This window comes from Sturnus vulgaris, chromosome 23, assembly GCF_052056855.1.
Source record: "Sturnus vulgaris isolate bStuVul1 chromosome 23, bStuVul1.hap1, whole genome shotgun sequence".
In the NCBI taxonomy this organism is placed as follows: domain Eukaryota; kingdom Metazoa; phylum Chordata; class Aves; order Passeriformes; family Sturnidae; genus Sturnus; species Sturnus vulgaris.
Genome location: NC_142265.1, coordinates 8,682,248 through 9,236,813, shown reverse-complemented (window position 1 = coordinate 9,236,813; position 554,566 = coordinate 8,682,248). Strand labels below are relative to the sequence as shown.

At 50.4% G+C, this 554,566-nt stretch overlaps 34 protein-coding genes and 2 long non-coding RNA genes across 90 annotated transcripts; 10 read left to right on the top strand and 26 right to left on the bottom strand.

The window, feature by feature from the left end:
* Window positions 1–8,419: 8,419 nt before the first annotated feature.
* LOC148221386 (nucleolar pre-ribosomal-associated protein 1-like) lies at window positions 8,420–13,742 on the bottom strand. Of its 2 annotated transcripts, XM_088178040.1 has the most exons (5): window positions 13,356–13,687; window positions 11,365–11,471; window positions 11,155–11,271; window positions 9,478–10,516; window positions 8,420–9,249 (listed from the first exon to the last, which is right to left on the bottom strand). In XM_088178040.1, the coding sequence occupies exons 2-4, from the start codon at window positions 11,368–11,370 to the stop codon at window positions 10,367–10,369; spliced, it is 273 nt and encodes a 90-aa protein (XP_088034166.1). In that variant the 5' UTR covers window positions 11,371–11,471; window positions 13,356–13,687; the 3' UTR covers window positions 8,420–9,249; window positions 9,478–10,366. The 2 variants fall into 2 exon arrangements, 1 of the variants encoding a protein (XP_088034166.1); XR_015808221.1 differs by lacking the exon at window positions 11,365–11,471 and having other exon boundaries at window positions 13,356–13,742.
* Window positions 13,743–31,204: 17,462 nt separating this feature from the next.
* Window positions 31,205–36,527, bottom strand: LOC148221385 (nucleolar pre-ribosomal-associated protein 1-like). Of its 3 annotated transcripts, XM_088178039.1 has the most exons (5): window positions 36,141–36,471; window positions 34,150–34,256; window positions 33,940–34,056; window positions 32,263–33,301; window positions 31,205–32,034 (listed from the first exon to the last, which is right to left on the bottom strand). In XM_088178039.1, exons 2-4 carry the CDS (start codon window positions 34,153–34,155, stop codon window positions 33,152–33,154), a joined length of 273 nt encoding a protein of 90 aa, XP_088034165.1. In that variant the 5' UTR covers window positions 34,156–34,256; window positions 36,141–36,471; the 3' UTR covers window positions 31,205–32,034; window positions 32,263–33,151. The 3 variants fall into 3 exon arrangements, 2 of the variants coding, with proteins under 2 accessions (XP_088034165.1, XP_088034164.1); XR_015808220.1 differs by lacking the exon at window positions 34,150–34,256 and having other exon boundaries at window positions 36,141–36,527; XM_088178038.1 differs by having other exon boundaries at window positions 34,150–36,476.
* Window positions 36,528–52,764: 16,237 nt separating this feature from the next.
* LOC148221384 (nucleolar pre-ribosomal-associated protein 1-like) lies at window positions 52,765–58,083 on the bottom strand. Of its 2 annotated transcripts, XM_088178037.1 has the most exons (5): window positions 57,697–58,027; window positions 55,704–55,812; window positions 55,494–55,610; window positions 53,823–54,855; window positions 52,765–53,594 (listed from the first exon to the last, which is right to left on the bottom strand). In XM_088178037.1, exons 2-4 carry the CDS (start codon window positions 55,707–55,709, stop codon window positions 54,706–54,708), a joined length of 273 nt encoding a protein of 90 aa, XP_088034163.1. In that variant the 5' UTR covers window positions 55,710–55,812; window positions 57,697–58,027; the 3' UTR covers window positions 52,765–53,594; window positions 53,823–54,705. The 2 variants fall into 2 exon arrangements, 1 of the variants encoding a protein (XP_088034163.1); XR_015808219.1 differs by lacking the exon at window positions 55,704–55,812 and having other exon boundaries at window positions 57,697–58,083.
* A 16,082-nt stretch (window positions 58,084–74,165) lies between these two features.
* On the bottom strand, window positions 74,166–79,484 carry LOC148221383 (nucleolar pre-ribosomal-associated protein 1-like). 2 transcript variants are annotated; one of them, XM_088178036.1, is made up of 5 exons: window positions 79,098–79,428; window positions 77,105–77,213; window positions 76,895–77,011; window positions 75,224–76,256; window positions 74,166–74,995 (listed from the first exon to the last, which is right to left on the bottom strand). In XM_088178036.1, the coding sequence occupies exons 2-4, from the start codon at window positions 77,108–77,110 to the stop codon at window positions 76,107–76,109; spliced, it is 273 nt and encodes a 90-aa protein (XP_088034162.1). In that variant the 5' UTR covers window positions 77,111–77,213; window positions 79,098–79,428; the 3' UTR covers window positions 74,166–74,995; window positions 75,224–76,106. The 2 variants fall into 2 exon arrangements, 1 of the variants encoding a protein (XP_088034162.1); XR_015808218.1 differs by lacking the exon at window positions 77,105–77,213 and having other exon boundaries at window positions 79,098–79,484.
* Window positions 79,485–95,566: 16,082 nt separating this feature from the next.
* LOC148221382 (nucleolar pre-ribosomal-associated protein 1-like) lies at window positions 95,567–100,891 on the bottom strand. 2 transcript variants are annotated; one of them, XM_088178035.1, is made up of 5 exons: window positions 100,505–100,835; window positions 98,512–98,620; window positions 98,302–98,418; window positions 96,625–97,663; window positions 95,567–96,396 (listed from the first exon to the last, which is right to left on the bottom strand). In XM_088178035.1, exons 2-4 carry the CDS (start codon window positions 98,515–98,517, stop codon window positions 97,514–97,516), a joined length of 273 nt encoding a protein of 90 aa, XP_088034161.1. In that variant the 5' UTR covers window positions 98,518–98,620; window positions 100,505–100,835; the 3' UTR covers window positions 95,567–96,396; window positions 96,625–97,513. The 2 variants fall into 2 exon arrangements, 1 of the variants encoding a protein (XP_088034161.1); XR_015808217.1 differs by lacking the exon at window positions 98,512–98,620 and having other exon boundaries at window positions 100,505–100,891.
* Window positions 100,892–116,619: 15,728 nt separating this feature from the next.
* Window positions 116,620–117,850, bottom strand: LOC148221381 (uncharacterized). The gene is made up of 2 exons (XR_015808216.1): window positions 117,729–117,850; window positions 116,620–116,820 (listed from the first exon to the last, which is right to left on the bottom strand). It is a non-coding gene; the product is annotated as an uncharacterized LOC148221381 (long non-coding RNA).
* A 1,907-nt stretch (window positions 117,851–119,757) lies between these two features.
* LOC148221380 (nucleolar pre-ribosomal-associated protein 1-like) lies at window positions 119,758–123,278 on the bottom strand. Of its 2 annotated transcripts, XM_088178034.1 has the most exons (4): window positions 122,899–123,229; window positions 120,906–121,014; window positions 120,696–120,812; window positions 119,758–120,057 (listed from the first exon to the last, which is right to left on the bottom strand). In XM_088178034.1, exons 2-4 carry the CDS (start codon window positions 120,909–120,911, stop codon window positions 119,908–119,910), a joined length of 273 nt encoding a protein of 90 aa, XP_088034160.1. In that variant the 5' UTR covers window positions 120,912–121,014; window positions 122,899–123,229; the 3' UTR covers window positions 119,758–119,907. The 2 variants fall into 2 exon arrangements, 1 of the variants encoding a protein (XP_088034160.1); XR_015808215.1 differs by lacking the exon at window positions 120,906–121,014 and having other exon boundaries at window positions 119,912–120,057; window positions 122,899–123,278.
* A 2,751-nt stretch (window positions 123,279–126,029) lies between these two features.
* Window positions 126,030–146,699, bottom strand: C2CD2L (C2CD2 like). 8 transcript variants are annotated; one of them, XM_088178027.1, is made up of 14 exons: window positions 146,475–146,699; window positions 142,321–142,416; window positions 141,829–141,948; window positions 139,861–139,971; window positions 138,888–139,004; window positions 138,150–138,267; window positions 137,861–137,984; window positions 137,281–137,345; window positions 136,566–136,693; window positions 136,059–136,263; window positions 134,628–134,729; window positions 133,854–133,987; window positions 133,100–133,382; window positions 126,030–131,646 (listed from the first exon to the last, which is right to left on the bottom strand). In XM_088178027.1, the coding sequence occupies exons 1-14, from the start codon at window positions 146,490–146,492 to the stop codon at window positions 131,426–131,428; spliced, it is 1,842 nt and encodes a 613-aa protein (XP_088034153.1). In that variant the 5' UTR covers window positions 146,493–146,699; the 3' UTR covers window positions 126,030–131,425. The 8 variants fall into 8 exon arrangements, with proteins under 8 accessions (XP_088034153.1, XP_088034154.1, XP_088034148.1 ...); XM_088178028.1 differs by lacking the exon at window positions 146,475–146,699 and adding an exon at window positions 145,739–146,291; XM_088178022.1 differs by lacking the exon at window positions 146,475–146,699 and adding an exon at window positions 145,146–145,406.
* Window position 146,700: 1 nt separating this feature from the next.
* On the top strand, window positions 146,701–155,590 carry DPAGT1 (dolichyl-phosphate N-acetylglucosaminephosphotransferase 1). The gene is made up of 9 exons (XM_014893540.2): window positions 146,701–147,204; window positions 149,979–150,099; window positions 150,184–150,397; window positions 150,928–151,074; window positions 151,188–151,272; window positions 152,032–152,220; window positions 153,265–153,352; window positions 153,707–153,862; window positions 155,024–155,590. The coding sequence occupies exons 1-9, from the start codon at window positions 147,050–147,052 to the stop codon at window positions 155,087–155,089; spliced, it is 1,221 nt and encodes a 406-aa protein (XP_014749026.1). The 5' UTR covers window positions 146,701–147,049; the 3' UTR covers window positions 155,090–155,590.
* Window positions 155,591–157,446: 1,856 nt separating this feature from the next.
* Window positions 157,447–157,842, top strand: H2AX (H2A.X variant histone). The gene has a single exon (XM_014893533.2). The coding sequence runs from the start codon at window positions 157,447–157,449 to the stop codon at window positions 157,840–157,842; it is 396 nt and encodes a 131-aa protein (XP_014749019.1).
* Window positions 157,843–158,942: 1,100 nt separating this feature from the next.
* On the bottom strand, window positions 158,943–169,110 carry HMBS (hydroxymethylbilane synthase). Of its 3 annotated transcripts, XM_088178031.1 has the most exons (13): window positions 168,860–169,110; window positions 167,248–167,320; window positions 166,537–166,586; window positions 166,382–166,437; window positions 165,209–165,286; window positions 164,807–164,884; window positions 163,325–163,400; window positions 162,531–162,644; window positions 161,983–162,021; window positions 160,968–161,087; window positions 160,680–160,733; window positions 159,654–159,740; window positions 158,943–159,436 (listed from the first exon to the last, which is right to left on the bottom strand). In XM_088178031.1, the coding sequence occupies exons 1-13, from the start codon at window positions 169,004–169,006 to the stop codon at window positions 159,263–159,265; spliced, it is 1,146 nt and encodes a 381-aa protein (XP_088034157.1). In that variant the 5' UTR covers window positions 169,007–169,110; the 3' UTR covers window positions 158,943–159,262. The 3 variants fall into 3 exon arrangements, with proteins under 3 accessions (XP_088034157.1, XP_088034158.1, XP_088034159.1); XM_088178032.1 differs by lacking the exon at window positions 164,807–164,884 and having other exon boundaries at window positions 168,860–169,108; XM_088178033.1 differs by lacking the exon at window positions 168,860–169,110 and having other exon boundaries at window positions 166,537–166,652; window positions 167,248–168,788.
* A 58-nt stretch (window positions 169,111–169,168) lies between these two features.
* Window positions 169,169–180,315, bottom strand: VPS11 (VPS11 core subunit of CORVET and HOPS complexes). Its single transcript, XM_014893536.2, has 16 exons — window positions 180,147–180,315; window positions 179,663–179,811; window positions 179,340–179,475; window positions 178,108–178,271; window positions 177,756–178,003; window positions 177,150–177,351; window positions 176,731–176,882; window positions 175,568–175,754; window positions 175,005–175,148; window positions 174,338–174,526; window positions 173,303–173,464; window positions 172,699–172,838; window positions 171,300–171,502; window positions 170,542–170,713; window positions 170,204–170,426; window positions 169,169–169,468 (listed from the first exon to the last, which is right to left on the bottom strand). The coding sequence occupies exons 1-16, from the start codon at window positions 180,298–180,300 to the stop codon at window positions 169,304–169,306; spliced, it is 2,790 nt and encodes a 929-aa protein (XP_014749022.1). The 5' UTR covers window positions 180,301–180,315; the 3' UTR covers window positions 169,169–169,303.
* Window positions 180,316–183,140: 2,825 nt separating this feature from the next.
* Window positions 183,141–200,244, bottom strand: DDX6 (DEAD-box helicase 6). Of its 3 annotated transcripts, none has more exons than XM_014893539.2 (14): window positions 200,100–200,244; window positions 197,681–198,145; window positions 196,202–196,265; window positions 195,633–195,737; window positions 194,289–194,418; window positions 193,650–193,796; window positions 193,285–193,379; window positions 192,637–192,759; window positions 192,013–192,141; window positions 191,570–191,686; window positions 190,746–190,809; window positions 189,783–189,884; window positions 188,879–189,062; window positions 183,141–187,423 (listed from the first exon to the last, which is right to left on the bottom strand). In XM_014893539.2, exons 2-13 carry the CDS (start codon window positions 197,878–197,880, stop codon window positions 188,887–188,889), a joined length of 1,452 nt encoding a protein of 483 aa, XP_014749025.1. In that variant the 5' UTR covers window positions 197,881–198,145; window positions 200,100–200,244; the 3' UTR covers window positions 183,141–187,423; window positions 188,879–188,886. The 3 variants fall into 3 exon arrangements, with proteins under 3 accessions (XP_014749025.1, XP_088034155.1, XP_088034156.1); XM_088178029.1 differs by having other exon boundaries at window positions 188,883–189,062; XM_088178030.1 differs by lacking the exon at window positions 197,681–198,145 and having other exon boundaries at window positions 200,100–200,179.
* Window positions 200,245–201,818: 1,574 nt separating this feature from the next.
* Window positions 201,819–210,410, top strand: CXCR5 (C-X-C motif chemokine receptor 5). The gene is made up of 2 exons (XM_014893534.2): window positions 201,819–202,136; window positions 207,223–210,410. Exons 1-2 carry the CDS (start codon window positions 202,098–202,100, stop codon window positions 208,297–208,299), a joined length of 1,116 nt encoding a protein of 371 aa, XP_014749020.2. The 5' UTR covers window positions 201,819–202,097; the 3' UTR covers window positions 208,300–210,410.
* Window positions 210,411–211,556: 1,146 nt separating this feature from the next.
* Window positions 211,557–276,566, bottom strand: BCL9L (BCL9 like). 2 transcript variants are annotated; one of them, XM_014893544.2, is made up of 9 exons: window positions 276,446–276,566; window positions 275,525–275,684; window positions 224,922–225,285; window positions 223,144–223,266; window positions 221,804–222,014; window positions 220,951–221,035; window positions 218,129–220,526; window positions 217,439–217,699; window positions 211,557–216,188 (listed from the first exon to the last, which is right to left on the bottom strand). In XM_014893544.2, exons 3-9 carry the CDS (start codon window positions 225,220–225,222, stop codon window positions 215,029–215,031), a joined length of 4,539 nt encoding a protein of 1,512 aa, XP_014749030.2. In that variant the 5' UTR covers window positions 225,223–225,285; window positions 275,525–275,684; window positions 276,446–276,566; the 3' UTR covers window positions 211,557–215,028. The 2 variants fall into 2 exon arrangements, with proteins under 2 accessions (XP_014749030.2, XP_014749029.2); XM_014893543.2 differs by lacking the exons at window positions 275,525–275,684; window positions 276,446–276,566 and adding an exon at window positions 258,852–258,939.
* A 1,032-nt stretch (window positions 276,567–277,598) lies between these two features.
* On the top strand, window positions 277,599–280,800 carry CENATAC (centrosomal AT-AC splicing factor). Its single transcript, XM_088178094.1, has 9 exons — window positions 277,599–277,924; window positions 278,027–278,192; window positions 278,272–278,334; window positions 278,502–278,566; window positions 278,707–278,812; window positions 279,151–279,181; window positions 279,567–279,650; window positions 279,867–279,999; window positions 280,473–280,800. The coding sequence occupies exons 1-9, from the start codon at window positions 277,629–277,631 to the stop codon at window positions 280,516–280,518; spliced, it is 990 nt and encodes a 329-aa protein (XP_088034220.1). The 5' UTR covers window positions 277,599–277,628; the 3' UTR covers window positions 280,519–280,800.
* A 306-nt stretch (window positions 280,801–281,106) lies between these two features.
* On the bottom strand, window positions 281,107–282,855 carry RPS25 (ribosomal protein S25; the record flags this gene model as incomplete). Its single annotated transcript, XM_014893548.2, is given in 6 exon segments — window positions 281,107–281,174; window positions 281,576–281,674; window positions 281,987–282,170; window positions 282,561–282,656; window positions 282,815–282,849; window positions 282,852–282,855. Coding segments are annotated over 5 exon segments (414 nt in total), but the record flags the coding sequence as incomplete, so codon positions are not given.
* Window positions 282,856–282,897: 42 nt separating this feature from the next.
* TRAPPC4 (trafficking protein particle complex subunit 4) lies at window positions 282,898–284,711 on the top strand. 2 transcript variants are annotated; one of them, XM_088178095.1, is made up of 5 exons: window positions 282,898–283,140; window positions 283,227–283,401; window positions 283,481–283,584; window positions 283,718–283,805; window positions 284,232–284,711. In XM_088178095.1, the coding sequence occupies exons 1-5, from the start codon at window positions 282,966–282,968 to the stop codon at window positions 284,308–284,310; spliced, it is 621 nt and encodes a 206-aa protein (XP_088034221.1). In that variant the 5' UTR covers window positions 282,898–282,965; the 3' UTR covers window positions 284,311–284,711. The 2 variants fall into 2 exon arrangements, with proteins under 2 accessions (XP_088034221.1, XP_014740184.1); XM_014884698.2 differs by having other exon boundaries at window positions 283,679–283,805.
* A 111-nt stretch (window positions 284,712–284,822) lies between these two features.
* SLC37A4 (solute carrier family 37 member 4) lies at window positions 284,823–292,714 on the bottom strand. Of its 2 annotated transcripts, XM_088178093.1 has the most exons (9): window positions 292,529–292,714; window positions 292,208–292,440; window positions 290,647–290,890; window positions 289,226–289,384; window positions 288,781–288,866; window positions 288,103–288,216; window positions 287,751–287,816; window positions 286,553–286,691; window positions 284,823–286,290 (listed from the first exon to the last, which is right to left on the bottom strand). In XM_088178093.1, exons 1-9 carry the CDS (start codon window positions 292,674–292,676, stop codon window positions 286,124–286,126), a joined length of 1,356 nt encoding a protein of 451 aa, XP_088034219.1. In that variant the 5' UTR covers window positions 292,677–292,714; the 3' UTR covers window positions 284,823–286,123. The 2 variants fall into 2 exon arrangements, with proteins under 2 accessions (XP_088034219.1, XP_014740183.1); XM_014884697.2 differs by lacking the exon at window positions 287,751–287,816 and having other exon boundaries at window positions 292,529–292,713.
* Window positions 292,715–292,888: 174 nt separating this feature from the next.
* On the bottom strand, window positions 292,889–305,962 carry HYOU1 (hypoxia up-regulated 1). Its single transcript, XM_014884695.2, has 24 exons — window positions 305,799–305,962; window positions 305,516–305,609; window positions 304,631–304,709; window positions 304,278–304,432; window positions 304,108–304,184; window positions 303,068–303,249; window positions 302,399–302,514; window positions 301,453–301,636; window positions 300,913–301,047; window positions 299,946–300,028; window positions 299,715–299,847; window positions 299,219–299,406; window positions 298,935–299,073; window positions 298,772–298,832; window positions 298,404–298,486; window positions 298,067–298,255; window positions 297,714–297,910; window positions 297,457–297,544; window positions 296,805–296,927; window positions 296,362–296,495; window positions 295,974–296,058; window positions 295,267–295,519; window positions 294,378–294,461; window positions 292,889–293,903 (listed from the first exon to the last, which is right to left on the bottom strand). Exons 1-24 carry the CDS (start codon window positions 305,872–305,874, stop codon window positions 293,845–293,847), a joined length of 2,997 nt encoding a protein of 998 aa, XP_014740181.2. The 5' UTR covers window positions 305,875–305,962; the 3' UTR covers window positions 292,889–293,844.
* Window positions 305,963–306,668: 706 nt separating this feature from the next.
* On the bottom strand, window positions 306,669–327,723 carry PHLDB1 (pleckstrin homology like domain family B member 1). Of its 16 annotated transcripts, none has more exons than XM_088177943.1 (26): window positions 327,655–327,723; window positions 323,164–323,262; window positions 322,701–322,815; window positions 322,462–322,632; window positions 320,518–320,643; window positions 318,092–319,176; window positions 317,105–317,347; window positions 316,894–317,031; window positions 316,630–316,767; window positions 314,650–314,778; window positions 313,278–313,433; window positions 313,048–313,158; window positions 312,800–312,889; window positions 312,176–312,298; window positions 311,293–311,430; window positions 310,647–310,802; window positions 310,017–310,184; window positions 309,602–309,718; window positions 309,404–309,521; window positions 309,150–309,194; window positions 308,472–308,763; window positions 308,276–308,366; window positions 308,048–308,194; window positions 307,693–307,912; window positions 307,531–307,616; window positions 306,669–307,282 (listed from the first exon to the last, which is right to left on the bottom strand). In XM_088177943.1, the coding sequence occupies exons 2-26, from the start codon at window positions 323,221–323,223 to the stop codon at window positions 307,142–307,144; spliced, it is 4,404 nt and encodes a 1,467-aa protein (XP_088034069.1). In that variant the 5' UTR covers window positions 323,224–323,262; window positions 327,655–327,723; the 3' UTR covers window positions 306,669–307,141. The 16 variants fall into 16 exon arrangements, 15 of the variants coding, with proteins under 15 accessions (XP_088034069.1, XP_088034067.1, XP_088034060.1 ...); XM_088177941.1 differs by lacking the exon at window positions 327,655–327,723 and adding an exon at window positions 324,948–325,081; XM_088177934.1 differs by lacking the exon at window positions 327,655–327,723 and adding an exon at window positions 324,475–324,583.
* A 97-nt stretch (window positions 327,724–327,820) lies between these two features.
* ARCN1 (archain 1 coat protein complex I subunit delta) lies at window positions 327,821–335,996 on the bottom strand. Its single transcript, XM_014884701.2, has 10 exons — window positions 335,895–335,996; window positions 334,557–334,820; window positions 333,767–333,946; window positions 333,313–333,515; window positions 332,747–332,908; window positions 332,048–332,213; window positions 330,676–330,823; window positions 330,255–330,363; window positions 329,903–330,107; window positions 327,821–329,347 (listed from the first exon to the last, which is right to left on the bottom strand). Exons 1-10 carry the CDS (start codon window positions 335,895–335,897, stop codon window positions 329,258–329,260), a joined length of 1,530 nt encoding a protein of 509 aa, XP_014740187.2. The 5' UTR covers window positions 335,898–335,996; the 3' UTR covers window positions 327,821–329,257.
* A 99-nt stretch (window positions 335,997–336,095) lies between these two features.
* IFT46 (intraflagellar transport 46) lies at window positions 336,096–340,024 on the top strand. Of its 5 annotated transcripts, none has more exons than XM_088177930.1 (11): window positions 336,096–336,168; window positions 336,294–336,467; window positions 336,542–336,669; window positions 337,333–337,407; window positions 337,506–337,599; window positions 337,940–338,068; window positions 338,450–338,571; window positions 338,642–338,708; window positions 338,956–339,016; window positions 339,280–339,365; window positions 339,690–340,024. In XM_088177930.1, exons 1-11 carry the CDS (start codon window positions 336,118–336,120, stop codon window positions 339,792–339,794), a joined length of 1,092 nt encoding a protein of 363 aa, XP_088034056.1. In that variant the 5' UTR covers window positions 336,096–336,117; the 3' UTR covers window positions 339,795–340,024. The 5 variants fall into 5 exon arrangements, with proteins under 5 accessions (XP_088034056.1, XP_088034054.1, XP_088034053.1 ...); XM_088177928.1 differs by having other exon boundaries at window positions 336,542–336,678; window positions 338,453–338,571; XM_088177927.1 differs by having other exon boundaries at window positions 336,542–336,678.
* A 238-nt stretch (window positions 340,025–340,262) lies between these two features.
* On the bottom strand, window positions 340,263–342,854 carry TMEM25 (transmembrane protein 25). 5 transcript variants are annotated; one of them, XM_088177926.1, is made up of 7 exons: window positions 342,509–342,854; window positions 342,296–342,402; window positions 341,928–342,212; window positions 341,400–341,690; window positions 341,042–341,326; window positions 340,856–340,942; window positions 340,263–340,758 (listed from the first exon to the last, which is right to left on the bottom strand). In XM_088177926.1, the coding sequence occupies exons 2-7, from the start codon at window positions 342,378–342,380 to the stop codon at window positions 340,685–340,687; spliced, it is 1,107 nt and encodes a 368-aa protein (XP_088034052.1). In that variant the 5' UTR covers window positions 342,381–342,402; window positions 342,509–342,854; the 3' UTR covers window positions 340,263–340,684. The 5 variants fall into 5 exon arrangements, with proteins under 5 accessions (XP_088034052.1, XP_088034051.1, XP_088034049.1 ...); XM_088177925.1 differs by having other exon boundaries at window positions 342,296–342,417; window positions 342,509–342,752; XM_088177923.1 differs by having other exon boundaries at window positions 341,400–342,212.
* A 29-nt stretch (window positions 342,855–342,883) lies between these two features.
* Window positions 342,884–344,176, bottom strand: TTC36 (tetratricopeptide repeat domain 36). Its single transcript, XM_014884711.2, has 3 exons — window positions 343,878–344,176; window positions 343,445–343,633; window positions 342,884–343,374 (listed from the first exon to the last, which is right to left on the bottom strand). Exons 1-3 carry the CDS (start codon window positions 343,984–343,986, stop codon window positions 343,106–343,108), a joined length of 567 nt encoding a protein of 188 aa, XP_014740197.2. The 5' UTR covers window positions 343,987–344,176; the 3' UTR covers window positions 342,884–343,105.
* Window positions 344,177–344,292: 116 nt separating this feature from the next.
* Window positions 344,293–386,276, bottom strand: KMT2A (lysine methyltransferase 2A). The gene is made up of 36 exons (XM_088177922.1): window positions 385,938–386,276; window positions 377,806–377,875; window positions 374,089–376,754; window positions 372,659–372,836; window positions 372,062–372,296; window positions 371,014–371,078; window positions 370,124–370,492; window positions 369,434–369,507; window positions 368,697–368,825; window positions 367,731–367,844; window positions 366,465–366,611; window positions 366,117–366,212; window positions 365,224–365,344; window positions 364,351–364,464; window positions 363,820–364,004; window positions 363,063–363,236; window positions 362,153–362,263; window positions 361,835–361,908; window positions 361,133–361,326; window positions 360,713–360,819; window positions 360,431–360,568; window positions 359,758–359,916; window positions 359,356–359,473; window positions 359,198–359,276; window positions 358,793–358,953; window positions 357,933–358,118; window positions 353,020–357,316; window positions 352,629–352,709; window positions 352,057–352,121; window positions 351,501–351,671; window positions 350,883–350,957; window positions 350,434–350,608; window positions 349,940–350,047; window positions 349,423–349,506; window positions 348,925–349,054; window positions 344,293–348,568 (listed from the first exon to the last, which is right to left on the bottom strand). The coding sequence occupies exons 1-36, from the start codon at window positions 386,274–386,276 to the stop codon at window positions 348,293–348,295; spliced, it is 11,865 nt and encodes a 3,954-aa protein (XP_088034048.1). The 3' UTR covers window positions 344,293–348,292.
* A 2,728-nt stretch (window positions 386,277–389,004) lies between these two features.
* Window positions 389,005–390,199, bottom strand: ATP5MG (ATP synthase membrane subunit g). Its single transcript, XM_014884746.2, has 3 exons — window positions 390,121–390,199; window positions 389,766–389,926; window positions 389,005–389,187 (listed from the first exon to the last, which is right to left on the bottom strand). The coding sequence occupies exons 1-3, from the start codon at window positions 390,182–390,184 to the stop codon at window positions 389,089–389,091; spliced, it is 324 nt and encodes a 107-aa protein (XP_014740232.1). The 5' UTR covers window positions 390,185–390,199; the 3' UTR covers window positions 389,005–389,088.
* A 204-nt stretch (window positions 390,200–390,403) lies between these two features.
* Window positions 390,404–400,824, bottom strand: UBE4A (ubiquitination factor E4A). The gene is made up of 20 exons (XM_014884717.2): window positions 400,771–400,824; window positions 400,488–400,652; window positions 400,200–400,376; window positions 399,913–400,025; window positions 399,182–399,334; window positions 398,912–399,071; window positions 398,543–398,745; window positions 398,148–398,339; window positions 396,995–397,328; window positions 396,598–396,724; window positions 395,348–395,655; window positions 394,641–394,773; window positions 393,573–393,760; window positions 393,386–393,486; window positions 393,147–393,260; window positions 392,282–392,456; window positions 391,961–392,141; window positions 391,612–391,759; window positions 391,220–391,377; window positions 390,404–391,072 (listed from the first exon to the last, which is right to left on the bottom strand). Exons 2-20 carry the CDS (start codon window positions 400,609–400,611, stop codon window positions 390,931–390,933), a joined length of 3,231 nt encoding a protein of 1,076 aa, XP_014740203.1. The 5' UTR covers window positions 400,612–400,652; window positions 400,771–400,824; the 3' UTR covers window positions 390,404–390,930.
* A 1,275-nt stretch (window positions 400,825–402,099) lies between these two features.
* Window positions 402,100–404,379, bottom strand: LOC106858140 (G protein-activated inward rectifier potassium channel 4-like). The gene is made up of 3 exons (XM_014884640.2): window positions 404,188–404,379; window positions 402,890–404,075; window positions 402,100–402,668 (listed from the first exon to the last, which is right to left on the bottom strand). Exons 1-3 carry the CDS (start codon window positions 404,362–404,364, stop codon window positions 402,328–402,330), a joined length of 1,704 nt encoding a protein of 567 aa, XP_014740126.2. The 5' UTR covers window positions 404,365–404,379; the 3' UTR covers window positions 402,100–402,327.
* A 2,104-nt stretch (window positions 404,380–406,483) lies between these two features.
* USP28 (ubiquitin specific peptidase 28) lies at window positions 406,484–431,502 on the bottom strand. Of its 8 annotated transcripts, XR_015808229.1 has the most exons (27): window positions 431,434–431,502; window positions 428,105–428,182; window positions 427,745–427,859; window positions 427,142–427,253; window positions 426,788–426,950; window positions 425,758–425,844; window positions 425,186–425,323; window positions 424,690–424,763; window positions 424,130–424,206; window positions 423,863–424,011; window positions 421,782–421,909; window positions 421,513–421,608; window positions 420,965–421,144; window positions 420,054–420,268; window positions 419,743–419,813; window positions 419,202–419,430; window positions 417,708–417,911; window positions 417,060–417,199; window positions 416,689–416,874; window positions 415,688–415,783; window positions 414,699–414,877; window positions 414,527–414,605; window positions 414,125–414,204; window positions 412,381–412,504; window positions 411,683–411,881; window positions 408,060–410,870; window positions 406,484–407,964 (listed from the first exon to the last, which is right to left on the bottom strand). XR_015808229.1 is itself a non-coding variant. In XM_088178088.1 (26 exons), exons 1-26 carry the CDS (start codon window positions 431,470–431,472, stop codon window positions 410,695–410,697), a joined length of 3,414 nt encoding a protein of 1,137 aa, XP_088034214.1. In that variant the 5' UTR covers window positions 431,473–431,502; the 3' UTR covers window positions 406,484–410,694. The 8 variants fall into 8 exon arrangements, 7 of the variants coding, with proteins under 7 accessions (XP_088034214.1, XP_088034216.1, XP_088034215.1 ...); XM_088178088.1 differs by having other exon boundaries at window positions 406,484–410,870; XM_088178090.1 differs by having other exon boundaries at window positions 406,484–410,870; window positions 427,142–427,323; window positions 431,434–431,496.
* Window positions 406,584–407,652, top strand: CLDN25 (claudin 25). Its single transcript, XM_014884645.2, has one exon. It carries the CDS (start codon window positions 406,584–406,586, stop codon window positions 407,256–407,258), a length of 675 nt encoding a protein of 224 aa, XP_014740131.2. The 3' UTR covers window positions 407,259–407,652.
* Window positions 431,503–435,456: 3,954 nt separating the features above from the next.
* LOC106858134 (5-hydroxytryptamine receptor 3A-like) lies at window positions 435,457–440,772 on the top strand. The gene is made up of 9 exons (XM_088177873.1): window positions 435,457–435,523; window positions 437,434–437,597; window positions 437,734–437,778; window positions 438,092–438,201; window positions 438,768–438,937; window positions 439,159–439,319; window positions 439,538–439,748; window positions 439,892–440,125; window positions 440,299–440,772. Exons 1-9 carry the CDS (start codon window positions 435,457–435,459, stop codon window positions 440,595–440,597), a joined length of 1,461 nt encoding a protein of 486 aa, XP_088033999.1. The 3' UTR covers window positions 440,598–440,772.
* Window positions 437,107–439,254, bottom strand: LOC148221379 (uncharacterized). The gene is made up of 3 exons (XR_015808198.1): window positions 439,140–439,254; window positions 437,647–437,765; window positions 437,107–437,223 (listed from the first exon to the last, which is right to left on the bottom strand). It is a non-coding gene; the product is annotated as an uncharacterized LOC148221379 (long non-coding RNA).
* Window positions 440,773–443,171: 2,399 nt separating the features above from the next.
* ZBTB16 (zinc finger and BTB domain containing 16) lies at window positions 443,172–497,899 on the bottom strand. 4 transcript variants are annotated; one of them, XM_088178009.1, is made up of 7 exons: window positions 497,836–497,899; window positions 495,761–497,102; window positions 470,869–470,966; window positions 462,533–462,619; window positions 448,687–448,857; window positions 446,371–446,538; window positions 443,172–446,095 (listed from the first exon to the last, which is right to left on the bottom strand). In XM_088178009.1, the coding sequence occupies exons 2-7, from the start codon at window positions 497,026–497,028 to the stop codon at window positions 445,866–445,868; spliced, it is 2,022 nt and encodes a 673-aa protein (XP_088034135.1). In that variant the 5' UTR covers window positions 497,029–497,102; window positions 497,836–497,899; the 3' UTR covers window positions 443,172–445,865. The 4 variants fall into 4 exon arrangements, with proteins under 4 accessions (XP_088034135.1, XP_088034132.1, XP_088034134.1 ...); XM_088178006.1 differs by lacking the exon at window positions 497,836–497,899 and adding an exon at window positions 497,595–497,676 and having other exon boundaries at window positions 495,761–497,098; XM_088178008.1 differs by lacking the exon at window positions 497,836–497,899 and adding an exon at window positions 497,595–497,661.
* A 16,736-nt stretch (window positions 497,900–514,635) lies between these two features.
* On the top strand, window positions 514,636–517,322 carry RBM7 (RNA binding motif protein 7). The gene is made up of 5 exons (XM_014884729.2): window positions 514,636–514,798; window positions 514,968–515,130; window positions 515,631–515,733; window positions 515,924–515,990; window positions 516,247–517,322. The coding sequence occupies exons 1-5, from the start codon at window positions 514,703–514,705 to the stop codon at window positions 516,634–516,636; spliced, it is 819 nt and encodes a 272-aa protein (XP_014740215.1). The 5' UTR covers window positions 514,636–514,702; the 3' UTR covers window positions 516,637–517,322.
* Window positions 517,323–517,475: 153 nt separating this feature from the next.
* REXO2 (RNA exonuclease 2) lies at window positions 517,476–522,369 on the top strand. Its single transcript, XM_014884730.2, has 7 exons — window positions 517,476–517,622; window positions 517,727–517,810; window positions 518,084–518,161; window positions 520,016–520,127; window positions 520,661–520,769; window positions 520,990–521,043; window positions 521,945–522,369. The coding sequence occupies exons 1-7, from the start codon at window positions 517,491–517,493 to the stop codon at window positions 522,072–522,074; spliced, it is 699 nt and encodes a 232-aa protein (XP_014740216.1). The 5' UTR covers window positions 517,476–517,490; the 3' UTR covers window positions 522,075–522,369.
* The last annotated feature ends 32,197 nt before the right edge of the window (window positions 522,370–554,566 follow it).

Genomic DNA, 554,566 nt, shown 5'->3' with positions numbered 1-554,566 from the left:
CGGGAAATCCGGGGGGATTTTCCCCGCGATTCCAGGGGGATTTTCCAGGGGATGCCGGGCATATTTTCTCGGGGATTCCTGGGGGATTTTCCAAGGGATTCCATGGGGATTTTCCAGGGGATTCCTGGGGGATTTTCCCGAGGATTCCGGGGGGATTTTCACGGGGATTCCGGGGGGATTTTCACTGGGATTCCGGGGCGATTTTCTCAGGGAATTCCGGGGGATTTTCTCGGGAATTCCGGGAGGATTTTCAGGAGTATTCCGGGGGGATTTTCCCGAGTATTCCGGGGGGATTTTTTCGGGGGATTCCGGAGGGATTTTCCCGGGGTATCCGGGGTGATTTTACGAGGAATTCCGGGGGGATTTTCCCGAGTGTTCCGGGGGGATTTCCTCGGGGATTACGGGATGATTTTCTCGGGCAATTCCGGGGGATGTTCTCGGGTATTCCGGGGCCATTATCTCGGTGATTCCGGGGAGATTTTCTCGGGGATTCCGAGATTATTTTCCCGGGGAAGTCATGGGGATTTTCCCGGGGATTCCGGGGGGATATTCGCGGGGATACCGGGGGATTCTCTCGGAGATTCCGGGGGGATTTTCATGGGGATTCCGGGGTATTTTCTCCTGGATTCCGGGGAATTTTCCGTGGATTCCTGGGGGATTTTGCCGAGTATTTCGGGAGAATTTTCTCGGGGATTCCGGGGTGATTTTCCCGGGAAATTCCATGGGGATTTTCTCGGGGATTCCCGGGGGATTTTCCCGAGTATTCCGGGGGATTTTTTCGGGGAGTCCGGAGGGATTTTCCCGGGGATTCCAGGGGGATTTTACGAGGAATTCCGGGGGATTTTCTCGGGGATTCCGGGGGGATTTTCCCGGGAATTCCGGGGGGATTTTCCAGGGGATTTCGTGGGGATTATGCCGGGGAGTCTGGGGCTATTTTCGCGGGGATTCCGGGAGGTTTTTCTCGGGGATTCCGGGGGGATTTTCCCGCGGAATTCCGGGGGGATTTTCTGGGGGATTCCGGGGGGATTTTATCGGCGATTCCTGGGGGATATTCCCGGGGATTCCGGGGGGATTTTATCGGGGATTCTGGGCATATTTTCTCGCGGATTCCGGGGGGATTTTCTCAGGGATTCCGGGGAGATTTTATCGGGGATTCCGGGGGGATTTTTCCCGGGAAATCCGGGGGGATTTTCCCCGCGATTCCAGGGGGATTTTCCAGGGGATTCCGGGCATATTTTCTCGGGGATTCCTGGGGGATTTTCCAAGGGATTCCATGGGGATTATCCAGGGGATTCCAGGGGGATTTTCTCGGGGATACCTGGGGGATTTTCCCGGGGATTCCTGGGGGATTTTCCGGGGATTCCGGGGGAATTTTCCAGGGGATTCGGGGCCGATTTTCGCGGGGATTCTGGGGGGATTTTCCCTGGGATTGCGGGGGGATTTTCCCTGGTAATTCCAGGGGATTTTCCCGGGGATCTCGGGGTGAGTATCCCGGGGATTCGGGGGGCATTTTCCGGGGATTCCGGGGGGATTTTGTCGGGGATTCCGGGGGGATTTTCCAGGGGATTCCGGGGGGATTTTCCAGGGGATTCCGGGCATATTTTCCCGAGTATTACGGGCGAATTTTCTCGGGGATTCCGGGGAGATTTTCTTGGGGATTCCGGGGGGGCTTTCACGGGGATTTCTGGGGGATTTTCGCCTGGATTCCGGGGGGATTTTCCCGGGGATTCCGGGAGGAATTTCTCGGGGAGTCCGGGGGAATTTTCCAGGGGAATTCCGGGGGATTTTCTCGGGGATTCCGGGGGGATTTTCCATCGGACTCCGGGTTGATTTTCCCGGGGACTCCGGGGGATTTTCTCGGGGATTTCTGGAGGATTTTCCCGGGAATTCCGGGCGGATTTTCTCGTGGATTCCGGGAGGATTTCCCCGGGGAATTCCGAGGGATTTTCAGGGGAATCCGGGGGGATTTTCTCGGGGATTCCGGGGGGATTATCCAGGGGATTCCGGGGGGTTTTTCCAGGGGATTCCGGGGGGATTTTCCCGAGTATTCCGGGGGGAATTTTTCGGGGGATTCCGGAGGGATTTTCCCGGGGTATCCGGGGTGATTTTACGAGGAATTCCGGGGGGATTTTCCCGAGTGTTCCGGGGGGATTTCCTCGGGGATTACGGGATGATTTTCTCGGGCAATTCCGGGGGATGTTCTCGGGTATTCCGGGGCCATTATCTCGGTGATTCCGGGGAGATTTCCTCGGGGATTCCGAGATTATTTTCCCGGGGAATTCATGGGGATTTTCCCGGGGATTCCGGGGGGATATTCGCGGGGATTCCGGGGGATTTTCATGGGGATTCCGGAGGGATTTTCCCAGGGAATTCCTGGAAGAATTTCTCGGGTTTTCCGGGGCGATTTTCCCGGGGAATCCGGGGGGATTTTCTCGGGGATTCCGGGGGGATTTTGCCGAGTATTCCGGGGGGATTTTCACGTGGATTCCGGGGGGATTTTCTCGAGGATTTCGGGAGGATTTTCCCGGAGATACCGGGTGGATTTTCTCGGGGATTCCGGGAGGATTTTCCCGAATATTCCGGGGGGATATTCTCGGGGATTCCGGGGGGATTTTCCCGAGTATTTCGGGGGGGTTTTCTCGGGGATTCCGTGGGGATTTCCCCGGGGATTCCGGGGGGATTTTCCCGAGTATTCCGGGGCGATTTTCCCGAGGAATTCCGGGGGGATTTTCTCGGGGATTCCGGGGGGATTTTCTCGGGGATTCCCGGGGGATTTTCCCGGGGAATTCCGGGGGGATTTTCCCGGGGAATTCCGGGGGGATTTTCTCGGGGATTCCGGGGGGATTATCCAGGGGATTCCGGGGGGATATTGCAGAGTATTCCGGGGGGATTTTCCGGGGAATCTGGGGGGATTTTCTCGGGGATTCCGGGGGAATCTTCCAGGGGATTCGGGGCGGATTTTCTCGGGGATTCCGGGGAGATTATCCCGGGGATTTCGGGGAGATTTTCTGGGGGATTCCTGGGGGATTTTCTCGGGGATAGCGGACGGATTATCACGGGGATTCCGGGATGAGTTTCTCGGGGAATTCAGGGGGATTTTCCCGGGGAATTCCGGGGGATTTTCTCGGGGATTCCGGGGGGATTTTCCCGGGGATTCCCGGGGATTTTCTCTCGGATTTTTTTCCCCAATTTTTCAAGCATTTTTTCCCGCAATTTTCGTGGATTTTTCCCAAATTTTCCCCATTTCTCACTGATTTTTTTCCCCATTTCTCAATGATTTTTGCCCCAATTTATCAAAGATTTTTTTCCCCATTTCTCACTGATGTTTTTCCCCATTTCCCCCCCATTTCTCACTGATTTTTATCCCCCATTTTTCAATGATTTTTCCCCATTTCTCTCTGATTTTTTCCCCATTTCACCATGATGTTTTCCCCATTTCTCACTGATTTTTCCGTTGATTTTTCATGGATTTTTCCCCCCATTTTTCGTGGATTTTTTCCCCATTTTTCCCCATTTCTCACTGATTTTTTTCCCCCGTTTATCACTCCTTTTTCCCCATTTTTCCCCATTTCTCACTGATTTTTTCCGCCATTTTTCATGGATGTTTCCCCCAATTTTCATGGATATTTCCTGATTTTCCCCCCCATTTGTCACTGATATTTGCCCCCATTTCTCTCGGAATTATTCCCCCCATTTTTCATGCATTTTCCCGCCCATTAATCACTGATTTTTTTCCCCATTTCTCACTGATTTTTATCCCCCACTTCTGACTGATTTTTCCCAATTTTTCGTTGATCTTTTTCCCCATTCCTCACCGATTTTTCCCCCATTTCTCTCTGATTTTTCCATCATTTTTCATGGGTTTTCCCCCCCATTTCTCACTGATTTTACCCCATTTCTCACTGATTTTATTAATGTTTGTATTTCTATTTCTAATTATGTTTATATTTATATTTATTATTATTGTTTTGCATGTTTATGATTATGTTTATGATTATGTTTATGTTTATGTTTATATCTATGCAGGTTAACGTTTGTGCATGTTTATATTTATGCATATTTATTTTTATGCCGGCGAACGCGGGCAGGCGTTTTATGTAGACGCCTATCCGCCGGGGTCCTAGAGAGGCCGCCATCTTGAGCGTGTCGGGACTCTCAAAATGGCGCCTCGGGCGGCACCCCGCCTGACCTTCCCAAAATGGCGGCAGAAAGGGCGGGAAAAAATCAGGACCCCGGTGTGTAGGCATAAGATGCCTGATTACATCGCCGACGCCGATCCGCTCGCCGACAATTTTCCCGGACGTTTCAGAGCGTGCCGACAACGGCCGCGCGGTCCGCGGTGCCGCGGGCGTGAGGGCGCCGGCGGGCGCGGGCAGGCGTTTTATGTAAACGCCTATCCGCCGGGGTCCTAGAGAGGCCGCCATCTTGAGAGTGTCCGCACTCTCAAAATGGCGGCTCGGGCGGCACCCCGCCTGACCTTCCCAAAATGGCGGCAGAAAGGGCGGGAAAAAATCAGGACCCCGGTGTGTAGGCATAAGATGCCTGATTACATCGCCGACGCCGATCCGCTCGCCGACAATTTTCCCGGACGTATCAGAGCGTGCCGACAACGGCCGCGCGGTCCGCGGTGCCGCGGGCGTGAGGGCGCGGCGGGCGCGGGCAGGCGTTTTACGTAGACGCCTATCCGCCGGGGTCCTAGAGAGGCCGCCATCTTGAGTGTGTCCGCACTCTCAAAATGGCGCCTCGGGCGGCACCCCGCCTGACCTTCCCAAAATGGCGGCAGAAAGGGCGGGAAAAAATCAGGACCCCGGTGTGTAGGCATAAGATGCCTGATTACATCGCCGACGCCGATCCGCTCGTCGCCAATTTTCCCGGACGTTTCAGAGCGTGCCGACAACGGCCGCGCGGTCCGCGGTGCCGCGGGCGTGAAGGCGCGGCGGGCGCGGGCAGGCGTTTTATGTAAACGCCTATCCGCCGGGGTCCTAGAGTGGCCGCCATCTTGAGTGTGTCCGCACTCTCAAAATGGCGCCTCGGGCGGCACCCCGCCTGACCTTCCCAAAATGGCGGCAGAAAGGGCGGGAAAAAATCAGGACCCCGGTGTGTAGGCATAAGATGCCTGATTACATCGCCGACGCCGATCCGCTCGCCGACAATTTTCCCGGACGTATCAGAGCGTGCCGACAACGGCCGCGCGGTCCGCGGTGCCGCGGGCGTGAGGGCGCCGGCGGGCGCGGGCAGGCGTTTTACGTAGACGCCTATCCGCCGGGGTCCTAGAGAGGCCGCCATCTTGAGCGCTGCCGCAGGGCTGGGTCCCGGCCCGCGGGCCCTTCCGCCATCCTGAGAGGGGCACGGTGCAGTACCCGCCTGTGTCCACACGGCGGCAGCACTGCCGCCCAACTCAGCCCGGCACTGCCGCCCTGTCAGGGACAGACAGAGAAGGGAGAGAGTTCCAAGCACCAGAGTCCCCACCCGTCATAAAATCCTCTCAATGAACGCCCCAAAAAAACCCCGACCCAAACTAAAAATGCCCTGCCTCTGACCAAATGAAAAAAAAACCCTTTTATATATAGAAATCATCTATTTTTTAATATTTAATTTATAGTCATAATCTAGACATATTTCATATATTCAATTTAATTGCTATTCTATTTATCATATATACAATATTATTTTATTATTCATTATATACATAGATTTATATTACTAATGTTATTTCTATTTTATCTATATCCATCTATATTTGTAGGTTCATAGTTTTTAATATTATTTATTTAAAAGCTCTGCCTCTAACCAAATAGAAACAAAAAACTCCATTATTTTAAATTCTATTTGAATATATTTTTCTATTTAGTTTTCATATTTATATCTGTAGATTTATATGTCTATATTGTGTATTCTATATTTATATACTATTTAATGTAGTTTTTACTAGTATATTAATATACTAGATGCTATTTACATTCTATTATAACATACTATTTAATATAACATATTAAAATCGATAAATTATTTATATTACATACTACATACATGTATTTTATATTTATATTTATTTCTATAGATTTATACTTACATATATATATGCATATATAGTTATAATAATTTTATGTCAGTATCTATTTTTGCATATTTGTATATTTTTGCCAATATTATTTATATTATTTATTAAAAACCCTCCTCTAACCAAATAAAAAACAATAAAACATTCCTTTTAAAGTCTAAATATTTATATATTTCTATTTTCATAACAAAATATAATGTAATGTAATATATTTATATATTGGTTTCTTATATTTGCTTATATATTTTTATTCTTTATCTTTTATATTTACAGTATCTATAAAAAAACCCTACCTCTATCCAAACACAAACCAATAAAACATTCCTTTTAGACTATATTTAGCTGTTTTTTAAGGTTCTGTTTTTCATGCATTCTACACCCACCCCTCCCTCTCAATGTTCTGGCACCCACCATGACCCCCCCCATGCCCGACTCACCTGCTCCTCCAGCGCAGCCCGGCTCCCTCTCCCAGGGACCTTGGGGTGCCCCAAACCACGTCGGAGCCCCCCTCAGCCTTTTTTCCTCACCCCAAAGAAGGCACAGAACGACTCCAACTGCCCTGGACAGCAGCAGGGCACTTGACTGCAACCCCTCCCATGTGTCCATCCCACAGAAAGTGACTCTGCTGACACCAGAAAAGGGAGGGCAACCCCCACAAGGGCTGAAGTTCCTCCCCAGCCCTGCAGACACAGGGGACAAGGGGCAGAAAGGAGGAGGGGCAGCAGAGAGGACACGGGAAGAAAATCAACATCAAGGTGCACGATGAAATGGAACCCCCACCAAAAAAAAAGAAGAAGAAAAATGAAAACGAAAAATAACCAAAAAACGAAAAGAAACCCCTGGCATGCTGGATGGGCAGCACAAGAGGGAGGGATTAAAAATGAACAGGGACAGTGTCCTGGTTTTGGGCAAATTTGGGGGAAAACCTCCAGAAGGAGCCCCCAGACAGCAAACCCCACGACTCCTCCCCCCCACCCCATCGGGTTCGGGAAGAATTTCCTCGGAGAAGAGTGGGAGAAAAAAACCTCTTTATTTAACAAGCAAGACACTCCCCAGCACAGGGAAAAAAGACAACACCAGCTGACAAAAAACTCTTTCACCGTTCTGAAGGGATGACGAGTTCAGTCTCTCTGGCGAGTGGTCGCCCAGTTATCAGTCTCTGGCGCTTGGGAATGGCTGCTGCAGGTGACAGAGTGTAGACTCCCGGTGTTTCTTGGGGTTTCCCAGGTCCCCGTCCGGAACAGGTTCAGATGGTATCCAGGAGAGGGAGGGGACGGGGTGGAAGAGAAAACAGTCCAGGGAAAAAGTTGGACTGCCTAGCTGAACTAACTAATAAGAAAAAAGCAAGGGCAAAGCGAAGGAAAGAAAAAGAGGCAGAAGCGAGCAAGCAGGCAAGCAAGCAGGCAAGCAAGCAAGCAAGCAAGCAAGCAGGCAAGCAAGCAAGCAAGCAAACCGAGCTAAAACCTCTCCTAAAACCTCTCCTAAACATAGACCATGGGGGAGGTGAGCCGGCTGATAACAAGACAAAACAAAGCTTCACTCTCAGAGTCAGTCCTGGAAGCACAGGACATAATACCAAACATAATCAGGACACATGATTGGAGATAGAAACACCATAACATCACCCTAGGACAGACAGTGACCGGGACACAAGGATCCCACGGGAAACAACGGCACAGGGAGCACCACAGAGGCACAGAGAAGGACGGAGAAAAGACAGAGAGTGCCAAACACACAGCAAGGACTGAGGGGTACCATGACAAAGAGGGAACCCAGGAGCCAGAGAGGAAGCGAGCACAGCCCGTGCGGGGCGGGCAAAGACGGGCAAGGAGCAGCACAGGCACGGAGACAGAGAGGCACGGCCAGCAGGACAGAGGCTCACCAGGAGAGGGGCACAGGAAGGGAGGAGCACCGGGCAGCGCTCCTTTAGGACAAGAATATTCACACACACAAGCAATTCCCTCATTTGCACCTCATTCTTATTTCACACACCGCCCCCCCCCCCCCCCCCCCCAATAAAAAATTCAGCTCATAGCACAGGCAGCTCTGGCTTTTCCCTGCACAGTATTTCTACTAAGGACCTGGGCACAGCACGCGGTCGCGAGTCACCTGAATCAATCCTGATTTACATTTCAAAGCTTCTCCTTCTGGCACTGCACCTTCTCAGACCCGGGCTGCCATGTTCCACTCCCCTCATGGCCAAATTCAAGAACAACTGTTGCCATTCTGCAGAGAATTCCCAATATGACTCACATATTATCAGTGGGCAGAAAACTCTTTGGGCTTCAGTTCCACCTCTCACCTGTTCCACGTGGAGGGAGGACAGGCATTTGTCACACATCACAGCAGCAGTGATGGATCAAGGCTTTTTTTTTTTTTTTTTTTTTTTGATTGAATAAAAGGGTAAGAAAAAACAAACCAGGTCTCATACAAATGTCTTGAAACACCATTAAAGCTTTTTAAACCCAAGGAGACCATCGTGATTCCCGACTTCAGTCTTCTATCCATACTGGTTTTGGCATCATGAAATCAATCAGAGTCTTTTAAGAAATACTAAATCATCATGACTAAACCCCGGGCTCCTGGTCATTTGCACTTACAGCCCCTTGTAGGAAGCTCTCCAGCCTTTTTTTCCCATCCTACGTTGGACAGAGGATGGCTGTGAACCGCACGCCTCCGCACAAACAGTCCTGCCGGTTCCTCAAAAAGTTTAAAATGCCTGTGATAAAAATGATAGAAAGTAATACTGCCTCTCAGACTGTGCAAGAAATGGGAAGTTGGACTTTCAATGTCCCACTGAGAGATGCCGAATAAAAGCTTCCCCATGAGCTCGCACAGAGTAGTAACTTTTCTTGGACGAAACTAAACTAAGATTTTTTTTTTGACCAAACAAGATAGGTCTGTATGAGAACAGCTCAGGAGGCTTTCAGGGCTCGCAGTGATGCTGGCAGAGCACAGAACGTTAAAGATGAAGTCTTAACTCCCTGAATTAATGCCCTGTGGTAGCCAAATCTTTTTGCAAAGACACATAAGACTTGCTTCTCCTTGTTTCCGAGTTCCCAAGCCGTCCTGTAATTCCTCACCTGCACTAGTGCAGACCAATCTGCCGTGGGCAAGGAACAGATCCGGCTCCTGAGCTCCAAGCCACGTGTCCCCGATGGAAACCCAAGTCAGGAATACAAAAACACCTGTGGAAGAAAGACGAGAGAAAAATCAGAAGACACAGATATTCTTCTATTCCCACACAGAAATACCGAGCCAAGCTGTTTACCTCTGGGACTCTGTTTTAAAACAGCTCCCCAGCTCTGTTCCTAGATGGAAAACGTGGAGTGGCTTTGCCCATGCAAAGCCAATGAGCCTCCTCACAAGAAGGAACAAACCAGTTTCCTGCTAAATCAGACACCTGGAAATCTCACCTGTCACATGCTGTCATGGACCAGCAAGAGGGATCAGCATCCAGGCCCACGTGGACTTGTTCATTCCTGGCTTCTAATGCAGCAGGGACAACAGCACTGAAGGGAAATGATCACGTCTTCATTTAAAGAGAACCCAACTTCTTCATCAAAGCCATCACTGTCCTCGAGCAGGACATCCACCATATCCAGGACATCTAATAAGTGAAGAAAAACATCAAAGCAAGAATCCAGACTAACAGGAAAAACAACAGACGTAGAATGCAACACTCCAGGAATACAAGGCATCTTTTTAATTCTTTTTAATTAAAAAAAAAAAAATTTAAAAAAAGGATGAAAGCCACATTTGTCACACAATACAACGTTAAGTGCAACCCCTAAATTACAGCTGAACCTTCACTCTGCCTTTCAATGCTGCTGTCCAGCACGGAGCAGCTGCGGCTGCTCCTGGATCCCTGGATGTGTCCAAAGCCAGGCAGGACACTGGGGCTTGGAGCAGCCCGGGCTACTGAAAGGTGTCCCTGTTCATGGCAGGGCTGGAACTGGATGAGATTTAAGGAGCCTTGCCGGCCAAACCACTCTGGGATTCCATGACTCTGTCAACAGTCCCAGGCAGAAGGGCTAGATTTCCATTTGAGTTCAAAAACGCTGCTGCAAGAGCATGAAGAGAGATTTCAAATACCGTTCAAGTGGCACAGCCACGGCAGAAATTACTTTCAGAGGTAAAGCGGCAACTTGGCAATTCCACTTCGACTTCTGATACCAAGAACACGTGGAGAGCTGAATCCTGGAGGGCCCTTACTTAACAGGATTGCCAGAGTTATCCATCCCCAGTTTGCTGATTAGGGCTAGAAAGTGTATCCCCAAGTCATGGAGTTGGGATGTTGACAGGTTACCACATACCATCAATGTGAGAGACGGGGATGCTGATGTTATCAGAGTCCTGTTTAAACAGAGCCACCTGGAGCGTGCTGGCTGCCTGAACCAGGTCTGCTGCCTTGTCAGTGTAGGGACAGGGGTTGGTCACCAGCTTCAGCAGGATCTGTCAGCAAAGGTGGGGAGAAAGGTAAGTGCACCTGCTGGCTGGCAAGTGCAGGGGAACCACACGGTACTGAGAACGACCACGTGCTGAAAGCTGGGCAGCTTTTATGAGGACAACTTCCATAGCACTTCTGCAGGATTCTGTCTACAGTTCCTGCTCTACAGGCCACACTGATGGAAAAACAAAAACCCACCACAACTTGGCACCTAGACTGCGACCACACACCGAGTACCTGGGCAGACCACAGTGGAGGCAAAGCACTGGGCATTCAACATCCTGAAGAGTAAACAGCAAGTGTCACCTTTCCTTGTCAAGGACCACCATCTACTGAGCTCTGATAATGTTGGCACCTAAAGAGGAGATCAAAGCTACCCACACCTACACCACTCTACCCTTACACCGACAATGCTGTAATAACAGCTGATCTTTTTGGATTTCATTTTCCTACAAATCATTTGGCTGCCCTCCCACTGAACACAAGAAGGATGCCACCTCCGTATAAAGAATCCCAAACAAGGCTTTTCTCAGAATTCATTCGCTGGTCTTTGACAGGTTTCTCAACAATAGCAACAAGACCTCCAGTTTCCACTAACACTATTCTTTGCATTTTTTTATCCAGCTGATTTGAACACCGTTACCTTTTCCAAAAACTGAATCACTGCTTCCTTCTGGTCTTCTTTTGTATTATCCAAGTGCTCCAGCCAAATTGAAAGCTCCTTCCACGTGTACTCAAACGCTCCACTGTCACGTAAAACCTGTCCAGGAAACAAAGGAGAAGGTGTGTAAATAAACCTCAAAACACCTAAAATACAAAACCCCGAGGGATGCAGATCTTTTTCTATAGTTACCTTCATGCTTCCTTCTTTTAGGAACGAAAAGAAGAGCAGGTTGATGAGGAGTCGTATCTGCCGCTCTCCTCACCCTCAGTTCAAGAGGCTCACTAGGGGGACTTCAGCTGCATAGTGGACAATAAAAATCCTACTTCTGTAATTTCTGGAAAGCAGGTTATACTGCTTTCAGAGGGCCGTACAGCTTTCTATCATCACAGGCAGTTAAAAAAAAAAAAAGCACCTTCAAAATAGCCTGTAGGGGAGTTTTAGAAAACTACCGATGAAACAGAGGAAAATCATTGCTAAATTAAACCTGAATCAGGCTACTTGTACTTAAAGCAATCAGGCAGACGGATGAACAGTCACATAAATGAGCAGTGGGCTGTGACCACAGCAAGGTCCAGAGAGAAGTGCAAGTTGCTGGGGGTGGTGAGGAAGACCAACAAGTCCCACACCCTAGAGACAGGCTTTGACGTGCCTAGAAACTTCCCCCCGCTTTCCTGCTCTCCAAATTCAGGCTCTGACTGCGAGCACCCAAACTCGGTGACCCCGAGCTCCAGCTCTACAAGCAAGAAAGGAGGAGGGAGAAGAGGAAGGAATCCGAGTGACACCATGGTTCAGCTCCCTCCCCCTAAGGCCCAGCAAGAGAGGAAACCTTGCCCAGCTTCCCGACCCTGGCACCTACGTTGGACGACTGCAATTACACAGGATGAATCTGTGCCTTTGCTCCTCTCCACACATCAAATACAAGGAAGCCATCACAACTCATTTGTTCTACAGTTACTCCGTGTACAACACCAGCAGCTCTAAAAATAACTGCTGCTCACATCAGTCTGACAGGGGAATTCATTTCAAGCAAGAAAACATGAAGGAAAAAGGATTCATTATAATATAAGCGACTATTTTTGGCAGGGTCTGGAAACAGAAATGCACCTGCAGCTCTCACAAAACCGGGCAGGAACAGAATGTGAAATCCAAAAACGAGCCTTCAGTTACATGGCACTGTGCAGAAAAGTAAGTCCTTACCATCTATTCTTAGCAGCCTTTCTGCTGACGGAACTGCCCCAACTTCCCTGTTCCTGCTTTCCCTTCAGAGAAAATGCAAAGGACTGAAGTGGAAAGTGGACACAGGAACAAGTCAAGCAGTCCATGTTCCCACCTGGCAAAAGAATCCAAAACCATCAGAAAAACGGCACATTTTGAGCAGCTTTCGGTTGAGACATTCATTGCTGGGAGACCAAGTGAACCTGCCTTTAATCCCTTGCAAGGATCAAGGGCAACTAAACCCGAATTCAGTCACTGTAACTGGATTTTTTTCTTGGCAGGACAGTCTGCTTGCATTTATTCCTTATTCCTAGGGGTAAATCTCTACCCCTCCTTAGGTAACTAAAGGATGTCCTCTTTGAATAAGGTGCTAAAAACAGCAGCCTCTGGTGTCTGGTGGACTTCGAGCTGACCAGCTTTTTCTCAAAAGTCAAATAACTAATTTAAATATGCGGAGGGGGATGCTAATTTTCAAGACAAAAAGTCCTCCTTGCATCAAAGCTGGGATCAGACAATAACAGAGAGGACTACTCTGCAGGGCCAGAGGAAACCGGAGAAGACTTATGAAAGGCTAGAGTGCTGAAGTACAGATTAAAGAAACGCTGATAAAAAGTAAAAATCCAAAGTAATATCTTCTTGATCAATGTCAAGACCTTTGCAGGCACCAACTGCACTGATTTATTACAGTATCAGAATTCATTCAGCCTCGGGGGGGTGCGTAAACACGACAGACATTTTCTTTGCTCTTTCATCAACTGCTGCAGTGAAGTCCGTTCACAGCATTGATTTCTGTCAAATATTTCGTTACTAGCCGGTTATCTGACAGCAAATTTCAACAAGAGTCACAGGAAAGGAGACTGGTGACCACACAGTCCTGCAGCAAAGGCAACTGCTTCAAGAAAAAATCGTACAATCCTGAAATTTCAGGCCAGTGAATATCCTGATATTTCAATTCCAAAGCTTACCTTAATGGTCTCGAGCTCCGGGGCTTGGAGGGGGGGTCGGTTCGGAAGGGCCGCCTCCGGAGGAGGGGATCCCGGGGGGAGTCAGGGGCCCGGGGAGGGGGGCGAGGCGGAGGGAGAGGAAAAAGGGGAAGATGAGGAGGAGGAAGAAGGGGGAGAGGGTTTGAGAGGAGGGGAAGCCCAAATCCGTGCTGTGTGCGGAGCTCCGACAGCACGCTGCAGCCCGCAGCTCAGTGTGAGCACGGGGCAGAGGAGGCGATTTCTGGGCATTCAATCACCCTGAGGCGGGCCCGGCACCGCCCCTGCAGCACCGTCCCCAGCACAGCTCGGTACCGCTCCGGGATCACCCGGCCCCGCCCCCGGTGCCGCCTGGGACCACTGGGGACCGCCCCTAAAGCACCGCCCCGGCCCCGCCCGGTCCCGTCCCCGGGACCTCCGTGCCCCGCCTCGCCAAGCCCCGGCTCCGCCCCGAGCCTGCCCGGGCTGCGCCGGCACCATCGCTGGCGGCCCCGCCCCTCTTCCCCGGGCCGAAGCGGGCTGAAGGAGATGTCCGCACGATTGGAAACGCCGCCGAAAATCGCACCCGTGGGATCGGTGTCGGCGTCGTGCGCAGGCATCCCACTAGAGCGAGCGGGCTCCTTGCTGTGCCACCCTCCTTTTGCAGCCAGAGTTAGAAGGTCGGGGGCGCGACACCCGAGCCGCCATCTTGGGAGAGGCAGGCGCGCAGTACCGCGCTCTGCCCACAGGGTGGCGCTTGGGAGACAGGCAAGGGATGGAATCAAGGCGTGTCCCAATCCTTGAGGAAATCCCCCGGAATGAACGCCCCAAAAAACCCCGACCAGAACTGAGAAACCTCCTGCCTCTGTATGAGTGCAAAGGGTGTGCAAGGAGTGTGCAAATAGTGTGCATTAGCAATCGATCGGCTGGCATGAGCAATCGATCGCCGATCTAATCGATCGGCAGGCATTGGCAATCGATCGCCGATCTAATCGATCGGCAGGCGCGATCAATCGATCGCCGATCTAATCGATCCGCAGGCATTAGCAATCGATCGCCGATCTAATCGATCGGCAGGCATTAGCAATCGATCGCCGATCTAATCGATCGGCAGGCGCGATCAATCGATCGCCGATCTAATCGATCCGCAGGCATTAGCAATCGATCGCCGATCGAATCGATCGGCAGGCATTAGCAATCGATCGCCGATCTAATCGATCGGCAGGCATTAGCAATCGATCGCCGATCTAATCGATCGGCAGGCGCGATCAATCGATCGCCGATCTAATCGATCCGCAGGCATTAGCAATCGATCGCCGATCTAATCGATCGGCAGGCATTGGCAATCGATCGCCGATCGAATCGATCGGCAGGCATTAGCAATCGATCGCCGATATAATCGATCGGCAGGCATTAGCAATCGATCGCCGATCTAATCGATCGGCAGGCATTAGCAATCGAGCGCCGATCTAATCGATCGGCAGGCGCGATCAATCGATCGCCGATCTAATCGATCGGCAGGCGCGATCAATCGATCGCCGATCTAATCGATCGGCAGGCATTAGCAATCGATCGCCGATCTAATCGATCGGCAGGCGCGATCAATCGATCGCCGATCTAATCGATCGGCAGGCATTAGCAATCGATCGCCGATATAATCGATCGGTAGTCGTGATCAATCGATCGCCGATCTAATCCATAGGCACGCATTAGCTATCGATCGCCGATCTGATTTTTCCCGCCATTTTTCATGGATTTTTTCCCCCATTTCTTACTGATTTTTCCCCAATTTTTCATGCATTTTTTCCCGCAATTTTCGTGGATTTTTTCCCATATTTTCCCCATTTCTCACTGATTTTTTTCCCCCATTTCTCAATGATTTGTTTCCCCAATTTATCAAAGATTTTTTTTCCCCATTTCACCATGATGTTTCCCCCATTTCTCACTGATTTTTTCCCCCATTTCTCACTGATTTTTTCCCCCCATTTTTCCATGGATATTTCCCGATTTTCCCCCCCATTGCTCACTGATTTTTGCCCCCATTTCTCTCTGAATTTTCCCCCCATTTTCCATTCATTTTTCCCCCCATTAATCACTGATTTTTTTCCCCATTTATCACTGATATTTGCCCCCATTTCTCTCTGAATTTTTCCTTCCATTTTTCATGCATTTTTCCGCCCATTAATCACTGATTTTCTCCCCATTTATCACTGATTATTGCCCCCATTTTTCACTTATTTTTTCCCCACAGCATCGGCCACCACAGCACGAGCGACAACAGCTCGCTCTGTTCCCGCCATTGCCCATGGATTGTTTCCCTGTTTTCCATGGATTTTTTCCCCATTTCTCACTGATTTCCCCCCCCCCCCATTTCTCACTGAATATTCCCCCATTTTTCATCGACTTTTCCCCCATTTACCACTGATTTTTCCCCCATTTCTCGCTGATTTTGTCCCAAATTTTCCCCCATTTCTCATTGATTTTTTTCCCTGTTTCTCACTGATTTTTCCCCCATTTCTTAATGACTTTTCCCGCCATTCGTCACGGATTTTTTCCCCCATTTCTCACTGATTTTTTCCCCATTTCTCAATTATTTTTTCCCCCACTTTTCCCCGTTTCTCACTGATTTATTCCCCCATTTTTCATGGATTTTTTTTCCCCCATTTCTCACTGATTTTTTCCCCATTTTTCAAAGATTCCCCCCCCGTTTTTCACTGATTTTTCTCCATTTCTCACTGATTTTCCCACCATTTTTCATGTGGTTTTTTTCCATTTCTCACTGATGTTTTACCCCATTCTTATTCCCATTCTCATAGCTCTATTTTATATTTATACATATTCTTATATTTGCATTATTTCTGTTATACACTAGATTTTTCATAGATATTTGCTACTTATATTTCATTATATTTTACATGTATACCAATCTATTTCTATTCTTTATATTTTATTTTTATATTAGCTATAAAAACCGTGCCTCTACCCAAATAAAAAGCATTTAAACATTCCTTTTAGACTATATTTAGCTATTTTTTATGGTTCTGTTTTTCATGCATTCTACACCCACCCCTCCCTGTCAATGTTCTGGCACCCAGCATGACCCCCCCCCCCCCATGCCCGACTCACCTGCTCCTCCAGCGCAGCCCGGCTCCCTTTCCCAGGGACCTTGGGGTGCCCCAAACCACGTCGGAGCCCCCAGTCTCCACACCCTCCCCCTCCGTAGGGAACGGGAATGGGATGGGGAGCACACAGGACAAGAAAGGAACACAAAAGACACACTGGACAGAGAGAAGAAAAGGGCTGGAAGCTGGATATGAGGATGAAAGTGGAGCAGCAACAAACCTCAGGACTCTTGACTAGAGAGTGTGGCTGCTGAACGTCTCAAAAAAAACCCCCAGCTCCAACACAACATGCTGTGCTCACGGCTCGGCCTGGGACTCATCAGTGAACATCTCTCTCTTGCCAGGGCCATAAAGCCCCCGAGAAAACACGAGGTGAGGTTGATGTGCTCCGGCTTTGCTCCTGCTCAGCCCTAACCCCAGCCCCTGCTGCCAGTGAGCACCCTGATCTCTGAACCTCTTCTCAGCTTGTTTGTACGCTTCCAAATTCCTTCCTCTTTCTTCAAGCTTCATCTGTTTCCTGGCATTGGGAGAATGACAAGTGTTTAGCACAGCGCAATGAATACAACAGTCTCATTTTCAGAAGACACAACTGAACGAGAACCGACAGCAGCACTGCTTCGAGACAATCTGGGCACACGTTTCCCTTCCAGCAATCTGAGTGTTCTTTTGTGTCACGCCTGAAATTCTGAAAATGGTTTTTTGAGAAAAATTATCCATAACTAGAAAACAATCCAACCAAAGAAATAGAACCCCTAGGATATAATAACAGCCCATATACTACAACACTCCAATTCTAATATTAATAAGAAAACAGAAATTAGCTACACAGCATTACCTCAAACAAACACTACATACTGGCAAGAATCAAAGCCACCACAAAATAATTCAAAAACTACCCTATGCCTTATGCTACAGGCTAGAACGCCATCGGCAAACCTTATCAAGGTATCCTTTAAAAACAACGCCCCACCAAAAACAAAAACAACACAAAACGCCATTCAAGAACTCCCTTATCAACACCTGAATGAAAAAACATGGCATTAGATAAATAGACCATAGCCCTTATCATACACCATCTACAAACAAAATAAAGCTATACCATACATCCTCGAAAACCACCTTCAAAGCACGACATTAGAAAAAAAAACTTTCCAGAATTAAAAGCTGTATCTAACAAAAGCCGTCTGATAAAATTAACAACCAAGCCCCCACCATCAGAGCTGCCCCTACTAAACTCCCCATCGTACATATGAAAAATCAGTTTTAAAAACCTACTTCAATTCATTCTGCCTCAAATACAAAACCATCCAGAAAGTTACCTTCACTCAAAAACAAAAGCGCACGTAGTAAATAACATTAAAAAATAAATCAGCACACTACACACCACAAGCATAAAATATTGAATTAAAACCAAAAATACCCCTAGTCATTAAAGAGCCCAGCCGCAAGCTATATTTAACTATAACTTCGTGCAAACGTACACATATCATTAAAATAGATTTCTTTCAGAATACAACTGATGATCTAAAATAGTAAAATGTCCGAGAACGATATTATAATAGGATATCCTCGATCATCCTCCCGCAAATTCTCTCCACTGTATTGTCCGACACACACCAGAAAAAAAATCCACTTTTTACTTTTTTCAGCTAACTTCTCATTTATTAGCTGAGAGGAATGTTGAATTTGTCTTTACAAATGAGCTGTGGATCAGCCTGTAGATAAGGCTAGCACTGAGAGATAAAAGAAACAATGGGATGGATTCCACTGATTGATGAATGAAAAGAGATATTTGCCTTTACAAACAAACTGCGGGGCTGCTGATAAATGAAATTGGATATCGAAAGATGAAAGAAGCAACGGGGGGAAACTATGAATTCTATAAGAATTAAAAATTAAAAGGGAGGGTTCTACATTAGAGGGGAATTTCAGGTATCAGGCGTTCCGGGAAGTCTGTGCCTCTCAAGTACCTCAGCCAATGGGAAAAGAGAGAGGGAAATGCGGCCGGGAAAATAGGATAAAAAGGAGGCTGCGTCCTCCAAAAATTTGAGAGATCCCAGGGGAATGTCCCATGGCCTCTCCCTTTATTCGAATAAAGCAAAAAGGACTCCTCTGTTTCCTTTTTGGACATAAACCGCTGGTGTTTGTGGATTAATTTTCCTGACATTTAGCAACATATTGTTAAAAAAAAAAAAAAAAAAAAAAAAAAAAAAAAAAAAAAAAAAAAAAAAGTGATCCAGAAGAGGGCAACATTGACAGCCATTCCAAGACAGGATGAACAAATGCTTTCACATTGACAGAGGATGCTGCGATGTTCTGAGAACAGAAGATAGAATAAAATAAAGGAAGGTGATGTTACAAGACAGAAAAGGGTAAAATAAAAGGAGTACCTGAGACTGGGGGGCGGGGGGGAAGAAAATGGGGAAATATTAATTGCTACACACTAGGTACAAATGCTTTTTACAAGTAATTTATGAGAAGCAAGCTAAAAGCGTCTTACTGCTGCTAGTGATATCATGCTCCAAGCTCTGCTAATAATTCCTATTTCTAGCAGTAGTTAAATTGAACTCACTACATTCCAACTATTTTTCTGCTTGTTTAGATGGCAGATCCGTTTGGAACACACCTTAGTATAGCAAATTCTATGCCCAGGTAGGGACCTCTCAGTTCTTCCATAAAACATTTTCTTCTGCATTATGGCAAGCCTTTGTTTTAGCTTGACAGCTTTCTTGAAACTTAAATTTACGCATGTGTCCAAAGACATTTGCAATTCCAGAAATTGGTAGGCACATCATATGGAAAGTAAATAACATTCTCGAGAGGGAGTTGCTTTGTTACTGAGGGGATGAAAAGCAAGGCTAGAGGTAGTAGAACTACCCAAGAAATTGGACTTAACGCAGCTTTTACAAGGCTCAAAGTAGCCATACCGAGATGTTTGAGCTAAAAGCCCCAGTTACCAGACTTACAGGCCTAATAGTTATCACCACACCACATTCCCTGGTTGCAGTATTTTTAACAGCAGTGCAGAACGCTACTGAAAATTATTTTTAGGTTGAATTGTTCTCTCCCCTCACTGCCTGTGTAGCTGTTAGAGGCTTCCAGGAGGCTGGGGAAGCAGACTGCTGGTTTCACTTCCAGACAGGTCACTTCCGTGGTCTGCTGGAGGGCACTTTGAAGCCCGTGTCCTTTTCTTGCTCTATTGTATCTGACAACTTTCCTCCCCCACGTCTGTTTTTTAGCGGGCAGCATTTTTGGAGGGCCAGTCAAAGACCTCAGGCTCCGAGAGAATTCGTCTGCTTTGCTCTGTTTATGTGTGCAACAGATGGGAGCAGCAACTAAGTCAAGTAGTAACTTCTGAGCTGCCCAGTTATCAGTAAACCAAAATATTCTTTTGTGACTCTCGCCAGACGAACATATCATCCTATCCGAGTCACACACTGCCCCTCTGGCATTTTCCAGTCAGACAAAGAATTCCTGGCCCCTTGCATGAACCTCAGCTCTCCACCTTGTTCCAGAAAGAGTTCTAGATCCAAGGCCCAGTGAGCCAGCTACCCTTTGCTGCCCTGAGCAGTATGGAAACAGCCAAGCCCCAGCCCTGCAGCCCTGCCTAACTCGCCTTTGCCTCCCAAACCTGAACCTTTTCCTTGGCTGTGGCATCCTCACTCATGCAATCCTGAAGACAAAAATCTGATTTGGCAGGTGAGGCCGTTTCTAACGCAAAAGCTTCACCAAGGTTTCTCTTCCAACTTCAGCCTTAAACAGTCCTGTCCTCCTCAGACAGCCCCCACCTCCAGCCTTTAGCTGTAAATACTTACTGGTTTATAGCTAATGCTTGCCACCCCTCAAAATTAAGTCTTTTGATATGCATTTACATCCCTCCCTAACCATGTCCTCATCACCCTTCCCAAACTCAGCCTCATCTCCAGGCCTAGAACCTCTCCCTAGGTGAGGGACTGTCCTCGGGTAGGAGTGCTGACAGACCTGTGCATGAGCCCAGCTGCATAGCCCGTGCTAATCCCAGCCCAGCTCTAGCCTTTAAACCCACTGGGGCTTTGGTACTGGAGGCCCAGTTACAGTAACCCCTGTGGCCGTTCCGCTTCCAGGCCATCTGTGAGTTGTGATCCCCCACCCTACACCACTTTGGTGAGAAATGCATTCCTTTCTTATAATAAAGTTTTCATTTTATGTCTAAATTCAAGCATTCCGAGAAAACGTGTAGCAATTATATCAAGACAGACATGACAGGCACCAACATTAGTCTTTCATTACACACTTTTCATGCCTTCTCTCCACAGATTTCTTTGAGGCAACTCTGACTCCTTTTCTCACAGGCAGCTCCACACAGCCCCGACTCCTCCTCTCCTCTGTACGACTGGCTAAACCCCAGCCTGTCCCTTCCCCAGCCACCTGAGCCTGTCTGTCCCACACACAGCATCCTCTCACCTTGTCCATCCCTTGCACGGCCACGTGTCCCTTCCTCCTCGCAGCACAGCCAGCAGGCTCCAGCCCACACTGCAGCAGGCTCTGCACCTCCAGCTGGAGCTGTGCTTAGTGAAACTGGCAGCCAGCTGACCCACGCTTTTATAACAACCAGCCTCACTGGGCAGGCAAGGCTGTTTCCACTCCTTGCTAGTCAGTACAGCTGTAACTCGTTGGCAACTAGTGCCTTCTGCACTATCCTTACAAACTATTCTCCTACAGAAATGGACCGGAATTCCGCGGGGATTTTCCGGGGATTCCGGGGGGATTTTCTCGGGAATTCCGGGGGGATTTTCCAGGGGATTCCGGGGGGATTTTCTGGGGGATTCCGGGGGGATTTTATCGGGGGTTCCTGGGGGATATTCCCGGGGATTCCGGGGGGATTTTATCGGGGATTCTGGGCATATTTTCTCGCGGATTCCGGGGAGATTTTCTGGGGGATTCCGGGGGGATTTTTCCCGGGAAATCCGGGGGGATTTTCCCCGCGATTCCAGGGGGATTTTCCAGGGGATGCCGGGCATATTTTCTCGGGGATTCCTGGGGGATTTTCCAAGGGATTCCATGGGGATTTTCCAGGGGATTCCTGGGGGATTTTCCCGAGGATTCCGGGGGGATTTTCACGGGGATTCCGGGGGGATTTTCACTGGGATTCCGGGGCGATTTTCTCAGGGAATTCCGGGGGATTTTCTCGGGAATTCCGGGAGGATTTTCAGGAGTATTCCGGGGGGATTTTCCCGAGTATTCCGGGGGGATTTTTTCGGGGGATTCCGGAGGGATTTTCCCGGGGTATCCGGGGTGATTTTACGAGGAATTCCGGGGGGATTTTCCCGAGTGTTCCGGGGGGATTTCCTCGGGGATTACGGGATGATTTTCTCGGGCAATTCCGGGGGATGTTCTCGGGTATTCCGGGGCCATTATCTCGGTGATTCCGGGGAGATTTTCTCGGGGATTCCGAGATTATTTTCCCGGGGAAGTCATGGGGATTTTCCCGGGGATTCCGGGGGGATATTCGCGGGGATACCGGGGGATTCTCTCGGAGATTCCGGGGGGATTTTCATGGGGATTCCGGGGTATTTTCTCCTGGATTCCGGGGAATTTTCCGTGGATTCCTGGGGGATTTTGCCGAGTATTTCGGGAGAATTTTCTCGGGGATTCCGGGGTGATTTTCCCGGGAAATTCCATGGGGATTTTCTCGGGGATTCCCGGGGGATTTTCCCGAGTATTCCGGGGGATTTTTTCGGGGAGTCCGGAGGGATTTTCCCGGGGATTCCAGGGGGATTTTACGAGGAATTCCGGGGGATTTTCTCGGGGATTCCGGGGGGATTTTCCCGGGAATTCCGGGGGGATTTTCCAGGGGATTTCGTGGGGATTATGCCGGGGAGTCTGGGGCTATTTTCGCGGGGATTCCGGGAGGTTTTTCTCGGGGATTCCGGGGGGATTTTCCCGCGGAATTCCGGGGGGATTTTCTGGGGGATTCCGGGGGGATTTTATCGGCGATTCCTGGGGGATATTCCCGGGGATTCCGGGGGGATTTTATCGGGGATTCTGGGCATATTTTCTCGCGGATTCCGGGGGGATTTTCTCAGGGATTCCGGGGAGATTTTATCGGGGATTCCGGGGGGATTTTTCCCGGGAAATCCGGGGGGATTTTCCCCGCGATTCCAGGGGGATTTTCCAGGGGATTCCGGGCATATTTTCGCGGGGATTCCTGGGGGATTTTCCAAGGGATTCCATGGGGATTATCCAGGGGATTCCAGGGGGATTTTCTCGGGGATACCTGGGGGATTTTCCCGGGGATTCCTGGGGGATTTTCCGGGGATTCCGGGGGAATTTTCCAGGGGATTCGGGGCCGATTTTCGCGGGGATTCTGGGGGGATTTTCCCTGGGATTGCGGGGGGATTTTCCCTGGTAATTCCAGGGGATTTTCCCGGGGATCTCGGGGTGAGTATCCCGGGGATTCGGGGGGCATTTTCCGAGGATTCCGGGGGGATTTTCACGGGGATTCCGGGGGGATTTTCACTGGGATTCCGGGGCGATTTTCTCAGGGAATTCCGGGGGATTTTCTCGGGAATTCCGGGAGGATTTTCAGGAGTATTCCGGGGGGATTTTCCCGAGTATTCCGGGGGGATTTTTTCGGGGGATTCCGGAGGGATTTTCCCGGGGTATCCGGGGTGATTTTACGAGGAATTCCGGGGGGATTTTCCCGAGTGTTCCGGGGGGATTTCCTCGGGGATTACGGGATGATTTTCTCGGGCAATTCCGGGGGATGTTCTCGGGTATTCCGGGGCCATTATCTCGGTGATTCCGGGGAGATTTTCTCGGGGATTCCGAGATTATTTTCCCGGGGAAGTCATGGGGATTTTCCCGGGGATTCCGGGGGGATATTCGCGGGGATACCGGGGGATTCTCTCGGAGATTCCGGGGGGATTTTCATGGGGATTCCGGGGTATTTTCTCCTGGATTCCGGGGAATTTTCCGTGGATTCCTGGGGGATTTTGCCGAGTATTTCGGGAGAATTTTCTCGGGGATTCCGGGGTGATTTTCCCGGGAAATTCCATGGGGATTTTCTCGGGGATTCCCGGGGGATTTTCCCGAGTATTCCGGGGGATTTTTTCGGGGAGTCCGGAGGGATTTTCCCGGGGATTCCAGGGGGATTTTACGAGGAATTCCGGGGGATTTTCTCGGGGATTCCGGGGGGATTTTCCCGGGAATTCCGGGGGGATTTTCCAGGGGATTTCGTGGGGATTATGCCGGGGAGTCTGGGGCTATTTTCGCGGGGATTCCGGGAGGTTTTTCTCGGGGATTCCGGGGGGATTTTCCCGCGGAATTCCGGGGGGATTTTCTGGGGGATTCCGGGGGGATTTTATCGGCGATTCCTGGGGGATATTCCCGGGGATTCCGGGGGGATTTTATCGGGGATTCTGGGCATATTTTCTCGCGGATTCCGGGGGGATTTTCTCAGGGATTCCGGGGAGATTTTATCGGGGATTCCGGGGGGATTTTTCCCGGGAAATCCGGGGGGATTTTCCCCGCGATTCCAGGGGGATTTTCCAGGGGATTCCGGGCATATTTTCTCGGGGATTCCTGGGGGATTTTCCAAGGGATTCCATGGGGATTATCCAGGGGATTCCAGGGGGATTTTCTCGGGGATACCTGGGGGATTTTCCCGGGGATTCCTGGGGGATTTTCCGGGGATTCCGGGGGAATTTTCCAGGGGATTCGGGGCCGATTTTCGCGGGGATTCTGGGGGGATTTTCCCTGGGATTGCGGGGGGATTTTCCCTGGTAATTCCAGGGGATTTTCCCGGGGATCTCGGGGTGAGTATCCCGGGGATTCGGGGGGCATTTTCCGGGGATTCCGGGGGGATTTTGTCGGGGATTCCGGGGGGATTTTCCAGGGGATTCCGGGGGGATTTTCCAGGGGATTCCGGGCATATTTTCCCGAGTATTACGGGCGAATTTTCTCGGGGATTCCGGGGAGATTTTCTTGGGGATTCCGGGGGGGCTTTCACGGGGATTTCTGGGGGATTTTCGCCTGGATTCCGGGGGGATTTTCCCGGGGATTCCGGGAGGAATTTCTCGGGGAGTCCGGGGGAATTTTCCAGGGGAATTCCGGGGGATTTTCTCGGGGATTCCGGGGGGATTTTCCATCGGACTCCGGGTTGATTTTCCCGGGGACTCCGGGGGATTTTCTCGGGGATTTCTGGAGGATTTTCCCGGGAATTCCGGGCGGATTTTCTCGTGGATTCCGGGAGGATTTCCCCGGGGAATTCCGAGGGATTTTCAGGGGAATCCGGGGGGATTTTCTCGGGGATTCCGGGGGGATTATCCAGGGGATTCCGGGGGGTTTTTCCAGGGGATTCCGGGGGGATTTTCCCGAGTATTCCGGGGGGAATTTTTCGGGGGATTCCGGAGGGATTTTCCCGGGGTATCCGGGGTGATTTTACGAGGAATTCCGGGGGGATTTTCCCGAGTGTTCCGGGGGGATTTCCTCGGGGATTACGGGATGATTTTCTCGGGCAATTCCGGGGGATGTTCTCGGGTATTCCGGGGCCATTATCTCGGTGATTCCGGGGAGATTTCCTCGGGGATTCCGAGATTATTTTCCCGGGGAATTCATGGGGATTTTCCCGGGGATTCCGGGGGGATATTCGCGGGGATTCCGGGGGATTTTCATGGGGATTCCGGAGGGATTTTCCCAGGGAATTCCTGGAAGAATTTCTCGGGTTTTCCGGGGCGATTTTCCCGGGGAATCCGGGGGGATTTTCTCGGGGATTCCGGGGGGATTTTGCCGAGTATTCCGGGGGGATTTTCACGTGGATTCCGGGGGGATTTTCTCGAGGATTTCGGGAGGATTTTCCCGGAGATACCGGGTGGATTTTCTCGGGGATTCCGGGAGGATTTTCCCGAATATTCCGGGGGGATATTCTCGGGGATTCCGGGGGGATTTTCCCGAGTATTTCGGGGGGGTTTTCTCGGGGATTCCGTGGGGATTTCCCCGGGGATTCCGGGGGGATTTTCCCGAGTATTCCGGGGCGATTTTCCCGAGGAATTCCGGGGGGATTTTCTCGGGGATTCCGGGGGGATTTTCTCGGGGATTCCCGGGGGATTTTCCCGGGGAATTCCGGGGGGATTTTCCCGGGGAATTCCGGGGGGATTTTCTCGGGGATTCCGGGGGGATTATCCAGGGGATTCCGGGGGGATATTGCAGAGTATTCCGGGGGGATTTTCCGGGGAATCTGGGGGGATTTTCTCGGGGATTCCGGGGGAATCTTCCAGGGGATTCGGGGCGGATTTTCTCGGGGATTCCGGGGAGATTATCCCGGGGATTTCGGGGAGATTTTCTGGGGGATTCCTGGGGGATTTTCTCGGGGATAGCGGACGGATTATCACGGGGATTCCGGGATGAGTTTCTCGGGGAATTCAGGGGGATTTTCCCGGGGAATTCCGGGGGATTTTCTCGGGGATTCCGGGGGGATTTTCCCGGGGATTCCCGGGGATTTTCTCTCGGATTTTTTTCCCCAATTTTTCAAGCATTTTTTCCCGCAATTTTCGTGGATTTTTCCCAAATTTTCCCCATTTCTCACTGATTTTTTTCCCCATTTCTCAATGATTTTTGCCCCAATTTATCAAAGATTTTTTTCCCCATTTCTCACTGATGTTTTTCCCCATTTCCCCCCCATTTCTCACTGATTTTTATCCCCCATTTTTCAATGATTTTTCCCCATTTCTCTCTGATTTTTTCCCCATTTCACCATGATGTTTTCCCCATTTCTCACTGATTTTTCCGTTGATTTTTCATGGATTTTTCCCCCCATTTTTCGTGGATTTTTTCCCCATTTTTCCCCATTTCTCACTGATTTTTTTCCCCCGTTTATCACTCCTTTTTCCCCATTTTTCCCCATTTCTCACTGATTTTTTCCGCCATTTTTCATGGATGTTTCCCCCAATTTTCATGGATATTTCCTGATTTTCCCCCCCATTTGTCACTGATATTTGCCCCCATTTCTCTCGGAATTATTCCCCCCATTTTTCATGCATTTTCCCGCCCATTAATCACTGATTTTTTTCCCCATTTCTCACTGATTTTTATCCCCCACTTCTGACTGATTTTTCCCAATTTTTCGTTGATCTTTTTCCCCATTCCTCACCGATTTTTCCCCCATTTCTCTCTGATTTTTCCATCATTTTTCATGGGTTTTCCCCCCCATTTCTCACTGATTTTACCCCATTTCTCACTGATTTTATTAATGTTTGTATTTCTATTTCTAATTATGTTTATATTTATATTTATTATTATTGTTTTGCATGTTTATGATTATGTTTATGATTATGTTTATGTTTATGTTTATATCTATGCAGGTTAACGTTTGTGCATGTTTATATTTATGCATATTTATTTTTATGCCGGCGAACGCGGGCAGGCGTTTTATGTAGACGCCTATCCGCCGGGGTCCTAGAGAGGCCGCCATCTTGAGCGTGTCGGGACTCTCAAAATGGCGCCTCGGGCGGCACCCCGCCTGACCTTCCAAAATGGCGGCAGAAAGGGCGGGAAAAAATCAGGACCCGGTGTGTAGGCATAAGATGCCTGATTACATCGCCGACGCCGATCCGCTCGCCGACAATTTTCCCGGACGTTTCAGAGCGTGCCGACAACGGCCGCGCGGTCCGCGGTGCCGCGGGCGTGAGGGCGCCGGCGGGCGCGGGCAGGCGTTTTATGTAAACGCCTATCCGCCGGGGTCCTAGAGAGGCCGCCATCTTGAGAGTGTCCGCACTCTCAAAATGGCGGCTCGGGCGGCACCCCGCCTGACCTTCCCAAAATGGCGGCAGAAAGGGCGGGAAAAAATCAGGACCCCGGTGTGTAGGCATAAGATGCCTGATTACATCGCCGACGCCGATCCGCTCGCCGACAATTTTCCCGGACGTATCAGAGCGTGCCGACAACGGCCGCGCGGTCCGCGGTGCCGCGGGGCGTGAGGGCGCGGCGGGCGCGGGCAGGCGTTTTACGTAGACGCCTATCCGCCGGGGTCCTAGAGAGGCCGCCATCTTGAGTGTGTCCGCACTCTCAAAATGGCGCCTCGGGCGGCACCCGCCTGACCTTCCCAAAATGGCGGCAGAAAGGGCGGGAAAAAATCAGGACCCCCGGTGTGTAGGCATAAGATGCCTGATTACATCGCCGACGCCGATCCGCTCGTCGCCAATTTTCCCCGGACGTTTCAGAGCGTGCCGACAACGGCCGCGCGGTCCGCGGTGCCGCGGGCGTGAAGGCGCGGCGGGCGCGGGCAGGCGTTTTATGTAAACGCCTATCCGCCGGGGTCCTAGAGTGGCCGCCATCTTGAGTGTGTCCGCACTCTCAAAATGGCGCCTCGGGCGGCACCCCGCCTGACCTTCCCAAAATGGCGGCAGAAAGGGCGGGAAAAAATCAGGACCCCGGTGTGTAGGCATAAGATGCCTGATTACATCGCCGACGCCGATCCGCTCGCCGACAATTTTCCCGGACGTATCAGAGCGGTGCCGACAACGGCCGCGCGGTCCGCGGTGCCGCGGGCGTGAGGGCGCCGGCGGGGTCGCGGGCAGGCGTTTTACGTAGACGCCTATCCGCCGGGGTCCTAGAGAGGCCGCCATCTTGAGCGCTGCCGCAGGGCTGGGTCCCGGCCCGCGGGCCCTTCCGCCATCCTGAGAGGGGCACGGTGCAGTACCCGCCTGTGTCCACACGGCGGCAGCACTGCCGCCCCAACTCAGCCCGGCACTGCCGCCCTGTCAGGGACAGACAGAGAAGGGAGAGAGTTCCAAGCACCAGAGTCCCCACCCGTCATAAAATCCTATGAACGCCCCAAAAAAACCCCGACCCAAACTAAAAATGCCCTGCCTCTGACCAAATGAAAAAAAAACCCTTTTATATATAGAAATCATCTATTTTTTAATATTTAATTTATAGTCATAATCTAGACATATTTCATATATTCAATTTAATTGCTATTCTATTTATCATATATACAATATTATTTTATTATTCATTATATACATAGATTTATATTACTAATGTTATTTCTATTTTATCTATATCCATCTATATTTGTAGGTTCATAGTTTTTAATATTATTTATTTAAAAGCTCTGCCTCTAACCAAATAGAAACAAAAAACTCCATTATTTTAAATTCTATTTGAATATATTTTTCTATTTAGTTTTCATATTTATATCTGTAGATTTATATGTCTATATTGTGTATTCTATATTTATATACTATTTAATGTAGTTTTTACTAGTATATTAATATACTAGATGCTATTTACATTCTATTATAACATACTATTTAATATAACATATTAAAATCGATAAATTATTTATATTACATACTACATACATGTATTTTATATTTATATTTATTTCTATAGATTTATACTTACATATATATATGCATATATAGTTATAATAATTTTATGTCAGTATCTATTTTTGCATATTTGTATATTTTTGCCAATATTATTTATATTATTTATTAAAAACCCTCCTCTAACCAAATAAAAAACAATAAAACATTCCTTTTAAAGTCTAAATATTTATATATTTCTATTTTCATAACAAAATATAATGTAATGTAATATATTTATATATTGGTTTCTTATATTTGCTTATATATTTTTATTCTTTATCTTTTATATTTACAGTATCTATAAAAAAACCCTACCTCTATCCAAACACAAACCAATAAAACATTCCTTTTAGACTATATTTAGCTGTTTTTTAAGGTTCTGTTTTTCATGCATTCTACACCCACCCCTCCCTCTCAATGTTCTGGCACCCACCATGACCCCCCCCATGCCCGACTCACCTGCTCCTCCAGCGCAGCCCGGCTCCCTCTCCCAGGGACCTTGGGGTGCCCCAAACCACGTCGGAGCCCCCCTCAGCCTTTTTTCCTCACCCCAAAGAAGGCACAGAACGACTCCAACTGCCCTGGACAGCAGCAGGGCACTTGACTGCAACCCCTCCCATGTGTCCATCCCACAGAAAGTGACTCTGCTGACACCAGAAAAGGGAGGGCAACCCCCACAAGGGCTGAAGTTCCTCCCCAGCCCTGCAGACACAGGGGACAAGGGGCAGAAAGGAGGAGGGGCAGCAGAGAGGACACGGGAAGAAAATCAACATCAAGGTGCACGATGAAATGGAACCCCCACCAAAAAAAAAGAAGAAGAAAAATGAAAACGAAAAATAACCAAAAAACGAAAAGAAACCCCTGGCATGCTGGATGGGCAGCACAAGAGGGAGGGATTAAAAATGAACAGGGACAGTGTCCTGGTTTTGGGCAAATTTGGGGGAAAACCTCCAGAAGGAGCCCCCAGACAGCAAACCCCACGACTCCTCCCCCCCACCCCACCGGGTTCGGGAAGAATTTCCTCGGAGAAGAGTGGGAGAAAAAAACCTCTTTATTTAACAAGCAAGACACTCCCCAGCACAGGGAAAAAAGACAACACCAGCTGACAAAAAACTCTTTCACCGTTCTGAAGGGATGACGAGTTCAGTCTCTCTGGCGAGTGGTCGCCCAGTTATCAGTCTCTGGCGCTTGGGAATGGCTGCTGCAGGTGACAGAGTGTAGACTCCCGGTGTTTCTTGGGGTTTCCCAGGTCCCCGTCCGGAACAGGTTCAGATGGTATCCAGGAGAGGGAGGGGACGGGGTGGAAGAGAAAACAGTCCAGGGAAAAAGTTGGACTGCCTAGCTGAACTAACTAATAAGAAAAAAGCAAGGGCAAAGCGAAGGAAAGAAAAAGAGGCAGAAGCGAGCAAGCAGGCAAGCAAGCAGGCAAGCAAGCAAGCAAGCAAGCAAGCAGGCAAGCAAGCAAGCAAGCAAACCGAGCTAAAACCTCTCCTAAAACCTCTCCTAAACATAGACCATGGGGGAGGTGAGCCGGCTGATAACAAGACAAAACAAAGCTTCACTCTCAGAGTCAGTCCTGGAAGCACAGGACATAATACCAAACATAATCAGGACACATGATTGGAGATAGAAACACCATAACATCACCCTAGGACAGACAGTGACCGGGACACAAGGATCCCACGGGAAACAACGGCACAGGGAGCACCACAGAGGCACAGAGAAGGACGGAGAAAAGACAGAGAGTGCCAAACACACAGCAAGGACTGAGGGGTACCATGACAAAGAGGGAACCCAGGAGCCAGAGAGGAAGCGAGCACAGCCCGTGCGGGGCGGGCAAAGACGGGCAAGGAGCAGCACAGGCACGGAGACAGAGAGGCACGGCCAGCAGGACAGAGGCTCACCAGGAGAGGGGCACAGGAAGGGAGGAGCACCGGGCAGCGCTCCTTTAGGACAAGAATATTCACACACACAAGCAATTCCCTCATTTGCACCTCATTCTTATTTCACACACCGCCCCCCCCCCCCCCCCCCCCAATAAAAAATTCAGCTCATAGCACAGGCAGCTCTGGCTTTTCCCTGCACAGTATTTCTACTAAGGACCTGGGCACAGCACGCGGTCGCGAGTCACCTGAATCAATCCTGATTTACATTTCAAAGCTTCTCCTTCTGGCACTGCACCTTCTCAGACCCGGGCTGCCATGTTCCACTCCCCTCATGGCCAAATTCAAGAACAACTGTTGCCATTCTGCAGAGAATTCCCAATATGACTCACATATTATCAGTGGGCAGAAAACTCTTTGGGCTTCAGTTCCACCTCTCACCTGTTCCACGTGGAGGGAGGACAGGCATTTGTCACACATCACAGCAGCAGTGATGGATCAAGGCTTTTTTTTTTTTTTTTTTTTTTTGATTGAATAAAAGGGTAAGAAAAAACAAACCAGGTCTCATACAAATGTCTTGAAACACCATTAAAGCTTTTTAAACCCAAGGAGACCATCGTGATTCCCGACTTCAGTCTTCTATCCATACTGGTTTTGGCATCATGAAATCAATCAGAGTCTTTTAAGAAATACTAAATCATCATGACTAAACCCCGGGCTCCTGGTCATTTGCACTTACAGCCCCTTGTAGGAAGCTCTCCAGCCTTTTTTTCCCATCCTACGTTGGACAGAGGATGGCTGTGAACCGCACGCCTCCGCACAAACAGTCCTGCCGGTTCCTCAAAAAGTTTAAAATGCCTGTGATAAAAATGATAGAAAGTAATACTGCCTCTCAGACTGTGCAAGAAATGGGAAGTTGGACTTTCAATGTCCCACTGAGAGATGCCGAATAAAAGCTTCCCCATGAGCTCGCACAGAGTAGTAACTTTTCTTGGACGAAACTAAACTAAGATTTTTTTTTTGACCAAACAAGATAGGTCTGTATGAGAACAGCTCAGGAGGCTTTCAGGGCTCGCAGTGATGCTGGCAGAGCACAGAACGTTAAAGATGAAGTCTTAACTCCCTGAATTAATGCCCTGTGGTAGCCAAATCTTTTTGCAAAGACACATAAGACTTGCTTCTCCTTGTTTCCGAGTTCCCAAGCCGTCCTGTAATTCCTCACCTGCACTAGTGCAGACCAATCTGCCGTGGGCAAGGAACAGATCCGGCTCCTGAGCTCCAAGCCACGTGTCCCCGATGGAAACCCAAGTCAGGAATACAAAAACACCTGTGGAAGAAAGACGAGAGAAAAATCAGAAGACACAGATATTCTTCTATTCCCACACAGAAATACCGAGCCAAGCTGTTTACCTCTGGGACTCTGTTTTAAAACAGCTCCCCAGCTCTGTTCCTAGATGGAAAACGTGGAGTGGCTTTGCCCATGCAAAGCCAATGAGCCTCCTCACAAGAAGGAACAAACCAGTTTCCTGCTAAATCAGACACCTGGAAATCTCACCTGTCACATGCTGTCATGGACCAGCAAGAGGGATCAGCATCCAGGCCCACGTGGACTTGTTCATTCCTGGCTTCTAATGCAGCAGGGACAACAGCACTGAAGGGAAATGATCACGTCTTCATTTAAAGAGAACCCAACTTCTTCATCAAAGCCATCACTGTCCTCGAGCAGGACATCCACCATATCCAGGACATCTAATAAGTGAAGAAAAACATCAAAGCAAGAATCCAGACTAACAGGAAAAACAACAGACGTAGAATGCAACACTCCAGGAATACAAGGCATCTTTTTAATTCTTTTTAATTAAAAAAAAAAAAATTTAAAAAAAGGATGAAAGCCACATTTGTCACACAATACAACGTTAAGTGCAACCCCTAAATTACAGCTGAACCTTCACTCTGCCTTTCAATGCTGCTGTCCAGCACGGAGCAGCTGCGGCTGCTCCTGGATCCCTGGATGTGTCCAAAGCCAGGCAGGACACTGGGGCTTGGAGCAGCCCGGGCTACTGAAAGGTGTCCCTGTTCATGGCAGGGCTGGAACTGGATGAGATTTAAGGAGCCTTGCCGGCCAAACCACTCTGGGATTCCATGACTCTGTCAACAGTCCCAGGCAGAAGGGCTAGATTTCCATTTGAGTTCAAAAACGCTGCTGCAAGAGCATGAAGAGAGATTTCAAATACCGTTCAAGTGGCACAGCCACGGCAGAAATTACTTTCAGAGGTAAAGCGGCAACTTGGCAATTCCACTTCGACTTCTGATACCAAGAACACGTGGAGAGCTGAATCCTGGAGGGCCCTTACTTAACAGGATTGCCAGAGTTATCCATCCCCAGTTTGCTGATTAGGGCTAGAAAGTGTATCCCCAAGTCATGGAGTTGGGATGTTGACAGGTTACCACATACCATCAATGTGAGAGACGGGGATGCTGATGTTATCAGAGTCCTGTTTAAACAGAGCCACCTGGAGCGTGCTGGCTGCCTGAACCAGGTCTGCTGCCTTGTCAGTGTAGGGACAGGGGTTGGTCACCAGCTTCAGCAGGATCTGTCAGCAAAGGTGGGGAGAAAGGTAAGTGCACCTGCTGGCTGGCAAGTGCAGGGGAACCACACGGTACTGAGAACGACCACGTGCTGAAAGCTGGGCAGCTTTTATGAGGACAACTTCCATAGCACTTCTGCAGGATTCTGTCTACAGTTCCTGCTCTACAGGCCACACTGATGGAAAAACAAAAACCCACCACAACTTGGCACCTAGACTGCGACCACACACCGAGTACCTGGGCAGACCACAGTGGAGGCAAAGCACTGGGCATTCAACATCCTGAAGAGTAAACAGCAAGTGTCACCTTTCCTTGTCAAGGACCACCATCTACTGAGCTCTGATAATGTTGGCACCTAAAGAGGAGATCAAAGCTACCCACACCTACACCACTCTACCCTTACACCGACAATGCTGTAATAACAGCTGATCTTTTTGGATTTCATTTTCCTACAAATCATTTGGCTGCCCTCCCACTGAACACAAGAAGGATGCCACCTCCGTATAAAGAATCCCAAACAAGGCTTTTCTCAGAATTCATTCGCTGGTCTTTGACAGGTTTCTCAACAATAGCAACAAGACCTCCAGTTTCCACTAACACTATTCTTTGCATTTTTTTATCCAGCTGATTTGAACACCGTTACCTTTTCCAAAAACTGAATCACTGCTTCCTTCTGGTCTTCTTTTGTATTATCCAAGTGCTCCAGCCAAATTGAAAGCTCCTTCCACGTGTACTCAAACGCTCCACTGTCACGTAAAACCTGTCCAGGAAACAAAGGAGAAGGTGTGTAAATAAACCTCAAAACACCTAAAATACAAAACCCCGAGGGATGCAGATCTTTTTCTATAGTTACCTTCATGCTTCCTTCTTTTAGGAACGAAAAGAAGAGCAGGTTGATGAGGAGTCGTATCTGCCGCTCTCCTCACCCTCAGTTCAAGAGGCTCACTAGGGGGACTTCAGCTGCATAGTGGACAATAAAAATCCTACTTCTGTAATTTCTGGAAAGCAGGTTATACTGCTTTCAGAGGGCCGTACAGCTTTCTATCATCACAGGCAGTTAAAAAAAAAAAAAGCACCTTCAAAATAGCCTGTAGGGGAGTTTTAGAAAACTACCGATGAAACAGAGGAAAATCATTGCTAAATTAAACCTGAATCAGGCTACTTGTACTTAAAGCAATCAGGCAGACGGATGAACAGTCACATAAATGAGCAGTGGGCTGTGACCACAGCAAGGTCCAGAGAGAAGTGCAAGTTGCTGGGGGTGGTGAGGAAGACCAACAAGTCCCACACCCTAGAGACAGGCTTTGACGTGCCTAGAAACTTCCCCCCGCTTTCCTGCTCTCCAAATTCAGGCTCTGACTGCGAGCACCCAAACTCGGTGACCCCGAGCTCCAGCTCTACAAGCAAGAAAGGAGGAGGGAGAAGAGGAAGGAATCCGAGTGACACCATGGTTCAGCTCCCTCCCCCTAAGGCCCAGCAAGAGAGGAAACCTTGCCCAGCTTCCCGACCCTGGCACCTACGTTGGACGACTGCAATTACACAGGATGAATCTGTGCCTTTGCTCCTCTCCACACATCAAATACAAGGAAGCCATCACAACTCATTTGTTCTACAGTTACTCCGTGTACAACACCAGCAGCTCTAAAAATAACTGCTGCTCACATCAGTCTGACAGGGGAATTCATTTCAAGCAAGAAAACATGAAGGAAAAAGGATTCATTATAATATAAGCGACTATTTTTGGCAGGGTCTGGAAACAGAAATGCACCTGCAGCTCTCACAAAACCGGGCAGGAACAGAATGTGAAATCCAAAAACGAGCCTTCAGTTACATGGCACTGTGCAGAAAAGTAAGTCCTTACCATCTATTCTTAGCAGCCTTTCTGCTGACGGAACTGCCCCAACTTCCCTGTTCCTGCTTTCCCTTCAGAGAAAATGCAAAGGACTGAAGTGGAAAGTGGACACAGGAACAAGTCAAGCAGTCCATGTTCCCACCTGGCAAAAGAATCCAAAACCATCAGAAAAACGGCACATTTTGAGCAGCTTTCGGTTGAGACATTCATTGCTGGGAGACCAAGTGAACCTGCCTTTAATCCCTTGCAAGGATCAAGGGCAACTAAACCCGAATTCAGTCACTGTAACTGGATTTTTTTCTTGGCAGGACAGTCTGCTTGCATTTATTCCTTATTCCTAGGGGTAAATCTCTACCCCTCCTTAGGTAACTAAAGGATGTCCTCTTTGAATAAGGTGCTAAAAACAGCAGCCTCTGGTGTCTGGTGGACTTCGAGCTGACCAGCTTTTTCTCAAAAGTCAAATAACTAATTTAAATATGCGGAGGGGGATGCTAATTTTCAAGACAAAAAGTCCTCCTTGCATCAAAGCTGGGATCAGACAATAACAGAGAGGACTACTCTGCAGGGCCAGAGGAAACCGGAGAAGACTTATGAAAGGCTAGAGTGCTGAAGTACAGATTAAAGAAACGCTGATAAAAAGTAAAAATCCAAAGTAATATCTTCTTGATCAATGTCAAGACCTTTGCAGGCACCAACTGCACTGATTTATTACAGTATCAGAATTCATTCAGCCTCGGGGGGGTGCGTAAACACGACAGACATTTTCTTTGCTCTTTCATCAACTGCTGCAGTGAAGTCCGTTCACAGCATTGATTTCTGTCAAATATTTCGTTACTAGCCGGTTATCTGACAGCAAATTTCAACAAGAGTCACAGGAAAGGAGACTGGTGACCACACAATCCTGCAGCAAAGGCAACTGCTTCAAGAAAAAATCGTACAATCCTGAAATTTCAGGCCAGTGAATATCCTGATATTTCAATTCCAAAGCTTACCTTAATGGTCTCGAGCTCCGGGGCTTGGAGGGGGGGTCGGTTCGGAAGGGCCGCCTCCGGAGGAGGGGATCCCGGGGGGAGTCAGGGGCCCGGGGAGGGGGGCGAGGCGGAGGGAGAGGAAAAAGGGGAAGATGAGGAGGAGGAAGAAGGGGGAGAGGGTTTGAGAGGAGGGGAAGCCCAAATCCGTGCTGTGTGCGGAGCTCCGACAGCACGCTGCAGCCCGCAGCTCAGTGTGAGCACGGGGCAGAGGAGGCGATTTCTGGGCATTCAATCACCCTGAGGCGGGCCCGGCACCGCCCCTGCAGCACCGTCCCCAGCACAGCTCGGTACCGCTCCGGGATCACCCGGCCCCGCCCCCGGTGCCGCCTGGGACCACTGGGGACCGCCCCTAAAGCACCGCCCCGGCCCCGCCCGGTCCCGTCCCCGGGACCTCCGTGCCCCGCCTCGCCAAGCCCCGGCTCCGCCCCGAGCCTGCCCGGGCTGCGCCGGCACCATCGCTGGCGGCCCCGCCCCTCTTCCCCGGGCCGAAGCGGGCTGAAGGAGATGTCCGCACGATTGGAAACGCCGCCGAAAATCGCACCCGTGGGATCGGTGTCGGCGTCGTGCGCAGGCATCCCACTAGAGCGAGCGGGCTCCTTGCTGTGCCACCCTCCTTTTGCAGCCAGAGTTAGAAGGTCGGGGGCGCGACACCCGAGCCGCCATCTTGGGAGAGGCAGGCGCGCAGTACCGCGCTCTGCCCACAGGGTGGCGCTTGGGAGACAGGCAAGGGATGGAATCAAGGCGTGTCCCAATCCTTGAGGAAATCCCCCGGAATGAACGCCCCAAAAAACCCCGACCAGAACTGAGAAACCTCCTGCCTCTGTATGAGTGCAAAGGGTGTGCAAGGAGTGTGCAAATAGTGTGCATTAGCAATCGATCGGCTGGCATGAGCAATCGATCGCCGATCTAATCGATCGGCAGGCATTGGCAATCGATCGCCGATCTAATCGATCGGCAGGCGCGATCAATCGATCGCCGATCTAATCGATCCGCAGGCATTAGCAATCGATCGCCGATCTAATCGATCGGCAGGCATTAGCAATCGATCGCCGATCTAATCGATCGGCAGGCGCGATCAATCGATCGCCGATCTAATCGATCCGCAGGCATTAGCAATCGATCGCCGATCGAATCGATCGGCAGGCATTAGCAATCGATCGCCGATCTAATCGATCGGCAGGCATTAGCAATCGATCGCCGATCTAATCGATCGGCAGGCGCGATCAATCGATCGCCGATCTAATCGATCCGCAGGCATTAGCAATCGATCGCCGATCTAATCGATCGGCAGGCATTGGCAATCGATCGCCGATCGAATCGATCGGCAGGCATTAGCAATCGATCGCCGATATAATCGATCGGCAGGCATTAGCAATCGATCGCCGATCTAATCGATCGGCAGGCATTAGCAATCGAGCGCCGATCTAATCGATCGGCAGGCGCGATCAATCGATCGCCGATCTAATCGATCGGCAGGCGCGATCAATCGATCGCCGATCTAATCGATCGGCAGGCATTAGCAATCGATCGCCGATCTAATCGATCGGCAGGCGCGATCAATCGATCGCCGATCTAATCGATCGGCAGGCATTAGCAATCGATCGCCGATATAATCGATCGGTAGTCGTGATCAATCGATCGCCGATCTAATCCATAGGCACGCATTAGCTATCGATCGCCGATCTGATTTTTCCCGCCATTTTTCATGGATTTTTTCCCCCATTTCTTACTGATTTTTCCCCAATTTTTCATGCATTTTTTCCCGCAATTTTCGTGGATTTTTTCCCATATTTTCCCCATTTCTCACTGATTTTTTTCCCCCATTTCTCAATGATTTGTTTCCCCAATTTATCAAAGATTTTTTTTCCCCATTTCACCATGATGTTTCCCCCATTTCTCACTGATTTTTTCCCCCATTTCTCACTGATTTTTTCCCCCCATTTTTCCATGGATATTTCCCGATTTTCCCCCCCATTGCTCACTGATTTTTGCCCCCATTTCTCTCTGAATTTTCCCCCCATTTTCCATTCATTTTTCCCCCCATTAATCACTGATTTTTTTCCCCATTTATCACTGATATTTGCCCCCATTTCTCTCTGAATTTTTCCTTCCATTTTTCATGCATTTTTCCGCCCATTAATCACTGATTTTCTCCCCATTTATCACTGATTATTGCCCCCATTTTTCACTTATTTTTTCCCCACAGCATCGGCCACCACAGCACGAGCGACAACAGCTCGCTCTGTTCCCGCCATTGCCCATGGATTGTTTCCCTGTTTTCCATGGATTTTTTCCCCATTTCTCACTGATTTCCCCCCCCCCCCATTTCTCACTGAATATTCCCCCATTTTTCATCGACTTTTCCCCCATTTACCACTGATTTTTCCCCCATTTCTCGCTGATTTTGTCCCAAATTTTCCCCCATTTCTCATTGATTTTTTTCCCTGTTTCTCACTGATTTTTCCCCCATTTCTTAATGACTTTTCCCGCCATTCGTCACGGATTTTTTCCCCCATTTCTCACTGATTTTTTCCCCATTTCTCAATTATTTTTTCCCCCACTTTTCCCCGTTTCTCACTGATTTATTCCCCCATTTTTCATGGATTTTTTTTCCCCCATTTCTCACTGATTTTTTTCCCCATTTTTCAAAGATTCCCCCCCCGTTTTTCACTGATTTTTCTCCATTTCTCACTGATTTTCCCACCATTTTTCATGTGGTTTTTTTCCATTTCTCACTGATGTTTTACCCCATTCTTATTCCCATTCTCATAGCTCTATTTTATATTTATACATATTCTTATATTTGCATTATTTCTGTTATACACTAGATTTTTCATAGATATTTGCTACTTATATTTCATTATATTTTACATGTATACCAATCTATTTCTATTCTTTATATTTTATTTTTATATTAGCTATAAAAACCGTGCCTCTACCCAAATAAAAAGCATTTAAACATTCCTTTTAGACTATATTTAGCTATTTTTTATGGTTCTGTTTTTCATGCATTCTACACCCACCCCTCCCTGTCAATGTTCTGGCACCCAGCATGACCCCCCCCCCCCCATGCCCGACTCACCTGCTCCTCCAGCGCAGCCCGGCTCCCTTTCCCAGGGACCTTGGGGTGCCCCAAACCACGTCGGAGCCCCCAGTCTCCACACCCTCCCCCTCCGTAGGGAACGGGAATGGGATGGGGAGCACACAGGACAAGAAAGGAACACAAAAGACACACTGGACAGAGAGAAGAAAAGGGCTGGAAGCTGGATATGAGGATGAAAGTGGAGCAGCAACAAACCTCAGGACTCTTGACTAGAGAGTGTGGCTGCTGAACGTCTCAAAAAAAACCCCCAGCTCCAACACAACATGCTGTGCTCACGGCTCGGCCTGGGACTCATCAGTGAACATCTCTCTCTTGCCAGGGCCATAAAGCCCCCGAGAAAACACGAGGTGAGGTTGATGTGCTCCGGCTTTGCTCCTGCTCAGCCCTAACCCCAGCCCCTGCTGCCAGTGAGCACCCTGATCTCTGAACCTCTTCTCAGCTTGTTTGTACGCTTCCAAATTCCTTCCTCTTTCTTCAAGCTTCATCTGTTTCCTGGCATTGGGAGAATGACAAGTGTTTAGCACAGCGCAATGAATACAACAGTCTCATTTTCAGAAGACACAACTGAACGAGAACCGACAGCAGCACTGCTTCGAGACAATCTGGGCACACGTTTCCCTTCCAGCAATCTGAGTGTTCTTTTGTGTCACGCCTGAAATTCTGAAAATGGTTTTTTGAGAAAAATTATCCATAACTAGAAAACAATCCAACCAAAGAAATAGAACCCCTAGGATATAATAACAGCCCATATACTACAACACTCCAATTCTAATATTAATAAGAAAACAGAAATTAGCTACACAGCATTACCTCAAACAAACACTACATACTGGCAAGAATCAAAGCCACCACAAAATAATTCAAAAACTACCCTATGCCTTATGCTACAGGCTAGAACGCCATCGGCAAACCTTATCAAGGTATCCTTTAAAAACAACGCCCCACCAAAAACAAAAACAACACAAAACGCCATTCAAGAACTCCCTTATCAACACCTGAATGAAAAAACATGGCATTAGATAAATAGACCATAGCCCTTATCATACACCATCTACAAACAAAATAAAGCTATACCATACATCCTCGAAAACCACCTTCAAAGCACGACATTAGAAAAAAAAACTTTCCAGAATTAAAAGCTGTATCTAACAAAAGCCGTCTGATAAAATTAACAACCAAGCCCCCACCATCAGAGCTGCCCCTACTAAACTCCCCATCGTACATATGAAAAATCAGTTTTAAAAACCTACTTCAATTCATTCTGCCTCAAATACAAAACCATCCAGAAAGTTACCTTCACTCAAAAACAAAAGCGCACGTAGTAAATAACATTAAAAAATAAATCAGCACACTACACACCACAAGCATAAAATATTGAATTAAAACCAAAAATACCCCTAGTCATTAAAGAGCCCAGCCGCAAGCTATATTTAACTATAACTTCGTGCAAACGTACACATATCATTAAAATAGATTTCTTTCAGAATACAACTGATGATCTAAAATAGTAAAATGTCCGAGAACGATATTATAATAGGATATCCTCGATCATCCTCCCGCAAATTCTCTCCACTGTATTGTCCGACACACACCAGAAAAAAAATCCACTTTTTACTTTTTTCAGCTAACTTCTCATTTATTAGCTGAGAGGAATGTTGAATTTGTCTTTACAAATGAGCTGTGGATCAGCCTGTAGATAAGGCTAGCACTGAGAGATAAAAGAAACAATGGGATGGATTCCACTGATTGATGAATGAAAAGAGATATTTGCCTTTACAAACAAACTGCGGGGCTGCTGATAAATGAAATTGGATATCGAAAGATGAAAGAAGCAACGGGGGGAAACTATGAATTCTATAAGAATTAAAAATTAAAAGGGAGGGTTCTACATTAGAGGGGAATTTCAGGTATCAGGCGTTCCGGGAAGTCTGTGCCTCTCAAGTACCTCAGCCAATGGGAAAAGAGAGAGGGAAATGCGGCCGGGAAAATAGGATAAAAAGGAGGCTGCGTCCTCCAAAAATTTGAGAGATCCCAGGGGAATGTCCCATGGCCTCTCCCTTTATTCGAATAAAGCAAAAAGGACTCCTCTGTTTCCTTTTTGGACATAAACCGCTGGTGTTTGTGGATTAATTTTCCTGACATTTAGCAACATATTGTTAAAAAAAAAAAAAAAAAAAAAAAAAAAAAAAAAAAAAAAAAAAAAAAAAAAAAAAAAAAAGTGATCCAGAAGAGGGCAACATTGACAGCCATTCCAAGACAGGATGAACAAATGCTTTCACATTGACAGAGGATGCTGCGATGTTCTGAGAACAGAAGATAGAATAAAATAAAGGAAGGTGATGTTACAAGACAGAAAAGGGTAAAATAAAAGGAGTACCTGAGACTGGGGGGCGGGGGGGAAGAAAATGGGGAAATATTAATTGCTACACACTAGGTACAAATGCTTTTTACAAGTAATTTATGAGAAGCAAGCTAAAAGCGTCTTACTGCTGCTAGTGATATCATGCTCCAAGCTCTGCTAATAATTCCTATTTCTAGCAGTAGTTAAATTGAACTCACTACATTCCAACTATTTTTCTGCTTGTTTAGATGGCAGATCCGTTTGGAACACACCTTAGTATAGCAAATTCTATGCCCAGGTAGGGACCTCTCAGTTCTTCCATAAAACATTTTCTTCTGCATTATGGCAAGCCTTTGTTTTAGCTTGACAGCTTTCTTGAAACTTAAATTTACGCATGTGTCCAAAGACATTTGCAATTCCAGAAATTGGTAGGCACATCATATGGAAAGTAAATAACATTCTCGAGAGGGAGTTGCTTTGTTACTGAGGGGATGAAAAGCAAGGCTAGAGGTAGTAGAACTACCCAAGAAATTGGACTTAACGCAGCTTTTACAAGGCTCAAAGTAGCCATACCGAGATGTTTGAGCTAAAAGCCCCAGTTACCAGACTTACAGGCCTAATAGTTATCACCACACCACATTCCCTGGTTGCAGTATTTTTAACAGCAGTGCAGAACGCTACTGAAAATTATTTTTAGGTTGAATTGTTCTCTCCCCTCACTGCCTGTGTAGCTGTTAGAGGCTTCCAGGAGGCTGGGGAAGCAGACTGCTGGTTTCACTTCCAGACAGGTCACTTCCGTGGTCTGCTGGAGGGCACTTTGAAGCCCGTGTCCTTTTCTTGCTCTATTGTATCTGACAACTTTCCTCCCCCACGTCTGTTTTTTAGCGGGCAGCATTTTTGGAGGGCCAGTCAAAGACCTCAGGCTCCGAGAGAATTCGTCTGCTTTGCTCTGTTTATGTGTGCAACAGATGGGAGCAGCAACTAAGTCAAGTAGTAACTTCTGAGCTGCCCAGTTATCAGTAAACCAAAATATTCTTTTGTGACTCTCGCCAGACGAACATATCATCCTATCCGAGTCACACACTGCCCCTCTGGCATTTTCCAGTCAGACAAAGAATTCCTGGCCCCTTGCATGAACCTCAGCTCTCCACCTTGTTCCAGAAAGAGTTCTAGATCCAAGGCCCAGTGAGCCAGCTACCCTTTGCTGCCCTGAGCAGTATGGAAACAGCCAAGCCCCAGCCCTGCAGCCCTGCCTAACTCGCCTTTGCCTCCCAAACCTGAACCTTTTCCTTGGCTGTGGCATCCTCACTCATGCAATCCTGAAGACAAAAATCTGATTTGGCAGGTGAGGCCGTTTCTAACGCAAAAGCTTCACCAAGGTTTCTCTTCCAACTTCAGCCTTAAACAGTCCTGTCCTCCTCAGACAGCCCCCACCTCCAGCCTTTAGCTGTAAATACTTACTGGTTTATAGCTAATGCTTGCCACCCCTCAAAATTAAGTCTTTTGATATGCATTTACATCCCTCCCTAACCATGTCCTCATCACCCTTCCCAAACTCAGCCTCATCTCCAGGCCTAGAACCTCTCCCTAGGTGAGGGACTGTCCTCGGGTAGGAGTGCTGACAGACCTGTGCATGAGCCCAGCTGCATAGCCCGTGCTAATCCCAGCCCAGCTCTAGCCTTTAAACCCACTGGGGCTTTGGTACTGGAGGCCCAGTTACAGTAACCCCTGTGGCCGTTCCGCTTCCAGGCCATCTGTGAGTTGTGATCCCCCACCCTACACCACTTTGGTGAGAAATGCATTCCTTTCTTATAATAAAGTTTTCATTTTATGTCTAAATTCAAGCATTCCGAGAAAACGTGTAGCAATTATATCAAGACAGACATGACAGGCACCAACATTAGTCTTTCATTACACACTTTTCATGCCTTCTCTCCACAGATTTCTTTGAGGCAACTCTGACTCCTTTTCTCACAGGCAGCTCCACACAGCCCCGACTCCTCCTCTCCTCTGTACGACTGGCTAAACCCCAGCCTGTCCCTTCCCCAGCCACCTGAGCCTGTCTGTCCCACACACAGCATCCTCTCACCTTGTCCATCCCTTGCACGGCCACGTGTCCCTTCCTCCTCGCAGCACAGCCAGCAGGCTCCAGCCCACACTGCAGCAGGCTCTGCACCTCCAGCTGGAGCTGTGCTTAGTGAAACTGGCAGCCAGCTGACCCACGCTTTTATAACAACCAGCCTCACTGGGCAGGCAAGGCTGTTTCCACTCCTTGCTAGTCAGTACAGCTGTAACTCGTTGGCAACTAGTGCCTTCTGCACTATCCTTACAAACTATTCTCCTACAGAAATGGACCGGAATTCCGCGGGGATTTTCCGGGGATTCCGGGGGGATTTTCTCGGGAATTCCGGGGGGATTTTCCAGGGGATTCCGGGGGGATTTTCTGGGGGATTCCGGGGGGATTTTATCGGGGGTTCCTGGGGGATATTCCCGGGGATTCCGGGGGGATTTTATCGGGGATTCTGGGCATATTTTCTCGCGGATTCCGGGGAGATTTTCTGGGGGATTCCGGGGGGATTTTTCCCGGGAAATCCGGGGGGATTTTCCCCGCGATTCCAGGGGGATTTTCCAGGGGATGCCGGGCATATTTTCTCGGGGATTCCTGGGGGATTTTCCAAGGGATTCCATGGGGATTTTCCAGGGGATTCCTGGGGGATTTTCCCGAGGATTCCGGGGGGATTTTCACGGGGATTCCGGGGGGATTTTCACTGGGATTCCGGGGCGATTTTCTCAGGGAATTCCGGGGGATTTTCTCGGGAATTCCGGGAGGATTTTCAGGAGTATTCCGGGGGGATTTTCCCGAGTATTCCGGGGGGATTTTTTCGGGGGATTCCGGAGGGATTTTCCCGGGGTATCCGGGGTGATTTTACGAGGAATTCCGGGGGGATTTTCCCGAGTGTTCCGGGGGGATTTCCTCGGGGATTACGGGATGATTTTCTCGAGCAATTCCGGGGGATGTTCTCGGGTATTCCGGGGCCATTATCTCGGTGATTCCGGGGAGATTTTCTCGGGGATTCCGAGATTATTTTCCCGGGGAAGTCATGGGGATTTTCCCGGGGATTCCGGGGGGATATTCGCGGGGATACCGGGGGATTCTCTCGGAGATTCCGGGGGGATTTTCATGGGGATTCCGGGGTATTTTCTCCTGGATTCCGGGGAATTTTCCGTGGATTCCTGGGGGATTTTGCCGAGTATTTCGGGAGAATTTTCTCGGGGATTCCGGGGTGATTTTCCCGGGAAATTCCATGGGGATTTTCTCGGGGATTCCCGGGGGATTTTCCCGAGTATTCCGGGGGATTTTTTCGGGGAGTCCGGAGGGATTTTCCCGGGGATTCCAGGGGGATTTTACGAGGAATTCCGGGGGATTTTCTCGGGGATTCCGGGGGGATTTTCCCGGGAATTCCGGGGGGATTTTCCAGGGGATTTCGTGGGGATTATGCCGGGGAGTCTGGGGCTATTTTCGCGGGGATTCCGGGAGGTTTTTCTCGGGGATTCCGGGGGGATTTTCCCGCGGAATTCCGGGGGGATTTTCTGGGGGATTCCGGGGGGATTTTATCGGCGATTCCTGGGGGATATTCCCGGGGATTCCGGGGGGATTTTATCGGGGATTCTGGGCATATTTTCTCGCGGATTCCGGGGGGATTTTCTCAGGGATTCCGGGGAGATTTTATCGGGGATTCCGGGGGGATTTTTCCCGGGAAATCCGGGGGGATTTTCCCCGCGATTCCAGGGGGATTTTCCAGGGGATTCCGGGCATATTTTCTCGGGGATTCCTGGGGGATTTTCCAAGGGATTCCATGGGGATTATCCAGGGGATTCCAGGGGGATTTTCTCGGGGATACCTGGGGGATTTTCCCGGGGATTCCTGGGGGATTTTCCGGGGATTCCGGGGGAATTTTCCAGGGGATTCGGGGCCGATTTTCGCGGGGATTCTGGGGGGATTTTCCCTGGGATTGCGGGGGGATTTTCCCTGGTAATTCCAGGGGATTTTCCCGGGGATCTCGGGGTGAGTATCCCGGGGATTCGGGGGGCATTTTCCGGGGATTCCGGGGGGATTTTGTCGGGGATTCCGGGGGGATTTTCCAGGGGATTCCGGGGGGATTTTCCAGGGGATTCCGGGCATATTTTCCCGAGTATTACGGGCGAATTTTCTCGGGGATTCCGGGGAGATTTTCTTGGGGATTCCGGGGGGGCTTTCACGGGGATTTCTGGGGGATTTTCGCCTGGATTCCGGGGGGATTTTCCCGGGGATTCCGGGAGGAATTTCTCGGGGAGTCCGGGGGAATTTTCCAGGGGAATTCCGGGGGATTTTCTCGGGGATTCCGGGGGGATTTTCCATCGGACTCCGGGTTGATTTTCCCGGGGACTCCGGGGGATTTTCTCGGGGATTTCTGGAGGATTTTCCCGGGAATTCCGGGCGGATTTTCTCGTGGATTCCGGGAGGATTTCCCCGGGGAATTCCGAGGGATTTTCAGGGGAATCCGGGGGGATTTTCTCGGGGATTCCGGGGGGATTTTCTCGGGGATTCAGGGGGGATTTTCCAGGGGATTCCGGGGGGATTTTTCTCGGGGATTCCGGGGAGATTTTCTCGCGTATTCCCGGGGCATTTTCCTGGAGATTCCAGGGGGATTTTATCGGGGATTCCGGGGGGATTATCCAGGGGATTCCGGGGGGTTTTTCCAGGGGATTCCGGGGGGATTTTCCCGAGTATTCCGGGGGGAATTTTTCGGGGGATTCCGGAGGGATTTTCCCGGGGTATCCGGGGTGATTTTACGAGGAATTCCGGGGGGATTTTCCCGAGTGTTCCGGGGGGATTTCCTCGGGGATTACGGGATGATTTTCTCGGGCAATTCCGGGGGATGTTCTCGGGTATTCCGGGGCCATTATCTCGGTGATTCCGGGGAGATTTCCTCGGGGATTCCGAGATTATTTTCCCGGGGAATTCATGGGGATTTTCCCGGGGATTCCGGGGGGATATTCGCGGGGATTCCGGGGGATTTTCATGGGGATTCCGGAGGGATTTTCCCAGGGAATTCCTGGAAGAATTTCTCGGGTTTTCCGGGGCGATTTTCCCGGGGAATCCGGGGGGATTTTCTCGGGGATTCCGGGGGGATTTTGCCGAGTATTCCGGGGGGATTTTCACGTGGATTCCGGGGGGATTTTCTCGAGGATTTCGGGAGGATTTTCCCGGAGATACCGGGTGGATTTTCTCGGGGATTCCGGGAGGATTTTCCCGAATATTCCGGGGGGATATTCTCGGGGATTCCGGGGGGATTTTCCCGAGTATTTCGGGGGGGTTTTCTCGGGGATTCCGTGGGGATTTCCCCGGGGATTCCGGGGGGATTTTCCCGAGTATTCCGGGGCGATTTTCCCGAGGAATTCCGGGGGGATTTTCTCGGGGATTCCGGGGGGATTTTCTCGGGGATTCCCGGGGGATTTTCCCGGGGAATTCCGGGGGGATTTTCCCGGGGAATTCCGGGGGGATTTTCTCGGGGATTCCGGGGGGATTATCCAGGGGATTCCGGGGGGATATTGCAGAGTATTCCGGGGGGATTTTCCGGGGAATCTGGGGGGATTTTCTCGGGGATTCCGGGGGAATCTTCCAGGGGATTCGGGGCGGATTTTCTCGGGGATTCCGGGGAGATTATCCCGGGGATTTCGGGGAGATTTTCTGGGGGATTCCTGGGGGATTTTCTCGGGGATAGCGGACGGATTATCACGGGGATTCCGGGATGAGTTTCTCGGGGAATTCAGGGGGATTTTCCCGGGGAATTCCGGGGGATTTTCTCGGGGATTCCGGGGGGATTTTCCCGGGGATTCCCGGGGATTTTCTCTCGGATTTTTTTCCCCAATTTTTCAAGCATTTTTTCCCGCAATTTTCGTGGATTTTTCCCAAATTTTCCCCATTTCTCACTGATTTTTTTCCCCATTTCTCAATGATTTTTGCCCCAATTTATCAAAGATTTTTTTCCCCATTTCTCACTGATGTTTTTCCCCATTTCCCCCCCATTTCTCACTGATTTTTATCCCCCATTTTTCAATGATTTTTCCCCATTTCTCTCTGATTTTTTCCCCATTTCACCATGATGTTTTCCCCATTTCTCACTGATTTTTCCGTTGATTTTTCATGGATTTTTCCCCCCATTTTTCGTGGATTTTTTCCCCATTTTTCCCCATTTCTCACTGATTTTTTTCCCCCGTTTATCACTCCTTTTTCCCCATTTTTCCCCATTTCTCACTGATTTTTTCCGCCATTTTTCATGGATGTTTCCCCCAATTTTCATGGATATTTCCTGATTTTCCCCCCCATTTGTCACTGATATTTGCCCCCATTTCTCTCGGAATTATTCCCCCCATTTTTCATGCATTTTCCCGCCCATTAATCACTGATTTTTTTCCCCATTTCTCACTGATTTTTATCCCCCACTTCTGACTGATTTTTCCCAATTTTTCGTTGATCTTTTTCCCCATTCCTCACCGATTTTTCCCCCATTTCTCTCTGATTTTTCCATCATTTTTCATGGGTTTTCCCCCCCATTTCTCACTGATTTTACCCCATTTCTCACTGATTTTATTAATGTTTGTATTTCTATTTCTAATTATGTTTATATTTATATTTATTATTATTGTTTTGCATGTTTATGATTATGTTTATGATTATGTTTATGTTTATGTTTATATCTATGCAGGTTAACGTTTGTGCATGTTTATATTTATGCATATTTATTTTTATGCCGGCGAACGCGGGCAGGCGTTTTATGTAGACGCCTATCCGCCGGGGTCCTAGAGAGGCCGCCATCTTGAGCGTGTCGGGACTCTCAAAATGGCGCCTCGGGCGGCACCCCGCCTGACCTTCCCAAAATGGCGGCAGAAAGGGCGGGAAAAAATCAGGACCCCGGTGTGTAGGCATAAGATGCCTGATTACATCGCCGACGCCGATCCGCTCGCCGACAATTTTCCCGGACGTATCAGAGCGTGCCGACAACGGCCGCGCGGTCCGCGGTGCCGCGGGCGTGAGGGCGCGGCGGGCGCGGGCAGGCGTTTTACGTAGACGCCTATCCGCCGGGGTCCTAGAGAGGCCGCCATCTTGAGAGTGTCCGCACTCTCAAAATGGCGGCTCGGGCGGCACCCCGCCTGACCTTCCCAAAATGGCGGCAGAAAGGGCGGGAAAAAATCAGGACCCCGGTGTGTAGGCATAAGATGCCTGATTACATCGCCGACGCCGATCCGCTCGCCGACAATTTTCCCGGACGTATCAGAGCGTGCCGACAACGGCCGCGCGGTCCGCGGTGCCGCGGGCGTGAGGGCGCGGCGGGCGCGGGCAGGCGTTTTACGTAGACGCCTATCCGCCGGGGTCCTAGAGAGGCCGCCATCTTGAGTGTGTCCGCACTCTCAAAATGGCGCCTCGGGCGGCACCCCGCCTGACCTTCCCAAAATGGCGGCAGAAAGGGCGGGAAAAAATCAGGACCCCGGTGTGTAGGCATAAGATGCCTGATTACATCGCCGACGCCGATCCGCTCGTCGCCAATTTTCCCGGACGTTTCAGAGCGTGCCGACAACGGCCGCGCGGTCCGCGGTGCCGCGGGCGTGAAGGCGCGGCGGGCGCGGGCAGGCGTTTTATGTAAACGCCTATCCGCCGGGGTCCTAGAGTGGCCGCCATCTTGAGTGTGTCCGCACTCTCAAAATGGCGCCTCGGGCGGCACCCCGCCTGACCTTCCCAAAATGGCGGCAGAAAGGGCGGGAAAAAATCAGGACCCCGGTGTGTAGGCATAAGATGCCTGATTACATCGCCGACGCCGATCCGCTCGCCGACAATTTTCCCGGACGTATCAGAGCGTGCCGACAACGGCCGCGCGGTCCGCGGTGCCGCGGGCGTGAGGGCGCCGGCGGGCGCGGGCAGGCGTTTTACGTAGACGCCTATCCGCCGGGGTCCTAGAGAGGCCGCCATCTTGAGCGCTGCCGCAGGGCTGGGTCCCGGCCCGCGGGCCCTTCCGCCATCCTGAGAGGGGCACGGTGCAGTACCCGCCTGTGTCCACACGGCGGCAGCACTGCCGCCCAACTCAGCCCGGCACTGCCGCCCTGTCAGGGACAGACAGAGAAGGGAGAGAGTTCCAAGCACCAGAGTCCCCACCCGTCATAAAATCCTCTCAATGAACGCCCCAAAAAAACCCCGACCCAAACTAAAAATGCCCTGCCTCTGACCAAATGAAAAAAAAACCCTTTTATATATAGAAATCATCTATTTTTTAATATTTAATTTATAGTCATAATCTAGACATATTTCATATATTCAATTTAATTGCTATTCTATTTATCATATATACAATATTATTTTATTATTCATTATATACATAGATTTATATTACTAATGTTATTTCTATTTTATCTATATCCATCTATATTTGTAGGTTCATAGTTTTTAATATTATTTATTTAAAAGCTCTGCCTCTAACCAAATAGAAACAAAAAACTCCATTATTTTAAATTCTATTTGAATATATTTTTCTATTTAGTTTTCATATTTATATCTGTAGATTTATATGTCTATATTGTGTATTCTATATTTATATACTATTTAATGTAGTTTTTACTAGTATATTAATATACTAGATGCTATTTACATTCTATTATAACATACTATTTAATATAACATATTAAAATCGATAAATTATTTATATTACATACTACATACATGTATTTTATATTTATATTTATTTCTATAGATTTATACTTACATATATATATGCATATATAGTTATAATAATTTTATGTCAGTATCTATTTTTGCATATTTGTATATTTTTGCCAATATTATTTATATTATTTATTAAAAACCCTCCTCTAACCAAATAAAAAACAATAAAACATTCCTTTTAAAGTCTAAATATTTATATATTTCTATTTTCATAACAAAATATAATGTAATGTAATATATTTATATATTGGTTTCTTATATTTGCTTATATATTTTTATTCTTTATCTTTTATATTTACAGTATCTATAAAAAAACCCTACCTCTATCCAAACACAAACCAATAAAACATTCCTTTTAGACTATATTTAGCTGTTTTTTAAGGTTCTGTTTTTCATGCATTCTACACCCACCCCTCCCTCTCAATGTTCTGGCACCCACCATGACCCCCCCCATGCCCGACTCACCTGCTCCTCCAGCGCAGCCCGGCTCCCTCTCCCAGGGACCTTGGGGTGCCCCAAACCACGTCGGAGCCCCCCTCAGCCTTTTTTCCTCACCCCAAAGAAGGCACAGAACGACTCCAACTGCCCTGGACAGCAGCAGGGCACTTGACTGCAACCCCTCCCATGTGTCCATCCCACAGAAAGTGACTCTGCTGACACCAGAAAAGGGAGGGCAACCCCCACAAGGGCTGAAGTTCCTCCCCAGCCCTGCAGACACAGGGGACAAGGGGCAGAAAGGAGGAGGGGCAGCAGAGAGGACACGGGAAGAAAATCAACATCAAGGTGCACGATGAAATGGAACCCCCACCAAAAAAAAAGAAGAAGAAAAATGAAAACGAAAAATAACCAAAAAACGAAAAGAAACCCCTGGCATGCTGGATGGGCAGCACAAGAGGGAGGGATTAAAAATGAACAGGGACAGTGTCCTGGTTTTGGGCAAATTTGGGGGAAAACCTCCAGAAGGAGCCCCCAGACAGCAAACCCCACGACTCCTCCCCCCCACCCCACCGGGTTCGGGAAGAATTTCCTCGGAGAAGAGTGGGAGAAAAAAACCTCTTTATTTAACAAGCAAGACACTCCCCAGCACAGGGAAAAAAGACAACACCAGCTGACAAAAAACTCTTTCACCGTTCTGAAGGGATGACGAGTTCAGTCTCTCTGGCGAGTGGTCGCCCAGTTATCAGTCTCTGGCGCTTGGGAATGGCTGCTGCAGGTGACAGAGTGTAGACTCCCGGTGTTTCTTGGGGTTTCCCAGGTCCCCGTCCGGAACAGGTTCAGATGGTATCCAGGAGAGGGAGGGGACGGGGTGGAAGAGAAAACAGTCCAGGGAAAAAGTTGGACTGCCTAGCTGAACTAACTAATAAGAAAAAAGCAAGGGCAAAGCGAAGGAAAGAAAAAGAGGCAGAAGCGAGCAAGCAGGCAAGCAAGCAGGCAAGCAAGCAAGCAAGCAAGCAAGCAGGCAAGCAAGCAAGCAAGCAAACCGAGCTAAAACCTCTCCTAAAACCTCTCCTAAACATAGACCATGGGGGAGGTGAGCCGGCTGATAACAAGACAAAACAAAGCTTCACTCTCAGAGTCAGTCCTGGAAGCACAGGACATAATACCAAACATAATCAGGACACATGATTGGAGATAGAAACACCATAACATCACCCTAGGACAGACAGTGACCGGGACACAAGGATCCCACGGGAAACAACGGCACAGGGAGCACCACAGAGGCACAGAGAAGGACGGAGAAAAGACAGAGAGTGCCAAACACACAGCAAGGACTGAGGGGTACCATGACAAAGAGGGAACCCAGGAGCCAGAGAGGAAGCGAGCACAGCCCGTGCGGGGCGGGCAAAGACGGGCAAGGAGCAGCACAGGCACGGAGACAGAGAGGCACGGCCAGCAGGACAGAGGCTCACCAGGAGAGGGGCACAGGAAGGGAGGAGCACCGGGCAGCGCTCCTTTAGGACAAGAATATTCACACACACAAGCAATTCCCTCATTTGCACCTCATTCTTATTTCACACACCGCCCCCCCCCCCCCCCCCCCCAATAAAAAATTCAGCTCATAGCACAGGCAGCTCTGGCTTTTCCCTGCACAGTATTTCTACTAAGGACCTGGGCACAGCACGCGGTCGCGAGTCACCTGAATCAATCCTGATTTACATTTCAAAGCTTCTCCTTCTGGCACTGCACCTTCTCAGACCCGGGCTGCCATGTTCCACTCCCCTCATGGCCAAATTCAAGAACAACTGTTGCCATTCTGCAGAGAATTCCCAATATGACTCACATATTATCAGTGGGCAGAAAACTCTTTGGGCTTCAGTTCCACCTCTCACCTGTTCCACGTGGAGGGAGGACAGGCATTTGTCACACATCACAGCAGCAGTGATGGATCAAGGCTTTTTTTTTTTTTTTTTTTTTTTGATTGAATAAAAGGGTAAGAAAAAACAAACCAGGTCTCATACAAATGTCTTGAAACACCATTAAAGCTTTTTAAACCCAAGGAGACCATCGTGATTCCCGACTTCAGTCTTCTATCCATACTGGTTTTGGCATCATGAAATCAATCAGAGTCTTTTAAGAAATACTAAATCATCATGACTAAACCCCGGGCTCCTGGTCATTTGCACTTACAGCCCCTTGTAGGAAGCTCTCCAGCCTTTTTTTCCCATCCTACGTTGGACAGAGGATGGCTGTGAACCGCACGCCTCCGCACAAACAGTCCTGCCGGTTCCTCAAAAAGTTTAAAATGCCTGTGATAAAAATGATAGAAAGTAATACTGCCTCTCAGACTGTGCAAGAAATGGGAAGTTGGACTTTCAATGTCCCACTGAGAGATGCCGAATAAAAGCTTCCCCATGAGCTCGCACAGAGTAGTAACTTTTCTTGGACGAAACTAAACTAAGATTTTTTTTTTGACCAAACAAGATAGGTCTGTATGAGAACAGCTCAGGAGGCTTTCAGGGCTCGCAGTGATGCTGGCAGAGCACAGAACGTTAAAGATGAAGTCTTAACTCCCTGAATTAATGCCCTGTGGTAGCCAAATCTTTTTGCAAAGACACATAAGACTTGCTTCTCCTTGTTTCCGAGTTCCCAAGCCGTCCTGTAATTCCTCACCTGCACTAGTGCAGACCAATCTGCCGTGGGCAAGGAACAGATCCGGCTCCTGAGCTCCAAGCCACGTGTCCCCGATGGAAACCCAAGTCAGGAATACAAAAACACCTGTGGAAGAAAGACGAGAGAAAAATCAGAAGACACAGATATTCTTCTATTCCCACACAGAAATACCGAGCCAAGCTGTTTACCTCTGGGACTCTGTTTTAAAACAGCTCCCCAGCTCTGTTCCTAGATGGAAAACGTGGAGTGGCTTTGCCCATGCAAAGCCAATGAGCCTCCTCACAAGAAGGAACAAACCAGTTTCCTGCTAAATCAGACACCTGGAAATCTCACCTGTCACATGCTGTCATGGACCAGCAAGAGGGATCAGCATCCAGGCCCACGTGGACTTGTTCATTCCTGGCTTCTAATGCAGCAGGGACAACAGCACTGAAGGGAAATGATCACGTCTTCATTTAAAGAGAACCCAACTTCTTCATCAAAGCCATCACTGTCCTCGAGCAGGACATCCACCATATCCAGGACATCTAATAAGTGAAGAAAAACATCAAAGCAAGAATCCAGACTAACAGGAAAAACAACAGACGTAGAATGCAACACTCCAGGAATACAAGGCATCTTTTTAATTCTTTTTAATTAAAAAAAAAAAAAAAAAGGATGAAAGCCACATTTGTCACACAATACAACGTTAAGTGCAACCCCTAAATTACAGCTGAACCTTCACTCTGCCTTTCAATGCTGCTGTCCAGCACGGAGCAGCTGCGGCTGCTCCTGGATCCCTGGATGTGTCCAAAGCCAGGCAGGACACTGGGGCTTGGAGCAGCCCGGGCTACTGAAAGGTGTCCCTGTTCATGGCAGGGCTGGAACTGGATGAGATTTAAGGAGCCTTGCCGGCCAAACCACTCTGGGATTCCATGACTCTGTCAACAGTCCCAGGCAGAAGGGCTAGATTTCCATTTGAGTTCAAAAACGCTGCTGCAAGAGCATGAAGAGAGATTTCAAATACCGTTCAAGTGGCACAGCCACGGCAGAAATTACTTTCAGAGGTAAAGCGGCAACTTGGCAATTCCACTTCGACTTCTGATACCAAGAACACGTGGAGAGCTGAATCCTGGAGGGCCCTTACTTAACAGGATTGCCAGAGTTATCCATCCCCAGTTTGCTGATTAGGGCTAGAAAGTGTATCCCCAAGTCATGGAGTTGGGATGTTGACAGGTTACCACATACCATCAATGTGAGAGACGGGGATGCTGATGTTATCAGAGTCCTGTTTAAACAGAGCCACCTGGAGCGTGCTGGCTGCCTGAACCAGGTCTGCTGCCTTGTCAGTGTAGGGACAGGGGTTGGTCACCAGCTTCAGCAGGATCTGTCAGCAAAGGTGGGGAGAAAGGTAAGTGCACCTGCTGGCTGGCAAGTGCAGGGGAACCGCACGGTACTGAGAACGACCACGTGCTGAAAGCTGGGCAGCTTTTATGAGGACAACTTCCATAGCACTTCTGCAGGATTCTGTCTACAGTTCCTGCTCTACAGGCCACACTGATGGAAAAACAAAAACCCACCACAACTTGGCACCTAGACTGCGACCACACACCGAGTACCTGGGCAGACCACAGTGGAGGCAAAGCACTGGGCATTCAACATCCTGAAGAGTAAACAGCAAGTGTCACCTTTCCTTGTCAAGGACCACCATCTACTGAGCTCTGATAATGTTGGCACCTAAAGAGGAGATCAAAGCTACCCACACCTACACCACTCTACCCTTACACCGACAATGCTGTAATAACAGCTGATCTTTTTGGATTTCATTTTCCTACAAATCATTTGGCTGCCCTCCCACTGAACACAAGAAGGATGCCACCTCCGTATAAAGAATCCCAAACAAGGCTTTTCTCAGAATTCATTCGCTGGTCTTTGACAGGTTTCTCAACAATAGCAACAAGACCTCCAGTTTCCACTAACACTATTCTTTGCATTTTTTTATCCAGCTGATTTGAACACCGTTACCTTTTCCAAAAACTGAATCACTGCTTCCTTCTGGTCTTCTTTTGTATTATCCAAGTGCTCCAGCCAAATTGAAAGCTCCTTCCACGTGTACTCAAACGCTCCACTGTCACGTAAAACCTGTCCAGGAAACAAAGGAGAAGGTGTGTAAATAAACCTCAAAACACCTAAAATACAAAACCCCGAGGGATGCAGATCTTTTTCTATAGTTACCTTCATGCTTCCTTCTTTTAGGAACGAAAAGAAGAGCAGGTTGATGAGGAGTCGTATCTGCCGCTCTCCTCACCCTCAGTTCACAAGAGGCTCACTAGGGGGACTTCAGCTGCATAGTGGACAATAAAAATCCTACTTCTGTAATTTCTGGAAAGCAGGTTATACTGCTTTCAGAGGGCCGTACAGCTTTCTATCATCACAGGCAGTTAAAAAAAAAAAAAGCACCTTCAAAATAGCCTGTAGGGGAGTTTTAGAAAACTACCGATGAAACAGAGGAAAATCATTGCTAAATTAAACCTGAATCAGGCTACTTGTACTTAAAGCAATCAGGCAGACGGATGAACAGTCACATAAATGAGCAGTGGGCTGTGACCACAGCAAGGTCCAGAGAGAAGTGCAAGTTGCTGGGGGTGGTGAGGAAGACCAACAAGTCCCACACCCTAGAGACAGGCTTTGACGTGCCTAGAAACTTCCCCCCGCTTTCCTGCTCTCCAAATTCAGGCTCTGACTGCGAGCACCCAAACTCGGTGACCCCGAGCTCCAGCTCTACAAGCAAGAAAGGAGGAGGGAGAAGAGGAAGGAATCCGAGTGACACCATGGTTCAGCTCCCTCCCCCTAAGGCCCAGCAAGAGAGGAAACCTTGCCCAGCTTCCCGACCCTGGCACCTACGTTGGACGACTGCAATTACACAGGATGAATCTGTGCCTTTGCTCCTCTCCACACATCAAATACAAGGAAGCCATCACAACTCATTTGTTCTACAGTTACTCCGTGTACAACACCAGCAGCTCTAAAAATAACTGCTGCTCACATCAGTCTGACAGGGGAATTCATTTCAAGCAAGAAAACATGAAGGAAAAAGGATTCATTATAATATAAGCGACTATTTTTGGCAGGGTCTGGAAACAGAAATGCACCTGCAGCTCTCACAAAACCGGGCAGGAACAGAATGTGAAATCCAAAAACGAGCCTTCAGTTACATGGCACTGTGCAGAAAAGTAAGTCCTTACCATCTATTCTTAGCAGCCTTTCTGCTGACGGAACTGCCCCAACTTCCCTGTTCCTGCTTTCCCTTCAGAGAAAATGCAAAGGACTGAAGTGGAAAGTGGACACAGGAACAAGTCAAGCAGTCCATGTTCCCACCTGGCAAAAGAATCCAAAACCATCAGAAAAACGGCACATTTTGAGCAGCTTTCGGTTGAGACATTCATTGCTGGGAGACCAAGTGAACCTGCCTTTAATCCCTTGCAAGGATCAAGGGCAACTAAACCCGAATTCAGTCACTGTAACTGGATTTTTTTCTTGGCAGGACAGTCTGCTTGCATTTATTCCTTATTCCTAGGGGTAAATCTCTACCCCTCCTTAGGTAACTAAAGGATGTCCTCTTTGAATAAGGTGCTAAAAACAGCAGCCTCTGGTGTCTGGTGGACTTCGAGCTGACCAGCTTTTTCTCAAAAGTCAAATAACTAATTTAAATATGCGGAGGGGGATGCTAATTTTCAAGACAAAAAGTCCTCCTTGCATCAAAGCTGGGATCAGACAATAACAGAGAGGACTACTCTGCAGGGCCAGAGGAAACCGGAGAAGACTTATGAAAGGCTAGAGTGCTGAAGTACAGATTAAAGAAACGCTGATAAAAAGTAAAAATCCAAAGTAATATCTTCTTGATCAATGTCAAGACCTTTGCAGGCACCAACTGCACTGATTTATTACAGTATCAGAATTCATTCAGCCTCGGGGGGGTGCGTAAACACGACAGACATTTTCTTTGCTCTTTCATCAACTGCTGCAGTGAAGTCCGTTCACAGCATTGATTTCTGTCAAATATTTCGTTACTAGCCGGTTATCTGACAGCAAATTTCAACAAGAGTCACAGGAAAGGAGACTGGTGACCACACAATCCTGCAGCAAAGGCAACTGCTTCAAGAAAAAATCGTACAATCCTGAAATTTCAGGCCAGTGAATATCCTGATATTTCAATTCCAAAGCTTACCTTAATGGTCTCGAGCTCCGGGGCTTGGAGGGGGGGTCGGTTCGGAAGGGCCGCCTCCGGAGGAGGGGATCCCGGGGGGAGTCAGGGGCCCGGGGAGGGGGGCGAGGCGGAGGGAGAGGAAAAAGGGGAAGATGAGGAGGAGGAAGAAGGGGGAGAGGGTTTGAGAGGAGGGGAAGCCCAAATCCGTGCTGTGTGCGGAGCTCCGACAGCACGCTGCAGCCCGCAGCTCAGTGTGAGCACGGGGCAGAGGAGGCGATTTCTGGGCATTCAATCACCCTGAGGCGGGCCCGGCACCGCCCCTGCAGCACCGTCCCCAGCACAGCTCGGTACCGCTCCGGGATCACCCGGCCCCGCCCCCGGTGCCGCCTGGGACCACTGGGGACCGCCCCTAAAGCACCGCCCCGGCCCCGCCCGGTCCCGTCCCCGGGACCTCCGTGCCCCGCCTCGCCAAGCCCCGGCTCCGCCCCGAGCCTGCCCGGGCTGCGCCGGCACCATCGCTGGCGGCCCCGCCCCTCTTCCCCGGGCCGAAGCGGGCTGAAGGAGATGTCCGCACGATTGGAAACGCCGCCGAAAATCGCACCCGTGGGATCGGTGTCGGCGTCGTGCGCAGGCATCCCACTAGAGCGAGCGGGCTCCTTGCTGTGCCACCCTCCTTTTGCAGCCAGAGTTAGAAGGTCGGGGGCGCGACACCCGAGCCGCCATCTTGGGAGAGGCAGGCGCGCAGTACCGCGCTCTGCCCACAGGGTGGCGCTTGGGAGACAGGCAAGGGATGGAATCAAGGCGTGTCCCAATCCTTGAGGAAATCCCCCGGAATGAACGCCCCAAAAAACCCCGACCAGAACTGAGAAACCTCCTGCCTCTGTATGAGTGCAAAGGGTGTGCAAGGAGTGTGCAAATAGTGTGCATTAGCAATCGATCGGCTGGCATGAGCAATCGATCGCCGATCTAATCGATCGGCAGGCATTGGCAATCGATCGCCGATCTAATCGATCGGCAGGCGCGATCAATCGATCGCCGATCTAATCGATCCGCAGGCATTAGCAATCGATCGCCGATCTAATCGATCGGCAGGCATTAGCAATCGATCGCCGATCTAATCGATCGGCAGGCGCGATCAATCGATCGCCGATCTAATCGATCCGCAGGCATTAGCAATCGATCGCCGATCGAATCGATCGGCAGGCATTAGCAATCGATCGCCGATCTAATCGATCGGCAGGCATTAGCAATCGATCGCCGATCTAATCGATCGGCAGGCGCGATCAATCGATCGCCGATCTAATCGATCGGCAGGCATTAGCAATCGATCGCCGATCTAATCGATCGGCAGGCATTGGCAATCGATCGCCGATCGAATCGATCGGCAGGCATTAGCAATCGATCGCCGATATAATCGATCGGCAGGCATTAGCAATCGATCGCCGATCTAATCGATCGGCAGGCATTAGCAATCGAGCGCCGATCTAATCGATCGGCAGGCGCGATCAATCGATCGCCGATCTAATCGATCGGCAGGCGCGATCAATCGATCGCCGATCTAATCGATCGGCAGGCATTAGCAATCGATCGCCGATCTAATCGATCGGCAGGCGCGATCAATCGATCGCCGATCTAATCGATCGGCAGGCATTAGCAATCGATCGCCGATATAATCGATCGGTAGTCGTGATCAATCGATCGCCGATCTAATCCATAGGCACGCATTAGCTATCGATCGCCGATCTGATTTTTCCCGCCATTTTTCATGGATTTTTTCCCCCATTTCTTACTGATTTTTCCCCAATTTTTCATGCATTTTTTCCCGCAATTTTCGTGGATTTTTTCCCATATTTTCCCCATTTCTCACTGATTTTTTTCCCCCATTTCTCAATGATTTGTTTCCCCAATTTATCAAAGATTTTTTTTCCCCATTTCACCATGATGTTTCCCCCATTTCTCACTGATTTTTTCCCCCATTTCTCACTGATTTTTTCCCCCCATTTTTCCATGGATATTTCCCGATTTTCCCCCCCATTGCTCACTGATTTTTGCCCCCATTTCTCTCTGAATTTTCCCCCCATTTTCCATTCATTTTTCCCCCCATTAATCACTGATTTTTTTCCCCATTTATCACTGATATTTGCCCCCATTTCTCTCTGAATTTTTCCTTCCATTTTTCATGCATTTTTCCGCCCATTAATCACTGATTTTCTCCCCATTTATCACTGATTATTGCCCCCATTTTTCACTTATTTTTTCCCCACAGCATCGGCCACCACAGCACGAGCGACAACAGCTCGCTCTGTTCCCGCCATTGCCCATGGATTGTTTCCCTGTTTTCCATGGATTTTTTCCCCATTTCTCACTGATTTCCCCCCCCCCCCATTTCTCACTGAATATTCCCCCATTTTTCATCGACTTTTCCCCCATTTACCACTGATTTTTCCCCCATTTCTCGCTGATTTTGTCCCAAATTTTCCCCCATTTCTCATTGATTTTTTTCCCTGTTTCTCACTGATTTTTCCCCCATTTCTTAATGACTTTTCCCGCCATTCGTCACGGATTTTTTCCCCCATTTCTCACTGATTTTTTCCCCATTTCTCAATTATTTTTTCCCCCACTTTTCCCCGTTTCTCACTGATTTATTCCCCCATTTTTCATGGATTTTTTTTCCCCCATTTCTCACTGATTTTTTTCCCCATTTTTCAAAGATTCCCCCCCCGTTTTTCACTGATTTTTCTCCATTTCTCACTGATTTTCCCACCATTTTTCATGTGGTTTTTTTCCATTTCTCACTGATGTTTTACCCCATTCTTATTCCCATTCTCATAGCTCTATTTTATATTTATACATATTCTTATATTTGCATTATTTCTGTTATACACTAGATTTTTCATAGATATTTGCTACTTATATTTCATTATATTTTACATGTATACCAATCTATTTCTATTCTTTATATTTTATTTTTATATTAGCTATAAAAACCGTGCCTCTACCCAAATAAAAAGCATTTAAACATTCCTTTTAGACTATATTTAGCTATTTTTTATGGTTCTGTTTTTCATGCATTCTACACCCACCCCTCCCTGTCAATGTTCTGGCACCCAGCATGACCCCCCCCCCCCCCATGCCCGACTCACCTGCTCCTCCAGCGCAGCCCGGCTCCCTTTCCCAGGGACCTTGGGGTGCCCCAAACCACGTCGGAGCCCCCAGTCTCCACACCCTCCCCCTCCGTAGGGAACGGGAATGGGATGGGGAGCACACAGGACAAGAAAGGAACACAAAAGACACACTGGACAGAGAGAAGAAAAGGGCTGGAAGCTGGATATGAGGATGAAAGTGGAGCAGCAACAAACCTCAGGACTCTTGACTAGAGAGTGTGGCTGCTGAACGTCTCAAAAAAAACCCCCAGCTCCAACACAACATGCTGTGCTCACGGCTCGGCCTGGGACTCATCAGTGAACATCTCTCTCTTGCCAGGGCCATAAAGCCCCCGAGAAAACACGAGGTGAGGTTGATGTGCTCCGGCTTTGCTCCTGCTCAGCCCTAACCCCAGCCCCTGCTGCCAGTGAGCACCCTGATCTCTGAACCTCTTCTCAGCTTGTTTGTACGCTTCCAAATTCCTTCCTCTTTCTTCAAGCTTCATCTGTTTCCTGGCATTGGGAGAATGACAAGTGTTTAGCACAGCGCAATGAATACAACAGTCTCATTTTCAGAAGACACAACTGAACGAGAACCGACAGCAGCACTGCTTCGAGACAATCTGGGCACACGTTTCCCTTCCAGCAATCTGAGTGTTCTTTTGTGTCACGCCTGAAATTCTGAAAATGGTTTTTTGAGAAAAATTATCCATAACTAGAAAACAATCCAACCAAAGAAATAGAACCCCTAGGATATAATAACAGCCCATATACTACAACACTCCAATTCTAATATTAATAAGAAAACAGAAATTAGCTACACAGCATTACCTCAAACAAACACTACATACTGGCAAGAATCAAAGCCACCACAAAATAATTCAAAAACTACCCTATGCCTTATGCTACAGGCTAGAACGCCATCGGCAAACCTTATCAAGGTATCCTTTAAAAACAACGCCCCACCAAAAACAAAAACAACACAAAACGCCATTCAAGAACTCCCTTATCAACACCTGAATGAAAAAACATGGCATTAGATAAATAGACCATAGCCCTTATCATACACCATCTACAAACAAAATAAAGCTATACCATACATCCTCGAAAACCACCTTCAAAGCACGACATTAGAAAAAAAAACTTTCCAGAATTAAAAGCTGTATCTAACAAAAGCCGTCTGATAAAATTAACAACCAAGCCCCCACCATCAGAGCTGCCCCTACTAAACTCCCCATCGTACATATGAAAAATCAGTTTTAAAAACCTACTTCAATTCATTCTGCCTCAAATACAAAACCATCCAGAAAGTTACCTTCACTCAAAAACAAAAGCGCACGTAGTAAATAACATTAAAAAATAAATCAGCACACTACACACCACAAGCATAAAATATTGAATTAAAACCAAAAATACCCCTAGTCATTAAAGAGCCCAGCCGCAAGCTATATTTAACTATAACTTCGTGCAAACGTACACATATCATTAAAATAGATTTCTTTCAGAATACAACTGATGATCTAAAATAGTAAAATGTCCGAGAACGATATTATAATAGGATATCCTCGATCATCCTCCCGCAAATTCTCTCCACTGTATTGTCCGACACACACCAGAAAAAAAATCCACTTTTTACTTTTTTCAGCTAACTTCTCATTTATTAGCTGAGAGGAATGTTGAATTTGTCTTTACAAATGAGCTGTGGATCAGCCTGTAGATAAGGCTAGCACTGAGAGATAAAAGAAACAATGGGATGGATTCCACTGATTGATGAATGAAAAGAGATATTTGCCTTTACAAACAAACTGCGGGGCTGCTGATAAATGAAATTGGATATCGAAAGATGAAAGAAGCAACGGGGGGAAACTATGAATTCTATAAGAATTAAAAATTAAAAGGGAGGGTTCTACATTAGAGGGGAATTTCAGGTATCAGGCGTTCCGGGAAGTCTGTGCCTCTCAAGTACCTCAGCCAATGGGAAAAGAGAGAGGGAAATGCGGCCGGGAAAATAGGATAAAAAGGAGGCTGCGTCCTCCAAAAATTTGAGAGATCCCAGGGGAATGTCCCATGGCCTCTCCCTTTATTCGAATAAAGCAAAAAGGACTCCTCTGTTTCCTTTTTGGACATAAACCGCTGGTGTTTGTGGATTAATTTTCCTGACATTTAGCAACATATTGTTAAAAAAAAAAAAAAAAAAAAAAAAAAAAAAAAAAAAAAAAAAAGTGATCCAGAAGAGGGCAACATTGACAGCCATTCCAAGACAGGATGAACAAATGCTTTCACATTGACAGAGGATGCTGCGATGTTCTGAGAACAGAAGATAGAATAAAATAAAGGAAGGTGATGTTACAAGACAGAAAAGGGTAAAATAAAAGGAGTACCTGAGACTGGGGGGCGGGGGGGAAGAAAATGGGGAAATATTAATTGCTACACACTAGGTACAAATGCTTTTTACAAGTAATTTATGAGAAGCAAGCTAAAAGCGTCTTACTGCTGCTAGTGATATCATGCTCCAAGCTCTGCTAATAATTCCTATTTCTAGCAGTAGTTAAATTGAACTCACTACATTCCAACTATTTTTCTGCTTGTTTAGATGGCAGATCCGTTTGGAACACACCTTAGTATAGCAAATTCTATGCCCAGGTAGGGACCTCTCAGTTCTTCCATAAAACATTTTCTTCTGCATTATGGCAAGCCTTTGTTTTAGCTTGACAGCTTTCTTGAAACTTAAATTTACGCATGTGTCCAAAGACATTTGCAATTCCAGAAATTGGTAGGCACATCATATGGAAAGTAAATAACATTCTCGAGAGGGAGTTGCTTTGTTACTGAGGGGATGAAAAGCAAGGCTAGAGGTAGTAGAACTACCCAAGAAATTGGACTTAACGCAGCTTTTACAAGGCTCAAAGTAGCCATACCGAGATGTTTGAGCTAAAAGCCCCAGTTACCAGACTTACAGGCCTAATAGTTATCACCACACCACATTCCCTGGTTGCAGTATTTTTAACAGCAGTGCAGAACGCTACTGAAAATTATTTTTAGGTTGAATTGTTCTCTCCCCTCACTGCCTGTGTAGCTGTTAGAGGCTTCCAGGAGGCTGGGGAAGCAGACTGCTGGTTTCACTTCCAGACAGGTCACTTCCGTGGTCTGCTGGAGGGCACTTTGAAGCCCGTGTCCTTTTCTTGCTCTATTGTATCTGACAACTTTCCTCCCCCACGTCTGTTTTTTAGCGGGCAGCATTTTTGGAGGGCCAGTCAAAGACCTCAGGCTCCGAGAGAATTCGTCTGCTTTGCTCTGTTTATGTGTGCAACAGATGGGAGCAGCAACTAAGTCAAGTAGTAACTTCTGAGCTGCCCAGTTATCAGTAAACCAAAATATTCTTTTGTGACTCTCGCCAGACGAACATATCATCCTATCCGAGTCACACACTGCCCCTCTGGCATTTTCCAGTCAGACAAAGAATTCCTGGCCCCTTGCATGAACCTCAGCTCTCCACCTTGTTCCAGAAAGAGTTCTAGATCCAAGGCCCAGTGAGCCAGCTACCCTTTGCTGCCCTGAGCAGTATGGAAACAGCCAAGCCCCAGCCCTGCAGCCCTGCCTAACTCGCCTTTGCCTCCCAAACCTGAACCTTTTCCTTGGCTGTGGCATCCTCACTCATGCAATCCTGAAGACAAAAATCTGATTTGGCAGGTGAGGCCGTTTCTAACGCAAAAGCTTCACCAAGGTTTCTCTTCCAACTTCAGCCTTAAACAGTCCTGTCCTCCTCAGACAGCCCCCACCTCCAGCCTTTAGCTGTAAATACTTACTGGTTTATAGCTAATGCTTGCCACCCCTCAAAATTAAGTCTTTTGATATGCATTTACATCCCTCCCTAACCATGTCCTCATCACCCTTCCCAAACTCAGCCTCATCTCCAGGCCTAGAACCTCTCCCTAGGTGAGGGACTGTCCTCGGGTAGGAGTGCTGACAGACCTGTGCATGAGCCCAGCTGCATAGCCCGTGCTAATCCCAGCCCAGCTCTAGCCTTTAAACCCACTGGGGCTTTGGTACTGGAGGCCCAGTTACAGTAACCCCTGTGGCCGTTCCGCTTCCAGGCCATCTGTGAGTTGTGATCCCCCACCCTACACCACTTTGGTGAGAAATGCATTCCTTTCTTATAATAAAGTTTTCATTTTATGTCTAAATTCAAGCATTCCGAGAAAACGTGTAGCAATTATATCAAGACAGACATGACAGGCACCAACATTAGTCTTTCATTACACACTTTTCATGCCTTCTCTCCACAGATTTCTTTGAGGCAACTCTGACTCCTTTTCTCACAGGCAGCTCCACACAGCCCCGACTCCTCCTCTCCTCTGTACGACTGGCTAAACCCCAGCCTGTCCCTTCCCCAGCCACCTGAGCCTGTCTGTCCCACACACAGCATCCTCTCACCTTGTCCATCCCTTGCACGGCCACGTGTCCCTTCCTCCTCGCAGCACAGCCAGCAGGCTCCAGCCCACACTGCAGCAGGCTCTGCACCTCCAGCTGGAGCTGTGCTTAGTGAAACTGGCAGCCAGCTGACCCACGCTTTTATAACAACCAGCCTCACTGGGCAGGCAAGGCTGTTTCCACTCCTTGCTAGTCAGTACAGCTGTAACTCGTTGGCAACTAGTGCCTTCTGCACTATCCTTACAAACTATTCTCCTACAGAAATGGACCGGAATTCCGCGGGGATTTTCCGGGGATTCCGGGGGGATTTTCTCGGGAATTCCGGGGGGATTTTCCAGGGGATTCCGGGGGGATTTTCTGGGGGATTCCGGGGGGATTTTATCGGGGGTTCCTGGGGGATATTCCCGGGGATTCCGGGGGGATTTTATCGGGGATTCTGGGCATATTTTCTCGCGGATTCCGGGGAGATTTTCTGGGGGATTCCGGGGGGATTTTTCCCGGGAAATCCGGGGGGATTTTCCCCGCGATTCCAGGGGGATTTTCCAGGGGATGCCGGGCATATTTTCTCGGGGATTCCTGGGGGATTTTCCAAGGGATTCCATGGGGATTTTCCAGGGGATTCCTGGGGGATTTTCCCGAGGATTCCGGGGGGATTTTCACGGGGATTCCGGGGGGATTTTCACTGGGATTCCGGGGCGATTTTCTCAGGGAATTCCGGGGGATTTTCTCGGGAATTCCGGGAGGATTTTCAGGAGTATTCCGGGGGGATTTTCCCGAGTATTCCGGGGGGATTTTTTCGGGGGATTCCGGAGGGATTTTCCCGGGGTATCCGGGGTGATTTTACGAGGAATTCCGGGGGGATTTTCCCGAGTGTTCCGGGGGGATTTCCTCGGGGATTACGGGATGATTTTCTCGAGCAATTCCGGGGGATGTTCTCGGGTATTCCGGGGCCATTATCTCGGTGATTCCGGGGAGATTTTCTCGGGGATTCCGAGATTATTTTCCCGGGGAAGTCATGGGGATTTTCCCGGGGATTCCGGGGGGATATTCGCGGGGATACCGGGGGATTCTCTCGGAGATTCCGGGGGGATTTTCATGGGGATTCCGGGGTATTTTCTCCTGGATTCCGGGGAATTTTCCGTGGATTCCTGGGGGATTTTGCCGAGTATTTCGGGAGAATTTTCTCGGGGATTCCGGGGTGATTTTCCCGGGAAATTCCATGGGGATTTTCTCGGGGATTCCCGGGGGATTTTCCCGAGTATTCCGGGGGATTTTTTCGGGGAGTCCGGAGGGATTTTCCCGGGGATTCCAGGGGGATTTTACGAGGAATTCCGGGGGATTTTCTCGGGGATTCCGGGGGGATTTTCCCGGGAATTCCGGGGGGATTTTCCAGGGGATTTCGTGGGGATTATGCCGGGGAGTCTGGGGCTATTTTCGCGGGGATTCCGGGAGGTTTTTCTCGGGGATTCCGGGGGGATTTTCCCGCGGAATTCCGGGGGGATTTTCTGGGGGATTCCGGGGGGATTTTATCGGCGATTCCTGGGGGATATTCCCGGGGATTCCGGGGGGATTTTATCGGGGATTCTGGGCATATTTTCTCGCGGATTCCGGGGGGATTTTCTCAGGGATTCCGGGGAGATTTTATCGGGGATTCCGGGGGGATTTTTCCCGGGAAATCCGGGGGGATTTTCCCCGCGATTCCAGGGGGATTTTCCAGGGGATTCCGGGCATATTTTCTCGGGGATTCCTGGGGGATTTTCCAAGGGATTCCATGGGGATTATCCAGGGGATTCCAGGGGGATTTTCTCGGGGATACCTGGGGGATTTTCCCGGGGATTCCTGGGGGATTTTCCGGGGATTCCGGGGGAATTTTCCAGGGGATTCGGGGCCGATTTTCGCGGGGATTCTGGGGGGATTTTCCCTGGGATTGCGGGGGGATTTTCCCTGGTAATTCCAGGGGATTTTCCCGGGGATCTCGGGGTGAGTATCCCGGGGATTCGGGGGGCATTTTCCGGGGATTCCGGGGGGATTTTGTCGGGGATTCCGGGGGGATTTTCCAGGGGATTCCGGGGGGATTTTCCAGGGGATTCCGGGCATATTTTCCCGAGTATTACGGGCGAATTTTCTCGGGGATTCCGGGGAGATTTTCTTGGGGATTCCGGGGGGGCTTTCACGGGGATTTCTGGGGGATTTTCGCCTGGATTCCGGGGGGATTTTCCCGGGGATTCCGGGAGGAATTTCTCGGGGAGTCCGGGGGAATTTTCCAGGGGAATTCCGGGGGATTTTCTCGGGGATTCCGGGGGGATTTTCCATCGGACTCCGGGTTGATTTTCCCGGGGACTCCGGGGGATTTTCTCGGGGATTTCTGGAGGATTTTCCCGGGAATTCCGGGCGGATTTTCTCGTGGATTCCGGGAGGATTTCCCCGGGGAATTCCGAGGGATTTTCAGGGGAATCCGGGGGGATTTTCTCGGGGATTCCGGGGGGATTATCCAGGGGATTCCGGGGGGTTTTTCCAGGGGATTCCGGGGGGATTTTCCCGAGTATTCCGGGGGGAATTTTTCGGGGGATTCCGGAGGGATTTTCCCGGGGTATCCGGGGTGATTTTACGAGGAATTCCGGGGGGATTTTCCCGAGTGTTCCGGGGGGATTTCCTCGGGGATTACGGGATGATTTTCTCGGGCAATTCCGGGGGATGTTCTCGGGTATTCCGGGGCCATTATCTCGGTGATTCCGGGGAGATTTCCTCGGGGATTCCGAGATTATTTTCCCGGGGAATTCATGGGGATTTTCCCGGGGATTCCGGGGGGATATTCGCGGGGATTCCGGGGGATTTTCATGGGGATTCCGGAGGGATTTTCCCAGGGAATTCCTGGAAGAATTTCTCGGGTTTTCCGGGGCGATTTTCCCGGGGAATCCGGGGGGATTTTCTCGGGGATTCCGGGGGGATTTTGCCGAGTATTCCGGGGGGATTTTCACGTGGATTCCGGGGGGATTTTCTCGAGGATTTCGGGAGGATTTTCCCGGAGATACCGGGTGGATTTTCTCGGGGATTCCGGGAGGATTTTCCCGAATATTCCGGGGGGATATTCTCGGGGATTCCGGGGGGATTTTCCCGAGTATTTCGGGGGGGTTTTCTCGGGGATTCCGTGGGGATTTCCCCGGGGATTCCGGGGGGATTTTCCCGAGTATTCCGGGGCGATTTTCCCGAGGAATTCCGGGGGGATTTTCTCGGGGATTCCGGGGGGATTTTCTCGGGGATTCCCGGGGGATTTTCCCGGGGAATTCCGGGGGGATTTTCCCGGGGAATTCCGGGGGGATTTTCTCGGGGATTCCGGGGGGATTATCCAGGGGATTCCGGGGGGATATTGCAGAGTATTCCGGGGGGATTTTCCGGGGAATCTGGGGGGATTTTCTCGGGGATTCCGGGGGAATCTTCCAGGGGATTCGGGGCGGATTTTCTCGGGGATTCCGGGGAGATTATCCCGGGGATTTCGGGGAGATTTTCTGGGGGATTCCTGGGGGATTTTCTCGGGGATAGCGGACGGATTATCACGGGGATTCCGGGATGAGTTTCTCGGGGAATTCAGGGGGATTTTCCCGGGGAATTCCGGGGGATTTTCTCGGGGATTCCGGGGGGATTTTCCCGGGGATTCCCGGGGATTTTCTCTCGGATTTTTTTCCCCAATTTTTCAAGCATTTTTTCCCGCAATTTTCGTGGATTTTTCCCAAATTTTCCCCATTTCTCACTGATTTTTTTCCCCATTTCTCAATGATTTTTGCCCCAATTTATCAAAGATTTTTTTCCCCATTTCTCACTGATGTTTTTCCCCATTTCCCCCCCATTTCTCACTGATTTTTATCCCCCATTTTTCAATGATTTTTCCCCATTTCTCTCTGATTTTTTCCCCATTTCACCATGATGTTTTCCCCATTTCTCACTGATTTTTCCGTTGATTTTTCATGGATTTTTCCCCCCATTTTTCGTGGATTTTTTCCCCATTTTTCCCCATTTCTCACTGATTTTTTTCCCCCGTTTATCACTCCTTTTTCCCCATTTTTCCCCATTTCTCACTGATTTTTTCCGCCATTTTTCATGGATGTTTCCCCCAATTTTCATGGATATTTCCTGATTTTCCCCCCCATTTGTCACTGATATTTGCCCCCATTTCTCTCGGAATTATTCCCCCCATTTTTCATGCATTTTCCCGCCCATTAATCACTGATTTTTTTCCCCATTTCTCACTGATTTTTATCCCCCACTTCTGACTGATTTTTCCCAATTTTTCGTTGATCTTTTTCCCCATTCCTCACCGATTTTTCCCCCATTTCTCTCTGATTTTTCCATCATTTTTCATGGGTTTTCCCCCCCATTTCTCACTGATTTTACCCCATTTCTCACTGATTTTATTAATGTTTGTATTTCTATTTCTAATTATGTTTATATTTATATTTATTATTATTGTTTTGCATGTTTATGATTATGTTTATGATTATGTTTATGTTTATGTTTATATCTATGCAGGTTAACGTTTGTGCATGTTTATATTTATGCATATTTATTTTTATGCCGGCGAACGCGGGCAGGCGTTTTATGTAGACGCCTATCCGCCGGGGTCCTAGAGAGGCCGCCATCTTGAGCGTGTCGGGACTCTCAAAATGGCGCCTCGGGCGGCACCCCGCCTGACCTTCCCAAAATGGCGGCAGAAAGGGCGGGAAAAAATCAGGACCCCGGTGTGTAGGCATAAGATGCCTGATTACATCGCCGACGCCGATCCGCTCGCCGACAATTTTCCCGGACGTATCAGAGCGTGCCGACAACGGCCGCGCGGTCCGCGGTGCCGCGGGCGTGAGGGCGCGGCGGGCGCGGGCAGGCGTTTTACGTAGACGCCTATCCGCCGGGGTCCTAGAGAGGCCGCCATCTTGAGAGTGTCCGCACTCTCAAAATGGCGGCTCGGGCGGCACCCCGCCTGACCTTCCCAAAATGGCGGCAGAAAGGGCGGGAAAAAATCAGGACCCCGGTGTGTAGGCATAAGATGCCTGATTACATCGCCGACGCCGATCCGCTCGCCGACAATTTTCCCGGACGTATCAGAGCGTGCCGACAACGGCCGCGCGGTCCGCGGTGCCGCGGGCGTGAGGGCGCGGCGGGCGCGGGCAGGCGTTTTACGTAGACGCCTATCCGCCGGGGTCCTAGAGAGGCCGCCATCTTGAGTGTGTCCGCACTCTCAAAATGGCGCCTCGGGCGGCACCCCGCCTGACCTTCCCAAAATGGCGGCAGAAAGGGCGGGAAAAAATCAGGACCCCGGTGTGTAGGCATAAGATGCCTGATTACATCGCCGACGCCGATCCGCTCGTCGCCAATTTTCCCGGACGTTTCAGAGCGTGCCGACAACGGCCGCGCGGTCCGCGGTGCCGCGGGCGTGAAGGCGCGGCGGGCGCGGGCAGGCGTTTTATGTAAACGCCTATCCGCCGGGGTCCTAGAGTGGCCGCCATCTTGAGTGTGTCCGCACTCTCAAAATGGCGCCTCGGGCGGCACCCCGCCTGACCTTCCCAAAATGGCGGCAGAAAGGGCGGGAAAAAATCAGGACCCCGGTGTGTAGGCATAAGATGCCTGATTACATCGCCGACGCCGATCCGCTCGCCGACAATTTTCCCGGACGTATCAGAGCGTGCCGACAACGGCCGCGCGGTCCGCGGTGCCGCGGGCGTGAGGGCGCCGGCGGGCGCGGGCAGGCGTTTTACGTAGACGCCTATCCGCCGGGGTCCTAGAGAGGCCGCCATCTTGAGCGCTGCCGCAGGGCTGGGTCCCGGCCCGCGGGCCCTTCCGCCATCCTGAGAGGGGCACGGTGCAGTACCCGCCTGTGTCCACACGGCGGCAGCACTGCCGCCCAACTCAGCCCGGCACTGCCGCCCTGTCAGGGACAGACAGAGAAGGGAGAGAGTTCCAAGCACCAGAGTCCCCACCCGTCATAAAATCCTCTCAATGAACGCCCCAAAAAAACCCCGACCCAAACTAAAAATGCCCTGCCTCTGACCAAATGAAAAAAAAACCCTTTTATATATAGAAATCATCTATTTTTTAATATTTAATTTATAGTCATAATCTAGACATATTTCATATATTCAATTTAATTGCTATTCTATTTATCATATATACAATATTATTTTATTATTCATTATATACATAGATTTATATTACTAATGTTATTTCTATTTTATCTATATCCATCTATATTTGTAGGTTCATAGTTTTTAATATTATTTATTTAAAAGCTCTGCCTCTAACCAAATAGAAACAAAAAACTCCATTATTTTAAATTCTATTTGAATATATTTTTCTATTTAGTTTTCATATTTATATCTGTAGATTTATATGTCTATATTGTGTATTCTATATTTATATACTATTTAATGTAGTTTTTACTAGTATATTAATATACTAGATGCTATTTACATTCTATTATAACATACTATTTAATATAACATATTAAAATCGATAAATTATTTATATTACATACTACATACATGTATTTTATATTTATATTTATTTCTATAGATTTATACTTACATATATATATGCATATATAGTTATAATAATTTTATGTCAGTATCTATTTTTGCATATTTGTATATTTTTGCCAATATTATTTATATTATTTATTAAAAACCCTCCTCTAACCAAATAAAAAACAATAAAACATTCCTTTTAAAGTCTAAATATTTATATATTTCTATTTTCATAACAAAATATAATGTAATGTAATATATTTATATATTGGTTTCTTATATTTGCTTATATATTTTTATTCTTTATCTTTTATATTTACAGTATCTATAAAAAAACCCTACCTCTATCCAAACACAAACCAATAAAACATTCCTTTTAGACTATATTTAGCTGTTTTTTAAGGTTCTGTTTTTCATGCATTCTACACCCACCCCTCCCTCTCAATGTTCTGGCACCCACCATGACCCCCCCCATGCCCGACTCACCTGCTCCTCCAGCGCAGCCCGGCTCCCTCTCCCAGGGACCTTGGGGTGCCCCAAACCACGTCGGAGCCCCCCTCAGCCTTTTTTCCTCACCCCAAAGAAGGCACAGAACGACTCCAACTGCCCTGGACAGCAGCAGGGCACTTGACTGCAACCCCTCCCATGTGTCCATCCCACAGAAAGTGACTCTGCTGACACCAGAAAAGGGAGGGCAACCCCCACAAGGGCTGAAGTTCCTCCCCAGCCCTGCAGACACAGGGGACAAGGGGCAGAAAGGAGGAGGGGCAGCAGAGAGGACACGGGAAGAAAATCAACATCAAGGTGCACGATGAAATGGAACCCCCACCAAAAAAAAAGAAGAAGAAAAATGAAAACGAAAAATAACCAAAAAACGAAAAGAAACCCCTGGCATGCTGGATGGGCAGCACAAGAGGGAGGGATTAAAAATGAACAGGGACAGTGTCCTGGTTTTGGGCAAATTTGGGGGAAAACCTCCAGAAGGAGCCCCCAGACAGCAAACCCCACGACTCCTCCCCCCCACCCCACCGGGTTCGGGAAGAATTTCCTCGGAGAAGAGTGGGAGAAAAAAACCTCTTTATTTAACAAGCAAGACACTCCCCAGCACAGGGAAAAAAGACAACACCAGCTGACAAAAAACTCTTTCACCGTTCTGAAGGGATGACGAGTTCAGTCTCTCTGGCGAGTGGTCGCCCAGTTATCAGTCTCTGGCGCTTGGGAATGGCTGCTGCAGGTGACAGAGTGTAGACTCCCGGTGTTTCTTGGGGTTTCCCAGGTCCCCGTCCGGAACAGGTTCAGATGGTATCCAGGAGAGGGAGGGGACGGGGTGGAAGAGAAAACAGTCCAGGGAAAAAGTTGGACTGCCTAGCTGAACTAACTAATAAGAAAAAAGCAAGGGCAAAGCGAAGGAAAGAAAAAGAGGCAGAAGCGAGCAAGCAGGCAAGCAAGCAGGCAAGCAAGCAAGCAAGCAAGCAAGCAGGCAAGCAAGCAAGCAAGCAAACCGAGCTAAAACCTCTCCTAAAACCTCTCCTAAACATAGACCATGGGGGAGGTGAGCCGGCTGATAACAAGACAAAACAAAGCTTCACTCTCAGAGTCAGTCCTGGAAGCACAGGACATAATACCAAACATAATCAGGACACATGATTGGAGATAGAAACACCATAACATCACCCTAGGACAGACAGTGACCGGGACACAAGGATCCCACGGGAAACAACGGCACAGGGAGCACCACAGAGGCACAGAGAAGGACGGAGAAAAGACAGAGAGTGCCAAACACACAGCAAGGACTGAGGGGTACCATGACAAAGAGGGAACCCAGGAGCCAGAGAGGAAGCGAGCACAGCCCGTGCGGGGCGGGCAAAGACGGGCAAGGAGCAGCACAGGCACGGAGACAGAGAGGCACGGCCAGCAGGACAGAGGCTCACCAGGAGAGGGGCACAGGAAGGGAGGAGCACCGGGCAGCGCTCCTTTAGGACAAGAATATTCACACACACAAGCAATTCCCTCATTTGCACCTCATTCTTATTTCACACACCGCCCCCCCCCCCCCCCCCCCCAATAAAAAATTCAGCTCATAGCACAGGCAGCTCTGGCTTTTCCCTGCACAGTATTTCTACTAAGGACCTGGGCACAGCACGCGGTCGCGAGTCACCTGAATCAATCCTGATTTACATTTCAAAGCTTCTCCTTCTGGCACTGCACCTTCTCAGACCCGGGCTGCCATGTTCCACTCCCCTCATGGCCAAATTCAAGAACAACTGTTGCCATTCTGCAGAGAATTCCCAATATGACTCACATATTATCAGTGGGCAGAAAACTCTTTGGGCTTCAGTTCCACCTCTCACCTGTTCCACGTGGAGGGAGGACAGGCATTTGTCACACATCACAGCAGCAGTGATGGATCAAGGCTTTTTTTTTTTTTTTTTTTTTTTGATTGAATAAAAGGGTAAGAAAAAACAAACCAGGTCTCATACAAATGTCTTGAAACACCATTAAAGCTTTTTAAACCCAAGGAGACCATCGTGATTCCCGACTTCAGTCTTCTATCCATACTGGTTTTGGCATCATGAAATCAATCAGAGTCTTTTAAGAAATACTAAATCATCATGACTAAACCCCGGGCTCCTGGTCATTTGCACTTACAGCCCCTTGTAGGAAGCTCTCCAGCCTTTTTTTCCCATCCTACGTTGGACAGAGGATGGCTGTGAACCGCACGCCTCCGCACAAACAGTCCTGCCGGTTCCTCAAAAAGTTTAAAATGCCTGTGATAAAAATGATAGAAAGTAATACTGCCTCTCAGACTGTGCAAGAAATGGGAAGTTGGACTTTCAATGTCCCACTGAGAGATGCCGAATAAAAGCTTCCCCATGAGCTCGCACAGAGTAGTAACTTTTCTTGGACGAAACTAAACTAAGATTTTTTTTTTGACCAAACAAGATAGGTCTGTATGAGAACAGCTCAGGAGGCTTTCAGGGCTCGCAGTGATGCTGGCAGAGCACAGAACGTTAAAGATGAAGTCTTAACTCCCTGAATTAATGCCCTGTGGTAGCCAAATCTTTTTGCAAAGACACATAAGACTTGCTTCTCCTTGTTTCCGAGTTCCCAAGCCGTCCTGTAATTCCTCACCTGCACTAGTGCAGACCAATCTGCCGTGGGCAAGGAACAGATCCGGCTCCTGAGCTCCAAGCCACGTGTCCCCGATGGAAACCCAAGTCAGGAATACAAAAACACCTGTGGAAGAAAGACGAGAGAAAAATCAGAAGACACAGATATTCTTCTATTCCCACACAGAAATACCGAGCCAAGCTGTTTACCTCTGGGACTCTGTTTTAAAACAGCTCCCCAGCTCTGTTCCTAGATGGAAAACGTGGAGTGGCTTTGCCCATGCAAAGCCAATGAGCCTCCTCACAAGAAGGAACAAACCAGTTTCCTGCTAAATCAGACACCTGGAAATCTCACCTGTCACATGCTGTCATGGACCAGCAAGAGGGATCAGCATCCAGGCCCACGTGGACTTGTTCATTCCTGGCTTCTAATGCAGCAGGGACAACAGCACTGAAGGGAAATGATCACGTCTTCATTTAAAGAGAACCCAACTTCTTCATCAAAGCCATCACTGTCCTCGAGCAGGACATCCACCATATCCAGGACATCTAATAAGTGAAGAAAAACATCAAAGCAAGAATCCAGACTAACAGGAAAAACAACAGACGTAGAATGCAACACTCCAGGAATACAAGGCATCTTTTTAATTCTTTTTAATTAAAAAAAAAAAAAAAAAGGATGAAAGCCACATTTGTCACACAATACAACGTTAAGTGCAACCCCTAAATTACAGCTGAACCTTCACTCTGCCTTTCAATGCTGCTGTCCAGCACGGAGCAGCTGCGGCTGCTCCTGGATCCCTGGATGTGTCCAAAGCCAGGCAGGACACTGGGGCTTGGAGCAGCCCGGGCTACTGAAAGGTGTCCCTGTTCATGGCAGGGCTGGAACTGGATGAGATTTAAGGAGCCTTGCCGGCCAAACCACTCTGGGATTCCATGACTCTGTCAACAGTCCCAGGCAGAAGGGCTAGATTTCCATTTGAGTTCAAAAACGCTGCTGCAAGAGCATGAAGAGAGATTTCAAATACCGTTCAAGTGGCACAGCCACGGCAGAAATTACTTTCAGAGGTAAAGCGGCAACTTGGCAATTCCACTTCGACTTCTGATACCAAGAACACGTGGAGAGCTGAATCCTGGAGGGCCCTTACTTAACAGGATTGCCAGAGTTATCCATCCCCAGTTTGCTGATTAGGGCTAGAAAGTGTATCCCCAAGTCATGGAGTTGGGATGTTGACAGGTTACCACATACCATCAATGTGAGAGACGGGGATGCTGATGTTATCAGAGTCCTGTTTAAACAGAGCCACCTGGAGCGTGCTGGCTGCCTGAACCAGGTCTGCTGCCTTGTCAGTGTAGGGACAGGGGTTGGTCACCAGCTTCAGCAGGATCTGTCAGCAAAGGTGGGGAGAAAGGTAAGTGCACCTGCTGGCTGGCAAGTGCAGGGGAACCGCACGGTACTGAGAACGACCACGTGCTGAAAGCTGGGCAGCTTTTATGAGGACAACTTCCATAGCACTTCTGCAGGATTCTGTCTACAGTTCCTGCTCTACAGGCCACACTGATGGAAAAACAAAAACCCACCACAACTTGGCACCTAGACTGCGACCACACACCGAGTACCTGGGCAGACCACAGTGGAGGCAAAGCACTGGGCATTCAACATCCTGAAGAGTAAACAGCAAGTGTCACCTTTCCTTGTCAAGGACCACCATCTACTGAGCTCTGATAATGTTGGCACCTAAAGAGGAGATCAAAGCTACCCACACCTACACCACTCTACCCTTACACCGACAATGCTGTAATAACAGCTGATCTTTTTGGATTTCATTTTCCTACAAATCATTTGGCTGCCCTCCCACTGAACACAAGAAGGATGCCACCTCCGTATAAAGAATCCCAAACAAGGCTTTTCTCAGAATTCATTCGCTGGTCTTTGACAGGTTTCTCAACAATAGCAACAAGACCTCCAGTTTCCACTAACACTATTCTTTGCATTTTTTTATCCAGCTGATTTGAACACCGTTACCTTTTCCAAAAACTGAATCACTGCTTCCTTCTGGTCTTCTTTTGTATTATCCAAGTGCTCCAGCCAAATTGAAAGCTCCTTCCACGTGTACTCAAACGCTCCACTGTCACGTAAAACCTGTCCAGGAAACAAAGGAGAAGGTGTGTAAATAAACCTCAAAACACCTAAAATACAAAACCCCGAGGGATGCAGATCTTTTTCTATAGTTACCTTCATGCTTCCTTCTTTTAGGAACGAAAAGAAGAGCAGGTTGATGAGGAGTCGTATCTGCCGCTCTCCTCACCCTCAGTTCACAAGAGGCTCACTAGGGGGACTTCAGCTGCATAGTGGACAATAAAAATCCTACTTCTGTAATTTCTGGAAAGCAGGTTATACTGCTTTCAGAGGGCCGTACAGCTTTCTATCATCACAGGCAGTTAAAAAAAAAAAAAGCACCTTCAAAATAGCCTGTAGGGGAGTTTTAGAAAACTACCGATGAAACAGAGGAAAATCATTGCTAAATTAAACCTGAATCAGGCTACTTGTACTTAAAGCAATCAGGCAGACGGATGAACAGTCACATAAATGAGCAGTGGGCTGTGACCACAGCAAGGTCCAGAGAGAAGTGCAAGTTGCTGGGGGTGGTGAGGAAGACCAACAAGTCCCACACCCTAGAGACAGGCTTTGACGTGCCTAGAAACTTCCCCCCGCTTTCCTGCTCTCCAAATTCAGGCTCTGACTGCGAGCACCCAAACTCGGTGACCCCGAGCTCCAGCTCTACAAGCAAGAAAGGAGGAGGGAGAAGAGGAAGGAATCCGAGTGACACCATGGTTCAGCTCCCTCCCCCTAAGGCCCAGCAAGAGAGGAAACCTTGCCCAGCTTCCCGACCCTGGCACCTACGTTGGACGACTGCAATTACACAGGATGAATCTGTGCCTTTGCTCCTCTCCACACATCAAATACAAGGAAGCCATCACAACTCATTTGTTCTACAGTTACTCCGTGTACAACACCAGCAGCTCTAAAAATAACTGCTGCTCACATCAGTCTGACAGGGGAATTCATTTCAAGCAAGAAAACATGAAGGAAAAAGGATTCATTATAATATAAGCGACTATTTTTGGCAGGGTCTGGAAACAGAAATGCACCTGCAGCTCTCACAAAACCGGGCAGGAACAGAATGTGAAATCCAAAAACGAGCCTTCAGTTACATGGCACTGTGCAGAAAAGTAAGTCCTTACCATCTATTCTTAGCAGCCTTTCTGCTGACGGAACTGCCCCAACTTCCCTGTTCCTGCTTTCCCTTCAGAGAAAATGCAAAGGACTGAAGTGGAAAGTGGACACAGGAACAAGTCAAGCAGTCCATGTTCCCACCTGGCAAAAGAATCCAAAACCATCAGAAAAACGGCACATTTTGAGCAGCTTTCGGTTGAGACATTCATTGCTGGGAGACCAAGTGAACCTGCCTTTAATCCCTTGCAAGGATCAAGGGCAACTAAACCCGAATTCAGTCACTGTAACTGGATTTTTTTCTTGGCAGGACAGTCTGCTTGCATTTATTCCTTATTCCTAGGGGTAAATCTCTACCCCTCCTTAGGTAACTAAAGGATGTCCTCTTTGAATAAGGTGCTAAAAACAGCAGCCTCTGGTGTCTGGTGGACTTCGAGCTGACCAGCTTTTTCTCAAAAGTCAAATAACTAATTTAAATATGCGGAGGGGGATGCTAATTTTCAAGACAAAAAGTCCTCCTTGCATCAAAGCTGGGATCAGACAATAACAGAGAGGACTACTCTGCAGGGCCAGAGGAAACCGGAGAAGACTTATGAAAGGCTAGAGTGCTGAAGTACAGATTAAAGAAACGCTGATAAAAAGTAAAAATCCAAAGTAATATCTTCTTGATCAATGTCAAGACCTTTGCAGGCACCAACTGCACTGATTTATTACAGTATCAGAATTCATTCAGCCTCGGGGGGGTGCGTAAACACGACAGACATTTTCTTTGCTCTTTCATCAACTGCTGCAGTGAAGTCCGTTCACAGCATTGATTTCTGTCAAATATTTCGTTACTAGCCGGTTATCTGACAGCAAATTTCAACAAGAGTCACAGGAAAGGAGACTGGTGACCACACAATCCTGCAGCAAAGGCAACTGCTTCAAGAAAAAATCGTACAATCCTGAAATTTCAGGCCAGTGAATATCCTGATATTTCAATTCCAAAGCTTACCTTAATGGTCTCGAGCTCCGGGGCTTGGAGGGGGGGTCGGTTCGGAAGGGCCGCCTCCGGAGGAGGGGATCCCGGGGGGAGTCAGGGGCCCGGGGAGGGGGGCGAGGCGGAGGGAGAGGAAAAAGGGGAAGATGAGGAGGAGGAAGAAGGGGGAGAGGGTTTGAGAGGAGGGGAAGCCCAAATCCGTGCTGTGTGCGGAGCTCCGACAGCACGCTGCAGCCCGCAGCTCAGTGTGAGCACGGGGCAGAGGAGGCGATTTCTGGGCATTCAATCACCCTGAGGCGGGCCCGGCACCGCCCCTGCAGCACCGTCCCCAGCACAGCTCGGTACCGCTCCGGGATCACCCGGCCCCGCCCCCGGTGCCGCCTGGGACCACTGGGGACCGCCCCTAAAGCACCGCCCCGGCCCCGCCCGGTCCCGTCCCCGGGACCTCCGTGCCCCGCCTCGCCAAGCCCCGGCTCCGCCCCGAGCCTGCCCGGGCTGCGCCGGCACCATCGCTGGCGGCCCCGCCCCTCTTCCCCGGGCCGAAGCGGGCTGAAGGAGATGTCCGCACGATTGGAAACGCCGCCGAAAATCGCACCCGTGGGATCGGTGTCGGCGTCGTGCGCAGGCATCCCACTAGAGCGAGCGGGCTCCTTGCTGTGCCACCCTCCTTTTGCAGCCAGAGTTAGAAGGTCGGGGGCGCGACACCCGAGCCGCCATCTTGGGAGAGGCAGGCGCGCAGTACCGCGCTCTGCCCACAGGGTGGCGCTTGGGAGACAGGCAAGGGATGGAATCAAGGCGTGTCCCAATCCTTGAGGAAATCCCCCGGAATGAACGCCCCAAAAAACCCCGACCAGAACTGAGAAACCTCCTGCCTCTGTATGAGTGCAAAGGGTGTGCAAGGAGTGTGCAAATAGTGTGCATTAGCAATCGATCGGCTGGCATGAGCAATCGATCGCCGATCTAATCGATCGGCAGGCATTGGCAATCGATCGCCGATCTAATCGATCGGCAGGCGCGATCAATCGATCGCCGATCTAATCGATCCGCAGGCATTAGCAATCGATCGCCGATCTAATCGATCGGCAGGCATTAGCAATCGATCGCCGATCTAATCGATCGGCAGGCGCGATCAATCGATCGCCGATCTAATCGATCCGCAGGCATTAGCAATCGATCGCCGATCGAATCGATCGGCAGGCATTAGCAATCGATCGCCGATCTAATCGATCGGCAGGCATTAGCAATCGATCGCCGATCTAATCGATCGGCAGGCGCGATCAATCGATCGCCGATCTAATCGATCGGCAGGCATTAGCAATCGATCGCCGATCTAATCGATCGGCAGGCATTGGCAATCGATCGCCGATCGAATCGATCGGCAGGCATTAGCAATCGATCGCCGATATAATCGATCGGCAGGCATTAGCAATCGATCGCCGATCTAATCGATCGGCAGGCATTAGCAATCGAGCGCCGATCTAATCGATCGGCAGGCGCGATCAATCGATCGCCGATCTAATCGATCGGCAGGCGCGATCAATCGATCGCCGATCTAATCGATCGGCAGGCATTAGCAATCGATCGCCGATCTAATCGATCGGCAGGCGCGATCAATCGATCGCCGATCTAATCGATCGGCAGGCATTAGCAATCGATCGCCGATATAATCGATCGGTAGTCGTGATCAATCGATCGCCGATCTAATCCATAGGCACGCATTAGCTATCGATCGCCGATCTGATTTTTCCCGCCATTTTTCATGGATTTTTTCCCCCATTTCTTACTGATTTTTCCCCAATTTTTCATGCATTTTTTCCCGCAATTTTCGTGGATTTTTTCCCATATTTTCCCCATTTCTCACTGATTTTTTTCCCCCATTTCTCAATGATTTGTTTCCCCAATTTATCAAAGATTTTTTTTCCCCATTTCACCATGATGTTTCCCCCATTTCTCACTGATTTTTTCCCCCATTTCTCACTGATTTTTTCCCCCCATTTTTCCATGGATATTTCCCGATTTTCCCCCCCATTGCTCACTGATTTTTGCCCCCATTTCTCTCTGAATTTTCCCCCCATTTTCCATTCATTTTTCCCCCCATTAATCACTGATTTTTTTCCCCATTTATCACTGATATTTGCCCCCATTTCTCTCTGAATTTTTCCTTCCATTTTTCATGCATTTTTCCGCCCATTAATCACTGATTTTCTCCCCATTTATCACTGATTATTGCCCCCATTTTTCACTTATTTTTTCCCCACAGCATCGGCCACCACAGCACGAGCGACAACAGCTCGCTCTGTTCCCGCCATTGCCCATGGATTGTTTCCCTGTTTTCCATGGATTTTTTCCCCATTTCTCACTGATTTCCCCCCCCCCCCATTTCTCACTGAATATTCCCCCATTTTTCATCGACTTTTCCCCCATTTACCACTGATTTTTCCCCCATTTCTCGCTGATTTTGTCCCAAATTTTCCCCCATTTCTCATTGATTTTTTTCCCTGTTTCTCACTGATTTTTCCCCCATTTCTTAATGACTTTTCCCGCCATTCGTCACGGATTTTTTCCCCCATTTCTCACTGATTTTTTCCCCATTTCTCAATTATTTTTTCCCCCACTTTTCCCCGTTTCTCACTGATTTATTCCCCCATTTTTCATGGATTTTTTTTCCCCCATTTCTCACTGATTTTTTTCCCCATTTTTCAAAGATTCCCCCCCCGTTTTTCACTGATTTTTCTCCATTTCTCACTGATTTTCCCACCATTTTTCATGTGGTTTTTTTCCATTTCTCACTGATGTTTTACCCCATTCTTATTCCCATTCTCATAGCTCTATTTTATATTTATACATATTCTTATATTTGCATTATTTCTGTTATACACTAGATTTTTCATAGATATTTGCTACTTATATTTCATTATATTTTACATGTATACCAATCTATTTCTATTCTTTATATTTTATTTTTATATTAGCTATAAAAACCGTGCCTCTACCCAAATAAAAAGCATTTAAACATTCCTTTTAGACTATATTTAGCTATTTTTTATGGTTCTGTTTTTCATGCATTCTACACCCACCCCTCCCTGTCAATGTTCTGGCACCCAGCATGACCCCCCCCCCCCCCATGCCCGACTCACCTGCTCCTCCAGCGCAGCCCGGCTCCCTTTCCCAGGGACCTTGGGGTGCCCCAAACCACGTCGGAGCCCCCAGTCTCCACACCCTCCCCCTCCGTAGGGAACGGGAATGGGATGGGGAGCACACAGGACAAGAAAGGAACACAAAAGACACACTGGACAGAGAGAAGAAAAGGGCTGGAAGCTGGATATGAGGATGAAAGTGGAGCAGCAACAAACCTCAGGACTCTTGACTAGAGAGTGTGGCTGCTGAACGTCTCAAAAAAAACCCCCAGCTCCAACACAACATGCTGTGCTCACGGCTCGGCCTGGGACTCATCAGTGAACATCTCTCTCTTGCCAGGGCCATAAAGCCCCCGAGAAAACACGAGGTGAGGTTGATGTGCTCCGGCTTTGCTCCTGCTCAGCCCTAACCCCAGCCCCTGCTGCCAGTGAGCACCCTGATCTCTGAACCTCTTCTCAGCTTGTTTGTACGCTTCCAAATTCCTTCCTCTTTCTTCAAGCTTCATCTGTTTCCTGGCATTGGGAGAATGACAAGTGTTTAGCACAGCGCAATGAATACAACAGTCTCATTTTCAGAAGACACAACTGAACGAGAACCGACAGCAGCACTGCTTCGAGACAATCTGGGCACACGTTTCCCTTCCAGCAATCTGAGTGTTCTTTTGTGTCACGCCTGAAATTCTGAAAATGGTTTTTTGAGAAAAATTATCCATAACTAGAAAACAATCCAACCAAAGAAATAGAACCCCTAGGATATAATAACAGCCCATATACTACAACACTCCAATTCTAATATTAATAAGAAAACAGAAATTAGCTACACAGCATTACCTCAAACAAACACTACATACTGGCAAGAATCAAAGCCACCACAAAATAATTCAAAAACTACCCTATGCCTTATGCTACAGGCTAGAACGCCATCGGCAAACCTTATCAAGGTATCCTTTAAAAACAACGCCCCACCAAAAACAAAAACAACACAAAACGCCATTCAAGAACTCCCTTATCAACACCTGAATGAAAAAACATGGCATTAGATAAATAGACCATAGCCCTTATCATACACCATCTACAAACAAAATAAAGCTATACCATACATCCTCGAAAACCACCTTCAAAGCACGACATTAGAAAAAAAAACTTTCCAGAATTAAAAGCTGTATCTAACAAAAGCCGTCTGATAAAATTAACAACCAAGCCCCCACCATCAGAGCTGCCCCTACTAAACTCCCCATCGTACATATGAAAAATCAGTTTTAAAAACCTACTTCAATTCATTCTGCCTCAAATACAAAACCATCCAGAAAGTTACCTTCACTCAAAAACAAAAGCGCACGTAGTAAATAACATTAAAAAATAAATCAGCACACTACACACCACAAGCATAAAATATTGAATTAAAACCAAAAATACCCCTAGTCATTAAAGAGCCCAGCCGCAAGCTATATTTAACTATAACTTCGTGCAAACGTACACATATCATTAAAATAGATTTCTTTCAGAATACAACTGATGATCTAAAATAGTAAAATGTCCGAGAACGATATTATAATAGGATATCCTCGATCATCCTCCCGCAAATTCTCTCCACTGTATTGTCCGACACACACCAGAAAAAAAATCCACTTTTTACTTTTTTCAGCTAACTTCTCATTTATTAGCTGAGAGGAATGTTGAATTTGTCTTTACAAATGAGCTGTGGATCAGCCTGTAGATAAGGCTAGCACTGAGAGATAAAAGAAACAATGGGATGGATTCCACTGATTGATGAATGAAAAGAGATATTTGCCTTTACAAACAAACTGCGGGGCTGCTGATAAATGAAATTGGATATCGAAAGATGAAAGAAGCAACGGGGGGAAACTATGAATTCTATAAGAATTAAAAATTAAAAGGGAGGGTTCTACATTAGAGGGGAATTTCAGGTATCAGGCGTTCCGGGAAGTCTGTGCCTCTCAAGTACCTCAGCCAATGGGAAAAGAGAGAGGGAAATGCGGCCGGGAAAATAGGATAAAAAGGAGGCTGCGTCCTCCAAAAATTTGAGAGATCCCAGGGGAATGTCCCATGGCCTCTCCCTTTATTCGAATAAAGCAAAAAGGACTCCTCTGTTTCCTTTTTGGACATAAACCGCTGGTGTTTGTGGATTAATTTTCCTGACATTTAGCAACATATTGTTAAAAAAAAAAAAAAAAAAAAAAAAAAAAAAAAAAAAAAAAAAAGTGATCCAGAAGAGGGCAACATTGACAGCCATTCCAAGACAGGATGAACAAATGCTTTCACATTGACAGAGGATGCTGCGATGTTCTGAGAACAGAAGATAGAATAAAATAAAGGAAGGTGATGTTACAAGACAGAAAAGGGTAAAATAAAAGGAGTACCTGAGACTGGGGGGCGGGGGGGAAGAAAATGGGGAAATATTAATTGCTACACACTAGGTACAAATGCTTTTTACAAGTAATTTATGAGAAGCAAGCTAAAAGCGTCTTACTGCTGCTAGTGATATCATGCTCCAAGCTCTGCTAATAATTCCTATTTCTAGCAGTAGTTAAATTGAACTCACTACATTCCAACTATTTTTCTGCTTGTTTAGATGGCAGATCCGTTTGGAACACACCTTAGTATAGCAAATTCTATGCCCAGGTAGGGACCTCTCAGTTCTTCCATAAAACATTTTCTTCTGCATTATGGCAAGCCTTTGTTTTAGCTTGACAGCTTTCTTGAAACTTAAATTTACGCATGTGTCCAAAGACATTTGCAATTCCAGAAATTGGTAGGCACATCATATGGAAAGTAAATAACATTCTCGAGAGGGAGTTGCTTTGTTACTGAGGGGATGAAAAGCAAGGCTAGAGGTAGTAGAACTACCCAAGAAATTGGACTTAACGCAGCTTTTACAAGGCTCAAAGTAGCCATACCGAGATGTTTGAGCTAAAAGCCCCAGTTACCAGACTTACAGGCCTAATAGTTATCACCACACCACATTCCCTGGTTGCAGTATTTTTAACAGCAGTGCAGAACGCTACTGAAAATTATTTTTAGGTTGAATTGTTCTCTCCCCTCACTGCCTGTGTAGCTGTTAGAGGCTTCCAGGAGGCTGGGGAAGCAGACTGCTGGTTTCACTTCCAGACAGGTCACTTCCGTGGTCTGCTGGAGGGCACTTTGAAGCCCGTGTCCTTTTCTTGCTCTATTGTATCTGACAACTTTCCTCCCCCACGTCTGTTTTTTAGCGGGCAGCATTTTTGGAGGGCCAGTCAAAGACCTCAGGCTCCGAGAGAATTCGTCTGCTTTGCTCTGTTTATGTGTGCAACAGATGGGAGCAGCAACTAAGTCAAGTAGTAACTTCTGAGCTGCCCAGTTATCAGTAAACCAAAATATTCTTTTGTGACTCTCGCCAGACGAACATATCATCCTATCCGAGTCACACACTGCCCCTCTGGCATTTTCCAGTCAGACAAAGAATTCCTGGCCCCTTGCATGAACCTCAGCTCTCCACCTTGTTCCAGAAAGAGTTCTAGATCCAAGGCCCAGTGAGCCAGCTACCCTTTGCTGCCCTGAGCAGTATGGAAACAGCCAAGCCCCAGCCCTGCAGCCCTGCCTAACTCGCCTTTGCCTCCCAAACCTGAACCTTTTCCTTGGCTGTGGCATCCTCACTCATGCAATCCTGAAGACAAAAATCTGATTTGGCAGGTGAGGCCGTTTCTAACGCAAAAGCTTCACCAAGGTTTCTCTTCCAACTTCAGCCTTAAACAGTCCTGTCCTCCTCAGACAGCCCCCACCTCCAGCCTTTAGCTGTAAATACTTACTGGTTTATAGCTAATGCTTGCCACCCCTCAAAATTAAGTCTTTTGATATGCATTTACATCCCTCCCTAACCATGTCCTCATCACCCTTCCCAAACTCAGCCTCATCTCCAGGCCTAGAACCTCTCCCTAGGTGAGGGACTGTCCTCGGGTAGGAGTGCTGACAGACCTGTGCATGAGCCCAGCTGCATAGCCCGTGCTAATCCCAGCCCAGCTCTAGCCTTTAAACCCACTGGGGCTTTGGTACTGGAGGCCCAGTTACAGTAACCCCTGTGGCCGTTCCGCTTCCAGGCCATCTGTGAGTTGTGATCCCCCACCCTACACCACTTTGGTGAGAAATGCATTCCTTTCTTATAATAAAGTTTTCATTTTATGTCTAAATTCAAGCATTCCGAGAAAACGTGTAGCAATTATATCAAGACAGACATGACAGGCACCAACATTAGTCTTTCATTACACACTTTTCATGCCTTCTCTCCACAGATTTCTTTGAGGCAACTCTGACTCCTTTTCTCACAGGCAGCTCCACACAGCCCCGACTCCTCCTCTCCTCTGTACGACTGGCTAAACCCCAGCCTGTCCCTTCCCCAGCCACCTGAGCCTGTCTGTCCCACACACAGCATCCTCTCACCTTGTCCATCCCTTGCACGGCCACGTGTCCCTTCCTCCTCGCAGCACAGCCAGCAGGCTCCAGCCCACACTGCAGCAGGCTCTGCACCTCCAGCTGGAGCTGTGCTTAGTGAAACTGGCAGCCAGCTGACCCACGCTTTTATAACAACCAGCCTCACTGGGCAGGCAAGGCTGTTTCCACTCCTTGCTAGTCAGTACAGCTGTAACTCGTTGGCAACTAGTGCCTTCTGCACTATCCTTACAAACTATTCTCCTACAGAAATGGACCGGAATTCCGCGGGGATTTTCCGGGGATTCCGGGGGGATTTTCTCGGGAATTCCGGGGGGATTTTCCAGGGGATTCCGGGGGGATTTTCTGGGGGATTCCGGGGGGATTTTATCGGGGGTTCCTGGGGGATATTCCCGGGGATTCCGGGGGGATTTTATCGGGGATTCTGGGCATATTTTCTCGCGGATTCCGGGGAGATTTTCTGGGGGATTCCGGGGGGATTTTTCCCGGGAAATCCGGGGGGATTTTCCCCGCGATTCCAGGGGGATTTTCCAGGGGATGCCGGGCATATTTTCTCGGGGATTCCTGGGGGATTTTCCAAGGGATTCCATGGGGATTTTCCAGGGGATTCCTGGGGGATTTTCCCGAGGATTCCGGGGGGATTTTCACGGGGATTCCGGGGGGATTTTCACTGGGATTCCGGGGCGATTTTCTCAGGGAATTCCGGGGGATTTTCTCGGGAATTCCGGGAGGATTTTCAGGAGTATTCCGGGGGGATTTTCCCGAGTATTCCGGGGGGATTTTTTCGGGGGATTCCGGAGGGATTTTCCCGGGGTATCCGGGGTGATTTTACGAGGAATTCCGGGGGGATTTTCCCGAGTGTTCCGGGGGGATTTCCTCGGGGATTACGGGATGATTTTCTCGAGCAATTCCGGGGGATGTTCTCGGGTATTCCGGGGCCATTATCTCGGTGATTCCGGGGAGATTTTCTCGGGGATTCCGAGATTATTTTCCCGGGGAAGTCATGGGGATTTTCCCGGGGATTCCGGGGGGATATTCGCGGGGATACCGGGGGATTCTCTCGGAGATTCCGGGGGGATTTTCATGGGGATTCCGGGGTATTTTCTCCTGGATTCCGGGGAATTTTCCGTGGATTCCTGGGGGATTTTGCCGAGTATTTCGGGAGAATTTTCTCGGGGATTCCGGGGTGATTTTCCCGGGAAATTCCATGGGGATTTTCTCGGGGATTCCCGGGGGATTTTCCCGAGTATTCCGGGGGATTTTTTCGGGGAGTCCGGAGGGATTTTCCCGGGGATTCCAGGGGGATTTTACGAGGAATTCCGGGGGATTTTCTCGGGGATTCCGGGGGGATTTTCCCGGGAATTCCGGGGGGATTTTCCAGGGGATTTCGTGGGGATTATGCCGGGGAGTCTGGGGCTATTTTCGCGGGGATTCCGGGAGGTTTTTCTCGGGGATTCCGGGGGGATTTTCCCGCGGAATTCCGGGGGGATTTTCTGGGGGATTCCGGGGGGATTTTATCGGCGATTCCTGGGGGATATTCCCGGGGATTCCGGGGGGATTTTATCGGGGATTCTGGGCATATTTTCTCGCGGATTCCGGGGGGATTTTCTCAGGGATTCCGGGGAGATTTTATCGGGGATTCCGGGGGGATTTTTCCCGGGAAATCCGGGGGGATTTTCCCCGCGATTCCAGGGGGATTTTCCAGGGGATTCCGGGCATATTTTCTCGGGGATTCCTGGGGGATTTTCCAAGGGATTCCATGGGGATTATCCAGGGGATTCCAGGGGGATTTTCTCGGGGATACCTGGGGGATTTTCCCGGGGATTCCTGGGGGATTTTCCGGGGATTCCGGGGGAATTTTCCAGGGGATTCGGGGCCGATTTTCGCGGGGATTCTGGGGGGATTTTCCCTGGGATTGCGGGGGGATTTTCCCTGGTAATTCCAGGGGATTTTCCCGGGGATCTCGGGGTGAGTATCCCGGGGATTCGGGGGGCATTTTCCGGGGATTCCGGGGGGATTTTGTCGGGGATTCCGGGGGGATTTTCCAGGGGATTCCGGGGGGATTTTCCAGGGGATTCCGGGCATATTTTCCCGAGTATTACGGGCGAATTTTCTCGGGGATTCCGGGGAGATTTTCTTGGGGATTCCGGGGGGGCTTTCACGGGGATTTCTGGGGGATTTTCGCCTGGATTCCGGGGGGATTTTCCCGGGGATTCCGGGAGGAATTTCTCGGGGAGTCCGGGGGAATTTTCCAGGGGAATTCCGGGGGATTTTCTCGGGGATTCCGGGGGGATTTTCCATCGGACTCCGGGTTGATTTTCCCGGGGACTCCGGGGGATTTTCTCGGGGATTTCTGGAGGATTTTCCCGGGAATTCCGGGCGGATTTTCTCGTGGATTCCGGGAGGATTTCCCCGGGGAATTCCGAGGGATTTTCAGGGGAATCCGGGGGGATTTTCTCGGGGATTCCGGGGGGATTATCCAGGGGATTCCGGGGGGTTTTTCCAGGGGATTCCGGGGGGATTTTCCCGAGTATTCCGGGGGGAATTTTTCGGGGGATTCCGGAGGGATTTTCCCGGGGTATCCGGGGTGATTTTACGAGGAATTCCGGGGGGATTTTCCCGAGTGTTCCGGGGGGATTTCCTCGGGGATTACGGGATGATTTTCTCGGGCAATTCCGGGGGATGTTCTCGGGTATTCCGGGGCCATTATCTCGGTGATTCCGGGGAGATTTCCTCGGGGATTCCGAGATTATTTTCCCGGGGAATTCATGGGGATTTTCCCGGGGATTCCGGGGGGATATTCGCGGGGATTCCGGGGGATTTTCATGGGGATTCCGGAGGGATTTTCCCAGGGAATTCCTGGAAGAATTTCTCGGGTTTTCCGGGGCGATTTTCCCGGGGAATCCGGGGGGATTTTCTCGGGGATTCCGGGGGGATTTTGCCGAGTATTCCGGGGGGATTTTCACGTGGATTCCGGGGGGATTTTCTCGAGGATTTCGGGAGGATTTTCCCGGAGATACCGGGTGGATTTTCTCGGGGATTCCGGGAGGATTTTCCCGAATATTCCGGGGGGATATTCTCGGGGATTCCGGGGGGATTTTCCCGAGTATTTCGGGGGGGTTTTCTCGGGGATTCCGTGGGGATTTCCCCGGGGATTCCGGGGGGATTTTCCCGAGTATTCCGGGGCGATTTTCCCGAGGAATTCCGGGGGGATTTTCTCGGGGATTCCGGGGGGATTTTCTCGGGGATTCCCGGGGGATTTTCCCGGGGAATTCCGGGGGGATTTTCCCGGGGAATTCCGGGGGGATTTTCTCGGGGATTCCGGGGGGATTATCCAGGGGATTCCGGGGGGATATTGCAGAGTATTCCGGGGGGATTTTCCGGGGAATCTGGGGGGATTTTCTCGGGGATTCCGGGGGAATCTTCCAGGGGATTCGGGGCGGATTTTCTCGGGGATTCCGGGGAGATTATCCCGGGGATTTCGGGGAGATTTTCTGGGGGATTCCTGGGGGATTTTCTCGGGGATAGCGGACGGATTATCACGGGGATTCCGGGATGAGTTTCTCGGGGAATTCAGGGGGATTTTCCCGGGGAATTCCGGGGGATTTTCTCGGGGATTCCGGGGGGATTTTCCCGGGGATTCCCGGGGATTTTCTCTCGGATTTTTTTCCCCAATTTTTCAAGCATTTTTTCCCGCAATTTTCGTGGATTTTTCCCAAATTTTCCCCATTTCTCACTGATTTTTTTCCCCATTTCTCAATGATTTTTGCCCCAATTTATCAAAGATTTTTTTCCCCATTTCTCACTGATGTTTTTCCCCATTTCCCCCCCATTTCTCACTGATTTTTATCCCCCATTTTTCAATGATTTTTCCCCATTTCTCTCTGATTTTTTCCCCATTTCACCATGATGTTTTCCCCATTTCTCACTGATTTTTCCGTTGATTTTTCATGGATTTTTCCCCCCATTTTTCGTGGATTTTTTCCCCATTTTTCCCCATTTCTCACTGATTTTTTTCCCCCGTTTATCACTCCTTTTTCCCCATTTTTCCCCATTTCTCACTGATTTTTTCCGCCATTTTTCATGGATGTTTCCCCCAATTTTCATGGATATTTCCTGATTTTCCCCCCCATTTGTCACTGATATTTGCCCCCATTTCTCTCGGAATTATTCCCCCCATTTTTCATGCATTTTCCCGCCCATTAATCACTGATTTTTTTCCCCATTTCTCACTGATTTTTATCCCCCACTTCTGACTGATTTTTCCCAATTTTTCGTTGATCTTTTTCCCCATTCCTCACCGATTTTTCCCCCATTTCTCTCTGATTTTTCCATCATTTTTCATGGGTTTTCCCCCCCATTTCTCACTGATTTTACCCCATTTCTCACTGATTTTATTAATGTTTGTATTTCTATTTCTAATTATGTTTATATTTATATTTATTATTATTGTTTTGCATGTTTATGATTATGTTTATGATTATGTTTATGTTTATGTTTATATCTATGCAGGTTAACGTTTGTGCATGTTTATATTTATGCATATTTATTTTTATGCCGGCGAACGCGGGCAGGCGTTTTATGTAGACGCCTATCCGCCGGGGTCCTAGAGAGGCCGCCATCTTGAGCGTGTCGGGACTCTCAAAATGGCGCCTCGGGCGGCACCCCGCCTGACCTTCCCAAAATGGCGGCAGAAAGGGCGGGAAAAAATCAGGACCCCGGTGTGTAGGCATAAGATGCCTGATTACATCGCCGACGCCGATCCGCTCGCCGACAATTTTCCCGGACGTTTCAGAGCGTGCCGACAACGGCCGCGCGGTCCGCGGTGCCGCGGGCGTGAGGGCGCCGGCGGGCGCGGGCAGGCGTTTTATGTAAACGCCTATCCGCCGGGGTCCTAGAGAGGCCGCCATCTTGAGAGTGTCCGCACTCTCAAAATGGCGGCTCGGGCGGCACCCCGCCTGACCTTCCCAAAATGGCGGCAGAAAGGGCGGGAAAAAATCAGGACCCCGGTGTGTAGGCATAAGATGCCTGATTACATCGCCGACGCCGATCCGCTCGCCGACAATTTTCCCGGACGTATCAGAGCGTGCCGACAACGGCCGCGCGGTCCGCGGTGCCGCGGGCGTGAGGGCGCGGCGGGCGCGGGCAGGCGTTTTACGTAGACGCCTATCCGCCGGGGTCCTAGAGAGGCCGCCATCTTGAGTGTGTCCGCACTCTCAAAATGGCGCCTCGGGCGGCACCCCGCCTGACCTTCCCAAAATGGCGGCAGAAAGGGCGGGAAAAAATCAGGACCCCGGTGTGTAGGCATAAGATGCCTGATTACATCGCCGACGCCGATCCGCTCGTCGCCAATTTTCCCGGACGTTTCAGAGCGTGCCGACAACGGCCGCGCGGTCCGCGGTGCCGCGGGCGTGAAGGCGCGGCGGGCGCGGGCAGGCGTTTTATGTAAACGCCTATCCGCCGGGGTCCTAGAGTGGCCGCCATCTTGAGTGTGTCCGCACTCTCAAAATGGCGCCTCGGGCGGCACCCCGCCTGACCTTCCCAAAATGGCGGCAGAAAGGGCGGGAAAAAATCAGGACCCCGGTGTGTAGGCATAAGATGCCTGATTACATCGCCGACGCCGATCCGCTCGCCGACAATTTTCCCGGACGTTTCAGAGCGTGCCGACAACGGCCGCGCGGTCCGCGGTGCCGCGGGCGTGAGGGCGCCGGCGGGCGCGGGCAGGCGTTTTACGTAGACGCCTATCCGCCGGGGTCCTAGAGAGGCCGCCATCTTGAGCGCTGCCGCAGGGCTGGGTCCCGGCCCGCGGGCCCTTCCGCCATCCTGAGAGGGGCACGGTGCAGTACCCGCCTGTGTCCACACGGCGGCAGCACTGCCGCCCAACTCAGCCCGGCACTGCCGCCCTGTCAGGGACAGACAGAGAAGGGAGAGAGTTCCAAGCACCAGAGTCCCCACCCGTCATAAAATCCTCTCAATGAACGCCCCAAAAAAACCCCGACCCAAACTAAAAATGCCCTGCCTCTGACCAAATGAAAAAAAAACCCTTTTATATATAGAAATCATCTATTTTTTAATATTTAATTTATAGTCATAATCTAGACATATTTCATATATTCAATTTAATTGCTATTCTATTTATCATATATACAATATTATTTTATTATTCATTATATACATAGATTTATATTACTAATGTTATTTCTATTTTATCTATATCCATCTATATTTGTAGGTTCATAGTTTTTAATATTATTTATTTAAAAGCTCTGCCTCTAACCAAATAGAAACAAAAAACTCCATTATTTTAAATTCTATTTGAATATATTTTTCTATTTAGTTTTCATATTTATATCTGTAGATTTATATGTCTATATTGTGTATTCTATATTTATATACTATTTAATGTAGTTTTTACTAGTATATTAATATACTAGATGCTATTTACATTCTATTATAACATACTATTTAATATAACATATTAAAATCGATAAATTATTTATATTACATACTACATACATGTATTTTATATTTATATTTATTTCTATAGATTTATACTTACATATATATATGCATATATAGTTATAATAATTTTATGTCAGTATCTATTTTTGCATATTTGTATATTTTTGCCAATATTATTTATATTATTTATTAAAAACCCTCCTCTAACCAAATAAAAAACAATAAAACATTCCTTTTAAAGTCTAAATATTTATATATTTCTATTTTCATAACAAAATATAATGTAATGTAATATATTTATATATTGGTTTCTTATATTTGCTTATATATTTTTATTCTTTATCTTTTATATTTACAGTATCTATAAAAAAACCCTACCTCTATCCAAACACAAACCAATAAAACATTCCTTTTAGACTATATTTAGCTGTTTTTTAAGGTTCTGTTTTTCATGCATTCTACACCCACCCCTCCCTCTCAATGTTCTGGCACCCACCATGACCCCCCCCATGCCCGACTCACCTGCTCCTCCAGCGCAGCCCGGCTCCCTCTCCCAGGGACCTTGGGGTGCCCCAAACCACGTCGGAGCCCCCCTCAGCCTTTTTTCCTCACCCCAAAGAAGGCACAGAACGACTCCAACTGCCCTGGACAGCAGCAGGGCACTTGACTGCAACCCCTCCCATGTGTCCATCCCACAGAAAGTGACTCTGCTGACACCAGAAAAGGGAGGGCAACCCCCACAAGGGCTGAAGTTCCTCCCCAGCCCTGCAGACACAGGGGACAAGGGGCAGAAAGGAGGAGGGGCAGCAGAGAGGACACGGGAAGAAAATCAACATCAAGGTGCACGATGAAATGGAACCCCCACCAAAAAAAAAGAAGAAGAAAAATGAAAACGAAAAATAACCAAAAAACGAAAAGAAACCCCTGGCATGCTGGATGGGCAGCACAAGAGGGAGGGATTAAAAATGAACAGGGACAGTGTCCTGGTTTTGGGCAAATTTGGGGGAAAACCTCCAGAAGGAGCCCCCAGACAGCAAACCCCACGACTCCTCCCCCCCACCCCACCGGGTTCGGGAAGAATTTCCTCGGAGAAGAGTGGGAGAAAAAAACCTCTTTATTTAACAAGCAAGACACTCCCCAGCACAGGGAAAAAAGACAACACCAGCTGACAAAAAACTCTTTCACCGTTCTGAAGGGATGACGAGTTCAGTCTCTCTGGCGAGTGGTCGCCCAGTTATCAGTCTCTGGCGCTTGGGAATGGCTGCTGCAGGTGACAGAGTGTAGACTCCCGGTGTTTCTTGGGGTTTCCCAGGTCCCCGTCCGGAACAGGTTCAGATGGTATCCAGGAGAGGGAGGGGACGGGGTGGAAGAGAAAACAGTCCAGGGAAAAAGTTGGACTGCCTAGCTGAACTAACTAATAAGAAAAAAGCAAGGGCAAAGCGAAGGAAAGAAAAAGAGGCAGAAGCGAGCAAGCAGGCAAGCAAGCAGGCAAGCAAGCAAGCAAGCAAGCAAGCAGGCAAGCAAGCAAGCAAGCAAACCGAGCTAAAACCTCTCCTAAAACCTCTCCTAAACATAGACCATGGGGGAGGTGAGCCGGCTGATAACAAGACAAAACAAAGCTTCACTCTCAGAGTCAGTCCTGGAAGCACAGGACATAATACCAAACATAATCAGGACACATGATTGGAGATAGAAACACCATAACATCACCCTAGGACAGACAGTGACCGGGACACAAGGATCCCACGGGAAACAACGGCACAGGGAGCACCACAGAGGCACAGAGAAGGACGGAGAAAAGACAGAGAGTGCCAAACACACAGCAAGGACTGAGGGGTACCATGACAAAGAGGGAACCCAGGAGCCAGAGAGGAAGCGAGCACAGCCCGTGCGGGGCGGGCAAAGACGGGCAAGGAGCAGCACAGGCACGGAGACAGAGAGGCACGGCCAGCAGGACAGAGGCTCACCAGGAGAGGGGCACAGGAAGGGAGGAGCACCGGGCAGCGCTCCTTTAGGACAAGAATATTCACACACACAAGCAATTCCCTCATTTGCACCTCATTCTTATTTCACACACCGCCCCCCCCCCCCCCCCCCCAATAAAAAATTCAGCTCATAGCACAGGCAGCTCTGGCTTTTCCCTGCACAGTATTTCTACTAAGGACCTGGGCACAGCACGCGGTCGCGAGTCACCTGAATCAATCCTGATTTACATTTCAAAGCTTCTCCTTCTGGCACTGCACCTTCTCAGACCCGGGCTGCCATGTTCCACTCCCCTCATGGCCAAATTCAAGAACAACTGTTGCCATTCTGCAGAGAATTCCCAATATGACTCACATATTATCAGTGGGCAGAAAACTCTTTGGGCTTCAGTTCCACCTCTCACCTGTTCCACGTGGAGGGAGGACAGGCATTTGTCACACATCACAGCAGCAGTGATGGATCAAGGCTTTTTTTTTTTTTTTTTTTTTTTGATTGAATAAAAGGGTAAGAAAAAACAAACCAGGTCTCATACAAATGTCTTGAAACACCATTAAAGCTTTTTAAACCCAAGGAGACCATCGTGATTCCCGACTTCAGTCTTCTATCCATACTGGTTTTGGCATCATGAAATCAATCAGAGTCTTTTAAGAAATACTAAATCATCATGACTAAACCCCGGGCTCCTGGTCATTTGCACTTACAGCCCCTTGTAGGAAGCTCTCCAGCCTTTTTTTCCCATCCTACGTTGGACAGAGGATGGCTGTGAACCGCACGCCTCCGCACAAACAGTCCTGCCGGTTCCTCAAAAAGTTTAAAATGCCTGTGATAAAAATGATAGAAAGTAATACTGCCTCTCAGACTGTGCAAGAAATGGGAAGTTGGACTTTCAATGTCCCACTGAGAGATGCCGAATAAAAGCTTCCCCATGAGCTCGCACAGAGTAGTAACTTTTCTTGGACGAAACTAAACTAAGATTTTTTTTTTGACCAAACAAGATAGGTCTGTATGAGAACAGCTCAGGAGGCTTTCAGGGCTCGCAGTGATGCTGGCAGAGCACAGAACGTTAAAGATGAAGTCTTAACTCCCTGAATTAATGCCCTGTGGTAGCCAAATCTTTTTGCAAAGACACATAAGACTTGCTTCTCCTTGTTTCCGAGTTCCCAAGCCGTCCTGTAATTCCTCACCTGCACTAGTGCAGACCAATCTGCCGTGGGCAAGGAACAGATCCGGCTCCTGAGCTCCAAGCCACGTGTCCCCGATGGAAACCCAAGTCAGGAATACAAAAACACCTGTGGAAGAAAGACGAGAGAAAAATCAGAAGACACAGATATTCTTCTATTCCCACACAGAAATACCGAGCCAAGCTGTTTACCTCTGGGACTCTGTTTTAAAACAGCTCCCCAGCTCTGTTCCTAGATGGAAAACGTGGAGTGGCTTTGCCCATGCAAAGCCAATGAGCCTCCTCACAAGAAGGAACAAACCAGTTTCCTGCTAAATCAGACACCTGGAAATCTCACCTGTCACATGCTGTCATGGACCAGCAAGAGGGATCAGCATCCAGGCCCACGTGGACTTGTTCATTCCTGGCTTCTAATGCAGCAGGGACAACAGCACTGAAGGGAAATGATCACGTCTTCATTTAAAGAGAACCCAACTTCTTCATCAAAGCCATCACTGTCCTCGAGCAGGACATCCACCATATCCAGGACATCTAATAAGTGAAGAAAAACATCAAAGCAAGAATCCAGACTAACAGGAAAAACAACAGACGTAGAATGCAACACTCCAGGAATACAAGGCATCTTTTTAATTCTTTTTAATTAAAAAAAAAAAAATTTAAAAAAAGGATGAAAGCCACATTTGTCACACAATACAACGTTAAGTGCAACCCCTAAATTACAGCTGAACCTTCACTCTGCCTTTCAATGCTGCTGTCCAGCACGGAGCAGCTGCGGCTGCTCCTGGATCCCTGGATGTGTCCAAAGCCAGGCAGGACACTGGGGCTTGGAGCAGCCCGGGCTACTGAAAGGTGTCCCTGTTCATGGCAGGGCTGGAACTGGATGAGATTTAAGGAGCCTTGCCGGCCAAACCACTCTGGGATTCCATGACTCTGTCAACAGTCCCAGGCAGAAGGGCTAGATTTCCATTTGAGTTCAAAAACGCTGCTGCAAGAGCATGAAGAGAGATTTCAAATACCGTTCAAGTGGCACAGCCACGGCAGAAATTACTTTCAGAGGTAAAGCGGCAACTTGGCAATTCCACTTCGACTTCTGATACCAAGAACACGTGGAGAGCTGAATCCTGGAGGGCCCTTACTTAACAGGATTGCCAGAGTTATCCATCCCCAGTTTGCTGATTAGGGCTAGAAAGTGTATCCCCAAGTCATGGAGTTGGGATGTTGACAGGTTACCACATACCATCAATGTGAGAGACGGGGATGCTGATGTTATCAGAGTCCTGTTTAAACAGAGCCACCTGGAGCGTGCTGGCTGCCTGAACCAGGTCTGCTGCCTTGTCAGTGTAGGGACAGGGGTTGGTCACCAGCTTCAGCAGGATCTGTCAGCAAAGGTGGGGAGAAAGGTAAGTGCACCTGCTGGCTGGCAAGTGCAGGGGAACCACACGGTACTGAGAACGACCACGTGCTGAAAGCTGGGCAGCTTTTATGAGGACAACTTCCATAGCACTTCTGCAGGATTCTGTCTACAGTTCCTGCTCTACAGGCCACACTGATGGAAAAACAAAAACCCACCACAACTTGGCACCTAGACTGCGACCACACACCGAGTACCTGGGCAGACCACAGTGGAGGCAAAGCACTGGGCATTCAACATCCTGAAGAGTAAACAGCAAGTGTCACCTTTCCTTGTCAAGGACCACCATCTACTGAGCTCTGATAATGTTGGCACCTAAAGAGGAGATCAAAGCTACCCACACCTACACCACTCTACCCTTACACCGACAATGCTGTAATAACAGCTGATCTTTTTGGATTTCATTTTCCTACAAATCATTTGGCTGCCCTCCCACTGAACACAAGAAGGATGCCACCTCCGTATAAAGAATCCCAAACAAGGCTTTTCTCAGAATTCATTCGCTGGTCTTTGACAGGTTTCTCAACAATAGCAACAAGACCTCCAGTTTCCACTAACACTATTCTTTGCATTTTTTTATCCAGCTGATTTGAACACCGTTACCTTTTCCAAAAACTGAATCACTGCTTCCTTCTGGTCTTCTTTTGTATTATCCAAGTGCTCCAGCCAAATTGAAAGCTCCTTCCACGTGTACTCAAACGCTCCACTGTCACGTAAAACCTGTCCAGGAAACAAAGGAGAAGGTGTGTAAATAAACCTCAAAACACCTAAAATACAAAACCCCGAGGGATGCAGATCTTTTTCTATAGTTACCTTCATGCTTCCTTCTTTTAGGAACGAAAAGAAGAGCAGGTTGATGAGGAGTCGTATCTGCCGCTCTCCTCACCCTCAGTTCACAAGAGGCTCACTAGGGGGACTTCAGCTGCATAGTGGACAATAAAAATCCTACTTCTGTAATTTCTGGAAAGCAGGTTATACTGCTTTCAGAGGGCCGTACAGCTTTCTATCATCACAGGCAGTTAAAAAAAAAAAAAGCACCTTCAAAATAGCCTGTAGGGGAGTTTTAGAAAACTACCGATGAAACAGAGGAAAATCATTGCTAAATTAAACCTGAATCAGGCTACTTGTACTTAAAGCAATCAGGCAGACGGATGAACAGTCACATAAATGAGCAGTGGGCTGTGACCACAGCAAGGTCCAGAGAGAAGTGCAAGTTGCTGGGGGTGGTGAGGAAGACCAACAAGTCCCACACCCTAGAGACAGGCTTTGACGTGCCTAGAAACTTCCCCCCGCTTTCCTGCTCTCCAAATTCAGGCTCTGACTGCGAGCACCCAAACTCGGTGACCCCGAGCTCCAGCTCTACAAGCAAGAAAGGAGGAGGGAGAAGAGGAAGGAATCCGAGTGACACCATGGTTCAGCTCCCTCCCCCTAAGGCCCAGCAAGAGAGGAAACCTTGCCCAGCTTCCCGACCCTGGCACCTACGTTGGACGACTGCAATTACACAGGATGAATCTGTGCCTTTGCTCCTCTCCACACATCAAATACAAGGAAGCCATCACAACTCATTTGTTCTACAGTTACTCCGTGTACAACACCAGCAGCTCTAAAAATAACTGCTGCTCACATCAGTCTGACAGGGGAATTCATTTCAAGCAAGAAAACATGAAGGAAAAAGGATTCATTATAATATAAGCGACTATTTTTGGCAGGGTCTGGAAACAGAAATGCACCTGCAGCTCTCACAAAACCGGGCAGGAACAGAATGTGAAATCCAAAAACGAGCCTTCAGTTACATGGCACTGTGCAGAAAAGTAAGTCCTTACCATCTATTCTTAGCAGCCTTTCTGCTGACGGAACTGCCCCAACTTCCCTGTTCCTGCTTTCCCTTCAGAGAAAATGCAAAGGACTGAAGTGGAAAGTGGACACAGGAACAAGTCAAGCAGTCCATGTTCCCACCTGGCAAAAGAATCCAAAACCATCAGAAAAACGGCACATTTTGAGCAGCTTTCGGTTGAGACATTCATTGCTGGGAGACCAAGTGAACCTGCCTTTAATCCCTTGCAAGGATCAAGGGCAACTAAACCCGAATTCAGTCACTGTAACTGGATTTTTTTCTTGGCAGGACAGTCTGCTTGCATTTATTCCTTATTCCTAGGGGTAAATCTCTACCCCTCCTTAGGTAACTAAAGGATGTCCTCTTTGAATAAGGTGCTAAAAACAGCAGCCTCTGGTGTCTGGTGGACTTCGAGCTGACCAGCTTTTTCTCAAAAGTCAAATAACTAATTTAAATATGCGGAGGGGGATGCTAATTTTCAAGACAAAAAGTCCTCCTTGCATCAAAGCTGGGATCAGACAATAACAGAGAGGACTACTCTGCAGGGCCAGAGGAAACCGGAGAAGACTTATGAAAGGCTAGAGTGCTGAAGCACAGATTAAAGAAACGCTGATAAAAAGTAAAAATCCAAAGTAATATCTTCTTGATCAATGTCAAGACCTTTGCAGGCACCAACTGCACTGATTTATTACAGTATCAGAATTCATTCAGCCTCGGGGGGGTGCGTAAACACGACAGACATTTTCTTTGCTCTTTCATCAACTGCTGCAGTGAAGTCCGTTCACAGCATTGATTTCTGTCAAATATTTCGTTACTAGCCGGTTATCTGACAGCAAATTTCAACAAGAGTCACAGGAAAGGAGACTGGTGACCACACAATCCTGCAGCAAAGGCAACTGCTTCAAGAAAAAATCGTACAATCCTGAAATTTCAGGCCAGTGAATATCCTGATATTTCAATTCCAAAGCTTACCTTAATGGTCTCGAGCTCCGGGGCTTGGAGGGGGGGTCGGTTCGGAAGGGCCGCCTCCGGAGGAGGGGATCCCGGGGGGAGTCAGGGGCCCGGGGAGGGGGGCGAGGCGGAGGGAGAGGAAAAAGGGGAAGATGAGGAGGAGGAAGAAGGGGGAGAGGGTTTGAGAGGAGGGGAAGCCCAAATCCGTGCTGTGTGCGGAGCTCCGACAGCACGCTGCAGCCCGCAGCTCAGTGTGAGCACGGGGCAGAGGAGGCGATTTCTGGGCATTCAATCACCCTGAGGCGGGCCCGGCACCGCCCCTGCAGCACCGTCCCCAGCACAGCTCGGTACCGCTCCGGGATCACCCGGCCCCGCCCCCGGTGCCGCCTGGGACCACTGGGGACCGCCCCTAAAGCACCGCCCCGGCCCCGCCCGGTCCCGTCCCCGGGACCTCCGTGCCCCGCCTCGCCAAGCCCCGGCTCCGCCCCGAGCCTGCCCGGGCTGCGCCGGCACCATCGCTGGCGGCCCCGCCCCTCTTCCCCGGGCCGAAGCGGGCTGAAGGAGATGTCCGCACGATTGGAAACGCCGCCGAAAATCGCACCCGTGGGATCGGTGTCGGCGTCGTGCGCAGGCATCCCACTAGAGCGAGCGGGCTCCTTGCTGTGCCACCCTCCTTTTGCAGCCAGAGTTAGAAGGTCGGGGGCGCGACACCCGAGCCGCCATCTTGGGAGAGGCAGGCGCGCAGTACCGCGCTCTGCCCACAGGGTGGCGCTTGGGAGACAGGCAAGGGATGGAATCAAGGCGTGTCCCAATCCTTGAGGAAATCCCCCGGAATGAACGCCCCAAAAAACCCCGACCAGAACTGAGAAACCTCCTGCCTCTGTATGAGTGCAAAGGGTGTGCAAGGAGTGTGCAAATAGTGTGCATTAGCAATCGATCGGCTGGCATGAGCAATCGATCGCCGATCTAATCGATCGGCAGGCATTGGCAATCGATCGCCGATCTAATCGATCGGCAGGCGCGATCAATCGATCGCCGATCTAATCGATCCGCAGGCATTAGCAATCGATCGCCGATCGAATCGATCGGCAGGCATTAGCAATCGATCGCCGATCTAATCGATCGGCAGGCATTAGCAATCGATCGCCGATCTAATCGATCGGCAGGCGCGATCAATCGATCGCCGATCTAATCGATCGGCAGGCATTGGCAATCGATCGCCGATCGAATCGATCGGCAGGCATTAGCAATCGATCGCCGATCTAATCGATCGGCAGGCATTAGCAATCGATCGCCGATCTAATCGATCGGCAGGCATTAGCAATCGAGCGCCGATCTAATCGATCGGCAGGCGCGATCAATCGATCGCCGATCTAATCGATCGGCAGGCGCGATCAATCGATCGCCGATCTAATCGATCGGCAGGCATTAGCAATCGATCGCCGATCTAATCGATCGGCAGGCGCGATCAATCGATCGCCGATCTAATCGATCGGCAGGCATTAGCAATCGATCGCCGATATAATCGATCGGTAGTCGTGATCAATCGATCGCCGATCTAATCCATAGGCACGCATTAGCTATCGATCGCCGATCTGATTTTTCCCGCCATTTTTCATGGATTTTTTCCCCCATTTCTTACTGATTTTTCCCCAATTTTTCATGCATTTTTTCCCGCAATTTTCGTGGATTTTTTCCCATATTTTCCCCATTTCTCACTGATTTTTTCCCCCATTTCTCACTGATTTTTTCCCCCCATTTTTCCATGGATATTTCCCGATTTTCCCCCCCATTGCTCACTGATTTTTGCCCCCATTTCTCTCTGAATTTTCCCCCCATTTTCCATTCATTTTTCCCCCCATTAATCACTGATTTTTTTCCCCATTTATCACTGATATTTGCCCCCATTTCTCTCTGAATTTTTCCTTCCATTTTTCATGCATTTTTCCGCCCATTAATCACTGATTTTCTCCCCATTTATCACTGATTATTGCCCCCATTTTTCACTTATTTTTTCCCCACAGCATCGGCCACCACAGCACGAGCGACAACAGCTCGCTCTGTTCCCGCCATTGCCCATGGATTGTTTCCCTGTTTTCCATGGATTTTTTCCCCATTTCTCACTGATTTCCCCCCCCCCCCCCCATTTCTCACTGAATATTCCCCCATTTTTCATCGACTTTTCCCCCATTTACCACTGATTTTTCCCCCATTTCTCGCTGATTTTGTCCCAAATTTTCCCCCATTTCTCATTGATTTTTTTCCCTGTTTCTCACTGATTTTTCCCCCATTTCTTAATGACTTTTCCCGCCATTCGTCACGGATTTTTTCCCCCATTTCTCACTGATTTTTTCCCCATTTCTCAATTATTTTTTCCCCCACTTTTCCCCGTTTCTCACTGATTTATTCCCCCATTTTTCATGGATTTTTTTTCCCCCATTTCTCACTGATTTTTTTCCCCATTTTTCAAAGATTCCCCCCCCGTTTTTCACTGATTTTTCTCCATTTCTCACTGATTTTCCCACCATTTTTCATGTGGTTTTTTTCCATTTCTCACTGATGTTTTACCCCATTCTTATTCCCATTCTCATAGCTCTATTTTATATTTATACATATTCTTATATTTGCATTATTTCTGTTATACACTAGATTTTTCATAGATATTTGCTACTTATATTTCATTATATTTTACATGTATACCAATCTATTTCTATTCTTTATATTTTATTTTTATATTAGCTATAAAAACCGTGCCTCTACCCAAATAAAAAGCATTTAAACATTCCTTTTAGACTATATTTAGCTATTTTTTATGGTTCTGTTTTTCATGCATTCTACACCCACCCCTCCCTGTCAATGTTCTGGCACCCAGCATGACCCCCCCCCCCCCCCATGCCCGACTCACCTGCTCCTCCAGCGCAGCCCGGCTCCCTTTCCCAGGGACCTTGGGGTGCCCCAAACCACGTCGGAGCCCCCAGTCTCCACACCCTCCCCCTCCGTAGGGAACGGGAATGGGATGGGGAGCACACAGGACAAGAAAGGAACACAAAAGACACACTGGACAGAGAGAAGAAAAGGGCTGGAAGCTGGATATGAGGATGAAAGTGGAGCAGCAACAAACCTCAGGACTCTTGACTAGAGAGTGTGGCTGCTGAACGTCTCAAAAAAAACCCCCAGCTCCAACACAACATGCTGTGCTCACGGCTCGGCCTGGGACTCATCAGTGAACATCTCTCTCTTGCCAGGGCCATAAAGCCCCCGAGAAAACACGAGGTGAGGTTGATGTGCTCCGGCTTTGCTCCTGCTCAGCCCTAACCCCAGCCCCTGCTGCCAGTGAGCACCCTGATCTCTGAACCTCTTCTCAGCTTGTTTGTACGCTTCCAAATTCCTTCCTCTTTCTTCAAGCTTCATCTGTTTCCTGGCATTGGGAGAATGACAAGTGTTTAGCACAGCGCAATGAATACAACAGTCTCATTTTCAGAAGACACAACTGAACGAGAACCGACAGCAGCACTGCTTCGAGACAATCTGGGCACACGTTTCCCTTCCAGCAATCTGAGTGTTCTTTTGTGTCACGCCTGAAATTCTGAAAATGGTTTTTTGAGAAAAATTATCCATAACTAGAAAACAATCCAACCAAAGAAATAGAACCCCTAGGATATAATAACAGCCCATATACTACAACACTCCAATTCTAATATTAATAAGAAAACAGAAATTAGCTACACAGCATTACCTCAAACAAACACTACATACTGGCAAGAATCAAAGCCACCACAAAATAATTCAAAAACTACCCTATGCCTTATGCTACAGGCTAGAACGCCATCGGCAAACCTTATCAAGGTATCCTTTAAAAACAACGCCCCACCAAAAACAAAAACAACACAAAACGCCATTCAAGAACTCCCTTATCAACACCTGAATGAAAAAACATGGCATTAGATAAATAGACCATAGCCCTTATCATACACCATCTACAAACAAAATAAAGCTATACCATACATCCTCGAAAACCACCTTCAAAGCACGACATTAGAAAAAAAAACTTTCCAGAATTAAAAGCTGTATCTAACAAAAGCCGTCTGATAAAATTAACAACCAAGCCCCCACCATCAGAGCTGCCCCTACTAAACTCCCCATCGTACATATGAAAAATCAGTTTTAAAAACCTACTTCAATTCATTCTGCCTCAAATACAAAACCATCCAGAAAGTTACCTTCACTCAAAAACAAAAGCGCACGTAGTAAATAACATTAAAAAATAAATCAGCACACTACACACCACAAGCATAAAATATTGAATTAAAACCAAAAATACCCCTAGTCATTAAAGAGCCCAGCCGCAAGCTATATTTAACTATAACTTCGTGCAAACGTACACATATCATTAAAATAGATTTCTTTCAGAATACAACTGATGATCTAAAATAGTAAAATGTCCGAGAACGATATTATAATAGGATATCCTCGATCATCCTCCCGCAAATTCTCTCCACTGTATTGTCCGACACACACCAGAAAAAAAATCCACTTTTTACTTTTTTCAGCTAACTTCTCATTTATTAGCTGAGAGGAATGTTGAATTTGTCTTTACAAATGAGCTGTGGATCAGCCTGTAGATAAGGCTAGCACTGAGAGATAAAAGAAACAATGGGATGGATTCCACTGATTGATGAATGAAAAGAGATATTTGCCTTTACAAACAAACTGCGGGGCTGCTGATAAATGAAATTGGATATCGAAAGATGAAAGAAGCAACGGGGGGAAACTATGAATTCTATAAGAATTAAAAATTAAAAGGGAGGGTTCTACATTAGAGGGGAATTTCAGGTATCAGGCGTTCCGGGAAGTCTGTGCCTCTCAAGTACCTCAGCCAATGGGAAAAGAGAGAGGGAAATGCGGCCGGGAAAATAGGATAAAAAGGAGGCTGCGTCCTCCAAAAATTTGAGAGATCCCAGGGGAATGTCCCATGGCCTCTCCCTTTATTCGAATAAAGCAAAAAGGACTCCTCTGTTTCCTTTTTGGACATAAACCGCTGGTGTTTGTGGATTAATTTTCCTGACATTTAGCAACATATTGTTAAAAAAAAAAAAAAAAAAAAAAAAAAAAAAAAAAAAAAAAAAAAAAAAAAAGTGATCCAGAAGAGGGCAACATTGACAGCCATTCCAAGACAGGATGAACAAATGCTTTCACATTGACAGAGGATGCTGCGATGTTCTGAGAACAGAAGATAGAATAAAATAAAGGAAGGTGATGTTACAAGACAGAAAAGGGTAAAATAAAAGGAGTACCTGAGACTGGGGGGCGGGGGGGAAGAAAATGGGGAAATATTAATTGCTACACACTAGGTACAAATGCTTTTTACAAGTAATTTATGAGAAGCAAGCTAAAAGCGTCTTACTGCTGCTAGTGATATCATGCTCCAAGCTCTGCTAATAATTCCTATTTCTAGCAGTAGTTAAATTGAACTCACTACATTCCAACTATTTTTCTGCTTGTTTAGATGGCAGATCCGTTTGGAACACACCTTAGTATAGCAAATTCTATGCCCAGGTAGGGACCTCTCAGTTCTTCCATAAAACATTTTCTTCTGCATTATGGCAAGCCTTTGTTTTAGCTTGACAGCTTTCTTGAAACTTAAATTTACGCATGTGTCCAAAGACATTTGCAATTCCAGAAATTGGTAGGCACATCATATGGAAAGTAAATAACATTCTCGAGAGGGAGTTGCTTTGTTACTGAGGGGATGAAAAGCAAGGCTAGAGGTAGTAGAACTACCCAAGAAATTGGACTTAACGCAGCTTTTACAAGGCTCAAAGTAGCCATACCGAGATGTTTGAGCTAAAAGCCCCAGTTACCAGACTTACAGGCCTAATAGTTATCACCACACCACATTCCCTGGTTGCAGTATTTTTAACAGCAGTGCAGAACGCTACTGAAAATTATTTTTAGGTTGAATTGTTCTCTCCCCTCACTGCCTGTGTAGCTGTTAGAGGCTTCCAGGAGGCTGGGGAAGCAGACTGCTGGTTTCACTTCCAGACAGGTCACTTCCGTGGTCTGCTGGAGGGCACTTTGAAGCCCGTGTCCTTTTCTTGCTCTATTGTATCTGACAACTTTCCTCCCCCACGTCTGTTTTTTAGCGGGCAGCATTTTTGGAGGGCCAGTCAAAGACCTCAGGCTCCGAGAGAATTCGTCTGCTTTGCTCTGTTTATGTGTGCAACAGATGGGAGCAGCAACTAAGTCAAGTAGTAACTTCTGAGCTGCCCAGTTATCAGTAAACCAAAATATTCTTTTGTGACTCTCGCCAGACGAACATATCATCCTATCCGAGTCACACACTGCCCCTCTGGCATTTTCCAGTCAGACAAAGAATTCCTGGCCCCTTGCATGAACCTCAGCTCTCCACCTTGTTCCAGAAAGAGTTCTAGATCCAAGGCCCAGTGAGCCAGCTACCCTTTGCTGCCCTGAGCAGTATGGAAACAGCCAAGCCCCAGCCCTGCAGCCCTGCCTAACTCGCCTTTGCCTCCCAAACCTGAACCTTTTCCTTGGCTGTGGCATCCTCACTCATGCAATCCTGAAGACAAAAATCTGATTTGGCAGGTGAGGCCGTTTCTAACGCAAAAGCTTCACCAAGGTTTCTCTTCCAACTTCAGCCTTAAACAGTCCTGTCCTCCTCAGACAGCCCCCACCTCCAGCCTTTAGCTGTAAATACTTACTGGTTTATAGCTAATGCTTGCCACCCCTCAAAATTAAGTCTTTTGATATGCATTTACATCCCTCCCTAACCATGTCCTCATCACCCTTCCCAAACTCAGCCTCATCTCCAGGCCTAGAACCTCTCCCTAGGTGAGGGACTGTCCTCGGGTAGGAGTGCTGACAGACCTGTGCATGAGCCCAGCTGCATAGCCCGTGCTAATCCCAGCCCAGCTCTAGCCTTTAAACCCACTGGGGCTTTGGTACTGGAGGCCCAGTTACAGTAACCCCTGTGGCCGTTCCGCTTCCAGGCCATCTGTGAGTTGTGATCCCCCACCCTACACCACTTTGGTGAGAAATGCATTCCTTTCTTACAATAAAGTTTTCATTTTATGTCTAAATTCAAGCATTCCGAGAAAACGTGTAGCAATTATATCAAGACAGACATGACAGGCACCAACATTAGTCTTTCATTACACACTTTTCATGCCTTCTCTCCACAGATTTCTTTGAGGCAACTCTGACTCCTTTTCTCACAGGCAGCTCCACACAGCCCCGACTCCTCCTCTCCTCTGTACGACTGGCTAAACCCCAGCCTGTCCCTTCCCCAGCCACCTGAGCCTGTCTGTCCCACACACAGCATCCTCTCACCTTGTCCATCCCTTGCACGGCCACGTGTCCCTTCCTCCTCGCAGCACAGCCAGCAGGCTCCAGCCCACACTGCAGCAGGCTCTGCACCTCCAGCTGGAGCTGTGCTTAGTGAAACTGGCAGCCAGCTGACCCACGCTTTTATAACAACCAGCCTCACTGGGCAGGCAAGGCTGTTTCCACTCCTTGCTAGTCAGTACAGCTGTAACTCGTTGGCAACTAGTGCCTTCTGCACTATCCTTACAAACTATTCTCCTACAGAAATGGACCGGAATTCCGCGGGGATTTTCCGGGGATTCCGGGGGGATTTTCTCGGGAATTCCGGGGGGATTTTCCAGGGGATTCCGGGGGGATTTTCTGGGGGATTCCGGGGGGATTTTATCGGGGGTTCCTGGGGGATATTCCCGGGGATTCCGGGGGGATTTTATCGGGGATTCTGGGCATATTTTCTCGCGGATTCCGGGGAGATTTTCTGGGGGATTCCGGGGGGATTTTTCCCGGGAAATCCGGGGGGATTTTCCCCGCGATTCCAGGGGGATTTTCCAGGGGATGCCGGGCATATTTTCTCGGGGATTCCTGGGGGATTTTCCAAGGGATTCCATGGGGATTTTCCAGGGGATTCCTGGGGGATTTTCCCGAGGATTCCGGGGGGATTTTCACGGGGATTCCGGGGGGATTTTCACTGGGATTCCGGGGCGATTTTCTCAGGGAATTCCGGGGGATTTTCTCGGGAATTCCGGGAGGATTTTCAGGAGTATTCCGGGGGGATTTTCCCGAGTATTCCGGGGGGATTTTTTCGGGGGATTCCGGAGGGATTTTCCCGGGGTATCCGGGGTGATTTTACGAGGAATTCCGGGGGGATTTTCCCGAGTGTTCCGGGGGGATTTCCTCGGGGATTACGGGATGATTTTCTCGGGCAATTCCGGGGGATGTTCTCGGGTATTCCGGGGCCATTATCTCGGTGATTCCGGGGAGATTTTCTCGGGGATTCCGAGATTATTTTCCCGGGGAAGTCATGGGGATTTTCCCGGGGATTCCGGGGGGATATTCGCGGGGATACCGGGGGATTCTCTCGGAGATTCCGGGGGGATTTTCATGGGGATTCCGGGGTATTTTCTCCTGGATTCCGGGGAATTTTCCGTGGATTCCTGGGGGATTTTGCCGAGTATTTCGGGAGAATTTTCTCGGGGATTCCGGGGTGATTTTCCCGGGAAATTCCATGGGGATTTTCTCGGGGATTCCCGGGGGATTTTCCCGAGTATTCCGGGGGATTTTTTCGGGGAGTCCGGAGGGATTTTCCCGGGGATTCCAGGGGGATTTTACGAGGAATTCCGGGGGATTTTCTCGGGGATTCCGGGGGGATTTTCCCGGGAATTCCGGGGGGATTTTCCAGGGGATTTCGTGGGGATTATGCCGGGGAGTCTGGGGCTATTTTCGCGGGGATTCCGGGAGGTTTTTCTCGGGGATTCCGGGGGGATTTTCCCGCGGAATTCCGGGGGGATTTTCTGGGGGATTCCGGGGGGATTTTATCGGCGATTCCTGGGGGATATTCCCGGGGATTCCGGGGGGATTTTATCGGGGATTCTGGGCATATTTTCTCGCGGATTCCGGGGGGATTTTCTCAGGGATTCCGGGGAGATTTTATCGGGGATTCCGGGGGGATTTTTCCCGGGAAATCCGGGGGGATTTTCCCCGCGATTCCAGGGGGATTTTCCAGGGGATTCCGGGCATATTTTCTCGGGGATTCCTGGGGGATTTTCCAAGGGATTCCATGGGGATTATCCAGGGGATTCCAGGGGGATTTTCTCGGGGATACCTGGGGGATTTTCCCGGGGATTCCTGGGGGATTTTCCGGGGATTCCGGGGGAATTTTCCAGGGGATTCGGGGCCGATTTTCGCGGGGATTCTGGGGGGATTTTCCCTGGGATTGCGGGGGGATTTTCCCTGGCAATTCCAGGGGATTTTCCCGGGGATCTCGGGGTGAGTATCCCGGGGATTCGGGGGGCATTTTCCGAGGATTCCGGGGGGATTTTCACGGGGATTCCGGGGGGATTTTCACTGGGATTCCGGGGCGATTTTCTCAGGGAATTCCGGGGGATTTTCTCGGGAATTCCGGGAGGATTTTCAGGAGTATTCCGGGGGGATTTTCCCGAGTATTCCGGGGGGATTTTTTCGGGGGATTCCGGAGGGATTTTCCCGGGGTATCCGGGGTGATTTTACGAGGAATTCCGGGGGGATTTTCCCGAGTGTTCCGGGGGGATTTCCTCGGGGATTACGGGATGATTTTCTCGGGCAATTCCGGGGGATGTTCTCGGGTATTCCGGGGCCATTATCTCGGTGATTCCGGGGAGATTTTCTCGGGGATTCCGAGATTATTTTCCCGGGGAAGTCATGGGGATTTTCCCGGGGATTCCGGGGGGATATTCGCGGGGATACCAGGGGATTCTCTCGGAGATTCCGGGGGGATTTTCATGGGGATTCCGGGGTATTTTCTCCTGGATTCCGGGGAATTTTCCGTGGATTCCTGGGGGATTTTGCCGAGTATTTCGGGAGAATTTTCTCGGGGATTCCGGGGTGATTTTCCCGGGAAATTCCATGGGGATTTTCTCGGGGATTCCCGGGGGATTTTCCCGAGTATTCCGGGGGATTTTTTCGGGGAGTCCGGAGGGATTTTCCCGGGGATTCCAGGGGGATTTTACGAGGAATTCCGGGGGATTTTCTCGGGGATTCCGGGGGGATTTTCCCGGGAATTCCGGGGGGATTTTCCAGGGGATTTCGTGGGGATTATGCCGGGGAGTCTGGGGCTATTTTCGCGGGGATTCCGGGAGGTTTTTCTCGGGGATTCCGGGGGGATTTTCCCGCGGAATTCCGGGGGGATTTTCTGGGGGATTCCGGGGGGATTTTATCGGCGATTCCTGGGGGATATTCCCGGGGATTCCGGGGGGATTTTATCGGGGATTCTGGGCATATTTTCTCGCGGATTCCGGGGGGATTTTCTCAGGGATTCCGGGGAGATTTTATCGGGGATTCCGGGGGGATTTTTCCCGGGAAATCCGGGGGGATTTTCCCCGCGATTCCAGGGGGATTTTCCAGGGGATTCCGGGCATATTTTCTCGGGGATTCCTGGGGGATTTTCCAAGGGATTCCATGGGGATTATCCAGGGGATTCCAGGGGGATTTTCTCGGGGATACCTGGGGGATTTTCCCGGGGATTCCTGGGGGATTTTCCGGGGATTCCGGGGGAATTTTCCAGGGGATTCGGGGCCGATTTTCGCGGGGATTCTGGGGGGATTTTCCCTGGGATTGCGGGGGGATTTTCCCTGGTAATTCCAGGGGATTTTCCCGGGGATCTCGGGGTGAGTATCCCGGGGATTCGGGGGGCATTTTCCGGGGATTCCGGGGGGATTTTGTCGGGGATTCCGGGGGGATTTTCCAGGGGATTCCGGGGGGATTTTCCAGGGGATTCCGGGCATATTTTCCCGAGTATTACGGGCGAATTTTCTCGGGGATTCCGGGGAGATTTTCTTGGGGATTCCGGGGGGGCTTTCACGGGGATTTCTGGGGGATTTTCGCCTGGATTCCGGGGGGATTTTCCCGGGGATTCCGGGAGGAATTTCTCGGGGAGTCCGGGGGAATTTTCCAGGGGAATTCCGGGGGATTTTCTCGGGGATTCCGGGGGGATTTTCCATCGGACTCCGGGTTGATTTTCCCGGGGACTCCGGGGGATTTTCTCGGGGATTTCTGGAGGATTTTCCCGGGAATTCCGGGCGGATTTTCTCGTGGATTCCGGGAGGATTTCCCCGGGGAATTCCGAGGGATTTTCAGGGGAATCCGGGGGGATTTTCTCGGGGATTCCGGGGGGATTTTCTCGGGGATTCAGGGGGGATTTTCCAGGGGATTCCGGGGGGATTTTTCTCGGGGATTCCGGGGAGATTTTCTCGCGTATTCCCGGGGCATTTTCCTGGAGATTCCAGGGGGATTTTATCGGGGATTCCGGGGGGATTATCCAGGGGATTCCGGGGGGTTTTTCCAGGGGATTCCGGGGGGATTTTCCCGAGTATTCCGGGGGGAATTTTTCGGGGGATTCCGGAGGGATTTTCCCGGGGTATCCGGGGTGATTTTACGAGGAATTCCGGGGGGATTTTCCCGAGTGTTCCGGGGGGATTTCCTCGGGGATTACGGGATGATTTTCTCGGGCAATTCCGGGGGATGTTCTCGGGTATTCCGGGGCCATTATCTCGGTGATTCCGGGGAGATTTCCTCGGGGATTCCGAGATTATTTTCCCGGGGAATTCATGGGGATTTTCCCGGGGATTCCGGGGGGATATTCGCGGGGATTCCGGGGGATTTTCATGGGGATTCCGGAGGGATTTTCCCAGGGAATTCCTGGAAGAATTTCTCGGGTTTTCCGGGGCGATTTTCCCGGGGAATCCGGGGGGATTTTCTCGGGGATTCCGGGGGGATTTTGCCGAGTATTCCGGGGGGATTTTCACGTGGATTCCGGGGGGATTTTCTCGAGGATTTCGGGAGGATTTTCCCGGAGATACCGGGTGGATTTTCTCGGGGATTCCGGGAGGATTTTCCCGAATATTCCGGGGGGATATTCTCGGGGATTCCGGGGGGATTTTCCCGAGTATTTCGGGGGGGTTTTCTCGGGGATTCCGTGGGGATTTCCCCGGGGATTCCGGGGGGATTTTCCCGAGTATTCCGGGGCGATTTTCCCGAGGAATTCCGGGGGGATTTTCTCGGGGATTCCGGGGGGATTTTCTCGGGGATTCCCGGGGGATTTTCCCGGGGAATTCCGGGGGGATTTTCCCGGGGAATTCCGGGGGGATTTTCTCGGGGATTCCGGGGGGATTATCCAGGGGATTCCGGGGGGATATTGCAGAGTATTCCGGGGGGATTTTCCGGGGAATCTGGGGGGATTTTCTCGGGGATTCCGGGGGAATCTTCCAGGGGATTCGGGGCGGATTTTCTCGGGGATTCCGGGGAGATTATCCCGGGGATTTCGGGGAGATTTTCTGGGGGATTCCTGGGGGATTTTCTCGGGGATAGCGGACGGATTATCACGGGGATTCCGGGATGAGTTTCTCGGGGAATTCAGGGGGATTTTCCCGGGGAATTCCGGGGGATTTTCTCGGGGATTCCGGGGGGATTTTCCCGGGGATTCCCGGGGATTTTCTCTCGGATTTTTTTCCCCAATTTTTCAAGCATTTTTTCCCGCAATTTTCGTGGATTTTTCCCAAATTTTCCCCATTTCTCACTGATTTTTTTCCCCATTTCTCAATGATTTTTGCCCCAATTTATCAAAGATTTTTTTCCCCATTTCTCACTGATGTTTTTCCCCATTTCCCCCCCATTTCTCACTGATTTTTATCCCCCATTTTTCAATGATTTTTCCCCATTTCTCTCTGATTTTTTCCCCATTTCACCATGATGTTTTCCCCATTTCTCACTGATTTTTCCGTTGATTTTTCATGGATTTTTCCCCCCATTTTTCGTGGATTTTTTCCCCATTTTTCCCCATTTCTCACTGATTTTTTTCCCCCGTTTATCACTCCTTTTTCCCCATTTTTCCCCATTTCTCACTGATTTTTTCCGCCATTTTTCATGGATGTTTCCCCCAATTTTCATGGATATTTCCTGATTTTCCCCCCCATTTGTCACTGATATTTGCCCCCATTTCTCTCGGAATTATTCCCCCCATTTTTCATGCATTTTCCCGCCCATTAATCACTGATTTTTTTCCCCATTTCTCACTGATTTTTATCCCCCACTTCTGACTGATTTTTCCCAATTTTTCGTTGATCTTTTTCCCCATTCCTCACCGATTTTTCCCCCATTTCTCTCTGATTTTTCCATCATTTTTCATGGGTTTTCCCCCCCATTTCTCACTGATTTTACCCCATTTCTCACTGATTTTATTAATGTTTGTATTTCTATTTCTAATTATGTTTATATTTATATTTATTATTATTGTTTTGCATGTTTATGATTATGTTTATGATTATGTTTATGTTTATATCTATGCAGGTTAACGTTTGTGCATGTTTATATTTATGCATATTTATTTTTATGCCGGCGAACGCGGGCAGGCGTTTTATGTAGACCCCTATCCGCCGGGGTCCTAGAGAGGCCGCCATCTTGAGCGTGTCGGGACTCTCAAAATGGCGCCTCGGGCGGCACCCCGCCTGACCTTCCCAAAATGGCGGCAGAAAGGGCGGGAAAAAATCAGGACCCCGGTGTGTAGGCATAAAATGCCTGATTACATCGCCGACGCCGATCCGCTCGCCGACAATTTTCCCGGATGTGTCAGAGCGTGCCGACAACGGCCGCGCGGTCCGCGGTGCCGCGGGCGTGAGGGCGCGGCGGGCGCGGGCAGGCGTTTTACGTAGACGCCTATCCGCCGGGGTCCTAGAGAGGCCGCCATCTTGAGTGTGTCCGCACTCTCAAAATGGCGGCTCGGGCGGTACCCCGCCTGACCTTCCCAAAATGGCGGCAGAAAGGGCGGGAAAAAATCAGGACCCCGGTGTGTAGGCATAAGATGCCTGATTACATCGCCGACGCCGATCCGCTCGTCGCCAATTTTCCCGGACGTTTCAGAGCGTGCCGACAACGGCCGCGCGGTCCGCGGTGCCGCGGGCGTGAGGGCGCCGGCGGGCGCGGGCAGGCGTTTTACGTAGACCCCTATCCGCCGGGGTCCTAGAGAGGCCGCCATCTTGAGTGTGTCCGCACTCTCAAAATGGCGCCTCGGGCGGCACCCCGCCTGACCTTCCCAAAATGGCGGCAGAAAGGGCGGGAAAAAATCAGGACCCCGGTGTGTCGGCATAAGATGCCTGATTACATCGCCGACGCCGATCCGCTCGCCGCCAATTTTCCCGGACGTTTCAGAGCGTGCCGACAACGGCCGCGCGGTCTGCGGTGCCGCGGGCGTGAGGGCGCCGGCGGGCGCGGGCAGGCGTTTTACGTAGACGCCTATCCGCCGGGGTCCTAGAGAGGCCGCCATCTTGAGCGCTGCCGCAGGGCTGGGTCCCGGCCCGCGGGCCCTTCCGCCATCCTGAGAGGGGCACGGTGCAGTACCCGCCTGTGTCCACACGGCGGCAGCACTGCCGCCCAACTCAGCCCGGCACTGCCGCCCTGTCAGGGACAGACAAAGAAGGGAGAGAGTTCCAAGCACCAGAGTCCCCACCCGTCATAAAATCCTCTCAATGAACGCCCCAAAAAAACCCCGACCCAAACTAAAAATGCCCTGCCTCTGACCAAATGAAAAAAAAACCCTTTTATATATAGAAATCATCTATTTTTTAATATTTAATTTATAGTCATAATCTAGACATATTTCATATATTCAATTTAATTGCTATTCTATTTATCATATATACAATATTATTTTATTATTCATTATATACATAGATTTATATTACTAATGTTATTTCTATTTTATCTATATCCATCTATATTTGTAGGTTCATAGTTTTTAATATTATTTATTTAAAAGCTCTGCCTCTAACCAAATAGAAACAAAAAACTCCATTATTTTAAATTCTATTTGAATATATTTTTCTATTTAGTTTTCATATTTATATCTGTAGATTTATATGTCTATATTGTGTATTCTATATTTATATACTATTTAATGTAGTTTTTACTAGTATATTAATATACTAGATGCTATTTACATTCTATTATAACATACTATTTAATATAACATATTAAAATCGATAAATTATTTATATTACATACTACATACATGTATTTTATATTTATATTTATTTCTATAGATTTATACTTACATATATATATGCATATATAGTTATAATAATTTTATGTCAGTATCTATTTTTGCATATTTGTATATTTTTGCCAATATTATTTATATTATTTATTAAAAACCCTCCTCTAACCAAATAAAAAACAATAAAACATTCCTTTTAAAGTCTAAATATTTATATATTTCTATTTTCATAACAAAATATAATGTAATGTAATATATTTATATATTGGTTTCTTATATTTGCTTATATATTTTTATTCTTTATCTTTTATATTTACAGTATCTATAAAAAAACCCTACCTCTATCCAAACACAAACCAATAAAACATTCCTTTTAGACTATATTTAGCTGTTTTTTAAGGTTCTGTTTTTCATGCATTCTACACCCACCCCTCCCTCTCAATGTTCTGGCACCCACCATGACCCCCCCCATGCCCGACTCACCTGCTCCTCCAGCGCAGCCCGGCTCCCTCTCCCAGGGACCTTGGGGTGCCCCAAACCACGTCGGAGCCCCCCTCAGCCTTTTTTCCTCACCCCAAAGAAGGCACAGAACGACTCCAACTGCCCTGGACAGCAGCAGGGCACTTGACTGCAACCCCTCCCATGTGTCCATCCCACAGAAAGTGACTCTGCTGACACCAGAAAAGGGAGGGCAACCCCCACAAGGGCTGAAGTTCCTCCCCAGCCCTGCAGACACAGGGGACAAGGGGCAGAAAGGAGGAGGGGCAGCAGAGAGGACACGGGAAGAAAATCAACATCAAGGTGCACGATGAAATGGAACCCCCACCAAAAAAAAAGAAGAAGAAAAATGAAAACGAAAAATAACCAAAAAACGAAAAGAAACCCCTGGCATGCTGGATGGGCAGCACAAGAGGGAGGGATTAAAAATGAACAGGGACAGTGTCCTGGTTTTGGGCAAATTTGGGGGAAAACCTCCAGAAGGAGCCCCCAGACAGCAAACCCCACGACTCCTCCCCCCCACCCCATCGGGTTCGGGAAGAATTTCCTCGGAGAAGAGTGGGAGAAAAAAACCTCTTTATTTAACAAGCAAGACACTCCCCAGCACAGGGAAAAAAGACAACACCAGCTGACAAAAAACTCTTTCACCGTTCTGAAGGGATGACGAGTTCAGTCTCTCTGGCGAGTGGTCGCCCAGTTATCAGTCTCTGGCGCTTGGGAATGGCTGCTGCAGGTGACAGAGTGTAGACTCCCGGTGTTTCTTGGGGTTTCCCAGGTCCCCGTCCGGAACAGGTTCAGATGGTATCCAGGAGAGGGAGGGGACGGGGTGGAAGAGAAAACAGTCCAGGGAAAAAGTTGGACTGCCTAGCTGAACTAACTAATAAGAAAAAAGCAAGGGCAAAGCGAAGGAAAGAAAAAGAGGCAGAAGCGAGCAAGCAGGCAAGCAAGCAGGCAAGCAAGCAAGCAAGCAAGCAAGCAGGCAAGCAAGCAAGCAAGCAAACCGAGCTAAAACCTCTCCTAAAACCTCTCCTAAACATAGACCATGGGGGAGGTGAGCCGGCTGATAACAAGACAAAACAAAGCTTCACTCTCAGAGTCAGTCCTGGAAGCACAGGACATAATACCAAACATAATCAGGACACATGATTGGAGATAGAAACACCATAACATCACCCTAGGACAGACAGTGACCGGGACACAAGGATCCCACGGGAAACAACGGCACAGGGAGCACCACAGAGGCACAGAGAAGGACGGAGAAAAGACAGAGAGTGCCAAACACACAGCAAGGACTGAGGGGTACCATGACAAAGAGGGAACCCAGGAGCCAGAGAGGAAGCGAGCACAGCCCGTGCGGGGCGGGCAAAGACGGGCAAGGAGCAGCACAGGCACGGAGACAGAGAGGCACGGCCAGCAGGACAGAGGCTCACCAGGAGAGGGGCACAGGAAGGGAGGAGCACCGGGCAGCGCTCCTTTAGGACAAGAATATTCACACACACAAGCAATTCTCTCATTTGCACCTCATTCTTATTTCACACACCCCCCCCCCCCCAATAAAAAATTCAGCTCATAGCACAGGCAGCTCTGGCTTTTCCCTGCACAGTATTTCTACCAAGGACCTGGGCACAGCACGCGGTCGCGAGTCACCTGAATCAATCCTGATTTAACATTTCAAAGCTTCTCCTTCTGGCACTGCACCTTCTCAGACCCGGGCTGCCATGTTCCACTCCCCTCATGGCCACATTCAAGAACAACTGTTGCCATTCTGCAGAGAATTCCCAATATGACTCACATATTATCAGTGGGCAGAAAACTCTTTGGGCTTCAGTTCCACCTCTCACCTGTTCCACGTGGAGGGAGGACAGGCATTTGTCACACATCACAGCAGCAGTGATGGATCAAGGCTTTTTTTTTTTTTTTTTTTTTTTGATTGAATAAAAGGGTAAGAAAAACAAACCAGGTCTCATACAAATGTCTTGAAACACCATTAAAGCTTTTTAAACCCAAGGAGACCATCGTGATTCCCGACTTCAGTCTTCTATCCATACTGGTTTTGGCATCATGAAATCAATCAGAGTCTTTTAAGAAATACTAAATCATCATGACTAAACCCCGGGCTCCTGGTCATTTGCACTTACAGCCCCTTGTAGGAAGCTCTCCAGCCTTTTTTTCCCATCCTACGTTGGACAGAGGATGGCTGTGAACCGCACGCCTCCGCACAAACAGTCCTGCCGGTTCCTCAAAAAGTTTAAAATGCCTGTGATAAAAATGATAGAAAGTAATACTGCCTCTCAGACTGTGCAAGAAATGGGAAGTTGGACTTTCAATGTCCCACTGAGAGATGCCGAATAAAAGCTTCCCCATGAGCTCGCACAGAGTAGTAACATTTCTTGGACGAAACTAAACTAAGATTTTTTTTTGACCAAACAAGATAGGTCTGTATGAGAACAGCTCAGGAGGCTTTCAGGGCTTGCAGTGATGCTGGCAGAGCACAGAACGTTAAAGATGAAGTCTTAACTCCCTGAATTAATGCCCTGTGGTAGCCAAATCTTTTTGCAAAGACACATAAGACTTGCTTCTCCTTGTTTCCGAGTTCCCAAGCCGTCCTGTAATTCCTCACCTGCACTAGTGCAGACCAATCTGCCGTGGGCAAGGAACAGATCCGGCTCCTGAGCTCCAAGCCACGTGTCCCCGATGGAAACCCAAGTCAGGAATACAAAAACATCTGTGGAAGAAAGACGAGAGAAAAATCAGAAGACACAGATATTCTTCTATTCCCACACAGAAATACCGAGCCAAGCTGTTTACCTCTGGGACTCTGTTTTAAAACAGCTCCCCAGCTCTGTTCCTAGATGGAAAACGTGGAGTGGCTTTGCCCATGCAAAGCCAATGAGCCTCCTCACAAGAAGGAACAAACCAGTTTCCTGCTAAATCAGACACCTGGAAATCTCACCTGTCACATGCTGTCATGGACCAGCAAGAGGGATCAGCATCCAGGCCCACGTGGACTTGTTCATTCCTGGCTTCTAATGCAGCAGGGACAACAGCACTGAAGGGAAATGATCACGTCTTCATTTAAAGAGAACCCAACTTCTTCATCAAAGCCATCACTGTCCTCGAGCAGGACATCCACCATATCCAGGACATCTAATAAGTGAAGAAAAACATCAAAGCAAGAATCCAGACTAACAGGAAAAACAACAGACGTAGAATGCAACACTCCAGGAATACAAGGCATCTTTTTAATTCTTTTTAATTAAAAAAAAATAATAAAAAATAAAAAAAAGGATGAAAGCCACATTTGTCACACAATACAACGTTAAGTGCAACCCCTAAATTACAGCTGAACCTTCACTCTGCCTTTCAATGCTGCTGTCCAGCACGGAGCAGCTGCGGCTGCTCCTGGATCCCTGGATGTGTCCAAAGCCAGGCAGGACACTGGGGCTTGGAGCAGCCCGGGCTACTGAAAGGTGTCCCTGTTCATGGCAGGGCTGGAACTGGATGAGATTTAAGGAGCCTTGCCGGCCAAACCACTCTGGGATTCCATGACTCTGTCAACAGTCCCAGGCAGAAGGGCTAGATTTCCATTTGAGTTCAAAAACGCTGCTGCAAGAGCATGAAGAGAGATTTCAAATACCGTTCAAGTGGCACAGCCACGGCAGAAATTACTTTCAGAGGTAAAGCGGCAACTTGGCAATTCCACTTCGACTTCTGATACCAAGAACACGTGGAGAGCTGAATCCTGGAGGGCCCTTACTTAACAGGATTGCCAGAGTTATCCATCCCCAGTTTGCTGATTAGGGCTAGAAAGTGTATCCCCAAGTCATGGAGTTGGGATGTTGACAGGTTACCACATACCATCAATGTGAGAGACGGGGATGCTGATGTTATCAGAGTCCTGTTTAAACAGAGCCACCTGGAGCGTGCTGGCTGCCTGAACCAGGTCTGCTGCCTTGTCAGTGTAGGGACAGGGGTTGGTCACCAGCTTCAGCAGGATCTGTCAGCAAAGGTGGGGAGAAAGGTAAGTGCACCTGCTGGCTGGCAAGTGCAGGGGAACCACACGGTACTGAGAACGACCACGTGCTGAAAGCTGGGCAGCTTTTATGAGGACAACTTCCATAGCACTTCTGCAGGATTCTGTCTACAGTTCCTGCTCTACAGGCCACACTGATGGAAAAACAAAAACCCACCACAACTTGGCACCTAGACTGCGACCACACACCGAGTACCTGGGCAGACCACAGTGGAGGCAAAGCACTGGGCATTCAACATCCTGAAGAGTAAACAGCAAGTGTCACCTTTCCTTGTCAAGGACCACCATCTACTGAGCTCTGATAATGTTGGCACCTAAAGAGGAGATCAAAGCTACCCACACCTACACCACTCTACCCTTACACCGACAATGCTGTAATAACAGCTGATCTTTTTGGATTTCATTTTCCTACAAATCATTTGGCTGCCCTCCCACTGAACACAAGAAGGATGCCACCTCCGTATAAAGAATCCCAAACAAGGCTTTTCTCAGAATTCATTCGCTGGTCTTTGACAGGTTTCTCAACAATAGCAACAAGACCTCCAGTTTCCACTAACACTATTCTTTGCATTTTTTTATCCAGCTGATTTGAACACCGTTACCTTTTCCAAAAACTGAATCACTGCTTCCTTCTGGTCTTCTTTTGTATTATCCAAGTGCTCCAGCCAAATTGAAAGCTCCTTCCACGTGTACTCAAACGCTCCACTGTCACGTAAAACCTGTCCAGGAAACAAAGGAGAAGGTGTGTAAATAAACCTCAAAACACCTAAAATACAAAACCCCGAGGGATGCAGATCTTTTTCTATAGTTACCTTCATGCTTCCTTCTTTTAGGAACGAAAAGAAGAGCAGGTTGATGAGGAGTCGTATCTGCCGCTCTCCTCACCCTCAGTTCACAAGAGGCTCACTAGGGGGACTTCAGCTGCATAGTGGACAATAAAAATCCTACTTCTGTAATTTCTGGAAAGCAGGTTATACTGCTTTCAGAGGGCCGTACAGCTTTCTATCATCACAGGCAGTTAAAAAAAAAAAAAGCACCTTCAAAATAGCCTGTAGGGGAGTTTTAGAAAACTACCGATGAAACAGAGGAAAATCATTGCTAAATTAAACCTGAATCAGGCTACTTGTACTTAAAGCAATCAGGCAGACGGATGAACAGTCACATAAATGAGCAGTGGGCTGTGACCACAGCAAGGTCCAGAGAGAAGTGCAAGTTGCTGGGGGTGGTGAGGAAGACCAACAAGTCCCACACCCTAGAGACAGGCTTTGACGTGCCTAGAAACTTCCCCCCGCTTTCCTGCTCTCCAAATTCAGGCTCTGACTGCGAGCACCCAAACTCGGTGACCCCGAGCTCCAGCTCTACAAGCAAGAAAGGAGGAGGGAGAAGAGGAAGGAATCCGAGTGACACCATGGTTCAGCTCCCTCCCCCTAAGGCCCAGCAAGAGAGGAAACCTTGCCCAGCTTCCCGACCCTGGCACCTACGTTGGACGACTGCAATTACACAGGATGAATCTGTGCCTTTGCTCCTCTCCACACATCAAATACAAGGAAGCCATCACAACTCATTTGTTCTACAGTTACTCCGTGTACAACACCAGCAGCTCTAAAAATAACTGCTGCTCACATCAGTCTGACAGGGGAATTCATTTCAAGCAAGAAAACATGAAGGAAAAAGGATTCATTATAATATAAGCGACTATTTTTGGCAGGGTCTGGAAACAGAAATGCACCTGCAGCTCTCACAAAACCGGGCAGGAACAGAATGTGAAATCCAAAAACGAGCCTTCAGTTACATGGCACTGTGCAGAAAAGTAAGTCCTTACCATCTATTCTTAGCAGCCTTTCTGCTGACGGAACTGCCCCAACTTCCCTGTTCCTGCTTTCCCTTCAGAGAAAATGCAAAGGACTGAAGTGGAAAGTGGACACAGGAACAAGTCAAGCAGTCCATGTTCCCACCTGGCAAAAGAATCCAAAACCATCAGAAAAACGGCACATTTTGAGCAGCTTTCGGTTGAGACATTCATTGCTGGGAGACCAAGTGAACCTGCCTTTAATCCCTTGCAAGGATCAAGGGCAACTAAACCCGAATTCAGTCACTGTAACTGGATTTTTTTCTTGGCAGGACAGTCTGCTTGCATTTATTCCTTATTCCTAGGGGTAAATCTCTACCCCTCCTTAGGTAACTAAAGGATGTCCTCTTTGAATAAGGTGCTAAAAACAGCAGCCTCTGGTGTCTGGTGGACTTCGAGCTGACCAGCTTTTTCTCAAAAGTCAAATAACTAATTTAAATATGCGGAGGGGGATGCTAATTTTCAAGACAAAAAGTCCTCCTTGCATCAAAGCTGGGATCAGACAATAACAGAGAGGACTACTCTGCAGGGCCAGAGGAAACCGGAGAAGACTTATGAAAGGCTAGAGTGCTGAAGCACAGATTAAAGAAACGCTGATAAAAAGTAAAAATCCAAAGTAATATCTTCTTGATCAATGTCAAGACCTTTGCAGGCACCAACTGCACTGATTTATTACAGTATCAGAATTCATTCAGCCTCGGGGGGGTGCGTAAACACGACAGACATTTTCTTTGCTCTTTCATCAACTGCTGCAGTGAAGTCCGTTCACAGCATTGATTTCTGTCAAATATTTCGTTACTAGCCGGTTATCTGACAGCAAATTTCAACAAGAGTCACAGGAAAGGAGACTGGTGACCACACAATCCTGCAGCAAAGGCAACTGCTTCAAGAAAAAATCGTACAATCCTGAAATTTCAGGCCAGTGAATATCCTGATATTTCAATTCCAAAGCTTACCTTAATGGTCTCGAGCTCCGGGGCTTGGAGGGGGGGTCGGTTCGGAAGGGCCGCCTCCGGAGGAGGGGATCCCGGGGGGAGTCAGGGGCCCGGGGAGGGGGGCGAGGCGGAGGGAGAGGAAAAAGGGGAAGATGAGGAGGAGGAAGAAGGGGGAGAGGGTTTGAGAGGAGGGGAAGCCCAAATCCGTGCTGTGTGCGGAGCTCCGACAGCACGCTGCAGCCCGCAGCTCAGTGTGAGCACGGGGCAGAGGAGGCGATTTCTGGGCATTCAATCACCCTGAGGCGGGCCCGGCACCGCCCCTGCAGCACCGTCCCCAGCACAGCTCGGTACCGCTCCGGGATCACCCGGCCCCGCCCCCGGTGCCGCCTGGGACCACTGGGGACCGCCCCTAAAGCACCGCCCCGGCCCCGCCCGGTCCCGTCCCCGGGACCTCCGTGCCCCGCCTCGCCAAGCCCCGGCTCCGCCCCGAGCCTGCCCGGGCTGCGCCGGCACCATCGCTGGCGGCCCCGCCCCTCTTCCCCGGGCCGAAGCGGGCTGAAGGAGATGTCCGCACGATTGGAAACGCCGCCGAAAATCGCACCCGTGGGATCGGTGTCGGCGTCGTGCGCAGGCATCCCACTAGAGCGAGCGGGCTCCTTGCTGTGCCACCCTCCTTTTGCAGCCAGAGTTAGAAGGTCGGGGGCGCGACACCCGAGCCGCCATCTTGGGAGAGGCAGGCGCGCAGTACCGCGCTCTGCCCACAGGGTGGCGCTTGGGAGACAGGCAAGGGATGGAATCAAGGCGTGTCCCAATCCTTGAGGAAATCCCCCGGAATGAACGCCCCAAAAAACCCCGACCAGAACTGAGAAACCTCCTGCCTCTGTATGAGTGCAAAGGGTGTGCAAGGAGTGTGCAAATAGTGTGCATTAGCAATCGATCGGCTGGCATGAGCAATCGATCGCCGATCTAATCGATCGGCAGGCATTGGCAATCGATCGCCGATCTAATCGATCGGCAGGCGCGATCAATCGATCGCCGATCGAATCGATCGGCAGGCGCGATCAATCGATCGCCGATATAATCGATCGGCAGGCATTGGCAATCGATCGCCGATATAATCGATTGGCAGGCATTAGCAATCGATCGCCGATCTAATCGATCGGCAGGCATTGGCAATCGATCGCCGATATAATCGATTGGCAGGCATTAGCAATCGATCGCCGATCTAATCGATCGGCAGGCATTAGCAATCGATCGCCGATCGAATCGATCGGCAGGCGCGATCAATCGATCGCCGATCTAATCGATCGGCAGGGATTAGCAATCGATCGCCAAGCTAATCGATCGGCAGACCTTAGCAATCGATCGCCGAGCTAATTGATCGGGGCAGGCATGATCGATCGATCGCCGATATAATCGATCGGCAGACCTTAGCAATCGATCGCCGAGCTAATCGATCGGCAGTCGCGATCAGTCGATCGCCGAGCTAATCGATCGGCAGACACTAGCAATCGATCGCCGAGCTAATCGATCGGCAGTCGCGATCAGTCGATCGCCGAGCTAATCGATCGGCAGACATTAGCAATCGATCGCCGAGCTAATCGATCGGCAGTCGCGATCAGTCGATCGCCGAGCTAATCGATCGGCAGACATTAGCAATCGATCGCCGAGCTAATCGATCGGCAGTCGCGATCAGTCGATCGCCGAGCTAATCGATCGGCAGACATTAGCAATCGATCGCCGAGCTAATCGATCGGCAGTCGCGATCAGTCGATCGCCGAGCTAATCGATCGGCAGACATTAGCAATCGATCGCCGAGCTAATCGATCGGCAGTCGCGATCAATCGATCGCCGATCTAATCGATCGGCAGGCATTAGCAATCGAACGCCAATTAAGGGATGAACGCAGGAGCAATTGAGCACTGAGAGATGTATCTAGGCAGGAGCAATCGAGCAGAGTGATGTATCAGGATCCTGCCACCCTTTACAAACCTGGTCTGCTGTTTGATCGCCAACTGCCTCCTCCAAACTGACATCAGGATACTGGGAGGATCAATTTTGTTTTACAGGGAAAAGGACCACAGTTTGTGTACAGGTCCCTGTTCCAGGAACTGGGCTTCTGCCCGCTAAAATTCCAATTGGCTCAGGATTTCTCCCATACCAAAGCTGGCACCACCTAGAACTCTGCTTGCCCTTGGAGTGGTCCTGAATGGCCCCAGGGGCCCTGTTCCGTGTCTTCATGGTTTCTGGAGTGTCCCGCAGCACTGGGATGACTTTGACATTTTTGTGGCCTTCTCAATGGCAGGATCACTCCCAGGAGTCCCAGTGTCCTCCCTGTTCCCCTAGTTTCCTCCCACTGTGCCTTCCAATGTTCCCACTTCCCTCACAGTTCTTCCAGTGTCCCTGCCACTGCTCCCACTTTTCCCAGTGCAAGTACTGGACACACAGCAGAAGTGGTTCCGTCACTGCTTTGACCCTTTATTGCCACCACGGGAAGCCTGTGAGGATCCCTGAGGTTTCCCAGGGAGGGTGGGGTGGGATGTGTGGGGTCCCAGGGGAGTCCCTCGGGAAGTTGAAGGTCCAAGAAGGACTCTGGGAGGGGGCCTGGAGTGTTTGGGGGTCCCAGGGGTCACATGGGAAGGGGTCCCAGCGGTCTGGGGTCCCAGGGGTGTCCTGGGGGCCAGTGGGTGGACCCAGGGAGTCTTTGGGTTCCTGGGGATCATTCGGGGGTCCCGGAGGGTACAAGGTGGGTCCCAAGGGGTCAGGGGGGAATTCCCAGTAAATACGTTGGGGGAAAAGGGGGAGTCCCTCAGGGGCTGACGGGGGGAGGAGCGGCCCCTCCCCCAGTGCTGCCCCGGCTCAGGGTCCGGCTGCGGCCGCGCTCCCCCTCCCCCACAGTGACGGAGCCAGTGCGGGAGCGGGACAGGCGCGTCATGGCGGAGGCAGCCACTGCGGGGACACAGCCACTGGCCTTAAATCGCGCCCCTTCCCCTCCAATCCACGCCCCTCTCTCAGTAGACCACACCCCTTTATGTAAACCACACCCAGGGTATACACGCTTTGCCATCATTTGAGTGGGAGAATTTAAGGGAGACAGAGACAGGCTGGAGGGAAACTCACAGCACTACACGAGGTATGAAGTCAGACGCAGGTTTTGATTTTCATGTCATTTAATAAGTTAAGCGATTACACAGCAATATAATTATTCTTCAAGGTTTACAAAGGTGCAAGAACTTAATTTACTCATACATAGTTTTATTTTCATTATTAGCTACACAGTTCCAATTCTTTCCCACTGGAACAATGTGCAGTCAAAATAATCCACCCAGACAGAAAGCATCAAAGTACAAAAAGAGCACACAGAAGGAGGGGCGCTAATTCAAAGTCCATGTGGGTATTTGGTCCGGTACCTTACAAAGCAAGGAGAGGTGATGTGGAGCAGTCATGCCTGTAGAAGGAGCTGTGCTATCACAAGCACACCTTTAGCAGAAGTGTGACCACCACTGTGACTGTTACTCTACCCTGAGACTCACCGTGACCTAGCAGTAGGGGAGGGGGGATGGAGAGAACACTGCAAAAGGACCACAAATGACAACCCTCCAAACATTCAAGCATCTCCTCAGCTACTCAAAAATTACTTTTCTAGATTTAGCAAACAATGACCCAAGAGACCTTTGCATCACTAAAGCAAAAAAAAAAAAAAAAAAAAAAAAGAACATTTGCCATATGCCCAGTTCTAGTCTAAAAATAGCATGTGCCCACGGTTTGAAAAAGTTTTCATTACATTCCCCTCCACTGAACTTGCTCTCCACCCAAATAGTCTCCCCTTGCTTTTCCTCATTTTAGTCAAGTTGCCTAAAACCCCACCCACAGCTGCATAAGCAGCATGAGGATGCTTGCAAGAGGCAGGAATTGGGCTTGTTTGCCCCTGCAGAAGTCTGTGCAAAAAAAATGGCTATGAATGCCACAGAAGCTGGTGCAGCCACTCTCCTGTCCCATCTATCAGCACTGCTGTCCTCAGTCACTCTGCACTGTTACCCGTATAGGCAGTTGCAGAGTATGCTCTAATTACAAGCACATGCAAACACACACCCATGCACCCAATTCCTCTGGCCTCAGACATCCATCATGCTAAATCCTATGGCACCTCAGAACACCGAGGATTTGAGGTTCTCTTCATTTTTTCCTGTGTCCATTTTCTACTGACTCAAGAGGATATCTCTCATGGGCCAACAGCAAGGGCTTTATGGATGACAAGACTCCTAAACAGCCTTGACTAAGCATAGGGAGAAGATGCATCCAGACAGAAATACACTTACAAGCATACTTAAAGCTTACAGCTAATGTTAATCTATTTTCTTCAGAGAAATAAAAATACACAGCATAGGTAAATTCTAGAAAAACTGTTCAGCCAAAATAGGAAGCAAACAAACAAAACAAAACAAATAGAACACACAAACAAATGAACAAAAAAAACCCAAAAAACCTCCAAGCAAACCAAAACTAACAAAAACTGAAAACAATCTCAAAAAATGCCTACTTTGGCTTCATTTACAACTGACTGCTCTGCTTATACAGCCAGTAGCAAAACAGAGCATCTGGAACGCAGGCCCTCATATGCAGGTTGAAGCCTCCATGCATTCAAGCCCACCGCTCTGCTATTCCTCTTCTGTCATATATTTGGTCAAGGACCAATTTCACAAGGTGCAAATAGTGAGCCTACCCTGAGAGAACAATCTGCCAACTGCAGATCATTTAAGCTTAAAAAGTTTGATGGTAGCCTGCGCCATTCATGGGGCTGCTCTGTGGTCCCAGGCATTACAAAATGCCACAGAGTCCACAGTAGCACCAAGGCAAGGGCACAGGTATCTGGAAGAAGTTAAACAGGGACAGTAGATTTCAAATAGCATTTCTTCTGTCCTAAAGCCAGAAACAGAAGTGGGGAGTAAACACAAAAGAGGTTTCTTAAAGCAGCCATTTTGTGGGGGGAAATTCCTGGGGACTTTGTCTTAGCAGCCTCTGGAGAACAAAACTCTACGTGACCTCCTCTTTCCAACTGAGAGGATTAGGACAGACAAATTGTTTCTCACACCAATAATCACACCTTCACCATGAGGCAGATTCATTACCATTCATGCCTTTTTGAGAAACCTGTGCTCGCATAGTCAGGACTAATAATACCAGCACCTAATGCCTGGTTGATGAAAACATCTCTGCAGGCCAGAAAGCAAGCCTTGTTCAAATAAGAAGAGGAAAGATCAACATGGTAAATGAGGAGCATATCAGAACCAAAAAATTTCCAATGCACACAGCAGACGCATGCCCTGCTATCCCTCTGTTCCTCAAATATGACTTTTGCCAAACACCCTGAAAAAGTCTGCACTTACAGAGAACATTCAAAAGAAGATAAAAGCAGCTCCTATGCTGTACAACTTTGAGAAGCAACAAAATGCCAAAAAAATACATCTCCTCTAGGAAACACAAGCAGATGTAGGACCTAATGTTTGGGGATGCGTTCTGTCAGGACTTGGCAACATCCCTTTCCTTTGCCAGCTGACTAACCAGATACAGATTTGCAGGACAATTTACTGTCGGTGATAAAAAACACTGCTAAAAATTCAAGGGAAGATATGCCCCTACTGGCATGCTTCCCATGTGACATTCATTTTGCCAAACACAGTGCAGGTGTCTTCTGCCACATCAAGTTCAAAATCAAAAACTGTACCTCCACTGCAAGTCACTGGCAGGCACAGCCTGGAGCCAGCAAACCAGGAACAAAACAGGAAAGCCACAGACATATGACAGGAACTGCCCATTTAACATGGCAAGAAAAGGTCCCCAAGGCCGGTGAGCTCGAGCTTCTGTTTTACTCCCTTTCTTATCACCTCCTCCTCCAAGCCAGACCAAAATATGCTGGTCAAGAATCTAGGTATGTGTTTGTCAGATACAAACCTTGCCTTTCCTGCCTCCAGTCTACAGCGACAAGGACAATACTGGCTAGCCTACACAGTCCTCCTTATGTACAAAAGCCTCAGATCCCTGATTCCAAAGAACACTGGTGACCCTCGTTGTTCATGTCCAGCCACTCTGCACCAAGACAGCTCAAGCTGCTCTTACAGTTTAAAGAAAAGAACATGGGACTATCAAATGAGAGTCACCACAGGTCCTTGATTAACCCAGAACTGAAGAGCCGCAGGCTCTTCCACTCAAACCAGAATTTCTAGTGCAAGGCTTCATAGCCTCCCACCAGAGAAGTGGGGCTGTCTGGGTTCAAATCTTCAAGGTTTAGTACCTTGAAATGGTGTTAAAACAGATAAATAAAATCCAAAAATGGAACATAAAGTACTGTCGCAGCTACGAGTCATAGAGGGTGCAAGAGAGAATACCAATTTGAAACCAAACTCTGAGACTTGGGGAACAAGAGTGTGCCTGAGAAGGACAGCACGGCATGTGACAGAACCACACCAACCCAGCAAAAGAAGGCTATGTGAAACGAGTGGCTGGATTGCTACAGGCAAGTTACAGGCAAGTTCAAATAGCACTGTAGCACAAACCAGTCACTCACATCAAGGAAAACGATCCTCAGCGAGAAAGAGTGAGTTCTCTGACATCCATAGCACATGGAAGTGCAAAGCCACAGTGTCATGCGGACAAGGAAAGAAGCAAAGGATAAAAGACATGACAGAGCCTGGGGTTAACAAAAACTCCCAGACCAAAACAGATGTATAGGTTCCCGGTCAGCCAGCTGAACCAATACAATTTTTCAGACTCATACATGCCCAACCATGTGAGGAATCAGCAGGAAAAATAGCCAAGAGTCCCTCCTCCAAGCACACACTGGCACTTTCAATTACACTCTTGCAACTCTGGCCTTCCCCACCTGTACAAACATGCAAGAAACAGCCGCCTGTACATCCTTTTGCTGCAGCACACCGAACATGTTCTGGTCCTTGGAGATGGCACATGGCAGCAGTATCGGCAAATCAGGATTTGTCCTTTCAAGAAACACATTTTACCCACGCCATCAAGAGAACTGCTTTTTCAGTTGGCAGCATCCTGCATAAGGAAGGGCAACAGATACCACCACAGGAGGTACTCCAGCAGAAGAGCAGAGCTAGAGAATCCAGTCAGGCCTGGGAAAGAGCTCTTCTGTGAGGTTTTTCCTCCCCTCTGTCCCACCTCCTTAACTCAACAACCCACAGGAGAGCAGAGGCTTTCTCTCAAACCAGGCATGTTGACAGGGCATGAGCATTTCTCCAGAGCATCATTATGTGCTAGGTGAAGGGAACTTCTGGGGATATTTGTGTATGGGCCAGGAGATCGGACAACTGTTTCTCTACGACAGTCTCCTCCTGCATAGGGATTCGAATTATTTTCCCTTGTACGCCTCTCCCTCCCTGTAAATGCCCTGTTTGAACAGGGTGGATTGTGTTTGCAAGAAGAAAGGAAATAACAAATGCAATCTACTAAAGGGAACCCATCAGTGATAACATGTAAACTCTTGCCTCTTTCTGCCACGTGCCTTCAGGCTCCCCATCAGATTTTCACTGCCTTCCTTGCCTTACTCTTTGCCATCCACCCCCAGCACGGTGCCAGTCCTTGGCACGAGAACCACGACAGCACGAGACTGGACGCTTGGCAGGTCTGGAAGACAGCCTAGTAGCCCTTTGGCAACATCATCAACCTCCCCCAAGAGTAAGGAATATGCTCATACAGTAGCTGGTGTGTGGATTCAGTATAGGCCCTTCCCTGTTCAAGAACAAGGAGTGTTGTGTCACAGAGTGGCTGCACAGGGTGATAGAACCAACAGCACTGACCAGGCACTCTTAGCCACTGCACAGGTTTTCGTAGAAGCCCAAGCCCTCGCAAAACTTCCTTCTTCTTAGAGACTTCTTCCTTCACCAACACAGCACGGAAAACAGGGGTTCCTCAGTGCTGTCTGAAGGAGACTGTTCCAATGGCAGAGACAGATGGAGGACTGAAACTCTGACAGCTGTCCTCTGACAGCTCACAGCCCAGGAACACATCACCCTGCAGCACACCTCAGGTTACAGCCTCTGCACCAAGCACAAGCAATAATAGTGTTTAGATCAATCATCAGTGGCTGCATCATTCTCTGTCACTAGAAGAGCTGAGTGAGGCTACATGCCACACTTCTCAGGACTGCAGCTAACCCAGTAGCTTCTTGATTTTAACTCTGGAGAGACTTGGCCCCTGTTTCCATGAGGCACCTGATGATGCCAGACGTCTACACACACCAAGTCAATTCTGCAGTTCCAGGGAACCCCAGGGAGATTAGCATGCCACCTGGATTTTATGGGAGAGCACAGTGGGGTGCAACAAGCAGAGAAGGCTAAGCCAAGGCAGCCAAACAGCCTAAGTCCTGTGTTTGCCACCTCCGCTCCCAAAATGGTGTAAAGCACTGGGGTGTCTTCCCTCAGCCAGGGTTGAAAAGAACTGGACTGCAAGTCACAGATACCATGGAGTGGGAAGACAAGAGACTAGAAAACGATCTCTGAGAAATCTTTCCAATGGGCTTCTCTCTCCTTCAGTTCTCACAAACCGATGTGTTGTCACTACCTTTGGGTTTGGATTTAGACTTGAAGGAGAAGCGTTTGATGAGGCGGCGAGAGAAGCTACCAGTTTTCTTTCTGGTGGTGGAGTTGGCAGTGACATTGGACAAGTCATCGTGTGACTGGCTCAGGCCCACTTCCTTCTGCTTGCTCCTCCTCCGGAAGATGAGCTTGGTACCGCTCCGAAGAAAGCTAACTGCAGAAAGAGAAAGGAGACAGAAACCATGATAGCGTCCTGCACTGGTGAGTTTCAGGGAGAGCAACACACCCAGACATTCTCGGATTTGCAGCAGTCCTCTTCTGCACTGAGCGGCAGAACTACACAGCAGGTCAGCTAATCCCAGCTTCCAAACACAAGGCAAAGTCTCAGTTCATGACAGACTGCAGCACCAACAAGCTGCCTCATTAAACATTCCATCCCATGTCCCCTCTGCATAAGCTTCCTTTTACATAATGTCCTTCTCTCAGTGGCAGCATGCAGCATTTTAAATGAAAGCCAAGACTCATATGAATAGAAAACAAGTGAGATCATCTGAACCTGAAGACCCTGAGAGGAACATAAAAGAGGGAAAAGGCCTCTCAGACCAGCCTGTCTCAAGGGCACACAGATTAACTTTGTCATCTAGTGCCTAGAACAACTGCCTGCGTTTTCATAACGTGCCAATCTGGAGGCAAATAATGCCAATGGCTCCTTGTGACTCCCACAAGCCGGAGAAGATGGAGATGCCAACTGCTTTCAACCTCAAATGGATCAGAAAGACACATCCAAAACCTGCATGCCATATAACACAACATATAATACAACGGTATTTCCTGCAGAGTGTCTGCTTTCCATTTTACCTCTCTTCCCCACCTGCTAGCTCTGTCAAGAATATGGGTCGCACACCCTTGTACCCACTGACATTCAAAAAGGGGACCTCCACAGCTCAAACCATACTTGGTTGTAACAGGTATGTTACAACCTCCCCAGAATTTGTCCCACTCTAATATTGTGAGCAATCAAGATTTTGATTTGCATTTCTTCATGTACGTTGGTAGCACAAAAATCCAAGGTGCGCCATCTACATAACTGACTAATGTGTGGAAAGGCTAGGAGAATAGCTAGGTTGGAGCAGCCCACTCCACCATGTAAAAGAAGTGATTTTGTTTGGACATCTTACAGTATGACAGGTTAGAGGCACTAGCTGCTTCGATACTAATGGAGAAAGAAGGAGGGCAATCAAGACCCATACAATCCCTATTGCTGGGCGGCCTCCATTTCAACACCACAAGTGGCCCAATTCAGAGGATGAATCATTACTTACAGACATGCACCTGGATCTGCGTGGGACCAGGGAGAGGCCAGGGAGAGAATAAGCGGTCCTCTGTAATACACAGGCTGCTCAGGGCTCCCATCTAAGAGAGCATAGAAACTTAAAAGACTACAGGAATCAGACACCTACAAATGAAGGCGTTTCAAATCACTCCAGTGGAAAAACCACAAGAGAAAGGCAGGCGCTTCCAGGCTCCATCAGAGGCTGCTCTTTGCTATGCTGAAAGGTGGCTGCAGACCCCATGCTTGGATGACAAACTTGGATGTCACTTTGTCCTCATGTACAGCTAATGTTACAGGCTCACGTTAGCTACCCTATCTAACAGTTCATCCTTACCTTTGTGATCTTTCAAGCTCCTCGTCTCAAGGGCTCCCATGGAGCCAGTTTCAGACTCAACATCTTCCATAGATGGTCTTTCAGAAATGTCTGATCGCGTTGTCTCATCCAACTCCTGACTGTCCCTTTGTCCCAATGGTGATGCTTCCAGTGGCCTCGACAATTCGGTAAAATCGTGCATCTGGCCAGCTGTGCCCTCTGCCTCAGAGTCCCCATATGCTGTGGCCTCCAGAGATGCGGCATAACCCAGAGAAAGTGCCATTTCATCTTGAGCAATAGGTACCTGATGGGGTGTTAGAGGGGCAGACAGACATGAAGACAGGATCAAAAGAATTGCATTCATCTCCCTACTTCCATCTACACCTATATACAGATGGCCCAGTTCAGATCATCAGTGCTAGATAGCACCGATGGACAATTCTTGGCTGAAATATACTGGAACACGGCCAATTAAAAAGCATTCTGCCGCACGTCCCTCACTCCCACAGCTATGTACAAGGAGAACTCCTTATATTCTCCACAAGATTCAAAACAAGTTACAGCAGCCACATCCCTTTCTGCAGCTACCCATTGTGAACTCCCTCTGGCAAGCTACCTTCTAATGCTCACTGGGAAGCAACTAAAGGATTCTGATGAGCCAGTCATCTGTGCTGGAACCTTCCCACACTGGTCCGTGCAGGACAGCTTAGTTTCACGCATGAATCCCTAAAAACAACCGCCCCGACTGGAAATGCAGCTCCTAACTACCAGAGACCTTGGACACTCCTGAGATGATCAGTGTACTCCGTTTTGTTGGCGTCTTCTTGGTGGTCTTGGTATTCATCTCAGTTAGCTGCCTGATTGCTGTCTCGGCCACTGGATCCAAGCCATTAGGCATATGGCTATCCCCTGAGCACAAGAAAAATACAGATGCTTGGAGAAGCAATCTTCAACAGAGGCAAAAGATTGCTTGCTGACCGCAATGCTTGCAATAGGCAACTTACATGCACACTAACGTAATTTCCCCACCCAGAGTTTATGACAGACTTGTCCAAATAAACAAAATGAAGGAAGCTCTGTATAGATAGCTCTTGGCTTTTTCAAGTACCTGAAAAGTATCTTTTCCCACCAGGCATGTCATTAAAAAAATCCACTCCACCCCACCCCGCTCAACAAAGACTTCCAAAGACTCCCAGTAGTTTGCTTTCACAGAAAACTGTCAGAACGACTGCAGTGCTCTGTTCTGGACGCAATCAGAGCCCCAGCTGCAGGGTGAGCAAAGTTCTTTGGGTCCAGATCGCCTAGAAAGATCTTGTCAAGCATGGAAACACTTATAGTCACTGACTGGATAGTCAAAAGGGAATGTCTTTTACCTGCCAACACACCACCACCACCAGCCTTCTGCCCCCACCTTCATTCAGGTACTTGGACATTCTCTGAAGCAGAAAATGTAAGCGAGTTCAGGGAACTGCACTCAGACTGCCACTTTCTACAACAGGCTAAGGAACACGCTTACTTCAGTAGGAGCCTCAAATTTCCAAGCACTTACGGCTACTGCTGGGCAAGTGGCTGTGAGGACAGCCAGTCTCCAAGAGCACTGTTGTCTTCTTTTCAGTCACTTCCACTTTGGAAGGCGACCTCGATGGTGAATCTTCACAGCAAAAGAGACATGGAGATACAACTAAGCGAAGACAGAGCTTACACAACTATGCTATCATATTGTGCCCCCTACACACAACCCCAAAAAGCCTCAAGCGAGCATTCAGAGAGCCTGCAAAGCACCTCTGAAAGCCTTTGTGGCAAGAAAGCAGTAAGAAGCCTACTGGGAAAAAAATCAGAATCATGGAATGGTTTGGGTTGGAAGGGACCTTAAAGACCACTTAGTTCCAACCAGCCTGCCACTAGACCAGGTTGCTCCAAGCCCTGTTCAGTCTGGTCTTGAAGACTTCCAGGCCTGGGGCAGCTAAAGGTTCCCTGCACAACCTGTGCCAGTGCCTCTGCACCCTGAGAGGGAAAAATTTCTTCCTAATGGCTAATATAAATCTACCCTCCTTCAGCTTAAAGCCATCCCCTCTTGTCTTAACACTGCATGCCCTTGTAAAAAAAATCCCTCTTCAGCCTTCCTGTAAGATCCCTTTTAGATACTGGAAGGCTGCTTGCTATAATGTCTTCTCAGAGCCTTCTCTTCTCCAGCCTAAGTATCTCCAACTTTCTCAGCCTTTCTTCACAGGAAGTGTTCCAGGTATGTGGTCAACTTAGTGGTCCTCCTCTGGACTCACTCCAACAGGTCCATGTCTTTCATGCATAGGCGGGGGCACAAGACTAGACACAGTACTCGAGGCAGAGTCTCACAAGAGCAGAGCAGAAGAGGAGAATCACCTCTCTCGACCTGCTGGCCATGCTTCTTTTGATGCAGCCCAGGATATAGTTGCCTTTCTGGGCTGCAGTCCTGTGAAGCAGATGCACAGCAATACCTCATTTGTGTCATTTCCCAGCCTGACCTCTTGGAATATCCAGCACCACATTCACCAGGATGCCAGACCACAAGCAGCAACAACCCCTAGTAAGCCAAGTCAACAAGCTTTTGGCTCCACATCCAGTATGTTCAGTATAACTTCTTTAGCAGCGAAGGAACTAGAGAAAGCATGGCTAAACACTGAGCCTGACATCATGCAGAGGTTATATGGCAGCAGATGCATTAGACCTCCCACTACCAAAAGGCTGTGTGAGAGGCTCATCCCTCCCTCACCTCCCCTCAGACAGAGAGCTGCATCAGTTGTCTTCCCTAGGGCTACACAAGTTTCCAGCCAGCCATGAAGATGCTAGGGGAACAGCAAGGATGCCCATGTTCCGACTCACATGCCAAAAGCAATACATGAAGCGTGAGACTGAAACAACCAGATGTGATGGCTCAACAGTTTTGCTACTGCCTTCATGAGCAGCCATGGGAATATCACAGCTGTGCTGCCATAGGAGCTACCTGTACAATACACCTGCTGCTGCGCAGCCTCACCCAGTTTGCAGTCTGCCTTGGGCCGGGACTGAATTGTGGTGACAGTAGTCACGATGGTGCCATCGGGCATGATGGTCCGGTCCATCTCCACTTTCTTAGTGGGGGTAATGCTGGTTCGCGGAGATGTGGCGTGTGGAGCATTCAAAGACGCAGGAGGCTCCTGGAACAGCAGCTATAAAGAGTAAAGCACTGCTCAGAAAGGTGCTCTCCTTCCCAGATGGAAAGGCAGGCATGTTCAGGCAAGAAAAACTAGGACTCTGGGCACCAAGGAGCCATCCCCAGTACAGTATCAGTTCAACAGGGGGAGGCTTAGGGACCGAGGGTCAGGTGACACACACTCCTCCATGGCATAAGGGTCTGCTAGTCCTCTGTGCCAAGCTCAGGTACAAACATACATGTCTCCAGCTAGAGGCTCACACTATGAACACTTACGGAGTGTGTGTGTGTGCAGAGCCTGTGGGGTCATGAGCTCACCTCCAATGTAATGGTAGCTTCAGCTGTCAGTGACTGTCCAGCTCCAGGGGCCAGTGAGCAGACCTGTCTCCCAGATGGCTGTTTGCCCAAAGAATCTATCAAAAGTGTGGCATATGCCAGCAGCACATCTGCAAGAAGGAAGAGTAAAAATGAAACGCTTCACATGACCTCAGCACCTCAGACATCTCCAAGGTAACCCCTGCTTTCGAGCAGCAGCCCTATGGGCCAACACAGCAGATCCCCACAACCCCCCACTAACTACCAGGTTCAAGAGGGAGAAGAGGCAGGCAGTGCTCCTCTGCTCCTCTTTAACAATTCAGAAATCAACTCCCTTAAAAAGGTGACCACTGTGTGTGGCCTCCATCAAAAACAGATGCTGCAGTTGGTCCTCGACTGAGTACAAAAGAACAGTTAAGAGCCTTATGCAAGAGCCTTGTAATACAGGAGGGAAAATCCCACATGCCTCTCCCTGCTTCAGAATGAAGACGGGCAGGCCACAGGAACCTCCTGATTCAAGGTCAGACCCAGACCATTTTGGTAAGAATAACAGAACCCAGAGTTACTTCAAGCAGTCACAGAAGCTCACATAAAGCTAAATATGAAAAATCCTTTGCAGGAGTCATCACATGTTGTACCGACAGAGAACTACCATGAGCTTAAAGCACAGCGAGTCCCTTAAGCATTTTTGCCCATCTTTATGGCTGTTCGTACTCACTTCCCCCTCCATCGCTGTTCCCCAGCACCTGTAGTTTCAGCTCTTTGCTTCTAGGTCCCAACTCCCTGTTGAAACCGAAGACGGGCTGGTGTTAGGCACTCTTTTTTAAGTGGCCATGGAAAAAACAACCTCCTTCTGTATCTTTCCTCCCTCAAATCTCACACGCCTCATCACCGTCTCCAAAGCTATAGTATGCACTACCGTGGAGGACATGACTAGCACACCAAACTACACAACTCTGGTTTGTGTACCCTACAGAGCTGTGTAGGCTGCCAGTAGAAGTTGAGAGGGCAATCCCTCTGGAAAGGCTGCTTATTCTACTGCCCTGTTGCACCTATGATCAGCATTTCTACCCACCCAATTAAAACACAGTGTCCAGAGAAGAAAGAAATAAGTATGTAAATGTATTCTAGGGCCAAATGCCAGAATCAGCAGTCCAGCACAGGGGCAGCACAGACATTGCCCCATTGTGCGGACTTCACCTCTGCACCATGCACATCAGTTACTGCATGGTAATGATACTCAGAGACTGTGCCAGCCCACCAGCACTGTGCCAGCCAGGAGGAGAGCAGACACTTACAGAAAGAACTCATCATTCCACTCCACTTCTCCTGCAGCACTGACACTGCTACCTGTCATCGGCCTTGTCCACTTCTGCTGCAGGGGACTGTCTAGCTCTGCCATGCAGCATATATCCCCAACTCCTGCAACAGAGAGACAGAGGGCATGTGTGCACTTGTCAACAAGAGGCAGTGGTTCGTCAGGAACACGCCCCTCTTTTCCTTTCAAACCCACCCGTAACACCCACTCGCTCCAACCTCGCCACCTGCACGCTTGCCCCTGTGGATCAGCAATGTTTTCACGCTTACCTCCATTCCCCTGGCATCCCAAGTTCATCACTCGAAGATTCCGGAGCAACAGCTTAGAACCCAGAGGGGCTGCTGCTACTCCAGACGGGGACTCTCGAGTCAACTTATTGCTGGGTACCTGAGGAATGACGACAGTGAGACCGATACCTTTATCGTTCACTCGTCAGCAGACGGCAGCAAGACACATCGTCCTTGTATCTATTAAGTAGCTCCTTACAACAACACAGGGGAATACCCACAAAGCCATCAAGAGATGCTGCAAGTCTCCAAAGCTATTGATCTCCAGTGGGCCCCCATGTTATTTCAGATGGGAAGTTTAAGGCAGACAGAAAAGGAGACAGGCAAGGACAAGCTTGCTGGCTACCAGACGGTCAACTGACAATGACAAACCATGGGCCATTCCATGCCTGCAAAGGCTGCCCTGGATAGAGCCTTGATGTTCAGAGCAAGGGTAGCTGCCAAAAGACAGATGTACCTCAGGCAGTACAGCTCTACAAGTAAATGACTGACAATCAGCATTTAAGAAAAAAGGTGGAAAGAGTTGCCCTTGGGAGCAATTTCTAATTACCCCTATTCAGCATGTCTCAATACCCAAACTCCTATGACAGAGCAGGCCAGGGTTCAGCTGTCACCCAGAAGTGAAACTCAACTCTCGGACTCCTGCCTGAGTTTCAGCCCTCAGAAGTGTTTTGAGGCCTATGTTTGAGGCACAAGAATGACATGAGAAGAGTGACTTACCACACTGGCTTCAGCAGTGCAGGCCATCAAATTCACCATCATGGCTGGCTTCGTGCTGACAACGGTATCCTCGATCAGATCCTTTATAGTGGACAGATCCGCTCTCCCTTCATCCTTCTCTCCGTAAATCAAGAGCAAATGCAGGCAAGTCATTAAAAAAAGGATACATTTACAGCTCCATTTGCCTCTCAAGCCTCAAATATGCTACACAGTCATTCTCCCAGTAATAACCTCCCAGATACACTTTCCATATTCCATACTTGCCCTCCTCAGTGCTTAGAACTTCCATGTAGCAGCTGCAGGCAAAAGCAAGCCTTATAAATGAGAAAAACTAAGTCTCTACTTCTGTAGTTTACTTGGTATAAATTTTTACAATACAGCTTTTATAGTTTGTCACATGCTCACCACCGCAGGAGATGGTGCCACCACACTTTTGGCAACTCCTGCAGCCAAATTCCTGCACCTACTTCGGATAAAGTAACAAAGGAATCAATAAAACACCAAATCGACCAACCTATTTGGATCACGGAACTGAAGCACATCTGCATTCTGTTTGTTAAACCTCTAAACCCATGGATTCTCCACATTAATCTCTTAAACCTTAATTAATCTCTTCAAAAAAACTCAACCAAACCTAATCAAGAAAACCACGCCAACACAAGAACAAAAAAAACCACCACCTCACATAAAGAGAGAGTGGCAACCCAGCTCTACGTCTGACAGCAGCAGGAGGAACATACATAGACAGAAAGCCTTCAATAGATACTGGTACCACTTCAGCCCTCTTGAGGATGCTGTTTTGACACAGCTGAGCTAGTATTGATTCCAGGATGAAAGAATCCCTCCACTGCCCTAAAGGGCCATGACAACAAGTTGCCAACCCTTCTCCTCCACAGCAGCCTGCCTTCTAACTGCTTCTGCTCCTTGCTCCCTTCCTCCACTCACAGTCAGCCTCCCACTGTTAGCCCCTCACCTCAGGAAGCTCAAGTCGTGGAAGAACCAAAAAGTCCAAGTTTGGTCTGTCTTTGAATGTCCATGACACCAGGAGACCCTCATTCTGTATCTCCTCCAAGTGGATCTCCATCTGGCCCAGAATAAATATTCATAGTTGAAAACAGTTTCTGTTTACATTAGGTGATTTTTGTCCCATTCCAAATCCAGCAATTGAAAGGCCCTCACAGCAGGGTATCAGTAAAAAACAGAACATAAGAACACAAGTGCCAGGACTACAGGATGAAGAAGCTGCAGAAGTCTCAATGCTCCACAGAGAGATCTGGCTTCCTCACTGCTGTTGGATGCCCAGGCACCACGAGAGGGGAAAATGATCCATTATTTCTTGCACCAAAGAAAAAGCTTGCAGTACAATCCAAAAGTGCCGAACTGGGCACCAACATGTAGGATATTTACTGAGCTACATCAATTAGCCATATGAAAGTTAACAATGCATCTCTAGGAGATGATCCTCAGGTTGAAGACCCATCCGGGTCACCAACAGTCTGCAACAACAAACCAGACTGTACACCATCCTTTAGTTTAGCTGAAGTTAAAAAGCTGCACACACATGTACCCATAAAAGCATCATTAATGTGAAAGACAGAAGCAGAACCACACAGCAAGACCCCAACCTGAGAGCTCTTGTGAAAACTGGGTAAAGAAATTCAACATAGTTCTCAATTGCCAGGTTGACATTTATCGACAATACAGAAGTTCATGAGACAAAAGCAACAGATATGAGACACAGTGGCCAAGTAAGTAACCAACAAGAGGTGTACAAAATAGACAGGGCAGAACCGCGGGCACAGTACGTGAAGTATTCAAAACATAGGCAGGCATATGGTAATCTAACCAGCATTTCATAAAACAGCAGCAGCAAGACCTCAATTAGAATATAACATGCAACTCCTTACACGAACAATCAACTCAAAACTTCACCAGGTGCAGACAAGGAGACCTAGAAAATGCCAGTGAGTAGGGGAGCAATTGGATGAGATGTTAAAGAGGGGACCTTTCAGAAATGAAAAGCAACTGCAGTTGCTGCCCATCACTAGATTGGCAGCAGGCACATGACATGCTAAAGAGAGAGAGGAGCTCTCTGGAGCTCTGGATCTCTGGAGGAGATGACCACAGAACAGAGGTACAAAATCAAACTGGCATGACCTGATAAAAGTGGGCGGAAAATTGTAGTACAGCTTCTGAGAGCAAAAGGGTTCCAGAATAAGCTTCAAACAGCCAGCAACAACATGGGATTGGCTTCTGCTACTGCTGAGGTACTTCTAATCTTGCCATGTCTATTTCTTTTTTTTTTTGGTGCACATATAAGCACACTGCCTCCAAGCAAGACACCATCTCCAGCATCATGGAAACAAAACCACATTCCAGAGAATCAAATCCAGACAGAAAGTAACTATGGAGTTACCATAGTCATTTCAGAGCTTCTTTACTGGAAGAAGCTCCGATATCTGTGATATTCAACACACAGAAAAAGCTGTAGCATTTGTGAATGTAATGAGAGGAACTGACAAGCAAACTAGTCCTCATCATAGATTTCTTTTTCACACCCACTGCCAGGACACCATACTTTTACATATCCACAGAACATACCTTTCCTTTTCCTTTATGCCACGAGGGGAATTGAATTTTCTGGACTTCTCACTTCTTAAATACCCACTTAAAAGCACAGTACATAATGCTGGCATGTCTCAAAATTGTCTGGAATTTCTTACAGCTATGTTTCATAGCCAAAATCTGCAGATGAAGACTCAGAAAACAAGACCTGGCATGCAGATGGAATACTCCTCACCTCACCAAATGTTAGTGACCACACACTGCTTCTTCCAGCCCAACGAGGCCTTTATTTGCACTGAATCAGGTCCTCCTTCCTCGATCAGTGTGGGACTACGTGGAGGGGTAAGATCAATGTCTAACTCCTTATAAACCTTACCTGAGCCTGCAGCACAGCCAAAGTGACATGATAGGTGTCCACAGAAACAGCAACTGGGGACTGCTGAGTAACAGAGACAGGGAATTTCACAGCTTCAGCTGACAGATGGCAGCATAGCACCTAAAAAGAAAAGGAAAAGATGAGTTTATATCCCAGTAAGAGACAGCCGTGTTATTCTCACCAAGTTCCATGCTGCAAACCTGCCACTTCAAACCCTGTGCTGTGATAAGAGCTCTCTTATGCTCTCCACAGTAGGACCCTGATGTTTGGGTTCAGCATTCATACACCTTGGCTCCACTAACACATCTTCCCTCACAGAGCTCACTGATGTGCAGCTCCAGAGCCTCCAAACTCTGAAACTTCTCCAAACAGACCTCACCCAAAACCTCCCTGGTTCTACCATCTCCATCACAAAGGCCCCAACAGTCTCTGCAGAACACACCATCAATGGAGATACACCACACTGTACAATTCAGAACAGCAAAGCCTTACCATGCTATGGTCTGACTGTCCCTTGCATGTCACACAACTTATATTTGCAGCTTGTGGTAACTGAGGACCCTCTTCAAACGTGATCTGGACTGAACTCTGCAAAGAGAAAACTCTGTTAGCTAACAGGACTCAGAGCTACCCAGACAGTTTCAAAGAGGATGAATGATGTGGGGTCCCAGAGACACTGTTTCCACAACTCCTGTCAGCACCCAGAACTATTGCACACTGTAATTCTACCCACCTCAGCTTGTCCATACAGAGAAAGGAAAAAAGGGGCTTGAATTCACAAACGTTATGTTAATTTCATACAGGTAAACCCAAATGAGAATGGAAAATTGTTCTGGATAGCAGTCAACTATAGGTCGAGTGCGTTATCCCTTCTTCATTGCAGAAGCTTTTCTGTTTATTCTTTCTCTCTCTCTCACTCCCCCGTATGTGCTTATCTTGCTCCAAGGAAAAAGAATACCAAACCACCACCAAAACAAGCACACATGCACACACACACCTCACTAAATAAACAATTAACAAAATCCACATCCTCAGCATATATCCACAACGTCAGCTCCTGTGTTCCACTGGCTCCTTTTTTTCCACCCTCTTCTGGTTTCTTAGATTACAATCTCCACTGTGGAGGCATCTCTCATCTTCATTTGAAGATCTCTCCCTATTTCAAGACCAGATCTGTACAGAGAACCTTTCTCAAAAAATAGAAGACCAAGATAAAGAGTTTGAGAGCATCCTTCCACAAAAGCTAGCCCTCAAAGATCCCATCTGCTCACATGGGACAAAAAGAGAGAGACAGAGAAAACGGGAAATCCGGGCACTAGCACGTGACTATTTGACAAGCTAAATGCATTTTAGGGCCAGAACAATCAAAAGAGATGGTAGAAGTGCAGGAAGCAACATTCTTCTCAAGCAAATGAGACTCTGAACTGCCACCTCCATGCTACAGACAGACCCAAGCGAGGGGCAGAAAAGGCTCTGGGACACTAATCTGACATAAATAATACAACCTGAAGAACTGCTTGCCCCCCAAAAATGAGTCCAGATGCATGCCTTCCTTCCAACACAGACAGAAGGCAGCTCTAACAGTGATGAAACGCAAAATGGATAACCAGTATCAGCTTGCTCACTGCTGTTTCATTTTAGTAATGCTTGCTGTTTCTTTTCCTCGCAAGCGTCCTCCACCAGAGCCATGCAGTCACTCATGTGGGTCAGTCCAAAATATCAAATCAGCTTTTTCTCTCTGTGACCAGAATCTATGTCCAACGACTCAAGCATTTCAGCAGCAGCAGCAAGGTACCCCCTAGTTCTTCCCAACACCTCACAGTCTCACCAAACTGGGAGGCACTGGTCACCTTCAAAAGATCTCACCGCTCAGCCTGCTCAGAAGGAACCACATGCACAAAGTGGCATGAATCTACATATCCTCCAAGGCATGCAAAAAATGTAGCAGAAAAAGTAAAATGAGGAGGGCAGCATGCACTTGAGAGGCAACACAACTCTTTTCAAGTCTTTGCCCCATTTTAAGGGAAGTGAATTGTAATTCCAACAGGAAATACTAAATTAGCAGCTGTCATTTCAAGATCTGCAAAAAATGTGACACCTTGACACTAAAGATACTCTCAAGTACCAGGGATGAGAATAAGACATGGCTGAAAGCAGAGTGACCCTCATCTGTCCACTCCTGGCCCCTTCAAACTACACTCCTAGCACAATCCACTCAAATTCACATGCTGGCATGCTCTGACCACCAATGCACTCCTACAAATCTCCTACCACATATGTGTGAATGTTATGTACTTGCATTCACTGAGATACAGAAACACAAGGAAAGGTGGGCAAATTTGAATCTGAACAAGATTAGAACATATTCTTTTAAAATTCTGTAAGCTGAAAGAAGCCATGCAGAAAGAACAAACCACAGAAGGTAAGAGACTATCAAGATATAAGCAAACGAGGAGCATTCCTCCAGGACTCTGGAAAGCTAGCATATCAGATATGGAAAACTGGTGACACTTTGACACGACAACTATAGCACTACGATGAGAAGGCGTGGAAGCAGACGGTGAGTTTCTACAGGGGAAGTGGGAAGAACTAAGCAAATAGGAGAAGGCACTTCCCACTGAATCTAGCCTAGAATTTGTCACTTAGTCAAAAAGGGAGATACTTTTCCTATCTTCCTGGAAAACGTCAAACACAAGTTTGCATCATGTTCTTCAAGACTTTAACTGCCTTTTCTTCAAATATGTTAGCTTCACGCTAACCTTTTCTAGCTCGATTTTCCTGTACAACTTAACGGAAAGACAACCCCTCCCCACTCACACGACAGGAAAAAAAAGGAGATGACAATAGACTTTGGACTGCTTCGGACGACAGTTTCTGTGGGCATTAAGTCCCTGCCTTGCAGGCAACACAAGCTATAATGCAATTATTTCCATATGGAATCATCAAGGCATACTCTCCTTCGTGAACTTCAAAACTACAGATAATACAATGGTAATACTGGGAGATTACAGAAAATAAATACTAGAAAATTTCGAAGAGATTGCTGTGGAAACATCAGAGCGACTACAATATTGCCCCAACCCGCGTTAAACGACGCGTGGTAAACCCACTCGGCCCTTTCCGCGCTCGCACACCGCAGTGCACTCCCGCGCAGGCCGAACGGAGCCGTCCGCAAAGGTCCCGGTGCCCAACGGCTCCTCCGGCCGGAGCGCCCTGCGGGGAAGAGCTGTCGGGCACCTGCGAACAAAGAGCAGGCGGCTGGACCCGCCTCACCTCGGTGCCGCTCCCCGCACTCCCCCGCTCATGCCCTGCCGTACCCCGTGCCGGCGCGCCTGGTTGTTGAGAGCTCGCACCCAAGCTCTCTGCCACTGCTCCCGTAGGGACCTGAGGGCGAGAAGCGCCGCGAGCAGCGCTCGGGCCCCAGCCTCCTCCGCCGCCGCTCCGCGACGCCGTAGCGCTCGCAGGGCCGTGGACCGCCAGTACTGAAGCAGCCAGGCCGCCACGGTGAGCAGCGAGGCGGCGAAGAGCAGCACCAGCGCGGCCCAGCCCAGGTCCGGCCCCATGGCACGGCGCGCGGGGCTCACGGCGGCGCGGCGGGCATGGCCGGCGGGCTGCAGCGCCGCCCCGCTCGCGGCACCGGGCGCACGTGGTCCCGCCGCAGCCCCGCCGCACCGCACACGCTCCCGCCACTGCCTCTTTTCTTCCGGCGCAGCGGAGCGCGCGCGCCCCCCGCGGCCCGGCGGTACCGCCCGAGCCGCGGCGCACCCCCCGCTCGCTGCTCCGCCCCGTGCCTGCGGGCAGGCTGTGGCACCTGGTCTGAACGGCCGGGAAACCTCACAGCTGCTGCTGCTGCGAGCCTTCTCTTCTGAGAGAAGAGCTCAGCCGCGATCTGAAAGCCCAGGTCACCCACCGGCTTTCCGAGCTCCGATTAACGACGCTTTTCTCCTCATGTGGCGCTCTATTCTGCTGGGAGTCACTACCCCGCTCCCACCACGCACGCAGGACACACCAGCAAGGCGAAACCTTTCCGTTCGTTGTGCCACTCTCGCCGTGGAGGGCAAGTAACACGAGTTTTGATCACCTCCCGATAGTCACAACCCAAAGTAGCAGCGGCCGGCTGGTGGCGATTCCTCGGTGTTAGAGCTCCAGGGTCTCTGGCCACACATGCTCCCCAGCAGTACCTCTGTGCTGTGCTTTCCTCCCCAGCAGTACCATGTGCCCACCTCAAAGTTTATTTGAAGTTCAAAAAATCACTTTTGCCTATGTTCAACAGACAGCAGAGCAGAGGTGGCCTCTCAATACTGCAGCAGCTCCCTAGGTGGCTATAACGCCATCAGAAAAATCAGATAAAGCCATCAGAAACTATTACAGGTTGCCATACAGGTGCAGGGCACGTAAAAGTTCGTCTTGCTGTTACGGACTTTCTGCTGCGTGTCCCCTCTGCTCATCGACTCACACCTGAATGAACAGAACAGTAAATGGACATTGAGCTTATCCTGCCTTCCCTTCTCCACCCCCCAAAATGCCCCGAGGGACCAACAGCAGTTACAGATTCCCGGACAATCAAAAAATCTGCAGTAAGGTATTTTACTGAATCTTCCCGACATCTGAAGAAACGTGGGGAAATAAACCCGACGGCCGCTCACTTTTCCGCTCTCGTGCATTCTGCAGCCCGATAACACGGCTCGCCGGCCGGCGGTGACTGCGCTGGATAGGGCTCGCCCGCAGCCGTCGCTCCTCAGAGCTGGGCAAAAGTCGGTTCTGGCTGGGAGGAGGGCGGAGCCGTTATTCGGTCCCGGCCGCCCGCCCTCTTCTGCGACTCACCCGCGCCCCGCATGGGAGAAAGTGACGTAATGTGAATCAAGGGAGGGGCCAAGGCGGCCATGGCAGTTGCGGGCATTGCGGAGCGGAGTCGTCCCTGAGCGATTGCTACTTCCGGCGCAGAGTTTCGGAGTAGCCCCGCGGAGGAGGAGAAGCACCGCAGACCTTAGCACCGGGAACGAGCGTGTCCACACGCCCTCAGCACGGCTGAATCCGTTACCGATCCACGCCGTCGTGCGAGCAGAGCTCCGTGCCCGCAGGAAGCTCATGCCAGGGCCAAAGATGGCGCCCCCGTCCCCGATAGGCCGCGAGGGGCCCGCGCATCCGGCGCCGCCCGCGTAGCGCCCGGCAGGGAAGGCGGAGGGCAGCGCCCTTGGAAGGGGCAGCGCCCTCCGTGGCCATGGCGGCCTGGCCCGCTGTGCCCCTCCTCATCAACCTCGGCGGGTCGCTGCTGGGCTTCGCGGCCACGCTCACGCTGATCCCGGCATTCACGGACCACTTCCTCGCCGCGCGGCTCTTCGGGGAGGACCTCAACAAGACCTCAAAACGGCCCATGTGAGTCGCGCTGTCCTCCGGAGGTGCCCGGCCCTGGCACGGCTGACTCCCTCCGCTCTACTGAAGCGCGGAAAAACTCTCTATAACCCACAAAATAAGTTATAAGTAGTAGATATGTATTTATTCAGCGCTGAGGTGCATGGGGGATAGCTCCTCCAAAAACATGCACACCTTCGGCGACCTGCGCCTCTCCTTTTATTCTCTACAAACTAGGACTACACAATACGCCTAATACATATTAATTTCCTAACCCCACTTCATATTAAAATTAGCTACACGCCTTTTTGCGGCTGCGCATTGTTCCCTTTTGGTTCCTCTGGTGGTCGTCTGGGGGTCTTTGGGATGAAGTAAACAGCCTTCCTCTCAGTTGAACTTTTCACCTTGCCTCCTTGTGCATGCTGTCTTTTTAGACCTTTGGTCATTTTCCGGACTTTTATACCAGTTTTCCTGGTTTCAGGGGTCTGAGAACCCCCTTATCCTGTGGTGTCTTTGTCCTTGCATCCTGCTTGCGCATTCTAGCTCTTGACCTCACCTTGTAGCCTTGCTCCCCTCCTGCCCTTGTAAGCACCGTCAATTACAGTAAACATGTGGGGTTTTTTTTTTCCTCACACGCGGGGTACCAAATGTGAGGTTTTAGGGGGCCTCCGGGTGCCTCCTGTGCACCCACGCTGTCGGGCCTATTCTTCTATTGTGTAAAAAGCAAAGCGGCTAATAGTTGCTGTAAAGTTATTGCAGAAGCACATCAGTGTCAAAAGCAAATACAAAGCAAGGCAAAGCAATGGCTAAAAGCAATGGCTAAAAGCAATGGCAAAGCTGCAGTGGCAAAATGCAGTGGCAAAATGCACATGGCATAAAGCCATGGCATAGAGCCCCCACTCTCCCTGATGCATGTTCTTTTATAGAAACTTTCCAACTAGCTAAGACACAAACTCGGACCACTACTTCTTAACCTATTAGAATTCTGGTTTCTTAGCACGCCAGACTACGGATAGACTACGTTCATGGCCTATCTTGTTCTAACTGAAAAATGTAAGCAATATTCTTAACTCTAACTCTATTATGTCTGAAGCCAGGTTCTTGGAGCCTCTAAGAAAACACTAGTATGTTTTTCAACCTTCACTAGAACATGTACTACTTCTCAGGCATCTAAGACCTTTTGCTTACTAAAAGCACTTAAAACTTATTCCATTTACTTACTTATTTTCTCTCTCTTATGTTACAATCTAAGTCTTCACCTCTGCCTTATAAGTGAGAGGCCTAATATATTTCAGTTCATCTAAAGGTTTCAACTCAATCCCTGCATTCTGATTTCTCTCTGAAGAAATCAGAGACTCCTGACTTACTGACTCCAACAGAGTTTTGTCAGCTCCCTTTTAGTCAAAGCATTTTCTTGGTGTTTGATTCTTAATTCTCAGTTTCTCTGTCTCAGTCTCCCTTTTTCTAGAAAATAAGTAAATTATTTTACTTTCTCAATTCTGCCGATCTGTTTGGGTCCCCCTGTGGATTTTGGAGTGGGAAATAATCTTTCACATCTAAATGTTGGGTTTTATAATAATCTTCTATCAGATCCCCTGCCGTTTTTATAATTAATTGTTTTTCTGTCTCAGTCAGTGTATCCAATAGAATTGCATATCGCTCCAATCCGGACTGTGGTGTTTTATTATATATTGCAGACATTTAGCAGTGTTAACTGGATGGCTGTGGTAATTTTTAGCAACTTTTTCCTATGCCTCCAAGTCGATTGTGGAGAAGGGAACTTTAACCAATACCTTTCCTCCCTCTGGTCCCACTGCCTCTCGCAGAGGTGCCTGTAACCAGACCTGTCTAGTCCAGTGTGTGATCGGAGTGGGGGTTTGCATTCTCTGAGTCTACATCCTCATCTCTTTCCTGGTTTATGTGGGGCGGCTTGAGCAAATCGTCTGCCAGATCTTGTTCCTGGGCCACAGTCTGGTAAACCTTATGCGATTTTGTATATCTTTGCCCTATGCTATACACTGAATAACACCGCTTAAGCTTTACTCTCTTATTCTCCTTCTCTAGAGCCAATACCAGAGGGTCAGATGGAGCCCTGATCCCACAGTCCCTCTGCCATTCGGGGTAATTTCAAAGGGAGCAGAACATACCAGCATATGATACCTCTGTCCACTTCCCTCCTAAGAAATAGCATGAGCTGTAGTAGTGTGTTACAATCCAAAGTTCCACTCAGTGGCCACTTTGCTCCATCGTCCAATTTATATAATGGCCACCAATCCTTGCAGAATCTAATAAGGTCACCTTTATATTCTCTTCCCCCATGCCCAGCAACGTCTTTCCAATGTGCAATAATACAGCCTAGTGGACTAGCCCTGGGGATCTCTTTACTTTGTCCAGTTCCCATTATCTTCTCCTTCTTGTCCCGTACTGATTCCACCCGAACTTTTCCTCACACAATTTCACTGTTTTTTCACGGTATTCTTCCCACCCACAATCCCAATTTGCAGGCACCCTATGTGACTTTCCACACACTAACTTCAGAATTTTAGGTTCAACATTGACTTGATTAGGGTAGCTTTTCAATTCACACTTGGGACATATGCCCTTGCTGGTTGTTAGAGCAACAATACCAACATCTTTCACAATCTCTACGCTGTAATAAAACCCATGCCAGATGCCAACTCCTTGGTCCTCTGATGGCTCTAAATCTCCCACAAAGACAAGCTATCCCGTTCACCCCCCGGAATACCCAGAGTCTCTACTGTGAGAATTCTCAATTTCTCTGTCTCACTGCCTTCCAGCCCCGAAGCACAGGGCGTGATTAGCGGTGCCGTGTTCCTGATCATCCTCTTCTGCTTCATCCCCGTGCCCTTCCTGAGATGTTTTGTGGAGGAGCAGTGCGCAGCCTTTCCTCACAATGAGGTGAGGCTTGTCCAGTGCTGCAAGCGTGGCAGGCAGGGCACGGAGTGGCCACCGGTGACCAGGGTCCTGTTCTCTGTCCTGCAGTTCGTGGAGCTCATCGGTTCACTCCTTGCCATCTGCTGCATGATTTTCCTGGGCTTTGCAGATGATGTTCTGAACCTGCGCTGGCGCCACAAGTTGCTTCTTCCTACCATGGCTTCCCTCCCACTGCTCATGGTTTATTTCACCAACTTTGGGAACACGACCATTGTGGTGCCTAAGCCCTTGCGGGTGCTGCTAGGCATGCACTTGGACCTGGGTAAGTTAGGAATCAGCAGAAGCCATCATCCACGTGGCAAGCAGTCAGTGGAAGGGAACACATGAAGCACTTTGTGCTGCAGAGGGAGCAGACTAAGGATTTGCTTAAGTAACCAGTAAGAGAGTGGCACTCTACCCACTAAACATTAGGCTGGAAAGAACATCCAGAAACCCAGCACACAGGAATTCAGCCGTGCACAGACAAGCACCAATCACTTTCCCGTGATCCTGGCAATACAGGTGATTAGTGGGGCACACAGCACATGGCTGATAACACCAGGATGTTAGAAAGACAGGAACAGTACTACAGTTGGCCGCCATGTCACAGCAGTTTGCTGTAGCCACAGTGCTGTACGTACATGTATACATAATGGCCAACTTGGAAGAGAAGAGGCAATCTATCTGTAAGCTACCACTATCAAAACTCACTGAGATTGTTAGATAATAGGGTGGTGTATAAAGCAGGAAGTGAGAGCTTCAGTGAAGCTTTGCCTCCGAATACTAAAGCATTTGGTTTGCTCTGATCTGCAGGTATCCTCTACTACGTGTACATGGGTATGCTAGCAGTGTTCTGCACTAATGCCATCAACATTCTCGCTGGAATTAATGGAATTGAAGCAGGACAGTCGCTGGTGATAGCCGCTTCCATTATCATATTCAATGTTGTAGAGTTAAATGGTAAGGAAAATAACAAACATTTGTGTGCACAAAAAACAAAGGGAGATTGAGTTCTAGATTTCAATAGCTGGTATTAGTAAAAATGATAATACATGTTTTTCTTTCTTCTATAGGGGATTATCGAGATGATCACATTTTTTCTCTCTACTTCATGATTCCTTTTTTTTTTACCACGCTGGGCCTATTCTACCACAACTGGTAAGACGGTAGACATTCAGAATTTGTTTGGAAGCATCCTTTCCCTCTAGTTTCTCCCTTTTCTGTTGGAGTCTGAAAAGAGAAGCCTCTCTGAATTCTTCAGAGAGACCAGAGTGCAGGGTTTGAATTAAAACCTCTGGATGGATTAAAGTATATTAAGCCACTCATACATGAAATAGAGGTTTAGGTATAAGTTCTAAGTAAGTAAGTAAGTAAGTTTAAGTAAGTAAGGATATGTTGTAAATGCCTTAAAAACTAATACCCTTAGATACCAATGTAGAAAACAAGTGGGAGTTCCAAAACATAGTTCCAGACATAATAAAAATACAGTAGGAATACTGTTTCCATTTTTCAGATAAAACAGATAGGCCTTTAGTACTAAAAAACTAGAACAAACAAAACCACTTAACAACGTGCAGGTGGACCAGTGTAGAGAGGCTTCTTGCCAGAACCAAGAACACAACGCATCAATGGAGCAGTAGCTTTTCTTTGTATTAGAACAATTGTGGTCACACCAGCTCACCCAAACTCACAGAATACACTCTCTCCTGTGCCTCACTGTCTGTCTTTTTATACCATATTCTCCTCAAGTCAGGTGGCGGGTCCCAGTCCTGCAGTTCTTAGAATAAATACCTACAATTGTTTGCAGGTCCCCACTGGCCCCTAACCTGCAATGTGGACATACATCCAGTGGTTATAAATAGCCATTTTCGTGGCAGTAGTAGTCACATCAGACCTTTTCTGCTCCATGGATTGCAGGTACCCATCTCGAGTGTTTGTTGGGGACACCTTCTGCTACTTTGCTGGCATGACCTTTGCTGTGGTGGGGATCTTGGGACACTTCAGCAAAACAATGCTGCTTTTTTTCATCCCGCAAGTACTCAACTTCCTCTATTCATTGCCTCAACTCTTCCACGTCATTCCTTGTCCCCGTCACCGGCTACCGAGGTAATGTACTAAGTGACCTATAGTGGTGCTACAGGTTGTGTCTTTTGCCTCCAACACCAGCTGAGAAAGGTGGTGGAAGGTGTTCTTTTTAAAAGCCATGATAGTATGTTTTCTCTTTAATAGACAGAAGTTCACTCTGCCAGCTGCAGTCAGATCATACAGTAGAGGTTTCTCAAAAAAGTGAACTTTCCTGACCAGCCCTCCCCTCAGGATACAGAATAATTTTTAACAAGGTTAGAACATGATGATTCTAACCTACAAGATCAAGAGAAATTCACACAGACTGCTTTTAATGCTGCAGTAGTGGGATCTGCTAAGATTTCATAGTAGCAAGCATTCTGTAGCACTATGCCTCATCAGCAATTCTCTCTCCAGGTGTTACATTATTCTATTTTATTCTCTAAACTACACAGCATATATTGAGGGTGCAATGGGAAGGAGTTTTCTCTGTCCCACTTGAGCGGCTAGATACCAGCAGCTGTTGTTAAGTGCATCAGGTTATTCCTGTTTCTTCTGTTGCCTGGAAAGGCTGACCTGGAACAGAGACTACACAGAGCAAAAGGAGTAAAATAGCTATTTACTGAAAGGATACACCTCGTGTAGTGCAAGAGCCCAGCTGGGGCTACACCCAAATCAAATTCAAGATGGATCCAAGTCATGAGCTTTACACTTTTATAAGTTTTGATTCATCCTACATATTAGGTTTAATTACCCAACCACAGCCCCAGGCTATGAAGTATCAGCCCCCTGGCTTGCTCCTTTTCCCTCGCCATTGTTTCTGCTTTTTGCGTATCAGTTGTCCTTGATTCTCTAGCTAGAAAGGGATTGTTTTGTCTAACTACCCTGTGAAGAGAACTTACTAACACCTAATATGAAGTTTCAGAGTTACACACTAAGCAGCAGAGATTCTTAAAAATGTAAAAGCTAAAACCCAAGGCATCACTTCCACCACTCCATTTGTTTCTTAGCTATAGATCTAAGTCTGCTTACAAAGTGATCTACCTGTTTGTTGTATCTGGACTAAATTTTAAATGTTTCTTTTAGGCTTAATCCTAGTACAGGGAAGTTGGAGATGAGCTATTCCAAGTTCAAAACTAAGAGCCTCTCTGCCCTGGGAACAAACATTCTGGAGGTAATACGTGGAAAACATTCAAAATTCAGATGCATTTTCTGGCAGTCATCAACTGCAAGAGAAACAGGATGGGAGAAAATGCAGAACTTCTGGGTTCAGTAGTAATTGCCTGGCTCAAATCTGGAAGAAAGTCTGTTTCCCTCCCTCACAGCCACTGAATTGTGTTAATAATCAGTCTTTCAGAATAACCACACATACAGAAGTGCCCCAGGACCATCATAAGTCTGTCCTGTCTTTTCAGTAAGAGCACAAGCAGGATTTCAGGGATAGTACAACAAAAGGGCTCTTGAGTAAGATTAGTCAGTGAACACCAAACATACCTGGTGAAATATTGTGCAATATTTCTTTCCTCAGGTAGTCAAGATCTTGCACGTAGTAGATGTGAAGAGTGGAACAGATGAAGATGGCGAATACACTGAATGCAATAATATGACACTTATTAATTTTGTCATAAAGCTGATCGGACCCACCCACGAGCGAAATCTCACTCTCCTGTTGCTACTCATTCAGGTCAGACAAAGGGTTCCTCCAGTAGAAAGATTTACTCTGCAATAGAAACAGATCCAAATCGGTCTGAAGAGTTTTAAGGGAAAAGGGGAAAGTAAAATATCATGCTCTTCAGACAAGGTGCAGTGGAGCTTGGGGAGAATAAGAGGCTTACATACGTCAAGGAGGAAAGAAATTCCCACACCTCCCTGTTCATTGAGAGCTTATAAGGAAGGTTAGCTTAAGAAGATTCCCAAGGCACAAGTCATTGGTTGCAAGAAAAACATGAGGACAGCAGAGTGCCTTGTCACTTTGACTCAAAGCAGCCTTTTGGTATGTTCCTGTTCTTCAGTAATACCAAATAACAGTCTCAGAGTTGTCATCAGTAAGTGGACTTAGGTACTGCTGAGCCACGTGCCAGCCTTACACGTCTGAGGGGCCTGCAGGAGCATTTTGAAGCCACTGGGAGAACAAGGATATGCTTCACGGATACTGCCACTACCTCTATTCAGCATGTGAATTCTTAAGCATAGTATAGTAAAAACGCTGCTTTTGGAAAGACCTGCACTGGTTAACTGCCCACAATAAAATCCTTATTTTCATGCTCAGATTTAAGATAAGAGATTCTTATTAGGAAAGAGACACTTAGTCAGATTCCGATTTGGGAGGAAGGACTTTGACTGAAAGCCTGTTGAACAGGATTCAGGCAGATGACATCGGGGATAGGAGAAGACAGGAAGTACATAGCCCTTACCTTGATCCCAGTCACGGCAGAGATGTCCTGACAGTGTCTTATTGTAAGGATGCTGAATTCAGCTTTGACATAAGGTATTTTCCATTACAAACTATGGGGTTTATGTTATAATGTAGGATTCTTAAGGTGGAATGTTAGTGGAAGGAGTTATTCCTAAATGTTTATCTCATCCACATTTTCTTAGAATGTGACTGTGTGCAGGCACATGGAGAAATCTCCCACTCATACCAAAATCCTCAGAGAAACAAGGTCTTTGGATAGACTTCTGCCATTTGTCTTCCTATAGCTAAAATATGTAGCCTTTCTGTTGCTGTTTTATGAAACGAACCATGCTGGAAAGCTTAGCAAAGCCTTTTGGAAAGGAGGAATCTGATAGCCTGTAAACCATTTGACAGTATAATGTTTCTGTTATGTCTCTGATTTTTACCTAGGTCCTTGGCAGCACGATTGCATTTTCGATCCGGTACCAGCTAGTGCGCTTGTTTTATGACGTCTGACTGGACTGTCAGGAGCAAGGGAAAGAGTTCTACCTGCCAGTCCATTTTCTCCAGTTGCTTGACCAAATGATTGAACTGATCTTACTCCCGCCCTCTGAGAACCTCAGAATACCTGTCAAAACACAAGCAGCTGCTTTGCGTGGGCTAGTTTTGAACCGGGATATTTTTTGTGCACCAAAGGCTTTTGTCTAATTTTGTGATAGAAAAGATTTACTGCTATTTGGACATCATTGTTATTAGGAATACCTTTTAGAGGGGAAGCAAATGACAACACTTAGGGAAAGTGGGAATGATGGAATCTCTGTACATCTAACAAAGACATTACTGTTCACCAAGAGCAAAAACAGCAACTTTAATTTCTGTGAGCAGAATAAGTAAACCAGACTCTGCTCCTGGCTTCTCCAATCCTGTTTTTGGTCCATGGACATAGAATGACATGTGATAACCCATACTCAAAACTCAGAGTGCTCCAAGAATAAAATAATTCATGGTACCCTTTCACCTGCAGTGCTTTGCCTTGACAATATTGACACGCAGTGAAACTAGGTTATATGATCCATCTCTAGGTTTCTACCCTGTCAAGCAGCTGATCATTTCTACAGTAGACTCCCTCCTTTTTTATAGCTACTGGGAATGTTCCTGCTGATTCTGAATACCTTTATTGTCTGTCTTCCTCCCTGGAAGAGGACATGTCTGGAACAGGTTAGCAGAGTAAGGATCACCATGTCCTTGTCTTCACAGGGTATCAGTAGGACCCTTAGATCAACGTGGAACTAAAACCCTGCTCACTGCCATCCCTTTTCCTCAAGTACAAATAATTATTTATATAGCAGTATTTAGCACCATAGTTCAACACAGAATTGCTACCTACCCGACAAAAAACCATAGAACAGCCATTGGAGTACCAGGTTGTAGCCTTTGCAAGACTAGTGGTAATGAAAGTTAGTGGCATAATGCAACAGCAGAAACAGGAGTGGTGAGGTGGGTGAGAGTAGAAATTGCCAGGTCCAGTACCCTAGTAGATGCAAGGAACCACACCACACACCCACGTCCAGCTAGTAAGAAGGCCTGGAATGTATTACCAGAAGGCAAAAATGACTGTGTCCAGCAGCACTGATCAACACAGAAAACACACAGCACTCAAATATGAATGGTATGAGTGGCCAAATCCTCTTCCTCCTCTCCAGCTGATCAGTTATAGATAGGTACCATATATTCTTTAACACATACACACAAACATTATTAAACCATTCAGTATCTGCTCTTAAACAGTCTGTCCAGTTACTTGCTGCTGGATTTCCTGGCATCAGGGCATATGAATAGAGAAATTATTCTCTCTGCTAGCTGATCTAGGGATGTGGTCTTCCAGTAGGTACCTCTCAAACAGCCACCCCATTTTCCCCAGTATGCTGGCTTAGCCCTACCTCCAGTAAACATCCTGCTGACCCCAACTTGCTCTCTAGTCAGGCTCATTTGCTAGGGATCACACACACTTGCATTCTACCTAGCCCTGGCCCTTCCCTGCATGTGCTCAGGTCTTCACGTTTGCTGGAACTACTGGCTGCACTGATCTGTGTCCTAATACCAGTTGCTGGCACTTGGACCTCCAGATGTACATAGGCACACAGGGTAGACAGTCTGCTTGCTGTGGGAAAAAAAACATACACGTTAGGTTAAGTAAAACAGCACAGACTGCAGAGATAATTATTACTGATCAACAGCATTTTAAAACATTACCACTTACTTCCCTTTTTTTCCCCTTCAATGTTCCCATGATTTTTTCCTCCTAGTCCACTTTGACTTCCCCCACTCCTTTGGTGCTTCTCTTAATATACCCATATTATAAACCCATACTATATCTCACACATTCCCACAAGTCGCTAAAAAGGATCTCATGGTAGGTTTTTTCATATCCCTAAATGCTTTCCCCCATGTACTATCCTAAGGCAAATGCCCTTACAGACAGGGATACGTCTCAGTCTGTAGGCATCCCGGGAGCCCCTCTACCTCACTCTGGACGGAAGCCCGGCCTCCCCCCCCCCCCCCCCGTCAAAAAGCACCGTGCACCTGCACTGGGTGGCACGAAGGGCTCTGCGGGATGGGCATCTCCTTCCGAGTGGGCGGGCCGGCATGGTTTAGATTTGGTGCCTCGCTCGCTGATTGCCTGACCCCGTCGCCAACACACTCAGAGCAAGCGCCTTGGTATCACACAAGGGACCAATCCCAAAAAGCTGCTTCCAGGAGGCGCCCCAAAAACAAAAAAGCGCCAATGAGCTGGGCCGTGCTGGGCGGGAGGTTATAAAAATGCCGGACGCCCCAGCTGCGGCCCCTACCATTTAACAGCAAAGAGGGACGCTATGTCTGGTCACGGTAATAGCGGAGGCAAGGCCCGTGCTAAGGCCAAGTCTCGCTCGGCCCGGGCTGGGCTTACGTTCCCGGTAGGGCGCTTTCACCGGCTACTGAGGAGGGGGAACTATGGGAGACAAGTGGGCTCTACTGCGGTGGTGTATCTGGCGGCCGTGCTCGAGTACCTGACTGCTGAGGTCCTGGAGCTCGCGGGCAACGTAGCACGATATCACAAGAAGCAGCGCATCATTCCCCGTCACATACAGCTAGCCGTGCGCTATGACCAAGAGCTCAATAAGCTGTTGGGCGGCGTTGTCATCGCGCAGGGCGGCGTCCTGCCCAACGTCCACCCTGCGCTGCTGCGCAAGAAGACCGGAAAGAAGCGCAGCAAGTCGCAGAAGAACTAGCCCGGCCGGCCATTCCAGCATCCTTCTATCACACTTCTATCACACTTCCAACATCACAAAAAAGGTCCTTTTAAGGGCCACACTATTGGTCAATGAAAGAGCTGAAATCCGCGGAGGAGGCAGGTGGAGGAAAGGAGACGAGAGGTTTGGCGGGCCGTGGCTGTAGGGAGGCGGGCAGGAACCGGCCCAAGGCCAGTCAAACACTGAGCGCGACAGCTGCACCCGGGGATTCCACCACTGCCGTCCCCCGTAGCCGGGGAGAACGGCTCCAGGGACCGGCCCGCAGCACCGTCATCGATGCTGCCCGAGCCCTGTTCCGCGGACCCAGGCGTTCCATGTTCCGCGCAGCCCGGGTCGGACTCTGTGGACGCGGAGGCCCCGAGTTCCCCGTCGCGGGTCCGTAGCTCTGTGGCGCTGGCCTCCGCGGCGCCGGTCTCGCCGGTGGCTCTCTCCGCGCTGAACGGAGCTGTGCGGCCCGTGCTGCGATAGCAGCCGCCCCCTCCCCCGCGCAAGGCAGCTTGCCGCGGAAGAGAACGGGTTTTTTGGTGGTTTTTCCCCAACCCTTTCCCTAGCCGCGCGCAGCCGAGCCGGCTTTCCCACCTCAGACCGCGGACTGCACCGCGGGATCGCGACCAAAAACACTTTTAACAACTTTTAAGCAATTGCAGCGCGGCCACGCGGGCCGAGCCGGCATTGCTCCGGGGCGCACACGGGGAGCCCATGGGCGAGGGACGGGGTCGGGCGTGCCCAGCCCGGGCGGTCGCTCCGCCTCACTTCCAGCGGCTCCATCAGCTTCCCCCACCCAACCTTCACTACCCACCCCTCCGCCACCCATGCACGAGTCCAGTGCTGCAAAGAGGAGCGGGGGAACGTCAAGAACTGCTTTTAACCACATTGCTGGGGGCAAACGGAGCAAAAAGACACAAACATGACATCAGATTCAACCCCATTTTCACAGTTCACGTATGTAAAGCTAAAGGTGTTTTCTGCTGCAGTCTGCTCTCGGGGTCACTGGCGTGTTGCTGTGCTCAATACCCTAATAGTTAATTGCTAGTCAAAAGAATAGAAGGATCACTTTAAAGGATGTCAATAGACCAAAATTCTGTTAAAATCCACATTTTAAAATTTCATTAACCCGTAAATTGTAATTTCGACAGGGCTGTTGTTAAAAAGATCCATTTTATGCTGAAATTAAAATAATGGAGGTACAAAACATTTTACATCGGATTTGAATAGATACAACTTCTATTTAACAATTTGTTATAACTCAAATTAGTGGACACTTATTCAAATATCAACATAAAGTTTTAATTTTCCCATAGTCAATTGTTTCAAAAAACAGCTTCTAAGTCTTTGCAATGCCCTCAACTATGATTTAATGTAGCTAGAATTGTACCACTCCTGCTAGCTACACCCGGGTTCAGCGGGCATCATTGAGCTGCCTTGCCACACTAAGGATATGCTTTGCTCCCTTGCTCAGAAGTAAACTAGCTAATTCAACACCCAGGTTCTCTGCAGCTTCCTGAGCCTGACCAGGAACATTCTTGGCCGTGATGCCAACATGTTGCACATCATCATTCGGTCCATCTTCATTCTGCAAATATAAACACCTCAAAGTAAAGCAGCAGGAAAACACTGGCCAAAGAACTAAGACACCCATGAAAAAGGGTAAAATCTAGTCTGAGGAGCCTCAAGAACAGTGTGCTGTTACAGCTTACAAGAAACCAGACCAAATATAATCTATTTCTAAAGGCCTTGTTTTAGCCATTTAGCTTCAGGTTTGTATTTTGAAGCCACCATGGTTCATGTACCTGATGGGGATAACTAACACTGGTCTGCATGGTCTCCTTCAGGCTATCAGATCCATCCAAGCTGTAGACTGCTCCTGTCAAATACAACTTGGAAAAAAATACAGACTGGATTAATACCACATTAACTAACAAACAAGCAGCCAACTACCCCCTCTTTGAAAAAACCCACCTAATATACAAGGCTGAGCCTGGAGGGAAAGGCTTTTGTCATGCAGTGGGATCAGCATGAGTAACAGTGTTGGAACCCAGAAGCCTGTGAGTTTTGAACTTTCTGTGCTTTCTGACACTGATCCCCAGGAGAACACTGCTTTTGACTTGAGGCCTTGGAGAAGGCTTCCAAATTTGAGTGATGGAGTTAAAACCATGGGTGTGTAGTGGAATAGAGGTGTGTGCGGTGTCACATGGTGAGGGGTTTGGAATTTAGGGATTTTAGAATATAGTAATAGGTATGGGACAAGATGGATGTTCTTATTCCTAGTTTCAGGTAGTAATTTTTGGCTGGATAGTTAGTGCTGCAGTGCGGGTCACGGGTGTTTGGTTATTGGGTCAAGACTATAAATAATATAGATGTTAGTTCTTTATTGAACTAACCTCTTACAAGGTGGTTACCTAACAGTACAAGTGTAAGGAAAGGAATCCCTGTCAGGGGAGGTGTGACTTCTCAAGGAAAAGGCAGAAGTTTTTTTCTAGTTTTCCACCTGCTTAATCACACTCCATTGTCTAAGAACAGGTTTGGTAGGGTCAGAGGCAATACTTTCAGATCTCAGGACAACATGAAATAAGCAGCAGGGGTGGAGGGGGAATCTAGTATATAAGGGAATTTTCTGAAAGACAGCTTCATTTGCCAGACCCATTCTTGTACTTCTACTTTGGACAAAAACACAGAAGGGTCAAGTCAGGAGACTACTGGCTCTAACTGCCTATAAAGATACCTGCTGAAATTAGCTTCAGGAAAAGATGGAAACATACACACACTTGGAATAGGTTTTCAGAAAAAATCCATGAAAAATACAAAGTACTCCTCACCTGGCCATCCTTCATCAGGGTGTTGACAGCAACAGGGACGCTACATCCACCCTCCTAAAACACAAAGCAGCTGACACTGAGGCTCCTACTCAACACATTCAAAGCAGAGGCCTCTGAAGAGTTTAGGCTGCACACAACCCTGCCCATCACTCTTCGGGCCCTTTTCGATTCAGAAGTACTCTCCTTTGCAGTTTTAGAGAAGTGTAACAGATTTCCCATACTATGGCATCAAGTCAACTAGCAGATCAGTATTTAGTGCTGCAGGCAGAGCAAGGGTGCCAGACCTACCAAACGCTTCATAAAGGCTCTCTCAGCAATGCAGCACAACACAGTGTCTGCATCATGCAGGGCAGATACCATATTCAGTATCTCTTGGTCTTTGGCACGAACTTCCACTGCTAAGGCACCCTAGAAGAAGAAACATACAACAAAATATAACAGTTCTTCAGCTTCATGCATCTGCATGTGTACTCAGCATTGTTCATGAAACAGAACTCAGAGGCTCCAGACCCTTTTCACTTACGGAGTTAACATTCACAGAAATTAGTTACAATATACTCCACTGGCTGCAGGGTTGTCCTACAGTAGCTGCTATAAACAGAAGATCAGGATTTTTTCAGCCAAGTGTTAAAGATCATGCTGCCACCTCAAACCACTCTAGAACTCTGCACAGTACTTGACAAAAACATGATCAAAATCACTTTTTCAGACTGAATGAGCAGATTCATCACTTGCAATCACTAACAGATCACCAGCTCTGGTTTAGCAAGTTTGATACTAGCAGGGCAATCCTGTGTAAGCTCAGCCATGCAGCCAGCAGGGACTGGAACAGTCTGCCCACCTAAAAACAGGAGCACAAAGAATGTGCTCCAGGACAGGTGCTTCAGCTCCACCCTGCAGGAGTCAGGACACCATGCACAAAGAAAGGAGCATCACAGAGCAAAGATACTGCAGCAGGTTTGCACAGTTATCCTGGTGCAGCATAATATTGACCCTACCAGAATCTGCCCCTTATCTGTTGTGTTGCCCCACTGTAGCTGTGCATGGATTACCTTTCCTATTTACTGTTTTTCTATTACTAATAGGAATCAGCCCCTAACACACTGGGTAGGAGAGCAGACTCCCATTCTTCTAACAAGCTGTGCCTAAAATAGTGTAACAGCCAACAAAAGAGATCAAAGTACTTTTCTGGTAAACAAAATATGAGAAGTCTTCAGCACAGTTAACTACTCAGATATATCATATTGCTGCTGACTTTCAGTGCCCTTTAAGCATGCCTTAAGGAATAAAAGTTGTAAAGTACCTGTCCAACAGCATAAAGACAATCTTCAGGGCTTAGGAGCTGGAAGAAAGTAAAAGCAAGAGTTAACTCAAGTTGCACTGTTCACAATATAAGAAAATAGAGCCAGATTCCTGTCTCTAATACTAAATGATTTCATGTCAGACCAAAGAAATATCACTTCTCCCTTCCCATGCTTCAGTGTTTCCATCACAAAAGTGAGACAATGCACTTTCCATCAAATGGAGTGTAACACTTCGTGAATTAGCTAATCACTAAACTCTCAGCCTTGCACACTGCTGCATTGCTAGACACAAGGGATGTGAAGTGCTAGGAGACAATCAGATTACAAACTGTTACTGAACCATGGAAAGCTGAACATGAAAAATTTCTATATGAAGAAAAAGACAACCAACCAGAAAACCCAACCGCTCCTTCCTGAAGTGCCTCAAATCAAAGCTAGCATGGCAATGTAGTCAGGAGATTGTATGCTTGTCTTGGACAGGAGGTCTGAAAGCCAAACAGTTGATAGTTCAGCAGAGAATGGTATTTTCTGCTTTGCTGTGCCTCACCTGGCCAATGCGACTTTCCCAGCCCATTCTCTTCAGCCCAGCAGCAGCCAGGATGATGGCACTGAAGTCTTCCTTCTCATCTAGCTTCTTTAAACGGGTATTTAAGTTTCCTCTCTGTAGAAGTGATTAAGCAAGCATAGAAACAGCAGGCAAACAGTCCTACAACCACTTGAGTCTTTACAGACTGTACAGAATCCAATAGTCTCCAAATGAGAATGTCAGTACCATCCTGAAAGAAGTGTTAAATATGTACAATTGTTTCTTAAAATAGAGTTTTTCCAAGCATTATGGAATATTAATTTAAGTGCTGAGTCTACTAAGTTGAAGTACACTATTAGCACCCAACTCCTGCACTGCAAAGAACTCCACTCCTAGGACTGAGGTAACAATGCCTTTTCTCAGTAGGTCAGCCACCCACATCGGAACTCGTGGTCCGAAGTACATCCAGGGTTACTGGAAACCCAGCAACATCTGGTCACGCACCGGTGGCAAACGCATGGGAAGCACCGTCACAGTTTTTCAAACACTGCAAAACATACAACTCATCTGTATGCTGAACCCCCAGCTAGATCAAGGCTGGCTGCTTCTTCACAGCCTCATGAGAAAGCAGAGGACAGGATGGCTACAGTGCTACCTCCCCCTCAGAACAGGGTAGTGGAGAACAGCTTTTCAGGAAGCAGTTTGTTCTTGTAAGTCAGGTGGCACAAATCAGCCTCGAATTTAGATTTTACACGAAGTTGTACTCTCCTGTTTGCAGCTTTACCTAGCTCCTATGGCTTCCCAGGAAAGGATACAATATCCCTGAATTCTAAATGAGGGAACTTCTTCTTGAGCTGAGCTGCTCTCCGAAGTGAACTGGTTCCAATCACACTGCAGGAAAAAATATAATCACTGAAATCCACAACACTCCTAACAATTACCTCTAGCCCAATATATGACAGACGGTTCAAGGAAACAAACTGTAACTTGGTAACTTTTTTTTTTTTTTTAAGTTGAAATGAAGATCAAAAAAACAGTCAGTGATTTGTATCTCCTCAGAAGAAAGAAAACCACTCTGTGCAGTTTAGCATAAAGCATGTCTGAAGCCACTCCCCAGGAGCCATTTTACAGGATATGCTTTTGACGAGCAGTCCCTAGCCACTGATGAAACCTTACTGAAAGACAACATTTTTCACAGAAAAAAGATTCTGCTGCTCCAAAATGAACCAAACAAAGCCAGGCAACTAAGTGATGAAGTGACTAAAATGGAGGAACTTCATCAAAGACAGAACTGCCTTAAGCAGATTATATGCCTACTGCATATTATTGCTGGTTTGGAAGGGACCCATCAGGATCACTGACTTCCAACTCCTAGCCCTGTACAGGACACCCCAAGAAGTCCACCATGTCTCTGAAAGCATTGTCCAAATACTCCTTGATCTCTGTCAGGCTTGGTGCTGTGACCACTTCCCTAAGGAGCCCGTTCTAGTGCTGAACTACTCTCTGGGTGATGAACCTTTTCCTGATATCCAACCTAGACCTCCATTGATTCAGCTTCATGCAGTTTCCTTGAGTCCTGTCACTGGTCATGAGACTGACAAAACCAGTACGTGCCCTTCTGCTTCCTCCTTTTGGTAACCTGAAAACTAAACCAGATGTGATTTTCCTGCTATCCAAAGGCACAGAAGCACAAGTCTTTGTGTCACAGCTACTTTATTTCTTTCACTCTACCTATTAAAAAAAAAAAAAAAAAAAAAACCTTCTAATAGCTACCGTGATCTAAGTAGTTTCACTCATCTGTCTCACACAAGAGATTCCAATAACCTCTATAGAAAGACAGGTCATTAAAAATGGAGAAACCACAAGAAAGTGATGCCAAAAAAACAAAGAAAAAATCAGAATTGGCTGAGTGAGAACAGAAGCATAGTTCAGGTCCATGAAAGCCAAAATCCTGCACCAGATGCTGTCCGCATTGTGTCCATTCCCCACCAGTAAGCAGAACACCAAGGAGCACGAATTCACTCGAGAGATCGTGGCAAGAATGTTCTAACTTGAGAGAGAATTGCCACGCAAGGATGGCTTAAGAGATGAACCTCACTCACTATGCAGCACTTCTGTGAGACAGTGTTACTTTTTCCAGCAAGTGGGTTCAGGTTAACGTCTGTGGAATGCTCACAAAAGGCAGTGCAAAACCACTACATAATAAAGCAATGAGCTGACTGACTTGCCAATGGAAAATACCAACCAACTGACCTCTTCTGTTTTTACGCCTGTCTTCCCTTTCTTCTCCCACTCACCTCTTTTCAGGAAGGAGGCTCAGTGTTTTTCCACAGTTTTTGGGATGAAAGACAACAGCATCAAGTGGGTTTTCCCTTCTGCAAAATAATGCAAGTGCAGAATGCCTGACACATCATTTAAGGCATGGCCACTAAGCTCAACAGTTCTGCAATCATTTCTTGCAAGAACTGCCTCTGGCTCCAAAATACTCCATCATCACTGTACAAGCAAGAATTTCCAGCACACCTGCTAGCTGTGGAACACTAGGGCAGCCCTAGTGCTTCACTAGAGCTTCCACTATTTTGGAGATTAATCACAGGAAACTTTGAACACCTGAAAGTACCTATGCTGCCTTTGCTCTCCTTTACCAACACTATAAAATGCAAGACCCTCAGAGAATCAAGCCTCATGTCCATACTTACTTGCAGACAGCGCCAATCGTAAAGCCAGGAGGAAGACAAGTTGGCAGGTCCTTCAGGGAGTGAACCACAAGGTCAACTCTAAAAATTAGAGGATAGTAATCAGAGAACAGATGGTGAAGCTCATGTGGATCTACCAGAGGCCTGCAGGTCACCTACAGAAAAGTTTGAACCCACTCTGGGAATTAGCTTGGAGAAGAATTTCAGGATTCCATAGCCAGGATTACTATACAACTTTTGTGTTACTCCTAAAAAGCTATTTTATCTTTCTCTGTCTCTCTTTTCCCCTCACCCAGCAATGAAAGACACTTAACAAGCAATCAGATTGAATGAGGGGAAGATGCTGGAGATGGTCACACAGAAAGACTCACTGTACCAAAATACATCAGTATGTGGGTTGGTATTATGCTTCAAACGTTAAGTAACAGCAAGCCAAACTACAGGCTACCTGCCTTGTCAAACAGGAACCGAGCATAATTGTGAATACTTGAGTCTCCAATATTTTTTCACCAACTTCACTGAAAATGCAGTATGATGTAACTATGTGGCAGAGATGCAGAATACCTTTGTTTTCAAACATACTTTAACTAAGGCACTACAGAAATCCTCCTCAGAGTACTGAAAAGAAAGAGAGATTAACTAACAATTAAAATCCCCAGACACCTCAAACCCACAAAACCAGCACTAATCTCTCTCTGCTCAGGGAGCTAAAGCAAGGTTTTTTGTACGGAGAAGTTACACAGAACACAGCACAATTTGCCCATGCGAAATTCTCCTACACATTTAGATTGCATAAGTTAATAAATGTTAACATTTATAGGATAACACTAAATCTGTTTCGCAATACATTACCAACAACAGGCAAAGTATTAAAAAAAAAAATTATCCATAAACGGCACTCATATGAGATCACATCCTCTCTGTGTATTACAGCACGTAACACACAAACAATAACTGGGGCAGACCAAGTGACACAACTCCACTTCAAAATACATGGCCTAAGCCCAGGGTAGAGAGGAAAAAGAAGGGGAAAAAAGACAGGGACTTATCAAACTATTACGTTTTTTAGCCCGAGAGGTACCAGGACCGAAGGAAAGTAGATCACCTATGCAGCAAGCCAAATATGTCCAAAGAGCATGGAATGCCAAGGAGAAAAACAAAACAATAAGCTCTTACTCATTTCTTTCAAGTGCATTTTCCAACTCTTTGGTGAAGAGGCTCTTCTCTCCAATCTACACATAAATGGAAGAATATGAAGCACAAAATAAGCATCAGCCAATAATAACATAAATACAATTAGTTTTTGAATAAAGGAAGAACAGATCCTTTACCTTGGAAAGTGCTGTATCCAAGATCTTGTCCCCAGTTGTTGACATGGCCACTGCTCAGAGACAGTACAGGTAAAACATGAGGCCTGATAAAAGCACTGGGCTCAGGCTGAAAATATCTATACAAAATGCCATGAGCAGTCACACACTACTCGGTGAACACTGACTCAAGCTCAACACAAGAGCAGCTCACTTCTAGAAATACATTGCACTCAAGACAAGTGAAATTGAGATTTCTTTCACTGTCCTCAAAAACAAAAGCAAAGTGAAAGAGGGCAGGTTTGGGGAAGAGCTGACCCAATGGAAACTGCCACAGTCTGTCTCTGGAATGCCAATGAACACATATAAGACAGTTCTCTTCAGTGCAAGGCTGAGCTTCTATTATTCCTATCGAAAGCCTTGAGCCCCAGAACAGAAAATGCCCCTAATGCTCAGAGGGGCGCAGCCAGAACAATACCAGTTTGCAAAGGGAGCAACACACCACCATATCCCTCAAATACTCAGCACTTAAATCATCGAGAACTTATGAAATCCATCTACCTCCCCTAGAAGGAGCAGTTGTTCAGCCACACAACTGAAATGAATTCAGACGACATTCTCAAATAAACTTAGATAGACCTCCTCCTCCTGACTCTACACACATCTCTTGCACACAAAGATAATCCACTGGCTCCTGCTGCCATCTACCCAGGGCAACAGCCAAAAAAAACTTACCAATCTCAAAGCAGAGGTCAGGATATAGCTCACGGAGCATCATAACTACACTGTCAGTCTGAATCCGGGCCAGCTACAAGGAAGCAGAAAACAAGTCCTAAAGAAAGAGCATATTGTCCATACAGTAGCCAAGGAGGCTTTGCCATTCTTCCGCAGCCAGGGACGCATGACCAGTACATTCTCTCTAAATCAAAAGCATTAGAAATCGGTTGTCTCAAGTAAAATCGCTCCTAGGTACAAACTTCTTGAACTGTGTGAACTCCTATCACGACCAGAGGACTTCACTGAAGAACTTCTTTTATTGATTAAAGAGCCATATCTCCCCATATCCAGCAGTGATGCAACCACCGATGAAACAGTGCAATACATTTATCGAGTTAGGGAGAGTAACTACAACAGAAGCCTACAGACCATAATTCTCATGCTTTCACTTTTTGGTTTCACATATGTGGAACACAACTGCTGAATGATAACCGCTCATCATTACGTGGGCAGAAAAGTAAGCAAAACAATTATTCTATTGCTCAGTGATCAAAAAACAAGTCATATTGCACACTGGGCTAGGGTTAAGGTTAGGGTTAAAGCCTCCCGCTTTCTCTAAGACTACAGATTTTACCAATACTGCAAGCTTTGGGAGAAGCCAGTACGATTTCATTGAGCTGGCAGAAAACTCCAGTTACTGTCAAATACAAGTTACTTATCCTCTGTAAGAACAAAGATCTAGTTAGAGGTTCTACAAACACACACACAAAAGTAACAGCTCACATCATTGAGTACACCAAGAAACAAATCTCAAAGCAGTAAACTGCATGAAGAACATTCTATTGCATAAGAAAACCAGAAGCAAGTAAAATACAATCACTAGTGTATCATCTTTCTGCACATGCAAGCAGCAGGAGACTCAAGCTACTACAGATGAGTTTCAGCTTTTCTCCGACCGAAGGGTTCAGGACCCTTTGATAATTAACATAGTTCCAGGACTGCAGCTCCCTACAAACACAATGAATGTATGTAGCTGCCTCCGTTTGCAAACCCTTCGGTTATCACGAGGTAGCATATATGCACGGCTATCTCCCTTGTCCTGATGTCTACATAAAGTGCATTTGTGACAGCACGGAATTCTTCCTAGAACGTGTTACCAAAAGGAACGAGATTATCTCAGGGCAAAGGCCTGAGGGTCGCTTATCTCTCTTTGTGAGGCTGCTCCTCCCTGCTGTAGCCCGCTGGCAAAAGATACCTCTTCTATCTCTGGTTATGTCCCTTCCCTGGCCTTTGAGCGGGCTGCAACCATCAGTCATCGGGGGATGACAGCTACAAGAGCTGCACAGACTTTGCAAGTTGCACAGTCCAAGGGGGACCCAGGAGAAACCCGCGCCGTCGGCCCCGGCCCCCGCACCGCGGCAGCGCTAACAGAGCTGACCGTCTCCTGGGTTCCGAAGAACGAGAAGAAATTTGGAAAGCCCTGAGTTCCACGGCAGGAGTCGAAATGCGCGAACTCAGGAAGTTCAGGCCGTTCTTCGGCCCCGAGAAGCCCGCAGACCCTGCGCTGCCCGGGATGAACGGCGTGCCCGGACAGGAGCATTCCTCGCATCTCAGCCCTGCCGCTGCCTACCTGGCTCCGGCGGGTGCCCACGCGGATCGCTCTGCCATCCACGCCGTTCTCTCCGTGCGGCAGCAAAGGGTCGGCGCCCGCCCCGTCGACCCCCCCGCCAGACTCCGCTTGCCCCAGGCCCACAGCAAGCGCCGCCGGCTCCGCCATGTCCACCGGCCCAGCCCGGCACCCACCACGTGACCGGCGGCCTCGCCCCCGCCGGCTGACCACGTGACCACGCCCTGGCGCGCCCGCACGAGCAGCGGCGCGGGAAAAACTCCGCCCCCGATACCCCGCCCCCCGCACTCCCGGAGCGCCGCCCGGCCGGGCTGCAGTGAGGGCCGGGCACGGCACTGCCCGGCCAGTCTGGTTTATTGAGGACCAAGGCATGAAAACAAATACAGGTGGCCGCGGACACTTCGGGCCACCGTACAACACGAGAGGGCATGTGGACAGGGCCTGGAGTCAGGTACTGCGCTTGGTGTGGATGAGCAACTCCCGCTGCAGGCCAGCCTCGATCGTAGTAGCCGTCTTTCCCGAGGGCAAGTCCGTGATCAGGGTGAGCTTATTGAAGACACCGCGACCAAAGTAGTCAGCAACGACTGAGAAGCCATCGTTTGAACACTTGAGCTGCCAGACACAAAGCAGCAGCAGCATCAGCAAAAGCCTCAAGTGCCTCCTGCCTCTAGTCCCCTTCCTTTCTTCCCCTGCACTTAGAAGCCTCTGGCTTAGGGGACAGGGCAGCCCATGTCAGTCCCTGGCTCTTCGCTCATTCCATGCAAGGGCTGAGTGTAGCAGAAGAACCTGCTAGATTTTCTGGCACTGGCATTCCAACTCCTGCTTCAACCCCACTTTTGAGCCATGCATGGAGCAGATAATGAGCAACTGAATTAAGCAGGAAGGCGAGTGCCTCAACTGCTCTAGTTTCCACATGTGTTAACATTTTCCAGCTGATGTCCCATTCTCACACTCACCATTTATTTCATCCTTGGGCAACACAAGATAGATGCAACGTTTTGGTGCTGTCCCCATTCCAACTCACACTATTCTTCTCCCTTTCTCACTAATTAGTTATATACAACCCGTTGACCAGCTGTCACACTGACCAATAGGTCTTGAGACCCAACTGAGGGTCAGATGAGAACAGATGCTCTCTTTCACCTTCACAGAGCCAACAATGACTCTTCATGTGCTTTACGCAATGCAGTCACCCTAGGGTCTAACGCCTCATTATCCAGTTAACATAACCTTGTTTACAAAATACTTTTAAGCCTTACCTGTCTCTACCAGCCTCCATTTACAGGTGTGTATATGAATCTCAACTCTATTTATTTCAGCTTGGTAAGATAGGCAATGTTACCCTACCTGATGCTGAAACTGGTCATGCAGATCTCTCTTCTGCTCCTGGGCTCGGATCATATCCATCACTTTGCGATTTTCTGGCATGCAAGTAGGACATTCTGAATCACTCTCAGAGTAGCTTTCAAAGCAGTGCTGGTGAAAGGAATGACCGCACAGGAAGTGGACTGAAGGGAGCTCCAATGCACTGGTGCAAATGCTACACTTGGTCTTCTGAAAAATCTTGGGACTGAGTGACAAGATGGAGAGGCATGAGAAAGACAAACTACACTTTTACCTTACTAAAAGAAAACAGCAGTTCTATCCTTGTATAGGACTAGACGAGACAGCACACAGTCCTGCACCTTGCTTTTAGCTCTTCAATTTCCAGGCGGATCCTTGTAGTTTCTTCTCGGTATTTCTGAATTCTCTGCTCATCCTGCTCTATCTGGCGACTTTGCTTCTGCAGCTTGTTGACAAGATAATCCTTGATCACAGACAGGGTGGCTGTGGAGTTATGAGCCAGCGTCTGCACAACTGAGAGCAACTGAGATGTTAGTTTAAACATAAGCACAAAAAACTGAAGCTATGCTTGTAATGCTAGGGCAGACTGCTTTCCTGGGACAGGCCACTTGCAGGCAAAGACAGTTGGCATTCTCATGGAATTGGAAGAGCTCACTTAAAGATTCTCTTTCACTTTGACCTCTTCCAGAAATGGGCAACTGGGAGCATGTCTGGATAACTCAGACCAAAAGGGACATAGGCAGGATCTAATCGTGGATTGGATTCTAGCTCTCCACCAAGGCACAACAGGAGTTTCAGCACGCCCTGCACTGCCCCACACTGATAAAACAGAAATCATGTACGAGACGTATCACTGATACTGCAGATCTTTTTCCCTAACTTTCCCTAACTAGCTGTGACTGACATAATTTTTCCCCATAGAGCAGGTTATTAATTCAAATGGTATGCTCCAATTTCATTGATTCTTCTAATGTCTGATCTACAAAAAGCACTACAAACTATTCTGGGTTGGAGTCTGTTGTGGTTTGTTTTTCTGGTTTTTGCTTGGGTTGGGTTTTGTTGTGGGGGAGGCTGAAGATTGAGTGTCACATGTTATTACCAAGCAGCGGGGGCATAAGATTCTTGTTCTCGATGTGTTTCAGCACTGCAGCAATATACTCTTTGCAGTTCTCCTCCTTCCGTGCAAAGTAGCCAAGAGCCTGTTCCCAGAGACAAGCCTCTTGGTCGCCATACAACTCGCACACCTCAATCACCTTCTTGTACTGCTCATTCTGCATGTGGTAATGCATGATCTGTTGGAAACTATGGGAGAAAGACTCATCAGCTGCAACAATCCATCTTGCCCTTTGAGCTGTTACAGGGACCTCAGGTTTTCACCCAGCCATGCAATCCCCAGTGCACTCCCCAGACTCAAGCAGAAGTCAAATACAAGTCTTTTTTTTCCACTCTATGTAACTGTCTTGCTTCAACAGTGAGGCATTTCTGCAGAGCAATCATCTACCATTTCCATCTTGAGACACTAAAGAGGTCACTACCATTAATTGTACAGACATTTATGTCTCAGAAATCGCTGCAGTGGGGGCAACAGGAGAAGGACAGGACTCTAAAGACAAGAGTTGCTGGAGTCTGAAAAACAGAGGCCTCTCTGAGATCCTCAGAGAGAGATCAAAATGCAGGGATCAAATTAAAGCCTTTGGATGGATTAAAGTATATTAAGCCACACAGATATGAAATAGAGGTGCAAGCTTAACTTTTAAGTAAATTAAGTAAGTTTAAGTAAGTAAGAATATGTTTTAAGTGCCTTAAAAAGTAAAAGCCTTGAAATGTAGCGTGAAAAACAAGCTTCAGAACTCAAGAACAAAAACAAGTCTCAAAAACAAGTCTCACTCAGTGAAACCTCAAAAACATGGTTCCAGACATTATCAAAATATCGTAGGAATACTGCTTACATTTTCCACATAGAATAGATAGTCCATATGCGTAGATTATATGTAAACTTTCGTACTAAAAGATTAGAATTCTAATAGGTTTAGAAGAAATGCATCAGCTTCGTGGTTTAAGCTCATTGGGTAATTTGTAAACAAAAATCCATGTATTGGAGTGAAAGTTCGCTCTCTCACTCTTCCTCCACCATCATCATCATCATCACTACCACCACATGAAGAAAAAGAGGAAGAAAAAGAAGAAAAGAACAAGAAGAGAAGACCACGGAGCATCTGTCTCTCCAGACTTTCTACCAGGCTGCAGCCTCTGCCACTGCTCAGAACTCAGTACTAGGCTGCAACTCTGGCCTTCTCGGGGCCTTGCACCAAGAGCTGCTTCTACTTCTAATTGGGACTTCTACTCGGGACTCTATGCTAAAGGCTTTTAACACTTGGGACTCTTTGCCTTTTGAGACTGATGTGCCTTTACAATAAAGAACTTTATAGCAACTAACAACTGCTCTGCTCTTTTGAAGATTTAAACCCAAAACAATCCCGACAAAGAGTAACACTCACAGCTTGCCCTGCTCATAGAGGTAGAGAACACCATCTTTGAAATTGTGCATCTGACATAAGACTAAGGTCTTATCAAAGACTGTTTTGAACCTTCCACTCTTCAGGAGGGTGAGGGCTTCATTGTGCAACTTCTCCTTGATCTACAAAGAAGAGGGAGAGGTCAAGAAGAGGAACACAGGCACACTCACATCCACACTATTTTGCACTAAGACCTGACAATTTGGAGCTCTTTGACATGTTTTGGTACTTGTTCTTTAACCCTTTTAAAGCAAGTCAGACATGATTTTCTTTGCCCAGACAGCCAACACCCTCACAGACCGAGGCAAGCAAGTAAAGATACTTTTGTGGGAAAGGCATCTGTTCAGAGGCTGTATTGTCTGGAATCTGTACTTAAATGAAATACAAACAAAACAAGCTCAGCCATCCTGAAGGGAATATTCTCCCAGCTACTAGGCTGCTTTCCCATTTCTGTGCTATTTGTTGAGCACAGCATATGTACTGCCTCATGTTATCAATGCCCAGACAGAAAGAGCTCTGCAGGAATGCAAATGTGACTCAGAGACACCAAATCTTTCTCTCAAAACAATGCTGGAGGAGCTCAAACCTGCTCATCTTGTTCATGTGCCCAGTTCTGCAATCGAAGTTCCAGTAAAGTGTCATAGACACCCTGTGGAGAGTCAGCCTGCACCTCAGTCATGTGCTCCAGAAAAGCTTTCAGTTCTCGGGAGTTGTTTGCAAAGACTGGGATGAACTCCTCTGAATTAGCCTGTAAAACAGTCAGAAAAAGACAAGCACCCACATCAGTCTAAGCCATACTAGTGCTTCCTTCCTGCCTTGAGGAATGTTCATTTCCAGAGTCTCCAACAGGACAGATACAGCACAATACAGGATGCCGACAACATCAAGGATCAATCCTGAGCAATAGCTTTAAGAGGTCCCCTGCCTCTAGGACTATCAGTCCATCAGAATGAGGCTTCTCTTAGAATCATTGAATAGTTTGTGTGGGAAGGCAACTTTAAAGGTCATCTAGTCCAATATCCCTGCAAAGAGCAGGGACATCTTCCATTCAATCAGGTTGCTCAGGTCCTCATCCAACCTGACTCGAGTGTTTCCAGGTATGGGGCCATCTACTTCTCTTGGCAACTTGGTTCAGTGTTTCATCACCCTCATTATAAAAAGTTCATTTCTTTAATTTAGACTAAATCTGCCCTCTTTTACTTTAAAACTATTACCTCTTGTAGCATCACAACAGGCCCTGTAAAAAAGTTTGTCCTCATCTTTCCTATAAAATTTTTTTGAGTACTGAAAGGCTGCAGTGAGGTCTCCCTGAAGCCTTCCCTTATCCAGACTGGGCAACCCCAGCTTACTCAGCCTTTCTTCAGGGCAGGTGTGTTTCCCATCCCCCTGACCATTTTTATAGCCCTCCTCTGGACCCGCTCCAAAAGATCTATGTCTTTTCTGTACTAAGGGTTCCAGAGCTAGACATAGTATTCCAGATGGGGTCCCACCTCAGCAGAGTTTATTTAGGTGTAATTCTCATTATACCTAAAACATCAGGCTGGCAATACAAGGCATGCAGAAGCACTTGCTGCCAAGTTACTACCAGAGAGCAACAACTCTCAGTCAACACAAACCATACCTTTTTTCCTTCCAGCATCCCAGGGCCTTCATTAACTCCCGAGGGATGGTAATCAGTGCAAAGGATCTTCAGCAATTCAGTGGTCTCATTAGGGACATGGTGCATCAGGATTTTGCCATAGCGCTTCATGTTACTCTCTGCCTGTTCAAAGGGCAGTTTTCCAATGTAGTGCAAAGCCTCTTGGTAGTTCTGTGAAGACAGACAACAAAACAATTGCAAAACATCGGCCTCTGTTCTCCACTCTGAGGTTAGAACAGAAAGCATTGAGGACATGCCGTGAGTATGCCACAAATAGCATTTGCTCTGAATTACCACCTAGTTCACTATTCCTGCTCATTTTCCTCCTCAGGGAGAAAGACTGGATATAACCTGGGGGAAACGTTTAGATGAATCTCCAGCTAACCACCCTCCCTCCTCTTAAAGGGCACTGTAAAAAGCCACATCAGAAAGAAAACAAGACCTTCTGATTTTCACACCTAGTCTAACATACAAGCCAAGCCAAAAGCAGAAAAGCATCACACCAACACCAATGAGTATTGTTGCTGCTGCTCTCATCAGCACGCTCTCCTCAGCAAACAGGTCAGTGAAATTATATTCTCACTAAAGAGGAGGCTAGAGAATCGGTATTCTCCCCAATATGAACATACATGCAGTTATAGCTCCTCACCTTGATGTCCTCTAACTGGATTTTGAGGTACCATTCATGATGTTCATGCTTCTCTGCCAGGTACACGGCGTGGGAGTGGTAACCAGCTTGGCGAAGCACCTTGATAGCCGTTTCCACATCAAAATGGACCTCACTCTCACTTGTCTCCAAGAACAAAAGCAGAGAGATGGTCCCTCAGAAAAATTCTTACAGTCCAAAAGCAGTAATCATTTATGTAACAAGAGGAAAATATGAGCAGGGACAAGTTGGTACCTCTCATGCAAGGGAAAAATCACCCATGCAGAAAGGAAGGAGCGTAACCACTTCTTATTTGCTTGCCAGTTGCACTGGCAGAATCAAACACACTGCAGACACAGATGGCAAACCAACCAAACTGAGAACGCAAGCAAGATCTTGGAAATAAAGGAGCAAAGACCTTTACCACTCAGGGTACTGAGTGATAAATTCATTATCAGAATGGAATTTACAATGAATGGAATGGAATGGAATTTACAATGTCACCACTACCCCTTTTTAGTTATGATGGCATGAAAATGTAGCATGATTCCATGTCCTCCCAATACCTTAATGAACTCTTCCAGTTTGGAGCTGTCTTTGAGTTTGGTATAGCAATTCAGCAGAAGTGTAGTGTGGTCTGCATTGGCCAGGGACTGCAGATGGAGCATCTGTAGATAAGCAGTGAGGTTGTGGATACGCTGAGCATCCAGGAATTTCCGAATAACATAAGATGGTTCTAGCTTCCCTATAGTTCTGTGAGGAGAAGAGTAATGTTGCAAGATATTGTATGCTCATGAAGTCAAAATAAATAGAGAAATTAGCAACAGAACACAGAGAAGCCTTAACTTTAGCAGGCACTAACCCTCTTGGGACTGCTCAGCTATGGATCAGAAGCAACAACTAGTTACAGGGTAAGACCACCCATCTGCACACACACTGACACAAAGGCCTTGACCAGGATGACGATGACAGCATACAAAGAGTTAATCTTTCTTTAAAGGTGGCAGTGAGAAGACAGACTAACCTCTGAGCACAACAAACTGGGAAGCCACAAGAAGAGAGGAACAAAAGCTCCATCTTCCTTCATTTCAGCCACATAACTCAAAGTCAGCTTTAAATGCTTATGCTCTAAACATGGAGCAGTTTAGCCACAGTTACTGTGACAGTTAAAGCAAGTCAAGGTAAAAAGACATTCTGACTCACACTAGATGTCAGGGACTCTGGAGCATCAGCTCCACAATAATGTAACACTTTGTGGCATTTAAAATATTGAACATGAGGTTTTCAGTAACCCCCAAAACAAGGCTGCTCTATGTTCTAGTTTTAAAAAACCCAACATGTTTCAAAACTGACATTGAGCTGTTTGAGTACTTTCCAAGAAGACTGCCATACACGGTCAAATTCCATCATCTATCTTGCACAGAGTGATCCCTTCTTTATAATGATGTCACCAGACCCCACTCCATCCCAATGGGCCTACATTATTCATGTTAAAATATGATCAAAGAGAAGAACTTTATCCTTAAGTGTACAAAGCAATTTTCAAGCAACTTGTTCAAAGACTTTTAGTCCCACTGACATCTTTCTCTGTACAGGTAGAATTTTCACCTCAAGCCATACTTTTTTTTCTGTTTTGGACTGTTTTTCTTCCTGGGCTGAAAGAGAAATCAAAGTCTATGTTGCTCCTACCTGCACTACAACATCACAGCTCCATAAGACCCTCACCTACCGGATATACTGCTGGATGGCTCCATCATGGTTTCCCTTGTTATAGAGATGATCACCATACTGCCGGAAAATCTCTGACAAACCATCGCTGTCCAAGTGGTGGCTCTTGGCCAGATTAATGGCCATTTCAAATAAGTTCTTTCTGAACAGCATCTGTTAAATACATGATAAGAGCAGTATGAGAGAAATACCACCCCACAAAACGAGTTCAAACACACCTGGAAAACAAGTTTTTTCTTCTTAGTGCATACATGAGCTTGGGCCTTTACCAACTGTCTTACAATGCTGGTTATACTGAAAAGCTATTCAGTCACTTCTTGTGCAATTCCCTTACCTGAACGGTTCAAATTTTCAGTCTGCAGAGCCAGTACAATCTTACAGATATAAGGCAGAGACTAATAAGAAAACAAATTTACATGCCTCCAGTTTGGTTTGCGTATCCTTCTCCTGCAGTGCATGGATCTTCCCATCTCTGGTCAGTACATAGAGAGAACCCCACTCCGCCAAGACATCCACTATATCATCAAAGACTGAGCTGTATGCAATGAATTTGTTGCACAAGTCATAGATATTCAGGACTTGTTTGTCTGAATTCTGTGCCTCGTTCCCGGCAAATTCTGATCTGGAGAGCAGAAGAAAGTTTTAGAAAACAAGACGAACATAACTTGAAATCTTGATACCTGTTCAAACTAGGCATGTATAGAAAGCAAGACAAACAGAGTTCGTTTAAGCAATTAAACTAAGTGGATCCAGAGAGAAACCATCATGTATTCATATATAAATTCCATCATCCTGCTACACTAAGAAACTCATAGGACTGGGAAAAAATCCCACTCATTCAGCACACTTAATTGTGCTACTCTCACAATGGAAGTTAATCAATATATGGGTCTGGATGAACCTCAAAAATATCTGAGAGAGTCACAATCTGCCCCCGGGAGCAAAGCCTCATGGGGAAGAAGGAGAAAGAATAAAAGCATGAAGCTGCATGAGCGAAAAGAACTCATTTGTTTCAAGGAGCCCTACTTTGGGGAAGTCTTTCGGTCCTTGGAGACAATGATGAGGTACCCCCGATACCAGTGAACAATTAGCTTTTGTCCCTCGAAGGCAAAGCAGGGGCCACGTTCGTCTGGTTGGTAAAGGTAGACACATTCATTTCCTGCAACAATGAACTGGAGATCCTGGGAGGGGTCACTGAGAGATGAACAGCGCAATCCACAACCGTGAGTGTCCAGCTCCAGGTGAGGATAGTCTTTCACTGAAAGCATATAAGACTACAGAGGAAACTCGAGGGTTTGGGGATCACTCTGAACTAGACTCTGAAGCCAACAGAATTTGCAAGTCAGAGTCGCTTTTTTTTTTTCAACTAGCTTCTCACCTGGATGTTCTCTGTGGTCACCACAAATAGATGTGTCGTTTTGCCAGACTGTCGAAAAGCAAGGCCAGTAACCGGGTAACTGCCTTCATGTAGGATCTGGGTCTTACTGTGCCGATCTCGAGTGATGTCTCCTTTAGTAAGTACAACGCTCCCATCTGCAAAACCTGGTGAAGCGGACTAAACTACTACTTATACAACACACCTGAAATTTTATCCAGCATAAGATAGGGAAGCTCCAGTCAATGACAACACCATGCTCACCAGCATAGTATAAAGCAAGGGGATTGCCACAGGTTCTCACACCAAGTCAATCTTCACCAAATCACCCCCCACTGCTCCTGTTACAGTTCAGAGCTGTCACACAACTGCACATAGGATAGCACTGTTCAGCAAGGGTTAACTTGCTTTCCACCCACGAACTTCATATGCAGATTAATTTCGTTTAACTCTGTCTGTATTTTGTTTTACAAATGGACTTCCCATACTGCAACTGTAACTATAATTTCAAGTCCCTTGCTTATTCAAAACACACTACACACTGTAAAAAAGACCAGAGGGAGATCTTTTAAGAGAGAGTAAAATATGCAGTTTTCATAGCTTGCCAACAGCCCCAGTCTTGTAAGTTGTTCCAGGGTTGAAGGCCACCACACACACAGGGAAAGTTTTTTGATTTCAGTGTAGGGACCAAGTCAGCTAAGAGCACTTGTAATCTCACATTACTGCTCTTATTCTGTCAGAAGAGCTAAGGAAGAAACATTACCAAGGAACGGTTAAATCCAAAAAGAGAAATTTGCTTTTTTCTTTGAAAAAAGGTTTGTATAATACGCCTGAAAAAATATCTCTGTAACATTAGGTATAACAAAACTCTTGTTTTTTCCTGTACCAACAGAAGCTAAATTTAGTACTAAAGTACTAAGTTCAATAAATACATAGTAGCCTTACCAACTGGCAGGGAAAAACGGATATCAACTAAAAATATGTGCTTCCAAGTATCAAAGTTATTAGTGCAAAATATAGAGTCAGGCTAAATTTATGCATTTATCTCCTGAGCTCCAGGATAGCATAAGATGCACAGTATCTCAGTGAGAATAATGTAACAATTAAGTCAGAAGAAAGATCATAAGATCATCAGGACCTTCTATGCTGATTTTTGCGTCATCTATTCATGTTCCTTACCTCTCAGTAAGGACTGCAATATTTTTCTTAAGCCATTACAATTCAGCTTTACTTACCGATAGCCATGAAATTAAGATTCTCGTGGACAGTTAGGCAGGATACAACCGTGGGCTTGTTACCTGGTATTGCTGGAAAAATTCTTGTGCAGAGAGGATTACCACCATCTCGTTTCTCCAGGTTCCAGACTTTCACCTACAAACAATGAGGATCTGGCATAAGCAAAACATGAGGTATTAGAAGGCGACCAACCGGCATCAAAATGTTATAGGACCCAGAATGAGCAAGCTACTTAAGATAAGAAAGGGAAACTAAGATCATCCAAATAGTCTTTAAGAAAGACACATATTACAAATGCATCTTCCTTTGTCATTTAACTTACCAAAGGATTAATACCCTCTTCATCCTCACCAATAGAAACCAGGATACTGTGCTGCTTCAGCTGGTACAGATGCGTTACCCTTAGCTTGTAAGCTTGGAAACTGCTGAGTTGAAGAGAGCGAGGCAAAAACCAAATGTGACCTTCCATATTTAGATCACAGTTAAGGCACATAAGGGGGGAAGAAAAAAAAAAAAAAAAAAAAAAGGCCCCACACCTCAAATCATACAAGAATCTGCATGCCTTTTGCTGACTCCTGGTAGAGCTACAGCAAATACTTCTGCAGAGCAACCCCGGAGCACCAACACATGCAGTGGCGGTTTGGTTATTTTTAACCAAAGCACAGCCGAGAGCGGAAAGCTGCCACATTCCCAAGGCTGGAGTACCCCCCGGCCTACGCTAGACAGCGCCCAGGACCCGCCTGCCCCGCAGCCGCGGCTCGGCCGAGCCCCGTGCAGGCCACAGTGCCCGGTCCCGCACAGGATATCTCCAAACACGAGGCTTCCCCGGCCCGAGTCGCAGACTGCGATGCCGGGAGGCAGCGCGAAGGGCTTCGCGCTAGCCCCATCCGGCCCCGCCGGCTCCTTCACGGTCTCTCTGTCAAAGAAGACGAAGCGGCGCCACTGCAGGTAGGCGGCCATGACGGGGCCGGCTCGGCGCTCGCCTCCCACGTGACCGGAGTCTCCGCCCCCTCGGGTCACGCAGCGGAGCGCGCACGGGCGGGGCAGGTGCAATGCCCGGAAATTTTAGTTTTGTGCTGGTTTCACCTGGGGAGGACAAACTCAGGGAGGGGTGTTTCTCTGTGTGATAATTGATAAAAGATTCGTGTAAATCACAAAAGCATTGGGGTTTGTATAAACCAGAATACTAAGCTCTGAAGTGAAGCATGGACACTAGATAATGGAAATTATATGATAAAATAATTCTGTTTAAAATCACCTTGTTATATTATGTTGTATTATATTATGTTTTCCAAATAAGTTGTATCGGCTACCAGCTTGCAAAATCAAACTTCCCAATAGCCCTTCCTGCCTTTGTCTGATCAATGCTGCCTATCTCAAGGACCAGACCCCCAGAACTTCTCTGGTGGTTATCTACAAGGACCAGATCGCCCGGAAGTTTTGTGAAGGATGTTTATTCAACCACCACTGCTTATGACAACAAAAAAACCAAAAATTATTTATTACAACGAGAAACCACAGTATAAGAAGAGGCTGCAAACCGAGGTTCAGTGGAGCGTGGAGTGGGCGGTGACCCCTCACGTTCCCCAGCGCGCTGCTTGCTCTTTCTATATCAAATAAAGCAATCTAAATTTTGCTGAATATCGAGACTTTTGTCTTTCATTTATAACATCTGTGAGTTGACGGGACCAATTGAAGGCTGGTTTGGTTATTGACAGCCTGAGGAACCAATTGGAGAAAGCTGGTTCGCTCCGTGAACATACATTTTGAAGGAGGTAAGCCGGACAAGACCTCTCTTTGTTTTCCGGCAGCAGTGCAGGTAACGGGGCCCGGGCCTGGCCACACTGCGGGCCCGGCAGGGAGGAGGGGTGGCCGTGGCAGTGACCGCTGCTGCTACTGAGCCCAGGGAGCTTCCAGCCCTTCCCCCTCCTCCCGCTTTCCAGCGCCGCCTGAGTTTCCGAGATCCTGGCAAAGCTTCAGCACTGCAGCCTTTCTTTCCCCGTGTGAAATCTCAACTCTTTCAATGCTCAGATAAGACTTGCAGACTTTTCAATCCTCCCCGGAGTGAGAAGGGAAAAATAAAAGAGCTAAGTTTCTTTAGATGGAAGAATGAGGAGATGATGTGAAGATGGCTGAAAATCCTTTTGTAAGATTGTGGGGATGAACAGATTTCGCACTGAAAAAATCCTATATACCGTGAGAAAAGGCATGGGGGGGTTGGAGTGATCCATTTGATAGATCATTTGACCAAAAGCACCTGTGTTGAGAATCTTTGCCCCGAGGAAAGAAGGGGATTTCGATTTTCTGAGGATGAAGCATGAACAGAAAGAGATGAAGAGAACTTTTAGTTTGGAACAGCCCATTCTTAGAAGTAATACGCCATGAGTTTAACATGGCCCATAAGCACAGCTTTGGGAAAGCTGTGAAGATGGGAGAAGCGTCACGATTTGCAAGTTTTTTTTCCCAGGTGGATGCGAATCATGAAAAGTGAAGCCACGAGAGAACTGGGTTTTTTCCCTCCTTGTGGAGAAGTCCCTATGGCCTGACAAGAGGAAACTTCTCTCTCTGAAGTGAACTGAAAAGGACTATTTAAGTTGGGAACTGACTGAAGTAGTTTTTTGTATGTTTGTTTTGTTGTTAGGAAGGTTGGGAAGAGGGGAGGAGTGAGTGGTCTGAAAACCATATTCTGAATTTGTTTTTGTGTGGTTAATAAATTTCTTTTTATACCTTCTAAGTTTTAGAACCAGAAGCAAAAGAGCAAGGCAGGCCTGTCTCACAGCAGAAAATGAGTATATTTAAATTGGCAAATCAAAACTATAACATTTTTGGTGCATTGGCCAGGAAGTTCAAATTAAACCAAGACAACTTTAAAGATTGAACTTTGAACATACCTATTGAAAAATTATCCCAGAGCCTGATGGAATTTAAAACTCAGAATGGTGTCAACAACCTTAAATGAGTCATTTTACAGTAATATTCTTGCATTACAGTAACAAATATATAATCTTTTTAATTTGCCTCTCTCCAACAAAGCCTTCATAGTATATACAAAAAGACTTGGCATTTAAACGTGGATAAGAACTAATGAAATCTGGATATTTGCTGTGAGCTCAGCAATATGACTAATTATGTATGTGTTGTGACAGATTGAGTTTCTTGGCTTAACAAAAGCAATATAGTAAATATATTAAAAATAAAGCTATACCTTTGGATACGTGCGTAAGTTAGTTTCAATGCAACCCCAGCAAACCAGAATGCATTCAGCATTTATGTACTTACACAGTACTTAATTTCATTGCAACTGTACACTTTTACTGCTTCGGTGCCCCAGGCATTGCTCAAAGTGGGACCTTGTTGTTGACAATCCAAAGTACTTAGTTACCATTATGGCAAATTGTGTATGAATCTTTTGTTAAATTGTTTAACTTAAGCTATCAATTAAACGCTGTTAGGTTTGCTGTTAAACCTTTATGCATAAACCACTGGTCAAGTCCAGGGCTCTGTTGAACAAGAGGGTCTACTCTGAACCTTGTGACTCAACTTATCCATTCTTCTAGTCTATGGGAGACAAGACTGTGGAGCATTCGACCCTGCAAAAACAGCTGCCATCAGCTGATCTGTGCAGAAAAAAGATGCCTCCCTCTCATGGACGTAGGAAAGCACTTTTCTATTTATCACATGCCTCCTTTTCTTGAAGCTTCACTCCAAAGGTTGTTGCATCCAATGCAGACCTTGAGTGTCTATAAGGACACCAGCATGCTTTTCGCTCAGCACAGTTAAAAGAACAAAAACGGAATAAATGGGAGTTCCAGGGAGCTTTTATTGAGTTTAATTAACAAAACCAGGATTTTTCCATTCATCTTTTTTGCACTCACAACTCATGAAGCTCTTCACAAGTCAGTGCTACGACACAGACGAACCCAGAGAAAACACATTCTCAACAAAATCTGAGCTCCACTGGAGAGTTTGCCAATTGCCAATTTAACAGAAAGCCAATTTTCCCCTCCCTCCCTTGACTGTTTTGAAGGACTAGACCATATTGTTCGCTGGTTAACAGTTAGAATATCAACCCCTTGTCTAGGGTCTACTGAATTATGACACTTGACTTGAATTGAAAATAATTTCAGTTCTTGAAATAAAAGTTCCAGTTTCTTTCAATAAGGGGAACAGTGACTATTTTCTTCTCCTGACACCCCTTCCCCAAAATTACTGGTTAAAATACAGCAAGGCTGTATCTTAATAAACATATCCCTACCCCCCCCCCTTACTCCTCCCTTGTCTACAGCAGAATTTAACAATGCTTCCGTGCCGATGCATTTTAGCAACACAACAATGAACTGAGCAAAGCCTACAGGATAATCTGCCAAAGCCTTCTTGTGAAGTTCAGATGCATGCTCTTTGGGCCAGAGACCTGATTGATTACAAAGATGAAGTGTGATTCAAAAAGATGGACCAGAAGTTGACAGCAAGCAGAAAACTCCTTGCAGGGACTACAGTTGCCCAACCTCTATCATGGCAGCTGTACTGCTGGGGTCTCTGGGAACAAAATTCACTTTGTTCTCAGGAAGTAATGACCAGCAGCCCTACAAATCTCAGCATTAGGGCAACAACCATCACAACAGCAGCTCAAGAGAGGTGGTATAACAGCACCTCTCTTACAGAAACTGAGGCAAGACAGCCCTCTGCTCAGGTTTGTGTCCTATCAGTCATTCGTGAAGAAAAAAGTGTTTGAAGCATTTTTAAATCCTTAAAGCAGACACCCTCCCCCCCATCCCAAATAAAAATAAACAGAAGATCAGAATGAGATGATTTGATACCACCATATACACAACATGAATTCATGTTGACCTTCCCCGTTCTTACCCACAGAAACAGTCATAGAGGGCAAGGAAAGATGCTCCCATCTCATTCTGGAAATTGAAACATGTATTTGAGACCAACCCACCCCCCTCCTCTTGGGAAAGGCCTCCACAGCCACTGCAGTGCCCACCTGACAGTGGACACTCAGAGACTGGCCTATAGGTTCTCTCAAGTGGCTGAAGATTCCATGACCTTCTTCACAGCCACCTCACCCAGTTGTGAAGCTCCCTTTCAGAGACTCATAGAGTGACACTTTCAGACTTCCAACAAAAAAGAAATGCAGAACACATCAGGTTCTCATTCTCATCAACTTTGTCAGAGGAAGTATTTGACCCAGGACTCAGCACTGAAGGCTCTGACTAATCTATCTGTAAAGGCTGGTGACCAGCAAAAACTGGAGCTCACAAGAAATCTCAGGAACCCAAGATTTATACACACTCCTTACTCTTGGGTAGGGAACAAAACAACCAAGAAAACCTCAAACCAAAATAATAAAAAAACAAACAAAAGCCCCAAATAAAAAACCCCCACACACACACAAAGAAAAGAAAAACAAAACAAAAAAACAGAACTAGGATTATCCTAGTCTTCTGGAGCATCTTTCCATTTGCAAGATCACATCTGTTTGAGATAGCCTACTAGCACCAAAAATAGGCTGCTTCCTTCTTGACAAGAAGCCACCTAAAAATGGTGCCCCCGATAGTTTAGGTAAGTGCCAATCCTCAATGAGAGGCCAATTTTAAAGTAATACTTTCAAAAGTTCTGTGCTTCAAGAGGGACCATCAATGCATGGCACCAGGCTAACCTACCACAAATCCATGCAGAGCACACACACCTGACTTGACATCTCTATCCTGTTCTTGTTACATGTGCATGCCCTGGTGAGATACAAAATTTATTTACATTTTCATGTCTTTGTTGCATTAAAATGATCCCTCTTCTATCTGGAAAATCATAAGCTGGCTGCAGTACAGGAGCAAGATTTTACTTTTGGTCGAAGTTACCATCCATAAGCTCCCACCCCCCACCCACACAAAGCACCCCAAAATTGTTTACATTTAGTACCTGCCAGTCAGATGTAAGCTATGTGGCTCACAGAGACCAAGCTCTTGAGTCTGTACTCTAGTGCAGCATTTGCTACAATTATGGAGTCACTGCTGACAAAAAGAAGAAAAATACCCCGAACACAAAAACCTTTCAATCTTGTAAAGCTGTTGTCAGGAGGCACCTGGCTTCTATTTATGATCACCAAGGAAAGGGATGGCTAGTCCACCTTGTGATTCCAAACTATTTTACTCCAATTCAAAAAAAGGGTTAAAATGGGGAGAAATTAAGACAATTAAATTCTGCCTCAAAGGTAAGCAAGCATGGTGTGAGTGCAGCATCTGTATATGCAATAAATGACTGAGCAAAAGACTGCATTCACCCAGGTGCCTCCTGACAGTGGTGGTTAACAGGCTAAAAGGGATTTTAAAAAGAGTAATTTTTTGATTTGTCTCACTCCTTTTGCCTGTAGATCAGGCCAAACATCAAGCATGTTGGGAGGGGCACAATTTAAAGCAACACTACTTGACCAGAAAGCACTTTTCAGCTATATACAATGCAAAATGACAGACAGCAACTCATGGCAAACCAGAGTAGATGGCAAGCAGCTTCTGACATTAACAGGGGTTTGCCCTTACCTGCTCACAATTCTGCACAGAGGCCACTCTGGGCAGAAAATGCAGTGCTACAGGAAGTGAATCGATTCCACAAAGCTCCAGAACTGTCAGTTTATGCATGAAAACTGTTTTTTTTATGGTCTCTCAAACCCAAATCCACACCTTATACATATACTGCTCAGCGACACCCACTGGATTTCCCAAACACCATGGTGGAACACAGGTCATGGACTCCTTCAGAGCTTGTCAAGTTCCTGAAGTTTCTAAGGGGAAAATCAAAGAGCATCTCCCAAAAGGCTGAGCTATGGATTTGGAGGCCTTGGAGCCCCACAAGTGATCTCTTCCATACGAGCAGTACAGGACTATTGCTAGCACCAGAGCAAATCCACCCTGACAGGGGACACTTGTGGTGGCCTGCAGTTCACAGAGGTCAGAGCACTTCTCATTGTTTAGTGTTGCAGAAAACTGAGCCCCTCTCATCTTTAGCTGCTCCCATAATCAGTCTAATCCCTTTAACCTCAGCAACCTTCATCATAAACGAAAAAGTCATATATGAACCCAAAATGGAAAAAAAAAAAAAAATCATATTTACAAAGTTTGTACAATATACACATCTGATTTTCTATGGGACACGCTGCACCAGAAGAAAGAGGGCCATGGCTCTGAAACAAGTCTACCTATCAAGTGCTGTAACTACTAATGAAGACTCATGGAAACCAGTCTTTAGTGTTCTGCTAGAGCACAGGGCTTTTCTTATGGCTCCTGCAAAGGATCACAGGCTACTCTTTCCTTCTGGAGCTATGATGCTGCACCTAATCAGCCCAGATTTTATGTTGGTTTCATTTTAAATACAGCTATTTACAGTTTGGGTGAACTGCAGATGCATATCAACTCCTCCAATTAAAAAAAAAAAAAAAAAGAAAAAAAAAGTTGAAGAAAAAAGTAGTATTACCAATAACCAATACATTTCACCTCCCAGCCCTAGGCTTGAGTACATGGGAAGGAGGAGAAGGGGAAGAGAGGGGAACTTTGACCTGAAACCAAAAATAGACGTTGATTCCGTGGGCTGTGTCGGAAAGGTGATATTCTGAATGGTCTCATAGCATAAGGCACTTTGCACGAATAAGTAACAAGCTCTTTAGCTTAAAAAACAGATGAGTAACCAGGGAGAAGTTGAAATGCACTCAGTCAATGGTTAAAGAATTTGAAATAGCAGACAAGCTCATGTTCGCCAAGATTCTTCTCTTTCCAGGGTTTCTCTTCTTCCCTTGCTGTCCCTCCCACCCAAAGAAAACAAAATTTAAAACCAGCAGTTAGTGCAACTAATGTTCAATCAGCACACAGTGCAAACAAGTGGAAAAACAAAAAGACATTCCTCCTTTTATCTTCTTTCTTCCTTGCTTCCAAATTTAAAGAGAAAAAAAGGTCGAGCTCTTTAGTCGTCATAGTTCCAAAATGAAAAGATGAAGAAAAACCCACAAAGAGAAGGGTATCCCCAAAGAAACGATGTGTCACAGATCTGGATCATAGGGCTTCACCTTCCGGCATGTGTAATCAAAAGCCTAAAAAAAACCCAAAATAAATAAAACAACCACAAAACTACCAAAAACTACCAAAAACAAAACAAACAAACCAACAACCACCCCCAAAAAACAAAAAAAAAACCAACAAAAAACCAAACACACCCCACACTAACCAAAAAAACAATAGAACAATCAAAACACCCAAAGTTAAATTGGTTCTATACAAAACCAGAACACAAAATGATGAATCACATACACTAACCATGCAACAGCTCTCAAAAGGCAAAGGGCATATTGAACAGTTCAATCCCAATTTCAGCTTTGTAGAAAGAGGCGCTGCTACTGCCCTTCTGTACCTATGGAACATGACTACCTCTTGGTTTCATGTATTTTAGGAAGCAGCAAACTGCTCTCTGGCAAGACCCCAGCAATCCCCTTAGGAAGGCACCTAAGAGTCTGTTCCACATTCAGGCTGTTTTGTATACTATTTATTTATAAAAATGGAGAAGGTTTAAACATCAAAGCAGAAGCTTTCAAGTCAGCTTGGTATGATTATCTAGGGCTATCCTTGGCTGATTTCAAAGAAGGAACCACAGGTTCATTTTAATGCTAATTGAGCAGTCTGTTTCTATAGCCACTTTTTAATTTTTGGTTATCTGAAAAGAATTTCAGCAGCTTCACTGGTATTGTTTAATTCATTATGACCTCTGAGAAGAGTACACATAAAAATGACTTTCAGCCCAAACTGTATGGATGGATCCTGCACATCATCTTAACTAAGGTCAGATCATCATCCTGCAGCCATTTAGCTTGACTGCAGTCCAGGGCAAGTCATCCTCCTATAAAAGGACTTAACTCAGCAGCTTTTCCTGAGACAATGATCAGAAAGGGAGAACTTAGATGAGCCTCCAACAGTGAAACCTCATTTTCTTTTAGGACTACGTGGACGACCTCAAGTGGCAGCAAAGACGAATTACAGCTTCACTCCCTACTCCATTCACTTCCAAGAATTCTACAAACCAAAGAATACAAAAGAGGCAGCACCTTTTGCTTGAACCTGGTCCTTCTGGCTGGTGAGATGCTTACTCTTCTGTTGATGCTCTGTTCTCACAGCTATCCATTTTATCTCCTCAACCTTTTTGAGGACTACCTTCCTCTCTGCCCCTCACCAATTTCTCATTTCAGCTTAGCAATACAGAAAGAATTCATTAGGCTACTAGTACTCCATCCTAGCCTCTCCCAACACCATTCCCCACTCCCGCCTTTCCCCATTTTTGGTGTCCTTAGCATATGGTCAGTATTTCAATTAAAACAACTAAAAAATACTCATCCCTCCCCTCCCACCTTCAGCACATCTTCTGACATTCTATTTCAAACCCTTTTTTTCACATTCAGAGCTTTTTCATGACATCAATTTCCCTCTTTCCCTGAGGTAACACTGACACCAACAACATTCCTGTCATTCAACAAAGCTCCATTCAGCAAGGCACTTACCTACATGTTTACTGTTTCTCATCTTCTACAGGTTCACTGTGGTATTCTGCCACATACAAGCTCTTGTCGATGTTGCTTGGTATGGGTTTAATTTCAGTTCCCAACTGCTCCTCAATACTTTTCAGGTTGAATCGATCATCATAGGTGATCAAGTTGATGGCCAGGCCAAGATGACCAAAGCGACCTTGGCAAAAAAACAACAACACACACCTGAACTGAACTGAGTTAACATAGGGGCTGACAGAAAAAATGTCTGCAGACTGTGAAGTTAGTCTCATTCTGTGAAGTTAAAAACAAATCCCAGGTCTCTACACCTTTCACATCAGTTTTTGGTAAGGAGTTTTGTAGTGCTGTAGGAGTAAGAAAACTCTGGAGGTTCAAAATGCTCTGACCAAAGCTCCGAGATAATTACCAGCAAAAAGTCTTCCAGAGCTCTTGAACAAGCCTGAACTACAAAATTCAACTACACTGAGTTCCTTTGTTTACAGCCTTTCTTCACGGCATATTTTGCTGATTCCCAAACAGTAGAAACACACCTCAAAACACATGCAGAAGAAAGCATAAATCTCTAGGCTTGAGACACTCTGAAGCTGAGATTTTAGTACAGTATTTTCCCAAACTGCAAACGGGGCAATAGTAAGTCTCCTGAGATAAAAGCAAGATATGTCTTTTTTTAAAAAAAAAAATTGTTCAAGCCAGTTTCAAGAGAACAGTCCTTTTTTTCAGGTAATATCCTCAGTGACGATAGCCATCTGAAATGATACCCCAAAAACAAGTTTGTCAGGAACATCAAAACTACCTAAGGTAATTCTCAAATACAGTAATAAAAAACCTAAAGCCAATTCAAGGCTAAAAAGCATCAGTTATCAGCAAAGTTGCACCTATAACAGGTTCCTCCTCTCACCTGATCTGCCAATGCGATGGAGATAGGTTTCTGCCAGCTTTGGGAAATCAAAGTTTATCACCACATTCACAGCCTGGATATCAATACCTCGGGTAAACAGATCTGAAAGACAATCCAGATCACAAATAAAGTTAATTTCAACGAGCTCAAATGCTGAGAGTATTCAGGGTGTAAAGATTAACAGTGATTAATATTGCTTTGTGCTAGTTTCCAGATATAAGCTTTCCTTGCATCAAAGCCAGTTTACATACAATCCTGTTACAGCTTCCTCTTGCTTTGTATATATTATAAACTCAAATAATGTAAGAAGAACAACGAAAACCACCAGATCTTGAAATCTAGGCAGAAAAAATAACCACAAAGCTAATTTTTTCCATGTTACACTATTTTGGAGCAGTTCTTCTTAAGCATCTCTTCACACAGAATTGTGCATTGCCAGTGTCACAACAGACTTGAGAACTGAACTACGTTCCACCACCTCAACTACTTCTATTCTGCTTCTAGTGATTTTTTGTTAAGGTGGCCCAGACATATGTAGTGACAGCAGACACTGCCAGGTACAGCCTAAACAGCCCATACAACAAAGAACTAAGACCATACACAAGCCATTCAAAACTACAGAAGTATTTAGAAAAAGTGAGCTATAAACACTTGAAAGAATCAGCAAAACTTCGCATGATCATAGTCACGGCTCTACTGATACACCACAAAGTTTACAACCCAACAACTCAGGGAGCCCTCATATGTGAAAATAAACAGAAAGCACTATTTCTGTAAAATGATTTGTTGTCAAGCTCACCTTCACAAAAGATAAAACTTCACATGACTAAAGGAGTGCCGCACACTGCTACACGCAGGCTTGGCAAAGGCATCTTACTAAAACGTCTTGTTTTGGTTTATTACAGCAAACCGATCTCCAATACCACAAACTTCAGAAACAGGAAAATGTTTAGAAACTCTTACCAGTGCAAACAAGATTGCGGCACAAGCCATTTCGGAAATCATGGAATACACGATTGCGGTGCTCCTGGAAATACATACATATAAACAAAGAGAAACAAAAAAAATCAAATCCCACACACCAAGCAGCATCAGCATATACTTTCAGGTATATTCAGGTCACTAACACTCAACTTCAATCGCGTAAATTTCTCCTCCTTCTCATTAGAGAACAGCTGAGTTGAAACATGATGCCAGTACAAGTTTTTTAGCATGCCTTACCATATATTCTGAAGAATTACCTCAAGAGGGTCTTAATCCCACTTCTCAACAAAGATAATTAACTGACTGCATTTTAAAATCTCCTACGGTGGCATCAAAACCATTTCAGAAAAGGACTATCTAAAGTTACAATTACATTAAATCAGATCAAGGAAGTTGAACTGATACTTTGACTGCTTTCCTTAGCCCTCCTTTACCAAATTTCACATGTTTTATTCATTCCGTTAAAATCTGAGCTGGCAGTAACTTCCTGTTGCAATATGAAGCATTTTTCACTACTGATTCAGAATTAGGGGTGGGATGAGTCCATTTTCTGCAGTTTGTGCATACACTGGGACTAATTAACCTGACCTGAAGTAGTCAAGTATCAACTGCCCAACTACACTGAACAGTATGGAAAGAGGGCTGGCATAGTGGAAGGCTGGTAGTGGGTATCTAGAACCAAACCTATAGCAAAGCAATACATGTTTCAGTTTATGAAGAACATGCAAACTTAAAGCAAGCATAAGACTTAATTCAACTATTCAGTATAGCCTGCGGTGGGATGGAACAGACTTTATACTCACCTGCCTCATTTTAGCATGGATATAGAAGCAGGAATAGCCCAGCTGGGAGATCTTTTTGGCTAGCAATTCAACCCGTTGAGAGGAGTTGCAGAAAATGATCGACTGGTTAATCTGGAGCTGAACGTATAAACAGTGTTCTCAATAAATGCAGCATTTTACAACAGAGGATCCTAGAGATGTCTAAATCTCTTCCAGAAAGAAACCGCAGCAGATATGCTGCTGGTAATTTACATCAGACATTTTTGTATAGGAAAGGAAATAATAAAGAAAGTTCTGTAACACAGAGATGTTGGACAAGAAGCATGCATTTTTAGCCTTAGATATACAGCACAGTTTGACAAAGAAAAGTTTTCATTAGGCTGCCTTTGAAACACTTGGTCTTATTTTTGGTTCCACGAGAGAAAAAGCTTCTGGCATGCTCCTGACACAGCCCTATTCCTTACCCTGGAAAAGAGTGTATTGAGGCAGTGCACTTTCTGACGCTCAGTGACATAGGCATAGTACTGAGTAACTCCCTTCAAGGTCAACTCCTCCATCAGATTAATCTCGTAGGGTTTCTGCAAATGGGAATTCTGAAAAATAAAGATATTAATAAAGCAGGCAGATCTACATGCAAAACAATATAAGTAGTTCCCACTCTACAGTACACTTAAACTTCCTCCAAGGCAAGAATGCACTACTTAGCCACTCACTCTTCATACTACGGTGAATGCAGACAGGGTGGGTAAATTTTCACAAACTATTACTTATAAATCCAGGGCGACTGAGCAGGCCAAACAGGAGCACCCTCCAGAAGCAAATTCACACAAATTATGTAACTAACACACAAAATGGAAAACAGCATCATATAGGCAAAAACTGCACACACTTAGCTTGCCATTAGTGCAACTGCGGGTCAAAAACTGCTTTCAAACTTCTGCCCTAGACTTAGTCTGATTTAGATGAAGCCTGTGAAGTTTAGATGTATTTAAAAAACCAAGCACTTATAGCTATGCACGGCTCATTCACACCCTTCCTGTGCAATGCCACCACCATCATCATACCCACATGGACACTTCTCCACTTACCATGAACTTCTGCACACTCAAAGGAAAAGTGGCTGAGTAGAGCAAAATCTGTCTGTTTTTAGGTAGCGTTAGAATAATGTCTTCCATTATTTGAACAAAATCTTGAGAAAGCAACTTATCTGCCTGCAACAACAGAAGTAATAAACAGCCAGTTAAAATAATGGCATAAGATTTCAGTCTTTTGGTAGCTACACATTTGGGGGAAGGAAAAAAAGCAGTTACCAGGATTCCCACTAGTGTCATCCAAGAGCTTTCACACAACTATATTCTCTCTCACTCAGAAGCTTATATGCTACTGGACATTCATAAATCAATTTTATGTAGTACGTGGTAAGCACAGCTGACTCATTATGAACAGAAACCAAATTAAATGCATTCCTTTGTTGCAGAATAGACTGTTACTCTCTTCCTCAGCATCAGCAAAAACAGGAGAGGTAAATCTTCCTAGGCTGTTTTCTTAAAAGATTTACATGCAAAAAAATTCTACTGTCAAAATAGTTCCACAAAAATACTCCGAAACGGAGGAGACCTTACAATGTCTCTAAGCAAGTTTGAATCACTGCTGTGCACCAAAAGGACACTCACTGAGACATCGCATTCCTTTAACTTGGTGTTAAAATCCCAGAACATTTAACACAAGGAACTTACCTCATCCAATACTATCATCTGGACATGCTCAACTTTTGCTACTCCTTTCTTGATGAGATCGAGAATTCTCCCAGGGGTAGCTATCACCACATGCACTGTAAGGTTACGAGAGAGGAAAAAAAAAAAAAAAAAGATAAAAAAAACCCCCCACATGTTAAGGTGATTAAAACTGTTTCCTTCCACCATTCGTTCATTCATTTATGTTTCATAAGAACACTTTGGAAGAATGACAACCGTATAAGAACAGCAAACAAGACATTGTAGTCTGTTCTGTAACAGGCATATAGTAACAAGCAGAAATTCTATGACCACATTGTAAAAGCCAAAAAGAAACAGCAACCTCAGCGTAGCTAAAATGCTCTGACCTGTATCATCAAGTCTCATTATGTCATCTCGCAAATTGGTTCCTCCAGTTGTTGCCATCACTTTGGCACCTCCCATGTGTTTGCTGACTTGGATACAGATTTGGCTGACCTGCAGGGCTAGTTCACGGGTGGGAACAATCACCATTGCTAGAAGTTAAAAACATCACTGTGAGTTACTAGACACATCCTGTATCTTAAATACTCATCCTCAGAGGAGATAAGAGACTTTATGACGTCAAATAATGAAAAGCACAGTTTAGGAATTCCACTCTGGGAATCCTGAACTAGGATAACAAGGAACTACTTTTGCAAGGCAAATTCCATGCAAGGGTTCTCCAGCCCTTGATGCTCCCATTGCACAAGTATCCCAGCCAGCATGCTTGCTTATTGCTCCACATCCACTTTCCAAGGCAAGACAGAAAAGTCTACAAGCCTTCTTCTATTTAAACCTTTTGAAAGCAACTGTGGGACTTTATAAACTCCACCACTCCCCATTAGCTCTCTCTGGAAGTACAAGCAGATAACATACACTCATTTCATAACGTACCCATTTCATTAACCAGTTTTAGATTCAAGTCTCTTATGTAATGACTGACACCATTACCTGGCTGCAGCCAACTGAGATCCACATCAACTGACCTTGTATATTGTCCTTCTTTAAGTCTAGCCGTTCAAGTAAAGGAATGAGGTAGGCTCCACTCTTGCCTGTTCCATTTTTTGCTCTTGCCAAGATATCCCTACCAGATAAAGCAATGGGGATGCTCTCCTCCTGAAATGCAAGGACAGAAAGTGCATGAGCAATTAATCATAAGCCATGCTTCACTGAAAAGGCTGACCAAATTTAACCCCCCTCACTAACAGTATCACATGAAATCTGACTGTTTCACGACCATTATTATTACTATCCCTTAACTACAAACGTGACAGACTCACAACAGGAAGATGTTAAACCCATCAGGAAAGAGCTCCCCAACACATTCCACTTAGAAGTCCTTATCTTGCCTGATCAGAAGAAAAGGATCCACAGATAAACCCATAATAACACATTAAGAAAAAAGTGAAGAATTGGGGAAAAAGAAGTGAAGAGACAATGACAGTCATTAGCGAATTCCTCCTACGGAAGAAGATTCCCACCTACATCCGAGTATCAGAACCACCTCAGCGCATGTGATTTCAACCTCTATATTCCTGTGATATACTTCTCATAAGATCTTCAGCCATCCAAACACAGGCCCCACGTATTTTTAATTTTACTACCTTTTTCAGCAACATCTAATGAAATCTCAGCCTTTTGCAAAGGTGGCATCATGAGTATCTGTTTATAAACAAAAGGAAGCCACAGTTTTCTCATGCCTTAAAGAGACAAGGTGGCAGAGCTGTGTCAGTGCTAAACCTTGAAAGACCAATTAAAATAGAGTTCAATCTTCCACCCCGCCCCCGAAGTTTACGCATGAACAGTTCTTAATATAACCGTTTTAGAAGTAAAAGAAAGATGAAGGTACAGAAAAGTAAACTTGCTAAGATATTAATCTCTCTCCCACAATCTTCGTAACTCTTCTTCCACAAGATTACAATAAAGAGTCAACACTGTGATAAGCCATAATTACATTTTCAACAATGAAAGGTATATAACCAATGGTAAGTCAGTTTTGGAAAATTTATACAACAGACCCCTGGGACTACTTATGTGAAAGACGGTGCTGAACAGAGAATTAACAAATTAACATCTCCAGCATGATAAGGAAAATCCAAGTTAACTTTTCAAAAGTGTAAGGCAGTCCCATCACTAAGTCACCCAATGAATGACTTAGTGATTTAGTCGGGGGTTCGAAATTCTTGCTTTTCCCAGGGGACACCAAGTTTTTTCATTCAAAGTTTCAGTTTTCCCCTATGATGGCATAAGTATTGGACATTTAGGCGTAAGAATGTCAATACATTTATAGAAGTTAAAAGCAGCATCTAAGTAGTCTGTTTGCAAACAACCTGAATAGGAGATGGTTTTTCCCAGCCCATTTCAAAAATTCCCATCAGCAACTCCCGTTTCAAACAGTAATCTTCAAACTCATTTCCTTTTGTGGAGGTCACGTCCTGAATAATCAAAAAAATAAGCACATCCATAAGATCAGATCATACAACCTGCAGCTGTAGATTAATTTGAAATTGCCTGTACAGGAAGACCACAAATTACTACACAGGAGTTCCCATTAACCCATGCAACACCCTACAGCAGCAAAGGAAACATTCACTTTCTCAGAGCCAAACATAGCTCCTGAGTGTATACAGAAACACCTCCCCATCTGCCTCGCACAACACAGATGCTGCCTGTGTCACGCCGTAAAACTAACAGAGTAAGAAATCCACAGTGAACTCCATTTTTGAGTTTTCCAAGAGAAGGATCACTCACAAGCACTTGAGAGAACAAATTAATTCTTCATTTAAAACAGCAGGAGCTGAACGACTTTTTAGCCTACACTCGGGAAAAGTATTTTACCACTACAAGCTCTCCCACAAGTTTTATTTAATATTTATTCCAACATTTCAATTATTCTTACCGAAGTTTTGATTCTCAAATCCTTTGGAGGGAGTTTTAAAGTCTTCTTCCAGTCATCACCAGGTCTACAGCAAAATAAAATGAAAATAGATTTTTCAATAATTAATATTTTGATTTTTACATTTTATTTTCTTAGATATAGTGATGAACGCGTAATATTTTCTTTCACCTCCTCAAAGCTAAAAGCACCTGCACATATGAGCTCAAATCTTCTCTGAGCTAAGCAGGATGTAATAGGCAGAAAACTGTAAACAGACAAAATCAGCCATGTGCCAAACAAACCTGTGAAATTTTTATCCAGTCATGATTCAAGTGCCATTTTTAGGGCACTGAATCAAACAGGAGAACAGATTTAAAACTGAGCACTTACTTAGTCACGTAACAGAAACTGGCTATAATAAATCCACACAAGAATATTTCATGACTTAAAAGAAAAATTCTCTTGCTCAGGAAACATCCATTCTTAATCACTAAGTAACGTGAAAAGGTAAAAAACACTTCTGGTGAAAAAACTAAGTAAGCAATCACTCCACCTGTTGATCAAACGTCTTTGCCCTCAGTGAGATTTAGATACCCATCCTCTCTTGAAAGCCATTGTAGAGTGGAGACCAAGTCCTTCTCATCATCAGCTCCAGGAAGTTATGCGTGAATTTTGATGAGTTTAATTCACAACATTCATTAGAGTAACCGTGTAATACATTAAAAAAAAGGGCGGGAGGGGGCACGTTAGGCAGATTTTAAGAATCTGAGTGTTCTATCACGCTTTCTCTGAGGAGAGCTGGCATTTCCTTCACAAATAATTAAAAAAATAAAAGCCAGTGCTGTTCAGGGGGAGGAGGATCCATGGAAGAAAAAAAGAAAAGCAAGTCATTACCATACCATCCAAGTATTTTACACCTTCCAGAAATTCCAACCAGTACACTTCCAAAACTAGCTGCATGGGAGCAGGACATCACAGTGAGACTGTATCCTCTCAGATCAGGCCATGATGAATTAAAGACAGAGCATTACAATGAAGAGACCAGGTGCTACTATTTCAGATCAATGACAAAAGATAACTGACTTTAAAGCATTTCTCACCACGAGAAAGAACTGCAACAAACTGAAAGGCATACACAACTAGACTCAGATCAGGTGGCATTTCCTCCTCGGTCTTAAATGCTCAGTTCAGCTCCTCCCCACTCCTATACTTCCCTCTCGCACCACTTCCAACAAGCAGAAAAGACAGGATTCTAAAGCAGGGCCACCTCTGACAGTGGCTCACACTCAGAAAAGCACTGCATCAAATTGGATTTTCGCAACAATAACTGCTGGAGAGAAGCTTGCACATGGAAATACAGCTTTTTCCCATAATGTACACTTCTAACCACCCATGTCAGAAAACAACAGAAGACAACATTTTCCAAGTGGGAATCCAAGAATGCCTTCCCATACACGACTTTTAAACATTCCTTTTGGGGCAGCTGATACAAACACTTACTTAATAGCGGTGGTCATACTCTGTGCTTGCTGTTGAGTGCCATTATTGATTGTGTTGGCATTTTTCAGCTGGTTCATCTGTTGCTGAGTTTGTGTGCCTCCACCTCCTGGGCCCCCGCTGGGTTTCACAGGGCCTCTCAACTGCCCATTCTGACTGGATAGACCCATTATAACAGGGTTCTCTGTTCTGGCCGTGCTCATGCTTTTATCTTTAAAGATGTCTTTTTAGACTTCAAAACTTTCAAAGTCAGTACAGAAACTGTAATAACAGTTTATTAGACTCTCCAAAATGAAGAGATAAATAAGTCTTGCTCAATATATGAGTCCTTTATTGCAATGCAGGCAAGCACCGGTAAGTCACTCAAAAGTAAAGCAGTAACTTGCTCTGATGCACTGTGGAACAACTTTTTTTAAAAAAAAGCCCTCTAGTGAAGTTGAGTTATTATCAGAATTCACTTGCTTCAATCTGAAAGAGAAGCAGACAATAACAATTAGTTTGTGGATTTTTGTCTACGTACATCACATCAATTTACTTTTGTATTCTAAGAAAAATTTCTTCTCAGGCAGTGTGCAATAACAGCACTTGCTTTTTTGTTTCCTCAGGGATAATTATAAAGACATGCATCAAACTTTTTTTGCCCTTCTAGAAAGTGTTGCCTAACATCTTCAGACACCAAAGAAAACCTCCCAAACAGATGTACTTTCAGCAACCTTCCACTACCTGGCCCCCCTCTCATAAAGTAACCATTTAGTGTATCAACTGCTTTGATGGCTCTTCAATTCCCCCACAAATTCTCCCATTTCCACGATGCAGCCAACGTGCCCTAAAATGTGGACAATAATGTTATACATAAGTTTGTGAGAGGAAGCAAGACTACGATATCAAGTGGATATTCCAGATAGAACTGACAAAACCCTTACATTACTCTCATTGCCCGCTTCGGTTTGAATGGGAAATATAAATTATATAAACCCTAACCAACAGCTTACACTCTTCCAACGCAAAACGCTAGCTCAACCAGCTTACCCCCAGGTTTACACCGGATGTTGATTTAAGGCTATGCAGAACAGTGATGGAACAACACCATTACGCTGAACGGAGAGCAGCTGCCTCTTTGCGTCCAAGTGATTGAGCTTGAACTAAGGCAGTAACGCTGCTGGTTATCCAGCTTCTGCCTGTGATCTTACCTTCCTGCTGTCAACGACAACTTATGTGGTGCTCGGAAGATAACACTTCATACACACTACTTAATGACTCTGTATGTAACAGAAAGGTTGAAAAACTGTGGAAAGACAATACAAAATCTGCCCCTTACATTAAGCAAGCATGGACCAGAGCTAAAGACTCCTTACGATGGTACCAAAGAGACAAAACGTCCCTAGTCCAAAATCTTTTGGAACAAAAAATAGGCTTGCCTTGAGCATCTGCATCTTGGGAAAACACAAAGGAAAAACCAGAAGACTACTGCTTCCTAACCTCGGCATTCACAACAAAACACGTGTTTTCCCAGTGAATAAAAAGGCACATTGAAGAGCATTTCAAGAGAGTGAAAAAGGAATTCAGAGTTCCCAGCTGCTTTCAAGTGTGTCAATTCTGGCTTCCAGCAAGATTTTAAAGTTTGCAATCCTAGGATCTTCTGGCAGTTAATTTTCAAGGTATCTTCGAAGAGATATTTCTCTTGGCAATTAACTTCGTAAAAACCAGATAAGTTACGAAGGTAGCCAGAGACGCCGACTGGCTCTGTGCCAATGAGACCCGACTACCAACGCTAAGGTATCCAACAGTGTAGGAAATTAAACCTCTCAGTCCCTTATGCCCTCACGCTCGTAACAATCCTTTAGAAGATTAAAAATCAGGATAAAAATAACGCAAAGCCTCACGGATCGCAACAAATCTCCTATTCCGATAAAAGAGAGGCCACCATTACGCAAAACAACGGACTGAAAAAAAAAGGGCCTCCGTCGCCTATCTCTGTTCTCCGGGCGCGGGGGGGGGCAGCTGCTCTAGACCTTTCTCTTCCCGTCGGTCGCTCTAGGGAGCCCTAGAGGTGCTCAATGCGCCCCGTGAGCCCGGGCCGCACTGCGGAGCCCCGGGGCCGAGCGGTGGGCCCGGCGCCACCCGCCGATCGCAGCTGCGCCACACCAACACCTCCCGCCCACGAACAATGGAGCGGCCGCCGCTTGCCGCCCGGGCCGGCAGGGAGCGAGCGCTGCCCGGCCCCGGCCTCGCCCCCCGGGGTCTCCCGGTCCCGCCGATCCCGGTGCGCCCAGGCCCGGCCCGGCCGTTCCCGCCCCGCCTGCGGCGCCGCCAGGCCCCGCTCAGGCCCGCGCTCTCGCCGCAGGCCGCGAGGCGCGGCCTGCCCGTAGCGGCCCCCTCGCCCTGCTCCCATGGAGCCGTGCCCGGCCTGGCCTGTCCTCACCGCCACCAGCCGCGCTCCCCCTCGCCCAGGTACAAAATCCTCTCGCTCCCCCGGTGCCTTGTTATGGCGACTCGACGCTCCAAGATGGCGGCTTCCTCCTTCCTCCCGTGCGCCCTCCCCCTCCCGGCGGGCGGCACCGCCCCGGTCTACACGCACCATGCACGTACGTACCGTACGTACGTACGTACGTACGTACTACGTGCGGCGTGCGCCACGCGTCACGTCCCACCTAGCGTGCGGTGCCCATGTGAAGGCGCTCGTAGGACTGGCTTCTCGTCCCGCTTCCTCAGACCCCCCCCCCCCCCCCCCCAATCTTCCCTTTTAAGTCTGTTTCGCAAGAAAGCGCCTGGAAACGTAACGGCCCTTCGCTATGTAACCATTAAAACACAGCCAACGAAAACTTAACAAGAAGGGAATGAGCCACAGCCTGTAGGAGTCGTAACCACCGATCGTGACAGGCTGGGAACTGGCATTTCTTTTTAGGCAGCTCTTACTTAGACATGTATCTTGACGAACCGAGACACAATGGGAATGTAATCTTAATAGTTATTGCTTTGCAGATAAATTTTTCCTCAAATGTTTTTCCAAAATACGTGCAAAAGGAACAAGGACGTTCCTGGTTTTGTCTAGTTTCTCACATCTACAGCTGTCTATGTGGGTTTTTTCCCACCCTCAGCTGCAAAATGCCCAAGCTCCACCCTGCAGTTCTGGCTGATTAAGAACATCCTTCCTGTCCTGTCAGTCTCCGGGGCCCAGTGGTACCCCACTCCTCGCCTTACCCCTGAGCCCTGGCAGCACAGGGCTTCAGGACAGGGCTTCCTCAGTCTGTGCTCTCCCTGTCAATGAGGCACAGTGCGGGCTCCCTACGGCTTCCCTTCGGTTTTGTTGCCCTCCATCCTCTTGCTTTCAGGAGGAAGATTGCCCAGAGGCTGATGAGCACACGCAGGTGCACACAAAGGTCCTCACGGCAGGGGAGGACAGCAACATCCTCGGGGCAGAAGGTGCCCGACAAGTCGGTATCTAAGAAGCAGGAGGAGTGGTTGTAATCCAGTAGTGCTCACGAGAATAACATTACCCCCTTCTTCAGCAGCCCGAAGTCCCACCAGAGTCCTTGCTGGTAGAGAGGCCTTGGTGCAGCTCTATCTAGACAAGAGGAGGACAAGAACTGTGTTTGTCAAACCACCTCAGCTCCTTGCACAGGAAAAGCTTTCTGCCAAAATGCCAGCTGCAATGCCATCCTACTCTGCTGACCCAGACTGGGGCATTCTCACTGTGAGCCTGCTGCTGTGACATCACTGAACAAAATGCCCATTTCTCCGAGCAGAGAAAATCTTCATTTCCTATCTTGATTCTTTGTTGCTCTTGTGAAGACAAACTGCCCAGCCCCTGCTAGTCCTGCTCTAGACTTGCAGAGCAGCTGCCAAGGCTTTGCTTTCCTGTGCAAGCCACCTCACACTCCCCCAAGCCCAGACGAAGGGTGAAGCAGCAGGAGATGGCACAGAAGACAACCACAAGTCACTGGGGTTAAAGCAGCCAGGAGGACCCCAAGCAGAGGGCAGTGATCATACAGACCATACCCATACTTCAAAGTCCTGCACAGCTCCAGAGAAGTGCCTGGATCCAGGTTTCTGGTAAGGATGGTCCATGGCACAGAACTTTTCAAAGCCTTTCGGACCACCTGGAAAAAGGACAGCTGTGGGCAAGAACCCTGAAGTTTTCCAGGGAAGACATAAGGATGATCTGGATCTTCTGTGATATGGACCAAAGGAATATGTACTCTTCAAACTTTGCCTTAAAAATCAACTTACAGCACTAGTAAAAAGATGAAAATCTAGATGCTAGTCTTTATATCATCAGTTCACTCTATGCCTGGAGCTCATTTGCCTTGCAAATACTCTGTTTTTTGTCCCTCCCTTCCCACTTAAATGATTGACTTCACCCCAGAAAAGAACTTTTTTAGAAATTTCTGGAAGAGAGACAGATCCTGCCCCTCAAATCATGGGGCCTGTCAGCTACTCATCAGAGACCTATGACTTGGTAAGCTGGGCCTGGCTTTGCTTGATAACAGGGGTGGGAGGTAGTGGTGGGGTGGGCTGAAAGGCCAGGTTTCTGGTCATCTGTCTTCTAGCCCTCCTGTTGGCAGAGGCAGAGCTTAAGCCATTTCTTATGCCAGCATAATCAGTCCTTGCATCCCTTAAGTCCAGACTTGACCACAAGCACAAGGCTGTTGCTTGCAGAGTGTCAGAGTAGTGTGGCTACAGCCACTGTAATCCAGGGATGCAGGGTGTTCCATTGGGGAAAGCTGCCCGAACCTGTACTGGCAAGCACTAAGCCCGAGTGCTGTCCTTGCATGAGGACACAGACCAGAGTGTCTGCAAAGGGCCAGGTGACTTACCTGGAGAGCAGGGCTCCAGCAGTCCCATCCTGTGCTGCCAGCTTCTCCCAGCCTCTGCTCCTTGCTGCCCTGCTGTCTGCACAGCCACTAGCACAATATAGGCATAAACACTTACTCTGAGCCAGGCACCTTTTGCACCAGCCTTTAGTGGTATAAATGACTGTGTACACAGTGTGCAAAGCTCTGTACACCTTATCTGGTCTCCTTTCACAACTGGAATACCCAAGCAAACCCAGCCTTCTGTGTGTGTGTGTGTGTGAAAACCCTTGGTATAACGACCCTGCTTGCTTGCTCCACGTACAAGCTGCCATACATATGGCTCCACATACGTACAGGCTCCACATACATGCTGCTGGAAGGGGAGTATGCAGTATATTTACAAGAGGAGAATTTTAAAGAGAGGAAGATAAATTGCAAGAACTTCTTCTAACAGGGAGTGATAACACTAGGTATTCTATGTCATAGTTCTCTTCCCAGCCTTTACAAGTGAAAAAGAGCAGCTGCACCTTTTAGAGGATGTTGTGCTATCCAACGGGAAGGACGCAGTAGCATTAGCATTACCCTGGTTTTCAAATATCGCATCTCAGAAGTTTTAACTACAGTGGCTCCCTGCAGCAGACCTCAGCATTAGTTATTCCAAAGAGAAATGTTGGATTCAATTGTTACCAAACTTTCTTTCTCCTCTTTTCCTACACACCAGAAGAGCAAGGAGATGGAGGAGCAAGCTCTGTCCTCCTTACTTCTTTTCTGATTCATCCAGTATAAAAATCCTTTGCAAATGGTGGTCATTCCTTTAAAAGTTTTTTGGAGAAGACACTTCTTTCCCTGGCCTCTGTTGAAGTTCAGTGGCAGCACTAAAATTGAGAGGTTAAAACCAAACTCAAACTTTTATCACCTCCTTTTCTTTGCTTACAAAACTTTCCATAATCCTTAACTTAGTGATTTTATCTCTGCTGTGAATTATTTTACATCGTAAAGGAGACCCCATGTGAGGGGAAGGGAGAGGGTTTCAAGGGGGAACCCAGCTGATTTTTGGACTAAACGCCCACAGTCAGGTGCCACAGTAGAAAGAGTGTTAGACCTTTTCTCAGATTTCTGCAGTTGAGAGTTTGGCATATGTTGTTTCCCACCTCTGTTTCCTGGCAGCTTCCCAGATTTGGTTCCCTCCCTGTTCCAGGGTGGCCACAGATATCACATGAGCATCACTGTATTTGCTTTGGTGGTGCCATATGTTGCTTTACTTATCCTCAGTGCTTGTAGCAGCAACCTACCCACAGAGATTTGAAAAAAAAAAAGGCCTCCAAAGTGTCTTGTCAAAGTGACAACACAAACCCTGCCTTGTTTGATCAGGGGATTTTTTGATCAACTGAGCAATTGTGGAAGGAAAAATGATGAGAATGTTTGCACCAAAAGGGCATTTTTTATCACACAGTATACACGCAGTACACACAGTATTCACACAGTGAATACAGTGAGGGCGTCACCTAAATTTTGATACCATATGAGACCATTTGACTCTAACCTTGCAGAAAAGTACCATGCCCAAAATGATAACCCTGTTTGTCCATAGCAAAAATGCTTTGCCTGCTAACCTTCCTCCTCTGCAGACTAGACAACGAAAAACATAGTTGCAGAAGAACCACTGAGATCTACACCAGGTTCCCTGAGGTTCCTCAGGCCAGTTTTCATTGCAATGGGATCAACGTGACTCAAGAGCGTAAAGGCACCTACACTGCAGTAACATGGTATTTCCACAGGCCTTGGTCTTATTCCTGGATTTCCCTAGTTCAGCCCCTGGAGAAGTCATGAGCAGAAGCTCCATCAGTAGATTGTACTGATGTGGGCAATTACAGTTCTAAGGTTTTGAGAATGAAATGTGCTGCTCCCAGCCCTGGCATTGACTAGAAAGGAATGATTCACATGGAAAATCAGTAACAGTGCACGAGCTGCTTCACTTCTGCAGCCAAATATTTTGACTGCTGATAGTTGTGCAGAACTGGAGAAAAACAGCTGACACAAGGAGACCAGAATAACACTGTGATGCAGGTTATAGGGGTAAAGGGATCCCTGAACACAAAGCACAGTGGAACGGCTTTCCCAGGCATGCACTTGACTGCTATATTAGAGAGACACCACTTCTTTTCCCACCTCTAAATTTGCTGCAATTGTCATGCAGGAGACCTGTACAAAGGTCCCTCTTCATGCACACTGTTGACTTATCCCATCCCAGATCAGGCAGCAACCCACTTCCAGTCCCAGAATTGCAGCAGAGCCCCCAGAAGCCTTAGCTTGTCATATTCAGTGCATCTCCTGCAGCTCTGGTCCCTGCCCTTCCTGTCTTAGCTCGGACTCTGATTTTTTCATTTTTTGTCTCCAACTCATCTCTGTCCTCTTCTACCCACATATGCTGATCTGCTCAGCGATGCAGGCAAGGACAAATCAGACACAGCTCTGCACACACTTCCTCTACCCACAGTAAGTGGTTTACAAAAAGAGCCCTCCCTACCTGCTCCCCATCAGCAATCAGATAGTGTCGGATAGTGGCACTCAGCCTCTGCACTTCCGGCTCCAAATACAAGGTGATGCTGGAAACTCGCCAGCAGCCAAAGCCACTGAACATTGCCCAAGCTGCCCATCCACTGCCATCGATGCTGCTGGCATGGCTCCAAGGGAGGACTGACACTCCAGCCAGCAAACCCAGCCATTTTCCATAATTTCGTTTTTCCCTTCAAAACTGGAATCGTCCAACCTCTTCCCAGTGAAATTTCCCATTCCAACATATAATCTGTTCAGGGTTTTTGTGACTCTGCAGAGTCACCTGCACAGCCTGAGCAGCCTGGTTTGGTCACTACATCAAATAGCAAAGGTTTTTAGATTGTTTTGCTTTTTCTCAGAGAGATTCAAGGATCTGGCCTTGGCCAACACATCACAGATTTCTGTGTATTGGTAACTCCTCTTGAAAGGTCTGGGTACAGAGTAGGCAGGAAATACTTTCAAGCTGGGGGGGAAAATAACCGGGAGGGATTTCTTAATGCTTTTGTCTTTAGCAGCAATCTCTGATCTCCAAAATCATACCCTAAACCAGAAAAATAAAAGTTCTTTGGTAATACAAAATGCTTCTCACCAAAGGGTTGCAGCCCTACAGTTACATAAACAAGAGCTAGGCAGGGTTATTCCACACTTTTCCAAATGACTTATTCAACCTCCTGCTGTCCACTGCTTGGGGACTGCCTGCACCAGTTTTCTGCTGTATGAGTTTGGTAATGCTCCGTTGGCTTATGTCCCGTTAGCATGGCCAGGCTCCTCTTGGAACCATGCAGATGGTTTCAGCAGTAGAGGAGTGTTAGGTAAGTCTTGCTGCTGCCAAGTGACCTCTTTACCCCCCACAGTCATGTGCAGAGGCACCTAGTGCATTACCCAGGGAAAGCTGCCTGAGAAAGAAGAAACATAAATCACCCTTCCCTAGCTAGGCACAATGCAAGACTCCAGGCTGGTCACAGTAATTTTGCTTAATAGCCCAGTGGGTGAGCAAAAACCCCCAAAATCAGGTCTAAAACTGTGTAAAGCATGGCTGGTATTTTTAGACTGGAACTTTGGCTGACAAGGGAAGGAGCAGCAGGTGCAAACAGCTGCAGCTGGCAGTGAAAGGTATGAAAATATTAGCAGAGACTTCCGCTGTGGTCAACATTGAAGTCTCAGCACAGGTCTCCAGAGAGGGTGTGGGTGGGAGAGTGCAGGGTGACTGCTGCTGAGTTCTTCCCAATTGTCGCTAAATATTCAGTTTGCCAGAAGCCTCCTCCACTGCTCTCTTTTTGTGCAAGGGCAGCTGAAACATGAGCACCATCCAGGGAGCTCATCCTGAGCAGAATTCCAGCTTCCCAGCACTCAAGACTTGCCCACAGCTTCAGCCCAAATACAGGCGGGTCAAGAAGATACAGCAAGCCAAGGGCGAATCACATCTGCAGCAGCTCTATTGCATTTGCCTTACTGGCAAGTAATTCAGAACTGAAAGGTTTATCAACAGAACAGATTTCTCTCTCCATCTTATTCCTGTAGCTATGACACCATAGTGCCTCAGAGGCTTTCCTCCCATTGTGTTGAACAGCTGCCCCACACCTTCCTCTGAGTGTGTGGAAAGCGATCTCAAAGGACAGCTCCTGCTGACCCCACCTCACCCTGCTCTGTCATAGGCAGCTCTCAGGCCTCTGAGGAGGAGAAGGAGACAGGTTCACTGCACAGAATTTGAGGTACAGGTATGCTGTGTGGTGAATCCTACCACCTTTATACATGACAGCAGGCAGCGGGCAGGACAGGAGTGGTCCATGTCAGAAATGGGTGGGAAAAAACGGGAAAGCTGGTAGAGGAAAGGTCCATTCTATGTGAGAAAGCACATAGAATTCACCAGCAGGTAACTTGGCAAGAACCAGAAGATGAAACTGATCATCTGATTGGACACCAAAACATCCCCAAATACTCCAGTTAAAGATTATTACATACCGAGCAGCCCTCACTGTCCCAGATGGAGAAAAACCTCTCCACCTCCTTCTGCACCTCCTGGCAGTGGAGGGGCCTCCAACGTCATCACACTGCAGACAGCATCTCCTCCTGGTGCAAGTGGGCTGCAGGACATGGGGGTGCTCTGCTCTAGGTCTGCCAGGTGCAGCTGAGGGATTGGGTTCTTGTGTTCAGAAACTCCCCTCCACTAACAAGACTCTCTCTGTTCCCCAGAGCCAGGTGGAGCTGAGCGGTTACTATGAAGCTGAGAACACCACCCCTTCTTTGGAGGGCTATTTTTGCTTCAACCCAGCCTCATCTGTGGTTGGCAACCAGGGAGACCCCTTCAGAAAGGTCTTCATGCCCCTCATCTATCTGCTGATGTTTGTGTTGGGGACTCTGGGCAATGCCCTGGTCCTGGTCATTTTAGAGAGGTTCAAGAGGTCTCGCACCACCACAGAAAACTTCCTTTTCCACCTCACCCTGGCCAACGTGGCACTGTTATTCACCTTCCCGTTCAGTGTGGTGGAGAGCTTGGCTGGGTGGATATTTGGGAAGTTCCTCTGCAAGATTCTCAGTGCTGTCCACAAGATCAATTTCTACTGCAGTAGCATGCTGCTGGGGTGCATTGCAGTGGACCGCTACCTGGCCATTGTCTATGCAATCCACACCTACCGCAAACGCAGAGCTCGCTCCATCCACCTCACCTGCACAGCTGTCTGGCTCTGCTCATTGCTTCTGACTTTACCCGATCTCATCTTCATGGAAGTGTGGACAGACAACAGTAATCACAGCATTTGCTATTTTCCAGAGGTTGGGATTGATGGAAACAATGCGTGGCTGGCAACACGCTTCCTCTACCACACCGTGGGCTTCTTTGTGCCTCTGCTGGTCATGTGTTACTGCTACATGGCCATCATCCGAGCACTGTGTCAGTCTCAGCGCCTGCAGAGACAAAAAGCTGTCCGTGTGGCCATCCTGGTCACAGGCATCTTCCTCCTCTGCTGGAGCCCATACCACATCGTCATCTTCCTGAACACACTTACCAAGCTAGAAGCCTTCACCAAGAACTGCCTCCTGGAAGACCGGCTGGACACAGCCATCATGGTGACAGAGGCCATCGGCTTCATACACTGCTGCCTCAACCCCATCCTCTACGCCTTTATTGGGGTCAAGTTCCGTAACGACTTCTTCCGGATCCTGCAGGAGCTTGGCTGCATAAGCCAGGAGACCCTGCAGGAGATCCTGGAGGTGACAAGGAAGGGCAGTGGGATAGAGTCTGACAACACCACCTCCATCTCCACTTTCTAGCTGGGAAAGGCTGCCTGCAGGGCAGAACTGGTCTGGATCTTTCCTTCCCAGTGGCACACTTGCTTTGGTCTCAGTTACAAGTTTCACAAGCATCCCCACAACTTTGTTCACTCCTCAGGAAGCAGGTCCAATAGCCACCAAACACCCAAATCCCATCAGACTCCTTGCTTGGCTCTTTCTGGTTCTCATACTTGTAGAGACTCACCTGGCAGTTGCTGGTGAATGCTCGATGTCTGATGGTCACTCTTGTTGGGCTGGATGAACTCGAGTGGGTTGAACCTGACACTCCCACCTCTCCCTTGAAAAACTTGACTGCAGGCATCTTGTGCACAAAGCCAGGCACAGGACTGGGGTGCCAGGGTTAAGGAAAAAAGTGCAGCAAGTAAATGAGTCCTGTCAGTAAGCGGGTCTCCATTTCACTAGCTCAGGTTGGTACAGACATGCTCAAAGGAAGCCGTGGGACTCAGTGGCCATAGCAACTGGAGAGATGCAGGTAGGACTGATGGGGGCGGCGAAGTTCAATCCAATGGCACAGGCATACAGTGCTGGACACTCTTTGACTGCAACATTGTCCTCCTACTGCGTGACATCCCCTCAGCCAGCCACAACACATTCATCATCCCAACACAGCTTATGCCAGGAAGTCCTCCTGCAGATGGAAAAATTTGACTGTCGTCACAGACTCCTTTCCTCATACCCGTTGCATCCTTCCCTACTCATTTGATCTGTTTTACTGCTGTTATGACTTCCTGTGTGTGGCTGCTGAACTGAATGCCTGACTATGCAAAAGTTTTCCTTTAAGGAACACCATCTGAGGACATGGCTTCTTCTTGTGACTGCACACAGGGGAGAGAAACTACACAGCTTTGTAAGGCTGATGGTATAACTTTTATTTTTTTTTGGCAGCTAGTTGTATGGCTATTTATGAGTTCTGAGAGCAAGGAGACCCACTGCCCCAGAGTAAGGGATAATTTCTCTTTGCTTTTAGCAAGACTAGAGGAAATGTGGCATTTTGCTTGGCACTATGCTTTCTGATAGTTTTCCTCCACCTGCACCTACGGGGTTTTCAGAGATTAAGTGCATCCAGGTGAACAGAGGACAAACCTCGGTGGTGATCTTGCCCTGAACTGCAAGTATGCAGAAACTGCTCAGATCAGGGCAGCTTGATGATAATTTGGTTCAAAATAAGAGCAGCATCTTTCCCCATCATTAATTCTTGCACTGCAAGCTGGTGTGTGGGGAAGCCCCAGCAGAGACTCAAGACAGCCTGCTGCTGCCTAGGAGGTCTTGTCACATTTAACGTGGCAGCAGGCCCACAACACTGCTCCATGACATTTCTGTTCCTAAAGAGTGCTGCGGCCTGAACTGTAGGAGAGCCATACATACCAATGTCACATGAGCACAACCCTCCTCAGATCTGCTCTACCCATCACCTCACATTTTAAGCAATGTCAAAACAAAGTTAGCTCTCCTGTGGCAGCAGGAATTTTGTGCTGACTTCACTTCTGAAGCTCATCCCACTAGCAGGGAGCTCATCTCAGGTACTCACAGTACTCGAGGGCCCTGCTAAAAAGACTAGCCATTATGGAAAGGGGCCACATTACCTCAGTCTGACTCGGGCAGAGATCTCAATAGCTTGATCTCATATTGTGACTTGAGGAGAAAACTCACCTAGTATAAGGCAGTCCACCATTTCCTGCAGCACCGCATCTTCAAAGATGAAACTTTCAAGTAATGGTGATTGCGGTTGTTCAGGCACGTACATGCAGCAGAGAAGGGCAAGTCTCTTAAGCCTGCACTTGTGTTCTCCACGGTTGTACCAGTGAGAAAACCCATTGCAGATGCACTGTAAACACCTACCTAGCAGGTTATGGTGACAACTGTGTTTCTACATGAAAATGTTACTGAAAAAAATAATAGTCAAAGTGTAAAATTCTTACAGTGGTCACAAAGTAAAAAGAAAATCTGCACTCAAATGAGAGTGAACAGATTACACATATATTGTTACTATTGTTACTATAGCTTTACTAAGCACTGGTATGTACAAATCTTTAGGAAATTTTGATGTAAGCTGTAATAAACAGTTGAATAAAACACCATCTTCTCATGTACAGTGCTTGTAAGCATTTGTCTGTAACTGTGTCATATTATTCAAGGGAGATGCATCAGAGAGCACTAAGTGAGCAGCTGGCACCTTTCTGACCAGCTCTGCTCAAATGGCTCAGAGGAGCACCTTGCTCAGATTCCCTTTCACCAGTGCCACAGAAGCCTCTGCTGTGTCCAGAGTCAGTCCAGACCTCTCTGCTTTATGGAGCCTCTTCCACTAACTGCGCCTCCTGCCCCAGTTTTACAGCAGCTGCTAACCTGACTGGAAGGCTGCCCTTATACCTGCATTTCACTCAGCCTGGGAATGGCTTGGCTCAGAGCTGGCAGACCTTCCCCAAAGAGTTGCCATTGTTCCTCCCACAGCTGCCTGCAGCCAGCCTGCTGAATGGCAACAAGAAGAAAGCAAGAGGAACTTTCCTTCACTGCAGAGGAAGCTCTGCTTTCCATTCAGCAAAACCCTTGCTGTGTCCTCAAGGTTTGCATGGCTGTCACATCACCTTGCCCCTTTAGTGGGCTTCCCTGCTAAGTACTCACACTGCCGAAGCCACCCCTGCAGCCCTCGGGCAGACCTTGAGCCTTCCCTATGGAGCTCTGCTCAGCCCCTATCCCATGGCTACCAAGTGAGGCCAGATGCACTCTGCCCACCCAGGCCACGGGGAAGGGGGACTGAGCCAAGGGGAACTCCAAGGTGGCTCCTGGGAGATGGTGTGTGGGAAGGCAATGTCACCACCATCCACAACACACCCTCTGCACCCCCAGTCCTGGACTGTGCTCTGCAAACAAGGCTCCAGCAGACAAGCCAGAGGAAGCCCTGGTCTCTGATGAAGGCAACCCCAAAGATGGAAACACCAAGACCCTCACAAACAACACACTGCTCTGCACTTCCTGCAGGGCAACCATGTCTCCCAAGAGACAGAGCTGGGGCTCCAGCAGAGCATTCTGCTACACACACACAGTGATCACAGGCCTGTGACAGGCAGTGGAGCATGCATGGGTGGGTGTAAGTAAGGGAACGCATGAATGAATGTATGCCTGGGAGTGCTGCAGAGAAGGGGCTCCCTCAATGCCCACACAATCCTTCCAGCACCTCTCATACTCTCTGTCTCTGCTGCAGTCCTGTGGAAAATCACATAGAAAAAGACAGGCACAGGTCAGGTCTTGAAATTTGTCTTTTTAATAAAAAGGCACCTATAAAACAGGTCAATACATTACAGGCAGCACAGATACCCAAAAACAAGCCTAAAAATTGTTTCAAATAAAAACCAATAAGATGTCTTCACATATTGTATTTATATATTTATATTTATATATATATATTTATATAATGGTACAAAATGACTGGGGAAGTTTCTCCATGGGATGACAGAGAATAGGTCAGTCAACTTTACTTCAATGTGAAAGCTAATTCCAGGTGTGTGATTATCCGACATATTGAAAGATGCGGTTTACCAGCATTCACTTTTTTGGAGCTGGAAAAACATGGTGAAGTCATGGCTAAAAGATGGGCAAATCTTCTACTGTGATTAGGTGGAGTCAGTACACAGAACTCAAGGTGAGGAGCCGAGCAATAAACTACAAGACACAAGACTAAACACAGGTCATGGCAGCGGGCAACCAGCTGACAGCAAACCTTGCCCGGGTCTAACAAGGACTGGCTGTCATTGAGCCTCCAAAGGAACTCCTGCCACATTGCTGTTCACAGACATGGTTGGGAGCAGTGCCCAGGGCACGGGGGTGTTAGGCAGCATTTCTTCTCCCCATTGTTCAGCCATCACAGTGGTAGGGGTAGGGCTGGTTCCACAGCAGTGGGATTTTGCAGAAGAGCACCAACTGCAGCTCCAGAGTCCTCAGCTCTGACCTAGCATCAGGATTTCCCTTTTGTACCCAGGGCTGCTGAGTCACATGGCTTAGCTTTTGATTTGTCACTGAAGGACAGGTCTTCCTCCTGTTGCCAGGCAGAAATAGCATGGCACTGCCATGTCCCTGTGAGTGCTCAGCACTGCTCTCCTGAGCACTGCACGGCCTGTGCCACAAGCCTGCAGGCTCCTGCTGATACAGGGACAATGTGCTACTGACAGAGTGAGGACTGCAAGCCCCATGCAACCTCTGTGTTGGGCTGGGCAAAAGGGACAACAAGGAAAGTACAAACACATGGAGATCTCAACCAGGCTCAAACAACAGCTATCTACAGGCAAACAAAAAAACTTCCACATAGAAAATGTTATGGCTTCAAATTAGCCAAGACTTGCTGGTGGGTGATGAACAACGTTTGGGACTGTAATTGGTATTTGGATGTTTACGAGAAGCTACCAGCAGCCAACACCCTGAAGTGCAGCCAAGAGAAGCTACAGCCTTTCAGGCAAGTCAAGCTTAGAAAGAGCTACATCTATTTGAGCCACATCCTCCTGCATGAAACACACACCTTTCAGATCGAGAATCCAAGCAGCTAACATGTCAGGTCCAAAGCCTGGGCTGAAGATAATTCTTCTGCTCCAACTGCCGCAGCAGGAAGGAGAACTTCTTGTGATTGTTCTTGTTTTGCCACTTCAAAAATGTTACTTGCTCACATTGTATACAACAAACCCCCACAAAGCAAGAGACTAGAGCAAGATCCTTCCTCAGGTCCAAACCCATGCTTCTCACCCAGCACTACAAAATGCCTCAAAGCTTCAATGTATTCCCAACTGGACTTTATGTTTCCATCTTCTTTCCAGACTGGATCAAGACAGCTGCTGGGCTGACATTTCAGCACCCACCAGCCTTTCTAAACAGCTTGCAACCTGATAAAAAGAGTTGCTGTTCACTCACTACTTGGCAACCTCCCTTTCCAAAGCCCTCTCCTCCCTGCAACAGCAAGTTGGGAAAGGTGAGCTCTGTTATAAGAGAGGTAGTGTGTTAAGCCTGGCTCTGCAGAGATAATCCTCCAGCAATTGTGTGCCCCAGGTTTACCACTGGATGCTGGAATTGCAAGTCCCCGCAGAGGTCCAGAGATTCTGTGATGTGTGCAGAAATGTGCATGCATCACGACACACTCCCCTCTGTGAAAAAACATGGGAAAGACCATCAGGGCTGCATGCAGGAAGACCTTATGGAGTACAGGATGGAGAGGGTGGAGTGCATGCAGGAAAGCCAGAGTTGTCCAAATGCCATGTTTCTGCCAGCCTAGGAATTAAGAGATTGCAACTCAACTCTGGCCTCTTGTGTCTGAAGCAGAGGATGGCCACGCTGTCAACACTGTTGAGGTAGAGTATTGCACTCAGGGACAGGTCCTCTTCAAGAGCTGGACCTCTCCTGTGCTACAGGGCAGGGCTGCTGCCAGTAGCTCAGGTTATGATGGAGTAAAGACTGCCTGCAAAACTCTACAGATGAAGGACTGACAAGCACCAGGAAAACCTGGGAAAGCATTTAATGGCAGGGGAGAGTGACACAGTGCTGAAGGGTAATGGATGAGTAATAGACTGGTGTAGGAAGGCTGCAGAAGATCAGTGTTCTCAGCTAGCCTTCCTGGAAGCACTGGAATGCATCACCTCACTCATCTCAAAGCCCACCTGTCCCTACATATCACAACACCTTGCCTACAGGAAACATAGCATGAAGGGAAGAGAAGGGAGTAGAGGTGACAGAGTTGGTCAAGACCTTCAGGTCCAGCATGTTACCATCTGCAAAGCCCAGATTCCTGATGCTTCTCCAGCTAAAGGGCCAGCATCCTTCCCATCCCAGACACGGCAGCTTCTCTAGAGAGCAGCAATAGCTGCATCCTGTAAAGCTGTGCCCTCTGCCCTGCCAGATGAGCACTGCTCCAGCAGCATTTCACCAGGGCTACAGCTCGGTGGCTCCTACCCTCCGCAATGGCCCTTGGTCAGTGCTTATGTTTGTGTACTTGGCATAGTATCCATGTATCCATGGGACCTGAGATCTGCATGACGCTGCACCACCCCCTCCTCTCCCACACATGCAAAACCATTCATATGCATGAACAACACGGGTCTGACAGAGTCACTCTACAATGGGATCTCTCAACACCCTGTGCACCCTGGGGATCCTCCTGCCTCCCCCAAGGAGAGATTTCAATCCTTGTACACTGTTGCCTTTAGCATGTTTTTTTTTCTTTCTGTTTTTTAAAACATGTCTTGAGGCTTCTATTAAAACACAGAAATACAGAACAATTAAAAACCAGCACAAATTTTGCCTTTCTCAGCGACCTATTTACAGCTAGTTCCAAAAACCCTCTTGCACATTTTGGTTGCTTAAAAAGGAAGGACAAAAAATATAGAGGGGGAAAAAAGGGCAAGAAAAACACTTGACGGAGGAAAACCGTAAGTGAAAACTTTACAAACTGCCACAAGGTCTGGATGCCCCTGGTCACCACACAGGGTTCAAAGTAACAGCCCCATGCCCAGCCTCTCCACCCTCCTCTTCCCCAAAAAAGAAAGGAAAAAGAAACCCAATTCACATCAAGTTTACTGCACATCTGGTTTGCTGTGTAGAGGCGAATCCGATATGAAAAGCATCCCACGTGGTGTCCTCCATTGGCATTGGCCCCCAACCCGCCCCCACAGAAAGGTTTAAAAATGTTTGTAGGGACAGCCCCATCCCCTCCCCAGCCCTGAGCGCCAGTCAGGGTTAAAAAGGCAAGTTTGCCATGTTCCCAGGCCCGGGGATGTAACTCATCTGGCTGTCCAGGGAGACACTCCTCTGCCTCATCTGGTGCGTGACCATGAGGTTCTGCTGAGGTGGGGGCCCCATGAGAGAGCCCTGAGGTGACATCATATGTCCTGTCTGGGCATACATCTCCCCCGACACAGACATGCTTCTCTGCTTGGCCTGCATCAGCATGAAATTCTGCTGGGCCATCAGGCTCTGCTGCGGAGACATCATGCCCTGGTGCATGCTGTTGCCCATCATGCCTTGCTGGGGCGGTATGCCTGTCCTGCCCAGCATGGGCACTTGTCCAGGATGGCACATGGGCATGCTGAGTCCCCTCTGCACGCCCTGCTGACCGGGGAGGCTGGGAGCATTCATACCTGGACGCACGGGGGGCTGCTCAGCCATCATGTTCTGCAGATTCATGAGGTGGAGGTTGGAAGGCTGAGATTTGGGTGCCTGGCTGTCGTTCTTGGGGAAATACTGCAAGGTGCTGCTTGGCTTCTCTGACGGGATGATCCTGGACAGGTCAAACTCCGGGATCCCCGTGGGCGTAGGGCGGATGACCTCACTGAGCTCGGGGTCGTTCAGCACCGACGCCACCCCAGGAAGCACGGGCGGGTAGGGGTCACCGATCCGAGAAGGGATGTTCTTGCCCATCATGTGCTGCTGAGGGGGCATCTGGCCAGGCTGTTGGGAGGGAAGATCCTCAGGTGGCAAGGGCATCCCTGGCGGGTAATGCTGCTGCATCCCAGGGCCACCTCCTGCACTGGGGGCCATGGGCATGCCTCCGGCAGGAGATGGCATGGCATTGTGGGGCTGCTGCATGCGGGGGAACACAAGCTGGTTAGAAGGAATCATCTGTGAACTGTTGGGCACAGGGCCACACTGCTGGTTCAACGAGTCCTGGGGACCCGGGGGCAGCATCATGGGGTTTTGGGGGGGCATGCCCGCCCCTGGCCCACTCGGATGCATAGGAATGTTGGAGCCCAAAGGGTTTGGGGAGGACATCATGGAGGTGGGGGGCGGTTCGTGGGAAAGGGGCTGCTGACCAGGCAGGTTCATTCCCATGGGGCTCTGAGCGGATCCAGGCCCCACAGAGTTCAAGTGCAGTTGATTTGGCTGATTCCCCGTCACGCCTAAGGACAGGAAAAAGAGAGAAGAGTTAACCCTTCCCACAGACCTTGCAGGGTTGCAAAATGCACATCCTGAAAGCCTGCCAAGCAGTCCTGCTCAGAATGCCATGAGCATGGAGCATGATGCTCTGTAAGCAGCTCCAAAATGGGCTTACAAAGCACCAACATCAGGAAAAAGTGTCTCCAACTCCAGCTCCTCAAGCCCACAACCACCAGAGGGCTCTTCCAGCTTCATCCAGTCCCATGCTAGATTTGTAATTTCTAACATTCCCCTGATTTTAGAGTCCTGGCTGGCTCGGTGCGTGCCCTACATCATGGTCTCATCAGGACTCTCAGCTGCCTGAAAGGCAGCAAGGAGTGACATTTCACCACTGCCTGCCAGAGGGTTTGCCACCCACCAAGCTCCAGTGACCACACAACCTCAAGTGCTGAGGCGGACAAAAGTAGAAGAGCCAGCAGCCCAGCACAAGTGCTGTCTGGGCAGGAAGGCCTGTGCCCATCAGAAAAGCAGAGCAGCTATCAGTGCCTGCAAAGGCAGCCAAGGCATTTGCATGCCTGCGGTCAACCTAAGTGAACTGCTCAGAGGTGAAAGAGTCAAAAAGTTGATTTTTCATTTTCAAAACTGCCAAAGATATTTATCAGACAGCTTTAGACCCCTAAATCAAGTGGTAGAGCATGTTGGAATTCCCCTTTGGGCTGGTCACCACATGACAAAAAACACTCATTTGCCTAGGTGACCTCACCAGTGCCATTAGTTAGTGGAGCATATCTGGCCTACTGAAATCACAACTGTGCTACAACACAGCCCTGCCTGTGCAGGCACTTAGGCTCCACTCAAAACACCAGACACTCAAGCCCCATTCAGAGCATCCCTGTCCCACTGCACAGGAACACAAGGGCTCTAAGCAGCAGACCTCTGCCTGCAAGTCTTGAACCTGAGAAAACTCCAGGAGCCATGAAAACTCAGGCCAAATACATCTATATGGGTAAAGGTAAAAAACTTCCAGGTGTTGTGGAAGGACTCAAGCCAGATCAGCTAAAGTCCTTCCACCCAAGCCAGAAGCTGACGGACAGCCTGGGCAGAGGGCAGGTAAGTGCAGAGACTGTTACAAACAGGAGTAAATTTAAGCTATGTGAAACGGCAGTCATGGGGAGATCAGAGTTTCTAATACCTCCTCCACCTGCTGCCACAGGTCCACTGGCAGCCACAAGAGAGTCTGACCTCTCACAAGCCCATCTCCAGAAGTAGATACCTGACATACTTCCAGGTGGGAGCATAGGCCTGTCTGGCAGCAGCTCGTCATCAGAGGTGGCGATAGTTTTGATGGCATTGTGATAAAGTGGCGTGGAGCTGGGCATGGCATACTTGGACATCTGGGACATCATCAGTGAGAGGGGGTTCTGGGAAGGGGATGGATCTGGAGAGGAAGTAAAAGGCATGTTTGGATTCATAGTGCTAGAGGTGTTGCTGGCTGGTGCAGAAGAGCTGCTCCGAGTCCCAGAAGGGAGAGAACCTGCAAACAAGAGAGAGATCAACTTTGTATTGTAAGCCACACACTGTGGCTTGCCCCCACCAGAGAGCAACCCTGTTCCCTCCCCCTGACAGCAGTGACCAGAGGAGACTGCAAAGCACAGAGCTGGCCTAGTCCAGCACTCTGTGGACTCTGAGAAGGCTCATGTAGAGGCCCTGCTCCAGAGCAGTGACAGACTTCCACTTAAACCTGCCCCTGACTGCCCAGCACAGACACAGCATTTACTGCCTGAGTCACAGATCTACCTGAAAAGGTCCTATTTGGACCCCTGCTCTGTGAGATGTGGGGCCAGGCACAGGAACACATGTTTTCCCACTCCAGAGAGAGCTCGTGGGCTGGAGAGAAACCCTGTCCATAAACTCACCAAAACTAAGCACAGACGTGCACTTGCATACAAGACACTAAGCATACCCTGATCCAGTGCTCCGATGGAAGCAGATGAGTTCGTATTGAGAGTCTGCTTGCTCTGGTTGACTCCCGGGCTGGGCATGGTGGCTTTGGGAGATGGCACCCAACCAGGGGAAGAAACAGCCATAGAAGGGGACTTCAGGCGGCTTGGTGAGCCAGTGGGAGACCGGACGTTGAGAGAGGAACTCATCACTTGGGGGGACTTGAGAGGTCCAGACTGGTTTGAAGGTGGCATGCTGACCATCTGTGAGGGCGTCTGTGGGGACTTGAGATTGGCAGATGGGGAGGTGACCAGTGGTGAATGCACCTGGCTAAGGGTGGGAGACTTGAGGTGACCCATGCTGGGGGAATTCATCTGGTTGATGTTGATGGTGAGGTCGGAGGGCCGGCGGCCCAGCCCCCGGGAAGGTGCTGGGTGCATGTTGGCAAGGTTTCCCCCTGGTGTGGGAGTGGGATTGGCGGCTGGAGGCAGAGGAATGTGGCTGAGTCTGGTGGTGCCACTGATGCTCCCAACAGGCATGGTGCCCTGTTCAGGGCTGAATATGTCTGAGCCACTGCCCATCTCCTGGGGCAGGTTGGGGTAAGACCCTTGCCCAGTTGAGAAGCCTTGCTGTCCTTGGTTGGGGAACTGTGAGGGAATCATCATTTTCTGGGGTCCCGTTAGTATTGCACTGCCATTGCCATTCTGAGCCCTAACCCTGGCCAGCTCCTCAGGGTTCATGCCCTGGTGGGTCATCATTTCAGGGCCTCTTATCTTCTGCGACATCATCATCTGCTGCTGTGGGGTCATCTGGACATTGAGGTTCATGTTCATGTTCATATTGACATTCATGTTCATGTTGAGGTTGCCAGGGCCCATGGGTGTGTCCATGTCTCGAAGGCCTGACTGACTCATAGGGGGGCTCAGCATCCCCCGAGTGCCTGCAAAATCCATTCCCATTGGGGCACTGCTCAGGCTCTCACCCGTTATCTGCCCAGCAAACATAGATGGATCCATCTGCCTGTGAGCCTGCATCATCCTCTCCATTTCCATGCCCTGGCTTATGGAGTTGCTGGATATCCCCATGGGCCTCTGCATTGCCACTGGGCGTTTCTCCATGAGCTGATGCCGTAAGATCTCCTCTCTGGCACGGGGATTCATAAACCTTTCTGGGTCCCCTTGCCCTGGTGGGTAGGGCAAGCTGCCTTGTGGAAAGTTCCCAGGGCCTCCCATAGGAGACATATCATCACTCCATCCCATGCTGGGCCTGATTGGCCTCTGCACGGCATTCATGGGCCCAAGAGCATCCAAGGGCATGTTCTGCATCCCTCCAAAGCCAGAGACTCTCTGCATTTGATTCCCAGGGAACCGTGGCCCAGGGAAGGGTGGCCCTCCCCGCAGCTGCAGAGGGTCCTGCACATCTATGGGTCCCCGCAGCTGGCTGCCCATCCCTGGTGGCCACTGCTCTCCAGGCTTGCTGTGGTAGGGTGGTGGAGGCCCACGCATCATCATGCTCCCCATTGACTGCGGGATCATGATCTCCTGCATGGATCGGCCATGGATGCTGATCTGCTCCTCTTTCCGTCGCTTTTCCTCATAGTACTCTTCCTGCAACTTCCTCCAGGCCACTTGCTCTGGTGTCAGGCTGTCCTGGTTCAGCCGCTGCATCATCATGTTCATCTGCTGTCCCATGTCAGCGCCAGGGTGGTGGGGCACCTCGTGCTCCAGGCCGGGCCCACCAAGGCTCTGGGTCTGGGAGATCATGGACTGCAGAGGCTCTTCATACTTCTTCATGCTGGCAGGGGGTGCAGGGGGCTGGGCAGGGGCAGCCTGTGGCTGAGGGGCAGTCCCTCCCTCACCCACATTTTGGCTGGACTTCAGGAAGGGCTCGGCCTCCCCACTGCGCAGCAGCAGACGCTCAATGTCTCTCAGGGTCTGCAGAGAGCGCTCTCGGTGCTCCAGCTGCTCCTTTGAGAGCCCCTCTGAGTTCATGGTGTTCCTGGGGCCCAGGCCTGCCTGCCCATTCCCTGGCATCCCTGAGCCTGGGCCCTCTCCAAGGAGGCTGGAGCTGGGTGTGGTGGAGGAGTCCACTTGCCCAGGCTGTATGGTGCTGGCAGATGCAGTGGGTGTATTTGGATGGTTACTTCCAGGCTGGTTGTTGCTGCTATTGTTCCCCAAAGAGTTGGGAGTCAGATCTCTCCGGCCATCTTCACTTGCCCCTTCCTGAGGCAGGCTGCTGGGCGCAGGTAAAGGTGTTTGACTGATGGCCTGAGGTGGTGGGGCTGGAGGCTGTGGTGGGGGAGGCTGCGCCTGTGGTTGACTTGCTTGAGGGGCCAGTGGCTGGGACTGTGGAGTGTTGGCAGCAGGAGGATTAATTGGAAGTGGCTCAGCAACGCCCAGCACTTTAGGAGCAGGTGGTGCCTGGCAGAGAAAAGGGGAAGAAACTTGAGCAGGGAAAGATCCCAGGAAGGTATTCTTCCCCGCACCCTGAAGGAGACCTCTCTGTCCCAAAGTGAAGCCTCATGGCAGTTCACCGTCATTCCTTGCAGGAATAAATGTAGGTACTACTACATGATCTAGGAATGCACACGCAGGTACTCTGTACACGTGGCTTGTGAGAGAACATGCCATGCCCCATCCCAAACTTTTCACAGCTGACAACAGCAAAGACTTGTGCCAAAGAGATTTCACAGCAAAGCAGCTTCCTACCCCACAGAAAGGGCATTCTGGCAACCCCTTCTTTCACAGCTGTGCCAGGGGATGGGGGAGAATGGTCACATCAGATAGGAAGGGTAATAGTGGGCAGCATGTGCCAACAGGAGCAGTTGGGTCACAGGTGGTATACCTGGTCTAGCTTTGCCCGTGGGACATTCTGTTGATGGTATGCCAGAATAGAGTCAGCTCGGCCCTGCAGGACAGCTTCTGCAGCTCTGGGGAGAGAGCACAAATCACTTGAGAACAGGCACTCTGCCCCATCCTACCCATTCAAGGCCCCAGCTACCACCTCCGTTCTTCAGTTCCGCAGGAAGAAGAAAATCTCTGGAGGTAACCAAGAAGGCGGAATGTTCTCAGAGTCCTCCCATCTGTCCTGCACAGCCCCCAGTGAGGATGATCACTTGCTGTTCAATTTCCCTCTTCCCATGTCCTGTGACAGGCTTTGCTTTGTGCCTGCTGTCCTAAGGTGGTTGTCATCAAGATGCTCCCACACTGAACCTGTGGTACAGCAGAGCTCTAAAACTAAACAGACTAGGCTAAACAGACTAAACTAACTGCTAAGACTCTATGACTGAGAAACGCAGGGCAGAAGAGAGGAACTGTTTGGAGAATACCATGGATTACATTACACTCCCTGTGACACCCACCCCTTAGATACTTTTGAAACAGACCAGTAGCCCATACTGCTTTGGAGGAATCATTGCGTTGGATGCCAACTAGATGGGCTCTACAGTGGGTGAAATAGAGTGTGGAGCCTCACTGGGAGGAAGTGGGCATTTAAGTCCAAGTTTGCCCACCTGAAGTGGCTGCCAGCATACCTCATGAACCCCAGGGGTTTCCCACCCTGTGCAACCAGAGAGACACAGGTTTCTCCAGCTCTCTTGTGCTCAAGTGCTGCATGCAGCAGGAAGGTGTGACAAGGCCGGCCAGGTGTGGCAAGGCCAGCCAGTACCAGTGGGGGAGGTATGGGGTTTACAGCTTACGTGTTAGCAAGGTGCGTTGTGAAGACGTAAACAAACTGTGAAGGCTGCTTCCCTGTTCCGCCGCCTCCGCCTCCTGCAGCCTCTGACCGCAAGCCAGGGGCAGCACCGTGGGGCACGCCGGAAGCACTGCTCTCGCTCAGGGTCGGCAGCGGGTTGGACCCTGGGCCAAGCGGTGGGGCCGCGGACATGGCAGGATCTGCTACATGACAGCCTGCGGGAGCAGAGCAGAGCGCTGCGGGCGGGCCGCCGGCAGGGGGCAGCACGGGCCCGCCCGGCGCGGGGCCGCCGCGCACGGCAGAGCTGCCAGTCCTCAGCGTTATTCAGTAAAACATCACTAAGCACTGCAATTACCAATTACCAATGCCTTGCCTTCCTCTACCCTCGCCACTTAACTCAGCTGGCTCCCTGCTCCCTTCCAGCTGCCTCTCCCCATCGCAGCAGCTCCTGCAGCCCGACCCTGCCACCGCAGGAGACACCGCTGGGAACCCGCTGAGGGGACACAGGTGCTGCCTCCTTGCCAGCCCCACCGTGACCCATTCTCGCCAGGCAGATCTGGGAGCAGGCTGTGACAAGGGACACAGCGCTATCCCTTCCTGCACAGGCTGCACAGGCTGCGGACTGTGCTGAGAAGTGCAAGTGGATGCTCTGGAGAAGATGGCAACAATGTGCTGGCAGGCACAGAGCCCACTCTCTTCTTGCTTTTCTACACGTTCATGTTCTCCAGCAGACAACATGGACATCTCCTTGGACCCCACAGGACCTTGCCCCATCTCTCAGATATTCTCCCTGTTAACAGTTTGAAAGCAAAGTGAATTGTAGATACATAATGTCAAAGAATGCTGATGCTTTTGGAAAATAGAGACCTACACTTCATTGTCCCAAAAAGTGCACATCTTAGGCCAGCTCAGCTCTGCCTGAACCACTATCAAGACCCCAAGAGTTTCCTTAGACTCAGCTGTCTTTACAACACAGATGCAGAGAGAAAGGTGAGTGGCCTGGCACAGACTCAGCTGCTGCAACAAAAGCAATGCACATCACATACTCTGGCTGCCATTATGACCAAGGTAATGTGGCCAGAGCAACATACAGCAGGAACATTGAAACTCAACACCTTTCCCTCCAGCATCTCAGTAGCATCTCTGCAAAATAAGTCCCAGACCTCACTTCATGGCAAACATCCTCACAGCACAATGACCACCAAGTGCAATGCGCCCTCACACACTCAGCTAAGTGAGCACACACAGGTAAAGCTAGAGGTGCCAGTGTCATCAGCCCTCCTGAGCTGCAGAAGGACCTGACTTTATTCAAGCTCCAGAGCTGGTAAGGAGGCAGTCACTTACTGTGTGCACTGCTGATGGGTTTGTCGTCTTCCTCGCTGTCCGGCCCAGAGCACCATTCATCACCGCTGTACGGCTGCTTCCTTTCCAGCACACATCGTCGCTTACTACGGGGAGCCACCTCACCTGCAAAGGGACAGGGCCATCAGAGGTGCTTAAGGGGCTGAAAAGCTGGGGTTCCTGCCCAGCTGGGTGCTGCATGTTGGCAGTGCCAACCCAACCAGGATGCACTGAGCAATAAACCTTATGCTAACATCTGCCCAGCACTGGTTAAGAACCTGAAGCGTCTGCTCAGTCTGGACTCCTTGCCAGATCTAGTGAGACCTTCCAGTGAGAGCCAAAGTTTAGAATGAGATGTATTTCTAACTGCCTGAAAGGAATCTATGCACACAGGATGTCTACCTGCAGTTCCAAACTACAGAGCTTTGGGTATTAAATTGAAAGGGTCTGTGATTCAAAAATTAAAATTTGAATATAGAATGGGAGGGCGCATTCACATCCTTTGTAGGAACAAGAGACAGACTCTGCTCTTTGTCAATATCACTCAGGCAGGGGCCTTCACGCTCTCTATAGTATGCTCCCTCCACGTGTCCCCCCTCTCAGATGGGACTGATGCAGCTGAGAGAGGAAGTGGCTTGCCTAAAGGCACTTAGGGACTCAGGGAGAGCAATCAGACACAGGATGAATAACTTCCAGTTGTGTGCTTTAACTAATGAAACGTTGTCTGGTCTTACTTTTTTACATTGTCTTTTTTACGTCATGACCAAATCCACATGATCTGTCAGTGTATTAGGAATACAGGAGATTCGGGTATTTCTGATCAAGCTGTTTTAATAATCTTCCAGTGGAAATGTGTTTACAAGACAGTTCTGGGATAAAACTGCAAACACTTATGATCAGTGGTGTACGGTCACCCCTGTAACACTGTGGGGAGACTTCCTGGTGGCAGGAAGTCCATTCAGGTACATTCTACCAGTTCTTCCATGGCACAGCTCTGGCCTAAGTCAGTCAGGCAACATGGCTTTGACTGTGAAAACAAATCCTTAGGAGCACAAGCCAGAACAGCAGCTCTGTGTCTGCAGACCGGGTGTGAGTCTTGGTTGGAACCAAGGGCACAACTGGAATTTCTCCTCCTACAACCGTCTGTGAGATGCTCAAGTATCCCACACAGCCACCGAGCACAGAGCTTGATGGAATACAAGAGGTTACAGGGAAGGCCGCTGAGGACAGGGAAGGCAAAGGGTTTAGAAGCACCGACTCAGCCCTTTTCCAGAAGCCACATGCTGTAACACAAGAGTCATCCACTGCTGATGAAACCACAGAACTGTTCAGACAGTGACCCTCGCAGCACCTCCTTGCTAACCGACTGAATCGTTGGGCAGCTGCAAACCCACAAAGAAGCTCCCTACCATCAAGGAGACGGAAAACAACTTAGTCTCAAGTTGAAAGTTTGCACATTGCACACGCAGGGGCATTTGGTGTAGTTTCAGTGAACTATGCTGTTGCTTAGATGGCCTCAGTAGCCTGTGAAAACCAAGGCCAGATTCTGGGTGTAACAAATGGTTGAGGGAATGAAATGCAAAGCAAATGAGAATTCAGCCACTTCAGTCGAAAAACTGCAGATGTGACAAGCAGTGATGCAAAGTCACACAGGCAGCCAGGACAAGTCTGAACAGAAGGCACAGCACAAAAACCAAAGATGCTCCTATCCCAAGTCCTGCCAGAATATTTGTAGCAACTGAGAGGAGGACATGCTGCGGCAAGGTCTAGGAGAGCATTACCTTTTGATTCTGTGTCCTGTGATGGGGTGCTGGCTTCTCGCTGTTCTCCAGAGTCCACTGAGATACTTCGTTCCCGCTTCACCTTGCCCTTCAAGGAGCTGAAGTTTGGGACAGCATTCTGGCTGTTTTTCAGTCCAGAGTTGCCAGGGGAAATCTGAGTGGCCTTGCTGCCATGGCTGCCTGCTCCCACACCCTTTGAGCCCAAGTTACAGGTGGGTGCTTGGTTCACATTGTGGTGCTGGGCCAGGGCACTGCTGCTGCCTGCCTTGCCATGGCTGGGCAGTTTGTTGTCAGGGTGCATTGGCTTGGCTAAAGCTTCCTACAGTGCCAGTGGAAGGAGCTCCCAGGCCCTTCGATCAGAAACCTGCAAGAGAAAAGAGCAGCAAGTCAGCATAGTGCCCCTCATACAGATGCAGCTGCTGGGGGCACAACCCAGGACCAGTGCACTGGGGCTGTTGCTTGGTCACAGGACCAGACAAAGTCCATGGCAAGGCACAACCCAGAGCCACTCATGCTGGGAATTAGCCTTGGTGCCTTGGAGCAAAAAATCCTGCTCTGCAGTTACTCACTCACATGCTGACAAGCTGTAAACTCTCACCCAGGCATGGCAGACTTGCCAGTACTTCAAGGAACAGCCACAGACACAAGAGCCCCCATTTCCAAGGCCAAGATGAGAAATGGGTGCTCCATGACAGACTGGCCCTTTGATGAGCAGAAGGATGCTCAGAGCTATTTTGCAGGTGTTCCCAGAGCTTAGACAACTTTGTGACTCTAGAGAGAAATCTGGTGCCCTACTGTTTTCAGGAACCCCTTTTGCTGCAAAGTAAGTTTCCTCTGCACTGCAAAACACAGAGAAGACAACTGAGCAGACAGTCTTGACACAAGCCTATAAAGAGAAAACTGGAGCAGAGCAGGGGACAAAGGCTGAGGCAACTGTGAAGGAGGCAGTCGGTTGCAAGGCAAAGGCAGAGCCAGGAAGTGCAGGCACTCGTCAGACAAGCTCTGCCTCTCTCAGGGGCATGAGGGACAGCTCCAGCTCATGATTTAAGGCTCTGGGTTAAAGCAGGGGGTGTTCACTTCAGCAGGAGCTTCCAGCCCAGAAGGATAATGCAATGTGCCACAGGCCTGCTCAGATAGCAGGATGATGGTCGCCTGCCCAAAAACCAGCTCAGCTTTCTGAATAGCCCCGCAGGCTGAGGCAGAATCTGGCAGAGAAGAGGAGGTTAGGGCAGAACACAGAGGTTTCTGGGCTAAAGGACATGCATGCAGCTAAGTAACGCTGCAGTAGCCCTCCTTGCAGGATCTGGTTGCCTTGACGAAGTCTCCTGCTCACACTGGGAATATACCCCTTGGAACTCTGCACAGGCATTAGAGATTGCTGAGATGCAGTTCCGTATCACATTGTGTATTCTGGAAGGCCACCACAAACTCTTGGTCCAACACACAACTCTGGTAACTACATCCTAACCCTGCCAGAGTCTTTTTTACTTCCTGGAGAAGCAGGAGGGAAAGAGAGTAAACCACATGTTCATGGAAGCTGAGGTATCACTCTGTTTGCTCACATCCGCTATATGCTTTGCGTGACATCCCCACAATGCACCTGAGAAGCTTTCCTGTGCACAGGCTGAGAAACTTCCCAGCACACAAGGAGGGGATTGCTGTGGTCTGTTCCTCCTATTTGGACCACGCAGGCCAGATGCTGTGCACAGATTTCTTCTGCCACCCAGGGACAGGAAGTATCAGCTCCAGACCAAACTCCAGGTATCTAAATAGCACCGCAAGAGCTCAGCAGCACTACACATCCTGCTCCTGGCTTGCTGAAGGTGACCCTGGAGATGCCACTAGCAAAAGCCAAGTGCTCACTCTACCAGGGCAAATCACTGCACCCTTGCAAAGAAAGCAGAGTGAAGCACATTTTGCAGACCCATTATCCCCAAAAGTCTGTGATCACCACAAGGTGCAGGCTGCAGTTTGTCATACACCATGAGCAAGTTCTGTGACTGCAGAAAGGGTCTTCTCTGCAAAGGGGTCTTCTCGGCACCTGCCTCCCTGCAAGCTGAGCCACAGGCTGCTGGCATGCTATGCAAACACTGCTGTGGCACAGCCCGCCCAAGCATTCTTCCTTAGTTAGTGAGATCCTTCATGCACAGCTTGGCCTATCATTCATTGCTTCCTAGCTAGGAGTTGTTAGTTGTTCCCTCCTCCTCCACCTCCGCCCCACACACCTCGGTGAGGGCTCTGCTCTAGCCTGGAGGAAGATGGTGAGCTACAGCACTGATTAATTTTCACAGCACATAGGGGAGTTGCTAGCCCTTTAAGTGTCAGCCAGTCTCGCTTGCTGCTCTTGTTCTCCAGAGACCTATTAATAGCAGCTGGAAAGATCACATCACTCTCTGGATATTTATACCCCTCATTCCACACCAGGAGAGATTTATGTCAGAGCTGCTGTCCCAGTGCCTGCCCAATTGCTCTGTCAAACCACTTGTAGGGGGAGGGGAGCTGAGCGGGGAAAGAGACACGGAGAGGGCAAGCAGGGAGGAGGAGAAAGTCCATATGGCACAAGCTGCAGCATTAAGCACACATGCTGCCTGCAGCCACTGGCTGGCCAGCCACAGGGAGCCTTCAGTCCCACTGGAAGAGGTTGCTGCCAGACAGCATTCCAGAAAGCAAGCTCTGCAGCAGCTCCTGCTGCTGGTGGCCCAGAGGCCCTCCCCCACCTCCGCTTTGCCACACTCACAATCCCTGCAACACTGCACCACAGTCCTGAGGGTCATAAACCCACTGACGCCATTGTGTGGCTAGACCTGCTGAGGAGCTGCTTCCATTTACACGGTAGGTTGAGAGATCCAGGTCTGCCTGTGGCACATCTGCACAGGCATGATATTGTAACATGATATAGTGTTTGTAACAGATCCCAAAATGCTTCACTGAAAATGTGAATGCTTAGCAGCACCGCAGCGTTAACCCTAGTACAGCCCAGTATGGTGAATACTTCAGGAAGGAAGCAGCCCGGGGCCCTGAAAAGCCCACGCCTACAGAGTCCAGAGATGCACCTCCTGTCCCTCTGGTTCTCAGATGAGACTCCATAGAACACACACCTCGATCCCGAAGGACCTGGCAGCTGCCACGACAAAACCTTCAGGCACTGCCTGCAGCGTGGATGGGTCTCATCAGCTGTGAGGTTCCTGCAGAATGTAACATTTGGGGGGCACCTATCTTCTTTCTTTATTTGGGACTAGGCTGGTGCTCCAAGGAGGTCATTCAAAACCCTGCTTGAGGCAGGATGGAAAGCTACCCTGGGCTGACAGAGGGACCTGGCTAAACTTTGGAAAGCCTTCCTCTTCTAGTGTCCACTCAGAGGGATAACACTTGCCTCACAATTCCTAATGGGACAAATGCCAGAAGCAGCTGCCTGAAGATTCTGCTCTGCTGTAAGAAGTAGCAACAGCTGGATTCTGTGCAGATGGATAGCAGGTATCCACCTCAGCCTCTCATCTGTCTGGCTGCGCATGACAGTAGGCATCTCAAGTGCTGTAAGCTCCTTCCACATACCCTGAGATTCAAACTAGATTTCAGCAGGCATGCCATACAAGACAGTTAACTAGAAAGTAGATACACTGACACCAGGAGACAAACAATTCAAAACATCTTGAAAAGAACATGACAAAAAGAAGACTGCACAAAAATCGTTCTCTGAAATTTAGCAACACATCCACTACAGCCTGGTAGTTTTAAAGACAATAGCAAACTTAATTCCCGGTGGTTAAAGCAAGGAGATGAGATTCCTGGCTTCTGCTCCTGGCGACCACCAATTCCACTTGTAAGCTCAAGCAAGATGCCTGGGTTTTGGGTGCCTTGATTCCACTATCATTACACAGGGGGACAACGCAGCCAACCTCATGCAGGGACCGAGGCTTTCAAGGCACAGTAAGTATCTGTTGAACAAAGGGCTACATCCAAATGCGGAGAGTGTTTGCACCTGATACATCTGAAAAGCCACAGGTTTAAATCTAAAATCAGTACAGTCTGAACAGCAGCAGAGGGAGAGAAGGAGTAAACTCTGGGCAGGAGAGACTGGGCTGACATATTTGCAATCTGAGAATTGTTAGCCGATAGTTGAAGAAACCTGAAACCCCGCTGCATTCCCGGAAGACTTTCTGGTGAATCACGATCCCGCTCTCTCCAAAGGACGATAACATGGATTCCCAACGCTGCTGCAAAGAATGAGGAGCCCACGCCTGCCACCAGCCTTGCAGCTCCCACATCTGGGAGCTGGCTGGCATTGCTGCTGTGCTCTCCCTCTTAGAAGAAGGTGCAAGAGAGGAAGCCCAGACAACAGAGCCACGATGGCTCAAAAGGGAAGGCGCTTTGCCACACCTCCCTCCCATCAGATGCTGGGAAAAGCTCTTGTGAAACCCAGATGACTACTAAGTTGTGCATACACAGTGGATACCAGAACCCAGGCCTCCTGAGCTGTGCTGTGTGTTCCATAGCTCACCAAAACCCAGCATACAAAATCAAAATGGGTTGTGACACAGCGATACAACACACAGAAAGTCATCGAAGCCTTCTCTGCCAGCCTGTCCAGGAAGCAACAAGAGCAGATTACCATTGCAAACACCGTCTAAGCACATAACCTATGCTGATAACTACCTAATCACTCACTACAAGATGCAATCCTGGACAACCCAAGCCAAATCCGTGAACACCACCACAAACTCATGCTGAACACCTTGGCTTTGGAAATGAGAGGTCCTAAGCAAGCTGAAGGGCTTCTTGAACAAAGGCATTAGGTAGAGAATAGCAGGAGAGACTCCAGAAACCTGCTGCTCCCTCCTGAGATACCATGCACTCCAAATCTGGATGAGATCCCCAGCACATGACCCAACAACAGTCCTAGATTACCAGTCCTCCCAGGGTTAATAGCAGAAGGGGTTGAACACCTCCAAAAAATACCACGCTATGTCAATAAAGTCAGTGTATTTCATGGAGAGAAAGACTACAACAAACTTTCCAGAAATGAGATTTCTGAGAAATGAGACCCTTGAATCATTTCTGATTTGAGAAAAGACCAGAATCAGAAATTTGAGCTTTCCCATGCAAAAATCGTTTCAAAACAATCCTTTTCACAAGACCATTCAACAGGTTTGGAGTCTGTTCCAGTGAGAAACAAACCCCTCAAAACCAGCAGTGAAATAGCATTGCTGTCAGCCAGCCAGCTCCAGCCAAGAGTCAGGGATGGGTTTGAACACCCAGATGAGCCTGAAACCAACCTGAGCTCAGCAAGCAGATCTTCGAGACAATCCACTATACAGCAACTGGTGACTACAGGATCATCTCCCTGACCCCAGTATGGGAACACTTGCCTGAGAGTGTTCAGTTCATCACCGGTGACAACAGCTTTAACCCAGGCTGCTGCTACTGAAGGCATTCTCGTTTAAGCTTTGCTTTGGCCAGACAGACTCAGAGACACTGAAAAACAGGGAATTCCACTGAGCAATTCTGCTGACAAGGGTCATCTGTCTTAAATGTGTCATGAAATTATCTCGTCCTTATATCATCAGAGTGATAAACTGGAGAAGCCCCTTTTCACTTCTATTTATTTCTTGGATCCCTCATGTGCCCTTTTTAATGGCAGAGAAGGTGGTGCCCTCGACAGGTGTATGGGAGGGTTCTGAAAGATCTGCAGAGAGAATCTAGTGCTCTTTTGAATCCTAGCAGTTCTCTGAGTCGTTTTGGCAGGCCCTGCTGATCTCCTGTCATTTGGAGCTGTCTTGAGAACAATGAATTTCTGTGGGGCTACTTAGCCACAAGTCTCAAAGGTTTTTAGTCGAACAAAACCTCAGATTCATTTTCCCTTCCACCAAGAGACACACATCCCATGTAACGTAGGTGGAAGTTGAGGCTCAGAGACAGCAAAGTGAATCGGGAATGTCATTTGGTTTCTGACCAGCACCCTACAGCCTCTATCCTGTCACAGCTTCAGCCCAATCAGGGTTAGAAGACCTCTTCTAGCCCTTACTTCTCCCCTTATTTCAACAGTTTCTCCCACTCCTCTCCTCCTTACTGCAGCACCAGCCAGAGCCTGCTTTCCTGTCTTGTGCTAAGGGTTTTTCCAGATCTAACACCAAATTTGCAGATGCTTCTAGCATTCCAGTCCAATTGGTGTGTTCCCTACAGAAACCCTGCATGTGCCAGGCATTACTGGACAGTCACATGTGGCTCCCTTGGGATGATAAGAAGGAACTGCTTCATACTATGGCTAGTGCAACTTGCTGGGGATGGGCCAGTGAGAGACCTGCAGGAAGCTGCAGGTGCCCCACATGAAGGACAGTACAGCCACCTGTATGCTGCAGCTTGGCAGAACTGCAGTCGAGTAACAGCATCTAGTAAGTCAGGAAGCAAAGCCAGAAATCTCTTCCAAAGGTACTGCTGCTGCTCGGGGAGCTTCAATTTCCTCTGAGGCAGGATCTCATCCTGCAGCATATGAAATCTGGCCAGGAACATGGGCTGCTGTGACAGCTGGACACATAGCCTTTGGCTGTGCTGGGATGCACAAAGACAAGCTCATCTGTACACGAATGGGGCAGTTTCCCTGAGAAAATCCTTCTGGCAGATAACACCACAGGCTGCAATGCAAGGCCACAACACAGACCTCCCTGGACAGCTGCTACGTGGGATGAAGAGGTCTCCTCAGACCATTTCCACTGTTTGTACACTGGGGTTACTGGGACTGGGCAAGTAATGCTAAAAAGCCTAGCTAGTGAGCTGTGCCTCACACTGCCTCTGCTATACCAGCTCTCTTGAGCAGCAGGGTTCACAGCTGAGACCTTAAAAGCCCACCTTTCCCACAAGAATCACAAGTGAGACAAGTCTTGCCTAGGGTCACACAGGTCAGATAAACAGCTGATGTAGCTGAGCCTATGACGACAGTCTTTCACCTGCATCTAGTATTCAGTAGCCCCTTTAGGATCCTTTGGCAATAACAAAAGAAGTCTGCAATGCCAGCAGTGTTCAGGATTGAACCCACCAATGGCAGAACTTCAAGAGGAGCTTCTAAGCTTTAACACAGCAGTTTCTACTCTTCTTTTTATAAGAAAGTCTCTTTGCAGGGCTCTGTGACAGACTAGCCATTGTCAGCAGGGCCATCACACTGGCTGCCTTCCCTGCCCTCTGTCTCCAAGCCAGAGACACAAAGGTGGAGCCTATGGGACGAAGCCACTAGATGTCACCGTCACGCAGGGCATCCACAGCCCGGCCAGGGCTGAGCACAGGCACGCTCACCGCACCTCCTGCCAGCACAGCGCTGCCTGGGCGGGGGCACTCTGTGTGCCCTCGGACCACAAGCTTCCTTGGCACCTCAGCCCTCACACCTCCGCAGCGTGAGGACGGTTGTGCTGGGGAGCAGAGCCACGCACCACATCCCTGCAGCAGATGCTTACTACACTCAGATTAAAGCAGCGTGGAGATGCCTGTTGCACACTGCAAGAGAGGGCTGGACGTCCCATACTACCTTGCAGAAAATCTACCTGAAACACTAGCTCTCCCTATAAGCAAGCTTAGATCACTTTCCAGCCCGAAGAACGGCACAGTCTTTGCGGACAGGGTCCCGGCAGGAAACCCTTGTGGCAGGGACTCTGCTACCACCTCTCTCAGTGCCCTGTACCCCAGCTGCACCCAGCTGTACAACCAGCAGTGCAACATGTTTGTCTTTGAGAAGGCTCACGGCAGAGAGCTGGGGAAGAGTTAAGACTCTTCCTGTGCCAAATCCTGGAACTAAATGCAACATACAAAGGACACACCTGCATAAAAGGAAGACGCTGGAACATCTGCAGGCCTGCAAACTGCCTGGATTGCAACACCACGTTTGTGCAACTGGGCACACACATGTATGTACCCCAGCACACCTGGGGAGAGGGAGCTGACAGAGAAATCCGAGAAAGAGGGGGAAGCAGGGTGGCTGCCCCAACACCTTGCCCCCACACTGCCCTCTGCCAGCACGGACTGTAGAAGAGATACAGTGAGCTGCTGAGCACTCCTCCAAGGTTATAAATGCCAGCCCCAGCAGCAGCAAACACTGGGCTCTATAATTAAACCACGGCTGAGGTCACTTCCTTTTCCCAGCAGCTCCCTCCAGCCCCCACCCGGTTGCCTCGTATTTGCATGGCATCATGACTAAGGCACATCGGGGTGTAAGGTCATAGGGGAAGCAGCTATGCAACTACCTCGCAGGAAATTCCACCCTGGGAAACCTTTCACCTTCTTCAGCACAGAGAGGATCAGCACAGATCCTGCAGCTGAGTGGCGGCAGCTGCCTGCAGGCAGTACTGGGACTACAATGTTGGGCTAGAAAGGAAGGGAGAGATCTCAAGGAGAGGGGAGCCACTGCTCCCCATCTGACTTTATCATCAGAGTCTGGGCTATAGCACCGATCTGGAGAGAGGTTTCCCAGTACACGCCAAGACAGTGGCTGCTCTACCTCCTCACCATGCTTCACCTTTACCCTCAGAAGCCTCCTCCATACGTAAAGCTGAAACCCCTCAGCTTCTGCCACTCAACAGGTGCAAAAAAGCGGCACAGCCTTCCCCATGGACCCAGTCCCAAGTCCCAGGGGCTACTCTGCCCTTATGCACTCACAGAGCTCCTCCAGAGACACAGTGATCTAACTCTGGCCAGGCCTCCAACAACCTGAAAGGAAATAGGCAAAAACAGCTAGGAATTGTCCCATCTCACTAACTGCAGCCCTCTGGGGAGGCAATGAGCCCTCTGTAGCAGGAGATGTACAGCCACAGATGAAGAGAAAGGCCCAGAAAGAGCCTGCCCTGGGGCTCCCCCCACAGAGCCCCTTTTCCTCACCAGGAGAAAGAGATCTTGTTAACTCATGACTGGCCAAGTGGGCAAGGGCTTCTGACATTCCTCCAGCTCTGAAGTTTGCAGGAGGCTTTGGGGTTTGCAGTGGTCCTTGTGGCCAGAGGCCAAGTGCCCAGACTCAGCTAGATCAAGCTCTGAAGCAGCATTGTTTGCACTAGGTACAGTAGCTGAAGTCATCAAGTGCTCACAACTCAGCCCTTCGCCCTCCACTTAACTCTAGTTCTCCCCTTATTTAAGAAACAGAACATACTAAGAAAAGCTATTGCAACAACAAAGACCAGGGTACAAAGGAGGGGAGAAGAATGCAAAGGCTACCAAGTGGGATGAAATAAGAGATCTTTTGGAAGCACGACGGCCGTTTAGGTAATGATATGAACAAGTTAGCATCAGGGTTTGCAGAAGAACTAGTCGGAGACTTTTACAAGGTATCTCTTAGGTTTAGAAGTCCTCAGCTGTTTGGATTACTGAGACAATTCTCCAGCCTCTGAGCTAGCATGAGATACATCGGGGTCAACATCTCTGAAGACAGACATCCAGAAAGTTTCCTGTACAGAGTCTTAGCATGCTAGTCAAATGCCTATTCCTCTCCCTCGTCCCACGGATTCTGGAGAGGAAGTTTGTGACAGAGCAGGAGTGCTGAGGCAGCCCTATAAACCCTGGAAACAGCTGATCAGGAAACACAGCAGAAAGCTGTGGGGAAGCACAACTGCTATGGAAAGAGGGAGAGTGCAGAGCCAGCGAGCAGAGTGGGACACGATCGTCCAGCTCCTTTGGCCAGCGACAGGGTACTTGTTGTCCTCTTCGGCACACGGATATTGTGCTTTGGCTCCGAGCCTGCACCCGCAGCGAGGCACGCCTGTGCCCTCCAAGGCTCTGTCTCCACAACAACAGGAACCAGAAGCCACAGCAGACCTCGAGCAGCTCATTGGCCCGAGATCACGTTACAGGACAGGAAGGAAGAAGGCACTTTGATCAGTCTGGAATTGCTTTAAACAGGTTCCACACCGATATCTCAGCCACTGGAATTAACCCCCCCAACACCCTAAATGTCCCGTTCCTGAAGACATGTCCTGCTCTGGCATGCACATCGGGGCCCAAGCAACCTAGCTACAGACGGCTGCTCCCAAAGAAAGTCATGGCACAAAGCAGCCTAGAAGAAGGCAGAGAGCCTCCGTACAGCTCGTCAGAGGAAATCAAGGCTCAACAGGGCCCTACCTCTCTAGTGTATGCCTTTAGCACAGGCACATGCTAGCTGTCCTCAAAACAGCAGCAAGAGGCGATTTTAGAGGCAGCTGGCAGACACAGGCTGGTGCTCCCCTGCAGCTCCCCTCCTCGCACTCCAGCGCTGTGGGAGCTCCTGCCCCATGTACGCCAATCATGCAGCCTGCTCCTGGCAGGCAGAGGGTTAACGATGCCCAGGGAACTGCAGGAAGCCTCTTCCTTGCCCTCTCAGGAACAATGGGGCCATTGTGGGAGCCCGGGCAAGTGTGGGCAGATCCCAGGACTGGCAGTTACCCAACTGGGCACGTTGTTCCTGCCAGGTTCTCTCTCTCTCTGTCTCCTCAGGTAGGGTGGCTGCCAGCCCTTCCTGCGGAGCCTGGAAGAACACTGGTCAGCCCAGCCATAGGAACACCACGTCAGTGTGCCCGGTGGCCCTGCCAAGCAACCTCGCTCCTACCGATATCTCTAGGTACAAAATACAGTCAGACAGCCACAGATACAAAGCTGCCAGATGAAACCACCATGCAGCAGACCAGACTGTGAGCTGGCTGAGCACTGCCAGCTTCACACCTGGGTATCCAGCAGGATCAGCTGTGCTTTCGGGATATGTGGGGGGGTGCTCCAGGAGCTGAAAACAGTTTTTCTCACCATAAAGTCACATTTCGATTGTGGGTGCAAGTGCTGACCTGGGACCAAGAGCTTCTGGGAGAACTGAGAACTCCTCCATGTGACACACAGGCGAGCAGTGAGAACACAACTGTGCGTAGGGGGACTACAGTGACTGCTTTCCAAGCCTCCACAGTCTGAAAGCGGAAAGAATAAGCAAGGAAGCAAGCAGCTCCAACACACTCCCACTCTCTACAGATTTGCATCTCCCATGCCCAGCACATCAATGTACAGAAGACTCGAGGATGCTCTGGATTCTCACCCTCAAGGCACAGAGCTCATCTCCAAGGCAAGACCAGCACTCTATGTCACACTCCAGGACTTTACAGCAGAGCTTCATGCTCCCTTGGGCATGGAATCAAGATATGCAACAACCAACCCAGCTCATTGAGGCACACGCTGAGCATCTGCATGAAACCTTTGGCCAAGCACCTGACTCTGGACAAATAGCCTGACTTAGGGCTGCTGCATGCCGCCTCTAACATTGGAAATGCCTCTGGCTGGTTCACAGGAGATGCAGTGCAAAGGCTAGTGGAAAACAGCCCTGTAAGATTTGGCACTGCCTCCCGGGATCTTCATGCTATGCACAAGCTGGCAGGCAGAGAGCAGCTCCAAATATCTGGATTAGCTGAAGTCCCAAGAGAGGAAAGCTGCGGCCCAGGTCCATGCCGTGTGTGCCACTGTCACTGTAACGTAGCTCAAACCCTACGGGATCAAATGCCTATGATCAGTTGTGAAGGAGGAATGTCCTTTACCACTTGATGCTGCAGCTGCTTCCACCATCTCACAACTAGACTCAATCTTCCAATTTTTAGGAGCAGAAATACAGGCCATCGTTCTCTGACCTGGCAGCACCCACTCTGCCAATAGGACTCACCTCTGTTTCTTTTTTATCCAGTCTCCGTGCCCTGCACTAGCTCCAGGAGTGCCAGTACTCCCTAATTTTGCCAGAGGCGGACTGAAAAGCAGCTTGAGCAGACTCACACAGCTCCCCAGATTTGCACCCCAGTTCATGCCAGTGTCTTCTTCCCTGCAACTCTCACATAACTACTCTACCAGTTCTTCACCTGAGGGCATGGCTTTCTTCCTTCCCCCCAGATCACTTTCTCCCATGTCTGATACTCAGCTCTATGAAGGCCACTTCAAGATATGCCAAAGAAGTTAAGTACAACACTTCCTCAGACCCCAAAAGGGAGACTAGATGCTGCAAATAGAGCTGTCACTGCAAACCTGCCATGCGCCTAACTTGGCAGCCAGCTCTGTTCAGCAAAGCAGCACAACCCCCAGACGGGTTTTGCTCGTCCCTAAATGCTCAAGCACAAGAGTCCAAGATGAGGGCAGGTAAAAACACCTGATGGATCTGACAGGGCTGGGTTTAATCTGTATCTCTTTAGAAGATGGCACACCAGAAAGAAAACACAGTATCTTCACAGCTTCCAACAGGGAAAAGGAAGAATCTGGGTAACATTTTACTAAAAGAAAAAAAGAAAAAGAAAAATTAAAAGAAGATAAAAAAATCAGGGCAAGAGGGACAAAACAATCTTTGTCCTCATTTTGCTGGTCTCGCAAGCACAGGGCAGTCGCAGTACCCACTGCCCCAGCTTGGTCAGCAAATAATAACCACAACCAGCCCATTTTCACTGAGGCTTATAGAAACCAGGCTCCATGGTCTAGGGAAAGCTGTGTCCCCTGAGAAAGAGCTAGAACATAGACGGGATTTCCAGTCTACACTGATAATCGGCTCACAGAAAGCAGATAAGACAGCACATCCCCAGAAGGCATCACTCGGCTCTACCATGTTTGGTCCAGATGCTGTCCCTTTAAACATGGCTCCAGAGACCACACAAGGGTTAAATCCGCCTATAAATATCTGTTCTCAGCAGGGCTGCTGCTCTGAACCCTCCAGCCATCTGTTCTAACTTTCCCCCATCTACAATTCTAACATCTGAAACATGCTCACAATTCTTAGGAGTGTTCCCAAAAATAGCCAGTGCCATGGCTTAGCTGCGTTGCCAGTGTCTATGAGCACAGGAGCATGTATACCGGTGCCTGTGCCAGCACAAGCCCAGAGTCAAGCAAATATGAACACGTCTTCCTCTATGACAGCGAGCAGGCCTGCACCAGCATGGGTCTGCTTGCATCCGTGCTGGCGTGGGTGTGCCTGCTTAACTGCAAATTCATGTGAATCCACAGGAGCATGTTCATGCTGGTGTGAACCTGTATCTGTACACGTGTGCGTGTCTGTACCAGCGCGTGGGCGTGAGAGAAGGTGGAAGCCTCTCTGCTGGTGGATGTGATGGAAGTCCTGCCGTGCCTTCTACCTCAGCAGGACAGCAGTGCTGCAGGACACAGCCAGGCACCTCTCCTCCTGCAGCCCAGCCCTGCTTGGTCTCAACACAAGCTGTATCCAGGCCCTGGCACTCCAATCTAGACAGGGAGCCTATCCTACAGCACAGCAGGGAACAGAGGACGCCAGCAAATTCAGCAGTCCCACCTCTGGGCACCAGAACCTCATTGGGAAAGCAAGTGAAGCCTGATATATGTGAGGCCCAGGACACACCACCCTACTCACATCCAGTTGCAGCTTGCAGGATTTTCTCAAACACTCCATAGAGAGAGCCCAGGCAAGGCTGCAGATATAACAACTTTGGAGCAGAGTGGGCTCCAAGCCTCTCACAGCTCTTTCCAAACATCACAGACATGAGTGGGTTCACCATTCTGACTGCCAAGCCCATCAACCTCACTCCACATGGGCAAATCCAGGAGACAACAATCATGTTCAAAAGCAAATCATTGTCAAAGGCAAAATAGGAAATGAGCTGTTAGCCCATTTCCAAATCTGGACACACTGTCCAGGAGCAGACAGACCGTTCTCCTGAGCATCCTCAAGACACAGTGCTACCCACCTGCCCTGTGCCAAACAAAGCTCATACTCAAACTCCCATTATTCACTGGAGACCATCACAAAGAAGCTCAGCCCTAGCTGCTGGCCCTGCTGACACCACATCGTAAGATGATATACATGCACAGTCCCAGGGAGGGGACATCCACTGTCCATCCTCCACATAGTGACAACAGCCTGAGGATGAGCCAGCAGCCACATTTTCATCTCTAACTACTTCCACAAGAGTGATTTTCCTTTCCAGACCAAGTAAAACTACAGACAAAGCTCCAAACACAAAGTGTCTGGCTGTGCAGGATGGGGCTTTTTCGGAGTGCTCCATTTCTAGCAGTCCCTAACCCCCATGGTGATGCGATGGCCAACACCTGCCACAGCACAGCACACGTGTTGCTAAGCCTCCTTGGCCAGCACATGCACACACACAGAACCCACTGGCGGCTAACACTGTGAGGGGCTCCCTCAAAATTGTCCCTATAGGTGTGGGCCAGTGGGACGGACCAAGTCCACTGAAGTGTCATTTGCCTTTTTCCGGAGTGCATTCAAAAGGGCACCTGACAACTAGGAAGGTCAGAAGGCAAAAGTACATACCACCACAGTTTTGCTCAGGGTTTGCCAAGCTGTCCATTGCCTTTCACCCCTCTGGAGATAGCCAGCTAACTCCAAGAACTACAAGCAAGACTTTCAGTGAAACCTAAAATGCAGGCACTCCTTCAACTCAGGTGACAACAGAAACAGAAAAGAGCTTGAAATTCCAGCTCTTCATTTCAGGCTTTGGCAGGAAGATGACCTAGGAAACAGCTTCAGCAGACTGAGTCAACACAGCTGTACTCTGAGAGGGAAAAATCCCCATTGATTCAGGTATTGATTTGGTGTAGGAGTTTGTGTTTGTTTAGAAGTTTGCCTATGGGTCAGATCTCGTTACAAGCATCTTTCCTCGTGATGAGGTTAGAAACAGACTGTGCCAAACTCCAGTCACCTGCCTTGGAAGCAGAATGCAGGTAAGCCTGGAAGTTAAGTAGTCCCTCAGGGATGCTTCCCTCCTCCACTCCCTCAACTTCAAAAACCACGTTGTTGGGTGGAGGAACACCACAAACAGCTGTAAGGCAGCACCAGCATTTTGAGGAGTCCAGCTAGGGTGTAAACAGGGGGACTGAAGGCCAGGCAGTTCATCAGAAGTTTCAGATCATGAGATGGAAAAGATTTAAACAGCAGATCCATTTCAGGATTATTTTCCCCACCCCTATCTGTCAGAAAGAGCAATGGGATTTCGAGATCCCCACAGGTTTGCAATCCAATCAGGCAAGGACTGAAAAATTACACTAACTAGGACAAAACTGAACTGAAAAGTCTTGTCTCCTTCTCTCTGGCAAAACCAAAAGCACACAGGTTAAGTACCAGGATCAAGTAGACATCCACTAACAGAGACAATTACCAAAAGCACTGCATACATAAAGTTCCTCTACCAGGTCAGGTCCCCAGTGTGCTCCATGTTTGGTGTCAAACAATGGTATCCATTTCAGTAGCTGGCCACAAGCGTCAGCAAACTACAGGCCACTGTATTATTTTCCAAACTGTTCATCCTCTTCTTCTGTCTTGGATGGTTGCTGAGTGAATGACCATGAATAAGTTTAAGGAAAAAGGGTGGCTCTGTCAGGCACAGTGATTCCACCAGAGAGACACTCAGATATTGCTACAGAGCTCTCCTCTCCCCACACCTCGTCAAGCCAATGGACCTAAGCTCTTCAGAGATGGGAAAGGAAAGAGAAGTGATGACAGGCTAAGGACTAGGCACTAGGCAGGAAATACATCCTCAGCATCCTCCTGACCTCAAAGCTCCCCTTACCACTCAGCAAGTGTGCCGCATCCATTACCCTCTACTAATTTCCAGTCCCAGAAATCTCTGCCAACACCAGATCCCAGCATCGCTTCTCACTTTTCCTCACCTCTTCTGAGTTGCTGCCATAATTGCTGTATGAAACACAGATGTCTGCCCACTGCAGCACTTCCACAGCGATCTCCAGCTTCACCATACAGCGGACCATCAGAATGGCCACCAGCCATCAGAGAAGAGATGGGGCACAATTCCATGTGTGGAGACATACGTCTTGAGGAACAACAGAGCTATCACTCCCCTCGTGTCTGCATTCCCCAGGTGACATGTGGCAAAGAGGCTCAGCCTTACCAGCAACTTGTGGGTACCTTTCCCCACTGTGTTCTAAACCCTCTTTGTCCATCTTTCAGTTCCCTTCATTTCAACAGAGCAAAATATTGTGAAGGATTTATTTTGCCTTTTAACATTTCTTAGCCCATCACATCCTTGCTAAAATAAATAACAGTAAATCAGTTTCTCCCCTCCCCCACTTTTGCTGCCTTGCACGTATGTACCACGATTAAGCTGTGATACATGACGGAGGAAGCAGCAAACTAGTTCAGACCAATGTGGATACCCTCAGCTACTGCATGGCTCACAGCAGGCAGCCAGCTGCTCACTCTCATGCAGCCCCCTTGTTGAAGTATACAGAAGTAAGTCACACTGGAGAATATGCTGCATTGTATGCATTTGAAATAGCAAAAATCAACATAGAAATTAAGAAAATCTGTCTCTGAAGCCAACTAGACAATTTGCATCTGAAAACTTCTTGCTGCAGGAGCCTCCTTTATTTACAGCTAAGTTTTACTTCTGTGGGGTGCTACATGCTTCAGCACCCAGTGATCCACTGCAAGCTGGGACACACATTGAGATCCCATGACTTGTCAAAATCTGTCACACAGTTCAGGCTGGAACTAAGGCTTGCCACAAGGAAGGAAGGAAGGAGCAGAGTGAGTACTTAGATCACACCTGCTTCACCCCCTGCACCATCTCCTCTCCACCCTGAGAATGGGTCACAAGGCTGCCCACAGATGGAGCTACAGAATTTTGATGCCTAGGAATTAAAAATGGTGATGGCCAAATCACAGGCCACGGCAAGAAAGCCACCCCTTGTGCTCCCGTTCTCAGGATACCAGACACATTGTGAGCAGCCCAACTGCACGAGGTGCTTGAAACCTGGCCAGCTGCCCATGCAGACTGCCACCAGAGCAGCCAAACAAGGTTTCCCCCTTGACAAAAGAGTGCCTTGCCCCTCTACAAGATGTTGGTTATTCACACAAGAATGTTGTTAGCTCCCATCTTCCCAGTGGAAGAGACAATTTCAGAACACATTTCAACCAGACCATCCCTACACCACAGCAGCCAGGAAAACACTCAGGAACCTCACATAGCTTCCTGCCCCTCGAAAGCCAGCTCATGACCAGCATGGCTTCTGGGTGTCACCGTCCAAAGGAGATGTGACTCTCAGTTCCCATCCTCCCAGGCCTGGCCTGGCCTGTATGGCCTTGGGCAAGGCACTTCACCTCTCTATCTAATTGCCTGTACAAAAGCAGATGCTGCCATCAGCCTGGAAAGGCCTAAACACAGAAGAGAGCTCCCTCTCCTCCCAGGCAGCATCACTGTGAGCAGAAGCAAGAAGGAAACGCCAGGCTGCCTTCCTGCACCTTCTCTCCCTAGGCTGATTCTGGAAATAAAAAACAGCTTCCAGTTGTCCCAGCCCCAAGAGAGAAGAAGGCAGAAAGAGGTTTGTTGTAAATATGTGAAACTGTCGCTAAGTGAAGGAGAAAAAAATCCAGAGGGAAGGGGGTGGAATAAGGGAGGGGACAAAATCGCATTTTTACTTCTGGTGGCCAGCCAGCTGACTGACTCAGCCAGTTTGGTTGCTTGCCATATAGATTTAAAAACAAAACCAAGCCTCAGAGAGAGAGAAGGGGGTTCGGATGAATGTGCTTTTTTCTTGTGTGTCAAGTAAATCCTAGACCAAGCCCAAGGCATGTTTAGGAAAACGGCTTCCCTGCCTCATTGTGCCCAGGGGTGCAGCACAGAGCAAGGCATAGCACAGGTATGCCAGCACCAGTGCAGTGTGAGACTCCCTCGACGGCACTTTGCTCCTGCCAAACCACTGGGTCTGAAAAAGAAGTGCAGTGAATGCCTAAGGCTCCAGGGCTACCCTCTGAGCTGATGTTCTCCAGCCACCTCAAGGGTTAAGGACTACAGCCTGGATCCTCAGGCAGGTGTCACCTGCCTGACGGGTGGCACTGTGGTGACCCGCTCCATTCAATGTGTCCTACATCTGCTGGGAAGAGGGCTGTGGAGTCTAGGCTGCCTGCTGCTGCAGCTGCTCTTGGGCTATGGGCTACGGCTGCGTTCTGTGGGCACCTCCTCACCTTGGCCTGCTCCTTGCCAGAGGAATGTGCACAGGAGGTGGGAGGAGCATGGAAGAGACTGTTCAGAAATACCAGCTCCCATTTTATTTATCTGGATCTCACAGTGCCCATGGCATGGTAGCTACTTGTAGGAGCGTTCCGTTCCCAAAGTACTGTACAAACAAAAACACGTGCTACCCACACCCTTTGCAGCAACTCAACATGCTGGCATGTTCAGCGCAACACCAGACAGGCAGTGCTCACTGCTCCATGCCAATTCGGCATTTCCATACAACTGGATGGTCACGAAATCCTATGTGAATAAGCAGTTCTTGGCACTTTCCAGCTGCAGCAGTCATTACAAATACTAGCTGGTGAAGGAAGCCTCATGAGCCTCCCACGCAATGATTTCCCATAGAAACTGGCCAGCCTCCCTGGCAATTAATCCACCATTCACTGCAAGGAGTGCGGACAGAATAAGTTACCTAAGGAGCTGACAACAGGTAAGTACAAACCCTGCTCCTATTCCCATTTCAAGACAGCAGAACTGAGGCAAAGAAAAACCAAGACCCTGTCCATAGCTGCCCCAACCATCCGGAAGGTCAAGAAGAAAACCTTTGTTCTTTGGTTCCCAGTCTCCAGCATGGACAACAAGACAATACTGAAATGTGGTCCATCAGCAGAGGCTCACTGGCCCCATGGGGGCCCAGAAGAGGATGCAGATGTGCACCTGCAGGTGGGGGAAGCAGGTGCAGGATTCCCCCAGGGATTGCTGCAGTAAGGCACCCAGGGAGGCTGCTGCTGCCTGCACTGGCTCATGCAGGAAGCAGGCAGACAAACCCAAGTACAGCAGCCAAGCTGGATGGGACCCAGCACTGCAGGGTGAGGGGCACTGCTCACGAACCATGGCTGGAGCTCTCCCCAGCCTTCGGCCTTCCTCAAAAAGGTGAGGTGTTTTGGGCTTGAGCAGGAGAAGCACAGTGTAGGGGTAAGGACAGGGTAGGGGAACGACAGACAGAGGTTTGCAGTGAGCTAAAAGGGGAGATTTAATAACTGTTGGAAAAAATGGCTGCTTTATTGCAGGCAGCTTGTAAACCCTGGAGCCTGAAGGTCTGGGACTAATTTCTCCCTCCCACGTGCTGGGCTCAGTTTGTACTGGGGGTCAGAGGCCAGTGCTTTTCCAAAGCATTCTGGGACAGACGCCAACTGGAGCAGGCTGCTCAACACCACTCCTGCAGCAGGGCCTGGGCTTTGAGCAGCAGGCTGGAGCTACTATTAACCCTTTGTGGGGTGATTTCTCCCTTCCTCCTCTCCTGGCTCCAACCCTCCAGTGCAGAGAAGACAGCTGCTGCAGCCCACTCCACATGAGTCCAGGCTAAGGGAGACCACTAGCCTCCCAAAAGGGTCAGCTGGCGCTTGGTGTTGCCCAGGGCCTGTGATTAGCTCCCCGTATGCTGGCTCAGGCTGCTCCTGACCCACTAGCAACAGAGAATCCTGCTTGCAGGTCCAATCCAGGAGTTGGAGTCTTTGCAGAGGAAAACAAGAGCCCAGGAGTGACACTTGGGGTAAAGTCTTGCACCAGCCTTGGCACATAGGGAATGGTAACTCATGGGAATGCACCCAGCACCACCAGAGAAGGGAGAAGAGCCAGGTACCGCTCTCCTTGAGCCCAGCATCAGTCCCTGCAGTCCATACACCTACGCCTGCCATGCCACTTCCCATGGGAAGCTTTTGGGCACAAAGTCACAACCAGAGGCACTAACCGAGGCATTCACAGGAGAGAGTGCCCCCGTGGCCAGGGTCCTGATGGACTCCTGGCACTCCTTCCCTGCCCAAAGGAAGGATGTCCTTTCCAGCAATCTCCTGGGCCCTGGTGCTCTCTCTGCCTCCAATTATCAGTGCTTTCTTTTCAGGATAACATTGTGCCCAGCTGCCTTCCCCTGTACTCCCTCACTGATCTCCTGGGGGAGGCAACAATTGGCCTCCACATGGCATTTCTGCTTCTCCTCAGCATTGGGTAAACACCAGAACCTACCCGTCCTTGCCTCCAGCTGCTGCTGACATCCCTATTCCCCACTGGGGGCTTTAAAGGCTGCCTGGCAGAGCCCTCTAACCTCCTTAGCTGTCTCCTCCTAGGCTCTGGGACAGGGTCTAGATGGCTGGGGGAAGCATGGCTTTGCTGTGTCACCCCTGAGTTGCAGCAGCTCTGGATCAACTGTGCAGGCAAGAGCATGGCTTCCTGCAGCATTTCAGCTTCCCCTCTCAGAGATGTGGGTGAGTGTTTCTGGCCTGCAACCCAGCCCCTCTGCTCCCATCCCATTGAGTATTTGCCAGCACAAAAAGAAGAGAGCTCAGTTCTGTTTCTCAGTAGCATCTCTCATCTCCCTCTCAAACACATGCCTCATCCTTCCCTTGCTTCATCTCCTTTGTGCTCAGCGCCACACTAACGAGGAGAATGGGCCAGCAGCTACTGCCCAGGCAGACAGCACACCCAAGCACTCGACTTGGGTCTAGCTGCTGGATTTGCTCCAGACTCTCTCCTTCTGTGCAGCAGCACTGGGCCCAGCTGCCACAGACTGGCACCCAGAAGTGTGCCAATAGGTACACCTTGGCCCTGCCCGCCATGCAGCCCCTAGCCTCATTGCTCGCTGTCAGCCAGACACTCTGTCCCACAGCTCCCATCTCTGTGCCACATCCATCACAGGCATTCAAGGCTCCTCCAGCAGCATTTACGTGGCATCCACACAGCACTCTCATTACCACTTCTTCTGACACCAGGCGCAGTCACAGTCCACAGTCTTACCCACATCTTTCTGATCCAGGTACACAATGGCAAATTTCCCTACTCGCTTTGTTTATCCCATCTTTCCAAGCTCCTGTTTTCATGTCCCACCTGCAATCCCTCCTTCTTCCAAAACTTCTTCCTTCTTCCAGTTCCTTCTTCCAAAACTGCCTTTACAGTCAGAGCTGCAGAATTCTCTTTCATCCTCTACCATCCCTTCTGACTAATCCACATACCTCAGCCCTCCTTCTGGGCATGCCCTGAGATCACAGACAGGCATTGCCTTCACGCTCCCAGCTACTGCTTCACTGGTTTCAAGAGAAAGGAGTTTGCTATGCTTCTCATGCCCACTTCATTAAATCCTTCTGCTCCATTCCTCACAGCTCCTCTGCCCTCTAGAGAAGTCCCCAGGCTAGAAGCATACAAGATGTAGCCAGGGCATCTTGGCAACTGTGGCTTAGGGGACTGCCTGGGCTCTAGGTAAAGATTTCTAAGGTTAGTGACACATCTTCTGGTGCCAAACGCTAATACCTGCAGATGGGAACCTGGTGCAGCAGGACCGAGAGACTGAACCCACAAAAATGCCATTTTGCCAGGTGTTTCCTACTGACAAGATGGCAGGAGACTATCAAGCCTAGAGGTTACTCTCAGGAGACAAAAACCCACAGCCCTGTGGCCCCACTACTTGGCCAGAGCAGAAGGAAACAAAACCTCCTGTCTCCTGGAAGGGGCCGCATGAATACCTGCAATAGTGAACTTTGCCTCCCTTTGCCACACGTGACATACTCAAGCCAGACATCGGCCCAAAGCATCCAGCTCTGGCACCAAGGCTGCAGTTCACAGCTGACCTAGCCACATCTGCTCCAGTCAAACGGCTCCAAGCTTTTTGCCCCAGACTCCATGCCTGCCTCAGGCCCCAGGCGCTGGCTGGAGCCCTGCCAAAGAGAGGGCTGCCCGTTTGAATCATAAGCAGAACCTGCTAAGCATCACCTTTAATAAGCCTTTCTCCTCCATCAGGCACCCTGATTTTTTCAGCTATGGTCGTGTGAAGCAGAAGGCTGCTTGGAGCCAAGCCAGCACCAGGGAAATCACCATTTCAAGGTCCTGCAAAGGTGTCTGTAAGAGCAGAAGGGAGCTTTGGTTGGGTGTGCGGGGGGTGATGCAAAGAGCAGGCTGTCTGCTGGGAAGCTGCTGCCGCTTGCCAGGAGGCAGTGGGGGAGGAGGCAGCAGATGTCCGCAGACAGCATTTGCCGAGAGCCTGCAGCGCTCCAACCCAGTGAGGGGAGGAAGGCAGCGGCTGGTATCACTGCTGCTGCACTGTAATGGAACAGGACAAACACGACAGGGTCCACCGAAAAAGCTTATGTTGCTTTTCCCTCTGATAACCACTACTTCAGCGATGGGAAGTGGGGGAGCCCTGGCACCTTAGCTGGGGTTAGAGAAAGACTTCAGGATGACTGCTGAGAGACCTCAAATGCAGGAGGAAAAATCCCTGTCATGAAAACTGCAAGACCCTTCTTGTCCTGGAAGCAGTGGCAGCTGCAAACCCCAGCACAGCTGTTGTCCTGGGGCCGAGCCTGTCTACGGGGTCCTGGGCGAAAGCAGCGTGCCTTCGCACGATGAGCTGCCTTTACTCCTGGCGTACACAACAGCTGGACACTCACAGTGAGAGCCCAGACAAGTGCCTAAGGGTGGATGCACAGCAGAAAGAGGAAGAGAGACTAGTTCTGGCTCCAGCCTCCCCTTGAGCAATGGAGCCAAAAGGGGACGCCCCTTTTGCCACCCCGCCCCCCACCTTTGCAAACGGAGGACACTGAACAAGGCCACCGGCCCTGGCAGTCAGCCAGCGAGCCCAATTCCAGCCGTGCTGCTTTTGTTGCAAGCATGAGCTGTCGGTGACGCTCCAAGTCAGCCCGCGTGGTTCTCATTTCCTGCCGCTGGGCAGGGGAGGTTGGCTTTCTCCCCATCCCACAGCAGTGGGGCTGACCACAGGAGCTCTACAACCAGAAGCTACCTTGCAACTACCCCTCTCCCATGGGTTCTGTCCTGAACCCGAGATATGGTCAGCCAAGCAGCATTGGGTCTTCCAAGTCATACAAGGACGGGAAGCAGCACCTTAGAAAATTGGTCCCTTGGCACTGGGACCCCCGTGGGCAGTGGCAGGCTCCAGGTAAAACGATCCTATCAGAGAGGATCCTGACCATCACCAGTGACTACAAGACTCTTACTCAATCGCTGTCCAGACTGAAGACCCCCAGAAAAATTGGCATTTGCCCCATTTCAGACTGAGAGGAACTGACTTCTCCCAGAGGAGTATCTTTGGCTCATTAAGTTTTATCATCCACAGGCTTGTTCAGATCAAATCAAGCAGTTCCTGGGCTCTTCCTACAGCATATTGAGATGCAGTCTGGCACTTGGTCCACTTGAGTCCTCTTAAAATAAAAAATAATTGATATGCAAATCAGATGAGGCATTAGACTAGTCTATTGGCCAAGGGCGATGCACAGATTCCTCACTGTTTCAATGTTACAATCCCAACTCCCCCACACTCCTCCTCCTTTTCAAGCTCAGGGTCAGTCATTAGCCACGGCTCACCAGAGCAGGGAGGACCCCACAGATACACACCTTTTGTGCAAAAGAGAGCCTGGATGGCACATGTTCTTGAGCCAGGTCCCAGCTTTGCCTCATCCCTTCCCTGACCATCAGCATGTCTTGTTTGGCAGAAGCACTGCTGGGCTCTCACCTCAAGCTGAGCCACTTGCACACAATCTCAGTCCAAGTACTGGCACATCAATATCTGCACCCAGTGGGAGGCAAGGAGGTAGCAAAAGAAGTAGAAGCCTGACTTCTTGGACTGTTTGCTACTGGGATTCTCCTATCGGTTTCCAAGAAAGAAACTGATGCAAGTCTTTGCATACTCGTAGTAGCTTTTCCAAAAACAGACACCACAAACAAACCAAACAGCAACCACAGCCCCAGCCAGTGGACCACTCACAGACAAAAACAGCCACAGATCAAACAGTGAAAGAGCAGCCACCCAATATGCTCAGGACCAGGTCTTGGAGGAAGGACAATGCCAAAACATGGCATCACTCTGGGATATGCCCACCTCTTCTTTCTCCCCTTCCAACTAACTAACCACCAGCCACAGCTACCCTCTTCTGCAGCACTGTTTCAACCAGAGGCTGGTCATCACCCAGACAGGAATCGGCAGCCCTGAGCAATGTCAACATCATCCCTTTCCAGAGAAAGAGCTTGGAAAATGGCACATTGGCCTCAGAAACAGAAATCCCAGGGCGGCTAGCTTGCTTCACTGCTTCACTTCTACCCACTGTGGACCTTCATGGGCCCCTCCAAGGGCCTGTAGGCTGCTACTGGGAATTCTGGGGAAAGGACTTATCAATGGCAGCCGATTATTGCAACTGCATCAGAAAAATGCCTCGGGCCCTTAAATTATGGTGGAAAAAAGGAAGATTAAACCCTACTAATATAAAGAATACATTTTAATCAGACTAGGACTTTGTGAAATGACTTTTGATTAAAAAGCATAATAAACTAAATGATAAACATTTGCCACCAGTAGCTGAGTCTCCAAATATTCTGAAATCACAAGGTGAGGTGAGAAGCAATTGCTTACAGGTAAGGTCCTGACCACACAAGCAGGTGGAAAAATCACTCTTCTTACTAAAATAATACATCAGGGCTAAAATTATATTAAAATATTTGGAAATGGCTGGACACTTCTTTGCTTAAGCTCTGCTTTAGGCAAAGTAACTCTTATCAACAAGATGTTTACAATTTCAACTCATGAAACTGACTTTTAAAGAGCAAAAACACGTTTGGGTTTTGGAAAGGCTTTTATTTGCTTTGATTTGGTTTTATTTCTTTTTCTTTTTTCTTTTTTTTTAAGATAATGAGGAGCAAAAACTCACTTTGAATTCTCCAATGGAGGTGGGAAGTCTAGGCAGATCATTACTAAACCTCTGACCTGTGGCAATGTTTTGGAAGGAGAGATGCCACAGACTGAAGCACAGCCATGCCTCTGCACTTACCTGTGCTTCCTTTGGTTTGTACTGTTCTAACAGCAAAAAGGACAAGCAGGGCTTGGTCTTTTCTTTCCTAGTGTCAAGTTCACATGAAAAAGGATTCCCTACTGAAAATTAGGAAACCAATCAAAGAGTACAAAAACCATCTACTTCAGCCATTCTAAACCATATATATGCAGATGGCATCACAGAAATAAATAACAATAAAGCATTTAACTATTTTTTCAATCGTCTCCCCAGCAGCTTCCCACACGTTTTGAACTCTGAGAACGAGCTGGGATAGAGAAGCTCATCACTGTGAGAAGGCAACAGCAGGGCCACTCTCATAACTCCCAGCGGCAGAGTGAAGGTGCTTGGCCTCTCCTGTCAAATGTAGTCTCAGTTTCTGCACATCAGTCTCGAGAAAGGAAAGGGGATATATCACTCTTTTCTCAGGTGGAGGAGGGGACACAGCCATGAGGAGGTGCTTTTTCTCCTGCCCAAAATAGCAGAAAGCAGGGGATGGGTAGAGCAATGAAAAAAGGGAGAGTAGGGCACAATTCTGGTGCCTGCATCCCACTCTTAGGGCTACCAGGCCTGCACAGGCTGCCAAATCAAATAGCCATCCAGAGCCACGCTCCTGACAAGTGTAACAGGCAATGCCCTTAAAGCAGGACCAGTGCGAGGCTCCTTCCAACCAGAGCCATCACTGCCCATGTCTGATGCTCATCCACAACGACTGGCAGCAGCTGATGGATCAGCCTATGGATCACACAGAAATCTCCATCCCTCCCACTGGAGAAGTTTCACAGCTTCCAAGGCTGCTGCATTTTTACAGGCTCCAACCAAAACCCCCCAGTTTCCATAGATGCGTTTTCACCACTGGAAAGGGATCTGTGACACTGGGAGGACATGCAAGGAGGATGGCAAGGACCAGCCTGTACCCTTAGGACCTCTCCAGACAGAAGTACTTGTTGGCAGATCCATGACATCACTGGTGGGCTCTGCTGAAGGAAATCAGACAAATGCAAGGGCAGGCTTTCAGCACCTTACCGAGGGGGAGTTTATCCAGAAGAGAGGGCTCCTTGCTCCCTTCTCAGCACCATCTTACAAAGGGAAGGCAGGTAAGTCACCCTTTATTTTGGGTCTCAGTTTCTCTTCCTGTAACATGGTTTCTCATCCAAAGGGGGAAATTATACAAGGCTATCCCTCTTGGGTCAAACATTGTGTTGGCAGCACCTGCGTTCTTTGCCCTATGCCCACAACACCTGGCCTGGGCACCATGCTATCCCCTGATAAGAAAACCACCAGCACAGTACCTGGTGGCAATCCTTCCCCCAAGCCTTGGGGACCGACACGCAGCATGTCCACATGGCCTGCGACCACAGCAGAAATAAAACCATTGCCGTTCAGAAAAAGCAAAATTAACAAAGGTTAAACAGCCAGCGGCTATGCTGGCAGCTGGAGGGAATATACAGACCATCACCTCCCTGCAGTAAAGGAGTCATTGCTTCCTGTGCATGGTGCATCTGCCACGTGCCTTGCAGGTCTCACCCCCACTGTGCCCACTACAGGAAGATGCACCAAGTCCACTCACCCTGATCACTAGGAAGTGTATATACTACCATATACAAAATCCTTCCTGTCTTCTTTTCCAAACTCATCTCACCCTCTCTCAACTGGGACCCCCTCATAAAAGTAAGAAGAGACAGGCCTTTCCTGGCATTTCCTTTTTCTGAAAAGGCTGTAAAATTTTCCAAGCATAGCTAAAGCCAGAGCAAAGTTTGTCAGGAGCTCAGCTCGTTAGGCGGCTGCTCAAGGAGCCCCCCGGGAGGCGCAGGCTGCGTAATTCAAAACATCTTGGGCCCTGGAAAAGAAAATAGAAACCAGGCTGTGAGAATGAGGGGGGCAGCTTCAACTCCAGTGTAACCCCTGCTCTGGGAGCGCCCCAACTGCAGACTCAAGCAGAGCTATAGCCCCAGCAGAGGTGCTGCGGCCAGCCCAAGTGGAGCTGGCACCAGGCAGAGGAAATTCCAAGCCTGTTGCTTCTGGCAGCCACACCAGGCCCTGGCTAGAACCTCGGCAACCTGGAAACCAGCTACTCAGCAATTTTCTTGCCATCCAGAGGACTCGGTCTGAACCACAGTTTCACTTCCCGCTCCCTGCCCAAGAGGCAGGGAACACCAGAGGGAAAGAAACATTTGCTCAAAAGCTGTCATGGCCAAAGCCCCTGCAAACTGCTCTGCTCTGAGAGGACAGTCTGGAACTGCTGCTATCGCCCCCACTCCCCCATTGCATCTGAGGGCAGACAGAGCAGAGGAAGCTTTCTTGGACTAGCCCTAGGTCTCCCCGATTCCTTTTGCTCCTTGCCAGAGGAAAGTTCAAACAAGGCTGCACAGAGGCAGGACACAGGCAGCTTTCAGGCCAGCCTAACTGCCACGCTTGAGGCTCGCCTGTGGCCAGACCCGCTCTGTTCAGGCCCTGTCTGGCCCGATCCTCTGCTACAGATCAGTACTGGAATAAATCCTGCCAGGGAAGTGGTGAAAGCTCCAGTGCTGCAGGGGTTTCCACAGCCTTGGCCAGCTTGATGTTGAGAAGAGTTTGACCAGAAATGCAGCCTTTCTGCTCAGTTACTATCCTTCAGAGCTCTCCATCCAGTTCCTCCCCACCCTGAGCAGGGAGACTTACAGTGTGGGTTGTTGGTACCCTTGCCTTTTATAAGCCACTTCTTTATAAGCCAGCATCCTTTCCCAGCTGCAGCCTTTCCCGAGGTCTGAAGCCCAGCATGGCAACAGAACAAAACAACAGTCACTGCACCCACCGCTGGAGCCCCTGCCCGTGTGTAGGAGAGTACAGCTATTCATTGATACACAGCTATTTAGCAGGCTCTTTCTTCCAAAGAGTACATTAAGATTTTACTTTCTCTTAGGAAGAACGCAATGCTTCAGAGTCCCTGCTGCAGAACCAGGTAACTGATGCAGACCTGACAAGACAGGTACCATGCCTCGAGTGGCAAGTCAAGGAAGACCGTTCATGAAACAGACTTCAGCAGGGGATACACTGCAAGCAAAGAGAAACAGGACTCCTAACATAAACCCTTAAGAGAAAGTTGGATATGGCCCTCCAAACAAAGGCACAGCATTCTTGGAGAGCAGCATTTCTTTGCAGGGTGAACTCTGGACAAGGACCATTGTGCTCCTTGGAGTACCAGAAGCTCCACTCAGTAGCCAAGGACACAGTTTGCAACTCTACTATAATCACAAGAGTCATAGCTTTCTAACTTCAGCTGGGCAAATCTTGCTGGAAAACTTAAAGATGTACAGGGCACAGAAGACACTTCAAGAGAGGAGCTCCTGACCTCCATCTTCTCAGAGGAATAGAAAACTCTGCTTATGCCTTGAATAGGAGGCTGAGATCCAGAGAGGCAACAGAGTAGGAGTGATGAGCAGGAACTGGGAATCCTGGCCTCTATCTCTATTTTGGACATAAAAAAAAAGCAAGCCCTTGCTTCTGCAGAGTGCTTAAAACCTCTTCTGTCCTGTGACAGGGCCGAAGATTGCTGTGGCCAGAGGCTGGCAAGACACTCAGTATGCAGGAGCCACGCTGCTCGCACAAACCCCAACAGAGCCTGGCATTCGGTGCGCTTACAATTTGAGAAGCATAGAGTCTGTAAACAGTCAGTGCAGACAGAGCATCTTCTATACAAACCATATCCTGGCCCATTCCTTTTCTGGGCTACAGGAGTAGGAGTTGAGCAAGGAAAACGAAAGTTGCTCAGCTGACCTGTGACAGAAAGAGCAGTGCAACTGAACACAGCATTGCTCTGGACAGCACACCTTGCAAGGAGGTGGCTGTAAAATCAGTAGCAGCAAGGATGGGGAAGATCCAGCAATACCAGAGGCAGGGTTAAAAGGGAGAAAAACCCACAACAAAATAAAAGTGAAAAAACGTAACCCAATCAGCACCCTGAAGAGGCACAAAGGTGCAGAAGCACAGTCCTCCTGCTCTCTAGCAGATTCATCCTGTGGCCTCCCACATACTTTGGGAAGAAAGACTACAAGTAGGCATAGGCAGGAACAAGGAGCACTCTGTGGTTTTGCTCAGTATTTGAGTCCATCTCTTACTCAGGAGGAGCTCTGCTTTGCTTTCCAAGTCTCGCCCTCTCTGGCATGGATCACAAACCTGGCTTCTGGCCCAGGACTTGGCTCCAGCAGCGCTCATCACCAAACAGGGTGACGCCCCACCTCTAGGCACAGTGCACAGCACAGTCCTAAAGCCATCTTGAGGCTATTACTCCAGCATCAGAAGAGGCTCCCCCTTATCCCCCAGCTGGGATTCCAGGCATCCTGAGTTGCAGCTGAAAAACCCAACATTCAAACATAACTCCAAACTCTTTGGGGGAAGAAAAACCCAGCATCAAAGTGCTGTTTTCTCTAGTGGCTCCAGCTGAAGCTGCCAGACAAGCTGCCCACATTGGGAAAGTTCCTGTCTCCCAAAGATGCCTGGGCATAGCTTGCATATTCCTCTGCCTGAAGCTGCCCAGAAAGATGCAGCAAGATGATGCCAGGTGAAGGTATTGCCCTCCCATCACAGGCAGTGGAAAAGGGGCTGGAAACCACAACCCGATGCACCCATCTGAAAATTCAGCAAGGATACCAGGATACAGGGAAGCCACCTGTGCCCAGACACCAGTAGCTGTCAAAGAACCAGACCATCTCCTCATAAAGAGCTGAGCAAGTGGGAAGCAGGCTTCACTGCACTGACTGTGTCTAGCACGGACACACACTCAGCAAGAGCAGAACACGTTCCTGTTTCTCTCTTTGGGGCCCTGCAGCCCATTATCCTCACAGTGGTTTCTCCAGTGCAGGATTGTAGCTGGCATCAAGGCAACTCTGTTTATTTCAGAGTCATGTTTGTCTTAGATGGCCCATCCCACACCTTGGAAGAGGGGCAGCAGCAGCATTAGGTCCAGGCCAAAGCAAGCAGGACTTGGAGCCAGTCAGGATGCCCAACAGCAGCACACCCATTTCCAAGACTTGGTACAGGCTTCAGATAGCCACGCCAAGACAACTCATGCTCCATCTTCCTGCCAAGCTATGGCCCACGCTACCCTGAGGACCAACAAGCACTGATCTGCTGGCCAAGGATGCAAGGAGCAAGCAGGACTCCTGCCAAGCTGCCTCTCCATAGCATGACTTTCTCTTAAATCAGAAGAAAGCACCAGTGACACTAACTGCTTCCCCTACACTATCTCCTGCCAAGTATAAACCTATAAGTGGCAACTGCAAATGCCATCGTGAACTGGTCCCAATTAGAACAAAATCTGTCACCCTCTCCACCTTTGAGTTTCAAAGATCAGGTAGGAAGAAGACAAAACCAGTTCCCTGTTCCCAGGAAGGGTCTGGTGCTAAGCAGATGACCTGCAACAGGCACCACAGAAGAAGGAAGGGTGCCTCTCATCCATGCCATGTGGTTTGGCTGGTACTGCCTCCCCAGAAGAGGCTGACTAAGTGCAAAATACAATAACAGAAACCATGCCCACCATCTCTAGTAAAAGTTCCTGGGTACCTTCCACCTAGGGCTGCCAGAGGCAGCGAGTGAAGAAGCCAGACAAAAGCAGCAAAGACTGGCCCATTGGAAATCAGCACATAACTTCAAACCAGAAGTCAAGAAGAACTGAGGAATATCACTATGGCCATCCTCACAATCTGCACCACACAGAGCTGCTGAAGATGTCCAACTGAGAAGCAGCCACAATGCTTCCTAGGCCCTTTGCTCCGAGACAGGTGTATTTTATCACAACTTCAGCTCTGTGAGAAACCTTACAGGGTAACTGAATCTCATGGAGATCAACTACATAAAGTCAGAATCCACAGCTCCCACTACTCTCTGGAAACACAGAAAATCACATGAAATCACCAGAAAATGCATTTGCCATTCAACATCTTCCTAGGGAGGACAGGAGAGCTGACTGACACTAAGTCCTGACCTGCATTAGATTCTGATTTTCCAGAAGAGCCATGCTGGCAATCCTCCTCGCTGATACAGCTTAAATAACATTGACGAAATATTGCTGCATCTGTACACCACATCACTATGATACCTCTACCCAGCATTATATTATATATCCATGCATCTACAGATCACGTTTCCTGTTAAAAATGTCAAAAGTAGTCAAACACAGCACAAGTCTCCTATGTGCCCTCTCTCCTACCCCCCATGCCACACCCCACCTCCCCCCAGGGCACTGGCACAATGTTGGGTCTCAGCCAAAAGAGCAACAGCATGAGGAAAATGACATTTTCAGAGCAAGCTCTGGGCTTCTGCCTGGCTAAGGCTGTTGGGGGACAACAGACATCCCTGGGAGGAGGCAGTAACAGAAGCTCAGGAACACGCTCACAGGTGGAACAGACTGCTGATGCATTCTCATACAGGAACAGCAAACTTGGGCTTTTCCACAAGGACTTACTCTCCCAAAAGAGACCAACTTGAGAGATCTGTCAGGCACGATATTTAAAACTGGATGGAGCCCTAAGGAATTAAGTGCTGAAAGCCAGCCTGTGCCATCTCCAGGAAATGACTAGACCTGAGCAGATTAAAACCCATTACAGCAGCACATCTGGACATCCGAGGAACACAGACACATCCTCGAGTGCTTTGACCACTAAGAACTCTCCCTCCTAGCAGGAGCAAAGCCTAATGCAAAAAAAAAAGCCTAATCACCTGAGACAGGGCAAAGAAGCAAGGGGTGTTCTGATGCCAATTCTGAACTGGACACTGTACTGACAAGAGATGGGGCTGAAAAAGACAGAAAACAATCCCAGGGCCCATCCTGGGACCAGCAGAAGAGTAACAAAGAGCAACATCTCTACAGCAGCAAGAAACAGTAAGAAACTGGCTGGGATACAGCTGATGTTCCCCATAGAGGGAACCAAGAGCCTCCTCTCCAGCTACTCCTCCTTCCCACATCCCTCCACACAGCAAGCACTGACAGAAGGGAAAGCACTCGCAGTGTTCAGCAGGAGCAAACAGCAGGGGAGAGAAGAAAAAGCAAAGTTTTTTCTCCCCAGAACAGCAAGTATGGGAGGACATGATGCCAGCTGGATTGACAACTTGATAGAAAAGTCAAAGGCTGAATTGAGCTTGGACCTCAGAAACTCCAGGCAAAGTCCACAGCTCGCGGGCTGGAGTTAGCCTGCAACTAAACTGCAACTCCAGCACATCCTTGGCAGCTGCCCTGGAGCAGCATAGCCCAATCAGCTTGCTATGTCCAGCTTTGTGATGGCATAGTTACTTCATGCAGCTGTCTGTCCCCTCTGTCACACAGTGGCCAGAGCGCCACCTTCTAACAGCAACACAGTGAGATGCAAAAGGGCTTAAAAGTACAAAACACAACTATTTTACTTTCTTCAACTGAACAACAGCTGTGGTTTCTAGTTTCTAAGTAGGCTTTCCTTTAGCTGCTGCCTGTTTACTTCTTTCTGGTGGCAGGGATCTGGAAAGAGGAAATAGACTTTCCTGGGGAGGGAGACACAGTAATACCTACAACACCGTACTGCAGAAAATACCATGAAATGGATTTTCTAGGTAATGAAGATGCAGGTCAGGGTGGTAAGGAGCAACCAATCCCACCACTTGATCAGCTAAAATGGCAACACACATATTAAAAAACAAACAAAAAGGTTCTTCAGCACTTAAGTTATGTATGCTCTGAAAGAAGTCCCAATGGAGCAGACAGCTGTTGTAGAGACAGCACACTGATACTGTCGTCTTTACACCAAGGAGAATCAGGCAGCAACATTGACCTGGACATTTTTGCACTAGTACCAGCCTTGGCTGTGTATTACATACCCACGTGTGGTGGCAGGCATCATTATCACAGGCACCGGAGTCAAAGGAGGTCTTGATTCAGCATCAACACGGCCTTGCCAAGTGACCTTGGGGAAATCACTTCCTCGGTGACTCACTGTTCTTATCCCTCTTGCCACCAAAGTTGCAAAGCAAGGCACACACACAGCCCCTTTATGTGACTGATGGATGGAAGGAGCTGCATATCGTTACTGCATGCCTGGCATGAAACCGCTTTTCGGCAGGGTAATGAGTAGTAGCCACGTTTGCAGAATAGATCCTGCAGGTCAAGAGTATGCAGCTAAGGCTCCTGTAGCATCACTCTGCAGCCAAAGGGGCATGGTTGTCCTCTGCCACGCCGTCGGCAGCCCTTTGCTGCCCTTTGCCTGGCAGAGCCAGGACAGAACCGTATGCAGCCTGACACCCTGTCAAACGGAGCTGCCCCCAAGGCGTGCAGACGCTGCCACACACAACAACACAACAGCCTGCCCTGTCATGTAGCATTACTTATGTGTTCAGATATGCATCCTTCTCGCATTTCTATGCCAGCAAGTGGTTGCTAGCAGAGCAGGGCTGGAACAAGTTCATCACCTGCTAAAGACACATCCCTAATACAATGCAAGGGAGGTTTCGTTACATCGGCTCCTCTCTGCTCGAAGAAAATACATATGTACATGTGGTGTTTCTCTCATTCTTCTTCCAAGCTGACCACATGCCTGATTTATCTCAACAGAGAACTGAAGACTATCGAGTAGAGAGGCCAGAGGTCCCCCCGACAGTTAGAATGGGCTTGACAGGAGTGTTTGTTTAAACCTCACGTGAAACGTGGCAAGTTCCCATCCTCCCTGGGGCTTTAACAGCACCGTAACGTCTTGCAAAATCCAGACCAGCTCCGGTAAAACCAGACGCAACCTGAATAAGTTCTTTGCACCTAGAGAAAAGCCCCAGTCGAGGCACTTTTGTCCTCAAGGAATTGCCTGCGGCCGCAGCGGCAATGGGTGACAAGGACCTGGGAAGAGCGGTCCCCGGGATGTGAGAGCGAAATGGGAAGGGTCCCGCGGCCCAGAGACAATATCCAAGGCAAGTGGGGGCACTGACAGCTCATTCCCAGCCGGCCGGACTCGGCGGGTAGGCCGAGCCGAGGCCGGCGCCGTCCTCCCGTCAAGTTATCGCCGCCCTCGGGAGCGGGGGTACGGCGGCTACCCCGGAGTCTCCGGCTCGGACGGCGGTTCCCGGCCGCCCCTCCGCCCGGATGACAGCCTCGAGGCGGGCCCGGCTGCGCGGGGCGAGGGCTCGGTGCGGGGGCGGCACGGACCCCCGGCTCCCCCCCGGGGCGGAACAATGGGACGGCGGCTGCCCGGGTCTGGCGGGGCACTCACCTCGGCGGCGGAGCGGCTCAGGGTAGGCCGGGAGAGCCCGCCGGGGCGGCGCGCCGGGGCTCCGCGGGCTGCTGGGGGCCGGCCAGCGGCGCGGGGCCGGCGGCGCGGGCCGCGCTCATGGCTCGGCCGCCCGCCGCAGGGCGCGGGGTCGGGGCCGCAGACGGCGGCACCCCCCGCCCCGCCGCGCCGCTCCTTCCGCCGACCGAGCCGGCGGCTCCAGCCCGCGCCCGCCGGCGGCGGTGGGCGTCCGGCCGCGGCGAGCCCCGGCTGCCCGCCCGGCCCCGAGCCGCGGACGGCTTCCCCGCGCTGCGGCGGGCGGCCGGGCGCGGGCGGCGGGGAGCGGAGCCGGCGGGCACGGCGGCCCGGGCGCGGGCGGGGGCGCCGTGGCGAGGGCGAGGCGCTGCGGGCCGAGTGCTCCTTTCTCCGCCGGAGCCTGAATAATCATTTGGAGAAACAGGATCATTCACTTTCCTCCGAGCCGGAGCCAGGCGCTGCCCTGTCAAAATAAAAGCCCCGCGCGCCGATTAACCGCTTCCTGGTCGCGGGCGCCCCGCCGGCCGCTCAGCGGCACCGCCCGCGACCGGCACCGCCGCCGGGGACCGGGATCGGCATCGCCGCCCATTTTGGGCCTCCCGCGGCGAGCGGCCGGCGCCCCGCGAGTGACCATCGAGATATCGCACACCCACGAGTCTCACAGACATATACGCGATGGCACATGAGTCTCGGCGCCGCCGGGACCGGCAGATTTGCATCTCACTCCTCCCCGCGAAAGCACGGGGGCTGCTCCTGCTGAGCATCCTTCTGCCCTTTATCATCCGAAACACCGGCCGGCGAGGCACCCGTTCCGCTCAGGCTGACACCTTGCGTGTCCTGCTCTCGAGCCTCACTGTGCCGGGGAGGTCCTGGACCTGATCCCTTCTTTGCCGCATCTTCCAGAGCCTATGCCTAGTTCGATGATGCTTTGTGGGTCACTTCCAACTCAGGATATTTTGTAATTCTACGCTCAAGGCACAAGGACTGGCTCCAGCCCTTGAGAAGAGCAGCATATTATTATCTTTACCAACAAGTTTTCCAGGCATTAACCACCCTCTTGCCCTGAGCAACAGACTCCACGGACGGGAGCCGCACAGTACACACGCAGACCAGGCTGTGGAGGCAACCTGCCCGTTCCTGGGCGATGCCACCAGCATCCTAACCAGGACGTGTCACCTTCCTGCCTGAAGCGCACCAACCGCCCAGCAGTGGGGCTGGGAGGAGAAGGCTGGAAGCAGGGACTACTTGGCAGCATCCCCAGAACTGCAGAGCTCAAGGTGATGTGGGGACAAGCAGCCCAGCTCCACTGACGAGAGGCAGCGGCCTCGGTTAAAAATTAACACAAGACTCGCCCCTCTGCTCACACCCGCAGCGCCCGAAGCGGGGCGGAGGAGCCGGCCTGCCGCGAGAGCGATGGCGGGAACGGCGGCGGGGGGGACGGGGATGACGGACAAGGGTGGGGGTGTCAGCGCCCCCTGCCGGGGCGGGCGGAGATCTCCCGGTGGGGCGGGGCAGTGAGCGCCCCCGCCCGGCCGAGTCCCGGCGCCGGCAGCAGCGGGGCTCAGCTCCCCACGGGCAGGCAGGAGGGGCTGGCGGCGAAACCCCGGACACCGCCATTCCCCAGCGGCAGATGAGGGGAATGCGGCGGAGCCCTCCCGTTCCCCACGGGCAGACGGTGCTGCAGCGAGGCCCAGCGAAGAGCGACGGCCGCCGAAGGAGGGAGAAGCGCCGGCTGTTTCCAACCTCTATTGGAAGGACGCGACATCAGCCTTTGCAGGCGCCTCTTTGGCACTGGCACAGGGTAGCTTTGCCCGTTTGCAGAAGTGGCTGTGGAAAGCACCCGAGGCCGAAGCAGACGGAAGGGGCGGGTGGTGGATGTTCTGGGCTTTACCCCGGGGGGCGGTAGTCTGCACGAGTGGGCAGGCACTGGGACTCCCTTTGCATCGAGCATCGTTTGCTTACACTAGCCACCTAAGGGAAATATACCCCTTCGGGGAAGTGCCGAGATCATAAATCTCCATGCCTCTTTGGTGAACTCTCAAGTGCCTCATCAGCAAGCAGTGACATATTTTCACACTTTCCTCCTTCCCAGTAGCAGCACTGGGCTCATGTCCCTACAGACAGCGTGCACAGGCGCAGTGGGTTAAAAACGGTGCCCAGCCACCACTATTTGGCGTGACAGCTCAGTGCCAGAGGCAGACAGGCAGCTCCTTCCCTCCAGCCAGGCGTGGTGCATAGGAGACACATGGAACCATCTGTCCTCTGGGTCCTCTGGTTGCCTCTCTCTTCCTACTCATTCCCTGCAATCTTCTGGGCTTTCTACATCAGAGCCCTTCACATCTCTCCCAGCCTGCACACATGAAAGTGGCAAAACAAGACTGGGAAAGGTCAGCAAAAGGACCAGCCGCTGCTGGTTCAGCAGAGCCTGCTGGTTTCAGAGCCTCTACGTTTAATTAACATCTGCCAGGCTAGCTACCCTCCCTGCACTTGATGATGACTCCCAGTCTCCCTTTCCCTCCTCTATAATTATGCCTATGCTAGGAGAGACAAGATAGGGGAAGAGATGGTGGAACAGACTCATTGGAGCTCCTCAAAGCCTCTCTCTACCAAAGCCATCACCACCACCACCACGGCAGCAGCTCATCCCAGGAGCTGCCTGGTACAGCAGCACCTTAGCAAGCCTCAGCCAAGATGCCCAGACTTGGCTGTTACCTGTTGCTCCCTTGCATGAGGTTTTCCTGCCTTTGAACCACAAAACTTGTTAAGGACCAAGAGGAAACCATCTGTGACAGTGACTCCAGCTTTCCCTGGGAAGAATCGGGACTGACCACCCAGAAGTTCCTGACACATCCTACCTCTGTGGGATGCAGAGAATACAGGGTCAGAAGGCCTTGTCCTGTCATGTTTTGCCAACAAGGACATGTGGAATAGATGAAAGCTGGTCCTAAGCTATGTCCAAGGCTCTGGGACTTGTTCATTCCCACTGACTCTCCAGAACACAAGCCCTAAGCTCAGACCTTCACAAGACCCCTGTGGGCAAGACCCTCATTATACTTACAAATATGATTAATTAGGTCCAATTAACTGTACTGGAATTAATTATGTGACTCACATTTAGCTGGGGCTGCCTCTTTGCAAAGTATTTCCCCAGTGGATCACTCCAGCAGATCCCCAGCGGAGGCTCCAGAGATAGAAAAGTCCAGACAAATTGTGCTGAAGGAAACCAGTCTGAGGCTGTGAAATGCCTGTTTTGGGAGCAGCTCTCTGTTTTGCTGATCCACATAGCTATGGAGCAGGGAACTGGTGGCAGTCCAGCATGAAATCCACAGACCTGGCACACAGATTCATCTTCTTCCACAGAAAGGCAATGGTCCAGCAAGGAGATGGAAGAGGCTGTGTTGTTACTGCTGAGGTAGACTCAGGCCTAAAAACCTCTTTTCATCTCTTACCATGCTGTTTTCAGTCCTGCCCATCCTTATGCAGACTCCTGGCCAAAGTGTCCTTTTCTTCTGCTCAGACACTAGCACAGATTCTATCCCATAGCTTCACAAGTCCCTGATGTGCCTCATCTCCCTTGGACTGCTTTGCAAGGTCTCAATACCACTTCTGTTTTGGTGGTACTACAAAGCATTGCTCAGGGAAAAGGGAAAAAAGCCTAGGAAAGACCCCAGGTCTGCACTCAACTCTGCAGTCAGCTGGGAAAGAATGGGTTCCCTCATTTCATGCTCACTGGAGTTTGAGGAGGGCAGCCACCAGCAGCAAGCCACTGCAAGGAGCCCCCACTACCTTTGCCACCTCTGCAGCTGCCTAGGCACCCTGTGCCACTATCTAGATGGACTGGGACAGAAGTGCTCAGTTTGATTTCTCCTTTTAAACAGGATCACCCTTCCTTATTAACTATCCTACCTTCAGCAGACCAAGACCGTTTGTCCACTGCAGTCAAAATAAACTCAGAAGCTCACAGACAACACATGTAGCAATGCAGCCAGCCAGAGTCTCCTGCTTAGCATCCTCACACTAAAGCTAGGCACTGGCCCCCTCCATATGCTGGGATTTTCCTTTGCTACAGTCCTAAAGGCAAAACACAGCCTGCACTGAGGTACTGAGGGAGAATTTAATCAGAGACATCCTCTTTCCAAATGAAAATATGCTGCTGCAGCTACAGCATGGCTGACAGACCATCATCTAGCAAAGACAAACTCCTGACATGGTTCCAGGATCACAATGACACCAAGACTCAGCAGCCTGAATGCCTTGCTATTGCTCTTATGCCTGATGCATTCCCAATGCCTGTATGGGTGCAGGCAGGATGCAGCTCTTCAAGTCTTCTTCCTTTCTGGTTACTCCTGTACACCCTGAATGCCAGCCTTCTCCTCCCAAAATCTCAGATGCTCACTGCAGCCCCAGGGAAATCATCTCAGGTCCACATAGTGCTGATGTTGCTGGAATCCTGGCATGGGGTATGATCTTCACTGCTACCACAACTGCCTAGCCTCAGATGGCCTTTGCTACCTGCTCTAGATATATTTGGACTGCTCTGCTTGGGGCCCTGATTGCATGTCCGTGATCTTGGGACACTGCTGCCGTCCAGGGCAGGCCCTGCCACGCAGCAAACCTGAGAAAAGGCTGAGATTTACTAGCGCCGGAGCTGCGAGGGGACCTCATACCCCTGCCAGCCGGTAGGGCCAGTAGTGCCGGAGCCCACCGGGCAGTCTGCCGGGCCGGGCCGGGCACCCGGCGCCTGCGGGAAGGGGCGGGGGATGGGGCGCGAAGGGTTAAATCAAATCGTTCGTCGAGGCCACTAGCGCGATTAATGCATCCATCGGCGGAGCCAGCGCCTCCCACCGCCCCCGGGGCCGGGCTGGAGCGGGCGGGTGGCGGCAGCGGGGACTCTTATCCTGATACGGCGCCTTCCGCCGAGCGCAGCTCTGGAAATACCGAGCGGCAGGACTGGCTCCGCGGCCGTGGCACTCGGCGACACAAAGCACGCAGAGCCCTCGCCCAACAACCGGGCGGGAGGGAGCGGGGGGGCCGGCGGTCTCGGCAGAGATGTGGGGCTGCCCGCCGCCAGTGGGATCTCCCCTCCGGGGGCGGCCCGGCCGGCCGCGCAAGCAGAAGCGGCCTCCACACGGGCAGCGAGGGATCCCTGCTGATCGCGGCTGGAACAGGCCGGCGGCTCCCGGAGCTCCGTGCGCCCGGCACGGCGGGACCTCCGGGCAGCCTCGGCGTGCACGGCACACACCGTGCTCACGTGCGCAGGGAAACGCACATCGCAGGCGGCAAATCACCACGCAGATGTGTTGTGTCGTACCAGGGAATAAGGAGATAGCCAAGGAAGGTGCAAGAACAGCTTGTGCTGTCACTGCTACTACAGTCCTACAAAAAGGCTGAACTAGAAGCAGAGCAATCCCTCCCCCGCTTTGACTTATTTACTCAGTGCTTTTATCTCCAGAGGACACCTGGGCACTGCAAATGTGCAAGCCTGTGTCAGCGAGTTGCAGAGCAGAGATCAGGAGAGTTTTCAGAAAGGTCACAGGCCTGACACAAATCCAATTTTATACAATGTCTCTATTAGTATTTGGGGTTACTTGAAGTCACCACTCTGTAAACTGGGTCATAACAGGAAAAGTTAGCAAGCTGTAGCCTTATGCCATCTGCCAGCATGACAAGGACTTGTTTTGGACTACCACTTGAGAGCCCCATTATTCCCACATACAATCTCTGTTCGTAGGACATGTGCATCTTGGTATGTGCAATGCCTCAACCACACAAATCTCTAGCTTGGGGAAGAACCTCTCCCACAGCATCTCAGGGGCAGCCCTGTTTTTCAGGGAAGCATGGCATATGCCCTGGCACAAAGGGCTAACAGCCCAATTCACCTGCATCAATGCTCAGCTGCCTGGCTAGGTCCATGAGCCCTTGCATGTTTCAGCAAGGGTGACAGTGAGCAAAGCCACAGACTTCACCTGTGTGTTCAGGCTCCGTTTCCTAGGTTTTCACCAGCCTGTTTTGTATGTACCTCTATCTCCCAAAATGTGTGCATTTACACAGGTAAATGCTCCCAGATCAAAAGTGCTGAGCACTTTATCCAAATGCTGCGAGGACTCTGCAGAATTTGGAACAAGAAAAAAGTCCTTCTTGTCAAGAACACCCCACCCCTGAGCAGATACTTATTACTTGCATTTCTGTTCAGTGTCCTCTCATACTCCAGATATCTCCACCTTCTCTGTCAACCTGCTGTTTGCATGCAGCCCTATAGACTCAGTGGAGCTCTCAAACCCCTGTCTGCCCTTGCCACAGTGCCCAGCACGGTGAGCTCACTCTTGAAGACTGTCTGCCTCGCGCCAAGCTCTTCCTGTCCAGTGTCAGGGTTATTGAACATTGGTGCTCGCACCTGCCGTCCTTACACAGAGGGGCGGCTGCTCCAGCCTTCGGAGCATTCATTCATCCCTCGCTGCGTATGCACAGGGATGGAGAGGGCACATAAGGAGACAAGAAGCCGTCCCCCTCCCCTAGTAAAGGAGGCTGCTCTGCGTGCACAGCCTGCCTCCCTCCAACCCCGACCTGCGGGACGCAAGGCCGGGGCGGGGGCGGCGGGACCCTCCCCGGGACGCACGGCCGGGGCGGGGGCGGCGGGACCCTCCCCGGGACGCACGGCCGGGGCGGGGGCGGCGGGACCCTCCCCGGGACGCACGGCCGGGGCGGGGGCGGCGGGACCCTCCCCGGGACGCACGGCCGGGGCGGGGGCGGCGGGACCCTCCCCGGGACGCACGGCCGGGGCGGGAGCGGCGGGACCCTCCCCGGGACGCGGGGCCGGGGCCGGGGCCGGGGCCGGGCGGGGGGCGCGGAGCCGGCACCGGGGCCCGGTGGCGCCACCTGGCGGGGCAGCGCGACGAGAGGCAGCACGAGAGCTGGGACAAGAAACACCAGAAAGCAGGTTGCCTTATTGTGTTTCCCCCAATTCTCCCTCTGATGATGCAAAGAAGATGCGGCCAACTCTAAGGCTGTGCATGACAGAAGAGCAGCGTGCGCACAGCAGAAGGGGATGTTTTAATTAACAGGAAAAGGAGAAACCATGGCTCTGGTGACGAATGCCAAATGGGGCTATAACACCCAGGCGCAGAAGCAAGGAAATGCATTTCCACAGCATGCAATATTATCTTTGTCTCTGTGCTAGAATATGAGGAGCTAAACAAACGCTCCATCCTCACTAGCAGCAGTGTACAGCTGGCACTTCAATCACAGAATCAACTGGGTTGGAAAAGACCTCTGAGATCACCGAGTCCAACCCAGGACCAAATACCACCATGTCAATTTGACCATGGCACTAAGTGCCATGTCCAGCCTTTTCCTAAACACCTTCAGGGATGGTGGCTCCACCACCTCCATGGGCAGTCCATTCATCCTTTGAAGTCTATTCACCCTTTCTCTGCAGAAATTCTTCCTAATATCCAACATACACCTCCTCTCATGCAGCTTAAGACTATGTCCTTTAGACCATTCTTTCCTGAACAGATGACCCTTCTTGAATACCTGTTTAACAGGTACCATAACACACTTTACAACTTCCCTCTCTCAGTCATGGACGCTGAGAACCAAGTGATGTCTCTGGTGGGAAGCAATGACAGAGCTGCAAGAGGGCTGTGTGTCTGGCCGCAGCTAGCAAGATCAGCATTCACCCGTTTGCATCACTGCTACCTAGATTTTGAACCAGGATAACTGATAGTTCCTTACACACGAAACCACAGATAGGAATACACTTAAGAATTTGAGATGAGCTGAGCCCTTCTGCAGGCAGTCCTGTGTTGCACTGTTCAGTCAATTTTCTTGCTGTTCTTTGCATGCACTCCAGACTTTCAGAGAGTCTCAGACAGGATCCACTCTACACATTGCACAATCCAAACAGAATCTCAAACCTCACTCTCCTTTGGAATGGAGGAAGTTGTACTGAGTGCCCACAGAGCATCTATTACACAGTTTCTACCAAATACAGTCCGGTCCCCCATGAGATGTCTTTCCTAATTCCAGTTGGATACTGTACCTCTTTAGAAACCTGGACTCCCGTTAAGAATGACCATTTGCTTAGTTCTAGTATTTTGGAGCTGGTGCAGCATTCTTACAGGGTCTTGGGTACTGGGGATGTCCTGGGGACCGACAGGACTATCCTGCTATCCCCCACCAGGTCAAGCCAACCCGCGGTTTTCTCTGCTAGGATATTGCTTCCAGGTAAAGAATGGCAGGTGTGTGCAGGAGGTGCTGGCACCACCTGTGGCTCATTGTACTATTGTCCTTGCAGAAAAAAAGATGGGTGGGCCCAGGAGGTCCCTTTACCCTTGGGAGCCTTCTTTTCTCAGTGGATCTCCTGGAAGCTGGAGATGCTGACCTGGGGTCTGTTCTCCTTGATCCTTTACAGCACAATACAAATCCACATTTGCATCATGCTGCTGAAGCATCCTCTTCCTGTCATGAAATATTCATGCCCACCTCCAAAAGGGGTCCAGCACAGCAAATCTCTGTGTCCCTCTGCAGACGGGCAATCTGTGCTGCAGAGTGTGGCCATGGGCTTTGCTGTGAGGTCAAGCCAGATCCAGACAGCTGATTTCTGTCTTTGAGGAAATAAAACAGAGATGAAAAGAAGAAGCAAAAACCCAGGAGGTGCTTTTGGGAATTAACGCCTTCCAGGCTGGAAAGCACTGGCAGATAGTCTGCAGCAAGCAGCCTAAGCAATGCAGGAGAGACGGGTCTAGAGAGCATCTCAAATGCTCAGGTTGGAAATATTGTTCCCGAGCCATCAGAGATTGGCTCTGTCAGACATAGTGGAAGCTTCTAGCAGCTTCTCACATAAGCCACCTCTGTGGTTCCGCCCCCCCACCCCCCAAAAAAAAACCCAATGAAAAACCAGGCTGTGTTAAACCAACACACAGAGATTTCCTGCCTGTTTCTGTGGGAAAACTGGTGTGGTGACTGCTGTATGATGGAGGCAAGCAGGAGATGCTGCTCCAGTCTCTTGACTGTCACCTTCTTGCCGTCTTTTGTTTTGTTCAGAAAATTTGTGATTTTACCTCACTGCATGCACAGAAAGCATGCACAGAAAATTGCAAACTATTACTATTACATATTTTAATGAATTGTCATTTGCTCACATCTTTGCTCCTTAAGTAATTGTGCCCCGGTGTTTTCCAATACAGCACATTTACTTAAACTGAGCAAGAGGTTGCATTTGAAGGAGGAAAGGACAGTAGCAGAGGGGAGGAGCAAGATTTCAGCAAAGGAACTTGTGGAGGACTACTGCTCTGGAATATAATCAAGATAAAACTGCTACACTTTTCTTGGACATGAATTGGAGTGGGAGTTTGTTACTGCCAATGCAGTTTTCTTCATACCCAGTTCTTCTACACAAGATTGAATCATTAAGCTTTGACAGTGCGTCTGTTAAGATTGCCTTTAGAAACCAAATGTTCTTGAAAATAAAAGAAGCATGTGCTTGCCCTTCATTTTCCCAGCCATTCAGTTCCCAGTACCATGGAGAAAAGCCACATGGAGCAGCCCACATGCACACAGATGGCCTAAGATTGGCCATGTAAAGGGCTCCTCTGTGTGAAAGGTGCAGCAGGCTGAGGAACAAGAAGTTCCCTGAAGATGACATCAGTCTTTTTTACTTGAAGCCTTATATTGTCAATAGAAGAAAGTCCCACAGAAGATTACCAAGGAAGAGCTCTTCCCAATATTTAGTTTTCCTTTCCCAGTTTGTATTTTCTTTGTACAACTGCATTTCTGTCCTACCATCCATGACAGCTAGCTTGTGCTTCCAGCACACAGTCAGCCTGCTTCCTCAGAAAGATCCTGCACCCAGCAGATAGCACTGTGATTGCCACAGATTACAAGCACTAGGAGAGGACTTCCTAGGAAAGACGGGAATATGATCTTCCTCCAAGGTCACAAACTCTGTTAATCAAAGGAAGGAAAAAGAAATAGAAAGGCCAATGCAGCCTTTCCACTTGACTCCCTTTAATTAGTAACCATCTGGTTTTCAGAAGAGCTGTCAGCCAATGTAGAGCAATTGGCAAGCTTCTTCAGCGGCTGCTCTCCTAACGTCAATTCTTCTTGGAAATGCTTTAAGCCCCAAGATGCCAAAAGGAAATGGAAAACAAAACAGAGGGCACAAGAGTGAAAAGGAAGAACAAGGATGCAGCATAGCCCAGCAGACAGAGCGAGACATCCCCCAGTTTCACTTCTAGATCAGGAAGCAAACGACAAACCCTGCTGGCCATCCGATAGCCAGGAAACATTCCACCCAGCCAGCCACCTGGAAGGAACTGCAGTACTTCAAACACCATTCTCAAACAAGCAATTACAAATTCCTCAACATTTTCCAGGAGTCTCACTGCTCAACTCAGTGTTCTGTCCAAACTCCAACTTCAATAGTGACTTTCTATCTTCCAAGTTTCCTTGCCTTACTTTAATTTCTTAGTCCCAGCTACTGTTCAATGGCACTGTGTATTTACATGTGCTGTTCCAGCAGGGTGTTCATCCACTAGGAGAGGCATGGACAATTTTAAAAATCAAATTCATCATGCTTGGCACTTTCTCAGATTTTGCCCTGATTCTGCCTGATGCCATGCTCTGCTCAAATAGAAGCATGCTGCTGCTCTCCACCAAGAAACCCACGGGTGCAAGGGGAGTGTTCCACCTCGCTTTGGATGGCATCACAAGTCCTCAGGCACAATCTGACAGCACAAGACCTTTTGGTCTTTGCAGGGAAATAGCTACACTGGTAGCAAAGCTAGGCAGCAGGAGCTGGGCCACAGCACTTTTGTTAGTGCTGCCTCCCTCATTCAGATACAGCACATGGCTCAAGCAGCTTTTAGATTACTCCTTTCTGACTCTAGGACATCATGTATGAGTCAGATGCTTGCATACGTGCTTCTCCTGATCACTGTGAATCCCTAGCACAGGGCAAACTACATTTTTAACAGTTCCCCTAAGTTCTGCATGCAGATAACCTTCTTTTCACTTTTGCAAAGAAGCAGAATTATCCTCTTCTCTCTTAAATAGCATCACGCACACACAGATCACTACCTTCTTTTCTCACAGATGCATTCAAATTCTGCAGTACCCTCTTGTAAATAGGTGCATCGCACTCACCTACACTCACAGCCCCTCCACTCATTCCCACCCCACTTCCCATACAGTTCTTGGGCTTTCCACAAGGCATGTGTGGTAGTCAGCCCTTTTCCACAGACTGTGGTAATGGGGTTCTGGTACAGCTGAAGGAGCAGAGCATCCTCCTGTTAAATACATTCGTGCCAAGCTACAAAGAGGGAAGATACTTCCAAATGCATTTCTGCAGATTTCTCCCATGTGGCAAAAGAGTCAAATACCCAAATCTGTGAGGTGCTCCCACTGTACCTGCCCTGTCAGAGAAGCAGAGCTGTAATTTCATAAGCTCAGTAAAATAAAAGCATAAAATTCCATATTAAAGCATCTGAAACCACCAGGGATCTGAACCTGATGAGCCATCTCACATGTTTTCAGACGGGCAGATGAGTAGGTTTCAGCTGCCCTGATCTGCATGGAGCTGTGGGATATCCTCACTTGCTGTCCCAGGATCTGCACTAGATTTGTGCTTGGCTAGAATGCCCAACTGCTGATGGGGCAGCAGGAGCTCGGGAATGCTCTCACATCCACTTCTTGTCTGAGGGAGGTGCCTAGGCAGGCCAGAGAGAAACACACATGGGTGATGAGAGCTGGATCACCTCTTCTTGACACTGCCAATTTACACTAAGGAACTAAATGCTAAAGATTGTGGATACTATTCCTCTTTTTCCCAGCCTTGGCTGGGGAAAACAAAGCTTTTCCTTGACACTCTGTGCTCCATTCAAAGCTATGGGAGCCTCTGTGCAAAACTTCTCTCTCTTATGCCTCTCCTCCAAAGCCTTTCTTCCTTGTTGATTCGCATTATGCAAAGAGCCCAAGTGCCAATGCAAAAAAAAAAAAAAAATCCATCTATTTCTCCCCTTCAGTTCTTAATTAACACGTGGACTTGAATTACACTTCCCATTTTCATGACAAAATATGTCTTTCTCCTCCACTTGTCCCTCCCTGAGATCATTACAAGAACTCTTAATAATAATCACCATCATCTGCCTACTCCAAGAGCAGGGCAGGGAGGCACCTGCTCCATCTTCCCAAGTTACCCTATCCCACCTAGCCCTGGGTCACTCAGTCCTTGGAGAGCCACATGCTCTGGTCCTGTGCCAACGACGAGGGGTGGAAGCAGTGCTAACATGTTGGCACAACATATTGCCAGGGCTGGGTAGTGCCTGAAGGCTTTGGCTGCAGTGAAACATGTTACAATTCAAAGGTGGACACAGAAAAAAAAAGTCAGTTTGAGGAGGTATTAGGGATTCTTTTGTTTTCAGAAGTAAGAATGGGCCACTCTCCTACTAAAGCTATATCCTCCCTGTCCATACGAAGCACAACAAATACTGCTAGGGAGCTTTGCAGTAACTCTCAGCTGGCTTGGAGATCTAGGTAGTAAATAAACAGGAAAATTTTCTAATAGACCTCCCAACTCTCATTGATTCAGCCAATAGAAAAGCAATCACCTTAGTAAATCACACAGCATCCATTTTCTGGCAGAAAGTGAAAACTGAGGAGGAATCAGTCCCTATCCCTCTTGATGGGAGCAGGCACGAAGTGGATACACTGCACCCAAGCATGGACCTGGTGCAGCCAGGTTTACACTAAACTCAGGCATTTTCTGAAGATAACTCAAACCACTACCACAAATCTGGGAACCTCATTCAGATGCAATCTGTCACAGTGTGGAGACCGAGTCCTACACTACATCAACCTTGTGTTTGCAAACTCAAAATCAGAATCAGTTCTTCGACTGACTATTTTATCTGAAAGTGCAAAATTCACCAGGCTTCTGGTAGCTTTGTCCACTTACAGACATCTGGAAAATGAGATTTTCTTTAGCTGTTACTTCATCCCTCAGGCTTTCAGTACTCCTTGATGACAATCTCTGTCCCTCCCAGAAGCAAACAGTAAGGTAATATGGAAGTGAATACCAAGCTATGCAATGTTTGCAGACAGAAGACAGAAAGCTGCCCACCTCTTCCATTGCCGAGTTCTGAAGAATTAGCAATACCTTACAGAGCAGACATGATATCAGGCTCTAGGGACAAAGACAGTAAGAGCAGCATCGAGGTGACCAGAACACAAAACAAACAAACAAAACAAAAAAACAAAATCAACCAAACAAAAACAACAACAAAAAAAAACAAACAGAAAGAAAAACCGCACACACAAATGACTATAAGTATGGTCTAGATGCAGTCCACAAGGCAAAGACTGCAGGATCCAAATGTACAGCTAAAGGCATCGTGCATAACTTAAACAGAAAGAAGAGCTCCATGCAAGGGCATGGAAGCTCCAACCATGCCATCAAGCCATGAGCACAGAGAGTGAGTCCACTGCTTGCAGAAAACCTTATTCCTCTGCCTAAGTGTGGCAGAAGGGAGACAATGTCCCTTTAAATGTGACTAAAGTGTTGTCAATGGATCTGCCATGGTAAAGGAGTCAACCCCCCCAGCCCCTCTCAGCCACTGTGATGGGATAATTAGATGCGAGGGCTCACCACAGATGATGCTCCAGTTGCCTAGCAACTAATGGTTCCCATAGAAACAGCAAAGCACAGCCTTGAGCAGCAAATGAGCAGTGCAGCAGGGCAGGGAAAGATGCCTTAAACTCCTGCACTGATCCTCTCCTCTAGAATCATTCAGAGGCCTAGAGGTATTAGGGGAATGAGAAGGGGGTGCCTTAAAGATACAATATCCCTGTTTCAAGCAGCACTGTTAATAGAATGGTTTTTATCCAACTAAACCTTCACTGATATAGTCCTCCTAATCTCAGTGACTCTCAACTAGCAGGATGAGCAGGGTTGAATCACAGAGAGTGGTCTTACACAGAGGTTAAAGCCCCAACATGTGGGTCATCCTGCTGTAAGCAGCTGAGTATGATTTCAGCATCAACTCTTGCACCTGGGGTCTGAGAGGGAAATATACGAAAACACACAAAACCACACACACAAATATATGAGCATTTTCAACACTGTCACAAAAGCAGCCTTATACAGTCATCCAACCTGGCTCTGAACCAGCAGGCAAAGGAGGTTTCCTCTTGATTTTGCAGCTTCACAATACATACAAAAGTGACTATAAAGCATGGAGAGCTTCACCATAATAACAAAGGTCAGATTAATTAACCTTTGCTCAAGGCTGTCATCTGGTACTTCTTTCAACATGACCAATTCCTACTACTTTATTATCCTACTGCTCCCTGCACTGAGTCAGCATACCACTGTTTCTGAGCATCACAGCCATGACCTGCAGCACCTGCACTAAATACGATGCATGCACTGTGCATGCAGCTGCACTGCTGCAAGGCATGATCCTGTCGTCATGTAAGCTGAGCAGAGACAAGCTCTGTTTGTATTTTGCTAAGAGAGCTCTGGGACACTGAGATGGGGCTGTAGATTCAGTATTACGTAGTCTGCACCAGGCCAGGGACAGGCTGCATCACTGCCTGCTTGCAAATGACAGCCCTATGTGTTAAAGCTTTGCATACTTCTCCAGTCCTGATGGCACAGAAGGAAATAAAGAAACTCTCATCGCAAAAACAAGCCCTGCTTTCTTCTCCCCTCCTCCAGCCTCACACCTGTGACATGATCCCTTTCAGAGAGGGCAAGCAGCCTGTGCCTTAGGCACTGGCTGAGGCATCCAAACTCACTGTTTTCTCCTCCTTGCCTGGCAGGAGACTGGCAGTATGCACTCCACTCTGCCATGTGCCATCTCTTCTCAGCAAATAAATGGAGAACAGGGCAGACCCCTCTGTCCCTGGGGCAGTAGTTGTGCCAGAAGGTGGCACATACTGCTGGTGACGGGCAGTCAGGCTGGACTCTGGAACCCCTATGTGCATTAGTCCGAATCCCAGACACTGCGGCTCCTTCCCCCTGTCACTGCAGTGTCACCTCATCCTACCGACAAAGCTGGGGATGCCAGGTGTGGTGGAGCATCCCATGGGCCAATTCAGCCACACACCAGGTCTCCTTCCGGGAGTCCTGTCCTGATCCATGCAGCGCTTCAGGAAGATACCAGAGAAGAGACACTAAAAAACTTGTGGGCCATTTCAGACTCTGTCCCCTATGGCTTTCAAAGTGGGAAATCAAAGGGAAATGATGTGCTTTGTTCCACGGGGGAGCGGCAGGAAAGGTGAGCAGAAAGAAGCCTGGTGGAACCGGTCGCTTCAGTCGTCTGCTAGCTCACCTTTGAAGTGGTTTTAAAAATCAGGGAGGAGGGGTAGATACGAGTTCAGCTCTTTCACTGCAACTTCACAGAATTTAAAAACGTGGAGGGTAAGAGGCCGCCTTTCCCCCACCAGAAAAACAGTGTATGCATTCAGAGAGAATGCAGCTAATAAAACAGGCTGCGATCCTCATCAAGTACATCTGCAGTGTTCTCACATCCTGAGGAGGCTGTGAACAGCTACAATGACAGCAGCGTTTACCTGTGGTACCATCAGACACGTTAGTCATTCACAGGAATAACTGGGCACCGTGACACAGCGCCGGGTCCTGTGCCAATGGAGCAAGCACCTCTCACCGGTCACAGCCTCCTCTCTGTCTCATGTTCCCTATCATCGAGCCTACCTGTACTTCCCCTGCTGCCTCTCTTTAACAGAAAGGATTGTTTCTAACACACAAATCCTGGGAGCTCTGTCTGTATTACACAGCATCAGCTATTTACTGCAGCACAAGGAACTGAAGCAATGCCAACAGAGCAGGAGTGGCCTGGTGTGATGACAAGCCAGGCATCTCTGTACTAGGAAGAGGGGGAAAAGGAAGAGGTGGGGAAAAGGACCACTTACTTAATTGGAAATTAATCTCTGTTCTACTACAGGGGGAAGAAATTATATAAACCTCCCAGTTGCTTGGCATGACCAGTATTCTCAAGGGTCCCCACCAAATCCACTGAGCTTGCTTCCAAACAAATGCCATTGGCTGGGCAAAGCCCAAACAGGAGATGATACCCTTGAGTGTTGCCACAGACAAGCAGATGTCACTCTGTACAATTTCAAAGCTTTCGGGGGCTGAAGAATGCGAGAGCCATCAAGCCAAACTCCTGTAACAACTCTGATTCAGAAGCCAAGTTATAGAACTGCCCTCTTTTCAGGGGAGCTTGCATCTAACATTTTTCGAAAACAGGAGCAAATACAGTGTCTCTTGCTTGCTGAGAAGACCCAAAAAAAACACATTCACATGAAGCCATGGCTGAAGGCATATACCTACGCTTCACATGCACACACAAAAGTCAGAAACCTTGAGAAGCAATTGAGCACACACTCACAGTTAAGACTCAAATCTGAATTGTTTTTTCTCATGATTTGCAAACAAGTTTTAATCTGAAATGCCAGGAGATGGGAATCAGCAAAGAACAAGAACTGCTCTTGATCCCAACCTGCAGCCTTACAAAACTTCGCTGTAGTAACTGTGGTTACAAGTTTGCAGGAGTAGGCAAGACCTGTTTTCAGTTAAAACTATCCCATAAATCGGCTTCTGTGCAAGTTACACTTACCTACTTTTGAAGAATCCAGATGTCCTGAGCCAAGGCACCTCCAGCTTGTCACCTCTCTATGTTTTCAGCTTCCTTCATTATGCAGACAGCAATGCTGGGTACTTCGGCCTTCTGCATGTGACAGCAAGTTCTCTCCTGTCTTTTGTTCCACCTTCTGAAGCTAGAGAGGGGCCAAAGAATGACAAGCATGAGCTCCTGGATAAATCATAAGGAAACGGCAGATTAGCAGATTTACATTCAATTTGCCCCAAATTTGCTCTAACTGCCTGGTCAAAATCTCTCTCCCTGGGAATACAGGGGTGGTAAAGCAGCATTCAGGGGTTACATGCTTTCATGCAGAATACACAACATACAAACCAATGTGATTATGATTCAGTAACTGAATAGCCAAAGGCAAAATTAAGGCCTCTTAGCCTTTTCCTGTACTTCAGGGAAAGGTTTGTGGTTATAAACATATATATTTAAAACATTTTTAGGGTTTAAGCTGGAAACCACCACTTCTGTTTCCAGTCTTGCTAGCTTCGTTGAACAGACCAGGCAGACCACAGGATTAATTTCCTTCTTTACCTGTGTGTGTTATGGCAGTACCTCCAATCTCTATCAGTAAGAAGTAAACATTAGCAAATGGGAGAATGCTTTCCATCGCTGCAGCAGTGGCAAGAAATATTAGCAAAGTCTTTTCACACCTTTTTGTTTGTTTGTTTTGAGAATGGTCTAAGTACAACTGTTCAGGGCTTCTCTTGGTGGAGCACTGTACCATATTACATTGTATCTGATCCCTTCCCTACTGTTACCACTTCCAAACACCAATACAGCCTTCTCTGACAACGCAGAAACCCAGGGAAAGATGAGAGAAAGAAAGCTAATAATCGACAGCCTGTTTCTGCTACCAGCCCTAAAAGTTCTGCAGCTGCTTCTCACCTCCTTTATTGCTCTGTAATTAGCTTTTACTGGAGAGCCTCCACCAAACTCTAGCGGTACCGATTCCAAACAAGCTACAGGTGAGGTGAGTTCAGTCACTCCCTGCAAAATGCCAGCTCACACGGCCTCTGGTGGCCAAGCCACAGGTTCTCGTTATCCTCCTCCAGCATTGCCAGGCTGCTCTTCTCAGGGCAGTTCCTGGGAAGCAGCACAGAGAGCCGTGTCTTCCCGTGGACAAGTTCATCATCCAAATATTCTTGTGTCTTTTATTCACACTGGTGCCTCACACATTGCCCCACGTGTCTTTCAAAAGCTGTGCCTGGCTAAAAAACAAGCAAGTCAAGAGACTTCATCCACAAGCAAGGACTTCTTATTGAAGAACTTCTTCTACCCCCTCAAAATACTCACATTGTTCTGAGATTATTAATATAACTGCATTCAGTCTAGCACTCTTGAGTGAATTTATTTCTGAACTACCAAAATTACGTGGGTAGGTGAAGTGTCTATGTGAAGGCACATATAGATAATCATAGGCTTAGTGGGTTACCATGCGTCAGCTGATGCGTACACCACCGTGTGAGGGTTTAGGTTGGAAAAGACCCCTGAGATCATTAATTCCAACCCAAGACCAAAGACTACCATGTGTACTAGACTATGGCACTAAGTGCCGTGTCCAGTCTTTCCTTAAACACCTTCAGGGATGGACTCCACCACCTCCCTGGGCAGTCCATTCCAGTATCTAATCACCTTCTTTCTGAAGAAATTCTTCCTAATGTCCAACCTAAAGCTCCCTTGGTGCATCTTAAAACTATATCTTCTTGTCTTATCCCTGACTACCTGGAAGAAGAGACCGATCCCCACCTGTCTCCAGCCTCCTTTCAGGCAGTTGTAGAGAGTGATTAAAAAAACCCCCGAGCCTCCTTTTCTCCAGGCTAAACAACCCCAGGTCCCTCAGCCGCTTCTCGTAAGGACATGCGCTCCACACCCTGCACCAGCTTCGTAGCCGTTCCCTGGATGTGAGCCCCATGTCAGAGACACAGCCGGCGCTCCGTCCCCCGCTCGGCCGCGCAGGAACTCGCCCAGCCCGAGCGCGCTCGGCCCCGGAGCGCAGCGGGAGGCTCCGCCTGAGGGGCGGGGCCCGGCCTGAAGGGCTGGCTCTCGCTGCCGTGCCTGCCCGGCCGCCATGGCCGTGCTCTACTGCCGCCTGTGCCGCCGCAGCGCCTTCACGGGCCGCCGGCACCTGTACAGCACGGGGCATCGCCGGCGGCTGCGGGAGGCGCTGGCTCAGCTGCAGGAGGCGACGGCGGCGGCGCGGGCAGCGGCGGCCGCAGCCGATGGGGCCTCGGCCGTGCGGCGCTACGACCCAACGGAGCACGATGGGCGCGTGTGGTGCCCGTGCTGCGGGCGCGGTGTGCGGCGGGACGTGCGGCGCGGTGGGATGGCGCTGCTGCAAGCCGGGCTGATGCGGCACTTGGCCGGGTGCGTAGGCAGGAATGGGGCGGGCTGATGCTGCCGTAGGCCCGGCTCTTGTGGCACTCAGCCGGGTGCGGGTGGTGCTGACGGTGTCACGGTGTCCCGCAGGCCCGAGCACCACCGGGAGACGGCGCGGTTCTGGCGGGAGAACCGGGCGGAGGCCGTGCTGCGGGAGCGGTGCCTGGTGCCGGCCGAGGAGTACGAGCGCTTCGCGCAGGCTCTGGAGCGGGCGCTGGCCGAGCACCAGCGGCAGGAGGAGGAGCGCATCCTCCAGGTACCCTCGGTCGTCCCCGCAGCGGCCGCGGCCGCGGCCCGGCCTGTGCTGGCCCCGCCTCACCGCTGTATCCCCGCAGATGGCGGCTGACATCCGGGAGGCCGAGCGCCGGCAGAGAGAGACGGTGCAAGCGGCGCTCCAGGTCGGTGAGCCGTATCCTGGCCTGGCTGCACCCTGGCGGGGAGCGGGCACTGTACTGCGCACCCCCAGCACCGGCACCCGGGTGTCCTCGGGAGGGGCTGGGGGCAGCTGGGTAGGGGCTGTGTTTAGTACCAGAAATATTGTTCCTTTTTCCTGAATCACACTCAGCTTCAACCAGAGCCAGAACTTTGTGCAGGACCTTCTGTCTGCAGGCTCCCCGCAGGACCTGAACGGTGAGCACCACTTTGCTTAGCAGTGGCTGATGCATCCCTGCTCAGACACATGGGGAGTCTGACACTGTCATTACCGGGATCTTGCAAATCTCTTGCAAACTTTTGTATACACTACAGTTACTGCAGGCCTCTTATTGCAGGGACAGCCCTTGTGCTGCAGAAGAGCCTGGCCCAAGCAGAATGCAGACAGGACCTGATTTAGCCTGGATGGAATCAGGCAAGGTTCTGACCTTCATTGGCCACCAGGTAGGGGTGACTGGCTAGTCAATGTGATTTTAACTGCAAGTCACCTACGGCACGTGTCACAAAGCAGAACAAGGGGTGGTCTCCATCACAAAAAGAAACAGCTTTGTGGATTTGGGTGAGCAGTTAGCCTAGTTTCAGTTATCTAGGTTTAACTTTCATTAAACAAACGTTTCTTAATATGCCATGGGAAAAAACTTCTCTTTTAAAGAACAGAAGAGCTTTCCTCTGCCTTTTTTTAATAGAAATCGATTCTGGAAGGGAATGAGGACAATGCTCTTCTGTTCAGAGATTCTCTTAAACATAAGATCCTCATAATCATTTTATGTTCCTGTTAACAGGAAACAGAAGGGAAAGGAAATGTCCACACAGGTAAGTGCACCTGCATCATGACTCACTGGGTTGCTACCTCATGGCTTGCAAATGTCATAGGGATAACTCAAAGCAGTTTTGAAGCAGTTACAGCATAACCAGGAGGTGTCGCTCTTTTGGCAATATCTGACATACTAGAGGAGAAGAAATACATCAGCATAGTAGAAACTTTTGATGCTGCTGCTGTGGGGAGTGTATGATTTGGGGTGTGATCTGCCATGGCCTTAGCTGGGGAAGTCAGCTCCTTTTCCTCAGAGCACCCAGAGTTCACTTTGTCACTTGCTTAGTAACACGAGCAGCAGACTGGGAGAAGAAGGGACACTTTTCTCCTGTCACAGTTGAGGATAACTTCAATCACTAAGTAAGTATTCCCTGTGACTTCTAGGAGCAAAACCTCCATGGCTAACAGAGGAAGAAGATGGAAGTAAACAACAAATTGGACCTTCCTATGAGGAATTTCTCAAACACAGTGAGCAGCTTACACACCTTTTAGTTAATCTTAGAGTCACTTTACCTTGCTAGAGAACCAAAAGCAATTTGAAAAATTTCTGCTGAACAAAGTATTTGGGCTTTTGAGCAACCTGGTCTAGGGGAAAGTGTCCTCATCCATGGTACAGAGGGTTGCAGCAACATGATCCTTAAGTTCCCTTCCAACCCAAACCACTCTGCAATTTTATTTTTTCAGAGGAGAAACAGAAGCTGAAAAAGCTCCCAGTGGAACGCGTTGGTGCCAACTTTGACCATACCTGTCAGACAAGTGACAGCTGGCTCCCTTCCTTTGGCCGTGTATGGAATCATGGCAGGAGGTGGCAGTCCCGGTGAGCTTCAGGGCAGCACAGATGCCCTGCCAGAGGGGAAAGTCTGTGGCTTCTGTCCATGCAAGCTATTCATGGAGCAGGCTCTGAGGTAGCAGCAAGCATAACTAGGCATCCTGCTGTATAAGCTATGCCACACAGTGCTTAATCCAGGCAGAGTATCATTCTTGTCGTGGAGCAGTGCACACATGGCTTACGAGTAAGCGTGCTCATGGCTTTAAAGGCTGCACACATGAAGGCATCTGCCTCATTTTGCTTGGCTCACCTTTCAGACCCACATATTGTTCCACTGCTGCCTTTTAATGTGCCAGAACTCTCTGTCAGCTAGCTGGAGCTACCACTCACTGAAGTAAGAAAAATACTGAGGGAGCTTCCATGCTAGAACACTAAGCATAGTACTTTCTTACTTTTTCAAGGAGAGCGTTCATTATCCTGTCTAAAGGCTACTGCAGTCTGACTTCTATGCTTTCTTTCAGGCATCAGTTTAGAACTGAATCAGGTGAAAAGAAGAAAAAAAGTTGATGAGAAACACCAGACACCCAGCTCTGTGGAAAGACTGTATGTAGCTGCAGTTTTGTTTCTGACTGCCCTTGCCCTGTAAGGACACACAGTGTCCATCTGAGCATCACATCTAAAGCCACACAAGGTCAGGTCCTGCCAGCAAGGACAGGCTCCTGTGGATGCTGTATCTTCCCTATGAGAAAGCCTGCTCTGTACAGCAAGTGATGCCAGTGGCCCATGCTGACATGGAATACCCCATTAAAGAAAGAATTTTTGGAGAAATAAACTTTTTTTTTCAAAGCCTCTGTGTTTACAGACCATTTGAAATTCATTTCATATGCAGGGCCCACCCTGCAGGCACCTAATACCAGGTATTTAATATTTTCATTCAAATTTATGTTTCTTTCCTTCATTCTAACATTCATCCTTTAAAGCATCCATTGGTTGCTGTAAGTGATGGAAAAGTTTCTTCCCTTTCAGCAACACATTTGTAACACTAATAAAGACAAAAACTGGTGGGTACAGGACAACAGCTATGACCTCTACCAGAAGCCACTATAAATAATGCATCAGAAACGAAACATACACAGTCTTGAAAAAGCAAGAAAATAATATAATCAGTAATTTTATTGTGTGCATCTACAGACGAAGCACTGTTGATGAAGCCACTGGAGAACCTGCAAAGCAAGAAGTTCTCAATCAGAAAAGCAGGTCAAAGTAGGCTAGCACAAAGCAAACAGTTTGACCGTTTTATTCCAGCAAGAACACTTGGCCATGGTGCCCTGTGAGAGCAGAGAGGACAAGTGTCCATTTGCCCTGCAGCCCGCTAAACAAATTATGCTTTCCCCACCCAACGAGCACAGGGACGAAATCAGAAATCATTCTTAATTTTGGAGACCCGATTCTGGAGAACTTCCATTAATGTTCCTCCAGAAAGTTGCTTAGGATGTGAGCAAAATACTCTCGGGTGTCTGGAAGAGCAGCCCATCACAGCCATGTGGAAGTTGCCCATTACACACTGCATAGCTGTCCACGAGCTTCGGACAGCACAGCTCAGCTCCTCAGCACCCAGCCTCACCTCCCTACGCATCCTCCCCTGCAGCAGGCGCATCTCCACCTTTCGTGTTTCGGGTATAGATCACCTGGGCTCGGTGCTTGGACACCAGTTTGATCAACCCTATGACAAAAAAAAAATTATATCAGTGCATGTGCTGACAGATGCCAGGCATGTTGAGGTCGTTCCTAGAGAGGCATGGCAACGTACAAGAGGAAATAAGGGGGTAGCAGTTTATGCAAGTCTTTTATTCCCATATGGCTGCAGTTACATCAAAACAGCACCATTTTTCTTAGTACAGCAATGCCTCTATGTAGCAGAACTGTTGCTCCATACTTCGGAGCACTTCTGAGGCTGCAGGAAAGCTGCTAGGCAAGCAAGGAAAACCAAACACCCAATTTAAGCAGCTTTCTGGGTTTTTTTGTGAGTGCTCACCTTTGCTGAGCAGCTCCTGGAGGGCAGCCCGAGCCAGGGAGCCTCGAATCTTCAGCCTTTCTGAGACAACTGCAGGTGTGATGAGCTTGTAGTTGGGCACTTCTTTGCACAGTTTGTCATAAGTGGCCTTGTCAAACAGGACAAGGTTGTTCAACTTGTCTCTCACTTTCCCCTTGGACCACTTCTACTTGAAAAGAGAGAAAAAACAACACTCCCCTAAGCCATCTTGTAAGCAACAACAAAAGACGGAACTAAAAGATGCCCCAAGAACTGCACCATCAAATATCTCCGTATCACACCCCGAACTAAAAAACTAGTGAGATGCATAAAATCGCCTTTGTAAATGAACGTGTTGCAGATAATACCTGCAGTATCTGAAAATAAAAAGGCTAAAACCTTCTGTTACTCGAGTTTAACGCTATTATGTATAACTTGCTGGCAGATGAAGGGCTGGCCCCTCTAACAGCAAGACGCCCGGCCCCGCCTTCTCGCCGCTCCGGGGCCCGGCCACGCCGCACACGCGCCAGGCCCGGAATCCCGCCCGCCCCGAGATCTCGGTCCCGCCGCTTCCCACCTTCTTTTTGGCTTTGCCGCCGGACTTGTTGACCGGGTCCTTGTCCTTCTTGGCGGACTTGCCCGCGTCCTTCTTCTTTTTGTCGTCTTTGGGCGGCTGCGAGAGGGCGAGAAGGATGGGGGGGTGAGCGGCGAGGCGCGGGGCCGCGGCCCCGGGCACCTCGCAGGGGTTCCTGCCACGCTCTCAGCGCCGCCAGCGCCTCTCGGGGGACCCGGCCCGGCTCGCCGCCCACACCCCGGCCCGGCCCCGCTCACCATGATGCGGCCCGCCGCTGCTCCGCAAGATGTCGGAGAGAAAGGAAGAGCCAAGCGTGGAGCGGGGGCGGGCCCCGCGGGCCGGTACGTCACTGCCGGGGCGGAGGCGGAGCCGGGACGGGCGGAGGTGCCGCTGCTGGGGCTTTGCGCTATGGCTATCTTCAGCGTCTACGTGGTAAACAAGGCTGGCGGCCTCATCTACCAGCTGGACCACTATGCGCCCCGCGCCGACACCGAGAAGACGTTCAGCTTTCCGCTCGATCTCGTCCTGCGCCCGCACGACGAGCGCGTCGTGGTCGCCTTCGGGCAGCGGGACGGCATCCGCGGTGGGTGGGCCGGGCCGGGCCGGGTGAGGTCGGGCTTGTTGGCCGAGTGCTGCCAGCCTGACTGATGCTGCCGCGCTGTCCCGCAGTGGGTCACGCCGTGCTCGCCATCAACGGCGCCGAGGTCAATGGTCGCTTCACGGCGGACGGGAAGGACGTGCTGGAGTTCCTGGGTAACCCCGCCAACTACCCCGTGTCCATCCGCTTTGGCCGCCACCGGCTCACCTCCAACGAGAAGCTTATGCTGGCCTCCATGTTCCACTCGTGAGTCAGGGTGGGCCGTGACGGGACGGGGGCGGCAGGGCAGAGGTGGTGAGGGACTCTGAGGGGCCTGTCCCCACAGGCTGTTCGCCATCGGGTCACAGCTGTCACCTGAAGTTGGGAGCTCTGGGATCGAGATGCTGGAGACCGACACCTTCAAGTTGCACTGCTTCCAGACACTGACAGGTACCATCGGGCCCTAGGCACCCAGTACTGCTCTGCCTTGTCAGGGCCGTCTCTGTGCTCGGCCTTCCTTATGCTCCTGGCATTATGACTCCAGGGATCAAATTCATGGTTCTTGCTGACCCACGGCAAACAGGGATAGATGCTCTTCTCCGCAAAATCTATGAGATTTACTCAGACTTCGCTCTGAAGAATCCTTTCTACTCTCTGGAGATGCCAATAAGGTAAGGAAAAGCCCACTTTTCGTAACCTGGCTGCAACCCCTCATTGCTTTCTGCCTATACAGTAGCAAATGCAGTCAGTCCTAAAGTAGCAAAACTGGCTGAGTGAGGGGGTAGGAAGCCAAGCACACTGCTGCAAAGAGGACACAGACGTGAGCTCTTTTCAGTGCTGTCTCTGCTGTGGAATTGGGAGGTGCATTTCCTTGGTACAAACCCTGCTGTCCTACCGTATATTCAGGCCTATACAGGAAGCCTTAATCTTGACTAAGGACCAAGTCAGACCTCGACAGCAGTCATGTTGCGATGTCATAACTTCCTGAATCTCTTCTTGAAGGATGCAGAGCCAAAGCATGTGGAGATCCTTTGTTAACTTTGTTAACTCACTTCTGTAGGTACACGTCATCCCTTTTGCTTTTCTGACTGTTTCAGGTGCGAGTTGTTTGATCAGAACTTGAAGCTTGCTCTGGAGGTGGCAGAGAAAGCTGGACCCTTTGGACCTGGATCATAGAGGATGCCTCACCTGTTGCACAGATTCATTCGTCTGAAGAGTGGGGCCTCTCTCTTCCCTGGCTGGCCTCTCACAAAGCTCCCCTCTCCACAGCAGAGACTGCACATCCCCCAAACATGCTTCAGTATCTCCCAAAATACCAGTTTATCCCCTTTGCTGCAAAACTTACTTTAAATAGATTCCTTAGCACTGTTTACATTGGGCCACAGGGCCTTATTTTGCTGTTGCAGCTCCGCTGCACTTGGGTGAAGGAGAAGGTGCAGGTCTGTGGCCTTACCAGAGTCTCAGTACTTTTCTTTCCTGTCATAAATGTACATAGATCTTTTTCCTGTATAGCTCTAACTTATGGTCTTGCAGAGGGTTTCTGTATAGAAGTAATAAGTGTTTACTAATGAGGCAAATGGCTGTTTGCTTTCTGTTGGTGAGGACATTTGTGCCATTGGCACCTCAAGGGGATATGTGGGTTTGGGTGGTTTTGCTTGCGCCACTCCATAAGACAACCAGAGACCTTGTGATACTGCTGTATTTTTATTTCACATATAGAAGAAGATCATGTAATTAAGTACAAAACGTAATTCACTTCCATTTTTAAAATTAAGGCTAGCTAACTACTGTTGCAACCAAGGTACCCAACAATGTACCTGCATGCAGGTTCTTATGAGTTGAACTTGCCTCTTTCAGGACCCTAAAACATTAAATCCTTTTGGGGAAAAACAAGAATATTCAACAAATTCCTGGTTAAATACCTGAGTATACTTATTGCAGGGTGCTGGGCCCGACTGCTAAAACTGGCTTTGCTAAGGCTGACTCAGAGGCAGCCCGAGCCCCTGCCTGCAGCCATGAGAGACACAACTCTTGACCAAACCATCCCAGTCTTCACACCTTGTACTGAAAAAATACAAACCAATGCTAGAAATGTGGGTTATCACAAAACCCAGCTGCAGAAATTGTGGGTTGGTGGTGGCTGCTGTTGCAATTCCTGCTGCTGGGATAGTCTTCCTGGCTGATTGGCAGAGCACTGGCTGCGAGCTGCCTTGGCAGCAGCTGCCTCCCTTGCAAATCATTAACACTGCACACAGACATGGCATCAGGTAGGATCAGTTCACTTAGAAGGACCTTCTCTAAATGCCATGAATTCCCTGGAAACATGCCGATTCCTAAATGCTGTGGAGATCTCTGCTGCAGCATGTCCTGCTTGTCCGCGGCAACACTCTCCCCTCGCTCCTAGCAACGAACCCCATGCACAGCTAAAGCCTTGCTGCTGTCAAAGCAGCCTAGACTGCAGTCATCACCATTCCCTGATCTGCTGTCGTGTGGCTGTGCACACACAGAGCTCATGCTGAAGTGACCTGAGACAGCTGTGCTGATGGCAGCTCAATGGGACGGATGCAGGCAGCAAAAGCTTGGTTCAGGGCCCCTGAGCAGCAAGCCTGAACTGATTAATGTCTCGGTTAATGTCTGAGACAAACAATAATGACAATGCTAGAGGTAAATGCACCTGAAGCCAGTCATTTTAGATCACTTGTAGTGGGAAAGCTCAGGCTGCAGAGCCTGCTTGCTTCACTAACAGTGCTGTGAGGAAGAGGTACAGTAAAATAATTGCAAATGTAAACTAGGTGAATTATCACATCTTGAGGGAAAAAGTGATCAGTAACAGGAACTTTGTGCCCTCTGGCACCTGACACTGGATAAGAAGTTGAGATGTTTTTATCTAGGTTGTCGCAATAGGTAAACTCATTCCTAGGCCAGTTAAACAAAAACGAGCATCATTCACGTCAGCGTGGGAACATCCTTTCCACCAAGCAGCTTATCCTCAGTCAGCCTTCTTGGAAATTCGGCCCATCTTGGTGCGGATGTTTCGTAGGAAGAAGAAAGCCACTGTGCTAGCGATACAGGTGACTTCAGCTACCCAGAAGGCCGTGGCCCAGCTGTAGTGCTTGGCAATTGTACTGAAAGGTAGTCCAGCCAGGAAACCCCCAACTATAAGGAAAAACAACCAGAAAGCTAACAACACTTGTGCACTCCCGTATTATCTATCAGTACCTGCTTTTGCATATATAACAATTCCTCAGGCCTGGTTTGAATTTAAAGTACAACACAAAACCTGTCGAGCACAGCAGGAAAGCATCCCTGAGGCTTCCAGCTCCATTCTCCCCATGATCAGTATCTTGGCACCCAGGGGCTAGACCATGCTTCATCAAGAACGTGCATGGGTTTTGTTTGCTTTTTGGGTATTACTTACCGTTGGCCATGAGAGCCACTATGGCATGGGAGGTGCCGCACAGGTTGGCAGGGGCACTTTCGTTGGCTATGACCCCAAACAGGGCAATCGGCCCATATGAGGAGAACCCAAACACAGCTCCCAGAGTCAGAATCCACAGCTGTCAAAGTAAGTTAAAATCAGAAACAGGATCTGTGAATCTCACCACTGTCGGTTAGCAACTGTTGACAATTCTCAGATTCTATACACAGTACCAGGGAGTTTTGACACTTTCAGGTTGACACCAGCTCCCCAGCCTGCAGCCAAAGGAGCTCAAGCCTCAACCCCACATCCATAAAACTGAGCTGCATCTCCATCAGTCCATCTTGCTAGCCAGTGCAAGCTCTCCTCCCTCCCAGTTCTGCCCCCCCACACCAAGTAATACATCCTGTGCTGATTTGTAAGAAACAGAACATGGGAGAGAAGAGGGCAATGAGCCCTTGAAATCACAGGAAAGAGCTGTGAATCAGGTTGCTTTCATAAACAATCCTGGAGCTATCAACTGAAAGCTTTTCTCAGTTTAGATCCATGGGACTGATCAGAGCATGTTTATTTGTGAAATACCTCTTTCTGATAACCTCTATGTTACTAAACTGAGAAACAAACAAACAACAAAAAAAAAAAAAACACAAAAAACCCCAACTGTCAGAACTTCAGTGTTAGCTTATGCTCTAACAAACCTACCTGGCCCAAAATTATCAGCCTACTGTTTGCTCAACAAAGGATAAATAACATCTCCACATTACAGCATGCTTTTAGAATTGCAAATACCATTTCAAAAAGCCCAGGAGGAAGTAAGTGCCATCTAATTTTCCAGATATGAAACAGAAAGGAATTAGGAAAATACTTGCCAGAAACGAAATAAGAATGCATCTGCCAGAGCAGAATCATTCTTTCTGATCTCACTCACAAGACCCCTTAGCTGGCTACACTTTACTTGATGAACAGAAGTCCTCAGAACCTTCTGTATAAAACTTAAAAGTTACATAGTTAGACTTATTAGAGTCTGTTAGTGTACTCAAATTATTATAAGAAAATGTTTCTTTTACCAAACTTACAGTAATCTCTTCTCAAGGCCCTGGTTCTAAGTTCTGAGGTGCTAACCAATCTCTCAGGATAGGAGTAAGGCAGACCAGGGAAAGAAGAAACAGACAGAGGGAGAAAAAACGCAAGCAGAAACCTCATGTTCTTTTAGGCCTGTAAGATCAGCTAGAGGTTGCAAGGCTACAGTCCAGAAGTGGTTTCCCTGAAGAAAAAGAAAAAAATGAAAGGAGAAAAGAAGTTTCTAAAATATTTAGCAATCGTACGGGCAGATGCAAGTCACATATCATGAAAAGCCCAGAAGGCAGGCTGCCCACAACAATAGGACAGCAGGAACACCCCAAGCCAGGCTAAGCCAGCACTTCTCCAGAAAGTGCAAAAAAAAGAAACCCTTAGGAATGGTGAAAAAAACAATCATGCTCCCCGTCATCAAGCCTCCCCATTCCAGGGCTATCCCTGTAAATGATGGCCGGTGGCTGCATGTGAATTACCTTGGGAGAGTCACCCGTGACTGTGATCCGAAAGAGAAACATGGACACGCACATCCCAGCCATCATGGAAAGCAGCAGCCCATGCCGAGGATTCCCATAGCTTGACAGGCCTACCTGTGATACAAGGAAGGAAAGCTGAGAGTCAGAAACTGGAGGGACTTCCTTTTATACCTGTAGTGACTAATGCCATCCACAGCCCAGTCAAAAACATGGATGGCACATCAACAGCACATCTGTTGGCACACCTTGTCAGTGTGGTTTAAGGGCTGCACACAGTCAAACTGTGCTAAACAAAAGCTCTTAGTGATGAATGATACTTCAGTTATCAACCACTTCCACCCTGAATCTGGCTCCAGATCCCACCACTGGATTTTAATGTGGGGTTTTGTTCCAGCCAGAAGACAACTCTCTGCAAACAGCTCTTCAACATGAAAATCTGGAGACCACAGTAAAGCAAATAAACAGATTAAACACCTCAAATCTGACAGGCATATTGCAACCCCTAACATCAGCACACTTATTCCCCAGCGCCTTCTGGAGTGTTTGGCAGCTGTGGCCATGCACGTGGCAGAACCGAGTATGGGCTGGTTTCTCTGCTGTGCTCACAGGGACAGCATCCTGCCTAAGCAGCTCTGATTGCCGCTGTGTCCAGCATGCCCAAGGGTGCACATGACTTACTTTTGCTACTGCTCTATCAGAAAGGTATCCAGCAGCAATGCTTCCCACCAGGCCCCCAATCTCCAAGGCACTCATGTAGGAGCTGCCTAGAACACAGATGATGCAAAGAACAGCCCATCAGATTTGGTCAGAACAGAAAAGCTTTTGTGGGCTCCAGACCGGATCCACTGCTGTAAGCTCACAGAGCACTTGAGCAGTTCTGCTAGACACAACCATCTGGCTCATCCCTGTTCAGGAATGCCTGTCTGCCAGTCCTCGGAAGGTCCTGGCACTGGGGTGCCTGGTGCATGCAGTAACTCCATCACTGAGTTACTTCAAAACTTATGTGTGTCTAAGCAGACAACTAGGAGGTCCCTCAGGTGGAAGGGCCTCTACCCAGGCAAACTCGGGGCAACACCTCCCAGACTGCCGCCCCAGAGCTTAATAATGCAGTTTTGCATCTTACCCACAAGCATGGACTGTCCCCTCTCCTGGATCAGGAAGAGCTGTCCCCAATCAGTACAGCACGTTTTCACTCCAAAAACGACCAGGTAGCCTGTTGAGAGCACCCAAAGGTATGGTGAAAGCAGCAGCTCTGTCAAGGTGCTGTTGTCGCTGGAGGAACCTGTAGGAAGGTCAGGAGGAGTGTTATCACAGCCCAAACCACACCAATCAGCAGCCCAGCAGACAGTTCTGCAGGCAGGATCCAAGCACGAGAACATCCCCACACAGGGAGGTATTCACATATGCTGAATAGCAGTGAATGGCTCTACCTCCCCCTTGTTCTGGTGATTTCAGAATCTCTTCTGATTAGTCATTTTATCCCACATTAATTAAAGATTTGAAAAGAATAATCAAAACACTACTCCCAGTAAATTTCTGTATTGCAGTTGCCAGTAACCCTTCACAAAGGTTGTTAGAAAAATCACCTCCAGATTCTTTGGGAGTGTTTTTAAGCTGTGCCTGTAAAAACCACTGCACAGACCCAGACAAAGATGCTTTCAGATGCTACCTTGATGTTTGCATCAGTCTTCCAGGAACACCAACAAATTTGCCCTCGCCAGAGAATGCTCTGGGGAAATAATATTCTTTTCTCAGGCAAAGAAGTCAAGTCTGGCAGCAGAGGCAGTATGGGACAGCATGGATCATAGGCTGAGTTTCCACTGGCCTTTAAAATCCTACTGAAAACTTGTGTTGCAATTCTCATCTACATGTTCTGCTTTCAGAGAAGCGCCACACTCAGTGGTCTGAACAAACATTTATTAACTAGATGTCCTAGGTTAGGACAGAAACACTGAGCAGAGTCCATTGTGAGCCAGAGGTCAAGAGAGCCTAAGGTGGGGTGAGGGGAGAACTGCCTGTCTGCTGCCAAAGCAGAGGAGCAAAAGGTCAGGCTTAAGGAAGCATTCCCTGCTGTTGTAGTTTTTCTCTCTCCATCACCCCACCAAAACTGCATTCAAAATCTGAGCACACAAGACTCCAAGAAAACGGGGATGCTGGTAGCAGGAAGTTATGACATATATGGGGAGAGCCAGCCCTGATCATTTCAGCAACACATGGGTGTCTGCCGGCAGGCTAAGGAGCAAGGCTAACAGAGGGCTAACAGCAGGCTTTTCCCCTGCTCTGTCACAGTCTCAGGAATCCTTACATCAGTCCCTTCCCACAAGATCACAGTAGGCCTTGGTTTATACCATTTCTACCTTCAATTACCAGAACAAAGCTGCCAAAATCAACCTATTATCACATGCCTGCAAAACTGTGACTTCAAAAATTGGGGAGGATGGGGGTGTCGGTATGCTGACAGCAACACATCTGTACCAGAATACAGACAGAAGGCACTGCATCTTCTCCTGCAGCTGCCTGCTTGCATTGAAGTCACACGCTCACCTTTCTTCCCTTTCTTGGCTCCTTGTTCAATGTTGGGCAGCCCAACATCCGATGGCTCATTTTTAATCAGGACAAGGCAAATAAAAGAGACAACCATGCAGGTGAAGCCAGAGAAGGACAAAGTGTTGCGCCAATCGTAGTTCATAGACACAAGAGCAGCGACAATGGGGCCTAAGCCTCCAGCCAAGTTCATACTTGTAGACAGGATTGCCCACCAAGTCCCAAACTGGGAAGGCTCAAACCACTGTGCAACAAGAAAAACAGCATGAGGTGTAAGACAGTGACAGCACACCTGAAAACCCTTCCTTGAGGCCAATGAAGCGGGACTGGGACAATTCGGACACAGAACTCTAAAAGCAGGTAGAGGGAACACCCACACCTGGCTACTTTAGTCATGCAGGGAACTCTAAACGTTACTCAAGTGTCAGCCATAGGAGCTTGACAGGTGCTCAAACTGTGAGCCAGCTCAAAGTTATTTCCATTTACAGACCATGAAACTGAGACGTGGGGCAGGAGAGGCAAATTTAAGAGCACATGGTTTTGCGTACTCACTTGATAGGAACAGCGTCCTCGTGGAGAGGTCTGCTGGCTCAGGAACTTGGATGGATATGCAGAGAGTCACAGGGTAACTTTAGGACTCGCTGTTGCATTAAGTATCAGACATGATGAGCTCCACATTGCAATAAGCACTCAGAGCCAGAACCACTTGGGTGGTTCTTGTCAGCAGGAAAATGTCTGAGATCTACATTCACGAATATCTTCAGAAAACACCATGGCTGATATTTCTGTTATTTGGGCCTTTCTTTTCTGTGCCTTCAACTGTCCTGGACAGCCCTCTCATTGTCAGTTAGGGGAGGCTAGGTGCCTCACAAAAGGGCAATAACGTTGTTTATCTCTTCCCCGCCCCATCCCACAAGTACATGCAGTACATTCATTCCTGGATTTTACATCTTCTGTGAGGGATCAGCATAAAGCTAACCAACCTCTTTTCCTTCTGTCCTAGGGAGAAATCAATCTGGTCCTTTGAGATTGTCACAAAACTCATGTGCATACAGCTTAGAGACTCATCTCATGGTGCTCCTCCATCTTACCCAGTTTTGTAACTGAAGCAGCTGTGATTTGGCATTCCCAAGCTGCCCAAGCGTGCAGATGGAAGGAACTGTACTCACTGCCCCCCTGACCCACAGCAAACCCTGACTTTGCAGCAGCAGAGAAAAGTAGTCTTGTGGGTCCATGCCTAAAATACTTAATTCCAACAAAGTCCGTCTCTATGGGGCAGAATTCTGCTACCAGGAGATGTTACTCACCAGAGCTACACTCAAGGCACAGAGGGGCAAGGGCTACAGACTGAATCTTTGCTAGAATAAAAAAATTCCCGTGCACAGAAACTTGTTCCACAGGCAGCAAAATGCAGATAGTGTTCTAGACTACCTTGGCTGGAAATGGAGTGATAAAAGCTGCAAGTCTCTCTGGATTCTGAGCAAGCACGATCTACACAGCCCTGATGCCAGGACAGGTCGAGAGAGCAGTGGCCAGTTCCCCCACCTTTCTCAGCACTGACCTTCCGCAGGATCTTCCCGCAGGGCGGCCAGCCCAGCCCCTGGGCCAGCCCGTTGAGGAACCAAAGCCCAGCGAAGGCCATGACCGTGGAGCTCCAGGAGAAAACCACGTTGACCAAGCCCACCATGAGGAGGCCGGAGGAGAAGAGCCAGCGGGCGCTCATCTGGTCCGAAAGGACGCCGCTGACGAACTTGCTGATGGCGTAGGCTGCAGACTGGCTGCTGGTGATGAGACCTGCGGCGGGCAGAGCCCGGGGGTGCCTCAGCCCGCGGAACGGCCACCTCCGGGCCGGGGGGCGAAGGGGCCCGGGACCGACACTCACCCAGCTCGTCCTTCCCCAGCGGCACCTCGGCCATGACAGCGGGCATGACGAACGAGAAGGTTTTGCGGTTGAAGTAATACAGCGTGTACCCCACGAACATGGCCGCGAAGATCAGGGCCCGGTACCGCCCGTAGCCGCCGGCCGCCATGGCGCCGCGCTCCCCGCGGGGCCGCTGCGCTCCGGAGCGCCCCGAGCGGGCGGGCCCGGCCCGGTCCCCGCTCCCCGGCCCCGCCCCGGTCCCCGGCCCCGCCCCCGCTCCCCGGTCCCGGCTCCCAGTCCCCGGTCCCCGGTCCCCGGTCCGTCCCGCCCGGGCCCCCGGCCTCGCCTCCCGGCACACTCGGCACCGCTCTGCACCGCCTGTCAGGAAGTGGCATTTTTATTTTTGGTTGAAGAGGCCAGAATGGAGAACAATGTCAGATGCACATTCGCAGCCGTCGGACCCCACTCGTGTGTGTGGCAGCAGCAGGGACGGTCCGAGGAGGCAGGAGGCCATGGCCAGGGACAGGCAAGATCACACGATTAAGTCGGTCCAAGAGCACAAAATACCGAGGAAGGAAGGCAGTTGCCATTAGACTTTCCAGGTTTGGTTGTTTGATCCGTATCGCTGTCCTTGTGACTGACTACAGGATGTGCCAATGCGGCCCATCTTTCCCTCTCCTCTGCATTCACTGTTGCCTTTTGTGAACTTTTAAAACTGTAAACAGAATCTTTTTGTCAAGTCTCACTTCACGGTTTTTGGACTCTGCTACAGAGCACAGACAGTTTTAACCAAATGCCTATGGAAAAGAGACACAGCCATATCTAAAAGCACAGATCATCCGCCTTCCCAATTTTGTTCCACCTTCCCATTAATACAAGTATTAACACACCTCCCACCAGCTGAAATCACAATTTGCTCTAAGTCAGTGCTTCGTATGCAAAGACAACAGTACTTCAGCTCTATATCCTTCTGCAATCATCTTCACAAGAGGTGGGGCACAGAGTTTATGTTCCAAGTTACTTCCTACACCTTAAGATGTTTCTTTACTGCTTTCTCCCCATAGGAAAGTCACTTTGGTGACTTCTGTACAGAAACAGAGACAATTCTTGGTGGGCAGTCTGCCACACATAATAGAAGGAAAAAAAAAAAAACAATTCACTAAGTTCGTAGAGGCAATATCCGCAGAAAGAACAAAAAAAAAATTTACATCTCTATCCCATTGTGTTGTCAGACTCTTGTTGTGTTCCATTTACATCATGACTAACCAAGTCCATAAGAAAAACAAGAAAGTAACTACGAAATAAATAGATGCTGACACTCGTGGGATTTCAGGGTGTTACAATTCATCGTTTTTCCTGCTTTCTCCTCCAGCTTCTGCCTTCTCTTTCTTGGACCCTGTGTAATGAAGCAAACTTAGTTTCACACTGCAGTGTTTTTCACAGCATGCAAAGCAGCACTGAGAGTCTGACCAACTTGTTACAAGACTTGGTAGAGAGGTTTTGGGGGTAGATACTCAGCTCCATGGAGCTGAAGACATGAACTCTCTGCTCCTGTTAACACTGCTGCTCTGGCAGCAGGAGCAGCACAGCAGCTCTCAGGCATAGCCCATCTCGCAGCCATGGGACTGGCTGCAAACTGCAGCGACAGGGACACAAAGCAGTGCTGCTGCATAAGAATTCCACTCTGAACAATAGAAACGTAGGAACAGCAAGGAACCAAATTTTGTCTTCCTGTTTGCAGAATTAACAATGGATCCACAGTGAGAGGTTCCACCATCATACTACCTCTTACAGCTAAAAATCTGCAAAGGAGCCCCCAGACACCTCTGCAGCTCCCAAGCTCCAGACCAGTAGCAAAGCACTTACGCACCAGAGTCTGATCCAGACTTATCATCTATTGGTGCTTTCTCAGCTGTGGGAGGCTCCTTGGCTGGCTCAATATCCTCCAGTTTGTCTATGTTTAAAGCAGAAAGATACAAAAGTTGAGGAAGAACACGCAAGAGACAAGGTGCAAAGAGATTAGGTGAGTAAAGGTGAGGTTAAACCAGCCAGCTGTGGTGCCTCAGCTCACTCTCACAGCAGATCACCCTACAACACTCAAGAGAAGCACCACAAAACTGCTCCATATTCCCCTCTGCGTGCCAGTCTTTATGTCCCCAGAAGCCCTGGAGACTGACTGGTTGCACAGGCAGATGACCTTTGGAACTGTGACTACGATCGGGATCACTTGCTCAGACCAGAGGAACCAGAAAGAATGCTGACAAACAGCACTCCAGATTTAAAAGGACCAGGGCACTTGGGACCCAAGGATCTTAAAAAGTTCAAAAAACTGTAAGTCCTAGTGCCCCGAGAGACTTTTTTTTTCCCCTGGGGTCCATGTACACCACAAACCTTTCTCATCAGCAATTCATTCTACTCACTGATCTAGGTAGGACAGGTTCAGTACATTGAAGTGCAGTCAATGGCTCATCTTTCTAGAAGTCAACAAGCCAGCAACACAGATACTGACTATCCTGGGAAATTCATAAATAATTTCTATTTCTTCACAAAAAACCCAAACAAATGAGTGGTGGGGAGGGAAGGGCACTGCAATACATAGATTTTCCCAGATGTCTTTGAAAATTAAGAGCAAACTCAATCTCACAGTTAACTACTGTCCTCCCTTCTTTAGCTCCCATCTAATCAAAAGAAACACCACGTGTTACACGTGGTAATTATATAATAGGGAGTTACATACACGCTCCAAGCCTGCTACTTACCTTCTTGTTTCCCCTCCGTGGGAGGGATAGTATTCTCAGTCTCAGGGGCTGCTGTAGTATTCTTGTCTGAATCAGTTTTTGTGGCGTTCTTCTCCCTTTTGGGTTTGGGTTTTGCAAACTTGGCTTTATTCAGGAGATATTGCACTTCCCTGTCCAGAGCTGCTATTTTGAACTCTATATCTTTAGAGAGCAGCACAGGTTTCTCAGCAGGAGTAAGCTTGTTCTGTTCAGCCAACGTCTCATTTTTCCAAATCTGTGGGACACGAGGGAAGAGGTGATTCTGGAATGCTTCTGGGTTCCAGGAACTGCTGTATATCACAGTATCTCAAAGTCACTGCCCCTGGCTATTCTGCTTTACTCAGGACAGCTCTCTTCTGTGCTACATTTCCACCAACCTCTCAGTTACACAAACATAGGACAAAGTGAAACAAAACCCAGTGCCTGCCTTTAAAAACCAAGCGCAGTCAGATCACTGGGCTCCACCCCCACCCTGGAGACAATTCCACATGCAACACAGGAACCACGATTCCCCCCAGGCACAATGGGGTCAGGCTGGGCATTAGGAAACACTGAAACACACAAAAGGTTTGCTGGTGGCACAAAAAAAAACCCCATGCACATTCTAGTCCATGACCTTGAGTGAAAGAATAGGTCATAACCCAAAATACCACCCCACCCTCCCCCAGCATCACTCCATCCTTCAGTACCGTTGTTTCATTGATGGCTTTTTCCAGTGTACTCAGTTCCACTTCTGTGAATATCTGGTCAGACTCTGGAATCATTCGGGCTCCCCTTGTAGATAAGAAAGCTTATTTTTGTTAAGCCAAGCAGACTGCACTTTGGCAACTCCGTGATTACAGCTCCAGTAATACAAAAACATCACAACAACTATGCTGGACCCTTCCTGCCCCCCATTTTGGACAGAGCTCATGTGTGCCTGTTCACAGGTCCTGCAGAGCAGGACACCAGGGAGCAGAGCTCTGTTCGCCTTTTCTCAGGAAGTGCCACTGACTTTCACATTCACTCTGGTCTCTTTCTGCTGGCAGCTCCTACATGACCAGTTGCATGACATTCCTTCCCAAAGCCTGCCCTTACCTGAGAAAGATGGTGGAGTGATTGAGCAGACTTTCCAGAGCAGCCAGGCGTTCTGGCCACTTTCTCCTTTCCTCAACACGGAAGAAAAGGTTCCTACAAAGCTTTTTCAGCTCTGAAAGCTTGTCTTTTAGCTCCTGAAAATGGGGGAAAGGAGAAAGGAGACAGTTAGTTTGACCACTGTATAACATTGGCAACTTCAGAAGTTATAACTGCATTTGTTTTTCACTTGAAAGAGCCACATGATTAAGCTTTCAGTCAACAGGTTCCTGCTGAAACTCTTGTAGAAACATCAATGCTGGGACAACTTCTTATTCTGTTCTGTGCATAATGCACTGAGGAAGCAAGAAACTCTAAAGAAACATATTACAAAGGCTCTGTCAGCCTCTGTGGTCACTTCCATGTCAGTGACAGCTGACTGGTATTCTGACTTCACACAGCAATACCTTTGTTGCAGCTGCATAGCCCTCCTCCTCCATCCAACTGGAAGCCTCACTAAGCTTTTTGGAAATTTCTTCTCTCTGCTCCTCTGTTGAGACAAACTGATACTCCTCTTGGTAAAGCTTGTCCTAAAAATACAGAGCAAGCACTCTGGTCAAACACCACTGGGCCTGGAAGCATAAAACAACCAAAGGACTCACTTGCAACTGGGTTGGAGTGCTGACTACACCCTCCCAAACCTGAGCTATGCTCCTAGCATTGCCAGGAGCACAATGGTAATACACCAGGTATAGATACACCCACATCCCATAATGGTAACACTGCAACAGTCATAATTTCACATACACTTAACACTAACTACTACTGTTGTGCTGCTTCTGCACAACAGTTCCTGAGAAGCTGTAGCTTCTTTACAGTCTGGGGGGCAATTGTTCAATGTGTTAGACATGCTGAAGGGAAGCTCCATTTTGTATTGAGGAAACATGGGCCTAGGAAGCCTAATAGCATTAGAAAAAGCAATTGAAAGACAAAACCGGGGCTTTTCAAATCAGCTTCCCCCAGCTCAAACAACTCCACTGCACTCAGATCAGCCAAAAGCTGTGCAAAACACTTCTGCTGCTCTCCTGGAATTTTCATTTCTTTATATCCTTCTCTTACCTGGGTCTCAAAGATGAATGACTCCAAGCTGTTGGCTGACTTTTCTCTTTCCTGTTTCTCTATATCTCTTATCGTCAAGTCTTGGAGTCTAACATGCAAAGAACAGAAATTAAAGATAGCAAGTGCCTTTGGTTGAGCAGCACATCACATACACTGGCTTCTGAGGTCAGCAGTGCTCTATGTGAGCCACCACCATTCCAAAGCAATTCACTTCCTTTATCTAGAGTTCTAACTTAGCAGAGCCATTTCAAACCTACTTTTTCATTGAGCTCTTCAGTTCATCTTCCTCCAGGTCAGGCACATCATTTACATCCAGCTCCATGGTGATCTCATGGACAAGCTTCTGCTTCTTGGGTGCTTTGATCTTCTCTTCCTCTGTTTTGGTAGCTGTGCTGCCACTGGAACTTTTCGATGGTTCTTCCTCTTTTGCATTTTCTCTATTTTCTTTAGGACTCTGTAACACAAAGTATCTTCTCAAGGAAGGCAACAGAATTTTAGATTCTGCAACTTTTTTCAAAGGCAGGACACTTCAGAGAGGGGACAATTCCACTGAGGAAATGCTATTTCTTAGGTACTAAAACCAGTCCAATTTTTTCAATCTGATGCTCACCTGAGGCTCCAATTTCTCGCCTTCTTCCTTTCTCTGTGAGTCTGCTTTCGGAGAGGCAGTTTCTGTTTGACCTGAAGGCTGCTGTTTCTCTTGTCCCTGCTCTTCACCAGCATCTACAGTACGACTTTTTTGGTCTTGTTTCTCCCCCTGCTCTTCTTTACCTGTTTCTGCTAAGCTCTCTTCCTCTTCCTGGTCATCACAAGCAAGTAAAGGGGAAAGCAAAACAATGTTTTAAATGTGGAAACTCTATGCAATGTTTCACAGAACAGGTAATTCTACATAATTACACAGCAAGACCAAAGGGCTTCCTTCCAGTATCAGTTATCGTGGGGCTCACCTGAACTGAGTCTGTCAGGTTCTCTCCTGTCTCTGGTGTAGGCCCACCACCTCCAAACAGGCTTGAGATAGTGTTTCCAAGTTCTGTTGATGTGAGACAAAAAATTCAGAATGTTACATATCCAGAGGAAGAAAGTAATCTTCAGCTCTCAGTCCTTTCCCTCACAACTGCAACAATCACAAAGGGGCTCCCTTGGTGGCATAGGTGAGCTTCACGCACTCCAGACTCATACTTCTCCAACCTCTGTGTCCTTGTGTCTGACTGTGCAACTTCCACACCCCAAACCCAAAGAAACACAACGCTTGTAATTATCTCAGCCACTACAGCTAACAAAACAGTCAGTATGAGTATCAAAGTTCCACATTTACTTGTCAGTGTTGACTCTTCCTCCAGCTTGTCTTCCACCAAGGTCTCAAACACCGATTCCACCTTGGAAATAGAAGCTCAGGATTAGTTTTAAGCAGAGCCCAGAGACAGGGACAGAACTGAAAAATACATCAGCTGACAACCCTCCCAATGGGTGGTGCTTACCCGGTCCAGACTCAGTACACCACTCTCATCCATGTTGAAGTGTGCTTTGATGCCTTTGGATTCATAGTCTGAGTGCTTTTTGAAACTGTCCCCAACTCCCTTTAGCCTCACAGTAGTGAGATTGAGAGAACCAAAAACTCTGATGACACAGAGACAAAAGCAGAGAGAGAACTTAGGATAATAGTGCTGCATAACAGCCAATCCCTGCACTCACTCACGCTGGTGGCAATGGGCAACTGCAAAAAGCCACAGAGGTGCCAGCTCGGGTGCTGGGCTCAACTCACCGCAGGTCATCCTGGTTCAGGAATGTCAGATCTCCATAGTTGACATAGAACTCAAAGTCATCTGTGTAGCGGTTGAAAGTGATTACTTTGCGCTGGGGATAGGGCGCCATGCGCTGGAACAAAATCCTCTTGTTATGCTTTAAACTCCTGGATTTATCATCCTCCTCAACTTCACGAGTAAACTCCACCTGCATCACAAACAGAAAGTAAGAACCAGCAACTGCAAACTGTGGCATCTTACATCAGCAGTGTTTGGCTGCTCTGCCTCTTGCAAAAGTCAGAGGGCAGGCAAATATTCCTCAACTGATATTTGCATATGCCTGACTCCTTGGATACTGCATTTCTATTATAAAGAAGATTTCCTTCTGCATTCTTTAGATTGGCAGAAAGACCTCCAGAGCTTCCATACTCAAATGAAACTAAGAGGTTCCAACATGGATTGCTTCTCCCAGCACAGCCCCATATCTTACACAAGAGAAGGAAAACCAGAAGTTACCTGGATAGGAAACACAGCAGCATCCCGAACAATGAAGGGCTTCACCTTAAAGGCTTTGCTCAGAGCAGCTGCCTGGTAGACTGCACCCATAGCAGCAGCCTCATCAGCATTGATATTCTTGCCCAGCTCTTCTCTATGAAGTGAAAAGCAACAGACATGAAGTTTGCAGCCTCTACATAAACAGCAGCTTGTCAATGGGAGTCAGACTAGAAGGGGGCCTCACATACTCACTTGCCCACAGCTTTCAGCAAAACCTCCTGCACTTTGGGGACCCGTGTGGCACCGCCAACTAGAATCACCTGGTCAATTCCATCCTAGGGATTGGAAACAGTCACCTTGTCTTAAGAAAGCAATTTTGGAAAGCTAAGTCCAGGGCTTCCTTACACTCCTTCCCTGGTCACCACGTGCTGACATGGTGCTCTAAGAGCATCCACACTACACCCTGCTGTCCCCGTGCAAGCCAGCGGCCAACAGACCTCAGATGGACATCAGCCGTGACAACAAGAAGGCACCTGGGGTCAGGTCTGTCAAACAGTGACGTGACCGTGGCTTCAAGCCACCTGCAACATGGGACTTGATTCAAAATTAGACAAACTATAGTTCAGTGCCACAGGAGACAGTGACTATAAGAGCTGGTTGGATCTGAGCAGACAGAAATCCAGACTCTAGAAGGTAACTCAGTGTCTTGCATTGAATATCAGAGCCCAAAGCTGCTCAAGAGCCGTGGCACCCTGGAAAAGGAGCCTTCAACCTGCAGTGACTCCCTCCAAAGCACTGCCTCAGGTCTGGTCCAACTGCAGCCCATAAAGGGCTCCCTTTAAGGAGTGTGCAAAGGAGAAGCCCAAACACCCATAATTCTGTTTCCAGGCTCATTCAGTTAAAACTTTGAGTCTGAGACCAGAACTAATATCCAAGACAAAAAGAGGAAACATCATTATTTCAAACCTACAGCACAAGAGTAAAGTGTTTTAAGACAAAAGAAGCCCCTCTTCCAAGTCCCTAATTTCTGGCAGATAGTGCAGGGGATAGTGCTTGACACTGAAGCGGGCAAATTCTTTGTAGCACCAACAACACTGTCACAATAGCAGGAATCTACCTCCTAACAGTCCTGATAACACAACCCCTGATGCCCAAATCATGATGTGGCAGCTCCACACACAGAAGCTTCAGGCTTGGTAATGCATTTTCTTAAACACACCATGTTCATCGCTGCACTACTCAGAGCTTGCTGCACGGGTCCTGGGACACGCTTGAACAAGTCAGAGCACAAATCCTCAAATTCTTGTCTTGAGACCTTGGCTTTGAAGTCCATGTCATCCAGTAGTCCCTCAATCTGTCCAGAAAAAAAAAAAAAAAGTCAGAATGAAATTAACTGCAGAGCATTTTCTAAGCAAAATCTTTGCCCAGTGTGCAAAAAGTTCTGACTTTTGTAACGCACAACACACCTGACCACACTCATCTGAACCCTACCATTGCTAAGGTGATGAGAGGATGGAACATGGGTGTAACGGACAGCTTCTCTCAGTGAAAGTTTATTTAACATACTTGACACGAATAACTCTTCTTCAATCCACTCAATCACCGGTGCTACCCAGCGGGCACAAGCTGAGAGGGACCACCGGGAGCGATGCTCCTCAGCAGACCTGCGCTGCAGAGGGACAGTGTTCCCTTACACCAGTCCTCAACCCACCCCACACTTAGCCCAAAAAAAGCAGGAGTCACCTGCAGAAGGTCAGACCTGTGCCATGTGGTCGGCATTCGCACTCAGCACAGTTTTCAGGCGGTTGGCCTCCTTCAGCAGCTTGGCCATGGCCCGAGGATTCTTCCGGACATCTTTTGAAGGGTGCTGCTCATTAAAGAGTTTTGCTAAGTAGTCTCGGAGACGAAGCTCCATCTCTAAACCACCAAGAGTACGGTCAAACCTGAGCAAAAGAATGAAGAGGTGTAATAACCAAAATCAAATTGAAATACAAACAAATTTCTTGTATTATTTCACAAATATGCAGAGCAGCAAGTGGTCAAAAGTAGCTGCAGTACTATCAGCTGTGATGATTGTGAAAAAATAAAGGTTGTCCCCAAAATAACACATTATTATGAAAGAAAGAAAGGTAGAAATAAGGGATTCACCACCACAACAGCCTTTCAACAGGAAATTTCATTACATTTTAGGTAAATGCCGTATTGCCAAGCATGTCGAACAGCTGAGAAGCCAAAGGACAACTGTATCAGGTCTCAGGTATTTTCTTGAAAAAGGCAAAATAAACGCTTTGCTTGGCTAGGTATGCACAGCACCCCCTTCTTTATTTGGCAATGCATTAAGTACACTGCATTTTTATTCCTCTCTAGAAATGTGTTTCTCTTTTTCCAACTGATACACTCTATAAGATTACATTAAATGGAATAGGCTAACATGGCTTGAGGCTATCAAAGGCAAAACCTAAAGCACAGTAAGTACACTAGTTCCCTCCTAGGCTCCTCAAAGTTCTCAGTTACATTCTGCAAAAGACAGCAACACTAAAATTATTCCCAACTGGAGCCTTCTTGCTCCAAATGTTTCCCCCTCAGCCATCCAAATTACTGTACTGAAGCCTCACTGCAAAATTCTACATGCTGAAGAGATTGTGAAATAAATGGTTTCTTTCCTGAGACCTGTGGGATTTGTGCAACTCATGTGGAATTCTTACCCAATGCCTTGGATCTGCAATTGAGGTTGGGTTCCCGAGTCCTTAGTTTTCACTGTCTGATACGCAACGATAGTACAAACAGTGCTTCCTGCTCCCATGTCGTAAAACATTATATTCTGAAAAGAAAAGCTGGGACTGTGAGGCAGAAACACCTGGATATCCCCCATGAATAAGTGTGATACAGGCCACAACTATCCACTCCCCGGACTGATTCTATACCCTAAGGGCAGGACTCATATTTTGACCAAACATGAGTGCTGTTCAGGGTCATGTTTGACAGGAGACAAAAAAACTTCTAATCTATTTCATAGTTCAGAACCCGAAGTTTTGCTCTTTCTTCAGCCTCAGGAAAACCAAGTACTTCGGAGTCAGTGTTCAAAAACTTAAAGTAATTGCTGCTGTTATTTTCCCCAGCTGATGGGCAAGGAATACATACAGGTTTACAAAACGAGAACTCCCAGGACCTGCCCTCACTCCAGCAGCTTTCAGGCTTCATCATACATGCACAAAGGGTTTAATCTCTTTGTCTTGTTGATGAACACATGAAAACAGAGAAGACTGCTTGATCAGCAGAGTCCACTTTAAGTTCTTTGGATTTTTTCTGCAGCATTTTCTCCCCTGCATGGAGGCAACTTGGCAGGACCCTCTGCATCTCCCAAATGCACCTACCTGTGCCGTGGCATTGATGTCTTTCCTCCTAAAAACTCCATAGTTCAATGCTACAGCTGTGTTGTCGTTGATCAGCTGCAGGACCTTGAGGTCAGCCATGCGGGCGGCGTGCAGAACTGCTCTCCTCTCTGCTTGGTTGAAGTAGGCAGGAACTGTGATCACTGCATCTTTAATGGGCTGCTCTGAAACAGTTGCAGGGAACTCTGCATCAGTGTAGCCACATGCAAAGACTCACAGAATGCAACCCTGCAGCAGCAGCCGCCAGGATCCCTAAGGACAAATCTCTGTATCCTGCTGAAACAAAGCAAACCTGGCATATTCACACAAAGCCACAAGTCTACTGACTTTTCTTTCATGTGTCAGGATACTCTCAAATGCTCTGGGTAGCCTTCCATTTCAACAAATACTATCTTAATGGAACCTTATGTTGTCACTGGATCATAATCATTCTCCAGTAAAAAGTCCTTGGACTGGCTGTAGTGTCACTGACCACATGGCAAAGCATCCTAGTCATTTATCCACTTTTCATTACTATGGCACTTCACTAGCAGCACACCATGAAATATGCCTGACAGTCTCTTCTCTGTTAGCAAGTTTCACAGCAAAGGGCCATTTTTGCTCTTTTAGTTCAGCTCCAACAGCAAGTTTCCATGCAGAACAGCTACAGCACAGCCTTCAAAGAGCCACTTCCACCCGCCCCTGCAGCCACCTCCCATGTGCCTCTACTCTGATCACACATATGAGAAAGAAAACATTTCACTTTTCTCCAGAGACTGCCTGTAAGGCTCCTTCATTGCAAGGCTAGGTGGTAAATGGGATGTCTGCCCCCAAGAGTAGGATTAAGATCCCAAACGTGCATCACATTAGAAACAAATGATAACTGGATAGCTGCTAAGTCTTTCTTGCAGCCTACAGCTGGAGAGAACCAACATCCTGTTTCTAAAAACCCAGGGTTTCTGAACATTTCCGGTCTCTACTCCACTCCTATAGTGTACAAATACATACACATACAGAAAAAAAAACAGCTAAAGCCTTCCAACCTGCAAATTCCTCAGCCAGACCGCGTGAATAGTTCAGGACCATCCCCAGCATCTCCTCAGGAGAATACTGTATCGTTCTACAATGGGAAAGAAAATGATGGCATCAACAGTGAGCTGCAGAAGCCTGGCAACTGAAGTCCATCCCACAAAACCTGAAAGCAGCCACTTACGGGGACAACTTGAAGATAACAGTCTGTCTTGTCTCATCCTTCACCAGCTCATGCTCTGGGAATCGGGACTGGTACAGTGCCACGTGAGGATTATCGATCCGCTTACCCAGCAGATCCTGGAAGTATCGGAATGCCACCTTGGGTGTCCTTATGGACTGCAGAAAAAGAACCACATCACCAACCTGCAATCCTTCAGTTACGCTGTTCTCAAACCAGCCCCTCCCAGACTATATGGGGAACAACTCTTGCTATGGAAGTAGGAGCACACAGCCACTACACAGAGCCAATAGAACCCTGGCTCAGACATTTATCACAACGTGGGATACATGTATTCTGCGAACAGGAACTCTTACCATCCCCAGCGCACTATCACCAAAGAGACGCTCGTTCTCCTTCAAGGAAACAGCCACGGGTGTTTTCCTTCGTGACTCCCTGAGGAAAGAGAGGGAGGAATAAACCAGTTGAAAGAGGTGAACATTCCAGTCTCCAGTGAAGAAGGATGCTGTTCCCATTCCAGACGGACTAAGGGAAGGTGCTTGGAGAGGGGGGGCCAGCCTCTGCTCAGCTGAGGGGCTACCAGAGAAACCCCCTCCCTCCCAGTGTTTTGATGAGACTATTTTTGCTTTCCTCCACCCATAAGCAAGGCAAGACAGTTCCCTCGTTCTATCTATGACTACCAAAATTCAGGGAGGTAGGTGAAAAATCTCCTCTTTACCCCCAGAATCCCAGAAACTGAGGACGTTCCTGATATATCCTCTCTCCCTGCAGTTGCCTGAGAACGAGCTGCAGCAGCAGTTGAATGCAAGAGATTTACCTGAGTTACAAGTGCACAGGTAACTTTGAACTGCAGCAAAACAAACCTGGCTCTGGGCTCCCTTGTGGGGAACTGAGAATCAGGGGACAGCTAGGAACTGGGTGCCCTTTTGGGTTTGCACCACAATGTGTCCTTAGCCACTGGGCTTTCGGCACTCGCTCCAAAGGTGTGCTCAGAGTGCACCCAAACATCTTAAAGGTGAGTTAACAAACTGCCTGCAGCTGCCCACCTGGGACAAGACTGAGGCACAAGCCTGCGCGGAAGGATGGAAGCCTTCCTCTGGCAGCAGAGGAACAGAGATGGCCGAGTCCCACCCGCCCCCACTTTCCACCCGCTGCCGGCGCTGGGGGGGAGCTCCAGCCGCGGCAGGACAGACTGGACCCCCCGAGACCCCTCCCATGGCAGCGCTGGAACCGCCGCTCACTTGTTCAGGACGATCTCCATGGGCACCCCAGGCTTCACGATGGCGATCTTCATCGACTCGCTGCCCACGTCCACCGACATCACCGCCACTGGATCTGGAAACAAACCCTCGGTGAGAATTTGCTCTCGGCGCGGGCGGCCAAGACAACGCCGTGCCCGGACAGGGCGCTGGGGTGGCACTTAAACACCGGCCGTTCCTCCCCGCCGGCCCCGCACCGTCGGCGTCGCGGCCCAGGCTGGGAGAGCCCGGGGAGCCGCCGCCTCCCCCACGGTCCCGCAGGTACCTGCGGCGGGCAGGAAGCAGAAGAGAAGCAGCCAGGGCAGCGCCCAGCCGCCCAACCGCGCCATGCTCGGCGCCATGCTCGGCACCGCTCGGCTGGACTCGGCTGGACTCGGCCCGGCCCGGCCCGGCGCGCGGAGCAGCCCCGCCGCGGCGGCCCTGCCGTCTGGCCCCGCCCCCGCCGCACGCGGCACGCGCCCATTGGCGCGGCTGCCGGGACCAGCCTCGCGCACCAATCCCGCAGCGCGCGAGCGTCCATTGGGCCACGTCGGGGGAAGCCGGAAGCAGTCACGAACGGGAGCCGCGGCCCCATTGGCCGAAAGCATCGGGGGCGGGGCCGCGGGGGCCGGCCTGAGCTCGAGCGTGCTGGCATCACGCGTGCGTCTGCGCGCGCGCCTCACGGCAACCGAGCCACGTGCGCTCCGCCTGCACCGCCTGCGCCCCCTGTCGGCCGAGAGGCGCCTCAGGGCCATGCCGCCACCAAACCGCGCCCCCGTGTGCACCACGCCCCAGGCTCCGCCCTGGCCCCGCGTTCGCTCGGCTTGACTCAGGTTCGGAATGGCTCGGGCTTGGCACAGCTCGCGTGGACTCAGCCGGGACCGGCGCATCCCCACACCCCTCCCTCCTCCGAGCCTCGCCCCTTCCATTGGCCTCTCCCTGTCCCGACGTTCCGATGGCTTTCGGCTGGCGCCTCCTGCAACTTTCTGCGGTCCCCACAATGTCACATGCACGATGCCGTGCTCTTCAGCTCACTCCCAGTGAGCTCCTAGGAGCCCCAGCCCCTGCCCAGTGCCTCCTGTCCGTCCCCCCAGCCCAGGGACAGACTCTGGTCTGTCTGTAACGTGCTGCCAGTTCAGAAGCCACGCAGAAGGGATAGCCTGGTTCATTAAATGCTTTATGACTGGGCAGTGCCCATCTTGCCCCGGCAGAGGGGGGACAACGATCCGAAGTTACAAAAGGTTTACAAAGACGGGTCTGAGTACCACAGTGGGACGTCCTGGCCGCACGGCCTCACTATGGCAGCAAGTGTCAGCATCAGCTTCAAAACTAGCACCTCCCCAAGGCAGAGAGCTCGGGCCCCAGCAGCTCTTTGGCAGCTTTTTACATTTCAGTACTTTGATATTGTTCCAATAAAGTTTGTTTTTAAAAAGTCAACATAAAAAAACTTATTCCCTTGCCTGAACAGGCAACGCTCAGTACCACCCAGCTGGGCCCAGTGCAGGTCCATGACCTTGGTGTGCACAGCCCTTGCATGAGGCGGAGCAGGGACCCCTCAGGAGCTCCTCACTGCTTGGTATGCTCAGAAGTCCATCCAGCTGGTGGATCTCAGGTGCACAGCACCCTCCCTCAGTTCATGAACTGGGTATAGCCCTCTGCCCCTGTGACAATGACATCCATCCAGATGCGCATGGCCTCGGCTGACGGTGCCACCATGTAGTAGAGTCGGTCATGGGTCTTGACACAGAAAGTGAGCGGAGGGTTGGGGCTCTGGAGAGGAGGATGAAATCAGCACTCTGTTCCCCTCTGAGCACCAGTAATCCCCTCCTTGTCCCTCCACAAAGCCCAGCACTGGGGTCCTGTGCCTCGGCACCATCACAGGCCATGGACCATTCCAGGAGCATCCCTGGCATGCACTGCCCTACCGCCTCCTACCAGCGTGACAGAGAACAATGCAGGAGAATGGGGATACCCACAGGGGCTCCCCCACTGGAGCAGTGGCAGTGCCCAGCTCTCACCTTTGCAGCACTGCGGAGGTGGTCATAGTAAACCTCTTCAATGGCTTGGAAGTAGATAACCCCCTTCAGCTTCGTCTCATGTTTATCTGCCCAAGAGAGGGAACTGCTGTCGACTGTGGGTGATGGCATGGGGAGGGGACATGAGGCAGCACGGGGACTCACCCATATAGTATGAGAGGGTGCGCTTCATGCGGTCAAAGACAAACCAACGCTTCTTCCAAGATTTGATCTTCCCACCCATCTTGACCAGGTAGCCCTTGCACATCTTCTCTGTCAGGATGATGTGGTAGCAGGTGTCAACGTTGTGGCCTGAGGACTCGATGTGCAGCCGCAGGTTGAAATCCTCCTTGCGGATGGGGAGGTACCGTGTCAGGGGACGAGCCTGGAAAAGCAACACAGCACTGCAAAGCCCACCGACAAGAGCTACGTCTCCCTGCTGCAAGCTGGGACATCAGTAGCAAGCTGGGTGTGCCTCACTGTCCAGGCTGGGAGAGGGGGATGGCGGCCCATCTCACACCTGTGAGAAGTGCTTCTCCCGCAGTTTGACTTCCTTCTCCACCAGCTTCTGCCGCCGCACAGTCTCGTCCTGCAGTCGGCGTTCCAGCTGCTCCCGGCGCCAGCGCTCATCCTCCAGCGCCTGCTGACGCAGCTCCATTTCCCGCTCCTGCCAGCGTGCACAGGCACTCAGCCCCAGGGACTGGAGACCTGCTTGCCATCTAGCCATGGTGTTGGTGCCCCCACTCACCCGGGACTCCATCAATCGGGACTTCTCCTCGTGTGCCTCCTTCAGCATCTTCTCCATCTCCTCAATCTTCCCAGTCTCCATCCCGCTGGCACTGCAAAACAGCCACAGCTGCTGCCCCAGCAGGAAGGACCTTGAGTCAGCAGCAAACCAGCAGAGCAAGCTGCCCCCTGGCCATAGGAGCTGGCCCCATGGTTACCTGGAGATGTTGTCAGGTGAGCAGGCAGAGTTGTTGCCAATGGAGATGCTGGTCTCCATGCTGTCTGAGCTCTCCAGGCTGAGTGTGTCGTATGCATGGTCCAGCTCCTCAGCCCGGGGTCCAGCACCATGGGGACGGTGGTGGTGGAGGATGGAGTGGTGCACGAGCCGGGGGAAGGCAGTAGGGAAGGGGGGCTGCCCATGCAGGGCTTCCCACTGGGACTGTGCCTCAGCAGCTGCTTTCTGCTTCAGCTCTGCCAGCCGCCGTTTCTGCTCCTCAATCACCTGCCGACCTGTGCCATGCGAAAATGACGTCAAATTAAATGTGCCACATTCAGAACTGCATCATGGTAGGGGAGGGGGTGGCACAGGCAGAACACACTACAGGCACTGCTAGAGCCATGAAAGCACGGTAGGGGCTGCTGTCACAACTCTCTGGCAAGCACCACAATCTGTCTGGAAAGGAGCAGGGAGGCACATGCGCCAGGCTGGTAGGAACAAGCTGGGAGAAGCATTAGTGGGTCAGGGATGCACAGGGTTGTCTCTAAGCAGATGTTGAAATGCACCTGGGGTCCTGGACTGGTCATGCCCCTCTTATGTATGGCAGAAGGTGCCAGCAAACAGCCATGCTGCTGCCTCTGGGCTGCTATAGGCAGTCCAAGTCACCCCACGTCTCTACCTGGTAGATTGCCCGGCTGCAAGGGCTCTGCTGGGAGCAGCTTGGCTGGAGATGGGCCGTCAGGTGGAGGGGTCAGGAGGAAAGAGAAGGGGGAAACGCAAGAGACCGTGAGAGAGGCATTGCATCCTGCCAGAGCACTGCTGTAGTTGCCACCCTCAGCCAGACTCCCTTCTCCATTGCCCAAGTGGCAGCGGGGATAGTGTCTCCTGAAGTCCCACCATCCCACAGAGCCAGGACGCAGAGCCAGAGCTCACCCTTCTGCTGCAGGGCCAGCTGGCGCTTGGTCTCGATGTCCTGCAGTGTGGCCACCAGGTTGCGGGAGAGGCTGCCCGCCGGGCTTGGGGGGCCCTGGGCAGGACAGCAGGTGGTCAGCTGCAAGGATGGGGATTCAGGCTGGCACCGGGCATGTGTGAACCATGGCCAGGGTGCCTGCGTCCCCCTGGCAGCCATACCTTGGGTGAGGGGCTGCGCTCCAGCACGGAGAGGTTGAGCTGCGAGGACGAAGGGGTCCCACTCTTCATTCGAGGGGTGAGGACACCAGCACTACCCTCTGTTTTTGCACGATAGACCTGAGCACAGAGACACAGACGTGAGAGAGACATGGGGGAACTGTAGAAGCCCCCCTGGACAGATGGCTCCCCAGATCCTGCTCTGTGTTGGTGCCATCCCGGCAGGGATGCAGGCCAAGAGGAGGCAGATATTGCCTACCCTAAGCCACAAGTCTGCTCTGCCTTTGCCTGCTGTGGCAGCCAGGGCCCCGGCAGCACCCAGGGTACAGGGTCCACAGGAACATCCCCACATTGCCCCCCTTTTGCCTCAACCGGTGGCCCCAAAGCTTGAGCCTTGGCAGCAGGGAGCCAGGATTACCTGGAGAGCCTTGTGAGAGGAGTGAGCTTTAGCTGGAAGTGGAGGAGGGGAAGAAGGAGGAGATACAGAGGAAGAGGGGGTCTCAAAGCCAGCCATAACCTCCTGGTACCACTTCTCTAAATCAAGAGCCGGGAGACACACAGGGCCTCCCAACAGCTGCTGTTCCATCTGGAGAGAGAAGCTGCATGAGAAAGGATGAAGGACAAATGCAGCAAGAGGGACAGATGCACAGAGAAGAGGTTGAAGCATCCCTGCCTATGCCTGCACCATTCCCCCAGAACTTAACGTGCAGTTAACCCTGGGGATCCTGTGCACCCCCTGGCTAAGTCCCAGCAGCTGCAGGAGCCGTTTGCTACTCAAGAGAACGTGAGAACTGATCAAGCACCAAGACCCCTTGCCCTGGGGGCAGTGGAGCAGCAGGCAGGGGAAGGGGTCTGCCCATGCAGGGCTTCCCACTGGGACTGTGCCTCAGCAGCTGCTTTCTGCTTCAGCTCTGCAGCCAAAGGTGTGCGGACTGTCAAGAGTCTGAGCTGCTGCTCAGCTCCATCTGCAGCTCACCCCTTCCTGTGCATCTCCATCACCTCCCAGGGAGAGTGCAAGGGGCAAAAGGGAGGGAAACAGGGCACCAACCTCTGTAGAGACGAAGGGAGAATGGAGAGATGGAAGAGGAGGAAGAGGAGCAGCACAGCCTGAGGATGAAGGAGTCAGAGGGGTACAGCCCAGCAGGGGAGCAGCAGGGGTGTGGAGGCTGCCCAGGATACCCGAGAGTTGCTCAACGGTCACATACTGGGCAGAGAGAAGCAGATTAAACCAGGATAAGAGCTAGGGCAAGCAGGCACAGAGGAACGAGCAGGCAGTTCCAACCCCCATAGGAAAGTTCATTATACTGGGACGAAAAGCAGTTGGTGCAGCCACCCTGGTGCTGGGCACTGGGTCAGGCCTGCTCTGAATCCTCCTCACTTGAGACAAGCAGCCAGGACTGCATCCAACAGACAAAGGGCCACGCCTGGGCACCACACTGCTGGGCACCCACTCTGTTCCCAAACTCTGCCACTACATCCAGAGCAGGCAAGAAGTGCATCCCAGTAAGGAGAATGGGCAGCTCGAGCCTCTGCTCCCCACTCAGATGCAGCCAGACAAGTGTCCTGACCCCAGAGAGATGTGGGCTCCAAGCACCAGGGCACAGAGGGAGGCTGCACGTCTGCAGCTTCCTTGCTGCCTGGGATGCAGCATGCAACCCGAGGGAGCAAACCCGAGCATGCTCTGGGGCAGGTACCTCATCGGCTGTGGGAGCTACAGCAAGCAAGAAAGAGCGCTGAGCAGCAGCAGGGGCAGCAGCAGAAGCTTTAGTGTCCAGGCTGGGGCCATGTGCATTACTGCAGAACCTGAAAACGTCAGACAGCCTCATGTACTCCTAGAAATCCACGGCAAGGGAGAAGGAGAAGAGTTAGACCAATGTGCTGGCGTCATGGCACTGACTACATAGTGAGAGCAAACCTCCCTGTGCATTCATGCCCCAACACTGCCTTCCCAGCCCTGCCCTGCTGCCCATGGTGTCCCTGGTGTGCAGCACCGTGCACCTTGGGGTGCTCAAGCTGGGCTGGGTGTGCTGGCACCCATCTTGCTCCAGCCTTCAGTGCACCTTTGCTGAGCACCTACGAGGGGCAGTGATGCCTCAGGGTCCTTCATGGTCACTGGCCACAAGTTCTCCCTAGCGCAGCTATACTGGATAAAGGCACCTCAAGCTGTGCTGAGCCAGCTAAAAATCCACTTCCTCATCCTTTCTGAACCAAACATGCCACAGCTGGGGACTTGCTCTTATTTTGGGAAAGCCAGGCTAGCAGGACCCTACAGGATGCTGTCAGGAAGTGCCCAGCCAGATGGCAAGCAGCGAGCAAAGGGGAAGCCTGTGCCCCACACCAGGATTAAAACAAAGGGCAGCAGCAGGAACTGCGAACTGGAACTGCTCAGGAGAGCACCTGGAATCAGGGATTGAGTGTTAATGAGCACAGCTGCCAGAGAGCTATATGATAATTGCTCCAGCCATGCTGCTGTGGGGCTGACCTGCTGCCTGGAGGCGACATAAGTCCACAAAAGCGGTCTCAGCCATGGAGGGGTAAGTGAGCAAGCGCATGCAGCTAGTCCCTCTAGTTAGTTACCTCTTGTGCCTTGGGGTAGGAGTAGGTGGCAGGAGAAGCTAAAGAGGCAGCTGCTGCTGGCAGGGGGCTCAGGGGCTTAGTTCCCTCCAACAGCTCATAAGGTTCTGAGATGTGGAGGATCTCCTGTTGAAGGGTAAAGATCACGTAGGCAAGGTGGGCACAGATAGCAAGGTGGCAGCAGCAGGAGTCCCACTGCAGGCAGGCATGAGAGGACTCTGCCATCTTGTGCCTCTTAGCAGCAGCAGGGCAGGCAGCACCACAGCCCCTGAGGGCATCATGGTTCTGGCTCCCCATTCAGAGCCACGAGCAGGGTAATGGGGCAACTCACTTCCACCTAAAAGTCCACTGGACCAGCACCAAGACATCCCCACGCTTGCTCTCCAGCAAGGATGGGACCCTAGGCAGTCCTGTCCTATGTGCTGCTCTGTTGCATCTCCCTTCCTCCCTCCCAACCAGCCAATGGAGACACTTTGAGCAGCTGAAGCACCTGGCTCTGGTCAGAATGTACTTGGGAATGCAGGAATTGCTGCAGAGCAAAGCTGGTGATGCACAAGGCTTGTCCTCAGTGATGACAGCAGCTTAGGAGAGCACTTCTAAACACCACAGCCTCCTCTACCCACTTACCTCTCGGAGAGCCGAGGACATTTTAGGGAAGCTTCTGCCACCTGTGACGAGCTGGTATCGCCTCTCCAGAGACACGAGCTTCTCCTTCTCCTGCTCATGGGGTGACAAGTCACAGGCAGCTGATGGTTACTGGCACCCCATGGCCGGTCACCCCCAAGCTCACCCTGCCTGCCAGCAACCTGTCAAGAGCTGGCATGATCTTGTCCCCTGCCTCGAGCACCCACAGGAGGACACAATCATGGCATTACCTTTTGCAGGAGCTGCAGGACGCTGCTCCGCTCCCTGGCCAGGCGCTCGGCCTCCTGGGCACTCTGAAGCCGAATCTGGGCAGCCTGGGCATCCAGGGCAGCCACCCGCTCCTGGGGAGCAGGCAGCAGAGATGAGCTGGCTGCTGGCAAGCCATGGGATGCTGCCTGGCCATGCCAGACCCATGGGGCACAGCCCGGCCACGCTGGACCTGCTGCTCCTCCATCCCTACCTTCCTGCGGGCGATGCTGCGGTGGCACTCAGCCCGGCTCTGCAGGAGCTGCTGGCCTCGTGCCTCACGCTCCTCTTCCAGGTGGCTCTCTCGCTCCAGCTGCTGGAACTCCAGGTCCTCAAATAGCTTGGCCTCCGTCTCTAGTGCCTCTGCCTCCTTTGAACACACAAGAGCACTGTGAGTGAATCAGTCCCACTGGATGGGTACCTCTGTATCCTGCAGGCAGGTCTCCCATAGCAAAACCTTCTGCCATGCCTCCACATCCTACTGGTGCTGGCCAGGAACTAGAGGTGGTGGCCAAGCCTATCCTGCGTGCCTGGTGTGGGCAGGCAGGCAGTTTTGCCTTCTGCTAGGCACCAGAAACATGAGACACAGGAGTGTCTGCTGTCAGAAGGTGGCAATGGAGGCACCCAGAACTGGCCAGGACAGAGCAGTCACCCCCATGAGATGAGCTTGCCACAGACAGGGCCTTCACCAGCTCTCGGAGACCAGCTGCCCCTGCTGAACCACATATGGACTAAAGCCGAGCCCTGACAGGTAGCAGAACACCATGTGCCAGCGTAACCACCAACACGCAACACTGTGTCACCAAGCCTACAGGTGGCAAAGTCCCAACAGACAAGCACCATGCTGGACAAACTCCTGTGTGTGCTTCCAGCCTTCATGCACTGACAGCGTGTGGCAGCACTCAGCTCCGGGCCTGCCAGTGCCACCTTGGCAGCCATTGTGCCATGCACCCCATGGGGATGTGCTTCAACCTGCTCCACAAGACGGGCAGCCAGTGACACAGCACTGATGTGTTAGCTCCTGAAGGCTTCCACACACAGAGGCCGCTCCATTACCCCCCTGCCCACTGTACACCAGACAGTCATCAAGAATGTGAGTGCCTGGCCAGAGCAGGCTGTGGCAATGTGGGTTTATCTGGACAGGCATTAGCCATGGGCTGGGGAAAGTCAACCACTTCCGGAAAATACCAGAGAACACGAAACAATGCTGAGGACTAGCAGTAACGTAGATCAACATCACTGTGTAAATAAACATTCTCAGATAATAGCTGGAGGCAGCCAGATGAGGATGCAGCAGCCCCCAAGACTCCCCAGCCTGCCCTCCTTTGCAGGGCAGGGTCCATGCTCGTGCTCTGCCCGGTCCCGAGGAGCTCTGCCGAGCCGGTCCCAGGAGCTCTGCCGAGCCGGTCCCAAGCCCCGGGCCCGGGCGAGCGGCAAGCTTACCAGGACGATGGTGCCCGGTGCCAGCCGCCTCCAGCCCGGGTGCGACGCTCCCAGTGCAGCCCCGGCTGGCAGGGAAGAGCTGGCCTAAGCTGGAGCGGAGGGAGGTGGGCCATGGTCCGGGAGGGGTGGGGGGAGACACTGACCCTTCGCATCTGCTCCTGCAATTGCTCCCGCATTGACTCGGGGCACTTATCAAGGTGGCTCTTCGACTCATGGTAAAGCGCCCGGAGTTGCTCTAGCTCCTTCCTTTCAGCATCAACCTTTGCCCTTTCCTGAATCAGGGGAGAACAAGACAAAACAAAAAAGAAGGAAAAGGAAAAAAAAAAAAAAAAAAAAAAAAAGGAAGAGAGAAAACACACTTCTCAAATGGACGCCATGCAGAAGCTGTGAGTTAGAGAGGGGCTCAGCGGGAGACAGAGGGGGCTCAGGAGAAGGAGCATCCTGGCAGCTACAGGGGGATGGAGAGATCAAGAGACACAGGAGCCCGGACCTAGCAGTGTTAGAGGGGTTACAGCCAACCCTTGACCTCAGCTTTGTGCTTCCAAAAACAAATTTGCAAGCAGCAAAAAGATTAATGCTGACAGCATGGTTCAAGTCATCCCAATCCTGCACACAGCTGCATCACAATAACCACAAACTGGCTTTGTTAACTGCTGCCAGTTAAGATCTGCAGGTCCTGAATGCAGCCTGAGGGCATGGACCACCTTCATCCATTAGAAGCCCATGGGGCAACAGTGAAAACAGGAGGCTGTGGTTCAGCAAGAGATGCTCAGGCTATGACGAGTCAGCAGCAGAGCAGACACTCCTGGGCCTGGGATGAGGGGCCTGGCCACAGGAGCAGTAAAATGGGGCCAGCAACATGGGACTGGCATAGGGGAACCACCTCCCATAGGTCTGGCAGTACCATATAGGGGCTTGGCATTGAGAAATGCTTGCTGCAAGGAACCCTGTGCTCCACACAGAGATGGGACATCATGAAATGGGACTATGAGGGGACATGTTGGTAGGGAGGCAAGGCTAGTAAATGCAGGTGCCCCAGGAGAGGAGCTGTGGATTGCCCAGGGGCTCCTGGGCATGCAGAGATGTCAGAGGGGATAGCAGAGTTCAGAGCAGGTATGGTTAGTGCTAGTAGTGCAGATGGGTTAGGAAAGTGGGTGGTTAGGTCAGCAGAGAGGCTGGGAGAGGGCTTTCCCTGCACTCCTCTCCTGGCTCTGCATGAGGCTGTCCCTGGCTACAGAAGATGCCTACAAAGGGCTGGAAGACCCAAACCAGAACAAAAACCCCAAATGCTGTAGGAGCACCGCTCATAGGCACCAATGGCCACTCTGCCAGGCCACAGGCACCCTGACAGCCCTGGCACTCACAGCCATGGGGCTGGCCAGACCCCAAGGGATGCTGATGCCACATCACCGTGGCACAGAGCAGCTGGTGGGACCTTGGCATAGGCTGCACAGGGATGATGGCCTCAGGCAGCAGGGAACCGGATCTCAGCAGCTCTCCAAGGCCATGCCACACTGCCTGCAAGGCTGTGGGATAGCCAGCAACCAGCAGCTAGGACAAACATGCCACACACAGAGCGTCATGGGTGCCTTCAGACCATAACTGCACCACAGACAACATCAAGGGGAAGGGGACCAGGACCCCTTTCTAAAGCCACCAAGTTAAACACCTGCAGTGGTTTCCCAGCCACCTCCAGCAAGCAGAACACTACAGCAACAGCCGCCAGCACACATGAAGGTGCAGCAGCATGAGGTGACTTGCTGCAAGACGCAGTTCCCTAGCAAAGGCAGGTAATAGGGAGTGCCAAGGCCTCTGCTTTGGCACTGCCCACTGCAGGCAGCAGCCATCACACCACAGTCTCCCTGCCAGAGAAACAGGCAGCAGACGAAATGCTTCCTGAGCATTGGTTCTCCTCCAGCAGGGCTGTTTGACCAAGCCCAGGCAGACAGATCCCCCCACAACACAAACCACAGGGGCTGCTCCCCAAAGCCTCTGCAGAGCCCAGGGTCTGGAGAACATGTCCGCAGGAGAATGCTGCAGCATGAGGCATTGCAGCACTGGCTGTGAGTGCCAGGGAGGGTATGGCACAGCTGGTGACAATGGGGACCTGTGACTGGGGTCACCTTGTCCCGCTCCTTGCGGATGCTGGCGTCCAGGCTGGAGAGCTTCTCCTGCAGCTGCTGCACTGCTTCCTGCTCCTGCCGCAGCCGCACCACCTCTGACTCCCGCTCACCCTGCAGCAGCGCCCGCTCCATCTCTGCCTGGACAGGCAAAGCAATGTCAGGACTGCTGCTCCAGCTGGATCTAGCTCATACCCTTAGGATTCTGTGCTGACTGGTAAGGGCAGCAAGCAGCAAGGGACTCAGCAGTGTCCCCTGACCCCTCACCTCTCGCGATGTCTCCTGCAGCTGCTGTTCCAGCTCCTTGACACGGCCCTTCAGCTGGTCCAGGCGTCCGAGGACACTGGCACGCTCCTCCTCCAGCCGCTGCGCCTCCTTGGCCCGGGGGCCTGTCAGCTTCTCGTGCTGTGGAGAGGGCTGATTGGCATGGCACAGTGCAGCATGGCATGGTAACAGAACGGCACAGCTGTCCCCTTACCTCGTGGTGAGTACTCTCAGTGCTGCTGCACTCCTCTTTCAGGTTCTCCTCATCCGACCTCTCCAGGCTCTCCCTCTGCTGCAGCTCTTCAACAGCATGGTCCAGGGCCATGGCACCCCTAGGCACCCACTGGCCAGTATCTGTGTCACCAGCCAGGAGCCTGTGCATGTCACCTGGCTCCGTGCCATCTGTCTTGGTGTACTCAGCACAGAGGTTCAGGATGGTCTCCAGGCGCTGCCGCTCCTGTGAGGAAGAACGGTCCCCATGCAGCACATGCTGTGACAGGAGCAGACAGAACCCTGTGCCAATGGTGGCCACCAGAACACAGGCCGGCACACCGGGATGGGCAGGCAACATTACAAAGCACAATGCAGCCAGCTCGACCCCACACCAGAGCCAGGCACACGATGTGCTGCGAGCTTGAGACACACTAATTACAGGCAGCAGTGCCGGCTGCCGAGCACCTCCGCTATTTCCAGGCAGTGACTCAGGCTGCCTGCGCCAGGCATGAGTCAGGGCTGAGCAAACACGGCCTGGCAGCTTGGCCTCCAGGGCTGGCAGAGACACAGCAAACCTCATCCAGGCAGATGTCAGTTCCATTAAAACTCCATCAGCCCTAAATATAGATGCAATGTCCACAGAGTCATGGCACCACCACCAGCAGATGGGCCCTGGCAGGGATGGACAAGATGTGGAGAGTTTTGCAAAGGCAGGCGCACCACCATTGTGGCCAGCCAGTAGCCCTGAGGTCATGCCAGCCCCACCAACTTCCACAGGCTGCTGTAACTTGGGGGCTTTGTATTCCTGGAGAGCTGCTGAGCACCGACTGCTGCTCCTGGCCGTAATCCCCCTGGATAAGCCAGCAGCCTGGCAGCTGTGACAAATCCCCAAGAGGCAAAGGCCAGGTTTCAAAGCAGCAAATGACAACAGGTAATTGCAGAGGGTGTCCCACACTCACATGTATCCCCTCCCAGCCCCAAGGCTCACCAGGCGCTCCATCTCCTGCTCCCGAACCCGCTCCTGCCGCTGCCGCCGATGGTACTCCAGCAATTCATCCTCATTGTCACTGATCTCAGTGATGCTGTTCTTGCGCTCCCGTGACCCCGCTGGCAGCCGTGAGTCCCCCAAAGGCTTCCTAGGGGCGCGGGGGCTCTGCCGGGGCGAGGGCACAGCTGGGGAGCCCAGCCCATATGCTGGGCTCAGGCACGTACTGAAACTGGGACGGCGTGTGGGGTTCTCTGCCAGCATTGGAGGTGAGGAACCCCCAGCACCTTTCGACTCCTCTGGGCCCTTGCGCCTGGCACGGGGACTGCCAGGCACGTCCCTGCCCAGCCGGGGCTGTGGGGAGGGGGTGTCAGGGGCCACCCGTGGGCTGGCAGCCCGGCGTGACAAGGAGGGACTCAGGGGAGGCAGCTCCCGCATGCTCTCAATGTTCCTCCGGGCCACCCGTGGGCTCTCCGGGGGCTGCAACCGGGCCTCTGGGACTGTCTTGCTGGTGGGCTGCCGGCTGGGGGCCAGACAGTCCCGTGGCTCCCGGAAGGGACTGGGAGGTCGCTCCTGCAGGGCCACCCGTGGCCGCGGCACCGCCCTGGGCGTCAGCCGGGGGCTGCCCACCCGGTGGTCCCCGAGCCTGTCAGCTGGCCAAGGCTCACTAGAACCCCCAGCAGGAAGAGGGGGTGGCTGGACAGAGTGGTTGTAGCTGGAGGAGCGAAGTGGGAGTGGGGGCGGCACGGCTGGGCCGTGCTCTTGGCTGCTGAGTGAAGGGCTGGTGTAGCTACTGCTGCTGGCTGGGGAGGAGAGGGGAGAGAAGTTCTCATAGCTGGAGCCCCCTGAGGCAGCCCCAGGGCTGGGTGGAGGGGACAGGAGGCAGCGCCCACCCCCATTCACCACAGGGGAGAGGGGGGATAGGCCACAGGCAGGCGGCTTCTGCATGCTGGGGGATGCCGACTCCTCCAGCACCAGCGAGTCCATGATGTCCTGCAGGTCCTTCTCGATGGAGCTGACAAGGGAGCTGTGGCTGTGACACCCACGCTCTGACAGCTGGCGGCCACCATTCACCAGGGCCTCGGATTCTGCAGGGTAACAAAGGAGCAGGCATCAGTGCGGTGTGACTGCCGCAGTCCCTGCCTGGGCTGGGTCCTACAGGGCAGCCTTGAAGAGTCAGAGGTGGGTTGCAGCCCCTCTTTGCTGCACCCTGCTGCCACCCTTTCCCACTCCAGCTGGGGAGCCGGGACAGAAAGGAGGCTGGAATCCCGCTAGCCCCATCACCCAGGAAACAGAAACCTGAGAGGAGAGCCCAGCCTCTCTTCCTTCGTCGCAGCTCCCTGCTCCACTCCCTGGAGAGCAGCTGCCCGCACCACCCACTGGCACCCACCACTCGCCCCCTGCACACCCTGGCTTCCCAGCAAGGAGTCAGAGATGCAATAGCAAAAACCTGCTGACCTGCAGCGTGTCTGGACCCGCCACCATGTCGCCCACAGCCTCCCCACACCTCGGCCAGGGTGCCCCTGCCTGTGTTGCCCCGTCCTCCCTGCGCAGCACCGATGTGCCTGTCACTCAGGGGATTAGCGAATCGCAGCAGGCGCGGAGCCCAGCCAGGACAGCGTGCCACCCAGGCTGCGTCACCCCCTGGCACCCAGCAACTCCCTCACAGCAGCCAGCACTGCCTTCGTGCCTGCAAAGATGTGCTGTGGTCCTGTCAGTATGATCCCACTCAGTCCAGGGCAGAGAGTGAGCATGCAGGGCCCATATGGGATGCTGCATGGTTGCATGATGCTCCTCGGCCACAGCACCTCCCCGTGTCCCTCCTCCTGTCCCCCAGCTGCAGGCATGCTGCCTTCCCAACACACACGTGGCACGGGAAGGCAGCCAAGCTACTCTCCCCGTGCCAGGGTGTGCTGGTTGGGGCAGGGATAAGGGCTACCAGCCCAGGAGATTTGGACATCCCCGGGAACTGGGCACGGTACTGGCACCTGGCCCATTGCCCCACGGACAGGCAGACACAGCAAGATAAGCTCATGAGATGAAGGACAGCAGCCAGAAGAATGGCCTTCACAGCCACAGCACAGCCACTCCAGCACATAAACGCCCGCTTTCAGGCAGCTGGGGGGGCTCCGACGGGCGATGGCTCTGCCATGGCCAGGCTGGGCAGAAATGAAAGCCGTGCCTCAGTGCCCCCACAGTCAACCTCTCTGAGGTGATATTAATCATTAACAAATACCAGTGCAGCTGCCATGCCATGCTGAGGGGGTGGATGGCACACCACAGCCGGGTGTGAGCCCCACTCCTGAGTGCAACAGGACAGGGCTGGGAGAGCACTGGGCACTGGGAAGGCTGACAGCATGGGTCAGGGAGTACCTCAGCATCTGCCTTGCCCCACCTGGGACAAGGGGGGGGTCACCTACGTCACCTACTTCCTGGTAGCCCATAGAGAGCCGATGGGCTTCCGCTCCCCGCTGGGATCATGCTCTTAATCCACTTGGCCTCAGCAGGGTGGTTGAAGCGGAGGAAGGTGGACTGGCCCAGGCAGATGGTGCACCCTTGGGAGAGAGAAAAGAGAAGGTTCAGCTTTCTAGCCGGCAGTATCAGAGTGGTGCCGGAGAGCACAGGGAGGCAGTCAGGCATTGCTGGCCCCCGCGAAGGGAGCGGGCTCCTGCTGTCAGCAGAGGCTTAGGGGGAGGCTGAAATCCAGGTCACACTACAGCAGCTGCCGGCAGCGCATCTCAGGCGCAGGCACAGCTGGGGTCCCCGCCGGGGGCCGCGGGGGAGCTGGCAGCACTCCAGGGCTTGCGTGGCTGCCAGCTGCAGACAAGACAGCTCCTGTCCCTGCTTGCAAAGCGTCTCTTCTTGGCCCAAAGCAGCAGCCCTCTTGGGGCAAGGCTGCCGAGCAGCCCCAAGGAGGAAGGCACCTCAGGAAGGGGAGAAGAGCCGTGGGCGCTCGCTTGTCCGTTCACCTGCTGCCCGTGGTGCTGAGGAGGCATGTGCTGGCAGCGGGGAGCATCAGGCGGCGGGAGGGCGGATTGCTGCCGACACACCCCACTTTGAAGCGCCTGCCAGGGCTCTGGGGAGAGGCTCGCTCCGCACCAACAGCCGCTGCTGAAAATCCCTCGCCGGAGGGGACGTGTTTTTTGGAGCACCCATCAGCCCAGCTCGAAGCAAAGCGAGCAGATAGGCAGTACAGACTAACTGCCATCGCCATCGCGGGGGCCTGGTTCCCCTGTCTGAGCACCAGGGCGGGACAGAGTCCTGCTAAGCCCGGCTCAACGAGGGTATCCTGCCTGCCGGGAGCAGAGCGACGCCCAGCCTGGCAATGGCTGTCCCGGACAGAAGCATCACTGCCCTGTGCCTTCCCCACGTGCCGGCACCAGTGCAGCCACAGGTCGCTCCGGCAAACCGAGTAATCCTCACCACAAGCGTCGGCCTGACAGCCCCGTAGTTCATCCCGCTGTGGCCTTGCCCAGATGCTGTCCCCGCCTGCCCCTGGGGACAGGAGGATGGGCGGCTCGGCTGATCCCTGCCGCACCCCGCAGCCTACCATAGCCCTCGCTGCCACTGCGGGACCAGCGGGACCCGGCAGGACTCCGCGGGCCGTCGTGCCGGAGCCTTCTCCGGTGGCCACGTGGCTCCCATTGTCCCCCGGGGGCCGCCCGCGGCAGCGCCCAGGCGGGTGGGTCCCCCTTTCCCGGGAGGGACGGGGACAGGCGCAGGGCTCCCGCAGAGCCTTCGCCTGCGGGCGACATGGTGGCTCTGTGGCCCGCGGAGGAACGGGAGCGAACCCCCCGCCCGGCGCGGACACTCGCGGTCCGCAGCCCCGCACTCACCTCGCCCCCGCCGCCGCCGCCGCCACCGCCCGGGCAGCGCCGCACCGCCCCCGGGGAGGGACGGGGGGCCGGGCCTCGCCCGCCCCGCCCGAGGGTCCTCCCCGGGAAACGAGACTCGAGCCGGGGATGGCGTGGGACGGGCCTGAGGCTTTGTCCACGCTCCCTGGGAGCGGCCGTGCGGGGCCGGCCGCGTCCAAGCCCTGTAGCCACGCAGGCAGACCAGCAGTGTCCCGGCAGCCACTCGTGGGGAGGACACCTAAGGTGCTTTCCTGTGTCATCTCCCTTCCCAAAGTCGGCTCAGCATCTCCGCTGTTCTTCAAAGCCCGCCCGGGTCTTTCCCTTCCCACCTCACTTGATACACGCAGCAAAGCCAGCTCTCAAACTGTGTCAGGACCTGGCAGGTTCCCACCGCAGAGCACAGTGGCCAGGAGTATGCCAGCTGGGATATGCAATTCCTGGATGGCTCCTCAAGCACCCCAATACTCGACAGCACAACTCCACGGGCAAAGGCTCCAGTGAACCACAGCCTGTTCCTACCTTGGGTGAGGTGCGTGGGCCGCTGGAGTGGCACGCCGTCGATGGCGCAGGCGTTGCCACAGGGGTGCAGGGTGAGTGTCCCTCGCACGTTCTCGATGTAGCAGTGCTGGGGCGCCAGCCCGGGGCCCTGCAGGACGATGTCCGTCGCAGCCGTGCCAATGGTGGTCCTCCCTGCCATCAGAGAGGGCGTCTCAGTGTCTCTGTCACCAGCGTGCCCATGGAGACCCCCTGGCACTCACCTTCCTCCAGGGGCAGGAGTGTGATGGCAGTGCTGAGGCGACCACTGCCCAGGCTCACCAAATGTGGCTTCTCTGTCTGCACTTTCAGCCCCTTGCCCGTGTCGAGGGGGCTGCTCTGTAGGAGGAGAGGGAGGGATGCTCACAGCTCCCACAGCTACAGCCCGCTCCCCTGCACTGTCTACCTGGCTGAGCTGCTCCAAAATGGCCACATAGCCAGGGTCAATGCCCAGGCACCGCCACATGCCAGAGGGACTGTCCAGCAGCAAGATACAGGAGAGGAGGGCTCTCCTGCCTGTGCTACCTATCCCGTGAAGCAGAGATGAGCTGCTGCGGGAGCTGGAGATCCGTGGGGCTTGGGCTTCATCTAAGAGGATCCGAGCTGCCAGCTGCTTAGCTCAATGGGCTTTGCTGAGGATCCCGTAATAGGATTGGCTGAGACTGAGGAGTGGTCCTGTGTGCTCACCTGGATGACAGTCTGGACTCTGTGGGTTGGGCTGGTGGGGGTCCTGCCAGATGCCTCCATGGTGCCTTCTTGGAGACGTCGGATGGTACTGGACACAGGCTGCCAGAAAAAAACAGAATAGCAGCGTGAGTGACCACACTGGGCATGGCCTTTATGTATTTTTCCTGCACATCCCGGACAGCAGCCTGAGCACACACCCTACCCATTCTAAACTAGCATTTGCCACAAAGAGGATTAATGTCCTGAGCTCCTGTCTTCACCATGTCAGCAGCTGCCTGAAGCCAGTGAGCATCCCTGCCTGCCAAGGCATGCATCCTACCTAGACACACATCCCCATCCACTCGGGGAGACCCACGTGCCAGGCATCAGGACAAGACACAGTCCCAGAAGGAAAAGTACACATGGGCTCAGTTTTGGGGGCATGGTGTTGGAAATGCATGCTTTAAATGCCAAGCGCTGTGGGCAGCTAGACTCCAATGGCTGTCAGTGGAAAAGCACATACAAGCACAGGTTCTGACTGTCCCCAGCAACACCTGCCTGCCACCCATGGCATACCAGGACACCCCTGTGCATGCCACCAGTGCCCAGCTCTGGCACCCAGGCACACGCCTCTGCTCCCACACAGTCCAGCAGCAGTTCATAGTGCAGAAGCCCAGCTGAGTGTTTCGTATCCCTGCCCATGTGGCCCAGGCCCGTGGCCAGCAGGCAGGGCCACCACCCATGGAGCAGCCATGCTGCCACACATTCTCTGCGTGAGTGGGAGGCAACTCGAGGAGGAACAATTTCCGTCACCCGGCACTCACGCCATGTCGGGATGCTCCGGGGATCTAAATTTACCGTCTGCTGCTCCCCACGTCCCTCCCTTCCGCCCTGAACTAGCTGACTGGGGCTTAACCCTTCCCAGGTAGCGTAAATGGGAAGTGCTCCATCGCCGTTAGGAGATGCCGGTCCCGGGGCCGCCAGGAGGAGCCCCGGGCTCGGCTGTCGCCAGCATCGCCCACTGTCCCGCCAGCCCCCGCTCGGCCAGCACTGGGCTCAGCTGCGGGGGCGAGTGAACAGCTATTACGCACTGTGGAAAAAATGAAACGCTGGAAAACACCAAGCGTGGGATCCAGGACTGGGATGAAGCCCGGGTGTCTTCTGCAACAGCAGGCTGGCTGCTCCACAGCAAGGGCTCCGGGGGACCACAGCCACACCACTGGGATTGGGACAGCTCAGCTGGGGCAAGGTTGGGGCGTAGAGAGAAGGTACCCCGAGAGCAGTTCACGAGTGCTCACCGGCTGCAGAGGCAGGATCCCTGCTCTTCCTTACCTGCCGCCTGGTCCTGGTGCCGAGCGGGACCCTCCGCGGCAGGGTGCCCATGTTCCCCAGGCACTGGGGTGCTGCACTTCCCAGCATCTGGAGACCCCGCAGCCCAGCCGAGCCCCTGCCCCTCACATACACCTACGTCCCGTCACAATGCTCAGGAAGGAGGAAAAGCCAGGAGGGGCCAGGCTGCTGCATAGGAAGGGAGCGGGGCCAGGGTGGGGTCTTGTGCCGGTGTTAACTCCTTCCCAGCACATCTGTACTGGTGAGACCGGCTGGGAACCATCGAGGACCCCCATGCCGGCCACCTGGGGGATTGTCTCCGATTCCGCCCACCTCCTGCTGCCCAAACTCTCCATCTATCACCCCCCACTCCACAAGCAGACTTGCCTGCCCATGAGCTGGAGGGTGACCCTAGCATTCTACCACTTCTCAGTGCCCCCAGTCCCGTTACATTGCCCTCCAACAGAGCCCCTCACCTGTCTCGTCAACACACAGGGACCGCCTGCGTCTCCCCAGCCCGTCCTGCCGGGGATGCAGCCCCTCTCCAGCCGGCTCTGCTGTAGGAATGCGGGGCGGGAGCGCGGCCGCCCCAGCCGGCGCCCCACTGCTCGGACGGACAAGGCGGCCTTTCTTCTCCCGCCGCCGCCTGCAGAACGCGCCGCTTGTTCCGCCGTGGGAAGCGGTGAAGGCAGCAAATGCCAAGGGGTCGGGCTCGGTTACCACCCAACAGCCCAAGGTCCTCGTGCACCCTGCGCAGGGCTGCCTACTCAGCCCCGGCCTCCTGGAAGACAAAAGCCCCTTTCTTCACCTGGCACAGCCCAAAGCCTCACCTGGGAGGATGCCCAGCCCCACTGATGCAAGGGGCCACTAATGCAGTGCAGGCTGTACACAGACATGCTGCCCCACCGTGCCCTGGGGAGCCTCTGCATCCCACTGCCCACAGGCTGTAATCTGCCTGCCTGCCCCAAGCCCACAGGGAGGGTGCTCTGGGGATCCATTCCTGCCTGACCTGCTGTTGCCCACCCAGACCCAAGCTGGGCACAGCACATCCTGACTCACCCCACATCAGGTACCAGCAGACTCCAGAGCTGCACTGCGTGCCACTGGCCAGGACACGGCCAGGGCATGGGCATTCAGCCCATGTTCATGAAGGAGCACAGACTGGCAGGCCATGCCATGCAGTATCAGCCATGCTGGGATGAAGCAACAGAATGGCAGAGGCAGGCGCATGGCATCCCCTTGCATGGCCTCTCATCCCCACTTGTGGCTGGCTGGATGAGTCACAGAAGGAAGCCTGAGTGGCCGAGCTAACGGGTGCACACAGTGGAGCATCGCAGCCTCCAGCCAACTTGGCTGCCTGTTTGCTCCCCATCTGCTAATGCACTTAGGGTGTGCTCAGCCCTTCCCACACCCTCTGCCCTGGTAAACAACCGGCCTTTCCGCCGGACTGCTGCGAAGTGGGAGCCTGTCTCCTGCATAAAGCCAGAGGCGAGTAAGGAGCCTGCTCCTGGCTGCTGCCTCCCGGCTTAGGGCTGACAACTGAGTGGGGGAGACCCAGCCAGCCCCATCCCACCCAGGCGAGGGATGGTGGGGGCTGCATTGCAGTTGCTGGGACAACGCCATGATCCTGACAATAACACCACCATAAATCACCCACCAGCCACCTCCGGCGGGAGCCGAGGAATCCTGGCCACACCCGCTGATTTCATCGCTCAGGCGAAGTGCTCCCGCACCCCTGCAGCACAGCTGTGCTCCGGCCGAGGCCCTGCCAGCTTCAGGGTGTCCACAGACTGGTGGATGCTCACCATGTGCTCAGGTCGGGGAGGGCGTGCAGCCCCGCCTACTGCACCCAGCCCTTCCCGAGGCGAGCCAGCTCCAAGGGCCGGTGAGCCATGCATTGAGCCAACCACTGCTGCAGCTCAAGCACCGACCCCAGCATCAGCACGTGCATCCAGACCCCTCACAAGGCTGCGAAGTAGAGAGCTGCTCCTCAAAATGCTCTCATATCAAAATGACAATTTCTCACCTGCAGGCCAGAGGTTCAGCTCAGCAAGGAGCATCTGCAATTCCCACCGATAATGTCCTGGGGACCATGACACAGGATGGGTTTGGTGGGTCTTGAATCCAAGCCCTGGCACGAACCCATCACCCAGTCCTTTGTTTGCTGGGGGAGGAGTGGGGTGAACATCACCTCTCCAAATCAGGCATTGGTCACTCTCCTCTTTCTGGCTGCCAGCAAGAATCCCTTGCCATGCAATCCTGTGGTTGCATCCCCCTGCACAGCATCCTGCTCCTGCTGCCCCACATGTCCCAACATATGGCAACACACAGCAAACCCAAATGTACGAGGAGTTATCAAAAAGTACCCGGCTGCGCTGCCTTGCTACTGCCTGTGGTGCTCAGCCAGGGGACCTGCCCCCTGCAGCCTCTGCCTAGTGCTCAGAGAGAGCTGGAGGCTTGCAGGGCAGCTGGAGGAGTGGGAGAGACAGTGGCCCTTGAGCACAGCAGCTGGACCTTCTGGGACTGCCAGATTCCTCTGGCTTTCTGACAGCAGCTGAAGGAGCTGTGGCAGGAGTGTGGCAGGAAGCTGGAGTAAACAAGGTCCAGCCACGGAGAAGGATCCAGCCAGGCCAGTACCGTTCCCAGGCTCCCCAAGAGGTGTCAGAGACAGCAGTGGTGGCCATGGGCCAAGCACCATCTCCTCCTGTGACTGCCCATGAGCTGCAGCAGGATTTGGGGATGGGAGAACCTTGTCTGGCTTGTCTGGTGTCCAATACTGAGCTCTCTCAGGGCTCCCACACCAGTAAACCCACCACTGACGTGGACTACGGGATCCAGAACCAGCTCCCACGCCACCCACACACCACCAAAACATTGTGCAATGATTGGTTTTATGGTTGACCGTGTTTTTCCTACTTCCCTGTCTGCAACTCCTTCCTTGCGCCCCTCCTAGGACACCCCAGGGAGCCTCAGCATGTCCCACATCTGGCCCCGACACGGGCCAAGGCAGCTGAGCCCCTTTCTCTTGCCCCCACCACATGCAAAGCTGCCCCTGAAGCAAGGACTAGGGAGTCCTTGCATTACAGGACACGGTGACCTAAGCCCCACAGGCTCCCCAAGGGCAGCGGTCGCCTGGGGCACAAAAGGGAGAGAGGGTCTCACCCCATGCCAGCGGCTCCTCACCTTCACTCCCCCGGTCCGACAGCCTTTCCCGTACTCCGCCGCTCCGCTGTCCACCACCGCCTGCCTCGCCGTGTCCCCGCCCCGGCCGGTGTCGGCTCGTCCCGCCCCCGCGTGGCCAGGGCTGACCGGCCCCGGCTCCGGAAGGACCTCACGACCCTCAGCCAGCTCCTTTAACAGTACTTTATTTGATTAAAGACTCAGAATTCTCTGTGTACACTGGAATGTGCTCTATTCCCTAGGCCAGGATCATACAGGGTTACAAAAAGTGGGGACCTCGGCTCGGTTTAAAGATCACCCTGCAATGAATGTAAGAAAAAAAGGCGCTCCTTGGATGCTTGAACTAACTTTAACTCCATTTTAAAAATCATACAGACAAGCAGCTCTGGAACAGGACTGGGTTAATGGGATTCATTGCCTATTTTGCTAGGGGAAAGGGCTTTGCCCTCTCAGGACAAGACCAGGGTTGATTTCTTCTCAGGTGCTGCCAGCAGAGGAGAGACCAGGAACTTCTTTGGCAGATGACCCCAGGGGCCCGTGACAGGCTGGCTGTCTCTCACAGAGCACAGGACACACACTTTCAGGGCTGTTGCCTTCCACCTGCACTCGGGCCCTCTGGGTGAGGTGTGCCCTCATGAGAGGTCCCAGCCATGCAGGTGAGATGAGTTGTGAGGGGAGCACAGGTCTCCGAGATGAGGCAAGTAACACTAGTGAGGCTGCAGTAGAAGAAATGGCTCGGATCAGCCCCCACACTACCTGGAAACCAGCATTTCCTTCTCCCACACCTGCCAGTGCTGAACCAATGCTGGTTTGAGACAGGTCCTGACATACAGGCCAAGTAAGTCAACCAGGCTCTACAGCTCTTTTCACCCAGGCAAGCAAAGCCCTCAGCCTCCCCAGACACCAAAATGGCCTTGCAAAGGATATACAGCCAGTTCTAACCTACCTAAACTTCCTCCAAAGCCTGGCCTGAGAACAGCTGTGGTGGACAATCTCCCTGCTGCAGCAGGAACCAGACTACCTGGAGCTGGGCCATTGCCACACAGCAGAGCTGGAGGAACAGCAGTAACTGTGTGGGACAAAAGGACTGAACCCCCGGGTCCCTCTTCCCCATCCCGTGCCCCTGCCATGACCCCCCCCCATCTCTGAGGCCAAGGTCAAATTGCTCAGCTTCCACCAGATGGAAGGGTCAGGACCAGCAGGTGGCCCCACGCATGAGAATCAGAGGCCAAGGAGAAATTAAAATGGCAGCACCAACAATGGAACAGCATGTGATGCTTCAGGAGAGAAGAGAATGATGTCTGGTCGGCTCTGGACTGAGCTCTGAGCATCTCGGGGGGGGCATGTCAAAGTCACACTCTTTGCGGAGATCTTGCTTTTTTGCCAGTCAGTAAAAATCTGCCAAAGAAATTTGTGGCCTTTTCCCCCCATGAGCACATCACTTCTCTGCAAAAAATGTCTGTGACCCAGGAACACTGTAGATGGCAGACAGAGCCACGTGTCTTAGCAGAGGGGGCTGTGGCGTTCCCAACATTCAGAATAAACGTCGGCCTCGGTTTTTTTTTAATTTAAAATTTTCTTCTATTGCGCGTCACCACGTCTGGCATTACAGGATTTCGTACTTGTCCACCAGGAAGGTGGTTTCAGTGGAAAATCTTACAGGGCTGTTCCCGTCTACCTGGGTCACTTTGGTAACCTGTGGAGACAACAGGCAACATTAGCTCAGCACTGAACATCACTCCTTACTGCAGCAATGCCATGCTTCCCAATGCCACTGATGACCACGAGAGCACAACCAACCTGCTGCCTTTAAACCACAACTCGGCCCTGAAACAAAGATCTTTGTTCCCAGGAAACCTGAAAGAGGGGACCGATTTTCTGTGATAACTGTGTCTCTGCTAAAGAGCAAAGTGGCAGCCACTGGCTACACTTCAGTGGAGATGGACAATTGTATGCCAAGCAGTATTTTGGCTACAAGGCGGATGGATTTTTCAACAAAGTCTGAGGAGAATTTATGATTACTCAGACTTGAAGACACAATTGAAACTTGAGGCAAACTCCATGAACTGTCAGCTGCCAGTGCTGTCTGCTGGCACTCTTGAATCCAGCTATCTCAATGACAGCTTAATGACAACCTTTTAGCCGTGGCCAGTGGGACAGCATGGTGCTGCTGTGGCATGGCCAGTGTCATCCAGCCAGAGACTGAGGCAAGGGTGACATCCCAACCGTGGAGCATCAGCAGTGACCATACCTGTATGTTGCAATAGTTCTTTTTGGAGATGAAGGAGACCTGCACTGGGAAGAAGTCGTTTGGCTGCCCTGCTATGCTGAACTCCAGGCTACCGCTCTTGTTTTTGGCATCTATCACCGGCAGGCACCACTCAAGGAGGTTTCTCCGGCTGTCGTGGCGATACTCACCATCAATCTCCCCAATCACTGGGGTGCCAACACCAGACCTAGAGAAGGCAATGAGAAGTGACAATAACTTCCCTGCACAGAGCTAAGGAAATGCCTCTAACACCCATTGGCTTGTCCAGATCCACAAAACAGGGAGGGGAAGGAAGTGATGGGACTCATTAGTGCTGCATGGATAAGTTACTTACGGCAATGGGATTGTGATGATCACATCATTCAGCTCTAGGCTTTCCTCTTGCAACTCATATTCAATGTTAACATCACAACTGTTCCCACTCTCTGATGGCCAGCAGTTAACTGAGGGAACAGAGGGAGCATGTGAACCATGCAGGCCATTCATGTGGAACAGGCTTTCACAAGATGATGCACTTCAAAATGCCCAGCAGAGTCACCCTCAAGCTGACTTTAAGAAAAGCTTTCTATTTTCCTTGAGGTGTTACAGAAAACACACACTTGCCAAGGACAGGCACTATCCAATGGATACACGTAGTACCTCCAAGGTCTCACAACATGTCAGGTCCCAGGCATCCCAGCTGCTGCAAGGTGGCTACCAGCAGCTCATGGACAATCACTGGCTTCTTCTGCCCAAGCCCCTAGACTTGCACTCACTTGTCAATGGAATGAAGGACTCTTCTGTAGTCTGCAACCTCCACTTCAGCACGCCCACGTCACTGTTAATAGGGAATGACTTCTCTGGGTTCTTCAAACCAATCTGTGACTCTGTAGTGAAAAGCTTCTTGTCCACATTTGGGTGAGTCTGAAAGACAAACACATGCCCAGACTGTAGGTTTAAGTCCAAGACAGAAACATAGGTAATGCAGATTCTACCAGGACAGGTCTACACATTCCAGTGCTTGCTTTGACAAAACACACATCAGGTTTCCTCCTGGCTCAGAAGCCCATCTGGAGCACAACTGTTTATCAACCTGGGATTCCTTCCAGGAAACGCTAATCTGACAGGAAGTATGCCCACCACTGGCTTTCTTAAGTGCACCTGCACCAGAGACTCAAGCGATGCAGGATGATATCTACAGAGCTGCAAGTCAAAGACCATCCTAAATGTTTACAGCAGACATTTCAAGAAAAATCAATCTAATGCTGTTAGGAAAAACACGCTGACACCATAACACTGCTGTCTCCCCTCAGCAACCTTAATGCACGTATGTGTCAGTGGCCAAATGTGAGCAGCTTTGTAGAAGCAGAGGATTTCTGCAAGTCCCTGTTCAAGCTGCACTAGAAAGCCAGGAGTAGGTAAAGGGTTTGGTTTCATCTTCCATCTGAAGCACTGCCTGTGGGAGCGCCGTTAGCAAGTCACTCATGGGATGCACTGGAAGGAAGTGAACTTGCAGACAGTGATGATGTACAGACCAGCCCCCAGTGAGGCCTGAGCTAGAGTGTGTCAAAGCAGCACCACCTCCAGGGATCAGTAAGGTCACATGAAAAGGGAGAAAGGGAAGGACAAATCTCCCAAGAACCTTCTGAGCTGCAACTGCTGACTGCCATCAAGTGCTCCAGCAATCATCCCAGGTACAGCAGTGACAGGACAAGCAACCTCAGAAAGAAACAGCTTCCAAGAGAATAAATTCATTCCCCATTGGCACAGGAAGTTTGTTATCCTATTTCCACTTCACAGCTGCAGCTGACATCACACAAGCACACCCTAGCACACAGCAACACCCTAGGCTGCTGCAAAGTCTAAGTGAGGTCACCTGGCATACCAAGGTGCACTGCTGGGCAGATAAGGCTCCAAGGGCAGGATGGCAACAGAGATTGCATTTCTCCAGTGAACTTCAATCCCTTCAGCAAGACTGGCCCTGCACTTCTGCTTATACTTGCACTGATACTCCCATTTCCAATGCATTTGCTGAGAAGGCTTGGATGAGAACACAGGACAGCAACATACTCGAGTATTTCCACTATTTTTCCTCTGGAAAGCAGCAGAAACATGTTCCAACAGCACGGGACTCCAAACAGGCTTTACCTGTAGCTGCACTCCCCTCTTGTCTTCATTTTCTACATGCAGGCGAATCCGTGCAAACTTTTCATCAGAGATGTGCAGCATGATCATGCCGTGAAGCTCCATGTTCTGCAACCCTCCGTCACGGCCACAAGTCAAGGAGATTTTCTCCTCTATTTTCATGTGCACACTAGACAGACAGAGGAAAAAGCTCAAGTTCTAGACTCGGTGAAGAGAGAAAGACAGGCTGTGTGTACTGAACAGGGGCTCCCAAACAACAGTACGGCTGGTACAGTGGGGGTCAATACTGTTCTGACAGTGAACTCAGGGGCAGGAGAATCCATGCACATGGGTCTGCAAGGCACGGGAGCCCAGTTAAATGGCAGCAAGGCAGCACCCTGACATGCTGGTCACTCAAAACCCGTCTGACAGGGCGCAGCAACAAGGCTGGGAAACAGGGAAAATGACACAGGAAAAAAAGCACAGGAAAATTCCCAACTACAGCTCAACAATAGAGGACTGCCCATTTTACTTAAGTGGATGCCTAATCAAACTAGCTATCTGTTTTTTTGCTGATATGCCTTCCCAGATTTTGCCCAACTTTTACATTACAAGGTAAGAAAACACAGAAAAAAGCCAAAGAAGAGCAGGGAAGCTCTCTCCCAAGGCTATACACAGAGAGAGCCGTGAGGAGACTGCTTCCAAAACAAGGGCAGCACTCACCTCTCCATGTTAATGGGAGGAGCAAGAACTTTGGCTGCTTCTACAGAGCGCTTGCCTACAGAAGTCACAATATTTTCTCCTTCCGATTTCAGCTTGTCCACGAAGTTGTCCACCTCCTTCCCTTTAGCGCCGAGTTTCAAGGCTTTACTGGGACCTGATGGCCTAAATAAAATGTGTAAATCTCCAAGTGAGCTGACAGGAACAGGTTCCCCCTTCCTGGTTATCTTCAAATGCTGTAACTTGACCACCCCAACAACACAGCATTCAACTAGGCAGCCTTTTGGGGGGAGAACACATACGGAACTGGTCATCTTTTGTGTAGGATGCCAAATTATAATTTAGATTTGGACATGGTTCCATGTATTACCAGAGCTGGGACCTCTTTCTCACGCAAAATGAAAGCCCATTGTTCATCCAAGAATCCAAAGAGATTACAGGGTGCTACTGTGGTATGTGGCACAAATGTCCTCAATATTTATACAGACGAGGAACTCATCTTAGACCCTCTGGGCATGTGATTTGAGCAAACACTGACTCCAGCATCTGCCTCCTGCTGTCCCCCCTACCTGGCTGGAGCTGGTGCCACTTTGGGCTTTTCGGTCTCAATGATGGTCTCTGTGATCATTGCTGTCACGCCCCCAGACATGGCTGAGCTGCCGAAGCCCCCGAACCCTGGTGCCTTCTTGCCATGTCTCTCCGCATCCCTCCTGGCCTGCTGCAACTCCTTTGCTTTACGGCGCATCTCGGCTTTCGCTTCGCGCTCCTGCGTCTGAAGGAAAAGAGAAGAGGCTGATGGAGCTTTGCAATCTCAGCCCTGCCCAAAGTACTCAGCACAAGTACTAAGTGCAGCTGCCCAAAAACCCCTCGCCAAGAAAAAAGAAACAACACATGAGCATTTAGCCCTCAGAAGAGTGAAATAATTGCATAGCCCTGCCAAAGTGGAGGAACATCTCTGTATAGGAAAGGTGGTGTTTCCCAGCCAGGGTTCCTTGTGTCAGGATTGCAGGTGTCCCTGCTCACCTCTCTGACTGCCCGAAACACCTTTTCCTCATGGGAGTCCATCTCAGTGAAGGTCCGAATTTGTGCCAGATTTACATTCTCACGGTAGCCCAGGGCGACAATTTCATCAAAGGCAAAGATTAGGTCAAAGCAGTGTTCTGAGATCTCATTCTCTTCCAGAGCTCGACAATATTCAGGGATCTAGAAGGGGAGAACATTTTAAGAGTACCCACAAACACAACTGTGTAAACACTTTCCTTCTATCATCCCAGAGGTCACAATCACACTAGACCCTCCCAAGCCCAGCACATCTTTACACTGCTCTTTGTACCATTACGTTGTCAATAAATATGATGAAGTTTTTGCCATTGTTAGTTTTTCTACATTAAAATCCTTATAGAATCTCTTGGCTTTCTCATAACACTAACTAAAGGAACCAAACTGTATGCAGGGGCCAGTTACTTTCCTGAAAATCCTTTGATTGTGTGAAGACACAAACTTGCTGCTTCAGGATCCCTGCATAGCAGCACTGCACTTGCAACAACCACACACTGTATAAAGAATATTTAATGCTAAATTACAGTCAGCCCTTTGGTCTCACCAGGTGAAATACGACTAATGATTTTTTTTTATGTGGAGTTCAAAACTACCACCAAAAGTTCAGAGCTTTCTGTCCAGTCAGGAAGGGAAGCTCTAGAACACAGACCTACCAAGTGGAGGCACACAGTGCTCCTGCGCCAGCCCACAAACAGATCCCTCACAACAGCACCGTTCTGGGCTATAGGGACCCCACCGAGTGACCAGTCCTTACCACTCTAGAGAAGAGTCGGAGTGTTTCCAGGTCTTCCAGGATGTTGCTGTTTTTGGTGGTAATCAGCACCATGTAGAGTTTCTCCATGGGCTGGTAGACATACCGCACGCTCTCTGTCTCCACAAATGTGTGCTGCTTCCCTGTGTTCATCAGCTTTGGGAATGCTGCCAGCAGCCCCTCGATGCGGGTGCGAGTCATCTCCACGAACTGCCGGGACACGATGGCCTTCCCTGCCTTCGTGCACACGGCGGCTGCCAACAGCACCTGGAGGAGAGCAGCGTGTGAGCAGGGCCTCCCACTTCGTGCTCAGGGAAAGCACCTCTTCCCCCACACTTCATTTGCACACCCTTCCTTAAACAAGATCCTAAGTCCTTCTCTGTGATGAGGAAATGAACTGTGTCAAGAGCAAAGATATCTTTGCTTTTGCTGTCTCTGTTTCACATTCTATCCCAACATAACCCTGAGAGCTCTGTCTGCTTCTATCAGGCAAATGATCATTCCCGATTCCACACAAACCGAGGTGTAATAACAACTCCTGTGTGCGTTAGGGGAGGCTCCAGATTATCGACTTTTCCATCAGGCTGCCCAGCTTACAGTTGCACACAGGAATGTTTTGAAATGTAACATCTCTCTCCAGTGCCATACGCACAGCATAGCCAGGTTAACGAAGCCCTGGTTATCACCTATAGCCTTTGGATGACTCCCGGGCAGCTCGCAGGCGTTATCACACCGACAGGGCAGCAAGGCACTCACCAGCTGCACTTTCTCCATCTCCAAGCCTGCCCAGAATTCCTCCCTATATTTCTCTCTCATCGATGTTAATTACTTTTGTCAGGATAATTCTGTTCTGCGCTTCACAGCTTTTATATCTGCAACTACTGCTATTGACAAAGTATCCCAAACCCTCAAACGTGGCAGCGCTGATCCTTGCCGCACCTCGGGCACAGTTTAGCTCTGACGGAGCCGTGCGCGGGTCCGTGCTGACACAAACACGGCCGCGACGGACAAAAGGAGCCGGACCAGCCCTGGGTCGCATGGGGGAGCAGGCGGGCACCACCCGCCCGGCTACACCTGAGACCCTGAAAGCCCTTTAGAGCAGGCGTGAGGCCGAGCTGAGGAGCCACCGTGGCTCCGAGTCACCAGAGAAAAAGTGCCGCGTCCCGGCCGCTGCCGCGGGCTCCGGCCCGACCCGGGGCGGCAGCACCGCGCTCCATCCCACCAGGCCGCGGGCTCCAGCGCCGGCCTGCACACAAGCCGGGCGGGCGAGGCGGACCTAGGGGCTCCCCGGGAGCTGCCCCGAGCTCCGCGCTGTCCGCGGCCGACTGGTCCTTCCCTTACCATAGCAGCAGCGGCAGCGGGATCCGCGCTCAGGCCCTCCGCTGTCTCCGGTTCCCGGGCGGCCCCGCAAGATGGCGGCGTCGCGCCACGTCCGCACCCGGAAGTGCCGTCACGGCGGGGCGGGGCGGGGCGCGGTGGGGCTGGGAACCTCCCAGCCGCCAGGGGGCGTGCGCGGCCGGGCCGCTCTGGCCGGCGGAGCCGAGCGCGGCGGGGCGGAGTCGCCATGGCGACAGCGGCGGCGGCGGCGGCGCGGCGGGACGCGAGGCGGGCGGAGGTGGGACACGGGGAATACGGCGGGACAGAACGGGACACGGGGACGCGGGCGGAGGTTGGGCACGGGACACGGGGGGCGGTGGATGTGGGTGCCGCGCCGCCCCTGACTTCGCCTTGTCGGCGCAGCCCCGCCCGGTGGAGAACCAGCCTTACGACGAGAGCCTGGAGCTGCCTGAGGCTGAACCCGGAGCCGGCTCGCTGCGGGCGGGGAGCGCGGGCCGCCTGCGGGACTCCCGTGGGCCCGGGGTGTCCGTCGGAGCGGCCGAGCGCGGGAGTGGCGATCGGGGCAGCGGAGGGAAGGTAGGAGCGCAGCGGGCGGGGCACGGCCCGGTGGGACTCGGTGATATCCCGTGAGACCCGGTTCTCTCGTCCAGGAGGAGGCAACGGCACACCTGCCCCGCCCAGCCACCTTCAGCGAGGATGACGACGAGGACGATGAGGACTCGGAGGAAGATTCCTCGGAGAGCGACTCGGAGGAGGACTCGGAGGAGCACGGGGACGGGTTGGAGGGGTCAGCGGTGTTCCTGGCCAGAGGGGCAGGGCTGAGTCTAATGGGTGCCTTTGGCGCCCTGTCGGCTCCACAGGTTTCCCCTGATCCCACGAGGGTGAGCAGAGTCGTGGGCATCGGGACAGGCAGCTCCTGCCTCCTCATCCCTGATGCTCCAGGGTGGTGGTTCCTCCAGGTGGTGAACCAGTCCCGGGCTTGTTTGCTGTGCCCAGCAGAGGCACAGCTGGAATGATCCAAGGTGTAAGCCAGGCCGGGCTGGCAGGAGAAATCCAGAAAAGGGAAGGACTATCTTGAACATGTCACTCAAATCCTCATAATTCTATCTTTTCTGTCTTTTTCAGCTTCAAAGCTATTGCTGACTGCCTAATTGCTGTCCTATTGCTGCCTTTGTGCAGAGCTCTTAGCCCCCCTTTTGACAGCCCTATGTGGGACTGAATGATCTCAGATATCCATCACTCGGGTGCTTTTCTTGACCAGCAGGTCGAAAGCAAAACGGGGCCCAATAATGCTTTCTCTCTGCAAGAAGTGTTTTCCAGAGAGGACGTACTACCTGGTGGTTCAGCTTCCCAGATTTGTTTGCCCTAACTGGGACCTGATTTCTGTTGTACAGAACTTGCCACATGGTAATCTTTTCCCTCTACTCTCTTCCTTTTTTAGTGATTTCAGTCCATCAGATTTTGACTACCTGCAAGTGTCTTCTGAAATCAAAGATCTCTTTGAATACATCAAGAGGTGAGTTGAAGGGTTTTAGCTTGCTCCTGGCTCTCCTTTGTGTCAATTACTGCATCACAGTTCCTAGTGGCCCATGCTGTGTTGCTGTTTATTTCCAGGTACACTCCCAAAACAATAGAGATTGAGCACAAGCTGCAACCTTTTATTCCAGACTTTATTCCTGCTGTTGGAGACATCGATGCATTCCTAAAGGTACAGTTTCTTCAGGTTCCTCTTTCTGTCCTGCCCCACGAATCAAAACAATGCAGGGTCAGAGCATGTGGGCAGCCAGACCATGCAGCATGGGATCTGGTCTGTCCCTGCTCTATCAGACATGACAGGCAGAGACCTGGAAAACTATGCTGGTGGTTTGGTCACCTCTCAAACAGCACTTGGCTAACTTGGGGCAAAGCCTGGGTTTTTCCTTCTCCAACACCAATTTTTCAAGCAGCACCATGCTTAGAATGTATCTCTCCTCTGAGAGAGCCCACAGGAAGGCTCCGTACAAACCTGCCCTGGACTCCACAGACAACAGGGCTCTCTTTTCCTGCAGGTTCCTCGTCCTGATGGCAAGCCTGACAACCTTGGCCTGCTGATTCTGGATGAGCCCTCAACCAAGCAGTCAGATCCCACCGTGCTCTCCCTTTGGCTGACAGAGAACTCCAAGCAGCACAACATCACAGTGAGTCAGGGAGGAGGTCACACTTGCTGCACACATCCTGTAGTAAAACCGTGGCATTTTACTGTTACAACTGAAAACTTGACTTTAAAAGCAGCAAAACCAGACCTTTTGCTTTAATCCATAGTTTTAAACTTCAGTGGATCTGAGCCTTGCTTCAGTCAAGTCTTTGTGATACAAACTCTGGGTCTTTTCACTTCAAGGGATGCTTTATTTTCTTTTGGTTGTTCATACCCAATTTTAGTCAGCATTTTGCCTGCAGAAATCTGTTGGTAAAGTGGAGCTGGGAAAGAGAGAAGGCCTGGTTCACCAGGAGTGAATTCAGTTTTCCCAAAAAGCCTCGAAACACTATGAAACACTTCCATCTTTATATTGTGTTTTTAGCAGCAGATAAAAGTGAAGAGTTTGGAGAATGCAGAAAATAACCCCAAAGCCATTGAGAGCTGGATTGAAAGTATTAGTGAACTGCATCGCTGCAAACCTCCTGCCACAGTCCATTACTCCAGGTGAGCCCTGATGTTGGCAGTGGAAGGCTGTGTGTGATCCTGAAGCTGATGTTCTTCTCTTCCCCGGCAGGCCAATGCCTGACATTGAGACCCTGATGCAGGAATGGTCACCAGAATTCGAGGAGCTGCTGGGAAAGGTATATTGTCTGGGTGACCAGTAGTTAGCTCAGTGCATGCTCTTAGAAACCATCTGCCATGAAAGCTGGGTGCCTGCTCCATCCCACAGTCCAGTCCTCTTGGGCTTGTTCTTCCTCATGACTCTGCCCTTGACAGAAGTTGGGGAGCAGCCTAACACTGGAATTCCCAGGTGCTGCCCCAGTGGCCTCTGGGTGCTGCCAGGCTCCTGCGGCCTGGGAGCAGATCTGACAGCCCCGTCTGTTCCAGGTGGGTCTTCCGAGCGCAGAGATGAGCTGTGACCTTGCTGAATACATCGACATGATCTGCGGTGAGCTGGGGAGGCTCTGCTGCTGGCACAGTGTGGTGCTGGCCTGGCACTCACTGAAAGTGAGAGAGCTTTAGCTGCAGGCCCAGCCCCGAGCAGTTGGGATCATTCCCTGCAGCTTCAGTGGGAGTGGGCTCTTGTACTACAGGGTTCTGCAGTCTTTGGTGTGTGGAGCCCCACTGTGGGGAGCTCAGCCCTTCCTGACAATGCTCTGTGTGGGGCAGTGCAGACCAAGTGCCCTCACACGCTTCTGATCTCACCTGCAGCCATTCTGGACATCCCCGTGTACAAGAGCCGGATCCACCCTCTGCATGTCCTCTTCTCCCTCTTCTTGGAGTTCAAGAACTCGCAGGTATGCAGCTCCACCCAGCAGCACTGCACATCTGGTCCCTTCACATTTGGCTTTGTGGTGGCAATGGCAGTGTGCAAAGGGCTGGTGGGCCCCAGAGGGTGTGTTCTCAGCTGCTCCTCTGCCTGACACAGGGAGCTGGGCTGCACTCTGGGCTGAGGTGCCATATTGTTTAACAGGCCAACACCAGCCACAGTGCATCTCCTTGGGCTGCCTGCTGAGCACACAAGTCACGCAGAGCCCATGTGGCCAGCACGTTCAGATGCATGTGTGTGCTCTGAGCAGTGGGAGTCAAATCTTTGCATGAACATGTTCTTTTCCCTGCAGCATTTCAAGCCCCTGGCTGATGGGCAGAAGGGCAGGAGCCCACCATCCAACCCACCCTCACAAGCAGCAGAGGCAGAGGTGTTGAGCTTTGATGCTTCACATTAAAGCTTCATCTCCTGGATCACCGTCTGCCACTGGACACTGAGGTGTACCCAGAGCAGGTTGGGGGATGTAACACAGCAATTCAGAAGCCTCTCTGGTCTTAGAGACAGTGCTGGGCTGTTCTGTGTTAGGGAGTAGGTCTTGATTCACCATATTTGTTGCAGAAGCTGCCTAATGGCTCCATTTTTGACTTGTTCCCAAGGAGTTCAGCATTAAATCAGCCTTTCCCAGTGTCAGGCTCTCTGTGCCACAGGTGCTGCAGAGCAGAGGCTCCTTGAGCACATGCTACAAGGGCTGGAGCAAACAGGAATAAATTCCACACAGACACAACACAGATCTGCTTAGGGTGTTGCAAGCTCTGACCTGGAGATCTTGAATCTCCTCTGCTCCTTATTATTGAACCCCCTTTCCTGCTGAGAATAGTCCCTTAGGTCCTGTCAAGCGCAAATAACCTGTGCAGCACCACACAGATGCTTGAATTCAGTTTATTGCTGTTGGGATGGCTCTCCCCAGCCCCTGCTCTGCTGACCTCTCACCTATTGGCCACAGCAGCAGGGACAGGGGCAAAGAGGATCATGCAGCAAGTCAAAAACCTGCTAAAGCAAAACTGTTGTTTGACTTTACTCCAGGAGGAATCGCAATGCTAGAGCCTGGCTGTAAACAGCTTTGATGCATTTTGATTATAACAGAATATTGGTAGGGTTCATGGACTACATAAAACCATGTCTTGGCTGACAGCATAGCTCCCAAGCCCTGCATTGCATAGCATAGCACAGAGCTGAGGCTGGTCAGCTCCTGCTTCCCATCATGGCTTTCCTGGCACCCTCAGCTGCTCAGCTCCAGGTACATACCTGGTGCTGGGCAGCCCTGTCTCACTGGCACCACACCGCAGCTCACAGCCAGATCTCATCACTGCTCATGCTCGGCACTTTGTAGATGCGCCCGGACTTTGGGAGCTGGACAAAACCTGCAGGACAAAGAACTCATTGCCTGTTGGAGCAGCCAAGGAGCTCCATGTCCCACAGCACATCTTTTGGGGCTGCTTATCCACCTGCTCTCCTTACCAAGCTTGCTGAAGACCAGGGAGTTTTCCAGTCCCAGCAGGGCAGTCTCTTCTCCCTTAGCACCAGCTCCTGCATCCTTGGGGGAAGCTGCAGGGAAGCAAAGGGATGAGAGTCAGGACATCTATCACTCACCCAGGCAGGACCTGGGGCCCCACGTCTCACTGCACTGGCACATCAGGGTTTTACCTCCATCTTCCTGTGCAAGATCACCCAGGCGCAGGTTGGGTGGCAGGGACCGGGTCTGGCGGGGCAGACGTGTGCCCTGGGGCTGCGGTGGCTCAGAGCTGCTGCAATGGGAGCATTGGCTGGGTGGGCTGTTCCCTCCTGCTTGCCCAGGACCTTGCACAAGCTTGGGCAAGTGGCATGCCAGGCAGGCAGCACAGGACCCCAGGCTGAGCAGGGCGGCTAGGGCCAGGGCTGCTCCAATGGCAACACCCAGGACAGGCAGCTCCACACGGGCATCCAGCAGACCTGCACCGGCAGTGGAGACCCCTGAGCATCCTTCCATGAGGCCATTGCACCATGCCCACCCCTCAATAGTTACCTGTGGGCAGGAGGGAGGCAGTGGTGATGCCCACACTATTGGCTGCACTGACGGAGAGGTTTCCAGCTGTGCAGCTGAGATGGATGTGGAGCGAGTGGTTGGCCAGCCCTGGGTAGCTTGTGGTACCCAGGAGGAGAAACTTGGAGGTGTTGGCCATCACATGCCCATCCTGGTCCACCCAGGTGATGCTGGTGGGTGGATTGGCTTGCACCAGCACAAAAAGCACCAGGAGAAGGCCAGTGTCCTCGACCTGCTGGTAGCGGGCGCCTTCCCGCAGGATCTCTGGCTTATCTGGGTAAAAAACAGGCAGTGAGCTGGGCAGGAGGGATGAGGGCAACACAGCTAGGAGCAGGATTTGTCTTGCCTGAGTAGACAAGCTCTTGTCTACCTCATTTGCACAAGACTGACAAGATGCTGCCCTACTGTGGCTGTCATGGGTATGGGTTATGGTCCTGCCCGAGCTGGATAGGGGTCCCACATGCCCTTCCCACATCCCGGTCTGGAGCAGGCTGGCACCGCGGACCTTACACTGCACATTGAGAAGGATGGAGGTGTTGTAGGTCTCACTGGAGGTCGGGTTGGTCAGGGAGCAGTTGAGCTGGTGGTCGGAGTGCTGGCCATTGAGGGTGAGGATGCTGTCAGTGCCTGCAGTCGAGAGGTTGACTTCCTGTTTCTGACCGTTGAGGTACCAGGCCAGTGTGGCACCGGGGACTGGCCGGGGAACCCAGCAGGTGAAGATACGACTCTCCCCCTCCTGCAGGGTGCACGCTGCTCGCGGCTGCCCGTCAGTGGTGGGGTCCAGTTCCTCCAGTGCTGCCAGAGAGCCCGCGACACATCAGAGCTGCGGCAGGGGTCCTGCTCCCGGAGTCATGCACCAGACCCCACCACAGCCTCACCTGCCAAGCAGAGCGCCAGGAGGCTGAGCAGCAGCAGCAGCAGGAGGGCAAGGGCAGCCCGCGGCCAGCCCCTAGGACACCCCATCTTATATCAGCCGTGCTCAGCGCTAGGAGAGAGGCAGCTGGAGCAGGGACATGGGGGCATCCACCACGCTGGGCCCCGGTGTTCCAGCACACAGCAGGGTCGGAAGATACGACCCAGCTGCACCTTACCTGCAGCATTGCTGCTACTGTGTCCAGCCCAGTCTGCAGTGCGGCTCTGCGCCTGGGCCCCGGCACGCAGGGCAGTGCATGCGGCACAGGGGCGGGCCCCAGCACAGCTGCGAGCGTTCATCCCTCTCGCCGGGCGCCCGTCGCCGCCTTCCCCGGGCGGGATTGCTGCGCGCAGCCGCGGGGTCAGCCCCGCCGCTTGCGAGAGCGGCCAGGACTGCCCAGCCGGGACAGGGTGTGCGCGTCACCGTGCCTCCACTCTCCCCTCTTCAAGGAAGAGGGCCCAGGCTTGCACCCACCGGGCCACCCATCTCACCGGCGCTGTGCACGCTTGGGAATCACACCACAATGCCTGCAACGTCACAGGCATAGCCCAGGTGCTGGGAACAGAGGGAGGTTTATTCGGGGTGGAGCGGAACGAGACAAACACAGCAAGGTGCTTTGGTACTTTCCAGTCCCTGGCTGTTAGCCAGGAGGAGGAGCAGGAGCTCTGGCACCTGAGCTGGACCTTTTTTGGCCGCCAGGACACGTCTGCCTGGGCCAGCTCAGGAGTACGGCTCTCCCCAGCCCACCCGCTGCCTGGCCCGTCTCCTGCCCGTCTCAGTCGCTTCCAGCGCCATCGGGGTTGCGCAGCCGACCGAGCATCTCGCAGAGCATCTGGTTGCAGAGCGCAGAGTAGGGGTTGAGAAGCACGAGCTGCTGTCGGGCGAAGGCGCTGCCCAAGCGCGCTGCGCGCTCGAAGTCCCGCCGGGCGTCCTCGTCCCGCGCCTGCAGGCGGTGGATGAGGCCGCGCTGCACGAAGCTCTGGCAGGCGGCACGGCCGCAGCCGCGGCTCAGGCGTATGGCAGCGTCCAGGTCCTGCAGGGCACCTGGCAACGAGGGGAGGCATTGATGGGGGGCTGGGGGTACCAGGAGACCACCCGCACCTGCGCTGCTCACCTGCCACGTCCCCGCGCAGGCGGAGGGCCTGGGCCCGGTTATTGTAGCCCGAGGCACGCTCGGGCAGCAGGCGAATGGCCTCACTGAACCGCTCCAGGGCCGTGCTTACGTCTCCTGACTCGGCCGCAGAAACCCCCTGCAGCTCCAGCTCCCGGACTTGATCCAGCAGCTCCAATGGAAAAGCTTCCACTATTGCAGTGTAAATGGGAGACCTTGACTTGGGAGTGGAGGCACCAGGACGAACCACAGGGCCCAGTCCCACTGCCACCCTACACTCCCTGTCCAGGAAGGGAAAAGACAAAAGGCAGGGTGCTGATGTCCAGCCTCAGCAGGCACTGCTCCCAGCCTGCAGAGCCTCCTTCCCTACCCACCTGCTTGCCCCATGGGGACCCTGCTGGCAATTCCAGGGAGAACCTGGCGCAGCATCACTCACCTTCATCCTGGACATCCTCCTCCTCCTCATCCAACCCTGGGATATCCCCAAAAGGGGTGCTGGGGTTAAAGATGGTCTGCAGGACAGCCCTGTCGTTTGCCGTGGCCATGCTGCTGTGTCACTGAGGCCTGTGACAAGGCTGCAGGCACAAGCAGGCTGCCACAGCCTGGTTAATGTTCACACTGCTGGCCCCACTGCACCGAGCCTCGTCCTGTCACAGCCTGGGTGTGAGGCCCCACCGCCTGGCCAGTGGCCCCCAACAGTGGCCCGGGGTGACCCGCACACACCGGAGCTGAGGGCTCCTCACTGAACACTCTGTGCAATCCTGGGTGCTGGCCAGGGGCTCCTATGCCTTGTGAGTGTCCTGGAGAAGTAGCAGCTCCTCAGTTCTCAAGAAGAAATAGAGAGAGCCCTCTGCAGCAATAAACTTGACATGTTTATTAATTAAACTATCACTTAAATAAAAAAAAGTGCATAGAAAATAAACATGTTTAAAAACTCCTTTTTTTGTTTTTTTTACAACTATGTACACTTTTTATTTTTACATTCAGTCTTTTGCAGAGCTTTCAGCATTTTTTAAACTATTAAAGTATTTCCTTCTTCCCTGTGGCAGGGAGTTAACACTGATGTACTTTAGACACGTTTCCTCTTAAAAAAAACAAAACAACCAAACAAAAAACCAAAACCAAAAACCCAAAAAAACAAAGAACCAGTAGATTGGAAGAACACAAGAAAAAATAAGTTTTGTTATACATGATAAGTTGTCAAGAAATGTATTTCTAGAACATAACCTTGCCTTTGCAGAGTTTTTTTTTTTTTGCCTTTTTTTTTTTTTTTTTGAAACAATTATTCACCTACCTGTAGTTACTAAAGAGACTGTAAGTTCAAGAAAAGAAACACCACAAGTATAGTTCTCGGCTGATAGACGAAGCTACTGTACCTTGTTAAAAAGATACCAGGAAAGCACAGAGCACATTTTTCCCTATATGTAGGTGGTACCCCAACATTCATAACCAAAACGAGAGGAAGGAAAGGAAGAAACCAAGTTGTACAAGTACTGACTGTAACAAGAAGGGCCAGGAAAGGCCGAGCCACCCGCTCCCAGCTTCCGGCCCTGGCTGCCGGTGGGGAATGAGCAGCAAGGCTTTCCCAGAGCCATGAGCAACTGTAACACAATCCTTATCTATAGTGTTAAAGAGAATTAAAAGCCATGAACTGATACTGAACTAGGCTTCATTACACGGTGCATTACTATATTAGTTCCTATATATATTGTATTTATAGTTATAAAAAAATTTGCAAGTGTTGAGAGTGGACCAGTGTATGGGTGAATGGCATGATTCTGCACAGACCGTCCTGCTGAAGAACTTGGTATTGCTTTGAAATGAAAGAAAATCAGAAAGAAAAGATACCCAGCCCTTTGCAATGACCCGCTTCTCCTTTAAAAAAAACATGTCGGTTTGTACAAAAAAAACCCCAAAAACGCCCTAAGGTTCCTTTTTTAGTATTTTCAGATACCATGATCTGTGTCAGTCCTTATAAAATATACATTCATACACGGGGAGCTGGGCGCTCCTGGCCAGCCCGGGCTGAGGGTGGGCGGGCTCAGCTGCCCTGGTTGCCCCAGCCCTGCTGCCACTTGCCCCAGGGGCCCGGGCTGGCCACGGCGGGTGCAGCTCCCTGGGGGTACAGACAGTTTCACTGGCCACAGCGGCTCCTGCCGAGGCAGCCGCAACGGGAATAGCAGCAAAGCGGGCAGCCCGCTGGCTCGGCTGGTCCCGGCAGGAGGAGGTTGCCTGGCACTTGGATCTTGGGGGACTCCTGAGGGACAGCGCTCCCCTCGACCCTCCTTCCCACTTCTCCCGATGTGGGGTGGCTCTGGGCAGTGCTTCCCAGTGGAACCTCCTCCTGCAGCCAGGAAATCGGGAGGCGGCAGCAGCGGGGGAGTGAGAAAGCGTAGCTGAGCTCTGGGATAAATTCAGGGGCTTTGCCATGGCGAGGGCTATGCCCCCACCCCGTGTCAGAAACGGAAGGAAAAGGGCCAAGAGCAGCTGCGCCCGGGGCCGCGGGGCCCAGATCCCCTGGGTGGGCACTCTCTGGGCTCCTCAAAGTATGTGCGTTCCCAAACTGTCAGTGCATCAAATCATCTCAGTAACAAACACAGCGTCAATGTGACTTTGCTTTCAACAGTTACCAACAAATTATCCTCACACAGTGCAATAACAAAAGGAAATCGGCAGGTTCTGAACCTCTGAACGCTGCTTTTCTTCCTCAGGGCAGAGGAAGAAATCTCAAGACCAGAGAGGTGTGGATGAGGGATGCCCCTATGAGAGACCTGAGGAGTCAGCAGGCACTCCCGGGTCCCTTCCCCACCAACTGCCAGTGCCGGTTCAGAGCAGCCATATATCAGCTCCGGGAAGAGTGGCTCCTGTAACGACTGCAACCCAACCACCAGGAAAGCTTGGAAAAGCGAGGGTGCTTTCTGCTTTCCCTTCTGCGCAGAAAAACCCATCTGCCTTTGAAGGACACTGTGGCAGGAGGTGTGTGTCTCAGACTGGCCTCCCAGCAAATAGATCAGGTCTCATCCTGTCTTGCTTTTCCTTTTTAAACCCCTGCAGGATACCAGCGTGGGCAAGGCAGAATGAAACTTTCTGCCTGAGTCACACACTGTCCCTCCCACAGAGCCAAACTCATACCATGCTGGGCAGCTCTCCCTCCTGCACCCGTCCTTATGGGCAAACAAAATTTAAGGTCCAGTCAACCCTCCCGGAGACAGTTACTGAAGTCAAAAAGGCAGAACAAGAGTAGAAAACAAAACTAAAGCAACCCCCCCACTGGAGAAAGGCTCAGACTGTGTCCAGCCAGGTATTTCCTAGAACCGTCCTATGAAAATAAAAAAATCATTAAAAAGAGATTCTCTTAAATTAGGATAATACCACTGTAAAAAGCCTCGTCATAAGTGCTTTCCCCTATGAAGTGCTTCTCATAGAAAAATATACAAAATATATTTACATTTATAAAACCTTAAATACTAAACTGTAAACAGAACAGAGCAGAATCCAATGTTGTCACTATCAGGCTTGGGTCTCTCATTTGTCTCTCTCTCTGGTTTTGCTCTGAGGCACAGGGCAGACCCCATGGGGAGGAGGACTCACTGCTCCAACCAGGACAGTGGTGTCTCTCAGCTTGCTCAGACCTGGCCTGGTTCCTCACCCACTGTGCCAATGCCTCGCGTTTCCTATGTGGTTCGGGATGCTGCGCGGACGAGGCCGGCTGATGCTTGGCCTTGCCTTTGCAGAGAACTTTGGCTCCGTTTTGGTGCCCTTGCTGTGTCTTCTGGGGAACACAACATGACTACAGCCAGACTGACCGTGACAGGCACCTGGCTGCAGGGTCACTCTCCTGCCTGCCCCCACAGGCCTGGGACACTGTGGCATGGCACAGCAGAGTGGATGCCTCCACACCAGTCCTTCCTAGCTCCTGCTCTACAATAGTGTGCGGCCAAGGCCGGGGCTGGCTCGCACTCCCCTCCTCTCTCTAGAGACCTCGGCTCCTTCAGACACCGCTGGCCAGCTGTGCCAGCCGCTCACAAGACAGAGGAAGCCAGCTGCTGCAGATGGGACCCAGAGGACCACTTCCCTCCCACATGGCCGTGAAGAGAGAGTATTGGTGAACGGGAGCCTTTGCTGGCAAAGATCCACAGTGTCCCAACTGTTGGCATAAGCTGTCTTTGCCAAAGAATGCCAGGAGTTCCCCTGCTCTCAAGCAGGGATTTCAGAGCAAGATGTCAGCCAAACTCTTCTTGTGTCAAGTTGTGGGCTGCTCTGTTCTGCTCTCCTCACGAGCAGCCAGGCCAGCCCCCCCCGTGCCACAGAGCCCTGCACAGGCAGCACACCTACTCCCACTCACACATAGTGTTTTGCAGACTGTGCAGTCCCAGGGGGCTGCTGGTGAGACACAGCCCTTCTCCCCAGGAGGCAAGCTCAAATACTGCGCTACCCAACCACTGGCTCAGCCCTAGGAAGGAGAGCTCTGGCCAGGAGACAGAGAGGGACACGACCCATGAGTGCTGCCCTGTGCCTGGGCCTGGGGTGACCTCCCCTCTCCTCTCCCACTCATTAGCCCCACGCTGAGAAACAAATATGGGGGCGGGGGGAAATGAGAATAGCAAAAACATAACCATGCTGAGGATCTTCTCCAGCCGCCCATGTCTCTCACAAGGGTGAGTGTGCACATGCGAGACATGAAGATGTGGACTCGGACAAACACAGCCGCCAGTCTCAGGTCCCTGAGCCCAGTCCATCTTCACTCCTGCTTCCGGACTCTTTGTCCCATCCGAGTGGCCAGGGAGGGGCTCACTCGAAGCTTTGGTTCACCCCAGGCCTTGCAGGGCTCACTTGCAGCTGATGGAAGTTCTAGTTTAAAAACTTCCTGCACTTCTTGGCACCACAGTTACAGGGCAGTTTGTTGCTGGCGTCTTCAATGGGGAACTTATAGTCATAGGTGAGCTCTTCCCCTCGGTAGATTTTGCGCATGGCAAAGATGACAATGTGTTTCTGGCCATCGATGTTGATGACCCGGGAGTAGCAGTTGGGCTCGCAGGAGTGGTTGATGAAGCGGGCTGCGTTCCCGTGCATGGTGGCGTCCACCACCTCGGAGTCATCAATGCGGAACATGTAGCACCCGATGCCCTGCTCAGGGAGGACAGAGGAGGATTAGCGCAGGCAGGGCAGCACAGCCACCCCAGCAGACAGCCCAGCTCTGAGGGAGTGGCTGCAGCCTCTTTCCACTGGGCCTCACACACTCCCTCCTGCCTGAATCATTTCATCCCCACATTCACAGAGACTAATCTTGAGACCCTGCCCAGACCACAGAAGGGAATGACAAGTGCATATAAAGCTCCAGCAAGAATGAAAATAACCCAAGAAGCCAGTAAACACAATCTGAGATGATCCCAACAGAATTTTTTAATGGGCCTGTCCTACCTTCACAGCCACTTTCTAGCTCTCCCAAACTCTAAGAACATCTATAAAAGCCCAAAACTCACCTTACTGTCGTAGTACTTCTCTCGTTTGTCAGTGAGGATGGAGCGAATGACATTGCCTGAATATTCGATCACCATCTCACCTGCATCGATGTTCCTTTTGCAGAACAGACCCCGGCCATGGATAGGAGACCTACAATGCAATAAGGAAAGCAAACAAGACAAGCAAAGCTCAAGAACATCAGATTGCAAGGGCTGCAGAAAACAGGCTGTTTGTGGCAAGGACCACTGCGGTACTGTTAACCCTTCTCTAAGGGAACACTAACAAGAACAGCACCAGGTCACTCTGCTCACATCTGAGCTACTGCCAAGGTAAAGCCAGCAAGGAGCAACTGGTCTGTGCTGAGGATTACTTATTAAATACATAACTTGGGCAGGGAGAAGGAAGAGGGAAAAAGCCCCAAGCCTGCTTTTCCCCTCAATTTTGTAGTCTGGCTTCAAAGGTTTCCAGTTTCCACCTTCCCCTATCCTACGGGCAATGGCACCAGAGCAAAACCATACCTGTAGACACCAACTGCCTCCTTGGAGGTCTTCTTCAAGTGCCGGAAGCGCATAGGCATTGGCAGATCCATACTGGTCGCCCTCCTAGAACAAAGAGGCACTGCTAAGTGATGACCTGTATTTGAAATTCTGTGCCATGTATTATCCGGGGCACTTTCCAAGATGGAGTAATTTATATACTGTGACACTGCAGCCTACAGAGAACACAATCAAAGTTAATGCAGTGTTTTCATATATATATGTAAAAGATAATTTCCTCCCTTTTCTCATCAAATTCTCACCAGATTGTTTTACATAAGCAAGAAAAAGAAGCATTTCAAGGCAGATCGGTCTGGTGGTCACCTTCAGCTGTCACTTCTCTTGTTATTGCAGAAGTCACCTCTATGTCTGGCAGTGCTTGGCAGCTTTCAGTGTTTAAATACCCCTCAAAGCACACAACCCTTAACTAAGCCAAATCTGCTCATTTTAACACCCCAACACTATTTTCCCCTCTGAACCTTTAAGCCCTGCTGCATACCGGGCTGATTTCAGCTGCACTTCTTCCTCTTCCTCATCATTCGGGTTGTATTCTGGTGGTTGTCGATGTTTAGATGCCAAGAAATTAAACATATCAAATGCAGATTTCCTGCAATTTAAAGAGACCAGAGGAGTTTGTTTTACTGACTGAAAATAAACACGGTTGCCACAACAGTCTGACATGTTTGCTGCCTCACACCTCCCTATTCTGCCCTTTCTTAAAGCCCTGTGCATCAGGGCAGACATAGCAGGTTCCAGAATCTCCAGTTACAGCCTTATCCAGGAAAGCTTTGTTAAACCAAGCAAAGGGCCACAAAGTGGCACAGGAAAATGCACAGAATTTGAAGATGCTGAATGGTTGATTTTCACGTCCCAGTTGTTAACATTTTACTGAAAGCTTTAGTGCTGCAGAGATTCGTTGCTCCTGCCCTGCCACAGTATTAGTTATGGGGCCAAAGGGCTGTTAACCCCAATATTGACAAGGCTCACACTTGCCTCAGGTGGACTTCAGCCCGAGCAGAGCCATGTGGGTTCAAAGGAGGCTCATTGGCCTCCTCTGGCTTGTGAAATCTGAACTTGTAGTTGTGGCAGTGCTTCGCCCCATACAGTTGCTCTATCAGGAACACAACAGTATCATGGATAATCCCCAACATCCTCAAACCGTTCACACCTGGAATGAGAAATAGAGCACAACAAACACTAAGTATCAGTGCAGACTGATAGCAGGAAGATACAGCAGCTTGTCACAAAGAGCTGTGGGGCACCACACAGCTGTGACAGCAGCACTGTATTAGCTATTGCATTCTATGTAAGAGTTTCTAATCTTTCCATTAGGAAGAAATTACCCACCAGAAAGCCTGCAGCAGGTTAACTGGAACTGTTAAAACTCTAAGACCCTCACAGAAAGATCAGTTTGCTCTCCCATGTTCAGCACAGGCTGTTACCTGCAAAGGACAGCTGCTTCAGGCGGGCGTTTGAACGGGCCTCTTGCACCTTGTCAGTCAGCGACTTCCAGGCATCTGCAGCACACAAACATGACAAATGGTGACAGGGTATCCAAGTGCTGGGACACTCATATTTAAATAAACTAATTGGAGAATATGGAGTTTCCAACTTTCCACAGGCCATAAATTAAGATCCTTGGATGCAGTTGCTTTAATCCTTCTTGAAAATTCACATTGGCATAAGGCAAGGTGTTCAGCAATTGCTCTGGAGGAAAAGTCTGGACACTCAGTATTTCACTGTGTCATCCACATTGCCTGTTTCTTGACAAACTACGGTTCAACATCATTGGTCCAATGATAAAACAAAATGAATCAGTGATATATATATCACTATATATATAATGAGTCACTGAATATATTATCTTGCAAAATAAAAAGAAAAATGATAGAATCCAGACATCATCAGGAAATAGGATTGTCTAGGGCTGTAAACCAAGAGATTTCTCTTTCTATTTTTTTAATCTACAAATAAAGTAAATAAGAGGTCTTCAGAAGTAGTAATTCTACTTCTAGTAAGGACAGCTAAAATCAGTACAACCAACACAGCACGGTTCTCACCTTCAATGCTTTCTGCGCAGATCTGAAAACCATCATCACTAGAGATCTCAAAAACCAAACCCTTTTTTGGTTTCTTCTCACCAAGACACTCTTTCCTCCTTTGTTCTTGCTGAAGCCAAAACATAAGAGGGGAGCTGAAAGTGCTCTCTTCTTCCTCGAGAGCTTTTGAGCCTAGAAAAGACAGAAGCCAGCATGAAGACAGGAATCGGAAAGAACAATGATTTTTACACCTGGTGTTCCACAAGTGAAAATAACTTACTGACTTGCCTTTTCACCAGCAAATCCAGCCAAGAAAAAAATTCTAGAGAGTGTTGCAGTAAGAGTGTGAAATCTCAAGTGCTGAAAATTTCACAAACTAAAAACAGAGACAAAACTATTTGACCAAGATCTACAAACAGCAAACAAACCTTTCCTCCCCTTAAAGCAAGGATAACACAAGCTAATAGCTCTGACCGTTTTCCTGACAGAATGACAAACATGAAAATCAAATCTTCAAACATCACTTTCCCAGTCCTGGAGAATTCCGAGACTAGGTGTTTTTGAAGAAGTGACATACCTGCATTTTCTTGCTCATTTATTGAGTTCTGTGTTGATTGAGGTTCTGGGACCACAGCCGGTTGCCTTTGGAGGGAAGGAGGAGAACATGGAGAAAAATAGGTAACAACCTGTCTCATTTCCTCACCAACTCGGAGCAGTAGTCTTAGATAGATACAAAAATCTTTTTCCAGATCAAATGCTCTGACATTAATTCAGTTGGAAATGAACAAACAAAAAGATTCTGCTCAGTAGCATTTCTGTTTGCAGCCTCTATCAGTCGGTGGGCAGCAGCCTAATTTCACACAGCCTGTGACCTGCTCTGTGTCAGCCACACTCAGGAAAAAGGTGTAGGCCAACACGCCATCAGGCACTGCTGAATGAGCATCTCCTCAGCAGGCACACTGAGCTTCCCAGAACAACATGCAGCTTAATGCAAAATGATTCCATATTGCATCAAATTGTGACCATACAATCTCCACAGAAAGCTCCCCAGGCATTTTAACTAGGAATGCCAGGCTTCCTGCATTCTCCATAGAATGCCCTTCAGCTCAAGCGAGCAGAATCACACAGAAAGGCCTGTTCATCCCTTACCCTGCAGACTGCCCATGTGGCTTCTGCAATGGCTGATCTACGCTGGCTGCATCCTGCACATCTGCCTTCGCAGCAGGAGTCCTGGAAGAAAAGATTTGGGAACGTTCAAAATATCTGCCAACCCATGTATGCCATAAATGAGACTGGAAAGCAGGAATAGATCCATTGGGAGTTGCCATGCCAGATTCAGCAGCTCTGCAGAATTACACAAGTAGCAACAACAGCTCTTAAGATACAGAGAACCGTATCATGCTTCCAGCACTGCATCAGAATCAAAAGTTGCACTTCACAATTTGCCTTGACTTGTACAACTTGCTGGAGAAACTAGTGCAAGATTCTCTCATACTGTTACAAAACCTCAGGGATGAGCAAAAGCAAACTCTCCTCTTACCCTGTAGCTGAGACCTGGGGTACAGCAACAGCCCCTTTTTCAGGAATGTGAGGTTCAGAAGAACCAGCCCACGCGTGACAAGTTTTGTGCTTCTTTCCATTTCCTTTGTCTAAAAATGGCTGGATGCGTTTGACTTTTGGCTTCATTTTTGTGGCACCCAGTGCAGAGCTACTCGCAGACTGCTGACCAGGTGATGGGGAGCCTCCTGGAGATGCTGAACTGGCATGCATCACTGACGAGGAAGCCTTGCTTTGTTCGAGTCTGGTATTGTTTGGAACATCGACCAGCTGGGGAAAGCTTGACAGCTGCGTTGTTGCCGTAACTGTGCTAAGGTCCAGCTGGGAGGATGCAGCCCCGGTTTTGTTGGCTAAAAGCTGTGTCATGTGCTGAAGCTGGTAGGAGCCTTCTGGGTCAGCAGATGACGGAGCGACTGTCATGCCCATAGTCTGTGCTGAAGGCAGAACACAAATGCTTGATGCAGCTGTCATGGCTGCCGTAGATGGAGTTTGAGATGCTCCCAGTTGCGAAAACATCCCAGAACTTGGTGGCAAAGTCATGTGCTGCTCCTGAAGACCAAGGCTTTGCTGACTAGCTTTGATCAGGAGGTTGCTTATCGAACCAATGTCCCCCAATAATCCAGGGCTTGTTAACGTTACTGAACTTTGTCCCAAAACGTGACCAGGAACTGACCCACCAGTACTAGGGGCTGCTGTGGCCGGCATGGATACAACATTCAGCACTGAGGAACTCGATGTCAGGCCTGATACAGGCCCTGCTGGGAGGTGACTGGTATCTGCACCAATAATGCTGGGAGATGTGCTGACTGCAGTATTGGTCCCACCTTGTTGGAGCAAAGATGTTTGCTCAAAATACATGACCCCAGACTTTGACCTTTTGATAATATTGGGAACGGTTCTATGGGATGTTGAATTCGCAATGGTTCCCAAATCCAACGGGTGGTTAGAAATCTGGGAAGGAGCAAAATTAATTAAGGTCATGTTGGAGACCATATCAGAAGGAGCTATAGCAGAAGGGGTTCCAGAAGGAGCCAGCTTCTTGTTCTTCCGTGACTGCAAACGAGATATGGGCCGCTTCTTGCCCAGGGCAGCAGCTGGTGTAGAAGCAGCAGTACCAAGGTCTGTCCTCTGACTAGCTTCAGACACTAAGAGCTGAGGATCAGGGGATGGCTGAACCCCGATTAGAAGACCTGGTGAAGGACTGCTGATGTTTGGTGGGAAGCCTGTCTGAGCAGGTGTGGAGAAGGGATGTATATGCTGGTGATGGGACATGGGCAGTAGACCCTTGCTCGTGGGAGGGAATAATGGCTGAGAGGGAGGCAAGCTCGGATTCAATCCTGTGGTCAGTGTGAGCCCGCTCCCCATGGGCCCCAGCACTGAAGTGTTGGTTTCCATCACACTCTGCGCAGAACTAACAGAGGGTGTTAACTGTATCTTTTGGGTAACGCCATTGGGAAGAGTTTGGAGGACATAGAGGGGCTGCATGTTTTGATTAACTACCAGAAGTTTTTCTGCGGCTGGCTTGAGGTGGGGTGGTGTTGTCTGCACCGCAGCGTTGGAGATTTGCGATGGGCCAGGACTGTCAGTGGAGTTTGGCACATACTTCTGGCTCTGGAGGGGAACAGTGGGGGATACCGGCACCTGGATACCTGGAGTCCCGCTGTTTCTTGTTAAATCTTGGTTGCTGCCATGCCCTTGCTCTACAGGGCCGCAGGCTGGGCTGGCTATATGCTCTGCATCTATGTGACCCTGGATGAAGTGATCAGGAGTCATGTGTCCTTCGGGGCTTGGGTCTACTCCTGGACTCAGGAGAGCTGCATCACCTTCCCCTGAGACAGATTTTTCTGTGACTGTCACTCTCTTCTCCCCAGACTCTGTGGAAGGCAAGGCAAGCATTGACCTCTCTCCCGAGGAAGAAAGTGAAGACTCTGAAATGACAGCAAGCCTGTTGTGATTTTGGCTGGGCACCGTAGGGCTGCGAGTGGTCAGAACAGAGAGATCAGAGGGAAGCTCCAGTGGCAATTCAAATTGCTCCTCTGCTGATATGGAGGAAGAGACACTGCTGTCCACTGGTTCAGTGGTGGGCAGCTGCTGGGAGAACACCTCAAACAAACCCATATCCTTGCCACGGTTGCTGTCAAGACCTAAACCTTCCCCAAGCGTCAGGAGTTCAGATGATGAGGACTCCGGACTTTCTCCCAAGGCCTGCATAGACGGTGTGTTCTTCAGCACGAAGTCCATGATGTCAGAAGGGAGTATGTTCCCACAGTCATCACTGTTGTTATTGTCAGAGTCGGATTTCAGAAGTTCTGTGTTGAAAGTGTCCAGTAAGTTCTTGTCGGCAGGTGTGCTTGCATGAGCCCTGCGGCCCGTTTCCAACGAGCTCAGCTGCGCTTCCAGAGAGTCCTGACCCTGAGCTTTAACCCTGCTCACAGGGTGGCAGTTATCAATCTTGGGGTCGGTTTTGTGGACAGAAGAGCTCTTGGTGACTTGCACTTTCTCACCAGCTTCTTCAGCTCTATCCAGCTTTAAGTTCTCTGTCCCATTTTCTTTGCCACTCCTTTTAGTTACCTGGCTGACCTTTCTGGTTGTTGCTGTGACACTTGTATCACTTTCAGTTCCATCATCCACACCGTCTAGCTGCGAGATTTTCGGAAGATCACACTGCTCCTCCTCCCTGAATAAGCTATGGGATGCGAGCCTCTCCTCTGTGTTTGAGGAAACCACCGTCCTTGTGAAATTATAGTAGTATAAGTCATCTTCATCTGATGTGCTCAAGTCATCCGCTCCATCCACTTGTCCTTCTGCAGACCGCTTCCCTCGCTTCTTGCCAGTTGAGTTACTGTAGAAGGGAATGTCTTCCTCTCCGTAGGACCTCACACCGTACAGAGGAGTCAATCCAAAGAACATGTTGGATCTGGCCCGAGCACTTCTCCTTGGATACCTCCGCTTGTATGAGCCTTCTTCTTGAGCTTTAGTGCCATCCTGGAGCATCAAGCTGTTATCTTGAATGGCCAAATTTTCATATGCATTATTCTGAGATTCCTGTGTTGGTGCTTCATTTGGACTTCCCTGAATTACAGGGTTCTCTTCTGGGCTTTCTGAAGCTGAGGAGGGCTCTGCCAAACCAGCCAGGTCTGCCCCTGCAGACTGAGTTTCAGCATCACTTTCCTGCTGTGCATTTTTAGACTGGTTTTCACTTTCCATCTTGAGAGGAGTCAGAGTGACTTTAACAGTGCGTTTCCTGGGTGCCTGTGATTCCTTAGGGGCTGCTTCAACCTGCACTGAAGACCCTTTAGATGGCCCTTGTGAAGATGGAGACTTCTCACCAGCTTTTTCAGCAGGAATATTATTACATAACCGCTGGCTAATTTCTTCAGTTGCCAAACCCTGATTGCCAAAGTCTGGTTTCAGTTCATCACTGCCTGCTGCTTGACTTGTCTCTGCAAGAGATTTCAGAGAATGCTTCTCTTTAAAACTGTCTTTCATTAACTTTTTGCCTTTCTGACGTTTATCTCTGGGGGCAGTAACTACCTGCTCGCTTGCTGCAGGAGATCTATTGTTTGCTCCAGCAGCCTTCAAGGTTTTTGCATCCATCTCATCAACCACGGTTGTTTTCTCTGGCTGTAAAGGTTCCATGTGCTGATCTCTGTCTTTCCTTGGGCCTCTCTGATGCAAAGGTGGAAAGGGTATTGCTTCTTTGGAAGAAAATGATCCTGAACACTCTTGAAATATTCCTATTTTACTCATTTCTGTGCCTGATGAACTTGTTGGCTGAGTGGACGCTTTGGAGCTTCCTCCAGAAACAAAGGTATGAGATGAATAATCTGGGTCCTTTGAGGTTTTCATTTTCTCTCCCTTAGAAGGCGCACCTTTGGCAATTATATCTGAACTGCTGGAATGTTTCCCTTCTGTAGATTGAGATGCATCCAGCTGGTAAATTTTATTTCCATTTGTAGCCACTGTTTTCTGGGAGCCCAAACTGGTAGAGCAACTTTGAACTGGAGCACTTGTAGGACCTGTGCTCACTGACCCCACAAAGCGGTCAGTACTTTTGACAGTTGGTTCATATTCTGAAGAGGCCCCCATGCTGGAAACTGAAGACACACTGTGCCTGGAGTAAGTGCTCCCAGCTCGTGTAGGGGAGATCATCCGGAGTTTAGATTGCTGCTGTGACAAAGAAGAGGTGCTGTGTCTCCGAGAACCAATGCTCTTAAGTCCTGAGGATAGCAAAGGATCTCCTACTGTCACTATTTCATGGGTCACTGGGGTAGGACTTCCTGAGAAACAAAGGCAAGAAAGACTGTCAGGTGATCATAAACCTTCACAATGAATGCACATTCAATTTCTTCATAGAAAACACAAGAAATTAAAACCCAGCAAAACTTTTCAGCCAAACAACACCAACACATGGTGTTGATACTTTAGATAGGTGTTAAAAACCTGATACCTTCAACCAGGATTCAAGAAGTTTGTATCTCAGGGTTTGGTATTTCAACTTTAAATGTGAATTTTCAGCATCAGTTTGAAAGAAAACATTAGTCAGAAATAGCTGCTGAATTACAATACCAGATTCCTGATTCTCTCTGGGAAAATACTAAGATATTAAGTCCCTAACTGATATCAGTGTACTTTTGGTTCACACTACTATATGGTGCAAATCCCTGCCTCTTCTTCATCCCAAGGGAATGTTTGTTTTAGCTGTACATTTCTCTGCAGGTCATCTCTATTGTGCATTGTTAGAACTTTCCTCTCTTCAACCTATTGCCATTTCACTGCTTTCTCTAGAAACAGTAAACTAAACACCTCATTCTGAAAGAAGCCAATCAAGAGAGGAAGCAAACCAATAATATTTCCAAAATAAATCTCAATCATAATCAACAGCACTAGAAATACCTGCAGACGGTAACGGCCTCGAGCCAGGAGACCTCTGTGCGGACGGGTAACTTGGTGCCCTGATCCTGGGACCCTTTGAGACCACTGGATAGTAACAGGAACTAGAGGTCTGAGAATGCAAGGGACGATCTGGTGATGGTGGGTTTACAATTTCAGGTGTATTTCGGGTGTCTTTCGGTAGAATTTCTGTTGTTGTACAAAAGAGAAACAACAGCATAAGCCGTCACTGAGCCCCAAAAGGTACGATCTGATAAAGTATAAACTACTATTATGTTCCATTTGGAGAATCAGGGTATTTGTTAAATAAACAAAAAGTCAAAGATCTGACATCAGATAATGTCTTGTTTCTTCTTGTAAGAACATTTTCAAATACTTGTAGCAATTGTTTTTATTGTAGCAATCTTACAAATGAAATTCCACTGTATATTTATAGAATTTAAGATCCTATGTTAACAATGACAACAACTATAAACATTTAAAAAATTTTTCACAGCTTTACCCTTGGATACAAGGAAGCAATTTGGAAATACAGAAGCAGAATATAACTATTCAACATTGTACTGAACAACCTTGGTATTACAGACCAACACCAATACCAACTCCAAACACAGTCTGAAGTTTCAGATCACTAGAAAATTCTCTGAGTTGTAGACTAGAAACCATTCCTGCAGCAGTGTTTGTTTGGCTCAAGTTTTCAAAGTTAGCAGTACATCCTTAAAGCTGTAAAGGAGCTTAAAGTCTAAAGATGCTGTAACATGGAAGCCTGAATTGGATTCTAGTCCAAATTTAAGAGATTTGGTTTAAGAGATGCACTATGGCAAAACCATACGCACAATATACTTCTGTGATTAAAAGATTACCTGTAAGGGGAACTGGGCTATGGGCAATTGTTCTATTATCATCGTGCTCCACAGTGCTGTTGATGTCAGGTTCTATGACCGGAGGTCGGCACTCCATGATCTTGCAGGTATACACACAGCGCTTCCTGGCATCTGTTGTGCTCCAGTACACCCTGGAGCACCTGGAAGATAATGCAAACAACCCAATTTACTCAACAGTTGACTAAACCTAATTTCTGTTTTACATTTTCCATTTCTCAAAACTACATTGGCCAAAGCCCCCCTGGCAGAACACACTGCACCTGGTTTAATTAGAGATTCCTCATCAGTGTAGGAAAAACTACAATTTTCCCATATGTTACTTCGGTGCTTGTTTGACATGAAATATACTGAAAGACATCAAATCTTGAAACGGCTTATACTCACTGATAGCCGATTGGAAACAACTTATCTTCACAGTCTGAGAGGTCATTCAGAATTCCTAAGCAGTCTATCGTCATTGAACCTGAGTAGAGAGAGGAACAGTTCTGTGAGCCAGATTCCAGCACCAAAGGTAGATCAAGTACCCAGAGACTAGATCATACCAATCATCATGTGGATGTTCTCTGGTTCCAAGCCACTAAGAAATTTTCTTCTCAAACTGATCCCTTCAAAGTCCACAAAAACTCTCCTAAGAACTTCAAATCCATTCTCAGGAACCACCTGGAACAAAAACCAACAAAACTACTTGTTAGTTAAAGGAACCACAACATGTATCCTATGCAGTTTGTCCTACTTGATCCTCAGTTTGGTCTTCTGGCTTTTGAAATACCACACTTGCCAAACTTTCCCAGGCCAGTTGTATTACTGACTTCTTTTTAAGAGCAATGCAGTTTCGGCCCTTGTTACCAAGAAACACATTTAACATAAACTTCTAGAAAGTGCTCATTATAACAGGCTAACCCCACCTTCAGCAAGTGATGCAGAGAATGAAAGAAGAATCTTACCTCTCCTTTGATCAAGTCACGATGCCTCTGGCAATAAACTTTCTTATCATCCAGAAAGACACAGTTCTTGACTCGTGAACACATGAAATGATAGTTACTGGTACAGGAAGTGAGGCAGCAGCCAACTGTGGCACCTGACTTCTGGCAGAACTCGCACCTCTGCAAAAGCAAAAAGAAAAAAACAAAAATTTAATATCTTCTAAAACCACACCACCATTGCTGTTGTCAGTTGGGGTTTTTTTTGCACAGACAGAAGTTTAGAGTAATGTTTGATCTCCTGCTTCATTGCTGCTCCACTTCACTACAGTGACTCACACACACAAGCGAGAGACATGGAGGAGGAAGTGAGAGGAGGAAGAATCCCTCACATAGAACAATTTTTTCATTTGTGGACTAGTGCTTCCAGGCCCTTCCCAGACTTTCCTGCTTGTGCCTCACATCCAGTCCTCACATTTGCAAGCTTCACTTGGTCTCCACAATATTTCTGAACTGAGCAAGGATAAAATAACTCTCCGAATACCTTCAGTCAGTTCTACTACACATAGCATTAAAAAATACTGCAAGGAAAGGACAGAGAAGAACAAATGCACACAAGGCATCTTTCAGCTGGGGTCCTGTCTTGTGATTCTGAACCAGCATTAAGTTCAACGAAGTGTCCTTTGCTTGTACCCACCAGCTGCTTTCCCCGGATCACAGCCATGTGCACGTTTTTCAGAGAACCATCATCATCTTCAAACACTTCTGCTGACCACAAAGCACAGTTCACATGTGTCCATTCATTTTGGCCAATATAGAGAAGACGCCCAGCATCCTAAAAGAAGAGAAAGAAATGTTCTTTTCAGATGTTCTAGAGGACACAAAAATGCACAAAACCCACCTAGCCTATCCACAGTACCAAATCTACAGCACTGCTTAAATGGGCTCCTACAGGAAAGGGAATGGAGCAGATACTCACATTAGCACTGTCATCACCATATTTCAGACACAATGCACACTGCCTGTTGTCTTCCACATCTGGAGGTGGGTTCAGTTCAGGACTATCCTCTCTGCTTCTGTCAGAGCCTTAGAGTCAAAAGAGAGAACAATATTTATTCTCGAAATGCAGGGCAGCAAAAATTCATCTGGAGACATTGTCAGTAAGTGAACACGGTAGAAGAGATTTCAACAGCCAGCTTGGAAAACAAAGCACACGTCAGCCTCTGCACAACCTTCATTCTAGGGGAAAAGAGGTGGGTGCAAAAGCATTCTTGGGTCCAAGCTTGGCTTAGAAACATCTCATATGTTACTGCCTCTGAATGATTTCAGGTCACAGAGGTCTCCAAGACAGCTGCATTTCTGGGTTTGGGATTGGCAATCCTGACATCGGTTCTCTTACCAGAGATGGGAGGCGTAGGAGGATGTAGAGGAGTTGGTGAATCTGGCTCTCCAGGCCCTTTGAGTTTTGGAGCTGGAATTATTTTCTTCATCAGAGGGGGCTGTTCAGTGCAGTTGTTCTCTTCACGCTCCTGCCACTGAGCATAATTATGGTCGAGCGATGGGGGCAGCACCGCATTCGGCAACATACCACTGCTGAGATGCAGCAAGGAGTCAGTGTCACACCTGGCTGCAACAGAGGTCCCCACGCCCTGTCTACAGGGCCTGCCTACCTGACATCCACCCCCAGCAACAGCTCCATTAATTGCCTACAATCCACACGTTCCCCACCAGCCACATTTCAAGGTTTGTGATGTGGCTGGCTGCTTCTCTGAAGGGTAACAGATGCAGGAGGGCTACCCCAAATGGTGGTGTGAGAAGGAGGAGAGGGAAGGAAGGTCAGGACTCACAAGCCAACACACAGTACACCCAGTTCCAATTAAGAATTTTGTTTACTCTGCTTTGGTTACTCTTCCCATGTACAAAATGTGAGAATGGGAATACTGTGTAACTTCTTAGGAAAAAAAAAAACCAACAAAAAAAACAGAAAAGAAAAAAGGAAAACCAGAAATTCCAACCCCGAAAACAGGCTCTTTCAATACATTTTGCTTGGCCAGCTGGCAAATGGCAGGGTGTCACAGTCAGATACAGAACAATTACTTACTTGCTTGTTACTTTATTTGGCTCCCAAAATCTGGACTTTTTTACACTGAACCATGGAAAAACACGTTCCATTTGCTAAAGGAAAACAGCATCCCATTAGAAAAGTTAGATAACATACCAAAAAATTCAAAGACATTCAGCCAAAATGTACTGTAAATGCACAACTAGTAACATTTCATTAACAACTCTGACAATGTATTATTTCATTCCTGGAAAGACCCAAGCAAGGCTAAAGGTGGTGGTGGCCCTTTGGACTCCAACATCAACAAGCAGTGGTAGAATACCAAGCAGATTTCAAAGTAACTGTAGGCCAGCTCACCCGAATAAAGAAAGACTTGACCATGCTGTTGGCTTTCTTAATCTCCGGCTGCCCACCATCGGCATTAATGGCTGCTTGAATTATCTTCACGATGTCATCACTAAAATCCAACTGTAAGAAATCCATAAAACTTCACATTAACACGACTGTCTTTTGCACAGCTATACCACCCACTAATTTCTTAAGGCATCAAGTGAACACTCAGATGACTGTAAGATTGAACCAGAGCATCAAATTAAAAGCAGAAAGGGAATTTGGCTGTGAAGAAGCAAGTCCTCTGCATTTGTAAACTGGCTGGCAGAGCTGCTACACCCACAACCATTCACTTCAGCTGACTGTTGACAGGTTTTAAACCTGCCAAATTTGCTGTCTGACAAGGATTTGGTGAAAATCTGACGCCACAACATTTGCCAAGCACTTTGCAACATATAGTGTTCTTCAAGATTACAAATTCTCTAGGAAAAAAAGAGGAGAAGGCTGCTCTATGCAAAGTTGTGCTGATTTGGTCAACAAAAGCATTTTCTGTAAACGACCCCTGAAGAGATCACACCTCCACCCATGAATCCTTAGTTTCCAGCTAACCAACTGCAGCAGGGCTATTTGGCCAGCCCTTCAGTCAACATTTGCATATTCAGGATGGCCTGAACATTTATCTACATAAATGTCTGATTAAGAGCAAATGGGATCTAACCAAGTACCACTACTGGCTAGAGAGAGCCCCACAAAAGCGTCAGTTACTTGTGTCTGGACCAATATTAACCAGCGCCAGCCAGAACTATTTTTAGCAGCACAATAACCTGCTTCCTTGTTCCTAAAGAAAAGGCTTAAGCTTCTCAGTTATGAACACCATATGTGATAAAGCAATTCACAGTGTCCAATAATAGAGTGAAATATGACAACTTTGACATACCACAGAAGTGTAACTTCCTTGATCCATTTTTCTTTTCACTCCTTCCAGATCCAGAGGTTGCTGCTCCTCCTGTTTGCTGACTTCTGTTAGAACAGGAGGATCAGGACCCTCAGGAGAGCTTCTCGATGGGATACTCTCTTCTGTCTCAGGATTTAAATCAGGTGGTTTTGCTGCCTGTGAACACCAGCAACGAGACACAGGGATGTTAACTACTGAAATGCAGCTGCTCCTGATGATATACTCCCAAGTCCATTTATTGGTCCAAAGATTCTCGCTAATGTGAAGAAAAGGAGACCCAAGTCCTGAATTTCTGTCCAAAACGTTAAGAGCAATAAAGCAAAGCTCTTAACCATTTTTTTGCTGAGACCTGTAAGGTGCAGAGCAGGACAGAACCATCCGTCATAAGGATCAAACACATTGCTCAGAAGTCTTATTTCTGAGTGCATTATTTCAAGACCAAGATCCTGTTCTTCTGTCAGAGAAGCAGCTTCATCATCCCAGAGCTAAACCCTCCCATTCCTTGAAGAACTTTACCCTGTTTTTCTTTCAGCTTCACAAGTTGTATCACAGATACCCACTTCTCTGCTTCCAAAGAAATCAACAAGAAAAAAATATAAATAAATCACAGCACATGTTGCTCCAAGTACAATGCAGACACTTCTGCAGTATGAGGCACAGCAACACCTCAACAACTCAACTGAATGCCACGTACACTTCAAGCCAGAGTAACACCAACAGGGCACAGGCTCCCACTTACCTGTCGATACCGCAGTAAGTGGCTGGTAGTTCTGGAATTCAACAGGGCTGTTAAAACCTGCCTCAAGGAAATCTGCAGCTCCTTTTCCAGGGCCAGACGCCATTCTGCAGGATGCTGCTCTGTACAGTTAATGCAGGTGTATGCAACGCTCTCGGGCAAGTTGGAGAGTATCTCATACATTTCATCTGGAAACAAAAGAAGACAAGATAACCATCTGAATTGCTTTACTGAGGGATAGGGGGGAAAAATCCCTGCCCAGCACTTACTACCTAACTGACACTTTTCATGTAACAAAAGCCCATTGTACAGCTAATTGAGGGACACTGCCTTTGAGGAAAGTCCTGTAGCATTCAGGATGCCATTGGTATTAGCACTGGTTTACCTGCTCTCATGCTACAGGCATTTTTCAGGTAGGTCACAACAGGTGACCATGTTAAAGTAACACTCTAGTAGAAAGGTCCAAGACTTGATTGCTTTGGTCTAATCACTGCTCCATGTTCTTCAGTACTGAGGGGATGAGGATTTCCTTACCAGAAAGGTTTTCACATTTGGAGTGGACCCAGCGGTCACACTTCCCACACTGCATCATCTTGCTTTCATAGTCGTCATCATCATAGCATTTGTCACAGAGAGGACAAAAATTTCCTGCAAACAAAATGGGATCTTATCAGAAATCTGGATGCCAAACACACCTTAAAGTCTGTGTGGTTACTTACTGGTGTGCTAAGGAACCAGCTCCAAGCACTCCACCCAGTAAACTGCCAGCACAGTTCCCTCTACTGTTACAAGGCTACAAAAAATAACTTTGGAAGACCACCAAATACTTTAGAATTCCATGGCTGGATAGCCTCTTTTTGGGCATGGCAAGACTAACAAAATACTATATGCAAGAGCAAAATGAAAGGACAAAGATGGCACACAGGCAAGAAATTAGGTGGAACATTCAAGATTTTCTACCCTCAGATTTCTCCTCAGAATTCCCTCTGAGGTTCAAAGGCATCAAGTACAGTAACTAACACAAGGAACAACCACTTTACAACAGAAATTTTGCTTTAAAATTGCTTTTAAGTCAAAAGTAGTTTAAAATGTCCTTTTCTCAAGTGCTATTTGAAACCCTGGGCCAAGAGGTGTGTAATAATTCTTTATATGGGAGAGTGCTTACTTGCTGAAAGCCCCAAACTCTGACAATAAAGCAGTGGTGACTTTGGTGAGCCACTGCACAACGTAAGATCCTGGCTTTGAACCGTTATGTGCACTTTCAGGCTTGACCACAAGCAGCCTGCATTGCTGCCTGGACTGTGGCAAGCTCAGGTGCCATGCCAGCCCTCTGCCCATTCACACTGCCTGATTCAAACCCAAGCAGCTGAGGAAGCTTCTGCTGCAAAGAATCACAACTTTACATACCTTTAGCAAAGAGTTTGGCACAATCATGACACAGGGAGAAGTCATGAGACCACTGTGCATCCCACCCTTTGCCTGGTGTTGTTGATCCACAGCTCTTGCAGCGAACACATTTGGTACATATCTGGAAAATGAATTAATTTGGCAAGAATTACTTGCTTTTATCGAGCAGTTTCTGTGTTTTCAACACATTTCATGATTTTTATTATTTCATGAGTGCAGAGATGTTACCCAACAGAACAAGGAGTTTCAAATGCTGAAACTTTCACTGAACAGAACCGAGCTCACTTCCTTCATGCCCAGATGGTGACAATGCAACAAGAAAAAACACTACATCAAATCACAGTATACGCATTTTGTCCTTCATATTTGCACTGAAGAAAATATCACCTCTCCCTCACATAAAACACATGTAGTTGTGGCATTTCTTCTGATCTAGAGTCTTATTTTAATAGTTTTTAAACTCTGTACATTGTAGAAGAAAACATGTATACAAAGTCTTAGTAGCAAATACACTACCAGGGACTTGTTTAGAACAAAAACTTCAAAGACACAAATTAGCAAATTAATTGAAATTGTCTCTCAATACCGGTATTAATGGGTTTGTTAACAAAGTAAACACTTCCATGTTATGGGACTATGACCAAAAAAATCATTAGGATCTTACGACTTACTACAACAGAAAAAAGGGGTAATCTCTTTAAAATTTCTGCTTTCTCAGAACATCAACCAGCCACCTCACAATCTATTTCCAAATGTACCTTCTGATGCAATAGGCACCTTGCTTCGAAGAAATGAGGAACCACATCAGAGCAAATCACCTGCAGAGCTCTGCCCCATGGCATTACCATCAGGCAACAAATGAACTACCCAAAAAAGAAATTAAAATCCCTCACCCAAACTTTCTTTTTCTTGGTGGGTTTTGTTGGGTAGTTTGGGCCCAGGCACTCAGGGTGATAGCTGTTTCGGCACTTGTTACACTCCAGCAACTGCTACAGGAATAAGGGAAAAATGCATTGGTAAAGACACCCTGCAAAGGGATGCAAAATTCTGGACTTTTTCATTTTTTATTGGATCCCCCATTCAGGTCATGAAAAAGAAGCTGCAATGGAGCAACTCAAGAGGCCTCCTCCCCAGCGCACAGAAACTCTGCTCCTGGCACATGCTTGCTGGCCAATCTCTGGAGCCAGAGGAGCCCTGGGAGCAGTGGGGGTGCTGCTGGGTCTCCAGTGGTTTTGGGGTACCTTGGTGGCCTGGTGCTGTCTCCCACAGACGTGGCAGAACTTGCAGCGACGGCAGCACCAGTTCTCCAGCTGATCTTCCTGGGGCCGCTCGCTCTCCTCCAGGCAGAACTTGTGGAAGGGCTCACAGCAGACCTGGCAATATACAAACTGCAAGGGGGGAGAGGCAGGTTTTAGCAAAGCAGAAACTGCTCCAAGTTCCCAAAGCAGCCCCCTTGTGCTCCGAACTATTTTGAATTCTGCTTTACAACTGACAGAACACCATTTTAGGAGGGAAACTCTGCCTTTCAGGTAACCTAAACACTGACTAGACACCTCACAGCCACTGGGAGTCTGGTACCTGTTAACTAAGTGCTTTGAGCAGTGATAAAGGCCTATAGGGCTCTTCAGGATCTCCCTCCCTCACATACTCCGTGTACTACAAAACAACTGCACCAGAAGACACACTTGCTGCATGAAGTCGGGACATGCAGAGCAAAGAGTCTCTCCCTCCCTTCAGCCCACTTTGCCATTACAAAGCTCTTCTAGTGTCCCTGTGCCCTGTACAAGGGTGGCCGTATCAGAAGAACAATCATCCTCAGAGCACAGACACTGCAGGCTCACAGGGGACATGGGAATCGTTTGTCTAAGAAGGGGATGGCTCCATGCCCCACAGGGCCTTCATGGACCTCAAGTGCACTGATGTCCACATCCAGAACTTAACCCCCTTTTCCCATGTGCACTCATCAAAACCCAGGCCCTCCTAGAGCAATAGCACCCAGGTCAGCTAGTCTGAAGATGCTGAGAAGGCACATATCTAAACCTGGAAATGCATTTAACACATCTCAACCCAGCTCTTTAGGCAGCGCCAGAACCTTTCCAGTGATGTTTCTGTAACAGTTTGCAGCTCTTGGCAGGTACGGACACACCTGGAAAAGTCAAGCCTGCCTAAAACCCTTTAGCACCATTGGGCAGTCTTTTTTATTTCAGGTTAAAAGAGAGCAAAGCTCCTGCTTTACATCAGATGTGAGTTCCCAAATTTAAAGACATGAGTGCTTTCAAATATGCTGTTCTTCACAACTCATACACCTCCAAAAAAAGCACCATTGAAGTTTCCAAACTGATTTTAAATACTTTGCACTTTAGTATCTTGGGACAAATTCTAGCAAGGACAGATTTACAGGTATTATTTTAATTTCTTCTGGATTAATGTCATTATAATTTTTATTTATTTGTTTTTGTAACAGTACAGTGCTGTAATTGTCATCAACAGCCGAACACAATCTTTACCTCCACATGTCCACTGCTGGCACAGAGAAAACACACCACCCTGGGAGTAATAGGTACCGAGGTGACGATGCCTAACCCACCCATCTCCCAAACATTCTCCACTTCACAGTCCTCCTGAAAGTACAAAAGGACACATCACCATGCAGAACAAGGCAACACAACATCAGTACAAAATGCTCACACCACTGCTCAGTTCTGGGCCTGTGATTAAGACGCCTCAAACTGAAATAATTTCAACGTCTTCCTCAGTCTACTTTACAGTGTATTCTGGGAGAGTCACACCTCGGCACTGCTCCTGCCGAGAGCACTCAAAGGCATGCTAGAGCCTTCCTTCTAGGGAAAGCAAACTTAAGGAACAGGACAAGGCTTTTCACAATTGCACAAGTATTACTAGAAGTGAAATTTCAAAAGAATTACACTTTATTAAAGCTCCATATTTGTATAAAACACTTATGAGATCTCACTATGATCTCCAGTATCAACACTTAATAGATGGACTGAAAAATTATTAGGAAAATATTTTATTATAATTTCAACACTGTTGTTCAGAAATGTACATGATTTATCATTTTAAAACCCCAGATATACCCCAAACGTTGTGAATTACAAGTTACTAACATTTTCCCCAAATCTTGTTGGCTCAAGTTGTGGTAAGGTTTTAAAGTTCCATCTTAATGGAATAATTCTTCATAAACCTCAAATTCTTGCTCATCCTCACACATTGACAGTTAAGGTTTTAAAGCTTTAAGTGTCTCTTCATCCAGTACTCTAATTATAAGAAAAAAAAGGCATAACAAGCTTTTAAAAATCAACCAAGTGACTTGTCATGAGGCTCCTATTTTGCAGTTCCCTCTGAAAGGTACCAGACACACAAACTCAGCAGTTACTGCCAGCACATTCAAGGGACTAGTTCCAGTGTCTGAAAGCCAGGGGACATTCAAATACTTAAAACATTTTGTCCTCTACCTTGAAATCCACTCGGATTCTGTGGACTCCATCTGTGGGTGGCTTTTGCTTGGAACTGCTGCCGTTAGTCAGAGTGCTGAGCAAGTTCAGTGTGCTGCTCTCTGGCTTGCTCAGAGGAGGGGGCTTTTCCTGGTCAAGCAAAGGAGCCTGTATTAATCCCAACTCTGGACGTTAGAACTTAACCAGCAGTTACATCCAATGTCATAAATAATTCACAGACAAACCCCCAAACCAGCACAAAATTAAAGAGTGTTACAAAGCTGCAGGGAAGTGACCATTCTACAAACCATTCACTAAGAGCATTCCATATGCAATTACAGTCCTAATTCCATGTGCTCTACCATCACATTGTTCTTTCATTAAAGCATGGATTGGTGTTTGGATGCAGTGGGGCAACTCTGGGTATAAACAGGCTCTACTCACTTCTCCCTCAGGTTTACATAAGAGGATTCTTTTTTTCCACGATTGAGCTATTTCTGAGACAAAGGTAGTTGCATTTTTTATGGAAAAGCTAGCCTCCACCCTCCAACACACAAATCTTAGATACCAAAGATCTGAACTCAGTCTTAGGCACAGGACATGGCTTTTGCTATCCACATACTGCCACAAGGGAAAACCTAACATCTTTAAGAACCAAACAAAAAAGTCTGCAAAGCCTTAAGCAATATGGTTCTACTTTCTAGACCGAAGTTCCAGGTGCTTGAGATTTTACTGACTGTATAAAAAACAGTATTCACCTTTTCTTTTGGTTTCTGTTTCACAGGGAAAGTTGGACGGGGAGCAATTTTTTTCTGTTTGCTTTGTTCTGTGCCTAGGAAGGGGGGGAAAAATTATGAGTATTTCAAGTAACTAACAGCCACCTGTAGAGAAGAAAAGGGAAAAAAATCAGCTGGGTAATGTGCGATGAGTTTTAGACTAGAACTTTTCCACCCTCTTCTGTGGCTGCACCTCCCCAGCTATGAGCAGCTTCTCTGAGGCAAGACTAGAGGAAGAGTTTGCTCTGCTCACAATCTGGAGCACTGTGGGTGCAAAGCCACAGAGATCCCAGAGCTGCCTGGCTGGTGACTGTTCATACTGCTCTGCACTACATACAATAGTGGACTATACTTTTGTAGTAAAAGATTACATCCTCCTGGTTTCACATTTAGAATGGAAAGTTGACAGACTTAACAATACTGAAAATACACTTCAAGACTGCCACAACTATACAACTCAGGAGTCCCAACCAGGATAGCCATCTTTCTCCCTGCCCTAACATACACTGTGGCCCAATAAAAAGGAAGCCAGTTCTAAGCAAAATTTCCAAAATAATCTGCTGAGATTTCAACACACCATAAAGCATTAATCAGATTTTAAATGCACCAGCTTTTAGCAGTATTGTTACTTAACATGACTCAAACATATTGAGGATAAATAGTCCCATTTACCTATTTCTGGCTGGGGAGTCTGCTTTTTCTTGGGCTCAGTGCTAAGTTTAGGTGCTTCTTTTTTCAAAGGTCCTGAGCCTGGTGGCTGAGAAGGAGGGAGCTGGACTGGCTGGGATATCTGCTTGCCAGTCTTTCTGGTACCAGATGCAGGGACCTGTTTGGGCTCTGACACAGGAATGGAGGAATTCCCATCCTCATGCTTTTCCTCAACAGGCTTACGGGCAGGCTCACAGCTCTTCTTCCCAGAATTGTCTTCTCTTGGTACAACAGCCTGAGGAGTTTGTTTCTGTCCAGAGTCCAACTGGTTTTTTCCAGAATGGCTTTCTTTCTTCTCATTTGTCTTGGATTTCTTCTCTTTCTTTTTTGCAGCTAAGAAGAAGAAGCACAGATAAAGCAACACAAACAAAATAGTGTGACTTCAAACGATTTGCTGATCTTTTAAAACACGGATACAGACACTTTCATTCAAAACTTTCTCGTTCTGTCATACAAAAGAGAAAAACTCTACTCAAAAAATAAACTTGGCTTGTACTTCAATCCATGTTCTCTCACACCTTGGGCCCCTATTTTGCGACAGCAATAAGCAACACTCTCCAGCAGTAACACTGCCTTCAGAGCCGAGAGCAGACTTTGTAAGGAAGAAAAAGGAAGCAAACAAACCAGTCCAGTCAGCACCAGTCCAGTGCTGAGAGACACTAGCAAGTACAATATCTGTCAGTACTCACATCTCTCCTGCCCCTTGCACCTGCCACCAACAGTGCAGGCAGGTTGGCTCCCAGCAGAATAACCTTCATAAGCTCAGTGTAGCTAAAACAACAGCACAGAGAGCAAAACCTATGAAAAGAAAACTTCTGTCTTGTCCTATACTCAAAGCAAGTCTTTTAGCCTACCTTTAGCTTGTTTCTGGAGATAAGCTTTTGAAGGCATCCACTGCAGATTCTGACATTTCCTCATTCTATAAAGAAAGAACATGTCATGAAATCAGAACAAAGATGCCGACATTAAAAGGACAGTCTGTAAATACTCAACACAAAAACTGAAAATAACATTAGCAATACACACACTTCTTTTGAAAACCAAGTACTCTTGGAGTGGGACTGGATTAGGAGACCAAGCATTTTGCTAACTTTATTCCCTATTTGTCTTATGCTCGACATAAAATATCTTCCGTAGACTGGGCCAGGCTTTGTTTCTAGGTCCATTCCTGCAGGAGAGCTCGTGGCTCTGAAACGCAGCCCAAAGCTTGGGAAAAGCTGCTGAGAGCAAAACTCCTTTCAGTTTGCAGAGTGTTCTCACACAGCAATTCTCACTGCAAGGCTTTATAAATAGCTCTTATACCACAACAATCTACTGGTGCCACTTTAGCTGCTGCCTTTTCAGACAGTTTATCTAATCTGGTAAAATCAATTTAATACAGCAATTAAAAAAAGAAAAAGGTTCAGTCTAAGTGATATGTATAAAAAATTACAAATGAAATCATGGAAGAGTGGTATTTCTTAATGATACCCTGAGATACCTTTGGTATACAAAGTGTATATAAGCTAAATAAACACCAGCTTGAAAACACAAGCTTTTCATGAACACAATCTAGGAGAATAAGGCAAGTATGTATGTACATATTGCCTTCCGTACAAAATCCTGTATTGCCTAAAAAAAGCCTCAGATCTTCCATCGAACAAGCCTCAATACTCCACCACTTCCATCAAACTGAGGAGAATAAACTAGAAGTGAACTCCAAAGCAAGAGCTCATAACTACTGCACCTTGAATTGTGGTCTTGACTCTCATACAGTCCCTTGCTTTGATCAAGCCTCAGACCAGGTCAAGCTGAGTCCAAGCCCATGACAGAGGACAAATCTGCTGTTCCCGGCCCAGAGCATGGGTACACTTATCCCACTCAGAGCAGGCATAAGCTCAACAGCTTCACAGACACACTTACTTGCAGCACTGCTTCTTTATATTGCGCCCACCAAACTTGGGTTTGTCTAGACAGTTAGTGCAGACACCGCAGTCCTCTGGAACCTGGCAGCCCGAGCACTGCCCACAGCGCCTGGAGCGCCGGCCCTTCTTCACCGGAGGTTCTTGCTGGGCCTTGTTTCTGGTGACCGGCTTAATGGGCTTGATAGGTGGAGCGAGAGGTTCAGCCTCTTCTGAGCCAGCTATCGATGACTTATCTACCAAAAGAACATTTCTAATGTCAATTTTCTGATGGCAAAGAATGTTTCAGGAGTGTCTAATTTAGCCCATGAAGCCTAAGTCCATCTGCAGAGCCACACAGATGCATGTGATTGTGTGTCTACACCTGTGTACACATATATATACATGCACGCATGCCCCTCAGCAGAACACAGGTTTGGTGCAGAACACATGTATTTAACACAATTCCTAATAGCTTAAAGGATTAACCCTGTTTGAGTGGCACTGTAATGGAGAGCACAGAGCTCTTTAACATACTTTCCCTTGTTAATCACTTGAAGTCCTCATTTTAAGCAGTCAACAGAAGCTGACTTTGTATGAACCCACAGATGAAACTCACCATCGTTGCCCATGGAAGACAGTATCTTCTCCCGCTCTTCCCACGGTAAGGCACTCAGAGTGGGCATGTCATCAGGAAACACTGCTCGCTTGCGGCCCAGTGCAACGGCTGCTCTCCTGCAAACGTGTTTTATTCGTGGTCCTCGGACTGACGTTTCTGATGAATCACTCTCTTGTCCCTAGATTTCAGAACATGAGAGCAGACAATATTCCTAAGAAAGTTATCAAAATAAGGCTGAGAAACGTGTAATAGAAACTTCTCAGCAAACTGTATCTTGGCTTGCAGTTTGTAAGAACCAGGATAAAAAGAGACTCGGTCTTCTAAGCCTCAGTTATCCAACAAAGGATAAACGCAAGAGAACAAGAGTTTTGACTCAACTGGAATTACAAAGTAAGTCTCCATCCACAATTGGAAAAGCAACTTGCTCATAAAGCCATATTATCAAGGCACTGACATTAATAAAATCAAGAGTCCACTGGAATGGGAGTGGCACTTGGTGCTGACAGATCCAGAAGAAGCCTCAGGGGATGAGGCTCAGAGCTTTGTAGCTGCTGATGTTTCAAATGAGGGTCCTAGGTTTATCGAGGTGCTAAACAAATGGCTCATTTTTAGTGCAATTTTCCATATTTTGCTAAGACTCTGGAATATCTCCCACTGAAAAAATTGTCCCAAATAAGCAACTCTGAGAATCCAGACTTTTGCTACACCAGGCCAGTCATGGAGACGCATGGGCATCTTCATTTCAGAGACAAACAGCTGACAGCTCTATTTGAAATATGTACTAGTGATTTTCAACACTAGTGCTGTTGTGAAAAGTTTAAAGAAAAAGTGTTCCCTGAAAACATATCTCACCTCCCATTCTGGGAGGTAAAAGAGGTCTGCAGAAAAGGGTGGTTTTGGGGTGGGAAAGAGGGAAAAGAGGAAAGTGGTAGGAAGCAGTTCTCCAAATCAAATGCAAAATTCCAATGGATCCTCCTTCCTGCTCTAAGCGAGAGATCGCTGCATAAAGTTAAAAAACAGAAAGATCAAGAAAAAACTTTCCTTCAGAAGCCAACTTTAAACTTGATGAGGGCCACCAAGAAACCACAAGGTCAAGACAGACACTGCATTTTGCTGGAACTGCAAGTACTACTCTAGATAATCGCTTTGTTTAGATTTATTCAGAGAAACCTAGTAAGCGGCTATACTGTACTGGTCTCCAAAATGCATGCAGCTCCCCTCTGAGCTGACTACACAGCAGCTCCCTCTTCCCCTCAGCTTCTGCCCAAGGCTTCTTGTTTTCGGGTCGTTTGCCATCTGTTGCACTAACAGCTGCTTAGCTCGGCACATTAATTCTTCACGCTCAGTATACAAAAGCTACTTGTGACTTTCAGGACAAGTTCAAAGTAAGACGCACTCTAGCAAAAAACCCAACTTGGAAAAAGGAATACCTGTGCTTTTGGCTGATCTGCTTGTTTGAGGGACTTGCTCTTCTCAATCTTGTACAGCTGGGCTTTTGCCTTTTTCAGAAGACTGGCTACCCTCTTGTCAGTCATTGGCAGTTTGTCTGCTTGAGCCAACATAGAACTGATGGAGGAAGCAGAATGTTTAACAGTGCTTGATGAAGGAGCAGAAAGACGCAGAGCTTTTTCCTTCTCCAAAGACGGCACAGCGGGGCTGAGGTCCAGGTCTGATTTGTCCAGTCCCCCTCTACTTTTCTTGGATGTTTTGGTTTTGACAGCTGATGCATCTAGAAGAGAAGCAGTGGAAACGTCTGCCGTGGGATCTACTGCTGCAGACTTTTTCCGCCCAGCAGTTTTTTTGGCAGATGATGATGCTGCAGCATCTTCGCTGACTTTTTCTTTGGGCGTTTTACCTACAGGAAACAAAGCAGTGCTACTCTGTATTTCTGACCCTTTTCTCCTTTTCTCTTTCCTTGATTCACGTTTGTTCTCCTTTTCTCTCTCTCTGTCTTTCTCTCTGCTCTTGTCCTTCTCCAGGCCTTTGTCAGCATCTTTATCTTTGGAGAGTTCTTCTGCTGCCCTGTCCTTGCTTTTGCCTCTCTCTGTCTGGGGACTTGATGTGAACCAGGGGAAGAGAGGAGTAGGGCTACCAGATGAGAAAGGCTCTGCTGGAGTGCTCGTTTGCTTCCTTGGTCTCTGGCTTCTTTCTGCTGATTCCCCCGACTGCGATAAGGAATGGGAGGGAAAAGTAAAAGTTGAATTTAAGGCACTAGTGGCAAGAGAACTAACTGAAATACTAGTTAATGAGGAAGAGACAGAAGACTGTGGGGTGAGAGTTGTCAGGTCAGAGGTACTAAGCCTTCCGCTCCTCGTCCTCATGGAGTGCGAAGGAGATCTGGGTTCTGATCGGATGGGGCTGAATGCTTTCCTCTTCCGCCGCCGAGAGGATGTGCCTGTGGCAGAGGTCCCTGTAGTGGAGCGACCAACTGACGAGGGCAAAGTTACAGACTCGAAGATCCGGGAGTGGGCCTCACTTGGTGTGAATCGTGGTGCTCGCAGCAGAGGACTTCTCTTGTGCATATCAAACCTGGCTCCAGAGTGAAGTGAAAAGAGACGAGTGGGAGCTGTCGCACCTGGTGTTGAGAAGCCAGATGCAAAGCCAACATCCTCCGGTGTCAGCGGCGGGGGTCTGAAGTTATCAAATATCGGTTTGCGAATAAGACCCTCTTTGGCATACTTTGCTGATGAGAAGTACTGTGGCTCTGACCTGGAATGTTTTAGCGAGGTCCACCTAAACGTTGGTTCTCGCAGAATTGACTTTCGTTTCTCTTGCATTGGCGCAGCAGAAGTAGGAAGAAAGGGTGAGGCTAACGGTATGGTTGGAGGCATTAGCCAAGGGGTATGGTCTGAGATGCTTGAAGCAGGCTGCAGCGGTGGGGGGGGAGTGAGCAAAGGTGGAGGAGGAGAGGAGGAGGACTGCTGCTGTGGCATGCTTGGTAAGGCTGACAGTTTTTTTGCGGTCCTCTGGCCAAAACTTCTTTCTGTAATCGAAAATCTTCTATTTCTCCTATCACCATTATCGTTTTCAGGGGACTGAGAAACAGGCAGGGGAGTGTGAGCTTCTGGAGTATTGCTTCGCTCCTCAGAAAGCATCTGCATCTCCTCAGAAGCCTGGGAGTCTGTAGATGTATCCACACTGGGGCTGCTGGACCGTGAGGAATCTGAAGACATCTGAGATGAATGCTGAGAAGCAGCACTGGACTTTTCACTGGAGCCACAAGATGTAGTGCTGAACCTGCTGTTTGGTGTGGACTCTAGTCTGGATATTTTAATAGGAGGATCGTAGTCTTCATCCTCAATAAACCGTTTGGGTGTTTTGATAATCCGTGAAGAGATTGCACTCACAACTGGCATGATGAACTGTCGAATATTTTTGAGCTGAGTTCTCCCCTTCCTGCCCTGCAGTTTGGCTGCTTCTTTCTCAATCTTTTTTTGTGCTCCCTTTTTAGCCCTCTGCAAGAGTTGCTTAGCAATGGCAGCATCCGTCCTTTTGGTGGAAGGTATAATCCTAACAGGTTTAATCCTGCGTGGACTCTGTCTGACAGCAGCCTTCTCTTCCTTCGTGAGAGGTGGTGTGCCATCCTTTTCTTTTCGAATCCTCTGGGGCTTCTCCAGCTGTGAGTTTATGACTAAAGCTGAGGAAGTCTTTAAACGTTCAGAGGATGGTGGCCTGCCTCTCCTGCGCACGATCTGAACGCTCTTCCTTCCAATCTGAAGTTTTGCCCCAGGCTTAAATTTAGATTTCAGTGGGGAAAGCTTACTAGTTCTTAATTTCTTGATTTTAGTTGCTTGCTGAAATGTAGTGGATGGTGATCTTTTGATTTTTTTCAGACTCTCTTTTTCGTCTTTGCTGCCCTTCTGAATGTCCGTTATGTCCTTCTCCTGTGACAATTTGAATTTCACACTTGTAAGTGTTGGAGGTCTTCCTCGTCTTTTTTCCCCACTCTTAGAATCCTTCTTCTTTACTTTCTCCATGGATGTGGTTTCAGATTTGCTTGAAGGGGAACACACTGATGAAGAGTCTGACAGTACAGCTGAACTTCGGTCAGAACTGCTCCGGGGCCTCCCGCGAGGTTTCCGTGGACTAGATTTAACTGAGAGGGAAGTAAAGAATGCAGGAACATATTAAATTTCTCCAAGTGTGGGATAAGCATTACCCAGGTCACACAAGTATTTACTCAGTATCAGTCATGCTGCCTATACATGGCCAAAATGTTTCAGATAATCAACAAATAAAAATAGTTTTATCACTACATGTAGACAGTACCTTCCCAACAAACCTCTTTTCCCATATAAAATACACACAGATAACCTGTTTAAAAATGCAAGCTAGTCCTTTCCCAACAATTACACATGCAATTGCACAAGCCCAGTACCAACCTAAAGCTGGGAGGGAGCAATAATTCTCAAGGGCACATGCTGTCTTTTAAACACATTAATTTTTAAATTTCTTTTTAAGCAGATCACAACCAGTTGAAAGAAAAAAAAAAATCCTTCTTTTCGAATGCCATCCATCTGCACTGCTAAAGGAGAGGTCAAGAGAGCAAGAACAACCTACACGAGGCTTATACAAGAAAATTTACTAAAAGCTGGTTTTAGCTTTGAAGCACAGTTAACACTCAGCACCAACTTGGAGACATCAAGTACAAGACTTGATTACCCACTGTGAACAATGCGTTTCATTGCACCCTCACCAAGCCCAACTATTTCAGCTCAGGATCTTCCCTTGCACTAGGCAGGTGCTCCACCACAGTTTGCTATTGAAGCCAAGCTGAGCAGATGATTATGGTGGAAGAGCAGAGTGCTCTGGTGAGGGCATTTACTGACAACACAGGTAGTAAGGAGTCTACTGAAAGATACTGAAACAGTCAAACCAGTTTTAGACCCTTACTCTTTAAACAGCTGTCTCTCCAGAACACTGACATGAGATTTCAAATACTGGTTTCATCAGTATGCCTCTTTTACCCGGTTTCCCTCTTCCTTTACAGATCAGACATAGAGAATCCAAAATTAACTGCATTGAATCCAAAGACTGGTGTGGCTTTTATGGTGGATGAGATTTGGTTGAACAAACAGGAGAGGCAGAGCAAAACCATCACAAAAGAAAACAGAAAGTCAACACCCAATCCTGCAACTTGAACTTACCTGTGGGGGACCTGGTGGGACTTCGTACTTTGACTTCTTCATCTGAACCAAAACCTAAAAACTGTTCATCCTGCAATGAGAAAGCAGATGGAAGTCTGAGGACATGGATACTAATGTTGAAATTAACTCCACTGTGATCGAAGCACAAAAAGGATTCTAGAGGATTTTCCCTCCCCAAAAAAGATACTGGCATTTGTTCTCCTAACAAAGAATTGCTAAAATGGAAATACAACTTTTATATACACATACACAACAACTACAGCTTACAGCTATGGGACAATCAAAAAGATTTACAGGAAAACAAAGGACAAATATAGACAGAAACAAACCCTTAATGCATAAAGTCTGCTGCTCATATCAAACAACAAAGCTTTCATCCTGTAAGCTACTATTCAAACCATCCTGAAGACACACTTCAGCAAAAGAAGTGTTTCTGTGTGTATTATTCTAGTACAAATGAAGCCCAACTTCCTGCAAACTTATGCAAATCCTCTCTTTTTAATTCCCTTCAGACTTGGTCTTAAGGAGAGATGAAAACCTGACTTCTGTGGTGAAGCTCTTCCCTCTGAAAGAGGCATGAGGTTAAAAGCTTGCTGTCCACATTGAGGCAGGGGTATCAGGAGTCTGTAGGTGTCAATCCAGTTCATCTGCCACCAAAATGTGTGGTGACATCGTTTTTGTTCATATGTCATTCCACCTTTCCTAAACCATTTTCAGCTCAAGTATTTAGTTGGCCAGTCTTAACTTTCGTATGAGCTTTGGAAACAGAGATGCCACTTGGTTTTCCTTTTAAAGCACTGTGTAAGTGCTGCTAAGCTTTAAGAAGGGCAGGCACTGCAAGAACAGTATCCTGAAAGTGAAAAGTGTCAAGACTGTGAAAGAAGAAGGTGAACTGCACAAAGAAGCATTTCATTATGTTCTGCCTCATCCTTTTTACATGGAATTCCTACTTCATCTACTTACAGGGAAGATCAGGAAGAGTATCTCAGCTAGTAACACCACAGTCTGATAGAGAAAAGGAGCAAGGCTTTAGACCAAAGTATTTCTCAAAATTTTCTGCCTGGTTCGTGTCTGATGAGCCCCAGTGTAAACAACTCAAAGACAGTATGCTCTGACCAGGTGGACATCCAGGTTCCCAATGCTGATAATGCTTTGGTCAGTTAAATACAACACACACCCCCTTGGGCTGCAGTTAATCGCTGTAAGCCATCACCAGCACAGACACTTGCTGGAGCCCTGCCCTTCCTCTCATCCCTGCTGCCTATCCACTCTTTGCACTTGCAGCAGAGATGACAAGAAAACCAGAAAAAAACAATGGTAAATCAACATAAAAGAAATAAATGATGCCAGAAGACATTGTTTCTGCCTGAGACACCTTGCATCACACAGAACCCCTGAAGGCCATTCCCAGAAAGGGAGAAGCTACTGCTTCCGAACTTCAGTCCTGCAGCGCTGGAAGCATAATACGAGCAGCTGTGGGAGTGCCCAGTGCTCGCTCCCAGCGCTGCCCGCACCCCACAGCGCTGCCGGCTCCCAGCACTGCCCGCACCCCACGGTGCTGCCCACTCCCGGCACTGCCCGGATCCGACGGCGCTGCCCGCATCTTAAAGCACTGCCCGCACCCACGGCGCTGCCCGCACCCAGCACTGCCCGCTCCCAGGGCGCTGCGGATCAACGCCCACACGACACGCCCGCTGCCTCCGGAGCACGTGGCTACAGCAGGATGTAAACACCGCCGTGTGCTGCAGCACTGCCTGCGCTGCCCACCCAAGGGGTCCCAGCCCTGACAGCGACGAGCTGTCAGCGGAGACAGATGTGGGCTGAAACCCAGAGAGGGCACAGAGAAATAACACGTACCTAAGAATAGCCAGGTTTAGAAACACTAAGGGATCAGCTGCTCACCCTGTGTGATTTCCTGACTAGCACTGGCTTCCAGGTTCCGTGGCTGCTACAGGTATTTTCCTCGTTTCGTTATTCCGGGTCCTAAAGTCATTATTATTTTATCTCTGGCTACCAAATCAGTACTTGCCATATTTTTGACAATCACCTGTTAATCCACGATTACAACTCGCATTATTTTCAAACTCAGCTCTGTTATTTTTTCCAATGGGATACATTAATACTGGCTTTCGCCCAATAGCCCGAGAATGATAACTTTTTCCATTTCTTACCAAGCAGTCACCAGAAGCGTCTTCAGCAAAAAGGCTCCTTCCACAAAACAATCACTTTCGCTTCATTTACAACACAAGTAGTATGACCAATATGTCACTTGTGTTTGTGTGTTTGGTGACATTCCCAAGTGTATTGGTGACCTCAGAATAGTCACTATCACTACCTGAGAAGGCAATCCTGTGACCTGTCAGAGACATGAAGAAAGCCACTAGATATCACTCAGCATTTACCAGGCTAAACCATTCAGTTGGCCAAAATACAGCTTTGAGGCAAACTAGGCAGGAACAGCCTCCCTCCAGTTTTTCAGAAATATGACAGATGGAGAGTGATTAAAATCCATAAAGATCTTGAACATGGCCTCATTTACCTGAAAAAGAATAATGCAATGCAAAAAAGGCCACTCGGGATTATAAATTAAAGGATGAGGGAAGGTTTGCCTCATGCCAGACATGAACACTAACTAAGTAGGCATGGGATGATCTCTCTGTGGGCAGCAGAGCTTCCATATACATTTCCCATTCAAACATTACACTATCTCAACTGGGTTCAACCTCAGAGTTGTGCACAGATGAAGAATGAAGTAACCCAGCTACTAAAGAAGAGAGAAGTTACAAGTAAATGTCTATCACAATGCTCTTGACCAATATTACTTTTCAAAGAATTTCCAGTTAAAGATCTCAGAGAAAAATCCACCTTCAAAGGTTAGTGCTGCAGGCTCTAACTGTCTGAGGGAATAACAGTATAAACCATATCACTATGGTTCTGTGAAATTGCATGGGGCTCTCACCAGCACTAAACCAGCAATGCTGCCACTCCAATCAGCACCTGAGAAAGTTTATTTTACAATAGAGTCACCTGACCAATGCTGATCTTCCCATTCCCCATCTTGGGTTTGGCCCCAGTTAGACAGCACCTCACTTTCTTGGAAAGGGATAAGCTATTTTTAGAAGCTCATTCAGATGCCTGCTTAGTGACTGCAGCACATCATCTACCAGACTCCTCTGCTTTCAGCAGAGTAAACACCCTTGGAGGTTGGCAGGTAGTAACCCCGAGACAAACACCAGGTGCTGGGAGCAGAGCAGAGTCTGCTGGGAGTTAAGGGAGATGCTTCCCAAGCCATTACTTGCGATGCAACTTCAGTAATAAACAGCTGAGCACTTGGGGTGACCATTATGCACCAACTCGAATGAGGGGACATTCGTCCTTCCATTGTTTAATTCACTGAAAGCTTTGACAAGGAGCGACACACAGACTTTGCTGGGGCTTCACTTGGGAGCAGCAGAGACCTACAGAAAATGTCTTGAGATCACAGAATGGCTCTCAGCTTGGTCACCTCCACATGACAACCCCCAAACTACACCACTACAGCTGTACCCTCATGCATCACCCACGGCAATACAACAGCAATTAGGGCTGCAGCTTCCAGAATCCAGTTTTTTTTAGAATTAGAAAGAATATATTGCTCTTTATGGGCTGAGACTCAGGGCGGGTCTGTTACAGAGCATACAGATCTGATTTGCCAGTCCTGGTTCCAACCCGGATGAGAAATTCTGATTTATGCTTTCCAATCTGAATACAGAAGAATGCTTATTAGAACACCTGAAACACTCTCATTCTGGTCACAAGAAGCTTTCAATAATACTATTTCCAAGGAAGAGGGTCAGTCAAACCAGTACCTAGAAAGATCCAGATTGCAGATGGTGAGAGAAAAAGCTCTAGAGTTGCTGTATGGATGCATTAAAAAAATCTTTCACTCCTAAACATATATTCCTAAAGAAACAGTACTAGAGTCAAACTACGCACTGTAGCTCAGCTTGGGGGGAACAGCTAACCTTGCTGTGGGAATTTTGTGGTATCCTTGAGAAGTGATGAACCACTGACTTGAGGAGTTACCTGTTTCCTCTAACACGGTGAAACCTGCAGTTCAGCACTTGGGTGCCAATACAGAAGTGCATAGTCAAGCACTGTTGCAAGTCTGTCCCAGGAGCTTTCCAGCTGAAGGAAGCACAATGTCCAAAAGCCCCTGGAACAAAGTCATCAGCACACTGCTGCTGCTCTGAAATTGCCTTACCTGCCCACCTACCACCCTGCTGGTGCCAGTGGGACGAGTCACATCACCTTTCATTTGAAAACAGTTTCCTAAATTCCTAACAAACTTCCAAAAACTGCCCCTCTGAGGGTTTGGAGCACTGCAAAAAGCTGACCAAACCATAGAAACAGAAACATCACCAAGATGGTTAAAACATACTCTTATTTTCACTCATCTGACAAAGCAGCACCTGAATATTCAGGAAGGGAAAGAGCACAAGGGAGCCTCCATCTCTTGGTCCATGATCTGCATCATCCTCACCACGTGCCTCTTGTTAGACAGCAATACCTACAGCAGTCCCCTTCCCGTGCACATGCAGTGATCACCTTACCCGTGACAGGACAGGCTCTACACCACCAACTCACACATTAAACTCAAGCAGTCTGACAGTGATCATTCAACTAACACTACGTGAGGAAATTTTGAGGCAAACAGAAGAAATTATCTGTACTTCCAGCTCAGGCATGACCCTGGTGGCAGCATAGAAGCTAATCCTTACTCCCATGATATGGATCTAGTACCATTTCCAAACATGCCAGGCATTGGTGAACATCCACAATTCCAACGTTCAACTCATAAAACATTACGCCCCAGGTGTATGGTAGCATAGAAGTGCTACCAGGAACACCACCATCACCACCACATCCAACTGCCAAACTCGAGCTTCTGCAACTTTCAGCCAATACAGATTTATGGAGGTAACTGTCAGCATGCATCCAGCACACTCTCAACTTTTATGTCCCAAAGCTTCAATCCCCCTTCAGGGATGGACAGGAAGCTCTAAACTGACAGGCAGAGCAGATATTCAGTAACTACATTTATGCTTATTTTATACCAAAAATTGACATAATGAACCAAGAAAACCAAATTCTTCTTATTCCTACAGTGCCACTCACACCAAGCTGAAAGGTCAGTACACGGTACAAACACTACTGTTCAACCAGTTACAGCTTCACTGTGCAAAAAGTCCCTCCGGCAACTCTTGTGGTGTTAAAATCAAGTATCAGAACATGGCTCCTTTAATGTGAGCTGGTTTCGAGATAACTCAGTGCAACACTGAGCTGCAACAGAAGACAAGGGTTTGTACGAAGTGGCCTGAATCTCAAAAGAATGCCCTGACACCCCAGAATTCAGGTAGCTTTTAAATGAAAAATGCAGTCTGCTATGTACTACAAAACTGCCAAGGAGACAAGGGAAAGACTGAGTCTAATACTTGTTCTGGACAACATTTCTCCTGCATCTAACTTGGTGGTAATACCTAATTTTAACAGGTACCTACACAAGTTCATGCAAGAATGAGGTAGAAAAAATATAAGCATGCAGAGCAGAAGTTGTACACAGAAAGGTAACACAGCTTCTTCCTCTGACTGCCACTGTCTCCTGACCTCAGGGCAACTGCTCAGAGTTTATTCCTGATGAGGAATGCCAGCTTGGTTGAAGACTGTAACTGGCTTGGTTCGGAAGGGACCCTCAACTTTGCAGCAGTTACTGAGAGGACATGGTGAGCCCTAACATGAAGGGGTCCTCTGGAAGCCCCCTTCTAGAAGAACACCTCCCCCAGAGTAGCTACCACATGGGTACCAGAAACTGCCCCGTTCCTGCACTGCCCACAGCTGCCCTGTCCTCTAGAGAGATTCCAGGCAGTACCCATGTACTGGCTTCCTGCATGTGCCACAGCTCTTTTCACACCCTTACCCCTACCTCACAGAGAACTTGTACTGCAAGACAGAAAAGCAACCTCTGGTGACTGTAATCTTCAACAGGACTGTGATGAATGCACACGTCACCAGCCAGGAGAACTATGTTCTTTGATGCAAAAATGTTTTGTTTCTTGAGCATCACCAAAGGAAAGGAACCAACTGGGTGAGTTAACTCAATCTGAATATTTGTGAGGATCCTCTCTGAGTATGCCCAAGAGTACCAGCATGCTGCAAATCCAGAGTGAGGGAAAACACCTGAGGTCTGGCCCTGCCTGGCTCATGAGAGGTCAGGTAAATCTGAACCTACAAACACCAAGCCACAAATCAATGTTTATCATTACTTTCTACTCTATGCAATGTTATTAGAGAAGAGCTTTTAGCAGCTAAATAGAAAAGTGATGTAGTAAGTAAAATTCTTAAAATCCAGGAGACCCTGTGTTAATCAGTTGCCACACCTACAATGCATTCAAGATATTTTATTTTAAAGCGAATACACCCTAAAGGCCAAACTCAAAAAGATATCTCAAAGATGTTTTAGGGCTTTTTTGAGATGCAAAAATATACTTGAAGACAACCGGAATTAAAACAAACCACAGCCCTATGTCATCTTAGAAAAAAAAAAAAAGAAAGAAAGAAAAAGAAAAGAAACAAAGCAACTTGCCTCCCCCCACATGAAAAACTTCCTGGGTTATTAACTCTGTGGTCAGCTTGGTTAGCCAGATCTCAGTCATTTCTATCCCTAAACTAGCACTGGTGAGATATTAACTGCTTCTCAGAGGACTCCATGAATTCCATCGAGCCATGTCTACTGCAAACAACAAAAAAGAGAAGCATCCCAAAGTGTAGCCCCTGAGATGTGTTAATGAGAGCAGTGCGACTCACACCCCAAAGTCTGCACAGGTGAGGGGAGGAGTGTTCCCATGCTCAGCTCTCTTCCTGCAAACACAGCCCCGTTCCTCCAGCACCGCTGGAGTTGCCGCTCTAGAGGCAAGGAATTCCTCCAGCTCAGCCATAAGCAAAGAGCTCCACTTCATGGCACCCAATAGAAAATGCCAAAACCAGGCCAGAAAGACACAAGAAAACTGTTTCTTTCATGTGTGTTTTAAAGAACTCTCCTACGGCCAGTGATGGGAAAGGTCTTTATACAAAATACAAAGATACATTCACCTACCCTACAGCTGACAACCTGCCTGGAGGAGACAGAGGTGGCCCTTCAAAAATCAATGAAGCCCTCCAGGCACATAAAGACCTGGGGAATTCTCTTGCCGGCGCAAGGATGCCGCTAAGGAGTGATGCAAAACAACTGGGGGAAAGGAACGCTGCAGCTCGTAGTAACACACCCCCATCATGTCTTCCCTGTTCTGTCAATAGGTGGGTTGTTGTCGCACTCCCACTCCGGCTGCCTTAGAAAGGCTTAAAAAAATAAAAATGAAGGGAGGAAAAAGAGCAACTAAAAAAAAAAGGAAAAAAAAAAAAAAAGAAGAAAAAAAGGAGCGCCAGCGCTCCGAGTACCGGCGAATGGTCTCTCGCAACGGGCCCGCCGCCCCAAGCTCCGCCTGGGGCATCCACAGCGGCGAAAGGGAGGAAGAGGAGGAAGAGGAGGAGGAGAAGGGGGAGGGCCGGTGCGCGACACCCACCGCCGGGCCCGCAGGAGGGGCCGGCAGCCCGGCCACTCGAGCCCCCGCGCCCGGAGAAGGACGCGTCACCCCGCCGAGCATCCTCGGCACCGGGGCGCACGGGGAGGCGCCCGGCCCCATCCATCCTACCTCGCTCCCGGCGGCGGGGTGTGCGCACCGCATCCTGCCCCGCCGAGGGCGCGGGAGCGGCGGGAGGCGGATAATGGAGGCGGCGGCAGTAAGGACGCACCGGCGGCAAGTCGCGTGCGCGGGGAGGGACCGCGAGGGCGGCCGGACCAGGACCGGCACCGGGTCCCGCCCGCCGACTCCCGCCACCCCCCCCACAGCCCCCCCCCCCCCCCCCCCGCCGGGCGCGCCCTTTGTGCGGGGCGCGGGCGCGGGAGGTGTGTCCGGCGACGGGAGGGGTGTGCGGCCAGGGGTGGGTGGGTGCGCCCGGGTGTGTTCGGGCGGCCACCGCCGGGGCGTCGGAGATGCTGCGCCCGGGACCCGCCCGCCCGCCGCGCCCCCCCGCCCCCGCCCCGCCGCCCCTCTCACCTCTCCGCTGCCCGCCTCGGTGCCGCAGGCCGCGCGGAACCGCCGCAGGTTGATGCCGATGGTGGCCGAGACCTGGAGCGCCGCGTCGAAGCCGGGACCGGCCGCGGCCGCGGGGCCGCCGGGGCCCGGCGCTGCCCCGCCTCCGCCGCTTCCCGCCGCCCCGCCGGAGCACGGGCCGCCGCGCTCGCCCTCGCCCGCCGTCGCCGGCGCCGCCGCAGGTTCGGCGGGCCGCAGGCTGTGCACAGCCGGCACCCGTAGGCGGGACCCCCCCGGGCCCCGGCGGCCCCAGCCGCCGCTGCCGGGCCGGGCGGGGAAGCGCCACCGACCGCTGTGCGCCATCTTTACTGAGAGGCGACGAGCCAGAGAGCGGGGCCGGGCCGCACCCCGCGCCCTGCATAGCGTTTCGCCGGCCCGCGGAGGCGCTGCATAACAACGGGTGCCATGCAGGTTGTGGGGTTCCGCCATCCCGCCGCCCCGGCCCATGAATAAGCCATTCTCGACCAGTGCGAGCCCGGCATAACGTTGGGCGATATGCAGTGCCCCAGGCCCGAGCCCCAGTGCAGCCCCCCGTCCTGGATAACGCAGCCTCAGGACGCCGTGGCCCCTCATAGCTCGAAGTGCCATACAGGCGCGGGGCTCCTCGCGAGCCAGCCCCGGAACCTGCCTGACTTATAATCAGGCCGCAAGCAACCCGCATAACCCCGACGGCGATGCCGAGCAGGAGCACGAACCGCCGGCGCCCAGGACCGCGCATATGCCATAGGCGGTGCTGCCGACCCCCTGCATAGCGCCGGGCGGTATGCGGGGCGCGGGGCGCGGCCCCGGGTCCGGCATAGCAGAGCCCGCAGTCCCCGCGAGGACCTCGCGGCGCCGAGACACTCCGGTGCTCGGCCCGGGACGAGCCGCTCCCTGCGGGGGACCGCGGCCCCGACTTGTGGTACGAGGGCGGGCGGCTTCGCCCTACCCTCCCGGCCCCGGCCGTGTCCTGCCCGGCGACCCCGCGCCCCGCTAGTGGTGCGTCCTGCGGGGTGCCACCCCCGGGAGGGAGGTGACGGCGATAGCACCTGGCTGGCAACCCCGTCGTGCACAGCACAGCGAGAACAGGGTTAACATCCAACAAGTGCCCACCGTATTCTGTGAGAACAGCACTGCAAACACACGGATAAGATGTAAATCCCTCTGCTTGGGGACATAAAATACCCGTTTTCCTCCGAAGTTTATCAGCTGAGGGCAGGGAAGGAGGGAGGGGCGGGGGCGAGGCAGTTTGTCCCCAGCCAGACACTGTTCTGATTTTAGAGAGGACGAACAAGCAGTTGGAGCCCTTTAGGGTCACAGATGCTGCTTCTGCCTGGGGTTCTGCTGGGGTGCGGTGCTGGGGGGACTTCTCCGGAGGACATCCAGACAGGAGAACTAAAATTAGATGGGTTCTTCCTCTCTAGGGACAGGAGCATTTTTGAGCTCTCCTTTGCTTTGCCAGTGAAGCTTAATCCCATCCTCCCACCGAAGCTTTTCCCAGGCCAGTGCTGGTGTGAGCTGCAGCCCCCTGGATACCCAGCAGGATCTGCTTTGAGAGGGGCACGTGCAGACAAAGTCAGAGACGAGAGGCAGGTCTTGAGCCAGATCAGACAGCCTTGCTTTCAGTGATGTTCCCTTGGGTTCAGAATCCTCCTTCCAGTCAAGCTTACACATTACATCCCACATGTGATCTCCCTCTCCTTGAGGAACATACGCTGCAGAATCTCACATTAGGGCCTGGCCCATTCCCCTCGCTGGCCTCTCTACCTGTTGGGTGAAGGGTTTGTGATGACAGAAGCAAAAAGCTTGTGGGGCCATCATTCACCCCTGCTCAGCCAGACCATTTGGCTGCAGCCCTGGTCAGGTTTGCTGGGGCTGAGCAATCACAAAACCCTCCCCAGCACCAGGAGGAGGGCCATGTCCTGGCCATGGTGGTGGGAAAAGCAAGCATGACACAGGCTGGGCAAGGGGCTGGAAGCACAGGTCCAGCCACTGCTCCTGTTGCAGACTCCCTCACAGAAGCTGGGGAATTCATCGAGTCTCAGTTTTCCCATTGTGGCATGAAGTGACCTGTGACCAGTTGTGACCCAGAGCTGCTGAGGCAGGAACCCTTCTTCTTAACAAGAAAGAAGAAAAGGTTTCCATCCATGCCACAAACCAACCTACTGGTGACCACATCTGGAATATGTGAGCTCACCTGCACTCCGTGTCAGAAGCACACAAGCCCTCCTGCTAGGATAACAGGCTGAGGTCAGTTCTGCTGCAGGGAGAGGAGCAAGTGACATGCTACTGGCACAGTCACTCCAGAGACATTGGGGTTGCTGAGTGCTGGGGGCCTGTAGGGTCACTGGCGTGCTCAACACAACACCCAGAGGAGCAAAGGAGCAGCCAAGAAAACAACAGTATCAACAAGGAGCAAGACTAAAACCATGTTCTAAGACAACAAAAACAGGCTGCTAGCTTCAGAGAACTCCTTCAAATTATTTTATCTGAATGTGTCAGAGCACAGGTCACTCACCAGATTTCGTAGAAAATGCTGCAAGAGCTGGCTGACAATGAGCAAGGTGGTAGACCCCTAGACAGCTCAACCTTTGGCTAGTGAGAGCTGAGGTGACACATACAGCAAAACTCTGCTTACTTACACAGGCTTTCACTGCACCAGTCAGACACCAAAGCAAAAGAGCTGCCTGTAACTATGCTACATTTCCTACAGAATAAGCCATGGAAATTGCTTTTGATACTGTAAAAAGTACTGGAATTTGGTTTTGGTTCCCCCTAGCTGATGGGAAGTGCATTCAGGAACAAATGGAATGTTTCCCCTTTGTAGCCTCTGTTTGGTTTTGAGGCTCTCAGACCTCCCCTAGAGCCACAGTTCGGGCACAGTCAGTGTCTCAGTGCAAACAGAGCTCTAGTGACCAAAAGTGGTGTCACCAAAGCAGCTCTGGCACCCTTGGGACTGGCCCTTAGACCCCTCTTGAGGAGCCATCCCTACCAGCATTGCCCCCAGGACAGGCTGGCACCTGACAGTGTGCCAGACAAGGATGACAACAGCTTGATATGAGCTCCTAGTTTTATTATTGCAGACCCCATTACAGACCCAGCACCGTGGCGCCGGTGGCATTGCTGAGGTGAGTGTTCACACGTTGTACCCGATGAGGCCGCGCTTGCCGATGATCTCCCCGATGTAAAACCACATCAGCACCTCCGTGGCCACTAGACCATTCCTCAGTGCGTCCTGAAAGGAAAAAGCCACTGGAGAGATCCCACACACCCACAACAGCTCCTCCCTCACTCTCCCTGCCACATCCATGCCCTCCAGCAGTTCTTAAGGCAAAAACCCAGAAGTGGAGCAGAGTGTTTGCTGTGTTCGGCCACCCCTCAAGATGTCCCATCACAGAGATGTTCTACAACATTAAGTACACTGTAAGCTATTGTTCGTGGCTTCTTACAGCGCTTTCAAGCATAATTTCTTAGCCCACATACAGGAAACACACTAATTTCAAGGCCAACCAATGACACAGCTGACCCAGAGAGCTGGGCTCATTCAGCCATCTAAGGATACTCCCTTCCCTGGGACAGAAAACGATGGGACCAGAGGGAAACAATCACAGCCTGCTCTAGGCAGGCAAGAATTAAAGCAAAGCCAATAAAATAAAACGCTTTAAACTCTGGGCCCCTGAATTCCATGAGCTTCATATATCGTTGGCAACAGTTCCCACTGCTTCCCAAGGCAGGAGCAGAGCATTTCCAGGCTGGCTGAGGCTCTCCTTGGAGCTGTCCCTCGGCACCGTCGCATCCCGCCCGGGCCGGTACCTTGACAGTGAGCTGCGCCAGGCGGCCGCTCTGGAAGGCCCTGACCAGGCCCTTCATGCTGTCGATGGCCCGGGGAATCTCGGCGGGGGTCGGCGGGGCCAGCTCCACCTTGGCGTAGTACCAGAACGTGGCCAAGCGCGGCTTCGAGTACGTCACGGCAGCTGCGGGGAGGGGGACCGGAGCGGACAGTGTTTTCCCAACGGCGGGAACTCGCCGAGCTTTCCCGGGCCCGGCCCCACCGCCCTTAGCCCTGTTACCTATCCCCTCCCCTCCGCTCCCCCCGGCCCGTTGTCGCTCCTCTCAGCTCGGCCCATCCCATTCCAACCCCGCTCCCGTCCCCGCTCCCGTCCCTCACCGCCGATCAGCTCCGGCCCGCGCTGCACGAGCCGCTGCACGAGCCCCTGTGCGGCCTTGGCCATCGCTGCGCGCTCAATGTCACCGCCGCTCACTGCACCCGGCGTTCGCCGCGGGCAGCCCGCAGCCAGGACCCCGGGCCACGTGCGCGGGGCGGGGCGGGGCGGGGCCGGGCCGCAGCCACGGGTTCGAGACCCGCGCAGTGCCGATACCACGCCGGTCCCTGCACCAAGCCCTAAGAGGCTTTTCTACAGCTCCCGGCATTGCCAGACCACCACCAGCTCTAAGATGATCTCTATGTTTAATTTCCAACGCCCACCATTCCCGGCACTCATTGCGGAAGTAAACCTTGCTACAATCCTGGCACATACAAGCTGGAAAAACGTCCCCCCTCCTTTTGATCCCCCCATCCCACTCTGGGAGCGGCTGGAGGCATTGCTTTCACAAAGTGAAAGATGGTTACAGTTTAAACACAGAGCAGAGGGAGGCTTTTGGTGTTGCTGTAAAAGAACATGGCCAACAGAAGGAGCAGGTAGTAGAGGGCCAGGGCACCACATCTTGAGGAGGCTGTATTCTTCTCCCCAGGCTGAGGCTCAAAGCTGTACTGCAGTGGAAAGTCTTAGTATTAAAGAGAGAGTCTTGAAAGGAAAAGAGAGAACAAGGGCGGGCAGGGAAGGTCTGAGGAGAGACTCCAAAGGTGGTGGCAATGCACTAAATGTAGTCATCATCAGGATGGCAGCTCCAGCCATTACCCCTGCATGGCTGTAATCTCGCCCAGGACAGGAGATTTCGAGATGAGATCCTTTTTTTTTTAGTTCAGTGTGTCCCCCAGCTCCTCCTCCTTCTGCTTTTTCCTCTCTGCAAGCCATTGCTGGATCTTCTCTTTTAGCTCTGTGTTTGGTCTGATCTGGTCCATAGTGAGGGGACTCCGATTAAAAGGATCTGTCTGATCGCTGAAAAAGAAAACATCAAGAGGATTACTTGGATAATCCTGATAAAAAGACCAAGAGACAAAACCAAAAAACAGAGAGGCCAGGAAGTCATTGGATATGTGAAATAGATCTTTGAACGTATCAAGGTATGAGGGCTGTGCTGCACACCTGAGGAGGTGCCGGGCTATAGTTGATCGGTCCACGGTGACACGGGAGGAGGGCAGGATCACGGGGTCTGACATCAGAGTGCTCATGATTGGATCCAGGAATTCATCACAGGCATCTGCGTATGTCTCCTCTTCCTGCTGCTGCCGGTCTGCAAGAGACTAGGGAGCACATGTGGCTTTGAGGGATTCGGCCTCCTTGTTCTTTAAAAAACAGGGAGCATTCACAGGTCCATGCAGGCAGGGAACCCTCCCAGCTGCCCCACCTGGACCTTGGACAAAGCTCCACTCCCAGAAATCCAGCTCCACAGCAAAGATGCAGCAATACACAGAGGGAAAAGGACACAAGGAACCAACTCATCTTTTTTTGTATATTAAATTCCCTCCAGTGCTCACCTTGATCCTCTCAGCCAGGTTACTAAATGACACTATCATGTTGCCAGGCTTGTTAATCTTCTTCAGAACCCGCACGGTCTGAGCAAAGAGTGTTGGTGAGTAGGAGCGGCCATCCTTGGGGACTGTGGCACAGAAGTTTTCTTCATCCCTGCATCACAGGTTATGTAGAGAAAGGTTTAAGAATCCCCATTTATCAGGGCTGCAAAACAGTCCCCTCATAGCAGCCACATTACTATAGCAAAGAAATCAAAGCTAAAGAAAAGCTCAAGTGTAACTAAGCATTTCTCCCCCAGTATCACCAAGATGGCCCCTGCATGGCTCCTGCAGGCTCACTCCCCTCGTCACCTACCCAAGGTTTAGGTAGATGGTGCAGATGTCAGACACAAGCTGCTGTGGCTTGAAGTCAAACTCACTGAAATCCTTCACCTTCAAAGCTCCCATTTTAGGCCCAACCAGGTGTTGCAGGAAGTAGTTGAGCATGGAGATGATGCGCTCAGCAAGGAAAGGATGCACAAACAGAGACTTGATTTCTGGAACGGAAAACAAAAGTTTGCAGATTCACAGCAATTCCATCCTGATCTGACCACAGTGAAACCAAGTTCCTGCCAGCTCACTCCCTGGCAGGGCTCTTCTCGAGGTCCTGGCAGGCAGGAGGGGCCGTTTTCCCTACCTGAAGTCAGGAAAGCCAGAGTGCCAATGGTTTCATTGGACATGATGTTGTGGAAACGCGCCAGCTGACCAAACATCTGCAGGCTGGACTCCTTCTCGCGCCGAGCCTCCGGGGACAGGCTGTCCCACTCGCCCCGGTCCTTCTCAATCTGCTGAACTTTGATCTTGCTGAGGTACTGCAAGACAGAACACATGGAGTGTTTGGGTGGGTGGCGACACCAAGGAGGTCCAGAAACACTCAAAACTAGTCAGACAACATCCATATCACCCATCTTATCTGCTGGCCTTCCAGCAATCAGTTCTCCGGCAGGTAATAGCTCCCCAAAATAGCCCTTTCTAGCAGCAACAGCAGCTCTGAAAGGAGTGGAGAGACATTCAACACACACCAGGGACATGAGGGCACCCGGAATTCCCTTGTAATCCCCAAAGAGAACTGCCTGGAGACAAAAGGCCTTTATTAGAATAAAGCACTTGCAGAAAGGCCAAGGGGATTTGAGAATCAAAACCCACGGTGACTGTTTAAAGCCTGAGTGTATCCAGATTAGCAACAGGCAGATTTCCCAGCATGCTTCCTGTTGGATCTGAAAAGCCCTTTTGCTCCTCTTGGTTCTGAGCTCCCTCCCAAACCTGAAGGAAGGAAGGAAAGGTAACCCATAGACAGAGCCCCAGACCCTTCCTCCTGCCTTCACCCCTTCTCCAAGGACATTGACCCCATCACCTTAGGATTGCTTCCTGCATAGTACCTACTGCAGAGACTCATCAGGCAGGGCCAGGCAAGCTGTCCGTGTTCTGGAGATCAGTATTGCACCAAGGAAGTGAGAACTTGTTTATGTGATGCTGATGGAAGAATGCGAGCTCAGCCCTACCTGTATGGCTTCATCCAACAGGAAAATGGCATCGTTCATGAGCAGGTTAAGGAAGCGCAAGAAGAGAGGGGGATTCATTGCCTCCAGGTTGTCTGAGGCATAATCAGCCAGAGCCTGCAAGGAAAGGGACAACAGCGAATTCTGCAGCACAGCCCCAATGGCAGGACATGGACCCATGTAACCCCCCATGTGGGATGCACACTCACATGGCACACTCAGACATGCACCACTTGCCTCACCTTTATACTGTCCCGGTAGGAATCAGTGTCCCACATGTACCTCAGGATGGGATACATGGGACGGCGGTAGTTGAACTTCTGTTCAAACTGGTGTGGGTCACCTGGGCACAAGCCAAAGAACCTTTCAAGTGGACAGTCCCCCACAGGTGCTACACAGGGAACAGAACTCTTCCTGTTCTGTGCTTACCCGTAAACTCGATATCCACAAAGACTTTGATGAGTGCCTCGGCCAGGTGGCCAGCGTGCTGGTAAGAGCAGAACACTCGCTTGCGATGAAACACACTCGAGACGAGTGGGTTCTGAGCCTGGTCCAAGTGAGGCATCACAGCTTCCAACACTTCAGCCAGTTTGGCTCGCAGGTGAGGGTTTTTCATCCTGCAAGAGAAAACAAAGCAAATCCAGGATGGCATGGCCATGGTGCAGAATGGAGCTGTTCAGGAATCACTCCAGGAGCTGTGCTCATTCATGTTTGAGTGCCTGATTGCTGCAGACCATCTGTAAAGCCAGCCCTGGGTCAGCACTCACTTGCATGGACTCTGCCACAGTGGAATCTTAGGCAGAGGCCAGAGACTGTGGGAACAGCCAAGCTGCTGCTATCACCCCTCCCACAGCATTCTCCCACTCACAGCCCAATGCCTGCTTATCAGCTGGAGCTCCCAAGCAAACCCCACCAGCTGTCCCAGCTGTTTTCCTACTGCCCATGGACCGACCTGCTTCCTTTTTACCCTACAAATCCAAGTGCTTTGCCTGCTGAACCTTCTGTCCAGCACCAGGCACTGAGGTCAGAGTATACCTCTGCTGCTGCTTGGAGTATACCTCCTTCTGCTGCTGCTGCTGCTTGGAGCTCACTGCCTTACACACAAGTGTAAATGCACAAACAGGAGAAATGCAGAAAGCAGGGTGATGTCTTATCAGGAAGATTGAGAGTACTCAGTTCTGTACAGTGAACATCATAGAGACACTCCCAACAGATCCCAGGAGCTCCCTTTAACAAGTACAAAATGGCTGTAGCTGATGAGGTTTCTGCATCATACAACCAAACACACATATTTAAGCACCAAATCCCATTTGAACCTTGCATGAAGCCTGTGGCTTCTCGGCAGGCCTTTGTTCCCTTGGTGCCTCCTGCAAGAAGATTTCAGCTGTTCTAAGATCAACCTGCTCACAGCTGCACAAACCAAGCCTCAAGACAGCTCTGCAATTTCTACTTGCTTGCTCACCCCGAGTGTTCTGCAACAAGCAGGGCTGCACCTACCTCTCCACATCACCCATGAAAACAGTAACAAAGTGAAGGATGTGCTCCAGAGAATCAGCAGAAGTCTCCAAGATGTCATCAGCAAAACGCCGCAGGAAAATGAAGAAGTCGCCCAAATTATCGGCAAAGAACTCTGCAAACAGAGATTGTAGCTGAGCTCCTCCCCAGGCAGCTCACCTGGCCCTTTTCCAGCCTCCCATCTACTCTCCCCTCACCACCCTGATGCTGATTAAGTAATGGTAATTAACAAGCTGTATTAGAACCTGCCATGGAGAAGGATGCCCAGCCTGATGGCATGAGTAACACACACAGGATTCACTTCCCCTCTTCCCTCCCAGAAATCAGGTCACTTATGGGGTGAATCCAGAATCTGTCTGCTGATGACACACTCTTATACAACCCTCAAGGGAAGAATCCTGAAGCAGGTCCCAGAAGAAAGAGTTTACATGTAGAGAAAATACTAAATCAATGTAGAATTTGCCACTTGCCAATGAGTAGGACTTATAAAAGGTCAGCAGCTTCACTACCCTAACTATGGCCCCTCAAACAGCCCTAAATTTTCTGAGTGACCCTCTTCAGAGAGAATACTCTGCACAACTTCAGTGGTAGTGTCCTGCCCTGGACAGGGAAGCACTTGCTCAGACAGCTCTTCCAGTGCTCATGTATGTCAGGTGTTGGCACAGAGCCCCACAGGACCCTGGACTCACCTGGCACGTAGGCCAGCGCGCTGTGCTCCACCTCTGGCAGCGGGAAGGTCAGCTCCAGCGGCTCCGTGCCGTGGTTCCCCACAGCCAGCTGCACCAGCAGCACTGCCATGGACACCTGCAGGTTCAGGCAGTTCTGCAGCATCTGCGGCTCCGTCATCGCTGTCTTGGTGGAGAGATAGATGGTCATGAGGCGCTCAAACTGCTCCCTGAGGCTGTCAGCAGCGGGGCTGGAGCTCTGCTGAGCTTCTCGCCATGCCACTTGCAGGCGGTGAAGGCTTTGGTTTATCTTTACCATCTGGTCATGCAACCTGCTCAGGAAAGGAAGCAAGGAGGGGCTGAGGAGACAGACAGACAGACAGACAGACAGACAGACATCCTGCCTCACCAATGCAGCTGGTGGGAGACTGTTCTGTGCTGATGGATTCAGATACTCTCCTGTGGATACCCTGTCTCGGGCTCTGGCAATGGGAAGCCAGGGAGGGTGCAAGACCCTCTGAGGGACCATGGCACCTGCAGAGTGGCCTGGAGACACGGCACAGCCCCCTGCAGCACCAAGCTCCCTTGGGTCACAGAGGTCAGAGATCCAACATGTCCCAGAGACGCCTGCAAGGTAACACTTTTGTTTCCCAGCAACAAGCCACTTGCATAATAACTTTTTTGTCAATGTCTATATTTAGAGAATAAACCAGAAGGGGACTCTGCTTGGATCAGCCATGACCTCACAGTATCTAGGCAACGATTTACAGAGGGAAGCCATGCAAAACAGAGCGTTTTGCTGTCCAGAAAATCCTCTCCTAGAAGCTGACAGCTACCTCACATTGCTGTTTCGCATACAGCCCAGCTATCAGGGTGTTTAGGTCACTCCCAGTGGGCAGGTGCTCTGCCACCTGGATGCTCTCTATTAGTGAAGGGAGGTGCCAGTGGCTCCTGCCCCAAGGAGGGGGGGAATGGAGCAACCTACAAATACCCAGCACTTGGCTATTGGTGTCTATAAATAACAGGGAGCATGTAAGACTCCTTTATTAGCATAAACACTTGCTGAAAGGCCAAGGGGATTTGAGAATCAAAACCCATCATGATTGTTTAAAGCCTGAGTGTATCATGATTAGCAAAAATGTGAGCAAAATTTCTTCCTGCAGTCAGTCAGGCTGAAGTTCAAGCAGCACTCACATGTATTTAGAGTATTTACTGAAATGTGCATGGGCTGCATATGGATGGAAAACAGCCCCAGGGGAACTGAAAGCAAGTACCTGTGAAACCCCAAGTGCAGGGTATACTGCGTGAGCACCAGGTTTTCCGTCACCAGGTTGTAGCTGTTCGCAAACTCTGGCTCCTGCTCACTCGGAGCAGGGATCAAACACGTTTCTTTTTCCAAACCTGTAAGCAAAAGCATCTCTGCATCAGGTCCTCACCCAGCAGTGCTGGTGAGGAGAGGGCTTGAGAGGGTCCCTCCTGAGGACACAAAACGGCTCCTGGTGATGCTCGCAGCATTTTATTTGTATTCAGCTCTCTTCTTGCTCCTCTCTAGTCACACTTCTAATTCTCTCCTAACCCTAATGGCACCTGCTGAGAGGGTGCTACTGGGTAAAGCAGGGACCTGAGGAGATCCCCCTTCCCATTCCCTTAGTCCCCAATATTTAGGTGTACCTTTCATGTGTACGTTCTTGCTCCTCCTCTCCTCTTCGTTCAGCTCCTTCAGGGCACAGTAGGTAGGGTTAAAGGTTAGCAGCTTTGGAGATTTGGGTTTGCAGAAGGGCTGGCACAGCTTCAGGAGGGCAGCCCCCAGGTTGAGGAAGAAGGCATCTGAGGCGTACATCTGGAAGAAAATTTCTGGCATCTGGTTAGCCCAAATTTTGGTGCGGCCCGCATTGGCATGGAGGCAGTTTCCCAGCCAGGAGAGAATCCTGTGCTTCGTCTCAGGTGACAACTGCAACAGGTTCTTCAGCATCTGGTAGATCTTCTCATGGAACTGGGCCATGAACTGTTACAGGAAACAGAACACAGTTGAATGAGTCCTTGGGGGTTGTTCTTTTGCCTCTCTGATATCACCACTATCAGACCATGTCCTGCTCCTTGGGACACCCATCGCACACAGGTGTTATAAGCAGGTCGGATCCTGGGGCTGGCAGCAAATAACAATTAGGGATGTCCTCGAAAACATACCTGAGTCAATATGTTCTCATATGGAGTAAATCCAAAATTCTTTGCCTATTTTTGACAGCCTGAAAGAACCCCTGAGTGGGAAAGGCCCTCTCAGGGATGACGTCTGCACCCCAGTTCACTCCTGTATTCATATCCCACATCCTCATGTTTCACTCCTGACCTACTGGAACATTCCTAGTGATGTTCCTCTGAGAAAGAAATTTACTTAAATAAAGAGAGAAAATGTTGCCTGTCACTTTCTCAACTGGGAATCAATTAGTGTTTTAATTACAGGACAGGTACTAAAAACTACTCCCTGGTGATTGCAACACCTGAGGCAGATGACCTCCAGGTAGCACTTCAAGTTACTGATGTCTGTTCCACCAATACCTCTCACCCTTTTCCCAAAAGCTCAAGCAACTTTGATAAGATACAAACACTTCGGTTACAACCACCCAAGGCAGCTGACAAAACTGCTGCAGCTAGCAAAAAAATTTTCCAGCTGGAGAATTCAAAGCAGTTTTGGGCCGTGCCTAGTCGCAAGGCAGGCTATTCCTGAACCAGCGGTGGAACTCAAGCCCTGGTACCATGTCCTGAACCCCCAGGCAATGAGAGGCCACTAACACTGCAAGAAGCAGAACTGCTCCACTTCTCCCACCTGATGGATGTTGGACTCCTGCACTTTAATTTCCTGTGGACTGGATCGGGATGGATTCAGAAAGTAGCCGTGGTTCTCCACCACGCCAGGGGTCTTCAACAAGCAGGAGATATTTAAAATGGCACCAAGCAAAGTCTTCTGGTACATCTGTCCATTGCTGGGATCCTTGGGCTGGATGTAGCCTGCAAAAACCTAGGGAACACATCAGGACATGTTGACTGTTGTCCAAAATCCCAGTAAAACTGATGGGTTTGTGACAGGCTACGAAAAATGAAGGGAGGGGTGTGACTACAAATATCAGGTGTTGTTACACCACACCGCTGGTTTGGCCTTTGCAGATAAGGTCTTGTAAGTGTGCCCCTGCAAAAAGCTCCTGCCTAAGCCAAGATACACACCTTTGCTATGTCCTTCTGCTTTGTGAAGTAGAGGAGCACATCGAGGTATGTGTACAGCAGGATCTGGCAGAGATCCAGGTCCTTGATTCTCCCCAAGAGAATGTCAAACACGGGAACCATGACCTCCCCAAATGTCCGCACCTCCTCATCAATCGTTAAGGCTTCTATGACATCCTCAAGGAACTCGGTCATGTCTTCAAACTCTGGCAGGAGATACAAGGCTGTTACTCACAGTGCTCCAACAGCCAAACTGACCCAAACACAACCCCCTCTTTTGGCAGCAAGGGGAACCAAAGCTTCACCCAACTGCACAATGCTCCAGGGCAGCCTTGTAGAGCTGAGGCAGTGGCACAACCAGGCCACACTTACGTGCCCCTCTCAGTGTCTCCAGCATCAGGTCCACCAGCTGCTCATACACGTTCTGGTTGACGTAGATCTCCGGGGTGAGAAGGACAGTACGAGTGTTCGACACTGTCAGGTTGCGGCAGCGCACGGCGAAGGGCAGGAGATTCTCCGGGACCTTGGTTATCTGAGCAAGGAGAACAGGGCAGTGTTGGGGCCCTGGTCATTACAACTTTAGCTCGGTCACTCCAGAGCTGAGTGACAGAGCTGCCTTCCTCCTCGGCAGCCTGTGCCCACCTCTTCCCGTGCCCTGCGGAAGCAGGCATAGAGGTAGCGCAGGATCTGCCTCTCCCCAGCGTCACGCTCAGCCGAGAGGTTCTGGGTGCCGGCAGAGGTCATGTGGATCAAGTGGCTCCCTGGCTCCGGCAGCAGCAGGCGGGTGAACAGGGCCTGGGCACCGGCAGAGATGGAGTACAGTGACACAGCCTCAGCACAGAGCTGATCCCTCCAGAGGAGGAAGCTCCACACCACACAGGCTAATTGATTCCTGCTGGGAAGAGCCCTCTCTATCCCTTATTAATTAAGAGTGCTGGAGTGAGAATCCTCAGCTGCTTCTGGCTTAAGCAAATCCTCCAGTTCATCATGGAATAAGAGTACCCCCAACAGAAACTACTTCCACTGAAATCCTCAGCCAGGGACAGGAACAACTGATACATCTGCAAATAAAGATGAGTGCGTGCGTGGACACTGTTGACTGAGTTTTCTGGTTTTTCTTCCTTTTCCTACCCACACAGACCTGCAGGGCAGCAAACTCCTGCAGCCTCCAGGAGGAAGGGCTGGATTCCCCAAATTCTGCACTTTTCTCAGTCTCATATCCCAAAAATCTCATAGTCTTTTCCAGCAAAATGAGTGGCAGCTTAGTGCCAGGTTTTAGAGAAGGATTTGGGATACATCATATGTACGTTTAGAGGAAACGAACTGCAGCCGGCGGCCAAAGTCTGCAGATGACCCCAGGCAGGTGTCCCTACCTGCTCCACATTGTTCATGTCCAGCCAGTCCTGGTCATCCAGGTCTGCGGCCATTTCCTCCAGGTAGACACAGCGTGCCGGGATCCCATTCCCACTCTTCATGCTGGGGTCACCTGGGAAGGGCAGAGGGACCTGTTCCAACCGCATGGATGGCGACAGCCCATCCCCTCGGACAGCCCCAGCTGCTGCACCTGGCACTGTCCCCTCCCATGTCAGACAAACCCAACACGCAGAGCTGCCCCAGCCCGTACCACACCCCCCACCAAACAGGGAGTTCCTGGGCTCACTGTTGTCCAAGGTGATGAGGAAGATCCTCTGGATCATGTGGTTGATATTGAGCTGCTCGCAGAGCTCTCGCTGCGAGCGGAATGACCGGCTGATCTCGGCCACCGAGTAATCGCAGTCGTCCAGGCTCTCGGAGACGCTGTTGTCGGAGTCATCCTGGCTGATGGACGTCTCCTCGCCTGCATAACAGAGCCTTCAGCGTCTCGGAGCGCAGCCCCTGCCCGAGCAGACCGCCTGGCCCCATCCCCAAGGGCCAGCCCCGGCCCCAGGGCCAGCCTCGACCTTCCCACCTGTCAGTTGCCGCAGCTGCTGCTGTTTCTGGATGGCGGCGAAGTGCTTGGCGGCAGCGACGGAGCCGAAGAGGGCGGCGAAGGGGTTGCTGGAGATGCTGTTGTTGTTCTCCTGGTCGGTCATTTCCCCTCAGGGCCGCGCCATACGGGTGAGCAGGGGCAAGGCTGCGGGGAAGGCCGCAGTCAGGGCCTGGGCCCGCTCCCCCGGGCGCCGCGGGCTCGTCCCGCTCGGTGCGGGGGCTCCGGTGCCAACCCGCTCCCGCTCCGCTCCCGCTACTCCCACCTCGGCCACCGCCGGAGAGCTCCGCGCGTCACCGCGTCGCTCAGCGATTTGCGTCACCGCGAGGCGCCGGAAGCGGCGGGAGGGACTTAGGGAGCGAGGGTGGGAGAGGCGGCAGCGACTCCTGGCGACCGGGAGGGAGAACGACACCTGCGGCCCCGCGGGGACAGCGACAGGGACGGGGAATTGGACCGGGAATGGGAATGGGACAGGGAACGGAACAGGGACAGAGACAGGGAATGAGGCAGGCACCGGGTCAGGGAATGGGAATGGGGCAGGGACAGAGTCAGAGAATGGAACAGGGACAGGGAATGGGGCAGGGACAGGGAATGGGACAGGGACAGGGACACGAATGCGGCCCGGCTCAGTGAGACCCGAGCGTGTCCCGTGCTATGAAACGCGACTGTCTGTGCGATAACCGAGTTTGTGTTTGTTTTCCGCCCGGTGGCCTGCATTTGAATATTAACGATATGTTAATCAACTGCTTAATAGGCAAATCACGATTTTATATGAAATCAATGCGTATATTGACCCTAATAACTTTGCACCTACAAACACTCATTTGCAGCTTTTTTTTTTTTTTTTTTTTTTCTTGCGTGGGGAGTTTTATGTCTGTAGGGGATTTGGGCTGGGGCTGCAGGGGGTTGTGGTGTAGGGACACTGCTGTATATGTTTCTATTACACTCCTCCATCCATTCCCTTCTGTGCTGGGCTGACCTCGGCCCCAGGGCCTCCCCAGCTTCTCCACCCCTCCCTTCTCATCTTTCTGGGTAGGACAGATTTCAGGTGAGGTCAGAAAATATCCTGCCCAAAACTTTATGGGGAGATACAAAGGTAGGTTGATAGAGGAAAAGCAAAAGTGGACAAAGGGGGTTAAATCGAAAGGGTTATTCTGCAACACATGAAACACCTCCTGAGGCAAAGCTGACTGGAGACTACAGGGAGGGTTCCCTGCCCAGCCAAACCCTGCATACACAGATTTTACTGAGTTTTTTTTCAATCCAGGCCCCAGGCTCAGGCCCAGGCACTGCCCTGCCAAGAGCTGCAGGTGACTCCCGTGATGTCATTCCTGTAACGATATTAATTTAATTCTACTACACCATATCCAGCCTCTCACAGCACCAGCCCGGTGCAACATTTCCATGCTGGAGGAGTCCTGGGGCACCATGTCAGACGGGGCAGTTTGGACTGTTGGGGGGCGTGGGGCTATGTCAGGGTCCATGAGGTGGTGCAGGACTGAGCCCATGGCACTGGAGGCTCTGGGTTCTGCCTCTTCTTTGTTTGCTCAGCCCCCCCGAGGTTCCCCCAGAACAAACGCAGCTGATGGTTGGATGGTTTTGTCATGAACAGCCTTTACTTGCCCACTAGTTATGCCTCGCATTCCTTGTTACAAAAGAACAACTTAACAAAAATAATGCCCTGTGGCTGCAGCGGGGGACCACGGGGGGCGAGGGCACAAGGGCTCAGCCCCACAGAGGAGGGTGGGCTATGGCACTGTTGGCATGGGACGCCCACGGGCACCAGCCAGGCCGGGGCACGTCCCACGGTCCCCGGAGGAGCTCAGGCAGGGAATTCCCGCTCCGGCTCATCCCGGATGCCCTCAGCCACGCTGCCGGGGACGCTCATCCCCACCAGCGCGTCCTCGCCGGGTCCCGGCAGCGCGCAGGGCTGCAGGAGGTGATCCCAGTAGAGGCTGAGCGTGGAGTGTTCCTGCTGCTCCAGCTCCTTCAGCTCGTGCAGCTCCTTGGCGCTGGCCGCCGGCGTCTGCACCTCAAAGGTCATCTCAAAGCGGCTGTAGTCCACCTGGAAGGCGCCTTTCTCCAGGGACATGCAGGGCTCGAAGCGATATCCCCAGAGGATCTCGTCCTCCGTGTAGGAGGTGCGGGCTTGGCACGTCATTCCTGCGGCAAGACAATGGCTGAGCTGTCCCAGGGTGCCACAACGAGCCCCCTGCTGCCTAACGAGAGGCTTCCAGCCCTGCATCACCCATGGCCGGCCGGTGACAGTTTTGATCCCAAGCATCTGTTGCCCAGATGTCACTCCTGGGCCCAGGTTTTCCCAGCATCTCCAGGACCCTAGGGGAGCCACCCCTCTCCACCCTGACCCCTCCCAGACCACTTGCCTGTGGCTTCCACGATGCCCTCGAGGATGATGATGATTTCAAACTGCTCCCGGCGCAGTGACTCCGCTGACATGTCCCAGAAAGGGCTGTGACGGTTGATGACGTGGCAGATGATCTGGGGCTCCACCAGGAATAGACGGTCCTCCCCTGTGTCATAGCCCAGGTTCAACTCTGACTGCTCCAGGGGGATGAACTCCCCCTCGGCTGTCTGACGGGACTTGATCAGCTTTGCCCGGATCTTGGCATCCACCATGTGGCTTTCCCGCAGGTCCCCCACACGAAACATCAGGCAGAGCTTCTCGTCCCGGCGGGAGATGACACAGTTCTTGCTGAAGATGAGGGTCTGGGCACGCTTCTTGGGCCGGGAGATCTTAACGAACATGCAGCCCACCATCATGGCATCGATCATGGAGCCGACGATGGACTGTGCCATCAACAGGATGACGCCCTCGGCACAGTTGGCTGTCACCATCCGAGTGCCGTAGCCAATGGTCCGCTGGCTTTCCACTGAGAGGAGCAAGGCAGAGACAAAGCCATCCACGTTCTCGATGCACGCCTGCCACTCGGGATCGCCCTGGTGCCCAATGTCACCCCGCACCCAGGCATCAAAAAAGTAGATGAAGCCAAAGACCACCCAGGTGATGATGTAGCACATCATGAAGACGAAGAGGAACCAGCGGTACTTGAGGTCTACAATGGTGGTGAAGATGTCTGAGAGGAACCTCTTCTTGTCCTGGATGTTGCCCAGATTCACCTGGCACTTGCCCACTTTTGTCACATAGCGCTGCCGCTGCCGCTTGCCGGCCTGGACCATCGGGCTGTCCTCCTCCAGCAGCTTGCAGCGCCGGCTCTGCAGCCCCTCCGGGGTGGGGTTGGTGGAGCTGCGGGCGGAGGTCTTGCCGCGTGACGAGTTGGGGATGTTGGCCACGCTCAGGGCGTGCAGGGGATACAAGCGGGGCACACCCTCTTGTGGGGCAGGCGGTGGGCACCAGGACGGCCGGCCACGGTGCTGCTGGGTGCTCAGGCTCCCGCGGCTCGGCGGCCCGGACGGCTCACCGGTGACAAAGCCGCTGTGACGGGGTGCAGATGGGCAGTTTGGCATCGGGGCGCCTCTCTTGGCAGCAGTGGCGGCGGCTTGCTGCCCGCCGTCCTTCAGCAGAACCCCGGGGACGGCCGGGAGATCGGGCTGCGGGGGGAGGAAAGGAGCCCGTCGGTGAGAAATCGCCTCCGACAACAACCGCGAGCACCCGGCGGCATCACGTACCGAGGATGCCCCAGAGCCTCGGCGCGAGCCATACCTTCTGGGGGAAGGTGCCGTACCGGCTGGTGTCGGTGGGCGGCCGGGGCAGGTAGGCCAGCATGTGCTTGGCCGTGGGGGTCTGCGCCGGGGGGATGGAGTTGCTGCGGCCGCGGGGCTCCTCGGGGGCCAGCCAGCCGCCCGCGCCGCCGCTGTTGCGGGCGTACGGGAGCACCATGGCGGCGCCGGGGCGGGGGCTCAGCCCCGGGCTGCCAGCGAGGTCCTGCCATGGGGGAGACAAAGCGGGGAGTTATTTAGGACACGAAAAGCAGCTCCGGCCCCTCTCCGCACCCCCAGGGGTCAGGGTCTGGGGGAGCCCCCCTTGCTCAGCAACGCAGGTCCCAGCTCCGGAGCTGTGCCGGGGTGCCCGCAGGCTGGCTCCAGATGGCTAAGCCCATTAGGGGCCATAATTTTATCGCAAGGCCCGGCAAGGAGGCATTCATCTCCTCTGGGAAGCAGCCCCGGCAAGCTCTGGGTGAGCGCCTAAGGCACTGTTCCACAGTTGTTCCGGGCCGTGGAGGTAGGTGCCGGTTCTCTAAGAAACTCCGAGCAGAAATGGGTGGCCCCTAGGTGCGGAGGAAGGACAGCCTGTGAGAGAGATGCAGAGCCCATAGCCGGGCTCCTCGGGACAGGCTGAGTCCAGCCGGTGCCCATGGGGAGACGTGATGGGAGGTCATGGTCCTGGAAACGCAACCCAGAGAGCAGCGACCTGCGGGGATTGGGGTGGGGATGGGGTGGGAGTGTTGGCGCTCTGCCTCCGCTGAGCATCCCCTGGCACTGCACAGTAGCGGGGCCAGAGGGCCTCAGTGCGACGATGGAGGATGTCACTCTCCGGACCAACCTCCCGGCTCCCCAGACCCCTGGGCGCAAGAGACACCCACCTCATGTCCAGGCAGAGCGGCTGCCAGCCCGGCAGACGTCGTTCTCGGCTTGTGGCTCCCGCTGCGGCCCGGCCACTGCCGGGCATCTTCCCACCGGTTGTGGACGGGAATCCTCTGCCGGGCTGTGCCACCGTGGCCGGTGGGAGGAAAAGAAGGACTGGGAGCTCGGCGGCGGCCGCCAATCCTCCTCCAGCGGCAGAAGGTCACCCGTTAATCTGTCTCAATGACAGGCACAATTACCTTGAGACGATTTAATCGGAAGGAGCAGGTGCCCCAATGCCTGGGGGAAGCAGCAGGAGGGGTTTCCCAGCGGATTTCCCTGCTCTTGCCCTTGGGATGATGCTCCCTGTCTGCTCTTAGGAACGGGATGGTCAGCAAGGGCTGGAAAACATCCCCTTTCTCTTACCTGTTCTGTGCTTCCACGTCGAACTTGTTCTGTGCTCCCTCGCCCCCTCCTTGTGGGAGCCCCCTGCAAAGATCCTCCTGACACTCACCAGGGCTGGACCCCTGGACCAGCAGGACTCAGTAATTTCCAGTCTGGCTCCCGATACAGATAAGAAAGACGGCGGATGAAGGAGAGATTAGTCGCTAATCTCTCAGGGAAGATGAATCTGCAAGCTGGACCCCGCGGAGGGAACGCACGTGGGGGAGGATGGGAGCCCAGTGCCAGCACAAACTTGGGATTTTCCTGTCGCTTCTTTTCATCCCTTTCATAGAATCCCAGAATGGTTTGGACTGGAAAAGGCCTTAAAGATCAGTCCAGCTCCAGCCCCCTGCCACAGGGACACCTTCCACCGGACCAAGCTGATGTACGTGGGTTTTCCCCAGCCTTGTGTTTGCATCAGGATGTCTCCTATCAGGACAACAGTTTCCTCACACATAAGCACCATGAGTCGCGTCTGCTGGTGAAGTGCTGGGTGCAGGACAGGGTGATCAGTGCCCACCTGCGAGAAGCAGGACCCATCTCCAACCTGCTTCCTTCCTCGGACATGCCCATTCTCAACGCAGCTGTCAAAGGCTCCTTTGCATATTTAATAAATGACCGAAGGCCTCCAACCGAGGCGGTGACTCCTGAGAAAAGCCTGATGCCAGCTCTCTGCTGCCTGCATCTTGTGTTGGGGTGCCAGCTGTGTCCCACTGAGGCTGGAGCTGCTGCTGCCGAGAATCGCTTTCCCTGCCAAAGCTCTCGCTCCGGAGCGGCCAAGGCTCGGAGGATTTGCATGCTTTGGCTTAACCCTCCTGGGCACGGCGAGGCAGCGGCGGGACCCAGCTCGGAGTTACCGCGGGGATGCACCCGGCTTTTCCTGCTGAGCCGGGCTCTCCTTTTAGCATGGAAAAACCAACAACAGCTGAAAAACGACCGTGGCCACACCCCGGCGTTGGAGGAACAGGCTTGAATTCGCCCCCCCGGGCGGCAGACGCTGCCGGCGGCCGGGCGGACGCTGCTCCACAAGCGTTAATGCCCGCGGCCGCCGCTCAGGGCGGCTGATCTGCGCCCAGAGGTTAGCGGGGCAGCATGGCCGGGGGCTGGGGGGCAAAGGCGCAGGCCGGGGGGATGCTGCTGGCTCTCCTGGGATGGATCAGCTCCTGCGTCACCACCTTCGTGCCACTCTGGAAGAACCTCAATTTGGACCTGAACGAGATGGAGGTCTGGAATATGGGGCTTTGGCAGGTCTGCATCACGCAGGAGGAGGGGGTGGTTGAATGCCAAGCCCACGGCTCCTTCCTGGCGCTGCCCCCCGAGCTGCGCATCTCTCGCCTCCTGATGTGCCTCTCCAACGGGCTGGGGCTGCTGGGCTGTCTCCTCGCTGCCCTGGGGCTGGAGGGCTGGAGAACCTGCGACGACAAACCTGGGCGAAAGCGGCGGCTCCTGCTGGGCGGGGGAGTTACGCTTGGCATGGCAGGGATCACCACCCTGGTGCCAGTCTCCTGGGTCGCCTACAACACCGTCCTCGACTTCTGGGACGAGACTGTCCCCGACATCGTGCCCAGGTGGGAGTTTGGGGAGGCCACCTTCCTGGGGTGGTTTGCCGGAGCCTTCCTCGCCGCTGGTGGGCTGCTCCTCGCCTGCAGCACCCGCTCCACGAAGACCGCAACACCACTGGCCCCTGCCTGCTACCAGGCCCCTCCCGCACCGGCTCTGGCTGGGGGCCACCACCTGCACCCCAGAAATGCAGACTTGGTCATCTAAGGCCTCAGGGTGCTGTGCCCTGTGCACCTCGTGGCTCTTCCCCTGGCAGGGAGAGCTCCTGCTTGTTTCACAGGATGATTTGCTAATTGCTACGGCAGCTCTGCAGGTTTCTCTCCTTCCTCTGTGTGTCTGCTTCACTTTTTCTCTGTTAAGGAGCAGCAGATTTCCCCGCAGCACTCACTATGCAAGCATGGGAAGACAACAAGCAGAAGGCAGCACTTTGTACTGCTAGTGACACCCTGGTACCATCACTGATAGGTGACACGGCATCCCTGGCGAGTCCCTCGTAGCCAAGTCTGTCGTGGCTAATGCTGTGCCCCAGTGCAGCAGCTCTTTCCTTGCACGTCTGTGTCTCTCTGATGTTATTTGCAATAAATTATCATGTCCATTGGCAGTGTGTCTGTGCTCTGAACATGTAGCTGTGTCTTGCAGAAGAGGGATGCAGGGTGGGAGCTGCAAGAAGCAGCACTGCTGCTGCAGCTATGGTTTGGTCTGTCTAGAAAAGATTGAAGAGAGAGAAAAATGGAAAACGAGGGGGAAGGAGGAAAATGAGAGACAAGGCAGCACCAAGTTCTATTGTTGCTGCAAAGGTGGGATGGCAGTGACTGCGTGCCCTGCAGGAGCCTCATCTTCTCATGGCTAAGATGATAAAGCTGATCAGTGCCGCAGATCTTTGTGTCAAAAGCTCCTCGACTGCATCATTTACCTGTGCACAAGAGGCAAGAAAGGGTTTTTGCTGGTCTCAACGGTTCCTTCCACATTTTCCTGATTCAGCTGTAAAAATAAAGGCTGATTACACACCTCTGTGAGCAAGAGCATGGACCATCAGGCTGGATTAGCACCCGGAGTCCTGACAGGGGCCTGCCTGCTGCTACGGCACTGGTTGAAAACGGAGTTCACTGCTGGTTTAATCCCTGCAGGCTCAAAGCCGCGCGCGTGACCCATCTCAAGGAAGGCCCGGCCGACAGCGGCATTCCTGCGGGAAGCAAAGTCCGCTCCCTCTAAGTCCCATTTTGAAACCTGCACTTTGCTCAGCTGGGACGAGAGGAAGGAGAGGGTGGGCAAGGAAAGGGAACAGTGATGATCCGTGGGAGTTCAGATGCTGCAGGACTGGGGACAGAGTTGGTGGTGCTGAGAGTGTGGTGGGAGAGGCAGGTGCTCAGTCCTTCTGAAAAAGAATCAAACGAGGTAGAACTGAGGAGGCAGTGTTCCTGGCCATCACCTTCCAAGGAGCTGTACACCCTGCCAGCTGCCCTTGGAGGGCTGACCACCCCAGGGAACACAGAGAGGCTGTTTTGGCTGTAACTCCCTTGGGAAATGGGAGGACAGGACAGTGAGCAAAGGCTTCCAGCCTGGGAACACTTCTCCTGTCCAGCCCAGTCCAAATACCATGACGTCCTTGGCATCATTCTGTGCTCCTGACACTCTTGGTTGGTTCCTTAAAGCAGGCTTAGGACATGGCCTGGGCATTTTAGCTTCTGGCAGCAACACAAAGAACAGGGCAAAAGTACTGTTTCATGAGTCAGAACAAATGGATTCTCCTCTTCCCAAACCACATCCTACTGCTTGTAAGTGCACAAAAGCTGCCTGGTGATGCCAAGTGTTGGCTGGGACGAGGTAGCTTGCCTCCAGGTGGATGATGGCCTCGGGGCTTTGTTCAAGAGCTCAATGTTTCCAGTCATGGAAGGTCAAGCACCCTGAACAGACAGTTGAAGGCCTCATCCCACTGCTCTGTCACAACGATGGGGGAAACAAGCTGAAACAGCAGCACTCTGGCACTGCAGCACCCTGGTCCCTGAGGAGGGACAGGTCACTGTAGGGACACTGGCAGCCAGAGTGCCTGTGGATAATGGTAGCTCTGCTTCATCATAAAGTCACTCTGAGAGTGCAAGATCCTCTCAAAGGCGCAGTTTATTCCTAAATACTGGGGAAACATCCCCTGACAGGATGGTGGAACCATCCTAAGGCAGCTCTCCTAGTGACAACACATTTTGTACAGGGTGAACCTTCAGGCAGAACCCCAGAGTGAAAAAAAAAGACGTGGAAGGAGCTTTTTCATTCTAATATAGAACTGTGGGAAGATAGGTTGAAAGGATAGTGCAGGATAGTCCAGAAGGCAATCTCTCCCGATGAATTACAGCTGTACTGCCTGAGGAGTGCAAAAATCTGTGCCTGCCCAATGAATTTGGGTGTTAAAAGGGGATAGCTGGAGACCGAGCCTGTTGCAGTTTGGGATGGAGTCTGCTCACCGTGCTGGGAGGAGGTAAGGGACACGTGGCTGTGCAGGGGACAGATAAGGTAAGAAGATGCTGTGTGAGGGACAGACAGGGTAAGGTGGCCAGGAAAGGGACAGGTTGGGGTTTATCCAGTCATGCAGAGAGGAGACAAGGAGTCAGAGCTGTGTGGAGCTGCCTGTAAGAAAAGGAGTCAGAGTTGTCAGAGAAATACACACTGAAAGAAGGCATGAAAAGTTTCTAATAAAGGACTGGTGGTGATGCCAGTCCAGTCCACCTCAACATAATTGTAACATAGAACAAATGCTTTTATTGCACTGTTAGAAAACTCTGCATAGTTCCAAAAAACAGGATCCCCCTCCAGTGACTCAGAACTTTTGGCTTACAACTGCTGCAGCTCAAATGCAAGCACAGGGTGACCGCAAAAGGAAATGCCAACAGGGCACTTCGTTAACAAAATCAACACAATGGGCTGACCCGAGCCCTCACAGTTATCACTGACACTAATCCAGCCCTGACCCACCACCCAAGGGGAGAAGGAAGTTTGCCTTTGGGGTGATGTGATTGCCTTGAGCCAGTCAGCTCCTGCCAGGCACAAAGCCACAGCCCCGTCCTGGCTCCTCACTGCCAGGATTTGCCTGTGCCTCTCCAGGGAACGCTCCTGTGTGGTTTCTGGTGCTAGCTAGAATACAAAAGGCAAAAGCCTGCTTGACTTGACCACAAGACACAGCTGCGTGCATGACTGCCCACGCAGCAGAGCGTGAGCCAGTGCTCCTTGCTGCCTCCTCCTCACTCAGCCCAGGCTCCTGTGAGCAGGAATCTCTCTGGATTAGAACATGCAACCCCTGGCAGTGACCATTCAGGGAGCTGGGGAAGTGCCCGACAGCCCAGGCACAGTGTGCAGTGCTGAGCAGAGCTGGGCTCCTGTGCCATTATGGGCCCAGGGCTGCATCTAGAAGGCTGCCAGGACAGAAGAGCCTTTGGAGCCCGGTTGGGCCCCGTGGTGCCACCAGGGCCTGCGCCTGCACTGTAACAGCGGCCCAGGTCCTTTGTAGTACTGCCTTGTGTTCTGCCTCAGAAGTGCAATACTGCTTTTCATCCGCTCCTATTTACAAAGAACACAGCTTGGAATCCAGTGGAGCCCCCTCTCCTGCCCCGCTCCAGCGCTCCCCGGCAGGCCCGGGCAGGGCGAGCGGCTGCGGCTACTTCACGGTCACGGCTGAGGCCCCGTGAATGGACTCCATCACGGCCGCAAAGCGGCTGCACAGGTCGTAAGGGGAGTTGGGTCGGATCTTCGGGGGCTCCTTCAGCACAATGACCTCAGTGGAGCCGTCGAGGAGCCGGGGCAGCAGCTCACCCAGCTTCATCTGCAGCTTTGCTGTCAAGGGGGAAAGGAGGAAACAGTGAGTGGCAGCAAATGGCAGAGGGTTCCAGGCCCTGAGTTAAGGAGCTGTGATGCCTTTTGCAGACTCCTCTCCCTGTGCCGAGAGTGCCCAGCCCATTGCCAGGGATGAGCAGTGGCTGCTTACGGAGCTGGGTCGTGCCTGCCTACCCAGGGCTGTGAGGGAAGCTCCACTGCCACCTGGCTGCCTGGGGACAGGGCCATGTCCCACTGAGACACGGCACTTTCCCAGGAAAGGCTTCTGGCCTGTCAGGTGAACAATAACTGCATGCTTCAGGGTGACACTCAAATATTGACTGTGCAATTGTCTTAGGCTGCAATACAGGATGTGCCCAAAGTACGTATTCTATCACCATCTGTTGAAACCAGCTGGGGCAGTGATCTTTATCTTTTCCACAACCCCTCCTTCCTCCGGGAAGATATCTTCTGTTAAAGGGCCATTGACTGATAAAATTCCATCATCCCACTGGGAGATGTTCCACCCAGGGGGAGGAGCCAAGCATTTCCTACCTAGATAAAATCTGAGATTTGCAACATCAGAGCAGCCTTTTTCCACTGGATTCCAGAAAAAAAAACAGGCCCTTCTATATCATCCCTGGAGCTTTGGAGGAAAACTGCACCTTCTACAGGAGCACTGCTCCACCAGAACCACATCTGTCACTGCAGGAGGATGCAGCCACCATTTAATGGGACTGCTACCAACACCAGGAATTTGATTTTAGATGGTCCTTTCTTTCCCAGTTCAGATTCAGATACTACCCTGCCCATGAACAGCAGTCATTTCCTACCGTCCATGTCTTCTCGTCCCAAATAGGAGCACCAGCGGTTTCTCATGACCTCGATGGCATCCAGGTCCTCTCTGGAGATCTCAAAGTTGTTCATGAGATGCATGCAGGGGATGATCAGCTCATTCAGGATGCTCACACCCTCTGAGACATGAGCTTCTTCACAGCTGACAAAAAGAGAAGCTGCCACCTCGTTCAGCTTCTGGGGGTGGAAAGAGAATTGGGGAAATACTTGTAAAGAGCAAGCATGGACCATGGATAACCACCCAGGAAAGGCCAAGCTTGGGCAGCCATGCAGAGAATAACGACTAACAGCACCAGGTTCTGGTGGAACAGCCACTTCACTTTCAATAATGGGAAGGACACCACAGAAAACAAATCTGACAATATGTGTGTTCATACACATACATGCAATTTGCTGTATCTGTACACAGAGAGCACAGAGCTCATTTATAATTCTGGTTTGAAGATGGTAAGGTCCAGATCTGCCTTTGCCTAGATTCCCTGAAACCTATGTGGCATGTTCTTTACTTGAATTATGATTATTATTAGCTTTCCATATTGCTGCTGGTACTCAGCAAGGGGCAGAATCATCTCAACAGAAGTAACAGAAACAGTTACACTGGCCTTGGCTACCATGGTGCCCTGGCTGCTCCCTCCCCTCCTCTCCAAAAGTGAGTGTTGAGCTCCTCAATACAAACCAGGAGACACTTCCTTCTGTACAGGGCGATCAGCGACTCGCTCACGCCTCGGTTGGTTCCCTTCAGCAGCAGTTTGGTGTTGCTTTGGTAGGCATAGACCAGGTAGGTGAGTGACTCTTGGTACCTGGAAGAAGAGGGTCAGATCTGCAGGCCTTGGGCTCTGCCAGGGCCATGACTACAGCCATTCCCTTGGCTCAGCTCAGGAAACCTTTCCTGCTGGCCTGGCTGGAACTGCATCAGGTCTGATGAGAAAAGCTGCATTTCCTTGCCAAAGCACAAAAAACATGTCAAGCCATTCCTGCTCCTTTTTGCCCAGAATGCCAAACAAGTGCCTGGGCAGAGCCCTTTAAAACCAAGTTCATGTGTGTCTTGGCTTGTGAAGCAGGATATGCCCAAAGTACGTATTCTATCACCATCTGTTGAAACCAGCTGGGGCAGTGATCTTTATCTTTTCCACAACCCATCCTTCCTCCGGGAAGATATCTTCTGTTAAAGGGCCATTGACTGATAAAATTCCATCATCCCACTGGGAGATGTTCCACCCAGGGGGAGGAGCCAAGCATTTCCTACCTAGATAAAATCTGAGATTTGCAACATCAGAGCAGCCTTTTTCCACTGGATTCTAGAAAAAAAACCAGGCCCTTCTACATCATCCCTGGAGCTTTGGAGGAAAACTGCACCTTCTACAGGAGCACTGCTCCACCAGAACCACATCTGTCACTGCAGGAGGATGCAGCCACCATTTAATGGGACTGCTACCAACACCCTGACTGACTGATGGGGTGTCAGGTTGTATTCTGACTCTGTCAGTGTTTTTCTTGTTTTGTATTACTGTATTTTTATTATAATTTTCCTAGTAAAAGAACTGTTATTCCTATTCCCATTTTTTTTGCCTGACAGCCCCTTAATTTCAAAATTATAATAATCTGGAGGGAGTGGGTTTACATGTTCCATTTCAAGAGAGGCTCCTGCCTTTCTTTGCAGACATCTGTCTTTCAAACTAGGACAATGTGCAATGTGTTTGTTCTGTGTTCTTTTTCTGTACTGCTCCAGGAATTACACTATGAGAAGACACCCCAAGAAGGGCAGAAGGTTGTGTTTTTTGAGTCCCTCACACATTTGAAGCTTCAGGTGAGAAAGCAGAACTGCTGACAGGGATTATGCCAATTTGAGGGAATTCTAAGCTGCTCTTGTCATGTCCTCGTGTCTATTTGCCCACCTGAATTTGGTGGCTCGTCACAGCGAACCACCTCAGAATTCAGTTCTGTTTCCATCCAGGAATAATTTCTGAAAGCCTGCACCATTTATGGAAAATACAGGTCCTAGAATGGTAAGGAGGACACCAAGGCCCTTTGAGTCTAGAGGACTCCGAAGTGTGTGTTTACACAAAGCATAACATCCATTTCAAGGCAGTGTCATTTTAATACAGGAGTCCAAGGTGAAAAATCCCAAAGTGATGGCAATCATTCCTGCAAACACATCTCTGGAAAACAGAATATAAACCTCTACTTCCCAAATGGAAACCTCAGGGGAAACTCTCAGGAAGCCAGCAGCAGCTCAGCCTCATACTTTTAAACTGTTAGCCAAGCTCGATTGTGGATTCAAGAAGAGCTATTAGCAGGTCAAAAAAGTGCCCACTGGCCTCAAACACGGGCCATTGTGATGCAGCAAGAAAAATTTTGTCAAAGTGGCCTTTACTTTTAGCTGCAGCTTATCTTGTCCAAACACAATTAGAGGAACTTACTTTCTATTCTGGTAGAGTTCCAACCCCGTCAGCAAGTAAATGGACACCTTGCGAAAAAGGCTGTAGTCTTCGTGCCATCTCTGGGAGGAGGAGGAGGGAAGCAGAGCATCAGCCTCACCTGGAACACTCACATGCATAGTTTGGGGTCCCCAGTTCTACCCCCTGAAGTGTTTAAATGTCTCTCATAAGTGACACATAGTTCATAAATGAATTTATCCAACTGCAGACACCTCTCCAAGCTCAGATTTCCACTGTATTCCTTGTCCTCAGCACCCTCCTGCAGACACCAGCTGCCTATAGGCATGCAGTGACCACTGTGCTGGCCACATAGCTCCATGCCATGCTCCCCTTTTCCCAGTCTGGACAGTGAGAAGGATCAGAAGCAGCTCTCTGGTCCCTTACCTTGTATTCCTCCATGTCAACATCCTCAGGACCAATTTCGCTCAGCTTTGCCCGAGCCACCTTCATGATGCTGATGGACCTGCTCCATGTCGGCAGAAAGGAGAAAAATCACAACACTGGCCCCGGCCACATCCAGGTGGGAAAAGCCTACCCTGGAATCCTGGGCACTCACCGTTCATCATAGCTGAGGTTTTTGTCTGCAAACTGCTCGAGGAGGGTCCGTTCCACCACCTGCTGCGGAGCGTTGTTCTGCAGGAAGTAGATGAGCACGTGCTGCAAGCGGGCATCGTTCTGGGGCGTTGGGGTCTCCTTGGAAAGCAGGTACAGCCGGGAGTACTCCTCACGGAATGCCTGCCAATGGAACACAGGCACTGACACACCCAGCTGCCTGCCCGAGGGAATGCCACAGCAGCCAACAGGAGCTCAAACCGCTCCTGTTCCAAGGGACTCCTCTGCTCGTGATACCCTAGTGGTGAATGGAAGCCCACCAACACCTCAGCTCCAAACCAATGGCCCCCGCAGCCAGGCCAACCTCATGTGTGAAGTGTGAGCTTCCAAAAGTGCCAGGGTGTGTAAATGCCTCTGAGAGAGGAGGTACAGCTGCCTTAGATGGATTTGGCAACTCTGACAAGTGCTCAGTCTGCCAAAATCAACTGGGACATATTTGTACTTGCAGGATGTGCAAGAGTATCTTGTGATTTATATTCCCATAGATTACCAGCATGGATGATTCTTTCCATGTGGTATTTTCAGTTAAATCTACCTGCCTGTAAAATCTAGCACCATCTTCAGCATTCAGCAGTGGTCATGCTTTCACACCCCTGTTCACACACACATTTCTTGAGGACATCTTTGACAAAAGAGCAAATATGTTCAGGACCAAAAACCCAAATTTTACAGTACTAAAAGAATAAACAGAAAAAAAAAAGTTGCTGTTTGTCTTGGGAGGAGGGTATTCTCTTACAGGCTTTAAAAATTGTTTTGAACCCACGGACATGACTGTAAGAGAGCAGGAACTGAAATGCAGGGCAAAGGCCATTAACTAGAAGAAAAACTGCACAAATCGTTCCCTCTACATTCCTGATCTGTCAATACGGCACATACTCTCTATTCTGGGAAAACAGATATCCATACTATTTGATTTAGCAAACAAATCAATACCTTAACAAGCCCTGCTTCAGACCCATCACGATCAAAGGTCTGGCGGGCTTTTGCAATAGCCAGGATGACACCTTGCATGGCTGGACTCAGCATCACCTACCATGAAAGCAGGAGAACAGACACAAACAGGAACAAGGAAAACAGTAACAGACAGGGAAAGAAGAGACAGCATAGTGAAGAATGGAAGAGACTTTCAAAAGGCAAGGTTTAAAGGAAATTGTATGAGTACAGGTGTGATAACTGGGGCTGTGAGTTACTTGCATGCTACTGACTCTAACCATCACATGCACTTTACATGCAGGGTTTTTTCCAGGCATTTAAAGATCTCAAGGCTGGTTTCTCCAAACTCTTGAATTTTTAAATTCAACAAGTGAGAAGGTAAAGCACACTGGCCATGTCCCCACCATGTCCCACTCAATCTTCCTAAGACTTGTAAAATGAATGCAGAACCTGTGGTGCAGCAGCTCCTTGAGCCAACACCACACAAGAACATCTCAAACCTACTCAAGGAGTGACAGCCCCAGCGTTTGTGTGAAATCCAACTTGTGAAGGTGAGAGAACTTCCAAAACGCTGCTTGAGCATGTATCAGAGCGATTAAAATCAGAACCCAAAACATCAGTGGGTAGAGTACGTAAATTATGTGATTGGGATTAAGGTCTTTGACTGGGGATGAAATAGTAAATGAAACCAGCAAAGAGACTTGTAAAGAAATTAACACAGGTAGGATCAATTTTGATAAAATTGTGCCAGAAAGAGGACTTATGACCAACATGCAGATCAACAAATCGAGTGCTCTTATAAAGCTCCTTTTCTGATGACATTTAAAAATGAGGTTATGGAACAATGTGGTCCCCCTTCTCTTCCACAGTGGGAAACCTAACTTTGTACAGGGTGTTGTTGTTATGACAGACACTATCACACCCACCCTTAGGGCAGCTCAAAGCCAGCTAACTAGAGGCTAACGAGCAGCAGTAATTAACCTCTGCACTGGGATCTGTACCTCCTCATTATATCCATCTGCATCGGATCTAACAGGTATCTTCCCCACACTGGGGATTTCCACTTCAGAGACCTGTGAGCTAGTTTGGGCAGCAGCCTCTGCTTCCTGAGTGTCCTGGGGCTGCTCTGCCTGAACTGTGGGGGATGTTTCTTCTGGATGGGCCTTCAGTGGCTCTACCTCCTTGTGCTGTGGCCAAGAAGAAAAAGAAGAGAGTAAGAAAATCCAAAGCAAAATACAGGAAAGCCAAAGGCACCGAGCTAAATGTGGCACAGCTACAGAACTTCACAGAAATGGGAAAAGCAAAGGTCTATCAAGAAGAAAAATACAGAGACAAGAAGGGGTAGGCTCTTGGGCCAAGGCTCAGCTCCTACCTTGCACAGAGCTGCCTCGACACCGTTCTTCTCGTAGGCGTCAGCAGTGTTGGCAATGGCCTTGGCAGTCTGCTCCTTGGCAATCCTGGCATGCTCTGAGGACAGGGAGTGCACGCTCTGCTCACAAACTGATGATTGCTCTGTCAGGACAGACGTGTGGTACTAGTGAGCAAGAGCTGCAAGATTTTTTTCTCACTTGTTCTAAAATGTTTTGCAGAGGGTCCATGCAGTTTTACACAGCTCTGGGATGAAGGCACTTCACGTGTGCGTGCCCCTTTCCAGTGGGAATGGCACACAATGGTCATCAGGGACTGCCAAGCAGTGTTTCCCTCTCCAGAGAATAGCACTTGTCCACTCAATACTTATGAAAAAAAGAAAAAGCTGGAAATGAACTGATACTAGCCCACAATGATTAAGTGAATGGGAAACAGCATTTCTGGGGACAGGCTTGGAAGGGCTGCACGTGCAAAACCAGCAGAACAGCCTTTTGTACTGTCAGGTCAGAGCCTCCAGCAGCTGCCTTTGCTGCCTCATTCATGTCTGCTCCTGCATTCTGACACATTTGTGCAAGGCTTCAACACAGTGGTACTGGTGACCAGCTGGCTATTCCTGGTTCCAACATGGTTTGCAAATTCAGAGTGAGATTACCTGGTCCTGACTCAGAGGAGAGGTCCTGCAATTCAGAAGTAGGTGAAGGCTCCATCTGAGGAATCTTGCAAGATTGTTCCTCGTCCCAGTCCTCTGCCTCCTGCTCCAGGCGCCAGTTGTCCTCCTGGATGTAGTGTCTCAGTTCTGGTGACAAAGCTTCCACTTCCTTCTGGAACTGTCTGGCCTCTGGGGCCTCATCCTCATCTGAAGGAAATGCAAGACTGGCATAAGAGAACACATTCTGGCAGGGCATCACCCTTGGGGACTAAGCACACACAACATCATGGACAGCCATAAGGAAATTGGCTGAGGGATAAAAGGGGAAAGAAGCCAAATTTTCTATTGTCTCTGTAACTTAAGGTGATCCAGAAGCGAAAGTGCAAAAAATGAAAACAAATCTACACAGTTATCTAAAACAAACCCCGCTTTTGTTCTACTACTGGACAGCATTTACATAGAGCAATTCCAGAACCAGCACCTGCTGATGCAGGTCAGACATATCCTGATCCAAGGGCTCCAGCTGTACAGGGAACAGCACTGAGCTGCCAACAGCTGCAAAGTTCACAGCTCAGCCAGAGATGACACACCTGCATCACTGTACAGCAGGTAAAGGTAAGGGCTGCATGGGTTCTATAGCACAAGTATCATGCAGATATTTCTTAGTGCTTTTTAGATCTACTTCAGTATTCACTTTTAAAATAGCATAAAACCTAAGCATCATCAGCTTCAGACATCCTAAAATTTATCAAAAGCAAATGGCAACTTTCTACAGATAAGGGTGCAGATATTTTCTGCACCTTTTGCAAAATTCTTTAAAAAACAACAAAAAATTGCATTAAATAGGAGAAAAAAAAAACAAAACCACCCTATGGGCTCATTTCAGAACTGTCATAAGAAAACAAAGAGCAACCTCCAAATCCTCATCAGCCACATTTAGCAATGAACAGAATGTCAGCTCTCCATTGTTTCTTTCCATTTATGACATCAAAATGAGCCACGCGTGAAATTATTGGGTCCTTGTACAGCTGTTTGCCATGCCTAGAGCCACGTGCACAGCAATTTCTCCACAGAACTATTTATACACTGGCACTGCAAACACACTAAGTCTGAGCCACTCAGATACCAATACCTCTCAGAGAAAGGCTGCACAAAAAAGAGCCCGTTTAGATTCAGTGTAACAGAATCAAAGACCAAGCAAACGAGTCAGGAAGTGTGATAAAAATGGGAGAGATAAAATAGGAGGTGTTTCACATGCCTTGAGGAAACAAATGCTGCCATATAAACACTACAAAAAGTCAAAATTAAGAACAACAGCATGTTAAATGTGGAATGGACAGTGTGAGTCTGCACACACGTAATTCATGCATGAGGTGCTGCTTCCAGTCTCACCTGGATGCAACCGTGCTGGGGAAGCCAAGGAACACAATGATCATGCAGGCCAGAAAGATACAGCAGCACACAAACATGCATTAACCAGCAGCTGTGGCTCTATACCTGCAGCAGCACGGGACACCTGGTCACTGATGTACATCAGGCAGTAGGCACTGGCATTCCTCAAGCCCCCAAAGGATTCTCGCTCCAGCTCTTCCCACGACGACTCTGTCACTGAGATGTCGTTGTACTTGAGCCACCTTTTCCGAGGCTGGTCATAGATGAAGGCCCAGTAGTGCCCAGCATTTGCCTGCCCCTCATGAACCAGGACAGCATGCAAACGATAGGGAACCTGCAAAGGGACATGGACATCATTCACATGTGCACTTAGGGACTGATTCTGCCTGACCTCTGGACACAAACAGGGGAAGTGCTTGTAAGTGTAGCACGGCACAAGAGTCAAGCAATTTGATAGGTTTCTTACTACATGAAAACTGACATTTAAGGAAAGAAGAAACAAGATTTTCACAAGTAAATCTTTCTCTGCTTCATCACTGGAAATTTAAAAATACAGTCAAGGGGGCAATTAAACTAACATCTACTAACAAAAATGAGGATCAGCAATACTAGTTTGGTATTTATGTACTGAAGCTGCATTTCCTACCTGTTGGAGGAGAGGGTCACAGTACATTTGTTCAATGGACAGGTTGATTCTGGCAATAGATTCCTTCAGATCTGCCAAGAACATCAACCATGAGAGAAATACATAAAAATTAATGACTACTCATCAGGCTACGCTAGCTCCTTTCACTTCAAAGAGTTTGAAGCCATGCAGAGACTGTCAGATAGACTCAACACCAGAGCTCAAACAGGGACAAAATGATTTGTAGTTCAGGCTGTAGCCAGCAAAGCTCGAGAGGGGAAAGCAGGCGGGCATTCAGGAGGAAAATCACTACAAATGCACTTGGGGCCAACCTTGCACGTCTTGTTCAATCTCGTTTCTCCATCGCTGCAGACACGTCTGAACCAGGTTCAGCTCTTCCTCAGAGACCACGTGAGGAGCTGGACGTTCAGACAGGTCTGCTGGTGACACAGGAGCCTGGAGCTCCAGACTGGAGCTTTGCTGCAGCGAAGAATTTGCCACAAAACAAGCTTCATCTTCAGTCCTAGTATCAGTCCTCTCTTGTATGCTGTGGAGCAATATCCAAGAGCAGTGAGTAAAATTTTTAATCTTTCTCTAGTATTTCTTTTTTTGGAAAAGACTACAAAATAAACAAAAAAAAAATTACTCCAGAGCAGGAGCAGGATTTCCTTTCCAGAGCAGTATAAAATGTAGAGAGAACCAGTACACTGGAATGTGCTTCTGCCTTCACAGACCAAACTAAAATGTAGGAAAAATACTAAGGAAAGTTCTTACAGAACTCTCTAAGCACACATGCACAATGAGCCAATGCTAAAAATTCCTTCTATTACTACTAAGAAACGTGTGTGTTTACTCAGCTTAATTTAGAGTGTTAAACCAACCATGCTGGCCAGGGTTATAATAATCCAATATTGCTGTAATTTACTGGTCAATGAAGCAAAAAAATGAGTAGCCTAACCAAAAAGAGCATGTGATTCAGTTCTTAACTGCTGTTTAGGCAAGGAATACAGGGATGCTTTTGGATAAGTAGAAAGAGCAGACCAAGATGCAGTGTTCTATTTACACCCACAGAACCAAATGACCAGCAAAGCAGTGACCTGCTACTTGCACAAGCATTTGCAAGTTCCAGCATCGTGTTCACTGGTGCCCAGATAAATAACCCACATTTGGAATGCCACCCAGGACCATTTAACTGGGAGGTGAAGTGTTCTCCTGTGCATCCTTTTTATTTCTGTTTACTGACCTGTTTGGCTGTGAAAGCACATCCAGAACAGGAGGCTTGTCTTGGGAGTGCAGGAGTGTTGTTTGAGAGCTCTGAGCAGAGGAAACAGCCACAGCTGGCTTTGTAGCAATGAACTCGAGCACATACTGCAGCATGTCAGGCAGTGGAAAGCGGGCTGGGCCAGAGCCATATTCCATGTACCTATGGAAAAATGCAAGGTGGTGTATGAATGAAGGAATGAGATGGGTTTAAATCTCATGGGACAAGACAGGAACAACTTCTTCTGTAATGTGCTACTGGGCTTCCTCACCTCCACTGCCAGTGCAGCTGACACTGTTAACTCTGCTCTTTAAAGAATTCACTCCTGTAACAGTATCAAGAAAATTTAGAAACCATTGAAGAGATGGGTTTGTTTTTGAAAATACACTTCCTTGTTCCATATGTTTCAGAACAAACATGCTGCTGTTCCTCCTTCCCCTACAAGTTTCTCTGCTATTGGAAAACTCATTCAAAAGGAAACTCTCGCACTATTCCAGAGGGCGTAAAAATAAAACCAGCTGACTACTCACCTTTCCAGTTTCTGCTGCAGAGTCACCATTTTCTCCTTCAATCTCTTCATTTCTTCTCTTTTCATCTGAATAAGATCTTTATTGCAGTAGAGGTATCTAAAAAGAAATACAGAGCCCCAGGTTTGCCAGGTGAGATTTGTTTACTTCTAACATCCACAATCTTCTGTAACTATTTTAGAATCTTTCCTTGCTCACCCAAGCAATCTTTTAAATTTCTTTATTTATAAAAAAGCAATAGCTTTAAACATACATACAACAGGACGACTCACCTGTCCATATACATAGTCTGGGGAAACTCTAGCTTGGTGTGAATTTTCTCTGGCTGTCCTAGTGACTGATTGAACTCAAATCGGGAGAGTTCAAAGGTCAGAACTGGTGGGAGTTTTGTAAACCAGCGCTGTAACAAAAGCAGAAATGCCCCCAAAGGGACTTGTTTTAAGATGACTGCTAATGACACATTTTAGACTGATCCTATATGATTTCAGACTGATTTAAAAGTCTCTGTCTTTAAGCACTGAATTACATTTTGTTTGCAGAGTGACTAGTCAGCCAAATTTTACAAGTTAGTAATCTATGGTTCCATTTTACATTTTTACTGTGAAAAAGCCTCATAATTGCTCTCCGTGTTACTTGTCATTGCCCGATGCATCTAGTTTGATGAATTATTAACAAGTCCAGCACTGAATTTCACAAATTAGCAGAGGCTACACACAAACTGCACATCATCTAAGAGCCCCCAAGAGAGTTCTTTTCTGAGGCAGATCATACGCAGTGATGAACAAATCAGGAGTCCTCCTGTAGCATCAGAATCCTTATTTCTCCCAGGCTACTTGCAAAGTACTTAAGAGACCCAGAGAAGACCTCCAATTACTTTCTGCAGCTTCATACACTGTTTCAAAGAGTTATGCTGAAAGAAAACTTCTCAGTTGAATTTACATTTCCTCTCGCTCTTCCTGGATTCACAATGATTTCCAGCATCCACTGCCAGAAACTTCCTTCACCTATCTTAGCTTGGCACCTCCCACTTCATGTTCCCCTCTGAATTCAGGATGAGCACACTAAGCTCATTTTCCTTTGTGGGATTCACGTCAGATGTCCTGCAGCAACAAAACTCCCCCACAGCAGAGCTTTTTAAGAAGCAGCCATTAACCACAAAGAAGAAATGATTTATGCTCTCATATTTGGAAGAAGTTTCTGTTAATTCCACTGGTGCTTTGACTTCCAGCACATTTGCCTAGGTGCTCAAAAGACAAAATCATCTTATTCCTTGTGTCCCCTATCAAGCCACCCTTTACCCACCACATCCTAGGGAGTGAAACTAACATGCACAATTTTCCCACTAAGGCTTCTCAGAAATTAAGGCAGAGCCTTTTCCTCCTGTCTGTGCAGACAAAAGAATTAAAACAGCTCCAGGATCGGTCAAATTTCCCTTAATTTTGGGAAACAAACCTGCCTGATGAGCTCCAACATGCCTTTGTCTCCAGTGCCAGCCAACACCAGCTTCACCCACATCCCCTGTAAATGTACCTGAACTGCTTCAGGCAGAAACCAGGAAAACCCAGAACTAACATTTGGGTCCAGAGTCAGAACAGGGCTCCCCTTCTCAATACTTAATTTCTCCTTTGCTATTTTAAACCACAGCAACACAATTTTCAGACATTCTCTTAGAACTGAAATACTCTTCCCTATCCTGCCTACACCAGACACCTTTGCCAATGTTGTTTCCCAGCCTTTCTCCAAGCTAACTTTTGCTGCACTGACACACAGAGGATGCTGAATGCAATGGTGCTTCTTCACTGTGCTGAGACTAAGTTTTTTATGATTGGTTTGTGATTAGTGAGATTTAAACAAAAAAAAAGAAATAAAATCATCAGCCAGAAAATAAGAGTGAAAGCAAGAAAAACCCCAAACCGTACACAATATAATAGGGAGAAAGAGACAAATTCTAAATGGCATACCATGGAGTTAAGCACTGTACTTTTACCCTCCGAAAATATGGAGGCAGTAGGTCTCCCCCTACTCAGGTACACGTAGGCTTCAACAAAAAGAGAGAGACTTGATCACACTTGATTCAGAGGCAGACTGAAAATAAAGTCTTTGAACTGGTTACATAGGACAACACATCTTTATAATTCAGCCAAGACTTAGTGTCTAACCACACTTGGTGTCTGAGCACCTAACACTAACAGACATTTACATGAGAGTCCAGACATCCAGAAAATGTTTTGTATTCAGTTCTCAGAGAACACTCACGGTTGCCATTTAAAGTTATCAGAGGACCTCTGCACTGTGTGTGCTGCACTTTTCTGCAGCAGGCAACCAAAGGCTCGACAAAAAAGGTCAAACTAACCTCCTGTCCATACTTCACTGACTGAGATGCTGTTGCCTCATCCATCTCTCCCTCCACCATGGCTCCTTCCAAGCACTCATTCAGATTCCGGTACCCATTTACCTGAAGGGGATACTGACCAAAGGTCTCAATCTTGGAAAAAGTGTTGCCTGGATGATGGAAACCATACAGAAACCGTGAGCTAACTCAAGCAAACAAAAAATGCTGGTTAACTCCAAAACACTCAAAAGGAGTTAAAAGGTTGAATCTACCAAAGCCTTAACTCACCCTCATGGACACCCTCAGTCAGGAAAGTCCCGTAGAAGAGCTGCACCATTGGGTTTTCGGATTTGTCTCCAGAGCTCCTGTTTCAGAGAGCAAAAGCACACTTTCATTTGCAGCTGTGGCTGCAAAAAAAACCCCTAAGTCATAATCTGAGCCTCTGCTTGGGGGCCTAAAAGTACAAAAGTACAGTTTTCTATCCAAGCACTAAATAAAGAGGAAGCTTCTCATTAATTTTCATGTTCCAAAGCACATTATAACATACTGGCAAGAGTGGAAAAAAATAAGTTAAGATGCCAGCTTCTGAAAGGAAGTTTCAAACTACCAGAGTTTTTCTGTTCACCAGGGCTACTGAGCTCTCTCAAAAGCTCGTTTACTCTGCAGGCCACATCAGCACTGAACGAAGTCCCACACTCACCAACAGGAGATGCAGACACGACACTTCAAGCTTAATAAGCCTCATCCACAGGAAAAAAAACATTCATTTTCTCAAAATTTTCACGTAAAGCTCTCTCATTTATAAAAACTCTCCTTAGGTCAGAGTCCCAAGATCATAGAGAACTCACGTCACATTCACAGTGAGCTGGAAGGCGTCCTCCAGCCAGTCCAGTAGTTTGTGTGTAAATTCACTCACATCTTGCTAGAAGAGAGACCAAAGTGGAGAGTCAATCGTGACCACAAAGTGTTCCCCCAGCCTGCTGGTGTCACACACCCACTGAGCACTGACTGCTACTGCTGAACCCACCCAGCTGAGCTCTGTGACACTGAAAGCTGTGCTGCTTTAGACTGGCAGTGAACCCAGCTCATCTGAACACTCCATCAGAGGAGATGATCGTGATCACTACCCGACTATGCAGATGGCACTGGGTAGTGCCATGCTACACTGGCTGGTTAATTAGCACGCATGTACATTCTGCTCTAATGACACAGGGACAGCTGCTTGTTGGCTGACAAACATGGGAAAAGGCCTCTGACAGCACCAGCAGGATGAGGCAAAATGGGGTTGCTGTGGCTGTGACTGCTGGTTTGAAGAGAGCAAAAGGCTTTTCAACGTGGCTTTACCTGTGGTTGTTCAGCTGATCTAAACACATCTCTCAAGAGTTCCAGTGCTGCAGAAGGGTCCACGAATTTACGCCATGTCCCCAGCATTAATGCAAACAGACACTGAAGTTCTTGCATGAATGCAATATTTCTTTTTCCCTGCATTGCAGAAAGAAGAAAAGTCAAAGCTTTTCTGCAGCTCTAAAAAGCGTAATCTTAAAACTTAGTGCTACTGAACACTACATGCACATATCATAAAAGGTACCCAATCAGATGCACACTGGCTCCAATACCAGTTCTACCATGCATGCAAACCAATGAGTAATCTGGAGCTGCCAAGTAAGTTTTATGGGGAAAACATCTCCCCACACAGCAGTTAAAGGCTCTAGAGGACAGGGGTACAAGAAGCAGCTCATTTTTTTTCCCTATTCTGATTCTGTCTTTGAGAATTTCCTAAATTTATCTTAAACGCAGCCAGATAATTTTAAAGCCATAGGTCTCAAATGGTCCCAAATTAAATCTGGTTAGAGAAAGAGCAGAGTGCTATAACACAAAAGAGGCAAACTTGACAATGTTATTGAATCAAAACTTACAGTGTGACTACAACAACTTTCAAGTACATTCTGTGGGAGGGAGTACCCAAGGACCAGCCTCCGGAATTCTGGCAACTGAAACAGAGACTGAAAGGAGAGGAGAGGTAAAGCTCGCTCAGCACCTGCAAGGATTGGACTCACTGCAATCTAATGCCCTGTTTTCACTCTGACTTGACAGGTTTCTGCCAACTTCACATTACCAATGGTCCTGTGTTATTGAGTGCATGTTCACAGTGTGAGCAGCCCCTGTGCTGGACCAGCACAGAATCAGAATCACAGAATTAACTAGGCTGGCACAGACTTTTGAGATCATCAGCATGTTTGTACCCACCCAAGAACGAAATCTCATCCTGCTATTTCTAGGATAGATATAAATCTTTTAGGAAAATCATTCTATTCTGCACAGGCAGGTTCATAAAAGCACCAGGAACAAGCCATGGTGAGAAGAACCAGTTTGCAGCTTTCTTACTTTCTCTCAGAGCTGAAGACAAAGGATTAACATCTCTCTGCTGATGTGAAATGGTTAGGAGAGACAAATCTACTCAGTTCCCCTTACTGTTGTCTCTTCTTTAGGTCATTACTAATAATATATGCTGCATAGTTGTTTATTTGTTCAAGCATCTATGCCAGTGTATTCCATTAGCTGAAATATGATACACCATGTGTTATCAAGCCAACAATAACTGCAGTAAAATTAAATTATCAGTTCACTTTGCCAGGCAAGCTTCTGTCATTTCAGTAGGCACTTGGCCATCGCTGCACAACTCCCTGCATACACACACACAGATTCTCTTTATCTGGAGCTATTTTTAAGCAAAGCCTATTTAACTGCTCTTTGGCTCTTTCTGTACAAGCCCAGAACACATCACAGTCACATCACATAAACCCAGAAGTTTCTGTGTTTGAGCAGGGTCATATTCACTGACTCCCTCACAGAACTGCTGCATGTTTACTTCTAACTGAGAAACATTCTGACTCCAAGACCACGGCAAGTTTGACATTAGAAAAAGAGAACTTTTTTGTAGATTACCTGTATAACAGCACTAAACCAACATGTATTTCCAATATTTTTCATTCCAACAGGCCAGTCACCTGCTCTTCTCCAGTCATCCTCCTTGGGGCTCTCTCCCCAGACTTCACAGCGTTTCCTTTTGGAGCGGTTTTTGTTTTCAGCAGAATGAGCGTCCTGTGCTCTGTCACAAGAGATAAACTCTGCTGTACAACACCCTCCAAAGATTCACGAGGGCTACAGGAATCAAACTCCCCTCCAGCCAGTAGGTGTCCACCTGGCAGGTGATCCATGTTAGTTCTATAGTTACCAGCTTCAGAACCCACTTATACCTGGGAAAACCAAAGTGGGGGAGCCATTTACAGCTCCACTGACCTTTCAGCTGCATCCCTCTCTGCAGCCAGCGTTTTTGGTGATTCCAGTGGTCTGACCGTGTTGGCTGTGCAGAGGTTGTCTTGGTTGTGAAGGGTAGGTACAGCACTAACATCTACAAGTGGAGGCAGCATTCTGATCAGTTTTCCACCAGCAGCAGCAAACATTCTCTTTAAGAGGAAATTCTAGAAAACATCATACTTCACAAATACAGCTCTTCAATCAATACAAGGAAAAATTTTCTAGCTCAGGTTTTAAACAGAAATCCCAGTTCAGATCACACCAGGCAACCTAAGAGCCACTGAGTGAGCTGGATGAGAACAGGGCAGAGCATGCAGCTGTGTACTACCCAGATTTCCCTACAGCCAAATTCAGAGCTTAAGGAAACAGCTCAGAGCTCTTGAAATGAGACAGGAACATAATATTTTTAACTGTGATATGTCACCTCTAAACATTATTAAAACACTACTAAGTGATCAGTACTGGCAAAATATGCACCAGAAGGGAAGCTGGAGGGATGTACTGCTGGCAGAAGCAGGGAGGATGGATCCCTTTGAGCTCACACAAACACATGAAACTGTAGGAGGGAGCAGAGGTGGAGCTCACCCTGTGGGAGCTGTTTGCTCACTGTGCTCCCTTCCCAGACCGGGCTCTGCACTGGCTCTGGACTGGAGTCCTCCGTCAGAAAGGTGACTGCTTCCATGAGATCTCCATCAGCAGCCTGGCAGAATGACAGGGGAAAGCAAAACACCAGTGAGGAGCACAACAGCAAAGGATTTACCCTTTGCCTCTCATGCATCCAGGCTGATCCTGGATTGCTCTCACATGGACCATTCTAACAAGGACCAGCTGACAAACACACCGGACAACACCTGTGTGCTATGCTGGGTGAGAGCCTGAACTTGCCTGACTTTTTGGACAAAATTAGAGCTCTCTTTCCCCAAAACAATGGCAATATACACAAACCTTTAGAGCAGCAAGCAGGAATGCTGAATCCTGAATTCCTGTGATTTCTTTCATCTGGTTTAAGAGCACCTGGCAATCCTATGTGCAAGAAATAAAGAAAGTTCATATGAAAAGGTGACCAGGATGGACACTGAGCTGTTCTGCAAGGCTTGGTGAGGGCCCAGTGGAGCCTTTCCTTCCTTTCTGCTGACAGACTGACACACAAGCCCAGTCACACTTGCTTCATGCAAATACCAACATCAGCTTGAACATCGCACTCAGGCTTTTTCCCTGCTGAATTCACAGACTAACACTCAACCCCTCGTATCCTCAGGAGAATGCAGGCAGGCCTGGGAGGACAGCCCTGGCTGCTGCTGTGGGATGTGCAGCACCCGTGGTGGGAAGGGGCTCCCCCACCCCCCGAGGCAGTGGCATGTGCAGCAGGACATATAAGGCAGCCGCCTGCTCCCAGGGCACTGTCAGCAGCTATTTTCAGTGTGGTGGCACATGCCATTTGTGCATGTCACTTCTTACTGACAATAAGGTGTCAGGGCAAGGACCCAGGAGCCTGTTATTGCTCCTCCTCCCCGCTCCACAGACCACTTGAGGTCTGGTGAGACACTTGCTGCTCAAGGCCTGGTTCACAACCTCTGGCCGGTTCAGACAATTAAAACAAATGATTACAAAAATTCTCTTTACCAGACTTATAAAATCTTTGCAGCCCAGGCTTACCACAGGGCGGTCACTGCACATGGTAAGCACAAATAACCTCAGTCAACGACTTCTAGGAGAGGCAGCTCTCCACAAGGAGCCTCCTGGTGCTGGGGTCCCACCACCCCTGTCCATGGCTGCAGTTCAGCTGATGCTGCTGCCAATGGCTCCGTCTGGGTGACAACTGAGATGCAGCTCCATAAAGCTGGCATTGTATGTGGTATGGGAAGGACATTACAGCAGGAACAGCTGCTGGGTCTGTGCTGTGTATCCTGATTTACAGAGGCTGTCGAGGATCCTGCAGTCAGCACAGCCCTATCAATCCCAGTTCCTTAAGATCACACTTTTAATTACCCTTAACCAGCAAAGCAGCAGGCAAATGAACTCAAGTTTCTACTTACCCTCACCATTGAGAATAAAAAAATAAGATGCTTCCAGGCCACTGGAACACAAGTTCCACCCAGTGAGTAATGAGTCAACTTCTTTTTTGAGCCCCCCACTCATACTGCGATGGATGATACTCCACACACAAAGACAGCACGCACCCATTTCAGCTGTTAAAAACACCCCCTCCTATTTTGGTGGCAATTCTCTTGTCAAGTTATTCTTGGCAGTCCCATTTAAAATACTACTTTTGCTCAACTTTTACAAGAAAAAGCACATGTGTGTGTGCAACCCCTCTCAACTCATCCCATACACTCTTCTTATCCTGAGAAAAGCCAAGATGCACTGGAACACCTCAGCAGCCCCAGGAGGAGCTGCCCGATGAGCAGTCAAGGCTGAGGGGCCCGGGGCAGGCATACTCTCACAAAGGCAAACCACTTAAATCATGTTGCTAATTTTGCTGTCTTAGCGCGTGCTGTGCATGTCGGCTGACCCCACCTTACGCCGCGGGGTGGATTTTTCCAGTGGAGGAAAAAAACCACAAATACCCTTGCTAATACATTGTATTATAATAATGAAACCCAAGGCAGGACAGGGCATGATTTTCTGGGGTTTTTCTGTTCCAGCAAACAGAGAACTCACAAAGGCTGCTGTAAGCATAAAAGCTAATTACTGATCCTCTGCTCTAAGTTACCATTTAATATTTCAATGATTTCTGCGTGCTTTTATTCAGCCTTTGAGGAAAGGTTTGTGCTAACATCAGAGAGCTTATCCTGAACCACTTTCAAGAGGGTTACGGCTGCCTGGCAACCCACAAAAACCACTCTCTGTGCAACCAATTTGTTAAGATTTTGGGGAGTGTGCATGGTTTTGTTGCTATAACTAGTCTGGTTATTGCTTTCTGAGGTTATGCGCCATGGGGCTACAAAACAAGCTCTTAGCTGGTAATTAACAGCAGTGTGCTGCTGCTGCTAACACACCCTGCACTTGCAAACCCAAACTGAACCAAAGCTCTACCTGCTGGAAAAATAATAACCCGAACCCAAATCCTATTAGTATTAAATTACAGCAACAAGAGATGAGTACAAAACCAAGAGGTTGAGAGGAAGGAGGGTACTAGAGATAAAATTACAAGGTCAGCCAGGAATGATGGAATAGAAAGGTTTTGCTGTTTTTCCTGCTCCAAGGTGACTCACCGCCCTCAGAAGTTTGTTTTGATGAGAAACTGTGAACAGGGAAAGGAGCAAATACAGTGCAGGAGTTCAAGGAGGTTCCAGAAATAACCACACACAAGGAGGAGGAAGGTTGCAGCACACAGGGGGAACACAGAGCCTTGGCCTTCAGCCTCTGCACCTCAGCCATGCTTTTTATCTCAAGAGAAAATAGATATGGAGGGGGCTGGAAACCCACAGGCGGCAGCAGGAACAAAGCCCACGTTCCTGGCCGAGGCTTTCACAAACCGATATCTATCACAAGAAGAAGCAGCGGGCAGCAGCCTCGTCCTGCAGTAACATGTGCGAGGTGCACGCCGCGGGCACCGTCTGGTCACCGTCCCCACAAGACCCGGGCACGGCTGCTGCACTAATGCCACTTCTAACGCACAACCAAAGGGCTGATACCCTCATGCCATCCCACCCTGCAACTCTGACCTCTCTGAAACGCATCTCTTGGGTCCTAAGAGCACAAAGATGCTACAGAACAGTGGAGACGCCTGTGTCAGTTCGGGATGGTCTGGGCTTCAGTCCCCTGAGCACTGACACGGGCTCGCGTCCAGGTCCGGGTCCGAGTCCGTGTCCCGTCAGAGACAATTTACGCAGAGCCCTGAAGTTTGGGAGCAACAGCTTTCGTTAACTTGCCCCGGGAGATGCTGCTCGGCGGCGGGGAGGGAACACGCGTTCGTGCTCGGTGCAGAGGCGGCGGTGTCTGAGCGCCCGCCCGAGCCCTTTCCCGTGGTACCGGCGCCCCGCGCGCCGCCCCGCGCGCAGCCCGTTATTCCCAACGAAACACGCGCGGACGGCAGCGCGGCCCGACGGGGCGGGCTCCGGCAGCGCGCACGGCGGGGAGGCGCCGCGGACCGGCCCGAGCGGCCGCGGGCTCGGGGTGCGGCGGGAGAGTCGGTCCGGCGGTCAGCACCGGCCCCGGGCGGGGGTCGCCGCCCGCCGCGCTCCTCGCGGCCCCGCGGCCTCGCCCCGCCGCCCCCGCGGTCCCGTCCCGCCAACCCAGCCCGACCCCGCGGTCTCGCCCCGTTCTCTCACCTCGCCGCCGCCGCCCCGGGCCCGCGGCTCGGCCGTCATGGGGGCCGCCGGCAGCGGCGCTGTGCCCGCGCACCGCGCACGCGCGGCCGCTCCGGTTCCGGCCGCGCCGCCCGCCGGGGCCGTGTCGGCCGTGTGCCTGTCTGTGTGTCCGGCCATGCCCGTCTGTGTGTCCGTCTGTGTGTCCGGCCATGCCCGTCCGTGCGCCTGTCTGTGTGTCCGTCTGTGTGTCCGGCCATGCCCGTCCGTGTGCCTGTCTGTGTGTCCGTGTGGCTGTCTGTGTGTCCGGCCACGCCCGACTGTGTGTCCGTCCGTGTGTCCGGCCGTGTTCCCCCTCCCGAGGAGCCTCCCATCATCGCCCCGGCCGCCGAGCCTGTTCTCCCCTCTCCCGCACCAGCAGCCGTGATCACCGGCCCCAGCCGGCGCTCTGCCCTGGCCGCGCCCCTCCACCCTGATAAAAGTGAATTGTTTTCTTTTAATTACAACAATTAACACCCCCTCCCCTCCTTTGATCCTGCGTCCGCCCGTGCTGGCCCGGTGCTGCCCGGGCGCGGAGCTGCGAGCAGGGCAGCGGGTGGAGGATGCAAGAGGGGACTGGGATGCTCCAGGGGTGGATGCGCCAGGCTGTGTTTAATGTTTAGCAGCCTGATTAATGCTGTGATAATTAACTAAGATGAAGAACAACTTGTTTGCAGTATTAAGTGCAGTCACAGCACTGTTACATCCAAGACAATTTACTGTGAAGGAGATTGTACACCATCAGACAGAGCAAGCTGCAGACGTGCCCTCTCCTTCCATGTCCTGACACCTTTCCATACAGCCTTGACTTGGCAAAAGGAAGCAAGCAATAAGTGCTTTAAAAACATATAAAAAGCCCAAACCTGAATGTCAGTCTCTTGTCACTGTCACCTCCAGGGCTGTTCCCACACTTCTGACCTCTCCAGCACTGCCAAGTCCTCCATGGATTATATTTCAACAGAAACAAGAGGCAGAAGACTTTTCTGCAAGACTTTTTTCAGACAGGAGGCTTTTACATCGAGGCAGTCATCGCGTGCACAATCCCTGCTGCAAACCTGCCCTGGGGATGGGGACTCTTCCAAGGTGGCAGCATGTGGCCACAACAGCGCTGGAGCCCACTGTCCTTCTCCTGCCTGTGACACAGAATTGCTGTCCCACTCAGTATCAGCCAGATCTCCTTCATTGACAGCAATGAGCTCCAAATACCTTCATGTACCTGTTATTACCTGGCTTTAATGGTAAACGAAACAGCAGCAGAATATTGCAAACACCTGAAGGGTGTCTAATGAAAGAGAAGACATGAAAGGAAAGCACTCCCATCCCTTCTCTGGGGAATTTAAAAGCATTGGGCTCCTTCACTGGGGTGAGGATGGCCTTGCTACCTGGAATGGGCAAAGCTACCGGCATCCCTAAATTAAATTAAATTAGCCAAGGGTGCAACACTGAGCAACTGTTCACGGCATTTGGTCTTTCTTGGAGCTGCACAACGTGAGTGCCAGATCCTGTGTGTCCCCCTGGCCCCTTGCAGTGACCCAGGGATGCAATCAAGCCCAAGCATCCCAGAGGACCAGTGTCCCTGGGCGCAGGGCCCCACGGGAGGGACGTCTGCTGTGAGCCTGCCCGTGCCTATGCAGCCCTGCCTGCCTGCGGTGTTTATTTCATGTCTCGCAGCGTTAAATCATAGCAGACATGCAATTCGGGGAGCGTGAGGCTCCGTAATGGGCGGCCTTAGGCGCGTGATGGGGCCGGGGCCATCAGGCAGCTGTGCTGCCAGGGCTCCTTGCTGATGCTTTATTGTTTTTGACGCTCCAAACGCGCTCTGAAAGGTGAGCGCTGGCAGCCTGAGGAGAGCTGCTTCCCTCTCCTGCCCGCTGCGCACCGGCAAGCACCACAACTGAGGCCTCCCTCCCTGTTCCCACTGTGGTCCCCAGCCTGGCTACAACACCCCGTCCTGCACAGAGCCCAGCCATGCTCCTGCCACGGCTCAACAGTGCCCAGCACATTCCATGGCATGGAGTGAATATAATGCATAATGCTGTGCACCCAGGACTTGGGATAAGGTCAGGCTGGAGTGAGGAGGGAATGCAGAGCATCGTTTGTACCATCACATGCTGAGGATCTTGTGCTAGTGCCCCTGTGCTCTCCCCAGCCTCTGAGATGGCTGCTCTGGGCTAAACACCTGCTTGCCCAGCCAGGGAACCTGCTCGCAGCGTGGCTGCTCCAGGAGAGAGGCCTGAGTGCTCATCCACCCCGGTGCAGAGATGCTGCCATGCCTGGCTGCAGCGGAGCCTGGACAGGACGCAAGGCTGAGCTGTGGGAAGCCCCAGGCGCTGAGCACTTCGATTCCCAGAAAAGCAATTACCGTGCAGCAGATTAGAGGGCTAATAAAATCCCATTATGCTATTTCGGAAAGTAAATCTGATCTGGGCGCTGCCGATTGATATCAGCCGTCCCACAAAATGTCCCGCAAGAGCCGCCTGCGTGCGCACGTAACACGAGACTACAGTAGATCACGCTAATTAGGTATCCAATAACAGGAGGGCTGATAGGAACTACATTAAAATCTCTTTAAGATGAAGATGTAAAACCCAAGGGAGAAAATTCAGAGTTAATGATGCTGCAGCAGAGGCTCCACTGGAGCAGTCCACGCCCGCTTGGCCTCATCCTGCCGGCTGCAGACGCAGGAGGCTGGAGGAGAGGGGGCAGAGCGGGGCACAGTCCCCAGCACCATGGTGGCGCTGCCCGTGATTTCCATTACCCAGATTCAATAAGGGGAGAGCGTTATGAGCTGCTGGCGCTCCCTGGGAGGTGACTTGCCTGCCACTAACGGAGCCGAGAAATCAAATTAGCCCCAGCTCTGCTCTCGCTCTCTCCCTGACACCGCTGTTGGCAGCCAAGGGGGAGTTCATCAGGGCCCCGCACTAATTCTTATCTCGTTTAAGTGACTCCATGCCGGCATCTGATGCAATTTGCTCTACGCCGCTGCCGCAGGCTTTGGTCCCTGCCCGCCACTTCCCCAGGATTTCCAGCAGCTGGCAGCTTTGTGGGGGCATAGGCACCTGCAACACACAAGCACAGTGTAGACACACAAGAATAGAGAAGATTATAGAGGCTTGGAGTGGAGGGGAAGCTCCCCTGCCCGGCAGAGGACGCTGCCCAGCTCAAGGCTATGATGCTGTGACACGGAGGGATGGATGCGCAGCCTGAGCAGGGCACCCACGCATGGGTGGACACCGAGGACCTTCTGACTCTCAATAATACCTGACCAGACTTTGCTTCTAGTCTTGTTTGCCCCGAGGCATTAAATATTTCGGGAAACTGAAACCAGTGTGCACTTTGTTTGCTGACATTTACAGCGCATGCAAAATTCTGCGGTGAAAACGGATCCCAGTGTAGGTGCAGGTCGGAGGGGTTGGGGGAAAGCTGCTGTCCCAGGCAGGGGTGCCAAGGGCTGGCTGCACATGCTGCCCTCACCTGCGACTGTCAGAGCCACTGTCAGTGGGACAGACACACTTGCAGCAGGGTGTGAAGGGGAGCCGGGACACCCAGAGCTCCCCTCTCCCCTACGGATGGAAACCCACCCTGTATCAGTACCACATCCCTGGACACTTTCCCCTCCCCTGCCTCTCAGAGGGTCTTCCCCATCTTTCCAGCTGCTGAGGAGCTCCTGGTGCAGCCCTGGCACATGCAGCGCCCTCTCCCCTCATCGTGCCCCCCACTGCACATGGGCATGATGCTCGTACCCCAAAACCCACTTTGCCACAAGCAGGCACCTGGGCAGAGGACGGGGAAGCTCTTTTGAAGCTGGGCGGGGGTGGGGGGATAGCTGGGTGGGCCCCACTCGCATCCTTCCAGCCTGAAACTTGATGCAGCGGGAGAGGCTGATCGCGAGATTAATTGGGCGTTCTCAAAAACCCGACGGCGGGGGGAAAGCCATACGAGTGCTGCCTGCTTCCCTGCTCCGCTCAGTCCTCCGCCGAGCCGGCGGCGACGGGAGCCAGCGGATCCATGGTGCCCACGGCTCTCGGGGCTCTCCTGGCCCTGCTGCCGCTGGCCTCGATGCTACAAAGCCCAGGTAAGGTGAGGGGCCCGTGGGCAGGGCTGGGGAGCTGAGGCAAATCGGGGAGCTCCTGGCACGGAGCAGCACCTTCCCAGAACCTGAGCCGTGCTGAATGGCAGGCAAAGGCTGCTCTTTAGGGAAACCTTCGTGCTACTGGGAAGTGACATACCTGGGAGAAGCTGGAGCGTGGGACAGCTCCGATGCAGAGCGTGGAGGAGCATCCTGCCTGGGTAACACTGACAGCAAGGCAACGTAGCCTTAGGAGCAGCTCTGCTCTGTGGGGTCATCACTGAGGGGTCTCGAGGTACTCGGGAGCTGTGCAGAGAGCCAGCCCTGAGGACAGAGACACGGGGGTCTCCTGCCTGCACTCCACTACCTGAGAGATGCTGCCTGATGAAGGGCTTTCTCCTACACAATGTTTAGTACCTTGTAACCTGCAGCTGGGTTTTGGGCTGTGCCTGTAGTTTGTAATTGCAGCTCTGCGCAGTGCGAAATTGACGGCCAACATACGTCCTTGTTATTCCATTATTATTTTCTCATCTAACATTCCTGGGAAATAGCACAAAAATCCTTGAGCTATTTTGCACCAGCCCAGCTGAAAGAGTTCAGCCAGCTAGTCACTCAGATCTCTAGATAGGTCTGTAGCTCCTGTCATCCAACTCTCAAACCTTCTCCCACTTTTAGCACGTCAAAGGTGGCAGAAAAGGAGCGGGAACAGTGATAGTCTCACCCTGGCAACACTGGCCAGGAGGGAGGAAGGGCTGTGCAGACAGATACCCATGCGTTAGGGCTGTGCCAGGGTTGTGCCGAGTGGCACCAGGTGAGTTGCCGGCACAGATTTGGTCTGGGCAGACCAGCACTGTGTCTAGAGCAGAGGCAAAGAGCATCTGAGGTGAACACAGCCGAGTTCTCCCTCTGCAAAGCCATTTCCCTGCTGTCAAAGTATTCTGATGCAGATACGGGTGGCGTGGATGTGAGGAGAAGATGCAAGGAGGTGTGCAAGTAGGAGCCAGCTGCAGCAGGAAAGGCCACTTGGCCCAAGCTGTGGTGATGGCAGCTCCTGTACTTCCTCCCCTCACCCTAATTGCTGCCTCTTCCCCCATCTCACTGCCTCTGTTGGTTCATGCCTGCCTGGGCGAGCATCATGCACCTGGCTGGCTCCCCAGTACTACCACTCATGAGCAACGTCAGAGGGGCTGAGGCTGCTGCTTTTTCTCTTTTTTAGCTTAAAATACAGATTAAAATTCCCTTCCAGCAGCTTTTCCCAAGTTCCCATAGATCTATTCCAATTAGTCTCTTCCACTATGCTGGAATTGGACTCTGCGGCTGGATGTGCTACAGAGCACAGCCACAAGTGTGGCACTGTTGCCCTGGCCCAGCCATGGCATTCCAGGTGCCTGGCAGTGAGGACACAATGCTGAAAATAATTTGCCCTTGGTTGATGCTGCTGGCACCAGTGAAGGGACTGTTTCCACAGGAAGCAAACACCAGGATACCAAATAAATGAATTTAGCATCGTGCTTCATCTCTAACGTTCACCGTCTCCACCTGAGACGGCAAAGAAAAGCCCCTGGAGGGAGTGAAAGGTATGAAACTTACCCGGGGGCAGTGTGTCCCTCGTGCTTCCCTGCTGCCGCTCTCCTGGCACTTCTCCAGAGAGGTGGAGGCTGGCAGCTGTGTCCTCTGAGGCTGGGGAAGGTCACAGCACTGACAACCTGCACAGCACAGGTTGTAGGTGATGGTTCTGGCTTGCTTCCCATCAGGATGCTCCTATTTAAGTTGGATGGGAAGCCTCACCTGGTAAGTGAGGGCAGGGAGCTGGCAGCATCCCGCAGCCCATGGCACACCCCAGAGTGATGGCAGCCACTGCCCCAGTGCGAGCAGCCTCCCTCCCTCCTCCCTCCCTTCCTCCCTCTGCTCAGCAGGTTCCCAGCGCGGGGGCCGGGTGCCCGAGCCCTCCGAGCCTGCCCTGCGCCGCCTGTGCCACCACCTGCTGGCCCACTACCAGAAGGGCACCCGGCCTGTGCGGGACTGGCGAACGACCACGAACGTGGCCATCGACCTCATGGTCTATGCCATCCTCAGTGTGGTGAGTCCTCTGCTCCCATTCTACGTGCCTGCAGGGAGGGGAGCGGTACCTGGCCTGCAGCATCCTCCCAGCACGCTCTGCCCATCTTCTGGAGTGTCAATGCCCCCATTCTGACACCGTTCTCATCTTCCCACAGGATGAGAAGAACCAGGTGCTGACCACCTACATCTGGTACAGGCAGGTGAGTAGCCATGAAGCGTTGCCCCTTCCTTGGTGGCCCTCCTCGGGGTCAAGCACCCCCAAGCCCCCATGTTTTCCCGTGAGAGAAGTGTGCAGTCCTGTAGGAGGGCAGTGAGGGATCCTGGCTGGCACATGTTCATGTAGCACATGAACCTCAAGGCTCAGCTTTCATGCTCCCTGTTTTGCACGGTTGGGTGTTGTGTGAGCCGAAGGATAAATTTTCCCTCCCTTCCATGCTTGGTGCTAGACTGGGGTCTGTGTGCTGGCAGAGTGGAAGGACCTCACCCACCCAGTCCCCTCTCCGTTGTCCCCAGCACTGGACAGATGAATTCCTCAAGTGGGACCCAGCTCACTTCGACAACCTGACGCAGATCTCCCTCCCTGTAGAGAGCATCTGGGTGCCTGACATCCACATCAATGAGTTGTGAGTGCAGAAAAAGTCTCGAGGGAGATAGACCGTGACCGGAGCTCCCTCACCCACCATGGGCACGTACCGTCCCATGCTTTGTATTCCTGGCACAGAGCTGGCAGCCTCCCCACATCGGGGAGCTGCAGATGGGGATTGGCTCGGCAGTTGGGCCATTTCCAATGCTGGCTAACCACAACCGCCGGTAATTACCCTCACTGTGCTGGGGGTGAGATCCAGATATCAGGAGAAAGGCTTTGTGAAGACAGTACAATGCAAGGGCAGCTGCAGAGCTGCTGGCCCTTCCCATGGAGCTATCTGGTGTTCTTCCCCCTCCGTGGGGATTTAAATTGTTCCCAGTGCCTCCTGAGGGCTCTGGGACAATGACACAGACACTTTTCGGGCTGGGAGAAGGCAGCAGTCTGGGCAGTGCAGAGGCGATGCGAGGCAGTAATGCCTGCAAGGGTATGACCAAAAAAGCAGGGGCAAATCCCTGGCTCTTGGGCAGTTGCCCCCTGAAATGCCACTTGAACCCCTGCCCAGAGCGCTCTTCAGCCCACATCTCTCTCCCTCATGTCCCTCAGTGTGGATGTTGGAAAGTCTCCACACGTCCCCTACGTTTACGTCAGCCATCACGGGGAGGTGCAGAACCTCAAACCCATCCAGGTGATGACCGCCTGCAGCCTGGACATCTACAACTTCCCCTTCGACGTCCAGAACTGCTCTCTCACCTTCACCAGCTGGCTGCACCACAGTGAGTGCCGGGACGCCCAGGGCTAGGGGGCTCGGGGGAGCGGGCAGGACCTCTGCCGGGCCGGAGCTCCGTGCAGAAGGCGACTCGTCCCTCTAGATGGCCCCAGCGGATCGGGGAAGCGTGCAGGGACGGCAGGCACGCAGCCCGGTGTGGAGCTGCCGGCAGCTGCCGCCGCTTTGGGCGGGGTACCCCTGGTTCTCACCTCTCCTCTGCTCCCCCAGTTCGCGATATCAACCTCTCGCTGTGGCGGCAGCCGGAGCTCGTCAAGTTCGACCGAAGCATCTTCATGAACCAGGGCGAGTGGGAGCTGCTCTATGTCCTCAGCCGCTTTCAGGAGTTCAGTGTCAAGAGCAGTGACAGCTACGCTGAGATGAAGTTCTATGTAAGAGTCTTTGAAACTGCCTTTCTCGAGGACTTGCCCCATCCCTGTTGCTGCTCTGTGCTGCAGCTCCTGTCTGCTCGTGGGAGGCTCCTGCTAGGGAGCCCTTCCTCTGGCTCGCCTTAGTGCCCCCCACCATCCTCACCTGCCTTGGCAAAGGGCCACACCAGCTGAAGGCCTCATTTCAGCCCTTCACAGCCTTTTCTGTCTCTGTCCTGCAGGTAGTCATCCGGAGACGCCCCCTCTTCTACACTGTCAGCCTGCTGCTCCCCAGCATCTTCCTGATGGTTATGGACATTGTGGGCTTCTACCTACCTCCCCACAGTGGTGAGAGGGTCTCTTTCAAGATCACTCTCCTGCTGGGCTACTCGGTTTTCCTCATTATTGTCTCCGACACGTTGCCAGCTACTGCCGTCGGCACCCCGTTGATAGGTACGGTGTGCACTGATCCCACTGCCACGGCAGTCACGGGCAGACACCACGGGGCCCGGAGAGCTGAGCAGGGAGGATTTGCTTGGGCCCGTGCTCTGTGCACGAGCCTTTGCAAGTTACTCACCTCAGTGATGCCTCTGCAGGCATCTACTTTGTGGTGTGCATGGCACTGCTCGTCATCAGCCTGACAGAGACCATCCTGATTGTGCGCCTGGTGCACAAGCAAGACCTGCAACCCCACGTGCCTGAGTGGGTGAAACACCTGCTGCTGGAAAGAGCCACCATCCTGCTCTGTATCCGGGACAGGAAGAAACTCAGCCAAAGCAGGACGCAAAGCTTGGACACCTCCAGGCAGGTGGAGAGCAATGATAGCACAGGTAAGGGTTGCACAGAGAGGGCCTGTGGGAACTGAAGGAGTCTAGGTGCTCTGTAGCCATCTACACCTGCACAGCCATCCTTTGTATGGTGAAGTGGCTGCCTAGTTCACCCTCACAAGTCCCAGTTCCCTGTCTAAATAGGTTTTTCACATTTGCTTCTCTTGATCCCTCAGCCAAGCTGACCCCCTACGTCTGTGAGGACCCCCGGGAGTGCGGGGCAGCGGGGGGCATGAGGTCTGCACTGGCCTTTGCTGGCCGGACGGAGGGCTCAGCAGCATTGCAGGAGATGCTGCGTGAGACCACGGCTATCCGCCAGCTCCTGGAAAAACGGGAGGAATTCCGCGACGTCGCCCGTGAGTGGCTGCAAGTGGGCTACGTGTTGGATGTCCTGCTGTTCCGGGTGTACTTGGCAGCAGTCCTGGCTTATAGCATCACACTGGGCACCCTCTGGTCGGTGTGGAGGGATGCCTGAGCAGTGTCCATTTTTCAGAGCGGGGGACGGGGGATCTCACTCTGGTGGGCTCTCCCTGGCTCTGGGATTAGCTCGTGTCTGTCGACCGAGGCGGGCGCATCCCTCGTGTCCCTCAGCTCCGCAGCGGGAAGGCGGAGCTGAGCAGGAGTGCCCAGGACCCCATGACCCTGCCCAAACCTCTCCCCATGCTTCCCCTGCCAGCCCCGGGAGCGCCTCCGGCCCGGCCCGGCCACGGCCGCGGCTTCAGCACCGCGGACAGCGGCCCCGCCGCCCGGCCCGGCCGCTTCCCGGCCCGGGGTCCCTCGCATCGGGTGGGGTCCCCCCAGCACTGGGGGATCCCCACTGCCCCAGGGGTCCCGCTGTCCTCGGCTCCCCTACCTCTCACCCCGGTGCTGCCTCTATTCCCTACCCCGGCCCCCGGCACGCTTGCCCAGCAGATCCCCACCATGCTTGTGTCCAGCAGTTTTAGCAGAGCAGGAGAGACCCAGTGCTCGGCCGCGGCCGAACCGGGATGGCACCGGGACTGACTCCGTGAGCACGCGGTACCGGGGGAGATGCACGCAGGCAGGACTGCCATCATAGCTGCAGTCGGTCCCCAGCTCCCGCTGTCCATCTGCCCCTGCCAGGACAGAAGGTGAAGAGGAGAGGAAAGTGCTGCAGGTGCCCTAAGGGCCCATCCCATGCTCTAGGAGCATCTCTGCATATGGGCCTGCAGGTGATGGGGGATAGGTGGGTCAATATCCCCTGGCTCTCATACATCTGCCCTCAAACCCACAAGCCCCAGAGCAAGACTCCCACTCACCCTCCCAGAGCCATCACCTGCAGGAAAACTTACCTCTGAGTGACAGGGGCTGAGGACGGCTGGAGTGGGCTCCTGCCAGCGCCGGCCCGCACTAACACGCTGATGGTCTGTAAGTGGCTGCCTATTGATGAGGTGTCCAGTTAAAGAGTTCGTGAGACACTAAATCAGCCCATTGATCCTGCCGAGATCGATGGTGCTACAGACCTGATCAGTGCAGTGGGCAATTAACACCCTCTGGAATGAGCTGCCTTCGTGTAACATCAAACGCTCCAACAGACAAATCCAATGGGGCCATTGACCTGGGTGTGCGATGCCACCCAGCCCGTGTGTTTGATGAGGGTACTGGGCAGCAAGACTCCTGAGCCAGTCTTGCCATCCCTCTCCTGCCCACCGTGCCCCCGATGTCCCTCAGGGCTGCACTGCAAGATGCTCACCTGTGCTGCTGTATCCCATGGAATGTTTTGGTCCTTCTCCTTGTCCTCCCTGTGCTAGGAAGCCATCATGTACCCAACATAACCCCCTCAAGCAGCTCAGCAGCCCTTTTCCCTGGAAGGACAGGCTGCCCATGCTGGAGGAAAGTTTGTTTCTCCCTTTGACCTCTTGCTACTTTGGGAAGTGTTGCATGTAGGAAAAAGTTCTAGGCGTCTGAGAGAAGCCTGGATTTTCCTCTTTAAAAAAAAAAAAAAAAATCAATAAATCTGAATCTAATCTCCTAATAAAGGTTTAATGAGGACATAATGTTGATGGAACAGAACATTGTTGCAGCATAATCGCTCCCAGCTGCTGCGCGAGCGTGCACACAAAGGCCCGGTCCTGCCGCGACTTCCCCGTTATTATAACAGCGCCTTTGTGCCAGGCTGAACGCCCGCACGCGGCTTTGCCCCCCTTCTCCCGGGGCGCTGCAGCCCGCAGGTTGCTCACAGCAGGACCACCTCTGCTTGCCTGAACCTGCACCAAAGTTCCCCACCATTTGCCCAAAGCCTTCCTGGGAGGCTGTGCTGGGGGGACTGGGGGAGGCAGGACCAGCATCAGGACCTTGGGATGGACGTGCAGCCCCTCAAAGCTGCTGGGAAATGCTGGGGCAGGGCATGAGCCTGGCCGTGACACTGGCACATGCCATGCATCCCTGGGAAAGACTAAAGGATGCTCTGCACTCGGTGACTCCAGCTGTGCTGTAACAAATGTCTGACAGCACCGGGAGGCCCAGGCGGGCGGCGGGCAGCACGCACCGGGCACAGGCACGGCCGGGTGGTGCTGGCAGCACCCGCTCGGCCCAGCTGCAGCGTGCGGTGCTGCGCGCTCTGCCACAGCACAAAAGGAGAGCAGGCGCTGCCGTTAATGTAGTCAGTAAATAAATAAAGGAGGGCTTAAGCTTAGTGTACAGCAATCAGTCGGGAACTACAGGATAATTAACGCAGCGGGGGGCCGGACGGCTCTGCAGGCAGGTTTAAATGAACGAGTTCACTTTCATTGAGGCAAACTTGCTCTGCTCCCTGGTGAGCCACATGGGCAGGCAGCAGCACAGGCAGCGTGCTGTGGATGCTCCCTGCCCATGGGGACACTGACATTCCAGGGAGACACCCCCACCCACTGGGGTTGGTTTACGGATAGGACCTCCCCCATTTCCCCTTCAGAGCAGGCAGCCCCAAACTCACCACTATTGGTATCCCCATGGCTCACCCCAAGCTGGTGGGATGCATCCTTCCTCCACTTCCTCCTCTTCCTCCTCCTCCACCTCCTCTTGGCGGGCACAGGAATGGGAGACAGCAGGCTGAGACAACGGAATTAACTTTATTGGTTGTTTTTTTGTTTTCTAACTGCAGATTCAAGGTATACAACTGAACATTGCTATTTTCCTTATGAGACTTATAAATAAAAATACAAAAAATGTTCACTACAAAAAAATCTACCGTTAGTAGGATGTAAAAAATATTCTCTTTGCTATAGAAGGCACGAACTTCACTTAGTGACACATGGAGAGAAAAAAACCTGCAGCAGTATATTCTTCTTTTTTTTTTGTTTTTTTTTTCCTCTGTCAGAAACACTGAAGTCTTACAAAGAAATGCATCTGAATCTACACAGGACGAAGGCAGATGCAGAGAGCTGCAACTAGGAGACACCACAACTGGTTTTTTTTTTTTTTTTTTCTTTTTCTTTATTTTTCAGGAAACTTTTAGCTAACGGCATCTGTGGCTAGAAGACAGAAAGAGGACTTGCAAGCAGAACCGCAGGGGAGCGAACGCTGAGACAGGAAAAATCGTACAAAAAATAGGAGCCGATAGATACTCTGAGAAAACCAAAGGGGAACTTGGGCACCTTCTGCGCCCGGGCTCAGAGAGGTGCTGAGGTAGACGGAACGAGGACAGCGACGGACCCGAACCACGAGCGGCAACACAGAGCAACGGGACGGGCAGGCGGGCGCTCACGACACTGACAACAAGCCAGGGGAGAGGGAGCCCGGGACCACGGGGCCCCGCGCGGCGCTTGGTCCTCACTGCTATGATACACATATATATACTTATATATATATATATGGAGGGGTAGCCATAGGGGGCTGCGCCACAGCCAACAGCGCGGGGACGCGCGCCCGGGGTACAGCAGCATCACTCCAACGCTGACCCCAACACTGCTGCGCTGGGGGCTGTGTCTCTGAGGGACAGGGACGGTGGGATGGAAGGGGAGGTTAAAGCAAAAAAAAAAAAAAAAAAAAAGCCACATGAGCTCGGCCACGTGCTCCATGGCACCATGGCACCCGTGTCTGGCAGCGCCAGGACACCACGTGGACCTGCCGTGCACACGCCAGAAATTGCAGCAACTTTCTGTGTGAAAGAACTATTTTCTTTTTTTTTTTTTTAATATTTTTTTTCTGTTTTTTTTTTTTTTTCTTAGGCACAACAATTAAATGAGCCGTTCTCCACAGTCACATCCCGGATTGTACAGCAGCGGTGTCCGCCCTGCGCAGAGCAGCAGCGCAGGCGGAGCCGGCCTGGGGCGCCAGGGAGGAGGCTGCTCCCACAGCCGTATCCCTGCTTGGCACCAGGAGAGGTGGGAAGGGCACCCCAAACCCAGAGGGGCCATCAGTGTCCCTCCAAACGGTATCCAGACACTGTCCCACTCCCCCCCAGCTCCTTTCCCCCCCTTTTCACCCAAACGCAGCAAAACGACAAAAAAAGAGCCGCGGGATGGAACCACCAAGCCCGTGGCTGCGCAGAAGAAACACAACAAAAACAAACACAAGAGGTAGCTTCAGAAACAACACCCCCAGCCCCACGGGGCCAGGCAAAAAATACCAGTTTTGGTAAGGATAATGCACAACAGGAGGCCGGCAGGGACACCACTGCCCCACCACCTCTCCACCACCAATGCCGGGCATGTGACTGGTGCACCCCAGCCATGCCACCCCCTGTCCCTCCCAAATCAATAAAAGCTCATGAGGTCACAAAAAAACGAGGTAATTTCAAGTAAAATGTGCTAAATGCGGAAATATTCCAAAAGAAAGTTCAAAAAAACCCAAACAAAAAGCAAAAAAAGCGGCGAGCAAAGCCGCCTGCCACTGGGCCCCTCCTACTTGTGGGCTCCTGCGGCTGAGGGCTGGGCAAAAAACCCCACACTTGGCACCTTCCTTGGTGCCCCAAATCAACAGAAGAGGATCCCTGCATTCGGATTGATGCCACACGCTAACAGCTCCAACACTGACACTGACTGCACATCACCAAACCAACTGCATCTCCCCATGAGGGGCTTCACGCTTGCCCCGGGAAGGCAGGGAAGGAGGGGGAAATGCATAGAGAGGTCTTTGGTCATGGGGAGAGCAGCAGCCTCCTGTGCCCCCTGAGCCCACCTGGACACCAGGCAACACCTCAAGGCAGCCTGGCTCACAGCTGGCTCCCTGCCCCAAACACCCTCCACTGGCCAGGATCCCCCCAGGATGCTCTTGCCAAAGCACTTGTGGCTCTCTGGGCACTGTGCTCTCCTGCCTGTGATGCCACACCCTGGGAGCATGAGAACCTGCCAGAATGGGGCCCAAGCTCCACATGGGAGCTCAGGTCCTCTGCAGGGCATCCATGGCAGGGTCTATGCAGTGACAGAGGGCACCAGGAATTAAAGCCTTCCCAGAGCACTAGCTGTACACACGCTTCCAAGGAAGCGCCTCCTTCCTACGTGGTCTTCCCAGCAGCACCAGTGGCAAATGCCAAGGGTCATGAAGGGCCTGGCTGGGGGTTGCAAAGGGTGAAATCTGCCCTGAAGCGAGGGCAGCAGGCGCACGAGCAGCTGGGACAGCAGTGTGGATGGGGCTGGGGAAGGGGCTGGTGCGTCCCTCGCTCCGGCATGAGCTTCAGGATCCTTCCAGCGAGAAGAAACAAATGAGAACTGAAAATAAACAAGGCCATGGATGCTGCGGGTTTGGTGAGATTTTTTTGCCCAGTCATCTGCCACTTGGCCCTGCTGCCCCTCTGCCTCCTCCCTTAGACGTAGCAGAGGTAGAGATAGGTCTTCTCTATCCGCCAGTCGGTGGGGATCTCCTCTGGCTTGTGGCCCTTCATGTGCTTCTGCATGGCGGAGAGGCTGGGGCAGTACTCCAGGCAGATGGTGCACTGGTAGGGGGAAGCGCCATTGTGGGTCCGAAGGTGTTTGATCATGGCTGAGTAGTCCCGGGAGCGCTGGTGGCACAGCTTGCACTCGAAGGGCTTCTCACCTGTGGGATATGGGGATACAGGGGTGTCAGTGGGGGCTCGGGACCTCCAGGTGCCAATCAACTGCCCGGCATCGACGCTGTGCAGTGGGCACAGCCGATAACCAAGTAATGAACAGCAGAACTGACGGACTATTGATCCCCTATGAACAACAGTTACGTGCCGGCGCTTCCGGGGGTTCGTTATCCCTGGCTGCCACCCTGGCCCACCTGCCAGCCTTTCTGCCAGGGGACCAGTCTGTTACTGCCAGCATCACCACAGACACCCCAGCATGTACCTGTGTGGACTCGGTAGTGGGTCTCCAGCTGGTGCTTGAGGCTGAACTTCTTGCCACAGCCGTTGCACTCATAGGGTTTCTCACCGGTGTGGATGCGCTTGTGGCCCTTGAGCGTGCTCTCATCCCGGAAGCAGCTGCCGCAGAACTCGCACTCGTAGGGGTGGTCGCCTGCAAGCACACGCGGGGGTCAGGGCTGCTGTGACTGCTGTGCCACACCAAAACGAGCTCCCCAACCTTTTTACCCCAGCAGCCATCCTGGGGGCAGAGCATTCCAGTCTCCCCAGTTCGGTGTGCTGGTCCCTTCATACCTGTACAGAGGGGATGCTCAGGTCCGCGGCACGGTAGAGAGACTGGAGCACGCTGCAACCCTCCCGCCACCAGTTTCCAGGTTTTTCACCCAGCAGCACCAGCACAGACCCAGCCCTGGGCATCTCCCACACTCCAGACCAGGCGGCTGATAAATGAACTCTGGTTCGGCACCAAAGGCAGAATGATTTGAAGGAAAGGTGAGGGCTCCAGCTACTTATTTATTACAGCCGCGAAGGCAAGGACAATAAAGATAGATTGATCGTCCGAGACTTTGTTCATGAATATTTAAATATTACTGATTTGTCTTGTCACTGTAATTACAATTTCTCTGTGCCGCATATCCTACAAGCACAGTTTATGGTAAAGAATGGCGAACTGTATTTCACTTGTCCTGCTGCAGATGTGCGGAGCTGCCAAGCGTGTAATGTTCCCCGCATTTCATACATTTTCTTCAGCTGTGAAGGCTTAAGTCATCCACAATGACCTACGTTTTTTCATTATCCCCGTGTCAAACTGCACTCGTGCCTGGGCATAAATTGTCCTTCTCGTTATATACTCACATGCCTGTGCTTTCACTTCCTCTTTAAAATGATATTTTACTCTCTCCCCATTTGCCGCAGCCCAGTGCTGTGGCCCCTCGCCCCCTCCCGCAGCTGCTGCCTGGGCACCTGGGGGGACAAGGATGCTCGGGATGCAGTTTGGAGCCCCCCTGCACAGGCAATGCGGGCGGTGCCTGTGGGCTGTTGTTGATTTGCCCCTCCCCATGCCCAGTTCCAAACCGCCACTTTGGCTTTTGATCCTACAGTCAAAGACAGCAATTTTTCAGCCAGAGGCAGCCAGCATTTCCACCCGCCCACTTTTCAGGGGAGCCTGAGCCCACAGAGCACCCTGGCCCTGGGACGAGAGGGAGCATTCTGCAGCTGTGCAGGATGGCACCACACTAAATGCTTTATTAATTTAAACGATTAAATGCTCCTAAAGCGCCGATGATCCCAGTGTTTTTTCACAGCCAGGAACTGCTCAAGCAGCAGAGGTTGGGGTGGGACACGCGCAGCCCGACCCGCAGCCCAGGTCACCGGATTACTGGCTATAAATAGCTCCAGTGCTCAGCATTAACATGCTTAACATCGACACACGATTCCTGTTTCCCACATCGGGACCCCTCGCCCACGTGTGGGTCTGGCAGCTGCAGAACAGAGCGACCCTCCGTGACACCACCTGCACAACGCCCAGCAGCCACCTTCACGTCCCTTTTGGAGACTGTGTGCATGCCCCCGTCTGACAAGAGAAAGAAGGGGCAGCCCTGCTCAGCATATGTTTGGTTCCCTGTCAGCAACAGCAGTGGTGTCAAGGAGGGTGCGTGAGCCTCTCACTTGTGTGGGCAAAGGATGGGTGAGGAACGCTTCACGCAGGCAGCTGTGAAGATCTGTGGCACTGGCTGTGATCCTGCACGCTCCTGCTCATCCCCCAAGAATCAGCGCTTTCAGGGATGTTTTGTGACTGGCCCCGAATGATGGTGCATGATGCTCTGTGGCCAGGAGCACGGAGCTGCCCAGGGATGCTGTCGGAGGAGCTGAGGACACGGCGCGGGCGCTTTGAGGACACGGAGTAAGGCGGCCAAGCCGTGCTCTCCCGCTCGGCAATCCTGCAGCCAAGCCCTGCCCCAGTGGGGCCACGGCAGCACCAGCTACACGTAGCGCAGGTCGCCCTAATCCCATTAGGGCCGAGCACCAGCTGATTATGTGCATCTACTGCTGTAAGCTGATGAGGTGGATATGATCACACACCCCCTAAGAAGGTCACGTGCCACCTCAGACCAGATCAACTTATTACACACAGGTTTTTTTTTTTTTCTCTCTTGTTTTGTTTTTCATATCCAAGCCACTTCAGTCACCTCCATGCTTTTAATACAAATCACCTTTCTTCCCCCTATTCCTTTTCCACGCCCAGGGAAGGAGCATATCCCGGCTGCCCCAGCCCCGAGCCCCCAGGGTGGTGCTGCCGTACCTGTGTGGGAGCGCAGGTGCCTCTTGAGTGCGGTGTGGCTGGGGAAGGTGCGGTTGCACTCGCTGCAGATGTAGCTGCGCACCCCGGCGTGCACCTCCATGTGCTGCTGCAGGGCGCTCTGCGTCTGGAACCGCTTGCCGCACAGCAGGCAGAAAACGGCCATGTCTGTACCTGTGGGAGAGGGAGACACCCTGCTTAGGCACTGCCTGGCACCCCAGCCCACTGCCCCATCACCCCACTGTGCGGGGGTGCCCGCTCCCAAATGGCAGTAGGGATGCTCTGGCAGCAGAAGGGACTCCAAGAGCTGCAGGGTGGCATTGGGAGTCCCAACAGCAAGACCCTGGCCGCCCTGACCCTGCTGACACTGGCCCTCCCAGGGGAACAGCTGAGGAGAAGTTGCTCTTATTGCACTGGAGGCAGCTGGGAGCCCTGGCAATGCTGAGGGATGCCCAAACACGAGGCAGCAGTTGGGTGATCACTGCAACTCCACACACCTGTGAGAGCTGCTGAGCTCAGACCTTGTGATGCCCAGGGCAAAGGGGACCCCAAGGAGCTGCCCGGGGGAGCAGGAGGCAGGATGGGAGAGGGTGACATGCCCACCCCTTGTGCTGTGCTCGACCCTGAGCTCCAAGGCAGATCCAAGCTCTGTACCATCGCTCTTGGGTACAAACCTGGCTGCAGCAACACAACAGGGACAAAACCCCAACCCCGAGGTGCTCGTACCCCGTCCATAAACATCTCAGACCTCTATGCTGTTAAACAGTTTGTTTTCGCTTATGCATAGATGATTGTTCAGAACTGTGAGTCACTGCAAATTGTATTACGCAGGGAGATTAAGCAAATAAATGCTCGCTTTTTGGAGACATTAAAATGTGAGGACTATGGAAATAAAATTAGCTAGAAAATTGTATTAGCAATTCATTAGCAGCACAAGATGTTCAAGGTAACCAACAAATCCATGCAGCCTTCAGGAACAGCAGGGGCAGAGGGTTGCTTGCCACGCTGCCAAAACCAACCCCAGGGAGGCCACCAGGACCACAGCACCATGAGGCAGGGACATGATGGTCCTGCCTGGCACACAGGCAGGTGACAGGGAAGGATGCTCCTGGGCAGCCCCACGCCTCCATGTTGGGAACCACGGGACACGGGCATCCCGGAGAGCATCTCAGTTCACACCGTCACCTGCTCTGCCGCTGGGCCACCACCCACCCAGATGTGGTGGCACACAACGGCCAGCTCTGTCCTGCTGGGGATGCAGGAGCTGTCTGGGGGGATGCTCAAGCTCAGCCTTGCACTGGGCTACCCAAAAATATTCTGAAATCTGAAAAAATCCCCAGTGAAATGGGAATAAAAGCAGCAAGAGAGGTGGCCCCGCACGGGAGCTGCCTTTCTCCCTCTGCAGGGATTTATCCCAAGGGGCTGCGGGCTCATGCGCCCCCCACGCAGCTGCGGACAAAACGCTCCCGAGACAAAAAAAAAAAAAAAAAAAAAAAAAAAAAAAGAAGCAGGCAGCCCCGAACGGGCAGTGCGAAGCAAATCCCAAGAGGTATGTGGCCCCGCGGCCCTCGGCGGCCCCGGCGGTGACAGCAGGACGGGTCAAAGGTCCCCGGGGCTGAGCCCCCAGCGCCGCGGCCAGCTGCGGAGCGGAGGCCCCGGCCGGCGGGACGCCGGCCCCGATAAATCTGCCGCCAGCAGCCCCCGCTGGGGCCGGGGACAATGGGCTCCCGTGGGGGCGGAGGGCAGGACAATGCCGCCGGGCCGGCGCGCGGGGCCGTAACAAATCCTCCCTGGCACCGTAGGGCCCTCATTTGTGAAACTAATTGGCCCCCGCTTGAAAAAAAAAAAAAATGGGCTGACTCCAGCAGCCACAGTGATGGGGACGAGCTGCCTCGCGCATGCATGGGGGAACGGGGCTGTTTGCTGGAGCCGAGCATCCCCCAGGTGCTGCTCTTCCTGAGACCTGCAAAAGGTTTTAATTTCTCCATTTTCTTTTTCCCTTTGCTTCGTCAAGTAAAGTATCAGTGAATAAACACCCCAGACCGTGAGGTCAGTGTGGACCGGCACGGCCTGGGAAGGCACACGGCTCCAGTTGTGCTCTGAGAGCAGAGCATCTGCGTGACACAAAGGCTGACAGCGGCCAGGCGCAGAGGATGTGGCTGCTCCCTGCACCCCAGCACGGAGCCCAGCAGCGGGACACGGAGCACGGAGCTCCGGCAGCGCTCGTTCCGGCCCGGAGGCTCTGCAGATGACATTCTGCAGCAGCCGAGGGGCGCGGCAGGCACCGCGCCAGCTCAGCCGGGTACTGTCCCACTGCCGGCCTTCGAGGTGCCTGATTTTTCTTTAAGCTACTATGTCAACTGTGTCACACCTTTGGAGAAAGGATGGGAAGTGAGAAAAAATGGCAAAACTCTTGAGCGGGTGCCACACTGGGCGACACAGGACTCAGCCCTGTGTCCTGCCGTGAGTGCATCCCTGGGTCCAGCCACAGAAGCCCTGAGCCAGCCCTCAGCCATTGGAAGAAAAATCACCCCTGATAAAGAAATGCTGCCGCCCCAAATCAGTGAGAGACGGATTTATTCATTTCCCTGACATTTTAATGGTTTCTCCCCTTTTTGCGGGAAGATGATTACAAATTAAGCAGCATTTAAACGCTTTTTACTGTCAACAATTAAAAGGGGTGAAGGCGGGCGAGCAATTCATTCCCCGGGAAACGCGCTGGCTCTCGGCGGGCGCCGCCGGCCCTTCCCTCTACTGTACACCGCACAATGGCCCCGAGCGCGCCATTAATTTTGCAGGACGTTCAAAAGCAAATTAAAATATAAAAAACCCCCGGGCACAAAGATAGATACCGAGGGAGGGGGCGGCGTAGGTCAAGCTTGCAGAATTGAAGTCTTAGCAACTGGGGAGGTTTAAGCACAGCCCTACACGCTGCGTTCAGCTTCCACCTTTGCCCACCATCCCCGGTTTCTGTGTCCCTGCCAGACCCAGCGCTGTGCCAGCAGCTGAAAGCCACTAGTGGGGCAGCTGTTAGCACTGCCACAGGGTTCTGAGGTGGAAGCTGGAGTGATTTGGATGTTGGATGCTCTTTTGGTAAGCGCGTTGGCAACATCTTTAAATAGGAGGTGGTCCCAAAACTGATTTTTGGGGGAGGGATGCTTGATGGAGGGAGGCTGCAAACCCGGAGAGATGCACATCGCCGCTCTCCAGCAGCTTGGTCCCAAGGCAGCGCAATCGCCACAGATGTGATGACGAGCGAGATGCGACGTGTGACAGCGCGCCCCGTCCGAGCCACAGCGAGGGACGGAGGGATGCTGCAGCACCGCCCCCCGCCCGCTGCCTCTGCCAAAGCAGGAATTAAACTCAAAACCGGCGTGGCGACGGGCGAGGGAGCCAGGGTGGGGTGGGTCTCCCTCGGCACTGGGCTCTGATGGTTTATGGATGCAGGAGGTGCACCACAGGAGAAAGGCGACACGTCCCCTTTAAAAGGAAATATAATTTACAGTGTGCAGCCAGGCGGGCCATAGTTTCAATCTCGTTTACTATAGAGAAAACTCTGCTAGCTGTTCTCTATCCCACAAATCCGATTTAATCAGACAAGCCAGCCAGCGTGGCTTGAAGTAAAAACGGATAATTAGTAAACAGAGAGCTACTTCAGTGCTTCATTGGCATTCGAGCCGGGCTAGTGTGTCGCATTTAAAATGCAGTCTGATGAAGTTTACAAAATCAAACCATTTGTTACTCCTATTGAAGAGGCTTCAGGCCACTTGCAATTAAATTGGAATTAGTGCTTAGAATGAGATACAGCAAATTCATACTAAAAAGGGATCTGACTTTCAGACATTTGACTTCAAGTTTTTCCCCCCATGCTAGAGCACGCGTGCGTGTGCTGGCCTGCCGGCCCCCCAGAGCCCCTGGCAGCACTGCCAAGCCCAGACCTGCTGTGTGGCTGGGCAATGGGGTGACTCGGGGATGCTGTGGCAGCAGGAGGCGGTGGACAAAGGGAGCAGTGCCACTCTGCAGGTGCAGCAATCCCCGCTGAGCCCCAGCACGTGGCAGCACGGGGCTGGCAGTCCCAGTGTCGGGATGTGCAAACCAAACTGCCCCTCCCTGAGTCCTCTTCGTAACTGTGCTGCCATCCTTCCCTGCCTGTCCTCAGATCCATGCCGTCAGACTTGAAACATGAGCAGATCCATCCACTGTTGAAATAATCAGGAACACGGAATGAAAGGCTGTGGAGGCACACTGGGAAGGCTCCAGTATTATCATGGCATGAGCATGCTCACATCAAAGGATGCTGACAGAGCCTGTTGCCGCCTCATGCACACACCCTAAAACCCCCAAACCCTCGGCTCAAGTCCTGATAATTCAGGGTCTTCCACAAGGCTCTCTCCTTCACTCTCCATGTTGAACACCATCTCTGGCATGTGCCAGAGGTGACCTGACACTGCTGCTGTCCTTACAACAAAGCTGAATGGCTCCAAAACATCCTGGCCGTGCAAACCAGGAGCCCAAAGACTGTTGGAACTCCTGAGATGAGATTTCAGGGACATTTGATGATTTCTGTCAGTATGTCAAAGGTTCTCTACCAGCCTCTACCTCCCAGCCAACACTGCTGGCTGCTGCTGCAGGGGAAGCTGCAGGCCCTAGAGTGCAGGAACAGCAGCCCTGGGGAGGAAGGTGCCATTGGCAATGGTGGCCAGAGAGGGGCAGAGAACCCTCCCTTTCAGGAGGTTCTCCCAAAAGAGAACCTGCCTACAGAAAGGTTGGGAGAGGCAACAGTGCTGGCAAGGGGCACATTGCCTGGAGCTCACAGAGCTCCAACACCCAAGGACAGCCTGATACGAGGGACCCCGAAAACACTGTGCACATCCTGCTGTCATGGAGTTGAGATGCTGACAGCAGAGAAAAGCGGGCACCAGCACAGGCCTGGGGACACTGGAGGTAGCACCAGCACCGAGGCTGCATTTTGCCCCAGGATGATGGTGGATGTATGTGCAGGGTAAGAAAACCAACCCAGTTCTGGTGTCTGTTTTCAGGATTATTATGAAACCCAAAGTGGAGATTTTGGTGGCAGTACCCAAGTGCACCCACAGACAGGTGCAAAGGAGCCCTCCCTGAATGCTGCTGACGCCTGCCTGGATGTAGGGGTGTTGTGCAGAGCTGTGTGGTGCCACCTGCTCCAGTGCTATTGAGGGGTGATGGCATTCATTACCGTGCTGACAAACAGCCCCTACAACCTTCGTGCTTCAGTGGAGAAAGGGGGGAAAACCCCCATAAGATAAACACGGGAAACGCATGCATTTTGTGCCAGAGACACCAAATCATCCCAGTTTCAAAGGCTGCCTCTGGACTCCACAGCTCAGCTTCTGTGCTAATTAACATCTTTATGGAAGGCAACTTCTCCCAAGGGGGCATTTGTTTGATTATTATTATTTACTTAGAGATAGCACAGCCTTCTTCCCAACTTTAACCGACTATGGAAAATTAATTCTTAAGAAGCAGCCAATGCTCCCTGTTCTCCCGCCCCTGCTGGTTTTCCTCCTGGGCTGGATGTGGACACTCTGACTGCAACAGGAGGGCAGGGCAAGCTTCTGGCACTGCCTGCTGCCTCCACGCCAGCTCACCCTTTCACAAATGCTGAGAAAAACTCTGGCATTTCAGAACAGTTGTACAACACTGACCTTGCAAGCACAGGGGATTAATAAACCCCCCAAAATAAATACCTCATTTTTTTGGTCCTGTGGTGATGCAGAGGGCTGCTTCCCACCCAGCCACGCTCCTGCTCTCCCCACTGCCCAGGGCAGGATGCACATGGAGGATGTATGGGATGCTGGTGCCCACAGCAGCCTGGGCAATGGGTATCAGGCTCATGCCTGCTGGGGGTGATTTATTCCAGGGGCCACCTGGACCTGGAGGACAATGTGGTTCTGCATCCTCGTGAACTGGATCATTAGTCACACCCTCGTAGCTTGACCTCTCTGTCTTCCTTTGAGTATGGTGGGACAAAAGCATCCCCTTCCCACCTCCCTTTTGGTGGCCCATTGCTTCCCCATGCCCAGGTGATGGCACCTTGTGCCTGCCCCACCACCCTCCATCTCCATCACTGTCACCATCACCACCACCACCACCACCACCTTCCCTCATTGTGTTTCCTGAGACTGCTCAAGCCAAGCGCTTACGAGGGCACATGCGGGGAAGGAAGGAGCCAGGCGATGATGAGCGGCGGTGGCTTTATGGCAACAGGCACACAACTCATTCGTTTCATGTTTTGCAGAATATAAAAGCGCCGAAACATCTTAATTTTAAATTCTTATCATTGAATTTACTGCTTTTCTCTCGCAATGATTTGTGTTGCTTTTTAATTTTTACAGTCTCTACAGAAGCCAGATGCTACCGCCTAGGGCCAAAATAATAAAAACCCGCTGCAGTCGCGAGTTACAGAACAAAAAGGAAACGCGCGGCTGACAGAAGTTAATATCTCAATTTAACAGTGCTGCTCCGCTAATGATCCTTTGATATGTGTTTATTTAGAAAGGTCTGATCTTGACCTTGAAAGCAAACTAAACCGCAAAGTCTTTATGAGAGGAGAGAAAGACTTTATTTATAGACTGGCTTTGCGTCAATCACGGCGGCAGCTGGACCCGCGCTGGGTGAAGCTCTGTGGCTGCCTGTGGGCCCAAACGGGGCGTTCCATGGGAAATGCGTTTTTGGGAGGGGGTGGGATCAGCTGCCATGGGGGACCGCAGTGTGTTCCCCATCTCCAGGGCAGGATGCTGAGCGCACCACGGAGATGCAATCCGAGGGATATGGGCAGCTCCAGGCCTGTGAGGGATGCTCTTGGGGGACAGCACTGCTCCAGCCACACCCCTGTCCCCAGAACAAGCCACCCCTGAGCACTGCATGCCGAACCCCTTTTTCCAGCACTGGAAATGCTGCCTCTGCTCCCCGGTCTATTTCCTGAATGTGGCCCCCAGGCTTTGGAAGGAAGGGATGTGTTCAGCATCACCCCAGCCCACACTGACAGAGCCTGAGCAGCCTTTCCTCCTCTTCCTGAAGAAACTGAGTGCTATGCAAACCTGGCAGAGGGAGTTTTTAAGGGCCAATCCTTTTTATTGCATTTTCACCTCCTGGTTGAGGGAGGTGGGAGGTTCCTGAGCTTTTAATGCTTCTAGCCTGGGATTGCACTGTGGACACTTCACACCTACGGTACACTGTGTTCCAGCCCAATTTCCATTTTTTCAGGCCAAACAGTTGTTTGAAGCTGTTTGCAGCCCCTAAAGCCTTCTGGCCAAAGCTGGAGGCACATCCTCCCTGCAAAGTGGTAACCCCAAATCCTTTTTATTGTACTGAATATCTCTCAAAAGATATCAATACATATTAAACTCACTCAGGCACACTTATGATCATCCTTGGCAAAAACCATCACTCAGCTGTTTCAGCCCTAAAGGTACCAATGGAAATCTGCCCCCTTTCCTGGCAAAACACATCACCTAGCCAAAATGCAGCAATCTGATATCTGAACATCTATGTGCAACACCTCCCTGTTGTGCTGCTTTTCCCTAAGCTAACACCATTCTGGAGAACACCAGATTTACCTCCATTCCCAAGGAAACTGTGCACTGGGACACCTCTGCCCTTCCTGAGAACCAGCTTCTCTGGGGCAACCACCAGCAAATCATGGTGGCATTTCTGGCCGCTGCATCAGATGGGAAGCTATCACACTTACTCGTCATCACTGCATCAAATTCCCAGATTTCCTCTTCCCAGCTGGAATTTGGTCTGCAATCAGCTGAAAAAACAATCTGTCTTTCTCCTGAAAACCCAGAGTATTTCCTGCACTGCTTCTGAACTGTTGTTCAACTGATGTGCTAGAAACTGCTCCATCTCCCAAAAAAGAGCTTTGGTGAGGAGACTGAGGGGTCTTCCCATGGGGGACCACTATCACCATCACCACTGCCATCATCCCACCTGGCAGAGCACCACCTGCCCATTGCCAATCCGTTGCACTCGTGCATCTCTCCTGTTCAGGGTGGCACCATTCTGGCATCCTCCAGTCCCCTGGAGCTGCCACGAAGCCCTGCTTCACACCCCAACCCACAAAATGACCTTTTTGGCGCTGGGGCAGCTGCGTGGCAGAGCCCGGCCAGTGGAGTGACCGGCTGCCGCGAGGCACAAAGCCGGGACTCGCAGCATCTGCTTATTATTCCTGCACCCCCATCATTAAAAAAAGAGAAAAGATGAAAAGGCCCCCTTGGCAAAGCCGGGGAGACGTGGAGCGGCACCGAGCGCAGCCTGGCCCCCAGTTGTTGGGGGTTTTTGTACAGCGGGGAGACGCGAATCCTGGGGGACAAAAGTAACTGCTAAGGTAAGTTAAACCTTGTCGAGATGAACTTTCCTGCTACTTTTAATTAAAAGTTCTTTGGAATTAAAAAGGACACTATTCAGGAAAGGCTGAAAAAAAAAATTCATTGACACCAGCCCGCCCCCCTCCCCTTTTTCCCAAGGAAAAGAAAAAGCTGTTTTTGTGTGTCTGCTCACCCAGCCCGCACTGTACAAAAGGAAGCGGATTTGCAGCAAGACACATGAGATGACCCCCTGACCCCGAGCCGCTGAAAAGTCCTCAATGGCATAAATACCAGATAATCAATCACATACCAGGAGGGCCGGTCCCCCTGCCCTCGCCCCCGCCGCCGGGTTTATGAGAGATGCACTGTAAACGGACACCGGCTCCTGACGGGAGGCCCCTCTCGGCATTCCTCTGCTGGACCAGGAGACCCCGGCCGCCTCTGAGACCGTGTTTCATCCCTCTTTTATAAAGCCCAGCATGGAAATGCTGAGCATCCTCAAGCTTGCCATAGCTGATCCCTTGTGCTCCAGAGCAAAGGGGGACAGAGACATCTCTCTGTACTCTAGAGAGATGGCCAAGCATTCTCCATGCCACCACAGGCCAGCATGTGGCCAGTACTGAGTTGGGCATGCAGAAACCAGGATGAAACCAGCCCCATTTACAGAAGACTTTGCTTTTTGGGGGGCTGGCTTTGTGAAGCCTTCGGAGGTTCTAGCAGTGACTACCATATCATGCTGTATTCCCTTATAGGGCTCTGACCAGCACCCTGAATGCCAGCAGAGGAAGGCTGCCGAGTCCCTCCAGTGCTCCAGGGCAACAATAGATGTCAAAGCTTTCAGGGGAGGGAAGGGAAAAAACTTGCAATGATACCGCACTGGTTTAGTTAAATGGGGAACCACTTGGCAACTAAATTTGATAATGCCTTTGTCCATGGGTCAGAGGTTAAATATGTTCACACTAATCCCCTTCATCTAGAATTAAAGGACAAGAAAGATTTCTCCCTAGCTTAGGGAGAGGGCTTTTCTCATCGTGCTTTAAATAGTATTTGCACAGGAAAATTGAAGGCGGACCATTGGCCCCGATGCCATCATGGCTGCACAGCTCTGCCACGCTCCCATCTCCTTGCTTGTTGTGGTGAATCCACCAGCTTGCACGATGCCTGGCCTCATCACATTTCCCCATGTGTGCACCAAGGAGCACAGGGAATTCTTGCTGCCATTTGCTGTCAAGGTGGCAGAAGCAGCCGTGGTTTGGGAGGCAGGGAGATTCCCAGCTACAGGAATGCGCGCCAGGACTCAGATTTCAAGTGCTGTCACAGGACATTACTGTCAGACAAAGGGGCTCTGTGCTGCGCCCCTAGGACCCACTGCCCCCAGACCCTCTGAGAGCTGGGGCCGGCACCTGAGCATCCACAATCCACTCTCGCACCCAACAGAAAACCTGCGAAGCATTGTCTGTCCAGCCCAGCCCAGCCCAGCACAGCCCAGCACAGCCCAGCCCAGTCCAGCCCAGCACACCCCAGCCAAGCCCAGCACAGTCCAGCCCAGCACAGCACAGCACAGTCCAGCCCAGCACAGCCCAGCCCAGCACAGCCCAGCCCAGCACAGCACAGGCACAGCAGCACTGGCGCTCCCTCCCCGCGCCGGGACTGTGCAGCCCAGGCGAGCACGGGAGGGATAATTACCTCTAAGTGTACTTAATACTACAGCGCATTATCTCTAGCTATGGAGAAAAGCACGGTCTGGAGGGGTTTCCCCCCGAAGCCTCATTGGGCTGCTCTCAGAAAACCCTCCTGAGTCCTGTGAAACGGTAACAGAAAGTCACAGGCAGCCCAGGAAGAAGTCAGGTTGGTTTTGGGAAGGAAGTGTGCCAGCTGCTCATGCTGGCTGCTTGTGCCAGGCATTGCGCTGATCAAACTGTGGAAGGGGATGCGGCAGGAAAAACCACAAACAGCATCTCCCAAATCTGCCGCTGGAGCAGGGACATTGCAGATGGGTGTTGGTGGCCAGTGGCACCACTGAGAGAAGCCCCAGCCACTGGCAGAGTCATGCCAGCATCCTAGCAGAGCACTGGCCTGACCATTAATTGCAGTGCCACACGGAGTGTGAGTCAAACAGGATTTGTGATTCAGTTTGATTTACAGTTCACATCACCAAACTCATATGTTATGCTCCACTTGCTCAAAATCTGTCATTTCCACACTGGAAGAAGCAGTGTGCTATACATCCGCAGCATCACTGCAAGGTTTTGGGCTGGAACCATTTTGAAGCAGAGAAAGCAAAGGAAATGTGAGGAGATAAGACAAATATGTAATAAATTGGACTCAATGTACATTTGCCAAGAACAGGGGTGGTGTGTGCCCGTGTGACAGTGCAGCTCCAGTGCAATGCCCCCGCCACCTCCTCCAGGCTCCCACGCAATCCTTGGCAAACTCAAGCTAGCAATGGAGTTGCTGGGATGCTCTTCTATGGAAAAACACCGAGAGCTCCGGCATATAATACAAAAATAATTTAAAATGTTTAAAAAAATCCCTGTGCGGTCGTTGAGCAACACTTGCCATGGGACCCAGCGCGGGGGCATCCTGCCACCTCTGCTCCCGGGTTCCTGCTCTCACATGCCAGAGATCCTTCTCCCTTTGTACCTCTGCTTATACTGCACGACTGTTTTGAATCTCTAAAATAATGTGACAAGTTAATGATGGCACAATTATCTAAATGTTTAACAGACATGTTATCTAAGTGAATCGGATTGAGATTCCATCCCGCTGACAATAAACATCAATGGGAGAGCAGAAAGTGATAGGCAAATTATCGCCAACCCTGCAATTTCAATGCTATTAAATTTGGAGGAATAACAGCCCTGAGGCCTGTAAACTCTGAATAAAATAGACCCTTGTGTTTGGCCAACTATTAAATCAAAACGCTACCAACATCCCAGCAAAAGAAAAAAAACGGGGGGGAAGAAAAGGGGGGAAGATATAGAGCTTTTCAATTTTCAGTTACATGTTGGTTTTATTAATTCTTTTCTGCTACTGGTGTCTCAGGGCAGAGGACACGAGGGAATATGAGGGATGCAAGTATGGGATGTAGGAAGGGAATGCTCCAAGGGGATGTGGGCAATGGAGATTGAAGGGTCCTGTGCCATCCTTGGCGGCACGGCCGGGGGCACGCCAACCCCACAAATCAAAAAGCCAACTACTTGCCGAAGCAAACATGCTCTGTGTAGGTGTCGGTCATGCCCACGTGGAAGTGGGTCAGGAGTAAATCTGTGCTGTCCTGCTGACTGACACCGGCTGCCGTGCGCTAACTGCCTTGGCACACGGCAGGAAACTCGAGACGAGTCACCTCTGATATTTATAAACGTCGGCACGAGCCCAAAACCCGTTAGCACAAACACCACTCGTGTGCACAGCCCGGCTCCGAGCGCTGCTGCCTGGGGGTACTCAGGCTGCCATCTCAATGCATTCTGATTTTTCCTCTACGTTTGAGGAGAAGGGTAAGGAATTTTCCATGCTCTCCTCCCCAGCACGAAGCTTGTGCTGCTGGAAGATGAGCCAAAACAGTTGCTGCTTTTCCTATTGCAGCGGGACAGGGGCCAAGGACAGTGCACACCCGGAGAGGGCGTCTCAGCCCCGTGTCGATGGGGCTGCACACAGCCCTGCCAGCTCCGTGCTTACAAACAGGAACTATTTTTTGTATTTATTCTTGGTTTTTGCCTTGCCTCAGGAAGTGGGGTGTTAGTTTTCTGCTGTAGAGATGAGCAGTGCTTGATGCAGCACATGTACAACAGCCTGGCTCTGTGTTACTGTCATTCAAAGCAGCAGGGAGGGCAGTGGGGAAAAGAAATAACATAAAGGGGGTCCTGGGTGCTGAGAGCCCACCTGAGAAACAGCCCCATATGCTGAAAGAAAACCCCGAGAACCCTTCATCTCCTGCACAAAGCTCCACAGCCGTAGGTCATGTGGGGAACAGTGACTCTTGGGGAGAGGTCCCACATCTCCCCTGAACACTATTTCTGAGTAATGTGGGTGGATTCGGTCAGCCTGTACCAGACACCCTGCTCAGCTTTTGATGCCATCCCTGAAGGCCTCTACCTGCCTCTCTACCAAAAAGGGTTAAGCATTTCTTTTACCTGGAAAGTAGGAAGGTCTTTTGCCAGCTAACTTGGAGCTAAGGACAAAGGGAGGACACTCAAAACAAACCCATTCTGGAAGATACTATTATTTGGGAAGGGGGTTAATTACAGCAAGTCAGGGGAGGGACGCTTTCCATGCCAGCAGAGGAGAGGAAATAATTTATTTTGGCAGCCCTGGGCACTCAGTCCCCCTCTGCCATGTTTACAGTTGGAGGCAGTGATGACAAGTTCCCCTTGGGTCAGTGTGCCCCGCTCTGGTTGCCCTTTGCCCTTTGAGCTTTGGCACAGTCCAGCCCCAAGGATTCACCAGCCAAAGCGGGTTTAATCCCTACAGGAGAGTCAGGGCTGTTAGCCAAACTGCTCTGCATCTGCAGGATGGTTTTGGGTGTAGGCATCATTGAACTTCATGGCTGGGCTCCCACTTGTCACCCCAGGATGCTCAATGGGTCTGGGAAATGAAGGGAAGGGGGAACTAGGCTGCAATTTCCTTGGCCACTTTGAAACCCCTGCGTGGGCTTGGGTTGTTCAGCCCTGCAGCCAGTCCCTCACCCTGCTGGCTGCCCTTTCACAGCCCTTCTCCTCAGCCTACAGCATACAGGGCTTCCAAATAGACCTGGAATAGCAAAACCCAGCCTCCAGCTGCGTGGGTATGGACAGGGAGGGCAAGTACTTTAGGATTTATGGACTGGTGTTTGGCCAGCACAGCTCCATGACCGGGTGACAGCCATTCCCGCCCGGTGACACAGCACTTTGCAACCCCAGCGTGGAGTCAGCCAGGCTCTCTGTGCCAGCCCCCAGCACAAACTCACTGCCAGTGGCATTTATCAGGGCTTCCAGCACTGAAAGACGAACCTGTGCTCAGTTAAACCGCTCCCAATATAGCACAGGAGGAGCAGGCACTCTGTCCTGCTCCAGTCTAGATTTGGAGGGTGAAGGGCTCCACCTGGGACTGCCTGGCTGTGAATTCCCCCAAGCAAACCGTTCCCAGGCACGGCAGCTTTTGCAAGAGGCTTAAAGAGATCCTTATGCTCCTGATGGTGCCATCACTGAAGGGCTGGGAAGTGCCAGAGCAGAAACATGTCAGAAACCAACTTTCTGGGAGGTGTTTGGACAGGGACAAGCTTTGCTTGCAAAGGGGTCAAACGACCTCACGTTGTTTCCCATGTTAATGCTGAGCAGTGGTGTAACAGCACTGCACCCACTGGTGCCTAAATCTGTGCTTTAGTCTAAGAGGAACTGGGGCTGCCTGGGCAGTGCAGAGACAGGAACTGCAGAGGGTTCAGCTCTCTGTTGGACAAAGGGTGACAGGCAGCCCAAATGTTAAATCTTCACGGAAGTGAAGGGTGTCAGGGGAGGGCCACGTACCGGTGTGTGTCTGCCGGTGCGTCTCCAGCGCGTCTTCCTTCGAGAACTGGGCGCCACACTGATCGCAGACCAGGGCTTTGGCACCCGCTGGGGAGAGAAAAGGGAGAGCAGGGTTATTCCAGGGACAGAAAGACACACACCTGAACGTGCACATGGACACAGCTGCTGCCATTAACACTCCAGGACCAGTGCCATGCAAGGGTCTCATGTTTAATGTCCCCTGTGCAGCCAGCAAAAGCAGTGCCTCGTTCAGCCTTGTGTTCCTGTTCCTTGCACATCACAGCAAAATACAGAGCTGCTTGCCAGGAAAAGGTTATTATTATTTTTAAAAATCATTAAATATCAATGCATTTCATTAGCACTGAAACTCATCGAATTGCAATCGGTTTCCTGTCCCTTCCCATCATGGCTAGTGCTGCTGGTACCAAAAATGCACCTGATTAGGGATGTGGCTGGAATGGGACAACTGAGCAAGAAGCTCAGAGACATCCCTGACTATTGGAAGGAGGTACGGGATTTGGGGCAGTTCTTAGAAAATTATCAACGTGTGCTGCTGGTTTGGGTGAGGAAAAAGCCAGGATGCCCAGCAGCAGATAAGTAACTTCCAGATTAAATCAGATTAATGACACGCCATATCCAACAGCATTGCAGGACAAAGCCACAGCCCCATTTCAAGGTTTGATTCATTTGTTGTGAGGAGCTGAGTGTTACAGAGCAGCGTTCAAGGTGGGAGCACTGCCTCGCAGAATGCTGGGCTGCCTATTTGCAGGGGTCCCACTGCCTCTCCCCTCTCCTTCCCACCCCATCGAGCCCTCCATCCCACAGCCAGGGTGGGATTTGGGGAAAGGTGGGTAGAGAAGGCGATAGGGAGAGAGGTATCATGAGACACATTGAAAAGAGAATTCCTTTGCCTTTAAATTGTCTCGGTAACGGCTGGCTCGCAGGCAGAAATATTTGGCAGCGGCGAAATTAAAAGTGATAAATTTTCTCGCCAAGAGCTGATCGATAATAGAGGTCTCATCTGTTAATCAATATGACAGTCTGCCTGTTTACTGTGCATATGTTGTTCCCTGCCGCCCTCGCTGCGATGTCAAGTTTGCATTCAAAACAACCCGAGTGCACCTGGGCCGTCGGCTGCTCTGAAGGGGCGAACACACCCAAACTTTGGGGTGCTCCAGGGAGGCTCCCTCCCAGCTGCCACCGACCAGGGGACCGCGCACCAGTGGGGACGGGGGCACTGGGATGCGGGTACTGCCGGCGGTGCCCTCCCCAGGCAGAGCAGGGAGAGGAAGAGCGCGTCCGTGAAGGTGCGGGATGGGGAGAGGCCGCCGGGGCGGCGAGGGGCCGGATCGATCGGGAGCAGCGCGGGCTGCCCTCCGCTCGCTCGGCGCACCGTGCGGGCAATGCGCAGCCCGCAGTTGCCAAGGCAATGGCTCTCCATCGCCACTCAAAGCTCCGCCGGCCCCACCGCAGCCAAGTGTGATCCACGAGGACATGGCAACCCATGATCGGTCAGGATGCAACAGGTTCTCCCCGGGCAGGGCGGCTGCTGTTCGTGCCCTCTCCCCGCACCGGCACCACCACAAATTCTGTGCTTGGAGGGGCTCGCTGCACCCCCAGGCTGAGACACAGCACGGGCCTGCTTGCTTTTACCTGCACGGGGCTTGCTTTTACCTCCCCCATTTCCACATGGGATTAGTGGGGAGGAGAGCCGGGCCAGTGCTCTCTGCAAGCTGTGGCCAGAGGGGCCGCAGAGGCGCAGGGAGGCACAGCCAGGCGAGGCAAAGGCAGCCAGCATCTGGCTGGGGGGCGGGCGGGGGGGGGGAGGAAAAATTCCTGGCGAGGCGAAAATAAACAGGGCGAACGCAGGGAGGAGCCGGGCGCACTGGCTTACATAAGGAAGCACAGTGTGTACCAAAACAGCGGACCCAAAAAAAGCCGGAGCTGTCAGAACAATGAGTACAGACGCGGGGCATTTACAGCAGGCGCTGCCGTACAGTTTTATTTACAGTACCTCTTATCAGCGCGGGAACAGCACGCCGCCTGCCAATTTCCAAAGGCCAGGACTGCGTGTTCTTTCCCTCAAGTAGATGTGTACTCCAGGCGGGGGGAGTTTTTTTCTTTTTTTTTTTTTTTTTTTTCTCATCAGCAAAACAAAAACTGATACGGAGCCAGAATTCCTGTAATGTACACACGCCGGCGGGGAGGGGGAGGAGGAGGAGGAGGGCGGCGATTGAATATGTAAATAGTTCAAGGTTAATTTTACTATGTGAGTCACCGGGAAAATGTCATCCAACATCTGAGCTTATTATAACAGGGCTCAGGAAAAAAAAAAAAAAAAACAAAAACCACCACGGCTTGCTGTTTGTTATGAAAGGGAGCAGGACACGTTGGGAAGCGGAGCTCATGGCAGGGCTCTCTTCTCCCCCCTTGCCTTTCTCCCCGCTTTAAGCAGAAGCCATCAGCCTCTCCGAACGCACGCGCAGGTTTGGGCAGGGTATATTTAGCCAGCGCCTCGTATCGCCTGCAACACACAGATATCTCCAGATGATCTTATCGATGGGATGGGACGGGACTCCGCGTGCTGCCAAGTATCGGCCGTGTTTCGGAGCGAGCCTTGCTGTTGGCACCAGCCCCCCCGCCGTACATTTATATCCGCACAAGCAAATTTATAGCCCCTGCCTAATAAAGGTCCCTGGTGCACACGGCTGAGGAGCCTCTGCTTGTTCCACCCTGCGCGATCTGCGCAGTCACTGCCCCCCATGTGCCCCCCGAGCAAGGCTGGAGCTGCCCAGGTCTGCAGTGCCCCCGGCAAAGCCATGGAGGGGCAGAACTCAGGCTGGACTTCATGATCTTGAAGGTCTTTTTGAACCTTAAAGGTTCTATGATTCTACGATTTAATTTTCCCTCCAAGAAATGCGAGGGAACAGGCTGCCGGGCTGCAGGCATGGCACGGAGCAGGATGCCCCATGGATCAGGGGCAGGGCCTGAGCTCCCTCCCCACCAGCCCGGCTTAGCTGCTGAGTTGGAAGGACAGAGCTCGCCTTGTTTCAGCCACCATCATCCCAACAGTCCCTCCCAATGCCCAGCATTTAATTACTTTATTGGGGAGGAGAAACTTCCATGGGGCTATGGAAGAGGCACTCAGAACTCTAGCTCAGGAAAAGAGAAGGAATAAAGGAAAAGAGGGACTGCCAGTATCCTCTGGAGGAGGAGGAGGAAGATGACTAAGGGAGGAGGAAGATGGGAAATTGGTGAGGAGAATGGTGGGGGAGGATCCAGCCTTCCCCGCTGCTGTTTCGGCATAATGGCCCCATCAGTAGAATGTGACATCCCCTCCCTCAGCAGAAGGGATTAATAAAATTTTGGGATTATATATTATTAACAGGCTGTAATTGGTGAGAAGATGGAGATATGTGGGGGGGAAATATGGATTAAAAAAAATTGGCAAGAAAATTTATGCACTGCCATTGCTTTACTACCTAATTAATTCAGTAATTTCAAAAACAATTTTATTTATGTTCAGTTTACCACATCAGAAGTGCAAAGAAAAAAGCACCAAACCACAGTGATGCTAAAATAATACCTCAAGGCATCTATTTTTAATCAGTGAAAAAAAAAAAAAAAAGGGAAAAAAGAGAAGAGCCAGCCCGGCTTCTATACAATCTCTGCTGGGCAGACCACCAACTCGGGGAGCGCAGCAGCCGAGCCCTCTGCGAGTGCCTTCCTGGCTGCCGAAAACAGAGCTTGTCAAAAAAAAAAAAAAAAAACAAATCCATAATGGCCTGAGGCTCCTCTCCAATCTATTTTCTGCTCAGCTGGTTTTAAATGAAGTTATTATGAGTCATTAAAACACCCGCAAGCCTGTGGAAGTCAGCCAATTACAATTTTAAATTTAGCCTGTTCTCTATCCCATTCTCTTGTTTTCTTCTTTTGCCCACATCAAGCTGCTTTCGGATTTTTATTATTGTCATTATTATTATTATTATTATTATTATTATTATTATTGCTATTATTTTCCTTCTCCCCTCTTTTACCCAAGTGGAAGAGACAAGTCATGAAAATCTCTGTTCCAAAAAAATTACAGTGGAGAAACCCAAGAAGGGTTGAAAAAAGACAGAGCTGCAGAGCAGGCCTGGAGAGTTCAGCTCCTGCTTCTCGAAGTGCCATGGAAAGGTAATAATTAATATATAATTAATATCAGAAAAAACGAGGTGTGGGCATTATAGAGTGAGGAAGGACCTTGAGTTGGAGTGCTGGAAACTCGTCTCAGAAGGATGCTGTGATGCTGTGGCAGCATCTCACGGGCTGCCCTGCAGGGCCTTGGGAAAGCAGCTGGAATGATGGAGCAGGGGCTTGGGGGAGGGCGAGGTGGTGGTCAGCAGCAACAGCATCACCCAGCCCCGGCCAGGCAGTGCCACCAACTCCTGCTCCACACAGGGACTGCTGGAGCAGGGAGTGTTTTCATTAAAAAAAATAGTAATTGAAGTTATTAATTATAATAATGAACTTGGGAGCCCAAACTGGCAGGGTTTTACACGCCCCCTCTTTCCCGATGCCCCTGCCAGTGCCACTCTTTCCAGCAGCATCCTCTCCACAGGGAAAAAACGACAGACCCCATCCCTGGCAGCCCCGCACGGCGAGCGAGCACGGCGCGTACTGCACAGCCCATAAAACTCCAAACAGCCTCCAGACACTCCTGCAATCGTCCTCCATCAAAACACTTTGTCTTGCATACAGAAATGCGGCGGGGCGCCGCGCGGAATACCAAATCAGCCCGTGACGGTGCGGGGAGGCGGCTCCTTGGCAACCGGGGGGGCTTCGCCACCGCCGCCGCTCGACAGGAAACAAAATCTGTCAAGCCTGTTGGGCAAATGATAAACATTAGCGGTATTAAAAACAACACAAAAGCTGCGTAAATGGCTGGCGAGCGAGTGGGGAGGGGTGGGCAGAGATGGGGGGGCTCCTGCCCCATTTGCCCCCCCAGCCCAAGTGAAGCGGGGTCTCCAGCACCGCAGCCTTGGGGGAAGTTTGGGAAGTTTCCCCCCTCCAGCAGAAAGCGGGTGGGCAGCGATGGCCACGGGCACTGTGGGGGAAGGAGAAGGGCGGATGGACATGGGATGTGTCGGGAATGTGTGAGGGGTCCTGGCACCCCGCCCGCAATAACAGCAATAACATCAATAACGTCAATAATGTCAATAACAAGGGGCGGCCAAACCAAGGGAGCGGTGAGAGACGGTGGGTGAAAAATAAACGTATTTCATCAGGTGAGGGCGGGGAGAAGCAAGAAGCTGGCTTCAACCCAGCGGCCAGGTCCAGGAACCCGGCCAAAACAGGAGCTAAAAAGCAAACCATAATTTTCTGGTCTCAGTTCAGGCTCTTGAGGCAGAGAGGATGGGGAGGGGAGGGGTGGGGGCTAAGAGAAATGTATTTTTCATCAGCCAGTGTATAATTTATAAACAGCATTAAACAGTTTTTGTTTTCTTTCTTCCTCTCCCCCGTGTGCGCGGCTTGGCCGGCAGTCAAGCCTGCATTAATTTCTGCTGTGGGTACAGTGTGTTCTTGGATGCACATCTGCGGATGATCATAAACGCGGGAACGCTGGCAGAACATCCAGACCTGCCGGCAGGCCGCTGACATCACCCGGGACCGAGCGCGGGACGCCGGCCAGCCGGGGCGGGGGGGGAGGCTCCCCGGGGAGCCCGCGGGTACCGGCGGGGCCAGGGGACCAGAGCCCGCACATCCCACCGGCCAGGGAACGGGGACCAGAGCCCGCACATCCCACCGGCCGGGGCACGGGGAAGGGGATCAGAGCCCGCACATCCCACCGGCCATGGCACGGGGAAGGGGATCAGAGCCCGCACATCCCACCGGCCGGGGCACGGGGACCAGAGCCCGCACATCCCACCGGCCATGGCACGGGGAAGGGGACCAGAGCCCGCACATCCCACCGGCCGGGGCACGAGGGGCAATGCTCGCGGGGGTAGATGGCCCGGGATGAGACCCCTCTTCTTCCACCGGGCACAGAGAGGCGAGGGTGGGATGTGCCGTCCCCTTCTGTCTGAGGTGCCATCCCTACCAGATCCCGCTCCCCCAGCAACTCCTGCTCCCTGGACAGCTCGTCCATCACCCAATAGGACCTTGAGGCCTTCTTCTGCCTCTCCTGATGATGAAGGAGCATATTTGGGTGGGGAGGGAGAGTGTGAAGCAAATGGGCAGCGGTCTGCAGGGCTGCCGCCTGCACGTTGCCCATGCTGCCCATGAGCATCCCTCCACACTATTGGCTGTTCCCACCGTTCCCAGCCCAGACTGGAGAAGGGCAGCACAGCCATCTCCACAGCAGCCATTTCTGCTGCATGGAGAGGCAAAGCAAGCAGGGACAGGCAGAAACCCCCTTTCCTCCCTGTCCTGGGGAACAAACCTAGCTCACAGCAGCTGCTGAGTAACCAGCATCCCAGGCTGAGAATGAGCACCCACTGAGCATCAGCTCTGACGAGGATGTATCTGAGGGAGCAGCAGTACTGGGATCAGCCTCCCTGGTCAATCCAATGGAGCTCTGAATCACAGAACCAACACGATGGGTCTCCCACTTCACCTTCCCTGACAATTTGCTTTTCTGGGAGAAGGGCAACTCTCCATGTCAGCCTTAGAGGTCTCTGAGAGCTTGTCTGCCAGCAGGTAGGGAAAGACTGCATGGCATCAAAGGCTTTACATTTACACTTTATACTGAGAGTCAACATGGGGCTGAGCATTTACCCTGCACCTGCAAGGCTGTGGCACAACAGCTGTGTGTGCCCATCCTGCCACAGAGCACCACGGCCCCCCAGGACCCCAACCAGGTTCTCAATAGGAGCCTTTACCATAACCCATCAACACTCGGATGGGGAAGCTGCAGATGTTAACCCCCTTAAACTCTATGGCACTGGGGTTGGAGAAGGGTGCCAAGGGAGCACAAGCCATCCCACTGCAAATTCCCAGTTAAACACATGCTGTGGAGGCAAAGCCACCTTCAGAGCTGAAAACAAGCCCTGCACCACTGCTCCAGCACAGCCTCACTGTGTCCAGGGCTGGTGGCAGGGGGGAGGTGAGGGAAGAGGTGCAAAGGTCTCCTGCTTTAATAAATAACAGCGCTGGAATTCACAGCGGCTGTTTGCGAGCTCGAGGCAGAGCTCTCCCCGCCCCCCCAGCCTCGCCGGATTTACAAAAAAAAAAAAAAAAAATTAATCCTGTGCGATGACAAGCTTGGCTCAGCGTTCACTGTACATACTGTACCCACAAAGCTGGCTGCCTGCCAGGGACAGGCTGGGAGCCAGCGCGACCATAACAAACACAAGCCGTGCGTGCCAGTGCTGGGGAGAACAGCATCCCTAACCCCAGTCCTGGGGGGGACCAGCATCCTTAAGTCCAGCACTCAGGGGGACCAGCATCCCAGGGACCTCCCCCAGAAACCTGCTGCTGTCTGCAGACACCCTGAGGAGCTGGCCCAAAAAATGGTGGGATGGGGATGGGGTCAGGGCTGGGTCTATCGACCCAAAAATCAGAAAGCAGCAAATGGCTATATGAAGCGCCCCCCAACCCCAGGAAAAAGAGACAGGGGGAAAAAAAATGAAAACAGGTAAAAAATAGATAAAAGTATATAAAAGGATTTAAAATAGAATACAGCTTCCCTGCCAAGCTATGTGCAAGCAGATCTGCAGCTCCAGTACCTGCCACCCCCCAGAGATCTGTCCTCAGAGCAGGAGGACAAGGACTCCCGACTGCACCTGGGTCCAGGGGTCCCCGGCTGCCTCCAGTGCCCCACATCAGACCCAGCCATGCCAGGACTGCACCCCCAAGGGGAACATCAGCTGACATGGACTTGCAGAGCACAGGTCTTCCCTCCAGTGCAGTGCTCCAGCCCTCCCCTATCTATTTAATTAAAGGCCCTGCAGCCTGTGAACCTGCTACTTGGATTCATTAGTCAGAGAACGCCTAATTCTGCAGTTTTGCTAACGAACCTGCGGCGGGGGCTCGAGGTGGAAACAATGCTCACGCTACAAGCAGGGCTGACCACGAGCAGCTGCGTGGCATGTAGAGTTTGTTATTCCGAGCTGCTTAGTCTGGAAAATATTTCCACAATTAAGGAACTGAAAACAAACTCCAAAAAAGAAAATTTAAATAAATCAAATTACTGGGCACTGGAGAACAAGTTTGCAATGTGCTGCCCGGGGAAGGGTGCAGCCGGCTCTGCACGTGTCTGCTGTAGAGGAGACGTGTGAGCTGGGCGGCCACAGCATCCCTGGGTGGACAGACAGAGCAACCCCCCACCCGCAGCCCAGCACCCCCTCCCAACCCACCTGAGTGTGCCAGTAAGTGCATTCGCAGCCGCAAGCTGTCCAGGAACCGCTTCCCGCACAGCTCACATCCGTATGTCTTCATCCCACTGTGCAGCTTCCTGGGGGAGAACAAAGAAGGGTGAGTCCTGAGATGGGGGGAAGCGACCCAAAACAACACCGAGAAACCGCCTGGTGCTTCCTGCAACCCACACATTACCCAAAGTCAGTGCTGGCTTGAGAAGAACTGCAGGGATGGCACGGATGGAGGGTCCCATGTGACTCCCCAGGACTAAGGAGACAACCCTCTCCCCATCAGCGTTTGTCATTGTTGCTATTGTTGGAGTCCTTTAATAAACCCAGTAAATCTGAAATCTGGAGTTAAAGCAAAATATGTGTTGGCAAACTACTTCCCCGTGTTCTGAGTGCTTTTGAAAAAGGCACTGTACTCTAAAACAAACCCCAACCAGTTTAAGAGGTTGTTTGTGTGCATTTCTAACCAAATCCCAAATTTCCATCCAAATTCAGCATGACACAAATCACAACCAACAAACACAACCCCCAGCTCTCAAACAGGAAACATGCCACTCACCATTTCCTGGCAGCCCCAGGTACACACGGAGCTACACCCAGGCAGGATTGCACAACCTCCGACTGTGCCTCCCACCCCACACTGCCGGGGGGCTGAGCATCCCCCACACCCTGGGTCACCAGGAGGGGCCTTTCTGCCCAGGGCGCTGCCCACGGGCATTGATCACAGCAACGGGTGCCAGGCTTGGCCACAGTGGCCACACTCTGCATTATTGCCCATCCTTTGCTGTGAAGACATTGATGCTCCACCTTTGGGTAACCAAGCCCAGGACCAAGTGGAATGACCTTTAATAGGCAGTGTAAAGGAGCACTGTCCAAGTCTAAAAGTACTAACAAACCGAACCCAATCCCATCTCCTTCCCAAGACATCGCTGCTGCCCTTGGCAGCCCCCCCAGACCCATTTCCCTGCCCTTTGGGACCAGCCATTGCTCAGCCCCCACCACCCCACAGGGGAGCACCCTGAGGCCTCGTGTCCACAGCAGCCTCTGCTGCTAAGGGTGCATGCAGGGACACAATGCCTGGAACACGTGGAATGGGGGCTTGGGGCTTTATTTTGCCACCTCCACTGGTGACAAACAGACTCTCTGCAAAGCCACCTGGCTCGGTGCTGGACACACACACTGATCAATGCCCCTGAGCCCAAAATGCATGGGCTGCTGCCTGCCAGCCCTCGCTCACCACGAGCTGCTCAGACCTGTGGCTGGGGAGGACTCAGGACAGCAGCACGTGCAAAGTTTCAACATCGGATGCTGTAAACAGAGAAGTATTTGTGTGTGCTGAGGAGTAACACAGCCCATAGCTGTGTGCTGACCTCTGATCACAGCCTCCATTTATCATCATGCTGCAGCAGGACGAGAGTACTTCTACTGCCTTGTTGCCAAAGACAAAACAGGAATGGTCCTGTCCAGGGCTGGATGTGAACCCTCTCACGGGAGGGCTCAGCCCCAGCTGTGCAGGCTTGCGAGGACCATGTGCCTGTGAGCTCCTGCTGCACTTCCCCTGAGGTGTAAGTTTTATTGGCCCGAAGCAGCTGCTGCTCTGACTCCAAGCAGGATCACCCCTCACTGCTGCAGAGAGCCCAGAGCCCCAAACCACCCCTGCCCCATGGGGCTCAGGGGCTTGTTCCCTTCCCTGCAGCCCACCTTGCAGGATATTGAATAGCAGCATGGGAAGAGTCAGAGCAGAAGACCCCCTGATGTTCAGCACTGAGCGAATGCTGCGGAGCAGAAGGGAGAGGGAAGGAGCAGGAGTTGGTTTCAACTCTCAACTTTGCTGTATAATGTAATTATTAATCAGGCTTGTCCTGAATTCACTGTGTCATAGCAGAGGATTAGGAGTCATGCACGAATTCAGGCCAAGAAGGTTTACAATCCAAAGGACTTATCCGCCTTGCAAAAATAAATAAAACACCAGCCTCCTGACAGGGCTCTGCTGCCAACGAGCAGCTCAATAAGTGACAACCTTCTCATTTTGCATTTTTAATTTGGGACATGCCTGTCACACTCCCTGGCTCGGGCTCTGCTTGCTCCTGCACTTAACATCGGGTTAAAACCACTTTGTTAGGAAGACTCATGTCATGCTCTGGGTCTGCACTGCCCCTTCTGAGGCCAGAATGCCTTTTCCCTGAATTACAGTCTAACTGGTTAATTAGTTCACGTAAAACATGGAGATTTGGAGTTTCTTTAAGCGAGTCTCAAGAAACAGAAAAACGGAAGGACAAGTTTCCTTCCTCTGCATCTCCCAAACCCATGGCTAGCACAACCTCTTCTCCCATCTTCCCAGTGCGGGGTGGGGAAACAAGGAAATGAGGAGACCCCCCAACCCCACTGGTGTCAGGGCGCCCTGGAAATCCACCTGCCACTGCCCAGGGCGCTACAGTGTCCCCAGGTCACATCCCCTCTGCATTGTTCCAACGGGGCTCAGGGGTGCTCGAAGAGTAATTTAGTTGCAATATCTCTATCAACAAATTTCAGCGGCAACAAAAGTTTTCCGCTCAGCGCCTGCTTCGAGGACGTTCTTATCGCTCGCCATCTTGCACGGTCCCTTTCAACAAGGTCTTAAAGCTCTTTATCTGCTCCATTTCCCGGTAGCGAAATATGATTGAAACGTTCTATTTCTGCTTGCCGGATTAAGGAGATGTTGCAAAACTGCACAAAAACCTGGCAGATGTAAGCAAGGTATTACGGCTGCTCGGGCTGTTAAGATCTGAGGGGAAAGATCAATATGTGCTTCTGAAGTTGTGCCTCCAGAAAGAGGGGGTGGGGGAGTGAAGGGCGTTAAAATACATCCCAGCGCTGCCCAAACTCAGTGCCGAAAGAGAAACCATGCGTTGTTACTCTGATATGAGGCTGAAACTGTGCTCCCTTCTCCTGCAAGGTCCCTACAAGCACATCAGCCAAGAAGGCGCCCATGGGATGGAGAGAGAGCAGAGGCAAGCGGGAAAAGTGCCCTTTTTGTAAAAGGGTTTTCCTCTAATTCCCACGCAATGTCCCACTTGAAGTGCAGGGAAACAAAGTCAGTCAAAGCCTCCAGGTCATGAGATATCACCCGAGGATGCTCCTGCACAGAGGGTGGCCCAGGGCAATGAGGATGCCCAGGGCCACGAGGATGCTCGTCGCACAGAGTCCCAGGCCTGGATCCAAGCTTCCCAAGCGAGCCCCAGCACAGGGCTTTGGCAGGGGGCTCTCCAGGCGGAATGCAAGGCCAGCGATACCCCCTCCCCGCCCAGCACCGGCAAACAAAAGCCGGGCGAGAGGCTGGCCCCTCGCAAGCTGCCGGTAATTAAAAAGGCCTGTAAATGCCCCACAAAAAGCACTTCAAAGGGACGGCGACTCCAGCGAGACTGCGTGGTGTAAAAATTATGAGTTTTCCCCACAGGGTGCTTTGTGTGAAAAGGCCGGGCTCGGTGGCAAACGCCAATGACCACTGCTTGGGGAGGCAGTGGCTTGGCAGAGCCTCTCAGGGTGCAGGAGTTTGGTGGGGCATACTGGGCTGCGGGTACAGGAGCAGTCCTGGTACCTAAAGACCACTGCAAGCATCCCACTGCCACCACAAGCAAATCTCTGCTCTGCCTGCTTAAAACCCTGCCTAAAACGGTCTTTACTTGAGGAACTCTTGCATCTCAGCCCCTCCCTGCCACCCCTTTTGGGAAGCAAGAGGAAACCCCCTCCCCTCTCTTCCCTCCACTCTGAACAAGACACATGGCTTTTGGCCGTTTGATTACTTTTAAGTGTGTATTTTTCCCCTCAAACAGAGTGAATACAATGGTTAGGAAATTTGACAGAAAACTATTCCAAGCCATTTATTGCCTTAATGCGCACCTTTGTCCAACAGGCAGTTTTGACAGGAGCGATAAATTCCAAATTTATGTCAACAGAGCATATGTTGAACACCTCATTTCTGAGCTAAAGCGGCATGCTGCCCCATAAATCACCCTTCTGTTTGAAATGAAAGTAGATTACGGGCCCATGTTATTGAGCAGTTAGAGCCATAGTCATATAAATCAGAACTTTTAACTCCAGGCGATCCGTTCTGCAATTAACTAAAGGGCACTTTGTCATCTCCGGGCCAGGGCACAGCTTGGCAGGGTGGCCGCTACCGAGGGAAGGCAAGAGCCCCTCGCTGCCGAGGAAAGGCTCCAGAGCAGATGAGGTTCACTCTGTACCTGTTGGAGCAGCGAGCCCCAAGACAAAGCCTGGAGCAGCGTGTGTCTGGAACACAGCCTGGCATGGGGGATCCACGGCTGCAGGGGCTTGCACACCCCTGCCCACATCCTGCCTGATCCACGCTTTGGAAACGGAGCACAGTGGGGGAATCGGGAGGCTGCATGATACAAGCAAAACAGCAGAGTCCTGACAAGTCCAAAGCCAGGCAAAAACACGCACGAGTGCAGTGCTCAGAGTCCTGCACCGACAGAAATCTGTACTCGGGACTTCCACAGTGGTTTTGCTGCATCTCCCAATGCCCATGCATCAGGTTGAGATCCTCAATCCTCTGATTTCCCCCATCCATCCTGCTGCATTTCCCTGGTTTGCTCCCCTGCATCTCCCAGGAACGCCACGCCATGGGACAGGGGGTCCTGTGGGGATGTGGGGCTGGCAGATGCTGTGAGCAGTGGGACCAGAGGATGCTGTGGGGCCAGGGGATGCTGCAGGGGCTCAGCCCCATGAGTGCTGGCAAAGGGTGCGGGTGCGAGGGGCAACTCACACCCATGGGAGTGTCAGAGCTATAAAAAGATTCAGACACTAAGTATTTCCTTTCCTATAAAATATTCATTGCTGCACACGAGTGCCAGGGAGCACAAACCTCCAGTGGTTCTAACTTTGTGCCGCAGCAATAACGGAGTTTTATGGGAGCCTTCTGATTTTATTTACACCGGGCCATCACGGCGTGCCCTGCCAGAGGGGCAGCCACGAGCCCACACAGCCCCACCTGTGATGGGGCACACGTGATGCACTGAACACTGGGCAGCCAAAATGGGACCAGTGCCACGCTGCATCCCCCAAAACCTCCCCTGCCACACCATTTCCACCGGTGTCTCCCTTACCCGAGTAAACTGATATGAAATTGATTCATCCCTGATCTATTTTATCAAGGCAGTGATGCCACATCTCGTTTCCAGTGGGGACAGAGCAGGAAGCCAAGGTCAGTGGACACCAAGCGACTGCAAACCCCATGTTCCCCATCCTCTGACACCAGCATCCCACCTGAGCTGCCAAGAGGGCGATTTTTCCCCTGTTTACATTGTGGCTATTTACAAGGCTTGGAGACTGGAGTGTGCGGGCCATGGTCCTGGTGGCTCGGCTCCTGCAGTCACCGCTCTGCCCTCAGCTCGCAGCCCGGATTAAAATAGCAGGGAGAGCTATTAAGGGCACGGGGAAGGGGGAAGGGAGCTGAGACCTTCCTTTCGCTTTAATAAATTAGAAGAAGGAAAAAAAAAAAACCCAACCAAAAACCTGCCCTCAAACCACCACTTCTGCTAAAAATAAACAAACAAATAAATAACTGTTACAGGAGCTGGAAATAAAGATTTTGCTATTTCTGAATGGTTTAATATAAAAAACCCCAAACAACCAGCCGGGAGAGAGGACAGCTATCAATAGAGAGCACTGAAATTCCCTGCCTGTATTACAATATTTATACTTACCATGAGCTAATTTATGAGTTCAAACCAGATGCTGCGGAGTGACATCATTCCACATGATGCCAACACTTCCCCTTTGAAAAAAGCCAAGGAAAGGATCCTGCTGTCCTGCCTTACCTGACAAGAACCAGGCCACAAACACCAAACATACAATTCCAATCTTTTTTTAGAGCCTGCCCACAACAAATGTGAACAAACGCTGCCAAAGGGCAGCGACTCTCAAAATTCACTGCTGGCCATCCCAGCATCCCATCAGAACAATGCTTCCAGCTCCATGGGTTGGGAAAAGACAAACTGCCCACAGCAAAGAGGGCAGCATACAGACTGGTTTTTTATGCATTCCAAGGCCCTGGTTTCAGATCTGTGTTCAATACTCATTATTGAATGGGATTCCCCAGGAGAGAGCTTTATCCATGAGAACATTCCCTTTGTGTGTCCCAGACCCCCAAGCAGGAGGGTCCATGGGCTCGCACGAGGTGGGACAAGCACGGAATGGGAAACCATCAGCTGCACCCAAGGGGTGAAGCTGGCAGAGGGAAGTTTCCCCTGTCCATCACAGCAGGACCATGGGGGCACAGATGCTGCCCCACGTCCAGAGCTGGGTGGATCTGCAGCTTTCAAAAGGGGATTCAGAATGCAGCCACTGCACAATTTACTGAAAGTCCACTGGGTGATGGTACCGAGTGTCAGCAGCTTCTGCCAGCCCAGGGATCAGCCCTGCACCTCTGCTGCAGCACCTGCCCACTGGAAAGTGATGCAGACATTTCCACGGCCCCACAGTGTCACCGCGGGGCTGGAGCAGCGAGGGGTTAACGCGGCGCACGCGGCCCCGCTCGCAATAACCGGCGCTAATGCGCCGTCCAAAATCATCGTCCCCATTCTTCGGGCATCTGGTGACAGTGACGTGCTGAGCACGGCGAGAGGAGCGTGCTGGGCAGCCTGGGCCCCGGGCTGCGCTGGGCACCGCGCTGAGCCGACGTGACACGGGTGTCACAGCGCCAGGGAGCAGGGCAGCAGCCCCTGCTGAATCCCAGAGCTCACAGAGCAGCAAAGTGACCTTCGCGCCGAGTACATCTGCCGCAGCAGCGGCGTGATTATGCAGATGTTTTGATTCCTAATTCAGAAATAATAAGCGGTTCACAGATTCCAAGTTTAAAAATATATTCATCATCTGGTTTCCGTAGCAGCACGTGTGCCATTGGAGCACCAGCGAAGTGCTGGCCTCGGCCACTCCTTCCTGCCGACCTTCAGGATGGTTGGGACACCTGGCTCTGAGCAGCCTGGGCTAGTGGGAGATGTCCCTGTCCATGGCAGGGGGCTGGAGCTGGATGAGCTTTAAGGGCCCTGCCAACCCAAACCATTCTGGGATTCTGTGACACACGGAAAGCATTCAGCATGATGCATCAGATGCTTTCCAGAGACAACAGTCCTGGGATGGTCCAGGCAGCATCATGCTGCTGCCCCCCAGGGAAGGGGGAGCCTGTAGCTCTTGAAGCCCCAAAGAAATGGCAAAAGTCCCCAGGGAGCCTAAAGCAGAGAGACAGGGGAAAATGGATATGCTATTGGGGTGCTCGAGCACAGAAAAACTTAAATGAGGGGGAGAACTTTAGGGTAGGGGGAATTTTGTTTTAATTTCCACTCTCTTTGATGACCCGACCACAGGGCTAAGGCTGGACATGCATCAGGAACAGGGTGGTAACCCAGAACTGCCACAGGGATGGCCTGGGATGGGCCAAGGAGCTGCTTCCCTGCACTGAGCTCCTCTTCAGGGAGCAGGAACAGCCCCCAGGTGCCAGATGGAATCAATCCACAGCTTGGCTGCTCTGTTCCATGAGGGAGACATGTGCTTCCCACCCCTCACCTCCCTGTGGAGATGCTGACGAAGCTGATGCCCCCTCCCTGGTGCATCCCTGGTTCCTGCCCTGGCTCACCCAGGGAACTGCAGCCAGGAATGGGCACAAACCACAGAGAAACGCTGCAGCTCCCATGAGCGGCCTAGATCCTGAGGAGTTTTATAAGGTAATCAAATATGCAAGAGATTCAACAAACTAATTTCAAGCACACACCTGGGGTCCTCTGATAATGTCGGTTGTGCCTATACAGCGCAAGGATTAAAATTTCATAGAGTCATGATTTCATCAGTCGCTAAACTACAAAGGATTAATTAACAGCCAGGGAAGAGCTCATGGCTTGGAAATACAGTCTTAAGGAAAATATCTATCTTGGCTCTCCAGATGTCAGCACACAGACGAATAAAGCTTTGATGAAAACACTTTCTTATTATTAGCAACTCCAAAACATTGTGTTTTTGTAGCTAGAATTAAGGATACTCAATTCCAACCTGCCACCGCCTGGATCTGTGCATTGTCACGTGCCTTTCTGGAGGGCTGCTTCGGGCTCCTGGGATGTGACTGTCTGGCACACACTGGGGTTTTATGCCCGTATTCTGGGGATGGGAAGAGACACCTTCCTTGAAGAGAGGATGGGAGAACCCCAAGCATGCAGGGGTCCAGCCGTGGGTCTTGCCTTTGCTCTGTGCACACTGCCTGTCCCGTGCTCACTGGCTTCCAGAGAGTGTCCCAAAGTATTCCTCATGCTGGCTGGGCTTCAGAAGTTTGGGAAGGAGAAGAGGCGATGGGCTCAGCACTGGCAGTGCGAGTGGGGAGCAGCAGTGCATCCCCCTTTCCCCAGAAGATGAATGAGGGAGCTGTCAGCGAGGGACAGGCACCGCAGCCCTGGTGCTGTACAGGGGCAGTGGAAGTGTCTTTGATTAATGAAACTGTAATGCTGGGCTGTTACACAGCCCTCTCCGCCAGGAGAGATGCCCTCAGACAGGCTGGAAATGCCGAGCTCCACGTGGATTCCCCAGAACTTCTCCCAGCCCTGGTCTGGTCTCCTCCCGCCAGCACCGCTGCCTTCGCCCAGGTCTGTGCTGCCTCCTCAGGACTTCCCAGCGAGGACAAAGAACTAATTATTTCCAATTACAAGTTGGGAAGTGAACATTATGCACCTTGTCAAGGCAGCAAATTAATGTATCTGCACTGCACCGGGCTTTGGGGGAGCCCCCAGTGCCCAGGGAGAGGAGAGGAGGTGGCAGCAAGGGAAGCACCTCGGCAGCTCAGGGACTGGGGCCATGCTGCCCATCCAAATGCAAAATCCCCCTCGGAAAACAGGCATTTTTGGGAGAGACTATGGAAATGGGAAGTGTCAAAGGAGCCGTCAGCACTGCACGGTGCAGCACGTGGGACTGCACTGCATCCACCGTGTCCGAGCTGGCTGTGCTCCCAAAACCACACAAAGATCTGTGCGCAGGGAGAGAGCGGCTGCTGGCTGGAACCACGCTGGAACCACTCTGGAACCACACTGGAACCATGCTAGAACCACTCTGGAACCTGTCACGTCATGGCAGAGCTGCCCCGGCAGATGCTGCTCGCTGCTGCAGGACCCTGCACAGCACTGGCAACTTTCCCCTGCAGTTTTACCCTCCTGCACCAGTCCCAGTGCTGCGGCACCAACAGGAAGACGCTGCCTCAGCTCTCCATAATTAGCTTTGCTCAGTGTACAACATGTTTTGCTGAAAAATAAATAAATACCTTCCTGGCGAGCCAAGCTCTGAGCGGGACGCCAGCACTGACAACACGCTCCACTCCCCCTGGCCCCGGCCAAAAGTACGCGGCGTCCCGAAGCCGGGCGTTGCTGAGCCATCCTGGCACCGTGGGACCTCCCCAAGGAGCCTTGCTCACGACTAATTCATTTATGAGCAGCCTCACCCCCCTCCCCAACATGCACAACAGGTTCCATGCAAATTCGGGAGCTTTTAAATTATACCGTTAATGAAAGCAAATAAAGGCAGTTAAAAGGCAATTTGCTCAATTGGTGTTAATATTTAAGCACAGCATGTGCAAAAACGAGATCACAGAATTTGGTTTTTCCATGAGAAAACTTTTGGTCCCGACTTTCCTGAGGAAAGGATGGATCACACCAGTGAATGCTGTGCCCGGATCAGGTCTGGAGCCCCCTTGGCAGCAGCCAGCCAGTCTGTTTGTTAAGGAAATGTCCCGTGTGCCCCAGCAGCTCCACAATCTCCATGACATTGGCAATTCCTCCTCTGTCAAGGGGTGCAACTACCACGCCCTTGCACACCCACATGCCCGCAGCCCTAGTGCCTTCCTGCAAACCTTTCCCGAGGGCAAAAACACAGGGACAGGGGAGTCCCGAGCACCCCCCTGAGCACCCTGTGGGACTCGAAACACATGTGCCAACTGGGGCATGGGCAGGCAGAGGAGCCACGGGTGTCACTCCCAGCACTGCAGCCCCAGTTCATCCCCGGCTCAGCCCGTCATTGTCACCACATGTAAAACCTCAGCACGGTGCTGTGGCAGCACACAGCAAGGATAAACCAGCACGCAGCACCAGCTGCCCTGGGATACCTGAGGCACAGCATCCCTGCCAGGCACACTCTGGCCATGGCTTCCTGCAGCCAGAGTGTGATGTTGGTGTTGTAACGGTAATAAATTCTCAAATAAAACTGGAAACGGTGACCTGGCACCAAATTATCACAGGCAAAAGCAGCTGATGAGGTCCCTCAGTGCAGCCCCACTCCTGGCAATGCTCTGGCTCAGGGGTTACGATGCTCTCGCATAAATTCGCTTTCAAAACAGGAGCTGCCAGTGAATGAGACCTCGATTTCTAATGGTTGGAAATATTTTGTACACTCTGCTGCTCCCTCTGTACCCCTTTGTCGGGGCTGAGGGCTGACGGCTAAAGCGGGTACCAAAAGACCATCTGTAGCTCCCGTCTTTACAGAGAACTTTAAATAGGGGGATGAATGAGCACAGGAATTAATGAATGATAAAGCCGTATGGTCCCAGTCAGCCTCCTACGCCGGGATGTGGCATTCAAACCCTCCCAGCCTTCTGCCACAAAGAGAGGTTTCTAAGCTACAAAAAAAGGGGGGGAAAAAGGGGGGTGGGGTGGTGCATGCAAGTTTTTAACAACAAATGCAGTGACTTGTCTCCAGGTTCCCAGCCGATTTCCCTGTGCCAGGCTGGGGGAAAGGCACGTGGGAGGGAAAATCTGGGGTTTCCCCAGAGCCACCTGCAACTCCCCCTGATAGTGAGGGAAGTGAGAGGGGTCAGCTCTGGGGCTCATCCATGCACTGGGTGGGGGCTGCAGAGAGACCCTGGGGTCTCACACCAGCAGGGATGGGCAGATTTTGGATAAGCTGCCTGAACTGACCATGCTGCATCCACTTGGCCAGCCTTGGCAGCATCCCCTCACCTTATCCATTCGGGACAACTTAAAAGGTGCCTGGTAAAAACTAAGGAACCTGGAAAGGCTGAAGGGTGTTTTGGGTGAGGGGTCAAAGTGAGGGTATGCACAGAAGCACATCCATTAGAAACTAGCTCTACCAAATAAAAAAAAGGTAAAAAAGATAAACCCAAAGCTTAAGGAACAGGAATGAAGCCTGCTTGCCAGTGCCAGAGAAAAGATGCTCCAGTTCATGGTGACACCCAGAGAAAGACAAGGACACGGAGGGAAGCGCTGCTGCTGCTTATGGAGGGCTCCTGACAGCCCAGACACACTGAAAAGGCAAACCCAGGATCAAATACCCCAAATCAGTTCAAATCCTGTCCAAGAATCGGGGTCTGCTGGGAGGGAATGTCTGCCTCCAAAACAACCCAGAAGAGGCAGAGGGGGTGTGGTGCATTACTGGAACACTACTTGTGTTTTAAAAGCTGTCATGTGTAAAGCATTAGTGGTTTTGAAAACGCATTCTCAAGTTAATTAAATGGACAATCTTTTGTACATAAAAAGTGAAAGCACACAATCAAACGCGAGGGAAGAGGACGTGTCTGTTTGGAGCAGGGTGCTGCCTCTCCTCGCCCACTCTCCTGGTCCGAGTATCCCAAGGGAGGCACTGTCCTGGTGTGCCAGCAGTGCCAGGGACGCTGACTGCTCTGCACCGAGGCTTTCAGCATCCCCAGACCCCACGCCTGGGCACTGCACTGAGCCATCCCATCAGTCCATTCTCCCACAGGAACCACACATGCTCCATCCAGGGATTTCCTGTGTCCAGGAATGCTTTACTGGCTGATGGCAGTGTGAACACCCGTGGCACTTATCTCTGCTGCAGTAAAACACCGACCTTCAGTTTTAGGCAGGAGGTAATGTTCACCATCGATTGGATCCACCATAAGCTGTTGATAATTACTATTATCTCTGAGTTAATCTTGTGAGAGGTCAACAGTTTTATAAAAAACTTGCAAGCTGTATCTTTTACCTTCCAACTTCATATCTGGGTCAAAAGGTCAATTACTGCAGCTTGCTGAGTTAGGATTTCAGAAAAAAATGTGTGCTCCCAGCTCAAAGCCCCAGTGGTGCATGGGGGACGTGAGCACCCACCCTTGCACAGGCAAAGCAAAGAAGTTGGGGCTGAGAAGTTCAGGGGAAGAGTTTTCTCAAGTCAGAGCTGCCCTGTTAATGAGCTGAGCTGGGGTTGGCTGCTCACAGACCGAGGGGTGGGGGCACACCCCGGGCACTGGGACACAGCCAGTGGCCCTCTGCGTCACCCGTGGCTCGTGGCACGGTGCTCTGAAGATGCCAAACCCCACCCACAGAGCGCCGTGTGTGGGCAGCTGCCTCCCTGCCTCGGGGGCACAAAGTGAGTGATTAACGCTCTGGGCTCCGCTCCCACACCTACCCACGGAGGTGGCAAATGGAAACAGAGCAGAAACCTTTGGAGGGGCTGGGAGAAGTCCCAAAAACGGATGGAGCTGTGACCCCCCACTGATCCTATCTGCCTCCCCATGCTCTGATCACCACAGATCATCACTGCTGTTATTTTACCCCCCTGACAGGATGCTGCTAGGCAGCTCTGGGCAATATCTCGCTTAGGGAGCAAAAAAATCCTTCGGTGCCGCTGCAGCCCCTCCCGTGAGTGCAGCCAGGCCCGCGGAGCATTGCTCAACTGCTCGGCAGGCAGGTGTCATAAACAAGCAGGCACATGGCAAACATATCGATTTCCCAGAGCTTATCGCGCAGCAACCAGTGCTCAGTTACCAGGCTACTTTAATATGTAATTTACTGCCAGAAAGGAGAGTGGGGCTGAGGGTGGCTGCAATATTTACTGTGGGATGGACGGGGAGGTGGAAGGTGTGAGCAGGAGGGAAGTACGGTGTCTCCTGCCTCCAGCCGTCCTTAGTGTTTTCTAACTATTAAAAAAACCCCAACCCCTCGCTGCTGCGATGGAGTGTTTACACAGATGCCATTAATCTTCTTCTGCAACTGTTTACACTATGAAAATATAGTCTTAGCTGCCCGGGCTCTCCAACTCCTTCATTTAAATTCAGATGCTTAATTTCTGTCAAAACAGAGCCCGCCGAAATTACCTCCATCCACTTTTGGTGCTCAACTGAAACTGAGAACTGCCTGTCAGAGTGGGGAGGGACCCCAGGAGGGAGCCTGGAAAAGTGGGAGAGAGGTGGCATTTCAAAGGCTCCTCCTCTCCAGCCTAGATGGGACCAGACATGAAAGCCAAGACCAAAGCCCAGCCTGAGATAATGCTCCCACCCTGCATCCAGTCACCCACTGGCAGTGGGGATGCCTGCCCTGACCCAGCACCTTCGCCTACCTGGGGAGGTGTTTTGCCAGCAAGCTGTCTCCCCAGCCCACCTGCAGGGTTTTGGTGGGGAAGGAACCATCCTGTCTCCCTCCTGGCCCTGTCCTGCATCCCAAGGTATTTTGCAGATCTCAGGGGAATCCTGGGATCCACGGGAGGCTGGTGTTTTCAGGGCATGATATTTTAAAAATCATTCTTGTACACCACCTCTCAGTCGAACTTCTGGAATTTACAAGATAAATACTGGTAATTTGATTCTTATCTTCTTCAAATCCAATTCTAAGGCAATTCTGTGTAAAGGACACTAATTATAGCCCAAGGGGAAAGAAAAGGTAACCCATCAGCGAGAATACACTGGAAACGTTTAAAGAGGGAACGTTTAAAGGGGTACAGGGCACTGAAAAGTTAAATAGATTTCAAATCTGCTCTTGTAAGAACAATAATATGTTGGGTGAAAATGATGCTAGCACTATTCCTCCTCCCCAGCTGGTCCCTCCTGTGGGCAGCTCGGAGCTGCACTGGAAGTGTCAGCAGCTGGGGCTGCATCCAGGCTGCTCTGCACATCCTTTTGGATGTCCCAGAGCTGGGCTGGGACAGGCAGCAGGGCAGGGACAGCCCCAGCTCTGTGCCCAGACAGTCATGATGCTTTTCACCCTCATTTCCCTGGCATTATTTACTAAGGAAAAGGCAAAGTTTATACATACAGGGAAATGTGACCAGCAACAGACAAGGAAAATGACAAAACCATCACTTGTTAGTACAAATATTATGTATTTTCCAACAAACACCCCTAAATGTGGGATATTCTGGCTGCAAAACACATCTGGAGGCCAGGAGCCCCTACATGATCCATCCACCAAATGGTTCTCTGTTCACTGCTGAAGAGCACCCTGGAGAGGAGGAGGAGGATGGTGGGGAGAGCGTATCAACCACTGCCACACAGCACAGCCTGAATGTTACAGCTCCTATAAAATAATAAAACCCCAAAGCGGGGATGCAGAGCCAGGATGAGGCAGAAGATAAAGCAGGAAGAATCAAAGGGATTTGGCAATCCAAATGGAGCCTTGTTTAATGAGTGCTGCCACAGGCATTAACATCCATCGTTACCATCCCTTCAAAGACGGCACAGCCATCCCTTTAACACGGTGACACTTGCAGCTAACTCACGTCTGACCCAGCCAGGCAGGGCAGGTGCCGTGTGAGAGGTGACCAGAGGTAATTGAAAATGCACTCGGAGCAGAAGGGCTGCCTCAGCAGCCCTGGGTGCAGCAGGTGACACGGTGGCACCTGCAGGAGACGGGTCAGGGCACTCGGCAAATCAGCCCTGGGCTGAGGCAGCCTGGGCTGCCCGGGGCACGCAGAGCAGCAGAGCCACGGGCCCTGGAGCTCCTCGGTCCCCATGGCTGCACTCGGCAGCAGTGCAGCTGGAGGTGAGGGAAGGTCCCTTCCTCGGCACATGGATGGCTGGTGGAGCTCGCCAAGCACGGCCACCTCGTTCACTTGGCAACAACGGTGCCAGCTGGGAGAGAGCTGCTCTCCACTCCAGCCAGAGAAGGATGTGGCACAGCTGTGGGAAGTGGCCGAGCCTGTGGTGCCCCACCATGTGGCAACAGCACTACAGGATAAGGCAAAAAGCATCCTGAGTGCCGTGCTTAGGAGATGCCCATCTCTGTGACCCCTCACTCAGCCCCCACAGCACCATGGGTCCCTCTTCTGCCATCCTCCTCTCATCTTCTGGCCAGGCAGAGCTGGACAGGTCTCTCTTCCAGTGTAAGGTCCAATGCAAGTTCTCCTCCCAGCAATGCCTGCATTCTCAGCACACAACCCACGAGAGGACCCTGCTCCCACCAGCCAGGGGCTGGCTGGCCATGGCCCCTGCTCCAGGGCAGCCTGCCACAGATCCCACCCTGCTAAATAATGCACTGGGCAGTGCTTACTGCTGCAAGGAAAGGATGATGAACATTTCTGCACTGCTTGAAGTTATATTTGGTTCAAGGGAAGAGCTGCCTCCAGCTAAAGGGTCAGAAAAGGCAGAAATCAATACAAGTGCTTGCCTCTGCATCCCGAGATCGCAGTGTCCCTCCCCAGATCCGTGGGCAGGGCTGGGGGAATCCCACAGCCAGGTCTGGGGACATCCCCTGGCAGCCCCAGTGCTGTCCCGCTCTCGGGTACCGCTGAGTCAGCACCCTGCAGGCTGGGAGCTGCCAGTGGCCCAGTTCCCACCACAATACCTGTTTCCTACAGCCCTGCCCTACATGCCATCTTCCCCACAGCCCCAGAAATGCAAATCCCAAATTCCCCCCAAAAAACCCCAACCAAATGCTGCCCTTCAGCCAGAGTGATGATGAACTGGAAGGCTGGGGGAGGCATAGCAAAGGCAGGATAGCGTTTCCCCATCCCTCACACAAGGAGAAGACAGGAACCTGGGAAGAAAACCATTTACTTTTCCCTTTTCTTCCACTGGGAAGGTTTTCATTTAAGTGAAGATGTTCCTAAGATGATCCTTGCTACCGGGAAGCAGGATTTCTGCCAGTTCCCACCAAGGAAACCTGTGTGCAAGAGAAGGCAAGGGCAGTGTGAGCAGAGCTGCCCAAAGAGGCTTCACGTGTGACAAGTGCCTCTGGTCACTGCTCTCATTCTCAGGAGCGCCCTGCCCTGTGCTCGGCCCTTGGGACCTTTTCTACGAACAGGGGGAAGGAAGAAAGGGAGGAAATCACCTCGTTCCTGGTAGAAATAGCAGAACGCCCTGGAGGGGGGCGGCAGATCCGGAGGGTTTCGGTTCTGAGCACGGGGCCATTTCGCAGAAAGGGGCCCTGCTGTGTGGGCTGGTGGCACTGTGCTGTGACAGCCCATGGCACACAGGAGCCAGGCCGGTGCCTGGTGCACGGGGCACGGTGTGACAGGGCCAGAGAGGTGTGGGTGCTGCACAACGCCGCTGCCTTATCTCCCACTCGAAGGCGTTTGCGTGAGCTGAGCAGGCGGCTGTGACCGCAGCCCGTGCCCAGATAAGATCCGGCCCCAGCACAGCCCAGACTCGCACAGCCTGAGAGCTGCTGGCAGGGTCTCTGCACTGAGCATCCCCTTGTACATCCCCTCTGTGCACCCCCTCTTCTCTGCTACAATTTGCACATCCTGTTCCAGACCTGTGATAACAGCATGGCTTAGAATGGGAGGGACCTTAAAGCTCATCTCATTTCAACCCTCCACCACGGGCAGGGACACCTTCCACTATGCCAGGTTGTTCCAAGCCCCATCCAGCCTGAGTCTGGGCACTCCCAGGGATCCAGGGGCAGTCGCAGCTTCTCTGGGAACCTGTACCAGAGCCTCAGCACCCTCACAGGTAAAGGTGATGCCTGAGTTCACAGTCATCTCTGTTCCTGCATGACAGCAAAGCCCTGAGAAACCAATGGAACAACCAAAGACATGCAGTGAAATCTGGAAGGCAATGAGCTATCCCAAAAGCCTTGTGCTGCCATGCACATGCACTTTAAAGAAGGCTGGCTGGGTTTTAGTTAAGTTTTTTAAAAACACAGCCTGTGCTTTGGTGAAACTGGATTTCTTGGAGTCATAGCCTTCCTGGGTTTACTCTGTGCACGCCAGAATTAGTACAACCTGTCCCTAAATACCATAATAAAAACACGTAGTAAGCGCTTTGCCTTTATTTATGTCAGTGGTGGATTCAAGCAGGATGAATCATGCTTCCTCCTTAGCACTCCTTTCTAATATGATTTACTATAAATACTGCATGGAGACGAGAATGAGGGAAGGTGACCAAGGGTAAAGCATGTGGAGTCCAGCACCATTGCTCAGTGGCAAAAGCATAAAAGCACTTTCAGTAGTTATGATGGAGTGGCAAACCACATGTGGGCTGTAACTGGTGCAGTACCTGGTGTGGAAATCACAGAATCACAGAATATCCTGAACCCAAAATGATGATCCACATCCAACTACTGGCACTGCACAGGACAGCCCCAAAAATCCCACCATGTGCCTGACAGCATTGTCCAAATGCTTCTTGAACTCTGGTAGGGTCGGTGTTTGGGAATCACAAAGGGAAAGAGCATTGAGAACAACCATTCCCCCACTAAACCCACCACTAAAACACACCCCCAGGTATCCCTCTAAATGTCTTTTGAACGCTGGAGATGGAAATGGCCTGGTGCTTGCGGCTGTGGGTTTTTTGACTTTCTCTTTGTTTTTATGCTCAGTTCACAGTCCCTTCTTTACAGGTCACCGAGGTGAGAGCAAGTCCCTTCCTCACCCCACAAGCTGCAGATGGATAAAGGTGTATTTTCTCAAGCAGGGGTGCACAGGCCCCCTTGGTGGTGCGTATGGCAAACGCCACAGCAGTGCCCAAGCTGGAATGCCAAGCGCTGCCAGCACCCACAGCACTGCCAGCACTGCCAGCATCCCACAGCACTGCCTGCATCCCACAGCACTGCCTGCATCCCACAGCACTGCCTGCATCCCACAGCACTGCCAGCATCCCCAGCACTGCCCGCATCCCCAGCACTGCCAGCATCCCCAGCACTGCCCGCATCCCCAGCACTGCCAGCATCCCCAGCACTGCCCGCATCCCCAGCACTGCCCGCATCCCCAGTATCCCCAGCACTGCCCGCATCCCCAGCACTGCCAGCATCCCCAGCACTGCCAGCATCCCCAGCACTGCCCGCATCCCCAGCACTGCCCGCATCCCCAGTATCCCCAGCACTGCCAGCATCCCACAGCACTGCCAGCATCCCCAGCACTCCCTGCTCCTCACACTGCACGGAGCAGAGCAGGGGTTATCAGCCCGGCTGATACACGATAACCAGCCCATCTCCCGCGCTGACACGGCGAACAAAGCCGGCTGTTTAACGCTGATTTATGGCGGCTCTAGTCAGGCTCTGCGCGCCTTGTAGCGCTCGTGCCTACGTGGAGAAGCTTTTCCTCAATCGCACATTGCCGGCTTGTTTGCTAAACAACGTGCCAATAAAACAGCAATGAGACAACGAAGGCCGATGGAAACCTGAACCAGCACAGCAGGGCACGTATCCAACCATAATCTACTTAAAATCAGTTAAGAACACTACAGCGAAAATGATCCGGGCAGGCCTGGCCCCTGGCCAGCGCCTGAGCCTGGGCCACAAAGGCTCCCTCCTGCAACCCCGATTTCAGGGCAACGCTCTCTCCTTCAGGTGCAGTGATCTCTTGCCAAAAGGAGGAATCGACCTCTTTTGTGAATGACGTGGTCCAACAGCAGCTGCACTCTCCCAAAGGTACCTGCTGCTCTGCTGTCAGCACAGAAGTTACCCAGAGCGCTGCCAAGGCGAACCAGCGCGTTCCGAACCGAAACCAAGTGGTTCAGGCTCATCTCAGCCTGGATAAAGGTTATCCAGCACAGACACACAGGTGATGCTCCTGAACACCCCACAGCAGGTTTGAGCAACTGGGCTTGAACCCAGGAACAAAAGTAGATGTCACGACTGCACTGGAAACTCATCAGCCGATGTAAAAAGGTGTCCGGCCACACGCAGACTCTCCTGCCACGTCTGCGTGTATTCCAAAGGATGCAAGAACCTTTCACTGTTGCTCATACGATATCGTGTCAGAAATTCCCTTTGTGCCACCCTCCCTGTTTCAGTTGGTACCTGCCACACCACCAAACTCTGTCCAGGTCATGCTGCAGAGCGGGATGCAGATCCCTTCCAGCAGAGGAGGGAGCAATCCCTGCAAAGGACTGATCCTACCATAAAGTGCTGAGCCAGGCCCGAGAGAAGAACCCCTCACCGGCAGAGTGACACAAGCCAGGACTGCCGGGTGAGGAGGAATGAATGGAATAGGCTAATTTACACAGGAAGTGAGCACTTACCAGACCCTTCATCCCAACACACAAAACCCTCTGCCATATCTGGAAGCAATTACACCCAGTTAACATGATCTGCCTGCCACTAAAATTAACTGCAAACAGAAATATTTTTCACTTTTGCAACAGGAGATGCCATGGCCCCGTGTTTGGCTGCCGGGAAATATTTAGTAATTACTCATTTAAAGCCTCTCTTGAAGCTGTCAAGGGGGGTAGGGGGGGAATAAAAGAAAAATCTCGCTAATTGCAGGCAAAAAGGAAAATGCAGATCATTTTACTCTATCCAAGGAAAACAGATTTACAGACTAGTGTAACTAAAGAGCCAACATCCCACAGAAGCAGGGAAGGCTGCAGCAATGCTCTGTCACCAACAGCCTGGGCTGCTCTGCACCACTCCCATGCTCCACAGGGAAAGGGAGAAAGGGTGGACAGTCACCCCTGAGCCAGCACAGGCTCTCTGAGGGGCCCCCTGTACAGCTGTAAAGGCATTTTAAAAGACACCACTGTGCGAGGTGTAACGAGGACTGAGGATGCTTTGCAAATTTCATCAAGCTGCTGCAGCAACAGCCAGCTCTGGGGAAAGCTACCCAAGCGTCCTCAGTGTGGCAGGTTTCATGCACTGGGGTCCCAGCCCTGCCGCCAACGGGGTCCTGGTCCCTGGGAACTGAGTGGTGCTGGGGAAGGGGCTGCACACCAGGCAGAGAGCAGGCAATGACCCCATCACACCCCTGGATGTCCCTCTGCAAGGTGTCAGAAGCACCAGGCATCGAGATCAGAAGAAACCAGAGTTTCACTGAGCAGGGGGAAACAAACAAACAAATACACAGAAATAGGTGTTTTCTGATGGGAACCTCAGAGCTTTGCTTTCAAATGCAGTGCACGCATAACTAAACTGATGCAGAATGATGGATAGAATAATGGACAAGCCAAAGGGGGCTTTTCTCCCTCCACACTTGGAGCTGAGTATGGAAATGGTTAAGTCACCCACTGAATAAATCAAAAGTTCAAGGCTGCAACATACCACGCTGTATTCCCCCTCTGCCCATGACAAGAACCAGAGAGCCCCCGAAATCCCAAGCATCCTGCGCGGGGTCTCGGCCAGCGCTCACAGGTTACACGCTCGGGGTCAGCGCTGTGGACCTTAGCTGCAACATTCATTTCCTGAGCAGGGCACGTCCCCCTGCCCATAAAGCTAATAAGAGCTTCCTCGCCCGGCTGCCCTGCGCCGCGGCCCGGAGCCGGGAACGCTGGTTTCCATTAGCCCCTTATGATGCCAGGTGCCGCTAATAAGGCCCATCAGCAAGAAACAAGAGCTGCCAGGTCATCCTCGGACTCTGGAAGTAATCATGGGCAGAGTTTGGGGGGCTGCTGACCCGGCTTTTCCTTCCCTCCCCCACTTTCGTTCCATTTTTCCCCCTTTTTTTTTAAAGTTTAAACTGCAGTGAAACATAAATTGACGAATGCTTAAAATAAAATAAAAAACCACTACTGTATTTGGCTACTGAAATTAACACTAATAACATCTCACAAAGCACTTGGGATCCGATTTATCACGTTTATTGCTTTAATGGTACACTGCATCTGTTTCTCACTGTGACATGCCTAGCAGTGCCAACGTGCCTAATGGCATTAGCAGAACAACGCTCAGCTAATCCAGGTGGAGAGAGGGGAGGTGAGGCTGCCAGAGGAAGAGCCAAAGGCTGGATCCCCATGGGAAGCTGCAGTTTTCCCAAGCAGGAGCATTTCAGACTGGTGGGAACATCGATGCCTGGCCCTGAACACTGGTGCTGCTGGTAGCAGACAGGCAGATCCAGTGCTTTTCTGTCCTTCAGTGGGAAAAGAGAGCACAAATCTGGAGTTTGGGGTACAGTGGCTGGCCAGCAGCCACTGGGGCAGAGAGAGCCTCCTGACCCCTGTCCTTAGATCCTCCACTGGCGCACACACATCTTTAGCTGACAGCTCAGCCATGGAACCTCAAAATGCAGGACAGACCCGAGAGCTGGCATGGAAGCCTTCCCCAAGGTGCATCCCCCCATATGACAGTGAGGACAAGCACTTTCCACCCAAAATTCCCCCACAAGGAGCATTCATCTACCACTGGCCTCCACCAGCCTCATGACACCACCACCACACAAGCACTTTTGCTTTCCAGAGCAGCAGCTCCATGTGGCACTGGCACACTGCTGCCAGCAGCCACATCGCCGTGGCAGGTGAATTCCCGGGCAGCCCTGCCTTGGGATCCTCGACTGTGCCATAAATGAAGTGCATGGGATCACATCCCCACTGGCAGCCTTCCCAGTCGCTATCACTTTATGAAAGACACGGTCTAATTTTTTTAAAGTTTTAAGGCATTCAACTTCCTGATGACAAATTATGCCAGGCTCAGTTGGCAGCTCGGCACAGCTCTCGCCCTGCAGCCTGGAGGTTTTCCTTCACAAAACAGCCCCCAAAAGGGCCACTGAACTATGGCTTTTTTGTCTGCAATTAGAAGTGACGATCAATACTAACATTAGATTAAGTTTGAACTTTGCTGAACCCAGAAGGAAATCTTTTATAAAAAAAATTAAAGACTCGGCGACTCAATCTACACTCAATTAGTCAAAATCATAAGCTTGGTAAGGGAGAAAAAAAATGGATCATGCAGCAGCTGGCGGGTTCAGGGACCTGAAAACCCTGATCAGAGACAGTGCTAAGGCTCATGGCCAATTGGCCCCCCAAAGGTCACAGCTCAGTGCTCCTGGGTATGACACGGCACAGACAATGCTGCCACGAGGCCAAGGAGCCGTGTCACCACTCTGGGCCAGGGCAGATGACTGTCCCTTGGGCACTGTCTGTCACCCAGGGCCAGTGGCCCCCTGCGCTCGTCGAGGCCAGGCCAACCCTCTGCTCTCCTTCTCCTGCACGTGCTTCCCATACTAATGAAGACAGGAACAACACTCAGAAGGCTCCAAGACTATAAACATATATGTTTACACTTCCATAGGCATGTGTGTGTGTAAACAAACAGCCCTGCCATATGCATGGGCTGCCTGTGCTCTGCAAACAGGCTCGGCAGGCACTGGCTCACCGAGCTCCCTGCAGAACGAGCAGCGCTGGTGCTCGGTGGCTTTGGGCTCTGTCACCCGCTGGGGCTCGGCACGTGGAAGCTGTCACACTGGCAGCCAAACACCCCGAGGAACAGCGAGGTACCCCCGCCCCTGCCCCCTGCCCCTGGCCCCCAGCTCAGCACTGAGCTCTGATCGGGCATCTCCGCCTCGCATCAGGGTCGGAAAGCAAAACCACAGCAGCGAGCGCACGGCAGAAAGAGGTCAGCGAAAGTCAGCGAGTGACACCGTGGTGCCCCAGGCACATCCTGCCCCCCCACTCCAGCCACTTGGCAAGGCGGTGCTCAGACCCCAGCACAGGGCACAGACCCCCAGGCCCCCTCATCAGGCAGTGGAGTGAAGAGGAGCCCGCAGCCAGCACGGTGCAGCTGCCACCAGAGCTGCTCCGGCAGAGCTGCAGATCCCAACCCAGCGCAGATGCTGTTTAACAGCTCCATGAATACAATAGGATCCCACAAATCCTCCCCAAATGGTAATTCTCACAACGTATTAGAAAGCAAACACTATAAAAAAGCCACATGAGACCCTGTCTACACACAAACCGCCTGGGATTTAGACTTTGGGGGCCAGGGAGTGAGTTCATTGGACTGTTACCCAATGCCTTTCAACATGGACGGTCTTACAGATCAGTTTAAACACGGCTCAAAGGATTTGGCTAACCCTGCAAAGTTTTCCAGTGCCAGGTAATCGGTCTGAAAGAAGAACAGGCAAACAGAGTTTGGTGCTGGGTTCAGCAACTGCGTTTAAGGCTCCGCTGGCAGGGGCCAGTGCTGAGCTCCGCGCTCCAGGCAGACGCGAGCCCCGCGGAGCATGGCGTGTGCCCAGCCCCACGATAAGGATCGCGAGTAAGTGAGAAATAAGCTACGGCTGCAGCCGCGGCTCTCAGAGCAAGCCGAGCCCGGGAAGGCGCTGTGAAAGAGGGGCTCCGTGCTGGACAGCTGGGCCAGGCTCCCTCATCTGCCGAGCACGAGGGGAAGGATCAGACCGCGCAGCTCTCCCTCCCTCCGGACACATCCACGACTGAGCCCCCGGACAGCCCCAGCATCGCCCTCCACTGCGGACACAGCAATTGGTGCTCTGGGCTTGGAGGGCTAAAGGGAGAGCCTTGAGACCGTGGCAGAAAGGCACGTTAAAATTCTCCCTGAGCCCTCACTGCAGCTCTCCCGGTGACGTTCGGTCTGCATCACCGCACGGCCGAGGCGGCTTCGGGGACGTAACCAACGCCAGCCCCAGCTCTCCCACTTGCCAGAGGGGGAAACAAAGCCGAAAGCGGCTGTGCACCCGCACGGAGCCGAGGACCCTCCCGGGGTGAAGGCTGCTCCCCGCAGGGGCCATGCGGCAGAGCGAGGGGCGATGCTGGCAGCGCTCGCAGAGCCGCGCAGGGCTGAGCATCCCGGCTGCCGCCCCGCACCCGGAGCGTTCAGGGGCTGAGCGTGCGGGGAGCCGCTGCTCCGGCACCCGCAGCAGCCATCCCCCCCTCCGAGCACGCCGGTGGCACCGACTGCCCCGCCGGAGGCGTGTGCCGGCACGGACACCGGCCCCGGAGCGCCCTATGTGCAGCACGACTAATTAACCTGTTGATTCATTAAAAATCTGACAGGGTGCGCAGCCACGGGAGGCAGGGAGAAGCCACGGCACCATGCCGGTGATGTCTTGCCTAGGCAGGACGCTGCTGTCCTGTGGCGGGGTGCAGCCACACCGGGGGCCTGAGCAGCGCTCACCGGAGCACGTTCAGAGCCGTGGGATTTGACTGGCGACGCCGATTTTGGTGTGGTGATTAACGCGGCTTCCTTCCCCAGCCAAATCGGGGAGCAAGCCCTGGTCCCTGAACCACGAGCAGGAGGCAGCAAACAGCGGAGCAGAGCTCACATGTCAGTCGCCACCAGCACTCCGCAGCAAGCCCCCAGGGTGCGGGGCTGGGAGTGAGCGCACAGATCCCCCACCCCGAGCAGGGCAGCCCCAAAGCCGCATCTGCAGCCACTGGAAGTTCAGCCCTTCACCTTCCCCGCGGGGACAGAGCCGCGGCTCTGCGGCAGCCCGAGCCTTTCTGTGCTCGCCCTGGCGTCACCCAGCCTGACCCTCGCGCCACTTTGTGCAAAGTGTAAATGTTTCATAAACCGGGAAGCTGAGCAGCACAAACCCCCTCAGGCTGGCAAAGTCACTACGTGTTGCCACCACTGCCCGTGCTGGCGCACGCCGGCACTGGCACAGGAGGGACCAGCATCTCAGCAGAGAGGGGGTGAGTGCTGCCCGTCCCCACTGCATCTCTCCACACGTAGATCCCTAAACTCAAAGGGCAGCAGCTCAGAGCTGCTTGGTTGATGCCAGCCAGGGAAACTGGTGGGGTTTATGCTCGCAGGAAACACCGACGGCTCCAGCTCATCCGGGCTGTCCCCAGCCAGCACTCACTGGAAGGAACCTTCTGGCACATTTGCCAGACCTGAGGGAGCTGCAACAGCCATCCCTCTGAGAATGCTACTCCACAAGCTGGTTTTGGGGTACGTGATGGAAACTTTGCACCAGCGTGTACGACATTCAGCCAGAAACCAAAACCCTGCGGCGAGATGCTGGCTGCCCGGCGCAGCATGCCAGGCGCGGCCTCGGCACTCACCTGTGCTGCTCGAGGGTCTCGTTGTCCGGCAGCTCTGCCCCACACACGCTGCACTGCTCACCCAGGGCTCTGCTCTCTGTCTTCATGCCGGCTGCCAGCTCCCCCAGCTTGCTGAACAGCTCCCGCTGGATGAAGCCCTGGGGCAGCAGCCCGCCATAGGCGCTGAAGTCCATGGAGACAGCCAGGGCCGGCTGCACGTGCAGGGCAGACGCCGCAGTGGGCGGCACGCCGAGCACCGGCTCAGTCTTGTGGTTCGGCAGCAGTGAGTAGATGCCCAAGGGCTTCTCTCCCGGGGCAGTGGCGGACGGCTCCAGTCCCAATGGCAGCCCCTGGCCAGGCTCAGGGGGTGGCTCGGCACCCTCCTCACGGGTGTAGTGCAGTTCACGGGCACTGGTGATGACACTGCTGCGGGTTGGGGTGCCAGGTCCTTCCTTGCCCTTCTCGTCAGGCTTCTCCCCACTGGAGGCACCGGGCTCGGCTGTCCGGGGGCTGTCATGGCTGGAGGCCTCATCCACGTGCATTGCTTCAGTTTTGACTTCGGCGAGGCCAGAGGGGCGGCGGGTGGTGGCAGAGCGTGAGTCCTCGGGGGCACTGGGTGGCAGCGAGCCCTGCAGCAGTGACTGCCCGATGGTCATCAAGCTGTCCACCGCCGCCTTGGTGGGGCTCATGGAAGAGAGGGAGCAGTAGGATGCGGAGGCAGAGGGGCTCTGCTCCACTGTGGCTGCCAGCAGACTCTGGCTGGCCATGCCAGCGTAGCCACCCTCCTCACCAACGGGCTTGGAGATGAAGAGGCCCTTGATGTACCTCGACTTCTTCTCCTCCTCCTCCTCAGTGGTGGCGGTGGCACCTCCATCAGCCATGGCGACCTCGGTGTCATTGTCCTCGGAGGCCTGTATAGTCTCCAGGATCTTCAGGCACTGCTCTTCCAGGTACTCAATTTCCAGGATCTCAGCAGCATAGAGCAGGTCATCCAGGTCCTCGACCTTGGCTTGTAGGGTGGCAGTGTAGGCGTACTCCAGGATCTGCTGGAACGTCTTTGGCGAGAGGAAGTCCAGGGTGTAGTGCTGGCTGTTGCGGTGGAAGAGGATCTCGAACATCTTGCTGGTGCAGGCCAGCACGGTCCGGTGCGCGTGGAACTCCTGGCTGTCCACCATGATGACCACGTCGCACAGCGTCCCCGCCAGGCGCATCTGGTTGGCTTTGTGCAGCAGCCCGGTGGGGTGGCAGGGGTTCTGCAGCTGGATCAGCCCCATCTTAGTCAGATCCATGGCGCGCCCCAGGCTCACACATCAGGGTGTCTCGCCGTCGCTGAAATCTGGGACCAGCTTTGTGTGCCGACTATCTGCGAAAACAAAAGGCGGAGGGGGAGAGTAGCAGAGTGGAGCGGGAAAGGGGTAGCGGGGAAAGAAGAGACGAAAGAGAGAGAAAAGGGGAAAAAAGAGAAAAAAGGAGGGGGAGAGAGAAAAGCCGGGGGGAGAGAGGAGAGGAGAAGGGAGTAGAAGGGAGTGGGAAGAAGAAGGGAGCGGGAAGGAGAGGGAAGTTAGCCCGCAGCCCAGCAGCGACTCGCCCAAAAGTTTCCGCGCTGCTCGGCGGATCCGCAGCTGCCGGAGCCGCGTCCCCGCTACCGCCGGCCGGGGAAGGCAAGGGAGAGCAGGGAGAGGAAGGTGCGCATCCCCCGCCGCCGCCGCCCGGCTCCAGCTCCGGCCGCCCCGTCCCGCGGGCAGCGCGGCCCCATCAGGTGCGCGGCGAAGCGGCGGAGCCGCAGCCCCGCGGCGGTCCCGGGGCGGGGGACGCGGGGGGGTCCCGGTGCCGCCCCCCCCCCGCCCGCACTCACGGCGGCCGGCGGCTGCTCCGGCAGTTCGCACTGCCCGCTCTCATCGCCGCCGCCGCCGCTCGCCGCGCCGCGCAGCAAATCACGGCGGCGCCGGCCCACGGGCCGCCCCGCGCCCGCGTCAGGCCGCCCCCACCCACCCAACCCAACCCACCCACCGCCCCCCGCCCTCCGCCCGCGCCCCCCGCCCGCGCCCGCCTGAGTGCGGGCGCCCCCGCCCGGCCCCGCCCGCACAGCCCCGCACCTTGCGGGAGCGCAGCGGCAGCGGCTGGACAGCGCTGCCGACAACAAACATGGAGGAGCCGGAGGCGGCGGCGGGGAGCCCGGCACCCGGAAGCCCGGCGGTACCGGGGAGCGGCTCCGGGCAGCGGCGCGGCTGCCCCCGGGCCCGCTGCGAGCGGGGCTGCGCGCCCCGACGGGAGCGCCCACCGCCCCGACGGCTGCGCCACCGCCGCGCCAGACAAAGCCGCCCCCCGCGCCGCGCCTGGGCGGACCCCCGGCCCCGGGGGTGGAGACCGTAAAAACCAGCCCCAGAACCCAGTTTGGGGTCCACTGGCGAGTTCCCACCGGGAGCCGCGGTGCTTGTGACGCGCTGTGACACCCAGCACGTTGTCGCCCCGAAGAAGCTGGTTTTTCTTCCCCCCCCCCGCGATAAAATACTGACGCCGTGACGGCATCACTCGTGTGTAGGGATGTGGCGGGTGCCCGCACCCCAGGACGGGCCATGGGACTCTGCAGCCTCGGAAGAGAGCGAAACGCACGGGGAGACGCCAGCCACACCGTGGCACCGACGACAGCACCAGGCAGCGGCAGGAGCAGCGGGCCACGCTCCGGGGAGCACTGTGTGCCCTGAGCATGTGCCTCAGCTCCTTGGCGGTGCCTGGGTTCAGCCTGAGACCTGTGCAATCCTCGGGGAGGGGCAGGGTGGCAGCCCCACAGCTCTCCCTTCTTCCTTCCCTCCCTGCTGCACCCGTGGCACAACACAGCCAGCGCAGGGCCCAGTGTCGTCAGCTAAAACAACAAACACGGACGGCATTAGTACAAAGATACCCTTGGGGTAAAGCAGCGCAAATGTAATCTAAGGAGAACGTTATGGGGAAGTGTGTTTATAATTATAATGGGATTTAATGTACTTTGGGACCAGATGATAGCAGTCATTTAACGAGAACAGCCTAATAACGGAGGCCTCGCGATGCACGGCGGCGCTGCGCGGGTTATTAGACGCGTGTGATAACGCCGCGCTCGCCGTGCTATACTTAAGGGTAAGGCATCAGCTTACTCCTGTTTTTTCGGGGGTTATAACTCTGCTGCTGTAATTGGCAGAGAGCAGGGACGCACGGCACAGGCAGCCAGCGTGCCTGCGGGATGGGGTTTTTAATTGTCTCAAACTGCTTGAGTTCCTCCCTCTTCCAGACTTTAAAATCCAAACAGCTGAGAGGGGGAAATAGTGAGACACTGTGATTTCAGGTGTTTGTTTACCCTTCTCTAACTTTTAAAAGGCTTGATTTCAGGACTGAAATTTTGCAGGCAGTTAGGGGTATGTTTTTAGTGTAGCTCACATGAAATTAAGCTGCGTGAGTCCCATTAGCAATAATGGAAATCCCACGGCTAAATTCCCAGGCAGCATCCTGAAAATTAACCCCCCAGTCCTTCCTGTCAACTGGTGCGTGGCACTTTTTGTTGCTCCTCTAATACATACAGTAAAAGCTACTGAATTGTTTAAGACACCAACTTCCCATGGCCACCATTTGCCAAAGGCAAATGTCCCTGAGCAGGGACACCCCACATACCCTGGCAGTGGGGCTGCCCAGCACCTGCAGCCCACAGCTGAGGCCCGCAGAGATGCTTGGAAAGCTCCACCCATGGCCTTCAGGGTCATTTCCCCGTGTCCTGGCATGGGAGTCAATCCCTGGTCATTCCTCCCCGGTACCTTCCATTTCCCTCCCATCTCTCCCCATCAGTTTCCAATTTATTTACTTTTCTGATCTTAATCCCCACCTTGTAGTGTAACGTGTTTATTAGAAAGGCACCAGCAGCTAAATGAAGCCAAGCTGGGCTCCGTGTTAAGTAGCAGTCACGCCCAAGTGCCTCTCCATGTGCCATTACTCCCAGTGATTGAGGCAATTTCTTCCTCCGCCACGAGTTTCACTTGTAAATCTCTCAACCAGATACGGTGCAATGATGTGCTGCCTTGTGCGATTATTATTCACCTCTAGCATTAAACCCCTGAGCTGGTGGCTCCTCAGGAAGGGCTTTATGTGTGAGGACCAGGTGAAGCATAGACATCCTTCCCAGGAAAATGAGGGATCCATTCAGATCCACTTGTGGCCCTCAGCCTGGTCAGTTACTTGACAGGGAGACACAAATGTTTGTTTCCCCAGTGGAAATATCCTGGCCAGCAGCACCAGGCCCGGGGGAAGACAAGGACTGGGCAGTGCAGCAGCCTGTATTTCGAGGGATGATGGCAAGGGCAACCTTGGGATGCTTCTCCAAGAGGCAGCTAGTATGTGGAGAGGAGAGTAAAACTGAGCAGTAAGAAAGGAAATTCCTTGTTCAGGATGCTTAGTCCACAAAAAAAATCCTGGAAGATACCTTCAGCCAGAAGGTGACCCAGCATCACCCACCCTGTGTGAATGGAAGAGGAGCAGCTCCTCTCCATCATGCCCAAAACAACAGCTTCTTCCACTCTCTGCAGAAAAATGCCTTTTTCCATCACACACACTCCTCCAGTGCTGTTAGACATAAACTCCCCATTCCACCCCAGAGAGGCACGCAAGGACACAGCTCTAACTTCCCTGGCTTGCTAGGCCCTGAGTTCAGCTGTGCCCACCCCAGCTCTGCCCCCTGGACCTGTTTTCCCTGCTCCTGCAGAGAACCAGCTCCCGACAGGGTGGGGGACAGGCACATTCCCATGTTTTCCTAGGACTAGCTATGTTTTACTTTTGATGTACTTGGAGTTTTCCAGTACACTGAGTTTTCCAGCACTGCTGGTGCAGAGCTGACTTATGAAACACTGGAGCAAAGATGCTGTGCAAAATAAGATCAGTTTCAAATTCAGTGAAACATCCATGACTTTCAAAAACTGATTTTTGATCTCACCCCAGACCCCAAGGAAAGTTCACAGCTCCCTGTGTGCACGCTCCCAGGAGCAGGATTTCTCCAGGCACATTTGCTTTGCTGGGAGCTGGGGCAGAGCGCGCTGCTCTGCTTTGGCGCGCGGCAAGCTGACAGCTTATGAAAAGATGATTAAATGTGTTAGACTTTATTTAAAGAAAAAAAAAAAGCCTAAATGCACAAAGCTGTTTGCAAGGGGGAGGGTGGAAGCCCCAGGAAAGCTGCTCAGTGTGCAGCCACGGTGCATTAAGCTCCCTCTGAACCCCCCTGATTAGCACCAGGCTCCGTCCGAGCGTGCGGACACCGGAGCCGTGTGCCTTGTGGCAGCCCGGGGGAGTGGAGGGGCCAGGAACAGGCCCCTCATTGTGCCCCTGTGTGCTGCACAAGGGGAACCTGAGAGTCACGCCGAGGATGCAACTGGATCGGGGGCTGTGGTGGGATATGGGTTATCCACACTGCAGTTGATCCCAAAGCAAGTTACTGCTGGAGCTTGGCTGTAGCCAGCCCATGGAGCTGCACAGGAGCTGGTGTGGGAAAGGAGAACACAGCCTGATAGTTGGGACAGAGCTGACTGGACACGTGTGGACTGTCCCACTACAGAAACCCTCGTCTGCCCTTCCCCACATGCCCCCCTGCCAGCCCTGCCGGGTGTGGGATGCCACCCGGCCAGGCTGGAGCACGCCACAGAGGCACGGCAGCAGTGACCATCGTGTCACCTCCACGTGAGCAGGCGGCCAGTGCACTGTGCCACTGCACAGCTCCAAAGGAGGCTGCTGCACACCCAGGTCTGTGCACGGAAATCCCTCCTGCTTATCAGCACTGCTCCAAGTTCCAGCTTCGCTCTAATGCAGGCACGATGGAATCAGTGCCATCCATCCCACGGAAGGAGTGGACCAGGATCCCTCTGGGACTGGTGAGAGGTGGGTTGTGACGCACAGAACACAAATGCCAGGAGAAACGTACGGCTCATGGGTTTCCAGCAGCTTTGTCCCTCCATCCTCCCCCCTCCCCGTGCCAGGTTATGGATGCTGCAGCCCTAAGACAATGAGGCTAATTAGTGGCTTAGGGCCCTGAGCCTGCCAGGGCTGGAGGATGAGCTGAGCCGTGACTCAGGAGGGCGGTAGCCCGGGCCAGCCTTCCCACATTCCTCCCCTAAATCCCCCACACAAAAGGGAATTTAGCCACAGTGACTCAGCGAAGGAGCACAAACTTTACAGCCGGGCTTCGAGTGCAGTGTATTCCCCCCCAGCAACACGCTGCTGGGCTTGTAATTAAATAAAAATGTCTCCCTCTAGCAGGCTGTGACCCAACCATCAGTACAGGACCTATTTTTACTGTTACCCTTCATACGTATTCGAGAGAGCTCACGCCAGAGGTAGCAACTTTTGAAGCCCTAATAGTGAGAGGGATCGGCCTTGTTTAATTTACTGTGTAATTATTTTTCCTCTTTTTCTCTTCTCTTAACCTGACATACTTGACGTCTTGCATGGGACAAGGAAAGAGATGTGCCGAGGCATTAAATGTCAGCCCCGACTTTATGGTACTGTGGAGGCTGCATGTGTGTTCGGTAAAGTTCATCCCAGAAAAAAGTCCTTTAAATAGAGCAGAATCTACACCAGCACCTCAGCAAAGCACTTCTGGGGGCTTGTTCTGCCTCCCAAAACAGGGGATACTCTAGTGAGGGATTGTGTTCCAGTTTCATCCCGCTTTTCCTGTCTCCCTTTGGTTTTGACTCTCCTCAGGATGAATACAGCACTAGGGAAGATGTTCTTAGTCTGTCCAGACACCATTCGTGCTTGTTGGTCCCCTCAGGAGTGGGGCACAGGGCTGCACCTCCACCAGGGCTGTTCCTTCTCCAGGAGGATCACACCCGACTTCAGACACTAGTGAGAATTACAGGAGAGTTAAATACTCATTGCATCGTTTTCTGAGCACGAGATCAACTATTACAAGTCCCTTCCTTTAACGGGGTGGTTTACAAGAGCCTCTGCATGGCTTTAGAGGTCAAAACCAAAAAGTCATCCAGGACCACAAGCAGCACCCTCAGTCTCACTGGAAGCAGCCGGTTTCTGTGCCCTCATGATGCTCAAGTTCATCTACTGAAGGGAGCAAGCCACATCCTGAATCCCAGTCACTCAGTAAACACCTCCAGCCCTCATTCCATCTTTCCTCTCTAGCAGCAATCCATGTCCCATTTCCAGCTGCACAGTGCTCTGCTCTCCCTTTCCAGGGGAGAGGATATTTATATGTATTTATGTGCTCTGTGTGCTCACAGAGAACACGTTACTGCTTCTGACAGGGCAAACAAAAGCCCACACTCATGGAAGACTTCCCCCCCCGCCCTTTCCCTGCTCTTAACATATCTCTGCATTAAATATTCACACAAAATGCCTTCACAGCTGGGGAAACTTCTGCCAAAGTGGCTCCTCCTCCTTCCCTTTCTTGCACCAGGACAAAAAGATCGAGTGGCTGCATCACACATGGCACAGACCTCATTTCTGAGATGCTTGAGCTGCATAATGATGGTATTTTAGGTTCAGATTAAATTCCTGTTCATCTCTTCCATCATTCCTAACAGCCCTCTAAACTGTACAACTCCTGAATGTACAAGAGAGGCAGAACGAAGTCTGAGGCTAAATGTTTTGGTCTAGGTTCAAGGTTAGATATTAACTGATTTTATTTTCTTAATAATTGCCAGAAGATACAATAAAGCCCTGGTATCTTATCTGGTCACAGATTCCTCAGTGACCAAATCAGATAACATTGGTGCAGCAAGGCAGCTCACAGTCTGCCCTTTCAGGGTGGATATTGATGAATCCTTCCCAAAGGTCATGAGGAATTGGTGTATTCCAGCTTGTATCCATCGCCACAGGTCCCACGGACACAGGCTCCACATTCCAGCCGTGTGCTGGGGTCAGCCCTGGAGCGAGTCCAGCCAGGGCTCCAGTGCCCTTGGACCCTGCAATGTTCATGCTGGAGGGCGCTTGGCAGGGTCCCCCTTCGGCCAGGGCACATTCCTAGCTGGAACAGCTCGATCAGCCTCCCAGGAATGAAAGTAAACACTCCTGCAAAGTCATTCCTGGATAAGACCTATCTGCCCAGGGCCAGAGGCTCCACGTGTCCGTGCCAGCGGCCAGGGATGCGAATGGGGGGAGGCAGCAGAGTGTGACACGGCTGTCACCGGGGTGCAGCTGCTGCCACCACCCCCAGCTCCTCTCCAGGTATTAATTCCCTTTGGAACTCAGTCCATTCTTTCTCACTGTGTGCCTCTCCCTCCACTGCTCTGCTGCCTCAGGTGCTACATCCTTTGGTTGGGAAATGCCAATTCCGTCACAAATGGACCAGAATTCCATTTCTGTATGCAGTTTGGAAAACAGTTCTCCATTCACAAGGAATTCCCCATGAAAGGTTCAGTGTTGGAGCAGTAGCATCACCGTGCTACCTACGGAACTGACTATGGCACCACCAGATGGCCGAGGGTCCTTGCAGCTGTGCAGAGGAGCTGACAGGGCAGGCAGGGAGCAAAACTGCTTGGGGAGCTGGGGTGAGATATTCCAGCCCAGAGGCTTTTCAGGGGGCACATACTGGAATCTCTCTTCAAGGGATCAGAAGGGAAAATACCAAATCTCAACTCTCACAAAAAAAGATAATTAGCTGAAAGGAAGACATGGAACAGTGAAAACTCAAAGGTACTGGTGGGTAAAGCAGCTGGCAGACTTTAGAGTGAGGCACTGAGGCCAGCAGAAAGGGGATGGAGGTTACAGCAACTGAGGGGACAGAGCTTCATCTTTGGCTACACCATCCTCCCATGGAGCACTGGATTCCCGGGACCAGGCTCTGACTCTGTTACAACAGTACTGTGTGCCATCCCATGCCATAGAAAACAAAACACTGGGGCTCCCAAAGAAACTGCTGTAATCCCAGTGGGAAGCAGTGCTGTGGAACTGGCAGGTGGAATACTTCACCCATTGCTTGAGAGTTCAGCTGAGGTGATGAGAAATAATCCTAGCTGGCATTAAAGCCTGTGAGTTTTGCAGCAATACAGCTCTTTGTCACATCCCTCCCTGAGAAAAGCAGTTCCAGCAGGACACTGCAGGCAGCTCTGGAGTGGGCACTGACAGAGCAGGGTCTGAAACTGCTGCACACAGGCTGAGCCTGGTGCCAGCCAAACACCACTGCCCAAAGAAAGAGCAGTTGTCCTGTACACCAAAGCATTTTGAAGTGATCATCACCACAGCCGTTATCCAAGAGCTGCTACAGCCTCACACCAGCTACTCTGGGCAGGAGGGTACCGAGCCCTGGGGATGCCCTGGCCCACCTGATGGTTGGCAGGAATCAGGGAGCTGGCACTGTGCTACTGCAGCTGCCTGGGCTACCTGTGCACAGACCACCAGAGCCCACGTGCAGGAGCCCTGAGCCATTCCTCAGCTCACATGCTGGAAGAATTGTCTTCCTGCAAATCAGAAAGCTGACCCAGGAATCTACAAAGAGCAGGATCCAGGAAACAACCTCACCCAGGCACTAAGTGAGCATTGCCGAGGAAATATGGCAGCAGTGCTATTTGTGCCTCAAACTCATCTTTCTGACCCATTTCTGGAAATTCAGAGGTTGTCAAGGGATACTGTAACAGGATCACAAACAGGTTTAATCTGTGCTTTCAGTACTACTCTGATTTAAATTGCACTTTGCCAAAATCACCCTTTGGACACGTTTATTCCAGGAGAATCCACTCACAGAGCAGGAATGGGGAAGTACCTTTTCCTTGTTGGCCACACAGTACCCAAGAGGAGACAGTCTGAGTCCCTGTGACCTGAAATGCTGTCCCTGGCTCTCGTAATCCTAATCCTGCTGAAAATAGGAACAGACTGTGGTGTACCCCGTGTAATGCTCGCAGCCTGGGCTGTGACAGGTCCTGATCTGCTCCCAAGAGCACTAAACTAACTACAACTAGGATTTTCCCCTTTCTGGGTCAGAACACCTAACTTCATGTTCTGCCATTGGGGTCCCAACAAGCTGTTTCTGAAGCTCCACACACACTCTCTGTTCTGCAGAGCAGCAATCAATGCTGAACACTCACTGGCACACACTGGTGCCCAGTGCTAAAGTTTGGACAGGAGCAAAGGATGGTGCTGGATAATTAATCCTGTCCCCAAGAGCTGCATACACCAAAGAGCCGGTGCCATCAGAAGAAATAAAAGTCAAGAGGCACAAATGCAGCACGATTAGATGGAGGTGGGTCCTTCCTGTCGCTGCTCCAGTGCTGTCCGTGCTCAGAGGGAGCGAGGGGAAGGGAAGGAGATGAGTGAGCACGCTGCCTGCTGCAAATATTGACAGAACCATTATGGGCATGTATAAAACTCCCATTTGCGTGATGCAAGCGGGATAGTCTTTGAATACTTCTGTCTCAAGGAATTCTTTATTTTGCCATAGAAGAAAAATGTTTTCATATTCTCTCCTGCCGTGCAGACCTGCAGCCCGGCGAGCCCTTTTGCCCTTGAGAGCCATAACATTATTTGTTAACATCTTTATGATGCCAAATGGTCTGTGCTAGAACGGGTGCCATTCTTTAGCTGGGAAACCATATGGCATGCCGAGTAATAAATAAGGTATTGTGATAGTTAATGAACCTAATTGCCAGCAAAGGCTTTAATACAGGGAATGTGCTGCTGAGAATTTAGCACCACATTAGAGATGCAGCAGAGCTCCTCTGACTTCTGAGGCTTAATTTAAGTTCTATATTGCAAACTCCAGAAAATAATTCCAAACCCTCCTGCTGGAAAAGCAACCTGCTGGTAGACTGTGATTATACTGAATTACTAAAATCGCAATCAATTTTATACACTCTGTTAACCCTTGCTGGGGAACTTGGCTCTCCAGGAGTGTAGGGGATGCCACTCTGAAGAGGTACCAGAGCCAAGTGAGTTGGAGCATCATGGTCATCATCCTCACCATGACTGATCCTCTCCCCTGGCATCTCCCTCTTCTGGGAAGCACTCCCTTCCCTGGCCCGTCTGCTTACCAACTAAACTGTGGGCAAAGCTGGGAAGAAAAGCCACAATTGTGAACGGTCACTGTTATTACTCTGTGACCAACCAAATAACTGCTGTTCCTGGATCATGGTGACACAGCAGGCACAAAGAGCCACTGCCTCATGGCTCCCAGGAAATGCTCCCGTGGGCAGAGCAGCGTAAGCAAACCTAAAACCACAGTTAAACTCACTTTTACTCCCTCAGCCCTCAGAGCGGGGAGGGCTCTTCTGGCCTAACAGAATCCCTGGCACTGCTACAGGCTGTGAATGCGACCACAGGAGTCCCTTCAGTCCAGGACACCCTGGGATGACCCACACCTGCAGACATGTCAGGATGCCTCCTGAGCATCCTGGGGTCCAGAGGCCACTGGTCCTTCATGGGATCTTCTAAAGCAGCAAGCACAACACCAAACATTCCTTGTTAGGCTGCTGTGCAGCACACAGAAATCCACAGAAAGACAAGGAGGATATATTGGTGTTGGAAGGGCTGTTTTCAAACTTCCAGTTGCAAATATGGACCTGCTATCGCATGGAGAAAGGATGTCCCTTGCCACAGGTCACAGCTGTGCTGCAGCATGCCAGCACCTTGTCTGAGGAGTGTGCCAAGTGTTCATCAGCATCAGAAACCTTCGCTCAGACTCTGCACATCATCCCCTGAAATAGCCTCTTCCTGCAGGAAAAGCTGCCCCTGGCTGGCAACCCCTTTTTAGGGATTCATCCTTCCCCAGAGGCCACCGGCTCCACAGGGAGACACGCAGAGTGCTTGGAGAAGAGCAGCGCTGCTCCTGCAGCGCCTCCGGAGCGGCCGGAGGAGGTTATTGGTTTCTTCCCTGCTCTGATTGCGCTCGGCTGCCCTGCAGTCACGTCCTGCCTCTGCCGCGGGCAGCCCGGCTCTGCCAGGCAGCCACATCCCGCCTGGAGCTTCCCTGCCGGGGCTGCCCCTCTCCATCCCCTGCCTCTAGCTGCAGCTGGGTCCTTGGCTGCCTGCGGGCCTCTCCTGCCCTGGGCTCGGGCAGGTGGCACAGGAGTCAGGGCAGGGGGTGGCCAGGGCCGGCATGGAACGGGCAGAGCAGCGAGATAAAGAGCGGCGCAGGGCGGATTTAATACTGTACATAAATACACTTTACAATCTGGGGAAGGCTCAGTGCTAAGAGGAAGCCATTGGAATATTTTATCGTGATGCAGATCGAGTGAAAAGACTGTGAATAAATAAAAGGGAAGATAATTATTTGATGGAGTTCTCTTAGGATATGCCACAGCGGGGAATACTTACAGAGAATACATATTACTAGAGAGACTCAGCTATTCAAGCATCAAACCAACCTATAAATTGTCAGAGGAGAAAATTGGAGGAGAGGAATGGATGGGGGTTTGGGCACCGGTCTCATCAGTAACGCCGGGTTGCGCTTTCCACCTTCCCCATCGCAATTCCCCCTGCCCGAGGAGTCACAGCCCTGAAAAAGGGAAGGCTGCCTCCAATAAATGTCTTTCAGGAATTACGGCCGAGCCACTACAGTACGGAGATGGTGTCGTTTATCTCCTCGCCATCTGCACGGGCTCGTCGGGCCGGGGCGCAGCCGCCTGCTCCGGGCAGCCTCGACTCTGCTGCACTTGTGCAGGGCCAGGAGATTCCTCAGCCTCATCTCTGCTGCACTTGTGCAGGGCCAGGAGGTTCCTCAGCAGAGCCCAGAGCGGCTCCTGAACGCCCCAGCCTCTCCAGGCACCACGCTCCTATCTCTAACCGCATCCTCCAAGGCTGGCATCACCTCGGCCCCATTTCGGAGAGAGCCCCTGCACAGGAAGGGGTTCCCGGCTGGTACGTCCCCACGGGGCATTTCCCAGAACCTTCTCCCTTGAGCTGACAGACAACTGCCGAGTCCCAAGCTCTGCCATGCTGGCATCCCTCGACCTCACTTCTCGCCCACTCCCAAGCCAAGGCTCTCCAAAAAAAGCGCTTTGCCAAGCCTAAGGATGCTGCGCACTCTGGCAGCTCTGCTCGGAGCGATGCTCCCCGTTTCGGGGAGGGAAGCAGCATTTCCCTGAGGTCAGAGTGCTTCCTAGAGGCGAGAGAGAGCCCGGCACAGCTCGCACCAGCCCTGCTGCCCTCCCACCCGGCACTGGTCACCATCCCTCGGGAATTCTATAGAGATGGCACAGACAAAACCTAAACAATGCTGATACAGGGTCCGCGGACAACAGCTTGTTTAATATGGTACCACTCCTGTACTTTTCTTTTTTCCCCCACTATTCTTGGCCCTGTTCCCTACGAAAGCATCCCCATACCCATCCTTTCCCTCCTGCACAGCGTCAGCTCTCCTTCCTGTAGGCAGGTGGGACAAAAGTGAATACCGGGAGGGAGCCGAGGAACACTCCACTCCCTGCCAGCATCTCCTCCTGCCCCACGCCTGGCACCAGCACCACGTCTGTGTGGGAGCAAACAGTTTACATCCTTTCCTGACGGGGCTGATGTCATCAGCTCTGAACATCTCCCGTCTCTCCGGGGTTGAAGGAAACCTTCGGCTCCTTTATGGGGATGATGTAAGCGACAGCCTGCGGTTCAAAGAGGCAGCCTCAGGTAATTAGCAGAGGTGCTCATTATTTTAAGCGAGACTTGCCACCGCTTCCAGAGCCCTGAACAGGAGCAAAGCTGGTCTCAAGCACAGGCTACCTTTAAGGCTGGCTCAGAAAACACAATCAAAGGCAGCCTGACAGCGGCAGATCTCCCTCCCTCCGCCTGCAGAGGGGAATTGCTCAGTCACCTGCACCCAGAATAGGACTTTGTCCCTGTTCCTGTCATTAATTTATCGCCTGTGAATTAGCGGGGCCCCAGAGACGCACAGAGCCCACCTGTTCCCTCGCCCGGCTCTGACATTTGGAGCCTCGTCGGCAGGTACGGGCCCCGGCAAATGGTGCCATAAAGCATCCGCTGAGCAGCGCTGGCAGCGTGTGCCCGCCCCGCTCCCGCAGCTGGGGAGACAGGGGAGCTCCGGCCCGCTGCGGGGATGGACACAGCCAGCCGAGGCTCCTTAGGACAGATCTCATTTTTCCCTGGAAAAGCAGCTCTAATGCAGTGGTGGGATGCTCAAAGAGATGAGACAAAGCACCCTGCTTTTGGTAACGGGGCAGGGCACACGCAGGGCAGGATAAACAGCAGCCCCCAGCCTGTGCCACCCTTTCAGCTGAGGTCATTCTTACACCAGTATCACTCCATTTACCCCGAATGCACGGCGCTGCTGTAATCACTGCCATTCTGGACTCCAAACAAATCGGCCCTAAATGCTTTTCTGTTTTGTTAAAAGGGGACGGGAGGAGGGCGGTTTTAAAGCCGCCATCGCTGTAATGCAAGGAAATTACCATGTAGGACGCAGGGGTCTGAAAGCTGCACTTAATATCCCACACCTTTCCGAATCCTCTGTGTCGTGACAGCCTCAGAACAACGGCGGCTGCTTGGGTCTGCAGCAGGAACTCCACCCCTCCCTTTAGCCCCACCACCAGTGCAGGGGTTCCAAGTGCCCTGTCCCCTTCCCAGAGCCCTGGCAGCACCAGTGGCACAAGAACCCTACTCTGCCTCCACCTCCAGCTTCTGGCTTGGCTGCTGAAGAACAAAGGCACTGGCATTTGTGTCCACAAACCTGGCTGGCTCCGTTCATGGACACCTGAGCCTGTGTCAGGTACAGCACATCTCCAAAGTGTTCCAAAAAAAAGGGGCAGTAGGGTAAAAGAGCTCCTCAATGTTCCCATGGAAATAAAAACTACAGGGTGGTAAGAAACAACACAGCCGTTTCAGACCTGGACCCACAGGAACCTCAATATTTGACCTCTTCATTTGTCCTTCTTAGTACAGAGAGAGTGGAGAAACTCCATGCTAATCATAGGAAAATAATTTTTTTTACAAATAACCTGCAAACAATCCATAGGAGAGGAAACTCTCCGGCTAGGACAGCCTTTGCTCCAAGGCTCCACAATGGCAGTGCCCGAAGCCACCCCAGCAGAGCCCCAGCTCACACCGAGCTAGCTCTCCATACCTCCTTCCACACCTCCCAGAGTCACAGGGATGTGCAGCTGGCACTGGAATGCCCTGGCTGAGTGACCTGCTGCTGCCAGAGCTCTTCTACAGAACTCTGCACCTTCAGGCAAAGGAGAGACACAGGTTTGGGATGAATCACACCATGATGTGTAGGCAAAGTCCCGTTAATGGAACCACTCTGAGGCACTGCAGCTCCTAGTCAAGTACTGGGAGCTGGAAGCCATATTTATGAGTGAGATATATCCGCAGAGGGAGCAATAAACTGCAAAGCAAAGTATGAAGGTTTGCAGCAAATGCTGTAAAGTTTTACACTCCCGAAAACTGGGAATAAAAGATGTACCCATTTAAAGCAGAGTGGATGGAAAGGGTTTGCACAGGACTATAAAACAGCCTTATAATAGTTAATTGCTACTTTCTTGTTGCAGCCCAGAGAAAAGAACGGCTTAAATCTCTGTTGAAGAGTGGGAGCACAGAAAGGAGAGTGAGAAGCAGGGAGAGGAGTGCAGGGAATGGGAACCTTTTGTTTGGGATCCTCTACACCACGCGGAGAAGAGACGCCTTTTGTTCCTGGCACTGGGCTGCTCCTGCTCCCCTCTGTGGGCAGAGAGAGACCTGGGGCAGGCGCCCAGCAGCACGGGCAGTTGCTAATTACGTATCATTTAATGAAGAGCCCACTGATGCCCATGTGACAGAGACTCAGCCAAACATCAGTCCTGGGAGGAAAGGGCACAGCAGTGGGTGGACTCCTATGACAGGACCCTTGAAGCACAGTATTTCTGATCACAGCAATACAGGGGAAAACTCAAAATGCTTTTTGCAACCAAAACAATCAGCCACCTTCATCCAACCCCCGCAGAAGCACCAGCACCCAATGGTGCCCCCAAAGGACACCCATCCTTACCATAGCACCTCCCCAGGCCAGTGTTCCACGAGCTGGCTGCTTCCAAACCTCCTCTGGGACACCAACAGGAGCTGTGCTCATGCAGAGGCCACGTAGAGCCTGACACAGCAGCGCCCTGAGGTGCTGCAAACACCAAAAGAGCCCCCCCAACCTCTCTCTGCCCTTTATAATCTCCCAACTGCTGCACAGGTGAGGGGACGAGGCCAAGGTGCTTCCCATAGGCTGGGAGAGCTCCTCTCCTCCCACCCCAGCCTTCTGCAGGTGCTGCTTGTTTTCTGTGTTTTTTCCCTCCCTGCAGTGGCAGGTTTTGTGCAATATCCAGGAAAGCAGAGCCATGCATTCCTCATTGTAAACATCGAATGCTGTTTCCACCCATCAGAGCAGCACTTAGGTGGAGATGACAATGGAGCTGGCGCAGCCCTAATCACACACTTTGATTGAAATAAGAGTACGGGGGGAATGGAAATCAGACGTCTGGAGCCAGGCTCTGGTGGAGCTGGGAAGCTGCAGTGTCAGAGCCATTCTGGGGGCTGCCACAAGCTCGGGGGCTGGCTCTTTGGGCTGACCTAATCGTGGTCTTCTAGTGCATGAAGGGAGCCTATTTAGAGTTTTTACTCTTCAGAGCCTGGAGTGACAGGACAAGGGAGAAAGGCTTCACACTGACAGAGCAGGTTTAGATCACATATTAGGAAGAGATCTTTCCCTGTGGGGATGCTGAGGCCCTGGCACAGGTTCCCAGAAAGGCTGTGGCTGCTCCATCCCTAGAAGTGTCCAAGGCCAGGTTGGATGGGGCTTGGAGCAACCTGGTGGAAGGTGTCCCTGCCCATGGCAGGCCCATCCCAGGACATCCTATGATTCTGTGATTCCCAGGACCAGACAGTGCCAGGCTGGCAGAGAGGGCAAGAATTGCCAGCTCTGAGACACTCTGCCATTCCTGCTCAGTGGCCTCTGGGTGCTGGCAGTTTGTGCTTTTATTTCCAGATCATGTAATTCAGTGAACAAAATCAGGCTCTAAGGACTGAAAGCTAAGCACTGCACTGGCAAATGCCCCTGGGTCAGCTTGCCTGGCCAGCAAGGCTCTTGCTGGCCCCATGTCCCAGCACTGCAGTAGCAGGGAGCACTGATTGCTGGCTTTGCTGTCAGAAGAAAACCTCTTTACCATGTTCATCTTTCTAGCTGACGTTCTTTTTACGCCTCACATGCTCAGCAGAGGGTTTGGCAGTGGCAGGTCTGGCTCAGTGAGGGGGTTTGGAAAGCAAATGCACCTTGGATCTACACTCCACTTATTAGTTTGACGATGATGCAGCAGCTCCTCTGCTGCCACTTCTAACGATGGATCCTTAAAAAAGCAAAGGCCAATTATATAGATTTGGAGTCGGTAATGAGCCTAAAACTGTTTGATCATTTCAGCTCCAGCTGGGCGAGTGGGAGGAGGACGAGCTGCTGTGGGGACCTGCCAGCCCGGGAAGTGCGGGGCTCTGCTGCCTCTTTGTGGCGGTGACGGCGAAGGAGCTGTCACCTCCGCATCCCCTCCGTGCTGCTCAGGAGGGGATAAATATGTACAAATATGTACATATAAATACATAAAAAAGCAAACAAAACCCTCCAAACAAACTTCCCGAATAAACAAACCACCGAGCCTCTTCTGTAGTTGAAACTTGCAAGTGGAATTGGCTGAAATCTCACCAATGTTTCCAAGTGCCAGAGCATTAAGAGTGAAAACAGGCAGCCAAGGAATGGGCTTTTTATTCCAAAGCAAGTTTCTGGTTTTCCGCTTTGTTCCTTTGGAGAGCAAAAAGGGCACAAAATAGTGACACAAACAAGCACAATAGAACTCCAAGAGCATCTCAGAAGCACCTGAAGTGGTTCCTGTTCTCCCACTGTGTATTTTTCAAGCCTGGGCTGGGCGAGACTGTGCCAGGCAATGCCTGAGCCCACCAGCTCGTACCGTGGCCCCTGGCCAGGGCTGTGGCACTCGCACGTGGAACAAGCCACGACGGCACGGGCACCACACGCTCCCAGCCAGGCCCCAGGGGACCCAGGCAGGGAGAACAGGCAGAGCAGAGTAAACGAGGCTCCAGGGAAATTAAGGCAAAGTGGAAGTCCTGGCAAAGCGAGGTAATAATTCCCTTTCTGAACGAGTGACTGTTTGGAATTTAACCAGGCGAACGCGATTAAACCAAATGGATATAAATTCTAGGTGCGGCGGCAAGTAATGAAGTGGAGAAAATGAACAGCACCCAATTAACAAGGAAATCGGATCTGCTGCAACGTGTGGGGATCTAATGAAAAATGAAGACTCAACTGCCCCTCTCCAACTTTTTCCAGATGGAGAACACCCATTTTACATCCAGCATCTTCTGGGATACCCAGGGGATTGCAGTGGCTGGGGACAGCCAAGGATGCTCTCCGAAGTCCTTGGAGAAGTGAAATCCCTGGGAAGGCTGGTGCGGGCACAGCCCACGCACTCCGAGGGGATCCAGCCACCGGAGCAGCCGGGCTCGCAGCCCCGGAGAAGCCGCGGCACAGGCGGCCAAGGGGCAGGACCTGCCCGCAGGCTCGTGACAGGGACGCGCTATCGCGACAGCGGGGCCGCTGCATGTGACGCATCAACGACTCCCTTAGGGCAAACGCGTTTTACTGCCAGTAATTGATTAATTACAGATCAGCAGTGAATTCCCGGAGTTCCGCCCGTCCCGCGTGCCCCGGGCCCACCCCGCCCGGGCTCTGCACGCGCAGAGCCGGTGCTGACGAGGCCCCGTTCCTGTCCACGTTCCCTTTCCCATGTCTGCCTCCGTTCCTGTTCCCGTTCCCCACTGCCCCGTTCCTACTCCCGTTCCCGTTCCCCATTGCCCGATTGCCGTTCCCATTGCCCCGTTCCTATTCCCGTTCCCGTTCCCCATAGCCCCATTCCCGCCCCCTGGCCCCGCCCCCGCCGGAAGGGGCGGCCCCTGCACGCACACCCCGCCCCCCGGTGACGTCACGCCGAACGCTGCGGGGCGCAGCCGCTGCGACCCTCTCGTTCAGATCTCGGCGGGGCGATGGGGGCAGCGGCCGCTGAGGCGAACCGGACGCTCTTCGTGGGGAACCTGGACCCCAAAGTCACCGAGGAGCTCATCTTCGAGCTCTTCCACCAGGTACCGCCCGCGCTGTGTGTACCGGGGAAGGGCGCGGCGGGGGAGGCCGCGGCCGCCATGGCCGGCGGGGCTACGGCGGCCGCCGCGGGACAGCGTTCAGCGGGGCGCACGTGCTCGGCGGCTGCCGCTCCCTCCCGGTGTTTGCTTAACCCTTCGCTCCCGATGCCAGGCGGGCCCCGTGATCACCGTGAAGATCCCGAAGGACCGGGATGGACGGCCCAAGCAGTTCGCCTTCGTCAATTTCAAACACGAGGAGTCGGTGCCGTACGGGCTGCGGCTGCTCAACGGGATCAAGCTGTACGGGCGGCCCATGCGCATCCAGTTCCGATCAGGTACCGAAGGGACCTTCACCAGTTTTCTAGAGGGAAAGTGAACTGCTGTCAACTGTCCTAGCCTGTAACAGAATCATGGTTAACCGGGTAAATTGCAGGAGCCACTCACCAAGGGGTCCCTCATCTGCCAGCTCTGCTCCTCTCACTCCGGTGCTTCCACCAGGGACCTTCTGTCCCTCATGGCCGGTGTAACCCCTTGGCTGAGCCTTCTCTTTGGGGTTTTATTGGTTATTCCTGCAGCACTGCATCTGCTAGTGGTTAAATGAAGCACATTGGCTACAATATCTCTGCCCTTTCTGGTGGGAATCAAGACCGTTGCAGTGCTTTATTTTGGTAACTGGGCCTTGTGCTTTTGTAGATCACTGACGAAACTTGAGAGCCAATTAACACGTGGAAACTTGAGAACCAATTCAAAACGTGTTGATTTTCTGCAAGGTCACTTCACACCGAGTTCCTTAACTGGTATTTGTGGGTCTCCTGAAATATTTGTCTTTCCTCAGGGAGCAGTCATGCAGCCCAAGATACCAATCCGTCCTGTTCCCAGCTCGGACCTGCTGGCACCAACCCTCCTGGGATGCCTCATCCAGCATCCAACTGCAGCAGGTATGAGTGTCACTAGCACAGGAGTGTGGAATGGAGATAGACATTGCATGGTTCACCATTTTCCTGGCTGCTTCTAAGTGCAATTTGGGGTTTCTTTCCTGTGGAGAGAACACACATGGGATGCAGATGCCCCTTGTACTGCAGCAGTTGTGTGTTTAAGGCTGAAACTCCTGATCTGTTTTCCCTGCAGGTATGAGAGGGTTCCAGATGGCATGGGCAGCCCGGGGTTCCAGTCGAGCCTGCAGAGACAAGCGGTGGTACGTGCACACACTCACAGGCACAGGTTGTGGGAATATACTTTTGGGGTGCTGTGAAATGACAATTCCAGAAGATTTGAAGCTCCTGGTACAGAGGGCTCTGGGCTGTGGGAGTCCAGCTGTGGGTGAAGTAATGGTTCTGTTCCGCTCTGGTATCTGCAGTGTGAGTTAGAGGCCAGCCCAGGGTTTGGTTCAAGCACTCCACTGGGCAGCAAATGTACCAAACCGAGCATCCCTTTCCCTCTTTCCCGTGCAGATGAACAGTGCAGCTCGGCAGCAGCCCCAGTTCGGGGGGAAATATGAGCAGCCCGGCTTCGGCCCTCCTGGCTACCCGCACTCCTTCCACGCCCTGCCCGGCTCCCCGGGGCCGCGGCGCCCCGAGGGGCCGGCCCCGCGCAAGGGCCGGCTGGGCGGCCACCCCTACCCCCCGGACAGCCGCCACTTCGGCCGCGAGCGCTTCGGGGACTGCGGCCCCGACTACGGCCGGGGCAAGCGGGACGAGTACGGCTTCGATGAGAGGGGCCACGAGGCCGAGCACCACTACCGGAGCAGCCGCGAGGAGCACGACAGGCACCGGGACAGCTGGAGCTACGAGTACCGCAGGGACAGCTACAGAGAGGCCAAGTGGCACTCGGCGCGGCACTGATGGACTCGAGGGCAAAGCCAATGTGACCTGTTTCTCACTGAGTACATGTATAAATCCCCCTTCCCAAAAAAAACAACCCAGTGAAGTCACCTTTTAGTGTTTGTAAAAATACCAGCAGTGCAGTCCTGCCAAACTCTGTTCTCAGTATTAAATGTGTTAACTCACACTTCAGGGCTTTACATGGGCTAAAGAAGTCATAGTGAAATTCTGGAGAAACCACCACTCTGCCCTTGTGTCACAGAGAAGTGCTGTTAGAATTTTTTAGGAGAAAGGAACATCTGTGTTTGATGGAAGGGTCTACCATTTTGTGGGACAGATGCTGCCTGGCATCTGCAACATTCCTCATGTCATTTTTTATACAGTCATAGAATCACACAATGGTCTGGGTTGGTAGGTACCTTAAAGACCACCTCACTCCAACCCCTGCCAGAGGCAGGGACACCTTCCACTAGACCAAGCTGTTCAGAGCCCTGTCCAACCTGGCCTTGAATGCTTCCAGTGATGGAGCATCCACAATTTCCATGGGTAACCTGTTACAGTGCCTAAGCACCCTCACAGTGAAGAATTTTTTCCTAATATGTAATCCAAACTTACTCCCTTTCAATTCCCCGTTGTCCATTGAAAATATTACAATACTGTCTTGGAGAACATTAAAAGTCTCCCTGGGGAAAGCCCCTGGGTCAACATCCACGTTTGAGGCGGGGACAGCGGAGCTGCTCCGTGAGAACAGTTACGGCAGGAGCGCTCTGTACTGCCGCGGACTCCATCTCCCAGCAGCCCTTGCGGCGTATCCGCCCCCCCCATGGCGTGCGGGCGGCGGCGCGGGGGCCGCCGGGGGCTGTAGTGCGGCGGCGATGCTGGGCGGCGGCCGCGCCGGCCTGGGCCGCCTGCGGATCTGCGCCGGGCGGTTGTGGCGGGGCCGGCGGAGGGCGGCGGCCATGGCCGGCGGCGATATGGGGCAGCGCATGGTCTGGGTGGACCTGGAGGTGCGGGGCGGCGGCGCGGGGCGGCGGGGGGCGCGGGGAAGGAGCGGACGGGACGGGGGGCGCGGGCCCCCGGGCGCGCTGACGCTGCCGCTCGCCCCTGGCAGATGACGGGCCTGGACGTGGAGAAGGACCAGATCCTGGAGATGGCGTGTCTGATCACCGACTGCGACCTCAACGTGCTGGCCGAGGTGAGCGGGCCGGGCGGGACCCCGCGGGACCGCGCCGCTTCCAGGGGATGCTGGAACAAAGGAACGCCGGGCGATCCCGGCTCCGGCCGCCTTGGATCCGCTGCTCCGCACCGGGAGCGCGGCACCGGCACCGGAGCGGGGACCTGCCTCACACCGCACCGCGTGTCCCCAGGCTGCCACTGCTCCGTGCTCTGCTTGTGCTTGGCACTAAACTTTTACACGCTTCTAAACTTCTTTTTACCCATTACCTTGGTGTTTTCCTCTCCCCGACAGGGCCCGAACCTGATTATCAACCAGCCCGACGAGCTGCTGGAGAGCATGTCCGAGTGGTGCAAGGAGCATCACGGGAAGGTAAAGCCTTGTGAGCCTCGGCCGCGATGCGAGTGACGTGTAATTAATTAATTAATCCTGGGCGATCAGCTCAGAACGGCCTGAGCAGGGACAGCTCCTGTGCTGGGCACTTGGCAGTGCACTGAGGGGTGAGAGACACTGCCGTAGTTTGTGCTGGGGAGCCTGTGTGCAGTGTTTGGTTCTCAGAGTCATCTGTGGCACAGTTCAGAGTGCGCTTGAGGATCCTTAGCCTTCAGCTCCCAGCTTGCCTGAAGCAGCCTGTGCTTTGCAGCCTGGTTTCTGATAATTTGCAGTAGTGCTGGAAGCTACGTCCTGGTTTGGGATCATCAGGAGCACAGCTCAGCAGCGGCGAGGCTCTCCTGGGAGGGCTGGAGCAGCCAGGGGGGACCAGGACGGGATCTGTCACTCAGGGATGTGCCACTGGCAGGAGCCTCCTTTCTCCCAGTGGGAGGTTGGGAATTGGGGTTTGGTTCCTTGGTCCTCTCACAGAGCTGCTGGCCACCTCCTGCCTCTGTGGGAGCCCTGGTGCAGGCTGGGTTGGGTTCAAATTCTGACAGCTCCTCCTGCTGAAGTCTTGCATAAAATAATTCAGAGTAATTCCAGTGGGGAAGGGGAAGGTGAAGCTTGAATGCCTGAGTAAGAGCAAGTGCAGGATCAGTGCAGAACAGTCCAGAGCCAGTCAAATGCAGATTTCTTCCTGTGGATTCTGGTACACGTGGGATTAAACAGGCCTGTAAACACTGGGCTTTTGCCTCTTCCCTCAGTGCTGTGAGCCTTGTGGATTTTTTCACTGAAAGCTTCACTTTTGCAGCAAGAGATTATTTTTAGTGCTTTGGGCCACCAAAGAAAGGTTCCTCCTTGCCAGCAGCAAGAGAGCAAATGAATTTTCCAGTCCCTGATGATGAATTGAAATTCAAGTTAGTTTTCAATTAAGGGCTGAAGTTTTAAGACATCCATAACCCCCCCCCCTTCCCCCTTCGGCATCTTGCTCTCCCTGGGAAGAATTAGCAAGAGTTTGGGAAATGAATATTAATTTACTGTGATGGGTGCTTTTCCCTGCTCCAGTCGAGGATTCCGGCTCGGCTTCAGCTCGGGAGTGAATTGGAGATGGTAGCATGCGTCCTTGCTGCTCCTGAGGAGCTACTTATTTTTAATTGACTAAGAGAAGAGAAGCAATTAGAATATAGATGAAAATGCTGCCACATAATGAATTTTTTAACCACCACTTGGATCTGTCAAGTAGATTTTTGCTGCACAGTCGTGGAAATATATAGCGTAGCCAGATGGAAATAAATCACTGAGAACACTTGGAGAGGATTTGACATTTAGCTATTGAAAAAAAAAATAGAAGGGAGGAACTTTCCTGATTTATAGGAATCTTGATAAACCCTGAAGGCAGGATCCTGTTTATTTGTGTTCACTGGTACCTGCTGCTCCCTGCTGGGGAGGTGAGTGCCTCTCCTGAAACAGGGATATAGAGGGATGTAGCACTCTCCTGGCTCAAGGATGTGCAGGTGGATAAACAATGCCTCACGTCTTGGTAACTGAAAGGACTTCTGAGCAGAGAAATCAAAAAAAGGGAAAGAAAAAGCCCCAAACCCCAGAGGAAGGTCAGTGCTGCCAGAGCTATTCACCTGCCTTGGTTTTCCTTCCCAAGCAGGAGGTCCCTGGGGAGAGTAGAGGCTGGGGGTGCCCCAGAGAACTGAGACAGAGTTCAGGAGGTACCTGGGGAACAAACAGCACTCGAAGGGTTGACCTTCCACTGCAGAGTTAAACATTTACTTGAGAAACTGGAGCATTCCTGGCAGTGTCTGTGACAGGATGTTTCTGATTTATGACTTGGCTTTTTTGCAGTCTGGCCTTACTAAGGCTGTGAAGGAGAGTAAGATCTCGCTGCAGCAGGCAGAGTACGAGTTCCTGTCCTTCGTGCGGCAGCAGACGCCCCCGGGGCTCTGTCCTCTCGCAGGTGAGGCATCATCCTCATCTTCCTCCTTAACTGCAGCACCTCATCTGTCCTGCACTCCCAGCGGGATGCAGGGACACTGGCACGCGTGGCAGGATGGTGCTCCTATTCTGTGCTGTGTCTTTTCCTCCCCGGGTAGCCAACCAAAGGCTGAATAAGGATCTTCCAGGTGTCCTGTTACCCAGAACTGCTTTCAGAATTTCTTACATGATCCTGGGACAGGTGCTGAGTGAAATCAATACCAATGGCCACTTTCACTTGGCAAAAAACTCGGTGTTGGCATAATTCTTTGATATTTATCTGTGTGACACAAACTGTGGAAGTAGTAACTGAGGAATTACTGAGGTATTAGTATTAAACCCCGTGTGATCCTGCAATGAAAATCTGACAAACCTTTACAATCATGTTTGCTAGAAAATGGGATAAATGAGCTGCTTTTCTTCCCCTGTGATCTCTCCCAGCCTGCCCCGCCTGCTGCTCGTTTCCGTGTTGCTCTGTAGCGTCTTTGAAGAAACATCTTGTTTGTGTCTTTGTAGGTAACTCTGTTCATGCAGATAAGAAATTCCTTGACAAATACATGCCGCAGTTCATGAGGCACCTTCATTACAGGATCATTGATGTGAGCACTGTCAAGGAACTTTGCAGGTAAATGTTCTCCCAATTAAGTGGTTTGAAAGATACCCTGGGATGCCCGTTTGTGGTGCTGGGGCTCTGCAGATCACAGCAGGGGACTCGCAGGGCTGTGGCTTCTCTGGGTGTCAGTGAAACCAAGGTTCCTTCACCAAGTGTGACAAACCTGCAGCAGTCACCAGACATGGTTTTGAATCCCAGTTTTCTTTTTAAGTGGCAATCTTTCTGCTCACAGGCGCTGGTATCCAGAGGAGTACGAGTTTGCACCAAAGAAGGCGGCTTCTCACAGGTGAGCTTTGTGCCTCTGTCTCTGACAGAGCAGGGAAATCTGCTCTTCCTGAGCAGGATATGGGGCTCCCCGTGAATTCCAGCATCCTGTGCCTGATGCAGGTGGAGACTGTGTGCTCCTGCACCATGTCAGATGTTTGTGTTCTCCTTTCCAAAGCCTAGATAGTGCAGGGAAAGGCATTACTAAAATCCAGAGAACCAGAAGTTTCCTCAACCCTTCTGATTCACTCTGCTCTTCAAAGTGCATGTTTGTTGACCATGCAAACAGTCACTTAATGGGTGTTACCTGCCCTTTTTATGGACAGAGGTGGTCATAGAAACACAAAAATTGGAGAACTGTGAATCGGGGGTGAGAGTCCTGCTCCTGCCTATTTCCTGAGCTTGGAATGTGCCAGAGAGGTAGTGGGAAGGAGCCAGGGAACCTCTGTGGCTCCTCTCTGATGTGCCTGTGCTGGGCAGGAGGGAGGCTCTGGTACCCACAGAGGAGGAGGAGCAGGGCTGGCAGTCGCAGAGGTCTGGCCAAAGTCATGGCTGATGTGCTGCTGATGGAGCTGAGCCCTGAGCATGCCCTGGCTGGAGCTGGGCAGCTCTCTGGAGCCCTCGGCTCTTCCCTCGGAGTGAGTTGTTTTTAACAGCCAATGCTATAGACCCTGTTGGTTTCCAGCAGCTCTGTCCCAGGGTGACATAAACTAATAAGCCATGTGTTACTCCTTGGCACGTTGGCACCACTGGACTTTTATTGCTTCCCTGGGACAGTGAGGGTTATTTTCATTTCTGACAGATGCACCTTCCATGTGCATCAGTTTGGTTTCCTGAAGCCTGGAAGTTTTCAGCAGCATTAGGATCTGGGCAGAGCTGGAGATGTACCTAGGCACTTAGGTGAAACCTTAATTCTCTTTCAGAGCACTTGATGACATCAGGGAAAGCATCAAAGAACTCCAGTTCTACAGAGACCACATCTTCAAGAGGAAAACGGATGAGAAGAAAAGGAAACTGATTGAGAACGGGGAAAGTGATAAAGCTGCCAGCTGATTTCCCCTCCTGCCACACCAGCCCGTAGCACACACTAGATGCGTCTCCTGGTTCTTTTTTGTTTGCCAGTCTCTTGGGAAGCTGCCCCTGGGTTACCTTGTTTCTTACCAGCTGTTCAATGCAGACAGAAGCCTGAGTTGCTGCTGCTTTTCAGTTTGAGTGGGGAATCAGCACGCTGGGCCCCAGCAGCGCCCGGGTTTGGATGTTCTAGCTAAACCACGCTGTTTGATACTCCTTGCACCTGCTTTTAGGTGCAGTCCTTCTTTCTCCACACAATAAAACAAGTCAGTTGAAAGATGGTGATTTTGGACAGCCTTTCTTTGGTGCTGCCAGGTGAGCTGCTGTTCCTGGCCTCTTCTGGGCTGTCCTGGAGCGGGAGCTGCTGGCCCATAAACCAGAGGGTGTAATGGAGCGGGGTGTGTGGCTCCCAGGCATGTTTTTATTATGGGCATTAATAATAATGGCCATCCAGGGCTTCTCAATCCTGCTGATTGTTGGAACACCTGCTCTGCCAACCCTGGGAATGATTGTTATTGCAGAGAGGCCGTTAAAATGGTTAATGGGGCAAATAAATGAGTCTGTGAAATGTCTCTTCTCTGTCACCGACTCCCAGGTAAGTTGGCAATTCCAGCGAGGTTTGTTTTCTGTGTGGGCAGGCTTGGAGCAGGGCAGAGCTGAGGGACATTGCTGCACAGGGTTATCCACCACAGCCAGCACCTGCAGAGATGCCTGGATGCATCCCTGATCCCTGTAGAGCTGCTGGGGCCCTGGGACAGTGCCGTGTGTGAGCTGAGGTTCACCCATGTCACACAGTTCAGCCTTGTCACACAGTTCATCCTTGTCACACAGTTCACCCTTATCCCACAATTCATCCTTGTCACACAGTTCACCCTTGTCACACAGTTCACCCTTGTCACACAGTTCATCCTTGTCACACAGTTCATCCTTGTCCCAGCAGCTCCCCGGACCCACATCATGGCCACGTGCCACCAGAATCTGCTTTGTCTTTCATTATCATGTTAGTTTTCCCCCCTTCCTTTGACTCCTTCTTTTCTGACCTACTTCTGCTTCTTATATTTTATTCCTTGTTAAGATGCTTTTGTTTTTCTTGAAACGTTTTTTAAGGAAAATATGCCACCTGTGTTTATACATTTTTAAATATTGTTTATTCTTTCTTCTGAAGTAACGGTGCTGTTTGGAGGATTTTTATCTTGTTTCCCTGTATTATGCAATCGCATTCCTGGTTTTCTGTGCTGGCATCATTCGAGGTTCCAATTTAGTACAAATTTGTCACGCACTTGGCAGAGCACAGATAAACCCCACCAAAGTGGGTGTTATTTTGGGCTGGAAACAAAGCTCCCTCCTGCAGCAGGGGCTGGGGAGAGGGAATGCAAGGATCTCCTGGCTTGCACCATTCCCTCGTGTAGGAGCACTTACACCCCTTCTTTCCATGCTCTGAAAGCTCCATCAGCCTCGCACAGGTTCCATATATAGGGATGCAGATAACTCTTTTGGGACAAAGGATTCCTCAAAGGTGGATACAGAGTGTGCCTGGGAGCCCTTGGCTGCACCCCTTAACGCTTGTGGATGTCTGCCGGGTCGAGGTGGTTAACAGCACATTACACCTGTAACTGCTCAAGGAGTTTGTGCTCCTGTTCTCACTGTTCAGGAGTCCCCACAGCTCCAGTCGCTGCCAGGATGGAGTTTCCCATGGAAACTCCTTCCAGACATGAGCCATTTGAGCCTCCCACGATGGCAAAAAGAGCAATCAGTTATCCGTCCCTCCTTCCCTCCCTCCTTCCTTCATCTTTTCTCTGCCCTGCACCTCTCATTCTCTCCATGCACCCACACTGTGCTGTTTGGGTGCAAACCACAGAAATCAGGAAAAATACCAGCTCATGCCACACTTTTGCCCAGATTCAGTGCATTCTCATTTTTTTGAGAAATCCTCCTGCTCGCAGGCACAGCTGCTGGCTCTGCCACAATGGGCCAGAAGAACTTCTGCCCTGTGGCAGCTGCAGCACAGACAACACCAACCTCAAGAAGGCAGGGCATGAAACAGAGACCCTCAAGCAACATTCCCCCCCAGTTCATCCGGGCTGAGGTGGCTGAGCAGGGATGCTCTGGGGACACTGCCCAGCCCACGCTGGCACTGCTGCCAGGGCTGCCCACTGGCCTTGGGAGCCGCTGGGTGCAGCTGCATCGCCTCAAGGTCGGCTGCAGAGAGCCCGGAATAGAAAACCTTCAGACATGATTTTTGTCTCCTTTTTTTCCTCCCACTGCTGCTGATGATACCCTTTTACTGGAATAAGTCTCTCCTGCTGACAGATAAGCTTTTAGGGTAGTGAAATCTCTGTGACACTTTAAGTGCCCTAAATGACAAAACAAGGACGTGCAAGATTACCCTGTGACTACTCTGTAGAACACAACTTGTCAGGAAGTTGCCACAGCCGCCCAGGCCCCATGAGGATGGGGCACCCCCATCCCTGCCAGGACTGTCCTTCCAGCAGGACAGCGAGCGGAGCAGCGTGAGCAGAGAGAGGGAAAGGATCAAACGGGAGAGCGTGAGGAACAGGCCATGGGCACGGAGGGGCCTCTGGAATCAGGGACTTGTCTCTCTGCGCCTCCCCACTGATGGATGGGACCCAAATGGCCGTAAATTGCCGGGTGCTGCAGCAATGTTTCATCCCCGTGCCGGAGGAGCCGCCAGCAGCAGCGCGGTGCCACGAGCGGGGCACAGGCTGTCACTCACATGCCAGGGGAGGGAGAGGTGACAGTCACGGAGATCCATTCCCCTAACAGCACCAACAGCAGCGGGGAGAAGAGCATAAATGGGTGTGATAATGGTGTGGCAGTGCCTAGCAGACACCGCGTTTTGGAAAAGAAAACAATTATCTGGCGAGTCAAGTGGCACCTACCAACCCCTCAGCTCTGGGCACTGAGGGCAGGTTACAGAGTGCAAATCCTTCTGCTTTCCTAAGACCAGGCTTTGCTGTTTACCCTCAAAATCCTCTTTCCTGGGAAGTCTGGGGGGAACTCTTCTGAAGAGACACACAGCCTGTGTGAGGACACAGCTGGGGAAACTGCCCTGCCCCTTCCCCAGACACAGTGCTCTCCTCTCCTGCCCTGTCCCTTCCCCAGACACAGTGCTCTCCTCTCCTGCCCTGTCCCTTCCCCAGACACAGTGCTCTCCTCTCCTGTCCCTTCCCCAGACACAGTGCTCTCCTGCATTGCCCCTTCCCCAGACACAGTGCTCTCCTGCATTGCCCCTTCCCCAGACACAGTGCTCTCCTCTCCTGTCCCTTCCCCAGACACAGTGCTCTCCTCTCCTGCCCTGCCCCTTCCCCAGACAGAGCTGCTCTCCTGCACTGCACTTGCCAGGGAATAAAATCGGTGTCTGCTCCCGACCCAACAGACAAGACCGGAGGGAGGATCACGCTCTCCAAACTTTGCAGAAGGGAAATGAAGCACAGAGAGATTAAGTGACCTCCTTAAGGTCACATGGGGAATCTGTAGCAGAGCCAAGAACTGAGCTGAGATCTCCAGGGTCCTCATCTACTTCTTCCATTCCTTCCGCTTTCCCTCCAGCCAAGTTAAAAATAAAACTGAGTTTCGTGTCCCCTTGGCAGCAACGTGACTCCAGTGCAGCATCTGGTCCATGAGCTGCCAGGGCTGCAGCACCAAAGGATCTGCCTGGCTCTCTCCCTGCCCAGTCTTCTAGGGGATGGCTGCGTGCATGGGTATATATTTGTGTGCATATATTAGTTATGTGCCGCTTTCTGCCTCATAATTAAGTGGAACCTCTTCATAGGCCCCTTTGAAGCAAATCTCTGTTGGTTCACAGAAACTTTCATCACCAGCCAGCACTCTGCGGTGTTTGTTCTCATTGTTCCCCCCAGTCAGAATAAAACTCCTCCTAACGACAGAGAAGGTGGCTCTGGATTCCCAGTGCCACCACACAGGCAAAGCCCAGCCCTTTCTTGGAGGGGAAATGCCTGCAGTGGTGTCAGGAAGCCCCCAGCCATGGCCTGAGGGCTGGGGAGCAGAGTGGAAGGCTCCCCCGCTGTCCTCACTGCTCACTCTGGCTGTTTGTGTCCCCCAATGTCCCTGCCTGTTGCATGTTTCCATTTTCTGCTCACCCACAGCCCTGGCAGGAGCTGCCCTTTGCAGCAGGGGTGGTGGGATGTTCCCTGCCAGGTGCACCTGCCAGGTGTATCGGCAATGCCCTTGCCTTCCCCTGCCCAAGTTTTGACCCTCCAATCGCAGTTCTTTAACAGCCCAAAACACCACCCAGCCCGTCCTGAGCTGCATTCCCCACTGGCATCGCTGCTGTTGCTGCACTTGGTCTTGTGGTGTCTCCCAAACACAGCGAGCTGCGAGCAGAGGTGGGAGAAGCAGCTCCAGAAGGGAGCCAGGGCCGGGGTGGGAATGCTGCACGGAGCCCACGGGATTCCCTTGGGTGGCTGTGCGGTCCAAGGGAGGTCTGAAGGGTACATATTACCCTTCTAGACATAATCCCTTGTTCCCACAGGGAAGAAGGATTTCCTGCAGGAATTAGATTGTTTTGTTCTTTGTTTCCAGGGGGGACAAGGAGGGAGAAGCCCTGCCTGAATTCCCCTGTAGGTATCTGCATGAGCCCAGGACTCTGGCATGTGCCAGCACAGAAGGCAAGGGTCCCACCTCTCTGATTGCCCCGTGATTGGTGTCACACACTTGGTATTGTCACTCCCGCCTTCTCCCCCACCTTGGGTCCGTGTTGCAGGGCAGCAGTGCAGTTTGGGATGATGTTTTTGGTCTGTGAGCCTCGGCAGATGATGGGCTGGCTGGGCCAGGTGAAGGTACCAGCAAGCCTACACCTCCACCGCCCCTGGAGAAACAGATTATCCACAGATAATCCTCTTCAGGCTCACCCACCCCGTCAAATGCCACAGGCAGCTTGTACAAGACCCGAGCCAGCCTGTGATCATCAGAGCAGATAAATTAGGGCTAATCATATCCCCCCACCCAGAGCAAAGGGTGCTAAGGAAAGGAAAGGAGGGGAATGCATTCCTGGCATGAACTGTGGCATGGCTCTGACCAGGAGTGAGTGCTGCATGCCCTGCGTGCACTGAGGCACGTGGAGAAAGGATCCTGCCCTGCCTGTTCTGACCACACCATGTCCTGGCTCCCTGCAATGGATCTGCTTTCGTGTCAGGCAGCAAAAATGTGAATGATGTGTCCTGGGACAATTATTTCCCTTTCCAGAGGGACAAAGTGACCTGTCTTGGGGTCTTTTCCATGTCCTCTGCTGTGTGCTCTAATTGCCCCAAGATGCCCTACCTGGAGAGAGCCTTAATACATAATTATATACCATTAGCAATGAGAATAACATGACAACTGCTTTGGATAATCACAGAGAGCACTGTTCCTGCCAGTCTCCTAGCTACCACAGCACAAACGTATTGGGCTCAATTTGTACAAGAGGGCATTTTAGAAGAATTATCTGAAGCTGGAAATAAGAACAGCAGACACACAGTCCTGGTTTCATGGGACTCAGATGGAAACCAACGGGGAAATTCACTGCAAAGGCAAATCAACTAGTAGGATTTTTAATTTTTTAAACCCACCCTAATTAAAAGCAGAGGTAGTGTAGCCCAAAGGAAGCCTTCAGAAGATTGCAGATGCTCTCTGCCTGGAGATCGTGTGATATCTGGTGTTGATTTAAAGACTCTGAGAAGCTGCACTGCCATCCCTAGGTAAACCATTCCCATGTTTTATGACCATGCTGCTAAGAATTTGTCCCATATTTCTTGCCTGAATTTGTCTTACTTTCATTCCTAACCACTAAGGATCATTTTGCTTTTCCCTTTCCCCCTGCCCAGCCACATGCCATCAGGATTTCCCTCTTCCTGGGCAGGCATGGCAGTGTCAGCACTCCTTCACCCAATCCTGTCAGCACACCTCCTCCCTTTGCTTCTCTTCTTCCTAATTTCCAGAGCTGTGTATCCCCATTTTCTAATCGTCCTTACAACTCCAGTGTGTAAACCCCCTCTTAATCGCTGTGGGGATGTGCCCAAGTCTTTCTTCTACAGCTGAAATCACCTTTCTTGCCTGAAGCACCACAGCAGCTCCTGGCTCCCATCTCACCCTCCCTCAGGACTCCCTGCTTTGTCCTCTCCACAGCAGGACCAGGTTTAAATCCATCATGACAACAAGAATCTTGCCATGACGCTGCCCTGGGACGTTTGGGGCTGCTGGAAGGTGCTGCAGGACTGGCTGCTCCTTGCTGGGGAATGTGCTTGGTGCTGGTGCTTCCCTCCGAGAGCACAGAGCCCATGGCAGTGAGTGCCCCCACCTCCTCCCTGCCCAGGGCATGGACCAGCTCGGCCCCCGGGCACTGCAGGATGTCACTCTCTCCCTCCTGCTCCCCCAGCTTTCCCCCTGGACGTGTTTTTCAGCCTGAAGGACAGCACTGTCAACCTGTCCCTGGAGAATGAAGAAAAGCAAACAGGAACCTTGGGAGGTGCCAAGGACAAGGCTGGCTGCTGCCAAGGTCGCAGGCATGAGGATATTCATCTTCATTCCTCACCATCACCACCCAGCCTTAGCCAGAGAGAATGGAGCTGCTTCCGGCCGCACGTGTTTAAAGGATGAGGGAGCACAGGATGGTTCAAGAGGAGATTGCTTCATGAGACAATGGCTGAGCTGATAATGCCAGCTAAAGTCGAGCCACTGGGGACCTCTTACAATTTTAAGATCCAATCAACTTTAAAATATTACTGTCTCAGGCAGGCGACAAGTCTTGGAGCAGAAAACAAGTGATCCTGTTTTATTTACGGAGGAAAGGATGTTCTCCCTGTCCTCACCCACGTATTGAAATATTAATGGTGTTTGTCTGCGTAGCTGTGTTAACATCACATTTCCAGAGCTCAATCTATAAAAGCTCTGGTTAAAACACTTAATGCCATGATGCTGGCTGCCCGGGAGAAGTGGACAGCAGGGATGCAGAGGGCAGGGAACAGCAAGGACACAGCGAAATGCCTCAGGGAGAGGCTGCAGTCAGAAGGGTTTGTATCTTTATCCCTCTCTCTTCCCGGTGAAACCTCTGACTCCATCACCTTCCTGGGGGGCACGTCTCACTGCCCTGGAGCAGCTCGTCCAGCAGCAGCAGACCCCCAGCCTTTTGAGGAGACCTTGACCTTGGGTTAGAAACCCCAGAATTTCCAGGTGCATCTGACCTCCTGCACCCCTCGTAGCTGCCATCTGGCAATTACACAAATTCCTGCAAGGTTCAAGCCTCGCCTGCAGAAGTGGAGCTTGGGAACAGCCCAGCAGCAGCAGCAGCAGCAGCCGTGCAGTGGTGTCTGCGCTGGTCATGCTGCAGTCCTGCACACGCTCCCCACCTGTTGGGACGCTGACAGAGAGCCCGGAGCTCTTGGCAGCCGGTCCATGTGCTGGGAACGCTGCTGCTGCCTGGGAAGAGCTTGCATGACACATCATCACTCTGCCTTAGCCTGTGGTCACAGCGGGACGGCAGCAGTGAGGACTGCATTATATATTTTATCATAAACACAAAAGCAACAACCACCGCAGATTCTTAATAAAAATGTGTCTCTGGCGCCCGAGCAGAGCGCGAGTTAAACATTGTACCATCAAGCAATTTGCAGCGCCTGCACATGCGATCGTGCAAACGTCCCCAAAGTGCCCCATGGAAAAGTCAATAACATCAATAAAATCAACAACAAATAAAAGCAGCCGGGCTCAGCAGCAAGCTCTATTCACAGGGAACATCTCTGCGACCTTTTGAACAGGCTCAGTGTGAGAAGCATCCCCACGTGCGGGGAGGACGGGCGCTCTCCTCCCCGACAGCAGCTGCTGTGACAAGGACAGGAGCCACAGCATCGCCCTGTGCCTCCTCTCTGGACCACAGCAGCCTTCAGATGGCCAGCAGTGCCCTGCCTCCCGCGTGGCACTGAGCACCCTGGCACCTCTGACAGCACCCAGTCATCCCAGGTGTCTCCAGGATGTACCATGATAGGAGCAATAGGTAAGAGCCATCTTTGTAACCTACTGCCTTTTGTTGGCATATAAAAGACCTCTCCCAAAACTCTTATTCTCTCCCGTGTTGCCTGACACTGCTCTCCTCTTCCCACCTGCCAGGACCTGTGCTCTAAGTCATGCACCTTCTTTTATTATGTGCCCATTCATCCATCCCCGAGATTCACATTCCTCTTCCTTTATGAAGAATTAACTTGTTGGAGCTGATTTATGAAGACTGGCAGGCACCTGTGCTAGAGCAGGGCTCTAATTCGTTCATCATGAAGTCCTGTAGTTATTCCTAAAAGAGCTCATGTTAATGCCTCACATTAAAATTCATATTTTATTTTTACATAACTAGATGACTCTCTGCAATCTTTAAGATATGCCCTTCAGAACCTGGATTTTTACTTTTTTTTTTTTTTTTTTTGGTGAGGGATTGAAGCTGTGTGGTGACAGCTTCTCAAACACGGGGTGGCTTTGGTGCAGGGTGGCAGGTCGTGTTGTGTGCCTCAGGTGTGACTGACAGCGAGGACTCGCCAAGGTACCTCCTCCATCAAACGCAACTCCCTTTTGTTAGTGCAGCAACAGAATCATTTTCCTTAAGAGCATAACCTTTCCCAGATCTCCTTTGGCTAACAGGAGCCAGCCTGCACTGGAAAAGCAGCGGGTTGAGCTCTGCACTCTTCTGGAAGAGCCTTCAATAGGCGAGGGGAGAGTGGAGCTGGAGCGGGGGAGCAGCTCCCGGGGAGCCTTTGGTGTGAACCAGTGACGGGCATGAAAGAAGAGCTGCAGGGGGCAAAGGCCTGAATTGTTTGGTGGGAACATTTTTTTCCCCTTTCAATCCAGTGTGTTTCATTCCCTGGTAGAAACAAATCTACTGGAACCCGCTGAATTTGGCACAAGTTCAGCTCAAAATATAATTGCCCTCAAAACCCAGGCTGGCCGAACTCAAGCCCAGCCTGACATGCCACGTTTTCCTGACATGTTTCCCTTTGGATGCCAAACACACCTGAGGGATGCCCAGGACGCCGAGGATGGTGGGGACGGGGGCTGCTGGCAGCTCCACGGGGCTGTCTCTCCCCCTGCCCACGCAGCTCAGGGAACAAAGCGCCGCAGGCGAAGGAGCGGCTCCAGCATTCCGCTGCGGATCCTAATTGACCGCTGAACGCTGAGCTACACTACTAATTTCATAGCACTGTAATCAATTGTGTTTCTTGCTCTCAGATGCAGAGAGAGAAAGAAAAGGAGTGGGAAAGTTAATCTGGGTTTATTTCACACCACTGCAGCAGCAAAACCTTGTCCCTTGTTATTGTTTATGTTCAGAGCAGAGTGCTGTGTTGGAAACACACACGGATGATCCCTGCCCCAAAGAAGGTCTGTCCTCAGCCAGGCAGACACAGAGGCCATCTGTGGCACAGCTGTGGCACAACTTTTGGCTTTCTCTGAGGGCTGTGGGGCTTGGAGGAGCCGAGCAGCCAGGATGGCTCCGAGCAGGAGAGGCCACGTTAAGCGTGCCGCTGGCATTGGCCATCGTCCAGGCCATCAGGGACTGAGTGGATATCTTAATCCTGCTCCCACCCTGGATCTGATCCAAGACAGACTGAAGTCAGTGGAAATCTTCCCGTTGCTGCCCTGGGCTTTCAGCCAGACGGGCAGCGACGTGTGGAGTTCCTGGGACACGAGACAGAAAGACGGACGGAAAGCCCGAGCAGAGCGGCTGTGGCTCCCGTGTGAATGCACAAGTAGGTTTTGCTGCAAAGAGGACACGAAGGCCTTAACAGGACAGCCACTGCCCAGTGGGGAGGAAAACTTTCCCTTGGGATCCTGGCACTGCCCAGCACAGCAAGTTCCTCTGAGCATCCCTGGCAGTGTGTCCCTGCCCACACCCCATCTGTCCAGAGGTGCCTCCCAGTTCAGCACTGTGGGACAGGACAATCCACAGTCACAGTGCCCACAGCAGGCAGCACACAGGGACAGACCTGCTCTCGCTTATTTATTTGTTTTTGAGGGCGGTACAGAAGATGACAGCTCACAAACTGCTGCCAGAGCCCTCCCTTCCCCGTGTCCTTTGAAGCGCTGCTACCGCTGGCTTTGAACCCGCTCTGTTTATTGTGTGCCACAACGCTCAGCCTTTGAGACTGACAGAAATTACAGAGCGGGAGGAGAGAGAAAAGGAGGAAGATAATGCAAAATGCCCTCCCAAATAACTTTGCTAATTAAACCGGCTCTGAAGCCTTCCCAAACACCCCCATGTTATGACAAGATGAACAGCACATTCCAGTGAAACTATTAAATTTAAATTGTGCAGATAAAGTTCAAATGAGACCATTGTTGGTTGATAGCTGAGAATAAGCCAGCATGTGCCCGGGGGGCAAGAAGCCCATTGGTATCTTGGCTTGTAGCAGAAATATTGTGGCCATCAGGACCAGGACAGTGACTGCAGCCCTGGTGAGGCCATGCCTCAAATGCCGGGGTCAGTTTTGGACCTCTCACAACAAGAAAGACACTGCAGTGCTGGAGCGTGTCCAGAGAAGGGCAACAGAGCTGGGAGCATGGTTAGTGGGGACACTGCAGCGCTGGGTTAATGGTTAGACTCAATCTTAAAGGAAGAGCCTGGCTCGTGTCTCCTTCTGCCATGCTCTCTCCAGACACCCACAGCACAGAGCAAAGCCATCTCTGCTGGGTTTCTTCCTGGGTTAGAACAACAACAGCAAGGCTTCAGGCTGTGCCAGCACAGCATGAGAAATGGGAACTCACTATCCTAACAAGAATAATATTCCTTGCAGAGGTTCATGCGCTGCTGCAATTGAGTTATGAAACACCACGAGGATCAGGTGGACTTTGCAGGAGCTGCTCTTCTCCTGGAGCATTTTTTCATTGTCTTTAGCTAAAATAACCTTTCAGAAAGCAGGAGCAGCATCCTCCTCCCCCTCAGCCCTCCAGTCACTGTCCTCTGCTGAACATTGATTTTTGCAATGCTCCTCATTTTTCCTGCTCTGGAACTGAATATGACTGTGTATTTCTGCAGAGATGGTAGAAAAGAGACAGCGAAGGCAGAGATGTCTGCATGACCATGAGGTCAAACTGGTCCAGCTTTTGGGAGTCCTCAGAAGAGGCTTCAAGCTGCCCTATCTCAGGCACTTTAAATTCAAGATATTGACAGCTGAAAAAGCCAGGCTTCTCAATGCTGAAGGAGAATGAGTCTGACCCTGTGCCAAGGAGCACTGGCTGAGGAGCCCCATGGTGGGGTGACAGTGACTGGCCCCAGTTAATTCATCGTTTATGGGTGATTATATTGCACTGATGGGTGGCCATCATTTGTCACTGTATGACTAATTAGCCACCAGGACCCCGGAGCTTTCTGGCTGCTATTTTAAATCATTATTCCCTCTAAGAAAACAGCAGATAGAAGCAAGTTCCATTCCCTAAATAAGGCAAAGAGTTTTCACTCAAAGGAGGAATCAAAGTGAGCTTTGTTGGACGAGGCTCAGAGGTTTTTGGATACAGGTGTGGTGTTGGTGTGGCAGCTCGTACCTGCAGCAACAACACGACCCCTTTCTGCCTCATAAGCAGCACTGGAAAGAGGAGACTCTAAAGGAAAAAAGGCAACTTTTGCCTCCAGGTCTGCGACTCCCAGTCCCTGAGCACACGGTAAATTCTGCTGGGGAAGCATTTCCATCCAGCTGCTGCACTGACAGGCGCGGGCTGGAAAGGCGTTGGGTGGAGCTCTGCTTGTTTACCACTATTTATCCTTTGTATTTTCCTGGTGCTGAAAAGCCCTTGTGCAAGGGGGAGTGCACACATGAGGAAGCAGATTTCTCCCAAAAACATAAAAGTGAAAAAAATAGAGATTATAGATACATTATCACTGGGCGAGGGCTCACCCTAAACAGTTATCTATAACTATACAGTGATTTCATTCCAGACCCAAATGATGAACTGACAAATTTCACGGCCCAGTTTCTATTCTGGAGCCACCCCCCTGCTCACTGAAGCTCATTTTTGGGGGGCGGTTTTGGAGGAAAATGAGCAGTTCCCCCTCAGATCTCCCCGGGGAGCGCTCACACGATGCAATCGCTCACTCGCAGCATCCCCGACACAGAAGAACAAACAGCGACATTTCCCAGTATCAAACGGGCAGCGGAGGGGAGCTGCTAAGATCAAGCTCTGCTCTGATCTAACTTGCATCTTGCCAGTTTAAAATCTTAATTGAAATGCTACTTGAAAGCCTCCTGAGCACAAGGAGGGAAGATAAACCCAGGCAGTCGGCCCGAATGCCAAAGCACGGCGATGGAAAGCCAAAGTGCTGTTTTTTTCTGGAAATATCCTTTTGGGCTGGCAGAGGTGTGATATGTTCCTTCTTCAGAGAGGGTCAGGAGGGAGAGGAAAACCATCTTCCAAACCATCTTACATTTCCAGTGTAAGTAGCAAGTACCGGCGGGGCAGCAGCGCCTCGTTTGCCTCATCCCTCGGAAATTTGGGAAGAGGGAGGGGAAGTAGAGAAGACAGACCACCAGGTTTGGGCAAAGCTGGGCCTGAAGGTCCCTCTCTGCCCACTCCAGCTCCCTGGGAGCCCTGCTGTCCAGCCAGGCAGCTCTTCCACATGGGACAGAGGGTGGGGGCAAACCCCCAAACTGGCCAGAAACCACTCGTTGTTAACTACACTTTGCAACATCTGCTACTTGTGGCTATTTGTTTTAGTATTTCTATTTCATACATTGGAACACTCTGATTTTTTTTATTGTCTGGAGCCACAGAACCGCCTTGAAAAGGAGCTACTGCCCGACAGCAGTAGTGGAGCAAACGTGGCCGGAGCAGCAGCTCGCTGACACCACGGCAAGGGGCACTCGACTGCTTTTTTAGGGTTTTGGTTATTTTGGGCACCGCAGACAAACCGTTTGTTCATTTGGGAACAACAGAGCTTAAAAACAAACGAGGTGTTAAAAGCAGGGAGCTCAGAGCTGGGCTTTCATCCGCAGGCTTTGGCTTTGATGGGGCTCTGTTCTCAGGGGGATAATAATTATGGTTTTGGCTTTGACGAGTCCGGGGCTGGATCTTCACAGGCTCCCCGTGCTCCCCTCCCCGCCTCCTCGCATCTCGACTTCAAAGCACGGGGGAAGAAGCCCCGAATCGCAGCTTTTCGTCGATCAAAACCCGGCACTAAACACCGGCCCCGACCAAGAAACCAGAGAGGAGCTTTTCATTAGCGGCAGATGAAAAACCACACCTCGGCCGCAGCCGCTCCATCCCCGACAGGATATTCAGATATCCCAACGATATTCCAGCGATATCCCGGCGATATCCCAGCCATATTCCAGCGATATTCCAGCGATATTCCGGTCATAACCCAGCGATATCCCAGTGCTATTCCAGCGGCTGAGGAGCCGCGCACTTCCCCGCCCCGGCAGAGCACCTTGCTCAGGGCACCGGCATTTAGAAGAAAATGGTTTTTCTTTCATCTGTCCAAGTAAATCTCTTTCGAACACTTGTGAGCCTGATTGCTGCCAATTTCCGCTGCTGAATGCAGCCATTCGGAGGGAAGGCATTAGGACTAAGAGATACTCATAACATTTCAAATGAAGCAGTTTTTTTCCTTCCCCCCCCCCCCCCCCCCCATCCCACCTCGGGCTGTGTCTCTTTCACCGTTTGGGTATTCATTCTTCGAGAACAAGAGATATTTCTCCGCTTGAGCTCTCTTCTTTGCAGTGCCTGCCCAGGCACGAAGGCACTTCTGCTTTGCACGTGGCCAATATATAAATATATAAATATATAAATATATAAATATATAAATATATAAATATATAAATATATAAATATATAAATATATAAATATATAAATATATAAATATATAAATAATCATAGGGTGGTTTGGGTGAGACAGACCTTAAAGCTCATCTCGTTCCACCCCCTGCCATGGCAGGGACACCTTCCACCATCCCAGGTGGCTCCAAGCCCCGTCCAGCCTGGCCTTGGGCACTCCCAGGATGGGGCAGCCACAGCTGCTGTGGGCAATCCTGTGGGATGAACCCAGGACATGGAGGTTTCTGGGCTGTGCACATGTCCAGCTCCTGCCCAGCCTCTCATCCAGCAGCTCACCCGAGTTGTCCTTGCCAGGGCTGCTCTCCATCCTTTCATTCCTAGGCTGCAGCATCAGCCTCGTTAAACCTCATGAGATTCCCATGGGCTACTGCTTGACTCCAGACTGCACTTTATATCCTGTAATATATATATTGAGAGCGAGAGCAGAGGACCTGGAGCATCTCCCAGCGGAGCTGTGCAGAGCTGCAGCCGCTCGGGGTGTGTACCAGCGCCAGGCTACAACCATTTTCCACTCATCATTCTGTGCCTGAATATTGCCACACATATGTTATGAAAAATTACCCGCTGCTCAGAGAGCTCCGAGATACAATAAGATTCACATCAACATTAATGAACCCCTGTCTCTCTTGTGAGGGAAAGCTAATGTAATAACAGCGTTATATTCGGCAAACAAATGCTTGAGACAATTTTTTTTTAAGCACCAGACAGTAAACAGGACTGAAAATATCCTCATGAATTACAAGAGTCTAAAATCCTCTACTGAGAAATTAATTTAATAGCAGTAAATACTAGAACAATTTCCCCCATGTGAAAAGGCACCGCCACATTCAGTTAAAAAGCTTCATTTAAACAGCACGTGGGCACCCACGAGGGCAGGGAAACGTATTTCATCACCTAATGGTCCTTTGGAAAAGGCTTTGTCCCTCCTGCGCTAGCACTTGGTGATGGATGTGCCTTCCCCTTGAAAAGATCAGGGAAAGGAAGAGGGAGAACAAGCTGGAGAGACTCAGAAGGAGAAAAACACTCAAACAACCTAATGATTCAGGAACAAACTCGGCTTCAGGGAAATTCTTAAAGTTTAGCCTCCCTGACCGAAAACCAGACATTTCCAGGCAGTCTGCTGCAGAAGAAAGGGAATGTGGCACCAGGGCTGGTAATTCCCATTGATTTTCGGACAGGCTCCATCCCCTGGAGGGGCTGGTCTGAGCAGCAGCATCTGCCCAGAGCAGCGCCGGCTCCTCCGGCCCTGATGGGTCTGGGAGCGGCTGCAGGAGCCCTGGGGAGCAAACGGGCTCTGCACAGAGCTCTGCTAGGCAGAGTAGCCTTCTCCCCCATCTGTTCAGCTGTTATTCCGGGCAAAATTAATAGGTCCAAGGATAGATCCGATCATAATGACAATCTGGTCTGCGCAGCAGGAGATTTTATAAAGGAGCCGAACTGCAGCTCATTGAAAACACTTAAAGTAATTAGTTACAGGGCTACTCGCTTTCTTTCCTTTTAATAGTAATAATGGTTATTAATGTTTACAAATTACAGCGCCCTGCTGCAAATGAAAGAATGGCTGGAACGGTTGCCCAGGGAAAACGGGCGCTCCAAACCTCAGCCTGCAGCTCCCTTGGAGATGGATTCTCCATCCCCCAGCCCACGGTGCCACTGGAGACGGGCTCCCTCTGCCAGGCTGTGGCCATGCCATGACCGAGCACTCACAAATACGAGCTGGTTCCAAGCCCAAAGAGGGCTCACGGTGTAGCCACCCCTTGCTGCAGGCACCGTGCTCTCACGTGCCAAGCACCAGGAAAGGCAGGGAGAGAATCGCTCTGATGATAAATATGTAGGAGAAGCTCAAATCAACCTGAACTTTAGGAAAGAAGAAAGATAATTAAAATATAAATAGACGTGTTTGTTTCAAAGATTGATGGCAAGCACTCGATTCAGCCTGAAGATTAATCAGGGAAGTATAATTATGCCTTTGCACAAAAAAACCCTGTTAAGCCCCCTCCCTGCCCCAAACAGCAGAGGAAGGAGGAGGGTGATGCTGCCAAAACACACGAGGCTGAAGCTTGAAGGACAGTCCCTCAGCACAGGAACACTGACATGCAGGGGCTGACAGCTTTGCTCCACTCCATGGGTTTGACAGCAGTTTCCCTCATTTCCCCAGAAATGCTTCATTTCCACACTGCTAAACTCTAATGTGGGATTTCCTTCTATGCCTGTGCCCCTCACACCACCATAGCCATTTGGGGGCATGCAAGGTGTTATCCCAACAAGAAGACATTTTCTCTGCTCTTCCCCTTTCCTTGTAGCCCCTGCAGATCCTCCAAGGACATTTCGAGCTGTAATTACGATGCTAAATGTGACTGCCCAAGCTCGTATGGCCGGCTCATCGTGCGGGGGGTGCTGCTCAGCGAAGCTTCTCCATAACCCCATTACAGCCTGGGGCCCTGGGGATGCAGGTGGGAGGTGGATGCAGCACCGGGAGCCTCACCCTCCTCCCCAGCAAGGGCTCACCCGGCCAGGCCACGGCGGGAGATTGATTTGTGGGGAGCTGCGCTCGCGTGTCTCAAGCCATGTGTGACGAGCACAAAGATTTGTTTGACATCTCTTCCACGCAAGGTCAATTGTGCTCTGCTGCTGCTGACTCAGGCACGGGGATGCTGCGGGGCTCCTGTGAGGGTGGGATGCTGTCTCAGCATGCCCAGCCACCAAAGACACGGCCTTTCCCTCTGTGCCACTTCCAGCTGTGCAGCATCAGCCCAGCTGTGTGCCTGCTTCCACCAGCACCCTCTCCTCCAGACCATCCCGTGCTTCCCCCGGTATTTGGTCAGAACTGGGGGAGCTTTCCATCCGGAGTCCTTTGGAACAAGCCATCAGAGCACTGTGTGCCAAATGGAAACACACCAAGAGGAAATTCTATGCAAGAGGCAAATGTCTTTACAGCCTTCAAGTCGCTCTCTGTTCGTGGCTCTCGCTCTGAGGCTGTTCTGCTGCCCCAGGCTGTGCATCAGACACTCGCCCCACGGGTCTCTCATTTACTGGCAGGTCCAAGGTCCCAAGGGAGCTCCCCATCACAAGGCAAAGCACGTTCTCAGCTCCTTGCATGTGCCAGCCAGGAGATGGGTCTCTGCTCTTCACATTATTTACTTTTTATAGACAAAGCTGTGACCCTGGACTCCTTTTTAAAGCTTATCTATCATGTACTTCTCTTCTCTCCCCCTCAGCATCGTGCTGAGAGGAGGATGGTGTGTGTGGAGGGATGCAGGATTTATCCTGCAGCATCAGTGCTGAGGATGGAGCTGGCACCCAGGAACCCCCCCTGCCCTTCCCAGTGCTGGCAGCAGTGGGACCAAGGTCCCCACACTCCTCTCTACAGAATGCAGGAGATGAGCAAACAGAAAGCAAGGAATAGTGGGAATTTTTGCATGGGAATCAAAAAGAACAAGCTGTCATTGACTACTGAGCAGAGTCAGGGTACCTTGAGTGCAGCACATGGAGTGCTTTATTTAGAGTATCTGCAGAGAGAACAGGTAAAATAACTGAGTTCAAGGATGAGGCCACGATTCCCCTGGCTTCGGAGAGCTGAGACTCTCCATATGAGAGGTCAGAGTGATTTTCATGAATCAGAGTAGTGGTGACAGATGCTCTCCTCTCAGCTGGAAAAAGAGGACTGAAAAAGCTCCATTCCCCCCTTTTAAATGGCTCTCCATCTCCAGGAGAGCCCACATCATTCCTGGGCCTTCAGCACTCACACCACACCATGATGGGACCCGTGGTCCTTGAAGGGGTCTGGGTGTGATGGGGCACCATTATTCATACACACACATATATATAATAAATAAATGCACACACACACTGGCAACGTGACAGCTCCTACACCAAAGAGAGGGGAGGCAGCTCCCCCTCCACCCACACTGAGACACCAACTCACTGCTAATCTGTCACTGTCTTCTCTTCTTTCATCTCTGACCAAACCTCAGAGCCATTCTGTCTCTGCAAAGATCAGGAAGGAAATACTGCAGGGTCCTGAGGCAGATACTTTGTTTGGATTCTTCTTCTCCATGCACAAAGACGTTGGAAAACAAAGTTAGACATAAAATCCCCTAAATTATTTGATGAAGAAAAAGTTCTGAGTCTGTGCCAGGCAGCTTTTAGGGGAGAGGGGAGAGAGGCAGCCCAAAAGCTACTGCTGAGCATATTAAAGAATGGCATTATCAAGTGGAACAGACAAGACATGTATATAATGCATAAGTAGTGTTTGCTCCTTCTCCAAACAACTCATAGATCACCAGGACACCAGCTCCTAGGAAGAGCAGAAAGGAAAAGAGAGAGGAATGCACGATAGCATCAGAAGAGACGTGGCTGCTCCTGAGGAATGGAAAAAGCCCCAACCAAAGCCCAGGGTCTGGACAGGGACTGGCAGTGCCTGCAGGTCTGGGCAGACCTGGAAGGGACTGGCACTGAGAAACCCACGAGCCCCACGCCCAACTGAGCTGTCCCCTGCCAGCAGGGGTGTCCCCAGTGCCAGCCCAGGGGGATGAGTGGGCCCTGACAGGGTGGCATCCATCTGCTGATGGAGTGACCTTCAGCCACGCAGGGATGTTTTCAACAACTCATAACCGTGAGGAAGGTTCATTTGTGTTCTCATCTAGCATATTAAAGGGGTATTATTGCTGCAAACCAGAAACCTAAATGAGCCCCTGGTTGCAGCTTTGGATGAGGCTTTGGACTAAAGGTGCAGGGCAGCGATTAACAGTGGCACAAAACATTTACACTTCACAAACAAGGCCAGACACGCTGTCCCTCATGATAAGCGATGGAAGGGCTGCAATGAAGCTGCACAGAGCAGAGGCAGAAGGAATTTGGGAGCACACACGGCTGTGGTGGCTCTGCACTGGGTCCCCTCCATTTCCACGACCCAGCTGTTTAGAAAAGCAATGTTTACAAAAGCAATGGCTCCGTGTGTGCCCCGGGTCCTGAAGGGCCATCCTGCTCCTCCTGCCTTTGCCAGGGCCTTTTACTCCTGGCACATTTCTAAGACCCCCTTTGTCAATAAAAGAGCTGTGCAATTTGCTCTCCTGCCTCCTGCCCCGAGCTGTGAACCTTTCCCTCGTGCTGCTTCCATGACAGAGAAGGGGAGGAAGGAGACAGGAAAGGTCCTGCCGGTGCAGCCTGGCAGGGAAATGAGATTGTTATTATTTGTGGGCTGAGATGCTGCTGGCAGAGCCCCGGGCTGTCGCAGTGCCTCTGACAGGAGGTGACCGGGGGTGGCCGTCCCCAGCTCGTGCCACTTCAGAACGTGCTGGCACCTCTGGCTCCCCTCCCTGCTCCAGCACAAGGGCACCGCAGCAGCGAGCCTGGGGAAGCTCCTGCCATGGAGAAATCAGTCACTTTAATTACCCCTTGCGCTGCATTTATCTCCATGAAAGGTCCCTGGCTCCTTCAGCACTGACTGGCAGGGGGAGCAGGAAGGAGCAGCAATGATCTATATGTTTGTTTATTTATTTCAGTGGCACCAGCACTGAACAGGGGCCTCCTGCACCCCAGGCTTTGCCTACAGCTCATGAGCTTCCAGACCCTGCTCTGACAGACAGAGGGGACAACTGCCCCAGGAGCCCAGCCAGGAGCTGGGGTGGGGTAAGCAAACCTGGCACCAGGGCAAACACTGCCCTGCTGTGAGAGGAGAGAGCACAGAGAGGAGCTACGTGCCCAGAAAGCAGGTGAGGAGAGGCAGGGAGGGCAGGGAGGGCAGCGTGGCCGTGTCCTGTCCCCCGGGCGCTGCTGTCTGTGTCAGCCCCAGCAGCTGAGAAGCACTTTGTGCTGTGACAGGGTTTTTTCTGTGATTGACCCCAATTACAGGAGCCAGCCCGCACGGACACGTCACTGCTGTCAGCCCAGCAGCTGCTCGGTGCCTGGAAACGTGGCTGCCCAAATCTGAACAAAACGAAGGGCAGGAGCTGGGCTTAAGGGCAGCTGGCATGGTGGTGGGTGCTGACAGTAGTGCAGCATCCCTGGGAGAGCCTGGCACATACAGAGACCTGTGTGTACCCCATGTCACCTGCCAGGGACCCCGGGCACCCCCAGCACTGCCCTGGCCACTCACACTCACTGGGGGCTGCCCACAGTTTGTTTACAGCTTCTCCATCCTTTCCGTGCAGTTTCATTACTTGCACAGCAACATCACAAAAGCAGAAATCCAGCACATGAGCGTTCAGGAGCATTGCACGGCCGGGTCCAGCTGCAGTGCCCACCTGCTGTGCTCTGGGCATGGTGAGGGGTGCTGGCAATAGCCACAGCACTGGGGCAAGCCTGGCCTTGCTTCCCATGGCCCAGGCTAGGCTGGGCTGGGCTGGGCTGGGCTGGGGCAGGAGGTGCTGCCAGCTCCAGCACAGAGCAGAGTCTCCTGCTCCTCACCTGTGTGAGGAACACCAGCAGGAAATGCTGTTTCAGTCAAGTTTTGTTTAGGAGCACAGGTGGCAGAGATCAGCGAGCTGGACAAGGGCTCACACACAGGTGTTTGTATTTACACTCCCTGATTACGTGCAAGAGGTTTCAAACCACCAAACCACCACCTCCAGGAGGCTCTGCCTGGGCAGGGATTATGAGTAACAGGAACCAGCTGTTCTGACTCAAAACCTCTCACTGTGGAGCACCAAAGTCAGGGTCTTTGTTTTCCCCAACAGCAAAGGACAACAACAAAGAGGTTTACAAACGTTCGAGTGTAAATACACTTGCCCAGCTTGTGTTTCATGTCAATGACCTTGCAGAGGGACAAAGAACTTCTAACAGAGCACAGAGACACAAAACCTGGAATTACACCCATGCAGCCAACTTTCACAATGCCAGAGGACCTACCCCACGTCTGGCTGGAGCAAGAGCTCCTTGATATGGGCACAAACCTCTCACTGTGCAGCTGGCACATTCCCTGCCTTGTTTGTCCTACAGTCACTCCTTGAGCTTCTAAGCAGTTCAGGGGCACATGATGTGTGCTCATGGACTAAAGTCCTGCACCAGAGAACTAAACCACTGACCAAGCAACCAAACCAATGACATTTCCTGCATTAACAGAGAAATAAACACCCAGAGACTCACCCAGGGTCCCAGCTGAAGGCTTTGGAGGAGCATCACATTGCATCCAGCTCTGGAGAGTCTCTGCAGGACACAAAGCAGTCCACCTTGCCCCAGGAAGGAAGGCAGGCTCACCCCTGACCTCGTTACCCACCTGCCCACACCTGGCCCCAGCCACTCCCTCACCATGCTGGGGGCTCACACAGCTCCTGCCTCCCCTGTCCTGCTGGGCCTCCTGGGAATGCCCACACCTGTTCTCTGCAACACAGGAATTGTGCCCTGCTCAAAGGCCCACTTCTGTTATTATTTTTTCCACTGTTATTAATACCCAATTTGATTCCATTTGTTCCATTTTACAGCTTGTCTCCTGCAATTGCCTGGCTTTAGAAACAGTTTTATCTGAGCAGGTGAGGCAGATTATAAATAAATGTTGTACCACACTTTGTATTTTAAGCAAATTTGAGACTTTTCTGATTAGGTGCTTTCACTGGAGAACCTCGTTCTGTCGGATAATTGCAACCTCGGTTCTTTATCCTCTCCTTTTGTTCTCTTCCCCCATTGGCAAGGCTGCAATCTTGCACGAGAACATCAGCAGACAAAACCCTTGAAAATAACTCTCCAGAAGAAATCTCATTTACTTTTTAATCTGGTTCGGAAATTTGCCAGCAAAATTTTCCCCGACAAGCAGAGGCATTTATTCCTAGTTATCAAACTGGCCAGATCCTCACTCCAGCCCAGGTAATGCAGCAGGGACAGCAGAGAGATGGAAACTGAAATCTTTTGATATGTTATTTATTTGATATAATCTTCCTCCCAGTAAGATCAGCGAGCAGAGGACAGTGACGACCTTATCCATTCCAGCTGTAAAGGCCACACGGACACAGAGCCTCATTCCACTCACTTTGGTAAGTTCTCCTTTATTTATTTATCTATAGACACACATGTCTGTACATTTGTATTTACCATTCCTGGGGGGGAAGAGCTGATTCCTCTCTTTTCCCCCTGGACAAGGAGAGTTTCACTGCATTAGTGACTTGAGAATCCTTTTGGCAGTGGCAGTCCCGGGACAGTGCTGCTCCCTGAGGCCATCACGGTTTTGTTTAATGACACAGCTAACGAGTGTCTATCAGAAGGGCCATGCATTTGTTCTGTGTGGCATCTTGAGGGGCAGAGCAGAGTGAAGGCCACACATTCCAGCATAGGGAATGCCCTGGTTCCCAGTGAAATCATCACACTGAAGCTGGTGAGGTCTGGAGCCATGTGGGCTCTGCTGTACCCCAAAATAATCCTTGTTCCCCTCCTTTCCCTTCCAGCCCGGTGTAATCTAACTGCAGGGATGGGAGAGGCTCCTGCCTGGTGTCTGTGCTCTCCTGGCCACCCCTCTGTGCTCTGCCAGCCACTGCCCCTCTCAGCCTGGGCATCTGGCAGCCCTCAGCTCCTCTGAGCCAGGCACATTCCCCAGCCCAGCCCGGCGCAGGCGCTGAAGTTTCTGCATAGAAGTTTCCGTCTCTCACTTTTCCTTCTTGGAACGATGCCTCCTGTGGGAAGTGTAAATACAGAAAGATGACAACGTGTGCATTAGCGCTCGTTAGAATGTCATCATTATATCCTGCAAAGTGTCTGCTGAAGGGATCCCTGAAGGACACTTAGAGATGGAGCAGCTGCTCCGGATTTGTTCCAGCTCACATCTCAAAGAAAATGACATTGAGATGGATACGGCACCGCGAGTGGCTCCGGAGCAGAGCGGGGCCAGGAGGGAGCTCAGCAGCTCCCAGTGCCTGCCCTCTGCCTTTCTGCCATCCCTGCTGTGCCGGGGGTCCCCGGGTGAGGCTGGCACCGAGGGCTGTGTGCCCCCGTTCACACTTTGCTTCCATTCACTGCAGCAGGGACGTCTGGATTCTCTGGGGGGAAAACCCAGAACACCATCCAGATGTCTGGAAGATAACACACACCTGACCAAACTCTCAAGTGTATTTTAAGCCGGATTGTCATCTGCTGGAATCAAAACAATCTCACTTATTCCTTCAGTGCAGTGGGGAGGTTTGTACAACAAAAGCTTCACTGGCACCAGAGCCAGGATGGCTCCAGGCTCCAGGCTGCCTTTGATGGCCCGGTGCCAGGGGAGAGGGGACACAGGGCTGTGTGACAGGGCTGTGTGACAGCCTCTCCCCCCTGGCTGCCTTCAGAGACGCACTCCTGAAGCCGAAATGCAAACAGCCCCAAGGGGACTCACTGCAGGAACAAGAAAGGTTAAGAACTGTGATTGACCACAAGAATATCCAGACTCTTACACTGCTGGGAGCCCTCACACACTTTCCCTGTTTGTCTGCCCAGCAAATAAAGAAAAAAAGCATTGTCTTCAATTCCCCTGTCCCTTGGGAGCTCCCATCACGTCGGGTAACAAAGGCACAGAGTTTCTTCTCTTGACAGCAGCAAGCAGCTCCTTCCCCAGGAGCAGCGTTGGGGCTGGGGGGACCCCTCCTGTGCAGGGGGCACAGAGGCCTCTCCACACCAGAAAACACCCAGGGAGCTGCCAGAGACCAGCTCATGTTCCCTGTTTGCATTTGGCTGTGTAGGACCCAGCCCAATTAATATATTTTAAATCTCATCTGCCAAAAAATCAGCCTGCCTTGAAGATGTCCTTCTGCTTCCTCGTGTCATCAGCTGCTCAGGAGCTGCACAGCAGCAAGCTGGGTGTGCTCTGGGACAGAGGCTCAGCTCCTGGGACATCTCCTGAGGCCTGGCTGGGCTGATGGGGCTCCTTTGTGCCCACAGCCCTGATATCCCTGCCTGGTGTCTGCAGTGATGGCAGGACAGGGGACAGTGGGGCTGGGACAGTAAACCAGCAGGGAACAGGATGTGGAAAGGCTTGTTTCAGCTTCTGCTGGGAGAGAGTCTCCCTGAAAGGGAAAGGGATGGGCTGAGGGTGGAGTACCAGTGCCACAGGTCACATTTGCAGAGGCACAGGGAGGGACAAGGGCTGCCAGGAGCTAGAATAGAGATGGTGCCCAGCAGCTGCTGCAGTGATGAATTTACTGTGAAATTGTGTCATTCTGGGAGGAGGAAATTAGCCAGAGACAGCTGAAAATTTTTTTGGAAAACCAGAAAATCTCTATTTTATCAGTTCAGAACCTTTGGAGAAGTGAGGGAGTGTGGAGTGACTCAGGTGAGTGCTGGCCCAGGGGCTCCAGGGCTGTGTGCTTGGGCCAGGACCCTCAGGTGCCACCACGGTGCAGGCAGCTGTGACAGCTGCAGGTGACCTGCCGTGCATGTGGCACCCAGAGGATTGCTGGCTCCCTGGGAAGGAGGGCTCAGCATTTCACCCCTCCCTGGGACCTGCTGGCAGCTCCACAGAGCTCCATTTCTCTGGGTGACAGACTGCTCCCTTCAAACCCGGGCTCTGAGTAACCCTTTTCATTGCTAAATCACCCGTGTTCATTGGGCAAATATTTCACATACACAGCAGCAGATGTACTGTATATTACATATGGGATATATATGGTAGAATGTATATTTGTGTGCTCTGAGCTGGGAGTCAGGTGCTTCACAATCACTGTGAAAGAAGTTCCCCTTCCAACAGGCACTTCCAGCCACCCAAACATTGAGTTTCCCAGCTGACATCCACCATTTAACAAATTCCCAGTGAAAAATCTATTTCAGAATGAAATATTGCCCCGCTGCAGCCCAGCGGGGCTGAAACATTTCAATCCTGCTGCTGCATCTCTTCCTCCTCTCCCATTTCCTGCTGAAGGTGAGATGATCGAGGTGATGGAGGGATGCAGGTGGTGCCAGCCCAGCTCTGAGCCCAGGCCACCGTGCTGTCCCCAAGGCTGGGGTGTCCCCCGTGCTGCAGGGAGAGATGGAGAGTGTGAGGGTGAGTGCCAGGGTAATGCACAACTCGGTGAAGATGCAAGAAAAGTGCCCAGATGGCTGTTTTGTTGGAAACAAGCCTCGTTTGGGGTTTTTGTAATGATTAGGAACTAGTTTAAGCTAAAAGAACTGGGATAAGAACAGATGAAAGGCACAATCTGCCGAGGTTTGTGGCATCCCCGAGCTGGGTGCCGAGCACGCCCACGGTGACTTACAGCACAGCTGACAAACAGCAACTTGTTAAGCTGCGGTGCCTGGATGATACATCTGAGACTTAAAAGCACAAACAGAGATTCATCCCAGCCCGCCTGAACCCAGCACAATTCCCCGTGCAGGCCAGGCCTCCTCCTCCAGCCTCCCTGCCTCCCTATAATGCTGACAGAGCTCCCTCTCCACCAAAAATCTCTCCTGCATCAAACCCGGCGATTTTTATCCTGATTTTTTAAAGCATATGCCTGACTCGGCACCTGCAGCCTCCCCTCTATGCAGCAGAGCTGCCCTTCCCCAAATAGCTGTAATTTATTTTTAGTGCAATTATTTCTGCCCCATATTGTTTGCAGCAGCTGAAGCCAGTGGTGCTGTTCACACACGATGTATTCTGTCTCTGCTCCATGAAATACCAACACTACAATGGTCTGAAGTCACAGAATCACAAGCCTTTAATAGCTTTCTTCATTTTGGCTGTGCAACATGGCAGAATAATTATTTTTTTTTTAAACAAATGTGTGGATTCTGATGAAGCTGGGGCTCTGGCAACTTTTGCATTAAATCTGCATTTACCTGTGCCAATACACTTGGCTTTATTGCTTTGTTTCTGGTTTATTTGCAGAAAAATATTTTCTTCTGCATTTTTCCAAAGCACTGCAATGGCCAGGTTGAGGACTAAGAACAATGAGCCACATCTCTAACTCCAGGTCTAACTTCCCATTTCCAAGGTGTTAGAGAGGAGCTAGAATGGGATGGCTCCTGTGGGAGTCCTCCTCCCCCCCATCCCCATTACACCATTTTTTGGGACATCTATTCTGAGGCTCAGTGGATTCACACTTGCACCTTCTTTTCTTAGTAAAGAGGAGACCTTTTTTTAATGCTTTCTGGCAAATTTGCATATTCCTCCTCCTCTCCTTCTATGCTTAAGCTCCCGAAATACAATAAATATTTCACTTTCAAATCTAGATTCATTAAAGGATGCCCAGGAGGGAGAAATAATAAGATATCACTTTACAGCCCAAATAAAGCACAGAAAGACACAGCCTATAATGTATATTTCAGGCTTTAGGTTGAGAGAACTCCGACATCGCTCCTGGTTAAGGAGCACGGATGGTGCTGTGTCAGCACCTTGGCTGGAAAAGCATCTTCTTGTCATATTTTATGCCTTTGGGGAGCGTCTCCTCATGTTCCTGTGCTGCTGCAAGCGGGAAATGAGGCAGCCAGAGCAGCAGCCCCTCCACTGGGGGAGAGCTGGGGTGTTCCCATCTCATCCCTCCCTCCTGCACCGTGCCAAGGAAAGCAGACTTTTCCATCTGACCCTTTGGGTTTTGGGTGAAGCAGCAGAGACCCCTCCTTCCCTAAGACTCGCCATGGGCATTGTCACCGCTCAGCTTCAGCCACCCAGCCCGGTGGCTCAGGACGTGCCGCAGGTGACCGGGGGGTGCCCTGGGCCGGGTTGCCCTCCTGGCACAGCTGCAGGGCTCATCCCCACTGCTTCCCCAGCCCCTCCATCCTCCCAGCGCTGCCAGCAGCCCCGCAGGTCCGCCGTGGGAAGGGACAGGGGGGATGCTCAGGGATGTGCTGCAGGGGAACGCTGGTAGCGGGGTTTCCTTGCTGTGATTGTTACTCTCCCGCGTATACTCCTGGCTAATCCAGTAATCTCTTATTTATGTGCAGCCTAATTAAGGCTGTGAGTAGCTTGATCTTTGTTTACTTAAGTGCAGAGCAGAAGATTGGCAGTAGGAAATGAAATCAGCTCCAGGCAGGCTCGGGATGGCCCGGAACGGCTCCGCCTCTCCGGATGGGATCAGAGCCCGGTTCATCACACGCCCTGGTGCTAATTCAAGCTTATCTAATAAAGATTCAGATAAACCAGACCGAGCCAAACCCAGCGAAGGCTGAAAGCAGCTAATGGGATGTGATTAGTGCTTGTCAGCCTCTGCTGCTGCTGCCGGCAGGACCTGACATCCCCAGCCCTGCTTGGGAGCGGGAATGTGCGGGGATCACCTGCGCAGGTGAGGCAGGGGGACACCAGCGTGGTTTTAAACCCCGTCCCTATAGAATAAACCCACAACTGGGCCGATACCCGGCTGGAATCACGACACAGACTCCCAGGATCTGCTCTCTGGGGTCAGCTCTGCTCTCCCTCCTGCCTCTCCCCATCCCTGCTGCCCCCAGGAGCTGCGCTGGGTCCGGCTCCTCCTGCCGCACCCCACGGGCCTGATCCTGCACGAATTCCATGGATTACTGCAGGGGACTCCACGGGACGGTCCGCGTGAGTGGCTGTGCACCAACACGAGCCAGGGGCTTGCAGGTTGCCTCTCCTGATTTACACCCACACCCGGGAAATCGATGAAGTACCCACTCGTGTCGGCTCCCATTTACTCCGCTCCTCTGTCTTAAAGGGGAGCATGGATAATGTCACCTCTCCGGAGCGTCGCAGATGAAATATGCTCACAGCATTGCATACATTATGATTTTTACACTTACCACAGTGGGAGCTGCTTCTCCCATCAGCTCCCGGAGCAGATCCCACAAGCTGAGCCAGCTAACGAGACTATTACGTTCACAATGTGCACTGCCACCCTACATCTTCCAAACGCTCTCCAAATGGATCTGTTTGGACCCATTTTAAATATAAATATTGCTGGGTTCTGTGCTAAATGTGTACGCAATGCGTTTTATGAAACCTTTAACAAATTCTGTGCAGAAGAATATGTTTTCCCATATGGGCTGCTTAAAGAAAGGCAGATGTGAGGCAATCCAAATCCCTCATATGCTTCTCCTCCTTCTCCCTTTCCTTTTGGCAAACTAAGTCAGGCAAAGACAAATATTGTATCAAAGAGTTATGGAAATAAACATGAATGTAGCTCAAGGGCACAAGTAAGTTTCTGGAATATTTTCTCTGTGCAATTAATAGGTAACATTGCGGGGGGAGCACGAGTACCCAAAATATGCCCGAGGAAGCCAATTTTATTGTGCAGACGGTACTCTGGGATCCAGAGTGAGCTGCGTTAAGCAACATTAGTTCAGGATACTCGTAATAGGCTGCAGAGAAAGATGAGGAAATGTCACAGGGAGAGCAGGTAACACCGAGCTGCGGGGAGGTGGCTGAGCTGGGACGTGGGGACAGCGCGGCTGCACCCCAGGGGCTCAGGTGTGAGGGGCTGCTCAGCCCTCTGGAGCAGCCTCCAGGAGCCTCTGCAGGTGGCACTGCCTGTCCTGGAAGCCGCTCCAGGGAAGGATGCTCTGGGACAGCTGCCAGCCTTGCCGTGAATTCTGCAGACCTGGGAACTCTGTGGCCGGTGAAGCGTGTGCTGTGCTGGAACTGCTCATCCTGTGCCCAGGGCCATGTAAAAACAGATGGCAGGGACTGCACCCCAGATACATCGGGGGGTTCTGCACTCTGTCCGTGGTCATGCCCTGGCACCCTGTTCCCATGGGATGGGCACACGGGGTCCTGCAGCTGAACACACTTCTGCAAAAAACAGAGGCCGAACACCAGCATCGAGCTGCATCTCACTGCAAACCCCATTTCTTACAAGAAGAAAAAGAAATAAATATCTAGTTCTTCTGCCAGGTTCCTCAGTTCATTAAATAACCTGCAAACATTAAACCAGATGTTGTGTTTTATCGCTTGACTCAGATCATTATGACTTTATTTCTGACGGGCCTGGAATAAATGAAATGCAGTTATAAAGGTTATTTAACTATTAAAACAACTATTAATTAAAGTTTGCCAAGTCCTGGGGGCCCTGAGGACAAGAGGCAGCTAGGTAAATGTCAGTTATTATTTAATAAGTCCTTGTTGTTGAAATACGTGGCACGTGAGCAGCATTCCCAGCAGGAGCTGGGAGCTTGCAGATCCCTGCTATAAATATTTTGCCCAGTGTTTGCAAGGCAGAGGAAAGGTGGGAGGTGATTTAGTGCCAGGGTCGATACTGCCAGGGACTGGGGGCTCGGTGGGCAGAGGAGAAGGAGCTGCAGGGGGGGCACCCAGCAGAGCTCAGCTCCCCGAGGGGCTCGTGGGGACCTCGCTCCTTGTCCTGGGGTGACATGGGTGGCACAGGTGACTTGTACCAGTGGTGGCACAGATGATTTGTACCAGTGGTGTGTGTGCTTTGGGCTGCCCTGCCCTCTCCAGCCTGGGAATTCTGTGGGATTGGGGCTCTCTTGTGTTTTCTGCCTGCACACAAAACAGGCAGAAAATGGCCCTGGGCTGGAGCCCTGGGAGGAAGAAAGGTGGCAATAAATTGTACAAGAGCAACAGCTCTGAGCTCATCCAGGATTTCCTGAAACAGCTCTAATGCCACTAATTAACAGAAATAATGCTGAATAAGCATCCAACGCATCAGAGCTCGAGGAGTAAAGGACTCCACTGAGGTGGAACCTAGGGGAAAGAAATATGGAGCTGCTTTTGCACATTGTGCTGTAATTAGGGCTTGCTGCAGCTTTGTCCCTGCTCCCTCTGTGACGAAGCACGCTCGGTGTCCCACGGGTGACATGTACTGAGAGGAACAGCCACCTCACAAGTCCCTGCTTTGTACACGGGAACAAAAATAAAACAATAATTTCATTCTTTTAAGCATGAGGGAGGGGAAGAAGGGAGAGAGAAATGAATATGGAACAGAGAGCTTGAGCATTAAATCGGGATGAAATGCTGCCAATGTTCTTTTAAAGACAAACCAAGGAAATGAAGGGGCTACACTCAGCTGCCACTGTGACAAGGATGGCTCATCAAGTCAAAGTTTCACTCTAATCACTTCAGTTGTTAAGGGGGAAAAGTAGAGCAGTGCTGGGCTTGGAGAATTACCACTGCTTGCCACCCTCTGCCCCAGGATGCCCTCAGCAGGGCTGAGCCCTTGGCTTGTGAGGAGCTTGCTTGGGCCCAGACCACCCCAGATTTCTTGTGGGATCTCTGCCACTACTTTGGAATCCCCAATAACTTACTGCAGGGAGTTTCATCTTATTCAGGAAAGCATTGCTATGATTTTTTTTCTCCTGTATCTTCTCTGAGGTGTCTCAGAACTAAACATTAATGCTCAGGTGAGCATTAAAACCTATTTCCAGGACTGGATTTTCCCTGCTGTACACTTTGGAGGGAACTGTATTTCTTGGCTTTTGGGGTATGGGTTCAGGGTTTCCTCTGTGTATCAGCTTTCTGAGCTGACAGGGCTAATCAGGATACAGACATTCTTGCCAACACCTCAGGTAATTGCAGTCTCAGTTCATCATTCTGTGTTGGGCAAAGCAAACACCATCTCCAAGCCAGGCACTCGCTCACCAGCTACTGGTAGATGTCCTTAAAATTTCTCCAGCTTCTTTAAACTTGCCTGCTTGACACAGCTGTGTGTCATTGCAAATTCTGTTCCTTCACAGCTTATTGCTTCTCTAGATCATTAATGACTGCATGGCACAGTCCTGGAGCAGAGCAAATCCCAGGGGCTCACTCCCCTTCATCATCTCCAGCCACAATTTATCTGCTATTCTCTTTGATGCCACGGCCAGCAAAGCAGTGATGAGAGCTGTGTCCCCACAGAGCCCTTCCTCCAGAAACAATGAGAGCCCTGGTCCCACACAGCCCTGCAGGGAGGAGGGTGAGCAGCAGCTCTTGGAGAGCTTGGCAGAGAGGCAGGGTTTGGAACACAAGACATGACATAAGCTGGAGCCCTGCGTGCCAGGGCAGCAGGAGCAGGACTCCCTGAAGCCACAGGCTGCTGGGGAACGAGCCCTCTTGTCCCTTCAGCAAAGGGACTTCCAAAGTTTTCCTCATAAATCCTTTCTTAGATATTCCCTATAAATGCAACTTTGCCAATTTAGTCTTTAGCCCAAGAATCTTTTTGGTGAAAACAGAATTGGCAGGTGGGGAGGAGAAGGAAATCAAAGTCCTTTAACACCTCAGTGTTTTGTCTTTGGCCAAAACAGCAACCAGCAACATGGCACAGTGGCTTCTTTAATTTAAACCTTATTTTCTGTCGGGAGCAGGCTCCGGAGTGCCGTGCATAGCTCGGATTAGTGCCCTGCCGTGAGCGTGGTGAGGTGACAGCGCTGGAGGCTCTGCTGCTCGCTCTGGAGCTCTGGGTGTCCCCTCTCGCCGTGTGCTGCCCTGTGCTCTGTGACAGGAGATACAGCCCCGTGCCAGGGCTGTGTGTGCTGCAGGTGCCTTTGCCAGGGATTCAGTCCGGAGCTGAAAGTCACCGGAGGAAGAAGTAATTAATGCAAATCCCCAGGGCTGGATCAATGCAGATATGGAGGCTTTATCGTCTCCCTGGAAGGTAAAAGCTCTTACTGGTCGCTTATTTGAAGAGTTCATGGCACACAAAAGATCTGGAACTGCTATAAATACCTGCCCAGGTGCTGCAGAGATGCACAGTGCCATCAGCGCCACAGGGACTGTCCCCGGCAGGAGTGGGACCCTTTGGCCTCTGCATGGGGTTCACTGCCTTCATTTTGGTCCAGATAAACAATAATTGTGTTTATTCAGGGCCTCCTGCTCTGCCGCTGCCCGCTGGAGCTGGCTATAGGCGCTGGCAGCCAGGAGCACTGAGGTGCTTGGGGTAGAGGCAAGATTTAAGTACGAGATGGTTTTGGTTTCCCAAGGGTCTGTCTGCTTTTTCCCATAATTTCATCCAGTGGACAATATTAGCTTTTCCTACATGTTCCTAAATTTGCCCATACTTCCTTTCCAAGCCCATATCAGTTACAGCAACACAGCTGCTGCTGCCCCAGGAGGAATGTGGGCAGTGTGGGCTCGGCCATGCTGCGGGTCAGGGACCCTCCTTGCACTCCAGCCTTCCTTCTGCAGGGAGGCAAGAGGAGATTAGGCCAGGAGCTGGGATGTGCTGGGCAGTGGGGCTGCCAGAAGAAGCAGCTCGCCATGGCTCACGCCAAGGATGCCCCTGTGGGATGGGATGGGGTGGGGTGGGAGGTTGTGGTGCTCTGTGTAGGATCGGTGCTTCACCGTCTGCTCCGAGCAGGCTGTGCGCCCTGGACCCCTGCCAGGTGCCCCTCTGCACGGTCAATGCAGTTAATGGAGGCAATCCAACCCAGCTGGGGCTGGTCAAGCTCTCCCCAGAGGTGCACAACGGTGTTACCAATGTTTCCACAGGATTTAAACTTCCAGCACAATAGCCAGGAATAAAGCGAGCTCCGTACGTGCGTTACCGCTGCCTTTTTTGCATACAATTGAATAAATTACCCTTTGTTATGAAACATTAATCCTCTTTGCTAAATGGAATAATTCCCACCTCGGATGCAGTGGAAGGTTGGAGTGCCCTCAGAGCAGACCTGGGGGCATCCTCTCGAGCAGAGTAATGACAGGTGGGGCAGGGGAGCTCCTGCCCCCCGTGGGGAGAGCCAGGACCTCACTGGAGGCTGAGAAGTTCCCTGGGGTGTCCTCAGCTACGGCAACCTACATATATTCTATTTATTTATACATACATATATATATACACACATATAAAATGAATGCAATCCAGTCAGGAGGGAAGGTTGCCCACGTCTCCTTTGCTGT

What these genes read in the sequence shown, in the direction of transcription:
- LOC148221386 (XM_088178040.1), bottom strand. An exon ending in TGATTCAGTTTTTGGAAAAG is followed by an intron (nt 10,517 to 11,154) that starts GTAACGGTGTTC and finishes CTTTGCTGACAG; the next exon opens with ATCCTGCTGAAGCTGGTGAC.
- LOC148221385 (XM_088178038.1), bottom strand. An exon ending in TGATTCAGTTTTTGGAAAAG is followed by an intron (nt 33,302 to 33,939) that starts GTAACGGTGTTC and finishes CTTTGCTGACAG; the next exon opens with ATCCTGCTGAAGCTGGTGAC.
- LOC148221384 (XM_088178037.1), bottom strand. An exon ending in TGATTCAGTTTTTGGAAAAG is followed by an intron (nt 54,856 to 55,493) that starts GTAACGGTGTTC and finishes CTTTGCTGACAG; the next exon opens with ATCCTGCTGAAGCTGGTGAC.
- LOC148221383 (XM_088178036.1), bottom strand. An exon ending in TGATTCAGTTTTTGGAAAAG is followed by an intron (nt 76,257 to 76,894) that starts GTAACGGTGTTC and finishes CTTTGCTGACAG; the next exon opens with ATCCTGCTGAAGCTGGTGAC.
- LOC148221382 (XM_088178035.1), bottom strand. An exon ending in TGATTCAGTTTTTGGAAAAG is followed by an intron (nt 97,664 to 98,301) that starts GTAACGGTGTTC and finishes CTTTGCTGACAG; the next exon opens with ATCCTGCTGAAGCTGGTGAC.
- LOC148221380 (XM_088178034.1), bottom strand. An exon ending in TGATTCAGTTTTTGGAAAAG is followed by an intron (nt 120,058 to 120,695) that starts GTAACGGTGTTC and finishes CTTTGCTGACAG; the next exon opens with ATCCTGCTGAAGCTGGTGAC.
- C2CD2L (XM_088178022.1), bottom strand. Translation starts at nt 145,391, where the DNA reads ATGGGGCCGGACCTGGGCTGGGCCGCGCTGGTGCTGCTCTTCGCCGCC. An exon ending in CACGACTTGAGCTTCCTGAG is followed by an intron (nt 139,005 to 139,860) that starts GTGAGGGGCTAA and finishes ATTTACGGAGAG; the next exon opens with AAGGATGAAGGGAGAGCGGA. An exon ending in GAGCTTGAAAGATCACAAAG is followed by an intron (nt 131,647 to 133,099) that starts GTAAGGATGAAC and finishes CTCTTTCTGCAG; the next exon opens with TTAGCTTTCTTCGGAGCGGT.
- DPAGT1 (XM_014893540.2), top strand. Translation starts at nt 147,050, where the DNA reads ATGGCGGCCTGGCCCGCTGTGCCCCTCCTCATCAACCTCGGCGGGTCG. An exon ending in CAGCCTTTCCTCACAATGAG is followed by an intron (nt 150,100 to 150,183) that starts GTGAGGCTTGTC and finishes TCTGTCCTGCAG; the next exon opens with TTCGTGGAGCTCATCGGTTC. An exon ending in GGCCTATTCTACCACAACTG is followed by an intron (nt 151,273 to 152,031) that starts GTAAGACGGTAG and finishes CATGGATTGCAG; the next exon opens with GTACCCATCTCGAGTGTTTG.
- H2AX (XM_014893533.2), top strand. Translation starts at nt 157,447, where the DNA reads ATGTCTGGTCACGGTAATAGCGGAGGCAAGGCCCGTGCTAAGGCCAAG.
- HMBS (XM_088178031.1), bottom strand. Translation starts at nt 169,006, where the DNA reads ATGGCGGAGCCGGCGGCGCTTGCTGTGGGCCTGGGGCAAGCGGAGTCT. An exon ending in ACGATTGGCGCTGTCTGCAA is followed by an intron (nt 164,885 to 165,208) that starts GTAAGTATGGAC and finishes ATTATTTTGCAG; the next exon opens with AAGGGAAAACCCACTTGATG. An exon ending in CCCTGATGAAGGATGGCCAG is followed by an intron (nt 159,741 to 160,679) that starts GTGAGGAGTACT and finishes TTTTTTTCCAAG; the next exon opens with TTGTATTTGACAGGAGCAGT.
- VPS11 (XM_014893536.2), bottom strand. Translation starts at nt 180,300, where the DNA reads ATGGCCGCCTACCTGCAGTGGCGCCGCTTCGTCTTCTTTGACAGAGAG. An exon ending in GCCATCCAGCAGTATATCCG is followed by an intron (nt 175,755 to 176,730) that starts GTAGGTGAGGGT and finishes TTCTCCTCACAG; the next exon opens with AACTATAGGGAAGCTAGAAC. An exon ending in ATTGAAGAGCTAAAAGCAAG is followed by an intron (nt 170,427 to 170,541) that starts GTGCAGGACTGT and finishes CTTGTCACTCAG; the next exon opens with TCCCAAGATTTTTCAGAAGA.
- DDX6 (XM_014893539.2), bottom strand. Translation starts at nt 197,880, where the DNA reads ATGAGCACGGCCAGAACAGAGAACCCTGTTATAATGGGTCTATCCAGT. An exon ending in ATTTGAGAATCAAAACTTCG is followed by an intron (nt 195,738 to 196,201) that starts GTAAGAATAATT and finishes TTGATTATTCAG; the next exon opens with GACGTGACCTCCACAAAAGG. An exon ending in AGATGATAGTATTGGATGAG is followed by an intron (nt 192,760 to 193,284) that starts GTAAGTTCCTTG and finishes CTGTTGTTGCAG; the next exon opens with GCAGATAAGTTGCTTTCTCA.
- CXCR5 (XM_014893534.2), top strand. Translation starts at nt 202,098, where the DNA reads ATGGGGCCTGTCAGCTACTCATCAGAGACCTATGACTTG. An exon ending in CATCAGAGACCTATGACTTG is followed by an intron (nt 202,137 to 207,222) that starts GTAAGCTGGGCC and finishes TCTGTTCCCCAG; the next exon opens with AGCCAGGTGGAGCTGAGCGG.
- BCL9L (XM_014893544.2), bottom strand. Translation starts at nt 225,222, where the DNA reads ATGCACCCTGACAACAAACTGCCCAGCCATGGCAAGGCAGGCAGCAGC. An exon ending in ACCCATCAGCAGTGCACACA is followed by an intron (nt 222,015 to 223,143) that starts GTAAGTGACTGC and finishes CTGCTCCCGCAG; the next exon opens with GCTGTCATGTAGCAGATCCT. An exon ending in ACAACGCACCTTGCTAACAC is followed by an intron (nt 221,036 to 221,803) that starts GTAAGCTGTAAA and finishes CTCTCTCCCCAG; the next exon opens with AGCTGCAGAAGCTGTCCTGC.
- CENATAC (XM_088178094.1), top strand. Translation starts at nt 277,629, where the DNA reads ATGGCCGTGCTCTACTGCCGCCTGTGCCGCCGCAGCGCCTTCACGGGC. An exon ending in CTGATGCGGCACTTGGCCGG is followed by an intron (nt 277,925 to 278,026) that starts GTGCGTAGGCAG and finishes GGTGTCCCGCAG; the next exon opens with GCCCGAGCACCACCGGGAGA. An exon ending in TGACCTTCATTGGCCACCAG is followed by an intron (nt 278,813 to 279,150) that starts GTAGGGGTGACT and finishes TCCTGTTAACAG; the next exon opens with GAAACAGAAGGGAAAGGAAA.
- TRAPPC4 (XM_014884698.2), top strand. Translation starts at nt 282,966, where the DNA reads ATGGCTATCTTCAGCGTCTACGTGGTAAACAAGGCTGGCGGCCTCATC. An exon ending in CTGGCCTCCATGTTCCACTC is followed by an intron (nt 283,402 to 283,480) that starts GTGAGTCAGGGT and finishes CTGTCCCCACAG; the next exon opens with GCTGTTCGCCATCGGGTCAC. An exon ending in CTGCTTCCAGACACTGACAG is followed by an intron (nt 283,585 to 283,678) that starts GTACCATCGGGC and finishes TTATGACTCCAG; the next exon opens with GGATCAAATTCATGGTTCTT.
- SLC37A4 (XM_088178093.1), bottom strand. Translation starts at nt 292,676, where the DNA reads ATGGCGGCCGGCGGCTACGGGCGGTACCGGGCCCTGATCTTCGCGGCC. An exon ending in AGCCAAGAAAGGGAAGAAAG is followed by an intron (nt 289,385 to 290,646) that starts GTGAGCGTGTGA and finishes ACCTTCCTACAG; the next exon opens with GTTCCTCCAGCGACAACAGC. An exon ending in CAGGCCTAAAAGAACATGAG is followed by an intron (nt 286,692 to 287,750) that starts GTTTCTGCTTGC and finishes TTACTTTGACAG; the next exon opens with CTGTGGATTCTGACTCTGGG.
- HYOU1 (XM_014884695.2), bottom strand. Translation starts at nt 305,874, where the DNA reads ATGGCGCCGAGCATGGCGCGGTTGGGCGGCTGGGCGCTGCCCTGGCTG. An exon ending in ATGGAGATCGTCCTGAACAA is followed by an intron (nt 304,710 to 305,515) that starts GTGAGCGGCGGT and finishes CTCTTTCCTCAG; the next exon opens with GGAGTCACGAAGGAAAACAC. An exon ending in CTGAAGAGCTCAATGAAAAA is followed by an intron (nt 297,545 to 297,713) that starts GTAGGTTTGAAA and finishes TTTGCATGTTAG; the next exon opens with ACTCCAAGACTTGACGATAA.
- PHLDB1 (XM_088177934.1), bottom strand. Translation starts at nt 324,561, where the DNA reads ATGCTGGGAAGTGCAGCACCCCAGTGCCTGGGGAACATGGGCACCCTG. An exon ending in GCACCAGGACCAGGCGGCAG is followed by an intron (nt 323,263 to 324,474) that starts GTAAGGAAGAGC and finishes TTTTTCTGGCAG; the next exon opens with CCTGTGTCCAGTACCATCCG. An exon ending in TCCTGCAGCTCCTGCAAAAG is followed by an intron (nt 312,890 to 313,047) that starts GTAATGCCATGA and finishes CCCCATGAGCAG; the next exon opens with GAGAAGGAGAAGCTCGTGTC.
- ARCN1 (XM_014884701.2), bottom strand. An exon ending in TCCGACTCTTCTCTAGAGTG is followed by an intron (nt 333,947 to 334,556) that starts GTAAGGACTGGT and finishes CTCCCCTTCTAG; the next exon opens with ATCCCTGAATATTGTCGAGC. An exon ending in ATCATCACAATCCCATTGCC is followed by an intron (nt 330,108 to 330,254) that starts GTAAGTAACTTA and finishes TGCCTTCTCTAG; the next exon opens with GTCTGGTGTTGGCACCCCAG.
- IFT46 (XM_088177927.1), top strand. Translation starts at nt 336,118, where the DNA reads ATGGCGACAGCGGCGGCGGCGGCGGCGCGGCGGGACGCGAGGCGGGCG. An exon ending in GCCACAGTCCATTACTCCAG is followed by an intron (nt 338,572 to 338,641) that starts GTGAGCCCTGAT and finishes CTTCCCCGGCAG; the next exon opens with GCCAATGCCTGACATTGAGA. An exon ending in ATACATCGACATGATCTGCG is followed by an intron (nt 339,017 to 339,279) that starts GTGAGCTGGGGA and finishes TCTCACCTGCAG; the next exon opens with CCATTCTGGACATCCCCGTG.
- TMEM25 (XM_088177923.1), bottom strand. Translation starts at nt 342,380, where the DNA reads ATGGGGTGTCCTAGGGGCTGGCCGCGGGCTGCCCTTGCCCTCCTGCTG. An exon ending in CCTGGCGCTCTGCTTGGCAG is followed by an intron (nt 342,213 to 342,295) that starts GTGAGGCTGTGG and finishes GCTCTCTGGCAG; the next exon opens with CACTGGAGGAACTGGACCCC. An exon ending in CCTGGTCTTCAGCAAGCTTG is followed by an intron (nt 340,759 to 340,855) that starts GTAAGGAGAGCA and finishes TTTGTCCTGCAG; the next exon opens with GTTTTGTCCAGCTCCCAAAG.
- TTC36 (XM_014884711.2), bottom strand. Translation starts at nt 343,986, where the DNA reads ATGGCCACGGCAAACGACAGGGCTGTCCTGCAGACCATCTTTAACCCC. An exon ending in GGAGGATGTCCAGGATGAAG is followed by an intron (nt 343,634 to 343,877) that starts GTGAGTGATGCT and finishes ACACTGCAATAG; the next exon opens with TGGAAGCTTTTCCATTGGAG. An exon ending in CCTGCGCGGGGACGTGGCAG is followed by an intron (nt 343,375 to 343,444) that starts GTGAGCAGCGCA and finishes CCTCGTTGCCAG; the next exon opens with GTGCCCTGCAGGACCTGGAC.
- KMT2A (XM_088177922.1), bottom strand. Translation starts at nt 386,276, where the DNA reads ATGGCGCACAGCGGTCGGTGGCGCTTCCCCGCCCGGCCCGGCAGCGGC. An exon ending in TGCCAAACTCTTTGCTAAAG is followed by an intron (nt 364,465 to 365,223) that starts GTATGTAAAGTT and finishes TTTTGTTTGCAG; the next exon opens with GAAATTTTTGTCCTCTCTGT. An exon ending in CCAAATAAAGTAACAAGCAA is followed by an intron (nt 361,327 to 361,834) that starts GTAAGTAATTGT and finishes GCTGCATCTCAG; the next exon opens with CAGTGGTATGTTGCCGAATG.
- ATP5MG (XM_014884746.2), bottom strand. Translation starts at nt 390,184, where the DNA reads ATGGCCAAGGCCGCACAGGGGCTCGTGCAGCGGCTCGTGCAGCGCGGG. An exon ending in CGGGCCGGAGCTGATCGGCG is followed by an intron (nt 389,927 to 390,120) that starts GTGAGGGACGGG and finishes CCCTCCCCGCAG; the next exon opens with CTGCCGTGACGTACTCGAAG. An exon ending in TGGCGCAGCTCACTGTCAAG is followed by an intron (nt 389,188 to 389,765) that starts GTACCGGCCCGG and finishes TTTTCCTTTCAG; the next exon opens with GACGCACTGAGGAATGGTCT.
- UBE4A (XM_014884717.2), bottom strand. Translation starts at nt 400,611, where the DNA reads ATGACCGACCAGGAGAACAACAACAGCATCTCCAGCAACCCCTTCGCC. An exon ending in CTGCACTTGGGGTTTCACAG is followed by an intron (nt 395,656 to 396,597) that starts GTACTTGCTTTC and finishes TTTCCTGAGCAG; the next exon opens with GTTGCATGACCAGATGGTAA. An exon ending in TCTGGCTTTCCTGACTTCAG is followed by an intron (nt 392,142 to 392,281) that starts GTAGGGAAAACG and finishes TTTCCGTTCCAG; the next exon opens with AAATCAAGTCTCTGTTTGTG.
- LOC106858140 (XM_014884640.2), bottom strand. Translation starts at nt 404,364, where the DNA reads ATGGTGCTCCCGTACGCCCGCAACAGCGGCGGCGCGGGCGGCTGGCTG. An exon ending in ACGGCACCTTCCCCCAGAAG is followed by an intron (nt 404,076 to 404,187) that starts GTATGGCTCGCG and finishes CTCCCCCCGCAG; the next exon opens with CCCGATCTCCCGGCCGTCCC. An exon ending in GGGCATCGTGGAAGCCACAG is followed by an intron (nt 402,669 to 402,889) that starts GCAAGTGGTCTG and finishes GTCTTGCCGCAG; the next exon opens with GAATGACGTGCCAAGCCCGC.
- CLDN25 (XM_014884645.2), top strand. Translation starts at nt 406,584, where the DNA reads ATGGCCGGGGGCTGGGGGGCAAAGGCGCAGGCCGGGGGGATGCTGCTG.
- USP28 (XM_088178088.1), bottom strand. Translation starts at nt 431,472, where the DNA reads ATGACGGCCGAGCCGCGGGCCCGGGGCGGCGGCGGCGAG. An exon ending in CTGAAGCAGGGCTTGTTAAG is followed by an intron (nt 414,878 to 415,687) that starts GTATTGATTTGT and finishes TTCCATTGGCAG; the next exon opens with GCATTCCGTGAGGAGTACTC. An exon ending in TTGACATGGAGGAATACAAG is followed by an intron (nt 414,205 to 414,526) that starts GTAAGGGACCAG and finishes TCCTCCTCCCAG; the next exon opens with AGATGGCACGAAGACTACAG.
- LOC106858134 (XM_088177873.1), top strand. Translation starts at nt 435,457, where the DNA reads ATGGTGCCCACGGCTCTCGGGGCTCTCCTGGCCCTGCTGCCGCTGGCC. An exon ending in TCTATGCCATCCTCAGTGTG is followed by an intron (nt 437,598 to 437,733) that starts GTGAGTCCTCTG and finishes ATCTTCCCACAG; the next exon opens with GATGAGAAGAACCAGGTGCT. An exon ending in ACGCTGAGATGAAGTTCTAT is followed by an intron (nt 439,320 to 439,537) that starts GTAAGAGTCTTT and finishes TCTGTCCTGCAG; the next exon opens with GTAGTCATCCGGAGACGCCC.
- ZBTB16 (XM_088178009.1), bottom strand. Translation starts at nt 497,028, where the DNA reads ATGGATCTGACTAAGATGGGGCTGATCCAGCTGCAGAACCCCTGCCAC. An exon ending in GCACCGGCAGACACACACCG is followed by an intron (nt 448,858 to 462,532) that starts GTACGTGGCCCT and finishes CCTCTCCCACAG; the next exon opens with GTACAGACATGGCCGTTTTC. An exon ending in CCACTACCGAGTCCACACAG is followed by an intron (nt 446,096 to 446,370) that starts GTACATGCTGGG and finishes CATATCCCACAG; the next exon opens with GTGAGAAGCCCTTCGAGTGC.
- RBM7 (XM_014884729.2), top strand. Translation starts at nt 514,703, where the DNA reads ATGGGGGCAGCGGCCGCTGAGGCGAACCGGACGCTCTTCGTGGGGAAC. An exon ending in TCTTCGAGCTCTTCCACCAG is followed by an intron (nt 514,799 to 514,967) that starts GTACCGCCCGCG and finishes TCCCGATGCCAG; the next exon opens with GCGGGCCCCGTGATCACCGT. An exon ending in GCCTGCAGAGACAAGCGGTG is followed by an intron (nt 515,991 to 516,246) that starts GTACGTGCACAC and finishes TTTCCCGTGCAG; the next exon opens with ATGAACAGTGCAGCTCGGCA.
- REXO2 (XM_014884730.2), top strand. Translation starts at nt 517,491, where the DNA reads ATGCTGGGCGGCGGCCGCGCCGGCCTGGGCCGCCTGCGGATCTGCGCC. An exon ending in TGGTCTGGGTGGACCTGGAG is followed by an intron (nt 517,623 to 517,726) that starts GTGCGGGGCGGC and finishes CGCCCCTGGCAG; the next exon opens with ATGACGGGCCTGGACGTGGA. An exon ending in GGGGCTCTGTCCTCTCGCAG is followed by an intron (nt 520,128 to 520,660) that starts GTGAGGCATCAT and finishes GTGTCTTTGTAG; the next exon opens with GTAACTCTGTTCATGCAGAT.